This window comes from Trachypithecus francoisi, unplaced genomic scaffold (assembly GCF_009764315.1).
Source record: "Trachypithecus francoisi isolate TF-2019V2 unplaced genomic scaffold, Tfra_2.0 Lachesis_group16, whole genome shotgun sequence".
NCBI classification, from domain to species: Eukaryota; Metazoa; Chordata; class Mammalia; order Primates; family Cercopithecidae; genus Trachypithecus; species Trachypithecus francoisi.
Window position 1 is genome coordinate 27884893 of NW_022681461.1, and position 499368 is coordinate 28384260.

Below are 499368 nucleotides of genomic sequence, written 5' to 3' on the forward strand. Positions count from 1 at the left end.
AATACAGCAGCCTACTTAAACAACCATGGACCTCTGTTTGCTCTGTTACTTAAACATCCATGGACCAATGTGAGGGTAAGTCAAAACAATGGCTAAGATTTCTTCCAAATCCAACACTAGATGACTAGACTTCCCATCAAACCCCTAGAGTTTCACAAAGATTCTATCTGCACCTCTGCTATCCATATATTCTAAAGGTCTTAACTTGAATAAGGAAAAATGTCATGCGAAATAAATAATCCACAATGAAACTAGCTACCACAGATAAATAAAAATTTATAGATACTGATTTCCCCCTCAAAAAATATCACATACATACTCAACATTATTATAGGGCCAGTGTTGCCTAAACTTTGACCATTTAAGTTTTATGTCAACCTATATATTTATTCACTTAAAATTTTGTCTTCAGTGGAATTTAAGTTGGCCTACTTTTTTATAATTAGCCATACCCTAAGCAATCATAAGCTTGATTGTGCTAGTTTTATGTGTTTTTTCTAATAATTATTAAAAGAAATACATAATCCATAAAATAATGTTTCACTAAATACCATCTAGAAATGTGAAGTATACTCTCAGCAAGAAACACACTGAAATTTGGAAAATACCAGAGTAGCTTATGAAAATACAGATATAAACACTGGTCCAGAAAATAAGGCTTTGTGCTTAAAGGAATCTACTATACTAATACTTCCACTGCATTTATTAAGATAGAAAATCATCAACTGCTATATCCATTTTTCATTAGTCAGAGATGCTGATTCTATACATTATTTTAAAATGGGCGTGATAGGCCCACCAGTCAAAGGATAGAGTTTCCATTTTACATCTGAATTAGCATAAATCCCACTCTCATCTTGCCAAGTGTTGATGCCAAATCTTTTAGAACCATTTAGATCCGTGAACTGAGAATGGCATTTTCTGTGGACTATGGAATAATCATCTCCACAGGGATAAGCCTATGGAGGAAAAAAGAGAAATAGTATTTAATAACCGAAATATGTAAAAAGAAGTAATCTTTAAAAGTTTATCTTTTATATATTATTCTTATGATCAAAGGTTAATTTTTAACAATTGATTAATTTGTTCTCTCAAATAGCAAATGTTTCAATGTAAAAAATGGCTATTGCATTCATAATTACTTCAAATCCCAAAAAAAGAACATAGTTCATGGTTGTTTATAAAACCAAAAAGTCACTACACATGTAAAATTTTTCTAAACCACAAATACACAGTATAAAGAACAATTTAAGTTTTATGATCATATATATAAGACCAAAACAATTATAATTTAATACAATTCAACACCTTTTAAAAAATATGTTATAACCATTGCAAAGAATAATATCTTGGGTTATATCTTTAATAATTGTTACCAAGTCTTACTTCCCATGGTAATGATAAATGCCAAAGTCTGATACATTCCTGTAAGAATTTACCTCAACATAACCCAGTGCAGTGTTTAAGATGTTTATACTTAGGCCACTTCAGAAAAGCTTCATTGTAATTAAACAAGATATTATCATTGACTATTTCCCAAAGGAAATATTGATTCTTTCCAATTACACCAAGGGTAACGGCAGGCATGGAACATAAAGCCTTTTAACTGATTATCTAATTTCTGCTTTAAATTGGCTCTAATTTTAAAGCACTAGGACATTATTGAAATTAAATCACCAAAGCTATAAAACAATGAAAGAACACCAAAATAGTTATAATCTTAGATTGGTTTTGTCAAAAATAATTGAAAAATGTAATCATATGTTCAACCTTAATAGTGTCCATGTATTTATTGAGTGCCTTTTATGGGTTAGGCACAAGTATCTGAGTGTTTGTATTTTTTAATCCGTAACTGGGCTCTAAGGTATGAATTATTACACCCACTTTACACACAGAAATGATGATTTGCTTAAAATTTCAGGAGAGAATTTAAAGAAAGTCAGAATAAGCGACTAAGCCAGGACTACAAATTAGATCTATCTGACTATAAAACTCGTTATCCCTCCAGAACCCTAACAAAACCTTTATCAATTAAGAGATGAAAATAAATATAAACTATAAAATTGTAGAGCTATATAATATCTGTGTCACTGTTCTATGTAGTTTGGGCTTTTGCTTTTGTCATTCAGGCTATTTCTTCAGGTGTTATGGTTGGTTGCATGGTGGGTAGGTCAAATAGAGGTCCTTTAAATGAGATTTGAGCATCACTGGCCCAATATGTCCCCTCGAAGGCAGGTGAGATCTTCTCATTCCCATCCCTGCTGCAGTCAAACTGAAGAGAGCTTCAAATACAGCATCTATGTGCTCCTTTAGTATTTCATAGGCAGAGAGAAGGATTTTTATGAGGTGAGTGACAAGATGAAATGTGCTGTTCTAGGAAAGTGATTCTGGTAGCAGAAGCACTAAAGACTAGAGGAGGAAAAAACTGGATTCTGGAACTGCGATTAGAATTGGATCTCAATCATTCAAATGTCATCAATTACATGAATAAACAAATGTCGTCTAGACATACAATGAAATATTTTTTGTCAACAAAAGGAATAAAATACTGATGCATGCTACAGAATTGAAAGACCCTGAAAACATTATGCTAAGAAGCGAAACCACATATTGTACAATCTCTTGTATTAAGTGTGCAGAGCAGGCAAATTCACAGACAGAAAAGTAGACTGGTGATTACCAGGGAGTGGGATGATGGGAAGGAACGGGGAGTGACTGTTAATAGGTATTGAGTTTCCTGCAGTACAAAAATGTGAAATTCATTGTGGTGATGATTGTACAATCCCATAAATATACTAAAAAATCACTGAATTATACACTTTAAAAGGGTGAGCGTTATAGTATGTGAAATTATATCTCAGTGAAGCTGTTATTAAAAAAAGAATGGACCAGGCACAGTGGCTCACTCCTGTAATCCCAATACTTTGGAAGGCCAAGGTGTGAGGATCACTTGAGGCCAGGGGTTTGAGACCAGCCTGGGCAACACAGTGAGACCATGTCTCTCTATAAAATATAAAATTAGCTGGGCATAATGACATGTTCTTGTAGTCCCAGCTACTCGGAATGCTGAGGTGTGAGGATCACTTAAGCCTAGTGATCTGAGGTGCGGTGAGCCATGATCGTGCCACTGCTCTCCAGCCTGGGCAACAGAGCAAGACCCTGTCTCAAAAGAAAAAAAAAAAGAATGCATTGGAAGTAGCAATTCTGACATTAGAAAAACTAGTTAAGAGACTGTTGCCTGTTAATCCATGTTAGTTACATTGGGTTCCTCTTATTCTCAGTGCTGTGTTGGTAAACCAGCTCTAAAAAATTAAAATTGTAATATTTGCCAATTTCTGTGGCATAAATACTCCTACTAAGGTTAACTTCAAGTTACCAGAGTGAGGTCAGTGAACACTGAAGAAGAGGTGAGCATAGTTAGCTCATGCCAACTGTTAAGAGCTGGCTCCAGCTCGCCCCTGAGTCCACTTCTCCCATTTCCCAGGGTGTAGCAGGGATGCGCTTTGAGTAGGATTGATCCCAGTCCCAGGTCTAGCAGCAGAATCTAATTGGCTAAAGACAATCAGAACAGTGGCATCTCATTCTCAATGACAGTGATAGGTTCAGTGTTAGGCATGTGACTTAAATTGGTCCAAACAGATTAAAGCCCAGGACTTCTGTTCAATGGTTTATGTGAAAGAAGTTCTTTTCCACAATTGGACATAAATGAAGAAGCATCTATCCCAGGGTGCTGTTTGCAGCTCTCCTACAACCAATCTAGCATGAAACCAACACCATAAAACTCACATCTGAGAGTCAGTAAGAAACACAATAGCATTACTACATCAATCCTTTCCTGAAGTCTGACTTTTTAGAACATGGAAGCCAGTAAGTTGCTTTTATAGTCTGACCCCAGTTTGAGCTGGATTTTGTACATCTTATTAAAAGCATCCTAACATACACCTGAATAATCTACAATATTGGAACACCGAGGTACTTGGAATCAGAGCAAATAAATGGGTCAAAACCAAGGGAGCAGGGCATATATGAAAAGTAGGAGTGAAGGAAAACAGGAAATTTGTGACAAAACATACAACTAGGAATCAGAAACATGCAAACATGAAATAGGAAAACAAGGCAGGTATTCAAAAATTTGAACAACTTGCTAGAAACCTAGAGGGTATAATTATTCTAAGAAAGCAGAGCAAGTATGCTTTTCAAAGTTTAATACAAAAAGCATGGAATAGAATAGAAAAAAAAAGGTACACCAAGAACAACCTTAAAAATCCTCAATATTGACTGCAGCTCAGAACCAAGGCAAAACTGATATCGTGGGAACCCTGGACAATAAAGTTGTTTGGTATACCACTCAAGCCAATAAAGGGGGTAATAAGTGGAAAATTATTAATGTGTTTTCCTCTTTCCATGTATATAACCACTCATTTGTACTTTGTTTCAGAAAAACACCAACCAAAGAGCAAAATCATACCAGCTTCTAACATACCAAGTAGGATTTTTCAGCAAGACAATAGCCGTGTAATCCAACTCACAGTTTTGAGGACTTTAGAATGTCAATGATCAAACCTGGGAGATTATAGAGTTCTCCAAATGGGTAGAGAAAATATCCTTTGCTATGAAAGCTTACAGAAGAGTTGAAATGAAGAGAAGGAAGATAGGGAAGAACCTATCTAGGGAATTGTGAGAATTAAAAAACAAAGGGGAAAGGAGAGCAGAACGAGCCCACATTATGTCCCAATTTTCCCATCCCTGGGCTTTAATCAGGCAAAGTCCCTTTGACCTGAATAGTGAATGGTACACTATACGAATGAGAATGATGGCAAAAAACACACAGGAGCTTCCTGGTCCCCATTTCTGTTGGAAACTCTTGAAATAGATCAACTCTCAGATGGCCCTTTCCTTTCACTAACATGGTCAGGTAGATTCATCAATCCTGAGCCACTTTTGTTTTCCTGTGGCATGGATGAGATCCTAAGGTAGCTGCAAGTTTGCAGAGGAGGATACTAACAGGGGCTACAGAGCCGACCATTGGAGCTGGGGCTGCATAAGAGTCACAGAAGGTGTCTGTGGGTTGTACAGTGACTATGGGAATGGAAATGAGGCTGAGTCATCCCAACCAAGCCCAGGGATAGAGGAAAAGACTGCCAGTTACAATATCCATAAAGTTTGGCCACTAATGCCAGCAAAGAAAAGAGCAACCAGGTAGACTAGGGATATCACCTCAGAGAACAGAACAGGCAGAAAATACCACATGTGAAACCCTACTCCTCCCTTCTGGCATCAGGATGCTAAGTCACATCCTTCTCTCCATGTATCTGGATGCCATTGTAGGGAAAGCTGCATTCTTGTTGCTGCAAACAACCCACTCTGTTCATACTAGTGTAAAACAATAGCTATTTCACTATGCCTCCAGATTCTTTGGGTCAGGAATTTGGAGAGGATATGGCAAAGGCAGCCCTCTGCTCTGCAATGTTCAGGGTCTCAGCTGATTCATAGAAAGAAGACAGATTCATAGAAGACATGAAAGTTGGAAGTGAGTTGAGGGTAGGGGCTGTACACATCTCATTCCTTTTGGTAACCAATGCTGGCTGGCTGCTGGGACCTTGGCTGGGGCTATTGGTTGGAACAGCTGCATGGGTCCTCTGCCTGGCTTCCTCACAGCACAGTGACTGGCTCCTGAGAGTGAGCATCCCACAAAGTGAAACAAGAGGAAGGTGTATTGCTCTTTATCACCTAGCCTTGAAAGTCGCATAGCATCCATGCCACCATAGTCACAGTTCACCACAATTCTCTCTGAGGGGGTAATTTAGACTCTGCTTCTCAGTTGGAGGAGTGTCAAAATCACATTGTAAGAGCATGTGGGAGAGGAGCACATGTTGTGACTAATTTTGGAAAATACAATTTTTCTCCTCTTTTCAGGGAGAAAAGAGTATGGTGTATTGGGGTCCCCAAGACCACCTCAGGTGTGATGATCTAGGAGGACTCACAGTTGTGTGTGTATATGCACATACACCTATATACAGACACTCCTAAACTTGCAATGCTGTTACATCTTAATAAACCCATCTAAGTAAAAAAAATCATAAGGTGAAATGCATTTAATACCAATAAACGCATCATAAAGTCAAAAAAGTGTAAGTTGAACCATCGTAAGTCAGGGACCACCTGTATAGTTGTACTCATGGTTATGATTTATTACATAAAAATGATACAAAGCAAAATCAGCAAAGGCTATGGGCTGACATCCACAGGAAACCAGGTGCAAACTTCCAAGAGTCCTCTCCCAGTGGAGTCACACAGGATGAGTGTAAATCCCCCAACAGTGAGTTGTGCCATGCTGTCTGCTGGGAAAGCTAATTGCAGACTCAGTGCCCAAAGTTTTTACTGGGAGCTGGGTCATGTAGGCAGCCTCTGCATGTCCCAAAATTTCAGACTCCCAGAAGGAAACAGGTGTTCAGCATAAACCACGTTTTTGCACAAACATTTTAGCCACAATGGGTCATTCTAATCAGGGAATTCTTATCCTGAAAGCCAAGTTTCTAGATGCCAATAAAGGGCCAACATTCTAAGTAGGCTTTGAAAGGATAGTAGTCTCAGTTCTGCTATGTTAGCTCTTCTCTGCACACACAGGATGAGAGAGAGAGGATCTCTGAGAAGGTGAGTGTTTTCTTCAGGAGGGATTAAACACTTTCTATAGAAAGCAGAACTATTTAAATTATGGAATCAGACTAAGCATTAAATGGATTGAAGAGTTTATGTTTTCCCACTGGTGGTGGGCTCCAGAAGAAGGTCAATTATCAGTTAGATAAATTTCCTCTGCATATGTGAGTTACAGACAGTTATGTTTTCCACACCCTAAAATAATTGGTAAATCTGTCTTCAACATTTATTTAGTGGGAATGGGAAGAAAGTGTGTATTGAAATAGATTTGTGAATTACTATACGTTGCTGTTGGCTAGGTCACTATTCCGTGCTACACACACAGAGTTGTGGCAGAGTTTACTTAAGGAAGGACAAGCATTGCAAGCTTTCTCTGAGTTCTTCAGGTAGATGAGGGTAACTAGAAGAATTTGTGTAATATGTAGAATGGGTGGGCATTAGTGCACAAAGGCTGATGCAGAATGAGAATGAAAGAGTCATTTCACAGGAAGAACGTAAAGGATTTACACAACTAACTGGGGATAAAGAACCAAAGATGATTCATAGCTTCAAGCCTGGAAGGCTGGGAGAGTTGTAATAACACTGAAAAGAATTAGAAAGACATGGGGGTGGGGATGATTTGTTTTAGGGGGAAATGATGAGTCACATTTTAGACATTTTTAATTTAAGATGACATCAGTAAAAAATGTTTCTTTGGAATGTAGTGCTGTGGGACAGATGGCCTGGAGAGAAGTCAGTGCCCTATGCACAGCAGTGATCACTGGCAGGGAAAAAAATAGCTATAAAGAACATTATCGGGACCATGGATGATATTTAACATGGACTGTGGGTTATATAATTGCACTGTATCAATTTTCCTGGAATTGAAAACTGTACCACAGCTACTCATCCTTATTTTTAGGAGATGCACATTGAACTGTTTAGGACCAAAAGGGCACGATGTCTCCAGCCTACCTTCATACGGTAAACAGCTATCAACTCTGCAAAGAATACATGGAAGCTCCTTGTGCAATTTTTGAAACTTTCCTGTAAGTTTGAAATTATACAACAATTAAAAGTTACCCCCAACCCCCACCCAATGATGACTGGTACAGAGACATGGCGATGGATGAATTTGCTGAGATTGCGTAAAATGAGAGGTGCAGGGATCTGGGGCCCAAATGTTTGGATGCCCATGATTGGGTCCATAAAGAAGCCACGAAGGACAGAGAAGGAGAGATAAGGAGACAGTGTTGCAATGTCATAGGCTCTGAAGAGGGAGGGAGGCTGAAGAATGTGGTGGTAACCAACAACTGCTAAGCTCCAAAGAAGCCTAACCCAGAGTAGCACCTGACAAAACACAACAATATCAATTAACCTCTAGCCACCCTTAAGGGTGCATTTTCAGTGGAGGGTTGAGGGAGTCCCATAAAACATGCTGGTAGAAGGAGGAAAAGAAAGAGCATCAGAGAAAGGAATGCTGTAGGCAAAACAGGTCCTGCTAAAACAGGAAGCACTGGAGTTGCAGCAGCAAAAGAATCACCATAGGGGAAAACTGGCCTTCAGAAAATTGGTTAAGAAAGCATTCTTCTTTCTTTTCTTCTTGTTCTCTTCCTTCTCTTTTTTCTTTCACAGATCATGGCAAGGCAGGTTAGGATGTTAAAGGAGGATCCTCTTAGTGAGTGGTTCCCCCAACCCACCTTCCCTCATGGTTTTACCACTTACATCAGTAAAATGCATTAATGGATCTTTTTTTTTTTCTTTTTTTTGAGACAGAGTTCTTGTTGCCCAGGCTGGAGTGCAATGGCACGATCTCAGCTCACCGCAACCTTCGCCTCCCAGGTTCAAGCAATTCTCCTGCCTCAGTCTCCCGAGTAGCTGGGATTACAGGCATGCACCACCACGCCCAGCTAATTTTGTATTTTTAGTAGAGATGGGGTTTCTCCCTGTTGAGTCTGGTCTTGAACTCCTGACTTCAGGTGGTCCACCCGCCTCAGCCTCCCAAAGTGTTGGGATTACAGGCGTGAGCCACCGTGCCCGGCCTAATGTATCTTAAACGATGGGCTGTCCCGGTATCCTCTCCACCTCCACCCACATTGCCCCTTGTGTGCTCTATCCTTACTCTAAGCACCATTATCTCCTGCACCTTTTTTAAGAATAAAATGATACTGCTACTTCTTAGTCAACTGTACAGCCAGTACTTAGCCAATTTTTTCCAATCTTCTGGTAGGTTATTCCTTGGTTCTACTCATTCATATAGGATTTCATCCTTTTTCTTTAGGACCTTTCATTTCTGATAGTTTTATTTTTCAAGGTCATTTTCAGTTTTAGGACTGCCTTCTGGAACATAGTAACTCCGCCTAATATAATATTACAAGATAATTTGGAAGCATAGTCTCAATTCCTTCATCCAGATCGTTCATAAAAATGCATAATGGGTTATGTTTCCTGGCCAAATTAGTCAGTGCAAACTAACCTTGCGTCCGCCATTAAAGATAGCTATTAGCCACCTGGCACTGGTACAGCAAAGACCATTCTTCTCTAGTATGCCTATAAGGATGCTCATTTTGAGTATTCCATTTACTCTTAAAATGATATTTGAGTTAGTAAGCTTATTTATGTCAATGTCACATTGGATGGAATGAAAATAGATATAAAAGTAAATTGTTGTGATATTTTGTTTCATTATTTCCAGCATACATCATGTATAAAAGTCTTTATCAATTACAGGCACTTGACTGAAGACCTGCCTTTCTCTAATAAGGTTGTCTTGTAAGCACACGTGCAGAATGGTGGGAGAAAAAAAGAATTACCCTACAGTCAAACCTACCTCATCTACCCTGGGGACCAATGGGGGATGGGTATCTCAGGCGGATTCCCTCATTCATTTCCTTCACTAAATTTCAAATATTTTATTTCTCTTATTTTTTCAAAAAAATTTTTTTCAGAGACAGAGTCTCACTTTGTCACCCAACCTGGAGTGCAGTGGTGCGATGATAGCTCATTGCAGGTTTGAACTCTCGGCCTCAAACCATTTTCCCATCTCAAGCCTCCCAAAGCATTGGGATGACAGATGTGAGCCACCACACCTGACCAAATTTTATTTCTATTGGATATTTTTTCCTCCAATGATTGTATCACGAACATAAGAATAATTGGTAAATGTAGCTAAATAAATATGTAACTAGTGGGATATATTCTTATTTATTTAAGAAATATTTACTACCATTTATTTGATAAAGTTTTAGGAGGGAGAAGCATTTGTAACAAACAGGTATTAATAGAGCATGAGACTCTTAGCTACAGGGAAATAGTCATGGAAAGTACAAAGAAATTTAGGCTGTGGATAGAAATACAAATTTCTTTACCACTAATGAATCCAGTCAACATAGTAAGTTTTCACTACAAAAAAAATGAAGATCCATGTAAATGAACACTTCACAAATAAATTGACTTTTAAAGATTAATATCACATAAATTTTAGTTATGGCCAGCATCAAAAACTAAGCAATACACAATTAAACATTAGCTATTGACACATTTATTTATTTCTAATGCACAAAATTGATTGGTTCTATCACTTCAATCATATAAAACACAAATATGATTTTTCTTATTCTTCTGTCTATATTATGTGAAGACATTTACCTCTGCCACTGTTTTATAATGGAATGAATTAATGGGCTGTATATCAATTTGAGGCCTAGCCTTCTCAATCTTTAAAACTTTATTTCTCCATACGTATATGAACAAAAGTCATATATGTTCACTGTAGAAATTGAAGATAATCAAAAAGAAGAAAATAAAATATCTCATAATTCCAAGTTCTCTGAAGCAGAACTTAGCTTTATGGCCTAACTTAGAAATAAATGTTAGACCAGGCCAGGCGCAGCAGCTCATGCCTGTAATCCCAGCACTTTCAGAGGCTGAGGCAAGAGGATCCCTTGAGCCTGGGAGGCAGAGGTTGCAGTGAGCTGAGATCATGCTACTGCACTCCAACCTGGGTGACAGAGCAAGACTCTGCCTCAAAAAAATTAATAAATAACTTCAGAAGGCAATATAAGGCAAAAGTTAAGTTTCTGGAGAAATAGGGTATCTCTCTACTAAAAGAACTGAGAATTAAGACCCCACAATTTCTCTACTGTTGGTGATACACAAGATGAGCAGGAAGTTAAAATACTTAATTAATTTATAGTTAAGTATAATTAACACTTAATTTTCAACCAAGTTTGAAATAAATGTCTACCAAAAGGATACTTGGTCATAAATAAATGACTATTTCAATGGGATAAGATCATTGAGAGAATCAAATCAAACCAAATAATAGAATTTGAGAGCCAGAGAGTTTGGAAAGATCATTGTGTCTGTATCAGTCAAGGATCTCCAGAAAAACAGAATCAATAGAATACTCGTGCACGCGCGCGCACACACACACACACACACACACACACAGAGATTGATTTTAAGGAATTGGCTCACATGATTGTGAGGCAAGTAACTCAGGCAAGATTTCTATATTACAACCTTGAGATTGAATTCCTTTTTCTCAGAAAACCTTAGTGTTTTACACTTAAGGCTATAAACTGATTCAATGAGGCCCACTTACATTATTTGGAATAATCTTTACTAAAAGTTAACTGATTGTACATGTTAATCACATTTACAAAAGACCTCCAGGACAACATCTAGACAAGTATTTGACTAAACAACAGGGCAAATAACCTAGTTAACACAGAAAATTAACCATCATACTGTCTAACCCTAGTCTTTTTTTTTTTTTTTTTTTTGAGGCAGAGTCTCACACTGTCACCCAGGTTGGAATGCAGTGGTGCAATCTAGGCTGGGTGGGGAATGGGGCAGGCCAGAGTGGCTTTGGAAAAGGCAACATTCAGGCAGGAAAACAGAAATGCGTATTCTCACTTTGGGCCATAGGTCCAGGCTTGAGGATGTGACCCTCACTGGGGACCTCCCTCCTCCACCCAGTATTTCCCTACCTCCTGTCTGTATCATTAGGAAATAGAAAACGGAAGGCAATTCCTCTTTGGGGAGTATCTTTGAGGTAAAAAAAAATCCTAATTAAACAATAAAGGGCTCCTAATGGTAATTCCTCCATGACCAACTCTTGATTTTTAGTGAAGACGCATCTTTATCTGGGACGGTAAGTATTTCTCAGCCAAGCCAACTGAGTAAGTTCTAGAGGCCTCCAGTCAGCCAGGTACTGATCTGGCTTCTAGGAAGTCCAGGCTGAAACAACTTAGCCGTCAGATGCAGAAAGCACAGTGTCCAGGGCTCACAATACTTTTAGGGGCCCATGAACATATTTTAATTTATTTTAAAATCAGAATCTTTAAAAATGAATATAACAATAGGAATTACTAAATGCCATTGAATTATATGCTAAAAAGATTAAAATAGTAAATTTTATGTCATGCATATTTTATGTTGTGCATATTTTACCACAATAAAAAAATGCAGATGCCATTTTGAAAAAAAAAACTCTGTAGAAACTCAAAGCTAAGCCCGGAAATGATGCGGATAATATAATATCCATAAACACCTCAGAGCAAAGAAACTGATGACAGCTATTATACAGAAAATGTGTCTTAAAATAGGGCATAGAAGTCCAAGAGTAATTCCCAGTGGGGGAGAAAAAAAAGAACACTGTGTGATAACAATACTCATTGGTATGTTAGAAATAATTTCAGGAGGGTTAAGAATAACATGGTCACGGCCAGGCGCAGTGGCTCACGCCTCTAATCCCAGCACTTTTGGAGGCCGAGGCGGGCGGATCACAAGGTCAGGAGATCGAGACCACGGTGAAACCCCATCTCTACTAAAAAAAAAAAAAATACAAAAAATTAGCCAGGCGTGGTGGTGGGCGCCTGTAGTCCCAGCTACTCAGGAGGCTGAGACAGGAGAATGGCGTGAACCCGGGAGGCGGAGCTTGCAGTGAGCCGAGATCAGGCCACTGCACTTCAGCCTGGGCGACAGAGCCAGACTCCGTCTCAAAAAAAAAAAAAAAAAAAAAGAATAACGTGGTCACATCACATGGCCATAAAATACAGTAACGCAGTCAAAAATAGGCAAGGATTCAAACTGCGTAAAAGAGGGGAGAAAAGATGGGTATTTTTTATGAAATGAAAATGAAAAACATAGCATAAAAAGCTATTTCTTTTTTAAAAACTTTTATTTTAGGTTCAGAGGCGTATGTGCAGGTTTGTTTATTTAGGTAAATTTCATGTCATGGAGGTTTGATGTACAGATTATTTTGTCACCCAGGTAATAAGCATAGTACCCAATAGGTAGTTTAGATATTTCTTTAATAAACTTTAAATCCAAAAAAAAAAAAAAGGAGAATATAGTCTACTCGGATTTTTTTTTGTCTTTATATCAACTCAGTTGTAAACTATGTTTGTTTGTTTGTTTATTTGTTTTAATGGAGGAAGGAGCCCATGAAGGCAAAAGTGCTTGGGACCCAGGAAAGTCGTAATGCAACCAGGAAGTCCAGAGGCTAAGACATCAGGGTCCTGGGGGACTCGAGGCCACAGCTCATTTCTAAGCAGCACAGAAATCTCCATATTTTAGCAATGCCACATCCATCCCAGTGCATAGAGTCCCAGTGGTAGGACAGGCAATCCTGCCATTTCGGGGAATAACTGCTGTTAAAGGGATATAGTTTCTTCTTTACCATGAAACAATACGTGGATGCCTTGTCCACGTATTGTGAAACAATTCTCTGTTAAAAACTTTCTCAGTTTCTAACAGCCAACTTTGAACCAATTCTCTAATGTGCCTTCTTTCCAACGTTTCCTCTGTTCTGGTTCTTTGGGAGATGATGGAGGAGCTTTCAAGAGAACATATCTTTAACTGAAATTGAGTTGAGCTGTAATACACATCTAGTTTAAGAGGAGAAGTTCAAAAGAAACAGCTTGCAATTTTCTTCCATTTCCCTCCTGGGAAATGACCTCATGGCTTCCTAATCCTCAGTATTTCCTTACCAATGCTTAGAGCTATGGAACGATAACCCGCATTCCCTTAACTTTCTATAGTGCTGTCCCACTTTATACGAATGTGGATGAAGCAAATGTAAGAGACCATAATATAAAAATTAATCAAGTCTCAATTTATGCACAACATTTGAGGTAATATAAATCCAAATATTTTCAGATTTCTTCAAAACTTGCATAAAGCGGAAGTAGTAGACTGAATGAATGGTGAACTGTGTTCATGGCAAGGCCACATGGTGAAGTCTCTAGCAAGAAAATATTCCCTCCTTTTTCAGTATGTGTGAATTATACACTTGTTTATGTGCATGACAACATCTGTTAGAGTTCAATAACTATTCTCTGTTATTTAACCATCCACTATTATTATTATTAAAAATTATTTGTATCCAATAACAATATCATGCAAGCATTCATTAAATGTGGGTGTCAGAAGCAGTGCTAAAAACATGTCTCAAAATCAAGTACTTTGGAAAACACATTAGAAGTAAATGAACAAAATTGCAAATAAAGGCAAACAACTGTCATGGTATGCTGTGCTGTTAATGTGGAAACAACATGAGAAATATTAAAAATAATGCTGAAAAAATTAAAAGCATAAATATATAATGCAATGGTTAGTGATTTATGTGCCCTGAGAATACATCCCACATTATTTATATTTATAATATTTAGTCCTTTGAAATTTGTGAGTTTTTAATTAGATTTCTTTTATTTAAAGATATAGCCAAATCCCTTGTAAGTAAGAAAATGGACCTGAAATGCATTTTAAAATAATATGTTTCTTTCCTTGTGGTTTTTCTGATGATAAATGATCACATTTGTTACATTGGAAAATTCTAAAAAGTATAAAGATGAAGAAAGTCACCTAGAATCTCAAGATTCATTGGCCAACTGTGCTAGCATTTTGGCAGTTTCCCCAGTTTTTAAAATGTTCTCCATATTTGTATATAGTATGGATAAAATATACATGCAACTTTGTAACTTAATTTTTTACCCTTAAATGAAGATTTATCAAGACACTAAGAACTATCTATGGAGATGATAAAGGCTGCACAATATCTCATCATACACTTATAACATACTTGATTAATACTACTCCTAATGTTACAGCCCAATGGATTCTTCTTGCCTGCCAACCCTCAAAAACAATACATTGAGAACAGCAGGTGTGGCAGCAAAGGAGTTTAATTATCAAGGACCAGCCAAGCAGAAGGACAGGAGAAATTTCTCAAATCTACCTTCCCAATAATTCAGAGGCTAGATATTTTAAGAATAATTTGGTGGGCTGGGACCTGGGGAACTGAAAAGATTGGCTGAGAATGAAATCACAGGAGTGTCTAAACTGTCTTTGCATAGCTGAGTCAGTTCCCAGGAGAGGATCTCAGGACCAGGCAACATTTCTCTGTCTGCTGAAATGCTAAATCTGAAAAATATCTCAAAGACCTGTTCTTTAGGTTTCACAATAATGAAGTTATCTGGGAGTAGTTGGGGAAGTTATAAAGCTTGTGACCCCTGTTACATGGCTCTGGAGCAGTAAGCAATGTATAAAAAAGCAAGTTAAGCAATGCCAGGTAATTATTTAACCATGCCTATTCTTTAGCAAAGTTCAAGCCCTCACTGTAAGTCTAACCTTGTGACCTTTTGCTAGTATTTACAAATATGGTTTCCATTTTCGAACGAGGATGTCAGTTCAGAAAAAGAACTATTATGGCCTCCACACAAGGAGCAAAAGCAGCTCAGCCTGGTAGAAGCAAGACGGACTCAGTTGTGTCACATTTCCCTTCTTACTGTAAATTTTGCAAAGGCAGTTTCAGTAATACTAAATATTTAGGTACTTTCCAAGTTTTGTCATCATAAATAATTCAGTGATGAATATATTTGCATATGAATTTCATTGCTAGTTCGAATTACTTTTCTTTGGGGAAGTTTCCTAGAAAAAGCATTATTAGGTCGAACAGTATTTTTTGTTTGTTTGTTTTTTCCTTTTTGAGACCGAGTCTTACTCCATCACCCAGGCTGGAATGCAGCGGCACAATCTCTGCTCACTGCAACCTCCGCCTCCCGGGTTCAAGAGATTCTCTTGCCTCAGCCTCCCAAGTAGCTGGAATTACAGACAACGTACCACCACATGTGGCTAATGTTTGTATTTTTTTAGTAGAGACAAGGTTTCATCACATTGGCCAGGCTAGTTTCAAATGCCTGACCTCAAGTGATCCACCTGCCTTGGCCTCCCAAAGTGCTGGGATTACAGGCCTAAGCCACCACGCCCAGCCTCAAACAGTACTTTTTAAAAATATTGCCAATTTTATTCTCAAAAAGAAAAATCTTTTTGTCTTAATTCATATTGTTTATTGTTTGTAAATGGAGCATGTTCCCTGTATTTGCTAGTTAGTTGATTACATTTCCTACTTTGTAAACAGCCCATGTATTTCCTTTGCTCATTTCTCTAGGGTCACTTACATTTCTCCTGCCAATATGTATGAGTTATATATACAAAGCATATTAAACCATAAACTACCACATTTGTTGTTTCTATGTCTTAAATATTATTTTTTTAAATAAGAAAAAAAATCAGAATGTAGCATATAATGAAGGTGGCGTCCTAAATCCCTTACTTCCCTAAATTGGTTATGCTATCTTTTCAAAACATTTCTGATTATTCTCATCTGTTTTTCCTTTCAAATAATTCCTGGAATCTTAAAATTCACAAAGAAAACAAAATCCATTGGGATTTTATTATATTAAACGTATAAATTTAGTTTATAATTAGTTTAGTTTTCCAGTTCCCTAAAATGGTAGCTATTCCTTTTTATTTGAGATATCTGCCTCAGTCATGTTTTGGCTCATATTTTAAAACAAACAGATAATGGCTTCAGTTTCTTCTTGTGATTCCTCATGGGTTGCGGTCAGATGGAAGCCAGAGCTGGAGTCCAGGCTCTGCTAAACTGATTATCCATGATGGCTTCCTCACTCGTAAGTCAAGCTTGCCAGTGTTCCTCCCACAGCCTCTCCCTCCAACAGAATAGCCTGGATTTCTTCTCTGGTGGCTCAGGGCTTAAAAGGTGGAGGCAATCTTAAAGCTAAGCTCAGAACTGACACACAGTCACTTTTGCCATGTTCTACTGATCACCTCAACTCAAGATAGAGGAATCCTCACCCTAAATGGGGAGTGGCTGTGCCAACAGGAAGGTCTGCCATCTTTGGAGATAAACTGCCACGTTATCTTTTATTGATCTTGGTGAAACTTCCCTCATTAAAGAATTTTGAATTTGTGTCGCTAATAATAATTTGTATGCTTTTTTCTTTTATAATGTATTAACTGGTTAGTGCTGATGTGAAGGAAAGCTATTGTCTTATTTATTCTAATTACTTCTCAGTTTAGTATCTTGGTTCTCCTCAATAGATAATTACACTATTGGAAAATAAGATGTGTTTTTCTCTTCTTCATCAATAGTTAAATATCTTCTTTCTATCTCATGTCTGCTGCCCCGGTTAAGACTTCCAGAACAAGGCTAATTGGAAGCAGCCTTGTTTTGTTTCTGTTGCATAATTTGTAAAGTACAAATACATTCAAGTTATAAACTGGACATTCTTAAATTAATACACATATTTCCCAGAGCTATATTAAGCCACTTACTTTTATGTGTTGATGCAATACAAATGAATACAAATGAATCGAAAGTGGGTTATTATTCCAGATAAATTGAATTCAGGGAGGGGACAAGTAAACAAGATGAGGAAGAAAGTTTCTAATATATTTTAGATACTGCAATATTTTTCCCTGAAATCTATAAACTCCAAAAATAAATCATAACCATAAAACATTCTCATGACTCCAATAAACAGCTAATATCTCAAAATAAATGTAAAATATTCTCCTTCCTTCCCAAGTTTGACTATACTAGGTGCAAAGAATCACTTCAAGTACACAAATAGGAGAAGACCACGGCTCTTGTACTCACATGTGGCTGATACTCATATGGTGGAACATAATCTTCTGAGTACGTGGTCAGTGCACACCTAAGAGGGATAAGTCAATGTTTGAGGGAAAAATCACTTCAAAAAAGAAAAATATTTTAAATTGTTATTGGTATACACTTTACATGAAATAAAAACATTTCAGGAAGGATTGGCCCTAATCAAAATTTAAAACCCCACAACTGTCCCAGCCTCTGTATATAGTATTACCCACCACCAGCAGGGTACCCCCAACTTCAGTTTCAGCAGTCTCCCTTATTCTTAGGGAATATGTTCCAAGACCCCTAAGTGGATGTCTGAAGCCTCCAACAGTACTGAATCCAATTGCTGTCAATTAGAACACGTTTCCGTTCACGTTTTCTACCCACAAATGTAGTGCCTTTTTTTATCTTAGCTAAGGACTTATCAAGCATTATGGCCTTCGCTTTTGCAGTTTGAGGTACAATAGCAAAACTAGCATGAATTTTTCTTTTCTTCTTTATAATTGCAAGGATAGAAGATTTGTTCTTACCATAGGTCTTAGATACCCCAGCATACGATTTTTTTTTTTGCTCTCCTTAAGTTGAGAACTTTCATCTTTAAGCACCTCAAGTGCTTAAAGGAAGTACTTGACAGCTTCTCTTTAGCATATCTGAATGCCTTCACCACCACTCTTGCACTCTAGAGCCATCCTCAAGTAAAATAAGGGTTACTTGAACACAAGCACTGTAATACCATGACAATCTAATAATGAAGAATGCTACTAAGTGACTAACAGCCAGGGACAGTAGACAGTGTGCAGACACTGGACAAAGGGAGGATTCATGTTCTGAACAGGATGAAGCCAGATGGCACAAGATTTTGTGGCACTACTCAGAGCCACATGCAATTTAAAACTTACAAATTGTTCATTTCTGAAATTTTCTGTTTAATATTTTCAGACTGCAGTTGACCTCATGTAACTGAAACTGTGGAAAACAAAACTATGAATAAAGAGAGACTACTGTACTTCCAATTTAGCACCACCTACTACTCTCCTGTACTAATGATATTTGTGGCAACCCAGGCTTAAGTCCCTGAGCTCAGGAGTTCTGCATTCCAAGAATTCTCTTTATCACCAACTTCCTGCCTCTATGAGCTTTTTGACCCACATTCTTTGCCAGGTGACTGCTGAAGAATAATGGAGGACAACCAGATAGACTGAGATTACATAGCATCCCAAACCTCCACCCCATTAAACACACAGAAATACTGGATGAAATACATCCATGCCTATCCCCCAAGGTCTACAAGTATAGCCACGCCCAAAAGGGAAACCCTGAGGTACTAGAACTGAAGAGGATAGTCACTACAATGGGAAACCATAAACTGATGTGGAGTTTGAACTACACATCTAGAGTAAGAGACTTGGCCTTAGATTCACAGGAGGCAGAGAATAAACTCCAACGATCACCAAGAATCTGTAAAGGCTATACCCAAAAATAAACCAGAGAAACCTCAGCTACCAGTCCAGAGAAATTTGCAAGAAAGTTTCTCTCTGCTTGAGTCATGGGGGGAAAAATTATTCTCCTATGAGAAATTAAAACCCCACCTCCATTCCTGGCAATATTATGGGACTGGATGGCCAAAGAAACTCCTCTGAGTATTGCATACTGAAAAACCAGGGTAAAAGGAAATTTTAAGATGTTTTAATGCATGGCTGAGCTGGTGACAAAGTCACAGAACCCAACAAGAATCCCAAAATAACAAGTTCAACTTAGACAGGCTATTGGATACCCGGGTGGTAACCACCAATTCTTGCCGGGTTCTCAGGGTGTGATTTCCTGAGTAGTAGCAGCAGCTCCTGGGAATAGAAATGTGAATACTTGGGTCCCACCACAAAACAACTAAATTAGAAACTCTAAGGGTGGGAGCCAGCAATACATATCTTAGCAAATCCTTTAGGTGATTCTGATGTACGCTAGAGTTTGAGTACTAATGATTAAAACAACACAAATTAGAAATGTAACTTTCAAACCTACAAATGGGTTTTTTTAAAAGACAAATCTAATAGGAGTCAGGAAAGGAGAATAAAAGGAACAGGGGACATTATTTCTGCTCATAAAACAAATTAAAATCATAAAAATAAAATTAAATATCTTAGCAATTATAATAAAAATAAAGGGGTTAAACCTATCAGTGAAAATATTTTCTCAGACTTAAATTGAACATCAAACTGTTTTTTTTTTTTTTTTTTTTTTTTTTAAAAAAACTCCTACTTGTCATGTTCGGTGGCATGTGTCTATGGTCCCAGCTACTCAGGAGACTGAGGCAGGAGGGTCAGTTGAGCCCAGGGGTTCTGAGCTATAGTGCTGTATGCCTATGGGGTGTCCACACTAAGTTCAACATCAGTATGGTGACCTCCCAGGAGCAGGACCACCAGATTGCCTAAGGAGGGGTGAACCAGCCCAGGTCAAAAAGGGAGCAAGTCAAAACTCCTATGCTGACTGGCTTAGTAGCTTGCACCTGTACTCCCAGCTACTCAAAAAGCCGAGGCAGGCGCATCCCTTAAGGCCAGGAGTTCGAGGCTGCCATGAGCTATAGCAGCACCAGCCCAGGTGACAGAGAGAGACCCTGTCTCTAAAACAAAAACAATTTTTAATTACCAACTACCTACTTTTATACATAAAATAAAATTACTTTCAAAGAAGCTTGAAAGTAAAAGTATATAAAAATATATACCAATGCATGGAAATTAAAAAATATACTTCTCAGTGACCAGTGGTTTAATGACAAAATTGAGAAGGAAATTGAAAAATTTCTTAAAACAAATGACAATGAAAATACAACACACCACAACTTAAGGGATACAGTGAAAGCAGTACTAAGAGGGAAATTTATAGCTAAGTGCCTACATAAAAAAAGAAGAAAAACCTCAAATAAATAACCTATTGATGCATCTTAAAGAACTAGAAAAGCAAGAGCAAACTGAATCCAAAATTAATAGAAGAAATGAAATAATAATCAGAGTAGAAATAAATGAATTTGAAACGAAGAAAACAATACAAAAGAATGATTTTTTAAAATTGTTTTTTAAAAGATAAACAAAATTGACAAACCTTTAGCCAGACTAAGAAAAAAAGAGAGATGACCCAAATAAATAAAATCAGAGATGAAAAAGGAGACATTACAACTGATAGGGCAGAAATTCAAAGGATCATTAGTGGCTACTACAGGAAACTACATGCCAATAAATTAGAAACTCTAGAAGAAATGGGTAAATTCCTAGACACATACAACCTGTCAAGACTGAACCATGAAGAAATCCAAAACCTGAACAGACTAGTTGACAGAGCAGGAGCATCGCCATCTGGGACAAACACCGCCATTTTAAAGTTCACTTTGATCAAAAACTGCCTAAATCCAAAAGGCATCAGCCTAATGGCTAAGGTCAGCATGATCATAAACCACAAATGACATCTCCAACCAGAAACATTCCAACCTTAAGATAAACCCCTCCCCAATCAGAGAGATGTCAGCCTCAAGATAACCTCCCCTCTGACCAGAGACATTCCAACCCCGCAATAAACTTCTCCCCAACACAGAAACATTCCAAGCCTATGATAAGTTTTCTAGCCCTGAACCTTTAAATACTCTTAGTCTGTAAGAGAGGAATGCTCCTAACTGAAATCGTCCAGAAGCCCCTCTCAGCTTTATTCTCCAAAATAAACCTGTCTTTGACTGTTGAGCCACTTTTTGTGTTTCTTTCCTCTTTAACTCTTACACCAATAACAAGTAATGAGATCAAAGATAAAAAATTCTCCCAGTAAGGAAAAGCCCAGGACATGAGGGCTTCACTGCTGAATTCTACCAAACATTTAAAGAACTAATACCAATCCTACTCAAACTATTCTGAAAAATAGAGGCAGAGGGAATACTTCCAAACTCATTCTAAGAGGCCAGTATTACCCTGATTCCAAAACCAGAAAAAGACACATCAAAAAAAAGAAAACTACAGGCCAGTATCTCTAATGAATATTGATACAAAAATCCTTGATAAAATACTAGCAAACCAAATTCAACAACATGTTAAAAAAATCATTCATCATGATCAAGTGGGATTTATCCCAGAGATACAAGGAAGGTTCAACATATGCAAATCTATCAGTGTGATACATCATATCAACAGAATGAAGGATAAACATTATACAGTCATTTCAATTGATACGGAAAAAGTATTTGATAAAAGTTCAACATCCCTTTATGATAAACATCCTCAAAAAATTGATTAAAGAAAGAATATACTTCAACATAATGAAAGCTATGTATGACAGACCCACAGCTAGTGTCATACTGAATGGGGAAAAACTGAAAGCCTTTCCCCTAAAACCTGAAACACAACAAGGATGCCCACTTTCACCACTGTTATTCAATGTAGTACTGAAAATCTTAGCTAGAGCAATTAGACAAGAAAAAGAAATAAAGGGCATCCAAATGGGAAAGGGAGAAGTTGAATTATCCTTATTTGTACATGACATGATCTTATATTTAGAAAATCCTAAAGACCACCAAAAAAGTATACTGATGAACAAATTCAGTAAATTTAGAACTGATAAATTCAGTAAAGTTGCAGGATACAAAATTAACATACAAAAATCAGTGGCAGATCGAGCATGGTGGCTCAAGCCCCCAGCATTTTAGGAGGCCAGATGGGTGGATCACTTGAGGCCAGGAGTTCAAGACCAACCTGGGCAACATGGTGAAACCCAGCCTCTACAAAAATACAAAAATTAGCCAGGTGTGGTGGCACACACCTGTAATCCCAGCTATTCAGGTGGCTGAGGCGGGATTGCTTGAACTTGGGAGGCAGAGGTTGCAGTGAGCCATGATCACACTGTTGCACTCCAGCCTGGGTGACAAAGAAAAACTGTCTCAAAAAAAAAAAAAAAAAAGTGACATTTCTATTTGTTAACAGTGAACAATCTCAAAAAAAAATTCAAAAAACTTAATCCTAGTTACAATAGTCACAAATAAAATTAGATACCTAGGAATTAACAAAAGAAGTGAAAGAGCTCTACAATGAAAACTATAAAACATAGATGAGAGAAATTGAAGAGAACACCACAAAATGGAAAAATATTTTATGTTCATGGCTTGGAAAACTCAATATTGTTAAAATGTCCATATTACCCGGAGCAATCTACAGATTAAATGCAACCCCTATCAAAATACCAATGACATCTTTTACAGAAATAGAAGAAACAATTCTAAAATTTACATAGAATAACAAAAGACACAGAATAGCCAAAGCTATCCTGAGCGATAAAAACAAAACTGGAAGAGTCACATTATTTGACTTCAAATTATGCTACAGAGCTATAGTAACCAAAACAGCACAGTACTGGCATAAAAACAGACACATAGACCAATGGAACAGAATACAGGACCCAGAAACAAATCCACACACCTACAGTGAATTCATTTTTGAAAAAGGTGCCAATAACATACACTGGAGAAAAGACAGTCTCTTTAACAAATGGTGCTGGGGAAACTGGATTTCCATATGCAGAAAATGAAACTAGACCCCTATCTCTCATCATATACAGAAATCAAATCAAAATGGATTAAAGACTTAAATTGATGACCTGAAACGATGAAACTACTACAAGAAAACATTGGGAAAGATCTCCAGGACATTGATCTGGGCAAAGATTTCTTGAGCAATACTCCACAAGCACAGGCAACGAAAGCAAAAGTAGACAAATGGCATCACATCAAGTTAAAAAGCTTCTACATGGCAAAGGATACAATCAACAAAGTGAAGGGATCACCCACAGAATTGGAGAAAATATTTACAAACTACCCATCTGACAAGGGATTAGTAACAAGAATATATAAAGAGCTCAAACAACTCTATAGGAAAAAAATCTAATAATCCCATCAAAAAATGGGCCAATGATTCGAATAGACATTTCTCAAAAGAAGACATACATGTGGCAAACAGGCATATGAAAAGGTGCTCAACATCATTGATCATTAGAGAAATGCAAATCAAAACTACAATGAGATATTATTTCGTGCCAGTTAAAATGGCTTATATCCACAATACAGGCAATAACAAATGCTGGCGAGGATGTGGAGAAAAGGGAACCGTTATATATTGTTGTAAGAATGTAAATTAGTACAACCATTATGGAGAACAGTTTGGAGGTTCCTCAAAAAGCTAACAATTGAGCTATCATATGATTCAGCAATCCCACTGCTGGGTATATATGCAAAAGAAAGGAAATCAGTATATCAAGGAAACATCAGCACTCCCAAGTTTGTTGCAGCACAGTTCACAATAACCAAGATTTGGAAGCAACCTAAGAATTCATCAACAGGTGAATGGATAGAGAAAACGTGGTACTTCTAGACAATGAAGTACTATTCAGCCATTAAAAAGAATGAGATTCTGTCTTTTGCAACAACATTGATAGAACAGGAAATCACTATGTTAAGTGAAATAAGCCAGGCACAAAAAGACAAATATCACATGTTCTCACGTATTTGTGGGATCTACAAACCAAAACAACTGAACTCATGGACATAGGGAGTAGAATGATGGTTACCAGAGGATGGGAAGGGTAGTCGGGGCAGGGAGGGGCTGGCATGTTGGGGAGGTGGGGATGGTGAATGGGCACAAAAAATAATAGAATGAGTAAGACAGTATTTAATAGCACAATGTGGGGACTACAGTCAATAATAATTTAATTGTACATTTTAAAATAACTAAAAGAGTATAATTGGATTGTTTGTAACACAAAGGATAAATGCTTGAGAGGATGGATACCCAGTTTTTCATGATGTGATTATTATGCATTGCGTGCCTATACCAAAATATCTCATGTATTCTATAAATACATACACCTACTATGTACCCACAAAAATTAAACATAAAATAATTTAAAAACCCAAAATAAACAAAAATATATAAAAGTATATACAGTGCGATCTGAGAGACCAAAATAGACACCCCTTTATCAACTAAGACAGAACCTAAGGTTAAAAAAAACAAAAAGTTACCTATGGTTTGGGGATTCAGGGACAGTTTGGCATTGCAAATTTCTAAATTCTCACTAAATATCCTAACAATAGGAGATGTCAGGCCAATTGTCCTAATTCTGATTTACAATCCAAACCACTGTGACTCTAATTGGATAGAGGACTGGCCTTACAAACTTTCTTCTCTGATAAGTGATTGCAGACCTTTAACCAGTTCCTGCCAACTGATTGAGGCTGTGCATAAACTGTCTTTGTGTCCTAAAGCTCACCTTTTGATAGGAAGAGCCAAATTCCACCTCATTTTAATGTTAAAACCCAGTCTCAAAGTGAACATAGGATGTATGTCATATACATATTTATCCATTACATATGCGCACAGCAGATTTCCCTCAAATCTCCTGCATATGCATGATTCAGGCCCTGTGAAGCATAAAACCCAACCTGTGCTTCCCCTTGCCCATGCTGGAGACTTTCTCTTCCCAGCTTCCAAACCAATATCTCCAATAAAGCTCTCCTTTCTACTATTTAGCCATCCTGGTGGACTTTTGGTCAACAACAGCAAATATTAACCAAAGGAAATTGAATTCTTAAATTAATACCCTATGTAAGAGACTTTGAGGAAAAATTACTAGTTATAAAGATCATTATCTACTGATTAAAACAGCAAATCATCAAGAAAGTATATAACAATCTTATGTCAATAAACCTAACAACATATAGAATATTGACACTGTTTGGATATTTGTCCCTGCCCAAATCTCATGTTGAATTGTAATTCCCAATACTGGAGGTGAGGCCTGGTGGGAGGTGGTTGGGTCATGGAGGAAGATCCCTTGTGGCCTGGTGCCATCTTCATAATAGTGAGTGAGTTCTCACACTATCTGGTCGTATAAAAGTGTGTAGCTCCTGCCCCCCAACTCTCTTGCTTGCTCCTGCTTCCGCCATGTGATGTGCCTGCTCCCCCTTCACCGTCTGCCATGAGTAAAAGCTCCCTGAGGACTCCCTAGAAGTTGAGCAGATGCCAGCACCATGTTTCCTGTAAAGCCTGTAGAACTGTGAGCCAGTTAAACCTCTTTTCTTTATAAATTACCCAGTCTCAGGGATTTCTTTATTTCAATGCAAAAACAGCCTAATACAAATATGTAAGGCAAAAAAAGACCAGAATCACAGAAATAAAATGGTAAATCCACAGTTATGCAGGAAGGTTGCAACACACATTTCTCAACCCTTTGGTTCCTTAAATCCACATATCTACATACATCCTCCAAAACCATACGAGTCAACAGTAAAGCAAATAAAACTACACAATTGCCCACAGGTAGAGCATAGTGAAGGACAGGGAATACCACAAACTTCAATTTACATGTAGGTAGAACAGTCCAGAAACAGTAGAGTCAAATCAGAGCCCATGCTGAAACAGAATCAGGCAGGGATTACATGGAAGACAGGAGAGGTAGCAAGTCTCTAGCAGAGGTAGAACACAGAGGACAGCACCCACAGAAAGAGAATGCCCTTTTCTGATGAGGAAATCATGAGAACAGGTCTGAGACCAGAATATATGAAGCATGACTTTTCAAGGAAGTATCCAGGACTACAGTTATAGTCTTGGGAAGCCACTGCTTCTAGAGAGGAGGGGGGCAACTAGAAGGTAAAGAAAAATAAGAAATAAAACACAAGAAAATAAGGATCCTAGGGCTATAAGACAGTATCACGATATCAGTAAACATCATTCCCTCCTACATTTTACCACCCTGGAAACGTGTCATTAAACAAGCCTCACTTCACTGTTAGAACTGAAGAGGGCACTCTTGAACTAAGATATTAAGCAAACTGCCCAAAGTTTTCATTCCTCTGGAATAGAATGATCTATGATTTCTGCTAGTCCAGGAAAATCCATCATACTTTAAATGAACAGAACAAGGCAACATTACTAAGAGAAGAACACAATAAATAAGAATAAAAACTAAGTTCATGAAAATTCTCCCCTGAAATATTCCCAGTCACAGAAGTCCTCCTTTAGCACTTCTATTCAATAATGCACTAGAGAGCCTAGAAAACACAGTAAAACAAGAAAAACCAGCAAAATCAACATCAGCAAATAGCATAACTGGAATAAAGAAAACAAAATCGTCATCCTCCATGGATGACAAAGTTGTTTACATTTTACAAAATACTAGAGAATCTACAAATTATAACAATAGGCAAGTTTCAGCAAGGTTGTTGGATAAAAGATCAATATACAAAAATAGCATAGCCATATACCTGCAACAAGAAATTAGAAAGCATAATCAAAGTAGGAAAATCTCATTTATACTTGGCAGCAAAATATCTAAGTTTCCTATAAGAATACATATAACAGAAGATATACAAGACATTTATGGGGAAAATACAAAATGTTGTTGAAAAACGTAAAATAATTTATGTATGTGTGGAATGGTGGATATAATGATAGCAATTATTTCATCCAAAAAATTTAAAGCACTTCCAATCGAAACACCAATAAGGTGTTTTGTAGAACTTGACAAACAAATCCTAATAGTCATATGACTCCATGAAGTGCCAAAGAGAGTCAATATAAAAATAGACCAATTGAGAAAATGTAAAGAAAACCTGGAAGCAGATCTGCTTAAATGTAGAAATTTGGTGTATGACAGAAATGACCTTACAAATCAGTAGGGAAAGGGTGAGTCACATAATAACCTTTAGTCTTATAAAAATATTACATATATGCATATATATTACATGTATGTTACATATACATTTTCTGTATGTGAATATATATGTAATTTCTAAAATTTTAGAGTTTGACATTTCATATATAGGTCTTGACTAAATTGTAATTTAAAACTTCTGTTGATCAAAAGATATATAAACAAAGTTTTCAGAAAAGCCAAAGATTAGAAGAACATATTTATTATGAATCTAATCAAAAGGCCAGGTGCAGTAGCTCATGCCTGTAATCCCAACACTTTGGGAGGCCAAGGCAGGTGGATCACTTGAGGTCAGGAGTTTGAGACCAGCCTGGCCAACATGGTGAAACCCCGTCTCTACTAAAAATACAAAAATTAGCCAGGCGTGGTGGCGGGTGCCTGTAAGTCTCAGCTACTCAGGAGGCTGAGGCGGGGGAATCACTTGAACCCAGGAGGTGGAGGTTGCAGTGAGCCGAGACCGTGCCATTACACTCCAACCTGGGAGACAGTGTAAGACTCCATCTCAAAAAAATAGTAAAATAAAATGAAATAAATCTAACCAAAAGGGGATTAATAACATAAATCTAATCAAAAGAGGATTAATAACACAATTAATTTTTTTAAACCCTTTTTTTTCTTTTTAGACAAAATCTCACTGTGTCATCCCCAGACTGGAGTGCACTGGCACAATCATGGCTCATTGCAACCTCCTCCTCCCAGGTTCAAGCAATTCTCCTGCCTTAACCTCCCCAGTAGCTGGAACTACAGGCACGCACCAAGCCCGGGTAATTTTTGTATGTTTAGTAGAGATGGGGTTTTGTCATGTTGGCCAGGCTGGTCTTGAACTCTGGCCTCAAGAGATCCACCTGCCTTGGTCTCCCAAAGTGCTGGGATTACAGGCATGAGCCACTGTGCCCAGCCTTTAAAACTCTTGCAAATCAAATTTAGTAATTAGTGAAATGCAAAGTAAAACAACAATGAAATGGCATATAATATCTATTAGATTGATAAAAATTAAAAATCCCTGTTTATGAGAATATGAAACAATAAAAATGTTCAAAAAAAACTAGTGGCACTATCTTGCAAAATTGAAGGTGCATATGTCTTATTACCCAGCAATTCTGAATATAAAGAAAACTCTTTTTAAAAAAATGTTATTGTGAATTGATGATTTATAATTGTAATATTTATGGGGTATAAAGAAACTCTTACATATATATTCAAGGAGGTGTGTATAATGATAGTTACTGTGGCCTTATTTGTAATAGTGAAAATTTGGAAGCTAATGTCCTGCAAGAAAATGGATATATTGAATGGCTATATAAATCATGATAAGCCATTTATTTAAAAACATTGAAGCGTGTATAGTAAAAATATTAACTTTTTTTTTTTTTTTTGAGACGGAGTCTCGCTCTGTCACCCAGGCTGGAGTGCAGTGGCCAGATCTCAGCTCACTGCAAGCTCCGTCTCCCGGGTTCACGCCATTCTCCTGCCTCAGCCTCCCAAGTAGCTGGGACTACAGGCGCCGCCACCTCGCCCGGCTAGTTTTTTTTTTTTTTTTTTTTTTTTTTTGTATTTTTAGTAGAGACGGGGTTTCACCGTGTTAGCCAGGATGGTCTTGATCTCCTGACCTCGTGATCCGCCCGTCTCGGCCTCCCAAAGTGCTGGGATTACAGGCTTGAGCCACCGCGCCCGGCTTAAATATTAACTTACATTATAACTGGGTAACGAGTAGATGGGTGTTTGAAGAGTATTTTAGATAATGAAAATATTCCATAATCTTAAAATATGTTTGTGTTAATAGATAATAGTGAACTTGCTTCCCTACCCTCTTCTCACTCAAAGTTATGACTCAAATGATACGCTTATCAGGAACCCCAGTAGAACACTGGAGAGTTGCTTTGGGCTGAACTATCCTGCAGGTCAGTATTTGGGTATCTCTCTACTCATGTAAAGCAGACAGAAACCTATCCCTCCTAATTGAGCCCTTCTCCCTCTCCTTATCACCTCCCAGCACAGAGTCTGATACAAAGTAGGCAATGAGAAACATTCATTGCATAACTAAATCATTAAAAATAAAATTAGAATATAAAGAGATATAGATTAACTACAATGAGTATGCAAAGTAAATACAGGTGAAAGATTAAAACATTCAGTTATCTTTCTATAAAGGGATTGCGGAACAAAATGGAAACTTTTATAATATTGAATGATGACTTTCAGCCAATTACTCACCAACTCTTTGTGATTGCCTCCTCCCTCCTCGCTCCCTTAAAAAAAAATCCGAAGAACAGGACAACAATCAATCTTCAAGTGATAGACAGTACATTACGTGCTCCCCAAATTTGAAATAAGGAGGTCTTTTGAGAATAAAAATATGGGAAATCAACATGGATCTTCCTCTAGATATTAGCTGTAGCAGAAATAACAGGTCCATTAAAAAAGAAATGCCTTTCAGAGAAACTCCAGGAAGCAAGAGGTCAGAAAGACAAGGGAGGCATTATTTCTAGGCATTGTCTTGGGAAAGAAGTATCCTGGTTCACAAACAGATCCCACTGGTTCTGGAAGCAGAGCTGGACTACATCAATATCAATCCACTAAACCGGACTTACTGACAGCCAACAGTGACTTTAAGTCATTATCTGGAACCAGCAGAAACAAGCGTGTGCCAGGTTGCTCTGCTTTGCTGCTCCCGTCCCTAGTTGTGGCTGTTAAGTCAGGGCCCTCTTTGGGATTTCCTTTTCTTTTCTTTCTTTTTTTTTTTTTTTGAGACGGAGTCTCGCTCTGTGACCCAAGCTAGAGTGCACTGGCCAGATCTCAGCTCACTGCAAGCTCCGCCTCCCGGGTTCACGCCATTCTCCTGCCTCAGCCTCCCGAGTGGCTGGGACTACAGGCGCCCGCCACCTCGCCCGGCTAGTTTTTTGTATTTTTTAGTAAAGACGGGGTTTCACCGTGTTAGCCAGGATGGTCTCGATCTCCTGACCTTGTGATCCGCCCGCCTCGGCCTCCCAAAGTGCTGGGATTACAGGCTTGAGCCACCGCGCCCGGCCAGGGATTTCCTTTTCTTAATAGTAACCAATGCAAAAGGGCCACTCACTCTCCCATGGCAGTAACTGAGGGATGTAACCTCCTCCAGCCTGTGGAAGAAGTTGATCCTCAGAGGAAGGGAATGAAGCCAACAGGAAGAGAATCCCAAGTTTCTTCTAGTCCCGATTCCAGTAATCTCTGAAGCCAGGTTCTTCAAAGGACTTTCCCAAAGTTCCATGAGGCACTCCAGTATTCTTTTAATAAACTGTCCTTTTTGCCCAAGAAAATTTTAATTGTGTTTTTGTTCCTTACCACCAAAAGAATCCTATTACAATCAGGCCACTGAAGTCTAAGGCCATTAAACATTGTAATCATGTAACCAACTCCCCTTGCTCTGATTTTAAAGAGAGAACAACATTCTGATTATTGTTTGGCTTCCCATATGGTTTTTCACAGAGAGAGAATGCCTTTTATTAGGCTGACATGACCTTCTGGTGTGCTTGAAATTTTTTTTCTCATAAATTAACTAATTAGAATTCTGATGTTTCTCGTGAATTTAATGAGCACGAGTTGATCTCCATGTGTCACATAAATTCTGAAGTACTGATAAAAACAGGCTTTCCGGAAATGTAAAACTGAAGACCAGAAACCAGTAAATTCACTAGGATATGCCACACTGTAAGGATGCCGGGAAGTTAGGTGGCTGGCTTTCACCCTGCACCACCCACAGTTTGCTATGCTTGCCCTCTTTTGTCTTTAACAGTTGTAGTTATTATATACTTTGTAAGGTAGAGTACAAAGAAAGATGTTTCATAAGATAAGAAAGGAAACAGTGTCTGATATTGGAGTTATCATAAAATTCATGGTATGAGTTAAAACATCGACAGCTGCCCTAACACCAGTGGTAACATGTGCGACTCGATGACAAGATGATGTACCCTAGCCCACAGAATCACAGCTTCTTAAGCTCAAAGGAACCTTAAAGATCAACTGTTTCTGTTTCTTTTCTGTTTTGTCTAGATGGGTGGCAGATATTTTATCACCCAGCTTCCTGGCAGCCAGAACAAGGGCATGTGACATGTATTCACCAAATCAGATAGGTCCCATCTAGGAGTCTGAATGTGAGTATGTGACTTAAAGAAGCAGGGAATTAATTTGGAGTTAATCTCATCACTGATAGCAGTAGAAGCAGTATTCATTACTTAAGACAAACGTAGCCACAGCCGGTCATGGAGTCTACCTGACCCTGTGTTAAGGTGAGGGGTACATTGTGCAGGTGGGACTGCAACTTATAACCACTCTGGAAATCTCTGTCTCATTCTTAACAGCAACCATCATTCAAAAACAAAAAAAACTTATATTGAGCTGATACAGACATCCCTGTCATTTCCTCCTACTTCTACCTGCTGAATTAGCCACAGAACAAATCCACAGCTGCTGAATTCCAGGCCTATTTTTAAAATTTTATTTCTTTATTTTTGAGACAAGGTCTCACTCCATCACCCTAGCTGGAGTGCAGTGGCCACAAGGAGAGAAGAGTGACTTATTTTAAATGCCAATCCACCATGTAACTTCTAACTAACCCCAAGTTCAAGAATGCCTCCCAAATGTCTGACTGATGTATTACTCTTTATGTAGGAAGACCTACTCATTGTAAGTTTCCTCCAAAATGACCCTTGTTGTTCTGGAAATCATAGGCTTTGACATCCATAGCCACCTACACATTCCTTTCAGAGCAGTGATACTTTCCCTAAGATTTAAGCCCTGGGTCTGGGGATTTGCCATGTGGAGATCTACCTGTATTGTGGCCTCCCAAGACCATTCTTCTGTAAGTCTCCCTGCTTTTAAGTTCCCTTAAACTACCCGAAACCTATGACCTGGATTTGTCTGCCTCTTTCTTATTTCTTCAGCATTTGGGGGTCGCTTTGTATATACAGTCCTTTCACAGAACAGGTGATTCAAACTCACTGCAGACTTGAACTTCTAGGCTCAACTGATCCTCCCACCTCAACCTCTCAACATGCTGGGACCAGAGGTATGAGCCATGTGCCCGGCCCCCAGGCCTATTTTTTAGAGATCAACCTCTAAGAAGCTAGGGGGTAAGAGGTGGAGAGGAAAGATGAAATGGAGGACAATTTGAATCTGATTTTAATCCTGATCCAAGCCCAGCATTTGCTAAGATTCCTAGAAGCTTTGCAAGATGTTCTCCCCTCCCATCAAGAGCACAGAACCGTGACCCAAAGCTTCCAGTTTCTGCTATGCCATTAAGCAGTCACGGAGCCTTGAGAAAGTCACTTAACCACTCTGCATTCAAACTCCTCCCATTAGTATCGGCCTCATAAATATCTACAGAATAGATGGATTAATTACTTAATGAGGAATAGAATTCTTTGATTATTTTTGTGCTTTGATTTTCTCCTCTATACAATTAAAATACTCACCCAAATGACCTTGTGTGAATGTTAAGCAGAATGGAATAATAGATAATGTGTGTGAAAATACTCTGAAAGATATGGAGCACTATACACATGTAAGCATCAAAGATGATGCAATGTAGTATTTAGGTTGGTGCAAAAGTAATTGCAGTTTTTCCCATTAAAAGTTAATGACACAGGCTCTGCAGTTAGAGCAGATAGGAGTTTCAAGTCCAGCTCTGGTGCTTACTGGATAAAAAACTTTTGGAAAGTTACTTTACTCCTCTGAGTCCTTTCTAATGGGGATTGTTGCAGTATCTATCTTAAAGAATGAGCATTAAATAAAATAGGGCATGTAAAGCCCTTATCTCAGTGCCAGACACATAGTAAATGCTCATTAAGGTAGAAGAGAAAACTATACTGTAATGACATTAAACAGTGGGAGGGGTTGGTTATCTTTACATTTTAAATGGATTATTCAAGCTGCAGGTTGGAGAACAGATTGAAAGGAAAAGATGAGGCCAAGGAATCAGCTAGGATACCTATATTAGCAGTTGGGACTGGATCAGTAATCTCTCTTGTGCTCCAGTCTCAAATATCCACATGCTATCTGATATTTGCTCTTCCTCCTGACTTCACTGCCTCAGTAAATGGCCCCACCACCCTCCAGTTGCCTAAGCCAGAAGCCTAGGAATCAATCTCAAGTCTGCTTTACCCCCATAATTAATCAATCTTCAAGTAGATGTCAATGCCCCCCCCCCTTTTTTTTTTTAGCTAGATCTAAAATCTGCAATCTGCACCCTTCTCCGCCTCCACACCACCATTGCTTAAGGTCAGGTTTTTTTACGTCTTGCCTTGATACATTCGAGACTGCAATCTCAGTTGCCTACCAATCTGTTCTCTGTTTTCTAAATACAAATCTGATTATTCCCACTCTATGCTCAAAAACCTTTAATACCACCTACACGATAAAGTCCGAGCTCAGCATGGCTTTCAGGTCCTGCTTTCTTAGCCCCAGCATTTCTCTCCAACTTTACCTGTCATCACTGCAAATTCTTGCTCTATGAGCCATGCATGCCTCCCATAGGTCCCACTCCTCCCTGCCTTTTATTATTATTATTTTATTTTTATTTGAGATGGAGTCTCACTCTGTCTCCAAGGCTGGAATGCAGTGTTGGCGATCTCAGCTTACTGCAACCTCTACCTCCCTGGTTCAAGCGATTCTCATGCCTCAGCCTCCCGAGTAGCTGGGATTACAAGTGCATGCCACCTTGCTGGCTAACTTTTGTATTTTTAGTAGAGACGGGGTTTCACCATGTTGGCCAGGCTGGTCTTGAACTCCTGGCCTCAGGTGATCCTCCCGCCTCAGCCTCCCAAAGTGCTGGGATTACAGGTGTGAGCCACCACGCCAGGCCTCCCTGCCTTTTTTGTACATCCTTCATCCTCTGCCTAGGGTCCCCTTCTTTCCTGTTGATCTGGCTGACTCCAGCTCAGACTTTGTGACTCAGCTCAGGTGTTGCTTCTACCTAGAAGCCTTTCCTGACCTCCCAATCTGATGCAGTGCTCCCTTGCATCATGTTTGCCCCTAGTGTGTTGTGGCGGATAGTCTGGCCCAATCAATACTTATTCCAAATTCCCTTCTCCCTTGTCTTTCTCTACTTAGAAGATGAAAACAATCATGTAGCCATGGGTGGCCAAGCCACAGTTCGTGAAATAGATGTAGGATGAAGATCCTGGGGAGGGTTTCCTTTTACCTCTTTACTTTTTCACTTCTTTCTTTCTGGAACAGAATGGGGATTGGAGGCATAGCAACCATCTTGAGATCGCAAGGACAAAAGCTACTTAATAAGACTTACAAAGAAGAAAGACAAAAAGATCCAAATTCTTGATGACATTGTTTAAGTGCCATACCAGTTTTGGACTCCTTGCCTTTATATTTCATGCCAGGTGACCAAATAAGTGTCTTAATTATTCAAGCTGCTATTAGTTAGGTTTCCTGTTACTTTCAGCCAAGCATATTCCTTGGCTGATGCATAAGTTTTAATTGGTTGTTTTTCCATCTCATACATTGGACAAATGAGCTGATGTCTTTTTCTATATTCCCAGTGCCTAACTCTTCTTAGTAAATAGTATGCACTCATTAAATGGTTATATTGAAAGAATTAACTCAGATATGTGGGACAAATGTAATTTCCTCAATTTCCTTTTAAAAAGCCATTTGAAAGAACAATATAAGATTTAAATGGTTGGGTAATAATTTAACTCTGTAACTGTCAAATACAGAATCAAATTAAATACAGATAGTAGCAAAGATTTCTGAAATTCTGGAAAACTCTCATTCCTGTGAAACCACCTCTGTAGCTGAAAGATGCATAGTACGCTACTATTCACTGACATCAACTGAAGTCTTCATTTTAAGTAATTATAACTAATGATTTTCCATGACAACTACATAAACTTTAAATATTATGAAGAGTAATACTAGTTATACTGGTTCTTTATTAATACACATGGGATTAAAGGAGATGTCAGGCTTAAATACAAATTCCACAGCCCTGATGTTTAAAAAATCTTCGCCACTCACTTTGGGCTTTTTAAATTATTTTAAATCAAAACTGTACATGTATAAAGTGCATGATATAATGTTTTGATACATATTTACATATTAAACTGTTTTTTACTACAGTCAAGTTAATTAACATATCCATCTCCTCACATAGTTACCTTTCTTTGCAATGAGAACACTTCAGATCTACTTTCTTAGCAAATTTCAAGTATGTGACACATGATTGTCAACTACAATCCTCATGCTGTACATTAGATCTCTAGCGCTTATTCATCTTGCATGACTGAAACTTTGCACCCTTGGACCAACATCTCTCTATTTCTCCCACCCCTCAGGTCATGGAACCACCATTCGACTCTCAGCTTCTATAAATTCAACGTTTTAGATTCCATGTAAAAGTGAGATTATGCAGTATTTTTCTTTCTGGGTCTATATTTCACTTAGCATCATATCCTCTAGGTTCATCCATGTTGTCACAAATTGCAGGGTTTCCTTCTTTTTTAAGGTGAAATAATATCCATCAACAGATACTTAGTTTGAGTCTGCATCTTGGCGATTATGAATAATGCTGCAATGAAGATGGGGGTACAGATATCTTTACAAGATACTGGTTTCATTTCCTCTGGATGTGTACCTGGAAGCATGACTGATAAATCATATTGTAGTTCTACTTTTTAAGGAACTTCTATACTTTCTTCCATAATGGCTGTACTGTTTTACACACCCACCAACAGTGTTCAAGGTTTCCAATTTCTCCTCATGCTCACCCACACTTATCTTTTGTCTTTTTGATAATAGTCATCCCAACAGGCATAAGGTGATATCTCATTGTGGTTATGATTTATATTTGCCTGGTAATTAGCGATGTTGAACACCTTTTAAAATACCTATTGGCCATTTGTATGTCTTCTTTGGGAAAATGCCTATTTAAGTCCTTTGCTCATTTTATCAGGCTATTTTTTTTTGTTTTACTAATAAGTTGTATGAGTTCCTTGTAAATTTTGGATATGAAACTCTTTTCAGATATATGCTTACAAATATTTTCTCCTCATCCATAGGTTGCCTTTTCATTTTTTGTTTCTTTTTCTTTTTTTCTTTTTTCTGACAGAGTCTCACTCACTCTGTCGCTAAGAATGGAGTGCAATGGCATGATCTCGGCTCACTCCAACCTCCGCCTCCCAGGTTCAAGTTATTCTCCTGCCTTAGCCTCCCGAGTAGCTGGGATTACAGGCATGTGCCACCATGCCCAGCTAATTTTTGTATTTTTAGTGGAGATGGGGTTTCACCGTGTTGGCCAGGCTGATCTCAAATTCTTGGCCTCAAGTGATCCACTGCCCTTGGCCTCCCAAAGTGCTGGGGACGCCACGCCCAGCCTCATTTTTGTTTCTTTTGCAGTGAAGAAGCTTTTTTTTGTTTGTTTGATGTAGTCTCATTTTTGTTTTTGTTTGTTTGCTTTGCTTTTGCTGCCTGTACCTTTGATGTCTGTCCAAAAAATCATTTCATTTCCAAGACCAATGTCAAGAAGGTTTTTCTCTATGTTTTATTCTAGGAGATTTATGGTTTCAGGTCTTACACTGAAATCTTTAGTCCATTTTGAGTTGATTATTGTGCACATTGTTTTATTAGCTCATCAGTCCCCACAATTTGAACTTCTTGCATCTCTGATAGATTAAAAATGGCAAAAACTATACCTATAGGTTTAATATCAGAAGAAATGACCATATAAGATGGTATTAAGAGACATGAAGGTTGTTTCAATTACCTATTGTTATGGCTTAAAAGTAACTTAAAATAACAACTATTGGGCCGGGCGTGGTGGCTTAAGCCTGTAATCCCAGCACTTTGGGAGGCCAGAGATCGAGACCATCCTGGCTAACCCGGTGAAACCCCGTCTCTACTAAAAAATACAAAAAACTAGCCGGGCGAGGTGGCGGGCGCCTGTAGTCCCAGCTACAGGAGGCTGGGGCAGGAGAATGGCGGGAACCCGGGAGGCAGAGCTTGCAGTGAGCTGAGATCCGGCCAGTGCACTCCAGCCTGGGCAACAGAGCGAGACCCCATCTCAAAAAAAAAAAAAAAACTATTTTATTATCTCTGATTATTCTGTGGAATGATTAGCTCAGCCGGGTGGTTTATCTGTTCCATGTGATGTTAGTTAGAGCTACAGTTGTCCAGAGGTTTGGTTGGGCTGGATGATCCAAGACAGTTCATTCACATGGCTCCAGTTTGTTTTGTCTATTGTCTGGGAACTTCACTGGAGCTGTCAAACACAAGCCTTGATTCTCCTCCATGTGGCTTCTCCATGTGTCTTGGGCTTCTCACAGCATTTCAGCTAGGATCTGAGAATCAGAAAGTAGAAACTACTATTTTTCTTAATGTCTGTACTCAGAAATCCAGGATATCATTTCTGCCACATTCTATTAATCAAAACCAGTCACCAGGCCAGCCCAGGTGCAGAAGGCAGGCAAATAACCTCAGCCTCTTCCTGGGAGCAGCAGCATGCATGTTCAGGGAGGGAACAAAGTGCTGTGGCCATCTCTGCAAACTAGTGACCACAAGATAAATCATATAAGCCTATCTTCATAATGCTAGTTTTAGAGTCTCACTGAGCACACTCAAAACTACAAAGAAACCGGACTTTCCACTTGGCAGATATAACTTGAATGGCTACTGTAATAAAGTTAGACTCAATAAAGACTTACAGGAAGCAAAGGATGGTCTGAGTCAGCCATCAGCCCATCGGGATGCCAAAACTTCAGATCTAACAGGCACTATACGTGGTGCTTTCACATATATTTTCTTATCAAATTATTTGAATTACAATGCAAGGATAGCGATAGAATAGTTTATTGTTACCTGCCGTTAAAATATCCTTTGCCAAAGCACACAATCCAAATTCCAAACCAAACTCATCAGGACCTGAGTCACAACCCCAAATATTAACACCAATATCCCACACCTTCTCGGTCATTTGACTTCAACAAACATCAGCTAAGGAGAGATATCCTATATGCAAGGATAACACAAAGAAAAATCGCATTTAGGTTGACTCTGAAATTAATTCAGCAAACTTGCCAACTAGTAAGCCGTCACCACTCAGTACCAGTCGTCATCCATTCCAGGAAATTCAAGTTGGTGATATGCACTCAGGTAGCATTGCTGCCTCACAGGGCAAAAATGTCAAGCCAGGACCTAGGCATGTCTAAGGAGCCAGGAGCCTGGGTAGTTTAAGAAATGGAACATTTGATTTGAGAAATTTCAAAATGGATAAATAACTTTTCACCAGTATTTCCTTTATAAGCTTAGTGCTTGTCATGGCTAATTTTATGTGTCAACATGACTGGGCCAAAGAATGCCCAGATAGCAGGTAAGACATTATTTCTGTCTGTTTCTGTCCATCTATTTAGCTAATCCAAAATAGAGTAGCTTTTGAATCAGTGGACTGAATAAAGATTTGCCCTCACCAATGTAGGTAAACGTCATCCAATTCATGAAGGGCCTAAACAGAACAAAAAGAGGAAGGGTACATTTTCTCTCTTCTTGAGCTAGGATATCCATTTTCTCTTGACCTTGGACATCTGAGCTCCTAGTTATCTGGCCTTTGAGCTCTGGGATTTACATCAGCAGTCCCTCTAGTTCTCAGGCTTTCAGAGTTGAACCAGGAGTTACACCATCATCTCCCCTGGCTCTCCAGCCTTCAGACTCTAAGTGGATTGCGTCACTGGCTTTCTCAGCCCTGCAGCTTACAGAAGACAGATGGTAGGACTTCTTGGCTTCCATAACCACGTAAGCATATAATAAATCTCCTCATATATATCATATTGGTTTTGTTTCTCGGAGAATACTGACTAATCCAGTGCTCAAGGCCTGGCCTGCCTAAATATAGCAATTACTCTCTCCATGTTTACAGAGGTAAGTGATGTTCAGGAAACTTAAGTGTGTGCCAGAGGTCTCTTAGTTGGCCTGTTAATCAGAGAAGCAGCACAGAAGAGTGGCTGTGAGCTTTGGCATTAAACTGTCTCAGCTCAAATACTGGCCGTTATCCCTGGCCAGCTGTGAGAGTTTGGACATGTTATTTACTTCTCTGTGCTTCTGTATTTCCCATCACAGAATGCAGGTAATGATGAAACCAATTCATGGAGTTTTTGTAGAGAGTACTGAGTTAACATATATGAAACACTTAGAATAGTGCCTGGTACATAATAAGCATCATGTAAGTGTTTGCTTATCAGTATTAGTATAAGTTATAGAAACCCAACTCAAACTTAATAGGTAAAAATTAAAGGAAAATATTAGCTCATATAAGAAGAATATCATCAGAACTGTCTTTTCCCATACCTCTGCTTAGTTTCATTTTTACACAGATACTCCCACAGAAGCGGGATGTCCTCTGTAACTTGCAACTGGAGAAGAAGAGGGCATCTTCTTTAGAACTCCAATAACTATCCTCTGAACAGCCTGGTCTGGATCTTGTGCCCAATACTTAGGCTTGTGAGCAGGTAGAAGTGGGGAACAGAGTCAGCCATCCATAATATGGCCTAGTCAAATTACACTGAATAGGTGAGAAGATGTTGTCCAAGAGAAGAAAGCTGGCCAGACAAAAATGAAAGGTCCTACAATCAATAAGTTGGAGAATCAATAACTGAATTCAAGCCTGTCTCACCCTCATGGCCTTTCATCACCCAACTCTCCTCTTTGCTTATTTTTGTTGTTACCCTCCTCCTCATCTGTATTAGTTCATTCTCTCAGTGCTATAAAGAACTGTCCAAGACTGGGTAATTTATAAAGAAAAGAGGTTTAATTGACTCACAGTTCAACATGGCTGGGGAGGCCTCAGGAAACTTACAATGGTGGTGGAAGGCACCTCTTTACAGGGCAGCAGCAGAGAGAAGAGTCAGCGAAAGGGGAAAAGGCCCTTATAAAACCATCGGATCTGATGAGAACTCACTCACTATCAAGAGAACAGCATGGAGGAAACTGCCCCCACGATCCAGTTGTCTCCACCCAGTCTCTGCCTTGACGTGTGGGGATTATGGGGATTATAATTCAAGATGAGATTTGGGTCGGGACACAAATCATACCATATCATCATCACTATAAGGTAACTTTTTAAACTTTTTTCATCTAGCAAAATGTTCAACAACTGGGTAATATTTTACCAGGAGACAAGCCACAGCACAAGTGCATAAGTAGAAAAGAAAATAAATTTCCTGTACTATACTTTGAGAAAAGAAAAAATCCTTCTTACTATTTATATGTAGTCCCTTTCCTCTGAAGAGTGCCAAAGATTTTATAGATGCTAATGTCTCAGAGAGAGGAATAAAACGGAAGAATTTAAACTGTGGCCCAGGCTTGCTACTGCTACTGTGAAGTGACCACTCCACACACATATGGATAAGTGCTCTATCCCAACAATGAACACTTAACTGCCTGAACTACTTTTGGGCCTCATTTAACTTGCCCATTTATGCAACTATAGAAACTATAGATGCCTTTCTCCTAGAGCCATAAAATTTTAGAGTGGGAAAGGACTTTACAGATCATTTGGTTCAATCCCCTCATTTTGCAAATGGAAACAGCTGGAGTCCAGAGAGGGCTATTAAGCAGCACACAGTCACGTAGCAGGTTTATTGCAGGCCCAGAAGTAGAACCCAGGTTTTCTATCCTATTTTTCTATACCATGTTCTTTCTGAAAAAAGCAAACACCCTCCCCGCCCCGCCCTGACCACACACAATTTCCAAAAGCTACTCAGTGATCCCAAACACTATTAATTTCTTTCTTCTCCCATTATGTGGATTACATAAATGTTTGGATGAAATGTGGAAATGAATTATTTATTATGAAATTTCAACAATATGCACTAATTACTACCACCAGGAGGCAATCAAATTTGGTGAAAACGACAAGGTACAGTAGTTAGGGCTGACTTTGTGTGAGTTCTACCTCGGGTGCTTCTCCAGCCTCCAGTAGGAACTCAGTACTCCTGGGGAGCCCTCAAACTCAGGGCCCCACGGACCTACTTCTCACACAGCAAATACACTACCTGAACTGATTTTTCCCTATCAAAAAAAAAAAAAACTGACTTCTTCTGTGGACCATTATCCTGGGACCACACATGTTTATATGTGTATATATTTTTTTCCTTTCTTTTTTTTAAAGAGAAAAAAAAGTGAAGTCAAGTGAAAAAGTGGGAATAGAGAAGGAATTCTATGTGTATATTTAAATGAGGACTTCTGAGAAATAAGATCGTAACATAAAATTATACCTATTACTACACCTCCCTTTCAAAATTGGATCTGCTTGATACAGTTCTGGTTGTTGTTTGTTTTGCTGGTTTGGTGTCTGATTGCTTGTTTAATGGTCGTAGACACAGCCCAGATATTTGTACATGGAAAACCTTACTTCCTAGAATGAATTAGCTACAATCATCTGGTTCTGTGAACAAATCATAAGATGATTTTTTATTAAATAATCAGATATACAGGGGCCTTTTGATAATTAGTGAATTTGTTTTCCATGCCTCGTAAAGTGTACTTTCAAATTAAGTAAACATTACTTGAGAATGCCCAAGAATCAGGTGGGAAGGCAAATAAAAACTCTTAAATTGACTTGCTAACTATATTCACGTTCCCATCACTTTTCCTACATGCCATAAAGGAAACATGCCTCTTGTTATATTTCTATTCCTCTACTGTCTCTATCCATGTCGCATAAGTTATCCATGTTAGAGACTCCCTACACATGCATTTGTATTATTAATAGTTTGAGATCAAGCGGGCATTGTTGATGCCTGAGAGGTCTTCGAACCTCCTTGACTCTCACTCTGCCCATCACAGGCCACTGTCAGTTCCTTGGAGACTCACTGATGGGACTGAGACCAGCTCTCAAGGAAGACAATAGCTTTAGTTCTAGATAAGCTCTATCCAGACTCAAAGTCTATACATTTCATTTTTAAAGTTTAAGTCTCTGATAATCACTTTAGTGTCATCCTAACTGTTCCCTATATTGAAATTTATTTTTCATCCATCTCCTCCATCTGTGATGCATGTGGAAGGAATTATTCACCAAGCCCTTTTCTTTAGTTAAGGTCAGGAGTGACAAGTTCTGGTGGTGTCAAACATTCTAGCTGTTCTGATTTTCAATTAGTTTCATTGAGATGTTTGCTATCCACTTATGGGGGAAAGGTGTTATGTCTTCTTCACACTGGTCCAAAATAAAGTAGGTGGGACATAGGTTGAGTTATGAGAAAGAGAGTCAGTCAAATGCCATTTCAGCATAATGGACATTATCTAAAAATTAAGATAAGTCCATCAACCTAATGTCTCCTTAATAACAAAACTATACCTTATTCTGATTTTTCTCCCTTAAGAGGTAACCTAAACCTTAAATTTACCTTATGATTACAGTCTTTCTTTTATAAGTTGAAGCATATTTTGGTCCATTGAGCAAACTCATTCTTATTCATTGCCTTTTAAAGTTGACATTTAACTTGGAGAGCTGTAGAGTTGGCAAGAAGCAAAAGATTATTTAATATTCAAGAGAGCAGATTCTAAAACACCACAACATTCTACTGTATGAAACATTCTATAATTAGTGTATATTAACTGAAAGAAAGAATTACATATGGAATTAGTAGGGGCTGTTTGAAGATGTTCATGTATTTATCTCCTTGTTAATACTCATGAATCACATAAAACAAATGAGTAATTCTAGCAATTCAAACTAATAAGGGCTGATTTTCTAAAAGAAACTATGTCTTCAAATGCATTTACCAAAAAGAATTGAGAACAACTTTTGGCTCTAAAGGCCTTGAACCCCTAAATCAAACAAAATAGGAATTAGCCGAATCCCCTTCTATTATAATTTGCTGTTCAACGTCAGAAATAATTGATCTATTAACTCAGGAGATAATTGTGGTGTATTTGCTGCAGGTTAGGCTCTCTTTAGGCACTGGGGACAGAGTTGTGATAGTCTTTCCCTTCAGAGCATTGAATTGAGCAAGAACGAGAAGAAAGCAAACAATTGCAACAAATATTAATAGTGTTTGCATAAAAGAAGCATACAGTGCTATGGGGACCCACAGTGAGGGACTTAACCAAGTTATTGGGGGTGGGGTGGCAGTAGGTATGGGAAGGTCCTCTGGAGGAGGTGGTGAATCAGGTGAGACTTGATAACATCAGACTTAAGATGAGCATCGAATCTTGCTTCCTCAAAAACCTCCACTAAAACTACAGTAAAGAAACTTAAGAAAGTGTTTTGTTTTTTTTAAACCCATAATATGGAGAATAGGAGAAAGGACAAGAGAAACAAATTTTGGAAACTCAAGACAAGATGGACAAGTGGTTCCTCACTTAGCAGAAAGCTGAATGAATCCTAAGTCAGCAAAGGCCTGTGGGGAAAGCTCTCTGAAAAGCAGGTGATGCTCCAAAGCTCTTCCCCCACTGCCAGGTAACTGCCCCTCCCCTTCCTTAGCAGAAAGCTAGAAATTTATTCATCTGTAGGGTAAGAAAGTCCTTAATCAAAAACACAATTCAATTCAGTGACCATACATTATGCAGTATTCATATTGATGTCCCTGTCCAATTGCCTTGCTCACTCTAAGAACACAGGCACCAGCCCACTCTTCACCCTTCAGAAGGGAGATTGAAGAGGCTTATCTGGGAATATGACCAGCCCAAAAGGAGAGATTAAAATAGAGTCATGCCAAATAACGCTATTTCAGTCAACAATAGGCTGGACAGCAGGTACTATGAAGACTCCATAAGATTATAATGGAACTGAAAAATTTCTGTTGACGTTGTTGCCTTTGTAATATCCTAGCACAATGCATTACTCTCATATTTGTGGAGATGCTAGTGTAAACAAGCCTACGTGCTGTTAGCTATATAAAAGTGGAGCACACATGATTATGTACAGTATATAATGATACTTGATAACAATAATAAACAACTGTTACTGGTTTATGCACTTACTATACTATGGTTTTTATCACTATTTTGGAGTATATTTCTTCTACTTATTAAAAAAAATGTGAACTGTAAAACAGCCTCAGGCAGGTCCTTCAGGACATATTCCAGAAGAAGGCATTGTTATCACAAAAGATGACAATTCCACGCATGGTATTGCCCCTGAAGGCTTGTCAGTAGCTCAAGATGTGGAGGTGGACACAATGATATTGATGATCTGGACCCTGTGTAGGCCTAGGCTAAGGTGTGTGTTTGTGTCTTCATTTTTAAGAAAAAAAGTTGTAAAAGTTAAAAAAAATTATTTAATTAAAAAGCTTACAGAATAAGGATATAAAGAAAGAAAATATTTTATACAGCTATACAATGTGTTTGCATTTTAAGTTAAGTGTTGCTAAAAGAGTCCAAAAGTTAAAAAAAAAAAAAAAAAAGCTGTAAAGTAAAAAAGGTACAATAAGCTAAAGTAAATGTCTTTTTGAAGAAAGGCAAATATTGTTGATGTATTTTTGGTGTTTGACCTATCCAAATCTCATACTGAAATGTGATCCCCAATGTTGGAGGTGGGGGTCGGATGAGTGGTATTTGGGCCATGAGGGTAGATACCTCATGAGCAGCTTGGTGCCCTCCTTGCAGTAAGGAGAGTTCACATGAGATCTGGTAGTTAACAAGATGCTGGCACCTCCTCCCCTCTCTCTTGCTCCCTCTGTTGCCATGCAACATTCCTGCCTCCCCTTCACCTTCTGCCGTGAGTTAAAGCTTCCTGAGGCCTCACCAGAAGCCAAGCAGATGATGGTGCCATGCTTATACAGCCTGCAGAACTGTAAGGCAAATAAACCTCTTTTCTTTATAAATTACCCAGTCTCAGGTATTCCTTTATAGCAATGCAAAATGGACATACAAATTTTTTTTATAAATTTAGTGTAGCCTAAGTATACAGTGTTTATAAAGTCTACAGTAGTATTTAGTAATGTCCTAGGCCTTCACATCCATAGACTCACTGCTCACTCAGAGACTCACCCAGAGCAACTTCCAGTCTTGCAGAGCACATGTATGGCATGTGCCCTATACAGGTGAACCATTTTTTATCTTATCTTTCATTCTGTATTTTTACTACATCTTTTTTATGTTTAGATATATAAATACTTAACACTGTGTTATAATTGCCTACACTGTTCATCACAGTAACATGCTGTACAGGTTGATAGTCTAGGAGCAATGGATTTTACCATCTAGCCTCAGTGTGTAGTAGGCTAGACCACCTGGTTTGTGCAAGTACACTCTATGATATTCACACAACAATGAAATCACCTAACAACACATTTCTTGGAACATATCCCTGACATTACACAATGCATGACTGTACTGGTACAGGGTTTCTTTGAAATAATGACCCACCTAGATTCCTCCAGGGAATCTCCAAGGCAGTAAGCCTCACTCACAGGGTCAGAGCCCCAGCTCTTAATCATGGGCAGAGGACTGATTAGCAGGTGACTGAGGAAGATGTCTCTAGCGTGGAAGATGGATACCATACCAACAAATAAAAAACCAGAAAAACAGACATCTTGGAGAAAACAGAGCGTATGCATGGGGAAGAAAAAAATTTTTTAAGCTATCATTAAAACTTTCATTAACATCTTCAGATAGAAAAGAGAAGATACTGAAGTCATGAAACCAAAAAAAAAAAGATCCTACAAAAACACAAGGATTCAGAAAACAAAAAGATAATTCAAGGGTAGAGTTGAAGAAACAGAGAGGAAAGTAGATCGTAAAGACCAAAAAGAAAGGGTGAAAAAAGGCAGGAAAGTTTTAGGATCAGGGAAAGAAATCCAACATTCAAATAAAAGATTTCCAGAAGAGACAACAGAGAAAACACAGTAGGTCAAGAATAAAATAAATCAAGAAAATTTCTCTGAACTGATATGAGTTTATAAACTGAAAGGTTCACCATGTCCAGCAAAGAATTTAGTACGTATGCATCAATTACTGCTCTAATTGTTTGATGTATATTAACTTGCTTAATCTTCACAACAACCCCATAATGCACAATGCAATCCTTAGAATTTTGTCATACTTAGAAATGTATTTCCACATCACTTACTGTACATAATGAAAGTTTATGTTTAGAAAGATGAGTGGATAAGATTTTTTTTTCTGGCCGGGCGCGGTGGCTCAAGCCTGTAATCCCAGCACTTTGGGAGGCCGAGACGGGCAGATCACGAGGTCAGGAGATCGAGACCATCCTGGCGAACACTGTGAAACCCCGTCTCTACTAAAAAATACAAAAAACTAGCCGGGCGAGGTGGCGGGCGTCTGTAGTCCCAGCTACTCGGGAGGCTGAGGCAGGAGAATGGCGTGAACCCGGCAGGCGGAGCTTGCAGTGAGCTGAGATCCGGCCACTGCACTCCAGCCCCGGCGACAGAGCAAGACTCCGTCTCAAAAAAAAAAAAAAAAAAAAAAAGATTTTTTTTTCTTTTGTAGTAAGAATTCACGCTTCCCTGCCAAAACAGACTTATCTCTTATATTAGTAAAAATAGTCTCTTGGTGTAAAGTCAGTTCTCTTTGCTCATAGTAATGTTCTACGAAGTTGCTGAAACACTGAATTAGCAAATATTGAACCATTGATCTTAGGGGAAATATAGGGTTAGGTTCCTGCAAGCCTCTGGTCACACTGTCACCACTCGATCAATATAAAACTTTGTTTAATGTCTGTTTCTGCTTAAAGACATCTTATTTTTTGATTTATCACCTTTGAACTTATGACCAACAACACTGCAACTCATGCCTGAATCAAGCTTGTCTAACACATAAGTTTTCTCTGAAAGGCACATCACAGCCTTCTTGCTCTAAGGAACATGGCAGCACTTCAGCCACCATGCTTGAGGGATGTCTTAAACGAGATCACCAACAAAAAGCAGAAGAGTTTGAAAAGCGTGTCACTGAATAGACCGTGAAAAGAACACGTTTATAGAATGAGAGCTGAAACAAGAAGACAGGGCATCACCCTGTTTGACCTCAGCCGGGACTGTACATATCTGGTGCCTTCCCTTTTTTACCACTCTGCGTATGTCCACAAATGACCACGACAGAACTACGAGTATTGACTTGTGGGATGCAAATAGGTAAATTTTACGGAGAACAAAAATTTACAAATACAGAATCTGCAAATAGTGAGGATTTACTGTTGTATTATTATTGTTATTAATGCTATGCATGTGAATGGAGAAAATATTTGGTTAAAGGCAAGTCAAAGATGTCATGTAAAGGGCATTTTGTTGACCTTGGCTCACCCTCTCATACCTTCACCCCTGCAAACAAACCATCTGAATCAGGAAACATTTTGTACAATTGTAGCAGTTTAGGGGCTACTAACATTTTGCTCCAATCTGGTGGATGTCTAGGAAAGACAGCTCCAAAACCTGTGGCAGGCAATCCAGTGACCCTAAAACAAGATAACATTTTTTAGAAAACTTGTTAGAGTGTAATACGCAAACTTTCAAAGCCATGTAAAACTAATTTAGGGGCTGGGTGCAGTGGCTCATGCCTGTAATCCAGCACTTTGGGAGGTCGAGACGGGCGAATTGCCTGAGCTCAGGAGTTCAAGACCAGCCTGGGCAATATGGTGAAACCCCATCTCTACTAAAAATACAAAAAAACGGCCGGGCGCGGTGGCTCAAGCCTGTAATCCCAGCACTTTGGGAGGCCGAGACGGGCGGATCACGAGGTCAGGAAATCGAGACCACCCTGGCTAACACGGTGAAACCCCGTCTCTACTAAAAAATACAAAAAACTAGCCGGGCGAGGTGGTGGGCGCCTGTAGTCCCAGCTACTCGGAGGCTGAGGCAGGAGAATGGCATAAACTCGGGAGGCGGAGCTTGCAGTGAGCTGAGAACCGGCCACTGCACTCCAGGCCGGGAGACAGAGCGAGACTCCGTCTCAAAAAAAAACAAAAACAAAAACAAAAAAAATTAGCTGGACGTGGCGGCATGCGCCTGTAGTCTTAGCTACTCGGGAAGCTGAGGCAGGAGAATTGCTTGAACCTGGGAGGCGGAGGTTGCAGTGAGCCGAAATCATGCCACTGCACTCCAGCCTGGGTGGCAGAGCAAGACTCCATGTCAAAAAACAAAACAAAACAAAAACTAACTTAGGGTTGGATTTTTATGGTGATTACTTTTTAAAGAGTTTTCATGTTTGCAACTTTCATAAACTTTATAAAACTAAATGTCTCAACAAGTCAATGGAAATTTTAGCATTTTTGTCATTATTTTGACTGCCTTTTTCAACAATTACAGTATAAGACAAAGGCTATATGTCATACACTTCCATGGGGAGGCACTGTACCGGGATGCAGGATGACAGCTATGACCAAGATAGAGCTTCTATCCTCAAAGAACTCTCTATTCCGGAGGAAATGCCTTCATATAAATAACTAGAATGCAAGTCCAACTGCCATGTAGGACATAAAATACTCAGAGGACAAAAATAGAAAAGCAATTAATTCTGATTAATGACAGCTTACCTAATTCTTACTGCATGTCAGGCAATACTTCTATGCACACTTCATACTTTATTTCGTCTAAATTTCATAACAACCCTACGAAGTAGATGCTTTTGTAATCCTCATTTTACAGGTGAACAAGCTGGGTTATAAACACCAAAAAACTTTTACAGTAAATTGTAGAGCTGGAGTTCAAACCTGGATAGTCAGAACCCTGGGCCAGAAAAAAAAAAAAAAAAAAACACATATAAAGAGGAAACGGCATTTTAGCTGGGCCCAGAATAAGTAGAGAGTTGACTGGTAAACAACTGAGGTGGCCGGGCGCGGTGGCTCAAGCCTGTAATCCCAGCACTTTGGGAGGCCGAGACAGGTGGATCACGAGGTCAGGAGATCGAGACCATCCTGGCTAACATGGTGAAACCCCGTCTCTACTAAAAATACAAAAAACTAGCCGGGCGAGGTGGTGGGCGCCTGTAGTCCCAGCTACTCGGGAGGCTGAGGCAGGAGAATGGCGTGAACCCAGGAGGCGGAGCTTGCAGTGAGCCGAGATTGTGCCACTGCACTCCAGTCTGGGCGACAGAGCGAGACTCCACCTCAAAAAAAAAAAAAAAGAAAAAAAAACAATTGAGGAAAAGAAACTCCCAGACAGAGAGATCAGCATGAGCGGAAAGCATGGAAGCTTGAGACAAATGTGCTTGATGTGTTCCTTTAGTGTGGAACTGGGGTCACTATACCTTTTTGCTACTTATACGAGTCCTTTCTGCATGTCCATATTCTATAAGCAAAGAAAAGTATTAAGAATACCTTTCGATAATCCCAGAGCTCACTGTTTCCTCATTCAATAAGGCCTTGCTCTTCATTTCAGCCCATTCTGTGTTTAAACACACTTGTGACAACTTTTCATGTGTTTCTGATACCCACATCTGGAAACATAGAAGCCACATATAAGAAAAATGAATTCTCACTAAAAATGGTCAGTTACTAAAACATGTGTTTATTGAAGTACATTCTGATTTTAATTGTTGACTCTAGTTGACATTAAAAATAAGTGATAGCTCATAGTTGTCAACTGTTTCATCATAAATATGTAAAAATAGCAATTACTGTATGCTATTGGGAAATAAAAAGCAAATTGGTATTTCTATGAAACAGAAAGAACTGCATTCAATTAAATATACTGACTCTATCTACTTTCTATTTCCTTCTTTATCCTTCTCAGGGTTGGTATATTTTAAAAACCCTAAGTAGGAAAATGTTTGTAGCAATCCCTTTGTAAATTACAAGGACTTCAGATAGCATCATCATCGTCATCATTATTATTCATTCTCTATCATAGAGCATAATTCAATTAATTACTAAGCAATTATTGCTCTGTGGAAAATCTGCAAACTGTAAGATGTACTCAAACCAATCGCAGAAACATCAAGGGTAGCATCTCAGGGATCTTAGGAACAAAATTGGATGTCAGGGATTCAATATTTTCTCCATACAAAACTCTAGAAGATCATGAAGCTGGAGTTTCAGAGCCAAGAACCAGAACTCATCACCAAGAAAATCCATTACTTTATCTGAAAGACTAGATTCCCCAAGACATTCATGAAGTCTCAGAACACATTAATACCACTAGATTTTCTGGGGTTTTTTGTTTGTTTGTTTGTTTCTTTCTTTCTTTTTTTTTTTTTTAAAGAGAGACTACTCTTTAGAAAACCAGAGCCTTCAACTGCAAGAGTATCATGGCTATAGTCTGACGCTTTGGGTCCATTTTGCTTTAGTAAAAAGGCTTTGCTGTAACTGGGAGTCCAGCCTAGTCAAAATCATTTTAATTAAGTCTCTGGTGCTGGTTCCCTGGTCTACTCCATGGCTCTCTAGATCCTTGGCTTCTCAGAGCACTGCTCTCTAAGACCTCAACCTCCTGAATTACTATCCTCCCAGCCAAATTTCCCAACTTTGATCCATATACCCTTAGCTCACTACTCTTCTTCTTACATGTTCAGGCTCCAAAGTCAATGGTAGACACTACACTGGGTCTTATTTATTTTAATAGCAAAAAAAAAAAAAAAATCTTTTGAGAAAAATTAGTAGCCACCACTTTGTTTGAAGGTATAAGATAAACCAAAAAATTAAGCTTAGATTGCTGCTCAGCCTTTTGGCTAAGATCAAGTGTAAATATTAAGCTTAGATATGCTCAGATTATTTTTAACAGTAAAATATTTCAGCAAATCAACCAACTCTTTGAAAATCATATGAAACAAAGATATTGCCAAACATAAAATAAAGCAGTAAAAGGAAACAGATAATCATAGCATTAGTGGAGGAGAATGAGTGCTTAATCTGTGCCAGACAATGTACTAAGCACTTTAAAAGCATTATTTTAATACCTTCTCAAAGCAACCCTCTGAATGTTATGTATTAATATGAGTCATGGTCTCAGAAGGAAAAAACAATCATATTGGGAACCGAGGAGAACTTAATGATGGATCTCTTTATAAACGTGTGGGAACCATTAAGAAAATCAACACTATTGAAGCACCCTGAGGATAGCAATAGTGGAGAACCTTGGGGGTGGAACAGTTACTGTAACTCAGAACAACCTACAGCTATAAAGTGAGGGTCACCTGATAGTTGTATCTTTCAGAACAGAAACCCAGCCACTGCCAAACCATGGTCCTGCAGGGAGGAAATCACAGGGATAAGTGTCCAAGCTCCCTCTCTTCCCACCTCTGGTCACCTGCCAGTGCCTCCCATGGGCCCATCCCAGTGGAAAGCCAGAAGGCAAGGAGCTCATTGCAGCCAACCCTAGAGGTCAGTCTCCTTGGCACAAAGCAGGGTGAGAAGAGTAGAGAGTGGATCTGGAGGTGCAAATGAAGAACACTTGGTATAATTTATTTCTGTTTTAAAAAAGGGAAAACTAAGGCTGGAGGGGATTAAGTAATGCCCAGGCAAATCAGCCAAAAAGTAGAAGCTCCACAATTTAAGACTCATGCAGTCTGCCTCATTCATTCATCCATCTATCCACATCTATTAAGTGCCAGGCATCATACTAGGTTCTATGACTAGATTTGTAAACAAACACCAGAGGCTATACTAGCTATAGCATAGTAAGTTATAGTAAATCGTGGGGATAATGGTAATAACAGTACATGGCCAGAAACCATTCTAAATGTCTTCACATTAAATGCTTGTGACAAAACTCTACAATTCTCACTTTACACATAAGGAAATAAAGACATGAAAAGTTTGAGACTCTTGACTTAAGTTACAACTCTGTAAGTGGTAGAGCCAAGAATTAAAGAGAAGCCATCCGACTCCAAAGACAACTCTTAACTTCTGTCTCCTGTATCAGTGGCAAATGTTATCTCCCAATATTAGACATTTCTTCTTCATCATCAATAGAATCCCCAAACTTTAACTGGGTGCCTAGTGTGGCAGACCACATTTTTCAGATTATTTTACTCTTAGATATGATCAGTGACTAGTTCTGGACAATTGAGCATAAGTGGAAATAGTTGTTTCCTGGAAAGAACTTCCAGGAAAAGTCCTTCTTTTCTTTTCCTTCTTGCTGCCTGGAATGCGGACATAATGACTGGTTTCCAGCAGCCATCCTGAGTCCTACCCAAGGATGACAGAGCAGAAAACTGGAAGGAATTGGTCTCTGACAATACATAGAACTTTCATACCAGTCCTGCTATCCTCCAGACCCTTTACATGAAATAATACAACCCTATATGAACAGCCTCTGTTGATTTTCAGTGTCTGTTGCATGTAGGCAAACCTAATCCTACACCATCTCAATGTGAAAAAATCACTTTGGTGCAGAAATGTTCATAACCTGACATAAGGATGGTACTTCATAAAAGCACTTCCATATGTTTAAAAGTCTTTTGGGCTTTGTATATATGTATATCACAGACTGGAGATTGGCAATTTGGTATGTGAGATAGCTAAATTAGCACAGCACAAACTCGTAGGATAATCACTAAAATTTCCATTTAATTTACATAATAAAATCTAGCTTGAGACAAATGATAATATAGAAAATATCTAATGTATAGAGGAAGCTCATTTCATAGTGTCATTCATATTCCCTGTTTTCCTGAGTATGAATTATTTTTAAATCCCAATTTCTATTCTTCTAGAATGAACTCTTCCCATATGTGTTGCACTTATGGGAAGAAAATTCAGTAGACACATAACCTGGGTGACTGGTACAGGGAATGAGGAGAACACTTATGACTTCTCCTCAGGTTATATATTTCAGGTTGGCCAGACTGTTCTGCTGGCAAGATTCATTTTAGATAATCCCCAACTGACAATTCTTTCTTGGGTTCTTTACAGGCACCCAGAAAGTATATTCCTCTGACCTACAGTGAAGGAAGCTGTGTTGGTCCGTTTTCACGCTACTGATAAAGACATACCCAAGACTGGGCAATTTACAAAAGAAAAAGGTTTAATGGATTTACAGTTCCACTAGGCTGGGGAGGCCTCATAATCTTGGCAGAAGGCAATGAGGAGCAAGTCACATCTTACATGGATGGCAGCAGGCAAAGAGAGAGAGCATGCACACTTGTGCAGGGGAACTCCAGTTTTTAAAACCATTAGATCTCATGAGACTTATGCACTATCATGAGAACAGCATGGGAAAGACCTGCCACCATGATTCAGTTATCTCCCACTGGGTCCCTCCCACAACACGTGGGAATTACAGGAGCTACAAGATGAGATTTGGGTGGGGACACAGAGCCAAACCATATGAGAAGCTCAGGTACTTCTCACATCAAGCTTTTCCCTTTGATGCCACAGGCTGCTTCTGGAACCCTCCAGTCTGTAGCCTTTTGTCAAGCATGAGTGAGACCCCAGTGCATCAGGTTCCCTGGGTGGTATCATTGAGGCCCCACTCTCAGGGTGGAAATTAAGGGGACACACTTCCCACCCCTACCCCTTAGAAGATTAGAGGGGTTGGATTCACAGCATGTACTCTTTCTCCAGACAACTCCTCCAACTTCTAAACTCTTTTGACCAGATCTCTTCGATTTCAACCTTTTTTCTTTGTTTCTAAATCATCAAGGTGAATGAGACACCAAGAAGCTCAAAACTCAGTTACTGCCCAAATAATTTGCATGTTTGGCATGAGTGGGTTGGCATCTCACTTACTTAGAATAAAGGAGGAGTTGGCATCTATTATCTTAGATCTTCAGTCATAACTAAGGAACAGTCTTATTTTAGCCTGTTAAGCAGCATTCCCCCTACCAACTGTAGCTTTTCTGCACCATTGCCCAAAAAAAAAAAAAAAAAATACAAAAGTTTGATTATCTTTTAAAATAATCACAAAGATGACACTTATTTCTCAGAAGTTTTGTCCTTGGAAATCCTCACTGTTTCACATCTCAGTTAACTCAGTAGTGCCATGTAAAGATTCTAAAGGATCCAAGAGAGGTCTCTGAAAATGTAACTGCTATTATTTTGAACAACTGAGACTCATAGGGTGCAGTCAGAAAAATAATTGTATTGTTTTCCACAACTACCTCTTCAAGAAAGCTTTTGTGAACTTATTCCTTCTTCTTCTTCTTTATTTTTATTTTTATTTTTTAGAAATAGAGTCTCACTGTTATCCATGCTGAAGTGTAGTGGCACATTCATAGCTTACTGCAGCCTCAAACTCATGGGCTCAAGCAATCCTCCTGCCTCGGCCTCCCTAGTAGCTAGGACTACAAGCGTGCCCCACCACACCTGGCTGAGGGGATGCTCCTTTTCCTCTCTCTAGCAGAAATAAATTTATAACAAGTCTCATTTTTTCCTGATCACTCTGAGATAACAAAACCACTTCTTGTCACAAAATAGTCTTACTTAAATATTTAATATTAGTAAAATAAGCACAAAAGACTCTTCTAATTGTCTGGGGAAAGGAAAAGCAGAGCAGATGGAAAAATAATAAATTATCCAACCCGGCCTACCCCTCACACCTACTTCCCTCTGCCTACTTACCAGCCTAGAGCAGGTTATAGCTAGAGGAAGAGAAAAGCTTTAACTCTAAATGAAATCCATCATTTTGATGAGATATTTTAATTATTGAAATGTGACCAATAGGCTTTTTATTATCTGAGATTGACCGTAAAACCTAAGGAAGCTGCATAGGATTTTGTCCAAGCATAAAGGAAGAACTGACTCCACAAAGCAGGGTAAATAGGCAGTGGAGGCAAAAAATATGGATGTGTGTGTCTCTGCATGTTTGTGCATGCAGGTGTGTGTGTATGTATGTGCACGTGATTGCCCAATTTAAGTCTCATTTGTTCAACGTAACAGTTACACCTGCTTAAGCAAACTAATATACATGAAAAATTAAAGTCTAATCTCTGTAAGAGTTAAATTAGGGCATGATTACTGATGTAGAAAAGGAGCAGCAAATGTGAGTGATGGGATCAAAATGCTGGGTGGGATAGTGGGGAGCAAGATGGCCGAATAGGAACAGCTCCAGTCTCCAACTCCCAGCGCGAGTGACACAGAAGACCGGTGATTTCTGCATTTTCAACTGAGACTCCACCTCTGGGGACAGCGAAGCAGCGGGGGCCTGTGCAGACACGAATGACTCTGTCTGACAGCTTTGGGGAGAGCCGTGGATCTCCCAACGCGGAGGTTGAGATCTGAGAACGGACAGACTGCCTGCTCAGGTGGGTCCCTGACCCCTGAGTAGCCTAACTGGGAGACATCCCCCACTAGGGGCAGTCTGACACCCCACACCTCACAGGGTGGAGTACACCCCTGAGAGGAAGCTTCCAAAGGAAGAATCAGACAGGTACACTCGCTGTTCAGCAATATTCTATCTTCTGCAACCTCTGCTGCCGATACCCAGGCAAACAGGGTCGGGAGTGGACCTCAAGCAATCTCCAACAGACCTACAGCTGAGGGTCCTGACTGTCAGACGGAAAACTATCAAACAGGAAGGACACCTATATCAAAACCCCATCAGTACGTCACCATCATCAAAGACCAGAGACAGATAAAACCACAAAGATGGGGAAAAAGCAGGGCAGAAAAGCTGGAAATTCAAAAAATAAGAGCACATCTCCCCCTGCAAAGGAGTGCAGCCCATCGCCAGCAACGGATCAAAGCTGGTCAGAGAATGACTTTGACGAGATGAGAGAAGAAGGCTTCAGTCCATCAAACTTCTCAGAGCTAAAGGAGGAATTACGTACCCAGCGCAAAGAAACTAAAAATCTTGGAAAAAGAGTGGAAGAATTGACAGCTAGACTAATTAATGCAGAGAAGGTCATAAACGAAATGACAGACATGAAAACCATGACACGAGAAATACGTGACAAATGCACAAGCTTCAGTAACCGACTTGATCAACTGGAAGAAAGAATATCAGCGATTGAGGATCAAATGAATGAAATGAAGCGAGAAGAGAAACCAAAAGAAAAAAGAAGAAAAAGAAATGAACAAAGCCTGCAAGAAGTATGGGATTATGTAAAAAGACCAAATCTACGTCTGATTGGGGTGCCTGAAAGTGAGGGGGAAAATGGAACCAAGTTCGAAAACACTCTTCAGGATATCATCCAGGAGAACTTCCCCAACCTAGTAGGGCAGGCCAACATTCAAATTCAGGAAATACAGAGAACGCCACAAAGATACTCCTCCAGAAGAGCAACTCCAAGACACATAATTGCCAGATTCACCAAAGTTGAAATGAAGGAAAAAATCTTAAGGGCAGCCAGAAAGGCCGGGTTACCCACAAAGGGAAGCCCATCAGATTAACAGTAGATCTCTCGTCAGAAACTCTACAAGCCAGAAGAGAGTGGGGGCCAACATTCAACGTTCTCAAAGAAAAGAATTTTAAACCCAGAATTTCATATCCAGCCAAACTCAGTTTCATAAGTGAAGGAGAAATAAAATCCTTTACAGATAAGCAAATGCTTAGAGATTTTGTCACCACCAGGCCTGCCTTACAAGAGACCCTGAAGGAAGCCCTAAACATGGAAAGGAACAACCGGTACCAGCCATTGCAAACACATGCCAAAATGTAAAGTCCATCGAGGCTAGGAAGAAACTGCGTCAACTAACGAGCAAAATAACCAGTTAATATCATAATGACAGGATCAAGTTCACACATAACAATATTAACCTTAAATGTAAATGGACTAAATGCTCCAATTAAAAGACACAGACTGGCAAACTGGATAAAGAGTCAAGACCCATCAGTCTGCTGTATTCAGGAGACCCATCTCACATGCAGAGACATACATAGGCTCAAAATAAAGGGATGGAGGAAGATCTACCAAGCAAATGGAGAACAAAAAAAAGCAGGGGTTGCAATCCTAGTCTCTGATAAAACAGACTTGAAACCATCAAAGATCAAAAGAGACAAAGAAGGCCATTACATAATAGTAAAGGGATCAATTCAACAGGAAGAGCTAACTCTCCTAAATATATATGGACCCAATACAGGAGCACCCAGATTCATAAAACAAGTCCTTAGAGACTTACAAAGAGACTTAGACTCCCATACAATAATAATGGGAGACTTCAACACTCCACTGTCAACATTAGACAGATCAACGAGACAGAAAGTTAACAAGGATATCCAGGAATTGAACTCATCTCTGCACCAAGCGGACCTAATAGACATCTATAGAACTCTCCACCCCAAATCAACAGAATATACATTCTTCTCAGCACCACATCGCACTTATTCCAAAATTGACCACATAATTGGAAGTAAAGCACTCCTCAGCAAATGTAAAAGAACAGAAATTATAACAAACTGTCTCTCAGACCACAGTGCAATCAAACTAGAATTCAGGACTAAGAAACTCAGTCAAAACCGCTCAACTACATGGAAACTGAACAACCTGCTCCTGAATGACTACTGGGTACATAAAGAAATGAAAGCAGAAATAAAGATGTTCTTTGAAACCAATGAGAACAAAGATACAACATACCAGAATCTCTGGGACACATTTAAAGCAGTGTGTAGAGGGAAATTTATAGCACTAAATGCCCACAAGAGAAAGCAGGAAAGATCTAAAATTGACACTCTAACATCACATTTAAAAGAACTAGAGAGGCAAGAGCAAACACATTCAAAAGCTAGCAGAAGGCAAGAAATAACTAAGATCAGAGCAGAACTGAAGGAGACAGAGACACAAAAAACCCTCCAAAAAATCAATGAATCCAGGAGTTGGTTTTTTGAAAAGATCAACAAAATTGACAGACCGCTAGCAAGACTAATAAAGAAGAAAAGAGAGAGGAATCAAATAGACGCAATAAAAAAGGATAAAGGGGATACCACCACCGACCCCACAGAAATACAAACAACCATCAGAGAATACTATAAACGCCTCTACGCAAATCAACTAGAAAATCTAGAAGAAATGGATAATTTCCTGGACACTTACACTCTCCCAAGACTAAACCAAGAAGAAGTTGAATCCCTGAATAGACCAATAGCAGGCTCTGAAATTGAGGCAACAATTAATAGCCTACCCACCAAAAAAAGTCCAGGACCAGATGGATTCACAGCTGAATTCTACCAGAGGTACAAGGAGGAGCTGGTACCATTCCTTCTGAAACTATTCCAATCAATAGAAAAAGAGGGAATCCTCCCTAACTCTTTTTATGAGGCCAACATCATCCTGATACCCAAGCCTGGCAGAGACACAACAAAAAAAGAGAATTTTAGACCAATATCCCTGATAAACATCGATGCAAAAATCCTCAATAAAATACTAGCAAACCGGATTCAGCAGCACATCAAAAAGCTTATCCACCATGATCAAGTGGGCTTCATCCCTGGGATGCAAGGCTGGTTCAACATTCGCAAATCAATAAACGTAATCAGCATATAAACAGAACCAAAGACAAGAACCACATGATTATCTCAATAGATGCAGAAAAGGCTTTTGACAAAATTCAACAGCCCTTCATGCTAAAAACGCTCAATAAATTCGGTATTGATGGAACGTACCTCAAAATAATAAGAGCTATTTATGACAAACCCACAGCTAATATCATACTGAATGGGCAAAAACTGGAAAAATTCCCTTTGAAAACTGGCACAAGACAGGGATGCCCTCTCTCACCACTCCTATTCAACATAGTGTTGGAAGTTCTGGCTAGGGCAATCAGGCAAGAGAAAGAAATCAAGGGTATTCAGTTAGGAAAAGAAGAAGTCAAATTGTCCCTGTTTGCAGATGACATGATTGTATATTTAGAAAACCCCATCGTCTCAACCCAAAATCTCCTTAAGCTGATAAGCAACTTCAGCAAAGTCTCAGGATACAAAATTAATGTGCAAAAATCACAAGCATTCTTATACACCAGTAACAGACAAGCAGAGAGCCAAATCAGGAATGAACTTCCATTCACAATTGCTTCAAAGAGAATAAAATACCTAGGAATCCAACTTACAAGGGATGTCAAGGACCTCTTCAAGGAGAACTACAAACCACTGCTCAGTGAAATCAAAGAGGACACAAACAAATGGAAGAACATATCATGCTCATGGATAGGAAGAATCAATATCGTGAAAATGGCCATACTGCCCAAGGTTATTTATAGATTCAATGCCATCCCCATCAAGCTACCAATGACTTTCTTCACAGAATTGGAAAAACTGCTTTAAAGTTCATATGGAACCAAAAAAGAGCCCGCATTGCCAAGACAATCCTAAGTCAAAAGGACAAAGCTGGAGGCGTCACGCTACCTGACTTCAAACTATACTACAAGGCTACAGTAACCAAAACAGCATGGTACTGGTACCAAAACAGAGATAATAGACCAATGGAACAGAACAGAGTCCTCAGAAATAATACCACACATCTACAGCCATCTGATCTTTGACAAACCTGAGAGAAACAAGAAATGGGGAAAGGATTCCTATTTAATAAATGGTGCTGGGAAAATTGGCTAGCCATAAGTAGAAAGCTGAAACTGGATCCTTTCCTTACCCCTTATACGAAGATTAATTCAAGATGGATTAGAGACTTAAATGTTAGACCTAATACCATAAAAACCCTAGAAGAAAATCTAGGTAGTACCATTCAGGACATAGGCATGGGCAAGGACTTCATGTCTAAAACACCAAAAGCAACGGCAGCAAAAGCCAAAATTGACAAATGGGATCTAATTAAACTAAAGAGCTTCTGCACAGCAAAAGAAACTACCATCAGAGTGAACAGGCAACCTACAGAATGGGAGAACATTTTTGCAACCTACTCATCTGACAAAGGGCTAATATCCAGAATCTACAAAGAACTCAAACAAATATACAAGAAAAAAACAAACAACCCCATCAAAAAGTGGGCAAAGGATATGAACAGACATTTCTCAAAAGAAGACATTCATACAGCCAACAGACACATGAAAAAATGCTCATCATCACTCGCCATCAGAGAAATGCAAATCAAAACCACAATGAGATACCATCTCACACCAGTTAGAATGGCAATCTCTAAGAAGTCAGGAAACAACAGGTGTTGGAGAGGATGTGGAGAAATAGGAACACTTTTACACTGTTGGTGGGACTGTAAACTAGTTCAACCATTATGGAAAACAGTATGGCAATTCCTCAAGGATCTAGAACTAAATGTACCATATGACCCAGCCATCCCACTACTGGGTATATACCCAAAGGATTATAAATTATTCTACTACAAAGACACATGCACACGTATGTTTATTGCGGCACTATTCACAATAGCAAAGACTTGGAATCAACCCAAATGTCCATCTGTGACAGACTGGATTAAGAAAATGTGGCACATATACACCATGGAATACTATGCAGCCATAAAAAAGGATGTTTGCGTCCTTTGTAGGGACATGGATGCAGCTGGAAACCATCATTCTTAGCAAACTATCACAAGAACAGAAAACCAAACACCGCATGTTCTCACTCATAGGTGGGAACTGAACACTGAGATCACTTGGACTCGGGAAGGGGAACATCACACACTGGGGCCTATCATGGGGAGGGGGGAGGAGGGAGGGATTGCATTGGGGAGTTATACATGATATAAAAGATGAATTGATGGGTGCTGACGAGTTGATGGGTGCAGCACACCAACATGGCATAAGTATACATATGTAACAAACCTGCACATTATACACATGTACCCTAGAACTTAAAGTATAATTAAAAAAAAAAAAAAGAAAAAAAAGAAATAGTGAAGAACAATAAAACTGGTATAATTTATGCTTAGGCAGAAATAAAGGTAGCTTTTGAAGAAAAAAGAAAAAATGCTGGGTGGCCCGCTTCCATTCCCATCCCAAATGTCTGGAAATGACAGAGAAGATACTTGCTAGAATAAATAGATTCAGAGATGCAGCAGAAAACTGGGGAAGTACACTCAGTGGGCCACAATTGATACAGAATTCCTAACACAGGAAAGCCAGATGTGATTGTGGTGATATTGGAAAAGCTGATCCAAAGTTGTTCCAGGAGACAATGCTGAAACCTGTGACATCAACCACAAGCTCCAAGATTACCGAGACAGGAAGCAAGAGGAGACCCTAGCTCAACAGCCTACTGTCCCCAAACATCTTCCTTTCCTCTGCAATGGCATTTAAAATTATTCAATTTATAAACATTTGATCTGTATACCCCTTTCAGGTGCTTAGATATGAATGCAAGAAACATCTATAAGATTATAAGATTATACTGGTCAAAATACCATCCTACAATGTCAAAGAAAAAAATACTTGAACCAATTAAGTAAATAATTGAATTTCCCATATCTGGTATAATTATATCCTTTGTATCCCTTTTAGGAACATTAGTTTTCAAATGTGATATTTTTATTCACTAAAACAGCTCATATTTAGGCTTATTTGGCTAGTCTTAATCTATTCATAAAATGAATGCTAATATACTTTTGTACTATTCATTTATTTGCCATTTTTAAATCCACACTGTCTGTGATGCTGTTAATATTAGCCTAATTTGCTCAACAATGTCCTGTTAGTTCCAAAAATGCCTTGGCATTGAGCCACTAGCTGTATAAGAAAAATCTGTTTGATGAATTGTTTATGTATTTCTTTGATCATTTATGTCTGAAAAGTTCTCAGCTTCTATGACACAGCATCATATATGCTCTGTACTTAATCCTTCTAAATTTATGGGATTCAACATGCACCCCTTTCTCAGAAGTGGCCTTTGTCCTCCCAGTGGCTCTCACTTTAGTATCAGCCTCACATGCTAGGAAAGTAACATAAGTGATTGTGATAGGGCCTTTGGTAGTGTTGTGAGGATCCTTGGGTGAGAGGCTTTACAAGTTGAAGCAATGATAACAGACATACTCTTGATGATTTTAGTTTGCGTGGAATTCACCCTGGTAGAGATATGTAGCACCTGAATAAAGTCCAGGTAAAAGACCATAGTTTAGAATGCTATTACCCACTAAGCTTAGAATAAGACAATCAGGGCAAGCCCAGTGGCTTGAATTACTGTTCTCCTGTGAATCTATTTCCCCAATGGCCTTACTTGGCCTCCTGAAACCAGAGGGACCATTGAAGTAGGAAATCAATTATCCCACCATTGAAACCTGAATGGTATGTTTCCAGATTCTGCCAAGAGATGGTTCCTTTAGGATTCAGCTCCAGAGCTTCAAAGGAAACCATACCCAAACGTCCCTCCAACCCATTTCAGTTCAGGTGCACCTCACAGCATCCTGTGGTTCCTTGCATCCATCATACCCTTTGCCACCATGGTTATGTGTTCCCATTTCCCCTAGGAACCTATGAGTTCCTCATATACAAGGACCAATTTTTGAATTATGTTTCCTACCCTAGCACTTAGCATCATGCCTGGCAAAGTAATGGGGCCTCAAAAAATGTTTGTTGAATGTAGAACTTCTTCCTTTTACCCTCTTCCCTTTCTCCCTCCTCCCCTTCCTTCCTACCTTCTTTCTTTGTTTCCTTCCTTCATCCCTTCCTCTCTCCCTTACTTCCTTTCTTCCTTCTTCCCTTTCTTCCACAAATATTTATTGAGCATCCACCATGTTCTAGGCACTGTTCTCGGAACTGGAGATAAAACAGGGAACAAAACAGACCAAAGTCCCACTTTCATAGAGCTCGTATTCTAACAGGAGGTGACAAATGATTAACAACTAAATAAATCTGAAATATGTCCAGCCATGTAAGTATCATGAAGAAAACTAAAGTAAGGAAAGGGGATAGAGAGATATGATAAGAATGGACTGCTCTTTTACATACAAAAGGGTAACTGGCTCATTGAACAAGTGGGACTTACAAGTATGTACAATCAGAAAACAAATCTACTTTTCCTCCATCACTGCCCATCCACAGTCATTTGAAGGGACTAGTTCTTTCTCACGCTCCTTGATGAAATATAAGACAGGTCCCAGGGCGTTTCTGGTTACCCTCAGATAATACAAAACTTCTCTGGCTACTTTTGTCCCAAGAGGATTTTCACTGAGGTAAGTAAAATGCCAGTCCCATATAATAGTCAAAACTTCACACGTCATGGAAAGATTCTCATTCCTCCACCTTGGAGCTGCTTCGGCCTGATCCACTATATTAGGAACAGGGGGCACAGTTGGCTTCTTCTCAATTATCCCACTTCAACTTCTTCCCTATTCCCCACCTCCCTCTATCTCCTTGGGGACTGATGCCAAGGATGTGTGGAGATGAGGAAGAGAGAGAGGTAAATTCAGGAATGGCAGAATGTAATCTTACTTTGGTTTCCCTTGGGCATATTTATCTTTGACCCTCTCTGGCACTGGTGAATGTTCAAAGATGACTTTCTTGGGATGTTCTGGTAGACTTTGGGATCACCTCTGGGAGCACTGAATGGCATGTCTCATGATAGAAGATGCCTCTGGCTAGACTTAAATGTCTTGCCTCGGCTCCTGGAAACCCAGCTAGGTCCCTCCCATCTCTCCCTTTTTTCCTTCTACAAATATTTATTGGGCACCCACTATGAGGTGCTCTTTCACAGGCTCTGAAATGACGCCACGTCATTTTCTTCTTCCCCGTGGTCCACACTGGATCCACAAGAGGCACATCTGAGCCCGAGGATTCACACATCCTTGCTCCACCTCTAGGGGAGCTGGCTCCCTCTTTTCTGCTCTGCTTCCTCTAACCAGTCACCAGAGCCTTATGTCTAACTTCGTGAGGCACACAAGGGTCCTTGAGATGAGACTTAGAGCACACTCTTTCCAAAACCCTCTCTGTACTAACAAACTCCTCTTTAGGCTTCTTGCATTTCAATTATCTTATATCCCTCATGTGAGTGGGAGCCAATTAGCACCATCTTCTTTGAGGATCTTGCTTAAGTGACCTAATTATTTACTTTGGTACATGAGGCTATTGTTCTGTTCTTAGACTTTTAGAGCCTTAGCCAAAATGTAGACAAAAGTAAGTCCCATTTTAAACTCTGCTACAAATAAATGATGCTCACATTAGCTCCTGCAGCAGCATTTAAGGACAAGGACACCTTCAATCAGCTAAATGAAAATGCGGTGGATGGACAAAGCAGCCATTCAGCAGCAATCTTGCAAAAAAAAACAAAAATGTTAAGAAGGCATTCAGAAGGGGAAACAGATGGGAATAGGGCTAGCCAGCATATGTGTGGACATAATTCGGGAAATAGGACAGAAGTTATGGCTAAGATGTAAGAAATCAAAGCCCCAACACATATGCAGTGAGATATACAATATCCAAGCCACAGCAAAAATAATCAGGTCTATTTTCTACAAGGAAGGTGCAGTATAGTGGGGTAAAAAGGCCAGCACACTAGACGTGGAAAAGTTTGGTACTCCAAGAGGCAGTTTGGAAAAGTCTCTAAGATCTTAGCATTTAAAGCCAGAGAAGAACAATGGATTTTAATTTGTAATACACTTTCTAGTTGTTTGACTTTTCACCAGTGATTAAGTTTCACTTGTTCTCAGTTCCCTCATCTGTCCAATGTGGATCACATATGAGACCTGCCTGAAGAGCTGTCCAGAGGATGAAATGAAACGTTTTTAATGGAACCATCTTGTTGAATTGATCCTATTGCATCAATAGGATGCAATCATAAAGGAATTTCATTTTAATCAGACTGCCCCTTCCCTCCCACAGCAAGTTATTTCCTTTTGTTTAATAAAAGTCTTAGGCAAGTCTCTTCTTGGCCACTGCTGTCCCTGCCCCAAGGGCAGTGTACTCCCTCTTTCTGCTGTGCCATATCAGGCATGACTTCTAACATTTAAGTTTTTAAGCATGTGCCTAGACCCCATGTCCTCTAAATTCCAGGACATACATATTAATTTCTCTGAGTGGTTCCCTTGAAACTCCTCTCAACTGGAGAAAGAGGGGCACAGGACCCACAACTACATGAATCCTTTTTTAATTCTTCAGTCCCTTGTCTTCAAGGACATAACTACTAATACTGGTTTAATCTAATTTAGTCTCTTAGCAGATCCTGCCTAGATGGCCTGGATTCTTGCTTTAAGGCATGTGGTTCCTGCCAACTATAAGAGTGTCTTTAGGCCCTTATCAAAACTCTGTGACAACAGGAAGATGGACTTGCCCATCCTCTTGCTACATCCAGCCTCATACCTGGCATGTGAAGGTGTGGGGGCTCGGTGCCAGTATCCCCTCCTTCTCTTTACACTTGGGACCTTGGGTGAGTCATTTAAGATCTGCAAGTCTAGATTTAGAACTAGAATAATAATATATTTCTTGACAGCTTTATAGCTTTGTTGTGAAGAATGAAAAACAAGATTGATGAGCCAATGCTTTATACACAGGAAGTCTGTAGGGAAAAATGTAAATTGCTCTTAAGATAGAGAATAGCAGTTCCATCAGAAATAGTGATTCCTCAGTCTATTTTCTTTTCTATTGAATACACATTTCAAATCTGGCAGGTGAAGGACAGGGTTTCAATGGCCATCAACAAAAAGACATACAGACAGTAAATACAACTATTTATTTATACATTCTCATTAAAGCTGAGGCTCGACCACTGTAATGCATGTAATATTGGGGAAGGAACGTTTGTGGTTCCTATACTTCATACCCCACTTCATCTCACGTCCTTTGTGATATGAGGTATAGGAATACCCAGAGACCAAGAGCATTTTTATATAGGAATCAAATATATGAGGTATAGGAATACCCAGAGACCAAGAGCATTTTTACATAGGAATCAAAAATGAATGTTTTTAAGGACCAAAATTTCTTTAAAAACATTTTTTATATGGGAATCAAAAATAAATGTTTTTTAAGGACCAAAGTCTCTAAGTGCATGCCAAGCAATGCCTGTCTTGCCCAACTTACTCTTGTCCTGACCACAGCCCCATGCTGAAGAAAGCAAGGTGAAGCTGGGTTTGTGGGGGAATGGAGCAAGGTGGATGCTGACTGAGTTGGGCATCACACTGCAGAGCCCCATCCACATGCTGGCTGATGACCCATGAGGCAGCCTGATGCAAAGGGAAGAGGGTTTGGTGGAAACTGAGGAAATAATCAGATTCCCCTGAGATCTGGGCTATGGAGCAAGAGGTAAACCTGAGCAGAGAGAAATGGAGATGCCAAAGAGACTTTGTGTGTGCATGTGACACAGAGAGGTTGGGGTGGCGATGGGGATGCCTCGCTTTAGAGCTGTGTTAGTTCCTGCAAGTTTGCTCATTCCATATCTAAGCAGCTGTCACTTTACAATAAATCCCCATTCTCCAGGTGATCCTTATTACTCTCTGTCCACTGCAACTATAAGAGGAAAGGAGGAAATGGCGCTGCCATGCTAAGCTAATTTGTCCTCATTACCTTGTAGAATGGAGAATCTTCTAGAACAATTTCCAATGTGGAATTATGTATCTTTTTACACTTGCCCCATTTCAAATGCTGGTCTAAAACTAGCCCAGCTTTGGGGGGCAGAATGTGACACAAACCCAATCTTTTCATCACTTGTACAACCACCCTCATCAAATCACCAGCTCTTCATGCCCAAGGCCATCCTCTAAGGCTAAATTGTCTTCAGCTAGCCCCAAAGTTCCTGACATTGTAGGACCCAACTTGTGGGTCTCCTAGGAGTTGAGCTCTTGCCTTATGCTGACTGGACAGACACCTATGTAGCCAAGCAGTAACCTGCTCACCTCAATTCAAACAGGAATGACTTATGCCATAAATATTCTGCTTGTAACTGGATTGTACAAACCTTATGAGACTGTTAATAGCATGTTTTAGTTACTTACAACTGCACCAGCTTAAGGTAGGTACAAAAGACTTGAAACCAAAGACCTAGGTATAAACTCTCCCTCTTCCACCCCCTAGCTGTGTGACTTTGAGTAAGTCACTTAGTCTTTAGGAGTCTCTTTCCTCTCCTCTGTGAATTAGAGATGGTAATATCCACTTCGCAGGGTTATTATGGAGGTGAAAGGAGACATCTAACAGGATATTGTCACTGTAGTGACAACAGCATTATAGCAACAGGAACAATTTCCTAGGCACTTTTATGTGCCAGGCACCGTGCCACGCACTCAACTTGCTTCATCTCATTTAATTCACCCAATCACTTTATGAGATAGGCACATTTTACAGGTAATGTAGCTTCAGCACACAGTGACTAAGTCATCTGAGTAACTAGCACAGTTAACCAGGGTGCTGCACAAAACACTCCTCCTTTACCTTTTTCATGTTTCACTATGACAAAGATTTCCGACTTAAAACGAAGTAATAGCAATTACTTACTGGGGATTCATCGGTTCCAAGTCGCCGATATGTTGAATTACACAGCTTTTTAACTTTCTCAGGACCCTCTATATCATAATCTTTGGGAAAAGCTTCTCTGTCATGGTGCCTTAAGAAAAAATTAGGAGTACATTAAGAGATGAAGTTTATTTATTCTATATTGCATTCAGATTTTTAAAAACTATCCAATGAAAATTTTCTATATTTGCAGCATTATTTTAACTATAAATTTATTAGATTTGTGACATATAAAGTATTTTCCATCTCTTTTTAAGTAATACTGAGGCTAATTCCTAAAAGCAACCTAGCATAAGTGATAAAACTAATAATATCACCCAAACAATACTTCTCGAACACAGTAATAGTAATTATTCAGTGATTCCAAGGAACTGAATCTTATTTAATAATGTAGATTAGTTTACCAACAGTAAATTCTAAAATAAGACATGGTGATATCTTGGAAAGTCAACTTTCCACTTTAGAAATTCTTTCTACCACGAACCTTAATTACAATTTTTTTCAAAACAAGACAGCAAAGTATTTGCCCATATTGATTTATAACCTGTGCTTCCTGCTTCTAAAGAGGCAATAAAGGAAGCTGATAAACATGAGGTAGAAGAAAACACTTCTTAAAAATGTAGATGGAAGAAGGAAAAAATATACCAAACATCTTGATTAAAAGAGTGATTAAGAATAATAAGAAACAGGGCACAGTAACACATGCCTGTAATCTCAGCACTTTGGGAGGCAGGCAGATCTCTTGAGCCTAGAAGTTCAAGACCAGCCTGGGAAACATGGCAAGACCCCATCTCTACAAAAAAATACAACAATCAGCTGGGCTTGGTGGCATGTGCCTGTAGTTCCAGCTACTTGGGAGGCTGGGCTAGGAGGATCACCTCAGGGAGGTCAAGGCTGCACTGAGCCATGATTGTGCCACTGCACTCCAGCCTGGGCAAAGAATAACCTGTCTCAAAAAAGAAGAAGAAGAAAGAAGAAAGAAGAAAGAAGGAGGAAGGAGGAAGAAGGAAGAAGAAGGTGGAGGAGTATGAGAAGAAGGAGAGGGAGGGGAGGAGGGGAGAGGGATGGGGAGGGGAGGAGGGGAGAGGGAGGGGGAGGGGAGGGGAAGTAGTGGGGAAGAAGGAAGAAGGGGATTTGGGAGTAGAGAAGGAAAAAGCAACAGTGGCTGGCAACTGAATAAGCTATTTTTAATAGAACTTTCTTGAGTGAAATACAGGAAGCTAAGACTAAGCACCCCTCAGAAGGTACCTTGCTTTAAGGGATACAGGGCTAGAATTGTTTAGGGGACACTCAAGTACCCAAGAATTCAATCATTCAGCCATTTGTTTATTCCACAAATGTTTTAAAATTCCTACATATGCCAGGCACTTTGGTAGGTGTGGGGGATGCAGTGGGGAGCGAGTGTGATGGAGTCCCTGCCTTCAGTTGCTTGCAGTCTAGATAGAGAGACACAAAAATAAGAAAAATCTACAACATGGTAAGTGTGGGTAAAAACCTAGGGAAACAGAATCACTTCCCTTAACCTAGATTGGGCACCCAATCCAAAGGACATCCAAGTCATGAGGCCCTTTAGGACCTGACCCCCTTCCCCATTCCCACTGGACTGGGACTCAGCCCCTGCACTACATTCCCATTAACACCCCTGCCTCCCCACCTCTGAGCATGATAGCAGAGCTCTGTAGTAGAACCCAGCAGCGAAGGAGCCCAGGAGGGGGTGGCGGGCAAAACACCACACCTGAACCCTCTTCTCTCCTCACATCTGAGCATCAAAGTGCAAAACACTAAATGCTTTTTGGTAACCTACCAGCATTTTATGAGAGCCTAACAGGAAGCTTTCACTTAAGTCGTCAGGGGGGATATTGGACAACACAAGCTCAACCAGGTCCTAGCTGTTTGGCCTTGGGCAAGTCACTTAACCTTTCTGTGCTTCCATTTTCACATGTATAACATGAGGACAGAAATAATAACAATACCTTTTAAGATCTTAATATGAATTAAAATTTTTTTAAAAAACAGAAAACCCTTCATATGCTGTAAAGCATCACAAACATCTATGTATAGTGAATACTAATTGGGCTCCAAAATCCGGTATACATTGGAACTTAGTTTTGCCATAATTGAACTTAATTTTTCTTTCAAGCTCTCATTTTACCAAGTGGAAAAACCCGCATATTGGTCAATCCTGGATTTCTTCCAGTTCTGAGGGGTTTGTGTGGTGCCACAATGCCAAGAATCCATCTTTGTTGCCATCCTTTCTCCTTGCTTACATCTGCAGAAACACTCTCCTTCCCCTGTGGTCTTCCCTTACAGATCCACGCAGGTCTCCATCCTCCTGGCCTTGCCACACAGATTTGTAGGTAGACTAGTGTTCTGCTGCAAGGGTGCCACTCTCTAGCCCACCAGACATCTTCTAGTGTCTCTCTCCACCTGGTTTCCTGGAAACCCAGGCACCATCCCTGGGTTACGTGCCTGACCCACCAAACAGATAGTGTTTCATCTCTCCAGCACTCTGGGCTTGGGGACACATGGGAGCCCCAATCTTCAACAGTTCTGAAAACATTACCCTGGGAATAGGGGGTGATGGGGAGAGGCAATGACAGGTCCTGATATGGTTTGGCTGTGTCCCCACACAAATCTCATCTTGAATTGTAGCACCCATAATTCCCACGTGTCATGGGAGGCACCCTGTGGGAGGTAATTGAATCATGAGGGCGGGTCTTTCTCATGCTGTTCTCGTGATAGTGAACAAGTCTGACAAGATCTGATGGTTTTATAAAGGAGAGTTTCCCTACACAAGCTCTCTCTTGCCTGCTGCCATGTAAGACATGACTTTGCTCATCATTTGCCTTCCACCATGATTGTGAGGCCTCCCCAGCCATGTTGAACTATGAGTCAATTAAACCTCTTTCCTTTCTAAATTACCCAGTCTAGTGTATGTCTTTATTAGCATCATGAGAACAGACTAATACAGGTCCCATCTGGCTCCAGGATTTCCAAAATCTTAACTGAAATTCAGGATCCCAGACAAATTCAAACATTCTTAACTTTTTCTCTGGCCTTCTCCTTTGTGTGTCCATGAATTCTTCATTTGCTGTGGAACAGGGTGGCTTGGCTCTTCATGCTCCCAAATCTATCGGGCTTATGCTGAGACCCAAGTTTTTGAAATCCAAATCCAATAATTTGGCTCTTTCGTTACCTGTTGGTCATTCTTCCCTGGGGCAATAAAACCGGAGTACGTCCCTACAGCAGCACACAAATGAAGGGGAAATATACCAGTAATATTTCAGTGTATTTGCCCCAGGGCCCACCTCTTTGTTAGACACTGAAGAAGGCACAGAACCCATACTAGTAGAGGCCTACAAAATAACTACTTTTAAATCAGAAATATATATATATAATCCAGCTTGGATTATACCTGTCTTCACACCATCAGTCAAACTATCATTTTAAACTTTTTTTTTTAATGGAAGAATGGGCCTAAGAAAGCAAAGATATTTATGGTCTGTGAAAGTCAGTATGTGGCCCTAATGATCCTACCATATACTTTAGGTTTCATGATAACTAAATTCTTACAAAAGATGCAGATATATTCTTTTTTCATATAGCAACCTTAGATAGCAGCCAAAAGCCTAACATTAAAACCATGAATCTATAATGAAGGTGTTTCTTTGGGGGACTGAGCTAATGTAACTGGCATTTCCTCGTGCCTGCTGGCTGCCCACGGATGCTATGCCCACAGCCTGTGGGGCTCTGAGAGATTCACAGCCCCAAATCTGCCCCTACTCCCAAGAGGCTGCCAGCCTAGCAGAGAAAAATATACATGTTTAAAAATTATAAAATGTATAAAATACACTGTATGAAACATCGTAAAATATATAGACCCAAATAAAATATAAGATATGCCTTTACTATAGACCCTCTCTATAATACATATTTACCATATATAAAATGATTAAGGCTTTCTAAAGGAAACAGGAGACTGAATTAATTCTCTGACTTTATTACGTTAGGGGAACAGTGGCCTGTGCCTCAGATTTCCTGAGACGAACTGAGAATCATAAACTGAGGAACTAAATGAATCAACAGATTAAGAGTCTCAAATGAAAGGTGACATATAAGTGCAAAATATTATTAAGTGTAATGATAATATCTACAATAGGCTTTAGTTGGGTATTTTTAAGCACTTCGTCAAAACCAAGCCTTATAACCTTTCTGTGATTAAAATATAATATATACATATATAAAAATAATCAAGGTGCAATAATATATATTTCTTCTAGCTTCATTCTCCTTGCTACCTGCATTTGTTTAGTCATCAAATGACTTGCCATGATTTTTTGTTTGTTGCAATGGAAAATTCTTCATGAGAAAAATAAATAAATGTACTAAAATAGAATTTAGAATGCCTCTAGAGCAGTAACTTTCAAACTCTTCAACTACAGTCCCCAGTAAGAAAAATGATGCATCTTTTTTTTTTTTTTTTTTTTTTTTACATGAAGTTTTGCTTTTATTGCCCAGGCTGGAGTGCAGTGATATGAGATGTCAGCTCACTACAACCTCTGTCTCCCTGGTTCAAGTGATTCTCCTGCCTCAGCCCTCCAACTAGCTGGGATTACAGGCAAGCACCACTGTGCCCAGCTAATTTTCTGTGTTTTTAGTAGAGACAGGGTTTCACCATGTTGGCCAGGCTGGTCTCGAACTCCAGGCCTCACATGATTCACCCACCTTGGCCTCCCAAAGTGCTGGGATTACAGGCATGAGCCACTGCATATGGCCAAAAAATGATGTATCTTAATCCAGAATACATACATGCGTTTCCATGCATAAAATTGAAATCAAAATTTGTCCAGGCACGGTGCCTCATGCCTGTAATCCCAGCACTTCGGGAGGCCAAGGCAGGTGGGTCACTTGAGGTCAGGAGTTCAGACCAGTCTGGCCAACACGGTGAAACCCCATCTCTAGTAAAAATACAGAAAATTAGCTGGGCACGATGGTGCGTGCCTGTAATCCCAGCTACTGGGAGGGCTGAGGCATGAGAATCACTTGAACCCATGAAGCAGAGGTTGCAGTGAGCTGAGATCGCGCCACTACACTGTAGCCTGGGTGACGAAGTGAGACTCTGTCTAAAAAAAAAAAAAGAGAGAAAAAAAAATTGAAGCCAAAATTTGACAAAACAGTCTTTACCATCATAGGAATTTGGATACTTTTTATTCCTTATATGTTATTTTTTAAAATGTCATTATTAATCCACTGAATTGAGTTCACAATGCATTAATGGGTCGGGAAAAATATTGCTCTAGACCAGTGGTTTTCCATCTGGCTGGAGAAGGGGATCAATCTGTGGCCTCCACTCCCACCCCAGAGACAATGCAGACATTTGGCAATGCCTGGAGACATTGATGGGTATTACTTCTAAGGAGGAGAGCGCTACCAGGGTCTAGCGGGTAAAGGACAGCAATGCTGCTAACATGCCACAGTGCACCGGACAGCACCCATCCACAGAGAAGTATCTTGCCCAAAATGTCCATAGTACCAAGGTTGAGAAAGCCCTAAAGAACAGCTGCACCCCAGACTCTCAGTGGTTTCCAAATCTAAGTGCTTCATGGAGCAGCCAAACTTTCCCCCAAAAAGGATGGGGCCAACATAAGGCTGCCAACTTTTTATTTTGACAAGAACATTCAAAATAAAATAATCATCTATCACCTTTCATAAGAAGGCCTGTAACACCAACAATCAGTAAAAACAACCTCACAGTCCTTCAAACCGAATAGATTTAGCTATCTGAAAAACTTGCTACATTGAGTTGCAGGACTGAACAAACCGGAGTCCAGAGCTGCAGGTCAGGAAGGTCCCGCAGCTCCCCGAGGCTGCCTCAGGCCAGAGGGCCCAGCTCCCCATCAGCAGAGGAGAGGATGGGGTTAGGTCATAGGATTATTCTTACAGGAAAGGAAACAGGTTACACTCTAGGTTTCTGTGGTTGTATGTTTATGTGGGGCAAGGGAAGTGGGAGGTTGCAAAGAAACCAGCATCTTTGTCACTGCCGCACCTTTCACATTGTTTTATAATTATCCATTCACGTATCAGCCTTCTCATTTGACAGAAAGCTTCTTAGACACAGGAATTATTTTTTATTCATCTTTGTGATCTTGGTCTGACACATTGTAAATGCTCATTAAATCTTAAATGATTGACTGATTGATTGATTAAATGAATGTTCTTACATTTTGTTACTGTCACCTTAATATAAATGCAGAAAGCAAAGACTTTCAAACGTGTCCATAAAAATGAAGAGTATCCTGGCTCAGTCTGCAAAAGCACATGTAAAGAGGGAGTAATTATGCATATAGAGATGCTAGTCCTTTGCAATGCTAACTTGTCTCCAGAGGAATTATAAATCTACTTGCTGAATGAGAAAACTTTCAACATACATATGCATAACACTGATTGCAAAGGGGTTTGAATCTGAGCAATAACTGACATGAGAACAATGGAAATCTGAGCTGAATTCTAGCTTCTGGTGACTTGACAAGAGACGCACTTTTCTTTGCAGATTTCAAAGATGTTTAAAATGTTTAGTTAAGACTCCAGATGGCAGAATATATTAATTTTAAATTTTAGAATTATTAATGTAGTTCACAACCATGCCGTCAGCTATTGTATTTTCTGATGTAAATCTAGCCCAAATGAGAAGCGAAAGATACCTTTTCTATCAGATTTTTATAATCATCTGCTATCTAGAACTTTAAAAGAAAATTACCCTTGAGAGTCAGCTATATTCCCTAACACATTAGAAACATAAAACTCATAGAATCAAAGACTGCAAAGAGACATCTGACAATCCTCTTTGAAGATTTCATGGGCAAATGATTTACCTGCCAAGGCAGTGTTATTTGGTGGCATAGCCCTGAAACTGACAAATGAAGACTTTCAGGTGTATTTGCAGAATCATAAAGAAAATCTTATGTTCTTGGGAAAAATTGTGACATTTCAGACTTATAAAGACTTTGTTTTTCTATGTGTCTCATGCTGTATGTGATCTGTGCATCTATAACCATGAAACCACAGAATTTGAAACTTAACTGCACAAGGAAACCATCTAATGGAGACAGATAAGTGAAGTCTTATCTGAAATGCTGAATCTTCTTCACTCAGCATATATTGAGTGGCATGTAAATAAGACCTATCATTATTATAAATTTTCTTCATAGAAAATCTTCAAAACAGGAGGCCCTATGGAGAATATTGGAAGGAAACAAAAGGAACACAACAGTTGAAGACTTTGTCTAGCATAACAGTTTAAATGTTAAATAAATGTGGTCAGTCTGATTAACTGCCAAACACATGACTTTGAAAACAGCTGAAGGGACATGTATTTGGCAATACTACAATTGACAATCCCACCTGGGATACTTTTAGAGGGAAATAAAATGCTAAGTACACCAGGAGTGGTGAAAAAAGGGACTGTCATGGTCAAACCAGGGCGAGTACGTTCTGTCACCCTATGTTTAGACAGCTGGATCTCAATTATCTTCAAACCCTAGGATATTTCTGAGTTTCCTTGATCCTCTCCTCCAGAAACAACTTGCAATAACTGGCTGAAGACACTGGGTGGTGGAAAAGTAGGGCTAAAGGGGGAGTTTTTAAGGCGCACTGTACGTTAGTAATTACTGTAGTCTGAAAACACCTTGCAGATTTCCGGCATGGAGTGACATGGAGATCAGCCTGCCTCCCTTCAAAACAAAAAGCAAAGAAACACTCAATTACCTGTGTAAGCTCCTATTCCAGTAGTCTTAATCTACTGGCTTAAATAATTTGAATTAATTATTTCAGAATAACATCAGAAGATTACATTATGTCACCTTAAGATCTATTTTAAATCACACTTAGTGATTCCATGAGCTGTACATATTGAGTAGATGATGCAAAGTCTTTTGGTTTCAGGACAATTTGTTTCATTTACTTTAGAAAATAAATAAGTTTTTCTTTAGGAATAAAATCTAGAATTCAAACAGACTTTCATAATGAACATAACTACACAAATACACATTTTTCCCTTTCCTCCTAGAATCCATTCAAAAACAGCAAAGGAAATGAAACAATTAAAAGCAAATAAATTTTTAGCAAAATCACAAGTTATCATCCCCAGATTATAATAAGTACAAGGGCCATTAAAAGCAGCCAGAGTCTAGCTGAGGCCAAGTAGAAGTGCTGAGAAGAGATCAACAAGATTGCACAGAGGTGGGCCTCTTGGAGTGCAAACCAAGTTACATTTCCCATGGCTGCACAGATAAACTCTTTCTCCGGAAACAATGGAAAATGTTAGATTAAATATTATTATATTTTGGCCAGGTGCAGTAGCTCACACCTGTAATCCCAGCACTTTGGGAGACAGAGGCAGGTAGATTGCTTGAGGCCAGGAGTTTGAGACCAGCCTGGCCAACATGGCAAAAACCCATCTCTACTAAAATACAAAAAGTTAGCCAGGCTAGTGGTGCGTGCCTGTAAATCCCAGCTACTAGGGAGGTTTGAACCTAGAAAGCAGAGGTTGCAGTGAACTGAGATTGCACCACTGCACTCCAGCCTGGGCAATGAAGTGAGACTCAGTCTCACAAATATATGTGTGTGTGTGTGTGTGTGTGTGTGTGTGTGTATAGAGAGAGAGAGAGAGAGAAAGAGGGGCATGTAAATAAGAGTACTACATACTTTTAATGTATTGGACATTAATGGAGAATTTTCAGACCAATTTTTTGGGTGAAAGCTAGAACCAGAGGAGTAATTAGAACTTCAAAACACCAAACCCACTCCCTTAGGGTGTTTACCAATGTTATACAAGGGTAATGGCTTTAGGTCCGGAGGTTCAATAATGTTAGGGCTGTAGGGAGCTCCAGAGCCCATCCTAGGAAGGGAGTTTTACAAGAAAGTCTTCTAGATGTGATAGACATTGTGTTCACCAATATATTTTATCCTTCTTTCCTGGGAATGCAGGAGGTGAAAATTCCCAGCACTTGCAGTTAGTAAGGCCATTTGACTAGTTCTGGCCAATAAAATGAATATACACAGAAATGATATGTGTCATTTCTGGTCTATGACAGTGGAAGCTCTTCTACAATATTCAACTCTTTCTTTCCCTGAAATGACTTTCTGAAATGTCATTTCTTTCTGAAATGACATTTCAGATGATGGAGCTTCAATCAAGCTGATTCTCAGAGTGTCTATGTGGAAGAGTGCCCACCTTCCACCAAAAACCTACAGCAGACATTGTATGAACAGAAAATCAACCTTCATGTAATACTCACCGGAATCTGGGCTGGAGGGTGGGGGGATGCTGTTTGTTATCACAGATTAAGCTTAGCCTAAGCTCACATAGAAATTAGTATCAAAAGTGGACTATGGGTGCTGCTATCAAAAAAATAAAAATATATATTTGGCATTGGCTAAAAGCCAGGCAGAAGAAAATAGGAAACTGGAAAGGTCAAACACTTTATAGCTAGAGAAAGTGAGAAGTCAAATCATGTACCTCCTGAGATTGAAAAAAAAAAAGGAAAACTGTTAGTTTTGTGTGTGAATTGCTATTGGTTGTGTTTTCCAGGTATTTACAAAAGAGAATGAGATGAATTCAGGAAATAATTGGCTGGGCTTCAAGAAGAAATTAAACAGAAATGAGAGATTCCAAAAATCTGGGGCCTTGAAATATTAAAAGAGCCAACAACTTTTAGATCCCAAACAGTAAGAGAGAAAACTGACAAAGACTCTTGAGACAAAGGTCCATTAAAGCTCTGCTTTGCAGCAAAGTTCATCCTATTGTTAGTCCCTCCCAGTAGATTCAGATACATTAGAGCTGTCAAAAGATAAAATTACAACAAGTTTAAAGATTGATTTGGCTTTTATTAATGATTCTAGCATCTGGCAACACCTCATTCTGGAAAACAGAATGAGTTGAGCAGAGGAGGTTGGCTTTATAGATAGAAAAGGGCTGAAGAAAGCAGAAACAGAGAACAAAAAATGGATTGGCTGCTTCAAAAGTTTCTTTCCTGATAAGGTTAAAACAAAGGGGACTTCCTTATTAGGCTGACTAAGGTAGACTGCAGTCTTCTGGTTTTTTCGAAAACTAGTCTGTTTCAAAATTCACTTTGATTATGTGGCACTTAGCACAAGTGACTCCATTCTGGCTTGGTCTGGTCTACTTTGAAGCTGGTTCAAAACAATGGCCTCCTATAAACTTTGTTTAACAGAGCAAATACCTAATTAAGGAAATGGCCAAACAGAAAATCCCAAGGTTTCTGATTTCTGTGACTACATCAGTTTCAAAGTGAAATTCAAGGTTTTCTAAAGAGAAAAGGTAAAGAAATACAGCAAGTCTGAGAACTTTATCTAGTTTACATAGAAAGAGTTGAGGGTGAGATTACTAGCGTTTGGAACAAACTGAATTCAAATAAATAAAAAAGTACTGTTTTTGAGAATTGTACTTCCAAATAAGCCAGGAGTCTACATTTGTAAATCCTTTGACTGTTCAGTATTTAAAATATCCTTTGATTCCCCAACATCTGGAAACAGAAAATGAACCAATTGAGTTGAACACAGGAGATGCATGTAGTCCAATATCCACTGCAGGCATGGAATAATGGAAAAGCAAAGATCACACCAGGATGGAGCCAAGACCACAGAAAACAATGGGAAAGAGAAGCTGCGCCCTGACAGCCGAATCAGTGCCTCATCAAAGCTCTAGGCACCAGTGTAGAGCTTTCTAACAATGTCTGCTTGCCATGGACAAATGACAACTCTGTCACTGCCATCCTTCTTCTTTCTGAGTAGGTGTCCCTATTATACTCATCCTGTCTCTGTCCCAGCACTGCACAGTTGACCCTTGAACAACATAGTTTGAACTATGCAGGTCCACTTACACATGGGTTTTTTCAGTGAAAGTTACACTGGGTGTGACTGCTTCTCCTGCCTCTCCTTCCACTTCCTCCACCTCTTCCTTGCTGCCTCATCTGCCACCTGAGACAAGAGACCAACTCCTCCTCTTTCTCCTCCTCCTCAGTCTACACAACGTAGTCAATGTGATGACTGTATAATGATCCATTTCCACTTAATGCATAAATATATTTTCTCTTCCTTATGACTTTTTAGCAATGTTTTATTTTCTCTAGCTTATTTTATTGTGAGAATACAGTATATAATACCTATAACATACAAAATATGTGTTAATTGACTGTTTATGCTGCCAGTAAGGATTCCGGTCAACAGTAGGCTATTAGTAGTTAAGTTTTGTGGGAGTCAAAAGTTATATGCAGATTTTCAACTGCACATCTGGCCAGCATTCCGACCCCTGTGTTGTTCAACAGCTAACTGTATATTGGGTATATCAAGTGGGGAGGACAAAAATCTGGATTTTTTTCCCCACAGGTTTTTGAACCAAGAAGAACCACAGTTAGTCTTGGTAGAGAAACTATGGCATAACATGAGCAGATCCTGGATTTTGACCTACAACTAGATGGAATTTGGGTCATTTTCCTTGGGTAAACATTTGGGTAAAGGGGTGAACATAGACTGCATGTGGAAAGAAGAGTGAAAGCAATACTTATGACTTGCCTACAGAATACAACTTCCAGTGCACGTGGGACTTTTATAAAAATTAAGATAAAATATTTCAATATATTCAAAAAATATAAATCATAGCTCCTGACCACCATGCAATAAAACTAGAAATTAACAACATTTAAAAAATATCCTTCTTTGATCTGGAAATTTTTAAACACTTAATTAAACAACCCTTGAGTCAAAAGATCAATGCAAATTAAATTGCTTAATTTCTCAAAAGTGCAGACAAATTAAAACACCACTTATAAGAATCCATAGGATATAGCTAAAGCGGTACCCAGGGAAAAATCCAAAGCTTTAAGTATTTAGATCACTAAACGTGAAAGAAGGAAAGCAAATAAATGAAACATCTAATGCAAAAGCATAATAAAAGAACAAGCAAAACAAAAGAAATAAGAAGAGCAGAGTAGTTCAAGATAGAAGCACAATTAAGTAAGTTAGAAAACAGAAAAGAGGCCAAGAAAAAAATCAGTAAGTAAACAAAATAGACAAACTCCTAACAAACCAAGAAAACAAAATAGAGGGATATAATATCCATACAATGACATATTATTAAGAAATGAAAAGAAATGAAGTATTGATAAAAACTACAACACAGATGAACCTTGAAAACATTATGTAGGTCACCAAGGACCATATGTTGTATAATTCCATTTATGTGAAATGCCCAGAATAGGCAAATCCATAGAGGCAGAAAATCAATTATTGGTTGCTTGTGGCTCGAGGGCTGAGGGCTAGAAGAGGTTTGGGGTGAGGGATAAAGGGAGTAGGATTTATTTTGGAAGGGGGTAACAAAATGTTCTAAAATTGATTGTGGTGATGGATGCACAACTTGGTGAATACTAAAAGCCATTGAATTAAATACACTTTAAAAGGGTGATTTGTATGGCATGTGAATTTCATCTTAATAAAATTGTTAAAAATAGGATATAACCATCAAAATCGAAGAAAAACACCTTAATCATTAAAGATTACTTTCCATAACTCTATGCAAATATGCATGGAAAGCTAGATGACTTACATGACTCTCTAAGAAAAACTATTTCCTAACACTGCCCCAGTAGAAACAAGAAGTCGAAATAGACTATTTCCAAAGAAGAAATAGAGACAATTATCACAGAGCTAAGAGTTATTCCCCAAAACAGTACTAGTAGGGAAAAAAATTGGTATTTGTGCCTGAAAGTCCTGCAGGACATTTGGTATGCCTTGACCTGCTCATTTGTCAGAGTTATATGGGCAAGGACTGAGACAACGAGCAAGACTTAACACATTACATTTGCCACACTGACTTTGACATGCATGGAAACCAACCAGTAGTGGTTCCAAATTACTTAAGTTTATTATAAAATTGTTTTACACGAAAAGAAAAATTCAAATTAAAAAACCATGCAGTCTTTCCAGGCTAAATTTTTCTAATAATTGACATAACAACTAATCATTTGTTAGAGGTCTGGGTGGGAGGTCACAGTATCTTAACCTCTGAGAGACTGCCTGCAGTGGCCCATTGTTGCCTATTGACATGCATCCCTACAAGGAGAGCAGGTGCCACTGATCTCTGAAAGCTCGGGGTTCTCAAACAATCCTGAGTTGGGAATTCCCTTTCTGTGACTGGATCTATTATGAGTGTTTCTGTTCACACCCTTGCTATAAATGGCCATATGCAAACTAGCTAGCCTTAATGTGTTGATGCTAGATACATGTTAGCTCTGCTGTTCTCACCCATCTGGCTGTTATTACAGTTTATGGATATGTAAATTAGGCTTCATATAGATAGATGGATAAATGCTGTTAAGATGCTATGGCCACCTCCAGGACTAAGAGTCACAATTCTTACAATCATACATTCTGCATCACAAGATACCAGTCATTACACAACAAAAAATGCCCACATGTATTTCCAAAGACTCTTGGGGAAAGGGTAGTTCTGCCTTTGGTTGGAAACTAATGCACTATACCTTAGTTCTCTCTGGGGATCCTAGGGACTAGGTGAACCCCCTCTGGAAAGCTTCCCTCATCCAACAGGCCTACGTTAAATGCTCCTCTTGGTTGCTCCCTGAGCAACCTGCTTACCACTAATCATAACACATATCACAGTACATTGTAATTGCTGGGGTAGCCCTCCCCACTCCTGTCCCACAGTAACCTCTAACATCCTAAAGGCAGGTAGGATGTCTTAGTCATGGTCAAATTCCTAACCCAGCAAAGTGCCTGCAACAGAGCAATGGATTCATAAATACACTTTTAATAAATGCCATTCAAAAAAGAGTTCTTCATCTAGGAAGAAGATAGTGAATAAAAGCTTCGTGCTTTTTTAAAAAAAGCTTATTTAATGCTTCTGGATCCTTACTAAGCAATTCAGTTTTTCCAAATGTTTAAAAAATTGTGACAAGTTATTTATTCCTATATTTTAATTTCAAAATAGTTTTTCCTATCACTATCTATAAAAGGAGGCTAAATTATTTGCAGTGAAATTTACTTTGCAATAGATAAATGGTATTATGTTAATTCTTCCATTTACTCGAACCTGGAATAATCTGATTGGAGATCTAGTAGCTTGCCAAAGAAACATATTATAATATTTCTGCCAATTAATTCTCTTTGTTAATGCATCACAACTTAGTTAAATATAAAAAAAAAAACATGGTGTGACTAATAACAATTAAAACATAATTGTATTTCAAGTGAAATAAAGGAAACAGTAATAAAGATTAATGTCTATCAAAACCAGTAAGAAGGCTGGGTGCAATGGCACACATCTGTAATCCCAGCACTTTGGGAGGCCAAGGTGGGAGGATTGCTTGAGGCCAGGAGTTCAAGACCAGCCTGGGTATTAAAGGAAGATCATCATCTCTACCAAAGAAAAAATAATGTTTTTTAAAATTAGTCAGGCATGGTGGTGCATGCCTATAGTCCCAGCTGCTTGGAAGGCTGGGACAGGAGAATCACTTGAGCCCAGATGTTTGAAGTTACCACAAGCTATGACTGAGCCACTGCACTCCAACCTGGGTGACAAAGCGAGACCCTGCCTTTCAAAAAATAAAATAAAATAAGAATATTTAAATGTATTCATAACTTTCGCAAAGCACTGCAAAGATATGTTTCATCTAATCTCTACACAGGATTTCTGTTTTCAGCCCATTACATCTAAGATAAATTTTAAAAAATTGCATTGAGTAGGTACAAGTTGGCTGGGGAGGGAGAGTTTAAAGTCAAAATAGCATCAATTGTAGGAAGTCTCCCAATATATTAATGGGTTATGTTCTAGATTTTTGCTGTGAAACTCAGGGTTTGGAATTTGCTATTCCTTCTCCACCACAGTAACTTTCTCTAGGACTGCCAGCCCAGCACTCTTTCCTTCTCCTGGGTGCGTCCTCCTTGCTCGTGGCTCTTGGAGAGCTACCATATTTCCATTTGCCCTTGCCCAGTCAGATGACTTCAAACAGGTACTTGGCCCAGGGAAAGACACATGGCCTGAAATTTGTTGAGCCAGAACTGAAAATACCTTAAAGTCAACCTTTCTTTTTTTTTGAGGCGGAGTCTCGCTCTGTCGCCCAGACTGGAGTGCAGTGGCGCAATCTCGGCTCACTGCAAGCTCCGCCTCCCGGGTTCACGCCATTCCTGCCTCAGCCTCCCAAGTAGCTGGGACTACAGGCGCCCGCCACCTCGCCCGGCTGGTTTTTTTTGTGTGTGTGTGTTTTTAGTAGAGACGGGGTTTCACCATGTTAGCCAGGATGGTCTCGATCTCCTGACCTCGTGATCCGCCCGTCTCGGCCTCCCAAAGTGCTGGGATTACAGGCTTGAGCCACCGCGCCCGGCCAAGCCAACCTTTCTTTGTGGGATGAAGATGTAAGTTATACGTTCCAGAACTGCAGCAGCCATGTTTCCCACACTCTTCCACAACAAGATGAAGCAAACTCACAAAGAGAGAAGGGAAACACAGACCTGGTGGCATTTTCATCCTTCGTTCCAGTTGTTCCTAAGGCCCAGCTTACCCCTGCCCTTCTCACCTGGTAATCAATCATCCAGGAATATCCTGAGTTAATTCATTCTGTTTTCTTAGGCTAGAGCAAGCTGACCATCTGTCACTTGCAACGAAAAGAGTTCTGACCAGTACCCACAGAAAATGGTGCCAATGAGGATGAGTTCCCAGGGAAACTCAGAGAAGTGTATCTAACAATACTAGTTATGGTGCCACAAAACCCCCTGAGCCCTGAGTTTGGGCTTCTCAGTGTGAACCTCTCCTTATCAAAATGTCACTAAGCCGCACATTCTTCTAACTTCCTCCCCCAACCACAACACTCTTACCTAGAAAGAGATAGTCAGTAAGGTAAATGAAAGCAAGTTTGGTGAAAAGGTACTTCAGACTATCTGTGAGAGGAAAGACTACAGTAGCATTACAATAAGGAGAGGACTCTAATGGCTCCCACAGCCCAGTTATGAGTTGGGTATAAGGGTAGGGGTTTGGCTTGAGGCAGAGGTACTTCTGTACAGCAAGGATCTTTCCTAATCCAAGTTTGCCTGTGTGGTGAAATGCCTCTTCTGTATACTTTGTCTTACCAGGGCTCATCTTGCATGTAAAATAATTTTATTTTTGTAAATGCCAGTTAAGTTGAGCAAACTTTCACACAAAGGTCATGGTAGTTATCATTCTATAACTACCAGTTTTCAGAAAAAGAATTTGACTGGAATTTCTTAAAAGAAAATAGCATTGAATAATAAAAAATAAAAAATAAAAAAAATAAAAAAAAAAAAAATAAATAAATAAATAACATTAAAAAAAAAAAAAAAAGAAAAATGTAGTCAGGGCAAAAGGAAGCAGAGTCTCCTGGATTTCATCTTGAAAAATAAAAAAATACAGTGCTTTCCCCAAAACTACTATATCCAAAAGCATTTGTAGGTAATGTGCGTATGTTGAGGAATGAGAATGTAGGACTAGATTAAAAATAACGATGGCGTAGGATCCACCGTTGTAGAACACAGACGAGAATGAAAGGGTGGTTACGCCAAATGAATGTGAATAACATCATGCTTTTTACCCAACATAAACTAGCAATTAAAAAGATATTTTTAAAAGGCTCATAATAAACCATGGAGGGTGACTCAGATGCTGAAAGAAATGAAGTATTGTTTCTAAATTCTGATCCTTTAGAAAATGTTTGCATCCAGGTAAAAGCTGTAGAAAGTGATATCACAAATTTTAAGTAATTTTACTTTATTCTTATTATGAAAATACATGTTTGTTATGGAAAATGTAGAAGTAGCAAACAGAAAAAAGAAAAGGAAACCATAACCCATAAATCCACCATCCAGTAATAAATATCATGTTACATGGGGAATGTTTTCACTCTCTTTTCAGTGAATATAGACTCATTTATTTTATTTTATTTTATTTTATTTTTTGGAAACAGGGTCTGTCACCCAGCTCTGTCACCCAGGTTGGAGTGCAGTAGCTCAATCTCAGCTCACTGCAACCTCTGCCTCCCAGGCTCCAGCGATCCTCCTGCCTCAGCCTCCCAAGTAGCTTAGACCACAGGGGTGTATCACCACACCTGGCTAATTCTTGGTGTTTTTTTGGTAGAGATTGGGTTTTGCCATGTTGCCCAGGCTGATCTCGAGCTCCTGGCTCAAGCAGTCCTCTCACCTTGGCTTCCCAAAGTGTTGGGATTACAAGCGTGAGCTACTGTGCCCGGCCTAGACACATATTTTTAACCAAAGAGAGAATTCCAGTACATACTGCTTTTTTATACTTAAAGAGATTAATTTTAAAAATATTAATCTTTGTACTTTTCTTTACTGAGCCACCCTTTAAAATAACTTTTGCTCTAATAAATCAGAGATACCCACATTTGCTTTGGGAAGAATTAGGACTGTTTCACCAGAAATCTGAAGAAAAATGGAGTATTATTGATTAACTTCTGACTGACAAAATGAAATTTTTGAGTTCTGAGTGAGATATTTTTTTGAAAGTCAGGCATTATTGAGAAACAAAAGGACTTCTAAATTCCTTAAGCTTCTATTAACAACAAGAACCAGAAGCTCCCAAATATACCACAGGGAGGATGACTTTGTAATTAATATTCTGAAGAACACTTTAGAAACTAAAAGAGGAGCTTTGGCAAGTCTCAAGCCAATGGGAGTAAACCATCCTGGGCAAACCATGGCATCCACTCGCCCTCTCTCCAGGGCATTGAGAGGGAAGCTGAGTTGAGTGTCACTGGGCCAGCTGCAGGCCACCATGTTGAGGGTAGACGTGCCCCACCTCTACCTGTGGCTGCAGGGTGACCAGCCTAAGTCAGGGGCTGTGCGAGGACGAGCCTGATAGGTATCTGCAGTCCCCTGCAAGAGACCAAGTGGGACTGAATCTGGAGGCAGAGACACCAAGTTCTCAACAAACCAACAGCATCAGCCACAAATTCGGCTGCAGCATGCACAGCAGTTGGACCACGATGAGGCAAGCAAGGACAAGGACCTACAATAGTTCCGGAGGCCTCACTCCTCCACCCCCACCCAAACGTCACATAACCTCAGCCCCTTGTACACATACAGATGGTGTTGGGGGAAGGAGAAGGTGGAGGAGGAAGGACTCAAGGAGTGGGCACTGTTCTGAACGAGACTATTTTAACCTAAAACAAGCTGTTAAACTAAAAGAGACACAGATAAGCTTTAATTGGCATGTTTGAATTTTTCTCTAGTAACCAACAGTTGAAAAGTTTGAGGATTGGTTTTAGAAAATAAATTTTATATATGCATCTGAGTTGTGTGCATATTTCTAATTCTGCTACCCGCTAGAGTGAATATATTTCCATGTTCTTAGCCTACTGTTACATCATCTTAAATGCCTGCATGATATTATAATTTGGAATTTTTTAAAGTATAAGTTGAGAAATAAAAGTATCTCTTTAAAGTGTAAATATCATTCATCCCCACATTAACTCAAAACCTCATTAGTACCTGTCAGTTCTTGATGGTATGACACACACTGCAACGAGGAACAGCACAAACTTAGCTCCCATTTAAAAATTTTACTACTTTAACAGAAGTATATGTTATACCCTTCTAATGTCATTTCTACAGAGGTGTCCAAACATACTTCCATGTTATGTTATTGCATCAAGAGCATGGCTGTGAAAATCAGCCCTGGTTTGAGTGAGGATTTTGTACTATACTGTGGTCTTTTACCTCAAGGCTTCATTAAAACATAAATATAGGGCCTCAGCCTGCAGTACATTTTGGGTTTCTGTCTTTATTCTTTCTGCCTGCTCATTTGCTCATTTATTTGAGAAACATTAATTGAGTACCTACTGCATTCTTATCCCTTGTCCTGAGGCTTGCCCTTCTTTCCGCCTTCTAACTATAGATCCAAAAAGCCCCTTTAAAGTCTCTTCTCTCCCCCGTCAAATTTTGTGTTGTTTGCATGGAAACCACATAACCAAACTTAAACATGTGTACAAATTAAGAGTTAATAAGCTTCTGATTGAGGGCCTGAGTCTATGTTAAAGGCAGAAAGATGAAGGCTTGATAGAAAAGAAGCCCTTGTGGATTTCAGCAAAAGGACAGGCTGCAGCATGTGGTTACCAAGGGGCCTTATTATTTTTTTTTCTTTGCTTTTTATCATAGTTCTCGAATGTGTGTTGGAAATGTAGAAAGATGGGATTGCTGGCTAGCAAAGATCTGTGTAGCACAAGCTTGGTCTCCAGTGACAGGAGGAACTCTAAATGCTTCCAGGTTAGTACCTGAGAAAATCATTCATTAAATACAAGAAGAATGACACAGCAAATTAGAAAATTCAGACACTCTCTTTTCTGTTTAAGTGCACTCATGATATCCAGGTGTCTTGGAACTGGGTGCTCCTGTGAACATGAAGTACCTTAAATACATAGAAACTTCCTGTTTAAACAGTGCAGTAGGATAGGGGGAAGTCTGAAGAGCTTCATGGAAAGATTCCCCCCTTTAATTCTAATTTATTGCCCCAGCCCAAATGATTTTGTGTAAAAGTATTTAAAACTACAAAATTCCCTACCCAACAATTATCACCATATTTCTCTTCCCTTTTTTCTGTTTATCTTTCTGGTTTCTTCCTATAGAGGACAGGAAGTGAAACTCCCAGGCTCTTTAATTTGGGGCTTAGGCAGGGAAGAAAAGTAATTAAAATCACAAATACATAAAATTAACCTGAGTCCTTAAAACTAAATGTCACCATGGAGACCAGAGCAAGCACTGTCTCCATGGAGATCCCAATGCATTTGTTTTGCTTTAAATTATTATCACTTGTTCCCAGATGTCAATTTGGCCAAGGAAAATATGAATATGAATGAATGAATATAAGAATTAGCCTCACATAAGATAATTTGTTAAGGGTAAGTCTAAATTGTTGTGATTCTTCCAATGAGTGGGAAGATATCCTAACAGAAAATATTTCCCCTTAGTTCAGTTCTAATGGAATCACCTGATGATATGGCTCCATAAATGCTACAGGAATTAGTGGGGTAAAATAATTCCTAGAAAAGGCATCTCTCACTCAGAAGCATCAAGGTGTGATGAGGGTGATATGACTCTATCAACCACTTCAGTTGCAAGGAAGAAGTGGCTCTTTGGTAATGTTTTATCCCAGTAACAGACGAAAGGTATCCCCTAACAAGGATTCTGGATATAGTACTTTATCACGTCTATTAGACACAACTGTTTTTAATATGAGTAATGAGATCAAATAGCTCTGTATCACATGCCAGATAAAGAGAAACACAGGGAAAAAATCAAAATGTTTGAACTGTTTAATCAGAGGAAAGTCAGAATCTCTCCCAGACACAGATTTTATTTTGTACGTATATGTACAGTCACTTAACTGATTGAATACTCTGTTGAGAAGCCATGCAAATGGTGTGTTTCTAGATATTAAGTGTTCATCAATTAAATAAGAAATCACTAATAAAAGCTATTAAAATTTAATAAAAATGTAATCTATCATAAAACAAATCAATAGAAAGCTAACAATTATGACCAAAATGCATAAAAATAAGTCAATGACATCATTCAATTTAGAATTTTACACAACCTGAATTTTATTCAGCTTTGTAGGACAGATCTTGGTGACTGGCTGGATATGGAAGAACAAGTATGCCAGCAATACAGTCAGCACAGGAAATGCTAGTGCTTCTCACATTTCACAGTCAATTCTTGCTATCTTTATATTCTATAAAGTTGCCACGAACACTCAATTAGCAAATACAGAAATACAAGTTTAGGTTCCTGTGAGACTCTGCTCACAACATTTTTGTCAGTCAATCAAGACATAACCTTGTATTATGTGTGTTTCGGTTTAAAAACACCTTACGTAACGTGTATTGTTGATTCATTCACATTGAAATCACTGCCAACTGCACTATAATGTCTTCTTGGAGATAGACTATAAAATGTATTGTCACAACTCAGAGTTAAATAAAACAGGTTTTCATTAAAAATCTAATGTAACAGTTATAAAACTTAAAATCTTAATAGGGATAATTATAAAAGCTATCACAGATACTCAACAGGAAATTTCAGAAATTATAATTATTTTGCCATTTATGTTTTACTACTAAATTATAATTATTTTGCCATTTATGTTTTACTATTAAGTGTAATTATTGTGTTTCTTTTTTTATTATACTTTAAGTTCTAGGGTACATGTGCACATCGTGCAGGTTTGTTACATATGTATACATGAACTGCATTATAATTGAAATCTGAATGAAGCTTTCTAACACATGCATTTCCTCTGTAAGGCATGTGACACTCTTCTTGTGCTTAGCATGATGCTTGGGGCCATCTTACTATACAGCTAGCAAAAAGCACAAAATGCAAAAAAAAAAAAAGTCACATTAAATAGAACATGAAAAGGATACTTGTTTACAGTATGAGAGCTGAAACAAAAAGGCAGAGCATTGCTTTGACCTCAGGTGGGAACATGCACGTTGGGCAACTCAAATTTTTTTTGCCTTTTTTGCTGCTCTGAGAATGTCTACAGATGACCACAAAAGTGCATCAAGTATTAATTTTGACTTACAAATAAATTGTAGCATGAAGGTGAATTTACAAACACAGAATTCAGAAATAATAAGGATCAACTATATTTGTCCACTATTGAAAAAGAATTCTGTTTCCTGAGGGGCTGTTCTTTACTATTCCACTGTACTTGCCTATTCTTTTTTGTCCCTATCCTTAGTTCAAAACCTTGCTCAGGAACCACCCTCCCCACTGCACCATTACCTTTGTTTCTTATAATCATTTCTTTTTTGCAAAAATCAGATGATAACGAATTTATTGATATTATTCTCCTTTACTGCCGTCTGGAGCTCCTTGGGGTCAATGGCCATGTCCTAATACATATAACTAACTTCTACTGTGCTTAATATGTGGCAGGCCATGTGTTAAAAGGTGTTTCACATATCATACCTCATTTAATCTTACAATAACCCTATCATCCCCATTTTACAGTTGCAGAAACAGGCCCAGAGCAGTCAAGTCACTTGCCACAACACACAGCAAGAGAGTTAGTTTTCAAACTTAGAGCCCGAGTTTTAACCATTATGCTATGCCAAATCAATAGTGTTAGCTACTGATACGGTTTGACTCTGTGTCCCCACTCAAATCTCATCTTGATTTGTAATCCCCACATTGGGAGGGACCTGTAGTCCCAATATGTCAAGAGAGGGAGGTGATTGGATCATGAGAGAATTTTCCCCATGCTGTTCTTATGATAGTGTGTGAGTTCTTACAAGATTTCATGGTTTTATCAGTGTTTGGAAGCTCATCCTTCACCCTTCTCTTTCCTGCTGCCTTGTGAAGAAGGTGCTTGCTTTCCCTTTGCCTTCCACCATGGCTGTAAGTTTCCTGAGACCTCCCAAGACCTGATCAACTGTAAGTCAATTAAACTTCTTTCCTTTATAAATCACCCAGTCTCAGGTTTTTCTTTATAGCAGTGTGAAAACGGACTCATACAGCTACCCTATATTATTGACAACTTATGATTTTCCGGGAATGATGCTAAATGCTTTACAACAATTATCTAATCGAATCCGTTTCTCTATCTATATGTTCCCAACATGTAGCAAAGTGCATGACACACAAATGTTATGTTGGGTTGAATTTAAGTCTTCCTGTTCCCCAGCCTTCCTTCCAAAACCAATGCATGATATCCCTCTATATTTTCAGCAGTGGCTAGAATGACTTACAGTGTTCCACTACCCTTTTCTGCTCACCAGGTTCCTCACCTTCTTCTCATGTATGTTCTTCTGTGGTTTTGCTATTGATATCTGTAACTTTCACAATGGAATTTTCAAAGTAATAGTGGTGCAGCAGACAGCAGAAGCGCTGTCCCTTTGCAAAAGGTCTTTCTCTTTAACAGTAACTTCTAGTGGTGATTTATATTATGACTCAAATCTCTGTGGGGTAACAGAATCACAGAAGAGCTAAGTGTTTTGCTTGAGAGCTATGAAGTAAGCCCGATATAAGGCTAAAAGAGGATTTTCTGTTTCCCAGTGTAGCTCTGGATTCCAAATCTGTATAACCTCTCACACTAAGTTCAAAGGAGGAAGAGAGACAGTTTCAAGGTTGAGAAGTAAAAGCAGAAAAGTAAACTTGTTGGAAAGCAGGGAATAGGCTTTAGAAAGTTTGCAAGACAGAAACTGCAGGGGTCACAGATATTACATGAATGAATGGGATGAAGTAGTGCTTAGCCTTAGGGCTAGAGTCAAAATCATTCATTTCTTTCAAAAGCAAAAACATAAAGTAGGCAAGATTTGTGATTTCTTTTTTTTCTTCACACTTCTCCCAAATATTTCAAATACTCCAAATGTAATTACTATCAACAGTAGAGTCAGGAAAGTTAATTTGAGGGGAAGAATTTGAAAAATCCTACAAGTTTCCACTTTTCTTCCAGGTTCTCTTTAAGAGAAAGTGAATTTCCAGGTCAAGGTCTAAAGCACAAGAAGTAAACCAAATGCTTCTTGGGGCCAAGCAAGAACTTACATGAGGGAAGTTCCTAAAGACAGAACAACACCCATCTTAAGGTGTAGCCAGTGCTCAGCTCTGGTACATTCATAGTTTCCCGGAGAAATAAAATCCTCCCTGGCCAGGACTTTCAAATTTTCAAAGATACAACCCTGGATTAAACTCCTAGTTTTAAATGTGGCCAACTAATTAAAATGAAAAAAAAAAGTAAACAGAGCTCATGCGAAGCAATGTCTTTTGGTCTTAACCAGTGTGAGATGCCAGTTTGCAGTCTCTGGCCAGAAAAGTCCTCGTATGTAGCCTAGAAAATATGAGGTACCTCGTTCAAATCACTCAATGTACGCCCTACCCCCAGAAAATGGCAGCCCTGGAGGGTGGTCCCCTAAACAGGCATCTCCCTCCTGCTATGCCCTTGGCCTCCAATTCCTTTTATGAGTAAGTGCCTGTTTCAGAAATGTGATTTCCAGGCCTCTGATAGCACCCGCTTTTCACCGCCTATGTATACACACCCACTCTGTGTGAATGAGCTAAAACCTCAGGTGGCCGGGGATTTGGCTGCTGCATGGCCCAGTGTGTGTGTGGCTAGGAGCTGTGCCTGGAAGGCTCTTCTATTTCCTCCTGCCTGCTCCAACCCTCTCTCCCACTCTCCCCATCTCTCCTTTGAAAATACTTCTTTCACTTTTTTTTTCTCTTTTCCTCCTTCCCACTCCTCTCGAGAGTTTCATCTTTTCCTTACCTTTCTTTTCATTTCCTTCTTTCTCTACCTTTCTCCCCCATTTTTCTCATTCTTTTTTCTGTTTCCTCTCTCTTCTCCACTCCTGTCCTCTCTCTCTGACTCTCCTTTCCTTTCCTGTTCTATCCTTTCCACTCTCTTTCCTCCCCCCAATACCCGGGAACTTGGGAGGGGAACCTCGCTCACCAGGAATACACCAACACCGGCTTCGAATATTTCTTGTGATGGGAGCGAAGGGTCAGGGAGCCCTTGCGCTCCACCAAGTCCGGGGGTCCGATCTCCAACCAGTGTTGCTTGCTGTCGCACCAGTCCTGACAGAATCTGTCAAGGCTTTCCATGGCAGCCCTCGAGGTATAGACCTCTGAGGAGTTCTCTATGCACCTGTCCTGCCCTACAAGACAGGAAGTACCAAGATTTGGCGTCTCTTATCTCCTAAGCAACCTGGGGCGGGGCCAATGGAGGGGCGGATCCCTCCAACCTGACGGCGAAACGTTTCCTAGACGTTGTCGTTACTGATAAGAAACTACGTTTCCCAGAATGCAGCGAGGGTAGCGACCGGGCTACATAGGTGATGAAAGGCGGAACTGCATCCTGGGATCTGCCGTTTCGCTTGTTCACCCGCCAAATCCTAAGAGTGGCTGGGCGCAGTTATGCGGGAGTGGCGGGTCAGTTAAGTACCAAGGGAAGAGCAAATTCCCTGAGCCCCGAGTGGGTCTGTTAGGGCTGTTTTTAGAGAAGAACTTTTTTTTTGTTTTGTGTTTGAGATAGAGTCTCACTCTGTCACCCAGGCAGGCTGGAGTGCAGTGGCGCGATCTCGGCTCACTGCAACCTCCGCCTCCCAGGTTCAAGCGATTCTCCTGCCTCAGCCTCCCAAGTAGCTGGGATTACAGGGGCCCGCCACCAGCCCGGCTAATTTTTTGTATTTTTAGTAGAGAGAGGTTTTCACCATGTTGGCCATGCTGGTCTCGAATTCTGACCTCAAGTGATCCGCCCGCCTCGGTCTTTCAAACTGCTGGGATTACAGGCGTGAGTCACCGCGCCCAGCCTTTACAGAAGTTCTTTCTACCTTCCATCAACCATTGCCACCACACCTTCTGCTTACAAGTTATTTATAATAAGTTTGACTAAAAGAGAACAAGAGAACATCCCCTGAAACCCAAAGTATGTCATTCTATACAGCTTTCTCACCTGCGAAAGAGGAGGAGCAGACTCATGCTGCAAATCACCTAAAAAGTTTGAGGATCAAAAAGTCTAGCTCCAGTTTCAGATCCTCCCTCGACCTTTCTGAACACTAGTTTCTTCCTCTGAAAAACGAAAGAGGGAATAGGACCGTAGAGTGGAGTGGGCACAAGAATCGCAAGTTCCTTCAGGCTATGATGCTGCAAGACTCTAGGTACAGTTTAGGACTCTGGGCATTCAGATCCCCAGGACTTGTCAAGTTCTCCTCATTGAAATTTTTGATATTTTGTGACAACAGAAATTCATCACATTTTTGTGCTGTGTGTTATATGTGGGAAGGAGATTTCAAAAAGATTGCCTTTTGAAGTTATTGGATAGCTGTGTTACAGAAGAAAAGACGTTTATTTCATTTTTGACTTTCCAAGAAAAGAATATGTAACACATCAGAATTCTTCTCTCCTCCCTGGCCTTAGTCGAGTACCTGAGGGGCTTTAAAGGGCTTCGTCCTTGCAATCACTTACCCAGCATAGTCCTTAATACAGGTATCTTCAGTGTTGAATGAATGAATAAATGTTCATTATGTTTGATTACCTTAGATTTACTTTCCAAAAGTGTCTTGCTTGAGGAAGACCACATGTACACACAGAATCAAACTTTAAAACAGAGTAAGAGACCATTCACACTACAAATAGAGTCTTTGGTTTATAAAAGATGTGTTATAGTGCTCCCATAAATAGTGAGGCACTCTTCTGTATCAGATGGCACAAATTTGATTACATATAGCTACCAAGTGTTTTTCCGTGGTCTGTGGTGCATAGTGTGGGTGCCTGTGGTATGCTATGGTCTCTATTTTACTGACAGCTACAGTTAAAACATATTTCTTAAAACCAAATAAACAGTCCGCCATCACCAGCCAAGTACGAGGAGAGGGCTGACTGCTATTTTAGCCCATTTCTTCTAGGCAGAATGAGAAGAAAAATATAAGTTAACTTTAAAAGGGGAAATATGATCCCTGTCAAGCTCAATTCTGTCCAATCAAAGCACAGCATACTGATGTTGCTCCAAAAATATCATCATTGCTGTCATCTGTTCATGTGTTCATTTTACTTGCGTTTAGAGCGGCGGTAACATAATATATGTGCAACCAATATGTCAAATCTCTGCAGACAATTTCGCTCAAAGATGGAAGCTGCCCAAGGCCAGGCTCTTTCCACAGCGCGTGAGTGCTGCAGAGATTTAAAAGCTTTTCAGCACACCAAGAAGCAATAAATTAAGAAAACATGCAAAACAAACATAGCTTGCTATTTCAGAGTTCCTTAAGCCAAGCCAACCACCTATTTGAGCGTGTGACTATGTTTTTTGTTATACTCACTTTCCTGTTTGCATCAAATTTATAAACTTCTTTGTCTTCTGTGTCTACTGAATACTTTTCAACATCCTTGTCCTAGGATTTAGGATATTAATTATGTGATATCCTTGAGTTTATGGGCATTTCATTTTCTTTGTATACACCAATACATACTGTAGAATTTTGGTTTCTTGATTCTTTAGCAATCAAATAGGAATAGAACAGCACTTATCGCAGAGGTTTCTTATTAGAACTATATAATATAATAAATACATTAAAAGCAGGTAGCACAGTGCCTAATAGATGCTCAGTCCTCACTTAAATTTAAACTTCTGCTGCTAGTATTACTACATCCTGACTTTGTCTTTATCATTTGTAAACATATCCTAAAATGTGGTGGGGCTTTTTGTGTGGAGTTTCCTATACTCACTGTTTTTAACCTTTGTTTACTAGCTCTTTTTTTTTTTTTTTTTTTTTTTTTTTGAGACGGAGTCTCGCTCTGTCGCCCAGGCTGGAGTGCACTGGCCGGATCTCAGCTCACTGCAAGCTCCGCCTCCCGGGTTTACGCCATTCTCCTGCCTCAGCCTCCCCAGTAGCTGGGACTACAGGCGCCCGCCACCTCGCCTGGCTAGTTTTTTGTATTTTTTAGTAGAGACGGGGTTTCACCATGTTAGCCAGGATGGTCTCGATCTCCTGACCTTGTGATCCACCCGTCTCGGCCTCCCAAAGTGCTAGGATTACAGGCTTGAGCCACCGCGCCCGGCCTACTAGCTCTTTTTAATGAATATCTTTTTTATTCTAGTTTAATATGAAATTTAATGGCCAGGATCAGAAAAATGTAGGCAAGAAATTTGGATATGGTACCAGTGATAACGATAACTTTGCATTTCCTACACTATTTCTCTTCAAGACTATAAATAAGTTTTATACTTTATAAATGTTAAATCACTGATCCTCAACATACTTGAGTTATCTCTGTTTTCTTCAAACTTTACCAAACCACTGAAGTACAGAGCTTAAAGCAATGCCTTCTATTTGTATTAATCCCTTCATGCTGTAATATCCTTATGGTGAGAAAATTAGAGCTCAGGTGGGGGAGGAACTGGGACTTTTCTGTAAGATAAGTGTAGGCAGGCCAACTCAGGAAGTGAGCTTATGCTAATAAATTTCCTTATTCGCTTTATCAGATTCCTGAAGAGATTGTCAAGGACTGAACAGGACAGCAAACCTAAAACAGATGTAAACCAACCAGATGTAAACGTCTATGGGGGCAAACCTCTTTGCCATCTCCTTTCCCTTCCTGTCTTGATCTGTGCTCAATTCCTGGAAAAGCCCCTACTCAGGATCTCCTAAAGTCACCAGTAGCTCCAGTAGCATGTTTCCCTCCTGCCCCCATTAAATTTACTTCTCTCTATCAAATGTCTTTCAATTATGCTGAGAGACAATAATTTAACATTGCTTAAGAAAACTGATTTGTACTATCTCTACGTCAAATCCAGTTTAAATATATTAAAAACTCCTGTTTAAATTGTATAGCACTCAGAAACTAAAAACTCAGCAGTGATGTCCTAATCAAGGATTGTATAGTATATTTTTTTTTAACTACTCCAGGAATAGGGAATTCCTGTTACTCACCCACATATACATCTATGGTTTCCCTTTTGAGTATTCTTTACGAAAAGTTGGAGTCCACCTGCTATGTCAAAATGAATAAGAGGTTCTTGCTCAGAAAAGGGGGATTGGGAGAAACTGACGATGGTGAGGAACAAGACCTCCCCAGCTCCCCACATCCCTATTTTCTTTCCTTCTTCCTCTCCCTTCTTCTTTTGCTTTTTCCCACTTTCCCCTTTATCCCTTACTTTTCCATGTCTTACTCCTTTTCTTCTTTCTTCCCTTATTTCTCTCTCTCCTCCTCCTCTCTCTCTGTTTCCTTCCTCTCTTCTTACAACTTTGAGAAGTAGTATGCATTTTGGAGTCAGAATCTATCACTGAGAACCCAGGTACAAATCAAATGAAAGAAAAATAATCAGACCTAGAAACCAGAGCCAAAATTTATATGAATAAGTTTATGTCTCACAACTCTCAAAGGAATCAACTTGAGCAAAACTTCAATCTTCTTTCCTTTCCTGTAACTGTAACTACCAAAAGTCTTTGTTAGAATGATTTTAACCTTGAGTATGATTCCTCTGTGCTTCTAATTTGGACTGTGAATCAATTCGGTATCTACTTGTCCTTAAGCCATTATCACTAACTAGCATTGATTAAGTGCTGACATGCAAAAGGCATTATTTCTGGAACTCCTACTGCCAGCATGGGGGATTAATTTATTAAATATTCAGTGTATACTATCATTCAGCATTTCCTTCATCTTAATATCTAATCCAGCCAATAAGTGAAATACCTTGACGGAGTTATTCACAATTATTACGATAAATTTTAATGCCCAAGATTAGTAATGACATACTCTAGCATAAAGGTAGCTGAGGGACTTTGAAAATATCCTATAAGTTGGATATCCTTAATTATTCAAAGACTGAATATCCATTTTCATAAAATATTCTCATCATTTTCTCCCCAGTGCTGCTTTGCTTTTTGAAACCTTCATTGTTGTTATTGTTGTTGTTGTTTTTGCTGTTGTTGTTGAGATGGAGTTTGGCTCTTGTTGCCCAGGCTGGAGTGCAATGGTGCGATCTCGACTCACTGCAAGCTCCACCTCCCAGGTTTCAGCGATTCTTCTGCCTCAGCCTCCCTAGTAGCTGGGATTACAGGTGCACGCCACCATGCCTGGCTAATTTTTTGTGTGTTTTCAGTACAGATGAGGTTTCACCATATTGGCCAAACTTCATTGTTTATTTGCAGCAAGAATGAGACGATTTAGCTACCAGTTAAGAGTTCTTATGAAAGGAGTGGTACTTGAAATTAAACTCAGTATTGTTGTGGCTTTCTTTATTCTTTGTGGTCTTTAGTCTGGTTGAAGGAACCTCATCTCTCAGGGAAAAAGCTCAGAGAAAATCAGGGGGTGGGGCAGGGGGTCTTTTCTACTCTGAGAGTGATGGACATTTGCCCATATCCCTGACAAGCCCTGCCACCAGCCATGCGGTGAGCAAGCTGGTAAGGAACTGACTGAGAGGCTTTTTCCAGAGGGTCAGGTGTGAGCAGACAGTTCTGGTTTGCTGCATACAACAGAGGCTGTTCTAGGATGAGGACACCTAGTCACCAATCTGGTGAAAGGTTCAGGGAAGAAGCTGAAAAATTTATTGACCTTGTCTGAAAAAGAAAAAAGAACAAAAGGAAGTGAAATTTTACCTGCTTTTAGGGATGAATTTTAAGTAGTCATCTAATTGCTTTAATATAAATGAGGTCCAGAGAGTTTCCAAGTAAAATGATAATTTCCAGTTAAAGTTTCTATAATAGTAGAGACTCAGCTTTTTTTTTTTTTTTAAGAGATGGAGTCTTGTTATGTTGCTGAGGCTGCACTTGAACTCCTGGGCTCAAGTGATCCTCCTGCCTCAGCCTTTCCAGTAGCCGGCACTGCAGGCTCAAACCACTATGCCCAGCATTGAGCTAGTATACTCTTGATGACAAATGAGAGGAAGTTAAACTAATTAGGTCAAAAAGAGGAATTTTTGGACTTATGTAACTGGGAATTCCAGGGGTATGTCTGGTTTAAGCCTATCTGAATCCCAGGGCTTAATAATGTCTTTGGAATGCTGTTTTTCTATTTCCTGGTTCTGCTTTACTTTTTGGGTTAGCTTATTCCCAACCAAGCCCTCTCCAAGACGGCCATTGACTTACATTATTCCCTAACTCCCCACAACATAAAGCACTCCTCTTCCTTCAAGCTCCAGCAAAAGTCTTGGTCACTCGTTGACCTGACTTGGCTCATACGATCTACTCTGAAAATGTCACTAGAGTCAGGCCCAGCTGGTACTTTCCCTAGCTGAGTCTGTGTCATGAGGTTCTCTTCGAAGGATGATACCCACCCTTTCTAAACAATCTGGACTGGAAGTATGGAATTGGACTACAGAAAAAAATAGGTTGCTACTTCCAAAGTAAGGGAAAGTGTGCCTGACAGGCAAAAATAATAGATACCCACTGCAGATAGTAACAATAAGACATCCCACCCACATAACACCTGATAGAATACTTTCACATACACAGCAGGTCCTTGAGTAGCATCATTTTCATTTCATTCAATGCCATCTCATCATAACGTTGATGAGAAAAACAGTTGCTTGCCAGCCGGGACCATATCTGTGTGGAGTCTGCATGTTCTTGCCATGTCAGCATGGGTTTTCTCCGGGTACTCTGGTTTCCTCCCACGTCTGAAAGCTGTGCAGATTAGGTTCATCGGCATATCAACACAGCCTCATTGTAGGTGAGTTCAGATGGGTTCCAGCCTTGGCCTTGAGCTGCTGAGATAGGCTCTGGCCTTCTACAGCTATGAACTGGAATAATCGGGTAAAAAATTATCATGCTTGCTTGTTTGTATTAATCTTTTTTAAATGTATATCTAGCTCACTTTTATATTAATGTTTAATATTACAGTGTTTATGGTCTTTATTAAGAAGTTTGGTGATGTTTTTGTGACCTGAAATATGCCATAAGAATGTAACTCATTTGTATCGATTCACCTTTGGTAAAGTTGGTTTCATCACAGCTCCTTTTCACTTAAAGTCACAGTTTTCAAGAACCTGGTGACAATGTTGAGTGACGGCTTACTGTATTCTCTTACTTGACCCTCACAAAAACTATGTATTGTATTAGGTTCTCCAGAACCAATAGGACATATATAGATATATAAAGGGAGATTAAAACGGGAGTTGACTCACATGATTATGGAGGCCGAGAAGTCCCACCATCTGCTGTTGGCAGCTGAAGTTCCCGGAAAGCCACTGGGAAAATTCAATTCAAGTCTGAAGGCCTGAGAACCAGTGGAGCCAATGGTGCAACTCCCAGCATGAGTCCAAAGACCAGAGAATCCGGGGAGTTGCCAGTGTAAGTCTTGGAATTCAAAGGCCTGAAAACCAGGAGCTCAGATATCTGAGGGCACAGGAAGACAGAGACAGAGAGAATTTGCTTTTCCTCTGCCTCTTGGTTCTATTTGGGTGTTCATTGGATTGGGTGATGCTGGTCTGCAATGGCGAGGGCAGATATTTACTCAGTCTACTGAGTAAATGCTAATTTCTTCCAGAAACACCCTCACAAACACACTCAGAAACAATGTTTTACCAACTATCTGAGTACCCCTTAGCCCAGTCATAAGCCCATAAAATTACCCATCACAGATACACAGTTGACCCTTGAACAACATGGGTTTGAATTGCACAGATCCACTTATACGTGGATTTCTTTTCAGTAAGTTACACTGAGTGTGCCAGACTCTCCCCTTCCATCTCCTCCACCTCTTCTACCTCTGCTGACCCTGAGATAGCAAGATCAACCCCTCCTCTTCCTCGTCTTTCTCAGCCTATTCAAGTGAAGACAAGGAAGATGAAGACTTGTGACGATGCATTTCCACTCAATAAACAGTAAATGTATTTTATCTTCCTTATAATTTTCTTGATAACATTTTCTTTTCTCTAGCTTACTTTGTTGTAAGACTAATACATATGACATACAATATATGGGTTAAGTGACTGTTTATGTTATTGGTAAGACTTCCAGTCAACAGTAGGCTATTAGCAGTTAAATTTTGGGGGAATCAAAAGTTATACACGGATTTTTGACTGCACAGAGGGCTGGCACCCCTAACCCCACATTGTTCAAGGGTCCACTGTACATTGTCATTTCTGTTTCTAAGGTGAGTAAACTGAACTGCATCTAGTAAGCCAGTCCTGCATTCTTATCTTTGGACTTCAAGGAATTTCTCATTCTACTACAGAAACCACACTTAAATACACACACACACACACACACACACACACACATAATATATATGATCTGTGCAGACGTCTGCACATAAGATTATTTCCTCATAGCCATTACCTCCATAACTTGTCTCCTGTGGGTATGTGATTACTTACCACCTAAGGCATTGGTCGCTGGTCAACCTTGTTAATTGCCTCTTAAATGATAGAATTCAACTCTCCCAAGGCTTTCAAAAAATATGGTCGAATAGTTTGAGTCTTGTCCTTTGGCCTTGTTACTTGGTATCAGATTTCCTTTTTGTCCTGAAGAACACCTGGCCTACAATCTGCCATTCTTTGCTCTAATCCTGTTTGTGTCTAGATTGATTTTTCTTCTCTGGGTAATTTCACCCCACTGTGGTGTGTCCATTGTCCCTCACAGGACTAGAGGACTCAATTCTTTCTTCCTCAGGATTCTATTGTCTCTCTAGAATTTAAAGATGGTAAAGGGTAGATGAATTTCTACAACATTTCAATCCAACATTTTTATACCACAGTGGAAGATTATATGCTTTGTTTTCTCCAAAGCTATGATTTTAAAACAAGTATGATTTTATTTTCATACAAAATTCTAAGGAAAAAAATTACTGAGATCTCAATGTCCTCTGCAAGAATATTCAAATGCCTGTATCCAATTCTATCAAGAATTTGTTTTAATATTAAAGGAAATGACCCTGAAATATATTTTAAGTTTTATTATGTAGCTCATGCCATGCCATCTCATCTCATTTACCAGTGTCTGTTCTATTTAGTTTAAAATGAACTAAATTCTTACTCCTGACTGAACCTTATTATTATTAAAAAATGCATCGTATTTTCTCCCAGTGTGGATATGCATGAGGACAGTATTTTGCATAAAATTAATTGCCTTTTTTCTTGACATATTACAAGGATGACTATTTTGGAAGTAAAATATATTACTCTGATTCACAAATTTGAAAGGTTTCTTCAATACTGACACAAAGTTTTCTTTTATTATAGTCAGAATGTGGGATAAATACTTTTTCTAGATGGCTTCAATGTCTTATTTTTCCATCTAAATATAGAGAGAGTCATGGAATAAACTAGCCTAGAATCTGAGCACTGGGAGAGTAAAAGTTATTTGATACAGCATCTTAGCCAAAGTATAATGGCTGAGGATACGTATTCTGCATCCACATGAGTGTAGAGAGGACACTTACACTCACAAAGGCAGCCTATGTCAATTTATACAAGTTCCATCTTTTATTGAGCTAAAATGAACCTTCTTGGTAGATCCACCTGTTTATTCTACTTTTGGAAGGCTAAAGATAAGTCTTATTTCTCTCTCGTGAGGTTCTTTCAGATATGTGAAAAAGAGTACACATGCTTTCTCTTTTTTTCCAGATCAAGTAAACAAACCTACCTTCTCTTCGTCTTTATGATGACTGACACCTCTGGATGTGCATCACTTTGGTTCAGATCCCCTTCAAAAGTGTTTATTAGAAACACTTAGTGTTTCTCTGATAAACACAGAATGTTTTACTCTGACTGACACCAAGTACAGTGGGGCTACTGCCTTCCATACACTTGATTCTGTACTTTTACTAGCATTGACTAAGCAAGAAGGAAGGAAGAAAAGATGGAGGAAAGGAATAAAGAGAGGAATGGGGCAATAGAAGGTAAGGGAAGACAGACAAACTGGAATCAGAGCACAGAAAAATAAACAAATTCAAAATAAATAAGACTTATTTAAAATAAATGTATTCTCCAAGGCTAATACTAGGATCAGACCCACCACCCGGAGACTAAGCTCTGGACTTCTGGCAAGCTTGGAAAGCTTATACGAAGTCCTCCAGCTTGAAGCCAGGGACATTTTGATATGGGACAGGGGCAAGGGAGGGCTTGGAGGAGAAGGGCACCGTCCTTGGTGAGGGCTCCACCCCTGGGCCTATGCCTACGGACCTACGTGAGGACAGGCATTTCTGTTTTCATGCCCAAATGCTGCATTTTCCAAGACCGCCCTGGCCCGCCATGCCACATCCTGTGCGTATGAAAACCACAAGACCCTAGCGGGCAGAGACACAAGTGACTGGACATTGAGAGGAACACACCGGCAGAAGAACACAGAAGTGTCTGGACGTCAAGAGGAGCAGAGGAGCAGAGGAGCACACTAACAGGCACCGACAGATGGCAGGTCATCGACTTCTGAGCAACCCAGCTCCCTGGGAAAACCATCTTCCCACTCCACTCGCCTTCTGGCTCCCCATCCATCTGCTGAAAACTTCCGCTCAATAAAACCTTGCACTCATTCTCCAAACCCACGTGTGATCTGATTCTTCCGATACACCAAGGCAAGAGTCCTGGGATGCAGAAAGCCCTCTGTCCTTGCAATAAGGCAGAGGGTCTAATCGAGCTGATAAACAGAAGCCACCTACAGAGGGCTACACTGAAAGAGCACCCTGTAACACACGCCCACTGGGGCTTCTGCTGTAAACATTCACCCCTAGACACTGCCATGGGGTCGAAGCCCCACAACCTGCCCGTCTGCATGCTCCCCTAGAGGTCTGAGCAGCAGGGAACCAAAGAGGTGAGCCATGCCCCCGTCGTGCGCCCTGCATGGGAGACAAGGGAAATTTTCCTGGTTTATATTGAAGGGCTCCATGAAGATACAAATCCTCTCTGAAGCCATATACCCCCAATCTAGGCCCTCAGGAGTCCCCCAGATTAAATTCAACAAATGTGAGCTCATAAGAAAACATTGCTAAACTTAGAAGGAAATAAACTAGGATGAGCAAAACAGTAACAACAGAGGTACATTCCCCTCCTTCCCCCAGTTCAGGTGTATGAATTATTAGATGCAGAACGTGAGATAAATCTGAATGGAAACTCTAAAAAACAAATTTTGGAATAACAAAATAATTTTTTCAAGCAATAAGACACTATCAAAAATGGTCAGAGTTTTCAATATTTTGGTAGTTTCTTTCTCTCATCATGGAAATCCTCTGAAGCCGTAGAAAATTGAGAAAACAAAAATTCAGATTTTGGTAAAATTAAGAGACTCGAAAACATTTGTAAAGGCTACTGAGTAACTGTTTTCCTTTGGGAGTCATGTGGCAGTAAATAGAGAGAAGCCTAAGAATGATGTAAAAGCCACACCCCTCCCCCTATGATTTCCTGCCCTAAACCAAGGGATAGGAATATGCTGCATACTACATCACTGCTGTGATTACGTCACAGTACATGACAAAGAGGGTTTTGCAAATGTAATTAAGAGTACTACCCAGATGATTTTGAGCTAACTAAAAGAGAAATTATCCTACTGATTCTAATCTAATCATATGAGCTCTTTGAAAGCAGAGTTTCCTCAGGCTGGCGGCAGAAGGGAAAGTTAGAGAGATTTGAAACACAGAAGGGTTCAAAGTACCATTTCTAGCTTTGAAGATGGAAGGGTCGTGTGAAGGACAGGAGAGAGGACTCTAGAACCAAAGAGTAAACTTCAGCTGAAGGCTGGCAGGAAAACGGAGACCTCAGGCCCACAGCTGTAAGGAACTAAATTCTGTCAGCAACTGGAATGAGCTTGGAAGTGGATTCTTCCTCAGCGCTTCCAGATAAAAGCCCGGTCCAACTAAAAGCTGGATTTTGGCCTTGTGAGACCCTAAGCAGAGAACCCAATGAAGCCTTTCCAGACTTCTGTCCTATAGAATTGTGAACTAATAAATGCGTGTTGTTTTAAGCCATTTCATTTGTGGTTATTTTTAATGCAGCAATAGAAAATCAAAATGATATTTCAGAAAGTAGGGTTGGTTTAAATATTGTTTTTGAAGATGATGAGTAACATCTTGAGGTACAGAAACTATCCCTAATGAACAGAAAATGGATTAGGAAAAGAGGTAAATGTTATCAAATGGCCCCCTTGTGATTGACATAGCAGAAGAGGAGGGCTGACAAGAATTGACTAGTGCTGGCCGGGCGCGGTGGCTCACGCCTGTAATCCCAGCACTTTGGGAGGCCGAGGCGGGCAGATCACGAGGTCAGGAGATCGAGACCATCCTGGCTAACACAGTGAAACCCCGTCACTACTAAAAACATACAAAAAAATTAGCCGGGCGTGGTGGCGGGCGCCTGTAGTCCGAGCTACTTGGGAGGCTGAGGCAGGAGAATGGTGCGGGAGGTGGAGCTTGCAGTGAGCCGAGATCGCGCCACTGCACTCCAGCCTGGGCGACAGAGCCAGACTCCGTCTCAAAAAAAAAAAAAAAAAAAGAATTGACTAGTGTATATACTCCAGCAGCACGAATGAGCCTATGTCTTGTAATCTTTGCCAAAAGATAATATTTGTATTTTTCCATCAATATAAAATTATATCCTTTGTGCTATTTTAATTATTTTGACCTTGAATTATCCTTGTTTGATATTAATATTGCAACATCAACATATTGATTATTGGTGATTTTTCCTAGTGAATCTTGGCTTATCTTTTTATACTAAGCCATCTAGGATTATTAGGATGGATTTCATTTATAGAGAGAGTATAATTAATCTTTGCTTATAAAAAATGTTCAAACCATTTCTTTTGGTTGTGATCATTTATTTTTTGTGTAATGACGTCTTTTTCTTGTTTTTCAATGTTTTCTTACTTTTATTTCCCTGTAGTTTATAGACAAGCCTTTAATTGCTATTATATTTCCATTACTCTTAAAAACACCCATTCTATTTTTATTTTTCTAGTAGTTCCTATGAAGCTTTTCACTTTCTTTGATCTGTACTTCTCTATTTATATTAAGATCAGGAACGAAATGTTACCTTTTGACATTATGTAAGATGGCAGTGCCAAGAACAAGGTATGACATCAACAAATGCTTATTCTATTGTTGAAATGAGTTTTTCTCAATCTCATTTGAAATTATTTGAAACATGGGATTTGTACAACATCTCAGACAGCTCAGAGAAAAAAATAAGCAATATGATCTCTGATAATGCAAATAGAAATATTTCTAAATTAATAGTAGGAAAACACTGCCAAAGTTTCATTATTTTTACTTACTATTCTTTGTTGAGAGCCATCAAAGTACTACATTTTTTAATGTATGTACAAAAATAAGTTTGGCAGTTGACAATCAATCTCTCTTCCTGTTTAAACAAAACCCAAAGCAGAACTATTAGTTCATTTACCTTCAAGTGCCTTTTGCTTTTTTCTAATCTAAACTCGCGCACATTGAATGTAGCAGTACCTCCACAATTCCCAGAAAGTTTCTAAGCACCTGCATGTGGCATCCTGTCCAAGGTCAATTTGACTGTCAGAATATATTATCAACAAGCCCTTCAGCAAGTTGTGCACCTCATCACTATGGCTCCACAAATAGTTCTATTTGAGTGATACAGTCCTAAATCACCTAAATCTGAGAGTCATAAAAAGCAGTTTCACAGATTCACACAGTAGTTTCATTAAGGTTTCTAGATTAAACATGATGGCCATGAAGGTGGTTTGGGAGAAAAAACAGTCGTCACTTCTGTTTGCCTTTCATTTTCTGCCCATGTTCCTTTTTGAACTGCAGGATAAGCTGTGTAGCTGACCTAAGCCTTTCTTACCATGAGTCTCAGAGGCTACAGGGAAACTGACCCTATTTTGGCTCTGCAGTGTTAAATTTAAGAGTATGTATACTTGGACCAGAGTCCAGTAGTCTGGAGAGACCAAAGGTGATAAATGAGGACTGTTCATGCCTAGGTTTACTGTACTATGTTGTATTGCCTCTCATAATCATTTTTTATGTTGTACTGAGAGACTGAATATACAAATGAAAAATGACCAGACCACACATAAAAACAGACCCACAATCTGTAACAACCTGCCCAGGAACTCAACCAGCCCAGGAAGCCAGCCTGCTGTAAGTCAGACCTGTAGAAAGTCAGACTACTATCTCCACTGACAGTCTTGAAAGCCAAACAATGTTTCCTAGAAGAGTCAACCCCAAGTGGTCAGGGCTTTGATGTAGAAGATCAGCAGGACTTTTCCTCTAAACACAGTCATGACCCTGCTGATAAAACAAGATGTAGCAAAGAAACTGACCCAAACCAGCCAGGACTAGGAACTATAATACATTTACATAAGACACTCCCACCAGTGCCTTGACAGTTTACAAATGATGCCATGGTAATGACCCACAAGTTGCCTTATATAGTTCTTGGAACTTGTCGCCCCTTTTCCAGAAAGTTTGTAAATAACACATAATTAAGAGTGGGTATAAATGTAGTTAGCCAGGAATTCACAAGTGCTAGTCTGGTCCACTGTACCTACAGGGTAGCGCTGCTCTGTCTATGGAGCAGCCATTGAGGTGTACACTGTTTCTCTAATAAACTTGCTTTCTTTCCCTGTCGGCTCACTCTTGAATTCTTTCCTGAGAAAAGCCAAGAACCTTCCCAGGCTAAGCCTCAATCTGGGGGTACATCTGCATCAGCCTAGTGACCATGAAGGGATGAAGGAACAAACACAAACAAGACAAATGAGACAAAGGGACTCAGTGCAGGTGGGAGCTGTAAGTCTATAGGGCTTTAATGCTATAGAGCTGTGCAGCAGTAGCCAAGGGGTCTTTTCAGAGCCATTATCTTTCCTGGTGACCAACAGGCTGAGGGAATCTGAGGGAAATCTTCACCCATAACCCAAATTAAAACTGATAGGCACCAACTGGCTTCCACGGATGGCTGAGTCTCTCTTTTGTTCCCTGTTGATATCGACCTTTCTGGGTGAATGAGAAAGTGGAAATAGGACCTCAGCCTTGATAATTTGTTGTCCCCTGTCATTTAGGTGGCCCAGAAAGGAGCATGACTGGCATGTTTTTTTTTTGCTCTTTCTCTCAGACCTTTTTTTTTTTTTTCATCTCTAACAGCCAGTCATTTTACCTTTACACCAATTTCATTGTGGCATTTGTGGTCTTTGCTTTGGCTCTAGGGGCAATTGTTTGTTTTGAGAGGTTCTCCCATTGTACTGATTGTGGAACACCACAGTCACACTGTTCTGTGACCCCAGTTATGTTAGGTCTTGGGCCTTTGTGGTTCACTGTTGGCCAACCCTTGCATGCCCCAGGGTTTTTGGCATTTGGGGAAAGGACCCTCATTGGCCATTGCTCCAGGTTTTTTGGCAGTAGGCACACTTTTAGCATTGTTCTCCTTTGTCATACTGCCCATTTCAGTCAACACTTTCTTTGCTTTTTGTGGAATTCAGACTATGAGAACTCCATTACCCTCTCCTTCTATATCTTCCTTGTTAAAACACCTCTTTTGTTATATTCCACTTACTGGTAGAAGCAGTCACCACTCCACTGCCCAGTCATATCTTAAATTCACTTTTGTCATGTCTTGCTAACTGTATTTATGCCCCCTTTGCAAGAATTGGTGGCAATTCCCCTACTGACCTTTCTTGAGGAAAAGGGAGGTGGGAATCTGAAAGGGAAAATAAGTGGGCTCTCGCTAGACTTAGAAAAACTTCTGCATCTAGTACAGATCCTTGCTAAACATGGGGACGACGCCAAGCATCCCAAGGGACTCGCTGCTAGGATGCCTTTTAGGCAATTGGAACAAATTCCAATTAGACAGCACAAAGTGAAAGAAACTCTTTCTATTGCAACACCATTTGGGTTCAATACAAATTGGGAGATCAAGAAATTTGACCTAAAATGATACTATTTTATAACTGGACTTATTCTGTAAAAAGGAAGGAAAGTAGGGAGAGGTTCTTTATGTACCAGCTTTTATGGTCCCTTACCAGGATCCCGACTTAAGGGACAACTGTAGGATTTGTGTGGCTCATCTCACTTCCAGCCACAAAGAAGCCACACCGGATATCCCAGATAATCTCCTCCCAGTGACTCCTCTCAGAAGGCCCATGCCTCCTCCCCAGTGCCGAGCCTCCTCAGTTCCCCAATTCTGAGGTGGCTCCCATCCAAGGTTACCAAACACCTCTCTTCCTTATTCAACTAAGCCCAGCCTGTAACCACTGCTGCCCAAGGAAGTAAGTCCAAGCGATACCACCAAGAGTAGGTCCCCATATCAGCCCCTAAAACCAAGCCTGTGTCCGTTTTGAGAGGTAGCTGATGGAGATGTGGGGGCAACAAGTATATGTGCCTTTTTCTATGTCTGATTTGGCTTTATGCAGAGAAATTTGGTGAGTTTTCAGAGAATCCAGGGAAGTTTGTAGAAGAGTTTATTAAGTTGACCATGTCTTTTGACGTAACTTGACATGAGTTGCAAATATTATTGTCCACCTGCAGTACTGTAGAGGAGAAACAAAGGGTTCTGGGTACTATCTGTGAATATGCAGATGGAGTGGCTGCTCATAACTAAGGCCATGCCATTTACTATGTGAGGGGAGATCCAGTTCCAGATCTGGACCCTCAGTGGGATTACCAGATTGGTTCCCAAGACCTCAAATGCTAAATCATATGGTAACTTGTTTAATTGAAGGTATGAAAAAGTATGTGGTTAAACCAATCAATCATGACAAGTTTAGATAAGTAACTCAGGGAAAGGATAAAAATCCCACTCTGTTTTAGGGCTGTTTGATTGAGGCCCTCAGGAAGTATACAAATGCAGACCCAGACTCCCGAGAAGGGTGCAGTCTCCTGGGTGTGCATTTTATTATTCAATTTGCTCCTGACATTAGGAGGAAGCTGCAAAAGGCAAAAATGGGACCTCAAACCCCTATGAGCCAACTCTTAAAGATGGCCTTTGGAGTTTACAATAGAGACAGGGCCAAAGAGGCAGAGAAAACCAAAAGAAATAGCCAAAAAGCACAATTGTCTGTGGCTGCCTCAAGCCTCTTGCCACCTGAAGGTTACCCATCCTGAGTAAGTATAATGAGATCAGCATCTGGAATGCCCAGATGAGAGCCCTCAACTTGCCGGCCCTTGGGCCAGAATCCGTGTGCCTTCTGTAATCAAGAGGAACACTGGAAAAGAGACTACCCCGGGTTCCAAAGGGAGCCTGGGCCACCCAAACCCATAATAGCCGAGATAACAGAGGCTGACAGGGCCCGAGGTTCCCCTCAGCTCCCACAGGATACCTTACCATCTCCACAGAGGAGCCTTGAATAACCCTTGATGTGGCAGGTAAGAGTACTGAGTTCTTATTGGATACAGAAGCAGCCTTCTCAGCTCTAACCCATTTCTCAGTGACACTGTCTTATTGCTCATGTACCATAGTGAAAATTGATGGCCAGCCAAAAGTTAAGAGAGTCACATACCTCTTTGGTTGCACCATGGGGGACCTTGCATTTCCCCACAGGAAAAAGGGCCTTAGTTCAGAAATAAAAAGACATCCTGGCACTCCAGTCCCCTCAGTTCTTACTTATGCCTGAGTGCCCTATTTCTTTACTGTGAAGAGATTCACCTTCCCAATTATAGGCCAAGTTCAGTTTGGAAAGCCTCATAAAAATGTAACAGGCCAGAAACAGGCACTAGTCCTAGCTCTGAGTGCTTGCCTTAATACAGATAAAGAAAAGACTTCCCTTCCTTTGCAAATTACTTCTCAAGTGGACCCCTCTGTTTGGGACATAGAGCTATTAATATGGTATTAGCTCTGGTACAGCTATTAATATGCCCCCAGTCAAGATTACTTTAAAACCAAATGTTGATTATCCACACAAAAAAAATATCCTTTGAGACCTGAAGCACAACACGGTATACAGTCCTTCATAGCAAAGTTTCTGAAGTATGGACAATTACAACCCTATTATTCCCCATGTAACTCCCCATTCTGCCTGTTAATAAACCAAATGGGGAATACAGATTTGTTTAGGAACTGAGAGCAGTTAATGAGGCTACAGTCCCATTCCATCCACTGGTTCCTAATACTTGCACAATATTGGCCCAAATCCCTATTTGAAGGTGCTGATTGATTCACAGTATTAGACTTAAAGGATGCTTTCTTTTGTATGCCTTTACACTCAGACTCCTAGTGTATTTTTGCTTTTGAATGGACTGATCCAGATGTTCATGCTACATCTGTTTACCTGAACTGTCTTTTTCTAAGGTTTTAGAGATAGTCCCCTTCTCTTTGGAAATGCATTGGCGAAAGAATTAAGGGAACTACAGTTAATTAATGGATCCCTCCTACAATATGTGGATGACCTATTAATTTCCAGCCCTACTACAGAAAACTCTGATTAAAATACACTTAAAGTCCTTAATTTTGTGATAAAATAAGAGTATCAGGTAGTCCCCAAACAAGACCCAAATTTCTTTCCAAAGGGTCAGATACTTAGGGTATGGGTTTCCTCCTAGGACAAGGACCCTAGTTCAGGAATAAAAAGACATTCTGGTACTCCATCCCCTGCACCCTAAGAAAGAGTTAAAAACCTTTTTGGGAATGGCTGGATTCTTCCAGGTTTAAATTCCTGGTTTTGAGCTCATAGTTTTTTACCATGCTCTATGAAGCTCTGAAAGAAATGATCATGAGTTTTGAAATTGGGATGGAACCTGCCAACAGGCATTTCTAAACTTAAAAAAACTAAGAATAGCCCCTGCTTTGGGACTCCCAAACTTAGAAAAAAACTTTCACTCTCTATATGGCTGAAAAACAAGGGACAGCTTTTGGTGTTCTAACTCAAAAGCTCAGGAGTGCTGTACAGATCCCAAAACTAATGGAAGTTGTTCATTGCAGAAGACACCAAAGGCAGACACCTCTATTGTTAAGGGAAATGTCCTGGCAGACAGAGCAGCCAAGGCCACCGCTAAAGGAAGATTGGTGCTACTGGCCACTGTACTGATACCTGATACTCCACCCATGTCAGTGGTATCATATTATACACCTGAGGGAATTAAATGGGCAGAACAGTAAGGCTTATAAAAGCATTCCTCTGGGTGGTTGCTATAAGGCAACAAAGTCTCCCTGAGGCTGAGCAACGGAAAATAATTAAGCTTTTCCACAACTCCTCACATTTGGGATGGGATTCTCTATTCAAATTGGTTTCCCAAATATTCCTGGGGAAGGGACTATTCCAGGCTGCAAAAAGGATCACCAGGGCCTGTGAACTCTGTGCTCATAACAGCCCAGAGAGCCACCCCATGCCCCAACCCCTGCTCAAACCAAGAAATATAACCTAGGGAAGACTTGCAAATAGATTTCACCCAGATGCCATTTGCTAGCACTTGTAGACACATTCACCAGATAGATAGAAACTTTCCCTACAAGGGCAGAAAAAGCATTGGAAGTGTGCAATTTCTTACTTCAGTCATTCCAAGATTTGGGTTACCAAAAAGTTTGCAAAGTAATAACAAACCTACATTCACAGCAAGGGTGACCCAGCCTTAGGCTTCCTCAGTCTTAGGCATTACCTATCATCTTCACTCCTCGTGGAGGCCTCAATCCTCAGATAAAGCAGAAAAAGCCAACCCTGTTTCAAAAAGGACGTTAACAAAGCTCCATCAGGAGACCTTGGAGACCTGGGTTTCTCTCCTACCTATAGTTCTCTTGCACATAATAATGGTTCCAAAGGGAACATTAAAACTTAGCTCATTTGAAATGATGCATGGGAGGCCCTTTTTAACTTCGGACCTCCTGTTTGATGAGGAGACACATAGAATACTCACCCATATTATCAACTTAGGTCAGGTTCAAAAGGCCCTTCAAGATTATGGGAATAAACTATTGTTATTTTCCACAAAGGAAAAGAATAGCAATCCTGTTCCACCAGAAGACTTAGTCTTGCTAAAAACTTGGAAAGAAGGATCCCCTGAGGATCAATTACCACTGATATGGAAGGGCCCCACTGTGGTGAAACTTCAGGTAGTCATTAGCTGGGTTCACCTGTCCAGGACTAAACCTGTTTCTTATGAGTCTCTGGAGACACAAGAGGAGGACACCATGACCTATACTTATGAACCCCTAGAAGACTTAAAGCTGTTGTTTCACAAACACATAGATAAATAGCATGGCAAGGAGGAGTATGTGCAGTAATAAACCACACCTGTTCTTATGTTAACAATTCAGGGTTAGTTGAATTGCAAATCCAAAAGATTTACCAACAGGCTACCTAGTTACATAATTTTAATAACTTTAATAACCCCACCACTCAAAACATCTGGGACTCTGTCAAAGGATACTTACCAAGGGTGATGAGGATTTTTTTTTAACCTTTCCTAGGCCTTTTACTAGCTATCTTATTACTAATCTTTGGCCCTGGCTTATTTAATCTCTTTGTAAAGTTTGTGTCTTCTAGATTACAGCAATTCCATGTGAGTGTGATGTGGCACAAGGCTTCCAACCCATCCCATCTGCTAACTGAAAAAATAAGAAATCCTGCCTTTGGGTCCCTTAATTCAGGCATCTAGAGATTCTTTGGATATTTTTTTGAGACGGAGTCTCGCTCTTTCGCCCAGGCGATACCAGGAGTGCAATGGTGCAATGTTGGCTCACTGCAACCTCCGCTTCCCGGGTTCAAGAGATTGTCCTGCTTTAGCCTCCTGAGTAGCTGGGATTACAGGTACATGCCACCATGCCCAGCTAATTTTTGTACTTGTAGTAGAGACAGGGTTTCGCCATGTTGGCCAGGCTGGTCTCGAACTCCTGGCATTAAGTGATCTGCCCACCTTGGCCTCCCAAAGTGCTGGGATTACAGGCATGAGCCACTGCACTCAGCCTCTAAAGATTTTTTTACTTTTCCAATGCTAGGCCGGGCCTACACTCGTAAAATTAGCAGGAAACAGACTTAGAAGATGGACTCCACCCTTCAACAACCCCTAAAGATTAAGGAGGAGTATACCATCTCTGAGGGGGAAATGAGGTGGGAGATCAGCAGATCAACTTGTTTTCTGAGCACTGGTCACCACCCTGCTGATTAAAACAGGATGCAGCAAAGAAACTGGTCAAAACCAGCTAAAGTACACTGTTGCTCTAATAAATTTGCCTTTTTTCACTATCAGCTCACTCTTGAATTCTTTCCTCGGTGAAACCGAGAACGCTCCTGGGCTGAGTCCCAATTTGGGGTTCACCTGCATCACCTTGATTAACTGAGTTTTCCTAATTTTTGTCGCCAGCATGCCTACAGCTTTCCCTTACCCGGAATTATAATGTGTTTGCATAAGACACTCCCACTAACACCATGACAGTTTATAAATGAGGTCGTGGCAATGACCCAGAAGTTACCTTATATGGTTCTGGGAACTCCTCACCTCTTTTCCAGACAGTTTGTGAATAACCCATCCCTTTTTAGCATATAATTAAGAGTGAGTATAACTAGCCACCAATCCATGAGTGCTACTCTGAGCCACTCTGCCTATAGGGTAGCCCTGCTCTGTCTATGGAGTAGTCATTTTCCTGTTCACTGTGGCTCTAATACATTTGCTTTATTTCACTGTCAGCTTACTTTTCAATTCCTTGCTGAGTGAAACCAAGAACCCGCCTGGGCTGAGCCCCAATTTTGGGGTTTGCCATCATCAACTTGATAATTAGCTGACAGTTTCATAATTTTTGGCCCCAGCGTGTCTACAGCTTCCCCATGCCAAAACCCTCCAATCCAAGCATGCTTCAAGTCTTCCATTTTTTGCAGTCCTATGCCTGCCTTTGAGTTCTCTGACAAAATGCAACTGATGGTGGCTGACTCCTTTGCTACAGTAAGCTTGTTCTAAATAACTTTTGCTTGTTCTCATTTGGTTGGTCTTCAGTTACTTCCATGGTATAAAGCTAAGTGTAATGTGTGCTCCTGGCTCCAATGAGGTGGTCCCTAGCACATAGTCAGACTAGCCTACTTAGAGAACTAATCCAGGGTTGGGAGTAAGTATAGAAGTAAAGAGAAAGACCGTTTAGTCCCCAGAACGACTGATTATGGCTTTTACTCAGATTTATCACCTGTAACTATGCACCCTGTAGTGAGGATTTTAGAAGAATAAACTTCCAGCTGTCCTGAATGATGTTGTTGATCTTTATAATGTACATCACAACTGTGTTGATTTCCTTTTATATCCTTTAGATAAATAAAACCTGTTTGATCTACCCAAGGAGTATGTGTCCAATGTTTCCACCATTTTCAGCTTACAACTGACATTGGTAAATACTATGGTCATACACTTTCCACTTTTCAGTTCGGGTAGGTAGGGATTACATATTTTGGGGATGAATATAGAGACTTTTGTCTTCTGTCCATGGGTAGAATTTATAAGTAGATGGCTGCTTATGGTAGTATTTCTTAACCTGGGGCCAGGTATCATTTAGGGGAGAAAGGGCATTCTAGGCAGAGACAGCAGCATTAGAAAAGGCAAAGAGGCAGGCAGGCACAGAGCAAGGTGATGCCTCTCACAGGCCTCTGAAATATGCCATATGGCTCACATCTAATTTCAAACGCAAGCTTTCGTCTTCTACAGGCAGAGGAATTAATGGAAGAAAAGACTCTGAAACAATCAGCTGTGCCCTAAGGGGAGCCTTCTTAAGACCACTTATTTCTAGGTTCTCTTGCACTAAGGAGGGCAAGCGACATCATAGGCTTTAGCTTAGCCCCAAGACATCACCTTCTGGATGTTGTTCTCCTTCATTTGCACTGCACAAGGACCACAGTCACATTTGACTCTTAAGTGGGACTTTGACACAGTCAAGATGTTCATTTTCAAAAATATGAGACCTAAATAAACAAATATTTTCAGAGGGAATATTAGCTAAAACAACTATTTCCTAACTATGAATGTCTACTTCTCTCTCTCTCTGCATTGACAATTTCCTATTTGATATTAATCACAGTTGCTAATATTCATCCCATCATCCATAATAAAGCTCCCAATTCTAATTCCATAAATTTGCATATATCATTCCATAACACAATTTCCTTTTTTTCTCAAGATTTTTTCATCTTATCTTTGTACAATGTAGAAAGTAGAAAATAGAAAATAGGGAAGGAAGGAAAGAAGGTGAGAAAGAAGGAAGGTCACAAAGAACACTAACATCACTGTTAATATTTGTATTAATAATCTTTTCATTGTTATGTAATGACAATATATACACCATTTTGTAACTTTTTTGCTCAACAATATATTTTGCTCAACAATAAGTTAACATTTTCCATGTCATTAAATATTCTAAATATAATACTTCATGATAGGAGAACATTTCATTGTTTGAGTAGTCCAAAAATATCCCCTATTGTTAGATATTTATTATTTCCTATTCTTCATTATTATAACGAATGCTGCCATTAACATCCTTGTAACTAAATATTTTCATGCATGTATAATTATCTCTATATGAAAATAGGTAGAAACTGAATTTATGGATCAAAAACTGAGTACATCTTTATGACTTTTGATCTCTATACCACATAGCCTTCCAGAAAGGCTGAAAGAATTAATACTCCCTCCAGTAGTGCCTGAGTATACTAATTTCCCCAAATTCTCTTTGTTGTGAGCTCTCTTTCTCTCTCTCTCTCTCTCTCTATATATATATATATATTTTTTTTTTTTTTTTTTAAATTAAAGAAAGGGCCTCACTATGTTGCCTAGGCTGGTTTCGAATTCCTGGGCTCAAGTGATCCTCCCACCTCAGCCTCCCAAAGTGCTGGAATTACAAGCATGAGCCACCCGTGTCCGGCTGTTATGAACATTATATTTAAGAAGGTCTTTTTCTCCCTTCTTTGGCCTTTCTTCCCTTTCTACTTCTTGCCAACTATGAACACAATAATATGCCAAAGTTGTACTAAAAGAAAGGTTTGTTTGTCTTATACACATTTCATCAAAAGCGTCCCAGGACTAGTGATACACAGAATCCGGAGGATGTGACTTCTCCAGGATAGATCAGGGGCTTTGTAGGGAAAAGCAGAGTAATAAAAAAGATCTGAATGGGGACAATGAGGAAAAATAAAAATTGTCCCTTGGTTATTCATCTGAGAAAGACTCTCTGCAGAGCAACAGGTGACTCGGTTGGAGAAGTCAGTCGATGTTTGCACCATCTTCTGGATATTATATTCAGTGTAAACTTTATCCCTGAACTCCAGACTTATGTATGTAACTACCTATTTTCAGGTTTTCACTTGTTTAGATATTTATCTCATCACCACATTACCGACATAGAGTGCATTAGAGAAACCTATTCATTCTACCTCTAAAATAATCTGGTCCACTTTCCTCCAAATTACTCTCATCTCCCACCTGGCTATTGACTCTAAATTGTTCTCCTTGCTTCTGTAATCATTCTCCTCACAGCAGCCAAAGGGTGATAAGGGTGATAGTCACCTCATCATCTCCCAACTTAAAATAATCCAACAGCTTCCTATAACTCTTGCAATAAAACCACAACTCCTTATGAGGCTGATAAGCCATTACACATGAAGGGGATCCTGCCCACTTTTCCAACACCATTTAGTAGTACTCTTTCCCTCTATCACTCTACACCAACCATACTGGCATCATTTTTGCTTCTATAGCATGTTGAGTTCTTTTTCACATTAGAACTTTTGTTTCTGCTGTTTCACCTCCTTGACCAGTCTTCTCCGCACTCTTTATATGGGTAGCTCTTCTCATTTATCATGTCCCATCCCAGAAAGTACCTCCCTGACTACCCAATTTAAAGCTGCACCCACCCACCAACCCATTTACTTTCCATCACACAATACTATTTTTTTTTTCCTTTATTAGAAAACCGAAACTACCTTTTTATTTATTTGCATGCTTGGTTACTGTCTTCCTCTCTAAAATGTAATCTCTGTGAGTCCAGCGACTTACTTTTCACTGACCCATTGTATCTCCAACACCTAGTAGAATGCCTGGCACACTGCTGATGCCCAAAGAATGTTTGATAAATAGGTAAACAGAAGGTATATAACACATTTTCATTCTGGTAATAGGTTTTCTTACATGCACATACAATCGTTGTGGGTGTAATCAGGGGGGTACTTAATTTTAAGCAATTTTTTATTTGTTGGTAAAAGGGAGTGTGTCATTCTTTGAATATCCAAAAATCTATTTAATCATTGTCCCTTATTATTGGAAATTTATATTTCACCATTTTCACTATTACAAGCAATATTACATATGTAAATTTGAAGCTAATATATAATTATTAAAATTACTAAAGTGGCTCTGTTAGATTAAAATTTTTTTATATATTTCATTAAATTTCCCTCCAGAAATATTAAAATAATTTCTTTTCCATCAGCAGTGAACAAATTTCTCATATCTGAAACATCAGATTGCATTCAGCTAAAAGGAACAGAAAACTCTAATAGAAATCAGTTAATAAGGGAAGAAAACATTGCATTTGACAAAGGACCAATGGAACAGTTTTTAGAACTGCTTGATTCCATGGCTTGATGGTGTCATTTTTCTTTTTGTACTTTGCCCTGAAGCTGACTCCCCTCAGATTTACAGGATAGCTGAACAGCTCTGGGCTGTACATCCCAGGAAGGCCATAACCAGATGTAAAAATGGATCATCTTTTCTGGTGTTTCCTTCCTAGGATGAAGAAATCTTTTCCAGAAGCTTGACAGCAGACTTCCCTCAGGTCTCAGTGGCTGGAAATGGGTGACATTCCCTCTCCTAAACCAACCACTGACAAGGGGACTGGGACTAACAGGAATTCATTCTATCTAGGCCTAAACCAATCTTGATTTTATCGTAGAGCAGAGTCGCATGGGTATTCCACCAGTAAGGAAGAAGTTAGGGTGAGGTGGATCTGCAGTAGACAAAAAAATTGAGTCTTAACATTAAAAAAAGAAGAAGAAGAAAAAGAAAAAAAAAAAAAGAAAAAGCAAAAAACCTTGACAATTTGGTGAAGAACTACTACTTAAAATTACACTTTTTTTTTTTTTTCCCCACAGAGTTGTCCAGGCTGGAGTGCCATGGTGCGATCTCCGCTCGTTGCAACTTCCACCTCTTGGGTTCAAGCCATCCTCCTGCCTCAGCCTCCCAACTAGCTGAGATTATAGGCATGCGCCACCACACCTGGCTAGTTTTTCTATTTTTAGTAGAGACAGGGTTTCACCATATTGGCCAGGCTGGTCTCGACTTCCTGACCTCAGGTGATCTGCCCACCTTGGAGTCCCAAAGTGCTGGGATTACAGGCGTGAGCCACCATGCGTGGCCTTAAAATTGCACTTTTTTGACTAATAGTTTGCATTAACATTCTCTTATACATTCTGCTAACTTTCTATCCTCTTTTGTTTTGCTTTATTTTGAGACAGAGTCTTGCTCTGTCGCCCAGGCTGGAGAGCAGTGGTGCAATCTCGGCTCACTGCAACCTCCGCCTCCCAAGTTCAAGCGCTTCTCCTGCCTCAGCCTTCCGTGTAGCTGGGATTACAGACATGCACAACCACGCCCAGCTAATTTTTGTACTTTTAGTAGAGATGAGGTTTCACTATGTTGGCCAGGTTGGTCTCAAATTCCTGACCTCAAGCGATCCGCCCACCTCGGCCTCCCAAAGTGCTGGGATTACAGGGGTGTGCCACCACACCTGGCCACTTTCTATCCTTTTTTAATTCCTTTGGGAGAGCTCAACTCTTCCTGGTGGCAGTAAAAAAGCAAAGAAAAATAATAGAAAAATAATCCAAGTAGCAGGCTGATATCATTACTAAAAACTCCAGCTAGTTTATAAGAGTCATTATTTTGAGCAAATTCCCTCTACATTTCCAAGTTCACAACCTTCCTCCTAAGCACACTGACCACTAGCAGAACAGGTGCAGCAATATGAATTCAAAAATCATTTATTATTTGTATTAACCATATCTTTATCAGCAGGAGAATCAAGAGGACTGCAACTCCCAAGAAGTTCCTGAAGTTTCACAACAACCCAAGAGCATTCTCTTCTGATTTCATACTGTAATCTATGTCCCAGGCCTCTTACAACCTCCTCCCCACGCTTCCCTTATGGTAGAAAAAGATATGACACATGGCTCTGGCTCCAATTACACTTGTTTGCTTAGGTATTTTCTATTCTAATATCATTAACTTGATAAATCATTGATGTCACTGAGAATGGATATAAATAGATTAATCTAATTGTACCATCAGCTTCATTAATGTGAACTGCACTAACCACTGCCATGTCTCCTTATCTTTATCTGTTTTCTTCCAATATTTCTATTTCAGTTACTAATTAAACATCCTTTAATTATGATAACTAGATAATAATACATTTCCCTCCTCTAAAGAAGATTTCCTTTTTGAACAATAATACTTGACTATTTATTGCATGCTTTACCATTTGCTTATTGGTATGTGGGCTATTTATATATTAGAATTTTCTATTATGTGTTATATGGGTTACTAGATCTTTTTCACATTATTTTTCTGTCTTTCAGACTTGATTAGAAATATCTATCCATCCATCTATGGACAGATGTAATTATTTTTCAATGTATGCATCTTCTATTAATCTACATAGTTTTATTATTCTAAGATTTTTTATTAATTAGAAAATATATACCTTCTACATATTCTCTCTATATCTCTATTTGTAGAAGATACATAGATTAATGGAAGATATATATCTTTTATTAATAGCTATAGAGATATAGATTATATACCTTCTATTAATCTTTTTTCTTAAGATTTTCTGCCTTAGGGTGACATGTTTAGAAAGGTTTCTCATCCAGAGATTAGGTATGTATATCCACTCATTCTTTTCAAGGATCTTAAGCCTTTTAGTTTTACCATAAATGTCAGCTTTATTTATGTATTTATATATTTAGCTAATGAAAACTTTTCAAATACCAACAAAAAAATTATTGAGGCAATACATTAAAGCTGACATGAGAAATGAGGGCTTTCAGGCAGGACTTTGTCCTATTGATGGCATTCTTTTCTTTCACATTTATTTACTCTATCTGGATGACATCATCATCACTCATAGCTACTACATTCACACTGATGACCACCAAATCCAAATTTCCAGTCCAACATATAAAGGAATTCCCCCAGTCATGAGAAGTAGAAGAGAGTCAAAGAGTCAGGGGAAATGAATTGAGACCCAGGGACAAAATAACTGAAGGGAAAAGATGAATGTTCTGAATGTTAGGCTGGCACTGCCATTCAGCTTCATTTCATTAATCTTCCGTTTGCTCTGACCAAGGTCACAGTGAATCCAGCTTTAAACTTCTGCTGCGAGAAACAAGAATGCTATCTGGAACCACAAAATTAAAACCTGCAGGAAGGACTGAGAAAAGGAAATATTCATGGCTTCTTCTCGAAATATGCACTGGATGGGAAATTGGCAATCAGGATTTTTGTAATTATTAAAGAATATACATCTACTTACCTATCATAATTCATGAACTGAAAAAGAGGGAAAATGTGTTCAAGAGTCATTTCCCTCTGAGTATGTCTTACATATCTACTTTTTTCATAAAGAGATTGCTATGCTTGCCACTATTATATTCTATTCGAAAATTAAAATCAGCAAATTAAAAAAAGAGAGACAGAAATGAGTTGGGCTCAATTTCCAGAGATAAACCAATGAAATTTTAAAAAGCTTCTTGCACAGTACTCTGAGAGTTTTCTTAGAAGTTGATTTAAAAGTGAGAGAATTCAGGATACAGGTGTTTTGGGTTGTTTTGTTTTTAATAAATTACTAATCAGTTTAGGATCTTCTATGTGTTCCATGTGTCAGGGGAAATTGACAATTTAAAGTGAGGAAAACAGACACCTCAGAAAAGTTAAAAAGGGTCAGAACTGACATTGGAAATCATGTTTTCAATTTATAATTTTGGTATTCCTTCTACTCCTTTTACCATAAATTTCTCATTTTCTCAGATTTTGTAATAAGGCCAAATGATAAGCTGGTTACAAACAGTTGCAATGGCTTGGTAATATTAGAGCATTAAGAAGATAAGGTCGAGGCGACAAGAAAATCATAGCAGGAACAAGTTGTCATCATAACCATCCGTCTGTTTAATCAAGGTGGCTTTGAGCCAGGAAGAAGGAGAAGAGAACTGTAAAAAGCTAATGTGTGACACCCAAAATTCTAGAAACAGCTTTTCTGGATTTTAAAAAGAAAAAAAAAAATTACTTCTAACCATTCTCTTAAAGGAAGGCATGCAGTGGGTTGTGGAGCTCAAGGGAAGAACATGGGCTCTGTTACGGTGCAAGTCCCAGGTCTGCCACTTATTGTGGACTTTGGGCTAAGCCACTTCTCTAAGCCTTGCTTTCCTCATCTAGACAACGGAGAAAAAGAAAGTAGCTACCTCACAGAGTTTCTCAGAATTAAATTCAAAAATATATTCAATAGTATATGTAAAACATTTAGCAGAGTGCTGGGCACAAGGTAAGCAGAATAATGATCTCTTGCTGTAGTTTTTGTCACAATAAGGAGCACAGATAGCTCTAAGAAATTTCTTCATGGTGACTTTAGTTACAGAAACTAATAGCCCACTTCTTTCCAATTCTTTGCTCTTAAATCAAAGAGTAAACCCTGATGTTTTCTCTATGATGATAACAGAATTTGAGGCCAGAAGGAAGTCTGATTTAATTTGGTGTGTAATCTTGAGTCAGCAACTTGATCTCTTTGAATTTCATTCCTTATCTATGAATCGAGGATACCAATAAGATCTCATGAAGTTGTTTTGAGGGCTAAATAGATAGGTAAGAGATGGTTATTTTAGTATTAAAGCCTCTGTAGACTCAAAAAGTCCATACAATAGAGGTTATAATTACTCGTCACTCCACATGCGTGTGTAAAAGTGGCATACTATTAGCAAAGCCTCATTGTCTTCCCACTATTTTTCAAGGCTTATTTTCCTCATAGCCATTTCTCTTTCCGATTCTGGACTCCTTTATTTGGACCAAAGCAGATAACAGGTGAATAGCCTTTATCTGTTCATTGGACATAATAGCCCAGGATTCTGACACGCCATGATGATTCCTGTTCTATGTGCTAACCAGACAATTTCAGCTACTAAGAAGCAGAACCGGTTCACAATCTGTGAACTCTCCAAGGGTATAATATCAATTTCTCATTTTTCTTTGCAACCCTAGCACAGAGTCTAACACTAAGAATTAACTCTAAAAAAAGTAGGTTAGGTTGGGCTATGAGAGCCTTCTGTGTCATGAGCAAGAATCCAGATATGTCTTCAGGGGGTGATAACGAGTAAGTCAAAGCTTTTAAGTAGACGATTAACACAATCATGTTTGTGTATTAGAAAAATCACTCTGAAAGTTGTGTAGAAGTTAGGAGGAAGTTTGGCCTGCATAATCAACATAATCAAGGAAAGGGAAAATAGTCTAAGAACTCTGCCTAATTAGGAAGGCAAATATTTAAAATATTTTAAAAAATATTTTCATCAATATCTTTAACATTTGATTTAGTTATGTTTAATAATATAATTAATACCTAATAGTTACTGAAAATTAGAAAATACAGAGAGGGGAAAAATTAATTATCCATATCCTACCTCTCAGAGATAAACTACGTTTTGGAATACAACTATCTGCAGATTTTTTCCTGGATGTGTGTTGTATGTATGTGGAGAGAGAAGAGGAGAGAGAGGGAGGATCAGATATGAAAACAAATAAAAACATTTAAAAAATCAGGAAAAGGAGGATCCACAGATAGAAGTAAACATAAGAGGAAGAATTTTTACAGGAGGTTAACACATACAATCCACAGTTGGTAAGCTGAGAACGCCCAGAAGATCTAAAAGTAGACACTATGGGCAGTGGGCCTAGGAGTGGGAATAAGAGTGACAGACTTTTTAAAAAAAAATAGCCTGAGATATAATTCACATGCCATACAATTTACCCTTTTAAAGTGTATAAATAAATGACTTTTAGTATAGTCACAAAGTTGTGCATCCATCACCATAACAAATTTTAAAGTTTTTCATCACCCCCAAGAGAAACCCCACCCAGTTTAGCCACCACCCTCCAACTACTCTCATCTCCCACTCAACGTTAGGCAACTTCTAATTACTTTCTGTCTAAATAGAGTTATATATTCAGGATATTTCATATAAATAGACAGCATAATATGTGGTCTTTTGCAACTGGCCTGTTCCACTTAGCAAAATGTTTTCAATGTTCATACATGTAGTAGTATAAGACTTTACTTTAAATTTAAACCTTTCTGTACTAGTTTACTTAATTTTGTTTATACTATTGGCATTTCTTGCTTTTATAATCTAAAAAAATGGAAAAAGTATATTTTATGCATATTGTTAAATACCAATATGATCATTGCTTTCTGCAATCTGTAGTTTTCCCTTCAAACCATGTGACAAATGAGAGCGATTAAGATCTAGTAAGCCAGATATTGTGCTAAGTACTTCCATGCATCGTTTTAGTTAATACACACAAAAAAAACTTTGAAATATTATACTTATTTTATAGAAAACGGAGGCATTTTATAGATGAGGTCACAGAGTTAGTGAGTTGTAGATCCTAGATTTTGAAACCAAGGAGTCCACCTCTAGAGCCTGCATTTTTCAGAACAGTAAATACAGATGCCTTGACTTTTTTTTTTTTTTTTTTTTTGAGACAGAGTCTTGCTCTGTTTCCCAGGCTAAAGTGCAGTGGCACGATCTCAGCTCACTGCAACCTCTGCCTCCCTGGGTTTGAGCAATTCTCCTGCCTCAGCCTCCCGAGTAGCTGGGACTACAGGCACCCGCCACCATGCCTGGCTAATTTTTTGTGTTTTTAGTAGAAATGGGGTTTCACTGTGTTAGGCAGGATGGTCTTGATCTCCTGACCTCGTGATCCACCCACCTCGACTTCCCAAAGTGCTGGGATTACAGGCACGAGCCACCATGCCTGGCCATCTTGACATTTTTTAAAAGTATTAGAAGTTAGAAATGTAGACCTCAGTCATATGAAATAACTGTAGTTATACAGAGCACTTTGTCTTTGAATAAAACATGATGTTTTTCACATAGTATCAATAATTTTAAAGATCAAAGCCAACAAGAGAAAAACATTATCAGTGATTTCTATAGACTGTGAGAGGATTTACAGGCTGTTTTTAGCTTTCCCACAGTACATTTAAGATATCTTTTGAATGTAATGGCTGAGTTACATGTAACCAGACTTTTCAGAGATATTGTATTACATAAAGCAAGATACCCCTGAATATGTACAGTTGCTCTTTTGCGAAGTACAACACTAGAAAAGTATGCTATCTTTGCCTAGTTACAGAGAGAGTGTCATCCATAACCATAGTATTTCTCATCCTCTTAGAATGAAGGGATATTCATAGATATTAAAAACACTCCCAAGGCAACAATTTTGAAGCAAAAATATAAATCAAAATCTTTAGCTATTCTGTGTTTGTGTTTGTTATTAATCCATATTGTTCTGTTAAGGCTTCCCTTTTGGTAGGACTATTATAGACTGAAGAATGAGCTGCTGCTCATGTATGACTCCATATGGCAAAAAGAACCATGTTCAACGAATAAAATTAAGCCATCTGTGGTGGTGTTCATTTTCTTCTTTTAAACTGGTACTTTTAATGGTAAGTCATTAAGATATATAAATATATTTCCCCTTTATTAGATGTCCTCTTCATTAAAAAAAAACTGTATTTAACTGGCAAAGCTTGCACAGTCATTTGTATTTTTTATTTTTGATGAATTTTCAAGACCATACAGCTGCTTCTCCTTCAAAAGCAAAATGCCGTAATAGTAAATACTACCAATTCTATACCTATTTCTTTCCGTAGAAAAGGTGAAAATGTCATTACAGGCTTTTACATGGTTTTTCTTCCAGCTTGTTTCTGTTACATTCTAGAAATGAACAACAAAAGATAGAATTATTAATACCTGGTTCATTACCAAAGTGATGAAGCTGTCACTGCCGAGCAATGCTCAAGGGACATAATGCATGCAAGGCTATGTTTTTAAATAAAGGTTCTCAGAACTGACACAAAGTAGGTATGCAATAAAAATACAAGTTGAGTGAATAAATGGAGGAGCAAATGAATTAGAATCGTGGTTCCTAAATCCAACTTTCGGTTTTCCCTTTTTCTTGAGAAAATATATTTCTTGGACATCGCAAGATGTTGGAATTGTATGTTTATCTGTGGGACAATTATAAAAGGCATAACATACATTGAGAAAGAAACAGAAGGAAGGTTTGACATAATAATGGCTGAGAATTTTCAAAACTGATGTTGGCACAAAACCATAGATCCAGGAAGCTCAAAGAACAACAAGCAGGATAAATTCCAAAAAAATCTGTACTTAGATATTTCTTATTCAAACTGTAGAAAATTAAAGACAGAGATAAAATCTTGAAAGAAGCCAGGGGGGTGGGGAAACATGTTACCTGTAGAGGAGCAAGAATAAGAATTACATCAGATTTCTCTTCAGAAACCATGCAAGCAAGAATAGAATGGAATACAATATTTAAAGTGTTCACATACACACAAAAAAACTCACCAACCTAGATTTTGTATCCAGTGAAATTATCCTCCAAAACTGGAGGAGAAATAGAGACTTTTTAGACAAATAGAATTTGAAGGACTTTGTCGTGTTAATAGAAACTCTTCAGAGAGCAGTAAAATAATATAAGTCAGAAACTTAGATCTACACAAGGGAGAAGGCTTAGAGAAGGAATAAAATAAAAGTAAAATAAAATCTTTTATTTTTCTTATTCTTAACCTAAAAGCTAAGTTTGTTCAAAATAGTAATAATAGCAACATTGTATTCAGTGATTATCACTTACATATAAGTAAAATAAAAAACAGCAATGTTATAAGGGATGGGGGACAAATTGGGAATATACTGTTATGAGGTACTTGTACCATACTTTTTTTTCTTTTTCTTTATTTTATTTTATTTTTTTTTGAGATGGCATTTCACTCTTGTCACCCAGGCTGAAGTGCAATGGCACAATCTCAGCTCACCAAAACCGTTGCCTCCCAGGTTGAAGCAATTCTCCTGCCTCAGCCTCGTAAGCAGCTGAGATTACAGGTGCGCACCCTCACGCCCAGCTAATTTTGTGTTTTTAGTAGAAATGGGATTTCACTGTGTTGGTCAGGCTGGTCTTGAGCTCCTGACCTCAAATGATTCACCTGCCTCAGCCTCCCAAAGTGCTGGGATTACGGGTGTGAGCTACCACACCTGGCCACTTGAACCATTCTTTAAGCAGTAGAGTAGACTTTGAATAGCTGTAAATAGATATTTTACACTCTAGGACAACCATTAACAATTTTTAAAAGTATAATTGATATATGGTATATTCTCAATGATATCCCCCCAAAATTTATAAGTTGAGTTTTGCACCTAACCCTCAGTACCCCAGAATTTGGCTGAATTAGTAGATAGAGCATTTAAAAGGCAATTATGTTAAACTGAGAGCATTAGGGTGACTGCCAATCTCATATAACTGGTGTCCTTACAAGAAATTTGGGCACACAAACAGACACTGGGATGTGTGCACACTGAGGAGAAACCAGGTGGGGACGCAGCAAGATGGCAGCCATCTGCAAACAAGGAGAAAGGCCTCAGAAGAAACCAACCCTGCCAATGCCTTGACTTTGGACTTCTAGCCTCCAGGTGTGTGAGAAAATAAATTTCACTTGTTTCTAAACCACCCAGTCTATGGTATTTTTGTTATGATAGCCTTAGCAAACTAATACTAAAGAGGAGAGAGAAAATGGAATCATATAAAATGTTTCATTAAAACCACAGAAAGCAGAAAAAGAGAGAAAGACAAAAAATAATACTAAAAGCAAAGAATGAGAGTAACAAATAGAAAACAGTAACAAATATGGTAGATAAAAATCCATCTACATCAATCACATTAAACATTAGTGCTCTACCTTTAAGCTTCAGTGGTCTAAATACAGAAATTAAAATACAGTAGTCTCCGTCTTTCACTCTGTAATCCACTCTGTCAGAGTGGATTTAAAAAAAAAAACAAGACCCAATTATGTGTTTACATAATTATGTTGGATTCTAACATGAGAAAATGTATGCAAATGAACTGAAACAATAGAAAAAGGTGCATAATTACTAATAGAGTAATGAAAAAACCCTTAGGTGGAAGAAAACTTACAAGATTATATATTCCATAAAAACTGTCCTTAGTGTCTAGTATGGTGGCTGGAACACAGTTAGTGCTCAACAAATATTTGTTGAATAAATACATGAATTTAAAAATTCAAAATAGCAACCTAATATGATTATCCAGCCACCACCACCACCATGAAATCAGTCATCTACTAGAAAAAATCAGTTATTCTTCAAAACAGCTCATTAAGTATTTCTGTGCCCTCGCCTTGTGTGTTCTCCAGAGCTTAGTGTTTGCATAGCCTGCTATGTAAGGAATGTTTAGAAACAAAAAGAAATTTAAAAAATAGGACACAGAAGAAACACTTTCAACTGTAATCTCCCTTCCCATCCTTTCTCCATGCTGAGGTGTGAAAGAGGGAAGGTCAATAGCATCAGACAGACTCTTCTCCTATATGAGTGATCTTAAAATATGTCCATATATACACACACACACGCAAATGATGCCTCAAAGTACTTCATGGAGCTTGTTAGTTCCCTTATTTTTCTTGCAGCACAGTCCATCTAAATGCTGGTAAGAAAGGGAAGAATCTAGGAATTAAAAAAAAACCACTTTTCCCTATCTAGGCAATTCATAGGTTTCCAATGTCATATCTACCAGCAAATATCTATCTAGAATAATGTACATTATTTTTAAAACCTTCTCCTCTATTAGTTCTTTAAAGTTTGAAATATCCTAGGCTAGAAAATTACTTATTCTAAAGGTTTAAGTTCTTGTCTGTTTTAAAGACAGTACAGTAGTCCCCCCTTATCCACGGGGAATACATTCCAAGACCCCCAGTGAATGCCCAAAACTACAGATAGGACGAAACCCTACATGTCCGTGCTTATTCCTAGACACACAGACCTATGGCCAAGCTTAATTTATAAACTAGGCACAGTAAGAGATTAAGAATAATCAGTAATAAAATAGAACAATTATAACAATATACTGTAATAAAAGTTATGTTCTCTCTCTCTCTGTCTCTCTCTCTCTCTCTCAAAATATTGCAATATCTTTGACCACAGTTGACCACAAGTAACTGAAAGCTCAGAAAGTGGAATAGCAGATAAGAGGGGGCTGCTATAGGAATGAATTGAGAGCTTGCTTGTAAAACTCTGTGCTTGCATTTAGAAGGACAAATCTAGATTTTTGAAAAGGCATTTTAGTCCTAAAATCTACATCTGGCTGCTCATATTAATAACTCTTTTTTGTTTTGTTTTGTTTTGTTGGTTTTTCGAGACGGAGTCTCACTCTGTCAACCAGGCTGGAGTGCAGTGGCACGATCTCGGCTCACCGCAACCTCTGACTTCCAGGTTTAAGTGATTCTCCTGCCTCAGCCTCCTGAGTAGCTGGGACTACAGGTGCACGCCACTACGCCTGGCTAATTTTTGTATTTTTAGTGGAAACGAGTTTTCACCATGTTGGCCAGATTGGTCTCAAACTCCTGACCTAAGGTGATCCACCCGCTTCATCCTCCCAAAGTGCTGGGATTACAGGCATCAGTTAACTACTCTTATAATAAAAACAAAGGAATTGAATTGCATGACATTAAGTTCCAATTCAGGTTTACAATTTAAAATGAAAGAGTCTTAGTTTACATAGTCAAAAAAGTGTCAGAGAGCAGTTTGTATTTATCCAAATATGATTTCTGAAATAAGTCTGAAATATATTTTGTTTAAACAAGTTATGTCTCCTTTATTAGAATAGTACTAATTTTGAGCTTTTAATCTTTCAATCAGTGGATAAGCAAAAGTTTCCATTTGCTCTATTTCAAAAGAAATTATTACTATGCAAATTAGATTTACATCTTAATAAAACTGTAGGTGGATAAGGTTAGTCTGCTTTAAAAACAAGTTTTGGGGATCCGGGTCTAGGTTTTGGTCATCTTTGTCACCCCCATGGACTGCCATGCCTACAGCAGATACCCAATAAACATTGTTCAACTGAAATACATCATCAAATAGATTATTTATGTGAAGATAGATGATGTTAACCATAAATGAACCTCATCTTTTCATTGCATCAAGCTAAAAATGCTTATTTAATAGTTCCAGCTACCAAATATAGAGTATATGGAAGACATAATATCATATTGAAATTACTTCTACAATTTAGGTTTATCACTAGTCAGACTAACTCTCCTTAATAAAATAATTTTTCTATAAGTTTTAAAGAAGGGTGTCAAATTAATATTTAAAATAATTTTACTCATTCTTTTTGAAAAAAAGTTTGTGAAATAACACTTTTCTTGCTGTAAAAGAAGAGAGCTGTCAGCTCTGTTAGAGCCAGTAAGAAGGAAAAATCCTTTCTTGGTATTGGTATTGATGTTGGTACTGAGTTGTCACTGCCTTGCAGACTTACCCAAGGACTGTAATAATAAAAAAAGGATTATAAGAAAACTTACGTTACTTGGTTATATTATTGGTATATGGTCTGGTGGCTCAAATATATGTTAGTCATTAATGACAACCAAAACCTAACTCACTCTGACACAGATAAAAATGGATATGGACTTTTGGGGGCTGTGAGTACAATGTGGTTGGAACTACTCTCGGTCAAAATTAAATCTCATTAAAAATGTAAGAAAAATTATTAAACCATTTTAACTGAATTTTAAATATTTTATTTAAACTTTCTTGAAAAGAACATATTCATTAGTAGAAGATTAAATTTGCTCAAGTAACACATAAAGTCATTTTAACTAGAGTTTATGAAATACGGGAATTTTAAAGCAAATAATTATCATGGGACTGTATGATTTTGTAGCATTCATTAAGATTATTTCTTGTGCATGAAAAAGTTCCATAAGCTAGCTTTCCACCTTATGTTAAAAATATAAGATACACCTGTCTCTTATATTTTTGATTAAGATACATCTGTAGCTTATATGTTTAGTTCAATATACATTTCTTTGCTAAGCAACAGTAAAAAAAATTGAAGCAAGATTTTTTTGAAGTCATGCTATATTCAATATTCATGATTCCTATTCATTATAACTAAACTGTAGAAACTGAATGTTTTTTCAGAATCTTTTCCCCAAAAGTATTCTATACTCCCATGAGAGGTTTTCTATCAGCTTTTTTTCTCTTTCATTAGAGAACAATGTTGACACCATTTTCATGATGCCGTTTTCACCAGTTCACCATATGACAAGCTAAGCTTCACTACATACATTCTTTGTAGCATGGAGAAACCACACAGGCTGTTTTCATGGTGAAAATATAGCCTGTTATAAAAGTAAAAAATATAATACTCAGTGTCTTTGTAAGTCTGTCATACAGGAAATTTTGTATGCATCAGCTTCCAATAAAATAAGAAAAGTTGGATAAATTAATGAGACAAAATGTAATTTAAAAATCTGAGGAACATTGCATGTATTGATGGTAATTTTGTCAGTCTAAAATGGAATAAGGGAATAAGAACTTCAGAATTCTATATTACAGTTTTCTTTATAGTAATTCACTATATCATTAATAAAATATTTCACTGTAGTTTAAGCATATAAGTAAATTAACATTCCTCATTATAATACCTCACCAATAGCTGATAGTTACTTAAGCTAAGAACTCTATAGTTCCTAAATCATTGCTTATATTTATTAAATTATTCAGTAAAGAAACACCTCTACTATTTTATTGCCCAAGATTTTTTCAGAATCTCATATGCAGCTAAGAATGAAACATCTTTTCTGCAAATAAAATACACTGTTATAATGCATACACAAAAATCAACTTGTGTTTAGGAATTAGTGAATGACATAAAACAAATAAAAAACACCTCAGAAAGGTTATTGTGTAAATTCTGGATAGAAATCTCTGCTGTCTTAATGTGGTATATGGTAAGGTTTCTTAAATGTCTCACTTTTTTTTTTTTTGAGACGGAGTCTCGCTCTGTCACCCAGGCTGGAGTGCAGTGGCGCAATCTCGGCTCACTGCAAGCTCCGCCCCGCGGGTTCACGCCATTCTCCTGCCTCAGCCTCCTGAGTAGCTGGGACTACAGGTGCCCGCCACCGTGCCCGGCTAATTTTTGTATTTTTAGTAGAGACGGGGTTTCACTGTGTTAGCCAGGATGGTCTCGATCTCCTGACCTTGTGATCCGCCCGCCTCGGGCTCCCAAAGTGCTGGGATTACAGGCGTGAGCCACCGCGCCCGGCAGTGCCTCACTTTTTTAAGCTAAAAATCCATCAACTAGTGATTTGCAGCTTTGTGACAAATTTCCTTTTTGTGTGTACTTCAAATGAACCATTGTACCCAATGACAATATGACTTCACAAACTTGCCAAACATAAGAGAATAAAGACCACAATTTAAATAAACCTAAAACTAAAAATCAATCCTGTCTATAAAATATAGGACCCCTTAAAAACATGTAAGATGTTAATATTTTCTTTACATATAACACAAAATTACATTTCCTATCCCTACTTCTAGCACATTGTAGAGTATGAGAGGCTAAAATGGTAAAAGAAAAATATCCCAGAGAACTTAAGGTCCTAACACAAATTTTTTGTTAGAGGTTTATATCCAGTGTTATGGTTTGAATGTCACCTTCCAAAAGTATGTTTTGGAAATTTAATCCCCAAAGAAACAGTATTGAGAGGTGGGGCCTAAGGGAAGGTGTTTAGGTCATGAGGGTGCTACCCTCATGAATGGATTAATGTCAATTATAAAAGGGCTTGAGGTTGCAAGTTCAATCTCTTGGTCTCTCTCACCCTCTTTTTGCCCTTCTACCATGAGACAACACAGCCATAGGGTCCTTGTCAGGTGCTGGGCCCTTGGTCTTGGACTTCCCAGCCTTCAGAACCATAAGTCAATAAATTTATTTTCATTTAAAATTACCCAGTTTGTGGTATTCTGTTTTACCAGCATAAACGGACCAAGACATCCAGGGAACCCAAACTGTGAACTTGGTTAAAGGTGGTTTCAGACTGGTGGTGCACCAGGTACCTGGAAGAAGCAAAAGCAAATCCTTTCATTAAAAAGGCATTTTCATCCTGGGCTTTCAAGAATCCCCCAAAATATTTATTCAGGGATAATAAGCACAGAAGGCAGAAATATCATGAGCAACAAACAACCAAAACAAGAATTTAGGGAAATACATAAGCAAAGAATTTGGATATTGGAATTATTATATACAGCTTATAAAATAACTATGCTTAGTCTACTTGAACAAATAAAAAGATAACCCTGAAAGTATTTTCAAAAAACAGGGAGTTCTAAAACAAAACCTAGTATATTTGTAGAAAAACAAAAAGGAACTTATATAATTAAAAATAATAATAAAATTTAAAACGCTAAGTACATTAAGCATTGCAAAGGAGTAATTTAGTAAAACGAAAGACAGGACATATAAAATGATTCAAAATGCAGCAAAAAGAAACAAAAATATGAAATATATGGGAGGAATGCTAAGAGACATGGAAAAAAGGTGAAAAATTCCAACATTCTTTTAATGTGAAGGGAAGGAAAAAGGGGAGGGTACAGAGACAGTATTTTAAAATATGCAGGCTGAGAGTTTTATAGAACTGATTAAATGCACAAGTTCTTTAGTTTAAAAAGCCTAGTGATTTCCAAGCAGGACAAATAAAAATAAAACCATAACTAGGAATATCATACTGATATTAAGTATTACCAAAGACAAAAGGAAAATGTTAAAATCAGTCAGAAAAAAAAAAAAAACTAGCAGATAACTTTCAAAGGAGTTATATGCTGATAGCTGACTTCTCAGCAGAGAAAATATGAGTCAAAAAGACAGTGAGATATTCTTCAATATGCAAGGGGAAAAAGACAGCCAAATGAGAATTCTAAACTCAGTGAAAATACCTTTCAAGAATAAGGATGAAGCTAGGTGACATCAGTAAAAATGGCAGAGTAAAGACCTCCAAAAATTCTTTCTCTACATAAAAGCAATGAGCAACAGTGCAAAACTTGACAGAAATTTCTGAATTTTTCAGAATTCTAGAAATTAACCAAATGCAAAAATATAGGAAATATTTACTCAAGAAAAACAACTGAAACTTGATAAGAACAGTGAGCTTTGTGTTGTTGTAACTTACCCTATTCTTATCCTTCCTTCTCAGCTATTCAGCACCTTGAAAATGAATGGCTCACAATCATGGTGAAAACCAGCAGCCAGTTAGGCACTGGAGAGGGAAGAATAGGGTTAAACTTCCTTCAAAGCCCTGTTTCCAGAGGGTTGTTGTTTTATCTGTTGGTGGTTCCCTGGAAGACCACATCCACAAATCTGTCTTTATTTAATCTAACTCAGAGCTCATTCAGTGTAAACAGCCATATCCTTAGGGACTGCATTAGTCTGTCTTGCATTACTATAAATGAATACCAGAGACTGGATAATTTATAAAGAAAAGAGGTTTTGCAGGCTGTACAAGCAAGGCACCAGCATGTCCTCAGCTTCTGGTGAGGCCTCAGGAATCTTACAATCATGGCAGAAGGCAAAGGGGGAGGCAGTGTGTCACATGGCAAGTGAGGGAAGAAGAGAAGGAGGAGGAGGTGCAAGAATCCTTTAAACAATCAGTTCTCACATGAACTACCAGAGTGAGAACTCATCATTACCATGGGGAGGTCACCAAGCCATTCAGCAGCAATCTATTCTCATGACCCAAACACCTCCCACTGGGCCACATCTCCAAGATCAGAAATTATATTTCATTATGAGATTTGAAGAGGACACACATTCAAACCATATATGTTGTTCGTCAAAAACAATTAAGGGCAATTGCCTAAAATTGTATACAATGGTTGGGGCTACAACAGGCTAGCCAAAAAGGTTAAAAGGAAAGTCTGGGGAATTAGATGTCCGTAAGAGATTCTGAAAAGTTTCAACATTTTCTTGCAATCTAGAAGGAAGAGCATATATTTAGGACTGTGTGAATACTCAGGAAAATCCTGAGAAGTTTCAACCCCTCTCATTTCTGGCTAAAATGGAGGCTCTTTGCAAGGAGAACATAAAGTTTAACTTTTTGTTAACTGCCTGGATGACTGTTGAAAGCAAGCCACCACAGATATATAAAATCTCTTAGAAAAGACCTGGAGTCTTACTGGTTGCAGGCATTTAAGAAAATCCCTATCCAGTCATTACTTGATTACTAACTTAGTTAAGCAGAAACTTCACTTCACTGGCAACACATAACAAAGAACACAGATTTTACCATATCAATTTGGAAAAATTGCTAAATAAACAACTATCTACCACAATTAGCAGCAGCCAACAACAGATCCTGAGGAGGAGGAAGACTTTGATTTTCAGAGTTTTCATATTACATTATTTTAAATGTCCAAGTTTTGACAAATAACTATAATATATGCAAAGAAATAAGAAAGTATGGCTCATACACAGGGGAGAAACATAGTAATATACTATCCTTGAAGAAGACCAAATGTTGGACTTACCAGACAAGTAATTTATTTATTTATTTATTTCAGACAGAGTCACACGCTGTCTCCCAGGATGGAGTGCAGTGGTGTACTCTTGGCTCACTACAATCTCTGCATCCCAGGTTCAATTGATTCTCATACCTCAGCCTCCAGAGTAGCTGGGATTACAGATGTGAGCCACCATGCCTGGGTAAGTTTTGTATTTTTAGTACAGATGGGGTTTCATCATGTTGGCCAGGCTGGTCTCAAATTCCTGACCTCAGGTGATCCTGAGGTCTGCCTGCCTCTGCCTCCCAAAGTGCTGGAATTATAGGTGTGAATCACTGCGCCTGGCCTGACAAATAATTTAAATTAGCTAATTGAGGCCAGACACAATGGCTTGTGCCTGTAATTCTAGCACTTTGGGAGGCTGAAGTAGAAGGCTTACTTGAGGCCAGAAGTTTGAGACCAACTTGGCTAATATAGTGATAGCCTATCTCCACAAAACCTAAAAAATTAGCCAGGCATAGTGGCACATGCGTATAGTCCCAGCTACTCAGGAGGCTGAAGCAGGAGGATCATTTTTGCCCAGAGCTTCAAGGCTGCAGTGAGATATGATTGAGCCATCAGACTCCAGCCTGAGCAACAAAGCAAGACCTTGCCAAATAAATAAATAAACAAATAAATAAATAACTTAAGAAAATTATGAAAACAATGTCTCACCAAATAGAATTTAAAAAAAAAAAAAATAGAAATGATAGAAAAGGAACAAAAATCTCTGGACTTGAAAAGTACAATAACAGAAATGAAAATTTCACTTAATGGGGTCAAGTAAAGACTTAAGCAGGTAGAAGAAAGCATCATGAACCACGAAGACAGATAAATTGAGATGATCAAATCCAATGGATGAAAAAATAATGAAGAAAAATAAATGAAACCTGAGACCTGTGGGACATCACCAAACATAACAACATAAGCAAAATGGCAGTCTTTGAAGGAGAGAAGAGAAAGGTGTAGAAAGAATAGTTGAAGAAATAATGACTGGAAATTTCCAAAATTTGAGGCAACTATTAATCAGCACATAGAATAAGCTTAGTAAAATCCAAGAAGGATAAACTCAAAGAGAGCCAAAACTAGAAACATTATAATCTAATTGGTGAAAGTCAATAACAAAGAGTAAATATGAAGGCAGCAAAAAAGAAGCATCTCATCATGCACAAGGAATCCTTAATAAAATTTACAGCCAATTTCTCATCAAAAACATGCAAGTCAGAAGGCAGTGGGCAGACATATTCAAAATACTGAAAGACTTATCAACCAAGAATGTCATTATTCAGCAAAACTATCCTTCAAAAATGAAGAAAAAATTAGGAACTTTCCAGATAAACAAAACTAAGAGAATTTATCAGAAGCCCACCTGCCATACAAAAAACACTAAAGGGAATCCTGTGGGAGAAAATGAAAGAACACTAGATAGCAGCACAATCCACATGAAAAAATAAAGAGCACCAGTCAAGGTAACTAAATAGATATAAAAGGCTACATGCATGTATTTTTTGGTTTGTAACTATTTTTTATAAAATCTATCTAATTTTCAAAACAGCTCTATAAAGAATGATTATAATTAGTGTTGTTGGACAGATAATGTATAAAGACGTAATTTGTATGACAATAACACAAAGGAGGGAGGAGGAGGTGAGGATCTATAGGAGCAAAGTTTTTAAAAATATGATTGTAATTATGTTGTTACTATTTCAAATAGATTGTTATAAAATTAAATTTCAATTGTAATCCCTAGGACAATCACCAAGGATGTAACTCAAAAAATAAATACAGTAAAAGAAATGTCAAGGTAATTTAAATGGTACACTATAAATTATCTTGTAGACAGTTGGATCATTTTTTAAGTCTTTTCTTTCAATCTCTGTCCTTTAATTGGAGAGTTTCTTCTATGTACATTTAATGTAATTACCGATAAGTAATGATTTATGTTTGCCACATTTTGCTATTCGTTTTCTATGCCTTATGTCTTTTTGTTCCTTTAGTCCCCCATTACTGCCTTTGTTTGTGTTAAATAGATATTTTACAGTGTACCATTTAAATTACCTTGTCATTTCTTTTACTGTATTTATTTATTAAGATGGAGTCTCACTCTGTCACCCAGGCTGGAGTGCAGTGGTGTGACCTCAGCTCACTGCAACCTCCACCTCCCAGGTTCATGTGATTCTCCTGCTTCAGCCTCCTGAGTATCTGGGATTACAGGCATGTGCCACCACGCCTGGCTAACTTTTTTTTTTTTTTTTTTGTATTTTTAGTAGAGACAGGGTTTTGCCATGTTGGCCAGGCTGATCTCAAACTCCTAACCTCACGTGATCCACCCATCTTGGCCTCCAAAGTGCTGAGATTACAGGTGTGAGCCACCACACCCAGCCCTACTGTATTTATTGTTTGAGTTATATTCTTGATGGCCGTCCTAGGGATTATACACACTGCAGTTTGGCTCGCAGGAAGCCCCATCCTAAGGAGAAGGGGAGTGTACCATATCAAGGGACCACCCCATGGAACAAAAGAACCTGAACAGCAGCCCTTGGAGTCCAGATTTTTTCACTGAAATAGTCTACCCAAATGAGAAGAAATCAGAAAAGTAATTCTAGTAATATGACAAAACAAGGTTCTATAACACCCTCAAAAGACTACAGTAGCTCCCCATCAATGGATCCAATCTAAAAAGATATCTCTGAATTATCAGATAAAGAATTCAGATGGTTGATTATTAAACTACTCAAGGTGATACCCAAGAAAGGTAAAAACCAACTTAAAGAAATTTTTTAAAAATACAAGATATGAATGAAAAATGCTCCAGATAGAGATATCATAAAGGAAAAACAATCAAAACTTCAGGAAATGAAGAACACACTTAGAGAAATACAGTCAAACAAGTAGAAGAAAGAACTCTGGAGATCAAACACAAGGATTTTGAATTAAGCCAATCAGATGAAGGAAAAAAAATAATTTTAAAAAGTGAACAAATCCTCCAAGAAATCTGGGATTATGTTAAACAACCAAACCTAAGAATAATTGGCGTTTCTGAGAAAGAAGAGAAATCTAAAAGTTTGGAAAACATATTTGAGGGAATAATCAAGGAAAACTTCCCTGGCCTTGCTAGAGATCTAGACATCCAAATACAAGAAGCTCAAAGAACACCTGGGAAATTCATCTCAAAACGATCATCACCCCGGCACACAGTCATTAGGTTATCTAAAGTCAAGACAAAGGAAAGAATCTTAAAAGCAAAAGCATCAGGTAACCTATAAAGGAAAACCTATCAGATTAACAGCAGATTTTTCAGCAGAAACCCTACAAGTCAGAAGGGACTGGGGTCCTATCTTTAGTCTCCTCAAACAAAATAATTGCCAGCTAAGAACTAAGCTTCATAAATGAAGGAGAGATAAATTCTTCTTCAGACAAACAAATGTTTAGAGAGAATTCACCACTACCAAGTCAGCACTATAAGTAATGCTAAAAGGAGTTCTAAATCTTGAAACAAAATCTCAAAAACCAAATAGAACCTCCTTAGAGCGTAAATCTCACAGGGCCTATAAAACAATAACACACACATACACACAAACAAGGTATTCAGGCAACAACTAGCACAGTGAATATAACAGTACCTCACATCTCAATACTAACATTGAATGTAAATGGCCTAAATGCTCCACTTAAAAGATACGGAATGGCAGAATGTACAAAAATCCACCAACCAAGTATCTGCTGTCTGCAAGAGACTTATCTAACACAGAAGGACTCACATAAACTTAAGGTAAAGGGGTGATAAAGGTAGTCCATGCAAATGGAAACCCAAAACAAGCAGGAGTAGCTATTCTTATATCAGACAAAACATGCTTTAAAGCAACAATAGTTAAAAAAACCAAAGAGGGACATTATACAATGATAAAAAGGATCAGTCCAATGGAAAATATCACAATCCTGAATATATATGCATCTAACCCAGGAGCTCCTACATTTATAAGACAATTATTGCTAGACATAAGAAATGAGATAGATGGCAACACAATAATAGTACAGGACTTCAATATTCCATTGACAGCACTGGACAGGTAATCAACACAGAAAGTAAACAAAGAAACAATGTACTTAAACTGTACCCCAGAACAAATGGACTTAACAGATAGTTGCAGAACATTCTACCCAACAACTGCAGAACATACATTCTATTCACCAGTGCATGGAACATTCTCCAAGATAGACCATCTGATAGGCCACAAAATAAGTCTCAATACATTTAAGAAAATTGAAATTATATCAAGTATACGCTCAAACCACAGTGGAATAATATTCTATGCAAATGGAATAACACATCTGGACATAGAAGTGTTTGTTGCGTATATATCAAGGATTATGATATATTCTGTTAGACTGATTGTTTTATCATTATGTAATGTCCCGCATTGTGTTTTTTAACTGTTGTTGCTTTAAAGTCTGTTTTGTCTAATGTAAGAATAGCTACTCCTGCTTGGTTTGGGTTTCCATTTGTATGGAATATCCTTTGGAGTTCCAAACTCCAAGAGGAACCCTCAAAACTATACAAATACACGGAAATTAAATAATCTGCTCCTGAATGATATTTGGATTCCCAATAAAATCAAGACTTCTGAGACATGGGAAAAGCTGTGCTAAGGGAAAAGTTCATAGCATTAAATGCCTACATCAAAAAGTCTGAAAGAGCATAATTAGACAATCTAATGTCACACCTCCAGAAACTAGAGAAACAAGAATGAACCAAACCCAAACTCAGCAGAAGAAAAGAAATTACAAAGATCAAAGCAGAACTAAAGAAAATTGAAACAAAAAAATACAAAAGATAAATGAAACAAAAGCTGGTTCTTTGAAAAGATAAACAAAATTGATAGACCATTCACAAGATTAACCAAGAAAATAGGACCAAATAAACTCGGTTAGAAACAAGACAGGAGATATTACAACCGATACCACAGAAATACAAAAGATCATTCGAGTCTACTATGAACATCTTTATGTGCACAAACTAGAAAATCTAGAGGAGATTAACAAATTCTTGAAAATATAAAACCCTCCTAGATTAAATCAGGAAGAAATAGAAACTCTGAACAAACAAATAATAAGTAGTGACATTAGAACAGTAATTTAAAAACTGCCAACAAAAAAGTCCAGGACCAGATGGATTCACAGCTGAATTCTGTCAGTCAAAGGAGAATTAGTACCAATCTTAAAGAATCTATTCCAAAAGATAGAGAAAGAAGGAATCTTCCCTAAATCATTCTATGAAGTCAGCATCACCCTAATACCAAAACTAGGAAAGGATATAAAAAAAGAAAACTACAGAGACCAGCCTGAACAACATGGAGAAACCCTGTCTCTACTAAAAATACAAAATTAGCCAGGCGTGGTGGCACATGCCTGTAATCCCAGCTACTCCGGAGTCTGAGGCAGAGAGTGGCTTCAACCTGGGAGGTGGAGGTTTCCATGAGCCGAGATCGTGCCATTGCATTCCAGCGTGGGCAACAAGAGTGAAGCTCCATCTCAAAAAAAAGAAAGAAAGAAAGAAAAGAAAAGAAAAAGAAAACTACAGACTAATATCCCTGATGAACATAGATGCAAAAATCCTCAACAAAATACTAGCTAACCAAATCCAACAGCATGTCAAAAAAATAATACACCATTTTCAAGTGGGTTTCATACCAGGGATACAGGGATGGTTTAACACACGAAAGTCAATAAATGTAATACATCACATAAACAGAATTAAACAGAAAAATCATATGATCATCTTAATAGATTCAGAAAAAGCATTTGATATAATCTAGCATCCCTTTTTGATTAAAACCCTCAGCAAAGTTGGCATACAAGGGACATATAAAAGCCATCTGTGAAAAACCCACAGCCAACATTATACTGAACAGGGAAAATTTGAAAGCATTTCCCTTGAGAAATGGAACAAGGATGCCCACTTTCACCACTTCTATTCAACACAGTACTGGAAGTCAGCCAGACCAATCAGACAAGAGAAAGAAACAAAGAGCATCCAAATTGGTAAAGGGGAAGTCACACTGTTGCTGTTCACTGATGATATGATTTTATACCTAGAAAACCCTAAAGACTCGTCCAAAAAGTTTCTAGATCTAATAAATAAATTCAGTAAAGGTTCGGGATACAAAGTTGATATACATAAATCAGTAGCTATATGCCAACAATGACCAAGCTGAGAATCAAATCAAGAACTCAACTCCGTTTACAATAGTTGAAAAAAAAATGCTTAGGAATATACCGAACCAAGGAGGTGCAACATCTCTACAAGAAAAATTGCAAAACACTGCTGAAAGAAATCATAGATGACACAAACAGTTGTAAACACATTCCATGCTCGTGGATGGGATGGATGAATATTGTGAGAATCAATATTGTGAAAATGACCAACTGCCAAAAGCAATCTACAGATTCAATGTAATTCCCATCAGAATACCATCATTCTTCACAGAACTAGAAAAAGCAATCCTAAAATTCATATGAAACCAAAAAAGAATCTGCATAGCCAAAGTAAGACTAAGCCAAAGGAACAAATCTGGAGGCATCACATTACCCAACTTCAAACTATACTACAAGCCTATGGTTACCAAAGCAGCATGGTACTGGTATAAAACAAGGCATGTAGACCAATGGAACAGAACAGATAACTCAGTAATAAAGCCAAATACTTACAGCCAACAGTAAAGAAAAACATACAGTAGGAAAAGGATACCCTATTCAACAAATAGTGCTGGAATAATTGGCAAGCCACATGCAGATAATGAAGCTGGATCCTCATCTCTTATCTTAAACAAAAATCCACTCAAGATATATCAGAAAGTTAAATCTAAGACCTGAAACCATAAAAATTCTGGAAGATAATATCAGAAAAATTATTCTAGACATTGGCTTGGAGAAAGAGTTCATGACCAAGAATCCAAAAGCAAATGCAACAAAAACAAAGATAAATAAATGGGACCTAATTAACCTAAAAAGCTTCTGCACAGCAAAATAATAATATTAATGATAATAATAATAAGCACAGTAAACAGACAACCCACAGAGTGGGAGAAAATCTTTGCAAACTATGCATTCAATAAAAGACTAATTCCAGAATCTACAAGGAGTGCAAACAAAACAGCAAGAAAAAAAATCCCATCAAAAAAGTAGGCAAAGGACATGAATAGACAACTCTCAAAGGAAGTTAGACAAATGGCCAACAAACATGAAAAAATGCTCAACACACTAATTATCAGGGAAATACAAATCAAAAACACAGTGAGATACCACCTTACTGCTGCAAGAATGGCCATCATTAAAAAATTAAAAAAAAAAACACAGATATTGCATGAATGTGGTAAAAAGGGAACACTTCCACACTGCTGGTGGGAATATAAATTGTACAACCACTATGCAAAACAGTACGGAGATTCCTTAAGTAACCAAAAGTAGAACTACCACTTGATCCAGCAATCCTACTACTGGGTATCTACCCAGAGGAAAATAAGTCATTATATGAAAAAGACTCTTGCACATGCATGTTTACAGCAGTACAATTAACAATTGCACAAATATGGAACCAGCCTAAATGCCCATCAACCAATGAGTAAATAAAGAAAATACCATATATATTTTTATATATGTATTTTTTATATATATATATACACACACACACACACACACACCATGGAATACTACTCAACCATAAAAAGGAATGAAATAATGACATTTGCAGCAACCTGGATGGAGTTGGAGGCCATTATTCTAATTCTAAGTGAAGTAATTCAGGAATGGAAAATTAAGCATTGTGTGTTCTCACTTATAAGTGGGAGCTAAGCTATGAGGATGCAAAAGCATAAGAATGATACAATGAACTTTGGGGACTTGGGGGAAAGGGTTGAAGGCGGGTGATGGATAAAAGATAACACATTGGGTATAGTGTACACTGCTCCAGTGATGGGTGCACCAAAATCTCAGAAATCACCACTAAAGAACCTTTCCATGCAACCATCTGTCCCCCCAAAACTATTGAAATAAAAATTTTTGAAATGAAAGATAGCCAAAAAGAAGAAACTAGAAAAAGTAGTGGAAACTAAATCCAAAGTAAATGAAAGGCAGGGAATAGTAAAGATTGAACAGAAATAAATGAAACAGCAGCAAAATAGAGAGCCTGTTATTAATTCTGCATTGCTAGGGCTGCATTCATGCTATTACAGTAGATGTGAGTAATGGAACAGAGCATATGACTCACAAAGTCTAAAATATGTCCTATCTAGCCCTTTAATAAAAGATTTGGAAGAATTCTGGTTTCTGCTCCAACATGTAAAAGCTTCAAAGTCTTCACTCTCATCCTTACAATAAGACAAAAGGTGAAACTGAAAATAAATTACTTTTCTGAGACCTGTTAAAAAATTAAGGTCGCAGAACAAACTGCCACCCAGAAATCTAGAGAGAAGAAAATACAGAGAATCACAGCTGATATCAGCTTGCCTGGAGCAGAAGACATTGAATCCATAAACTGGTATGAACATTTAGTGGTAATCTTGACCAAGCTGCTGGAGTCTGAGTGTGGACTTGCTCTAAACTGAGAAATTCCTTGGGGGCCCAGTCTTAGGGGTCTCCCATACTTTTATTTATTTTACTTCCAGAACCACACCAGGCTTTCATGGAGATGACCCCAGAACAACACCCTCACATTTTAGTCAAGAGGAGGGGCATGTTGAAATATACCCAAAGCAATCTTCATAATAAGAACCAATGCTCCAAGTGAAATGATGCTACCAAGTCTTTTGACAAAAGAAAGGGCAATTACCCAATCCCAGCCGCCTTAGCTTCCTTATCTCACCTAAGAGAAGTAAAAGGCTAAGAAGCACTACTGAAGGTCAAAGTCCAAGGACTCAGGCCCACTAAATGACTTAGAGTTAATCATAAAATTATAGATTCCTCTCCCACAGGACCTTACCACATCACCTGCAAGGCTCCAGTTTATACCAATAGATTTCAACTAAAAAAGTGACAGGACACAGATTCTATCTAAGAAGTTCTTAGGAAAACCTAAAGATAACAAGGAAGAAAAATACAAGGTACAACTGCGGAAACTGAATCCACTGGCACTTACGGTTTCAGCAAACATTAAACACAGCCCAGCTCCTGGCCATATGACCATTATAACTTTTCTATTATCCCACACATTATACCTAGTTTTTAGCAAAAGATTACAAGGCAAGCTAAAGGGCAAGAAAAAGCAGTCTGAAGAGACAAAGCAAGAACCTCCATCAAAACCACGTCCTGTGGGAGGGGGAGTGGAGGAGAAGAATAATGAAAACATTCTGGCTGGGTGCAGAGGCTTAAACCTGTAATTCCAACACTTTGGGAGGCCAAGGCGGGTGGATCATATGAGGTCAGGAGTTTCAGACCAGCCTGGCCAGCACGGCGAAACCCCATCTCTACTAAAAATACAAAAATTAGCCAGGCGTGTTTTCAGGTGCCTGTAGTCCCAGCTACTCGGGAGGTTGAGGCAAGGAGAATTGCTCGAACCCGGGAGGCAGAGGCTGCAGTGAGCCATAATCAAGCTGCTGCACTCTAGCCTGGGTGACAGACGGTGACTCTGTCTCAAAAAAAAAAAAAAAAAAGAGAGAAAATATTCTGGAATTAGTGGTAATGGTTGTATAACCTTGTTAATACACTAAAAACCACTAAATTATATGTTTCAAAGGGTGAATTTTACGTTTTGTGACTTTTTTTTTTTTTTTTTGAGACGGAGTCTCGCTCTGCCGCCCAGGCTGGAGTGCGGTGGCCAGATCTCAGCTCACTGCAAGCTCCGCCTCCTGGGTTTACGCCATTCTCCTGCCTCAGCCTCCCAGGTAGCTGGGACTACAGGCGCCCGCCACGTCGCCCGGCTAGTTTTTTGTATTTTTTAGTAGGAGGCGGGGTTTCACCGTGTTAGCCAGGATGGTCTCGATCTCCTGACCTCGTGATCCGCCCGTCTCGGCCTCCCAAAGTGCTGGGATTACAGGCTTGAGCCACCGCGCCCGGCCGTGACTATCTTAATTTAAAAAATAATTTTAGCCGGGCGCGGTGGCTCAAGCCTGTAATCCCAGCACTTTGGGAGGCCGAGACGGGCGGATCACGAGGTCAGGAGATCGAGACCATCCTGGCTAACACGGTGAAACCCCGTCTCTACTAAAAATTACAAAAAAAAACTAGCCGGGCGAGGTGGCGGACACCTGTAATCCCAGCTACTCGGGAGGCTGAGGCAGGAGAATGGCGTAAACCGGGAGGCGGAGCTTGCAGTGAGCTGAGAGCGGCCACTGCAGTCCAGCCTGGGCGACAGAGCGAGACTCCGTCTCAAAAAAAAAAAAAAAAAAAAAAAAAAAAAAAAAAAAAAATAATAATAATTTTAAAAAGACATAATTATTTATAACTTTTTCCAAAATGAAGGTTTTCCTATATTCTCCATGCTCACACAATGGTGAAAAATAACATCAAATTATAGAATAAAATATATCTATGGTAATTGTGAAAACTGATAAATTTTAAGAATTATGATTCTTTTTTTTTTTTTTTTTTGAGACGGAGTCTTGCTCTGTCTCCCAGACTGGAGTGCAGTGGCACAATCTCGGCTCACTGCAAGCTCTGCCTCCCGAGTTCATGCCATTCTCCTGCCTCAGCCTCCTGAGTAGCTGGGACTACAGGAGCCCGCCACCTCGCCTGGCTAGTTTTTTGTATTTTTTAGTAGAGATGGGGTTTCACCGTGTTAGCCAGGATGGTCTCGATCTCCTGACCTCATGATCCGCCCGTCTAGGCCTCCCAAAGTGCTGGGATTACAGGATTGAGCCACCGCACCCGGCCAAATTATGACTCTTACTACATTCTTTGCTACTCATAACATGAACAATAAAAAAGTAATACATTGTCTCATTTTTTTCATTCAATACATATATACTTAATATCTGCCTCATATAAGGAACTGTACCACGTTGTTGGGTTACAAAAATGAATTTGACAACTGCTTCAACTTAGTAAAAGATATTAGAGATTTACAAAAATAGCTGTAAAACAAGGTCATATATAAAAAGTGCCAAACAAAGGCTATACAAAGTATAGTGGAGTCCAAGATTATAGGAGAGCATTTCTTTTTTCTTTTCTTTAAATTATTATACTTTAAGTTATGGTATACATGTGCAGAATGTGCAGGTTTGTTACATAGGTATATATGTGCCATGGTGGTTTGCTGCACCCATGAACCCATCATCTGCATTAGGTATTTCTGCTCATGCTATCCTTCCCTTTGCCGTCCACCCCGTGACAGGCCCTGGTGTGTGACGTTCCCTGCCTTGTGCCCATATGTTCTCATTGTTCAACTCTCACTTATGAGTGAGAACATGAGGTGTTTGGTTTTCTGTTCCTGTGTTAGTTTGCTTAGAATGGTGGCTTCCAGCTTCATCCATGTCCCTGCAAAGGACATGAACTCTTTCTTTTCATGGTTGCATAGTATTCCATGGTGTGTATGTGCCATATTTTCTTTATCCATAGTGTATATGTGCTACATTTTCTTTATCCAGTCTATCGTTGATGGGCATTTGGGTTAGTTCCAAGTCTTTGCTATTGTGAATAGTGCTGAAATAAACATATGTGTGCATGTGTCTTTATAGTAGAATGATCTATAAACCTTTGGGTACATACCCAATAATGGGATTACTGGGTCTATTTCTGATTGTAGATCCTTGAGGAATCACCACACTGTCTTCCATAGCGGTTGAACTAATTTACACTCCCACCAACTGTGCAAAAGCGTTCCTATTTCTAGGAGAGCATTTCAAACTGAGGTGATTAATGAAGGTTTCATGGGAAAGGTGGCAGGGAATTGGGTCTTTGTTTGTTCAGCTCACTCAGCACTACATTTGCAGTGCTTACTGTATTCAGGAACTGTACCAGGTGCCAGGGAAACAACAATAAAGATGAAACGGATTATCTCATTTTGTTATGTGATAAAACCCAGAAGTATAGAAGCATATATATGTGTGTATGTGTGTGTATTTATGTATTTTTGTATAACTAAAACAATGTGTAAGTTAATAAGAACACTCTTGAAGAATGAGTGGATTTCAACAAAGAAGCATAAATGCTTTCAGTGGCTCCAACTCTTCAGAATTTTTTTTTTTTTTTCGAGACAGTCTTGCTCTGTCACCCAGGCTGGAGTGCAGTGGTGCAATCTTGGCTCACTGCAACCTCTGCCTCCCGAGTTCAAGCAATTCTCCTACCTGAGCCTCCCAAGTAGCTGGGATTATAGACACGTGCTACCACACCCAGCTAACTTTTGTATTTTTAGTAGAGATGTGGTTTCACCATGTTGGCCAGGCTAGTCTTGAACTCCTGGCCTCATGATCAGCCTGCCTCGGCACTGCCAAAATATGGCCTCAAGGTTCCTCATGATTAGGCCTCTAAATTCCAAGTGACTTCCCCTACTATTTCTTTATCACATTTATACATGTAGATTATTCTACCCTTCCCTAATGTTTCCCATCCTTTCCTTTCATCCATCCATCCATTTAAGTACTCAGAGCCCATTATATTGCAATGCAATGTACACAGTGGTACATAAAATAAACAGGACAAATACAGTTCCAGCCCTTGTGAAGTTTACATTCTGTAGATGGATAAACATATGGAACTAATTAGACAACTGTTTAATTGCATTCAACATATGCAGGAGTCTATGAGAGTATAATGAGGGCTTTTACTCATTTATTACTTTGAGGGATTCAACTTTATGTGCAGGAATTAGCCAGCAGTACCCTAGATACCTTGCTAAACACATGCGCCACAGTGAATGGAAGATAAACCCTTAAAACATTCAAGGGCCTGCCACCTTAGTGAAGTTTCTAGGAGTCCATTAGCTGGGGCATGGCACAACATTTCTACCAAGGTGAAGGGCAAGTTGCCTCATCTTGTACACTCTACCACTGAGAAGGAGACACACGGGACACTTTGGATTCAGATTGTGACATATACCCTAGTTGAATGTTCTACTTTGAGTCATTTACTGAGTAACCCATAGATTTGAATGGATTCCAGAGCAACAGAAGCTTCTGTTGCAGCTCTAAGCTTCTATGCAAGCTGATCTTGGGCCATATGACTCAGCAGACTGAATGGTGCTGAAAGAGCACATTGAAATGTTTTAACAGAAGCAAATAAAAAATGTCATGGCAATATCCCTTGGGTTTTGGGGGAAAAGCCAACTCTTTTCTGTTGATAAGCCTTATACTTTTGAGAAACAGTTCTGGGGTTGCTACGGGGCCGCCAGGACTGAATACCTGACTAAGAAACACTAACCAGTCATGTGACATGAACTGTCCATAGAGAGCTACGGCATTACCTGACTCAGGACCACAATGCTGTAATGAGATATACAAGATTATGCTCAAGCAGTTCCCAAAGACACAAGTTGCATGAGTAAGTGACCCAGACACCCTCAGTATCAGTGGGTTCTGCATTCCTGGATTCAACTAAATGATGATCAAAAATATTCAGAAAAAAATAAAAACATAGTACAGATTAAAAGAATCAATATAGTATCACAACCATTTACATAGCATTTACATCTTATTAGGTATTTTAAGTAGTCTAGAGATGATTTAAAGTATAGGCTGGGCGCAGTGGCTCACGCCTATAATGCCAGCACTTTGGGAGGCCGAGGTGGGTGGATCATCTGAGGTCAGGAGTTTGAGACCAGCCTGGCCAACATGGTGAAACCCCGTCTCTACTAAAAATACAAAAAATTAGCCCGATGTGGTGGCACATGCCTGTAATCCCAGCGACCCGGGAGGCTGAGGCAGGAGAATTGCTTGGACCTGGGAGGTAGAGGTTGTAGTGAGCCGATATTGCCCCGTTGCACTCCAGCCTGGGTAACAAGGGCGAAACTACATCTCAATAAATAAATAAATAAAAACAAAGTATATAGGAAGATGTGCATAGGACATATACAAACATTGCGCCATTTTATATAAGGGACATGAGTATGTACAGATTTTGGTATCCACAGGGATCCTGGAAATAATCCTCCACAGATACAGAGGAATAACTGTACTGACCGCTAATGTATTGATATCTTTCCCTCAATTTACATGTATGGCCACATGGAGAATTCTCTATGATAGTGACTGAGGAAAAGAAAATTTGGGCCTCATTTGGTTTCCAAACAGCTCTCCACAATACGTTGGTACTATCCAAAAGTGGATGGCTTTAGCATGACAGTCTCACTCAGAAATAGTCTTTAATAACTGAGAAGGGAGATTCTCCAAGTAGGCAGAACTTCAGACTGTATATCTAGCAGTCCACTTAGACTAAAAGAAGACATGGCAGAGGAGTAGATCAACACTGATCCACGGACAGTGGCTAACAGTTTGCTTAGATAGTCAGGGACTCTGGTATATTTATGTGACCATTAATACTGCGTGTCAATGTGATTGGATTGAAGGATACAAAGTATTGATCCCCTGGGTGTGTCGGTGAGGGTGTTGCAAAGGAGATTAATATTTGAGTCTGTGGGCTAGGGAAGGCAGACCCACCCTTAATCTGGTGGGCAGAACCTAGTCAGCTGCCAGCAAATACAAAGCAGGCAGAAAAAAACTCAAAGGACGAGATGGGCCTAGCCTCCCAGCCTACATCTCTTTCCTGTGCTAGATGCTTCCTGACCTCGAACATTGGACTCCAAGTTCTTCAGTTTTGGGACTCGGACTGGCTTCCTTGCTCCTCAGCTTGCAGATAGCCTATTGTGGTAGGTTGCAATCATGTAAGTTAATACTTAATAAACTCTTGTCTCTCTCTCAGTATATATATATTAATAGGATGCATTATATCCTATAGGATATATATATCCCATTAGTTCTGTCCCTCTAAAAGAACCCTGACTAATACAATGTATGAACTAATTATACAGGAATTAGCAAAATTTGGTAATTGATGATAAAGAAGTTTGGGGAAGAGGTATGAGGAGAGACCTCTCTGAATAGGCATAGATTCTGGTGTTATTTATGTTCCATATGAAAGCTCAAAAAAGGCCATCCATTGCAGAAAATGTTCAATAATCAGTACAAAATGTTCTGTGGCTAATACTCAGCCTCTTTCCCTAGCCACGACAATGTTTGCTTTATGGGCTCATGATAATAGTGGCCATAGAGATTATACTATGCACAATAATGCAGGTTTTATTCCCCCTCCAACCCCCATGCAACGCTGATCTTGTTAGAGTCATTGCTAGGTGCCCCAAGCTTTCAACAGAAGGGACCAAAAGGAACCAACAAGCTACCTGATGGCAGGTTGTTTGTGATGGATTCTTCCATCATCGGCACAGCAATTTGATGTTTTCCTGCCCCAGTTTCTTCTTCATCATTATCCATAGATAAACTGAATGCCTTGTTTACTATCATGATACCTGATATGGTTTAGATATATGTGTCCTTTAAATCTCATGTTGAAATGTCATTTCCTACCCCATTAATATATACATGTAACCACTATGTACTCACAAAAAATAAAAATGAAAACAGTTTTTTCAAAAAAGAAATGTTGTCTCCAGTGTTGGCGGTGGAGCCTGGTGGGAGTTATTTGGATTGTGGGAGGCAGATCCCTCATGAACGGTTTGGTACTTTCCCCTTCATTAGGGAACTCTAGCTCTGAGTTCACATGACATCTGGTTGTTTAAAAGCATGTGGAACCTGCCCCTTTTCTCTCTTACTCCTGCTCTCACCATGTGAGACACCTGCTCCCTTTTCGCTTTCTCCGTGATTGTAAGCTCCCCGGGGCCTCCGCAGACACCAAGCAGATGCCAACATCATGCTTCCTGTAAAGCCTGTGGAATCACGAGTGAATTAAACCTCTTTCCCTTATAAATTACCCAGCCTCAGGTATTCCTTTTCAGCAATGCAAGAACAGCCTAATACAGTACCCCATTTAACACATGATAGGTTTTCTTTTCAAGACAGGCAAAGCACCATCTTCTATTCCATATTCTCTTCTGCAATGTGACCTTCACACTATCCCATGGGACTTCCTCCATCCCCTTGATTCTGGGGAAGTACTGTTACCACTTTGACTATTTTAATATCGCTAAACTGATGCTATGCCCTTAACCAACCTAAGCTCTCATTTCCTGCCTTTTGGAAGCTAGCTGCTGTGTATCATTTCCTGAGCTCACTATGCTCTGAAAAGCCCTGGAGCATGAGATGCCAGTTGAAAAGAGAGAACAAGAAGCACCACAGCACCAGACATGGGAGTAAAGAAACAATCAGACATCTAGGCCAGTCAAGGCTTTTGATGACTTCAGCCCCAGCCATTATCTTTCTATAACCGCATAACACTAACAACTGCCCAGCTGGTCCCAGTCAATCCACAGAACTGCCAGAAATAATAATGTTTTAAGTCACTAAGCTTGAGGTTTGTTTGTTACACAACAGTACATAACTAGCATACCTAATTTTTGACCAAAGAACTCATTTTAAAACAAAAGGAGCATAGGAATAGGGTTCATACCCATGGGATTCACTGACCATAACATACCCCACCATTCTAAAGCAGTTTACTTAATTAGGCAGTAGAATTACCTATTGAAGTCTCAAATACAGTGCTAGATTGGACAGCACAGTGTGGGTTGTGGTGCTGTCTTACAAGATCGATATGCAATCTGAAGCACCATCCAGTGCCTTATGTCATATTTTCCATAACCAGAATACATGTATCCAGGGACCAAGGGCAAGTGGCTTCTCCTACCTTTACCCCTAATGAATCTCACAGTTTTTTTTCATTCACCAAAGCAAAATAAGTGAACTGTACTGAATTGTCTGTTGGCAACTTGGGATTGTCACCCAGGCATTATCATTACCTCTTTATAAATTCTCCTTCATAGTGTAGCATTTCCTATGGGTAATTTTGACCTGGTGTTAATAATTTTGATGTGTCTCTGATGTAGCTTAAAACATAGAAACAGAAAGAAACTGAAATGTAAGGTATATTAGAAAATTCCTGAATGGAAAAATTAACTTTAGAAGGGAGATGAAAGGAGGTATAGCCTTGTCTTACTTTTAGATAGTTACTGAAGAGGCTTCATACTGAACCTCTACTGTGGCCAAAATGAAGTTCCTGCTCCCTTTCTAAATTTCCAGTTATGTTGGAACCTGTCTATGGCTTTCACCTCTGTCACAGTTACATTGAAAAATATACAGAAAAAGACCCTTAAGGATGTACTTATATTTGTATACTTTAAAAATTTAGTCATCCATTAAAAGGCATTATTACTAAGGAAATTCTTATGACAGTCTGACATCTTCAGTACCTTACATGACAAACTAATCGCATCATTGAGAGATGCCCATCTCCTTAGCTGTTTCTATATGCAGATCCTGGAATGGCGCTTTCTCTCTAGACACTTTCTCCTGTTCTTTTCTAAAGATTACACAATGAGTCTACGGGGCCTCTGTGGTAGGAAGGAAGAACAGGGCAAAGGAAAAGGATGATATTTTGGAACTATCAAATAAAATAAAACATCACTTAGCAACAAAAACCATTTATGTAACTAATATCCTCATCCCTGTATCTTCATGGGTTCTAACATCAGCATAAACTGGTCATTTAAAGTCATCTTCATTATTATCATCTTGATAACATTACATACTTTGTCAGCATAGAAAAAGTTCATGCTTTAATTATAATTGCAGTATAAAAATTCTCTTTAAAAGTGTTAAACAAGTTTCATATTGAAATTATCTAGCTTAGCCTTAGTTTACTATTATGTTTTAATATGGATTTACTAGTAATGACACTTTCTTTATTCATAGAAATGAATAATAACTTGAACAGTGCTTCTCAGTTTAAAGATGCTATCACATGTATTTTCTCATTTTTATCCCAACAACTGGAATAATAAAGAGCTAGAAATATCAACTAATTATAACAATAGATGCACTACCACGCATGAGTGGTTTTGTATAGTTTTCAATAGTTCTTGAATATGTAGTAAGTCATACTTGGGGAAATAAACCAACACACCAAAGTAAAGAGTATACAAATGTCCTAAATTTAATGTACATATCTTTTAAAGTATATTTGTTAAATTCTATTACTTTTCTTGAAATAATCTTTAAGAATTTTTTTTTTTTTTTTTTGAGACGGAGTCTCACTCTGTCGCCCAGGCTGGAGTGCAGTGGTGCGATCTCGGCTCACTGCAAGCTCCGCCTCCCAGGTTCACGCCATTCTCCTGCCTCAGTCTCCCAAGTAGCTGGGACTACAGGCTTCTGCCACCACGCTCGGCTAATTTTTTGTATTTTTAGTACAGCAGGGTTTCACTGTGTTGGCCAGGATGGTCTTGATCTTCTGACCTCGTGATCTGCCCACCTTGGCCTCCCAAAGTGTTGGGATTACAGGCGTGAGCCACCATACCTGGCCTAATAAAAATTTTAAAGATGATCATTTCTGTTGATTTTTCTTAAGAATCCATAAAATACATCAATACCGTGGCTTCTTGGTTAATATTTTGTTACCCTTCTCCTATTTCTTTGCTAGTAAGTTCTTAAATTTTAGATTTTAAGATAGTGGATAGGGCTGAGGTCTGGCAAAATTTAAGATATAGGTAACCACAATGACAATATAATAAGCCATTCAAAATTGGGCATTACTTTTTTTGAGATGAGGTGTCGCTTTGTTGCTCTGGCTGATCTTCACACCCCTGGATTCAAGCAATCCTCTCAGCCTCCAGAGTAGCTAGGACTACAGAAGTGTGCCTCTGCACTTGGCTACTTAATTTTTGTAATGGAGGAAATAAGACTGTTCTTTCTGTAATAATAGCTAGCATACGGTAGAACATATTTAGTACTATTTGAATTCTATTTTGTAAGATGTTATCAGAAAATGGGATTCAAATAAAAATAAATGGAGTGATAAACAACATGTCAGTAATGTAAGCAGAATAATACAAAGCAAAGATGGAAACGGATGACAAGGCATCTTAATTTCTTCACAAAAGTCATTAAAACTACTTCACTGTCCTCATTCCCTCCAGGGCCCTCAAGACATACATTAGGTTTTTCATTGTAAAAGTTTGGGACATCCAGAAAAGTATAAAGAATATATATTTATTGGTCTTAATTATCTCAATTCTATCATACGGAGATAATCATTGTTAACATTTTAGTTTGTAGCCCCCCATCTATTTTATATATATGTACAATTATATCTATATTATGTAAAAATTATACTGTATATGTGAAATTAGTATTATATTGTATTTGTATTTGGTACTTGTTTTGGTCATTACATATCCACATTTTCCTCTATTATCAATTAGTCTTCTAAAATAAGAAACGTATGGTTTTTGGGAGTGGGTAGGAAGACTGCCAAAATAGATTCACAACCATGTAAATGATAATAATAGATACGATCACTTAAAAAAATCAATATAACTGTAAGAAAATTGGTACGCACATGAGATAGTTGGCTAATTAACAAATATATCAGCTCCTTATTAATATATACTTTAAAAAACTTTTCTTAGGCCAGGTGCAGTAGCTCAAGCCTGTAATCCCAGCACTTTGGGAGGCCAAGGTGGGTGGTCAGGAGTTGAAGTCAGGAATTCGAGACCAGCCTGGCCAACATGGTGAAACCCAGTCTCTACTAAGAACAATTAGCCAGGTGTGGTGGCGTGTGTCTATAATCCCAGCTACTCAGGAGGCTGGCACAGGGGAATTGCTTGAACCTGCACCACTGCACTGCAGCCTGCATAACAGAGTGAAACTCCATCTCAAAAAAAAAAAAATTCTTAAATTACAAGTGTTACTTTGCTCTTTACATTACATACTCAAATTGTCCTATGAAAATATCTCTAACACTTTGGTATATATTCTTCTATTTATAATGTGATTTTCAATTATCTAAATAGCATCTTACCATATAAATTTATAATTTAATCAATCCCCTCTCATTGGGCATTTATTTACTGTATTTTATTATCAATAAATGAACATAAATCTTGTAGTTCTTCGACAAAATCACGCTAAATTTATTATACCCTATTCTTGTATACATATATATCATTATTGAGGATTCATGAATTTCAAATCTTCTTTGGACTTCAGTTTTCTTATCTGTAAAATTAGAGAGTTGGCTCAGAGTTCTAATTATGCTCCAGTTCTTAAAAAAAAAAAAATACTATAAAGAGTTTGCATGTGGAGAGGGCATACACAGAATCACACAGAGGAATTCTGTTTCTGAAATACCTGTTTTACATCAAAATTTGGGGACAAAGTTTGATTTTTTCCCTGTTAAATAAAGCCTTTGGGGGAAAATCATTATTTCTGAGTGTGCTGCGTTGATCTCTGCCTCCAGAAATTGGGATTTATTTCCCATTGCCATTAGGATGCAAGATCCTGATTAAGAAAACTTACTAAGTTTAAGAATTTTAATTTAAGAACTGGTCTTACATTCTTAAACAGGATATTTAAAGTTGTCTTTTGCCTTGGAATCTAAACACACACATTCCACTCTTTTCACTGCTTCACTCCAGAACTTGTTATTGGTTAAAGTTTGTTTGGTTTTATTAACTCTTCTTTTTCTTTTTCTTTTTTTTGAGACGGAATTTCTCTTTTGTTGCCCAGGCTGGAGTGCAGGGCGCAATCTTGGCTTGTTGCAACCTCCATCTTCCAGGGTTCAAGCGATTCTCCCGCCTCAGCCTCCCAAAGCTACAGGCATGCACCACCACGCCCGGCTAATTTTGTATTTTTAGTAGAGACGGGGTTTCACCGTGCTGGCCAGGCTGGTCTCCAACTCCTGACAGGTGATCCACCCGCCTTGGCCTCCCAAAGTGCTAGGATTACAGGCACGAGACACCGTGCCCGGCCAATTTTACTAATTCTTAAATCTGTCCCACCTCACCGGCTACCATTTTGTGAAACTTCTATCTCCTTTTTTTTTTTTTTTTAAGATGGAGTCTTGCTCTGTCGCCAGGCTGGAGTGCAGTGGTGGGCTCACCACTTACTGCAACCTCCTCCTTCCGGGTTCAAGCGCTTCTCCGGCCTCAGCCTACCAAGTAGCTGGGATTACAAACACGTGCCACCACGCCCAGCTAATTTTGTATTTTTAGCAGAGACGGGATTTCAACATCTTGGCTAGGATGGTCTCGATCTCCTGATCTCGTGATCCTCCCGCCTCTGCCTCCGGATTACAGGTGTGAACCACCACGCCCGATCCTATCTCACTTCTTTTGCAACTAGAAGGCCAAGTCCAGCCTTTATAAACATACCCACAGGAAATACCACCGAGTATAGTAAATATTTTTCGTTTATATTTCTTATTCACTTTACATGCAATGGATAGTTTTTAGTTTTACAATCATAAAAACGACCACAAATGCTCTGCATATGTTCACATTAAACACACCATGAACTTCATGAACTCGTTCTTTTTTTTTTTTTTTTTAAGTTTTTTAAGATACAGATTTCTTTTTTTCTTGGTTTTTTTTTTTTTTTTTTTTTTAAGACGGAGTCTCGCTCTGTCCCCCAGACTAGAGTGCAGTGGCGCGATTTTGGCTCACTGCGAGCTCCGCCTCCCGGGTTCATGCCATTCTCTTGCCTCAGCCTCCCGAGTAGCTGGGACTAACAGGCACCCGCCACCACGCCTGGCTAATTTTTTTTTTTTTTTTTTTTTGTATTTTTAGTAGAGACGGGGTTTCACCGTGTTAACCAGGATGGTCTCGATCTCCTGACCTCGTGATCCGCCCGCCATGGCCTCCCAAAGTGCTGGGATTACAGGCCTGAGCCACCGCACCTAGCCAAAGATGCAGATTTCACGGGTGGAAGAATAAAACTGAACTAAAGGCAGCCAGATTTTTCTACCACAGAGGAGCAAAAGAAAACCTGATACACAAAAATTTTAGTTATGGCATTTCAAAATCCTAAATAAACTAGAAAGCTCGTTTTTCCTACAAAAATTTATTTTTGCTGTTATGAGCAAACCCTGTCAGAGTCTTCATACTTTTTTTAAATTCCAAAATTGACGCAAAGGCTACCAAATGTAGTAGAAAATGAAATCGAAAAATTTAAAAACGATTTCATTTCTACTTCCTACATCCAGATGGCAAATAACTTTTCCTTCACTTTCCTTTGTCTTCCTTTAATAAATTTAAGAATTTTCATTAATGTTTTTAAAAAGGGCTGCTTTCAGGTTCAGAGACCAAAATTGGCAGTTAGAAAGGAGGTCACCAACACGGTGAAATAGGGACTCGCTCCGCCGCAACGCCTCTGGACCTCTTCATCTCTCTGGCAGGGAAAATAAAGCGGACAAGCTCTGAAAAACGCCCGGGACTAGACTAACTGTTAAGAGGCCCTGCACCCTCAGTTGAACATTCCTTCAGGAGTGCCCGGGGACCTGGCCAGGGGTGTTCAGGCAGGTGTCTGACTCTCGGGGAGTGTGTCTTGAGGTTCCCTTTCTCCTCGGTCCCGAGTGGCCTAAAAATTAAAATAAGAAAATCGGCGGCCTGAGAGAACTTTGCAAACACACGTGCAGCATCTTCTCTGACGCTTAGAAAGTCCGTTACTCGCGCGGAGGCGAACCCCTCCACCCACGGGGAAGCCACCAGCCCTACCTAACGCCACGCACAGGCCGCCGACAGGCTGACCCGGAAGTGCTCGGCGGCGGCTGCGGCGACGAGGGCGCGGCCTAGCCGGCGCACTCGCGGGCGCGCGCGCGCGCGCGATCTCCGCGAAACTCCTGCTGGCGGCCCGGCTCACGCGGAGGCGCGCCCGAACAGTCGCGGCCGCCGCCAACATGGCCGAGACCAGCGAGGAAGTGGCGGTGCTGGTGCAGCGGGTGGTGAAGGACATCACTAACGCCTTCAGGAGGAACCCGCACATGTGAGTCGCGCGCCTCCGCCACCTCCGAGGGTCGTCGGGAGCGGGCGGGGGCGGGGCCAAACGTCCACCCGACCTCGGGCGGCGGGCTGACCATGGGTCCTGGCCCACGCGCCCTTCTAGGGAGGAGGCAGAGCCGTGTCGGGCGCCGCTGGCCGGGCTTTCCGCTACCGGGACGCGCTCGCGGACGAGTCCCTAGAAGTGACCTCGAAAAATCGAAACGGAACGACTTTCTCTCTCCCTTCCCATCTTTTCACAGGAGTTCACGAAACTCCAAAGACTTCCCCCGTAGGTCCACATCCTTTCTCTGTTTAAGGTACACGGACGCACACAACAATGTGGGTCTGTGCATGCCTTGTAAACACAACTCTTGAGATTCATCCCGGTCATTGGCAAGAGGGGGTAACCGATCGTCTTAGTCCTAGTGAGCCCTAAACCCCTCAGTTTACTAACTAAAGGTGGTTTGAGGCTGCTTTTGACTTTCGCCTTACTTACCACAAAATTGTAAAGTGACTCCGATAAAACATTGTGTTTTGAAGGTGAACAGAGCATTCTCAAGAGAAGCTTCTGTGGGCGCAGTGTGGAGTCTGGGATAATGCAAATGAAACCTCGATACTTTTAGCATAAGCGGATTCATAGTTACAAGGAGCATGTTAACTCATTTTTATCCCAGCACTGCTGCCCTCTTTAACGGGACACTGCAGAACTGACACATGTATCTCTTCCATTTTACTTGAAGTACTCTTGGAAGATACCACAAGAGTCTACTTTTTGTAACACTTTGCTTTTGTGTAACAAGTGAAAAGAAAACAGAGAGATCTCCATTATACAAAGGTGTAGGGAAGAAGCAACAGTGTACCTCCTTTCCCATACCTCTTCCTCTTCAAAGAAAAGAAACATGGCATTCAGTTCTGCATTATTTTCACTTTAGTTGTTTTTGGAGTTTATTTTTACTTTTATTCTTTAGACTGGAACTCATTTTTTTTTTTTTTTTAAGTATTCTAACCGGTTCAGCTTTTCTGCCTAAAAAAGTTGCCAAACTTGTATCTTACCAAAGTGTTCTTTTCCTCCAAGGAGATGATTGTAAAAGAGTTAAGAAGCCCTCGGATGTTTGCTCCCTTGTGGCACAGAATTGGAGACGTGCAACTGTGCCACATTAAAAACAAAACACTGCTGGCCTCAAAACACACCTGCCACCTCTGACAGCATCCACTTCCCTCCCCCTTATGACTGCTGCCCTTTTCAAAATGAGAGTGGAATGATTTCCTGGCAGTATCCATAGTGGTTGCTGAGCCTTCTAAAGAATGCTTTGATGCCTTGCTGTATATCAGTCTTTCGATTTCTTTTTGAGAATGGGAGCCTTAGTGCAAGTAAGAGACAACCTCAAAAAAAAAAAAAAAAAGTTGGACAAATGAAGAGTGTATTTTCTCATCACTGGTATTTTTCTAGAAGATATTACAGCAGAGATTAGAAGTCTAATACAAAATATCATAATCATCTTATGTTCTCTTCTTTGAGGTAGACTAAAAGAGCATCATTATATTTGAAGAAACCAAGATTGAATGTTCATTGGCTTGGCAGTTTAACACAGTGCAGTTTGGAACACGTCCCAGTTCTTGTGGATCACATTTACGGAAACTCTTAAAGAACTTTAATGCCCCTCCCTAATCCTTTTTCTACTGCGAAACCTCATTAATATATTCTCAATGTATAATTTATTAGTAATAAGGGTTTGACTCATTCGAGATTTAAAACTTTGAGATAAGTTGGATATTCAGAATAATGAAATGATTTGTAATATGGATCTTAAACATTTGAATAGCTTACCTCATTGTTTAATACTAGTCATCAGCTATATTTGAGTACATATGCCCCACAGTAAAACTATTTTCAATAATATTACTATGCATCTTTTTAAGTGCTTTATAATTTGGGCTTTTGAAAATTGCCTGCACTTTCTTCCCTTAATTTAGCCCATTTACTCCCAAAATAAAGAGGCTGTGTTTCTTTTCTTTTCTTTTCTTTTAAAAAAAGCATTGTTTATCTGTGACGTTTGTATCTAACTTTACTGTATCTAATTACACTTTCAGTATTATAAAAGTTTCCTTCTCCAAACTTAAGGTCGGTTGTAATTTTATTAGCCAACATCTACTTCATTGAATACACTGAGTTTGTTTATGTAGAAATATTTAGCCAGAAGGAGTTGAGGATGCAGTGGTGAACTGTGGGTTTTGTTACTGTATGATGTGAATAGGTACCTTCTCTCAGCCTCAGTTTCCTCTTGATCTTGTGAGGCTGATGAGAACACAGGAAAATCACCTCACACAGTGGTACTTAGTTGCCACTCAATAAATATTAGACCTTCCCTGAATCTCTGTGTTCCTCACCAAAAATATATTGGCCAAATAATTGGTGAATATGAAGCACTTTATAAACTGGATAATACTATATAAATGCTGTTTGTATGGTTGACTCTTAGATAATCATATCGGATTCTCTAAAACTGTAAACTTGACGTAGGGATAGTCTTTAACTTAGTGTATGGACCGTGTGCTAATGTAGAAGACAACAGTTTACAATGTAAATAGTCATGTTAAAATTATCTTATTCAGCAAGTTACTGTTTTTTCTATTAAATATTGAACTCTCACTGTTTATGAGGTGTTGTGGGTACCATCTTTACTATGTGAAATAGAAGTTTAAAATACAGTTCTTGAACTCAAGGCACTAACAGAAATTTATGTAATGGTGGAAATTTTCTATGTCTGTGCTGTTCCCTATGGTAGCCACTAGCCATGGTAGCTGTTGAGCAATTGAAATGTCCCTAATATGGACAGGAACCAAATTTTAAATTTTATGTAATTTAAATTGATTTGTACATAGTGGCTCCATGTGCCCAGTGACTACTGTGATGTGTAGTGCAGGTGTAGATGAGACCTAAGACCAACTGCATGAATAGTAAATTAACACTCCAAAGTAGTTTATAGTAAAAGCTGGATAGCAGCATGGTGAGCAAGTGCTATGGGAGTCTAATAGAAGTGGAGAGGAGGCTGGTTATGTCTGGGGTAGGGCTCCTAGTGGAAATGGGTTTTAAGCCGAATATTAAAGTCTGGGTAGGATTTGTAGTCTCAGCGGGAGCCAGAGACCTCCATAGGGAGCAGTGAATTGACTTAAAGACGCAAACTGTGACTGAGAAGGTACAGTAGGGCCAGATTATGGAAATCCTTGACTCTAATTTCTTTCATTCCATTCATACGTTCTGCAAAAGAGTACCGCTGTTTGACAGGCACAATGCTGGTCTCTGGGTATACAGGGTTCAAAGCTGGGTGGCTTAATGAACAAACCAGACATGGTCCCTGTCCTAATGGGATGTTAAGCAGTCAACATACAGATTATGAAAAGAGTCAGAAAAAGTAAGAAGGGTACTTAGATTAACAACATGGAGGCCTAATTTAGAGTATGAGGTCAAGATAGTTCTTTCTGAGGCAATAGCATTTAAACTGAATGAGACATGAGGGGTGAAGAAAAGCTGGCTCATGGATGTACACTTCTAAGGCAATGGGTAGGCACCAGTGAACATTATTTAGTAAAGAATAATGAAAGGCAGTTTTAGATTGTCTGCAAGGTGAACTGAAGAATAGCAAGCCAGAGTCTACTGGGCTTCTTGTATCTGATTTTTATTTATTTAAATAATAGTGTAGTATAGTGTAAAAATTTGAGTTTAGAGTTTGACAGTCTAAGTTGTCAAACTGGATTTGAATCTTTGCTTGTCATTTATTAACTGAGTAGACAGACAAGACTCTTCATCTGTAAAATGGGGTCAGAATTCCTGCTTTATGAGATTATTGTGCAGAATAAAATAGTATATGTAAAACCTAACCGTGCATGGCAAATAACAAACAATAAACAGTAGTAATTTGTGTAGCTTTTTCTAAATAAGGTCAGTAATATAATTTCAGTGAAACATTAAGTTGATAATCTTTGGAATTAATGAGAAAGCCTATAAGGTTTCTGAAGTATCTAAATCACCAGGAGAATTTTAACTATTAATATGCAAGGGTCAGTTCATTTAGATATTTTACTAGCTTTCCTTTTTGGTCATGCTGGAAAGAGTTCCAGTTCTTTTGGGGGGTGGGAGCAGAACAAAACCAAAATAACTACTATTTAGATTTAAAAGGTTTTTACCATTTCCTGAATCCTTGGACTGTTTTCTGTTTGGTTGCTCCACATTACAGGATTCACGTTTAGTATTTGGGTACCATCCATCTCTCCCAGAAGGTAAGCTGGTTGATACAACTTTTGTGGATAAGTGGCTCTATTCTAGTTGATGGTGTTTCTGAGAAGTATAGATAGGAGAAGCTATCTAAACATGAGGAACAAAGTCAGTATCAGTGTTAAGTGAACTGTGAACGTCATCTGGAAGCCAGTGAATGGATCCCCATTGTGAAGTGAAGCACTCAGAGAGATGTATCATAGTGTGATCTTAAGTAAATGTGCTGGTTTATTCCACATTGCTCTGCCTTTGGAGCAGCCTGTGATGAAGATAACCTAAAAAATGAGCACCATTAGAACTTGATTGCCATCCCAAACCATTATATCTTAAAAAATCCTACGATCTTCTTAGTTATGCAGGTAATCGAATACCTTGTTAAATACCAGGAATATAAATGGCCAGAACCCTAACAATGTAAAAAAGTGAAATTTATTGGTAGTGAAAGAGTGCAAACATTCCTCTCATAAGACTATTTTGTAAAGAAATAACTAGAGATACGTTTGATATTTATAGCACATTCATTGCAACTATTAAAAATATCAAAATTGATTATGTGGGAAAATATTTAATGTGGATTGCTCAGTTTTTTCCCTAAAGGATTATAGAATATGTTCAATATGATCCCAGTTTTTGAAAATACCTAGGAAAAAAGGATGTATACCCAGCTGGCACAGTGACTCACACCTGTGTTAGGAGACCACCTCCTAACACTTTGGGAGGCTGAGGTGGGAGGATCACTTGAGGCCAGGAGTTTGAGACCAGCCTGGTTAACATAGTGGGATTACCTCTCTCTCTCTCTCTCTCTACCCCCCCCATATATATGTATATATATATATAAAATATATATATGGACTTCTTGAGCCCAGGAGTTGGAGGCTGCAGTGAGTGAGGATTGCACCATGTTACTCCAGCCTGGACGACAGAGCAAGATCCTGTCCCAAAAAGAAAAAAAAAGATATATACCCAAACATGTTAATAGCTAAAGAGGGATTGCAAGTGACTTTTCGTTTTTTTTTTTTTTTTTCCTGAGTTTTCCAGTGTTTCTTGAGTATAGAATTAGAACTTAAATTTCCAGAAAAATAGAAGGAATTGATCTAAATCCTGTTTTGCTCTTCATTCTAGTTTCACGGGTTTAGGCTAAGAATTAGGAGGCCCTGATTCTTAACTTAGCCACTAGCAATATGACCTTAGGTAATCCTCATAAACCTCACTGGACCTCAGTTTCCTCATCAGATTAAATGACAGAGGAACGCAGTCCCTTCCAACTTTAAAATGATTCTGTAAGGAATCCTATTCGCAATTGGCTAGAAAAAAGTGGACTGTGACTTACAGGATGAGACACAGAAGTCTGAAGTCAAACACACTATTATTTGGAAGCTTACTGACCTATTTGTCTTTACAAAGTACATGTAATGTGTTTTAGGAAGCAGCATAACACTGTATCTTAGGGTCACATAACTTGACAAAGGCTTAAATTCTTTGCCTCGGCTTTCCATTATCTATTAACCAACACACTCTACTGGTGGACTAAAGGCTCTTAAATGGATTAATGGCACTGTATTTCATCTTTGCCTAGCACTTTGTAGTTTGCCACTTTCTTCACGTGACATTATTTGGTTTCCATAACAGGCAGGGAAGATACTATTCCTGTATTTCAGATGAGGATACTGATGGCAAGTGACTTGCCAAATTCTCATTGCTTGTCAGTAGATAGAATGGAAACTAACTAGAACTCTGGACTTCCAATCAAGTACTTTTGTTTTTACACCCTACTACCTCTTTTCATGTGTTTTTCCCCCTAGTGCCCTACATTATCTGTTAAGACTGTTTTTATTCTCCTTACGTGAAAATAGCTGCTAGGTTTCTCAGACATAAAATTTGAAAGCTGGATGAAATCTAGCCCATTTCCCTTACTGGAGATATAATACAGTTCTACCATTTTACAGATGAGGACATTGAAGTCTATAGAAGCCAAAATGACATGATATTGATATGTATGTATATGTGTGTATGTGTATATATATCTATTTCCATCCAGGACTTGGACACATGCTGTTTTCAGTATACTTTATTAGGAGAAAATCAGAGATAATGTTCTTTTAGAGGGTCAAGAAGTGAAAACTATTAATTTGAATATTATCACTAAAATACAAGGATAATCAGCTTTTCAGGAAGCAGTTATTGGGTACCTGCTATATCCAAGCCATTCTTATTTTATAAAGTATTTCTTGTCCGGGCGCGGTGGCTCACGCCTGTACTCCCAGCACTTTGGGAGGCCGAGGCGGGCGAATCACAAGGTCAGGAGATCGAGACCACGGTGAAAGCCCGTCTCTATTAAAAATACAAAAAATTAGCCGGGCGCGGTGGCAGGCGCCTGTAGTCCCAGCTACTCAGGAGGCTGAGGCAGGATAATGGCGTGAACCCGGGAGGCGGAGCTTGCAGTGAGCCGAGATCGCGCCACTGCACTCCAGCCTGAGCGACAGAGCGAGGCTCCGCTTCAAAAAAATAAAAATAAAAATAAAAAAATAAAAATAAAGTATTTCTTGAAAGAACAGCCAGTCAAAGCAGTGTGTTTTTTAATTGTGCCAGATGGCTCTTTTCTGTAGTTTAGATACCAAATTATTAGTTGGGCATTTTAATCCTAGTTTAATTAGTGAGCAAGATAGGTTTTTATATTGTGAATTTAAATTAAAAAAAAAAATCCCCCCCAAAACAAACCATACCTGGAAACAGGATTCTTTTATTCTTGTTACTATAACATTTATATTGTTGAATCTTGCAGTTCTTTGAAGTGTTATAAGTAGATCTCAGAGAACAGAATTTCCTGAAATATCTCAGAGAACAGAATTTCCTGAAATAATCACATTGAGTTTATTTACTTACTTACTTTTACTTTATTTTTTAATATTCTTCATGTAGTAAAACACAAACATCAGAATATACCAGAGATTCAGTCATATATTAGTCAAATATAGCCGGATACGGCTAGGGGTCATAATAATGAATTAGATAGATTTCAGGATACCACCAAATAGAGATGCAAAAATATATTTTGAAATACTGGGCATTGACCTCAGGTGCTCTTTCAGCTTTGTCCATATTCTTCCTATAGGACTTTGTTCATATTATTGGAGTGGTAAAGTGGTAACATTTTATTATGGATATTGACACAGCTCCCCAGCAAGACTTTAGCTCTTTGAAGTCTGAGACCACTTTGCTTTATTCTTTTTGAATTTTAGAACATAACAAAGTACCCAGTATATTGTAGTTAATCAGAAAACTTATGATAGTATTGATATAGTATATCAAAACACTTTTGAGTCAACTGAGCCAATTTTAAGGCTAAAAACCCATAGATCCCACAGCCTTCTTGAGAGTTAAATTGGCTTGAAAGAATTGTTAGTGTCTTGCAACCCCTAAGATATCCTTTTTATTGATAAATCCCTGTGTCACTAATGAAGTGATCAGTAGAAAGTAGATTACCTCTAAGCTATCCAGTCTAGTTTCCAGGAGGGGTTTGATTTTAAATCCACAGCCTCCTACCAATTTGTGATAGTGGCCGAACAAAAAGACAGGGTGTTTCTCCTACTTTGTAATTGAACCTGTTTCCCTCTTTTTGGGTCTATCAAACCACTGTGTTTTTGGTAAGGGGATGCCAGGGACATAATACATAATGTCACACACAAACTCCGAAAACCAGTTCATTATTCTGCTTTTTAAAGACATGTTTAAAATATTTATATAGACACTCTAAAAACATTTATTTCAACTACTCTTATTGTTAAAAAGTTTCTCGTTATTCATTAAACAGAGGACATTCTGATTGAGAAAGGATCCTTTGTGTAGGCAAGAATTATAACTTTCTTTAGAGTTGAAAGGCATGTGAGTGTGTTTTGCACAAATTTTTTATGTTTGCTGGTTCATTTACTAAGTCAGTCAAATGCCCCACATATTGTTTATTAAATCTCTGCCTTTAATGCAGATTTTCAGCTTAAGTTGAGGTGGATTGAGGGATATAGATGCTACCACAGATGAAAATGATTGAATTCTGAAATGTATTTTGTGTTTTAACATTTGGGTGATTTTTTAATTCAGGAAAGTATAAAGAAGAAAAAATGGCCCAAAATCTCACTGATAAAATAACTTTTTTTGATCCTTTGTTTCTGGTCCATATGCATTTATTAGCAAGCAAGCATAAACACATTTGTTAACATTAAAAAAATAGAAATACATACAAGTTATTAGATAATTGAAACTGTATAAAAATAAAATCCTTCCTTAACACCTTTCTCTCTCCAAAAATGTCTTATCTTTCCAAAAAAATTTTTAATGCATTTATGTATCTTCTGAAGAAATTATACAAAAGGATTTGTGCTATACACTGTGTTCAGCATTTTGCTTTTTTGTTTTTCATTTAATATACCTTGGCAACTTTTTTATATCAGCATATGCAGATCTACCTCATTGTTTTTTAATGATTTGATTATGTGGATGGGCCATATTTATTTTACTAGTCTTATATTGATAAACATTTAGATTGTTTCTAGTTTTGTTGCAACATTGCAGTGAACATCTGATTCATATATTTTGGTATGGGATAATTTCTGAGCAGTTGACTTGCTGGATCAAAGGTATGTTCATTCAAAATTTTGAAAGACTTTTTTTTTTAAGTTACCATCCAAAGGCAAGACCAGTTTTCACTCCTGTCTACAGAGAGTACAGCATACTCGTTTTCCCATACCCTTGCCACTATTAACATCTACCAATCCCAGTAAGTTAGCTAAATAATATCTTTAAGGAAGGGGGAAATATGTGGGGTTTTTAAAATACTCTGAAATTATAAAAATGTTGAAAAGGTTAGTATTCTTATTTTTAATTCTTTTTTATGTTTTACATATTAAGAGATGAAATTGGCCTGATCCCATGTCCTGAAGCTAGGTATAACCGGAGTCCCATAGTCCTGGTTGAAAACAAACTGGGTGTGGAGAGCTGGTGTGTCAAGTTCCTTTTGCCATATGTCCACAACAAGCTCCTTTTGTACAGAACAAGAAAGCAATGGCTGAACAGAGATGGTAAGTATGAATCATATTTTCTTCCTTTGGTTTTTAAAAGCGACATGGAATATACTAGGAAGAGCCCTTGTCTGAGGGTTGGCATTCCTGGATTCTAGTTCTGGCTCTTCTGTTCACTGTCTCGGTGGGTGCTAACCTTTCTGTCAAGTGAGTAGTTTGGACTCACCTGTACAAATTTTACAACCACAGTGATTATATGGAAGCCCTCAAGCAGAATTTCAGGGCACCTCCTGTAACAAGAGCAGTTCAGATTTTATCTGTTTATTTATTGGGGTCATTTGTAAGATTTAATTTGAAGGAAAATAATCTGAATGTCACTGAAGAAGACTCTAGTCCCTATAGGCTCAGTCTCTGGTTTCTAGTCCTTTAGTATTTTATAGGCAGCAAAACTCATTTTCATAGCAGTCCAAATGAGATAATACAGGCATGATGGTGGTAGTGATATTGTGAACCAGCCCAGTGATTTATGGATGTGCCATTCCACTGCAAGTTCCAACTGAGCTCTGGCCCTTTGTGTCCTGTTCCTGTGCTGAAATGAGCAAAACAAAACTATCCAGCATTCGCTTCTTCCATTTCTCTCAGACAGTTTTTTTTTTTTTTTTTTTTTTTTTTTTACTGCATCAGACAATCCCTAATCATTCCATCTGGTCTCTTTTCTTGGTGTTCTGCCATATTAAGCCTCCATGTGTACAAATTCTGTTTATCGTTTTATGCCCACCTCAGGTCTCACTTTTTGGGAGAAGACTCATTTAACACCACATCCTTTACTGTTTTTGTAAAGCTTCTTCCCCTTCCCTTGTACGACAGTACCTTCAAAAGCTCTCAGTATGCCTGGAGGCTGATTTTGAATAAGAACTTTGTTTCCTAGAGAATTTTAGTTGCCAGTTTGGTAGCCATTACCAAGGGTCTACTTATACCAGATGGTGTCCTGAGTACTGTGGAGGATAAAAAGATGAATAAATACATGGTCCCTTTATTCAAGAAGCTTACGGTTGAGTGACAAACAATCTCTTTGGGGGTGAGAGATGTAGAGAAGAGTGTTGCCTATTGTATGACATACTGATTTCCTTGAATTTCTCTCAGCACTATCTGTAACATACTATCATTAATTGGTTAATAACACTTTTCCCTTTTTAGACCATAGAAAAGGACTCTGAAGGTTTAATGAGCAGTGGTTTCTATTTTCTGTGTGACTGTTTCACTCAATCCTTTGTTATATATTTTCTTATTAGAAGGCCGTGCCTAAGTTTAGTCATAGCCCAAATTTATGGCATAAACTTTTAAGGCATGGGTTTAGGGATAAACTTAAAGGTAAGCAAGTTTATCTGTTGTTAGACCCTCTTTAATTCTGCATTCCATCACTCTGCTGTAGTTTTCAATGACACTGAGGTAAAAAGTTGACACCATATGGCGCCATCAAGTTATTCTTTGTCAAACAAAGCTGTATTGTTTATGTTCTGGTGCACAGAAATGCATAATCGAACCAATGTATAACTAACTTTAGTTGGGGGATAGAATGATTATCTTATAGAAAAGAAACTGAATTTTAAAAAGTGAGAGGCTATAGTTGCCCATTTATGTATGCTAGCTCAACCTACCCTCTTTGTGTGGTCTTCCAAGTCCTCTTCATTTCTCTTGTTTTTGTCATTCTGGACGCTGTATTGCAGGCTTTGCTGTGTCTTCTTACCACATAGTTTTAGTTTTAATAAGCTCAAGAGGAACCGTGCAGAAGATCAACTGGTTAAGCTCACTCACACAAATAGCTGGCATCTAAACTTTGAATTCAGATGCAGCTGTGCATGTGTATGGAAGCAGCTTTTGATTTGATCCTAACCTATATCCTCATGGAAACAGTTTTTGATTTCACTATTTTGAGGGGGGTGGGTAGTATGGTATCACATACTACTCAGGTTATATATTGTATTTTCAGTAAATATAAGGAAGTGAATTTTGGGTTTGACAGAAAAATATATCCGAAAATGCTGAAAATAAAAGAGTATTCTGCCAAACTTATGAACTGAAGCAGTTAGAGCACAGAGGTAAATCTTGCTAAGAAAAACATGTCAAAAATGTTAGGAAAAACCAATTATTTCATTAAAATGCTACACCTTTAAAACTGTTATAGAGAATATACATATATGAAGACTCAAGTGAAGAAAGCTGACAATTTCAGTAACAGTTTCTGAATGTCTGTCTGTGTGATCAATCATGCCAGAATCCTAGGCATCTACCTAAAAATGTATTCTGTAAATGAAGGTGACCTTTACTCCTGGGATAGATTTTTTTCTTCCTAACCAAACTGAATTCTTGTTTTCATTAACCTGCTGAATTCCTTAGATGTTTAGGAATTATTCCTGTTTAGTTAGTTAGAGATTGACTTTTGTTTGTTTGTTTTTTAAGTCTGCGGTAGTAATACCTACATTCAGTTTGGGAGAGGACTGATTCTGTAATTCTGATGTTTGAGAAATCCATAACAGAAATAAGAAGCAGGAGGGAAGACCACAGCATTGGAGTTCTTTCTGGACAGAGCTCTCTGATGCAGCTCTTCAGATGTGCCCTCCTGCCGTCTTTTCTTGCTCTTCTCTCTTTTCCACAGCCCCCACTTAGTCTGTATCTGAGGTCTCTCTTTAAAGGCTATCTTCTGCGCTCCATTTCTTTGGCTGACCAGGCCTTCGTTATTTCTCATCCAGACAAATTTGATTACCTCATAACTGGTCTACCCAATTTCCAGGCTCTTTTGTGACCCATGTCCATCATGCCAGTAGCCAGTCATTTCAGACACGCTTGAACAGCGTTTCTTAAAAACAGTTTGACCGACGCTTTTCTGGAATACATTATATGCTCATCTTATTTCATGATACACACAGATCAATGTAGAGTTGAAACTCCTTAGCATGGTATTCAAGGCCCTTCACGGTCTGTCCCCAGTCTTTCCTCCAGTTTATATTCAGCATCAGAGGTTGCAGATTCTCAGCACGCAGGCTGAAGCTACTCTAGATACATTTTGGTGTGGCTTGTATAATGTCTTAAAAATTACTTTTTATTAGTTGGATAAATCTGATTTCTGTCTTCACTTGAAAAATCATAAGGCTTGGTTGAGTATACAACTTTCTACCTGGCAACAATTGGCTGGGACATACAGCCTCTACTCTTCTTAACTGGGCACGTCTGTTCCAGTTTATCACAGCCTTTCCAAGCTCTTCAGACACTGTGGCAGTGTTAGTTGACACTTCTTGTCAAATTTCCTTTGGTGCTTTTTTGGCATTCATTTGAACCCTAGAAGCATTTATGTTAGCAGCTATTTGATACATATGTTCATTGCAGCCACAAGCAGCATTCTTCCATTCTTTGACTCTGTGTGTACTACTGCCTTACTTCCATGCCTTTGCTGAGGCCAGGCTCATGTCTTAATGTTGGCATTATCAGTGTGGTTGCCAGCACATGCACACACTTAACACTGTGAAGCCTTTTTGACTGTTTCAGGAAGCAAAAATTATTCCCTGCTCTCTTATGGGAGCCCTTTATTCAGATGGCTTGCATAATAGTATCACTTGTCACACTGTATTTTAGCTGATTATTTAAACAACCTTTTTCCTGGCTGGAATGTGAGTTTATAGGAAAAGGGATTGTGGATCATTTTTGTTTACTCAGAACCTTTACGTGTTCAACAGACATTTGTCAAATGAGTAATAAGAGTTTGTAAGCAAGAGGTTTTAGCATAATCTAGCTATTGATTCCATGACTGTGTACTATAATAAACAAGGCCACTCTGGTGTTTACCATATAGCTTTACCTCAAGCTTCACTTCTTGTGGTAACCTGAATGTATTTTGGAGGAAAAGAATTACTGATTCAAGTTGGCCTTGAATTTATTTCTAGATGCACGGAAACCTTTCTCTGTTAGAGACAGTTGTCAAATCCAGTGACCATTACCAGGTGACTACTGGCCTTGGGCCATTTCTAGAATGCAGTGAGCAAGAAAAGCATATTGATTTTTCTCCAACTTCTGTAGCATCCTTTTATCTTCTCCCTGTTATAGCTGAAATTTAGCTACCTTTCTATGTATAATGTGCCCTGATTCTTTTTCTCCCTGTGACGTGACGATGGGTTAGGCATATATTGTAGTGTGTGTAACAAAGAAACATTTATTTGCTGGTATATGTTCTAGTGTTTGGAGAGTGACATGTTTAATTTCAAGAGACTGTAGAGATTTCAGTAGCTCATATCTTTTTGGTGAAACTGCAGAGGAAATGGTATATTGTTGATGAAATTGAGAGAGTGAAATAGTTAACTGTTGATTATACATGTTCTTTTTCAGGTCTTTGTTTCAGTCCTGACCTGTAGAAGGCAAAGTAATTGCCTGTAGTGTGGTAGAGTGAAAGAGCATCTGCTTTGCAGGACAGCAGACCTGGATTTAAATTGAACTCATCAGCACACTGAAGTCACTTAGCAATGACTTAGCAAATTACTTAACCTCTTTCTTCCTATTTGCACACCAAAAGAAGGAAATACTAATCAAGACCTCGGAGGGTTGTTGCGAGGATCTCATTCTTTAATTATGTCTGATACTTCCAATCTAGTTACTTCTCCTAGTCCTTTCTCATTCCTGTCATTGCACTTTACCCCTATCTTTTATATCAGACTGGAATCTTTACTGAAGGAAGTCTTGTCTGAACCTGAGTCCTGAATGAGGAAGTTTTAGCAGTTTGTGAAAGAGGAGAAGAGAACGGCCTGTGGTTGTATATGTTACTAGGTACCACTGATGGTGGTTAAGGCTGTTGATGTTTTAAATTCCAAGACTCTTAAAAGTCAAAAAGTATCCCTCCCTCTGCTCAGCAGTTACTGCTTAACCAGCTTGGAGGTTCTTTTGCTCCCTCTGGAGGCATCCAGTCCCAATATCATTTGTGGAACTGGACTAGGAAATACAGTCTTTGTAACAGGAATTACCATTCAGTCCTTACTGTATGTCAGAGACTGTACTAACACTTCAAGGGTTTAGTCATCTAATATCCCCATGATAGCTCCATCTTACATATGAGAAGGACAGTAAGGCCTAGAGAGATTAAGTGATTTGCCCAAGAATTCCCAGTAAGTGATGGAGCTGGGCTGTGTCTGAACCCGGTAGCTGCTGTTGTTCTATTAGGGAGGGACCTGCCAGTAGAGGAAATGTTACTTTGATAAGTCTTCCTGTATCTTCACATAACCATAAAATGAAAAGCGGAGACTTAAGTACTTGCTGTGTCAGTTTTTGCCTTGTGCTACTGTACAGAAGTCTCTCATGGAGGATGAACTTCTTGTCTTATGATGGAGGGAGGAGGGGAATTGTGTTAGAAGTACAAACAAACAGCAACTACCATTGGTCAGACATATTTTCTTTAATGTAAAAAGGGAGATTCCAAGGAACTATGCCAATTTACCTAGGTAGAATAATCACTTTTTAGAAAATTGTAGATGTCAGAAGAAATTCCAGAGGCTTTCCCATCATTTACAAACCTTTCCATATAACTACTTGACTATGAAGGGTTTTTTTGTTATTGCTGCCTATTTTACAAGTTTGGAAATTTAGACAGTTTTACTAAGGGAACAACCTCCTCATTATTCCAGACTTCCTTACTTATGTTGAAAATACTCATTTCTTGGTCAGTTAGTGATGGCGTTTAAGTGAACAATATTTATTGAATACCCACTATGTGTCAAAAAGCTGTGGAGAAGTGGAATGAATTTCATTGCTCTCAACACCATGAGGTTGATGTTATCATCCTTGTTTCACGAGGTTCCAAGAGGTTAGGTTATGTAGGTAGTAAGTGGAGAAGCTGGGATTCAAACCCAGGTAGTATGGCTTTAAGGAAGGCTTATCCTCTTACCACTCCTTTGTGCTGTGGTCAGACATGGAGCTGCTTTTGACCAGGGACTGTGCTTACTCATCTTCAGCCAGCTCAGTACCTGGCTTATTGTAGATGCTTACAAAATTTGTTGAGTGAATGAATAATTTGAAGATGTATTAGAGAGGACCTACCTGCAAAAATTTATGGTCCAATTAAGAGGACAATATTTATGTAAGTAACAAAAGTAAGATACACACAAAACAGAGATGAGGCCAGGCGCAGTGGCTCACACCTGTAATGCCAGCACTTTGGGAGACTGACGCAGGCGGATCACCTGAGCTCAGGAGTTCAAGACCACCCTGGGCAACATGGTGAAACCCCGTCTTTACTAAAATACAAAAAATTATCTGAATGTGGTAGCACGCGCCTGTAGTCCCAGCTACTGGGGAGGCTGAGGCATGAGAATCGCTTGAGCGTGGGAGGCAGAGGTTGCAGTGAGCCAAGATTGTACCACTGCACTCCAACTTGTGCTACAAAGTGAGCCTCCATCTCTAAGGAAAAAAAAAAAAAAAGAGATGAAAGATTTTTTCCGACTAGGTAGGTTAGGAAAGGCTTTAAACATTTTTTTTTTTGTTAAATATTAGGAGATGGGAAGATATGAGGCACAAAGAATAGCAAGCAGGTAACTCTGAATTCAGTTCAGAGAAAAGAAGGTAGGCGGGTAGGAGGTGTGTTCATAGGATAGTGGGGTTTGACTCAGGTGAAATGTAACATGTGAGGGAAAGTCAAGGAAGGCCAAGCTGATCAGGAGATTGAGATCAGGTTTCAGAAGGCTTCATTTCCTGGTACATTTTACCACTACCTTGTGTTGTAGTCATGCTCTGTTATCCATAATCTCTTGGAGAGCAAACTATGTGTGAAGTTCCATGCATTTTTATCTTTGCTCATACTTTTTCCAGTATGGTAAGGTGGTGCCATGACCACTTTATTTATTTAGTCTTCCATGTATAATTCCCCTAAGAATTAATTGCAGCTTTTTTGGTGGGCCCCAAAATGTGGTTTATGTTTCTACTTCATAATTATTTTGCCTTATATAATTATTTGTTTATATAGTCTCTCCAACTTGAGGATAACCTAGAGGCAAAATTAGGTCTTATTTATCATTACATTCAAGCACTCAGTCCTAAGGGCCTACTTTAATCTTTGTCCATAGTCAATACTTGGAATATTTGTGGATTTAAACTGAATAGTGACATGGAATATTTTATTTCCTTTTCTTGATAAACATTTAGTGCCAAAAACTACTAAAAGTAAAAAATGAAGAGGTTAATTATTCTTCATAGGCATAATGTGTTGTAATGTATGTAATGACTTAGAGGTCAAAATAAATGTGTGCTGATCCTACTGTTTGTTGCTCATTGGAATTGAATATTTCATATGCTCACTAGGAATGAAATCATGGGCCCCAAATAAATGTTAATCTCCTATTAAGATAGAATAAAATAATTGATTTTATTGTTAACTAGAGTATTTTTAAATGACTATTGGATGTGTTTATGTGTATTTGCTCTTAGATATTAAAAAGTTTGTATTTTACTTAAACACTGAAAATGTCCCAATTATTATGGGCAGACATTTTGTTTGCAGCATAATTGACTTGTTGGAAACAATTTTGATGTTGACTTTGCCACATGCTAATTGGGTGACTATGGGCAAATTGCTTAAATTGCAGAATTTCAGTTTCCCTATCTGTAAAGTGGGATAAGAATATTTTGGATTGTGATTATGAGGATTTAGTGAAATAATATAAAATGAAGTACTTACTACCATGCCTCATACACAGTAATGCTAAGTAAATGGTAATAATTATTTTTATTATTTTATTACATGGCATTTAATAAGAGCTTGATAGGGTTGCCTTAATTTAGTACTGTGCCCCTAGATAGATAACCTTAATCCTAGAATTCTTTTCAGTTTTAGTAAGACAAAGACAATATGTCTAAACTTTGCTAATTTTGTTCTTTCAAATACAGGCTTATCGTGCTTATTTGAATATATAGGAATTCTGTCAAGACCATGGTAAATAAATAGCTAATGAATGTGAATAGCCAGTTCATAAGATGAACTATATGTAATAAACAATGAAAATGTTCCTATTAACAAATGTAAATTAAAATAAATGAATTGTAATTTTTTATGTCACATTCATTTTTAAAAATATATATAGGTCAGTTGTAGGGACATAAGTACACTCATGTTCCTTTTGGCAGTATAAATAGATACAGTCCATTTTAAAGACAATCTGGAAATGCTTAGTAGGAGTCATAGTGAGTTTTATATTGTTTTGACATAGTAGTTCTGCTTCAGGAAATATATCCCAAGAAAATAGCCTACAAGACAAAAAGTTTGTTTAAAAATGTTTATAGTAGTATTATTTATAACATTAAAAACAAACAGGAAACAGCCTAAAGAGTAAGGTAATTGATAGTATATTGGACTAAGGGATTGTTACGCAACTGTTAAAAACACATACTGTAGGCCGGGCGCGGTGGCTCAAGCCTGTAATCCCAGCACTTTGGGAGGCCGAGACGGGTGGATCGCGAGGTCAGGAGATCGAGACCATCCTGGCTAACACGGCGAAACCCCGTCTCTACTAAAAAATAGAAAAAACTAGCCGGGCGAGTTGGCGGGTGCCTGTAGTCCCAGCTACTTGGGAGGCTGAGGCAGGAGAATGGCGTAAACCCGGGAGGCGGAGCTTGCAGTGAGCTGAGATCCGGCCACTGCACTCCAGCCTGGGCGACTGCGAGACTCCGTCTCAAAAAAAAAAAAAAAAAAAAACACATACTGTAGTAATAGAGGAGGATACATATGGAATAATACTTAGTGAAAAATATAGAACAAAGTTGTACATTTATCGTTGCTATACCTATGTAAAAATACGTGCAAGAAAGGATAATTTTTGCAGGAGATTGTAAATGAATTATGTTAAGTGGGTTGGATTCTTAGTGATTTTTTTTTTCCTTTTGAAAATTCACGCACACCATCAATACTTGAGATATTTGTGAAGTTAAATGAGTAGTGGCATAGAAATTTTGTTTCTTTCCTTGGTAAATATTAAATTAGTACCAAAAAGCACCCAAAAAAGGAAGAGGTTAATTAGATTATTCCTTATAGGCATATTGTAAAATTGTTTGTGTCAGCTTTTAAGAGAGTTACACTTACCAAAAGTAGAAGAGGATCTTGAGGGTAATCTTCGTATCCCTGACAGCTTGGAAGAGGGTATTTATCATTAAAGTTAGTATGACATGAGATATATATTAGTATAATGTGATAGAGAGAAAGAGAACCTTAAAAGAATGAGAAGCCAAGCTTTCAAAGGTAGGACTATTTGTTTTTAATATGACTTCTCTTTATTTTAGAATTGATAGATGTCACATGTACCCTGCTGCTTCTAAACCCAGACTTTACCACTGCATGGAACGTGAGGTATGTCATTTTCATTAGTGATATGATAAAGTTTGTCCAAATTTCTGAAGACATATTAGCCCCATAAGTTGTTAGCTTTTGAAAACGAAATATAAACCATCTTACACCTATTTCTTCTACCTGTTCTTTATATCTGTGACAATTCTAAGTATGCATTTTGCCCCTTTTTGCATGGTGATGTCTTCTTAAACTTTCTTGCCTGAAATATAAATTGTCATGTTGAGTTACAGTATACTGTTTGATACATGTTTTTATTTTTCCTTCATTTTTTGGGGTGGGCGAGTAATGGGCAATCGGCATAACTGGTTGGCTTGTGAGGCATATAACATTATATCACTGGTATTTGAGAAGCACTGCAGTATAGTGGAAAGTGTATGGGATGAGAAAGAAGGGAGTCATGCTTAACTCTGGCTTTTTCCCTGAGCAGCTGAAAGGATGGAATTGCCCTTTACTGAAATGGCAATGTCTGGAAGAGAAGCAGATTTAGGTAGGGGGTGCTTGTTATAGGTCAGGAGTTCAGATTGGGACATGTTAGATTTGTGTCCAAGTAGTTGTATATTAATTTAAAGTTCAGGAAAAAGGTCTGGGCCAGATGTAAACTTGGCAGTTACTAACATGTAGATGGTTTTAAAGCCATGAAACTGTTTTAAGATCCCTAAAAGAGTGGGCATAGCTAGAGACAAGAACCAGTTCAAAGACTGAGCCCTGAGACATTCTAGTTTTCTAGGGTTGCACAATCCAGGACAGTAGCCACAAAGCCATATGTGGCTATTGAGCCCTTGAAATGTGATTAGTCTCAACTGAGATGTGCCACAAGTGATAAACTGCGCATCATGTTTTGAAGACTAGCAAAAAATGGAAATATCTCATTAATAATTTTTATATTGATTACTTGTTGAAATTATAATATTTTGGATATATTGAATTAAATATATTTATACTTGTGTTTAATATAGCTGTTAGAACATTTTAAATCATATATGACTCGCATTTGTGACTCACATTATATTTCTATTGGACAGCACCGTTCTAGCATTTGCAAGATGAGGAAGAATCAGCAAAGGAGACTTTTAGGAAGGTACCATGAACTTAAAATTCAGAGCTTTTTTAAGGGTAGGGACCATGTCTTTTTTTTTTTTCCCTTTGTTTCCTTAGCATCTAACTTTAGTGCCTGTACATAATAGATATGCAATTTGCAAATTGGGCACGGAAATCAAATTCAGTGAAAAAGAAATCAGAGTAATAGGGAAGTAGGAATGCCATTTTTATTCATGTTCTTATATTCCTCACCTATAGAGAGGAATTCAAAAATCCTTCAACAAAATTTCTCACTAGCATAGCATATATGCATAGATAGGTACATACACACACACACACCTATATACATATGTGTATACACACATGTTATTCATTGTATATTATATAAGTCAGTTGAGCATTGGAGAAAAAAACCTAGGCTTAAGATTCATGGAACTTAGTCCTGTTTCATCATCATCACCAATAGAGAGGAATTCAAAAATGCTTCAACAAAAAATTCTCACTAGCATAGTATATATACATACATACATACACACACATATATGTATACACACATGTTATTCATTATATATCCTATAAACCAGTTGAGCATAGGAGGAAAAAACCTGGTCTTAAGATTCATGGAACTTAGTCCTGTTTCAGCAGTTAACTAGCAGCTGACTTTGAGTATAACTTTTGATTCTCAAGAGTTTTGTTTTTTTATCTGTGAAATAAAAGATTTGAATTAGGTGAATTTTTTTATGATTCTATTAAACTTAAAAAAAAAATGTGTGTAGTTTGTTCTTATAAAGGGAAGTTGCTCCATAAATCTAACTTGAGGGGTGTTTATGATGGTTCATCTTGAAAATTATTCTAGTTAGATGATTAGTAAGGTTTTGTGCTAGATGAGTAGAAAGGGAATCTTGATTTTTAAAAAAATCCTTTGTGGATATGTGTTCTAGTAAATTTTAATATGTATTAGTAAGATTGATTGACATATAAAGACATCGAATCATAGGTACATTTTGAGCAACAAACTGCTAACTTCATAGTAAACTTCTCTAACCCTGTAAGGTCTCTATTGCATATCAAATACACAGAACTTTATTTTTAATTGTTAGTGGATCTCTTCTATATTAACCCTGGAAGGCATTGAGTGATTTTTAACTACATTTTTCAAACTGCTGAAGGATAATGCAATAGATGTCTAGTTCAATTTGTGGATATTGCAATCTTAGGGGAAGGAAATAGAGGCAAAAATAAGTTTCTGAACTAATCTCCTGTGATTACAGTGAGTGATATACATAATTTAAAATTTCAGCTGGTTTTTTTTTTAAAGAAAGAAGACTGCTACTTTTTTTTTTTTTTGCTTTGAAAATTGGTGATTTACCTGATGAAAGAGGTTGACTTAGTAATAATGTCCTATTTTCTTCTTCAGTCTGTGTACTTAGAGTAAGCAAAACACCTTTGAGCAACTAGAATAGTTGATGCCAAACTCCAGTGATTCATGTTCTGTACTCATAGCCTATTGGTTTAAATTGGTAACTTTATTTTATGCAGATTTGATGTTTGGTTCTGACATTTTGAGCTAAGAAACCTGAGCAAGTTACTGAACTTCTCCAGGATTCAGTTTCCTCGTCTGTAAAATTGAGGTATTTGGCCAGGCATGGTGGCTCACACCTGTAATCCCAGCACTTTAGGAGGCTGAGGCGGGCAGATCACGAGGTCAGGAGATCAAGACCATCCTGGCCAACATGGGGAAACCCCATCTCTATTAAAACACAAAAAATTAGCCATGTGTGGCGGCGCACACGTGTAGTCCCAGCCACTCGGGAGGCTGAGGAAGGGGAATCGCTTGAACCCAGGAGGCAGAAGTTGCAGTGAGCCGAGATCGTGCCACTGCACTCCAGCCTGGCAACAGAGCAAGACTCCATCTCAAAAAAAAAAAAAAAAAAAAAATTGAGGTATTAGGGAAATGTTTTTTTATAGATAAAAAACAAGTATGTGATTGCTATTAACTTTACTACCTATTTGTCTATTGTCTCCTATTTATATATTCATTCATTTCAGTGGGCTGATGGATAGCCATTTGATACTCTGGGGTATAATCCAATACTATGTTATTTTGTTGTTGAAATCATTCCAGCTGTGGCCACTGGAAGCTCTTTCGATTGCACTCCATGTCCCTTTTTCACATCCCACTATATATTTTTGAGCACTTCCTTACTTTCTGGCTCTATAAGATGCTCCAGGCTCATCTTGTGTACTTCCTGTCCTGGTCCTAGAATCAGCCATTTCTAACATCATTAAAGAATGGTATTAGAAACCAAAATGTGGGTGCTAGAATTAAATTGTTTTTGAAAAACTTGTTTCATCAATATCCAACACCTACAAATGTTCAGTACTACCCCTAGCAATGTTTATTACATTGATATACAAATTTTGCTTGATGCCATCAGGTGATCTTTTTCAGTGTCCATATATTAACATTGATTGAGGTTGTTTCAAGCTAAGATGTCTTCCCAAAAATGCTGCTTAATTCAAAATAAAGATATTACCAGAGTGCCCATATTTTTTTTCTTTTTCTTTTTTTTAAATTCTGTACCTCAGTGGTTGCCCAAGGGAGTGCCCATAACTTAAGAAACTTTGTCAAAACTCAGTTATAGTGTAAGTGCCTCTTTTTTGAAGAAAATTTTGATTATCTCCCTTTATATATGGATATATATGGGAATAAAGGTAGACAGTTATAAATAATAAGAGGTCTTAAATTTAGCAAATGGAAATTAAGCCTAATACAATCAATTCATTATAGTAGTTGTTTTTTAAACTTTAATGGGCATCTTTTTTTTTTTTTTTTTTTTTTGAGATAGAGTGGCACTCTTATCGCCAGGCTGGAGTGCAGTGTCACGATCTCAGCTCACTGCAACCTCTTCCTCCTGGGTTTGAGTGATTCTCCTGCCTCAGCCTCCCAAGTAGTTGGGACTACAGGTGCGCACCACCATGCCCAGCTGATTTTTTTATTTTTAGTAGAGACAAGGTTTCACCATGTTGGCCAGAATGGCCTCAATCTCTTGACCTCGTGATCCGCCCGCCTCGGCCTCCCAAAGTGCTGGGATTACAGGCGTGAGCCACCATGCCCAGCCAATGGGCATCATCTAAAGAGCTTGTTTTAAAACACGTATTGCTGTGCCCACCTGAGTTTCTGACTCAGTGGGATCTGGGCTGAGGCCTGAGTTCTGCATTTCACGTAAGTTCCAGATGATGCTGATGTTGCAGTCAGGGTTCACTTTGAGAAACGTTGCTCTCAAAAGTGGTTAAAATTACATAGAGCAATATTTTCCTCCTTTTACTTTATAGATACCCTGACTTACTGTATGAACAAAATGTTACTGATTTCAGAAGGAAAAGAATCCAAGACTGCAAAAGCAATTGGCTGTTGCAAGAAAAAAAAATATATTTTATATATACATATTATATATATATAATGACAAATTGGTTTCCTGAACATTGAAAGGAAAATAGTTGTTTTCTTTATCAAATAAAACTTTATAAATAGCACGTCTCTGTTGGAAAGAAAATGTATTGTGGTATTTAGAAATTAAATCCATCTAAGTAGATATGGTATAAGAGCTGGATTCTGGCCGGGCGCGGTGGCTCAAGCCTGTAATCCCAGCACTTTGGGAGGCCGAGATGGGCGGATCACGAGGTCAGGAGATCAAGACCATCCTGGCTAACATGGCGAAACCCCGTCTCTACTAAAAAAATACAAAAAAAAAAAACAAAAAAACTAGCCGGGCGAGGTGGCAGGCGCCTGTAGTCCCAGCTACTCGGGAGGCTGAGGCAGGAGAATGGCGTGAACCCGGGAGGCAGAGCTTGCAGTGAGCTGAGATCCGGCCACTGCACTCCAGCCTGGGCGACAGAGCGAGACTCCGTCTCATAAATAAATAAATAAATAAATAAATAAATAAAGAGCTGGATTCTGGTTTTCTCTGGCTTAAACTTCTCTAAAGTAAACGAATTATCAGCCCTACCACAGGAAGGACATTTTAAGATTAATAAACAATAACAAATGATCTGATTTTATTATAAAATTGTAGATACATTGAGAATTCAGTGAGAGTGTAATATCAGCACTTATCAAAAACTTACCTGAGAAATTAAACGTAAATTGTATTTACCTGAGAAACAGGTATGGAAAGCTCTTGTATGACATTCTTTATATAGTTGGCCCTCTGTATCCATAGGTTCTGCATCCCTGGATTCAACCAACTGCAGATAGAAAATATTTGAGAAAACTATTGCTTTCTGTAGTGAACATATTCAGACTTTGTTTTTCTGTCATTAGTCCCTGAACAATATAAGAACTATTTATATAGCATTTACATTGTGTTAGGTATTATAAATAACCTAGAGATGATATGAAGTATATGGGAGGATGTACGTAGGTTATGTAGCAACACATTTTATATCAAGGACTTGAGCATTCGCAGATTTTGGTATCCGTGGGAGGTCCTGGAACCAAGCCCCAACAAGATATCAAGGGATAACTGATTGCATTGAAGCTTTGGTTGGGCTTGAACAGTTTTAAAAACAACCAAAACATTACATTGCTTTTACTTCTGCTTATATTAATATTTTTAAAAGGAATGGCCTAGTATATCAAGGGCCATGTAAGTATTTTACCTTGTTATTAGCTCTTTTGGAAACTTATCCAAAGTAAGAATACAAAAGAAAGAAGTCATAAGCACAAAACTTTTTCCCCCCACCCCCCAGATTTGTTTTAAAATAATAAAAAGTTAGGCCGGGCGCGGTGGCTCAAGCCTGTAATCCCAGCACTTTGGGAGGCCGAGATGGGCGGATCACGAGGTCAGGAGATCGAGACCATCCTGGCTAACACAGTGAACCCCGTCTCTACTAAAAAACACAAAAAAACTAGCCGGGCGAGGTGGCGGATGCCTGTAGTCCCAGCTACTTGGGAGGCTGAGGCAGGAGAATGGCGTAAACCCGGGAGGCGGAGCTTGCAGTGAGCTGAGATCCGGCCACTGCACTCCAGCCTGGGCGACAGAGCGAGACTACGTCTCAAAAAAAAAAAATAAATAACAAAAAGTTTGAAGCAACCTGAACGTCTAACAATAAGGAAAAAGCATAGCTACTGAATGAAAACTATTCGATCATTAAAATGTTCAGTACAAAAATTATATAGAATCATGGGAAAATTCTTAAGATATAATGAGAGCAGGATATACAATTATATGTTAAAATGTATGTGTGATAGGGAAAATTCAAAAATAAAAAATGGTAATTTGGTTAGAATAGTGATTCCATGAATGATTTTTTTCCCCAACCATATTGTGTTTGTTGTATGTGTGGTTTTGTAATGAAATAGATGATGTCAAGTCCTATTTAGGAAACTAGACCAATTCTTGATTGGTATTGGATTGGCCCTGTAGATACGACTATCAGGTCTCATAACTTTTGGAAATGAGATAGGCCAGAAAACCCCTTTGCCCTCACACAAATAGCTAACATTTCACCTGTTGATTTAAGACCTTCTCTTTCTGCTTATTAATTTGTTATATTGGGATTATGAGAATACATTCTTGATTACTGCATGTCACATTTATGAGTGTTTTGTATCCCAGAGTGGCTTGGGCTTTTTTTCTTTTTTAATTCTTAGACATTCACTTCACAATGAGGCTATATTAAAAGCCATGTAGAACCTTTGGCTATAAGAATAAAGTAATGTTTAATTTTTTTTTTTTTTTTAACAGGAAAGAACTAATCCTCTCTGGCACTTTAAATCCAATTAAGGATTTACATCTGGGAAAACTCGCCTTAACTAAGTTTCCAAAGAGTCCAGAAACATGGATTCACAGGTGTGGTTAATTTACAACATAGTACTCTTACTTAGGATTTAGAATGGCTGGAGAAAGAAACATGACATGTGAGAGGCAAGGTTACATATCGGTTCCAGAGCATGAATTCTGAAGTCAGGTTACCTAAGTTTAAATCTAGGCGCTATATAACTTGCTACCTAAGTGTTCATGGGAAATTACTTAACTCACCAAGCCTCAGTTTTCTCATGTGTAAAATGAGAATAATAGTTACACCTGTCTCATATAGTTAACAGTCAAGTTTACATGAGTTAATGCATGTAACACTCCCACAGTGCCTGGCACATATTACATAATAAATGTTAGCTATTATTAACTCTTTGAAGCAGTTGTGGAGATTGCATTTATAGATACTCAACTGTAATGAGCAACATGGATTTTAAAAGCATTTGGTTATTTTCCTGGTAAAGATGGTGGTGGTGATGGTTGTGGTTATTAACATTAACTTACAGAGAAAGCTAAGGGTAACTGAGGTGAATGCTGTGTACGCTGAGCTAAAGTTGCTAAAAACCATACATGCAAAGAACATTTTTAGGTTAAAAGCCTGGGACAGATAACCAGAATGCAATTTAGGACTCTCAAAGTCCTGGCCACCTGGAAGCATCTTCCTGATGAATCCTGTGTAACTACTCTTATTTGATCAAAATGGGATGGTGTGGGCTTGCTGATCAGGACCAATAAAGAAGTTACTCTGAAATTCTCAGTTTATTAAGCCACTCTAATTTTTCTTAAATCCTGGGCATTTTTAGGATCTTATGTCAGTGCAAGGTGTCTTGGTAATCATGCCTTTAGTTAACATTATAGGTCAGCTTCTTCCAAACCACATAGTCAGTTGTATTTTCTTCATGACTAGAAATTGAGGTAGTATACCACAGAAAGGTGTATGACTGTGTGTATGGGGGTTTGGAAAGGGATGGTGGCAGGGGAGAGGAACTGTTAAATATGCATCCATCAGTTTATTGGCTTGTCTAATTTTTTTATCAAGCAATATTTTGTTAAATAAGAAATTCCATTATTTTAAAATGACAAAATGAGTTTTCTTACTCAGTTTCCTGTACCTTTGGGTTTGAATACTTTAGTCTAAAAAATGCTTTTATATGAGTAAATTATTGGTGCAAATGAAACCCATTAAGTAGCTTGAAACACTATTTAGTGTTTTTTATGTAAATACATGCTAATGCAAATCTTAAATAGACAAAGGGAGAATTTGTGGTTAAGGATATTTTGACACCTCCTTAATGGTTTAATGAATTGTATTTGTTACCTTCCAGATTTTATGCTATAAATACAGAATTTTGCTGAATGAAAGCTATCAGAATGCAACTTCTTGTTTGCAAACAAATGCACATAGGGTGAGGCAGGCATATATAATTAAAGATGTGAGTCATGACTCCTTGTAATATTTATCAGCCATTAATTTATAACCTCTTACCACCACCACCACACACACACACCAATTGCCTTTACATGTCCTGGTCAAGTGGAGTTTTGGGATTGTCATTTTAGAAGTAATGACATTCTCTGTATTACAGATTTTAAAGTTTTTTTTATTTTCCTGTTTATCCATTTTCCACCCTTCATCCATACTGCTAAATTTAATATCATCGTAAACAAAACAACCCCTCCCCATCTCCAAAAAACTGGACTTATAAATAGGTATTATTTTGCATTGTCTCTGAATGGAAATTAAATTAGGGACAATGAAAACTGGTTATTTTTCTCTCTGGTTTATGTTCTTTCTATGTTCTCTTTCCCACATGCTACCTTAACAGGCGATGGGTGCTACAACAGCTAATTCAGGAAACCTCCTTGCCTTCCTTTATGACCAAAGGAAACTTGGGAACAATTCCCACAGAAAGGGCACAGCGACTCATACAAGAAGAGATGGAGGTCTGTGGTGAAGCAGCAGGGAGATACCCAAGCAACTATAATGCTTGGTCCCATCGCATCTGGGTTTTACAGCACTTGGCCAAGCTAGATGTCAAGGTAGGGATATTATTGTCTCCTGGGCAGACTGCCTATCTGCCCTTAAAATCTTCTGGTAGTAGTTCATCCTCAGAAGAGCTTTGAAGGAGTAGAGAAACTGATGGTCTGGCAACTTGAGAGAATCGTGACAGCTGCTACCTCTGGAGAAACCCTGTAATTAAATGAAAATCTTGCATTCCCCACCAGTGCTGTTTTTGGCAGTCTTAAGGCTAGTGCGGTGGTAAAGCAAAGGCAGGTTTAACCAATTGAGGAAGATTGAGCATAACTCACTTTATCCTGAAACAGGAAGGGATTATTAAGCCTTATAGAACTGGAATTGCTATTTCTTGGTAGTGTTTGGTTATGTGACAATATACTAAGTCAGCTGGCTGTCTTTTCACACTTTCGTCCTCTGAAAAGAGGGAGCGGAGGGCAGGGAATAGACGATCTCACCCGGGTGTTTTTAAAATTGGCTGAGCCTGTAAATTACCTGGGGATTCCTAAGTCCCACTCCAAGCCTACTAAGACAGAATGAGGGTCGATCTAGAGATCAGTATTTTCCACTGACTCAGGGTTATTTGAATGCAGAGCCAGTTTGCAAACTCTCACAGCCTAATCCTTTCAGCTTAGAAATGAGGAGATGGAGATTTCCAGAGAATTTTAATGGCTTAGACTTAGCTACAGTTGTACCACTTATTATTCATCAGAATGAGAGCCAGGTGTCCCTTTTGCTCCTTCTTAATATACTACAGTGTCTCAGGTTTTTCTTTTCTGATGGTGTCACAGTGCCATAAAAATCTAGGGTGCTCATCTAAAAAGCTTCTCAGGCTTGAGACAGTTAAAAGAGGTCAAGTTGAAGATCGAAGTGCCCCAGCTGGTGCTTTCAGATAAGTGGGGAAGTGTTATATAATTTTAACTTACCACCCTCTTCTTCCTACATCCCTCTTCCCATGCTCCCATTTCCCTCTTTGTTTCCTGGCGAGGACAAATAGGAGACTTTTTACTTCCAGAGGATTTTAAGCCAATAATTCTGGAAGAGAAGCCTTCCACTTCCAGTTTATGTGGCTTTGAGTTTCAGGAGGGGTGGCCGCCTAATGGAATAGAAAGAGCAAAGGCTTAAAATCACATCAACCTAGGTTCAGATTTTGGCCCCACTAGCTATATGTGGAAAGCAAGGTTTTATTGTTTTCATTTATAAAATAGGGACTCTACTGTCTGCCTCTGTGTATTATTGTGAGAGTTAATTGAGTTAATGGATGTAAATTACTGGGCATCTAATAGAGGTTCACTCAATTTTAGTTCCTTTCCTGTTCCTCCAGAGATAGAAAATTGGCTGCCAGTTTGCTTGATCAACTCAGTGCAGTTTATTCATGAAAAAGTATAAAACCCTATCATACCCACCAACTGTCCTGTATACTGGGTATGGCAGTAAGACAAAGTGTTTGCTCTCAACAAATTGAAAATCTAGTGGAGAAAGTAGACCAGCAATTACAAAGCATCAGAATACGATGGGAGCACAGAAAAATGGTTCTTCATCTAGGATGGGCTTGTTGGAAATAGCTGCCTGGGGAAGGAAGATACATTGAGTCGGGAGGCGTGATTACAAGTTGTTTTTTTTTTTTTTTTTTTTTTTTTTTTTTTTTTTTTTGAGGCGGAGTCTCGCTCTGTCGCCCGGACTGGAGTGCAGTGGCCAGATTTCAACTCACTGCAAGCTCCGCCTCCCGGGTTTCCGCCATTCTCCTGCCTCAGCCTCCCGAGTAGCTGGGACTACAGGCGCCCGCCACCTCGCCCGGCTAGTTTTTGTATTTTTAGTAGAGACGGGGTTTCACCGTATTAGCCAGGATGGTCTCGATCTCCTGACCTCGTGATCCGCCCGTCTCGGCCTCCCAAAGTGCTGGGATTACAGGCTTGAGCCACCGCGCCCGCCACAAGTTGTTTGGTGGGTAGTCAGGGATATGGAGTGCTTGGTGGTCATCTCAGATCTATGACTTGATGGTGTGTGGGAAGAGGAGAGAGATATGAGGAGGCTTGGAGATAAAAAGGAAGGCACAGTCCAGGTTGACTGAGAGGTCTTTGGAAATTTTTCTGCCATGATGTGAACCTTTTCAAGTGACATTTCCATAAAATCAGGAACAAGGGGCCAAAGTGAAATTCTTGGTTACTTGAGACTATCTGGTGGTAAGGATAACTCATTAATGGTGAGTTATAACTCATTAATGGTGAGCTCAGCTGCCAGGGTCCACTCTTGGGCTCAGATGTCATCACCCTTCCTTGACCTGCCCTTGGAGGAGGACTTACCATTCTTCCATTCCCCACTTGCCACTGCAACATCTCTTGCTCTTGTTATCAGTAAGGAGTCCTAAATTTACCAAATCCCCTTTCTGTTGTTATAAGCCATTGGGCCCACCTAGAACATTTACTGCTATGCTTTGTCTATTACAGGAGGTAATCACAAAAATACCAGTAGTCTAGATCGGCTTAAAAATATATATGAAATCAGCCGACATTTTTTAACTTAAAAAATTGAAAATGACTTTTTAAAGTGCTGGCCTCGAGTATTAGTAAGAGTATGAAAATGAGCATTATTCAAATGTTATAATCTTACTGAAGGGCAACATGGCAGCACTTATCACACTTTGTAAAATAGGGTGTTATTTTTAGAGTTCTGCTTCCAGGAATTCATCATAAAGAAATAATGGAAAATGAAGTATGGTAGAATGATTAGAGGCTTCACTCAGTGGTCATGCAGACCTGCTTTGCGTTCTGGCTTTACCACCAATTTGCTGTGCAGCCTTGAGGAAGTTGCTTAGCCTCTTACACCTTCAGTTTTCTCATCCGGAAAAAAAGGGTGATGATAATTCCCATCTCACTGAGTGATGCAAATTGAATGGGAGAATTCATATAAAGTGGCTATCAAAGTGTCTTAACTAAGTGCTCAATAAACACTGGCTATTAAATATAGAAGTTTGATGTATAAAAGTAGCATTTATAGTAGTGAAAAACTAGAAAATCTGTAGCCCTTCAATAATGAGGAAGTTGTTACATTACAGTCCATCACATTGGAATATTTTGTTATGACTAAAAATTATATTTTAGAAGATGATTTAAAGAAGATATTCACAATAGATTGTATTAGGGTAGGCCTAATATTATTATTTATTTATTTATTTTTGAGATAGGGTCTTGCTCTGTCGCCCAGGCTGGAGTGCAGTGGCACAGTCTCAACTCACTGCAGCTTCCACCTCCCAAGTTCAAGCGCTTCTCCTGCCTCAGCCTCCCAAGTAGTTGGGATTACAGGCACCCACCACCACGCCTGGCTAATTTTTTTGTTTTTAGCAGAGATGGGGTTTTGCCATGTGGGTCAGGCTGGTCTTGAACTCCTAACCTCAAGCAATCCACCTGCCTCTGCCTCCCAAAGTGCTGGGATTACAGGCATGAGCCACCGCACCCAGTAGCCTAATACAATTTTTAATGTATTTATTAGCATTGAATGAGACTGCAAATACTTTAAAGTGTTTGGAACAGTGCTTGGGACATGGTAAATGCTCAACAGATATTTATATAAACATACACACAACAATGTTATAGATTTTTTTCTTGTATTTTTTATAAAAACATTTTCTTGTCAGAAAAAAGAAAGAATAAAGATTGATTAAAAGTAGTATGGGGTGGAATTATGACACTAATTTTCTATTTTATGTTCTCTCTGATGTCTGCATGCTTAAATATACATTTAAGTAAATTTTAAAATATTTATATTTGAGGGTAGTGTGGCAGGAAAGACTCACAGTCAGGCAGTTTATTACTACTGGCAAATTACAAGTTAATATAGGGCTTCACATAAAAAAAGCACATATAACTCATTTCTCCAAAAAAACATACCCACGTCACCAATAAGGACAGGAAAAGATATTCAACATCTTTACTATTAGGGAAATGCAAATCAAAACCACAGGGAGTGAGATACCACTTCACACCAAAATACGGACAATAATAAATGTTGGTTAGGATGTGGAGAAACTGAAACCCTTATTTATGGCTGGTAAGAATGTAAAATGGTATAGCCACTGTGGAAAGCAGTTTGGTATTTCCTCAAATAATTAAACATAGAATTACTATATATTAATAAAACTACAGTTAATATATATCATATTCTTGGAGAAAAACATGCATTACCATATATGACACTGTAATTCTACTCCTAGGTATATACCCAAGAGAGGTGAAAACACATTCCATACCAAATCTTGTATGAGAACGTTAATAGCCACATTATTTATAATAGCCAAAAAGTAACACCTCACCTGAGGAATGGAAAACAAAATGTGGAATATCCATGCAATGGAATGTTGGCCATAAAAAAGGAAGGAAATATTGATACATGCTATAATGTGGATGAACCTTGAAAACATGCTGATTGAAAGCAGTCAGATTCGAGGCCACATATTGTATGATTTCATTTATATAACATGTTCAGAATAGGCAAAACAGATTAGTGGGTACCAGAGGCTGGGGAGGAGGGAATGGGGTGTAACTTCTAATAGGAATGGGGTTTTGTGGGGGTGGTGAAAACGTTTGAAATTAGATAACAGCAATGATTGCACAATTCTGTGAATATATTAAAAAACACTTTTTTTTTTACTTGAAAAATGATTCTAAAGTACATTAGAGAGAATAAAGCTTAAAGAATAGCTGAGAAATTGTTAGGAAAAACGATAAGGAACACTCTACCATTAGATACTTAAATGTTTAGTAAGACAGTAATTAAAATTGTGATGCTATTTCAAAAATAGACTCAGTAATGGAACAGAATATAAAGTCCAGAAACAAATTCCAATACATAATATGTACATATTTCATTAATGATGAATATGGCATTTCACATAATTAGAGAAAGGATTCCTTGTTCAATTTGTGATGCTGGTAAAATTGATTGACTTTTTAGAAAATAGAAAGTTAGGTGTTTTTTTTTTTTATCTTAAATACCAAATTGAACTTTAAATGGAATAAAAACCTATATGAAGAAAAAAGAGACTCACATTATGCTAAGTGAAATAAGCCAAGCGCAGAACGATGAATATTGCATGGTGTCACTCGTAGGTGGACTCTAAACAAGTTGAACTTATGGAAGTAGAGAGTAGAATGGTGATTGCAGGAGTGGGGGTTATGGTAGGGAATAGGGAGTTGCTGGTTAAAGCGTACAAAGTTTCAGTTAGGATGAGTAAGTTCTGGAGGTCTAATGGTAGAACATGGTAATTACTGTTAATAATGTATACCTAAAGATTTCTAAGAGTGTTATCTTAAATGTTCTTAATCACAAAAAATAAAATACCTATGTGAGGTGATGGATATGTTAATTCACTTGATTGTGGTAATCATTTCACAGTGTATACATAAAAACAATATGCCATACATCATATATATGTATGTATGCGTGTGTGTATATATGTATGTGTGTGTGTATATATATGTGTGTGTATGTGACATACACACATATATACATATACATATATACATATATACACACACACATACATACATATATACACACACACACACATACACAATTTTAATTTGTCATTTACACTTCAATAGACCTGAGGGAGAAAAGAAAAAAAGGAATTTTACTTGACTCCAAATCTTTAAAAAAAAGAAAAGAATTTAAAAAATCAGTTGCAGTAATATACTGAAAATAATATTTACAACACATATGACAAATAGAGACTTAGTATCTTTAATATGTAAAGACCTCTTACAAACTCATAAGAAAAATAATGACTATCACAAATAGTAAATTAGACAATTCATAAAAGTAGGGAATTAGGCAAAATAGGCAGTTCATAAATGAAGAAACAAAGGAAAAGTAATCACATAAGAAAAGATATTTAGCCTTTATGATAATTAAGGAAATGTAAATTAAAATGAAACGTGATTCTTATTAAATTAGTGAAGATTAAAGTATTGATGATGAATTTAGGAAATAAGCATTAACATGTACTTCCAATAGGAATATAAATTATACAGCCTTTCTGCAGGGCACTTTGACAGTATGCATTAAGAACCTTATAAAGTTTTTTTCTTTGTTCCAGCAAGTATATTTCTAGAAATTTCTCCTAAATAATTAGATATGTACATAGATTTATATATGAGTGTTACTTATACAAGAGTAGAAACAAACAGGGGAATGGTTAAATTCTGATAATCTTGAGGGTGAAATATTTTACGAGTTAAAAATTATAAAATAATATTTAATACCATAGGAATATATTTATAATTGAAGTGGAATAAAATTAGTACAAAAGAATATCCCAGATTTTTGTTAAAAATAAACTCTCTGCATGTGCGTACATAGAAAAAAACCTGAAAGATTTGTTTTATGCCAGAATGTTACAAGTAGTGATCTCTGGCCAACAAAATAATAGATTTTTGTTTGCTTTTTTATGTTTTTTCATATTATTGGAATTTTCTATATTGATCATTTTGTATCACTTTTATAATCAGAAGAAAGCCCAAATGTTATTTTTAAAAGTTTACAGGACCTACAGCATATGTATTTTTAGTAGTCTTTCATTTTTAACATGTTATCCCTCTTTTTCATAGCCCTGCATCTGCAGTTTTCTTGTGGTTTATTTATTCACTTACTCATGTTTTCATATGGAAATAGGAAAAGGAAGATATTTAAGGTATATCACATAAAGGTCATTTATCCCATCAGTACCGTACATTAAAGCCATATCTTTATATAGTGTCTTTAGATCACTTAAAAGTTAATTGGATCACTTAAAAGTAATTGCTGTCTTTTAAAAAAAAATCATTCCCTATATCTTTGTATCTTTTTATTCTAACAAGAAAATGCCCTGAAATTCCAGTTAAAGTTTCTTCTTTCATTTAATATGCATCTTTATATCTTAGGGAAAAGAATATAGTGGATTTTCTCTTTAAAAGCCTAATAATTTTTTTAAGAAAGTGATTTTGTTGAAAATATATGTATTTTTTTTTCTTTTTGAGATGGAGTCTCGTTTTGTCACCCAGGCTGGAGTACAGTCGAGCAATCTCAGCTCACTGCAACCTCTGCCTCCCAGGTTCGAGTTATTCTCCTGCCTCAGCCTCCCAAGTAACTGGGACTACAGGCATGCACCACTGCGCCCTGCTAATTTTTGTATTTTTAGTAGAGACAGGGTTTCACCATGTTGGCCAGGCTGGTCTCCAACTCCTGACCTCAGGTGATCCGCCAGCCTCCCAAAGTGCTGGGATTACAGGCATGAGCCACCACGTCCAGCCAGAACATCTTTTATATATGTGCCATTTTTGCCTCAAAATTAAATAATAAACTGCAATTTCATACATAGAAATATCCAGTTAGAAATAATCTAAATGTTTTTCATATTATGTAAGTTCACTTTAAATAAGTAGAGGACTCTTTTCAATCCATATTAAGAAGCCGTGCCAAAATAAAAAAGCTGCTATATTACAGCCAGAATGTTCTACAGGTTTATTTTTCAAAAATGTAATAAACGTAAGATTAGTTTTTATTTCAGGTAGGAGTTTATCTGGTGCTATTTTTTGCTCACCTTTGAAAATCAAATAAAGATATTGTTTTCCATTTCTCAGAGACTTGCCAGCTCTAACCTCTGTAATAAATTTAGGTGGCTGTGAATAAACTCATTGGAACTTAAAGGAGATGTTTAAAACATATCACTGATACAACTTGACTATCTTGGCTGGAAGTAATCTTACTCCTTTATACTATTCGCCTTATTTATTAAATTGTTCATTCATTCATTTCATAAAATATTTATTTATCCACCCTGATGTCAGTAGGTATAGGAGGATTGAAGTATCAAATAGGAATGAATAAATATCTTAAAGCCCTCACTGAGTTTAATGGGAATGAAGAGATGCACTGAAATTCTTTAATAAATGTGATGCAATACATAAGTACTATGGGGGTTCAGGAAAAGGAAAGATTCCCGGGGAAGAAAAATGGTGTAAGAAATGGAAAAAAGATCATGGTACAGGAGAAGGCATTTGTCTGGGACCTTTGACAGACAGGTGAAGGTGGCATTTAGCATTATGCTGTCTATATTGTTAACTGTTCACAAATGTATATCTTTTTTCCTTAGCTGGTCTGAAAATCCTCTGATGGAATGTGGTAGGCACTTGATATACCTTTCACTGATTTATGTTTGCTACCTGTTCAAGACACTCTCAAATAAATTATTTTTGCATAAGTGCTGCTTTTTAAAAAAGCATTTCATTTGAAATTCTTCAGTTTGCAAGATATTGGTATCACAAAGATTTAAACAATTTACTGCTGAATTTTATTTCATTTCTTTGAAAACTCATTTATTATTAATGTTAAATAAGTTTGAGACAAATAGTTAAAGTCACGAGCTCTTGAAAAAATCTTATTATTAGTGCATCATGTTTTTCTACTAATCCCTTATAATTAAGTAGTGAAGAAGACAAACATGGTCTCTGCCCTCATGGCACTTATACTGAAGGACAAATAATTTCACTGAGCCTATTGTTGAAGACATAGTAAGTTAGATATTATACACATTTATTAAATGTAAAATAAAGTTTATATGAAAGTAATCTGAGTTTATATTTTTCCTTTTACGTCAGCATTGTAAATGAATACCCTAATGCTCATCATTATTTTAGAATTTGTCTTTCCTTCTCTGTGTGTATCAATCAGAATGTGAGTAGTCAAGGTCTAAGGGAAGGATGACAAATGAGTTCTTAAATTCTTTAATCTTAAAAAAAAATCTATCACTTTTATATGGGGAAGAGAAAATTTGCATGTATTAAGCTTCCACTAAGTGAGAGCACTGTGCTGGACATTGTGTACAAAATATTGGTAAGGTGGTCTTGTCAAAAAAGGAACAAATCAAAGAGAAATCAGAGGCAAGAATGGAGAAAGAAGAACCTTTGGGAACTCTTCTTCTTACTTCCCTTTTTTCTTCTTACAAGATTCTTCTTGATGAACTGTCTTCTACTAAACATTGGGCATCTATGCACGTTTCAGACCACAGTGGATTTCACTACCGCCAGTTTTTGCTAAAGTCTTTGATTAGCCAAACTGTGATAGACAGTTCTGTGATGGAGCAAAATCCTTTGAGAAGTGAGCCAGCACTAGTTCTTCCAAAAGATGAAGAAGCAGCAGTTTCAACAGAGGAACCAAGGATTAATCTTTACCATCTTCTAGAAGAAGAAGTTGAATTCAGCACTGATCTTATTGATTCCTACCCAGGACATGAAACCCTTTGGTGTCATAGGTAAGAAAAGGGAAAATCTATTTTCTACACAAAACTATGCTATCCTCATGAGAGCTGCAGAAGGTGTTAGTTACACCTGATTCCTGCCTGCTTGGGTGGGTAAACATGGTCATCTGATTGTGGAGCTTTGCCTGAGTGAATACAAGAGGTTTTGTGTTACCATCTCATCATCATCATCATCATCATCATTAATAAGAGATTCCTCATGTAGATCTCTCCCTGCAGCTTAGGATGGTGATATTCAGCCTTGACTGTGCAGTAGAATAACTTGTGTTCCAAAATAAAACAGAATCAAAAGTTTTTGGACTCCTTCCTTGGAGATACTAATACTTATCATATCTAGGATGAATTGCTGCCATCTCTCTCTCTCTCTTTTTTTTTGAGACAGAGTTTCGCTCTTCTTGCCCAGGCTGGAGTGCAATAGCACAATCTCGGCTCACTGCAATCTCTGCCTCCCAGGTTCAAGAGATTCTCCTGCCTCAGCCTCCCGAGTAGCTGGGATTATAGGCGCTCACCACCACACCTGGCTAGTTTTGTATTTTTAATAGAGTTGGAGTTTCACCATGTTGGCCAGGCTGGTCTTAAACTTCTGACCTCAGGTGATCCACCTGCCTCAGCCTCGCAAAGTGCTGGGATTACAGGCATGAGCCACCATGCCTGGCATTTTTTTTTTTTTTGAGAAAACGCTCAACACATAATATTGATGCACAGTCAGGATTGAGATTTGATTAGACCCCGAGAATAAAGTATGAGTCATCATTTTTCCAACCCTGATGGTCTGCAAATTAACTTACCTGAAGTATAATCTCTTGACACTTTTTGTTTAAAGTGTAAGAGAATTTATCTTTGAGAGAGGGGAAAGTCTGGTAGCAAAGAGTGAAAAAGGGTTAGCAACCTATCAACTTCAGTTGTGAGTACATTTGACAGTATGTTGGAATGAAGTCACATATGTGACCCCTTCCCAGCTTCATTTCTTTTGGATCTTCCTGTATTTGGAGGCATCTTCATCTTCATAAATACAGATTCTACTTTAGGCCATAGCATTGTATTTGTAAATGAAAGACTTGCCTGCACTAGGCAAGAAGGAGGTAGGCATTCTTTAAAATTGCCTATTTCTAAAGTTATTGAGATTTCTTTCTTTCTCCAGTCCAGTCTGTCTTATAGGTTATTTGAGGAGACCTGGTCAGCTGCTTTTCCTTACTAAATATATTCAGAACAAAAGATTATCTGCCCTCTTTGGCACCTTCATTAGTAGAGAATGCTCTTTTTCTCTTAAAACCAAGTCACTTATTTCACGTTTTCAAGAGAGAAGATAGATCTTTTAAGCTACTGGCATACCTCAGAGATATCACAGGTTCAGTTCCAGACCACTGCAATAAAGTGAATAAAGCAATAAAGTAAGCCACACAATTTTTTTGTTTCCCAGTGCATATAAAAGTTACTTTTACATTACACTGTAGTCTAAGAAGTGTACAACAGCAGTATGTCTAAAAAAAAAAAAAATTATGTATCTTAATTAAAATACTAGATTGCTAAAAAATGCTCACGATCATCCAACCCTTTGGCAAGTTGCAGTATTTTCCTGGTGAAAGGTATTGCCTCAGTGTTGGTGGCTGCTGATTGATCAGAGTGGTGGTTGCTGAAGGTTGGGGTGGCTGTGGCAATTTCCTAAAATAAGATTGCAATGAAGTTTGACTCTTCTTTTATGAAAGATTTCTCTGTAGTATGTGATGCTGTTTGACAACATTTTGCCCACAGTAGAACTTCTTTCAAAATTGGAGTCCTTTTAAACCTTGCTGCTGCTTTATCAAATAAGTTTGTGTCATATTCTAAATCCTTTGTTGTCATTTCAACAATGTTCATTTCACAGCATCTTCACCAGGAGTAGATTCTATCTCAACAAAACACTTTTTATTTTGGTTCATCCATAAAAAGCAGCTCCTCATCCATCCAAGTTTTATCATGAGATTGTAAGCAATTCAGTCACATCTTCAGGCCCCACTTCCAATTCTAGTTCTCTTGTAATTTCTACCACATTTGCAGTGACTTACTATGCTGAAGTCTTGAACTCCTCAAAGTCATCCATGAGGGTTGGAATCACCTTCTCTCAGAGTTTTGTTCATGTTGATATTTTGACTTTCTCCCATGAATCACAAACGTTCTTAATGGTATCTAAAATGGTGAACTGTTTTCAGAAGGTTTTCTATTTACTTTGCCCAGATCCATCAGAGGAATCACTATCTGTGGCAGCTATAGCCTTATGAAATGTATTTCTTAACAAGACTTGAAAGTTGAAGTTTTTCCTTGATCCATGGGCTACAGAATGAATGCTGTGTTAGCAGTCATGAAAGCAACATGAATCTTTTTGTACATCTCAATCAGAGCTCTCACATAACTAGGTGCATAGTCAGTGTGCAGTAATATTTTGGAAGGAATCCTTTTTTTCTGAGCAGTAGGTCTCAACAGTGGGCTCATTCAGTTAACCATTCTTTAAATGGACGTGCTGTCAACATATGTCCTTTCATCCAGGCTTCGTTATTCTGTTGATAGAACACAGGCAGAGTAGACTTAGCATAATTCTTAAGGGCCCTAAGATTATTGGAATGGTAAATGAGCCTTGGCTTCAACTTCAAGTCACCAGCTACATTAGCCCTTACGAAGAGTCAGACTGTCCTTTGAAACTTTGAAGCTAGGCATGGATTTCTCTCTAGCTATGAAAGTCCTAGATGGCATCGTTCAATAGAAGCGTATTTCATCTACATTGAAAATCTCTTGTCAGTATAGCTGCCCTCATCAGGGATCTAACTAGGTCTTCTGGATACCTTGCTGTAGCTTCTACATCAGCATTTGCTACTTCATTTTGTACTTTTATGTTATAGAGATGGCTTCTTTCCTTAAACCTCATGATCCAATCTCTGCTAACTCCAAATTCTTTTTCTCTAACTTCCTCACCTCTCTCAGCCTTAGAATTAAAGAGCATTAGAGCCTTAGTCTGGATTAGGTTTTGGCTTAAGGGAATGTTGTGGCTGATCTGCTCTTCTATCCAGAACACTAAAACGTTCTCCATATCAGCAGTAAGACTGTGTTTTGCTTATCATTTGTGTGTTCACTGGGGTACCACTTTTAATTTCCTTCAAAAACTTTCCTTTGCATTGACAACTTGGCTAACTGGCACAATAGGCCTACCTTTCAGCCTGTCTCAGCTTTGGGCATGCCTTCCTCATTTAGCTTAATCATTTCTAGCTTTTGATTTAAAGTGAGAGATCTGTGACTCTTCCTTTCACTTGAACACTTAGAATTCATTGTAGGGTTATTGATTGGCCTAATTTCAATATTGTTGTATCTCAGGGAACAGGGAGGCCTAGGGTGAGGTAGAGAGATGGGGGAAGAGCTGGTTGGTGGAGCAGTCGGAACACACACATTTACTGGTTCAGTTTACCATCTTATATGGGTGTGTTTGTGACACCCCAAAATAGTTATAGTAGTAACATGAAAGATCGCTGATCACAGATCACATAACAGATACAATAATCTTGAAAAAGTTTGAAATACTAGGAATGTTACCAAAATGTAACACAGACAAAAAGTGACCACATTTAGTTGGAAAAATTGTACTGATAGACTTGCTTGACACAAGATTGCCAAACCTTCAGTTTGTAAAAAATACAGTATCTGGCCTGTAATCTCAGCACTTTGGGAGGCCCAGGAGGGTGGATCACAAGGTCAGGAGATCGAGACCATCCTGGTTAACACAGTGAAACCCCGTCTCTAGTAAAAATACAAAAAATTAGCTGGGCATGGTGGTGTGCGCCTGTAGTCCCAGCTACTTGGGAGGCTGAGGCAGAAGAATGGTGTGAACACGGGAGGCAGAGCTTGCAGTGAGTCAAGATTGTGCCATACTGCCCTCCAGCCTGGGTGACAGAGTGAGATTGTCTCAAAAAAAAAAAAAAAAAAATACAATATCTGCAAAGCACATTAGAGCAAAGCATAATATAAACTAGTTGTGCCTGTATTACATAGGCCAGTTTTCTACTGCTGACTCATTGTCATTAGGCAGCTTATCTAGCCTTTATATTTTACCCCTTGTAAAACTGGTACATTATATATGCTCCCTGTCTGCTTCAGAATATGCAAGGAAAATGAATAGAATTCTCTTTTAAGGGCTTAGAGTTGCTAATGTGAATGATGAGATATAACAACCTAGAGCTTACACAGTTCATTGTACATAGATGTGCCCCCACGGAATTGAAATTTTTGGAGATTAGGCACGGGAATCTTCATTTTTAACAATTCTAGGTGGTTCTAAGGGGAGGAGAATTGGTCTTCTCAAAGGGAGAACAGGAACTGTATCTTTTAACATGTTTGGCTCAGAGCCCAGCACATCCCCAGTGCATGTGGATGTTTAAAACTGTAGTTGGTGATGGATTTAGGGTAAAGTTCGTTGACTTTTAGGGAATAAGACCCACTACAACAGATACGTTATTTTTATTAAAGTATTTGATAGAGGCCACAGATTCAGCCTCTAAAGGAACTGTTCAATCCCCTTATTTCTGAATCACTTGTCTTCCAGGATATCAATGAGGTTCGTTTTTGGTTTTGTTTTATATTTATAATTTGTAGCAGAAATAAGACTATCACATATTTCTAGTTTTATGTTATAGTTACCATAGAGTACCATCTCCAAGTCATTGTCATCTCAGTAAATGCTTATGAAAAACCTTAGGACCGTATTCTTTCTCACAAACAAACCTGTAAGCTGGGGTTATAAGACTTTCTTTGTTCAAATATCCTGGAACATCATTGCTACTGTTTTTCCTCCTTCCCCTGTATAACTTGGTTATGAAGTGGACAGTGAACTGAATACTGTATGTTTTGAAATTGCAAACTTTTTTTTCTGGAATGTGAAAAAAATGTGATTTTCTTTATTCTCTTCCTTCCCCTCTCTATTGCAGGCGGCATATTTTCTACCTTCAGCATCACTTAAATGGTAGGTTTCCTCACAGCATGACCCAGTTGTCACCTGCAGACAGCTCTGGGGGGACTTTGAGTGACTTGCACCTTATCCCAGCAGGCTCCCAACTGTCTCAGGCAATGGAAGTGGATGGACTGAATGACTCTAGCAAGCAAGGCTATTCCCAGGAAACCAAACGCCTGAAGCGGACACCAGCTTCAGACTCTCTAGGCCTAGAAATGGAGCACAGGTTCATTGATCAAGTATTGTCCACCTGTCGGAACGTGGAGCAAGCCAGGTTTGCCAGTGCATACAGGAAATGGCTGGTTACTTTGAGTCAATGAAAGAGGTGAATTAGTCCTACAAGGTTCCCCTTTTAGTGCAATATTGCTTTCTTTTATTATTTACATAGTTGCATGAACTGTTTACTATTATTGGCTAACCATATGTTCTTCATCTTCAGGTTGAAAGTCCATAGTAAATCTTTCATTTTATTTATTTTGTTAATAACTGGCATTCCTGTGGGGATAAAATAGTTGTATAGTTCCTTCGTGCTAAACAACGTGTCTTAAATTTTCTGTTGAACTTCTCACCCTTTGTATTTCTGTAAGTGGGGCTTCTCATTTGGTTTTCCTGATTGGTTCACATACCCTCTACCCACCTCAGTCCAATTGCTGCATAGGCAAATTCTTTTAAAAATTAAAAATTTAAGGCCTAGGCAGGAGGATTGCCTGAGCCCAGGACTTTGAGACCAACCTGGGCAACATAGCAAGACCCCATCTCTACAAAAAGTAAAAAAAAAAAAAAAAAAAAAAAGCTAAGCATGGTGCTATGCACCTGTGTTCCTAACTACGCAGGAAGCCGAGGCAGAAGGATTGCTTGAGCCCCAGGTGTTTGTGCTATAGTGAGCCATGATTGCACCACTGTACTCAGCCTGGGCAACAGAGTTGAGACCCTGTCTCTAAAACAAGTTGAAAATAAACATTTATGTTGCAGTTCAACTTAAGAATGTTGGTATGAATGCTGAATAACTTGATGTAATTGTTTTGAGAATCAAATGGCTAGATGGGTGAATGTGTAAAAATATAAACTAGTTCTCTTTCTCTAGCCTGTTCTACCCAATTACCAAAGTCAGAAGTATTGGAATTTATATGAAAAAATGCTTCCAATGTAATCCATTTTTTAAATGGTTATTTAAAAAAAAAAAAAACTAATTTAAGAGTTTATGTAATTGCAGTAAAGGAAAATTATTTTTATTGCTAGTTTTGATAGATTATTTTTACCTCAAATTTGGTATATGCCAAAACATGTCATTCCTTATAAAGCTGATTTTTTTTTTTCTGAAAACCTGGAATGCTGTTTTTAGCTATTACTACTTTTTAATTTCACATTTACTTATGACAAATGGGAGAAATATATAAAGAAATATATCCTTTTTAAAAATCTAAATTATTGAGGATACACTATGGAAACTACAAAATTATCATGAAGTGACTATTAAAGTTTACTGGCAAATGCCAGGGGAAGGAATAGTATGTGCAAAACAAAACACTTTTATACTGAACTTAATCAGGGATGAGGTACCAAAGTATCCACATTATAGCTGTATCTTATGTTTTCAATAACAAGGGCTGAGTTTTTCAGGTAGGTGGGGTGAGGGTGGGGAATGGGCCACGTAATGTCTGCTTTCTTATATTTGCCCTTTTGTAAATGGTCTGTGTTTCTTCTTTTCATATACTTTCTGTTTTGCCAATCCATTACATATTTTTTGTCACTTTCATGTGTCATTTTTGTATATCTTTCCTTTCTTACTTCAGGGGTGTGTCTTCAAGATTTCTACCCCCTATTTGCAATGAATTTCATACCTCATCTAAAATACATTCATATACCAGAAATATCAACAAGAGTGGCCCTTCTAAAAGTTTCTCTAATGATAGAAGCTGTCAGTTGTCCTATCTCTGTGCAGAATGTGAGTAATAGTGGCAGAAATGAGTGTGACAACCATGCTTTGCCTGTTGTGCTTTTTACTTGCTAGGTAATTTGTAAAGTGGGGATAAAGATGTAGGGAAAGTAAACCTCTCTGTCTCACTGTTATAGAAAGCCTGGACTTGAGGTAGGTACATTGCCTTAAAGAAGCAGAAATATGTCCTTTTCTTGGGCATCATGGTTTTGTTGAGTGGCAGACTGTTTAAGTGAGTGAGACTTAAGAACGCCAGAAACGTTGTCTAGCCTGGCCCCAGTAGACAGAATATGTTCTCTCAAGTCAAAAATTACCTTTTTGTAGCTTTTATATTATTTAGATGAAAAAATACCATTAAGAACATAATTCCATGGCCCTTTGTGTACAAAGCATATTTTGAATCAAATACCTCAAGGTCCACCTAGACCTCTATGGATATAAGCTTATGGTTTTTAGCTCCTGTGAGGGTTTGGGGGCAAACTACACAGAGAAGACATGGGTGGTTAAACCCATTCCACTAAAATATGTCACCAGATTCTGGCCGAACTCAGTATTACCTTTTTTCCTAAAAATCATTTTTCACATTTTGAGTAGTAGGGCTTATTGTGCTTTGATGTGAAAAAATGTCAGGAAATGAGTGACAATACCCTATGAAACACTAGCTAAATTTTTATAGTGCTTCATGCCTTTGTGTACCTTCCACTGATGATCTTGCCCATCTTTGGTGTTAACTATTTTCATATCTTCTAAGGCTCCTAACCCACTCTTTTGAAGCCGTGCAGTCCTTTAATATGTCTTGGTTTCTTCCTAAAAGTTTTAAGTAGAGAGCAAAAATACAAATATCCAAAGGATACTGTTAGTATGTAACTTTTGTGTGCTGCTTTATTTCTAGAGTTTGCCTTTTTTAATTGTTCATTCACAGAAAATCCTAATATTGCCCTATATGGTTGTTTTTTTTCCTAAGTGGTTAATATTTAAAACCGCTAGCTGTAGCATGATAATGTCTTTGACTGAGCTCATGTAGTAGAAAGGATGTGTCTATTTTCTGGGACTTGTTAGTTTTCACTTATTTTTCTATAACTAATTGTTAAAAGGAAAAGATGGCTTATTGACATGTATTTCATTAAACTTTCACTGAAAGAACAGTGGGTCATTGTACCATACTGTGGATTAAGAATACTACTGACAAGCAAAAAGCATTAAGCTCTGTAACTGTCTCCACCACCACCTTCACCCCACTTTTAGTGTACCTTAGTGTACTTTAGTGTACCTGTTTTGGCAATACGGTGTTTTTCAGATTCTACTTGTGCCCTGCACATTGTGAGGACTCATTAAATATTTATTAAATTAATGAATGACTAACAGAAGAAGAGAAAGATTGTTTGGGAGTGATAAGAATGAGTGATGATTGAGAAATTGATGGATTAGTGCAATGGATTGTGAATGAATGATGCTTTCTAGTTTCATAATACTTGGGAAGCGCTATCGCCTATAGAATAAGTTGATTTAGACTTTTTTTTCTTCTTTTCATTACCTTGTTTAAACTTGTTAAATCCCAGCCAAGAAATGCAGCTCTGTAATTGTCAATTAACTGTACTATAACATATACTAAAAATTGTAGAGCTGAAGAACCCACTTGCATTAAGAACACCACTTTCTATTCATTTGTGGTATTAGAGGACAGATCCTGCACACAGAGGCAGAACTGCTTTTGGTCATCTGAAGAAATTCTTTGATTTCAGTGACTTACTGATCTGTACCTGTGCACTTATCATCATTTTATGCTTCTCCTTTTTTCCCCGCAACTTGAACTGTGACTCTTTCAGATATTTCTTAAATCTGTGTGAGTCACTTTGTAAGCTTAGGGATTTGATACATATTAATGTCCCCTTTGTCTTCTCTAGGTTTTAGCATTTTATTACGTCTTAAGAAACTCTGGGCCCAGACTTTCAGTCATATTTCTTATTCCTATGGTACAGTTCTCACTTAAAGGCTTAATTATTAGTTGGGTTAAATACATACAGGTTATCTCTAAAAGTACTTAAGTTTTCAAATAAGGGCTTATGTGATACAAGATATGGAAACAAAAGTTTTTGGATTTTTATGCAGTAGTTTGCAGGAAAGCAAATACATAGTAGATCATATGCCACTTAGGTATGTTCAGGTCATGCCAATTTATTCTTGTTGGGCCACACACACATGTATGTGCGTGTAAAAAGAATTTTTAATATTGAAGCAAACAAATTATCAGTTTAATAATTTTCTCTTATACAGCACAAGATGGCAGATACCACCTACTGTATAACAATCTAATAATCCCTACCCTAGCTCCCCTGAGTTATAGAAGATGCTAAAGATTTAGTTGTAAAGGGAAGTAACATGATTTTTTTTTCTAAAAAGCTGTTTTAAGCTAACTATTATTTTGCTATTGGAAAATTATATTTTAAAACTTAAAGAGATTTAAAGTGTGCTAGAAAATTTGAACCTGATAACAACTGAACCCTTTTGTCTTGAATAAATTTCTCACATAGAACTGTGCAAACCCTAGCACTTTATGTGTTGCTGCCTCCCCACACCTAGGTATGCTCTGTAATAAGCTCCCAGTTAATGGAGAGATGTGTAGAGGCACTGGGAAGTTAATGAAGAAGAAAAATCAACCCCAAGAATTCCTTATTGTCATATAGTGTCTTTTAAAAAATAACTATAGGACTGTGTTAATTTGAGTGCCTTTCTTACTTTTTTGGGAGCAAGATTATATTTAATGTTTAAGCAAATAGGATGGAAGTTTTATCAAACAGTTGATTGTGGCCCATTGTTTTCTTTATTCCCATTGCTAGGCATGGCCCCATAGGGTATTTTATCCTTCAGTGAGAGACTGATATAAGCAGGCAGGATGCTTTGATTATTCCATTAGTTATCATTTTAAGCACCCTACCAAGATTTCATTCTTTCTTTCTGGCAACTAACGTTTTGGGGGTTGGAGGCATTCCATTTAGAGGATGGTGTGTGCACAAATAGATTAGCCTGAAACCTGCGTCCAACGGGAAACAGTGGCACTCTGCCCTAAAATAAAGGCCAGAACGTTGTCCTAAATGAATCCTTTGCCTTACTTTAGGACCTTCCTTCCCTCTCAAATTCAGGCATAATGTAATATAGTTGAAAGGGTGAAAACAGTACTTGCTTTCAGATATTGAAGGAAAAGAAGTAAATGCATAGATGAAATTTTAGATGTATCATTTTATCTGTTTGTATCTGGAGAAGGGAGGGATAGGAATTCCATATTTCAAGATAGCAAGTATAATTTCATAGAAATATATAGCTAAAGATTCCAAAGTGCTTTTACAGAGAACTGTTGAATAATATATTCCTAAAGGGCAGCAATACGCCATGTTCATGGTGAAGACAGAAAACCAGTGTATCAGTTGTGGATCTTAGGTGGGAGAGGAAACCTCAGGCTCCCAACTTTGACTTCTCTACTCTCACCAGGCCATGTTAACACTGTAAAACCAAACTCTGCTAAGAACAATACAGGGCAGTAGTTTAGTCTGCTGATGAAACCTTGTGCTTCCAAGAATATTAGCTATATATAATTTGTGCTTTCTGGACAATAGAATGGTCCAGAAAGCTAACCCTGACATTACTTTTATTAGTCTGTTGTTATTCCTCAGGGTGTAGCAGATTTAGTAAATTTAGGACAAATTTTATATTCAGTGGCAAAAAGCAAAGGCAAAAATATGCTAAATATATTATTAGCTCTTAAATTTTAGTATAGATTGTATTTTTTATAAACTATTACCAGTACAGTAGCTAGTAGATATTCTGTGACTGCCTCATTGTTCATCTTGCTGCTTTGGTCCCTATGGCTCTAGTATGAACATTCTTGTGTCTTCTGTGGAAATGATTTCTGTATTACAGTTCCATCTTTGGTAGAGGTGGGAATAATTGTATTTTGTTTTAGTTGACATCATTCTCAACTTTTAGAAATACTGTTAAGGAAAATGATTACCGTTGGTTTTCAAATTGACAACTATTTTGCTTCCAAAGACTTCAGTTTCCCTCTGTTATATGTGTAGACTTCATATATGTTCAACACATTGCATACTGCCTTGCACATTGTAGGAATTCAACAAGTCAGAGTTGATAAAAGCTAGAAAGATAAAACTAGCTTAACTGTCTTATCATCATTGTCCATATTCTCAGCTTTGGGAAAAATATACCATTTTGCATAAAATACATAATCAGTTTGAAATGCACAAGGCAAAGATATACAGTTGCACAACATTGCAAGTGAAATTTACAAAGGATTTTTATTTTTGTGTATGCTAAAAGTGCTCCTATTTAAAGCAGTTTTCTTTATTAGAGCAACATCTTCCAGCAAAGGTAGAAACCTAACATAAGTGCTCATTTGCCCAAATTAACCAGATAGTTATGTAAACTTTTCATATTAAGTCTTTAGTCGTTTACAAACAATAACATTCTGGCTTTTCTTCCATACCTTTAAGGAATCAGCCTTAATTTTATGTATGGCAGTCACTTTCCTCAAGGTACTATGCAGCACACTTTAGATTGCTTATTTATCTTTATAAGGTGATACGTAATAAATTTAGGTTTGTCACATAATTTCATATGTTCAGATGTTGATTCAAAGAGCATTCTATTAGAAAAGTTTGTAAATTATCCTCCCTTACAAATATCATCTTGCATTTGGAGCAGGTATTTTTTTCTTATTAGTTGAAGACTGGGTACGGTTATAGTAAATGCTCAATAAATGCTTAGTCAGTGATTGATCTAACATCAAACTAATAGCTTTCAGAAAGGAGACTGTTGACATCTTTTCACCAAGGAGTATATTTGTAGAGTAATATATGTGTGGAATTTTAAAATTATATCATTTGACATGATTTATGAGGCTTATTTAGGCTGGAGTTAGTAACATGTAATAAAAATATTATTTATACACAACGTAGTTGAAAGATAGGAGATGTGAAAGTAGTATTTTCTTATGCAAGGCATATTAATAAATGTAATTAAATGTCTTAAGCAGTTGGCTGAACTCTAGAGAGAACTACTGTAGTCTTCTGCAATCAGTCTCTGTATTGGTATATCCAGTACTATCGGGGTTTAGGTTCTTTTTATTTTTCCTTAAATCTTACTTGTTTCTAGCATCTTAAGAGTGGTAATGGTAAAATGTGAAGTTACAATAAACTTCTGCTTGTTTTCTCAGAACATCTTTGGCATGAGGGAGAACTTTTTATGAATGATACAGTAGTTTCAACATCTGTTAATCTGTGGTTTTCAAAGCATTTTTGAGAGAGTTTACCTAATGTAAAAAGATTAAACAGTTTTATAAAACACAAATAAACATTCCTACCTGAACTGTGAGGAACAGAGTGTATAGTACAAATGTAATTAGGCATTGCCTCCTGGCGAGGTTCTTGATGCATGACTATGATGCTGGCTGCTGACTGAGGTGAGCACTGTGAGTATTGTATTTTGGCATATGTTGTTTTTAGGAAAATAATGGAATGCATTCTTAGATTAACTTACTGTTTTTGAGTTAGAAAAAATAAAAGACAAGGTATCATAAGTATGCCAAATATTTTTACACTACAAAAGATTTAAAAAGGAGAGGGAGAAAAAATATCAAAGGCCAGTTATGATTTTTTTAATAGTGTCTAATTTTTTTTTTTTACTCGAATTTTTTGGACACTAGTCAATTGCATAATTTAACATGGAGGAGCTTTCATTTAAAAGAAGTTCTCAGCTACTATATTCTGCCATTAGAATTCACCACGCCTGTTAATTTTACATTGCTTGAAAATTTAAGTTAGCTGCCATCAAAATCATCATTAAGATTTTCTTATAGTTTATATTTAAATGGAAAAGTTATGTATATAATCTGTAGTGCAGGGTCAGGCCTTGGCCATTAAAGGTAAGTTTGGCTAACTTACTTTACTGAAGAGACTAATGGTCTTCCCTCTGTTGCACTGCTATGTTTCTTGATCTATTTTTCCCCAGTATAACAGTCTACATTGAAGTCCTTTAGCTCTCTCCATATACTAATTGACATTTGTTAAGGATTCAATATTTTGTGAATTCTTTTTTCACTTAAAATGCATATCTTGCAGAGAGATAAGAGTGAATTTTGCAGTAATTTATATGCAGAGTGTGCTTATGGGTTTCTGGGAGTTCGAGTTAGTACCCCAGAGTGCTTAAAGTATGATGCTAAATTCTAAGGCTAATATAATGACTATAGATTATCTATATCCACACTGTTCAACAGAATATAATGTGAACCACAACATGATTTTTAATTTTCTAGTAGCCATATTAAAAAAGAAACAAGCAAAATTAATTTTAATAACATTTTATTTAACCCAGTATATTAAAAATATTATTTCAACATGTAATCAATATAAAAGATTATTAATGAAACACCTTATCTTCTTTTTCTTCCATACTAAGTCTTAGATTTGAGTGTATTTTGTACTCACAGCACATCTCAATTCTGACTGGCCACATTTTAAGTGCTCAGTAGTCACATATGGCTAAGGGCTACTATACCGGACAGTACAGATTCATAGAGTACAAAGTATGACTTTATTTTAACTTTGGAGATGGTGAGGTAGGCATGTAATTGTGGTACTTTAAAAATTCAAAATAGTTAGAAAAGCATCTAATAGAATTATCCACTTGTTTTCCTTCATCTTCATTTTAATATGCTCTAGAAGTAGGATCAACCTGTTCCAATTTGCCAAGCATTATTTAAGGAGGAATAATTCCATACCATGTAAAATACTGTGACATGCTGATTATAATACATTATTAACAAATTTTCAAGTTGCGTTCACTAAATTCTGTCCTGTTTCTTCAAAATAATATAGCTTAAATTGCATGTTAATTGTATATCTTACCTATTTTGTTTTTATATTATTCTTACAATATAATCATGTATATTAACAAACAGCCCTGGGATTCTAATCTTCCTCTGCAGCTGTCTTCCAGGACTTACTGGCACTTACTACATTGTGATAAGTGTCAGAAAAGTAGAATAAAATATTCTTTTTCCATTAGATTTATTCTTATGTGACCATGTACCAAGCCAGATATAAATTATTGTATTTCTGTAGAATATGGAAAATAGTGTTTGTCTTACCTTTGCTAAATGTTTGCAATTTCTAAGTAAACCTTTCATCTCCTAAAATGAGTGTTAAGTGTGATTTTGTTTTTACTTTTAGTGCATTAAACTTGAATCTAGTCTACCAAGCTTTCCATTTTATTTGCTTTGATGGTGGTAGGGAGGTGGAGGTGTGAACTGTTGTGTAAATGAAACCAATACCTTTATGACCTACATTTATAGAAAGAATAAAAATGCCACTATGTCTAGAACATAAAAGAAATGTCAAAAACAAATTAGAGAAATTGCCACAGTTGTTTTGAAATTGCATTAACAGTGACTAATTGCCTTATGAAAGTTATTATGACTAGATGTGCTTTTTCCCACCTATTTCAAATGAAACTGTAGCGCACACAGAATACTCGGTTATTTTAGTGTCACATCGTATGTTTTCTCAATCCTGAGTCTCACTTCTGTATGTTATAAGCCAGATATAGCAGCGTTACTTACACAGTATAATACGTAGATAGACTCCAAAAGGTGTTTGATAAAGTGGATGCTTTTTTTTTTAACTCAAAGTTTAAATATTTCAGAAGTGTTTTATGGGAAAGATCTATATTACTTTATCCCTTGACTATTTAGGATTATATTTTATATGATGCATTACTATTATGTATATTTTGGTTAGGAAACAGGATATCAAATTTATTTTGCATGATGGCAAAGTACTACAATTGTTTAAAATTGCAGTACTGGCCAGGCGCAATGGCCCACACCTGTAATCCCAGCACTCTGGGAGGCCCAGGCGGGTGGATCACCTGAGCTTAGGAGTTCAAGACCAGCCTGGCCAACATGGCAAAACCTCGTCTCTACTAAAAATACAAACATTAGCCGGGCATGGTGGTGCACATCTGTAATCCCAGCTACTCAGGAGGCTGAGGCGGGAGAATGGCTTGAACCCAGGAGGCGGAGGTTGCAGTGAACCGAGATCATTCCACTGCACTCCAGCCTGGGTGAAAGAATGAGACTCCGTCTCCAAAAAAAATAAAACATTAAAAAAAAAAAAAAAAGCAGTAGTGTTTTTGCACTGATAAGCTAGGAAAGAAAACTAGCTTAATTTGAAGTAATAAGCAAATTATATAAGAAGTGTGACAAAAATCCGTATTAGTAAAGTGCTTCCCTGGGAAATTGATTTGGTTAGTAACATGCTTTTTGAAATGAAAGATCAACAATAACAGATCCAAGATGATACACTAGCCAGTTTATTAAATATGATAACCCTTTTGTCATTGGTCTACATTTAGCAGATAGCACAATTTTCCTCATGTTGGAAACTCAAAGTTTTGCTTTTGGTACTCTATTACTTAAAAAAAGAAAAGGTATTTTTTATGAGATATTTACATAGCATAGCTTTTGTCTACTAGTAACCTGCTCCAGAATGGCCCTGTTGGGCATCAACTTTAAGTTACAGTGCGCCCTTTCTTTAAGAGAAACACAGTAGTATCATTATATGTGTACAGTGTCACAGAAGTAGAATTTGAAGGGTTACTTGCCTCTCCACCTTAGCTTTAAAAAAAAGGAAGCAATAATTTACATCTTTTTTTGATTTCACAAAGAGATTCTTAGAGTAATCCTGGCTGTCAGGGTTCTGAGTGCTTTACCTCTTCTTAATGATGTGAGCAACAGACAGAATGGTATTTCTGAATGTACACTTTTAGTATTGGAAAAGTCTGATGATATACAAATGTCTCTTGTATTAGATTTCTCATATACCTCTCACAGTAACTACAGCAGCATGATCAGCGAAAGGTCTGTGTAGGGAAGCTAACAAGGTTGAATTGACCCTGTCATATTTTATATTCTCATATTTTTTAAAATTGCTAGTGACCTCACTAGATACATTGTTGAGAAAATACTGAAAGGTAGTGACCACATGGGACGGGTGTAACACCAGTCACCCCTATTTGTTTTATTTTCAAGTAAGTTGTGTAATCATACCATCTACTGACATCCCTTGGAGCAAAAATTATCACGTTGTCTCTTGTTTATAAGTGAGGACACATCTAGTTGGTGGCATTGATATAAGTCTTAATTTCAGTTACTCCACGTGAATAAAAAAATCATCTTGTGTAGCATTTATTATAGTAGAAAATCACCAAGAACTACAATGTGCAACAATCGATTGAGTAAATTAGTGTTTTCCTGTAGAGGTATACTATGCACTCATAAAAACAGAACTTATAATTACAAGGAAAAAACCTCATAGTAAGTTTAGTTTTTAAAAATAGGTTACAGGCCGGGCGCGGTGGCTCAAGCCTGTAATCCCAGCACTTTGGGAGGCCGAGACGGGCGGATCACGAGGTCAGGAGATCGAGACCATCCTGGCTAATACGGTGAAACCCCGTCTCTACTAAAAAAATACAAAAAACTAGCCGGGCGCGTTGGCGGGCGCCTGTAGTCCCAGCTACTTGGGAGGCTGAGGCAGGAGAATGGCAGGAACCCGGGAGGCGGAGCTTGCAGTGAGCTGAGATCCGGCCACTGCACTCCAGCCTGGGCGACAGAGCGAGACTCCGTCTCAAAAAAAAAAAAAAAAAAAAAATAGGTTACAAAGCAGTATGTAAATAAGATTCTAACTTTATTATTTTTTTAATTTAAATCTCATTTCTAATCATAGCAGGACCAACCTTCATACTGAATACAACTAAAAATGTTGGAAAATATATTAAAATCTTATTCAAAGCAGATAAATTAAAAAACATCATACCAAGACTGTGGAATGCCAGCAGAAAAAAAAAAATCAAAAAGAGCTAAAGACAAAAGATTAAACTGATAACTCACTTCTCGACAGCAACATTGAATCAGAACACACTGGTAATGTAGAATTATAAACAGAAAAAATTCTTTGGTGAATGAGAATAAAGTACACATATGCAATATGTTTCCATTCATGTAAAGTTTAAAAATAATAAAATCATTAAAGAAAACAAAATTATTGCAAAGATCAGGATGGTGGTTGCATCTAGTTGGGGAGTGGAACCATGCCAGGGACAGAAACAAGATGAAGAACTTGTGGGACTCTGACAGGGTTCTGTTTCTTGGCTTGGCCTTGGGTACTTGTTCACACATACGTATATACACATATGTGTGTGTGTGTGTGTGTGTATATATATATATATATAAAGCATACTATGTCTTTTTCTAGTTATATTTGCAAAGAAGAAAAACATTGGAAAAATTAGGGTGCCATATTCATGACTAGACAACACATAAAACATTCTTCCAGCCAGGCGCAGTGACTCACTCCTATAATCCCATCACTCGGAGGCCAAGGTGGGAGGATTGCTTGAGGCCAGGAGTTTGATACTACCCTGGGCCACATAGCAAGATATCCTGTCTCTACAAAAAATAAAAAAATTAGCCAGGTGTGGTGGTGTGTGCCGGTAGTCCCAGCTACTCGGGAGGCTGAGGCAGGAGAACGGCGCCTGCAAGCTCCGCTTGCAGTGAGACAAGATTGCACCACTGCACTCCAACCTGAGGGACAGAGCAAGACTCTGTCTCAAAAATAAAATAAATACACAAAAAAAGTACTGAAACAACAGGTTTTCCAAATGAAAAAGAGGCCCAACTTTCACATAATATACAAAAATTAACTCAAAGTGAATCATAGAATGAAACATAAGACTAAGAATCCATAAAACCACTAGAAAACAAAATATCTTTATGACCTTGAGGTAAGCAAGATTTAATTGGACAAGATACCAAAAGCACTAATAAGGACATGATTTTAAAAAATTCAAATCTAGAAGGGTATGCCACACACGTGTAGGGCTGTGTGCATGCTCAGGAAATACCTGAGAAGGCTGTAACTCTTAACTCCTTATTCACTTTAAGGCTATTCACAAACGGGAACTTAAGGCTAAAGCAGAGCTAGAAACTACCTAAATGAATGTGGAAGTCTTGCCCCAGCATGCACAATGAGCCCCTCAATAATAAATGGGAGATTTGTTACTTTAAGGAAATATCTGTCCCAATTACTAACTGACCACCATACTACTGAGAAAAGACTTTGGTGGCCACCTGCGACAAAAAAAAAAAAAAAAAAAAAAAAATGGACTTTTACGAAGTTAGTTCAGAAAAGTCACCAAACAACAGTAGCAATAAACCTGTGAATGGTGGATAATCTGACTTCCAGAATTGGCACATTATATTATTCAAAATGTTCAAATTTCAACAAAAATATTGCAAGACATGGAAAGAAACAAAGTATGGCCTATACCCAGGAATAAAAGCAAACAATAGAAATGGCCTCTATGAATGACCAGACGTTAGATTTAGAAGATAAGGACTTTAAATCAGCTATTTTAAATATGTTCAAAGAAGTAAAGTAACTGTATTCAAAGAACTGAGAGAAAATATAAAAACTATGACTCATATATATGTAATATATAATAGAGAATATTAAGAAAGATTTTGAAAGAAAGATTCTGAAAAGGTATACTAAATGTACTAAAGGGCCTCAATAGCAGATTTGACTAGGGAGAAGAATCAGCAAACTTGATGACAGGTTAATTGGCAATAAACAGACGGAGGAGCAGAAAGAAAAAAGAGCAAAGAAAAGTAAATAGCTTTAGGGATCTGTGGCACACCATCAAGCCAATCAGCATACACATTATGGGAGTCACAGTAGGAGAAAATAGTGAAAGTGTTAGAAAAAAAAACTTGAATATATAATTGCTTTAAACATCCTAAATTTGATGAAAAACGTCAATGTACAAATCCCAGAAACTCTGAGTAGAATATATTCAAGGGGACCCACATAGACACATTATACTCAAATTGTCAAAACCAAAGAAAAAGAAAATTTTGAAAACAGAAGTTACTTGTCATGTGTAGGGGATCCTCAATAATATTAATATCTGATTTCTCAATAGAAACTATGGAAACCAGAGGGCAGCAATAGACATGTTCTCAGTGCTGAAAAGTAAAACTCAACCAGGAATTCTATATCTGGCAAAGTTGTCCTTCAAAAATGAAAGAGAAATTAATAAATTCCAAGATCAACTAAAACAGTTTTTCACTAGCAGACATTCCCTAAAAAGAAATACTAAAGGTAATCCTTCAGACTGAAAGGGCACTAGACAGTTACTCAAATCCACGTGGAGACAGTATGATATATTTTTTATTTGTAACTCCTTTCATTTCCTATCCAAAAGACAACTGCATGTAGCAATAAATATAAATCCATGTTAATAGGCACACACTATCTAAAAATGTAGGTTGTGACAAAAACACCATAACTGGGGTGGGTAACAGAACTATAAAGGAGCAAAGTTTATATCTAGTATGAAAACTAAGCTGGTATTAATCCAGACCAGATAGTTATACATTAAGATGCTAATAGTTTTCGCTAGGGCAACCACTAAGAAAATAACTCAAAAATATATTATAAAAGAAGAAATGACAAAGGAATTAAAATGGTACACTAGAAAATATCTAACAAAAAGAAGACACGAAATAATTGAAGAACAAAAAAGACAGACATATAGAAAGCAATAACATGACAGACATAAAGCCTATCTTATCAGTGATTACAATAATATAAATGGATTAAGTAAAAGGCAGATATTGGAAGAATGGATTTAAAAAACTGGTCCAACTATATGCTGTTTTCAAGTTACATACTTTAGATTCACAGGTGCATATAGGTTGAAAGTAAAACAATGGAAGACAATATATCATGCAAACCCTAACCAAAAGAACTAGCTGTGTGACTACACTAATACCAGACAAAATGGATTTCAAGACAACAATTGTTTTCTAGAGACAAAGGAGGATATTTTCTGATTATAAAGGATCAATGCATTAAGAAGATGGCAGTTATAAACATATGCACCTAACAGCCCCCAAATACATGAAGCAAAACCAATAGAATTGAAGAGAAATACACAAGTCAACAGTACTCAACATTCAATAATAGAACAATGAGACAAGGTCAAGAAGGAAATAGAAGTCTTTAGCAACACAGTAAACCAACTAGACCTAGAAACATCTATAGAACACTTCACTCAATGACAGCAGAATATACATTCTTAAGGAAATATGAAACATTTTCCATTATAGACCATATGTTAAGCCATAAAATAAATCTTAATGAATGTAAAAGCACTCTAATAATATAAATACTGTTTTCTGACCACAGCAAATTAATTAGAAAACATGCCAGGAAGAAATCTGAGGAAATAACAAATATGTGGAAATCAAACAACACACTCATAAATAACCAATAGATTGAAGACAAAATCACAAGGCAAAATAAAAAATACTTTGTGGTGAATGAAAATAAAACATACCAAACCAAACTTTATGGAATGTAGCGAAAGCGGTGCCCAAGGGGAAATTTTTAGTGTAACTACCTACATTTAAAAAGAAGGAAGACCTCAAGTCAATAGTCTAGACTTCCACACTACTAAACTAGAAAAAAAAAGAGTAAATTAAACCCAAAGCAAGGAGGAAGAAGAAAATTATAAACAAGACAGTGGAGATAAAATGGAGAAAAGAAAAACAATAGAGGAAAATTAATGAAACCAAAAGTTGTTTCTTTGAAAATTTCAACACAATTGAAAACTCTTTTAACAAGACCAAGAAAAAAGACTCAAATTACTAATCTCAGGAATGAAAAAGGTGACATTACTACCAACTTTACAGAAATTAGAAGGATTATACAGAATATTGTAAACACATTAGATAACACATGAAATGGACAAATTCCTAAAAATGAACACAAACTGCTAAAACTGACTCAAGAAGAAATAGAAAATCTAAATAGACCTATAATAAATACGATTGAGTTTATCATCAAAACATTTCTCACAAAGAAAAATCAAACACCAGATAAATTTACTGGTGAATTCTACCAAATGTTTAAAGAAGAATTAACAACAATTCTTCACAAAACATTCCAAAAATAGAAGAGGGAACTCATTCTAAGAGGCCAGAATTATTCTGGTATCAAAACCAAACCAATATATCTCAAAAAAAAAAAAAAAAAAAAAAAATCAGACCAATATCCTTTATGAAGACAGAACAAAAATCCTCAACAAGATACAAGCAAACTGAATTCAGGAGTACATTAAAAAAACACTATATGCTATGATATATGGGTTTATCCTAGGAATGCAAAGTTGGTTTAACATAAAAAAGTCTATCAATACCGTAGCCCATATAAATATAATGAAGCGGGGAGGAATCTGATGATCATCTCTATAGCTACAGAAAAAGCACTTGACAAAATCCAAAACCCTTTCTTGATTAAAAGAAAGTTAACAAACTAGGAATAGAAGGCAACTTCCTCAAGCTGAGAAACAATGTCTATAACAGCCTACAGCAGCTGGGCATGGTGGCTCACATCTGTCATCCTAGCATTTTGGGAAGCCAAGGTGGGTGGATCACCTGAGGTTAGAAGTTCAAGACCAGCCTGACCAACATGGTGAAACTCCATCAGTACTAAAAAAATACAAAAATTAGTCATCGTGGTGGAGCGCGCCTGTAATCCCAGCTACTCAGGAGGCTGAGAGAGGAGAATCACTTGAACCCAGGAGGTGGAGGTTGTAGTGAGCCGAGATTGTACCACAGCACTCCAGCCTGGGTAACAGAGTGAGACTTCATCTCAGAAAAAAAAAAATAATAATAAAATAAGACCCCACAGCTAATATAATAGTGAAAGAACTGAAGTCTGTCCCTCTTAGATTAGGAATGAAACATGATATCTGCTCTTGCCACTTCTATTCAACATTGTACTAGAGTTTCTAGCCAGAGCCATAAGGCAAGAAAAAGAAATAAAATGCATTCAAATGGGAAAGAAAAAACTAAAACTATGTCTATTCTCAGATGTCATGATCTTCTATATAGAAAATTCTAATGAATGCACTAAAAAGTTGTTAGAACTAAACAATTTCAGCAAGGTTGCAGGATACAAATCCATTGTATTTTTATATACACTTGCAATGAACAATCAGAAAGTAAAATTAGCCTGGTTGCAGTGGCACATGCCTATAATCCCAGCACTCTGGGAGGCCAAGGTGGAGGAATGCTTGCAGCCAGGAGTTCAAGACCAGTCTGGGCAACATAGTGAGACCTCATCTCTATGAACAAATTATTTTTTCAATTAGCTGGGCATGGTGATGCACACCTGTAGTTCTAGCTACTTAAGAGGCTGAGATGGGAGGATCACTCGGGCCCAGGAGTTTCAAGACAACAGTGAGGTATGACCAGACCACTGCACTCCAGCCTAGGTGACAGAGCAAGACCCCATCTCTAAAAAACAAACAAAAAATAAAATAAAAGTATAATGGCATCAAAAAATAAAAATTTAGCAAGATAAGCATAAAACTACAAAGCAGTGCTGAAAGAAATTTAAGATGGAAAACCATTGTATGTTCATGGATCAGGAGACCTAACATCGTTAAGATGGCAGTTCTCCCCAGACTGATCTACAGATTCAGCACAATTTTTCTCAGAATTTCAGTTGAGTTCTTTTTAGAAGTTGACAAGTTGATTATAAAATTTATATATAATTGAATAGGACCAAGAATAGTCAAAACAATCCTAATAAAAAATAGCAAAGTAGGAGGACTCCCACTTCCTAATTTCAAAACCTACTATAAAGCTTTATTAAGACAGTCTGGTACTGGAATAAGGATGATCAATGGAATAGAATTTAGTGTCCAGAAATAAACCCACACATCTATGATTAACTGATTTTTCACCAGGGTAAAAAATCTTCATCATTCCTCATCATTCAATGAGGAAAAAAAAATAGTCTTTGCAACAAATATTCTGGAACACTGGATATCTAAATGCAAAAGAGTTAATATGAATCCTTACTTCACATTAAATACAAAAAGTAATTCAAAAAGGATTAAAAACCTCAATGTAAGTGTTAAACCATAAAACTCAGAGGAAAACAGTTGTAAATCTTTATGGCCTTTATTTTAGGCAAAAGTTTTCTAGTTATGACACCAAAAGCACAGTGCAAAAGAGAAAAATCAATAATTCAATTTGTTCAATATTAAAATATTTCATACCTAAAGGGACACTATCTAGAAAGTGGAAAGCGACCCCACAGAAGAAAATATTTGCAAATTATATATCCGATAAGGGACTAGTCTCCAAAATTTGTGAAGAAATTTTACAACTCAACAATTAAAAGCAAATGACCCAATGTAAAGACAGGCAAAGGATTTGAACAGACATTTCTCCACAGAAGATAAAAAAATGCCCAGTAAGCATATGAAAAGTTATTCAACACCATTAGTCATTAAGGCAATGCAAATCAAAGCCACATGGAGATAACCACTTCACATCCACTAGGATAGCTATAAATCTTTTTAAAAAGTATCATCTAGGTGTAGAATTATGGGAAGCTTTACTTTTCTATTTTATCATCCCTATGATCTTTGTGTGTTTAAATAAACATATATTCAAGCAATTCTTAAAACAGTCCCATTTTTTAGTGTAGGGTGAAAGCAAAGACAAACAGTTTATTACCACTAACAAAAGCTGGTATGTCACTTGAAAATCACATAGGATTATATCCCCAAGTAAGTTCACAGTGGCCATTATGTATCCACCTTAGATATCGGAGAGAAAAATGAACATTATGGCTAGACAGGGGAACCATATTACAAGTTGAATATATAAAAAGAAAATAAATACATTTTGGGATTTTATTGAGTTGTTTAGGTCTGTACCAAAGTACATAAAGGAGTGTAAATAAACATGTGTCAAAACTGAAGTAAAGGACCAGAAGGAAACGTCTAAATTAAGGTATTGCCGTCACTAACTCTTCTGTATCAGCCTTAGACTTGAGCAATGTCGCAATCTCACATGATGACAGGAGCATGAAGTTAGGGTAAACTTGTAAAGCTGACTAGACATAAAACTACTTGGTAAGTGGTTTGTATTTTAACTCAGTTACATTGTCTTTTAAAATACTGGAATTCCAGGTCCAGACATCAGCAAGAAGGCAGAATAGGACTTTACAGTACTCATCCTGCCAGCAGAAAATCAATTTGAACAATAATCCATGCACAAAAAATACCTCCAGAAGAGCTAAGGGAATCAGGTGAAAGATTACAGCACTTGGATATAGAACTGAAGTAAGATGCATTCATGAGGATAAGGACAGTTTCACATTATCTATGTCACTCCTTCCCCCATCCTCAGGCAGCATAGTGTAAAGAGACATACCCTCTGCTTGAGGGAAGGAAGGGAAAGAGAGCACTAGACTTTGCCTCAGACCCCAACACTAGCCTTCTTCAGTTAAACCCAGTGCCAGAGAGGCCCCCATAGCCCCAGATCCCAGGCTAGTACCTACAGACTGAGCTCCCAGGCCCACCCCAGCACCAGGCTGAATCTTGCAGCCCTGGGTTCCAGGCTTGCATGGTTGACTTAATCTCCAGGCCTGCCCCACCACCAGGCCAGCCTCACAGACACAGGCTCCAGGCTTGCCTCTGGGCCAAGATGGCTCCTGTGGCTCTAGGCTCTAGGCTGCCCTCCACATAGAAAACATTCCAAATCTTGAGAAATATAAAAATATTCAAGTATAGAAAGTTCAAAGTTTATTTAATCTGTTTTGTGTTGCTCATAACAGTCTGAAACTGGGTAATTTATAATAAGACATTCATTTCTTACAATTCTGAGGCTGAGAAGTCCAAGGGTAAGGGAACACATGTGGTGAGAGTCTTCTTGCTAATGGGGACTCTCTAAAGTCTGAAGTTGATACAGGGCATCACATGGCAAGAGGACTGAATATGCTCACATGCTAGCTCAGGTCTCTCTTCTTATAAAGCCACTAGTTTTCCTCCCATGATAACCAATTAACTCATTTATTCATTAATCCATGAATGAATTAATCCATCCATGAAGGGAGAACTCTAATAACCCAAACACCTCTTAAAGATCCCACCTCCCAGTATGGCCACATTTCACATTAAATTTCCACATGAGTTTTAGAGGGGACAAATATTAAAACTATAGCAGTCTTCAATCAGATTCAAACAGAATACATCAAGACATATTATTAATCAAATTGTCAAAAATCAATGACAAAAGAGAGGATCCTGAAAGCAATAATAAGAAATAAGTAAATCACATATCAATAAGGCTGGTAGTAAATTTCTCAGCATAACCCTTACAGGCTAGGATAGAGTGGAATGATGTATTTATAATGCTAAAGGAAAAAAAAAAAAAAACTGCCAAATAAGATTAATTTACCCAGCAAAGCTGTCCTTCAGAAATGAAGAAGAGATAAATACTTTTTCAGACCAACAAAAGCTGTAACACCAGCCTATCTTACAAGAAATGTCTTTCAGTTCTTCAAGCTGAAAGAAAACGACACTAATTAGTAAAATGAAAACATATGAAAGTATGAAACTCACTGGTTCAGAGTAAGTAGACTGTCAAAATCAATATACTCTAGTACTGTAATGGTGGTGTTTAAATTACTTATACCTTTAGTATGAAGGTTTACAGACAAAACTATTAATAGCTACAATAATTTGATAAGAGAAATGCAATATAAGGAGATATAAATTGTGACATATAAACCATAAACTTTGTCGAGGGTAGAGTAAAAGTGTTGAGTTTTTTTGATGTGATCAAATTAAAAGCTCTTATCAGCTTAAAATAACCCAGAAATAAATCCACGCTTGTATGGTAAATTGATTTTTGATAATGGATCCAAGAACATACAATGGGGAAAGACAGTCTCTTCAATAAATGGTGTTGGTGAACCGGATATTCACATGCAGAAAAGCAAAGTTAAGATGCTTATCTCCCATCACACAAAAATCAACTCAAAATGAATGAAAGTCTTAAACTGTACAGCTACTAGAAGAAAACATGGGGTAAAAGCTCCATGACATTGGTCTGAGCAATTAGTTTTTTTGATATGAAAAGACAGGCAACAAAAGTGAAAATAGACAAATTGGATTCTATCAAACTAAAAAGCTTCTGCACAGCAAAGTAAACAATCAACAGAGTGAAGAGACAACTTATGAAATGGGAATACTATAGTCTGAATGTTTGTGTCCCTCCAAAATTCATGTTGAAACCTAACTCCCATGATGATGATATTCAGATGTGTGGCCTCACTGCTGCCACTATTGGCACTCAGCCAAGTTGCCTGGAGGGCCAAGGATCAGCCATCCCAGACTCACTATTACCAGTGCTCACATGTGCCAACCCACGGCCCAAGGACCGGTATGCTTGGTCCACAACCACCAGTACTAGTGCCAGAGGACTAGACTACCTGGCATCCTTGTGCCCAGCAAAACCTCATCACAGCCTCCCTTAATAACCACAATCTAATCCACTAAGGAACTCACAGACACCACTTATGCTTTTTATGGTGAAAGAAATAATACAGAGACTACACCATGCCAAAGCACCCTACACTAACACTATATATATATGTAAGGAAAATGTCTTTTCCTACAAAAGCTAATCTATAGAATTGAAAGAAGTGATAGTTACACCAGATGTGCAGGTATCAATGTTAAGATACAAGAAACATGAAGAAGCAAGAAAACATGATACATCCAAAGCAACACAATAATTCTCCAGCAACATATTCTGACAAAAAAGACATATATGAAATGCCTGAAAATGATTCATAATGATATTAAAGAATCTCAATGAGATACAACAGAGCACAGGTAAACAATAAAAAGAAATTAGAAAAAAATTCATGATCTCAAAAATAAACTTAATGAAGAGATATGTATCATAAAGAAGAACTAAACAGGAATCCTGGAACTGAAATGTTCAATGAATGAAATAAAGGATACAATCAAGATCTCCAACAATAGATTACATCAAGCAGAAAAATAATTTCAGAACTGGAAGACAGATCTTTTGAAATAACTCAAACAGAAAAGAAAAATATTAAGAATAATAATCAATAAAGCCTCTGTGACATATGGGTCACTATAAAGCCACTAAAATTTGAATGTGGGGTGTTCTAGTAGAATGAGAGATGGGCAAAGGCATAGAAAACCTATTAACAAAATATTAATCGAAACTTTCCCAAGTCTTGCAGGTGATATAAACATCCAGACGCAGGAAACACAAAGATCCCTAAAAAGATTCAACTTAAGAACATCCTCTCCAAGGCACTGTATATTCAGAGTCAAAAGTCAAAAACAAAAAAAAAAAAAGAGAGAGAGAATTCTGAAAAGTGCAAGATAAAAGTGTCATGTCACTTATAAAGGAATCCCCATGACACTAACAGTGGATTTCTCCACAGAAAACTTACAGGCCAGGAGAGAATAGGATGATATATTCAAAGTGCTAAAAGAAGAAACAAACTGCCAGCCAAGAAAGCAATATTCACTAAAACCATCCTTCAAAAATGAAGAAATAAAGTTTTTTTTAAGATAAGCAAAAGCTGAGGGAATTCATCAACATTAGACTGGTCCTAGAATAAATGTTTAAGGGAGTCCTACATCTAAAAGTGAAAAGACAAAATCTACCACCATGAAAACACACAAAAGTATAAAACTCACTGGTAGAGCAGATACACAAGAGAAAGGACTCATGTTACAACTACAGAAAACCACCAAACAGCGATGATAATAAGAGAGAAAGAAAGGAACAAAGGATAAACCAACCAGAAAACAATTTTTAAAATGACAGGTATAAGTCCACATCCATCAAATAATAACCTTGAATATAAATGGATTAAATTCCTCATTTAAAAGATATGAACTGCCTGGATGGAAAAAAAAGACCCAACAATATGCTGCCTATGAGAAACTCACATTCATCAGCAAAGAATCACATATAGACTGAAAGTGAAGGGATGGAAAAATATATTCCATGCAAATGGAAACTAAAAGTGAAGAGGAGTAGCTATGCTTATAGTAGATGAAACAGACTTTAAATTAAAAACAGTAAAAAGAGACAACGAAGGTCATTATATAATGATGAAGGGATCAACTAAGCAGGGACATATAACAATTTTAAGTATATGTACACCCAACACTAGAGCACCTACATATGAAAGTCAAATGTTGTATCTAAAGAGGGAGATAGACTTCAATACAGTAATGGCTGGGGACATCAACATCCCAGTTTTAGCAATGGACAGATAATCTAGATAGAAAATCAACCAGGAAAAATTGGACTTAAATTGCACTTTAGAACAAATGAACCTAACAGACATTTACAGAACATATCCAAGAGTGGCAGACATGTACGCCTCATCAGCACATGTAAACTTCATCAGAATAGATCATACGTTAGGCCAAATAACAAGTCTCAAAAAAGTTTTTTTTTAATCAAAATCACATCAAGAACCTTCTCAGGCTACAGTGGAATAAAACTAGAAATCAGTAACAAGAAGAACTCTGGAAACTATATAGATACATAAAAATTAAACAACATGCTTTAAATGACCACTGAGTCAATGAAGAAATTAAGAAAAAAAATTTTTTGAAAGTAATGAAAATTGAAACACTACATGCCAAAACCTATGGGATACAGTAAAAGCAGTGCTAAGATGGAAGTTTATAGCAATAAACACTTGCATCAAAGAAGCAGAAAGATTTCAAATAAACTACCTAACAATGCACCTCAAGAAACCAGTAAGATAAGGACAAACTTAAATCCAAAATTAGAGGAAGGAAAGAAATAAAGATCAGAGCAGAAATAAACAAAATAGAGGTTAAAAAATACAAAAGATCAACAAAACAAATAATTGGGTTTTTAAAAAGATTTAAAAAACCAACAAATCTCTAGCTATACTAAGAAAAAGAGAGCAAAGACTCAAATCAATAAAATCAGAGATGAGAAAGGAGACATTCCAACTGATACTACACAAAGACAAAGGATCATAAGAGACTATTATAAACAACTATACACTACCACACTTGGAAACCCAGAGGAAATGGGTAAATTCCTGGACACACACAACCTACCAAGATTGAACAAGGAAGAAATAGAGAACCTTAACAGAACAATAATGAGTAACAATGACTAATCAGTAATAAAAATTCTCCCAAGAAAGAAATGCCTAAGACTGGATGACTTTACTGCTTAATTCTACAAAACTTATAAAGAAGAACTAACATGAATTTTTCTCACAGCATTATAAAAATTCCTGAATAGCAGGAAATTCTTCCTAACTCATTCTACAAAGCCAGCATTACTCTTATACCAAAACCATACAAGGACATAACAAAAAAGAAAACTATAGGCCATTATTACTGATGAACAGAGACACAAAAATCCTCAACCAAACACTAGCTAACCTAATCCAACAACATAGCAAAAAGATAATGCACCATGATCAAGTGAGATATATACCAGGGATACCAGAATGTTTCAACATATGCAAATCAATATATGTGATATATCACATCAAGAGAATGAAGGACAAAAACCATATGATCCTTTCAATAGATGCTGAAAATGCATTTTATAAAAGCCAACATCCCTTCACGCTAAAAACTCTAAAAATGTTAGGCATAGAAGAAACATACCTCAACATAATAAAGACTAAATACAACAAGCCCACAGAGGACATCAAACTGAATGTGGAAAAGCTGAAAGCCTTTCCTTTAAGAACTAAAACAAGTCAAGGATACACACTTTCACCTCTCTCATTTAACGTATTACTGGAAATCCTAGCCAGAGAAATTCAGCAGGAGAAAGAAATAAAAGGCATCCTAATTTAAAAAGAGGACGTCAAATTATCTTTGCTGACAGTATGACCTTATATATAGAAAAACCTAAAGTCTCCAGCAAACAAAATTTTGAACTGATAAATGAATTCAGTAAAGTTGCAGGATACAAAAATCAGTAATGTTGTACACACCAATAAGGACCTATCTGAAAAAGAAATCAAGAAAGCAATTCCAATTTACAATAGCTAGCTTCAAAGAACTAAAATACCTAAAAATCTGTTTACCCAAAGATGTAACAGATCTACATGAGGAAAATCACAAAACACTGATTAAAGAAATTAAGGAGGACACAAACAAATGAAAAGATATCCAATGCTCATGGATCGGAAGAATTAAAATTATTAAAATGACCAGAGCAATCTACAGATTCAATGCAATCTCTATCAAAATACTAATGACATCCTCACAGAAATAGAAAAAATTATATAATATTTGTATGCAACCAAAAAAGAGCCAGAATAGCCAAAGCGATTCTGAGGTATCACACTACCTGACAGGAGGCATCACACTACCCAACTTCAAAATACACTACAAAGATATATATATAGCAACTAAAACAGCATGGTATTGGTATAAAAACAGACATGTGGGACAATGAAGCAGAATAGAGAACTCAGATATAAATGTACATATTTACAGCCAACTGATTTTTGACAAAGGTTCCCAGAACACACATTGAGGAAAGAGCAACCTCTCTGATAAATTGTGCTGGGGAAACTGGATGGGGAATGAAACTAGACCCCTATCTCTCACCATATACAAAAACAACTCAAAGTAGATTAAAGAATTAAGCATAACACCCAAAACTATAAAACTACTAGAAGAAAACATAGGGTCAACACTTCAAGACATTAATCTAGGCAAAGTTTTATGACTAAGACTTCAAAAGCAAGGGCAATAATGAAAAGGAGACAAACTAGACAATGTTAAAAACTTCTGCACAGCAAAGAAAACATTCAACAGCGTGAAGTGACAAGTTGTAGAACGGGAGAAAATATTGTAAATGATTTGTTTAAGAAGGGACTAATATCCAGAATATAAGGAACTCAAACAGCTCAACAGCAAAAAGTCATATAATCCCATTAAAAAATGGGCAAAGGATCTGAATAAACATTTCTCCAAAGAAGATATACAAATGGCCAGGAGGTGATATGGTTTGAGTCTGTGTCCCTACCAAATTTCATGTCAAATTGTAGTCCCCAGTGTTAGAGGTGGGGTCTAGTGGGAGGTGATTTGATCATGAGGGCAGAGTTCTCATGAGTGGGCTAGCATCATCCCCTCCATGCTGTTCTTGTGACAGTGAGTGAGTGAGTTCTCAGGAGATCTGGTTGTTTAAAAATGTGTGGCACTTCCTCCCTCTCTCTTCCTCCTGCTCTGGCCATGTAAGATGTGCCTGCTTCTCTTTGCCTTCTGCCATTATTGTAAGCTTCCTGAGGCCTCCGCAGAAGCCTACCAGATCCTGCCATGCTTCCTGTACAGCCTGCGAAATCATGAGCCAATTAAACTTCTTTTCTTTATCAATGACCCAGTGTCAGGTGTTCCTTCATAAGCAGTGAGAGAACAGACAAATACAGCAGGTATATGAAGAAATGCTCAACATCACTAATCATCAGGTTAATGCAAATTAAAACCACAATGAGATATCATCTCACACCCGTTAGAAAGGCTATTTTCAAAACGAGGAAAGATAACAAATGTTGGTGGGGATGTGGAGAAAAGGGAATCCTTGCACATTGTTGAGGAGAGTATAAATTAATACAACCATTATGGAAAACAGTATGGAACTTTCTCAGTAAATTAGAACTAGAACTGCCATATGATTCAGCAATCCCACTTCTGGGTAATCATCCAAAGGATATGAAATCAGTATGTTGGAGGGATAGCTACACTCCCACGTTCATTGAGGCATTATTTACAATAACTTACAATAGCTAAAATATGGAAGCAAACTAAATGTCCAGCAGTGGATGAATGGATAAATAAAATGTGTATATCTACAAAATGGAATACTATTCAGCCTTTTAAAAAGAAGGAAATACTTTATTTACCACAACAGGGAGTAACCTGGAGGACTTTATGTTATGTGAAATAAGCCAGACACAAAGACAAAGTTTGTATGATCTCTTTCATATGTGGAAATCTAAAAAGGTTGAACTCAGAGAATAGAATGGTAGTTATCAAGGGCTGCATGGGGAGTGGGAGGTGTTGGTGAGTTGTTAATCAAAGAATATAAAATTTCAGTTAGCTAGAAGTAATGAGTTCAAGAAATCTATTGTACAACATGCTGACTATAGTCAATGTATTGTATTCAGGAACATTGCTGAGAGTAGATTTTAAGTGTTTTCACAAAAAAATGATAAGTACATGAGGTAATACAGATGCTAATCAGCTTGATTTAGCTATACCATAGTGTATAAATATTTCAAAATATGCCATACATGATAAATATATATAATTTTTATTTGTCTAATTAATTCATTAAAAAACATTGTGGGAGGTAACAAAACATCCAGCTGCCTTCCCAGCTCCAGTCTGCAGCTGCTAGTTTGTAACCCCTGATCAAGCATGTGGTAGCTCCCTTGGGAAGCAAACCATACAAAGACTAATTAATAGAGGGTAACATAATTTGGCTTGCTATTTTAATAAGTGTTTCACAGACATAGGTAGGTGTGATTATGTAGTACATTGGAATTATTATATTAAATTTAAGACTATATCATCTTTGCTATTCAATAGAATGAGTGATAATTGGGAACATTAATAAAACTGAAAGTATTTTAAGGCAACTTCTTGATCTGTCTATTTGATCATATGGCCCTAATTTGAATTCTGTTGAACATATAAGTACAGTGAAAGATTATAAAAGTATTGTTCTTTCTGAGTGCTTTTTAAAAATTAAATCAATGATAAGATATGTAAATGTCACATTTATTTAGTTATGGAGGTAGCATAACATTTAAACATTTGAAAAACAGAAAAGAACAAATCACTTGAGTTGCCACAATCTTAACAACAATTACTATCGGTTTTGTGCAATAACATTCTTTTTAACACATTTTACTACATCAAAATATTTAAAAAATTTGATTTTGTTTGTTTTCACTTATTATAATACATAAATTTGTCCACATAATATAGTCTTAAATAGTAGAAAATGTTGAATTTTCAGTATAGACTGTGGAAAACTTGAAAATTGATTTAAGAGAATTATTAAAATATTTTCTAAAACTTTAGTCTTATAAAATTGGCCAGGTGAACATTTAATTCTGAAATCCAATTGGAATGTTTTTAATATTTCTAAAAATTTAATTTGCCAATACATTTGGTAAAGTTTCATTTAATGGACAAAAAAAAAAAAAAAACAAAGAGAAAATATACGTATTCATCAAGGTTGATAGATTTTTCCTGGTGAATGTACTTATTAACAGATTTAAATTGGCACAGATATTAACTCTAGCAAATATTGGAAAATATAAAACTCTTATCTTTTCTTCCACTGGCCACCCTTCAAAACTCTAAATCTAGCTCTCCCGGGCACTGTTTGATGAACCTCCTAGGAAGCAGATGGCTTTTAGGTATGACTAGTTCACCTCAGGTCTCCATTATACTCTTTATTCCCATGAGGAAAAAATCTCAAGGGATGTTAGACTATGTCATTGATTTTTGTGCTCTGGCTTATGATTCCACAGATGGGAACTGGTTCTAGGTCAGCTGCATGCACATAGCCTAGCTTCACTGAGCAACCCACCTATACTGTACTGCCACACTGAACCTACCCAAACTATCCTGCTACAAGAGTTAGAAGAAATGACCCCTCGGCAGACAGCTAAATTTTCCAACAGGAATAAGACAAGTTTGCTTTTTTAGCTTGTTTTTAAACCAATTTATGATTTGGGGATGAACTGAATAGAATAGATAAAATCAAAGAAAAAGCAAGACAAGCATTATTTTATGTGTAGACACTGTGATTTTGTTATCTCAAACTAAGAGTGGCTTTAAAAACAACTAACTTTTGTGTCTGATTATTGCTACAATAGATGTATATTGGATGAGTTATTCTGGAACAAAGTTAATAATTATTGAAGGCTTTCCCAATACTTACAAAATGTAAAGTAATAATCCCACACAAGTTAACCTACTCAGTTGTCCAGAGGTACATTTTACACATGTGTTACCTTGAAGAGGAAGTGCACTCAGAGGTAACATAAAATAAAGCTAGGCATTCTCTCTATTTTTTATGGGTAAATGATTTTTGTTTGTTCTATAACATTTTTGCTGCTCCTTAATATAGTAGCAAAAATTAGTTACAAAACATAATAAAATGCAAGGGGAAGAGATTCCATCCACAATGTAACCTAATATCCTAGGAAATATGAAGGATCTATATAAAGAAAACCACAAAACTGCTAAAAGGAGCAAAAGAAGAGATACTACATTCTTCAATGAGAGAGCAAATTCTCAATGCCAATGAAAGCCACATTTTCTTTATGATATAATTATAAAGTTTGGAAAAATAAATGACTGTATCAGTGGAGAATAGCTATGTCTAAAGCTATAATAATTCAAGAACTATAGTATAGACACGAGACGAGGCAGTTACATCTGCAGAGTAAGTGCTGTATAGGAGAATTTCATATGTGATCCATGGGACATTAAAAACCAGTAACAAGGCCGGGCACGGTGGCTCAAGCCTGTAATCCCAGCACTTTGGGAGGCCGAGGCGGGCGGATCATGAGGTCAGGAGATCGAGACCATCCTGGCTAACACTGTGAAACCCCGTCTCTACTAAAAAAAAAAAAAAAATACAAAAAACTAGCCGGGCGAGGTGGCGGGCGCCTGTAGTCCCAGCTACTCGGAGGCTGAGGCAGGAGAATGGCGTAAACCCGGGAGGCGGAGCTTGCAGTGAGCTGAGATCCGGCCACCGCACTCCAGCCCGGGCGACAGAGCGAGACTCCGTCTCAACAAACAAACAAACAAACAAACAAACAAAAAAACCAGTAACAAAAGATTATTCAATAACATTTTGGGGAGACAATTATTACTAAATATTTTGGAAAAAATCAGTGTAGAGCCTCATCTTTCATTTTTGAATGGACTAAAATGATATATAAAATAAGTCAAATTATTTAAAAAGATTTTGACAAAAATAGAATTTAATATTGAATTTTCCTAGAGAAGAGGACTATGTATCTTAGAAAGGATTAAATAATTGTGATTTTAAAAGCCCAATAAACTCACATTTTAAGGGTAAATTTAAAACAAAATCCTAACAAAAGGAAAACTACAACTGGAGGCAATCTTTGCAGAAAATGCTGCAGACAAAAATGATTTTTGTAGTTCTTTATATTATACTTACAACTTTTTAAGTTTAGGATTACATCAAAATTAAAATATATATATTTATGTATACCTTGGCTATGTGAAGAATTCTTGCAACTTGATAAGCTGTAAAACCTCTTTTACCCGGTAGATGAATGAGTAAAAGACATGAACAGAAAGTATACACACAAACACACACACACACTGACCAAAGGAAAAAAGGTGGGTAACAGATGTGGCAGAAAAATATTCGGTCCTGTAGCAAAGAAATACAAATTTTAAAAAAGACTTCGGCCGGGCGCGGTGGCTCAAGCCTGTAATCCCAGCACTTTGGGAGGCCGAGACGGGCGGATCACGAGGTCAGGAGATCGAGACCATCCTGGCGAACACGGTGAAACCCCATCTCTACTGAAAAAATACAAAAAAAAAAACTAGCCGGGCAAGGTGGCGGGCGCCTGTAATCCCAGCTACTCGGGAGGCTGAGGCAGGAGAATGGCGTAAACCCGGGAGGCGGAGCTTGCAGTGAGCTGAGATCCGGCCACTGCACTCCAGCCTGGGCGACAGAGCGAGACTCCGTCTCAAAAAAAAAAAAAAAAAAAAAAAGACTTCAATTTATACCTACCAAATTTTGGTTTTGTTTTTACCGATAATATCAAATGAATAATGGGTATAATGAAACAGGTACCCAGGTATCCTTTTTCATTACTAGTGGGAGTGTAAGTTAGAATATGCAATTTAGCCATTTGTATCAAGAGTTTTGCATTCTTGAATAGCAGTACCACTTCTAGTAACTTCCCTAAAGGGAAAACCTGGGGGAAAAAAAACTTTATGCACAAGGATGTTCACTAATAATTTCTTATATTAATGAAAATTTGGAAACTACTTAAATGTCAAGCTTCTCAGAAGGTTATTAGATAAGTTATTAAATATTAAATAACCATTAAGATGATGTTTACAGAGAAATTTCTAAAATAATGTGATTAAATGTGCTAAATAATGAAAGCAAGATGAAAAATTGTTTACAGAATATGATCACATATTTGTAAAAATGGAGACATGGCAAAAAAGGAATTTTTAAAATGTTAAAAATGTTACATGTGAACAGTAGTTGCTTTGAGTGAAGGAGCTATGAGTAATTAATTTTGTTCTTTTAATTATTTTATATTTACCAAAATTTCTATAAGGAGAATTGTTAGTTTATCTTTTTTATGATTATATAATGTGACTCATTAACAATTGCTACTAAGTCTACAGCAGCAGAGAAATCTCACGCTAATCATAGAGTTCAGGTTTCTGATTTCAATAAAGGTACTCTAGATGAGTTTTTAAGCCAAGGATGATAATGATCCCAATTCCATCTGACACTAGCAGCCATAGAGAGGACAGGTATATGGAAAAAAAGCTGATGGACCACAAACTCTCTTGCTATATGTTTCAATGCCACAACAAATCCAGTGCTTAATTGGGCCTGAGAGAGAAAAAAAAAACTTTTAGGAAAAATATAATTCTACTAAAATTTCTGAATGGTCATTTTTCTAAATGCTTTAAAAAATTTTAAATGACTTTTTCTGAGTACAAGAATAATAAATGCTTATTATAAAAGTTTCAAGTATTGTAGCTATTTATGATGGAGAGTGTGCTACTATTACAGTTTGCTATATATTACTCCAAATTTTTTGGATGAATATTTAATATTTTTAAGAGAATAATGGGATCAATCTAAACATACTGTTTTGTAACTTGAGTTTTCAGTTAATAGTATATTGCCGTGGCTCACACCTGTAATCCACTTTGGGAGGCCTAGGCAGGTGGATCACCTGAGGTCAGGAGTTTGAGACCAGTCTGGCCAACATGGCGATACCCCATCTACTAAAAACACAAAAATTAGCCGGATATGGTGGCGCATACCTGTAGTCCCAGCTACTCAGAAGGCTGAGGCAGGAGAATCGCTTGAGTTTGGGGGGCAGAGGTTGCAGTGAGCCGAGATCACGCCACTGTGCTCCAGCCTGGGCAACAGAGTGAGATTCCATCTCAAAAACAAACAAACAAAAACACCCAAAAACAAACAAAAAACAACATATTGTAGACAATTTCCCTTGTATGAACATATGGGCTCATCACATTTGTTTTAATGTTTTATAATAGTCCTTTTTTGGTATACTAAAATTTATTTAATCTATTCCTGAGTGATAATCATTTTGATTAGCAATTCCTCATTATTAACAACAATACTACATTGAATATATACATATGTCTTTGTGCACTTGCATAACAAAAAGTCTAAAATGTTTGGCCAGGTGCAGTGGCTCACGCCTGTGATTAAAGCACTTCGGGAGGCTGAGGCAGGTGGATCACGAGGTCAGGAGATTGAGACCATCCTGGCTAACATGGTGAAACTCTGTCTCTACTAAAAATACAAAAAAACAGCCAGGCATGGTGGCACACACCTATAGTCCCAGCTACTTGGGAGGCTGAGGCAGAAGAATCGCTTGAACCTGGGAGGTGGAGGTTGTAGTGAGCTGAGATTGTGCCACTACACTCCAGCCTGGGTGACAGAGCAAGACTCTGTCTCAAAAAAAAGAGAAAAAACAAAAAGTCTAAAATGATTGAATATTTTACAATAAACACATATAACTCAAATATTTCTGTATGATAAATTCCTAGAAATGGAATTTCTGGGAAAAAGCTTATTGTTAAGCAGACATTTACAATGTTATTACACTCACTACTCTGTAATAAGAATGCCTGTCTTCTCACATTGTCAGCAATCTAGTATATTACCACATTTTGTTTTGTCTTGTTTGGGCCAATCTAAGAGGTGAAATATATTGCCCTGGTTTTCTTTTGTAGTTCTATAATTATTAGAACTGTTTAAATCTTTTCCTAGGTCTGTTGGTGATTTGTTTTTCTTCTACGAATTGGCCATTGTCCCTTGTCTGTATTTCTACTCGATTATCTTTTTGTGTTAGTTTGTAAAAGCTGTTTTTAGACAAGGGAATGTAGCCTTTAATTATGTGTTACATGCACAATTTTACAAGGTTTCTTCTTTTGACTCTTTTTATTCAATTTTTGTATACAAATTTTTTCATTTGAATGTAGTTATATTTATCAGTATTTTTTTCTAATTCTGGGTTCACATCACGCTTAGAAAGGCCTTCTCTGCTTCAAGATTATAAATAATATTATTATGTTTTCTTCAAGTATTTTCATGATTTCATTATTTTACATTTTTACTGTTGAAGCATTTGGAACTTATTTGGAGGTAAGGGGTGAAATGGAGATTCAGCTAACTTTTGCACAAATGGCTAGTCCAGTAAGCCTAATAACACTTATTAAATAATCCATCTTTTCTACACTAATTTAAATGCCACATTCATGATGTACTAAATTCTCCTGTATACTTGGTATATCACTAGAATCCATTTACCTCTGCTCCTGAGCCAGAAAATGGCAACTTTTTTTTTTTCAGTGAATGTACTCTCAGTAGAGAAACCAAATAATACTGTTCTGAGTTGAACATCTCTAGACTATATGGAAACTTCATGTATTAGGCTGTTTTTGCATTGCTATGAATACCTGAGACTGGGTAATTTATAAGAAAAGATGTCTAATTGGCTCACAGTTCTACAGGGTGTACAGAAAGCATGGCACCAGCATCTGCTTCTGGGGTAACCTCAGGAAGCTTCTACTCATGGCAGAAGGTAAAGACAGAGAGAGAATGAGAGGGGAGGTGCTACACTTACAACAACCAGATCTCGCGAGAACTCGCTATCACAAGGACAGCACCAAACCATGAGGCATCTGCCCCCATGACCCAACACCTGCCACCGGGCTCCACCTGCAACACTGGGGATTACATTTCAACACGAGATTTGGGCAGGGACAAATATCCAAACTATATCACTTCCCTTTTACTAATATATCTTTCAAAATGAATCATCAGTCTGTGGAAATTTGGTTACCATGGCCAAATTTGGTATCATGCCCACCCCACTGCGAGCATTACCCACAGCTTCTAACCCATACTTTGCTTGTCAAAGAAGGATTAATAATGCTCATTTCTCAATATCCCTAGCCAGTAAGTTCACTGTGACAAAATAATAGAACCATAAATTGAAAGTCTTATCTATAATAAAGATTGGTGACATCAGTTTCAGCTATGGAACTTTTTCTCTCAAAGATGCTCTCAGCATGAATGAGTGTTTAGATTCATACGTAGAAATGAGTAACTAAGAATCTCCTTTTCCAGCCAGTTCATCTAACCCCGTATAGATTTACATTGAAAACACTGAAAATAGACATAGTATTTTAGCTTAAGGTAACATACTGAATGAGTAGAGCTCACATAGAATCAATATTGCCACAGTCTACTTTTAGCCACTGTGTGTGTGTGTGTGTGTGTGTGTGTGTGTGTGTGTTAGACTTCTTTCTTCAGTGACCATCACATGAAGAAAAGAAGAGACGACCCTGTGGCCACAATCTCAGTACCTCAGATGAAATGCCACAGTGTGCTTCTAGATTCCATTTTGTAGGTTTACTGCAGTGACTCATTCCTCCTGTGTAATACCTAGACCCAGGGTCGACTCACCTATTAGACTGAGTAGGTACATTGCCTAGGCACAATACTTGCAGGGGCTCATGAAAATGTTTTAATTTCCTTTAAAATCAGAAGCAAAAAGAAAATGAACTTTTAGGTCAAACAAAATGTTTTATTATAGACTATTAATATATTCATCTTTATACCAACCCACTTATAAAATATAATATTTAATATTTATTTATGGAGCAAGGGGCCCACAGAAGTCATAACACATCCTTGCCCGTCCTTCAAAAAATTTCTTGCAAAAGGAACACTGTAAGTTTGGTAATTCCATCATCTCTCTTTCCCTCCTGGAAATTTACAGTTAAAGTCTCCTAGAAGCCCTGCAATTTAAAAACAAAAACCTGTACAATTTAGCTTACTCCAGAGTTCTCCAGATGTATTTGATCTTGAAACCTTTTTTTTCCCCACATGATAACTACTGTCTTCCCCAAGAACTAGTGATCCATGGAAGACCTTGGGGAAAACTTCACATCTTATTATATTAATATTCAGAATTGATCAAGAGAAACTACAGCTGAAATTTCTCAACCTCCCCACCCCCACCTTTTTTTTTTCTTTTTTTTTTTCAGTAAAGTATACAGAAGCCTAGGGGATGATTCTTTGTTCTAGGCAAATAGAATTAAAATGCATACCTGATGCTCTTTGAGAGGCATGCTACTAATACTGCCCTAACTATCCACTTGGCAAAAGAATTTTATTGTTGCACAAGTTTCAGATGTATGCTACATAGCTCACTGAGACCCATTTAAATTCTGTTTTCTTGATTAAGTTTCCAGCGGTGTGAGGATGAAAATAATTCCCAAAAGGCAAGGAAGATTGAAAAGCTGCTTTCCAGAATCCCACAACATGTTATTCCTTAACCTACCATAGCTTATTAAGAGTGACTTAAAATCTGTCCACACCCAAAAGGTTTCTCCAGTAACAGATTTCTTGGTTCCATCTCAGTTCCTGCAGTTCCCATAACCACAGCCTATTCAATTTAGCAGTGCTCGGCTGCGTGAATACTGAAATTAAAATGTGCTCTCGAAATTCAATCCATAGCAAAACTGACCTAACTTAGAAGCATCTCCACAGTCAGATTTAATAAAAAGATATGAGTTTGAGGTAGAAGGCAGAAGAAGGATGAGTTTCTCTGAGGAATAAAAGTAGAAAATATGGATTTTTTTTTAACAGTTCATACTGACTAATGTCCCCTTTTAATAGTCAGTTTTCTGTTTGATAGAAAATGTCAGACAAAGACCCTAAGTCAATTCTTTTGAACTTTCAGAAGTTTTTTCCATTTAGGAAGATGATCTCTATTCTTTTTCGGGAAGCAGACACATTTGTCTGCCCAAAGTGTTTTCAAATACATCAATTTCTCACCTGGGAGAAACTCACAAGCCTTCTGGTTAAATGGAAACCATCAAATCTAGATGATCATAATATTTTTTACAATTAGGAAACAAAATTCCTTTTGAGGAAGAAAACTTGCTCATTTAGCTACAGACTTGACTTCTAGAAGATTGAGGATTGATGTAATTTCCTGAAACACATGTATTTAGAAAAGCAAACAAATAACACAAAAACACCATTTAACCAGGCTGTCATTTGTGTGTCTCTTATCCCAGTCAGTAAACTTCACTGGAGCTATTTGATTATAGATCTGTCTGATTTTTCTTAAAGTAGACAAGTTTTTGAGGATAGAGCTTGTGAGGATAGAGCTTGAACTTTCAAATGCCTACTATAGCAGCTAGCACATATTAGATTAGTAAAGTTTGGGGAATGAAGATCTAAATATTTGGTGGCTTTTAAAAATAGTATTACCTACTGGAAATGTTAAATACCGTCATGACTGTTCATTATATGGTTATTGCTCATCCTGAATGCTGATATTGTGCAAGCATATGGAAAAAAATTCTCAAGAAATAGTGCTTTAACGAAATAGAATTTCACAGGACATCACTTGTGTGTGTGTGTGTGTGTGTGTGTGTGTGTGTATGTGTGTGTGTGTGTTGAGACAGAGAGAGGAAAGAGAGGGAAAAATTTCCTTGGCTGACAGAGGGGTTAAAGATCTGTTAACATTGCTCACACTGATTTTATATACTCTGAAAGCCTTACCAGGCCCCTTATTTTTGAGTCAGTGGACATATCTATAACTTTTTTCAGACACTACTGAATACTAATAAAAAATAGCAGCAAATGAAAAGGAAATTGTTTTAGTGGCAAATTATTTAGATAATCTTCCTGAACACCCTAACTGGAATAACTGGAAAGATAGCTAATAAGTACAGGCAGTCCCCAACATACCATGGTTCAACTTATGACTTTTTGACTTTACAATGGTGGGAAAGCTATAGGCATTCAGTAGAAACTGTAACCCCACCAAGGGGTGTCTGTATATCAGTCAGCCAACAAATATTTGATGAGTTCTTCCTAGGTACTCTGTAATATGCTAGGTATTTAGCGAAGGAAATACCAAGAGAATGTAGTTGACATTTGGTCACTGATCTTTCAGGATTCATAAACAACTTGGAGAGGTGATACCAACATACATGGAACAAAATACCTAACAGAAAACAGGAATAGAGCAATGATTTTAAATCATGTGTCCATATGTCAGTGCCATTCTAGAAACAGCACCAAGGTGGACTCCTGCCAAAAATGAATAATGGTAACATATATATACACATACACATGCATGTATATATAATTTTTGTCTACAAACTGGTAACAGAAAAACATCTATTGGAATTTTCTCAATTTTATATTCTTATCCTAGACATCTTCCTTCAGTCATTGGTATTTACTACCACTTGATTTACTAAGAAGATGACAAAAAGATATAAATCTGTAGCAAACACATATTAAAAGAAAAAAATTCTGAAATTGCTGAGCACTTAATTTCACAGCTTCTTATTTTCAAGGAAATATACTTCTAATTGTAATGGCATATTTTATATAGAAACACATAGTTATAATTTCTTCTGGTAAAATTGTGCCTGGTTTGTAGCATGAATTAAATGTCAATATTTTATAGTGTTCCTACCGAATGACCATCATATTCAAGTACTTTACTGCCAAAATAAATTTGGAAACAATCAAGTATATATAAGCAAGTGTTAAATGGAATGAGCAACCAATTTAATCATTTTTAAAATCTGTATCTATACTGACATTCCACAAAGGCTGTGAGACTCCTAGTGCTACAAACAAATGCTCAGAAAATAAGGTATTTCAATGAGAGTAACATTAGTCTAAAAACATTTTCTTAAAGCATGTGGTGTTTAAAATAAAAATTGAAGGATAAATCAAATTAGGAAAAAATGCTTTAGAAATGCAAAGTGACCCAATACTTACTTTTATGGCATCTCGTGATAAGGGGTATTAATGTTTACAGCCACATTCTTAGTATTATTGTTTTCAAATTAAGGTACATTGGTTAAAAAAAAATGTAAGCTACCAAAACATAGAAAGAAGAAAATAACCCTATTACTTGAGTGAGCTACCATTCACATTTTGGTGTATTATTTTCCGTGCATTTTTAAAAGTTCTGGCCATCCATCTACACAATTTTGTATCTAGGCTTTTTCAGTTAAGATGTGAAATTAACTTTTTCCATGTTATTAAAAAAAATCTGGCCAGGCGCAGTGACTCACGCCTGTAATCCCAGCACTTTGGGAGGACGAGGCGGGCGGATCACAAGGTCAGGAGTTCGAGAACAGCTGACCAACATGGTGAAACCCTGTCTCTACTAAAAATACAAAAATTGCCGGGCATGGTGGCAGGCGCCTGTAATCTCAGCTACTCAGGAGGCTGAGGTAGGATAATCGCTCGAATCCGGGAGGCAGAGGTTGCAGTGAGCCAAGATGGGGCCACTGCACTCCAGCCTGGGCCACAGAGTAAGACTCTGTCTCAAAAAAAAAAAAAAATCTGTGCCTATGGTATCTTTAAAGTCTGCATAGTATTCCACTGTACAGTCATACTGATCTATACACCAATTTCCTTATTGTGGTACATTTACATTGAAGTTTATAGTTTTTCACTATTATAAGCCTGAGATGAACAGGGAAGGTGATGTTTTTGTTTCCCTCTTCCCATTTCACCCTTTTTGTAGTCACCAGATCTTGCTCTATCCTCAATCAGCCATGTGGTCTGGGGAGGACTGACCCAGCTCCAGGACTGGGAGCTGAGTGGTTTAAGTTGGTCCTTAACTTAAATCCCTGGCCATGGAGTATGGTTCACAGAATGGGATTACAACCATTTTTAAAAGTCAATATGTTCCCATGACTTTATTTACTCAAAAACTTCATTGTCAGAGGTAGAATTACCATATGGGGCACCAGAATGTCTTCCAATGTATCAGATAAACACATCATACAAAATTCTGGTTGGACTCATTAAAGGGCACAGTGGGAGAAAAAGAGAAGGAGCCTGACGTGTTTGGAGAATAAAAAAGAAAAGAAGGGCATTATTTCTCTGGACAGATTTTACGCCCAGAAAAAAAGCTGGTGAAATAAGAATCAGAATATACAAGCAAATTTATTGAAGTTTATGATACATACATCTCATAATTGTATATTTCTTTCGTACACTTTAAATCCTATGACAAAAAGGCTATACAATATTTTAGAAATTATGCTGGATTACTAAATATTAGCAGAACTGAAATCCTCAAGAGAAACCAGATTACCAAAAGTTGTTCTATGCTTGTTTTACATACAACCTCAGCTCATAAGCTCAAGGACTGATACAGAAAGAGGGTAATCACTTAAGAACTTGAAATCAAGGAAAAGTATCAACTTATATCAGAAGGATGTCCAATTTAAGCTGTCCAGAACTGTATCAGAAGCTGGAAGATATGGTCACACTCTTGTGGAGTTTGAATGGATATAGTGAATAATGGAATCTTCAAGTCTTTATTGACAAAAAGAATCCTAAATGAATAAAAGTTTTTGAATCTCTGTCCTTTTACCAAGTGACAAACAGTGCTTGTGACAGTAAGATATATAGACACTCATTGACTTATGGTGGGGTTATATAAGTCAAAAATGCACTTAAGGCCGGGCACAGTGGCTCATGCCTGTAATCCCAGCACTTTGGGAGGCTGGGGCGGGTGGATCACTTGAAGTCAGGAGTTTGAGACCAGCCTGGCCAATATGGTGAAACCCTGTCTCTACTAAAAGTACAAAAATTAGCCGGGCGTGGTGGTGGGCACCCATAGTCCCAGCTACTCAGGAGGCTGAGGCAGGAGAATCACTTGAACCCGGGAGGTGGAGGTTGCAGTGAGCCAAGACTGCACCACTGTACTCCAGCCTGGGCAACAGAGTGAGACACTGACAAAAAAAAAAATTAATACCCTGATAAGCCCAAAAGTAAGGTCAAAAACTTCTAAGTCGAACCATCATAAGACAGGAACCGTCTGTATTTGTAGGTATAGTGTAGGCTGCCAGAGTTTGGGACCTCAGAGATTAAACTAAAGGAATTTATCTATGAGCCATTGGGAGACATATTTAAGTTTACCAATAATATGAAGTTTTAAATTGGCATGCATGGAGACTTTAGGTGCACATGCAGTGGTGGTGAAGTCCTCACTTTAAACCCAAGTCACTTGGCACAGTGTCTATACTATTGTTACCTGCTTCAATGGTCAGCAGGTTGCCAGTGTTTTATTTTATTTTTAGTGACATGGTCTTGCTCTATCACCCAGGCAGAAGTGCTGTGGCACAATTATAGCTTACTGCAGCCTCAACCTCCTGGATTAAAGCAATCCTCCCATCTCAGCCTCCCAAGTAGCTAAGACTACAGGAATTCGCCACCATGCCCACTAATTTTTTTTTTTTTTTTTTTTGAGAGATGGAGGTCTTACTATGTTGCCCAAGCTGGTCTTGAACTCCTAATCTCCAATAATCGTCCCACCTTGGCCTCCCAAAGTGCTGGGATTACAGGCATGAGCCAACATGCCTGGCTGCCAGTATTTTCTATACTGCTTCCTGAAACACTTGAATAGTAGTTTTGACCCTTGTTAACAGAGAAGGTGGATTGGAGTGCCTTATGAAAGATCTACTAAAAAGAAAAACAATAAAGCAGGCACAGGAAATCTATAAATAGAATAGAACAAGACCAAAGGAGGGATTGAGACATGGATCTACATGCCATATGGATCCACTCATTTCCTACGACGATCTGAAAATTTGGCTTTGAGTTTCCTGCCAGCCAAGGCAAAAGTAACAAGAGCACTTAAGACAATCATTCATGCTATCTGGAAGAAATAGGAATATGTATTTTTCATAGGGGTGGGGGAGGGAGGGAAATTTCCACATATGAACATCTGGTACGTAATTAGTTTTGGAGGTCTCTAGGCTACCATTATAACTAACAATGATTACCTTTCTTTATATGGCACTTAATACTTTGCAGAGAAATTTCACATACTTTCTTTACACAAAAATCCTGTGAGGTAAGATTCGAGGATATTATTAAAGCAATAATGTAACCCTCATTCATTTATCTAAGAACCTAGTCTAACTGGAAATGCAACACAAAAAGTAGAAAATAAGCAGAAAGATCTCTGAGATAGCAAACCAAATAGCAGTAAGTGTATGCACAGAAAAGAGCCTCTCACTCAGAACCTATATTCTCTTATTTAACCTGAAATTCTAATAAGGTTAATTTCCTTCCTAAAACCGCAGTGGATTAAAAGTAACAAAACAGAAACTATTACAGAGAAGGACTCTGAAAGCCTCCTAGATGAGTACACAGGAGAGCAGAGGCAAGAACTAACAACAATCAAAAGAGCAGTTAGTGCAAAAACAGAAAACTCTAAACACTCACTAAGTAGGATAAGCTCAGACTCCCTCGGCCCTGGATCCTGACCCTCCACGAATCAACTCCTCACAAGCCACCTCAGCGATCTTTCAGGAACCGAAATGTAATCCTGCTTGCCTGCTCCCAACTCTTGGCAACCCTTCATTGACTTTCCAGGCTAAGACAAAATTATTATTTAGAAACGGTCCACAAGGTCTCCTGAGGTTCTGATTGCCGCCTGCCTCTCCAGCTTCATCTCACTTCGGCCCCACCTGCTTGGGCCTTTCGACATTTCCTTCCCTTTACCTGGAAGTGTCTCACTGCTGCCTCTCCTGGGGGATCTGAAATGTCATTTCCTTAGAAAGCCTTACCTAGTCCTGGAGTCTACATTAGGTTTTCCTGTGCACCTTAGCGCCTTTGCAGTTGAGAATTTATCACAGTTGCACTTCGTCTGATTGTTTTATTTGTTTGTTTTTTGAGACGCCAAGGCTGGAGTGCAGTAGCGCGATCTCGGCTCACTGCAACCTCCGCCTTCCGGTTCAAGCGATTCTCATGCCTCAGCTTCCCCGGCACCTGGGATTACAGGCGTGCACCACCACGCGCGGCTAATTTTTGTATTTTTAGTAGAGACAGGGTTTCGCCATGTTGACCAGGCTGATCTCAAACTTTTGGCCTCAAGTGATCTGCCGGACTCGGCCTCCCAAAGTGCTGGGATTACAGGCGTGAGTCACCGTGCCCGGCCAGTCTGATAGTTGAATACCTATTTCCTTCAGCGTACTGTGAGCTCTGGTGGAAAAGGACCATATCTGGCCCGTACATATGCCAAATAAGTATTCACTGGGAAAAAAAAAAAAAAAAAAGTAATGTCATAGGACAAGCATACATCTTCCTAGTATATAATTTTAAATTTTACTAAAAGATCTTTTTGAGAAGGTAGCTGTTTTATTAAAGAAAAAAATTACGAAGTACAATGCAGAATTCATACGAATATTAAAGCTAAAACAAGACTTTCAGAATGCTTTAGGCTACACCCCCAGACTTCTCTGGAGACATTGTGCTTAAAATAATATGGAAACATGGTGTGGTAAAAGATGCATTTCCCAAGGGCTCTGGATAACCAGCGCTTATCCTCATTTTACTGGAGGAGAATATATGTCTGGAGAGGGCTTTGCAAACTACTAGGCTTTGTGCGTTATAACATTATTACGGAAAAATCTGTGTTTCTAAGAGGGGGAATGATTCAGTTATTGCATTGCCAATTACAGGTGGGGCTAGCGCCAGAGCCCAGGCCTCTCGGGGCCTGTCTAGCCCATAGCTTTTCATTAATGCACAGCACCTGCCACCTGGTCCCTGCTGCAAAGGGTGGCCTCTCGAGCTAGGAGCCATATCTAGGGCGGATAGCCTATGCTAGGCTCAAAGACACTCTTAAGTTCCGATCAACCAGAACTGAGGAGCGGGTAGGAAAACCAAGCCGAGCCCTCCCCGCTTCACAATCCGCAGGCTCTCCGCTGTCCCTGGCGGGACTGGGCAGTTTTCCTGGAGAACTGCAGCCCGGCCCGCTTCGCTCAGGCCCAAGCCCGCGCGGCTCTCCCCCTGGCGGGGAACTCGCAGCACTGCGGCGCATTCCGGAGACGCCGTCAATCTCCGGATTTGAAGCGCAGGCGGTATCTAAGGGGCCTGGGAAGCGGGAAAGCTCGGGAGTCACTCACGAGAGAACACCCTGCAGGAGTCGACCGAGCTGCCTGGCTTCGTGGTCCTGCAGCGTGGCCCGTTGCTTCGCGCAGAGGTTGGCCACAGCTCCTGGCTAGGAAACTGGGGACCCCTTGGTTTGCCACCAAGGAGGGTGGAGGTCCCCGTCAGTCCCCTCGGGGATGCAGCCGCATTTTCCCCTCCGTGCGTCTGGCCGGGAGACAGAGGATAGGGCTGTGGAACACAGGCAGGGCCGGCCCTTCGGAACCCGGACGCGAGGGGAGGCGAGAGGCGCCAGTGTCCCGCACGCCCACCGGCGCCGATGCAGGGGAGCTGCGGCCAGCGGCCCACGGAGGACGCCGGCGGCGCCGCCGCCTCGGGCTCGCGGGCCGCGCGCGCACGCGAGTGGGCGTGGGAGGCAGGGGCGCTACTAGCAGGCGGCGTGCGCGCGCGCGCTCCCCCGCGCCCTCCCTCGCAGGCCCGCCCGGCCCCGGCGCGCGTCACGAGGGGAGAGCTAGAGAGCTGGAGGGCGGGAGGGAGGGTGGGGAAAGGGGGTGGGGCCGCGAGACCGGAGGGTTCCGAGCGGCGGCTGCAGAGCCGGAGCTGGGCGAGGGCGGCTGCGGTCCCGGTGGCGGCGGCGGCGGCGGCTGCGGCGGGAGAAGATGGTGGCGTTGGAGGTAGCAGCGGCTGGAGCGGAGCTTTATTCCCAGGCTTGGCACCAGCGCTGTCACTAGCGCCGCCTGTTCCCGCGGGCCCGCGGACCCAGCTGTCAGGCAAGGTACCACAGCCAGGGAGGGGTGGGTGAGAAGGGGTGCCTGGCGCTGATGCGGACCCCGACGGAGCCCGGGTCCTAGCCAAAGAGCGCCCCCGGACGCGAGAGGGGCTGCCTGGAACAATAGTGCGGAGGAGCGGGGGCAGCAGGCAACATCCAGGGGGCAGTGCCTGGAACCATCAGCCAGCGAGGCGGGGTAAGGCGGCGTTGCGGGCGAGACGCCTGGGGTCCGGTGCCCGCTCAGATGCCAGGCTTCGGGCGCAGCAGGCGGGCCTGATGACAGTCATGGCAGGAGTGAGTGTGTGAGAGTGTGTGTGTAAAAGGTACAGCAGAGGGGATGGGGGTGGCGGACGGAGGTGTTGGGGGGGTGACATTTCCAGGAATCCCCGCTAGGATCCCTCATCTCTCGGCTGACTCTCCTGGAGAAAGAATGTGATGATGGAAACGGTGAGGTGGGCAGGATGCACTTGGTGTGTGAAGTGTGGAGGGAGGCAGTGGGGTAGGGGCGGGTTTGTAAAATTCTGTGTATGTGTGTGTACGCGTTTGGTTGCATCCACGTTCCCCAAACAGCGCCCCAAACCCAGAGGTCTGCCGCTGCCCTGACTTGATGTCACCGGCTAAGACTGTGGGACAGTGTTTGTTATTTTGACCCTGCAACTCTGAGCACAGTCTCTGTTCTGCTCCTGCGTGTGGATGGCCCAGTGTAGGGATTCTCGCTTCCCCTTCCTCTGGCCTCATGACATGGGGATGTGGAAGTGAGCATGTTGCTTTGAGGCACATGGCAGGGAAACAGGATAACGGTTACGCATTCTGGGCTTGCTGGTGTACCCGGTTTTGAAGGGGGATTCCATCCTCTGATACTACTTCTCTGCTTAGCACCTGTTCCATAAGGGTCTTGTACTCCCTGACTCTGCAGTTTCTATTGTTTTTCTCTTGTCTGACCTGAAGGAGAATAGTGTTGAATGATCAGATTCCTCTTCCTGTCCCCACAACTTTCAATGCTAGCTAGACCTTCTCCTTCCACATTTAAGCACTGAAAACCTTATGGCTAGAAGATGGATGGTCTTTGTATTGGTTCTTTTAGAATGAACTCTGGAGGTGTGTACGTATAGAGAGATGCGGTGGGGCGGGGGGCAGTCTTTAAAAAAGAAGAAAAATATCACACGGAGAAGTGTTTGGTGCCCACCTGGTCAGCGTCGCACAGCCAGGGCGTTTTCCTCAGGAAACAAGATACTTTATTTCTACTGCTGGTGACATCTACTCTCCCAGCTGTCACAATAGCTAGGTGGTGCCGTGTATCATTTGGAAACTGAAATCTCCCAAGACCCACAGCGATGGGGTCCCAGGTCAGTAAAGTCCCTGCTTTCCTACCTGATAGAGCCCACTAGTAGGGAATTTGGAAAAGTGTCAGGCTGGCAATAACTCACCCAGTGGGAATAAGGACACAGAAATGCATCGAGTCTATGGCTGTTTAATTGTCTCTGCGTGGTAAAGATAGGTGTGTGTAGGGTTGGGTAGAGATAGGCAGGGAGATGGCATATTCATGTGTATCCAGAGCAGTGTGATTCCTCCTCGCCTGTATTTCTCCTGCGGTATTCACAGGAATGAGTATCTCGACACTTCTTTATTAAAATATTGTATGTCTAGCTTAACCTGTTTAGGACATATTTTAGTCATAACACCTTAAATTCTACTGCATTGCTGTCGGAATCCAAACTGGCTGCCCGGTTCTCTTCAAAAAGCCTGTAGCAGTCATGACTACACAAGTAAATATACACCATGTTGGCACCAGAAGTTTCTTTTTCTTTTTTAAAATTTTTGTTTTGTGTTTTTTTATGGGCAAAGTTTGCACGATATCGTTGTTTCATTGAAAATAATAAAACTAGGGCTATCCACATATGCTTTTTTTCTTCCCATATATCTTATTTAATGATATATAGACTAGGTGTTCTTGAAGCTGTCAATGTAAAGTAAATTTCCCCATGTTCTTCAAGTCAAGCCTTCTAAGATTTTAATATGAGGTTGGTTGTTGGCTCTCATCCAAGATTTAAGGATAGATTTATAAAAATGAATTTTGAATCTTAGTTCTTTACTCTCTTATTCGTTATGCCAAATCCCTTTCTGAGAAAAGTACTTATGGAATTTAAAAGCCATTCTAAGAGGTTTTGGTTTAAAACAAAAAAAAGTCATCATCTTTTATATTTGCAAGTAAGACCAGGGATGTAAATATCTTACAAGAAAGTTTAATAATATGAGGAATTACCAGGTAAATACACTGTTTAGAGAAAGAGGAATTACACAGCAGCACAATCGATGACTCAGGAATCAGTGATTTCTTTTCTAACATAAATGTGATCATTTTTATTTTTATTTATCTTTTTGAGACAGGGTCTTCCTCTCTCACCCAGGCTGGAGGGCAGTAGTGTGATCATAGCTCACTGCAGCCTCAACCTCCTGGCTCAAGCAATCCTCCTGCCTCAGCCTCCTGAATAACTGGGACAATAGGCACATGGCACCACACCCAGATATTTGTTTATTTTTTTCAGAGATAGAGTCTCGCTACGTTGCCCAGGTTGATAGTTTTAAAAATGCAATATCTGGCTTTTCTAAAGATTGGACTGGTATAAGGTTCATGAGACAGCTCTGGTAAATGGTTGTACCTTTTGCTGTGGCCTGCAGCAAGCCATTTTTTTTTTGTGCATGGATGCCTTTCCTTCACTTAAAATAGCATCAGTGCTTTTCTCTTCCATTATTGAGTCTCTTAAGGGTTTTTTGTTGTTGTTGTTTGTTTTGTTTTTTGTTTTTATTTTGGTTGTTGTTATTGTTTGTTTCAGAAGACTTAGGAGTAAGAGATATTTGAAAATGACCTCTGGGGCCAAAAGGAATGAACTGTAGTACCTTGGGGAGATAGGACTTTTAGCCTACAAAGAAGAAGTAATTGTTGCTAAAACTGAGAGAATTTCAAGCAATAAAATCTGAAGTTAACTATCTGGGTTACAATAATTAATTTGCAAACATCTGTTAATTGCCTCCTGCATCTCAGACTCACTGTACCTTTGGATAGGGGACAGGGAATGTTGAGAAGGGTTGGAGATTCAAAGAATGCTAAGTCTTAGATCCTGCCCAGAGGTGGATCTTGGTCTAGAAGGAGAAAAGAGGAATATGTGTTACTAACTGTAAAAATAGTGAAAAAATGATTAAGTGCTGAAAAAGCAGTATTCCTGCAGGGCTGTGGGAATTCACAGGGTACAAAATGACTTCTGATGGAAGAATCAGGGAAGGTTACATGAGATATAGCATTTGCGCTGTGATTAAGGTGGCATTTGGGTTGGCAGAGAAGGAAGGGCATGCTTGGGGGAGGAACAGCGTAGCACAGGCCTGGCAGTGGAAGGTGTATGCCTACACAGGGAACAAAAAAATGGTGTGCTTTGGCTGCAGCGCTAGGAATGCCAAGAGATGTAATGAGGGATAAAGCAAGAAAGAGAAGTTTGTTCAAGGTGGTGGAGCAACTTGTACGCCAAGCTAAGGAGTGTGGATTTTGTTCAGTAAGGACTGGGGAGCTATAGAAGATTTGTGAGGAGAAGGATTGACAGTATCAGAACTGTGCTTTGGGGCAGTAATTTTGTAGTATAATGTTGGATGGAATGACATGGGAAAAGACTGGCAGGAGGGAGACCAGATAGACCCTATTGTCAAAGTAGGGGAAAGATGGAAAGAGGCAGTGGGGGAGAAGAAGGGAACATACCTAAGAGGTGGTGTGCAAGAATTATCTGAGGAGCTTAAACAGTCACTGGAAAGTGGGAGGGAAAAGGGAGGCCAAAGATCATTGTCAGGCTTAGCTGAGAGAGCAGTTGGGTCATTTTCAGAAGCAAGATATAACAGAGGATAAGGAAGAGGAGAGAAGTTTCTTTTTGAGCATGACAGGCTTATCTAAGTTAAGGGACTAGAATACAGAGGGAGGTTGGAGCTACAAGGAGATTTGTAAGTCATGTACTTAGGAGCGATTTTGATATCCCAGGAATCACTGATAAAGAAAATGAAGACAGAAGCAGCAAAGGTAAGGATAGGATCCTTGAGGGATGTCTGTGTGTTGGAGGGAAAGAGAAAGAAGAGGACAGGAACCATGTTAAACAAGGGCAGTTGGAGACAAATGAAGGAAGTAGAGTTGTACAGTGTCATGGAAGCTGGCGGGGGTGAGGAGAGCCCCTGTCACTCACACAGCACACCCCATGGGTGAGGGTGCAACCAAGGCAAAGCCATTGGATATGACTCTTGGCTTTCCTCGATTGTCTTTGTGGTAGGTGGAAGTGGCAGCCAGGGGCAAGGGTTGAAGGGGAGGGTGGGGGAAGGGAAATGGAAAGCAGTGAGAACAGACTTCATTTTCCGTAAGTTGGGAGGTAAAGGAGAAGGAGAGAGAGTATGATATATCAAAACAATGGTGTAGTAGAGGGAAAGTGGTATTTTTAGTTTAGGAAGACTTGAGCCTGCTTTATAAGCTGAGGAGTACAATCCATTGGGGGAAAAAGAGATTGAAAATGTAAGGGAGAGGCTCAGTTGAGGGAATTAAGTCTTCAAGAAGATGGGAGGATACTAGATGAAAGCAAAGGAAGGATTCTTTTGAGACAGAAGCATAGGAATTTCGAGGTGGAAAGAAAGGAATTTGGCCACAGTCTTTTAAGTAAAGTCAAAAGAGAGATGGGCAGGTTGAAGCCAGGAGTAGAATGACAAAGACTTGTGGGCATTGTGGAAACAGAGCAGTGAGTCAATTAGGAGTGAATAAAAGATCATTACCCAACCATGAGGACCTCATGTGTTTGAAAAGCATGAATTTGTAGTGAAACCAGTTAACGCTATATAACTGGAGTTTGACAACAACTTAAGTAATTTTTGTATAGTGAGCATTTGTGGTTCTTCATTCCCTTAAATGCAGTAAAAAAGAGTAGAAGTTTACCTTTAAAATTATCTAAATAAAAGACTCCACTTGTATTTCCTGTAAATATTCTCTCTCAGAGATCTGAGCTAAATTTTAAGAAGTTTATAGTAAAACAATGGGGAAAAATGTAAGTTGTTTTTTAAAGAATGAACTTTTTCTATCTATAATGGTAGAATATGGTTTTACAGTCACATGTAAAGTCAGTTTTCAAAAGAAAAGTCAAATATAGCACCTCACCCAACACCATACCCATCATATGCATTCAGTATACATTTGTCACATGAATATATGAATAAACTTTTTTTAAGTAAGCTAGCTACAGTATCTAAAATTTTAAATTTCAGGATTTCATTCTTATACAATGGACATTGAATGAGTTGCATTTTGTGGCCTGTACAAGTTTATGATAGAATTAAAACTATTTATTCATACCTGATATATACATTGAAGCTTTATTTTAAAAAACTCCACATTTTTCACAAAATAATTGTGAACCCTTTAGATTCTTGAGTTATGGGATTATGTCATGATTCCAGGTGAGTTTATGGAACTTCAACTGTAATGAGTGGTGGGTTTTGAGGTTTTAGTGATGAAATTTATTCATTCCTTCAACATATACTCATTGAACACTTTCTCTGGGCCAGAAACTATTCTAGGTGCAAGCGATATAGAGGAGGGGGGGACATGTCCTTAATATTACAGAGCTTTTAGTGGAAGGAGATTAAAAATAAATAAGTAAGCAATTACATAATATGCCAGGTGGTAAGTGCTATGATGAAGAATAAAACAGAGAGAGCAATAGACTGACAATAGTGGGTGGGTGGGGGGTGATGTTATTTTATATAGGATGGTCAGGGAAAACCTTAAGCAGAAGAGCTTAAAGATGTGAGGTAGTAAGCCCTGCAGATATTTGGGGAAGGGCCTTCTAGGCAGAGAGGATATCAAAAATGAAAAGGCTGGATAGGAACATGTTTGGCATCCTCAAGGGACAGCAGGGAAACCTTATTGGTTTCCTCAGTTTCCCTGGACATGGTATCACTCCTGATAGATGGAGCAGTCACTTAGGGAATTCACAATAAAATGCTTTGCCTTTCATTTTGAATTGGTTGCCCATAAGGCTGTATTACCATCTACTGTGTTTGGGCTGACCTATGAATCAGTGTTGGGTTTATAAAAAGATGAATGTCCTCAATCAAATATATTTAAGTTAGAAATTACCCCTGTAATCCTAGCACTGTGGGAGGCTGAGACAGGCAGATCACTTAAGGTCAGGAGTTCGAGACCAGCCTGGCCAACATGGCGAAACCCTGTCTCTACTAAAAATACAAGAATTAACCAGGCATGGTGGCACATGCCTGTAGTCCCAGCTATTTGGGAGGCTGAGGCAGGAGAATTGCTTGAACCCAGGAGGCGGAGATTGCAGTGAGCCAAAATCACGTCAGAAAACAAAGCATGATTCTGTTTGGGTAGTGATGAAATACTAGTCAGCTGGAAGGAGTTCTCCTTGGAACTTACATCTCTTCTGTGGTCTGAATCTTCTTTAAATATTGCTTTCTTTTCTTCCTCCTTGTTTCGTGTTCCATTCTCAAGTGTAAGGTCCTTGAGGCTAGAACTTTGTTTTCTTCATCTGGGTATACTCTATAACACAAAATGACTCTCTGCATTAGTAAGGGATTATCAAATACAGAGAGGAATTGATGAGAAATTTCCAAAGATTTAAGTAACTCAGGTGTAAAGAATGAGGGTAAAGCTCATTTACCTTGATTTCTGCAGATAGGTAGCTGTTTTTCAGAGGACGCAGAATTGCCACATGATGCTAGAGCAGTTTATGCATGCAGACCCTGAAATGAGGACTTGAGTTCACAATAGTTTATTTGAGAGACAACCTCAAGAAGCACAAGTGAGAGAATGGAGAAAATGAGACAGGAGAGGGAAGAAAGCCGATTAAGAGGTGAATTAATGAGCAGGTTACCACTGTGGGCAGCTGAGGCTTGGCTCTGCTGGCATCATGTAGACTGCACATTAGGATTGTCCACCAAGCAGTGGGGAAACTGGGGTATTTATCCACCATTTCCCTAGAGATATTAAATCTTCAGTACTTTAGGGCTGCTAATATTAGCCTGAGCAAGCTCCAGAGGCACCAAAGAAAGCCCTTGAGCTGAGAAGCAGAGAGGCAGAGCCAGGTGGAAGTGGGAAACTGTCAGTGTATGTGGAGACTGTTGATATAGCTATAGCTGAACTCAGAAGTCGACATGGGACCCCTGTTTGACACAGCACAGAGGTATCATAAAGAATTTTTAACAGATAAGAATTGGTTTGATGGCAGTTATTTTAATTTAAGGATTTTTAATGTATTGCGACAACTGCCTGCAGTTCTGTTCACTCACGAGCCAACTATTGGCCACCCTCAGTTATCTGAGATGCAGAGTACCATATATGTTCATGTGTAAGGTACCCTCTGTTATAGGGTGGCCCTCAATTTTCCAACTAGAGTGTTTTTAAGGAGGCTTCGTGTCAACTTGAATATGCATATTCTAGGAATATAGGCAGAGTGAAGTATTTACTTATGCTTAAGTTATTAGTTTACTTTCATATAATTAAAATCACATTATATAAAATTAATAATTTATAAATATGACATCCTTCCATTCTCACATTTTATGAAATCATTTTTTCAAATACTTCACAAACTTTTTTGACTTTAGAGTCTTTGTCATGACTAGGTCACTTTTGTCATGTTCATTTCTATCTAACTTTTTTGAGATGTAGTACTTCTTGAGTTTCTGTATGATGCTACTACCACAAACTTTACTCCAAACCTTGTGTGTTCATTCACTTAAGAACGTTTGTTTTATCTTTTCTTCCTATAGGAGTATATTTATGATCTCTGCAACCCAGCACTTCTATATGTCTTGTGTAAAGACATTCAAAACGAGCAATTGTAAAGCTCCTCCCCAGGAATATTTACTTAAATTGGTATTAAAATCATGGCCTCCTGGCCGGGCGCGGTGGCTCAAGCCTGTAATCCCAGCACTTTGGGAGGCCGAGACGGGCGGATCACGAGGTCAGGAGATCGAGACCATCCTGGCTAACATGGTGAAACCCCGTCTCTAAAAAATACAAAAAAAAAAAAAAAACTAGCCGGGCGATGTGGCGGGCGCCTGTAGTCCCAGCTACTCGGGAGGCTGAGGCAGGAGAATGGCATAAACCCGGGAGGCGGAGCTTGCAGTGAGCTGAGATCCGGCCACTGCACTCCAGCCTGGGCGGCAGAGCGAGACTCCGTCTCAAAAAAAAAAAAAAAAAAAAAAAAAAAAATCATGGCCTCCTTACTCTTTGTTCATTCAGTCATTTATCTCATTTCAATCGCATAGCCTTCAGAAGTATCCCTATCTTGTGTTGATTGAGTTTATTTCCGGCTATCTTCTCCAAATAGTTCTTAAGTAACCTCTGAAACACACACCTCCTTTTCATGAAATCTGCAGTCTTACCAGGTAATATGTTTTTGACATGGTTTCTCTCTTTAAAATCAGTTGCCATCACATCCAGCTATTACTGAATTACATGACTTTCAATTTCTGTTATCTTGGAGGTAACAGGGTTTTTGGCATTCAGAAGAAGGTAATTAAGAGAATACCCCACAATATGGGAGACTTTGTAAGCATTTATACATAAGGCAACTTTCTGTTTTCTGAAATACACTTTTTGGAGGACAGAATCTCATCTTTTTGCATATGTAAAGTGATCGCGGGAGGTTGTCAAGGTATGGTGGCAAAGCCAGTCGCTACCCACTAAGTTTCCTTTTCAACCTCCTCTTCTGTTCCATGTGGATTACTTAGTATACAATTAGTGTGAAAAATACAGCAAATACGCAATGATTTATTTCCTAAAGGAATTAATTGGTCACCATTCCAAATAATATAATCATTATGTTTCTGACTGTTGATAAATTTTGTATTTCAAGATCAATTCTGTATTTATTAACAGGCACACTTTATTTTAAAGAAGTATAATTGACAAGATATGCATAAATTCCTTTTTCTTGTAAATTGTAGCATATTTTAAAAGCAGAGGAGGAGCTTAAGGAAATTCCACTTAACAAGAATACCCCCTAAATTGGCTATTCAGTGAATTTGGACTTTTATACTGGACTTTACTAAAGTGGGTAACATTCTATTACAGTGGCTTTTACACATTTTTGGCCATGATTCCTGGTTAGAATACAATTTAGATGATAGGCTAGCAACATAGATGAATGTGTATAAACACACACACACATCACTGAAACAAGTTTCACTCAGCAATACTTGTCCTTTATTATGTGTAATCCACTCTGATACTTTCTATTCTATTCTCTTCTGTTCTGTATGTTTGCCAACCCACTGAACTAATCTCTGCGTTAGTGAACCCTAATATGCAGTTTAGAAAACACTGCTCTATTGCATTACATTTATCAGAAGAGTGCTTATTTTCTTATAGTATGAAATAATTTCATGTCAAAAGTTGTTTTTTCCTTGTTTTGAATTGTTAGCATATTTGGATATTTGGTGGTATGGACATATGATGCAGTAATCACAGAGAGAAACTTTATTTTTGAGTAGACATTTTATTTCCAAAAGAAGAAATTATATTAGTGTGGAAAAGGGAAATTGGAGTAGGAAGAATAGATTGGTTCTTAGATCTGTGGGCTGTGGGGACCATGTCAAGTCACTGAGCCACAACATCCTTGCTGAGCTGGTTCCTCACGGTTCTTTCCTGTCCTTCTCTCTTCCTGCCTCTCTTTCTAGCTGCTGTCTCTTAGCTTCTAGAGTTCTGGATGTTTAGTTAATTACTTAATTCTAAATTTTAACCTAATATATTTCTTCCCAGATGTGAAAATAGTTTCTACGCCTACTTCCCTTCCAAATAACTTGAATATATAAGAATCGTTTCTCCCTGAGCTGTGGAAGAGTTCTGTCCTAAAGGAGCTAGAATTTGTTCTACAGATGAAATGCTTCCATAGTGTTAGGTCATATGAAAGCCTAACCTAATCTTATGTTCAGGTGTGATTATATTCTTTATGGCAGTCTAGCTTTCTAAAGTACACATAAATTCCTTTTTTAAAAGCTCAGCAGATTCCCCATCCAGTGACTAAAAACAAGTTACAAAGTGTCAGGCATTGTGCTAAGTACTGTACACAACTAACTCATTTACTTCTCATAATGACCTAATTTACTCTTCATAACCACATCAGGAGAGAACTTATATTGCAGATAGGACTTTGAGGCTCTCAGGTTCCTCAGTGGCTGCAAGACAGGACAAAGGGGATTTGCCTCAGGTCTAGGCATAGGAATGGGCCCCAGACAGTTGCTGGTCCTGGAGTCTTTTCTGTCCTCTGGACCCAGCAGTACCTTCCCATCCCCACTGCCCCATCTTGACTCTCTTGTTTATGATGCCTTCATCCTACTTTGGATGTGTGTGTGTGTGTGTGTGTGTGTGTGTGTGTGTGTGTGTTACTGTTTGTCTTAGTCCATTCGGTGTTGCTATAACAGAGTACCTGAGGCTGGGTAACTTACAAAGAAAAGAAGTTTATTTGGCTCACAATTCTGGTGGCTGGAAAGTTTTAAGACCAGGCAGCTACATCTGGTGAGGGCCTCACGCTGCTTCCACTCATAGTGGAAAATGGAATGAGAGCGAGTGTGTGCAAAGACATAACATGGTAAAAGAGGAAACGAGAGAAAAACCAAGGAAGCCAGATTCTTTTTAACAATCCACTGTCTAGGGAATGATTCCATTCTTGTAAGAGTGAGAACTCACTCATCACTGCAGGAGGACATTAATCTATTCATGAGCAATTCACCCCCCATGACCCATGCACCTCCCAATACTGCTACATTGGGGATTAAATTTCAACATGAATCTTGGTGAGGATGAACCACATTCAAACCGTAGCACTGTGGCACCGACATCTCTCCATTCTTGGCCCTGTGGGGTGGCAAGGACTCAGAACGAATTGGAATAAAGTACTGCCATAATTAGCCATCAACAGTGAACAAGTCTCCAGGTTGGTCTGAGCCTCAGCTTCTCTAGCTACAAAAGGGGGAATGATGAAACCTTCCCTTCCTGTCTCTTCCTGCACAGGGTCACTGGGGTCAAATGAAATATGAAAGGCTATAGAAAAGTAAGGTAGATGTTTCACTTCCTTCGTCATGACATTGAATGGAAGTGACTCCCTACCTAATTCTAATCACTAGTGTCTCTTTCCTCTAAACCAGAAGTTGACAAACTTTCTCTGTTTAGGGCTAGGTAGTTAAATAGGTTTTGTGGGCCATATGGTCTCTGCCACAACTTCACTCTGCCCTTGTAGTGCAAAAACAACTGTAGACAATATGTAAACCAATTAGTGTGACTGTATTTCAATCAAAGTTTGTTTATGGATGCTGAAATTCAATTTCACATCATTTTTGCTTCAGAAAATGTTGATTTCTCATTTTTTTTTTCAATCATCTAAAAACATAAAAACCATTCTCAGTTCCCAGGCAGTACAAAAACAGGCAGTGGGATGGATTTGTCCCACAGACCTCAGTTTGCTGACCCCTGATCTAAACTCTCACAGTGCTTTGTACCACTCTGGATTCCAGCAGCTCATGCTCATCTTTTCCATCTCTCTTGTCCTTTCAAAATATGCACCCACCCACACACTCATTTTTTCATCTCCCTTAACACTGAGAAAGATAATAGCATATGTATAGTATGCCCCCCCACATGTATATTCTATATGCCCAAGAAATATTTATTGAATAAATCAGGATTAAAAATCTGTTGCTTTTGTATCCTGTTTTTTCATCTTTAAAGGAAATTCCACCTATTCTCTAGTAAACCTTTGGGAATGATTGAGTTAAGATTTTGTGACTAAATGTAAGGCTTTGAGATTCTTGCCTTAAAGTATTTCCCCCCTCTGCTATTAACCATAAAAGGAAAAGAATGTCAGGGAGGACAGAGGGGAAAAGCAAACAGACAAACAAAACCAACATTTCAGCATGAAAAGCGCTTGTTAGAGGATCACTAAAGTGGCCAGATGTTTAGCTTTGCTCCCTTGGGTGTCCTGTCACTATAGGGAACTCTGAACCGGCTGAAGTGTTTCATGCCGCAGCTGCCAGCAGTCCTTGGTGATGTGCTTCCCCCAGAATTTAACATGGGGACCAGAACTCCATGCATCTGACTATAAATAAAGAGGACCTCATAGAATGTACTTTATCTTTGTATTTCCCTCCCATGTATTGAGGAATCATGCACATCTATCTAAGAGCAAAGCCTTGAACATACCTCCTGTTTTTCTTCTTAATAAGTATAGACTTGGACGTGGAATTATTAGAAAATATATAAATTAACATTTTTCTTCTCAAAATGGACAGAAACTGGATGCTGGAATTATGGCAGGGGTGTGTTATTCCACATAGTCTATGCCGAATATGTTACTCTATAATAAGGATTGTGCATATGTGTGTGCGCATGGTATGTAGTTAAGGGGTGAGAAGAAATAAATATATTAGAAGCTTGGGACCAAAATCACTCGTGGTATCTACTCCTTATTAAAATTTGTTAAGGAAAGGAGCAATTAAGTCAGCTTTCAGTTAAGTGCTTAAGTATTTTAGCCTGCCAAAATATATAAATTTTCCATAATCTGGAAGAGAGATTCATGACACATGTTAAATAAATGATAAGGTGTCCTTTGACTTGGCATAAATTGTTACTGCTATGGTAGATGATGCCTAGTCCTGAAGAGAGAATGTTAAGCCAGCGTTAAAAGTGCATATTATTATACATTTAAGTCATGTGAGGTATTTGAAACCTGCTTGGGGAAGAGTGGAGGATGAGAGGCTCAGGATTTTGTTTGCTATTATGTCTAAGCTGCTCCCTGTGAAACACAACATGGTACTTACTGGCAGTGCAAAGACTGCTTTCAAAATTACATTTAGTGGATGGATGCAGAGGGGATGGGGAGGGCAGGCTTAGAGAGGACTGCATGGTGATGGGTAGGCAATTATCCACCTGGCTGCAGCTTCTTATGTGGAATGAGGCTCCCCTTGATGAAGTAAAGAGAATGTGCATACGAAGGTGGATGAGTCAGGTGTCATTTATTAAGATATCTGCACAGTGAATCTTTTAATCTTTCTGAGTTTAATTTTTCCCTCTCCTATCACATCTCCTGCTTCTCCCACTTGGGGAATTACAGTGTTTACATCTTGTTGTTTATGTTGATCACTCCCTTCCCTGCTGGAGGTTTTCAGCACAGTCTGCTTATTCTTGATTGTCTTTTCATATGTAGGACTGTGACACTGAAGCTGGCCAGAAAGTCTGTATAAGTTGGTGTGGTCTGCAGATGTCTTAGGTCAGAATCCTCAGATGCAGACACCAAGAAGAGGGTTTGTGTGTATGTGTGCTGCTCTATTAAGGAGATGCTCTCAGGAAAAAACTGGGAAGGGAAGGGGAGGAAGTCAAGTAAAGGTATGCTCTCATTCAAACCAAGTACTGCAGAGAATGGCTTCAGCCTGATCCTGTGTGGGGCGGGGGAGCTCTGGAGTGTAAGTCAGCCTCAGGGTTGTCCCCGCCTGAATCTATGGGATTGGTGTTTCATACTCCATACCTGTCAGTCTTCAGTTAAGAGAGGGGGTCTGTGGTGGGGGCACATAAATTCTCAGGTATTTCTGGCTCTTGACATGAAAGGGTGAAGCAAGTGCAGCCCTCCCAAAAAGAGCCATAGGTGCTGGATGTTGAGTGGGAAAGCACATTGAAAGTGGGGACTTGAGGACAGGTGCAGTGGCTCACGCCTGTAATCCTAGCACTTTAGGAGGCCAAGGCGGGCAGATCACCTGAGATCAGGAGTTTGAAACCAACTTGGCCAACATGGTGAAACCCTGTCTTAACTAAAAAAAAAAAAAAACAACACAAAAATTAGCTGGGCGTGGTGATGCACACCTGTAATCCCAGCTACTCAGGAGGCTGAGGTAGGAGAATTGCTTGAACCCAGGAGGTGGAGGTTACAGTGAGCCAAGATCGTAGCAGCCTGGGTAACAAAGCAAGTCTCTGTCAAAAAAAGAAAAGAAAAAGAAAAAGAAAAGAAAAGAGAAGAGAGAAAGAAGGGACTTGAGTAGGACAACATTGTCCATCAGCAGGCCTCTCTATAGGGTAACCAAGGGAGCTATTAGGTTGTTCCACTGGGAATCTCCACATGCCAGTCTTTTTCCTGAGAAGTAGCTGCTGGCTCCTAGTGATACATGTGTGTGGTGTGGAGCCGAGGGCTGGGGATCCAGCTGTTCTGCATCGGTGAACCTCCCATTTCCAGAGCCTTCTCCACCCCATCTTTTGGTAGGCCTGCATCCCTGGGGTTCTACAGCATGGTCATCTCAAAGAAAATGTGTTAGAATCTTTTGTTTGTGAATATTCCCTCTTCCATTCTCTGTGGATTTATACCTGATGTATATACCTTTATACTCATTTAAGTGGGGTCTTCAGAGGAAAATATTAAAAATATGTAATTGGTGGTATTAAGGTGGTAAATTTGTTACCTTAAACTGGGAGTCACCCAAAATAAAAACTAGAGTAGAATCTAAAGTAAAGCTAAAGTAGTAAAATGTTTAAATATATATGTATACACACATGCATATATATGTAAGTATCTGTATTCCTATAATTTCATAAAAATAGGCTTAATGGTTGGTAATTAGCCCATCTAAGTATTATCTAGCAAAGTGCTATATTAGTCAAAATGAATAGTTTCACTCTGTTGTGATCATTAGTTGGATAATGTCAGCCAGTGGCTAATGTTGATATCATTGGGCTAAGCAGGGGGACTTCTGTCTTTCACAATATTTTTGGATGTTAACACTAGACACAGGTCAATAAACTGCTGATGTCAATGTGAACCATGGTTCCCATGTCATCACATCAGAGTTAATCTTTGGAACTGAATAGTAAACAGAAACCTAAGTAATAACTGGCAGGCTCAGAAAACACTATTTGTTGTTCAAGGAATCTCAAACAAAATCCACTGCCTTCTATTCTATATGTAACAGGTTTATTGAATGGGCTGGACTCAATGGGATGCAAATAGCCATCATCTCTAGTTCTTCTCTTACAGCTTCTTTCTACCCACTTAACAGACTTGTCTTCTCTTCCCCATTGGAATAAAGTTTTAGGCAGGTCTCTTAGATCTCCTGGTTATTATTATTATTATTATTATTATTATTATTTTGAGACGGAGTCTTGCTGTTTCGCTGAGGCTGGAGTGGTGTAGTGGTGCGATCTCGGTTCACTGCAAGCTCCACCTCCTGGGTTCACGCCATTCTCCTGCCTCAGCCTCCCCAGTAGCTGGGACTACAGGTGCCCACCACCGTGCCCAGCTAATTTTTTGTATTTTTAGTAGAGATGGGGTTTCACTGTGTTAGCCAGGATGCTCTCCATCTCCTGACTTTGTGATCCACCCCCCTCGGCCTCCCAAAGTGCTGGGATTACAGGCGTGAGCCACCACGCCCGGCCACAGTTAGTCTTAAGTGGTGAAGAGTTTGACTACTAATCACATAATACATCCAGTATAATAATAAAATCTCAAATTCTCATCTAATATTTGATGTTTTTAAATTGCAATATAACTTGAATAGTGAAGAAACAGAAATATCAATTGTATAGCTTGCTAAATTTTCACATATCTGAAAACCTATGTAACTAGCACTTGAATCAAGACATAGAACATTTTCTGGCCCCTGGGAGGCTCTCTCATGTGCCTTCTCAGTCAATATCAACCACTTTCAGAAAGGTAACCACTACTCTGACCTCTGTCACCATAGAGCAGTTTTGCCTGTTCTTAACTTCGTCTACGTGAAATCATAGTATGTAGCCTTTTGCATCTGACTTCTTGTTTAATATTTTAGAGATTAATTCATGATTCATTCCTTTTTTGCTGTTTAATCCATTGTGTGAATATACTGAGTTTATCAATTATTTTGTTGAAGGACATTAGGGTTGTTTTACTGTGAATATTATTATATGTTTATTTCGGTTTACATCTGCACTGATTTCTGTAGGGTATATACTCAGGAATGGAATTGCAGGGTCATAGAATAGGTGTACATTTAGCTTTAGAGATATTGCCAGTTTTCCAAAGTGGGGACTACTTTGTCCAATTTATACTCCCAATAGCAGTTTATGAGAATCGTGGTTGGTTCCACATTGGTGATAGCACCTGGTTTCCTACCATTTGTTTAGCTTGAGGCATTCTGCTAAGTGTGCAGTAGTGTTAAAGTTGTCTTGTTTTTGTTAATTTTGTTAAAATTGACACAAAAATTGTACATTTATGTGATACGGTGTGAGGCTTTAATACATGTGCACATTGTATAATCATCAAATCAGAGTAGCTAGCATGGCAGTCACTCAAACTTTTATGATTTCTTTGTGGCGATAACTTTCAAGATCCTCTTTTCTACTCATCTTAAAATATATCATACCTTGTTATTAGCTGTAATCACCCTACTATGCTACTATGTAACAGAATTTATTCTTCCTATCTAACTGTAATTTTGTTCTAGCTTAGTTTTTTTTCTCAAGATCGCTTTGGTTACTTGGAGTTCCATATGAATTTTGGATTGTTTTTCTATTTCTGTGAAGAATGCCATGGGTATTTCTATAGGGATTGTATTGGAACTGTAGATACAGTCATTTTAATGATATTAATTCTTCTAATTTATGAGCATGAGATATCTTTTCATTCATTTGTGTCTTCTGTTTCTTTCATCAGTGTTTTATAGTTTTCATCGTAGAGATCTTTTACATCCTTGCTAAAATTTAGACCTAGGTAATTTACTATTTTGTAGCTATTGTAAATGGATTTGCTTTCTTTTCTTTTTTTTTTTTTTTTTGAGACAGAGTCTGGCTCTGTTGCCCAGGCTGGAGCGCAGTGGCCGGATCTCAGCTCACTGCAAACTCTGCCTCCCAGGTTCACGCCATTCTCCTGCCTCAGCCTCCGGAGTAGCTGGGATTACAGGCGCCCGCCACCTCGCCCGGCTAGGTTTTGTATTTTTTAGTAGAGATGGGGTTTCACCGTGTTAGCCAGGATGGTCTCGATCTCCTGACCTCGTGATCCACCCATCTCGGCCTCCCAAAGTGCTGGGATTACAGGCTTGAGCCACCGCGCCCGGCCGGATTTGCTTTCTTGATTTCTTTTTCGAATAGTTTGTTATTGGCATACAGAAATGCTACTAATTTTCCATGTTGATTTTGTCTACTACAACTTTCCTGAATTTATTTACTTATTCTAGTAGTTTTTCGGGGGAATCTTTGAGAGTATATATATATATATATTCAGTATATATATATTCTATGTATATATAGAATATATATGTGTGTGTATATATGTATATGTATTCATATCTGCCAATAGGGGCAATATGACTTCTTTGTTCCTAATGTGGATGACCTTTATTTCTTTCTCTTGACTAATTGCTCTGACTAGGACTTCCAGCATGATGTTGAATAAGACTGGTGAAAATGGACATTCTTATATTTTTCCAGATCTTAGAGGAGAAGCTTTAAACATTTTCCCATTCATCATGATGTTAGCTGTGAGTTTGTCATACATGGCCTTTATCATGTTGTGTTGAAGTATGTTCCTTCTGTACCTAATTTGTTGAGAGTTTTTATCATCAAGGGATGTTACATTTTATCAAATACTTCTTCTGTATCTATTAAATATATTAAATCTATTAAATTGATCATATGGTTTTTGTCCTTGATTCGGTTAATGTGATGTGTCATGTTAATTGATTTGCCTGTATTGAACCGTCCTTTCACCCCTGGGATGAATCCCACTCGATCACGGTGACTGAACTTTTTAATGTGTTTTGGATTTGGTTTACTAGTGTTCGGTTGAAGATTTTTGCATCTATATTCATTAGGGATATTGGCCTGTAGTTTTCTTTTTGGTCATTGTATCCCTGTATGGTTTTAGTATTAAGGTAATACTGGCCTTGTAGAATGATTTTGGAAGTGTTCCCTTCTCTTCAATGTTTTGGAATAGTTTTTGAAGAACTGGTATTGGTTATTCTTTAAATGTTTTGTAGAATTTAGTGGTGGAGCCATCAGTTCCTGGGCTTTTCCTTGATGAGGGACATTTTATTACTGCTTCAGTTTCATTACTTATTATTGGTCCATTCAGGTTTTCTATTCTTTCTTTTCTCTCTTTGCTTTCTTTTGAGATAGGGTCTTGCTCTGTCACCAAGGCTGGAGTGCTCCTAACTGGTGTATTCCTGGAGTGATCCTAGCTACCTGCAACTTTGAACTGATCTCAAGCCATCTTCCCACCTCAGCCTCCCAAAGTGCTGGGATTACAGGAATGAGCCACCACACCTGATCTTCTCTCTTTTTTTCTTAGTAAATCTAGCCAAGGATTTGTTTATCTCATTTATCTTTTTTTTTTTTTTTTTTTTTAAGGAAAAACTACTCTTTGGTTTGTTGATCTTTGTATTTTTTAAACTTGTTTATTTCTGCTCGGATATTTGTTATTTCTTTTCTTCTACTAATTTGGGGTTTAGTTCTTATTTTTCTAGTTCCTTGAGGTGGCTTGTTTATTTGAGATCTTTCTACTTGTTTGATATAGGCATTTATTACTATAAACTTCCCTCTTTTTTTTTTTTTTGAGATGCAGTTTCGCTCTTGTTGCCCAGGCTGTAGTGCAATGGCATGATCTTGGCTCACCGCAACCTCCACCTCCCAGATTCAAGCAATTCTCCTGCCTCAGTTTCCCAAATAGCTGGGATTACAGGTATGCAGGCATGCACCACCGTGCCCAGCTTTTAGTAGAGACGGGGTTTCTCCGTGTTGGTCAGGCTGGTCTCAAAATCCTGACCTCAGGTGATCCACCCGCCTTAGTCTCCCAAAGTGCTGGGATTACAGGTGTGAGCCACCACATCCAGCCTAAACTTCCCTCTAAGAACTGCTTTTGCTGTATACCATAGGTTTTGGTATGTTCTATTTCTATTTTCATTTGTCTCAAGGAAGTTTTAAGTTTCTATTTATGTTTCTTCATTGACCCATTTATTGTTCAGGAGCATGTTGTTTAATTTCCATTATTTTGCATACTTTCCAAGGTTCCTTCTGTTATTGATTTCTAGTTTTATTGCATTAAAAGTTTTCTAGTTTTCTGCATTTATGGTCAGAAAAGATTATTGATACAACTTTGATTTTTTAAATTTAACACTTGTTTTGTGACCTAACATGTGGTCTGTCCTGGAAAATACTCCATGTGGTGTTGAGGAAAATGTGTATTCTGTAGCTGTTAGATGGAATGTTCTGTAAATGTTTGTTAGGTGCATTTGGCCTAGAGTGCAGCTTAACTCTGATGTTTCTCTGTTGATTTTCTGTCTGGATGATCTGTTCATTGCTGAAAGAGGGTATTGAACTCTCCTGCTATTGTTGTATTGCAGTCAACCTCTCCCTTTAGGTCTATGAATATTTGCTTTATGTATTTGGGTGCTCTGGTGTTGAGTGCATATATATTTAGAATTGTTATATCCTGTTGCTGTATTGGCCACTTTATCATTATATAATGGCCTTTTTTGTCTTTAAACCATTCTTAACTTTAAAATAGACTTTTATCTACTTTCTCTAACATAGGTATAACTACTCCTGCTCTTTTTTAGTTTCTATTTGCATGGAATATATTTTTCCATTCCTTCACTTTCAGTCTATGCATGTCTTTATAGGTGAAGTGAGTTTCTTGTAGACAACACATACAGTCTTGTTTGCCTTTGTTTGTTTGCTTGTTTTTGTTTTCCTGAGACAGAGTCTTGCTCGTCGCCCAGGCAGGAGTGCAGTGGCACAATTTTGGCTCACTGCAACCTTCACCTCCCAGGTTCTAGCAATTCTCCTCCTTCAGCCTCCCAAATAGCCAGGACTACAGGTGCACACCACCACACACGGCTAATTTTTTGTATTTTTGTAGAGACAGGGTTTCACTGTGTTAGCCAGAATGGTCTCAATCTCCTGACTTTATGATCCACCCACCTTGGCCTCCCAAAGTGCTGGGATTACAGGCATGAGCCACTGCGCCTGGCCGGGGTCTTGTTTTTGAAATCCATTCAGCCACTTTATGTCTTTTAATTGGAGAATTTAATCAATTTATATTCAAGGTTATTATTGACAGGTAAGGGTTTACTACCGCCCTTTGGTTACTTATTTTCTGGTTGTTTGCAGATCCTTTCTTCTTTTATTCCTTTTTTACTGTATTTGTGGCTAAGTGAAAGTTGTCTCATTTTAAACTTCACTTCCTCCAGCTTAGACAGGCTACTTCTGTGGAGCCACATTGTGACCACAGGAAACACACACACACTTATTCGGTTGGCAGTAGACATGCCTTTTGCTCCCAACATATCCCTCTCCCTGCACCCGTATTTTTGCCCTGCTAACTCTGACTAGCCCTTAGATTTTTCCCAGCGAGAGTCAGAGATCAGCACCTGGGTTCCATAAAAACCAGAGGGCCTGTGTCAAGTTCCTGAAGTTCTCTTCGAGCTTTCTTTACCTGGTATATTAGTCTGTTGAGGCTGCCATAACAAATACCATGGACTGGGTGGCTTAAAAAACAGACATTTATTCTTCCAGTTCTGGTGGCTAGAAGTCCGAGATCAAGGTGTCAGCAGGTCTGGTTTCTCCTGAAGCCTTTCTCTTTGACTGGCAGGTGGCTGCCCTCTTGCTGTGTCCTCACATGGCCTTTCCTCTGTGTGTGCATCCCTGGTGCCTCTTCTTCTAAAAAGAACACGAGTCATGTTGGATTAGGGCCCCACCCGTATGAGTTCATGTAACCTTAATTACTTCTTTGTAGGCCCTGTCTTCAAATACAGTCACATTGGGGGTTTGGGCTTCAACATGTGACTTTTGTGGGAGACTTAATAGTTGCTTTGGTGTGTATGTGGCTGGAGCACTCTGCCAACTCTTCAACAACACACGAAGTAATCAAATGGCAGTCAATTTTGTTAAAGAACAGTCAGAGGCCAGTCGTAGTGGCTCATGCCTGTAATCCCAGCACTTTGGGAGACCAAGGCAGGCCAATCACCTGAGGTCAGGAGTTTGAGACCAGCCTGGCCAACGTGGTGAAACCCCGTCTCTACTAAAAATACAAAAATTAGCTGGGCATGGTGGTGGGTGCCTGGAATCCCAGCTACTTGGGAGGCTGAGGCAGGAGAATAGCTTGAACCCGGGAGGCGAAGGTTGCAGTGAATCGAGATCACACTATTACAGTCTAGCCTGGGCAACAAGAGTGACTCTGTCTCAAGAAAAAAAAAATTACAGTCAGTCGTTATTTAAATTACTAGTCGGGAAGATTGTTTTATAATAGAAGTAAAACACATACAGTAAAGTGCATAAGCTACACAAATCTTTATGTGTACAGCTTGATGAATTTTACTTATGTATAAACCTGTGTAACCACCACCCAAATCAAGATCTAGAACATTGCCAGCACCCACTGAGATCCTCTCACACTCCCTCCCATTCTGTGCCTGTGCTCCCCAGAGGTAACCACTATTGCTGCTTCTGTCATTACTGATCACTTTTGATGATTTTTAAACTTCATATAAAGAGAACCATATATACAACTTTTTTGGTCCAGATTCTTCGACTTTACAAAATATCTGTAAGATACATACATGTTATTACACGTATCAGTAGTTTGTTCATTCTCATTACTATATGGTGTTCAGTTGTATAAATATGCAACAATTTGTTTATCCATTCTCCTATTGATAGAAATCTGGGTTATTTTCAGTTTTTGGCTATTGTAAACAAAACTACTATGAACAATGTTATATATGTTTTTCTGTCTTCATACTTCTTGAGTATATATTTAGGAGTGAAGCTATTTGGTCATAGGGATGGGCATGTGATTAGTTGGAGACATTTTAGTCAACTGTTTTTATAATAAGTACCTTTCTGTTTCGTGTAATCTTAACATATATTCTTCACAATTCAAGGATAGATGTATGTATACATGCTCTGTTTTAATGCAGTAATTTATTTTTGTTAATTTCCTTCTGATTTTATTGTCCAGCTCAGTTAACTGAATGTGACTTTGTTACTTTATCTATCAAAGGGAAATGAGGCATATGCTTATGAATTTACTGGATACTGAACAGGTATACTGAATTCAGGTTATCCATGCATATTTGAGGAAGGTTTTTGTCACACTCTGTTAAGAAGCCAACAACCATTCACTAACAGATACTTTGTTTGTTTTATCTGGGTTCAACAAGGTTAAGCATTCAGACTATTTTCATTAAAAATAGTTTCGTGTATAACAAAACAAGACAGCTCACATTTTAATTTTAACATCCTCGTTTTAAACATTGAGTTCCATTCTAACCAAAACATAACACTTTTACCCAGAATGCTGTTAAACACCTTTAAAACACCAAGTAACAACATGGCAAACATTTGTGTATTGCTTACTATAAGTAACATAAGACACTACTCAAAGCACTTAACTTACATTAACTCATTTAATCCTCACAACACTATAAGGCAGGCTGTTGTTATCCTCATTTTGCAGATGAGGACACTGAAGCAGAGAGGTTAAGTGACTTGCCCAAGATGGCACAGCCAGTAGGTGACAGAGCCAGAATTTGAATGCAGCTAGCCAGAGTTCAGAGTGTGTGCACATATAACTACTATACCACACTGCCTCTAACTCTGTCCCTCATGTTTTTTCATGGGGGAGGAGGCTGTGGGAGAGAGAATTCCTGCTTTCTCATTTCTTAGACATTTTCTCAGTTTGGATTAAAGCTGTAGCAATTAAAGTCTTTATTGTTACTTTAATATATTCCATTAATCACAGAGGTTTAAAGCATGCCAGCCGGCTTTCACTATCTTTAAAAATCACATTAACAGAATACTTTCCCCACCCTACCCCCACTTTTAAGCCCAGAGGTCATCCTGGGGAGATTTGTTAAGGGGAGAGATGAGATATTCCTCCAGACCCTCTGAGGCCCTGAAAAACTGACGCTTGAATGGCCAGTGGATGATCCTGTCCAAGTTGGGCCTTCCTCACTGTGATGTGAGTACTGTGCATTCTACACGTGCTTTCACTGCATCAGCTGTGTGTCAGCCCCATGCAAGGCCCTGGGGGTGGATGGGAGCAGAGTACATGGAGCCCTTCTCCTAGGGGAGCTTTAGAGCTAAGCACAGGAGACAGGCACTTGCACAAAACACACATGTGTCATTACCCACCGATAAATGCCATGGAGAAGTGAGGGTACTAGCATGTGGCAGGAAGACCTGGTCCTGTGGGGCCAATGGAAAAGTGACTCTAGGAGGTAAGTGACTCTGGGCAAAAGGGAGAGGGTGTGTCTGAAGCGGACAGTGGAGGTTAGCTGGCTGGAGACTAAGCCAGGGTCTGATCAGGCAGGAGCTCCAGGCTGCCTTAGGAATTTGTTCTTTATTCTGAGAATAATGGGAAGCCATTTTTGCATTTCAAATAAAGGAAAGACATGATCAGATTTGTGCTTTTCTAGGATCTTAGATTGGAGAAGGGGCAAAAGAAAAGACACACATGCATTTTACAAAATGGAAAGTGCTGGCCACTAAGAAGCCATTACAGAGCTTCAAGAGGGAGGCGATGCTTTGGAATGTTGCTGGCAGAAGGCTGGAGAGAAATGGGCAGACTGGAAAGATATTCATCAGGTAAAGCCGTCAGGACTTGGGGATAGGTTGAGTATGGGAGGTGAGGAAATAACAGGAATCAAGGATGACTCCCAGGTTCTGTTTTGTGTTTCTGGAGGGATGGAGTTCCAGTTACCGAAATAAGGAATGGAAGATGAATGATGACTCATTTGGGAGCGTGAAAGGGAAACAGATAAGACATTGACTTTAAGGTGTCTGTGAGACCTGCAGGGAGGAATGGAAGGTAGGCCCTTAGATATAGGATCTCAAATTCAAAGGGGAGTTCTGGATGAGAGATTATGCTAAGCAAGCATAGATTTGGAAATGACATTCACTAATCCATATGGATGCTTAAAAAAGGCGGCATGGATGAGGGATAGAGCAGGCAACCAGGAGTTAGAGTGCTTGGATTTGCCCTTGTTCAAAGGTTCAGACCATCCCTGAACTGCATCTGACACTCACCTTTGTGTGCTAAACTATAGAGCGCTATAGTAGCTGAGTGGTCTGTGCTCTTACATTGGAAACCTTTAAAAATAATGATTTTTGCCCACTGGTGAAATGAACAACTAGGTTGAAAAGAGAAATGGCTTTAGATATGGCTTACCAAAGTATAAGTATTTTCTCAATTTTTATCTTTAATATATAGCTGAGTAGTGTGTGTAAAATGTTCATAAATGTAAACTTGGCTAATAGTAAAGTTTATGGGATCAACTGATTCAATGGGAAAGTTACTTCTGTGCCCAGTGCTTTCCATATATCAGGGTGGCTTATTCAAGTGCACCTTGTCACTTTATTGTGAAGTTAAAACCATTATGTATTCTGACCTGGTCTCTAGGAGAGAGTTTTATTCCTAACCCCTTTCTCATCCCTCTTTAGATTTCTCCCAAGGACACTACTCTTGGTGAGAAATGTTGTAGCCAAGACTCTAGTAGCTGGTGACTGTGAGAACCTAGCGTAGAGGACTCTTAACCATGCTCTTCACTTCCTGGCAGGTAACCAGCCCTTCATCTGTCCAATACTATAAGCAAAGACATCAAGGTACCTTCCAGTTCTAATCCAGAGAGTGCAGTGGTGGGGGCGGCTGCAGCACGGCTCAACCTAGGCAGCAACAGCCAAAGCTTGCCAGCCATGCAGTCCTGCCTTTAAGGCCTGTCTTTATCAACCCCACGTTCCTATCCCCCACAGACCACCCACCAAAATCCAGGTCAACAGTCTGCCTATTTTATTAGAAAGGACTTATCACAGTTTCACTGTTCATTAAGCACCTTTTGTTTGATTTCCTAGAAAACAGTGCTGTTGGAAATATTTTAGTTGAAGACTTTTAAATACTCAATAGTATTATTCTGTCCTTGTGTGCTCATGTCTTTATATTTCTGTAGCATACATTCTGGTGCACTAAGGAAGCAACTTTTAAGAGTTATGTATTTGATGACGTTTGCTTTCTGTTTAATGGCGTGCATATCCTAAGCTGTTGTTTTGTGACCTTAAATTATAACTTAATAAGTTAGAGGAAAATATAGTCAGGAAACCTGACTTTGGTTGTTGTCTACCCTGAAAGCTGTCAGATAGCAATTATGTGTAATATTTGGAAGTTGGCTGGCTAATTTACTGTGGTTTTTGAAGTACTCGCTGTTTCCAGCTACTTTGCAAAATGCTGATAAACTGTTAGGAAGATGGGTGTGTTTCTATGGCTTGAATTTAAGAGTAATGACTTCTGAAACTTAGGTACTTTATCTGAAGGAGGCAAGGAATAATAAAATAGCAGAGGTAGAACTGCAGATTTGAGATTCCATGATTTGCTTTCTTTTCATATATTTTGTGAAGGAAAAGGTTAAGATCAATGGATAAGCTTTCCAGGCTTGAACAGTGTCTGCTTTCTGAACAAAAAAAAAAAGCTATAATCCCATTAAAATGTCTTGCCGCTAATGAAACCTCAGGGTCCAGTCTGGGATATTTTATTAGATAATCGAGATTTTATATTGCTGTTATTAAGACACTGAATCCTGGTAGGGAGTTCCTGAATATTAAGCAATGATACACTTCCCAACAAGGCAGTGAAAAGGGAAAATGCAGGCAGTATTGGCAGCATACTGGGGGTTGAGCGTTTTCTCCCCAGGGTTATAGGCAATTGAGAACCCATTCAGCAGCCTGTGTTCCCCTGTGTTCCAGGACTTATTCATGGAGGGCACTGAGAGGCCTTAGAAAATAGTGTTAATTGCAGTTCCTTTGGTGCCTGGGTGTGTCTGTATTACCTTCTTCAATTCCCCTCCAATTTTGGGAACCAAAGGAGAAATAAAATGCAAGAGACAAATGGAGCTCTGTTACCAATAAAGCCTATTGGAAACTGTGGCTTAGGTGTGTGGCCACTAAAGACTTCCTGGAATTAGTGTCACTCATGCTGTCAGCCCTGGCCCAGGAGGGACAGGGCTTGCCTGGTAACTTACCTGCAGGAGAGCAGACCAGAATGCCCCCTTCTGTGGGCAGGCAGAGGTGAAAAAGAGCAAGGAAGGCTGGAAGCCAGGCTTGTCTAAGACTTCCTCCTAAGCTCTCCAGAAGGGGTGAATGTTGAGGAGTAGGGTGGAAGTGGGGTGGGGTTAGAGAGGCCTGGAGTGTTACTCCCTGCAAATCCCTTTTGAGAACATCAGACCAAGGCAAGGAAGTTGCTCCTAAAATGCTCCAACAGAGATGAAAAGTAATGATCAGCCCAATTACAGAAGAAAGCAGACCTGTTTTCTGTTTTAAAAATATTTTATCATGCAAGAATGACACATGCATGGCAGAAAGTTTCTGAACTGTATATGAGCAGAATGGAGAAAATCAGTAATTCCTCATTACCCACTGCCCCAAGATAATGGCTGTTAACATTTTGGCATATTCTTTTCTTGTGTGTGCAGCAAATAGAGCATATTTATTGTTTTGTATCCTGTCTCTATAAAAAAACTTGATATTATAAATGAGTTTTAATAAATCTAGAAAATGACTCCTGGGTGCTTATCAAAATAAAACTTTTCGTATTTTCATTTTGCTTGTATTTCACAGGACTTTAGTTTCAACTGGTCATAAGATTGGTGAGTATGTATATCCATGTGGTATTTAAAGTAAAACAAGGCCGGGCGCGGTGGCTCACGCCTGTAATCCTAGCAGTTTGAGAGGCTGAGGGGGGCAGATCACGAGGTCAGGAGATCGAGAGCGTCCTGGCTAACACGGTGAAACCCCGTCTCTACTAAAAAAAAATACAAAAAATTAGCTGGGCATGGTGGCGGGCACCTGTAGTGCCAGCTACTTGGGAGGCTGAGGCAGGAGAATGGTGTGAACCCAGGAGGCAGAGCTTGCAGTGAGCCGAGATCGTGCCACTACACTCCAGCCTGGGCGACAGAGCAAGACTCTGTCTCAAAAAAATAAAAATAAAAATAAATAAATAAAACTTTTCCTATTTTCATTTTGCTTATATGTCACAGGACTTACTTTCAACTGGTCGTAGATTGGTGAGTATGTTTATCCATGTGGTATTTAAAGTAAAACAAACATTTATGATATTAAGGTGTATCAGTCAGAGTTCTTAGACACTAGCAACAGAAAGTGACTCTGGCTAAGCAGAGATGTGATTGGGCCGCTGGAGAATTGGGAGAACTGGAGAGCCTGGATGAAGGCTGAGCTTCCTGGAGCAGCACCCAACACTAAACCCCAGAACTGGTCTGACGAGAAAATGTCACCTCTAGGGAGCTCTCGATGCCATGTGACCTCTCTACCAGGACCTTAACTTAATCGCAGCTGCTGGCCCTGCCATCCTCAAAGCTACTTCTGTGTCGAGTGTGCAGCTACAAAGCCACCCTTCTCCTGCCACTGCTGAAGAGAGCACGAGCTCCCCCCTCCCTTTCATAATGTAAGCTCCCAGTCCGCCTCCGTGCAGGCTGCCTGGTTGGCAGAGCTCAGTTCTCCCTCAGCCTTTTCTCTAGCTGCAAGGAAAACTGGGCAAGCAAGTCTCTAGCTTTTTTCTCTCACTTTGGGGAGATGATCTTGCCTCGCCCAGCCTGGACTCACAAAGTGGTGAACTTGCCAAACACATAACTCGGTTCAGGCAGTGGGTGGCCACATGAAAGAAAAATGTTTTGCTTATGTCATGTTATGAGATCTTGCCTTAACTGATGTTTTCAAATAACTGACCAGCTTCCTGTTCAATCGTGTCAGAGAAATTGACCTCAATTCTGTTGGCCCCTGTGGCTTGGACAAAGTTACAGCTTTTCATACTTACCTATCCCATGAGCAAGTAAGAATCAAAAAAGAGGAAAATGCTTTGGAGGCAATAAAGAACATACAAGTTACAGTTATTCAACCTCTCGACTAATTTCTCAGTATCTCCTTTCCATTCCAACATCCATCTGTAACTGTCATCTTGAGGATTACCGTGGATATCCTAACAAACTATCCAATGACTTCTGGCTTGACATCTTGGCAGCATCTGACACCTCTCCCACCCCCAGCCCCCTACTCCCATCCCCACACATACTTCTAGGCACTTTCCAAATTCTATAGATTCTTCCCACCGTGTTATTTTCTGCAGTGGTCTCTGTTTCCAGAGTCCTATCTAGGCCATCATCATCTTTTACCCTGAATAATCACAGGTCATTGTCCTTCTACCCATTGCTACCAGACATCTTCGTGAAGTATATCTCTCATTACCTACTCCTGCTCAGAAACCATCAATGGCTCCCCGCTACTCACAGAATAAAGTCTGCTTCCAAGGGGTGTCACCATTAGGACCCTGGCTTCCATTCAGCATGAATTCACAGTTTTCCACAGACATCCCCAACTTCCTCTACTCAAACCAGTTATTTGTGGGTGAGTTCAAAGAAGCCTAAGCTCTTGGGGTCCCATCTGAGACATGGCCAAGTTGGAAAGAGAAGAACAGGGTTGCTGGGCCTCTGTAGGGCTTCTTAGAAATGGTACTCTATGATGAGAGCATTTAGGTTTTTTGAATGGGGAAAGCCATTCATAGAGCTGCCAGAATGTGAATGGGCTAAAGAGGAATTTAGTTAAATCACTTATTGAGAACTAACAGAAGAATTTTGGGAGATGAGGAAAATAGTGTCAACATGGAAAGAGTACAAAATACTGGCATGAACATGGTAGGAAATGCCCCTCCATGGGACATTATCAATGGAGATACATGGACTGTGGTGGTGGTCATTCAATTAGTAGGCATGTAAAACAGGCGTGTAAAATTAACATTTCATCCAACAAACATTTATGGAGCATCTATTCTGTACCTGATACTAAGAGTCCTGATGATACAGTAGAGAAGATAGCAGTTCTTGTTCTCATGAATTTTACATTCTAGTGAGAAAGACAGATAGCAAACAGATTAATAAGTAAATATACATGATCATGTCATGTTTTTACAATGCTCTGAGGAAAAATAAAGCAGAATAATGGAGTAATGGCAAAGAGTGTGACATAGGGTTGTGGTGGTCAAGGAAGGCCTGGCCACTTGAACCAAGGCCTGATGAAGTGAGGGAGCAAGCCCTGCATATATTTGTGGGAAAAGCCTTCTAGGCAAAAGGAACAGCAAACACAAAAACAGACCTTAAGGCAAGAGCATGCTTGGAGTCCTTGGATAATAGCAAGAAGCTGAGAGACAGTGAGTACTACAATGGTATTAAGGATGGAAGTCAGGGATGAGCTCAGGTAGGGTCTTGAAGGCCAGGAGACTGATCATTTCTTCTCTGCTCCATATTTCTTTCCCATAGAGTTGTCGCCTAAGCTAGTCCCTGCACTGGGCTTTGGGATATGAGCTCTGAAGCCATAGCCAGTGGACCTCAAGATGAATCCATCGGATTCTTTATCCTGGGAATTTGGATGTGAAGCTTTATAAAGTGATAGAGGTCCAGGCAGGGCTGGGCTACATGGGCCATGTTTGGCTCATGTGCATAGAGAAGTATCCTGAAACAAGAAGGAGGGAGAGGAATCAGGCAGACATAGAGGGAAAGAAACATAAATGAGAGCCTATGGGTCCATGAGGAGAGATGTGCCAACCTTGTTCCCAAAGCTTCCTAAGGCCCAGCTATACTTCGTGCTCTTGAATTCCATATATTATCTATGTCCTTGTTAGTAAATTCACATATACTTAAGCCTAAGTGACTCCTATTTCTTTCAACCAAATTGTCACTGACTCCCACCCCATTGTATGCCAGGAGAGAGGTATGGAAAAGAGGTTATTGACCTTGAGGACAGCAAAGTTACTGAGACTCAGCAGGTGAAGAAAGTCTTCACGGGAAGCTTGTGTAGACATATGTTTGTTTTGTCTACACAAACAGTTTTGGGTTGTAGGGGGTAAATACTTATGGGTAGGATTGCTGGATCAAATGTAAGTGCAGAGTATTCGTTTGATTTAAAAACTGCCTATATTAGTAGAGTTCTCCAGAGAAACAGAACCAACAGGCTGTGTGTATGGTGGGGAGGAGGGGTGTGTGTGTGTACGTGGCAGGGGGTGTGTGTGTATACACATATATGTATATAGAGAGATCAATTGGTTGATTTAGCTGAAGGAATTGGTTCGTGTGATTGTGGAGGTTTGGTAAGTCCAAAATCCACAGAGCAAGCTGGAAGGCTGGAGACCCAGGGAAGAGTTGCAGTTCCGATTCAAAGGCAGTCTACTGGGAGAATTCCTTCTTGTTCAGGTGGTGATCAGTCTGTTCTAGTAAGGCCTTCAACTGATTGTATGAAGCCCACTTACATTATAGCAGGCAATCTGCTTTACTCAAAGTCTAGCATTTAAATGTTAATCTCCTCAAAAAAACACCTTCACAAAAACATACGGAATAATATTTGATCAAATACCTGGGCACTGTGGCTCCACCAATTTAATTCATAAAATTAACCATTAAATTGCCAAACTGTTTTCCAAAGTGGTTGTTCCATTTTGATTTCCCACCAGCAATTTATGAGATTTCCAGTTGTTCTGCATCCTTGTCAACACTTGGAATTTTCAGGCTTTTTAGTTTTAAGTATTCTAGTTAGGTTGTAGAGATAATGCATTGCATTTCCCTGATGACTAATGATGTTGAGTGTCTTTTTATGGGCTTATTGTCCAATCATATATTTTCTGTACTAAAGCATCTGTTTAAATCTTTTGGTTATATTTTCAGTGGATTATTTGTCATCTTATTATTGAGTTGTAAGGGTTGTTTATGTATTCCAGGTGTAAGTCTTTTATCACATAGGTGTTTTGCAAATATTATCTCTAGTCAATGACTCATCTTATTTTCCTAACACTGTCTTTCAAAGGATGGAAGCTTTTTAATTTTGATGATGTGCAAATTATTACTTCTGCTTTTATAGTTTGTACATTTTTTGTGTCCTGTTTAAGAAATCTTCACACCTGGGCAACATGGTGAAACCCCGTCTCTACTAAAATACAAAAAATTAGCTGGGTGTGGTGGCATGTGCCTGTAGTCCCAGCTACTTGGGAGGCTGAGGCAGGAGAATCGACTGAACCCTGGAGACAGAAGTTGCAGTGAGCCGACATCACACCACTGCACTCCAGCCTGGGTGACAGAGCGAGACTCTGTCTCAAAAAAAAAAAAAAAAAGAAATCTTCACCTTGCCCAAAGTTACAAAGATTTTTCTGCTATGTTTTCTTCTGTAAGTTTTATAACTTTAGCTGTTACATTTAAGTCTCTGACCCATTTTAACTTAATTTTTGTGAATAGTGAGAGGGAAGGGTTGATTTTTTTCATATATGAATATTCAGTTCTAATACCCCTTTTTTGAAAAGATTATTCTTTCCATATTGAATTATCTTAACAGTTTTGTTGAAAATCATCTTACCATATATGGTGGGTCTATTTCTAAACTCCATTTTGTTTCTTTGATTTATATGTCTATCCTGTGTCAATATCACACTGTCTTGATTACTATAGTTTTATACTAAGTTTTGTAATCAAGTAGTATGAGTCCTCCAACTTTGCATTTTTGTGTAGATTTTAGAATCAGATTTTAGCATTTCCATATAACTTTTATAAATTTTAGCATTTCCATATAACTTTTATAATCTACTTGTCAATTTCTACAGAGAATTCTGCTTGGATTTTGATTGGCATTATGTTGAATCTATGGATCATTTGGGGGATAACTGATGCCTTAATAATATTGAATTTTCCAACCCATGAACATGGTATATCTCTCTATTTATTTAGATCTTCCTTAATTTCTCTCAGCAATGTTTTATAGTTTTCAATAAATATATTTTGTTAAATTTTTTCCTAAGTATGTCATGTTTTTAGTATTTTCTTTTTACTTTCAACTTCCAGCTGTTCATTGCTAATATATTAAAATGTCATTGCATTTCATATATTGACCTTGTATCTTGTGACCTTGTTAAACCCAGTTATTAGTTTTATCACTTTGGTATATTCCTTGGTATTTTCTACATAGATGATTATGTCATCTGTAAATGAAGAAACCAACTTTCTTTCTCTCTCTCTCTTTCTCTCTTTCTCCTTCCCCTCTCCCTCTCCCACTCCCTCTCTTTCTACTTCCCTCCTCTTCCCCCTCCCCTCCCCCTCTCCCTCCCCCTCCCCCTCCCTCTCCCTCTCCCCCTCCCCTCTCCCTCTCCCTCTCCCTCTCCCTTCTCCTCCCCTTCCCCCTCCTCTCTCGTCTTGCTTTATTACATGGGCTAGGACCACCAGTATTGAATTGAAATAATGGAAATGGTGAGAGAAGTGGTCTTTCACCATTAAGTATGGTGTTAGCTACAGGTTTTTTGCAGATGCTCTTTATCAACTTTCATTCTATTCCTAGTTTGTTGAGAGTTTTTATGATGAATGGTAGTTGAGTTTTGTGAAATGCTTTTTCTGAACGTATTGAGATGGTGAGTGTATATGTTTATTTTTACTAGCTATATAGCCTTGGAAAGGTCACTTTCTGTCTTCTGAGAAATAGGGATACTAATACCTTTTCCTGTGGCTGTTATGTAATGTATATAAAGTGCAGCATAGGCTCTGGTGCTTAGTTGACTCTGTAATATTATTATATACATTAATTTTTTTAAATTTTCCAAATGTAAACTTGTATTATTATCCAAGCTTTTGCAAATTATTATGATTCTCAACAATTCTAAATTTCTCCCAAGGAATACTTGTGCCCCAGATGAGCATTCCTGTCCTAAGCTTTCCAGATTTGCTTTATTTCCCAGGAGTGAAGGCTTACACTATTTTATGGTTTCCTAATCATAAGACACTGTATTCTAAACTGTCATTGTTTCCTACTAAGTTTTAAAGCAACATTCTTTGTTTAAACATGCGCACGTAATATGTGAGCATATATGTGTGTAAGTAATGGCTTTAGGAGTTGTGCAGATGCAAAATAGATGGGCATTACACCTGGATAAAGCTTATTTTATTAATCTTTTCTGTTATCTATCTTTTCCCTTAGTAATTTATTTGTTGAGGAAAAAATGGTCGATTTTCCTGTAGGATGTTCTGTAGTCTGGGTTTTGCTGATTGTCCCCTGTGCTGTCATTTCATATGCTCTCTGTTCTCTGTGTTTTATATAAATTAGTGGACAGATGTAGAGCCTTCATTGGACTCCATTTAGATGATTTTTGGCAATATTATTTCATAAGTGCTTTTTCTAAATATATTAATTTATTGGGGATTTAAAAATGATGCCATTCAGATTTTACTATTCCCTCATTTATTAGTTGGACTTCTATAAGGAGAAACACTTGTCAACTCTGTGGTTACTTGACATATAATTTATGCTATCAAGGCAGAGTAAATGTTTGATTCTTTCTCTTTATTTACCAGTTTTCAAAGTAAGGAGTTGGTTTGCTCGCACCCTCCAGGGGTAACCAGTAAGGAAGGAAAGTTTTATTGTTACTGTTGACTTTAGTACTGTGAATTTAAGCACATTTGATATATTTTAATTCATTTCATTTTGGATAGTAGGAGCCTATTAAAGGTGGCCCCTGAATCCTTTTGACATTCTCCTTGTAGTCTTTGATAGCTCCTTTGCTCCTGGTGTGATGAGATGTTCCAGGTTCATCTTTTATATTTTCTACTTTTGACCTGGAATCAGCTACTTCCCCTGAGAACCTTAGTTTCTTTAAGTGAGAAATGATATTTAGTGACCTCAATCTATTGGGACTACTAGGTTGCTCATTATTTCTAAGCCAATTTAATGGGCAGAGGAAGATAAAATGCATCACAAGTTCATATTGATCCTTCCCATTCAAATTCAATACCACAGGATTACAACTCCCTTTTAAAAGAGAAAAATTCACATAGACTAATACAACTTCAGTGAGCCACAGAACTCAGTTGAGAATAGATGGATGAAAATAATGCCAAAAAATGTTTTTTAACTGTAAACTGTCTCTGTAAAATAGAAGTTTTTCTATTTTTAAATAATAATTTAGCGAACATGATGTGAGCTGAAGATTAGATTATCATAAAAATCAAAACCTATATAAATTATCTTATAGTTTTAGGGACCCTGAGAATGGGGCATGGACCCTCTTGTTTGAGAAGCTCCATCCCTGTCTATATATTTCTGTTATTTTCATGTGACTTCATGGATTTATATTTTTTAATCTTTAATTTTCAAAATTTAACTTTCAAAATTTAATTTTCAAAATTCAAAATTCCAAAAACATACACCTTGTATGTTTTTTCCATTAATCTTCTAAATGGGCACTGAGGCATCAGAAAGAAAAAGATTTTGCATATACTTGCCTAGACAGACACCAAGGTTGTCTTGTCTTAGTAAAAATTTGATGTGATTTTTAATCACTTCTGATTCATTTGCCGACTTGAAACCTGAATGGTTCTTTAAACTATTTAAACATGCACGTACCTGCATACACACACAAACCAACTGTTAAATCTTGTACACATAAATGAAGAGAGGAGCAGAGCAAGGGCTTTATTATTCACTTTACAAAGTATGCACTTGATAGCTTACACCTATAATCCCAGCACTTTGGAAGGTCGAGGTGGACAGATCACCTGAGGTCTGGAGTTCGAGACCAGCCTGGCCAACATGGTGAAACCCTATCTCTACTAAAAATACAAAAATTAGCTGGGCATGGTGGTGCACGCCTATAATCCCAGCTACTTGGAAAGCTGAGGTAGGAGAATCGCTTGAACCCAGGAGGTGGGTGTTGCAGTGAGCTGAGGTTGTGCCACTGCAGTCCAGCCTGGATGACAGAGTAAAATTCCATCTCAAAACACAAACAAAATATGCACTTGAGCATTTTATTCATAAAGCTAGATACCCTAGTGCACTTGAAATATGATTACCTGTACAAAAATCTCTATACAGCTCTTTAGCAACATATCTCGAGTAAATAAAATTACTGTTCATCAGATGTGTTGTCTTTTGAAAGAAAGAAACGACACCATATTCAAAGATTGCCAGTGCTGCTCAGTTAGTTGTGAATTCTGCAAGAAGGCATTCATGGTAATGTCATGACTCATGAATTATGTGCTATATTTGAGCAGTGAGGTCAGCTGTTACAGCACATAATTCATTATCTCACATTCATGATTTTTCTTCCTTTCTCTATTTCATATGTCCTGCCTTTTTTCTATGTAGAATATCTCATATCTGACCCAGTGTTGGGCATTATCCAGCTTTCCTATTAAAATGTAACTTCAACATTTATTTTTCATAATTGTAATTTTTAAAAGTATAACAGTTTTGAAGATATTATTTTATAGCACTTTTACTCTTATGTGTTTCAGGTCCACATTAAATTGGCAGAAAGTGTTATACAAGACAAGTACAACTTCTTTGCATTAGAAGTTGTGCTTGTTATTCACTGCTTCTCAGCCTGTGTCTGCTGTGCCATGGTATGGAAGCATGTTTCATCCATTTTACTTATTTGAGCCAATGGTTTATCCCTAAAGCAACCTACAAGGATTTATATTTTTTAATTTTTAATTTTCAATTTTTATGGGTACATGGTGGTGTAAATATTTGTGGGGTGCATGAGATATTTTGATACAGCCATACAATGAGTCACAATTACATCACAGTAAATGGGCTGTCCATCACCTCAGGCATATATCTTTTCTTTCTGTTACGAACAATCCAATTTTACTCTTTTTGTTATTTTAAAAGGCACAATAATTATTGTTGACTGTAGTCACCCTGTTGCACTATCAAGCACTAGATCTTATTTATTCTATCTAACTATATTTTTGTGCCCATTAATCATCCCTACTTCATCCTCCCCAACCCTTCCCAGCCTCTTGCAGCTATCATTCTACTCTCTATCTCAATGAATTCCATGGTTTTAATTTTTATGTCCCAGAAATAAGTGAGAACATGTGAAGTTTATCTTTCTGTGTCTGGCTTATTTCACTTAATGTAAAGACCTCCAGTGCCATCCCTGCTGTTGCAGATGACAGGATTTCATTTGGGATCTCATTCTTTTATATGGCTGAATAGTACTCCATTGTGTATATGTATCACATTTTATTTCTCTCTCTCTCTCTCTCTCTCTCTCTCTCTCTTCTCTCTCTCTCTCTTTGAGACAGGCTCTCACTCTGTCACCCAGGCTTGGGTGCAGTGGTGCCATCATGGCTTATTGCAGCCTCAACTTCTCCAGGCTCAGGTGATCCTCCCACCTAAGTCTCCCAAGCAGTTGGGACTATAGGCACATGCCATCGTGTCCAGAATTTTTGTACTTTTTATAGAGATGGGGTTTCACTGTGTTGCCCAGGCTGGTCTCAAATTCCTGAGCTCTAGTGATCAGCTCACCTCAGCCTCCCAAAGTGCTGTGATTACAGAATGTATTTTCTTTATCCATTCATCTGTTGATGGACATGTAAGTTGCTTCCAGATCTTGACTGTTGTGAATGGTGCTGCAATAAACATGGGAGTGCAGATAGCTCTTTGATATGCTGATTTCCTTTTTGGGAGTATATACCTTTCAGTGGAATTGCTGGGTCATATGGTAAGTATATTTTTAGTTTTTTGAGGAACTTCCAAACTGTTCTCCATAGTGGCTGTATTAATTTACAGTCCCCTCAACAGGACATAAGGGTTCCCATTTGTCCACCTCATCACCAGCATTTGTTATTGCCTGTCTTTTGGATAAGTCATTTTAACTGGGGTGAGATGATACCTCATTGTAGTTTTCACTTACATTTATCTGATAATCAGTGATGTTGAGCATCTTTTCATAAACCTGCTTGCCATTTGTATGTCTTCTTTTGAGAAATGTCTCGTCAGATCCTTTGCCCATTTTTAAACCAGATTATTAGATATTTTTCCTATAGAGTTGTTTTAGCTCTGGTTATTTATCTGTTGTTATATGGGTAGTTTGCAAATATTTTCCCTCATTCTGTGGCTTGTTTCCTCACTTTGTTAATTGTTGCCTTTCCTGTGCAGAAGCTTTTTAACTTGATGTGATCACATTTGTCCATTTTTGCTTTGGTTTCTTGTGCTTGTGGAATATTACTCAAGAAGTTTTTGCCCAGACCAATGTCCTAGAGAGTTTTCAGTGTTGGGTGCATATATATTTACAGTTGTTATATTGTCTTGCTGAATTGACCCCTTTATCATTATATGGTGACCTTCTTTGTTTCCTCTTACAGTTTTTGTCTTGAAATATATGTTGTCTGATATAAGTATAGCTACTCCTGCTTTTTTTTGGTGCCCATTTACATGGAGTTTCTTTTTCCATTCCTTTATTTTCAGTCTGTGTGTGTTTTTATAGTGTATTTATTGTAGGCAACAGATCATTGGGTCTTATTTTTTAATCCATTCAGCCTTTCTGTGTTTTGTGATTGAATTGTGTCCATTTACATTAACTGTTATTATTGATAAGTAAGAACTCACTCCTGCCATTTTGTTGTTATTTTTCTGACTATATTGTGGTCTTTTCTTCCTTCCTGTCTTCCTTTTAGTGAAGATTATTTTTATCTGGTGGTGTGTTTTAATTTCTTGCTTTTTTTGTGTGTATATGTTTTATGTTTTTTGATTTGGGATTACCATCAGGCTTGTAGATAATACACTCATTATTTTAAACTGATCACAACTTAACACCAATTGCATAAACAAAGAAATAAGTAAAGAGAAAAGTAATAACAACTGTATACTTTAACTTCATCCCCTGATTTTAAACTTTTTGTTTTCTGTTTATATCTTATTGTACTATGTCTTGAAAAGTTGTTATAGTTATTTTTGACTAGTTTATCTTTTAGTCTTTCTACTCAAGATATATACTACAATTATAGTGTTATAATATTCTGTGGTTTTCTGTGCAGTTACTATCACTAGTGAGTTTTGTGCCTTCAGATGATTTCCTATTGCTCATCAGCATTCTTTTCTTTCAGACTGAAGTACTTTCTTTAGCATTTCTTGTAGGATAGTCCTGGTGTTAATGAAATCCCTTAGCTTTTGTTTGTCTGGGAACATCTTTATTTCTCCGTCATGTTTGAAGGATATTTTCACCAGATATACTATTCTAGAATAATTTTTTTCCTTCTGCACTTTAAATATGTCATGCCACTCTTTCCTGGCCTGTGAGATTTCCACTGAAAAGTCTGCTGCCGGATGTATTGGAGTTCCATTGTATGTTGTTTGTTTCTTTTATCGTGCTGCTTTCAGGATCCTTTCTTTATTCTTGACCTTTGGGAGTTGATAATTATATGTCTTGAGGTGGTCTTATTTGGGTTAAATCTCCTTGGTGTTTTTTAATCTTCTTGTACTTGAATATTGATATCTTTCTCTGGGTTTGGAAAGTTCTCTGTTATTATCCCTTTGAATAAACTTTCTACCTCTATCTCTCTGTCTACCTCCTATTTAAGGCCAATTATTCTCAGATTTGCCTTTTTGAGCCTGTTTTCCAGACCTGATAGGCATGTTTCATTCCTTCAAGTTTATTTAGGATCCCAGAGCACTTTAATCCACAGTGGCAAGACTTGCAGGAACTCAAGTTGCAACCACTAGAATGGGCAGTTCCCCTCTGGCTAGGGCTGGTCTAAATGCTCCCTCCATGGGTGCCAGCTGAGTTCTGCCTGGTATTGCTTTCTGCTGCAACAGGGCAGCATTGAGTTTCGATGCAAAGTTCTTCAGTCACTGTGTTCTCCCTATCCTAAATTCCGATTCTCTCTCGACACCACGTGGTCATTGCCAGGGGATGGTGGAGGGGTGGCATTGGCAATTCAAGACTGTCTTTCCTACCCTCTTCAGTGCCTCTTTCACTGATACGAAGTTATAACCAGATACTTTGATCGCTCGTCTGATTTTTGGTTCTTATGAAGGTGCTTTGTTGTGTGGATAGTTGTTCAATTTGGTGTTCCTGCAGGGAGGATGATCAATCAGTAAAGGCTTCTATTCAGCCATCTTGCTCTGCTTCCTCTTCCCATTTATTGAATAACTTTCTCATAGAGTTTGACCTAAAGATGCAATTAATGATTAGTTCAGATTGTGAAGCTGAAAGCTGATGCTGGTGTCACCTTCTAAAATTAAGCTTCTGGTTATAATTAAGAGCTGCAGCCTTGGGGCATTGAGTATTATCTGTGGCTTGGTTGCTAACAGGGAGAACTCCAAGATGTTCCTGTTAACTCCAGTTCTGCTAGGCCAGCTTAGAAAAGGAGCAGTAGTATTAGAGAAACTTGTGTTTGAACCTGTTCTCAAGGGCATGGTAGCAAATATCTCAGTGGATTGAATGTGGCTGGAGAGGAAACTGTGATCATTTGAGAGATGGAGTACCAGCAAGTCCTCTCATCCTTCGAGTTGTCAGAGGAAATAACATTTACCTGAATGAAAGGTCAGTTGGGATGGCAAATGCTGAGAAGATTAGAGTCCTTCACTTTGCCCTCCGTGTGAGCTACCCGGCTCCAATGACAAAAGAGTTTGAAGTGGAGTGCTTTGGGAGAGAGTCTCAGCCTCCTGGCTCAACTGCTGCTTTCTACTTATAGAAAGTATTCCAGGTGCTACCTTTCCTTCATGTTTTGCATGGCTATATGTTGAAAAGCATGACCTATGTGTCAGTCTGGGTTCCAGCAGGAAAGAATCAGGTAATTTAGAAGAGTTTAATGAAGAGACTCTTTAAAAAGATATGTTCAGGACTACATAAAACAACAAGAGATGGTAGGGCATCCTGAGGTTTGCAACAGTGGGGAGCTTTAACCCTATCTACGCCTGAAGGGGCCAACAGAGGGAAGATTCTCAAACACCAGACAGAGTAGCTATAGCTGTTAGGGAGGGCAGCCTGGCAGGAGCTGTGTCCTGTAGGAGAGGCTGATGACCATGATGACCCAGCAGGGAGGGAGCTAGAGGAATCGATACTCTGACCTCACTTTCCTGCCTCTCTCCTATCTCCTGCCAATGTGTCCCATTGGCTTAACCCAACCAGAAGTGAGAGGACAAGGAAGCCCAATGATCACAGAGTGTCATTCGTTTGGATCACAGAATTGAGAGGCAGCAGATCCAGAGAGGCAAATGGAAAGAAAATACCCAGCAATATCTATTTCCTTTAAAATATGGATTGTTCTATACAGGAAAATGATAAGTAAGAACAAGTACCTCATGTATCTGATTCCAAATCACTGAATGGGTGTGAAGTGAGAACTCCAAGGGTAGTTGAACTAATAATAGTAGTGGTCATTATTGTTGTGATCTTCATCTTCATTGAGAGCTTACCATTGTACCAGGAACTGTTGTAAACACTACATCTATATTACCTCATTTAGTTTTTAAAACAGTCCCATAAGTAGTATAATTAGTCTCATATTATATAGTTGAGGAAACTGCAGCACAGGAAGTTTAGGTTCTCCGTACACAGTCTCAAAGCTCAGAAGCAGAGAGGCAGGATTTAAATCCAGGCTGTAGGGATATCCTCCTACCCTGTACTGACTCTCTCTCAATAAAGAAAAAAGTACATAGGACATCTTTGAGGGAGGGAAGTTGGAGCATTCAGTAATGATTAATATTTGCTTCCTGCTGATAATTAGATATTTGAAGAGATTTAATGTGTTTGAAATCTCTTTCCAACTTAAGAATTTTAGGTTTATAAGGCAAAGAAAGTTAATTTGTTTATGGGTCATTAACAGTGACTCCACCCAGAACAGTTTAATGATAGCTTCTCCTTCCCTTCCTTTTAATATTATTTTTCTTTCCTGTGTTATTCAGACAAAAGTTGCTTTATCTTTTTTCTTTTTCTTTTTTTATTTTATTTATTTATTTTTTATTTTTTATTTTTTAAATTATACTTTAAGTTCTAGGGTACGTGTGCACAACTTGCAGTTTTGTTACATGTGTATGTATACATGTGCCATGATGGTGTGCTGCACCCATTAACTCATCTTTTACATTAGGTATTTCTCCTAGTGCTATCCCTCTGCCCTCCCCCCACCCCACGACAGGCCCCGGTGTGTGATGTTCCCCACCCTGTGTCCAAGTGATCTCATTGTTCAGTTCCCACCTATGAGTGAGAACATGCAGTGTTTGGTTTTCTGTCCTTGCAATAGTTTGCTGAGAATGATGGTTTCCAGCTTCATCCATGTCCCTATAAAGGACATGAACTCATCGTTTTTTATGACTGCATAGTATTCCATGGTGTATATGTGCCACATTTTCTTAATCCAGTCTATCATTGATGGACATTTGGATTGGTTCCCAGTCTCTGCTATTGTGAATAGTGCCTCAATAAACATACGTGTGCAGATGTCTTTATAGCAGCATGATTTATAATCCTTTTGGTATATACCCTGAAACGGGATGGCTGGGTCAAATGGTATTTCTAGTTCTAGATCCTTAAGGAATCACCACATTGTCTTCCACAATGGTTGAACTAGTTTACAGTCCCATCAACAGTGTAAAAGTGTTCCTATTTCTCCACATCTTCTCCAGCACCTGTTGTTTCCTGACTTTTTAATGATCGCCATTCTGACTGGTGTGAGATAGTATCTCATTGTGGTTTTGATTTGCATTTCTCTAATGGCCAGTGATGATGAGCATTTTTTCATGTGTCTGTTGTCTGCATAAATGTCTTCTTTTGAGAAGCGTCTGTTCATATCCTTTGCCCACTTTTTGATGGGGTTGATTTTTTCTTGTAAATTTGTTTAAGTTCTTTGTAGATTCTGGATATTAGCCAAAAGGTGTTTTTTTTTTCTGAGCTTCAGGAGGACACTAACAGCAGAGTAGCATCTACCAAGTATCAGGTGTTGGCCAGAGAACTTAGGAAGGATAAATCATTTAGTCTTAATGGTAGCCTTGCAAGGCCACTGTTAAAAATCCCTATTTTACAGGTGAGAAGACTGAGTCCTGGAGAGAAGTGTCTTGCTCAAGGTCATTCAGTTAAAAAGCATTAGCCCTGGCAGGTCTCCCTTGTTCTGAAGCTCTTTCTTCTTTACTGACTGTAGTGTCCCCTGGAGACTAAGTGATTTGCCCTGGGCCAAGGCCATCAGGGCTGATGAATGAGCTTTCAGTTAACCAAAACCTTCACATATTTTTTTCACATGAACATGTATGTTTATTTATGGGTTACTCCTAAGAAGAGAAGCTGAAGAGAGGCCAGAGATACAGGAGAAAATGAGGATGGTGGTATTGTCATGGAGAGAGGGAAGTGTTTCTAGAAAGAGAGCCTGGTCACCTGTGCCAGAGGCAGCAGAGAGCCTGATAAGTTAAGGATAAGTGTCCTTTGCATTTCGACATGTGGAGATTATTGGTGACCTTCAAGAGAAGTGTTGGGGAGTGATCCAATTAGAGTAAACTTCAGGGTAAATAGGAGGGCCAGGAGGTAGAGGCAGGACCTTTCCTTGGAGAAACGTAGCTGAGAAGGATGGTAGACATTCAGTGGCGACCAGGAGAGTGGAGTGGTTTTCTAAAGACAGAAGATATTAGAATGTGTTTGAAACTGATGAGCAGGGTCCATAGACAGGAAGAAGATAGCAGTGTAGCAGAGATGGGGAGCAATTAGGGATCAGAGTTGGCCTGTTGACTCAATTCTGTGTGATCTGGTTCCTGCCCACGTTGCTGGCCCTGTCCCTTGATCATTATGCCTAATCATTCTTCTTTCTGTTCCTCCATGCTGAACTCAGTCTTGCCTTAGCACCTTTGCATTTGTGGTTTCCTTCTTCAAGTCTGCTCTAATGTGACTTGCTTACTGGTGCCTATCTTGACTGCCCCATTTTTGAATTGTGACCCACTGCCCCTTCACATATATACTTCCAATCACCTTTTCCCGGCCTTTTAAAAAAATATATAGCACATATTACGTTTTTTACATGGTATATAAGTTAATACTTATTATGACTTGTGATATTATATCTTTTCCCTAGTAGAATGTGATCTCCATGATGGTGGGAATCTATATCTGCTTTGTTGACTAATGTATTTCAAGCACCTGGATACTGTGTGACTGGGAGAAGGACCTCAGTAATATGTTCGTTTGAATTTGACTTAACTCTCCACTATTTGAAATTGCTTTAATCAGTTGTTTGCTTGCTTATTAATTGTTTGTCCCCCAAACAGAATGCAAGTAGGGAAAACAGGGACCCTGACAGTCTCATTTACTGGGGTAACCCCAGCACTGGAATTGGGTCAATACATAGCAGTGCTCAATGAAAGTATAATATGTTGAGTGACTGATGGTTACATCCCCTAACTCGACTGAACTCCCAGGCTCTAGACCTTTGGCTTGCCTTAAGCACAACTGATCTAAGACTCTCAACCTGGACTCTCAGTTTCCAGACCTTTGCCATGCTTTGTCCCTCTGGAAATTTCTGGAACTTCAATCCAACACAAAATGTGGATTCTGACTTCATCTTATGCAACTTGTCATCATTTCACAGATATTATGCCTGTTTTTACTTCATGTGAATTCTTAATATCTGTACTTGTTTAATAAATGTTGCTCAGAAATGAGGTTAATCATGAACTATTAGTGCTAAAAGGAAGTTTAGATAGTATTTAAACTTGTGGTATGTATAATGGTTAGTATCAGTCATGAGTTAACATTAACATCAGCTGTCTAATCATAATGTGAAGTAAAAGTTTAAGAATTAAATATTCTAAATATTAGATAATCTTGTCATTAAATACTTGATGCTGGCATTGGATAAATAAAGGAGAAGATTGATGGAATCCTGATATGGATATGTTTAAAAGTTATAATTGGTTTAAATTCAGACTTTAGCCCCCTTATTATAGGGGTCACGTATTCTGAAGTTACCTTTTGCATAGTTTTCTATAAGGAATCTTATGTGGTTAATTTTTGAAGTTGTCATCCTATAAAAAAACTATGAAGAAATCATTAAAAGCCTAAAAAATATAATTGTGGGTTAATATAAGAGGATATTAACACATGAAATATCGCAGCCCTGTAACAATGCCTTTAAGAAGGTCACATTAGGCAATCTTTCTTTTTAACTCACTTTTACTCCAGAACTATTACATGAGTTCATAGGTATAGAGATTTAATAGAAACTTATTTGCAAAAACATGAGTTATAGGAAGATGAAGACAAATTGATTGTCTCTCACTGTTCTGCACTTCTAGGAATTTTAAGTAAAGCTACTTAGAAGTTTCCTGTATAGTATAATAAGATTTTAGAACATGTCACTATGCCCATTATTTTTCATTATCTGCTTAAGAAGTTCTTCTGGTTAATAAGCTTTCCATCACAGAACCTAGATCCTCTAGGAAGCTAATAGACATTCTTTGGAATGGTTGCCATGGTACTCAGGTGACTCTGCCTGTCACTGAATATTTCTTCCTGTGATTATTTTCAGAGGAGGGAGTTTAGCACAGAACTCTTCAGCCAGACGTAGACTGACTCCAATTCACTTTAAGGATGGGCAGTTTAAATAAAACTTCTGACCTTTATTTCTTCTCATAGTGCATTAGTCTTCTATTTCTGCATAACACATCACCACAAATTTAGCAGCTTAAAACAATACACATTCCTTATCTCACAGTTTCCATGGGGCAAGAGTCTGGGCACAGATCAGGGTCACAATCAAGGTGTCTGCCCTGGGCTGCATTCTCATCTTGAGGCTTGGCTGTGGAAGAATCTGCTTGCATGCTCATTAAGTTTGTTGGTAGAAATTATATTTTTTTGTGGCTGTGTGACTGAGGACTTAACTTTTTGCTAGTTGTAGACACGAGTCTACCTACAGCTCTTTGCTGTGTGGCTGCTTACCTCATTAGGCCAGCAAGATCTTCTCACTCCAACCCACCAAACCATGTCTTATATAATAGTTACGGGGATGACTTCCTATCATCTTTGTTCTATTCTATTGTTTAGAAACAAGTCACAGATGACACCTGCCCTCCAAGGAAGGGGATTACACAAAAGCACACACAGGAGGAGGGAGGGTCACTGGGTCACCTTAGGGTGTGTCTACCATGTTCAGGTATCTCATTCTCCCACCAGTGCCTTTTAGCTGTTGCATCACACCTTTTGATACAGTTAATGGTGACAACAAATGAAGGAATTTCAGACTTATTTTTTCTAGTTGTGGGACCAATTCGTGTTCCATTTTCAAGCTTCTTTCTGTGTTCTGGGATCTCTCTTGGTTACTTTGGGTATGGGAGAGAGTCCATGAGGATAATGGAGTTAAACAGAGATTTTGGTCTTGAGCAAGAGAAAGTTTGGTTCTAGAGTTTTTGAGTAGCCATCATGTGTTTCGTGGCATTAACACTATTTCCACTTGGTTTCTCATTATGTCACCCAGGAAAGTCATTTAGGTTATAACAACAAATTGACACCCAGATGGCACACACGCCATCAAAGGAGTCCTACAGTCAGGGTGGGAACTGGTCCAGATGAACTCATTGAGCATGTCCTACCCACAAATTCCCCATTTTTGCTATAAAATTAGAAAGTGTGCCTTCCCATGCAAGCCAGTTAGGGGAGGATATATTCTCTAGAGATCTAGTTCATGGAAGAACTATTTTTCACAATCTGAGAGAGAGAGGGAAAAATAAAAACCCTAGGGTGACTCTTACTGCATTGAACTATAATGAACCTCAAGACAATCAAATAAGATGACAACAGCAACAAAAAGGCAACCCTTCACAGTTTAAAAAACAGTGTACATTTTTGGATATTTAAAAATGTCTCTCTCACATTTAGAGTGACTGTATTCTTGGAAATTATTATGTAGCATGTTTCTGTTTGTATTCTTTCTAATGACCTGCTTGTGAAGTGCCTTAAGAAATGCCCAGAGAGTGCATTCGTTTCAGAATAAAGAATAGGTCAGCATTGTATGAGGGTTTTGAATAGTGATTGGAAGGCACTTTTAAGCATTGACAGCCAAAATTACTGAGGTAGAAAACTGCAAAAGTAAAGGCATTATTTAAAATAATAACTCAGAATTGTCCAAGTTTTTTTTTTTTTTTTTTTCTGTAGGTGCTGCTCTTCTCCCACTGGCCTCAGGATTATAAGGTTTGGGGGCTTACTGGCTGACATTAGTAGGTAAATAAATATGGGCCAAGATGCCATTGGCTTTTGTGGATAGCAATGTGCCTTAGGACATGAACACAAAATCATAATAGTTCTTTCTTTTCTTAGGGCTTGAAGCTTATGTTTCTATTTCATTCTCTCCAGGAGATTTGGCCGAGTCTTAAAGAGTAAATTTATATAAATGGACAAAAGTGCCAGGTGCTTCTCAGAAATTCATTGACAGATAAAGGGGGCAGCATGTTTTGTTTTTTTCTATTCCATAATTTTCAGGAGATATTTGTTTATGCAGTTTAGCTTACAGTTCTTTCTTATTCTTGTGTATTGCGATACACAAGATGAGTATGTGACTCTTCCATTTTTAATGGGAAGAGTGATAACATTAAAATGGAGAATATTGACTTGAGTTTTATTTAATAGATTCCCCCATTGGCTTTTATATCATCCTTTAAAAGTACTAACAGTTCCTAAACTACATTTGTGGGAAAAAAAAAAAAGCCAAAAAAACAAAAAACAAACAACAATAACAGCAATAAAGCAGTTTATTTCCATGCAATAGAAAGATCCCTGTGGCCAAAATCCGAGACACTGCTTTTACTTTTTGGTCCATGCTTGTGGCTGAAGCTCAGTTTGTCTTCAGCATAACCACATCTATCACCAATATGCTTGTTACTCTTCACTCACCTTATAAGCTTGTTTATATTTAGAATCTAGCAGCCAATTCTAGAAAAATGGTAACCTCATCTAAAGGCTTGAACAAAAATTTGGCATGACCTGTACTTAACAAATTGCTTTTTCCTAAACCTAGAATGACATCTAAATAGTAGTTAATGTTTGAGTCTCCCCCAGTATCCAAGTCAATCCCCTTATCAAGTAACTCAGATAAAGCCTTTTTGGACCATCAGGATAGCACTGGATATACTGCCCAAAGAATGTGCTTAAGAATTAATCTGCTGAATTTATTAACAGAGAGTAATTTAGGTAGTGATGAACTCAAGCCCAGTGACATATGTTGTACTCTTGTATATTCAAGTTGCTGGTTGTGCATTGAGTCAAAACCTCTTAAAGTCATTGGGATATGTTTCAGATTTTAGTAATACTTTTCTAATAATATGTTTAATATTAAATTTTACAAAGAACAAATGAAAAGCTTGAGTTATATTTTAATTAAATTAGCCCAGCAGAGGATGGTGTTTTAAAGTAATTGAGTCTGCAAGTGGCATATCTCTAAGCCTAATTAATACTTGAACCCTAAGATTTCTTCAAGATTGAACATTAATTTGGCAACCTCCGTGTTCTCCATATCCACCGAGCCAGCAAATCTTTTTGGGCCTACTATGTGCCAGTAACAGTTTCAGGGACAAGGGATGCTGCAATGGTCAGTTCAGACAAGATCCCTCTTCCTGTGAAGCTTGTATTTCATTTGAGGAAGAAAATAATGAGCAAAAATGTAAATATTCAAGAAAACTACCAGCTGCGGTTAAATCCTATGCAAAGAATTAATTAGGGCATCATGACAAAGAGTGATTGGACAGCTACATTAAACTGGGTGGGACGAGATGGTCTCAGTGAACTATATAGACTTTGAACAAAGATCCCAGTGTCAAAAAGGAGCAGTCCCGGGAAAACATTCCAGCAGGAACAGTGGTGCAAGCTGGACATGTTTGAAGACAGGTACAGGCTTTTGTGGCCAATGTACTAAGGAATGGGGAAAGTGGTCCCAAATAAAGACCATGTTGTGCAGAGCCCTATAAGTCAGAGGAAGGAATCTGATAAATTAAGCACAGATAAAACCCGAAGATCTCTGGAATGTAAGCTCCGTGAAGGAACTATGGAGGAAAGAAACCTATTAGCAGGCTTTTGCTGCGGGCTGGTTGTTAGCATTAAATATCTGTAACAAAGGCTGGTCATGTCCTATTTTTACTTTTCAATAGGAGGAAAAACCGGGAAAAACATGTCTCAATTTGACAATGGAGAAAGAGAATTTGATGCACTTTTAATTTATTGTTGATGTCTATCTAAACTCACCTTTGCACCTGAGTTTCTCTGTCATTTATGAGAACTTGAACTGCAAATCATCATGCTTTATTTTAAAACCCTTGCTCAAGAACCAAGTTTTGGTCATGCCATTGTAAATTTGTTGCAAAGACTGCTGTAATTTCTTGGAAACTTGACTTCAATGGATTGCCCTCTAAAATTAGGACATATTTGAATGTCTTCAAATGAGGCAGGTCTAATTCAGGTGAGAGTGAGAAACCAGTCATTTTGACCTGCTGGGCACCTCACCCCAGCTCTGTGGAGTTATAATGGAGGTGACTACACTCAACACCTAGTGAGGATACCAGCAGGGACTGAGCATAGTTCCTCATGCTTTCAAAGAAAAATGCTGTTTTGTGGGCACTTTCTTTAATAATTAATAATAGAAGAAAATTAAAGAAATTATTGGAACTATAAAATTTGTTTCAAAATTGAATGTGTTTTTCATTTGGGATCTTGCTTGGGTCTGAGCAAATTGCCTGGCACAGTAAGAATGAACATTACTTGCTCTATAAGTGTGTAGGATGTTTTAATCTTAGGCATATTCCTGCCCATCCTTATGTTGGTCTTATGCAGTGTGACTGCCTATTTAAAACTCACTGTATTGTAAATTCGTGCTGCTCTTTATTATATTTAGAGACTGTTTGATTTTTCACTGAAAGCTGTCCCAAACTGCACGGTATCATGATTTGAACCTCCGGGAACTTTTTATCTCATATTGGGAATCCTCAGAAGCAATTTGCCAGCGTGTTCTAAAGATAGGTTAAAAATGAATGAAAATGGAAAAAAATGGATTATGATGATTTATGTTTTACATTTTATGTTGCTTTTACATTTCTAAAAATACGCTCACACCTACCTCATGTATATCCATGTCAGAGAGGTATTACAGCAAGATATCTCAGGATATCCATGTGAGAGAGGTATTACAACACACAGAGGGAGAATTAGTTGTTAAGATGACTTACTCAAGGTCATAAAGCTAAAAGCAACAAGCAGTCCACCAGTTTTATTTAGAACCTCCTCAAGAGTGTCAACTGTGTTCTCCAGTTTTGGGGCCAAATATGTGCATCCACACAGCCAGGGAGCCTGTTAGAATGTGGGTTCCTGGACCCCACCCCACGCCTCCTGAACCAGACTCTCTAAGTTTGGAGTTTAGGAATCTGCATGTTTACACCCCCTCCCGAGCTGGTTTTTATATGCGTTAAAATTGAGAACAATTGGTGTAAAGAACAATTAGGTCTAGTCAGGGTCAGCCCTTGCAAAATTGTGAGATTGGGGAGGATTTCCTGTGACCCATTCACTTCCTGCTCTAAATCATCTTCTTCCCTCTGTGACTTCAAGCTTGTCCCCAGCTGTCTTCTATCAAACCCTCTTTGAGAAGAGGATGTGCAAAAGCTAAAGTACCACTCCTCCATAAGTTTTCTGCTTTTTAGCAGACAGCAAGTCTTAAAAAAAAAAAAAAAGAAAAAAAGAAAAAGAAAAAGAAAGAAAATCTAAAGGAAAATGAGGTTCTTCTTGAACCTGCAGAATCACCCTCATCTATTTCATTGCAGCCTCAGGTCAGTAAACCAGAGTAAATGAAAACACAGTAGACTCCCATCACTCTCCTGCAAGATCCATGTTTCAAAACAACTGTAGATTGATAATGTAGGTTTTTGGGTGGGGTACTTATGAGCTACTCTTAAACTTGCTGTCTTCCAGACTTTTCAAGTATAATTTTGCCATTTGAGCCAAAGATCATGTCAGACATTGGCCTTTAGTGATAAATCACAGGCCTTATCTTTCTAGTGGGACCCCTGGATAGTCTTTGGAGAGAACCCCTAGCTCTGCCAAGGGTGTGGACACTTGAGTTGTGAGGTCATTCTTGCAGATTCTGTTGCTGCCTATGCTAATCATGAAGACAATGCATGCTGTTTCTATGTGCTGTGATTGCCAAAACCACAGCTGATAATGAGCTGCTTTCCAAACATCAGAAGGGTTTGTCATGAGAAGTTGAGAAATTATACTAATTATCTCTACCAAAATTTCCAGGGAAAAATCTTTAGCTTGACAGGAATTTAGTTCACAGGCTCTAAATAAGTTGTTCTTGGACATACAGAAGTACAGACACATTGCAAGGCCCAAGGCTGCAATGACATAGATGATGTGAGGATGACTCTGTAGGTTCAAATAGGGCCTTATTTCCCTTTATTCCCAAATGTCCCCTCTACTTCTCCAATAGATTTTATTTTCTTTCTTTCTTTTTTCTTATGACTTGGTCTCTGTTAAAAAGCTACTTGGAATAAAAAGGTATAAAAACAGACTTTGATTTAATTTGCACTGGCCTTAGATGCTCTTATTACTGAATGACATCACAGACCAGGAACATTTTCCAACAGCACTTCTCTCTGCTAATGGAAGAACCCATGAAACCTAGCCAGACCTACCTGCTCCTATAAGGAACTAGACATAGACATGTTCATATTTAATCACCTTTGGAGATTAAGCCCTTAGTGTAGGATTCATTTCTTTGTTTCACTTTCTAGAGATGATTTTGCTGGAGGAGATGTGTGGCACATCTGAGCTTTGCTCTGCCTCTTACACACTATGAGACATAGGGCAAGTGGACTTATTCTGCCACTTCTTATTTTCATCATCTTTGATGGGAGAATGGATTTAATCCATAGATCTCACATATGGGTGACATCCTCAGATTCCTGGGGCTCATCCCAAACCAACTGAAATAATTTCAGAGTCTGGGCTTAGGGAATCTGTGTTTTTTGGAAAGCTCCCCAGTTGATTTTGATGCTCCTCAGGTTTGGTGGCCACTCTATCAGGTGATCTTTAAGATCCCTCTGGCTCTGATGGACTGGGAGGCAACATCTCTGCTATTTATCAGTTTGCCATCTGGGATGGGAGAACATGGTTTGTTGCTAATTGTAGCCAACACTGCGTTCCAATTAACTGCTTTATTTCTGCCAAATGCTATGGTTTATTCACTAGTAGGAAGCAGATTAAAGATCACAAAACATTTGCCTTAGGAGGCTTCTGAGCCTGACTTGCTTGTATTTTTCTGTTATATTCATGAAGAAGAGTTGTAATGATGGCCGATACCTACTTAGTGCCATGTGCCAGGAACTCTTCTTCTATTAGTAAGTACTTGATATATATATGAACTCATTTGATCCCCACAACTGCTGTTGTGAATATTGTGAAGCTGTTATTATACCTGTTTTACAGATGTAGAAACTGAGGCACAAAGAGAATAAATAACTTGCTCATAGGCCCACAGTTAATAAGTGGTAGGGCCAGGACTTGAACCTGAGCAGTCTGACTCAGGAGCCATGCACTCAGCCACTGCACCATATAGTCTCTCCATGGATAAGAAGTTGTCATTGGCTTTTATGCTTTTAAAAGATTTCTAGGATTTCTAGGCTGGTTGACTGGAAAGGTGGTTGGACATCACTCAACATAGGGCTACAGAGGGGCCACAGGTTTGGCAGCAATTTCAGTGGTGTTGAAGTACTAGAAAACAAGGTAATGAAGTCATTAATGTGCTACATTTAATATAATTCTTGTAATCTTACATGAAGTGATACCTGTGGAGCTAGCACTTTAAGAAATCCCACTGGCATCAAGATGACTAGATGGCCAGGCAGCCAGCACCTTTAGGTTTCGGTATCTTTAGTTAAATTTCCCTTACTGGTGATAGTAACAGCTACCATTTGATGAATGCTTACTTTGTGCCAATCTTTGATTTTTACCAAAAGTCCTATCCATCTCCATTTTACAGATCAGGAAACTGAAGCACTGAGAAGTTGTGTAACTTGCCCACCATGCTACAGTTACTATAAGGCAGAGCCCAGGTTCAGTCCCAGCTCCCGGGCCTTTGGATCTAAGCCCGCATGCAGTACTGCCACATGCTGCCACCCACGCCTTGCTGCTGCTGCTTCATTTCTGGAGCTTCACTGTCGTCCAACTGTGCAGATCCTTGCTGTGGCCGCACCAGCCCGAGCCTGCACACTTTAAACACCTCCCTCCATGGCATCTCCATGCAGGGATGGAGTGAATTTAAATGACTGGGACAGGGCCCCGCAGCCACTTTCGGACCCCGTGGAGTTTTCCTTGCCAGCCGTAGAAGGAAGAGGTGGCACTCTGTCTTTTTTTGTTTGTTTTTTGTTTTTGTTTGTTTGTTTTTGTTTTTGAGATGGAATCTCACTCACTCTGTCGCCCAGGCTGGAGTGCAGTGGCATGATCTCAGCTCACTGCAACCTCCACCTCCCGGGTTCAAGCAATTCTCCTGCTTCAGCCTCCCAAGTAGCTAGAACTACAGGCATGCACCACCATGCCCAGCTAATTTTTGTATTTTTAGTAGAGACAGGGTTTCACCATGCTGGCCAGGCTGGTCTTGAACTCCTGACCTCATGATCTGCCTGCCTTGGCCTCACAAAGTGCTGGGATTACAGGTGTGAGCCACCGCGTCTGGCCGGCACTCTGTCTCTCTGACCATCAGTCTCTAGGGATAAGCTCAACCTCATTGGCATGCTGGCCACAACCCATTTTCTTAGCTTAGCGTGTACTTTATATCCTCTCATTTTCTTGCTGAAGACTGGTAATACCAATTTGCAGGGGGGAAATGCGGCTAGAATGTATTTCAGACTTTGCCCTGGCTTTGAGAATTAAAAAAAGAAAACGACTAGACCATCCTCAGGAGAAATTGGAAGCCACTAGTACTAACTGCCAGATCTAATGTGGTGAGGGAGGAAGATGCAATATTGGAGCGAGGACCTAGTTTTCCAAAGACAGACAGGGCTTTGAGACCAAGATGTTAAGGGAAGACTGTTTTCAGTTCAGTATTTAATTGCTTGTTTTGAGTATTGGGAATCTTTTTTTCCCTCATGTTCTAGAGATTTCAGGTAACTTTTCACATAGAAAATACGAATTTTTATTTTTATCAGAAAATGCTGGCTGTGCAAACATGGAATGGAAAAGTTGCAGTTTATGTCATTCAGCAGAACATAATGTGTGTTTATGTGCATCTCTGTTACATATGTAGGGGGCAGTCCGATTGCCTCTGTCAATGTGAATAATTAGTTCAGACCACATCCATGAAACTCCAGAATTTAAGACATGACTCTCTGTTATGCTCAAACGTTCTCATAAGGCAAGTTTTATTGTTTAAACAGGGAAAATTTCAACTTGACTTCTCTGTTTTTCCCAATCCAAGCACAAGTGAGATGGGGAGGTAGCCTATGTTTGAATAACTGATTTTTTGTTTGCTCTTTGAGACAATGGTAATAATGATGCCCTGCCTTTGTATGGCTCTTGGTAGTTGGCAGAGCCCATCTGCGTACTTTGTTTTGAGTTTTACAACACCCACATGAGATAAGCAGGAGAGAGATTCATTTATTCTTTATAGCTGAGGGAATAGAGATTCAGAGAGGTTAAGCAATTTGCACAAGGTCACACAGCTAGTAAATAGTAGGGCTGAAATAGCAAATGTGTTTATAGTATTTATGAGTCTCATATTTCCTTCCCTAATTTATAAAGACCTTTCCAGTTGCTTCTATAGTTCTGTCAGCCTTCATGAATGACTCTTGTATAATCACTCAGAGTGTGTTTTCAAAGTAATGTGTATGTGATGGGCTCATTTTCATGAATGTAATTGCTTTTATTATGGCTTTTTAAGATATCTGTTTCCTTCTCTCCACTCCCAGATGAATTCCTTGAGAGTGGGGACTTAAATTTCCTTTCAGTTGCCTCAATATAACAAATACTCTGTTAGTTTCAATAAATGTTGACGGATGTGGTTTTGTACTCCACAATGCTACTTAGAAACCCCTTAAATAAAAAGAACCAAAATATATTAGGTACCTGCCGTATACCAAATACTTCACTAGCTGCTCTACAGACTGCATCTCGATTAACTTTTCACACAGCCCACAGGGTAGATCTTGTCCTTATTTTGAAGATAGGAAGTTTGGAAAAGTTGAGAGACTTACCTAAGATACCCCAGCTAGTAGGGGGCAAGGTTACGATGTGAATCAATTTCTTCTGCCTCTAACAAGTTTGTACCCTTTTCCTCTATGTAATGTATCTTTAAAAACAAAGACTGAAAATATATTGCTAAGAATTTCTTATGACAAATCTGGAGCCCTTACCTCTCTTTGTTTCAGTGAATTCACTCTCAGCCTGGGTTCTTTTCTGGCCTGAGCCATAGTTCCTTGTCTCTATCTGGTTCTGCCCTACCGGGTAGCTTTGTCTGATTCTACTTGTCATAACCGTCTGATTTTTCATAGCCACATCAGCCTTGGTTAAGTAGGACTGGCCGCCATCTTGATTTACTTCATACCTCCGTTTCATTTGTCTCTTTCCGTGGAAAGTATCACATCCTTCCTCATAGAACAATTATTCAAGTACTTGCCTTCATTAGCATCCTTCCATATTGTGAGCTTTTAGGCAGTTGGAAATTATTCTACTTACACTTTAATCATTGCAACATCTAGAACAGTGTCTCTTGTGCATCGTGCCAACACACTAAATGTTGAGTGAATTAAATTGTGTCAAGAGAAGCTGAGTGGTTCCTAGAAAAGTCACTGGTGCCAATGCATGGCTTCTGTAGGGAGCCAATGAAGAGTCTGAGAAGAGCTGGGGATGTCCCACCAAGCTAGTGCCTATTGTGTGTGTTTATCAGAGTGCCTGAGCTGTGTTCAATTTCTATGGACCTGTACTAAAACAGCTAGCCCAGAAATGATAAATATGTAACTTGCATGATGCCATTATCCCATCCCACACCTGAGGCAAGCAACAGTATTCAGTCATGGCACTGTTCCTACACAGTATTCCAGACATACATTACCAAGCAATTAAAGTTGAGATTTAAGAAAATGTATTTGCTGCTTTTATGTTAGTCTACCTAGGATAATTGTGTGTGTGTGTGTGTGTGTGTGTGTGTGTGTGTTTAAGCTTGATGGTGAAGCACAGGGAGGCCAGAGCTTTAGCACTGCTAGCTTTATGTCCATAAACACCCAAACTTGATCTGATTAGCAAGAAAGCAAGATTTAAAAGGAGGGAAAGTCACACAACAGTGTGAGTGTACTTAATGCCCTTGAATTGTATATCTAAAAATGGTCAAATTGGTAAATTTCATTTTATATATGTTACCACAATTTTTTAAAAATGAGATATAAATCCCAAATATTTGGTGTTGACAGTTGTCTGGCTGAACAGTAGGGATGGGCAGAGATTTGGGGAGAATGAAGGTGTAATTCTCATTTTTTCCCCATGACATTCCCATATTCTCAACAATTTCCTAAGCCTAAAGCAAATCTGTATCATGATCTGGGGTGAATTTATTAACCTGAATTTCTGGCTCTTAAGGTGGGGCTGTACAGGGAATAGTCAGTAAATATTTGTTGGTGTTGGTAATGGTCAAATCTAGAGCTGGATACACACATACTATTAGATCAGCCATTATTGATTATCCAGGATAAATATAGATGCCTAGTTTCTACACTATGCCATGTTGGTAGTATATATTTTCTCCTCCATGTGATATTCAGCTTAAGTAAGTCACCACTACAATATTTTTTTTTTTTTTTTTTTTTTTTTTTTTTGAGGCGGAGTCTCGCTCTGTCGCCTGGACTGGAGTGCAGTGGCCGGATCTCAGCTCACTGCAAGCTCCATCTCCCAGGTTTACGCCATTCTCCTGCCTCAGCCTCCCGAGTAGCTGGGACTACAGGCGCCGCCACCTCGCCCGGCTAGTTTTTGTATTTTTAGTAGAGGCGGGGTTTCACCGTGTTAGCCAGGATGGTCTCGATCTCCTGACCTCGTGATCCGCCCGTCTCGGCCTCCCAAAGTGCTGGGATTACAGGCTTGAGCCACCGCGCCCGGCCAGTCACCACTACAATATTAATCTCATCAACCTAAACAACAAACAGAGAGGTATATTCTGTAGAAGAAAATGATATTTATTTGGGAATAGGCATTGCAGTGGGAACACACGTGCCATAGTAAGCTATGTGCATATTCAGGGAAGTGAAGGAAGACAAAGATTCTTAAAGGAAAACTGAGGAGGGTTATATAATTGTTTTGAGATGATATATCCTTGGCTGCAAGAATCAATAACAAGGATGGCACCAGTCTGAGGTTAGACAGGCAGTTGCTGGGCAGATGTCCTCACAGAAGTCCTTTTATATATGTGTGTGTGTGTGTGTGTGTGTGTGTGTGTAAGGTTACAATGGCCCTTGTGCAAGGTTGTGTTGTTTTCAGATTTTTTTGTGATAGTTCTTGTTATCAGGCATTTGTGCATATCCCTCCCTTCATGGCTTTCTCCAGCTCCACTTGTCAGGGGCTTAAACATGAGTGACTCCATTTTGATTCTGATAACTTTCACATTCTCCTCTTTTGACCAAGAACTTTCTCCAAAAGCATTGCTGATTTGCCGATCAGTCATCCTTAGTTTTTGATTGTCCCTCAGTGCTGCAGTGGACCTGTCCTGGTGTGGTCTAATCTGGTCCCACATCAGAGGGAAGTGATTGGTGACTAGTAGTAAGTGTCAAGATCCTTTTAGCTATATTTGAGCAACAAGGGAAGTTTGGAGGGAGTGTTTTTCAGGATAGGTCTACCTGGAGTTCATTGTTAAGTTCAATTATATCTGTTCTGTAGGCATTAGCTATCATTTCAAAGTGCTGGGTCAGTATCGTCCTGTTAGAAGTTGTACTTCTGAAGAAACTTAACAGGTAACAGGTACAAAGTTTAAAAAGGAAAATACAGAGTAAAATTAATAGTACTATGACAATCCCAGTTCGCATGGTTTTAAGCCATGAACCTAGGCTTCATTTGATTGCATCAATCAAATGACCATGGGCAATTAGATGAGACATGTTGTAACCCTGTGGCCTGTTTTCTTTTCTTTGTGTATATGGATCTCAACTTTCCCAAAAGAATTTATCCAGTTACAGCATATGGTATTAGCATTAGCACAGGTGTTTTCTTATTTAACCAATACTATAGAGCAACAAGAAATATAGAGTGATTTTTTTTCATCTGGTATTCTATGATTGGGTTGAATTAAAGCAGAGAGTAATCAACAATTGCCTTAGGGATGTTGCTATAGTCACTCACTGCATGGACTAAAAGATCTCCTAGGTCATGTGGTTAGGTTACCAGGGGAAGCTACTGGTTGTGAAATTGCAATTATGTCATTATCCTGCTAAGTGAAAAAGGTAGCATTAAGAGGGGTAAGAGTCTCATTATTACATGGGGTTTTGTTCTGACATCTTAGGAAAAGCTGCCTACAGCATAAAGTTATGAATTTCTTGTCCTGGTTTGCAGTCTGAATGCCTCTGTTTATGGTATTGAGCAGTTTGATGAACTCTTTTTGTGGCCCATACATCAGACATGAAATTTGTCCCTTAAAATTTATTTAGTTTCAGCTTATAGGACTTCAGGAACAGAGCAACTTCTGTTTTTAATAATTCTGTGGAAGAGTTGGATTTGAGGATTCTAGAAGAATTCAGGATCTAGTCCAATCTGTAGGTAGAGAATAAGAACTTGAAAGCAATGTACAGGACTGTATTCTAATAACAGGTGTATTATAGCATTCTTTGGAAATATAACCTTTTATCTTTACGTTGATCACATAGAAAGCTCAGATTTAAAATCTGTTGAGGCTAGGAAGCCAGATCAAGGCATACTTCAGATTTTACCTATGGTTTCTATCATGAAATGGCCATTTTTACTCACTCACTCTAAGGCTGGGAACCCTTGAAGCCAGGCATTTTAAACACATTCTCAAATATGATATTCCAGTCGAAGTCTTGGTAGTATAACCAATGTTTTCAATTGTATCCTGTTATAAAGACAGAGGAAATTCTTATTGAACTTATGGAAATAACTGCATTGTCATAAGAACACTCACAGATAGCTTCTGAATTTTGGAAGGAATAAGTAGGGAGAAAAAGCAAATGCTTCCATATTTGTTTACAAAAGTATACTTTACAAAATTGCTGTAAACTATAGAAAGCTTAAGAGAAAAAATTGTCTCTTATTTTATTTTTTGAGACAGGATCTCACTCTGTCGCCCAGGCTGGAACGCAGTGGCGCGATCTTGGCTCACTGCAACCTCTGCTTTCTGGGTTCAAGCAATTCTCCCATCTCAGCCTCCCGAGTAGCTAGGACTACAGGTGCACACCACCACGCCCAGCTAATTTTTGTGTTTTTTGATAGAGAATGGGTTTCACCATGTTGGCCAGGCTGGTTTTGAACTGCTGACCTCAAGTGATCTGCCAGCCTCAGCCCCGCAACGTGCTGGGATTACAAGTGTGAGCCACCAAGCCCAGCCTAGCTTAAAAGAGAAAATTTTCTTAAATCTGGAAAATAAAACATTTAAAGAACGAACAATATTTCAAATAAAAGTCATGTAAACATTACCTTTATCTGTTACTTAATTTCATGCAATTAATTTTGTTCTGCTTGATATTGATTAGTAATTTCATGAATTCATCAGTTTCTTCATTAGAACTCTGAAACATTTTCATTTAGTCCATCGATCTTAAAGTTATTAAAACCTATATTTAAGAATATTTGTGCCGGGCGCGGTGGCTCAAGCCTGTAATCCCAGCACTTTGGGAGGCCGAGGTGGGCGGATCACGAGGTCAGGAGATCAAGACCATCCTGGCTAACACAGTGAAACCCCATCTCTGCTAAAAATACAAAAAAATTAGCCGGGCATAGTGGCGGGCGCCTGTAGTCCCAGCTACTCGGGAGGCTGAGGCAGGAGAATGACGTGAACCCGGGAGGCGGAGCTTGCAGTGAGCCGAGAGGGCGCCACTGCACTCCAGCCTGGGGGCAGAGCGAGACTCCCTCTCAAAAAAAAAAAAAAAAGAATATTTGTTAGTCTTTTCCATGAATCTGATTGCAAATGCTTTTAGAGAAGTATCATAATGGTGGATGAGAGACTTAGAATATCTACAGTTAAAAATCTGATAGAAGTTTATTATAATTTGCAATTGACAAGGAATTTGGTTATTTCTGTAGCATATAAGATTTTAACATAATAACCAAAATTATGACTGATACCATATTAGACTTCTATAGATTTACATACTTTTTAACATTTGTCTCTCTAACATACCCATAAATATAATTTAAGGATGGTCTAACATCACTTATCATTTGACAATGTTTCTCATACAATTTACCAAAGAGCTTAATCATGTATTATCTCCACAAGATGAGAAAAACATCCTTTGATATTCTCCATGGGCCTGACTACAAAGTCTCAAAGTTAATTCTAGGTCAAAAAAGACTTAATTTAGAATTTTGATACTGGGGAAGCCCATCAAAGATGCTGAAAAGTTTAGAATACCTGATAAAAGCAGGATCGCAGGTCACCATGAAATAATAGTTATTGGTTTAACCAGAGTGATCATCCAAAACTTCAAAAGCAATACAGAAAGTTACATGGATGTAAAAAACAAACAAACAAACAGACAAAAACCTTAATCCTTTCAAAGCTCACTTTAAGAATCAAAAACCTAATAAAAACTACAAAGGAAATTATTTTGATAAAACTCAAAATCTTTACATCTTAGGTCAGTTAACAAAAAGATAAAGAGAAATCTTCTGCAATGTGATTGCTTCTCCTTATGGGAAGACAGTTTAAATAACCTGGAAGTCAAACCTGATGAAAAATACTTGAATTTAATCAGACACAGGAAGTGTGTGTCCAAGATTATGAATGTATACCATATTATAGAGAAACATAAACAAGAAAACTATGTCTTGAGCAGGGGAATACGTGGTTATTAGTAAAGACATGGCAAGTTTCCTGGTTACATAAAGCAATTCAGAGCCATGTAGAAATCAAATTATACTGGAGGGTAACTGCCTTTCTAGGCCTTCAAGGAGGAACATCCCAGTGTCAGGCCATGTCAACAGAGTTAGAGCTAGATAAAAAAAAAATTACAGGAGCTGTTTAAAAAGTTGAAAGAGTTATCACCTCAGCCAAGCAAAAGACATATCCTCTCGAGGGGATAAAGAGCTTAAGGCAATGATGTATAACCTATAAATCTCGTGCAACAAGATACAGCAAAAGTGGAACTTCCAAGACATGAACCTGAGAAGCTTCAAGAGGAAAGCTGTACTTGGAGAAATTTAAATGAAGAAGATAACATTTCCAACCTTAAACTAGGGAAATTAAATGGCTTAGGAAAACAAATGTGGCAGGAATAGAAACTATAAAACAGGAGTAAGTTGCAGCTTAGAAGATGGCTGTTAAAAGATTTCAGAATTAAAAATCAAAGCCTCTTACAATTTTACTAAGAGCAGATCAGTACTTCAGGAAAACCTTGTTGTTCTAACATAGGGAGATCAAAGTTTTAGTTATGTAGCAGTGTATTTTTAATATCAAAGCTCAGTATTTAGAAAGACATAAATAATTTCCTTCTAATTATAGCCAACTTGATCACACATACAAATTCTTTTCATAAATTGATCCTTCACAAACCTTTCGTGACTTACACAGATGTTCGACTACAGGCTAGACTTTTAGTTTTGTCCTACACATTCTCTTTCTTAAATAACCAGTCATTTTACTTTAGGACAAAAATCTACCACACAACATTTTCTTATACAAAATTATTCACTTTTCTTTTTAACTTTCTTTACCACAAATACATCTTAATACTTATAACTTTCCTCACATATCTCCTGCTTACTGGTTCATTTCTATCTTCTTTCTTCTTCCTTCCTAAATCCATATTTTGAAGGATTAATGACCTCTGAATTTAGACAAAATTATTCTTTTTTCTCTATAAAGAACATAGTTTTTCTTACAATTTTTCTCACCAAAACACATCTTTTTGGTACATTTTGTATACAGAATTATATGTTAATTAGAATTTTAAATTCTTAGTAACCTAAATTTCCAGTGAAAACCTACAAAGCAAAACATTTTGAACTGTGACACATCAGTATTTTACAGATGAGAACCGTTTCATAATTTTTAGCAACATTTCCTATAACATAATTTTTATATTTAATATACCCAATATATTTAGTCTTTGTATAAAATTTGAGAATCCAAGAACAATCCTATATTTATGTTCAGCAATTTGTGTTTTAGTATTTTATTAGGAAATTACCCAGATATTTAATGAGTATCTATCACATAGTTTAACATAACTTTAAGATTTCAAATCACATGAAAAGTTCATTTATAAATGTTTATCCCACTTACATTTCCCTAATTTGTTTTTTAAAATTGTACCTAGATTACTTATAAAAACTGAGATATTATACAAAAGTAGTCATCATTTTAAGTTATTTCCCTGTTAACCATTCTTATAGTCTGTGACTATCTGGAGTTCACCTATGTAAGAACCTTAAATATATGGGTATTTCGCGGGTAAATCAGATGATAAAGATGTTTTCATTAAACTAACAATAGTAGTCTTACTTATCAAAGAATTACACAAAGATTGTTCTGTTTTTAGGCTGGATTTATGAGAAACAAATAATCCCATCTGATTAGTAAACCCAGACGAAAGTGGATGCCAACAATTCTGAAGACATTTAAATTTTTATTTTATCAACAAATTTAAAACTAGCTTATTTATTAAATATTTACTTAACTAATGTGAACTAAACAGCATTTGAGTTCATTACTATATAGTTAATACAGCACTCATTAAGCCAATCTGAGTAGAATTACTTAAGTGATTTATGGCCAACTATGCCAGGTTGTACCATGTAGACACAACAACACTTGTCAACACACAAATGCATGTACCCACACATAAATAAATACCTTATAGTTTTCCTTTTAGAATTTTAGTCATGAGAAAGTAAAACAAAACAATAGAAACTGATCAGTTAATAAGACAGTTGGATTCAAATTATATTTCCATGGCTAAATTTTATTTGTTTCAGTGGGTAATCTAATGAAGAGTGTGGACCAAAATTTTGAATAAACCAGTTTGGTTTTTAAAAAATCTGTTAACTTCCCACCACCCCTTTTTTCAGTTTCAAATGAGTTTAAGATTAAATATTCAAATATTTGCATTTTAGCTAGGATTGGCTGAATTGCATCAGAAAAACAATCTCCCAGTGGGTTTGAGTTTTTTAGTAACAACTTTATATTTTGTTTGTTGATCTGGTGTGCTTGACTAGTCAATGTGAGCAGGGAAGCATTTTAGCCGGGTTGGGTTTTTTTTTTGTTTTGTTTTGTTTTGTTTTTCCTTTTCTGGCCCCTGCATGGCAGACAAAGCAATTTTTATCTCGAACAGAGATACTTTATATTATTGCTCTGAGCTCAAGATTTTGACCTGTTTGATCTAAAAGTCTCATTTATAAACATTTACCCATTTCCTTTATTTTAGAATGTCAGGCCTTCAATTAACTGTTTTATCATCTTAAGCAATTGTTAGACAAACCTGAATTTACGGTTCCAAAAGGTGTCTACATTGTTGGTTGCTGTAAAGCTGTTGTGATTTGTAAAGCCATTAATTTGAAAGCCCTTCCAGACTTAAAACAACAACAACAACAACAAAAACTTTAACTGGAATCCCATAAGCAGTAAGTTTACCTCAACACCAGCAGAAGAGTCAGCAGATTCAAAGTAGAAAGAAAAAAAAAAAGAACTTAGAAATCTGTACCTTTAACTGTATATAGTTGGTTGCATTTTTTAATTCAGTTCCAAGAAAAAACAAGCTTGGGGAGTTTGAATGATCCACATTATGACCATTGATTTTAAAACGTGCCTGAGGAAAAGCCTCGTAGCTGGCAGGAGTCCTGGAGAACCTGGCATGCCTTAATGTTTGAGAATCTCATTCTGTTTCTTATTAATCTCTTGAGAGCAAAGAAAATCTGATAATTTCTATTAGGGAGTTTGGGCCAGTGTTTTAGATGATGGTGACTGCCTTAGTCGTTTTTCATGGCCATGTGGCACCCTTCATTTGTAATGTTTATTTTTTGCTCTCAAGAGATGTTCAGAAGAAAGCAAAGGGAAAATGAGTCAGATCATTGACAGACGTGTAAAACCAAAACAAAACCAAAATCAGAGTGCCCACAAAAATTTTAACTCAGATGTGAAGATCAAAGTATTAAACTAGGCATACAGAACCTGACAAAATGTAAGTTCTGTAGAACCTAGAGCACTCAAACCAGAAGGACATTGTCCGTATACCAGAAAGGGCTTACTCCCCAAAATCAATAACAAAAAAACTCTTTTATAGTCCCAAGAAGGATACAGCGTACTTAATTTATTTATTTTAGAGACAGAGTGTTACTCTGTCACTCAGGCTGGACTGCAGTAACAGCATCCTAGCTCACTGTAGACTCAAAACTCCTGGGCTCAAGTAATCCTCTAGCCTCAGCCTCAAAAGCAGCTAGGACTATAGGCATGGACCACCACACTTAGCTAATTTAAAAAATTTTTTGTACAGATGGGGTCTCACTATGTTTCTCAGGCTGGTCTTGAACTCCTGGCCTCAAGTGATCCTCTTGCTTTGGCCTCCCAAAGTGCTGGGATTACATGCATGAGCCACTGCACCTGGCCCCAAGGTTCCTTATTTAAGGTGGCCTCATAATTGGATCAGATCCCAAGTTAGGTCAAAAAGGACTCACTCACCAAAGGCCCAATGTGGTGGCTCAGACCTGTAATCTCAGCACTTTGGGAGGCCAGGGCAGGAGAATCACTTTAGCCTGGGAATTTGAGGTTGCAGTGAGCTATGACTGTGACACTGCACTCCAGTCTGGGTGACAGAGGGAGACCCTACCTCAAACAACAACAACAACAACAACAACAACTCACCAAAGGGAAGGAGACCAAGAATCTGAAGGGAGATTCAGCAGAGCAGACTCACAGAAATGGAGATTGCAAAGGGCTTAGTTGATGGTACTGCACTCAATTCTAGGGGCTGCGCATTTGTCTGAAGTAAACTCGTTTTGATCCCATTTCTGACATCATTTTCATCAATCTAAATATCAAACAGGTGGACGCTAAAAGAAAATGTTTATTTGTTATTAGGCAATGCAGTGGGAATACATGTACCATAGTAAACTATGTGCATATTCATGGAGGTAAAGGAAAATAACAGTCTTTAAAGGAAATGTAAGAGAATTACATAATTGTTTTGAGATACCTATTCTTGGCTACAAGGATCAGTAACAAGGGTAGCACCAGTCTAAGGCTGATGGGAAGTTGCTGGGCAGATGTCCTTGCAGAAGGATTTTGTGTATGGCCTTTGTGCAAAGTTGTGGTTTTTTCAGGGTCTTTCATGATAGCTCTTTTTATTAGGCATTTGTGCATGAAAAATCCCCTTTATGTCCTACCCTGGCTCTATTTGTCAGGTTCTTTTTTTTTTTTGAGACGGAGTCTTGCTCTGTCGCCCGGTCTGGAGTGCAGTGGCCGGATCTCAGCTCACTGCAAGCTCCGCCTCCCGGGTTCACGCCATTCTCCTGCCTCAGCCTCCCGAGTAGCTGGGACCACAGCCGCCCGCCACCTCGCCCGGCTAGTTTTTTGTATTTTTAGTAGAGACGGGGTTTCACCGTGTTAGCCAGGATGGTCTCGATCTCCTGACCTCGTGATCCGCCCGTCTCGGCCTCCCAAAGTGCTGGGATTACAGGCTTGAGCCACCGCGCCCGGCCAGGTTCTTAAACATAAGTGACTCCATTTTGATCCTGAAAACTTTCACTTCCACAATCTTATGATTCTTTTATTGAGCATCTTCTCCCCACCCCATTCCCAAGTACAGTGCTCAGAAGGAATCAGTGTGAGCATTTAAAAATCTTGTTAATGAGGCCGGGAAACATCAGAAAATTAGGGCTCCAAGTTGGGAAAGTGTACTTGACAGGAATGTGACCAAAACCAAGTTCTCAGTATGGGTGCCCTTTAATTCAGTTTGCTTTAGATAATTGCATATAATTACCCTCTAAGACTTTATCACCACTTCTAGGGAGAAGGGGACCCAAAGGGGGCCTCTTAAAGACAACAGTATTTACAGATGTTCCTTTGTGCCCTCTTTTATATTGAAGTAGCATGTCATAAATACTGTTTTTTGCGGGGAGCAAGTGCCTTCAATAAGGCTTATCCAAGCAGTGGTCCCTCCTCTCTCCCCAGTCTACCATCATTCTTGTCTTTAAATTTTCCTTTTAGCCCTTTTCATATCTGGGTAACAACAGTGAATATTGGTTATAGGTCTGCTGCTTCACCTACTTCCCCTTTCCTTTTGAGTAATTTGATGATGCTATAGACTCAAAAATTCCTTTCAGTCAAATAAATAGTAAACCAGATGGATTAAGATGTACCTAATCTGGTGTGGGTGCATTAGTTTATCACTGTGGCCGTTTCCACCTTGGTAAACACTTCTATTTGTTACGACTGACTTTGCAGCCAACAGTGTTCATCATTGTAATTAAGAAGATTCTGTGATTTCGTTGCCAAATATAGTACTAAGTGTTCTCAGGGGAATACCATTGCATATAAAAAGAATTAGCTATAGGATATTCTACAGTATCATGCACTTCCAATTAAGTAAATGTGATAATCTATTGTGATCAGAGTAATGTAAAAATAGTAGATGTGGCTTGTTTCCATCCTGTGCCACCTTATTAGCTCTAATATTTTCTAGGCATAATCTAATAATAATAACTGGCATTTATTTTGCTGTTATTATGTGACAGGCACTGAGCTAAGTGCTTTACATGCATGATTTCACAAAGGCCCTCTGAGAGAGGTACTGGTGATATCCCCCGTTTTACAGATAAGGAAACTAAGGCTTAACCAACCTAAGAAACCTAAGAAACCTGTCAAACAGCCAGTAAGGCAACCCTGAGATTCCAACCCAAGTAATCTGACCCTGGAGCCACAGCTGGCTCTAAACACTAGTTAGTCCTATCTCCCATCAGCCATTTATTGGCCCAAACAGACTGGTTTTTGCCCATTCATATTTTACTTTAGTAAGTCAAAAGTTAATACAAAGTAGTTGGGAGAAATGTAAGAAAATCTGTGGTGTTATTTAGGAATGAGTGCTACAGTGTGTTATTCAAAGTGCATAGAGTAAAGCTTAACTTTGAAAGTTAGAGGAAGCTTGAATTTAAAAAACTATTAATGTGTTAATCTGCCAGTCCTAGCAGTAATGGTGTATGCTGCTTGATATGGTTTGGTTGTGTCCCCACCCAAATCTCGTATTGAATTGTAGTTCCCATAATTCCCATGTGTCATGAGAAGGACCCAGTGGGAGGTAATTGAATCATTGGGGCGGGTCCTTCCCATGCTGTTCTCATGATAGTGAATAAGTCTCACCAGATCTGATGGTTTGATAAAGGGGAGTTCCCCTGCACAAGCTCTCTTGCCTGCCGCCATATAAGACATCCCTTTGCTCTTCCATCATCTTCTGCCATGACCGCGAGGCCTTCCCAACCATGGGAGCTGAGAGTGAATTAAACCTTTTTCCTTTATATATTACCCAGTCTTGGGTATGTCTTTATTGGCAGTGTGAGAACAGACTAATACACTGCTGCTTCTCTTCTTTCAACCCAAAGAGATAATAACAGATGAACTAAAGGCTGAACTTCTCATTTGTGAAGCAAATACAATTCTGGCCAGAATTATGGGGTTTTCTTTGAAAGAACTGCTGCTGTGTCTCTCAGAAATAAATGGGACAGTATGATTGTATTTTTTAGTGTATCCATTTACCTGCAGGACGGGAAATCTCTTCATCTGCCTTTTTATCACCTGCTTTCTTGCCCTCTTATTGCCATGTGTCACTTCTTTTAGGAAGCAGCATGGCCTGAGAATAGTGTACAGACTTTAACTGAACAGGGCTAGGTTAAAAAGCCAATTCCTGGCTAGGCGTGGTGGCTCACGCCTGTAATCCCAGCACTTTGGGAGGCCGAGGCGTGCGAATCATGAAGTCAGGAGATTGAGACCATCCTAGCTAACATGGTGAAACCCTGTCTCTACTAAAAACACAAAAAAATTAACTGGGCGTGGTGGCGGGCGCCTGTAGTCCCAGCTACTCGGGAGGCTGAGGCAGGAGAATAGCGTGAACCTGGGAGGTGGAGCTTGCAGTGAGCCGAGATCTGGCCACTGCACTCCAGCCTGGGCGACAGAGCGAGACTACGTTTAAAAAAAAAAAAAAAAAAAATCCAGCTCCCTCCCTCACTCACTATGTCAACCTTGTTTAACTTCTCTGAGCATCAATTTCTTTCTTTGTAAGAAAAAATAAAGCCTACCTCGTAGAGTTCTTGTGAAGTTCAAACTAGGCAGCAGATGCCAAGTTCCTATCACCACGTCTGCTGGCCTGCAGTAGGTGCTAATGTCACACATTCTAGTTCCCTTCTTGCCCCTCCACCTTCTCTGTTGCTCCATTGCACCACCATTTGCCATAGTCGGATTTTGTCATCAAAAGCAATCCTCTGCTAATGGGCAGAGGGCAAGGAGCCCTCTTTGGCTGCACTGATATTCTTGAGGAAGAACAGTGTATTTGCTTGCGTACCAGTGCTCTTTTTGGAGTGATTTGGGTATAAAATCTAGTGAGTATGAGAGTGGATTCTTTTTGTATGTATTTTCACTTGTTAAGCCTGTTGGCAGGACTCTGCCTATATTCTTCCTTCAGGTTCTAGGAGACTGGGGATCAGGGATATATTTCTTATGTTTACATGAATTTTCTTTGAGAATTTTCCATTCATTCATTCAATCATTAATTCATTGGATAAATATATGTTGATTGCTTACTATGTATAGGTACTCTGCTAAGTGCTGGGAATACCACAGTCAATAAAACAAACCCACATCTGTGACCTCATGGAACTTATAACTAGTGAAATTCAGTTTGATGACTTAAAAACAAATTTAATGTAAGCATGTTCTGGACTCTCTGGGTGACCCCTAATGCTGCTGTGAGGTTTCAGTGTCCACAGTGACATGTGGCTATTAGGGCCCTGGCATCAAATGACTTTTCTTTAATAGTCAGCAGCTCAAAGGGCACAGTTGAATCTAATGATAAATGATGCCTTACAGCCAAGACCAAATGACAATATAAGCTAATAGTTTGTGACAATAAAAGCTGCATGTAGAGTTTGAATAGAAGAAAATGGCTGGAGCATTGAGTCATCACAGGATATGCCATAGAATCGGGAGGCCAGTCTTGGAAGAGCCAGGCTATGAAAAGCTGTGAAAAGGTGTGAAAAGCTAATTTCAACAATATGTTGCATGGCAGATTAATTAATGTGATTCATTTGGATTTTATTGGCTTTGTAGGTTTGTTTGTATTATCAATTATAAATTTATATTGATTTATAGCTATATAAGAGCTTGAAACATAAGGTATTTATAATCTTACCATAATATCTTTTTAGTTTGCTCTGGGGAGTGCTGAGATAATTTTTTTTTTACTGTGAAGGAGGTTAGTACCATCATTCAAGTGCAGAAACATTGTTCCAGAGAAAAATTCTCTACAATTCTATGTAAATATGAGCTGTTTGGCAAAAACTAGTTATAGCTTCGCTTTATTGAAAATATTTTTTAAAGGGCAGGAGAAAGGTTATAACTCTTGTTTTTAACCCTCAAAATCATTCTGTTTTATGTTTTGTAGTTGTGAGCTATTGTTTTTGTGTGAGTCATAACCAAATTGGCATGTTTAAGAATTTCTCATTAATTCTTGTAAAAGAATGAAATTACTCCAACCTCTTTCTTCCTTGTCGTGCCTCTCCACTTACACTCATGTGTGTGCATGTGTGCCCACACTTGTGTGTCTCTCCTCTTACCCTCGTATGTGCATGCGTGCCCGCACTTGTGTGTCTCTCCTCTTACCCTAATGTGTGCATGCGTGCTCACACCCATGTGCCTCTCCACTTACCCTCATGTGTGTGCACGTGTGCCTGCACTCATGTGCCTCTCCACTTACCCTCACCTGTGTGCATGCATGCCCACACCTGTGTGCCTCTCCACTTACCCTCCAGTGTGTGCATGCATGCCCGCATTCGTGTGCACACACCCCCACAAACGCTAACAACTTCTTTTGACTTATTATACTCATCACTTACTCATTTTAGACCTGTCCTTGCTATACACTACTTTGTACAGGGTTTCAAGATTTGTTTTAAAAAGCTTTTAGAATTCAAGGTTACTTGAGCTTACCCGGGGAGCATTAAACAACAATCATAAGTGATTCTCTTTTTGTAATCGTTAGCATTTTCTACTATGTAGTAGTGCAATGTCTAATCTCTCCTCTACACTCTAGGATCTGAGGCAGACTGAAGAGGCCATTCTCTGTTAGGGCATGATGTTCATTCATAGGATGACCATTCATCTATCCCCATTTGTCTGGCACTGTCCAGGTTTATGGCTGCTCTCTCAGCATAATTGTTAATGATGCCTGCTTTCACTCTCAAGAGTATTTCATTTGGATGATAAATTATAAGGTTACTCTAGTTACACAAAACACTTTGGCCTTATGGCCTACTAGAGCCAAACAAAGAAGCTGTTTCACAGACTCACTTTAATCACTAATTCTCTTTCTTCATTTACTCTTAGCTGTAGGCCTATGTTTGAATTTATACAATTGGGAAATATTTACATATAAAGATATGGCAATATCCATGTACTTTTTATACTGTCTCTCTTAGGGATTACAGCAAGTTTATAACAGAAAAAGCAGGGATTGGTCACTTTAGAGCAGTGATTGTCTGAGCTTCAGCAAAAATTTTGCAGTATGAGCTGATCAAGACATTTCACATCCAGGAGGTGAAAGCCTGCAAAGCCTGTTACAAAATGAGCTTCTAAGATTTACGCATGTTCTTTCTTCCAAAAATTCAAAGCAAAATTGCTTTATCCTGTTCTGCCTAAAATAAAAGTATCATTGACTGGGGCTCAGAAGTTTTGGTTGTAACCTGCTATTTTGGATGATGGTTTTGCCTTTGTCAGAAATTTATTATTTTGGTGTTAAACCTGAGGTCTTCAGCCAGTGATTGGGCTCAGATGGTAGTTTGTGGCATAAGGCATGTGAACGCAAGATGAGAAGACACCTGATTCTTCTGGAGCTAACTGTCCCATTTGCCCCTGGTTCCAGCCATGCATCACTTGTCTTTTACTCTTTAGCTATTTAGTTTTATCCTTACTATCCTCCCAGAGGACCAGGAGAAGGAAAGAAACGGGAAAATTCCATATGTTGGTTTGCTGCCAATGGTCTTTTGATAAGAAAGATGGTTGACTCTGTTTTGCATATTTTCATGGTCCTGTGTATGTATGTATTTTTTTGTTTGCCAGATTAAGCATATTCTTTTTCTTGCATGTATTTCTGTATTTCTAAATATGTAATGTTTTTCATTTTGTGAAATGTAGGCAGTCACTAGAATAAAAACTCCACTAGGGGAGACTCATAGCCTATTTTGTTTCCCAATCTCTCCCCCAGGGCCTAAAGCAGTGCCTGGTGCCAAGTAGGTGCTCAAAAATAATAAGAATGAAGAATGCCATGGAGACAGAAAGTAGATTAGTTTTTGCTGGGGTGGAAGATAGAATGAGAGTGACTACTAATAGGTCTGTGATTTCTTTTCTTTCTTTCTTTTTTTTTTTTATGAGACGGAGATTCGCTCTGTTACCCAGGCTAGAGTGCAGTGGTGCGATCTCGGCCAACTGCAAGCTCCGCCTCCCGGGTTCATGCCATTCTCCTGCCTCAGCCTTCCAAGTAGCTGGGACTACAGGCGCCTTCCACCACGCCCAGCTAATTTTTTGTGTTTTTAGTAGAGACAGGGTTTCACCGTGTTAGCCACGATGGTCTCGATCTCCTGACCTTGTGTTTCGCACGCCTCGGCCTCCCAAAGTGCTGGGATTACAGGCGTGAGCCACCACGCCCCACCAGGTCTGTGTTTTCTTTTGGAGGTGATGAAAATGTGCTGGATTGAGATAGTGGTGATGGTTGCAAAACCATGTGATCATACTGAAAACCACTGAATTATACATTTTAAAAGGCTTAATCTGATGGAATGTTAATTATATCTCACTTTTTTAAATTGCAAAAAGAGAATACATGAAAAAAGAAAGGATTAATAAATTATATGCCTTATCCATTGTCATAGTTGGTGCTTAAAAAATATATCTTTTGAATGATGAATGGTTGTAAATCTTCTAAGTAAATGTTTCTCTCAAAGCATGGTCTATGTGTCACTCATTGTGTAGCTTGGTAGTTACCTGGTTAAAAATCTTTGAGTTTAGGAAGTTGAGGTTGCCCATAGAGCCTGAGCATTGTTTGGTATTAGAAGGGGTTGGAATACAGGGGAAAATGTAGTAGAGTATCTTTGGGAAAGTAATTTTGTTTGTAAGTCAGAAATACAAGTAAGCGCCTGTCTATTGAGATTGTTTGATTCAAGCACTACCAAAGGAGACTGCAATGTGATGCTTTTTGAACATTTTTTTTAAATATGGAGGAAATACCTCTGTCACAGGGAATCTCGATTCAAATCTTTCCAACTCTTTCATTCTATGCTCTTGTTTTTAAAGTCCCTATGAATCTGTTACGCTGCAGAGAGCAAAATCTGTCAAAACAGATTAATGCCATCTCTTGAAACATTTAGCTGTACTATGACAACTAATCTGCAAGGATTTTTCAGAATTCATGTAATTTACCCACTTAATAGTTGCCAACAAGTAGTTTTATGGTCCTTCAAGTCAGCAAAGGTAGGTTATGGTGGTGGAAATCGTTTTCCATACTCTTTAGCACAGGGTCATGTAGACTTCTAAAAATATCTTCCTATATTTCAGGCAATTTTCCTATATTTTCTCTCAAATGATAGATATGAAATTAGTTTGAAAAGAGTGTTTACTATTACATGAATACTAATTAATTTTATCTTTGTTGTATCTGAACTATGTTGAGAGAAATAAAAAACTGACCTCCTGATCAAAAAGGGAGTTTAAGGCTCTTTCGGGTTTAGAGTAGATCAGCTTCTTGTGTTTGAAACTTTTCCTGGAAGATGATTATTCTATCTTGTTCACAATAAACAAATGATCTCAATAGCCTGAATCTTGTTTGTTATTAAAATATGTGAATCTGCTGCACTCTTCTTTTGTATTATCAACTTTTCTTTTTGTGTTCTAAAATTATAATAGGGATACCTGATAGTTATATAGCTATAAGCTTTATTACTACTACTATTAAACATTTGTGAAGTTTTTATTATGTATTAGCAAGTATGTTATGCCCTTTGTTTATATTATCTCATTTAAGCCTCCCAGATGGAGGTTGAGTTAGCATCCCTATTTTATTTATTTATTTATTTTTGAGACGAGTCTTCTCTGTTGCCCAGGTGGGAGAGCAGTGGCACATCTCAGCTCACTGCAACCTCCGCCTCCTAGGTTCAAATGATCCTCCTGCCTCAGCCCCTCAAGTAACTGGGATTATGTGTGTGCACCTCCACGCCCAGCTAATTTTTCCATTTTTAGTAGAGACAGCGTTTCACCATGTTGGCCAGGCTGATCTCAAACTCCTGACCTCAGGTGATCCAACCACCTCCCTGCCAAAGCTGAGATTACAGGTGTGAGCCACCATGCCCAGCCAACATCCTTATTTTAAAAATGAAGAGACTCGCCTAAAGTTACACACAGCTGATAAGTGGTTGAGTTAGACGTGGGATGTCACCTTTGGGCTGTTTTCTCATAAAGAGCTTCTGCTTACATCTTTTCAAACTCTCACAAGAACCATGACACTCCCATTTTGCAGATGAGGAAGCAAAGGTTCAGGGTCACACAGCTACTAAGAGACAGAAGCTGGACTTGAAGTAAGGTCATCTGGTCCTAAACCACGGTGCTGTTTTTGCAGAATCGCCTTCACCATAGTCAACGGAAATCGTTTTTGGCCACAGCCTGTGCTCTTCCTGCCTTCTTTGCATTTCCTTAAAGGCAGAGAGAGGGGAGTTAACAGGAGTCCCAATTTTTATGGGAGGCACAGTTTTGAAATAGCCTGTCTTCCTGGTCATTACCAGGGAGGCAACAGATTAGAAGGAAAGGAGTATAGCAGCTGCTCCCCTTAGACAAAACAGTAAGTTAGTGTGGGGAGCTTTGGTCGTGTTTCTGGGTGTGACATGAGGGCTGTAATCCGATCAGATATGTGCAGAAATGCTACCAGGTGAAGTGAACCTCTGACTTGTTTTGGATCAGTCTTATAAAAACTCATGAAGTCCCAGAAAAGAAACTTACATTGGCCTTCTGATTGTCCTCTCCCTTCGAGTGAATGTGCTGGTTCTTAACAATTTGGCAGCCATAGACTCCTTAGAGTAGTGCTTCTAATACTTCAGTCTGCATCAGAATTCTCTGGAAGACTTGGGAAAACACAGACCTCTGGGCCCAGCCCCCAGAGGCTCTGATTCAGGAGATCTGCACAGTGTCCGAGAATTCACACTTTTAACACATTCCTGGGTGCTGCTGGTGCTGCTGGTCCAGGGGCCACACTTTGAGAACCACTGTTTCAGAGAATTTTGGTGAAAGGTCTATAATCCTTCCTTCAGTAGATACTAGATCGATTAATTACTAATTTTTGAATTATCAAACTTTGGCAAGCTTGTTTAAATGTGCTGGTGAGTGGTTTGGCATTGGAGGGAATATGTGAGAGTGTTTTACCAAACAATTTGAAATTGGTTTGGTGAGTCAGCTAGGAACAGCGCCTAGAACATTGTGGGAACTCCTCAGTCCTTTGAGGTCCCAGAAGGAACACTGACTATTGTGAGCGAGTAGTAAGAAATCCTTAAAACCACTTCTAGTATTTGCAAAGTTGTTAAAGGCAATGACTAAAACACTTTTTCAAATATTGACAGTTGGAATGAAATGCGGTTCTCTAATATATACAATTAAAATTTAGACTAGTTTTTAAAATTAGGGTAAATATATGTAATATAAAATTTACCATTTTAGCCATTATTAACTGCACAGCTCACATTGTTGTGCAACCATCCACACCATCCGACCTCAGAGTTCTTCATCTTGTAACCTTGAAACTCCAAACTCATTACACAACTTCCCCTTTCCCTCTCCTCCCAGCCCCTGGCAATCACCAATTCTACTTTCTGCTCTATGAATTTGACTTCTCTAGCTTCCTCATATAGGTGAAATCATACAATATTTGTCCTTTTGTGACTGGCTTAGACTAATTTTTGAAGAGACTTTGAAACAGTTATAAAATGCAGTAAAAATAACCCTAACAATGAATGAAATATAAACTTAAAAAAGCACTTGAAAACAGAGTCAAGTTAGAAAGCTTGATCTTTGGACTTTCAAGAATCTTCCTTCATGGCGGATTATAATTGGAAACCCATTTCCTGGTGTATTCCAGGCCCAAGGCTAGTCTGGACACATTTTGCATCTCCCCATAGGTGGATCTTGCTTCCTATGCCTACAAGAACCTTGTCCTCTTGTAGGCCCTTAGGCAGAGCTGGGTCTTGAGCCCCCAACCTCATCTGTTTATTCATAAATTCAGTAGATACAGCTTCTGTTCAAGATGCAGGGACCTAGAGGAGAGCCACCTTCCCTCTGCTTCCTTTCACCACCCCCCACCCCATCTTAAAGCATCTACTGGGGACCCAGAAGGACCACACCCCTGATTTACCTTCCCATCTGGAGTGAGGTGTGCTGTGTCAAGTAGATTTCTCAGTTGATAAAGCATACAACTTTAAATATCTTTTAAAACTTTTACCTATGTCTATGGGAATCTTTCTGTAATGTATCAGTCCTTTCAGCCTTAAGCAGAATATGCCAAACATAATTTAACCTTTCCTCCATAACCAAGGTCAGTGTTGCACTGTAAATATTGATTTGCGCCCCCACTAAATGGCTAGGAGCTGCTGCACGTAATTCAGCAGCCACTACCATTTCAGCGGTCACTTTTCAAGGTGTCTTCACATCCTCTTCTAATCTGCTAGTTTTAGGAAGATCAATGCAGAAAGTCAGAGACTCCAAGCCTTCAACCAGTTAATTGGGCTGAAGATAGATTGCAACAGAAGATAGATCGTGTCCTTTAGTGTCTGCCCTCTGCTTCTAGATGTATAGAATTCACAATATTTAGTTGGACAAGTGGCACCAGAATAGGGAAGGTTGCATTTCCCTTCCCCTGCTTGCAGCTCTGTGTAGTCAACACAACTAAGTGCTAGTCAATGAAATGTAAACAGAATGCAACATCTGTGGAGGACAGGGGTATCTTCTTAAAGGATGGTGTGCACCCTTCTTTCTATTAATAACATGCTCGGAACATGGTTGTAATGGCTGCAGTTCCAGCTTGGATGAAAGGATAAGCTGTCTGCTCTCTTATAGCTGGCACAGTTATACTAGCCATAATCTGAATTTCTATATAAAAGAGAAATAAACAAATATCTTGTTCATTTACTATGAGCTTGTGTCTTGGTTACTTGTAGCTAAATCTCATCATAATGAATACACAGATAAATTGGATGAAGGGACTTAGATGCCTGGAAAGAATAAAAGTTCCACATCAGTGGCTAAAAGAAAAATATCAGCAGAATCCCAACATATAAATAGATAAAAAGTGCCAGGCACAGTGGCTCACGCCTGTAATCCCAGGGATTTGGGAGACCAAGGCAGGAGGATTACTTGAGCCCAGGAGTTCAGTGCCAGCATGGGCAACATACCAAGACTGTCTCTACAAAAAAATTTAAAAAGTAGCAGGGTGTGACTGTGCATGCCTGTGATATTAGCTTCTTGGGAGGCTGAAATGGGAAGATCCCTTGAGCCAAAGAGTTAAAGATTACAATGAGCTATGATCACACCACTGCACACCAGCGTGGATAACAGAACAAGACCTTGTCTCCCAAAAGAGGAGGGGTGCAAAAAACAAAACAATCTATAAAGGAGTTGCTCTGATTGGATGGGGGTGTCCAGAGTCCCATTGATTCAGCCTTCTCTCCCCTCTGAAACATCTCTGATCGTCAATTGCTGTAGAACACAGTTTGAAAACTGGTATTCCTGACCTGAAGGTCTCTTCCAGAGCTTAAAGCTTAGATACTGAAAGAGCCACTCTCAGACTGTAATGACGGTAACTGTTGAGTTCCCCCGGGTGTTTCCTTAGACATCCTGCTACTACCATTTACCACCATCCCAGGAGATCCAGGGTATTTAGCCTCACTGTGGATGTAGCTAGATTGAGCAACTTCGAACATCTGAAAAATCATCTATGAACCCACAAATAAACCAAAAATATTCTATCCTTGAATGCAAAAGTAAACATTTATCACCAAGATCATTCCCTTTTCTGCATGGGAGATGTGGAGCTACTCTCAGACTGACATAATGGATATAAAATGGTGTATGAGTTAGAGATCCACTAGAATATTTCTTGAAGAGTGACATAGTCCCAAGCCATGGAGAGCAGGGTGGACTAGACAAACTCCAGAGGTCTGTGCCATTGTATCAACTATGATTCCATTAATAAGCAGGAAGGCACATATTGGGAACTAGGTGCATTTCCTTCAGTATGCTTTTGATATTGCCCCTGAGCATAGATTCCCATGGAAACTAAACTAGAAGATAAGTCAAAGGAGATTGAAAATATTAAATATTAGGTATTTCTTTGACTTATTGACTGCTTGGTGTTTAGCATTAGACTTCAGACCAGACAGCAATATTACAGACATTACCCAGGCACTCAGGCAGCTTTCATATAAAGTTTATTTGAGCCTGAGTTTTTCATCTCCTTGTTGCCAGTATCATCACCTTGAAAGTGAACTGTAACAATACATGTATGTAGAACCTGTATTTTGTTTTTAATAATATTTATAATAGTTTATATGAATTGACGGTGTACTTTGTGCCAATCTTTGTATTAAGTACTTCATACCACATTTCTCATTTAATTCATACCACTACACAGTAGTTGTTAATACCTCATTTCACAGGTGAGAAAACTTATGTCCAGAGAGGTTTGGTAACTTGCCTAACACTAGTAACAGCAAATCATGATTCTGACTTCTTGTCAGACTCCAAAACATTATTCTTAACCACCACTTCTTCACCAGAAAGTGTTATGTGAATGGTTTGGGTAATGCCTACTCATCAGAAAAGAACTGCAAACGTTGGATGGAAAGCAGTTCGGAACTCTTTGGGCAGTCAATCACATGAGCCTTTTTTGTTAGGGTTTTGTTCATATTCTCACCAAGAATCCTCAATCAGGTTATTACTATATATTATTATAATCCCCAATCATAATCATGTAATCCTATTATACCCAAGAATATTATATTCACCACAACCACCCTTCCTCCATAATGTCATCCAAATTTTATGTCATCCTTCCCTTCCCTCACTCCCTGATTCTCTTCACATTCCTTAGTTTACCTTTCTTCTGATCACCTGTTTCATGGGAAATAGTAACCTGAATAGGTAAGGAGGACTGTTTGTCCAAGAGCTGATTTGACATGTTGGCTCACCAGAGGAGACTGGGGCCCAAGAACCTGATTAAACACACTGGTTCCTTATCACTCAAGTGAGGTGTGCAGAACAGCAGCATCAGCGACACTTGGCAGACTCTTGGGCCCCACCCAAACCTACTGCATCATAATCTGCATTTTAAAGACACCCCCTACCCCTGTGATTTTAGGCACATTGAAGTTTGAGCAGCATGGCTCTTGTCTGTTGCTGCAGCCATGATATGACATAGATGGTCCCAGAGCCTGTTTACAAGGGGAAAATATGGACAGAACCAGCAGGAAGACCCAGAGCCTGTGGCCCAACTGAGGGACGTGAGTCAAGAGGAGGAAAGAGCTAAGACTTGTTCCCAGCGTAAAGAAGACCTGTGGAATCTATCGCCAGAAGATCCAATACCTCTGCTGTTATGCAAATGTAATAAAAGCGCATTCAGTCCAACTTGGAATCTATAGAAAGTTAAATAAAAGTTGAGTGATCAAGGTCACAAAAGTCACTTAAGGGCAGTCATTTAAGAGAGCTTCACTGAACAAATTTCACAAATAACGAATCCTTCAGGGATGAAAAACGCTGATAAAAGGTTTCCTTTTTGAAAAGTGATTTTGTGTATTTGCTTAATTTTATTTTAATCCTGGACCTCTTATCTACTTTGACTTTCATTGGCATCAATGGGAATGTGAAAGAATTGACCTCATTTGAAAGTTCCTTTCAGCAAATGGTCAAAGCTTTGTTTTCTGCTTCATTGTTTTCTAAACTGGTGCATAAAAATAATACTTGTGCTTCAGGCATGTGCTGGCAACTTTAGCCTCCTGTCATTTCCTGAGCCACATATTACGTCTGTTTTCTGCTTACAGATGAACCTCAGCTCTCACTCCCTCAGGGTCTCCTTCATGTTCTTTTGGCTTCTTGTTGATGATAGTTTGGTAATTCTTATGATTATAATTCTTTGAATATCTTTTTAGTTATGATTGGATGGGGTCTAAGCAAGTGAGATATCACACATTGCCTTTTTCCTGTCAAAGCAACCCCATATCACATATGCATGATAGTGTGGTTGCTGATTTAAAAACCAGTTCTAGAAGGAAAAATGTCATGTTTCCTAGAGATTATAAATAACTAGACACAGATAAGCACAGGTGTATTTATATCGGCCTCCAAATATTCTGGTAAGAAGAAAGAAATACAGTCTGTTATTTGACTTTCAAAGGGTAAATTTTCAAAATGTAACAGAAATGCAACTTTTGGCTTTGTATTTTAAATGCATTATCTTTGGAAAATATTATGATAGAATGAAGTATAGACACTGTAAAGCCAAAGGTTAGAGTCTTCTAACAGTGATAATTACTCTGCAGTATTTGAATGACTAGTGAGTTTCTTATATGACATTTTATAATACTATTTTGTTGCAGAAGACTTTATCATTTTACCTCATTTAATTTGGTAAAATGATATAACATTTCTATGTATATAGAAAACCTCAGTTCCTATTAATGTATTCAGTCATGTTTATAGTTCAGTTTTCAGGCTCAGGACAATTTTACTCCTAATGATATGAAGAAAAGCTATATAAGAAACTACTTCTTGGCCGGGCGCGGTGGCTCAAGCCTGTAATCCCAGCACTTTGGGAGGCCGAGGCGGGTGGATCACGAGGTCAGGAGATCGAGACCCTCCTGGCTAACACGGTGAAACCCCGTCTCTACTAAAAATACAAAAAACTAGCCGGGCGACGTGGCGGGCGCCTGTAGTCCCAGCTACTCGGAGGCTGAGGCGGGAGAATGGCGTGAACCCGGGAGGCGGAGCTTGCAGTGAGCCGAGATCGCGCCACTGCACTCCAGCCTGGGCGACACAGCGAGACTCCGTCTCAAAAAAAAAAAAAAAAAAAAAAAAAAAAGAAACTACTTCTTTTTTTGTTGCTTTATTTTTTAATAAAGAAAAGAGGTTTAGTTGACTCAGAGTTCCACATGGCTGGGGAAGCCTCAGGAAACTTACAATCATGGTGGAAAGGGAAGCAAGCATGTCTTACATGGTAGCAGACAAGAAAAGAGTGAGCACGCACATGAGAGCATAGGAAAGACTGTCATTTATAAAACCATCAAAACTCATCAGAAACCACTTTTTACATTTTTATTTATTTATTTATTTATTTATTTTGAAAGAGATAGGGTCTTGCTCTGTTGCCCAGGCTGGAATGTAGGGGCGTGATCATAGCTCACTTTAACTTTGAACTCTTGGCTCAGGGGATCCACCTATCTCAGCCTCCCAAGTTGCTAGGAATACTGGTGCTCAACACGACCCCCTGCTAATTTTTAAATGTTTTATAGAGACTGGGCCTCACTATGTTACCCAGGCTGGTTTCAAACTCCTGGCAAGCCTCCCACCTTGGGCTCCCAAAGCACTGGGATCACAAGCAAAGCCACTGCTTCTGTCTGGTCCAGAAAGCACTTCCTTTGGTACAGAAACCATGAGCTTTGTGATCCCTAAGAATTAAGACATCGTAAAATATTATGACTATAAGATATGGAGGGACTTCAATTTCCTCTTCAGCATTCTAATAAGGGTAATTTAGGTAAATGACTTTCTAATTATTGAAAACGATGAATGTATCTGTAGAAAAAAATCACTTTTATTATACAAGCAAGAAAACCTAAGCCAGTTAAATGGATTTCAGCAATGATAAGTAAGGAGAGGACCAGTCTTTGTGAGTAAAAGCATCCATCCTATTAAAGTCAGCTTAGGAAACGAGCATGTCTGGAAGACCTGGTTTGTTGATGTTGGACATGTATTTAGGAAGAAAACAGATTTTTTCCCCTCTTTTTAAGTTCTTAGCTGAGACACTTTTCTGAAAACAAAGATCAGATTAACAAAAGAAAAGCTTGCAAAAAAGTTTATTAACATGTGCTGTACCTATCACATGGGAAAGGCCTGGGTTCAAAAGCATTTCTCTCAAGGCAGTGCCTTAGGGGCCTTGTTTTAAAAGTATTTTAACAGAGCTGTAAATCCTACATAGTGACAAGACAAAAGAGAGAACAGTTGCTGTGTTTTAAAAGGCAAGAAAATGAGGGAAGATGCTAAAATCAGTTCCCAGATTCCTCTGGTGCCCGCTTTGTGCCTTCTCTGGGCCAAAAAGAAGTTCCTTCCAGGAAGGAAGGATTCATGTCCTGCCATCAGGTGGTTAGAGACTGAGGCAGAGTGTTCCCCTGCATTTTCAATGTCTTTAACTTAACAACTATCGTCGAAGGGAATTTTTGTTCCCTTCATATTGTTGACAGGCTTCTATGTTGAGCATTCAAAAGAAGTGGCAGACATGGTTCTTGGCTTTCAGATGTGTACTTAATCGAAGAGACTGGACATCTTATACATTAAGACATTTAAGAATATTTGTCAGCCATCTGTATTTGAAAGTATAAACTGTTATTCCACTGGAAGAGCTCTGTATTGATTGTGGATTCAGGAATCCACAGGGGAAGGCTAGATTCAGAAAAGACAGAGAACTACAGAGAAGGGGAAAAGAGGCACCTGGAGAGAGGGGGAAATGCAGTTAACTGGACATCATCAGGACCTCACATCAGAAGCTCTGCCTTGAAAGCATTTAGAAAAATGGGGCCTCATAGGCAGTGCCTCTCTCTTCCCTTGACCGCCTTGCCTCTGCTTCGGCAGGGAAGCATCACATGCAGTTTTCCACTTCCTCCCACAGTTTGGGACCATGGGACGGGGGACCTCTTGGAGTCATGGCAACGATGGGAAAGGATTTTCTTTACGGGTCTATTCAGATTTGCACTTGGCAGAAAACTTTCAGTAGAAAGCCATCAGCTTTCTCTAGGACTTTGGTTTTCAAGTTGAGTTTGGAAACAGAACTGAAGATTAAAACATGCAGAATATTCTCTATGCCATTTAGCTGTCTGCAGAAACCCACCGTTGCTGGGTACCTAGCCATGTCCCCTGCCCACCCCCACCCTGGTGAAGCTGGGAGTGAGAAGCCAGGGGAAGCACAGTGTATGCACATGGCCAGAAAAAGACTGACACGATTCATGGGCATTAGAGCACGGTTCTCTTTCTGGAAATTGAGGGTGATTATTTATCCTTCATTGTGTGCAGCATCCTTTTGAGATCGTTTGGGGAGGGATTTTGTCAGATTGGAGAATTGTGATTAATGGTGAAGGCCTTGGAGAGCCAGCCCATGTGAATGCATTATTCTCAGCTGCTTTCCCATCTGCACACACAGATTGCTCAGTGCCGGAGCTGCGAGGCCTCCAGAGCTGAGCTGGTCCAGCCTCATTATTTTGGCTGATGAACAAATAGACCCAGGGAGGGTAAGGGGTTTACCCCGCAGCACATAAGGAGCCGGCCCAAAGCCAGGACTAGAACCAAAGTCTCCCATGTCCACAGGATACTGTTTCCTCCGCCTAACACAATGCCACTCTGTTCACCATTCAATTCAACAGCTATTTATTTGAACCTCGCTGGATCTGCCAGGAACTGGGCTAAGCCCTGGGGTTTCTAAAATGGGTAAAGCATGTTCCCACCCCATGAGGAACTCATAGTCTAGGAGGGAGGGAGATCCACTGATAGTACATCTTGTTATTTTTAAAAAATGAAGAGAGGAATGAGCACAGGGATAGAAACTCAGAGGAAGAGCACGTGGACCATCCTGGAGTGCTGAAACAGGTGCCATTGGAGCCGAGGCTTAAAGGACTGGCAAGCGTGAGTTTCAGGAAGGAGGGCGAAAAGAGCAGCCCAGAGGAGGAGCGGCATGAGCCCCACCTGCTGTGCTTCCACTACCAAACCAAGTCCTCGTGCTCCTCCATGGAGAAGCAGGAGGGGCTTCACCTTTAATTCAGTAACGTCATTTCTTTTAAAATTGCAGGTAGAATATACAGTGAGTATTTTGGATTATTCTTTTTCTATTTCATCGAGTAGAAGATTGACCTGAAATGTTTGGCCAGAGATAAATAGAAAAGCCAATCCCAGTTTAAATTGCTTGAATCTGATTCAATCAGGATCTCAGATCTTCCGGTTCATGATTTCAACTTGTTTTGAAAGCTACCTGAATTGAGGAGGGGGCAGGGTACAGAATGAATATTGGCTTTAATACACTAAAGACTACCCCAATAATCTGAAAGACCCAGTAGAAAACCATGGGCTAAATGAGATACTGAATGAAAGCTGGGTACTGAGACCCCCACCCTTCCTTGTTTCTGGTGATTTCATGCTCCAAATCTTGTCATGACACACTGCACACATCCCTCTGTATAGTGCTTTAAGCGGTTGTGAGAGAGGAAGGGGAGCCCATGGGTCAGAAATCCCTTGTTACATGGAAAGAGCAGAGAGAGGAGACCTAGAGTGGATGCCTTCTTTGTCTGGGCCTAGCATCACATCATTGGTCTTTTCCCATGAGCAACGGAATCAAGCAACAGTGATTGATTATCTTCTAAGTACAAAGCATTCTGCTAAGTGCTTTGAGGATGTAAAGAATGAGATGCGCCAGGAGCAGTGGCTCATGCTTGTAGTCCCAGCACTTTGGGAGGCCAAGGCAGGTGGATCGCTTGAGTTCAGGAGTTTGAGACCAGCCTGGGCAACATAGTAAAACTCCATCTCTATTTTTAAAAAAAATACAAAAATTAGCTGGGCATTGTGGTATGTGCCTGTAGTTCCAGCTACTCAGGAGGCTGAGGTGGAAGGATGGCTTGATTCTGGGAGGCAGAGGTTGCAGTGAGCTGAGATTGTGCCACTGCATTCCAACCTGGGCAACAGAGCCAGACCCTGTCTCAAAAACAAACAAAACAAAAATAAAAGCATGAGAAGATGCTATTCTTCCCCTTAAGCACCTTATAGCGAGCAAGGTCTCATGCCATATAAGGTGGAACTGTACTACTTATTTATTTAGTAGCCATGTTAATGTTGGCAAGGAAGTATGAGCTTCAATTTCATCTGTTAAATTGGAGGCACTAGTTACAGAGATGTGGTGAGATTAAATGAGATAATCTATGTCAAGCTCCTAGCATAATGCCTGCCGTATGATACATGCTCAGTTAGTATTAGTTGCCATAATCATGATCATCATTGTGGTGTAGAGGAACTAAGCTCTGACTTGTAAGCTCTGATGTCTATGTTGACATCTCCACATGGATCTTTAATAAGCAGATCAAACTTATCCAAAAAATGGAAGTGCTGATTATTTTCCTCTCCAAACTTTTTTTCTCATCTTCACAACTGGTTAAATGGCATCACCATGTTATTGCTAAAGCCAAAGACTTGGGGGACATCACTGATTTCCTCCCTTTTTCTTTTCCTTAATTTCCACCCAACAAACAAGTTTTGTCTTTGCTGCTTCTAAAAAAGAAATCATGAATTTTCCTATTTCTCTCTCATCTCTGCTGCTGCGACTCTGGTCCAAGGCACCATTGTCTACTGCCTTTCATTTGTAGCTCTTTCATTCTCCCTCTGTCAATAAGCTTTTTAATGACATTGCCCCTTTTCTCTTTCTCCAATATGCCAACCACTTTCTTACCTGAGGGCCTTTGCACTAGATATTTCATCTAATGGAAACATTCTTTCTTTCTCCCCAGTAGCTTCATTATTTGCTTGCCTTTGCAAATCAAGTATCTGTTCAAATGTCATTCCCACAAAGAGGTCTTCCCTGACACTGCTTCTTTCACCTTACCCACCACTCAGTTCCTTCCTCCCTCCCTCCCTCCCTCCCTTCCTTCCTTCCTTCCTTCCTTCCTGCCTTCCTTCCTTCCTTCCTTCCTTCATTCCTTCCTTCCTTTGAGAGTCTTGCTGTGTCACCCAGGCTGGAGTACACTGGCACAATCTCGGCTCTCTGCAACCTCCGCCTCCCGGGTTCAAGTGATTCTCCTGCCTCAGCCTCCTGAGTAGCTGAGATTACAGGCACCCACCACCACACCCCGCTAACTTTTTGTATTTTTAGTAGAGACGGGGTTTCACCATGTTTGTCAAACTGGTCTCAAATTCCTAACCTCAAATGATCCAGCTGCCTCCGTCTCCCAAAGTGCTGGGATTACAGGCTTGAGCCACCACGCCTGGCTGGTATCACATTCTTTTATTTTTTTCTGGAACATCTCCATGGCTGCTACCAAAAGTGGGTCATGGGGAAGTATGGGAGAATCTCATTGGAGGTTTTTTGGAGGGGGCTTGGAAATGGTTTACATCAGTTCTACTCGTATTTCTTAGGCAGAGTTCAGTCTCATAAACCCAACCTACTTGCAAGGGATGCCAAGAAATGTCATTTTCTCATGTGCTCAAGAAGACGAAACAGTGTGGAAACCCATCTTTGACTTCCACAGCTCATGTAACTGAAAGTCCAAGTGTGTGACTTACAGATACGCCAGTGACACCAAGCTCCAGTTTTTTCTCTCTCCAACTCTGGGTTCTCTTTCAGTTTAGCCACATTCTCAGATGGGCTCTCCTCTTGCTGATGTCAGATGGATCAGAAGCTCCACATCTTGAATCTTACAGTGGCAAATAAACAATGAGGCTTTTTCCTGGAAGCCCCTGTGGAAGTCTTCTAGACTCTGGTTGGGGCACCTGCCCATCACAGAACCAATTACTATGATGAAAGGAATGTGACCCATTCATTACCTTGGGCCACTATTGTGTTCTCCATCCCTGAATTTGGAGGGTGGGGAGGCAATTGAACCATAGTGAGTCGAGACTGGGAAATGGATGAAGCTTTAAAAAACTCTTATGGGAAGTAGGAAGAATGGATGCCAGTGGCAAAAAAAAAAAAAAGACAAAAATATTCACTACAACAGCATAAAAGATTTATCAACCAACAATATACAATTCTAAACACTCTGATCAATGGACCATATTTTCTTCTTGAATTATCTTTAGCAACAGTGGTCTCTACCAGAAGCACATTATACAGCCAAACTATTTTTTAAAGTATATGGAACTCTTGGTTCTTTGCTTCATCATACGTTAGGCTGAATTTTTTTGTTGACTAAGGAGAGAGCTAAGTGGCTTCATTCTAGTAAAAACTACTTATTTGGGGTTGTTATTTGTAATGGGCAGCCAGGTCTTCCCTTATATATCCTACCTCTGCAGAGTTCTTAGAAAATGCAGATATAGCTCATTTTTTTAGGCAACAAGGAGAGGATAATCTGGAAGCAGCATTGAGAAGTAAGGAAGACACCAACTGTTCCTCCTAGTCCAGGAAAATAAGGGTTGTGTAAAGAAACCACCACCATTTGAGACCCTTACAAGGGAGGCAGTTCCCTCATGAGAGCACCAAATTGTGGCTAGAGAAAGAAAATGAAGAATGTTCCACAAAGAGGTTGGCTTTAAAATTCCCTGCCCAAAAGCCAGGTTATTACGATTTCAGCTCAGGTATGGGCTGAATCAAGGAAAACCTTAGTGGTCAGTCAACTGGAGGCCACCTGTTGTTGAGTTATGGTCACTCAACAAATATGTGTTGAGACCATGATGTGCCAACCCTCCCTTAGGTTCAGCATCAAATACATATCAAAAATAGAAACTTTGATAATAAGAGATGTACAAATGATCACAGCATAATATAGGGAGATCTGATTCTGAGCTGCTTCTATACAGGAAGGGGCAAGGAGATGCCAGTTGTCAATCTGGACACAACATTCAGCACGTAGAGTTAGCTGCTGTAAAGGCCAAGCCCTAGAAGCATACTGATCTGTTTTTATAGTGGTTTGTATGTATGGATGGGTGTTGAGTGATGGCTCTAGCTGCATGCCCCAGCAGAAATCCTGTTGAGCAGCTGCAGTAAGGGTTCAGGAGTTCTATGACAGCAAAGTAAAATCCATGGGCCAGACAATTGGTCATTGCAACAGGTTCCATCATGAAGTGACGAGGCAGGCATATATGTAGGTGGGCAGTCTAGAATAAGGCTCAACTTAAAAATGCCAGGACAGGTTGCCAGCAGGTAGCCGAGCCTATCCCAGGGCCATATGAGAGGCTGGATTTGTGTTTGGGGGATGAGATAAGCAGGAGAAAGGCAGATGGTCTTAAGTCCTAGGAGTACAGGAATGCTCAGCAGGTGACCAGATGGGCTTTGGTACAAAGAATAAATAGAAATTCCATCACCAGAAATGAGTCATTGCTTAGGATACAAGTCTTATGAACAGGGAGAGTCTACTTTTCATAGCATGAGTACAGATCAGAAACAGTCAAGGGGATCTAGACACTGGGCCCTTGATGTTAGATGAGAGCTCCAGAAATCCCACCAGCAGCAGGTCAGGACTGAGTTGTGGGGACCTGGGTGGCCTGAGCCTACAGGTGGAGTCAGATGGTACCCCTGAACCAAGGGAGAGATGCAGAAGCTGGGACTCAAAACCGCAGCTTTGTCTGGCCCATGAGGCATCCCCCTTCTCTCCAAGGCACATTGGGCTAGGCCAGCCTTTGGCCCTGGCAAGAATGAAGGAAGTGGGCACACACCCCTTTCCTTGAGCCTCAGTCTCTTCTTATCATCTCTTCTGTTGTCATTTAGAGGATCCTGGAAGAGGTTTCAGGTCAGTAGCTAAGTTGACTCACCTTACACGTTATATTGTGGTTCAGCAACTTTTTTAGTCTTTAAGTCTTTCCCCTCTGCTTTAGTATTTTAAGGAGCAGGTAATTTTTCAAATGCAAATTTCCTAATTAGATATGGCATTCTCACTACCTGACATATTATGTATTTATTTGTTTGCTGTCTATATCACCTAAAAGATCGACAGCTCCCCAAGGGCACGGCCTTGTTCACTACTGGGTTCCCAGTGCCAAGAAGTGTCTGTCACATAGTAGATGCTCAGCATGTTTGTTGCGTGAACAAATGTGAATAAATGAATAAGCAAGTCAACATTCCATTCTTGTGGGCTTGGCTAGCTCTAATTTGTCCACAGACACATTATACCCAAATGAGATAATTCATGGGTTTATGCTAAGTAATCAAAAGTTTTCTCTGGATATGGTAAGCAAATTATCACTAATTCATCCTGGACAAAATGAAATGATCATTCCTTTGTTTTATTAGTTACTCTAAGAATAATTTGGACTTTTATGTCAGTTCAAACTTTGACCCTTCTCATTTTCCTACAAGAATATAAACTTGTTTGTATTTCTAATCAGTGGGATGGATTTCACTTCATCGAAAGGGCATTATTTCCCCTTTTAAAATGGAACCATGTTAAAGTTTGCTATAATTTACTGAATGCTTACTCTGTACTTGGCACTGTTCTGCGTATCAACTCATTTTTATAATAGTTGTATGTGGCGTGATTCTTCCCATTTTGCCTGTGGAGAAGTTGGAGCACAGAGAGGTTAAGTAACTTGCCTAAGGTCATACTGCTAATAAGTAAAGGATCTGGGAGCAACCTTAGCCATCAGACTATCCAGCCTGTAATGTTACATTAGTAAACATCACTTATGTCTTTATTTATTGAATGAATAAAGGATAGATAAGATATGTTGACTGCTTCATAGGCTTCCTGTGAGGATAAAATGAGTTAATACAGCCAAAACACCTGAAACATTCAACAGATGTTAGCCTTTTTCATCCACTACCACCCTCTAGGAACTCAGTCTTGTAGAGGAGACAACATGATAAATATACTTTATACACACACACATACACACACACACACACACGGAGATGTACACATATGGATGGAAACATACATATCTATCTCATTATATTTTTATTTGGGATTGATCAATATTTTCTTTCACTGGCAGAAGTTGGGAGGGAAAAGCCAGAGCCAGGGACATGAAGTTTATTTTGAAGCACACTAGAAGGGAGTGTGGCTCACAGCTGGAGAGATTACAAATCTTAGCCATTCCTCAGCTGCGTGGTAGAAAAGCATTTACACATAGAAAACGGCTGGCATTTATTCTGCTCTCACTATGTGCTGGACACTATGCTAAGCACTTTACATGGATTACACCCTTGAACCCTCATCACATCCCTTCACATTAGGTACCATTATCCACATTCAAGAGATGAAGAGATAGAAGCCTGGGAGGCTAAGTACTTGCCTGGGGTACCCCAGCTGGCTCGTGCATGCTACAAAGCCAGCGCTTTTAATGATTCTGCAAGATCCCTCATTGGGGCAGAGGAGGTCGGCCATGAAAACTGCTGCTATCTAAGACTTCTCATGAAATGCAGGGCATGGTTAGGGTAGAAACTCTGGTAATTTTTTAAATTGTGTAATTAGACATCTCTTTTAAGATGATTTTTAAAATTTTAAATCCCATTCATTTGCTGGATAATTTTGTTGAGTTAGCTCTGATAACATCATTTTAGTATAATCATTTGAGATACAGGAGCTTAAGATAGAATTCTTAAGAACAGTGTCTGATTGCTGACAGGTAATTTTGTGGTTCAGTACTAGATTTAAGATAAGTCCCAGTTGTCACAGCTATGAACACTCAGGATTTCTGTACAGATTTTGGTGTTGAACCCCTATTAACCTCAGTAGGGAAGACACTAGTTTCAAGAGGTTGAAGAAGAGACCCAGAGCCAGCAAAGGAGACTTGGGGTTTTTTTAGGGACTCACATATAGGGGACAGAGTCCAGTGGTGGTGGGCTGGACAAGATAACCAACAGTGGTGGTGGACTGGGCAGGAGAGTCACAACTGCTTGCAAGCAGCATGCAGTCTATAGAACATTTCCACTTAACACCTTCCCCCTAATGACTTCCACCTGGCAACCTTCCTTTAATCCAGGGCTACAGCCTGGGGGCTCAGATGTTCCTTATAGACAAAGAACGGATCTCTGGGTTGGCCATACCAGATTCCCTAGCTCAGAACACACATTCAGATCAGCTTCCATACACGGTCATTCTAAGGGCATGCTCAAGTGATTGCTAACCTGCGCATTTACCCTGCAAAGCTGGTTGTATTTTTCCTCATTCGTTTGTTTCATTCATTCATCCACTCACTCAACAAATACATAGTGATCCTACACAGGATTTGTTCTAACTGAACGTGACAGCTTCCAGTTTGATGGATCTCCCCTCACTTTCATAGCGGAAGGAGCTGGGCAAACAAGTTCAGGCAGGAAATGAGTGAGTAATGGGGAAGAGTAAGTACCCATTAGAAGAAGGAGCCACCAGGAGTGGGTGGGGCTGGTGAAACGGGACCAAAATGAGAACAACTTGAATGGGAAGATAAAGCCAGTAGGGTGGAAGCAGAGAGAATTTCAAAGGAGGGAGCAAAACAAATCAGTAGTATTTCCCCCATTTTGCCAGACTCAGAAGCAGGTACCAGGCTGGAAGAAACTGGGGAGGTGGAATGGGAAGTAATATTGAGCCAGAGGAAAGAGTAGCAGGGAACTTGCCTAAAATCTGTAAGACTACCCAGTTTGCACATTCCTCTGTCTGTGGTTTGGTTTGATAGGCTGTTGCCTCGCTATCTCATTATCTAATTGTCCAGCGTGGAGAAAGCGACTCATCCTGCAGTAGAAACAGGTAGGAAAATGTGAGATTTCACTTGTTTGTTTGGACTCCTGGAGTGCCTAATAGGGGAGCTTACTTGTGATCCAGCCTCCCATTATTTGTTTATCTTACTTTGTATCTGATCATTTAAATCAGAAAACAAATTATGACTCACCTTGATGTGTTGAGTGCTAGGTTAGATGCCCAAAGCCACTTAGAATAGGTGTACCTGTTGACTGAAAATGTAGCTTCTCTTTTACCTCTTGTGTAAACAATTTGGTAATCACTAAAAAAAGGACCTCAGACCTTTTGGAAGAATCAGTGCAGCAACAGCACAGTTCATCTGCCTGTGAAAAGCTATTGCAGTCCCATGAGGACACTTAACACATTGGCCTTGGATCTGGGACTCTTATCAACCCACTAGACCATACTGGGCTGTGGTCACTCTTTTACAGAGTGCCCTCACCCTCCACAGTGTGCCCTCACAAAATGTCTCAGAGGGAAATCAGGCCTTTGTCCTTATCCTCAAATTACCCTCAAGGAGACTAAAACTCAGCTCAGCAAATGAGGTGACTTGACCGGGGTCACACAACTGGGAGGTAACAGAGGTGGGGTTTAAATTCAGATCTGCTCATCGTCAGTGCAATCGTCCTTCCTCCATGCCCTGCTTATACCCTAGGGCATTGTCAGTAGGGAAAATATTCTTCCTGAAGAGGCCTTCCTTCACTCATTAAATAGTTATTTAGTGCCTACTGTGTTCTAGGCTAGTCATGTCTCTGCTTTCTTATCCTGAAGCCAAAGTTCAAAGGATAAAATATGAGAGTCCTTGAAGTGTGAATGATTCATGTAGTCGACTCTCTGCCCCCGCAAACACACCTGAAGGCAGTATATTTCCCTCACAAAATAATTTGTCCCCTTGCACTATGCAACTTTTCCAAAGGAGGCAGAACTTCTTTTTTTTCTACCTTCAGAGAAGTGTAGTGAGCTAGTATTTCTGGATACACTAAGGTAAATGTCAAGGATGTTTTTTCAGTGAATCTCAGGGGCTGCTCTTATTTTTCACTTGCAACAGAAATAATAGCAGTGGCCATGCAAACGTATAATCCCAGGGTGAAGAAATTGCAGGGCAGGGTGAGGGGAAAATGCATTTTGACACTCTTGCTTTGACTGATACCATTTAAGTGGCCTATATTGAGCCCGAATTTGATTTAGGTCAGATGTACCAGTAAATTACAATGCTAGAAAAGGGTGTCTGGAGATGACGCTGTTTGTAAGGTGTATCCATGGTATCTCTGATTGGGGCCATCTTTGATCTGTGTCCCCTGCTGCTCAGGAAATGACTGGCTATTAATGATATAAAATATCAGAGGCTCACAGAGGCATGGCAAAGATGGATCCAGGTCAGAATACCCATCAGGGGCCTTCAAAAGCAATTCAGCTATTCAGTTTAGGGATAGCTCTTTAGCTCCTAATGGGTCTTCATTTTAGCTGCTTGAGAACAACCCTATCAAGCTGCCAAGGTGACACGGAGAGGGATATGCGAAGTTTATGTAGTGGGGAGCTGAAGGTACTTTATATAGCCACAGGGTTCTGTAGGCTCAATCAGTTATGTGTCATGTGGAACACCGTTCAGTGGAGTGAAAAGCATTTCACGCTTTTGGTTTTTCAAAGGAAGCCTGTCAGCAAGTTTCCTACAGCAAAAAATAACTGTGCTGTGGTTGAACTTCACTAAGAGTCCTAGCCAATCAGATAACGTCATACCACCATGAGGAGGAATTTAGGGCTTTGCCAGAATAATAGGGTACTAATCACTGCTAATAGGATTTGTTAACATGGGCCAGGAGAGTTGGTCATGACCATTGGAATACTGATTTTTACCTTTCAGGCAAAGTCCGTCTTCCTTTCTCAGTGTCTGTCCTCTGTCCTGAGTTCAGGCAGGGTGAGGAAAAGCTGGTGCAGTGAAGCTCTGCTCAATATGCAGGTTGCTAGGGCTTGATCTGAAGTAAAGGAATTAATATTTAAATATACACTCAGTGTAAACCCTGAAAGCACCCATCCTCTGTGCCCTTGGCAGACATTGCTCATGGACAACAGCACTCACCCATCAAGCCCAGATTCAGGCTCCGAATCCTCGACAGAGGGCTTGTGGCAGCTGCAATCAATCAACAAGGTTTGGCAAGCAAAACAGCAGCATTGTGCCATCCAGGTATTTAAAATGATTTCCTCAAGGACACAGACCACAGCTTCCCATCTCCTCACCTGTTCTTGGCTGTCTTTGCTGCCCAGTAAATGTCTGTTGTTAAATTAGAACTTGCATTTTGAGAATTGTATCCACAGCCAGATGTGGCTATATTTTTTTAAGGAAATAGGAAAATATCTTTATGGGGCTACAGCTAACTGAATCTCTGGGTCAAAGGCTGACTGATAGTTAGGTGTGTGCACAGCTGTAAAAACCACTCCTGTGGCTAAGTGGCTTTTGACAAATGGGATAAAATGAGCAAGAATCAAATTAGATCTATTTCCAAATTGGCTTTTCTGTTTCCTCTCCTTCCTCTTCCCTGACCCACTTGTTTTCCTCTTTCCATCTTATTTCAATTATAACATATTTACAAGAATCCGGCAACATGCATTACTGTGACCTACCACTTTGTGAGCACCATGACGGTTTTGTTGAGATTCTTAAGGACATTGGTTTAAAAGCCAGCCTGCCTGGGTTTGATTCCCCAACCCCTTCCATTACTAGCTGTGACCTTGGCCAAATTACATAATTTCTCATAACCTCAACGTCCTCAGCAATAAAATAGGGCTAGTAACAGCATCATTTTACTATCACATAGATGGATATAAAATGTAGCTCTTGCCTTCATTCTAATTGAGGAATTGGGCTGGTTAAAATAATGAAACAGAAAAATACAGACATTCGTCCTATAGTTAAAGCCCCCATAAAGCAGATGAATATATGACAGCCAATACCTTGAGGAACATGTCCTTTATGTAGTCTGTGTTGAAAATGACCCCGTCTTGCTCAGGGATTAGCAACATTCTTAAGGGAAAAAAATACTGCTCCCAGTGCAGGCCAGGGCATTCCTCATGTGGCTGTGCACGTTGTCACCACAGTAGGGCTGCAGTATGTACAGTACAGGGTGCTGATGCTGGCTCCAGGCAGGAGCGTTAAAGGCTGGGGAAACCCTTAATATTTGAGTCACATGTTAACAAGCAGAGGTGTCTCAGTGAGGTTTGAGTTTTTTGTTTTAAGCTGTACTCATTTATCTTAAAAAAAAAAAACTCATTGAAATTTCTGTAGGAAATATAACTTGGTTATTGCTGGAACTCCATTCCCTAACCCTCTTTTACTCAGTAAAATAATGGCTTTCTGTAATGCAGTTTTTGACAACCCAAGGTTTCTTATCCATCTGTTCAACAATAGTTCAGTGCGTAATATGTGCTCACATGGTGCTGGGTACAATGGTGTCCATAAAGGCAGAGTTGCTGTCCCTACAATTTGTGAAGTTGTGATAAAATTGCAGTTGTTAAAATGCAGACATACTATTGTTGCAGACAGATTTTGTGTGCTAAGCTGGACTGTTAAGATTAGAAGGAGAACAGCAGAGATGGCACCAGTGGTGGCCAGGGGAGGGGGCTCCCTGCTCATGTAAAATGTGCCACATCTTCCCTGGCCACCCTTCTACATAGTGACGTTCCCAAAGATAGATCATTGATTTCTCAATCTTTGTAAAGTATGAATAAAAGTGTTTTGAGAAACTGTGATTTTTAAATTTAAAGTCTATAAAATAAGTAAAAACAATGTGCTTACCTTCAACCAGAAGCCTCTTTTATCCGGAAATTCAGGATGGAATTTAGAGAGGAGAGATGAGTGAAGATGAGAAGAACCAGAGAACCCCTAGCAGCGGATGTTCTGCAACTTGAGCCTCAAAAGATGATTGAAATCTTGACCCTAGATGCCCTGGCCTTCTCATACCTATTAGCTCATGCTCACAAAGAAAACCACCGTGTGGCCAGCTGTGCTGTGGCTTGGAGAGGCAGGGTCTGTGGGGACATAGGAGCGGCTTTAGCAGTTGGATCCATGCTCCAGTGTAAAGGGCTGGCTGCCCAGTGAGCACAGAAGAGGCCTGGAGTCTGCTTCTCATGCTGTGTTGGGCTTTGCCAAGGGCTCCCTTGCCACTACAGCTGGGATGTCCTAATTTGGCTTGGTTGATTTAACTTCTCACTCCAGAGGAAGAAAGTGAGATCAACATTTTCTAATTTGCCTCTAGGCTCCTTTTACAGTTACTTTCAACACTGCCAATGGGGCCCTTCATTTTAGATGAGCTGAGAGGTACAGAAGAAAGTGTTTACAGGATCCCTTGGGACGATAGGCTTTCTCCAGTTGGACCAGTGCTGGGTGATTGCCTGGGTTGCTGCCACAGTGGGAGCATTGTGGTGGTGAAGTCCAGACAGGTGAATTCCAGCTGTGCTACCTTAGATAAGTCCTTTCACCTCTCTGGGCCTTGTTTTTATCATCTAAAATATGAGGCTCTTAAAAAAAGGTTTTCTCAGACTGGTTAGCCAGATGATTTTAAGTGGCTGAAGGATGAGCATTCTTTATATACTAATATATGTATTTATATTTCACTGTCATACTCCATTTATATGAAGTGATACCAGGTTTTTATAGTGATGATTGCATTTCTTTTGAAATAATTTTATTTGAGTAACATTTCCCTCCTGTGGTTTCTTCACTCACGGGTGACCCACCATGACTCTTTACTTGCCTTGTTCAGATGGTCCTAAGTTGTAAACCCTCCAGTCTCCTTCCCAAAGCCTTCTCTTGGCCGTCTGTTCAATGGTGGTCTTAAGGGAAACTGTTCCCCTTGTATGCTGGTGTACTGGAGTGGGTCTCCACTGGAAAATCAGAAAACCACCTGGGTTTCCCATAATGTGGGGCTGGTCCAGTCCAGAGCTTCCTAGTTTTCCCTCAGTCTCATGTCACCATCACAGCTGTTACCATGTCTGTGCAACCTGTCTACTCATGATGACTCAATATTTTCTTCACATAGACCGAGTTGATTATTTACTCAATAAAATTATTTGCAAATTACAGCTAGATAGGGAGGAGTAAATTCTAGTCTTCTCTACCATTGTAGGATGACCTTAGTTAGCAATAATATATAGTTTCCAATAGCTAGAAGGAGGATATTCTGTTTTTCCAATACAAAGAAATGATGAATGTTTGAGATGATGGATATGCTAGTTACCCTGAGCTGATCACTATACTTTATACATCTCAAAACTTCACCGTGTACCCCATAAATATGTGCAGCTATTATTTGTCAATTTTTAGACAGTGAATTTACAAAATAAAAATTAAAAGATTTTTACTATCCCTCTAAAAATAAAAAACATTTGAAAATTATTTTTAATAATTAAACAATATTTTATATTTTATAGTCAATTTTATCACACAAATAATGCATAAATGTTTTATGCAATAATAATAATAATAATAATTGGGCCAGGTGCAGTGGCTAACACCTGTAATCCCAGCACTTTGGGAGGCTGAGGCCAGTGAATCCCTTGAGCCCAGGATTTGCAACCAGCCTGAGCAACATGTTGAAACCCTATTGCTACAAAAAAAAAATACAAAAATTAGCCAGGAGAGGTGGTGCACACCTGTAGTCTGAGTTACTTGGAAGGCTGAGGTGGGAGGATCACTTGAGCCCAGGAGGTTGAGGCTGCAATGAGCTGAGATCGCACCACTGAACTCCAGCCTGGGTGACAGAGTGAAACCCTGTCACAGTAATAATAATTGTGTAAAGTTCTGTACACTGGACACTCACAGTAATGAATAGAGCATGGGCATTTCATAGTGTCCCTGTGCTGCTCTACCCTGACTTGGCTTCCCTCCTGTCTCCAGAGGTGACCACTATCCATAATATTGTGAATAGTCTTTGGCTTATTATTTATCATGAAGCAGTACTTTTGCTTGTTTTGCTTCTTTTTTGCTTTCTATGAAAGAAAATAAATGGATCCATGTTTCAAAAAATTACTTGGGAAGTTTTTATGAATCCTTTTTATATTACCTAAAATAAGCGCAAAACCAGCACACCAACTACACAAAATTATGAGGACCCTTTATGCTATTTAAACATTTGTTCCCTAGGAGCCCCACAGGATCTCTTTCCCCAGAGTTCCAAAAAGAGATCAGTACATTCACTTGCTTTATGGGGCAAGCTATGTATGTAGAGAGAGGATTTTTTTAAATGTGAATTTATTAATCTGAGTCTATTCTGCTGACCAAAATTTTCAACCTGGAGTGAAGCAAGTAAAGTTGTTCATGAAGAAAGGTCCACAGAAGGAGGGGAAACTGTGGTTGGGGAAGCCATCACTGCATTAGAGATAGGACAAAATGAGGCTCTATCGTAATAGTTTACAGACTTGGGCATGCTCAGAACTATTCTGGGAACTTTTTCAAAATACAGATCCCCGTGCCCGCTCATCAGGGCGGTATGGACCCAGGTGATTCCTATGCAAGCCCAGGGATGCACCTTGTTTTGAAGTTCACCGTCTTCATGTAGAAGTTTCCTGTCTGAAATATATCTAGGGGACTTGTTTTATTAATTAGACATTTATTTGAAGATACATAAATATGTATATAAGTACACACACATATAAGCATAAATTACTATTTTTGTAGGACAAAAATGTTTGCGTATCACCAATTTCGTATTACCTAATAAGACAAAGTTTCAAAGAAGATGTCATAACTGAGGTCAAAGGAAAGGAAATATCACTCAACAGGAATGGAATGATATCAAAGTGCTGTTTCTAAGTCATCATGCTGAGTTTCAGGAACTCCCAATTCACAGTCAGCTGTCTGGCCTCTGGAGGCAGAACGCCAAGGACACAGAGCTGAGTCTTCCTTTTCTGCAGGACCCCGGCAGAGGCAGCCCCTCCAAGCGAAATATGTGTGCATCACCAGGGACCCAGGCCCTGCAGCTTGGAAACTGTCAGAAACTGCGGAAGCTCTTCAGCAAGAATACCATTTTGCAGGGGAAGACATGAATACTAACTATTTAGCGGGTTCATTTAGAGTATGGCAGCAATAAATACATAGGACCAAGACTAGAATCCAAAGATACCACACCCTACACTTTGGCAATGTAAAATCAAAATCTTAAGATATTCAAAGTCCACAATTCTGTAAATTGTATTCTCTAAATACAACAATGCTGTAAATTGCATTTTATTTTACTTATTTTTGAGACAGGGTCATATTCTGTCACCCAGGCTGGAGTGTTGTAGCACAATCATGGCTCGTTGCAGCCTCGAACTCGTGAGCTCAAGTGATCCTCCTGCCTCAGTCTCCTGAGTACCTGGGACCACAGGTGCCTGCCACCACACCCAGCTAATTTTTAAATTAGCTGTTGCCCAGGCTGGTCTCAAACTCTTGGGCTCAAGCATTCCTCTCACCTTGGTCTCCCAAAAGGCTGGGATTACAAGCAGAAGCCACTGCACCCAGCCAAATTGTATTCTTCTTGTTTATTTTTATTTTTATTTTTTTGAGATGGAGTCTTGCTCTGTCATCAGGCTGGAGTGCAGTGGTGCGATCTTGACTCACTGCAACCTCTACCTCCTGGGTTCAAGTGATTCCCCTGCATCAGCGTCCCGAGTAGCTAGGATTACAGGTGCCCACCAATACACCCAGCTAATTTTTAAATTAGCTGTTGCCCAGGCTGGTCTCAAACTCTTGGGCTCAAGCATTCCTCTCACCTTGGTCTCCCAAAAGGCTGGGATTACAAGCAGAAGCCACTGCACCCAGCCAAATTGTATTCTTCTTGTTTATTTTTATTTTTATTTTTTTGAGATGGAGTCTTGCTCTGTCATCAGGCTGGAGTGCAGTGGTGCGATCTTGACTCACTGCAACCTCTACCTCCTGGGTTCAAGTGATTCCCCTGCATCAGCGTCCCGAGTAGCTAGGATTACAGGTGCCCACCAATACACCCAGCTAATTTTTTGTATTCTTAAAAAAGATTTATGTACTGGGTTGGTCTCTGTAAATACCTCTCCCCACTCCAAAACAAGGGACTGCATAGGAAAGAAAATAGTTAAATCATAAAACCTATAACAGTGAAATATTATGCAACCACCAAAAGTCATATTTTTTGAAGATGTGTAACATGGCAAAAAGCCATCCAGGCACCCAACAGCTTAGCATCTACTGTTCATGAAACCCTGTGCTAAATAAGCATTCAGGATGGAGATCTCAGCTCTCATGTGGAGAAACTTTCAGTTTAGTGGAAGAGACAGGGAAATAAACAGGCAAACAAAATGTGGCAAATGCTCAGATGGAGGTGTGTACTGGGGGCTCCAGGACTCCCAAAGAGAGGCACCTAGCCCAGACAAGGGGTCTAGAAAGATCACAAGAGGGGCCGGGCGCGGTGGCTCAAGCTTGTAATCCCAGCACTTTGGGAGGCCGAGGCGGGCGGATCACAAGGTCAGGAGATGGAGACCATCCTGGCTAACACGGTGAAACCCCGCCTCCTACTAAAAAATACAAAAAACTAGCCGGGCGTGGTGGCGGGGGGCCTGTAGTCCCAGCTACTCGGGAGGCTGAGGCAGGAGAATGGCGTAAACCCGGGAGGCGGAGCTTGCAGTGAGCTGAGATCCGGCCACTGCGCTCCAGCCTGGGCGGCAGAGCGAGACTCCGTCTCAAAAAAAAAAAGAAAGAAAGATCACAAGAGGATAGGTACTTGAACTGGGTGGGCATGAGTTGACCCCAGTAGAGAGGAAGTGAGAGGGGGTTTCCAGAAAGGGAACAATACACATGAAGGCACTGACACCTGCAGGGGCTGGTATTTGGTCAGCTTCGAATAATTCCTTCTGACTGGAGCTTCAGGTGACTGGGGAAGGGGTAGGAGTGAGGGAGATGCAGGGACGTGGATGCAGCTGGAAGCCATTATCCTCAGCAAACTAACGCAGGAACAGAAAACCAAACACTGCATGTTCTCATTTAGAAGTGGGAGCTGAACAATGAGAACACATGGACACATGGAGGGGAAAACACACACTGGGGCCTGTCAGGGGAGGGCATGCGTGGGGAGAGCATCAGGAAAAATAGCTACTGCATTCAGGGCTTAATACCTAGGTAATGGGTTGATAGGTGCAGTAAACAACCATAACACATGCTTACCTGTGTAACAAACCTGCACATCCTGTACGTGTACCCTAGAACTTAAAAAAAAGTCAAATTTTAAAAAGAGAGATAATAACACTAGCAGCACTATCTCCAAGTTCCCTCAATGTGCATGAGCTCGATATCCACTGTTGTATTTTGTTTTATTTCGTGATTGTGCATTGAAGCAGTGGTAAAGCAGGATTCTGATCAGAACATCCCATTCCTATGACTGTGCCCTTAGCTCTGCCCTGAGATTGGAGCAGTTGGCAGAGGTCAAATCAATGATAGCCTCGTTTTCCACATAAAGCAGTTAGGATGTGGAGACAGGGAGAAGTTCAAAGCTTGAGTTATAATAGCCCAAAATGGGAAATGGCCTACATTTCCTTGCAAGAGAGAATTAAGTTAAAAAGTGATGTCCATTTAATGGAATATTGTATGAGCATTAAAATAATAGTTATCAATACTAGAAACAGAAAAAAAATTAATATGATATTTAGAACTTTTTCCATTGTCTAATGATAAATATTTGTTATAGAAATGTCAAAAATTCAGAAAAGTAATAATTTAAAAAGTAATCCTACCATCTGAAACCACTGTTAATATTTTGGTATGTATCTTTCCATCTGTGTGTATGTATGTGTGTGTGTGTGTGTGTGTGTGTGTGTGTAAATATATACACACTCAAAAATAGAGTCATACATTATTTAGTTTTGTACTTAGTATTTGTTATTTAACATTATATTGAAAGCATTTCCCTATGCATGATATTAAATATTCTCAGAAAACATACATTTTAGTGGCTATTTTTTAGAGTAAATAATTATTTAAATGGATAAAAAGAACAGCATAAAAAATATTGCATAGACTTTTATGATACAGCTGTGTAGAACTGGCACAGTAAACAGATGACTAATGCTGAGGTTATGGGCAATTTCTCCTTTTCTCTAATGTGGTTATTTTTATAATTTAGTTTTTTAAAGATTTTTCAACCCTTGGCATGCATTCATTCAACAAGTAACATTTTTTCCTTCATTGTGCAGTGTACAAAGTGAGCAGTTAATAATAAAAGTTGTGTTTCTGTTTGACATCCCACCCTAGGCTTGGGTTTGGAAAACATGCACGTTGGAGAGAAGGAAAGGAGAGCTGGGATTAGAATCTAGCATCCACGCCCATCTGAGAGTGGGAGAATTACTTTGTTAATGCAAGAAGTAATAAAAACCAGAATAGACTTGTCTTATTGGGCTGACATTGTTCTTGTTGATTTATTAACTCGAATTTCTTTCTTCAGAACATAGCCACAAACCAAGAGGGAAAATGGAAGTTCTAATCATAGGTTTTGGTGATCAATCACCCTGGGGATGAAATGTTATTTAATTTATAGCCTGTTCATGTTTGTTTATGGCACTTACCATGTTATATGGGGAGAGAGATACACAATCTAGCCAATAACAGTGAAGATATAATGTGTTTGTTGGGTGAGAGGTAACACAAAAAAGGTAAAGGGGGCTATTCTATCAAAGCATCTCCAAAAGTTCCTTGAAAAAGTCGCAAACTGGTTAGAAGATAGATTTTCTTCCTATTACAAAATAATTTACTTAGTCCCCTTTCAGAGGATCATTCTATCATGTTATATCTGTTGATAAATCTCTAAATATCAGAAAAACAGAGATGCTTAAAGAGGATCAAGCTATTTTGGGAGAGTCACTTTGAATTCAAGAGAAAGGATATATTGCAAAATTATCAACTGTCTCAAATATGATCCTATATGATCATAAGGATCCAAATATGATCCTTAACTCCCCCAGATGATGACTTCTTTATATTTTCTTTGGGAATCTTTGAACACCGGGCAGCTGGCCCCTGTAATCACACTGCCATTGTTTCCTTGTGCATCTCTCTATCCTCAGCCACTGGAGGTTGTGTCTCACTCTCATGCATGTCCTCACTGCCTGGCACAGAGTCAGCACTCAGTACACTTTATATTAAAGTGAATTCTTCCATTGCATAAGGCAAGTGACTCTTATTAAAACGTGTTAATAAACCTTTAGGTCCTAAAATCTGGGCAGGTTCTCATTGCTCCAGATGACTCCTGCACCACTTCTCTTTTGCTAGAAGGAGAAGCAATGAGTTAAGTGCCTTCTCAAGTGTCTCAGATCCCTGATTAATATTCTCTGATTCTCTATCTTGGAATGCATTTAAAATCTCTCTCTCGATTCTGACCTACCTGGCATGGGAACAAGAATTTACAATGTTATTCACCCACAATGAAGATTACATGCCTGGCAATTTGATTTAATTATTTGTGGAGCTTGATTCAGGCTGTTCATATCTGCCTAGGCAGGAAAAAAAAAAAAAAAACTAGCAAGTTTTTGGGCCATTTTTGAATCAGTATTATTGCAGAAGAAAGCAAGACTTTTTTTTTTCCATTTTAAGACTGGCATTCACCCCTGTAGCAGAGTTTATTTCACAAGAAGAATGTTAAGTCTTGCAGACAAAGTTTTCTGTTTCTTCATGTTAATAGAAATGTGTAACATTGCCTCAGTCACCCTCAACCATATGCATAAGAGAAGTAGATATTTTTTTCAGGGTTTCTTAGTCTCGGCACCATTGGCATTTGAGGCTGGACAATTCTGTGTGTGTGGGACATTGTAGAATGTTTAGTAGCATTCCTGGCTTCTACTCACTAGATGCCAGTAACACACACACACACACTCACACGTGACAATCAAAAATGTCTCCAGATATCGAGGGAAGGGTGCAGGGGAGAGGCAAAATAGCCCTCCTATCACATTCTCACATGCTCTCTCATACAGCTTTGGCAAATTCTGTTTGGCTTTCACTTACATGAAAATCACTTGTTTTAGAAGACTTTTTCAGTTCAGGGATGTGATGTGGGGTGGGGTGTGTGTGTTGGTGTGTGAAAAACCACACCTGAATAAAAAATGTAGCCTACCTAGGAAGATGACCAAGTTAACTTTCCTTTTCAGGGAAGAAACACCACAGGAGGTCAAACAGAAACCCTCGAGGATGCCTGTTCCATAGCTAAGTGAGCCTTACAACAAGGAATTGTTCAGTATTCATTCTTTCATATTTCACCTCTTTTGGCTTTGAGCATCCTTTTCTGCTGCCAGACTTTGAGGACCTAGCAGCTTGCAAAGACTCAGCTCTTGTGGAAAGTCCAGTTCGTATATCCTGGCTCACGTATACCTCTAAAAGGCTTAGCTCAAGTAATAAAGCTGCTGTTTCTGAGTACTTTCTCATGCCAGTCACTATCCTAAACCTTTTCCCCACATCATTTCTCTTATTCTTTGCAATAATTCTACCATGTAGATACCATTAGTGTCACAGTTTGAGACCTGAGGACCCAGGCGTAGAACACTGGGTACACAAAGTTGTTAAATGGCAGTTCCCTTTCTTGACCACTGGACTGTGTAACCTTCCATTGAACATGTGGATTTGCTTATCAAGACCCTCAAATGACCACATCATAAATGATTTATGTGAATGACTTTTACACTTTTTATATGATCTCTTCCATTGCTGGTTGAAAATGAGAGGAGCTGAGAGAAGCACAGAAATACTTAAAGTTCCAGTAGAGGCAACCAGAACCTGGGGGGGAGGCTGGTTCTCTTTATGGCGGTGTAAATGTGATATAATGCATGCATTCTGGCTGTATTTTTATAGTAATTAAATGGAAGATGTAATTAGTTCTCTTCTATTTCGAATAACAGATTAAGTCATAAAATGTAGACTGCCTGGCTAGGTTATTTCTTTTCAAATTTAAATTTTCAAAGAAGAGAGTGATTCATCCTAAAGTGAAGAGAAAACTCTGGATCTTTCATGAAGTACCCCTAAGCCCTGCTGTGTTTGTTGAAGTGTGATCACAGGCCAACTCTGGTTAGGAGCTTTGAGAAATGAGAAATTCTACATAGGGCATGGGGGACATTCTCAGGAAGCCCCTGTGACTTTCCGTTACTCTTCTCTAAGTGGAAAATGTTCCTGTGTCTCCTACCCAGGCAATTTAGTAGTCCATACTGCAAGAAAGTGTAGACTGACTTTATCCTATGTCGTCTCTCGTACTTACTGTGTTTGTTATGCATTTTTGGCAAAAGGTGTGACTCTACTTTTTGGGAGTGGTGATGGGAGTTTTCTGGGGATGAAGTCTGGAACATTCCTGGGATTCTCAACACAAGCCCAAGAGTTTTCATCACTTCTCCCACCTTGTCATGCCTGTGGGAGGCAGCACTCTCCTACACCCCGGGGAACGAGCTTGGAGGCAGAGATGCTCAAGGTGGAGGGTGGGTGCTGAGGAGAGGGAGTCTCCCCCACAGAATGTCCGGGACCCCAGTGCCGTTTGAAGAAGCCCTGCACCTCCTCCTGACAGGCCTGAGCTCTGCTGGAAACCCTTTATTAGTCAGACTGACATGAGAGGGTGAGGCCCAGACCTGGGGTTCAAAGTTAATGAGGAACGTAGAAAACTTGAAGTTTAAGAATTCCAGTTACATGAATGACTCTGTGTTGCATGGCGGTGGGGATGGCAGGAGTTTCCTTAGCATTTGAAGAACCTCTCGCGTCCTTGGCTATCCCCTTTGTGGTGCAGTTTTCTCTGTGGGAAGCACCCTTCTCTCTCTGGCAGGTGCCTGCCCATCTTTCAGGAGCTCGCTCTAGCATTGTTTCTTCTGTGTGGAAATGATTGATCGCTTCTCTGTGCTCTACAGAATTCAACAAATACTTGTTGAATGAATATATAATGCCATACTAGGATCTACAGGGTTTTGTTATAATAAATGATCATTGTAAAACAAAAATTCAAACAGTATTGAAGTGTATAGACCATTAAGTTTTGAGTATTTCTCCATTCATTCAAGAAATATTTGTTGCACACCTACTTGGTGCCAGTTGGGATACAGGAGGACAACATGAACAGAGTTTCAGCCTTCACAGCCCTGACATGCAAGTAGAGTGAGGCCGACCGTGACCAAACAGCAAGTATATAATGCCAGATAATAACTGAAGAAATATAAAGCCAAGCAGGAGAGTTGTGCGTGATGGTGGATGGGGTGGGGCGAGTAGGGGACATCTGAGGAAAGGCCTTCATGTAGCTGGGGAGCCAGCCATCGAAGACACCTGGGGGACAGTGGGTTCAGGTGGAGGGGGCAGCAGGTGCAAAGACTCTGAGGTGAGAATGAGCTTGGAGTGTTTGAGAAAGGACAGTTTTAGGAGAGGAGATCAGACAGGAAGCCAGGAGCCAAATCATGCAAAGCTTGATTGGCCATGAAAAGGACTTTGAATTTCATTCTGAGATGTGAAATCATTGAGCAGAAAAGTGACATGATCAGATTTATATTTGTAAAAGTCACTATCAGAGCATTTTCATCATCTTTTATTCAAACAGCATTTACCAAACACCAATAAGCACTAGGCCCTGCCCCAGATATCAGGGAGTGGCAGATAAAAGACACAGTACATGCCTTCAAGAAACTTGCAGTCTGGTATAGAAACCCCTGGGCAAATAGACACCTACAGCACCCTGGGTTAATGTCATGATGGTCAGCATGGTGGAGGGCTGCAGACCAGGACAAAGGGACCCCAGACCAGGGTATGGGAGCCAGTCCTCCACATGAGTATGTTGTTGATGATGTCCCTAATCTGTGCTATAAAGGCAGGAGTGTACGTTGCTATAGAGATATGCAGCACGGAGACCTACCTCAGTCTGGGAGAGTCAAGGGAAGGATCTTTGAGGAAAGGATTTCTAGATTTTTTGTCTGAGTTCTGGAGAAGGAGCAGAGGCTGGCCAGGCAAGGGCCCAGCATGTGTGCAGGAGCAGGGCAGGGAGTTCAGGGCAGGGAGTTCCGAAGCTGGGAATAAGGGTGGGAACATGATAAGAGATGAAACTGGGTTGGTCGGCAGGGCCTGAGGAAGCAGGCCTTTAGGCCACGGTCAGGGCTTGCTCCTCACTCTGAGAGCCGTAGACACCATCAAAGCATTCTAAACAGAGGAGGGACATGATTCCATTTGCATTTTAGAAAGATCACTCTGGCTGCAGAGTACAGAGTATTCTGAGAAAAAAGCAAAGACAGGGGAGGAGAACAGTAAGGATTCATGTCAAGGCCTAGCTGAAAGTGGGCATTGTGGGCACGGGTGGAGTGGTGGATTGAATGACATGGAGGATGTAGAGCCACAGGACTGGACAATCGACTGGAGGTGGAGACGAGAGGGGAGGATGAACCATTGACAGCTGCCATCGCACTGCTTTTGAAATGGTGGAAATGGGATTGTTTCTTGGGATAAATAATATAATATGGAAGAAGAAATGTGATGGGAGTGAAAGATAATGAACTCATTTGTGGGCAGTGTTGGATTGCCAGCAGGCAGCTGCCTATTGGGGTATGAAGTTCCATGGAGAGGTGTGATGCAGGGACACAGTCAGGAGCACTGGTGCATCGATGATTAAGGTCATTGGAGCTGATGGGCTTGCTGGAGATTGCTGGCATTTAAGGACTGCCTAAGGCCTCTCACCAGCCGTGTATGTAAATCTCAGGTCCATCACAATTTTGCTGGGGCAGCGCTGGCTGTGGCATGTGGAGGCTGGGGTCCATACATGTACCAAGGCTTCTGGGCCAGGGCAGGCACCTGGCTAACAGGAGGGTCCTTGGAAAGGTGGCATCCCAGATAACAAATGAGCTCAGGACTCTACCTGACAGCACTTGCAATCACCTTCACATTTTAGCTGTTTGGAGGCTTTTGCAGGTGAATAATCTGTCTTGTTTTCTGCTTCTTACTTCAGGATTAGAATGAGTATTTTAGAACATTTTCTTCTCTTGGCTTTATGCCCTTGCTTATATGAGGAACAACAAAGAAAGATGCACCTTTTCTTCTTATATATTGCGCTGACTCTTTTTCACTAAATTCACATTAGAAATATTTCACACACCTCGAAAGGATTACTGTACTATCGTTTAAAATGGGCTTTTTCCATTTGGGTCATTTCTACTTTTTGGCTATTGTGAATAATGCAGCTATGAGCACTGATATACAAGTATCTGCTTGAGTCCCTGCTGTCAACTCTTTTGGGTACACGCTGGAATTACTGGATCATATGGTAATTCTATGTTGAATTTTTCTGAGAAACAGCCACACGGTCTTCCAAGTGGCTGCATCATTTTACATTCCTGCCAGCAATGCAGGAAGGGTGCCAATTTCTCCACAGCCTTGCCAACACTTGCTATTTTCTGATTTTTAGATAATAGCCATCCTAATGGGTAGGAAGTGATGTCTTCTACTTCTTTACTCCCCAAAATTCTGGCCCCTTCTGAGCATATATTGAGTAGTTATTTACTAGATTTATTTAAAAATTGACAGATTGACAGTGTGAGTTTCACCTTTGTCAGTTAAGGCATACGGAGGTCATTTTGTGACCTCCCACCCCAAAAGTAAAAGCAATGTCCAGCCCACCTTATTGAAATACACATTTATAACCTGTGAAAATGAGGCAAAAATGGGCCTTTTATAATTCAGAGGTGTTGCAGTTGAAAATGAAGACATACTGTTTGTTTTTAAATATTGCTCTGTGATCACTACCTTAATATTCATAAAGCTCTTGAAAGGAGATTGTCATTTGGTATTAAAGCCATTACAGTTGTCACTGGGTTTCAAAGTGACAGAGATTAAATTGCCCCTGCTCTTCCAGGGCTCTTCAGATTAACTGCATTCGGGTATGAGTTCCATCAGTCATCTGTAAGCCTGTGATCCTGAAACTGAGATGTGCTTATTAGAAATACAGAAGTCAGGAGAGAATGCTTTGGAAGGTGCTTCTCGAATTTGGAGTTTGAGGAGTTGCATTTTATGTGCACCTTAGGGAAGTAATTATGGTGGTCATTGGGAATAGATCACCACCACCAGAAAAAGTGGTCTCTTGCTGTCAAATGAGGGCCACCAAGCACAATTTACTGAGACTTGACCTTGAGGAGAGATTGTTTGTTTTCAAAGTGGGTAGCTTGTATTTCTTGACACTTTATCCCAGAGATTTTTACGCTGACAAAAGTCAGTGGGTGTTATGGAAATAATCAGTCTTGGCAAAGCTAAAGGCCTCCTGTTCTCTCACACATCTTGGAAACATCTGTCTGTCTGAGTGTCAGGAACCATAAAGTGCAAAACAGTTGAGCCAGAAGGGTTGATTTCTTCAGAGTTATTTGAATCTTGATGGATAGACAAGTCTCTAGCAAATTAAAAAATAATAATTAAATAATTAAAACCAAGTAAGCAGTACATTGAGAATAATATGAGCTAATATACTCTCTACCAATACAAGACAGGTGAAGTAGAAATGTTAATATATGGGTTGTATGGCCACTGTGATGTGGTAGCCATGCAACCCGTGTATTAACCCATATAGGCATCTTTTATACTTTTGAATTCAAAGGAAGGTTTATATTTCAGAGACTGGAAAGTAAACCTTAAATTAGATCTTGATGAAAGTTGTGCTCATACTGGGACAGCTTTTTATTTGTAGTCATTTCAGAAGAGAAGTTTTGAAGATATCTCTGTTGTAAAAGTAGAGGAGAAATTTAGTAGGAAAATCTTTTTAATTTCAAAGTCCATTTTGCATGGATGGGGAAAGCAAGTTATTTTTAAAGTGACAAGTTGGTTCGGGATATACTTTTCCTTTTTTTTTTTTTTTTTTTTTGAGACGGAGTCTTGCTCTGTCGCCCAGGCTGGAGCGCAGTGGCCGGATCTCAGCTCACTGCAAGCTCCACCTCCCGGGTTTACGCCATTCTCCTGCCTCAGCCTCCCGAGTAGCTGGGACTACAGGCGCCCGCCACCTCGCCCGGCTAGTTTTTTGTATTTTTAGTAGAGACGGGGTTTCACCGTGTTAGCCAGGATGGTCTCGATCTCCTGACCTCGTGATCCGCCCGTCTCGGCCTCCCAAAGTGCTGAGATTACAGGCTTGAGCCACCGTGCCCGGCCGGGATATACTTTTTCTTAAGTTTATTAATAATAGTATAGCCAAAAAAGTGAAAATATATAATTCAGATTTTAAGTACTTTGCCAAATTTAGGTCACTTTATATTTATGGGATAAGACAGACTCGAGACTTGTGTGTGGAAGGGATTGAGTTTACCCCAGCCAATGGGCTGCAGAAGCCCAGAGCAAAGCTTAGCTGAAGGCTTTTAAGCATCTTGAGGTGTCTAGATTCTGTTCAAGATTTAGAAAAACAGTCATTTCCAAAGAAGCAAGCTAAATTTTGTAAACCATAGCTTTGGAATTGATAGTGATAGTGAATGTTGAAATAATTATTTTCTGTAGTTTTCAAGCCTACCAATACTGTTTTGTCAAATTGTTTTTAACTTCCTTATTTTAAAATCAATATTTTTAAAAGAGCGTTATATTGTATTTTTAAGCCCAGAATTAAAATTTTCTATTTGGGCAGATCTAGTTTCTTCTCTTTGCAGCAGGCTTAAACCATACATAATATATTGTTGGTTTCTTCTCCTTTTTTCTAATCTTTAAATTAAGCTTTAAAAGTATTGATTAAAGCAGAAATACAGGCCGGGTACAGTGGCTCATGCCTGTAATCCCAGCACTTTGGGAGGCTGAGGGGGGTGGATCACATGAGGTCAGGAGTTCAACACCAGTCTGGCCAACATGGCGAAACCCTGTCTCTACTAAAAATACAAAAATTAGCTAGGCTTGGTGGCATGTGCCTGTTATCCCAGCTACTGGGGAGGCTGAAGCAGGAGAATCAATCAAACCCAGGAGGCGGAGGTTGCAGTGAGCCAAGATCACGCCATTGCACTCCAGCCTGGGTGACAGAGGGAGACTTCATCTCAAAATAAAAAGCAGGAATACAAATAAAGTCAAGAAAATCTAGGATATGTGAAGATACTAGTAAGATTTATACTATAAGGTATAATTCTCTTGTGAATTAAATCTGATGTTTGATTTGGCCTTACTGTAGCAAGCTAATCCCTTTTGTATCTTTTGTTATTGTTGTTGATTATAACTGACATATAATAGTCATACATGTTTGTGGGATACTGTGTGATACTTTACATGTATACGTTATATAATGATAAAATCGGGATAATTAAGCTAATTCACTTTGAATGTACATGGAAAATATTATTAGGTGTACTTTGAGAGTACACCAAGTCTGTCTAACTGCTGCTTCTTTGGAAAAATAATGAAAAAAATGAATTAAAATTTATCAGCTTCTCCTCATCAAAAAAAAAAAAAAATGTTAGAGATCAAATAGCAGAAATGAATATGATGATGGTAATCACAATCACCTTAAAAAAAAATCCCCTAGATGGCAGGGCACAGTGGCTTATGCCTGTAATCCCAGCACTTTGGGAAACCGAGATGGGCAGATCACCTGAGGTCAGGAGTTCAAGACCAGCCTGGCCAACATGGCGAAACCCTGTCTCTACTAAAAAATACAAAAATTAGCCAGGCACAGTGCACCTGTAATCCCAGCTACTTGGGAGGCTGAAGTAGGGAGAATTGCTTGAGCCTGGGAGGTGGAGGTTGCAGTGAGTCAAGATGGCACCACTGCACTCCAGCCTGGGCAACACAGTGAGACTCCATTTCAGGAAAAAGAAAAAAACAAAAATCCCCTACATAAGGAGTCGGATTGGCAGATCCATCTATATCCCCAAATCAACTATGGTCAAGACTCCAATGTACTTCTGAACTCTAACAGTTGTTGATTGGTTTGTAATGAACTTTCTTTGGTTATGTAGCATGATTTATTTTGTTCTCCACTTGAGGTTATTGTTCAACTCAGGCCCCCAGCATCCAAGGTACCTCTGCCTTCCTACATAACAATGGTATCACTTTTAGGATAGTGCTAAAGTGTCCCTAAAGCGGTATCACTCAAAGTGTGTTCCTCCACCCAGTCAGTAAACTGTTTGTTCCTGAGCTACAGTGAATTAAAATGCTTGCACTATCCTAGAAACCAGCTACATTGCTGAACACACTATTTAGTTCATCTGTTTATTACAGCAACTTTCTGGATGAAAGAAGCACATGCATTGATTTACATTCTGGGGCAAGCCTTTATCTCACTATTCAATGGCACTTCTCTTGCTTTTAATGTTTTCTTTCTGACTTTCAAGGATTTTCACCAAACCCTGGAAAATTATGAGAACATGGGATTTTTGTAAAGTGGTATTTGTAAAGAGCAACCTTATATATTCCACATGTATAGAATCTCTGTTGTCATATTTAATTATTATTCAGTTTGCTTCCTCCTCATGAAACATATTTTTCTATGTCTATGTGGCACCAACTTGTGCATAAATCTGATCCCCAGGTAGATGAATTAATAACTTGAATAAAGTTGTTGTGCAGTGTTTAATAATACAGGTTGAACATTCCTAATTTTAAATCTGAAATGCTCCAAAATCCAAAACTTTTTGAGTACTGACATGATGCTCAGAGGTCATGCTCAAAGGAAGTGCTCATTGGAGCATTTCAGATTCTGGATTTTTGGATTAGGGATGCTCAGCTGTTAAATATAATGTAAATATTCAAATTTTGAAAAAATTTAAGATCCCAAACACTATTGGTCTCAAGCATTTCAGATAAGTGCTTCTCAGCTTGTATGAATTGTTATTGATAAGTGCTTATTGAAGTACTGTGCCAAGTACTTTACATGCATTCCTATATTTCATCTTTACAACAATGTTTTAAGAATTTTGATCATCCCCTTTTTGGAGATGAAGAAACTAAGGTTCAGAGAAGTTAAATAACCTATTCAGCTTCAAAAAGCTAGTCAGTAGTGAAGCAGTAATTCAAACCTGGTCTCCATAACTTCAGGGCTCTTGCTTTTAGTTAAGAGCCACTAAGTGTGGTGTGGGCATGGGCATCTGGTAGATAAAGGAGTGAAACAAATTTAGATTCTGGCAACATGATGGACAAAGTCCATGCAGAGTCTCCTTTAACCTCAAATAGAAAAATTGGTTAAAATGGCCGGGCACGGTGGCTCAAGCCTATAATCCCACCACTTTGGGAGGCCGAGACGGGCGGATCACGAAGTCAGGAGATCGAGACCATCCTGGCTAACACAGTGAAACCCCGTCTCTACTAAAAAAAAAAAGTACAAAAAACTAGCCCGGCGAGGTGGCGGGCGCCTGTAGTCCCAGCTACTCGGGAGGCTGAGGCCGGAGAATGGCGTAAACCCGGGAGGCGGAGCTTGCAGTGAGCTGAGATCCGGCCACTGCACCCCAGCCTGGGCGACAGAGCGAAGACTCCGTCTCAAAAAAGAAAAGAAAAGAAAAGAAAAATTGGTTAAAATATACTTTTTAAAAAGTCATAATAGAGATCAAAAGAAAGAAAGATAAATCACCAGATATGAAAAAAGAAGTGGCAGTTCAAAAGAACCAGAGAAGAAAGCTGAAGGCATGGCCTTGGGAGCTGTTTGATTTGGAGAGTCCCTTGTGTTAACGTCCACGCATGCAGGGGCAGTTGATGTGACTAAACCTGTGCAAGCAGGGAGCTAAAACTTAATCCCCATATATTGCTGACCTCCTCAAGGGTTGCCCCTTTTGCAAGAAGGGGACTTGAGAAACTTCACCCATCAAGCTCTTTCCATGTGCTGGAATACTGGTGTGGAGTCCAAATCTACTCTAGTGATGCAGATGCTTGGGGAGATTGTCTAAATGGAAAGATGTACGTTGGATTGATGAAGCACATTGACTTCTGTCAATTCTTTTAGCATTGCTAAAAACAAACCCACACTGTGATACAACCTATGGAAGTATTAGAACACTAAAGATGAATAGAACATTTTTAATAGAACCAAAAATGGGAAAAATAAATAACCAGAGGAAATGGTCAAATTGCTATCAAAGGAAGAACAGTTCAACTGATAGCATTCTCTGAGCAACAATGAAGACTAAAACACGTTGGAATAGCATCTTCAAAATCTGAGGAAAAATAACTATTGATCCGGAATTCTATGCCCTGTGAAAGTGTTATTTTAAGAATGATAATGACATGGAATACACAGTGATAGAAAAGAAAAAAGTGATAACAACGATAGTCTCACAAACATGTTCAGTGAAACAACCCAGACACAGAGTACCCACCACAGGATTCCATTTACAAAGAATTCAAAAATAGGCGAAATTAATAGGGATAAATGTCTGAATAGTGGAGTGAGTAATGACAAAGAAGGGGCATGAGAGTGTGATGGAAATGTTATAATCTTGATCTGGATGGTATTTGCATGGGTGCTTACATATGCAAAATTCATTGAGCCAAACTCTTTAAATGCATGCACATTATGCACCTCACTGTATGTATTTTAAACCTACCCCCCAGAAAAAATATATTTTTTTAAAGACAGAGACTGCAATAAAGATTTTTTAAGTTTGCTTTTTATTAATACTCACTAAAGAATTGATCAAGATGTATTTCTGTAAGACTGAGATAGAACTCAGAGGATTGGAGTGGGTTTTAACAATGAACAGTAAGAAAAGAAAGTGGTAAATTAGTGGTTCCATTTAAACAAACATTGACTAATTACAATAATAATGACTTTGAGGAGTGGGGGTTAAAAAGCAAGATGGCATTAAAGTGCTAGATAACAATCATGGAAGGTGGTAGGTGGTAACTGGAGTTAAAGCATTCTAAGATCCTTTTTTATTCTGAAAGGGTAGAAATATTGACTAACTTTGAGTCAGTTGTAAAAATTTAAAGTAATCTTAGCAAACGAATGCAGGAACAGAAAATCAAATACTGTATGTTGTCACTTATAATTGGGAGCTGAATGATGAGAACTCATAGACACAAAGAAGGGAACAACAGACCCTGGGGCCTGTGAGGGTGGAGGGTGGGAAGAGGGAGAGGAGCAGAAAAAATAACTATTGGGTACTAGGCATAATATCTGCGTGGTGAAATAATCTGTGCAACAGGCCCCTGTGACATGAGTTTACCTGTATAACAAACCTGCACATGTACCCCTTTTAACCTAAAATAAAAGTTATATATATAATGTGTGTGTGTGTATATATATGTATATATATGTGTGTGTGTGTGTATATGTATATATATAAGATAATCACAAGAAGAGTAGAAATAGGATGTCTAACTTTCATATCAGTTAATTGGAAAACAAGAATAAGTTATTGAACCAAACAGTAATCAGGAGAGAAGAAAAACAGAAGCATAGAAAAGACATAGTAATTAGAAAGAAAATAATGGAATAAGTAATGGGTACAATAAAATTAGTAATCATAAGTATAATTTATTAACAGATATCATGTTTAACATCTGTCAGAAGATGGAGATTCCTCCGTGCTATTTATAAGAGACTTTTGAAGCCAAATAACACAAAGTAAAGAGGTAGAAAAAGATAAATCAGGAAGACAGTTTAAAAAATGAGAGCTGGACTTAGAGAGTGGGGACATCCTGCTTCAGAGCAGGAATCTTCATTGTGCCAGCGACTAAAAAGAGAATTAAATATGGGTGATGTTGAGAAAGGCAAGATTTTTATTATGAAGTGTTCCCAGTGCCACACCATTGAAAAGGGAAGCAAGCACAAGACTGGGCCAAATCTCCATGGTCTCTTCAGGCGGAAGACAGGTCAGGCCCCTGGATACTCTTACACAGCTGCCAATAAGAACAAAGGCACCACCTGGGGAGAGGATACACTGATGGAGTATTTGGAGAATCCCAAGAAGTACATCCCTGGAACAAAAATGATCTATGTCGGCCTTAAGAAGAAGAAAGAAAGGGCAGACTTGATAGCTTATCTCAAAAAAGCTACTAATGAGTAATAATTGGCCACTGCCTTATTTATTACAAAACAAATGTCTCATGACTTTTTTATGTGTACCATACTTTAATAGATCTCACACACCAGAATTCAGATCATGAATGACTGACAGAATATTTTGTTGGGCAGTCCTGATTTAAAACTAAAACTGGCTTGTGGTTAAATGAATATGGTCAGTTTTTGAATTTTAATAGTAATTCCAATTCAGTAAATGCTATCACTGTTTACCCCTTCTAAAGATATGATTAGACTTCATTAGTAATGTTCAACTTTTCACAAAGATGGTGAGTGCCATCTTAAAACTTACTGGAGATTGGTTTTATATTTAGATTTATATAGCTGGTGGCCGGGCGCGGTGGCTCAAGCCTGTAATCCCAGCACTTTGGGAGGCGAGACGGGCGGATCACGGGTCAGGAGATCGAGACCATCCTGGCGAACACTGTGAAACCCCGTCTCTACTAAAAAAAAATACAAAAAATAGCCAGGCGAGGTGGCGGGCGTCTGTAGTCCCAGCTACTCGGAGGCTGAGGCAGGAGAATGGCGTGAACCGGAGGCGGAGCTTGCAGTGAGCTGAGATCCGGCCACTGCACTCCAGCCCCGGTGACAGAGCAAGACTCCGTCTCAAAAAAAAAAAAAAAAAAAAAAAAAAAAAAAAAAGATTTATATAGCTGGTTATGTGAATATATTTAATACTGGGGAAATTCCTTCACTGTCTCAGAACCAAGGAATATTCACCTATGTTTTGTGTTCATTTGCCTCTTAAAGGCAAGGGTTGAAGATAAATAAGGTAGCAATGTCTAGAGTTTTGGCCTTAGTGATGCCAATCTAATTATAATTCCCTGTATTTAAAATGGTTCCTTTCACTTATTGAAAGGCATTTTAGTATTGTTCATGTGTAATATTAAAGATTATTCAACACTTCTCAGATCTTATAAATCTATAAGGTCACATGCTTTTAAAATAGTAGCAAGTTAAACTTCACTCTTGAATCTTTACAGTCTAAGTCAAACTAAGTTATAATTTAAGATTGTCTTTAAACAGCCATTCAGAAACGTAAAACTGTAGAACTGTGTATTTGTGATTGGGAATGGTACTTTTGCCAACTTAAAAGGATTAAAGTCGCAGAGATATACACAAATTTTAAAATTATGTGTGATTACAAGACTAAAGATAATCAAAAAGAAAATCACAGGAAAAAAATTGAGAGCTGATAAAACCCACATTACTATCATGCAAAATAGACTTTAATGCACAAATAATTTTAAGGAATAATTCATCAGAAAGACATAAAAGTCTTGAGCTTGAACTCTCAAAGTAGTAAAATTTAATAGAATGCCAAGAAGAAATAGACAATTTTATAATTACAATCAGAGATGCTAACATACAAGCCTCAGCAAATGCAATGATCAAAGTTGTGGAAGATTTGAACATCACTATTAATGAATTTGACCTTTGTGCTATATAAAGATTCCTGCCACGAGTTAGACAATATACATTTCAAGCACAACATACATACATCATTTATAAGAATGGAATCTATACCTTCAGGCAGAAAAGAAGTATCAGTGAAGGGTAAACCAGGCAAAATAGAAGACAACCAGGAGCACTGAGGCTTGTGGCAAACAGGAGAGAATGCACCTTCTTAAGGCAAAGGAAAAATGAAACCGTTCTGTAGCCTATGGCTTCTGGTTTGAACATCCAAAGTGACTGCATTATTGGAAATCATCCAAGCCAACTGCCTGCTGCTACCTTTCCATCTTGTTGTCCACTCTCTCACCTTTTGACCACTCATTGATACCTGTGTTCAAAGAAGGGAAAGGTGTTATCAGTCATCTTGGAGTCATAAACATTTCTGATTGTGGTGACAGGGCAGCAGGAGAGAGGGGGTGAGGAGGAAGAAGAGGCTATTGCCTAAAGTTAGGTTTATGGATTCTGTGATGAATTTTGGGTTATTCATTGTTCCTCACTGTCAGAAGTTCACCTCTAGGTGAGGTTGTGTAAAATCTTTCTTTGAAGATACTGAAAATGGATCAAATAATTTTCTTCCTGGATGAAGATAAGGCCTTATTTATTACTAGAACCCATTTAATAAGCACCTACACTTTGTCACAGCTGAAGGAGCTGTGTGAACCTGAGAAGACTTGGACATAGATTCTCTTTGTGGAGTTGGGTGAGTTCAGACTTTATCAGGAAGATTATAGGCATTTTACTTAGATATCAAATTGTCTCACTTCCTTTGTCCATGGTTTATGAATAATAGTATTCATTATCATGGTTACAATATTCTAGATATGGTGTATAGCCTCCTAATTTGTTCATCTACAGCATTCTTAACCCCTTATAAATGTTTCATGCCAACCTCTCATTTTGTTAGATTTTAATGTCTCCTCTTTATCTTTTGCTGACCTAGAAATTCTGGAGGCAGCTCCATTTTTAGGCTGATGAAACGCAGCAATCCCTGAAGCGATCTGGCAGTCTCCCATAGGTAACCTCCTTCAAGCTTGAAATGATTCCATTATTACCATGAGTCCCTGCCCTTGAGAACATTTTAACTGAATGTTTGCTAATTTCCTTTTCCACACTGCCTCTGCACATTAGGTACCAGTCTGTTTCCTAAAATCTTTCATGATTTTCCTAAGTTAAGGCTTTGATCAACAAATTATGTATCCCATGGGTGTTTTTGGTTGACACAAAAGAAATAAAACAACCGGTCACAGTTAATTTTGCAATATAATTAAAGAGCCAAAGCAACTATTGAGACTGGGCATCATCCCCTGTCTCTAAGGAATAAATAATGTACAGGCTCGTGTTTTTCTGTAAGTGCTAACTATTGGTCCCTTGGCAAAGAATAATAAAGTACAACTGCAGTGGGCCACAGACTGGCCCTGGGCATCAGAATTCTTACTGCAGTGGAAGTTGTCTTTGGCTGCATTTGCGTAAACTCTGACAGGCTGTCCAGCACAAGTGTGACCATGGACTTCCTCCAGTCTAGGTGTGTCAGTGTCTTTCTGGCTTCTTAAACTTGTCCCCAAGACTTCAGTCTTTGGTGTGGACTGAACAAAGATATAAATGCTGTGGCTTGTTCATGCGACCAAAAGAAATTTGATTTTATTTTAGATACAGATATATTTGAACTGATTTGCTATTTTCCATTTGATGTAAGGTGGGGAGACATGTCAACGTGCTAGTAACAGATTTCTCTTCATTATGTTTATATCATTGCTGTGCTTTACGGGTTCCTATGACAGGCTTCATTCACAGAATGTGAGTCCCTTGTTGGAGAATTATCTAAATGCTTTTGTGTTTAAGTAGCTATTTGTTTTGAGCTAGAAATACGAAAGTGGTTTGCTTTTCAGTTTTTTTCTTTGTTGTTGCCACCTAACTGCTTCCTCTTTTGGGGTTGATCAGTTTTAGGTTTAGATGAAAACGGACACCTGAGTCATAAACAAATGCTAACATATAAATGGATAATATTCTCATTATATAACTAGCTTATTATAATTCTTTGAATAACACTAAGGCCACAGTGGACAAGGGAGCAGAGGACATGACAGTTTCCTAAAGAGAAAATCAGATGACTAGTATGCATCTGAAAAACTGTTCCACTCACTAGTAATCACAGATGTAAATTAAAGCAACCATGAAGTATCCTTTCTCATTGCTAAAATTCTACTTTAGTTATTTATTTCTAGACATTTTAATTTTAAAAAGGCATTAAATATTTTGATGAATCTTGTTAAATTGATAAAACCTTTTTTATGTATTGCCAAAATGTTTGCTAAATGATTATACCAATTATACTACCAACTATGCCAGTATAGAAGGATAGATGGCTGGCTCTCTGCACCCTTATCTGTATTGAGATGATTCATTCTTTGAATGTTGCCAATGATTAAACAAATTACTGCACAGCTATATGAGATAATACTTGCAGGCATTAAATGTATATTTATGGATATTTTATCTAACACAGAAAATATGCTTATAAAAAGGACAAATGACATTTTAGGTAGCCCCAGCCCCAAAAACTCACATAGTCAAATAGAATACCAAGGAGGGTGAAGGGTGAATGGGATCTAGCACCACCACCATTCCTTCTATTCCCTCTCCACACAGTTTTAAATCTGGGTGAGAATGTTTTAAATCTGGGTAAAACAGCCCAGTGCTATAGCTTGTTTCCTCCCATGCATTGAAAAATGATTGCGCAAATGTTATTAAAACTTATTTCTGTGGTTTAATCATCTACTACTCTTTGGAAGAAACCTGGACCATCTCCAAGCAAAATGACTTTCTGATGTTGCCATGCTCTTGTCTGCCATGCCTCACTTAGTTTTGAATGCCTGCATTGTGGGAATGTCATCTTCTCAGAACACGTGCAGGACATGGGAATCGTCAGTCGTTCTCCGGCTCTCTTAGCTTAGTCTGTCTCCATGCTATCATCTGTTACGTCTGCGATGAATTCTTAAGAAATGGTCTTGTGAACAGAGCTGATCTTTCTGCAAGTGTTTTTACTACTGAATCAAAATAAATAGAAAAAGCTCTCATAAAAAGACTTATCTTTGGAATCTGAGGACATCACCATGTGTGTGTGTGGGGGGGTTTTTTTACCCTAAAAATATCTGCCATTCTTTGCTATTTTTAAAGTGTGTGCTTATTTGAGAGGCAGTAGCAAAATCTCACATTCAAAATAATCTTATTTTTAAGGTAGAAAAAAATTAGAACTGATGAAATGTTTTGACTGGTGTAGCACAGAGGCACTGATGAAAGCTGTCCTTATGAGCACATCAGATAAGTCTTTGTTGTATAATATTTAAGCTCCTTGTGTGCCGCTGGAAACTTCTGGAGTTTCTCTGGGTGCTGATCATTTTGGAATGGAGACATTAGAGGTTTGCAGTTCTCATCATCAAAAACCACTAATGGATCACAAGTGAGTTAGTTGTACCTATATCTAACTTCTTCAAATATAGAATATATGGTGCCTACTAATTGTATAAAGATGTCTTACTGTAAGGAGAATTGGGTGGGTTTTGGAATGTGACACCCCAGGATCAAGTTCTGGGTCTGTTACTTACTAAGTACATGACCTTAATTTACTTCATGCCCCTGAGTCTACTTCTTCACCTAAGCTGTGGGAAGAACAATACTCACTTGGTAGACTTGTGAGGATTAAAGGTAGTATGTTTCCTGTAGAAGAATCAATGTATGCTATTACCATTAATATTTCCATAGCATTTTATTGATACTGTAAACAGTAGGTATTTGAATATGTTGGTTTTTTTCAATGTCTTTACAATTCACCCGAGTTGAACATGATATACTAGGGGCTCAGTTTCTAGTCTGGATGAGTTTTTCCAGGTGACACACACTTTCTGTTGCCTTTGTGCTTAATTGCATGCCCTGGTGAGATGGCTCAAGGGGGTCCCTGTTGTTTTCTAAGACCTGGAAATGGAGCCCTTTCCACCAGAAAAACCAATAAGACCATGTAAGATTCAATCCACACTTGTGTATCTATTAGCACCATGATGAACCAAATATATTTAATTGGATGCTTAATCGTTTTGATTCAGACACTTCATAGAGCGTGAGAAAGGTATATTCTATTTCTGGCAGGAACTTGTGATGTAAAGTGTCTAGAACAGTCTGTAAAAAAAATCTGTGGCTCCTAACTTAGAGTTCTCAGATAATTTGCTATGTCCATCTATCCCAGTCTTAAACCCCATGGAAATCTGTCAAAACCAGTGTCCATGCTGGAAATGACCTAAATGTGCATCAGTAAAAGAATGGATGAACAAATTGAAGTATATTCCTACCATGCTATACTGCTCAACAGTGAAAAATTCTGAGTTACTGATAGATACAATGACATGAGTGAGTTTTAAATAATTATATTGAGTCAATAAAGCCAGACACAAAAGAGTATATATATTCTAATATTAGATTTTTATGAAGTTCAAGAACAGAACAGGCACATCTAATCTCTGATGATATAAGTGAGAATAGCAGTTACCCATAGGGGTAAGGGGAAGTATTGCCTGAGAAGGGGCAAAAAGGAATTTTCTAGGGTGATGGAAATGGTCTATATCTTACAAGGATATGTATACAAGCGCACACACACACATACACACATTCATCAAATTGTACATTTAAGATTTGTGCATTTATGGTATCTAAGTTATACCTCCATTAAAAGAAAAGTGCCAGCTGGGCATGGTGGCTCATGCCAGCATTTTGGGAGGCCGAGGCAAGCAGATCAATTGAGCCCAGGAGTTCAACACCAACTTGGGCAACATGGAGAAACCCTGTCTCTACAAAAAATAATACAAAAATTAGGCTGTATTCGCAGCTACTCAGGACGCTTAGGTGGGAGGATTGCTTCAACCCTGGTGGTTGAGGCTACAGTGATCTGAGATTGTGCCACTGCTCTTCAGCCTGGGTGACAGAGTAAGACCCTATCAAAAAAAAAAAAAAAAGTCTAAGAAAGGACACCATTTAGTTTGCAGAGATGAGCAAGGTGAGGGTAGAAGGCAATTAACTCTGAAAAATATCAGTCTTTCTAGGGTTTACATTTTATAAACTCCATTTCTGTAAAAATGAAGCGACCACTCAACTCTGATTTTAAAACCCAATAAAACCTGTCAGGGTAGCTCCCAGTACGTGAATGAATTGGATCTCAACTTTTTAAAGTATAGCTTTTGCTCTGAAACAGGATAAACCGTACAAATAGTACTCACTTTAACAACAAGTTCTAACCTTGAAATGCTAGATGGCATATCTGTGTTGAATTTAGAAGTGGCATTGATTTTAAATCTCTCTTTGGATGCATTGATATTTCAGTTTGGAGAAAAGAACAAATTGGGTTGTAAATTCATCTTCCCAGCTTGGGTTTGTTAAACTCCTCCATGGGGGTAGTGGCGGGATAAATTACTTAGAGTTGAATGTGAGTGTGTGTTTGAAATCAATGTGAATTGATTTTCGTGCAGGACATCTTCATTTTATGCATAAATAATGAACCATTAGCTGATTACTCTCCATTTGCTCTGTGGTATGTGTTTTCTAAGACTCGAACAGAAAAACACAATGAATCAAGCAAGGTGGAGGACATATCTAGGCTCAGCCTAAGTGTTATAATCACCCAACTTGTGAAGATCATTTTGGAGGCAAACACTGGTGCTATCATTTCACTTTTTCCCTTTTTAAAATCCTTCACGATGGCTGAAAAATTTGTAAACAGCCTCTTCCGTTGTCATATTCAAAGCCTTTCAGGATACTTTTTTCTCAGTCTTTCCAGCCATATTCCCCACACTTCTGCAGGAACTGCCACCTCCAAGTTTCTATCCATAGTGAACTGTGTGATACATTTTTAAAACTCTGAACAGTTTCGGCCGGGCGCGGTGGCTCGTGCCTGTAATCCCAGCACTTTGGGAGGCCAACGCAGGCGGATCACAAGGTCAGGAGATCGAGACCATCCTGGCTAACATGGTGAAACCCCATCTCTACTAAAAATACAAAAAAAAAAAATCAGCCGGGTGTGGTGGCGGGCACCTGTAGTCCCAGCTACTCGGGAGGCTGACGTAGGAGAATGGCGTAAACCCGGGATGCGGAGCTTGCAGTGAGCTGAGATCCGGCCACTGCACTCCAGCCTGGGTGACAGAGCGAGACCCCATCTCAAAAAAAAAAACAAAAAAACAAACAAAAAAAAACTCTGAACAGTTTCATTTTGGCCTCTCGGCACAAGTCAGTTCTTCCCCTCCTGTGTGTCTTCCTATCTCTAACCATAGATGCCATGCCTTCTGCAGAGTAGGCATTAAAGTTTTATGGACTTAAGGGAAGTAGAGAAAGAGAAAGCCTGCAACTGTCTGTACAGCAAAGAGTAGAAGAAAAAATGAAACGTTGCAGATTTACCATTTCATGGTACACAGGTTTTGCACTAATAGAGATTTCATGGAACCTTTCAACAGCCTTGTTTCTCTTTGCCTTCAAACTTCATAATACAGAGTAATTAGGATTGTTGTTCCAGCAATAAAAAGGGTCACCCAGCCTTCTTTTGTAACAAAATAGTTTAACATTGGCAGAAAAAAATACAGAAAACAAGAGATTGGTCCTAAAATTCCATAAGCTAGTGTCTACAAAGTAAACAGATTATTTTACTTTTTTCTTTTTCTTTTTTTTTTTTTTTTTTTTTGAGGTGGAGTCTCGCTCTGTTGCCCAGGCTGGGGTACAGTGGCGCCATCTCAGCTCACTGGAACCTCCGCCTCCCAGGTTAAAGCAATTCTCCTGCCCCAGCCTCCCGTGTAGCTGGGACTACAGGCGCATGCCACTGCGCTCAGCTAATTTTTTGTATTTTTAGTAGAGACAGGGTTTCACCATGTTGGACAGGCTGGTCTTGAACTCCTGACCTCGGCCTCCCAAACTGCTGGGATTAGAGGTGTGAGCCACTGCGCCCAGCCAGATTATTTTACTTTTTAAAATATTGATGTTAAGTTGTGAAGCCACATATGCTGTTACAAGTGACAATGTGTGACAATGTGTTCATAAAATGAACAAGGTCTTTGCCCTCATGGAACTTACCCTGATGAGTTTACAATAGAAATAATCAAACATATCCTGTGAGCTCTGAGAAGGGCTGTAAAGAGAATAAACAAGGGTGAAGATACAGGAGATGGGAGAGTGAGCATGTAGTTATCTGGGGAAAAGCATTCCATACAAAGTAAACAGCAAATTCAAAAGTCCTGAGGTGGGAGCAAAGAGGAGCATCATACGGTCCTTTACCATGTGTTAACAAAGCAGCTGTGATCTCTTCCCTGGAAATCTGTCACCAAGGCCATCCAAAAAGTATCCATTAAATTACTTTTCCAGATGTTTCTTGTCCCAAAAATATGTTTAATGAACTTTATCTAAAGGCAGGATATGTCAATACTATTTTTTCTCATAGCTAAGGTCTGATAAGGTTTTAAGATATTCATACAATATATGTATTTTATATATATTTACCATATATTATACATATATCTATATTTATACATATCTATGTATACATATTGATAGACTGTACATATATATCCATGAGATGTCCAATAAATTACTTACACATGATAAAGGACCGTATGATGCTCCTCTTGCTCCCACCTCAGGACTTTTGAATTTGCTGTTCACTTTGTATGGAATGCTTTTCTCCAGATAACTACATGCTCACTCTCCCATCTCCTGTATCTTCACCCTTGTTTATTCTCTTTACAGCCCTTCTCAGAGCTCACAGGATATGTTTGAATATTTCTATTGTAAACTCATCAGGGTAAGTTCCATGAGGGCAAAGACCTTGTTCATTTTATTCACTTTATATCCCTCGTGCTTATCACAATGACATATAATAGAAGCTCACTAAATATTTACAGAATGGATGGATGAATGAATGACTTAAAGGTGATTTGCTCCAACCCTCTACCATAAATATGATTTCTCTTTGCATCATTCCAAATAAGAACCTACATTAATGAATTAATTGAAGGGCACTTATAAAACAATATGGGAACAAACTGAATACAGAAGAGGTAAAAAAATAAAATAAAGGAATAACCGAATTGATTTGAGAAAGAGGATGAGAAAAATTCCAGAGAGCATTTAAAAGGAAAGGAGGAAGAAGAACTCAGTCTGACTTATGTTTATACCATGGAAAGAAACTGCATAATTTTCCATCAAGTTTATTATTTTTATCCCTGAATCCCTGATAAGTTAATACCTGCACAGCACTTTACAGTTAGAAGTACAGTTTATAACAAAACAGCTAAATAAATGAAAGCAAGCTGCATGAGGACTGATGAGAATATATCGTGAACCAAAGATTATAAGGTCCAATACAGAAAACACTGTACATATCTCATCTAATTTAGACCTCATAACAATCATAGAAGTTAAGTGGAACTGGTATTATTCCCATTTTTCAGATGTAGAAACTGAGTCTCAGATAAGTTAAATGATGTGCCTAAAGTTTGCACATCTTATGTATACAAGACTCCAGATTCGATGCCATATCTTTAAGATCTAAAGCCTGTAATAAATGATTGGAAAACTCAGTTCCAATTTTTCAGCAATCATGGAAAATAAATTAGAAAAACATGAATTAGAAAATTATATCTCCTCTGTCCTAAGGTAAGCCTTCTTTCCGTGTTTCTATCCACTTCAAAGCATTCCTTTTTTTGAAAAAGTTACGATTTGTTTTAAAAGTCCACTACTTTTGTTTTTTCTTCTTCCTCAGACACTTTATAACTATTTATTGAATTGATATGAATCGAGTTGTTTGGATGTGAAAGGTTCTTCACTGTGCAGTTACCCTCTTTCACCACGAGAGGTCACTTACAGGCCAGTGAGGCCGAGGGGTTTTGGGAAGTTGTAGACAAACTTTGAGAGTTAAAATTCATGGACCATATCATGATTCTGATAGAGTGTGAAGTTGTGACTCATAGGATCAGAGTGGCAAAAAGTTAAATATGTGGGTTTTGAGACAACTTTGGGTGGAAGTGGGGCAGAGGGCAAGAAGACAAAAAGTGCAGAGGCCTCGGCTGGTTGTGGATCCTCTCTATGACATTCTTAAACCATATTCTAAGCACCTATAGTGTCCCAGGCATGGTCTTAGTGTTTGGAGAATGACAGTAAGGCTACAGTCCCTCCTCCCCCAAACCCACATCTAGCAGGGTGACTGACAGCCCACTCTTTACATCCACTAATGTGCCCTGTCCTTTGCTTTAGAGATGAGATTGCAAAGTGAGAGCCTGCAATGGCCTTCCCCTGGATTTCTTTGGCGTTGGCCCTTGCACTGTTCTGTAACTACTATATATTGCTTTTTCTTCTACCTGGATTGCTTCACTCATTTGCATCACCTGTGTGGCCCCACAGACATTTGAATCTGTCCCTGTGGCTTCCCTACATGCCCATCATGAAGACAAGCCCTAGCCAGCCTTTGCTCTTCCTTTGGTTCCCACCACCCCGGGCGTTTCAGGGCTTCAGCTGTCTTGCTGCCTCAGCAGCTGCTTCTGTAACGAAGTAGATGTCAGCCACTTCAACTCCAGATGAGATCCGAAGTCAAATGACCTTGTTTGCCTCAAAGAGAAGAACAAAGGGGCTTTGTGGGGAGGAGGGGAGCATTGCAACCAGTTAATTAGCAGAGTGTTCAATCTAGAGTATCTCCAACATGGCCAGTGTTGAGGGCACGTGTGACCAAACGGTATTGGTGCAGGTTTGTTCTTTCTCCTCCAGGGTTTCAGTCCTTCCTCATCTTTTCCTTTTTCTTTCTTACCTCCTGAGCACCCTATTGCCTTTTACCCTTTAATGGCCTCTAGTCCATTAATTTGTCAGAAACTGTTTCTGCGTAGGTAAGGAGACATTTCATTTATCAGCTGGCTTAAAACTATGAAGAATATTTCAGAAGAGCTTGCAGCCTCTGCCAACCCACTTATATAAGTTTCCTATTGTTGCTGTAACAAATTACCACAAAAGTAGTGACATAAAACAAAAAAAAACCACGTATTTATCTTAAGGTTCTATAGATGGGAAATGGACACAGGTCCCATGGAGCTAAAAGCAAAGTGTCGGCAGGGCTCTGTTCCTTTCTGGAGGCTCTAAGGGATGATCCATTATCTTACTCATTCAGGTTGGCAACATGTAGGTCCCTGAGGTTGTAGGACTGAAGTTTCCATTTCCATGCTGCTATCAGCTAAGGGTCATTCCCAGCTGCTTGCATTGCTTGGTTTATGCCCTTTCTCCCATCTTTCAGGTCAGCAGCAGGAGAAGGGATTGTGCCAAGTCCTCCTCATGCTTTGAATCTTTCCTCTTTCTTTGGTCCCATCTCTCTGACACTGTTGGAAAAGATTCTCCATTTTTAAGGACTCATGATTAGGTTGGGCCACCCAGATGATCCAGGATAATCTCCCCATTTTAAGATTCATCCTCTTAATTAGGTCTACAAAATCCCTTTATAATGTAAGGTAACATCTGTACAAGTTCTGAGATCCAGGGTGTGGACATCTTTGGAGGCCATTTTCCACTGACCATACCACTGAACCCAGCTCTTGGGTTGATAGGAACTCCAGGTGGTGGTTGTGTTGGAAACCAGACCTTGAGTGATCTGCTGAGTAAAGTGCTTTACTGAGATGGGGAAAGCTTGGATCTTCTTCCAGCCTTGAAGTCATGGCACTGGCCAAGGCAATGGGGCTTTGGTTCTTTTCGGGAATCACCAGTATGTCTAGCATTAAACTATCTTAAAAATGGAAAATTAATACAATTGCCTCAAATTCTAGTAATCAGCATTTTCAGTGGCTAGTTTAAGAGAGACCTATTCAATCTCCATTCTTCCTTTCTTCATTACTAAGAGAACCCAGATTTTATTTGGGGTAGCAAGGTGTCCAGCCAAACAACAACCCTGGTTCTAAGTTTTCCTTGTGACTAGGGGTGGTCAGTGTGACACATTTCTGGTTGAGGAGATATAAATGGAAGTCACTAGATGGGGATTCTAGGGAAGCTCTCTAAAAGAAGCTGACTCTGCTGAAAAGGACCCCTCTTTACCTATGCCCTGTCCCTGTTGCCTGCCTGAAATACAGACACATGGCAGGCACTCAGGCTGCCATCTTGAAAATGTGAGAGTCAGGCTCTAAGGATGGCTGACTGGAGAGCTGGAAAGAGCTGAGTTGTTTCCTAACAATATTGAAAAACTCCAATACCATTCTTGGACTGTCCCCTTCTGGATTTCTTTAGTATGAGAGAACAATATGGAGGGCGTGGGAGAAGAGGGGTTGCCCTGTTCTTAAGCAGCTGAATTTAATTCCTCACTGGTCTCTGTGCTCTGACAATTGATTCTCGTTCTAAAGACTTACAAGATTCATAAGTGTCTTCTAGCAATAGGAAATAACCTGTGAAAAAGGAACTTTCTTAATACTAAATTTAGCCCTAATAATTCTAAAGACTTACAAGATTCATAAGTGTCTTCTAGCAATAGGAAATAACCTGTGAAAAAGGAACTTTCGTAATACTAAATTTAGCCCTAATAATTCTAAAGACTTACAAAATTCATAAGTGTCTTCTAGCAATAGGAAATAACCTGTGAAAAAGGAACTTTCTTAATACTAAATTTAGCCCTAATAATTTCAAAACAAAGAAGTAGTTTTAAATGTGTGTGTAACACTTTTAAACTGCCATAGCTTTTTCACATATATGATCTCATTTTATCATCGCAGTAACTCTATAAAGTAGGTGGGTCAGAAGGGTGCATATCAGCATTGCCTTCATTGACACTTCAGGAAACTGAGGCACAAAGAGCTTCAGCGGCCTCTTGAAGATTCTAAGTCATTGTTTATATCTTTTGACTCTAAACCATTTGCTCTCTTCTGCTCCTTACTTTAAGATTTATTCCCTAATGTTATACAAGAAACACTACTTTATGATGTGAACAAAGGGTTTTTTTTCTTTTGCCCACCATGTGTATTTAACATGGGAAAATGATAAAATTAATCTTCTCAAAGTATCTCTCCCCCAAGAAATGGGTAACTTACTTAAGCTAGTTCTAGTTAAGGAGGAGTTGGTCACAGCTTATAGAAAGACCTCTCAGAAATGAGGAGAGCCAGACCCTGGAAATGGATCTGTGACCCTGGCAGCCATTAGGGGGCAGCACCCTCTTGGTTCTCTTACTCCCTTCAGTTTTCTTGGTCTTCTCTAATTAATCTTGGCAGCTCAGGCAGAGTACCCTGGGTGGGAACATTTCCTACAGAAATGGAACTGTGGGCAGGAAAAGCAACCCTCAACATATCTCTGGCAGTTATTTCCCCAGCACTGAAGTAGACTGACTTCCGCATCAGAATAACTCGCGCTACTACTGTTGTGAATGCTCTGATCAGAAGGATTTCAGATTTCCACAGTTTCATGGGTTAGCCTGAAAGGCAAAATGCTGATTTTTCTGCTGATGAAATAAAATGTAGGCCAAAAAATACAAATGATACCCCTCAAATACAAATGACACCCCCATTTTCAGATTGCATTCTCTATCTGAAGGATTAAAGAATTCTCAATCTGAATTCCTAATTTTTAAAGTAAATTTATCTTGTATAATTTCAAAGTTTGTGATACTTTAGAAAATGTATAAACTTACAAAAAATAAAGAAGTGTTTTCCCTCTAGCTAAAGCAGAAGTAGCTCTTCAAATACCCCCTCTTTCTTTGAAGAAGTGACTTCCACCTGTATCTTCCATGATGTTTACAAGCCTATATACTGAAGGTCATTCATTTGTAAGTTAATTGGCTAAAATATCTTGTTTTCAAATACTCTTTCTTTTTGCATTCAAAGTCATTTCACATCTGAGCCGAAATGAGAAGATTCAGGACATTATAAAATCATCATCAGGAATGCATGATGACTTTATAGTAGAGAAGACTTCCTACATATGTGCATTTTAAAAGTCACCCTGACGGTTACAAATTGTAGCAAAATAGGCTCAGGCTCTGATATCAATGTGTTTAGAATCCAGAGGGAGAGACAGACTAAACATATGATATCTGCAAGCATCTTCTGTGAGTTAGCAGATGTCTCCCCGCCCGATGTGATCCTGTGTTCTTGTTTATATTGGATAGAATTTTTGGTTTCAAGTAGTAGAGACTAACTCAAGCTAGCTTAAAGAGGAAAGAAAATGGGGACAAGATATAGTTAAAGAATTTGGAAATGTCTTACGGGTTCCAAGGGCCAGAGGTGCAGTCTGACCATACAAGAGACTGGAAAGCCAGCAAGAATCTAGGCAGGTCTTGTTTTTTGTGTGTTTTGATTTTGGTTTTGGCTTTTTGTCCCAATCTCCCTCATCTGTCCTTTCTTTCTCCATTTTAATTTCTCTGTGCTGGCTAGCACATCATCCATCAAGCCCATTTTGTTTAGTCTGGCTAAGTCACAACTCCTAAGGTAGTTTTGTTCCTGCGTTCATGAAAAGAGCCCAGATGAGAATTGAAATCTCTTAGTCCCATTTCTAAATTTCTGTAGAAAGAACTATGACCTATTCTGGGTGAGGGGTCCACCCCTAGTCAATTGGCCAAGGCCAGGGGGAAGAAACAGGGCCTAGGATCATGTGGATAGTGGAGAAACAATTCTAGAGAAGGTAGAACTGTGATAAGCTGAACAGAACCCCCAAGAGTGTCTTCTAGCCTCGTTGAAGAACCGTACATTGGATTTTAAGCTGTGGGCCAAGGCCCTCCCTGGGTGGAGAATGGTGGGTGCAGGGGGGTGGGTGGAGACTCATATTTCCTGAGGGAGTCCTTCCTTGAAACCGTCTCTACCTAGGTAACAGGCATTCTCTATAGACTGAAAATAAATAGTATATTCTGAGCATATGTGTTGTAGAAGCTCTTAAATCCTTTCAATATGTTACCAAATTATATGTTTTAGTCATCATGTGTCTTCAATATCAATAGTAAGGCTATTCTTTTGTGGGAATCCCTGTCATGCAAAATAAGGACCCTGTGTATAAGGTAAGGTATGGACTAAAAGTCTGTATGAGTAGCAGTGAGTATTGGATGGGATGTTCAACAGAAAGCTCTACACATGAATTTTATTAGTCCCCTTATTTTCTTATGTTGTCATGAACTTGTCTAAAGACACCTTACTGCATGGGAGTATGTTATATGCATATATAATAAATTGGTAAAAAGCCATTCTGAATGATAGATAATATTTAAATTGACTTTGTATTACTTTCAGCTGTATTCAGTAGCAGAAACTCAGCTAACAAAGGGCTGACAGGAGAAGGTCCTTTGCAATGTGCCATAAGAAATATTTAAGTATGACTTGTAATTTGCATGCTGATTGTTGAAATGTGAGCAAATGCTTTTGAAGTGGTTTTAAAATATCCTTAAAGGTACCTTACATACTGCAGGTACTGTTTGCAGACTCTTTTCATAGATAATTGCAAAAGGGAAGTTTTAATTCAACCTAAAAATAATAACAAATAAGAGTAGTAGAAGGTAATATTACTGTGCAGTTTCTTGATACAAGCACTCCACACTTTATAAACATATATTTTTTTTTTTTTTTTGAGACGGAGTTTCGCTCTGTCGCCCAGGCTGGAGTGCAGTGGCCAGATCTCAGCTCACTGCAAGCTCCGCCTCCTGGGTTTACGCCATTCTCCTGCCTCAGCCTCCCGAGTAGCTGGGACTACAGGCGCCCGCCACCTCGCCCAGCTAGTTTTTTGTATTTTTTAGTAGAGACGGGGTTTCACCGGGTTAGCCAGGATGGTCTCAATCTCCTGACCTCGTGATCCGCCCTTCTCGGCCTCCCAAAGTTCTGGGATTACAGGCTTGAGCCACTGCGCCCGGCCTATAAACATATTTTTATTTTATTCTTGCAACAAATGTGGGTACTGAATCTAGGCCTGTTTTATCCAGAAGGAAATTGAGTTTGAGAGGCCTACAATTTATGTCAAATTATTTGGATCCAAATTAATTTGTTTTTATGCTGTGCAAAATACTCCTTTGAATGGAAGCAATGATGGCAGAGTGATCCAATTAACCCATTAGGTTAAGCAGGGAAATTTCAGACATTGCTGGCAAATTGGAGAGATGCATGGCTTCATTATTAAGACCAGATTCTGGAACAGATCATATGATGCAAGTTAAAATCCTAGCCCCACCAATTATCTGCTTTGTGACCCTGGGAAAGTTACTCATCCTATCTGTTCCAGTTTCCTCCTCCTTAAACTGAAGGTGGATAATGTAACAACCAGTTCCTAGAGTTCTTATAAGGGTTAAATAATATTTAAGAGCATAGAAAAGTCCCAGGAACATGAAATGCTATTGCAGTGCTTTTGATTGGTATGACCTTCTCAGCCTAGAGCCTGTGCACTTGGTATGTCAGCACAATTGAGAGACTGCTCCCAGAGCTATTTCTTCTTTAAGTACAGGGGACCAGATCAGTAGCAGACTGGAAATCAGTGGTGGATTGCAACAAATGCGCCACTCTGGTGGGAGATGTTAATGGGGGGGGAGGCAAGTGTATGCAGGGCAGGGGAGAGGAAATGTATATGGGAACTCCATACGTTTTATCAGTTTTACTGAGAACGTAAAACTGCTCTAAACATAGTCATAGTAGCAGGGTGCAAAATCAAGTACTTCCTCAGACCTATAATGCTTTATTTTCTAATGGTTTCCAGATTTCTTTGCTCTGCCCCAGAGTAGGGAACCAAAACAGCAAGCAGAGCCACAGGTGCAGTGCAGGCTGTGGAGGACAGGCCAGGTGGGGAAATCCCAGCACAGCAGGGAGTGGAAGTGGAGGGCCAGCTGCCAGTAGCCCGCAGCCCAGGCTCAAAGAACTGCCAGGGGCTCCCTCCAATTAGGGGCCAAGGCCCCTCCCAGAACTGCCAGTCTGTTTTAAATCCATCGAGTGCTGTTCTTAGAAACTAAGGAACCCTAACTAATTGGACAATAAAAGAAGATTTTGGTCTTGAGAGGACGGCACAGTAAATGGAGTTTGCAGCAATTTTGATTGCACTCCTGCTCTGCAGCTGGCTGGCTGGGGCTGCAGAAGCCTCTTAACCTCATTGTGCTGATTTCTCCTGCAAGGAAAATGAGAACTAGTTCACTTGCCCTCTCTCCTCTCCCCAGTAGTCCTCAGAAGATTAATTGCTATTTGTGATTCCTTTTGATTTGGTTCAACAAAATACAACTAGGGTGAAATGCTGTCTTTCTGTAATTTAGGATAAATTATCCTTTTTAAGTACAGTGACCATTTATCACCCACACTTGTACACTTTTGAGAATAAAAGGAGGCATTAAACATAATTAAAATGCTATAATTTTGCTTGGAAAACATCTTGGCAGTTTCTTAACAAAACTAAAAATACCTTACCATACACACAATCCAGCAATCACACTCCTTACTATTTACACAAATGAGTTGAAAACTTATATCTACACAAAAGCTGCATGTGGATGTTTATAGCAGCTTTATTCATAATTGCCAACACTTGGAAGCAACCAAGATGTCCTTCGATAGGTGAATGGATAAACTGTGGAGCATCCATACAATGAAATATTATTCAATGCTAAAAAGGAATGAGCTATCAAGGCAGAAAAAGACATGGAGGAATTTTAAATGCACATTACTAAGTAAAAGAAACAAGGGCAGTGAAACTATTCTGTGTGGAACAATAATGGTGGATACATGTCATTATATATTTGTTCAAACCCATAAAGTGTACACCATGCATGAACTCCCAAGTAAATGATGGACTTTGTTTTATAATGATGTGCCAATCTTGGTTTATTGACTGCAACAAATGTGCCACTCTGGTGGGAGATGTTAATGGTTGGGGAGGCAAGTGTATGCAGGGTAGGGGAGAGGAGATGTATACAGGAACTCCATACGTTTTGTTCAGTTTTGCTGAGAACGTAAAACTGCTCTGAACATACTCATTAATTTTTAGAAGTTATATAATTTTGGACATGTTTATTAGTTTCATTATAAATAGATATATTTTAAAACTATTTTCAAAAAATTATTTTTATAAAAGTAACATTTTTTTTTTTTTTTTTTTTTGAGACGGAGTCTTGCTCTGCCACCCAGGCTGGAGTGCAGTGGCCGGATCTCAGCTCACTGCAAGCTCCGCCTCCCGGGTTTATGCCATTCTCCTGCCTCAGCCTCCCGAGTAGCTGGGACTACAGGCACCCGCCTCGTCGCCCGGCTAGTTTTTTGTATTTTTAAGTAGAGACGGAGTTTCACCGTATTAGCCAGGATGGTCTCGATCTCCTGACCTCGTGATCCGCCCGTCTCGGCCTCCCAAAGTGCTGGGATTACAGGCTTGAGCCACCGCGCCCAGCCAAAAGTAACGTTTTTAAAAGAAAAAAGATATTAACTGAGATGGTCCAAGGGAATTGATGTATGTTCACCTTAGTCCCAAACACATAAGCTGAATTGAAAATAAAAAGAAAATAAAAAATAGCATGCTTATTATTTCAAGAGGAAATAAATTACTTTTAAATTTTAAGACATTACTTTTAAAGTTTTAATAAATTACTTATTAATTCAAGAGGAAATAAATTGCTTTTCTGTAGTGTATTTACTCTTTTTATTGGGAAGCTTTGCTGTCAAATGTTACTCTCCTTTTATCCTAGGTTTTCAATACTAACTTATCGAGTAATTCACAGCATACAAATGCTCCATTAAGTGCTTTACATACATTAATTTAGTTCTTTTAAAATAGAGATTGTTCATTCATTCACTCAAAAGTATTTACTGACCTACAACTCCACAGCAAGAAACAAACAAACAAAAGCAAAAAAGAGCAAATAACTTGAATAGACATTTCTTTGAAGAGGACATACAGATGGTCAATGAGTATATGAAAAGATGCTTAACATCACTCATCATTAAGGAAATGCAAATCAAAACCACAATGAGATAGCACCTCATACCTGTTAGGGTGGCCACTATCAAAAACAAAAACAAAACAGAATCAGTAAATAACAAGTCCTGGCAAGGATGTGGAGAAATTGGAACCCCTGTATACTATTGGTGGGAATGTAAAATGGTTCAGCTGATATAGAAAACAGAATGGGGGGGTCCCTAAAAAATTAAAAATAGAACTGCCTTGTGATCCAGCAATCTCACTTTTGGATATTTATCCAAAAGAATTCAAATCAAGATCTCAAAGAAATATTTGCAAAACATTTGTTGCAGCATTATTCACAATAGCCAAAGTATAGAAACAACCTAAATGTCCATTAATAGATGACTGTATAAATAAAATGTGATATATACATGCATGGAATATTATTCAGCCTTGAAGAAGGAAATCCTGTGATATGTGACAACATGTGAACCTATAGGACATTATGCTAAATGAAATAAACTAGTCACAGAAAAACAAATGCTATATGATTTCACCTATATGAGGAATCTAAAATAGTCAAAGGCTGAGTGTGGTGGCTCATGCTTGTAATCGTAACACTTTGGGAAGCCAAGTTGGGAGGATTTCTTGAGGCCAAAAGTTCAAGACCAACCTGGACAATGTGGTAAGACCCAGTCTCTACAAAAAAAATTTAAAATTAGCTAGGCATGGTAGTGCATGCCTGTGGTACCAGCTACTTGGAATGCTGAAGTGGGAGAACCGCTTGAGCCCAGGAGATCAATGCTGCAGTGAGCTATGATAGTATGAGTGCAGTCCAGCCTGAGCGACAGAGCGAGACCCTGTCTCTAAAATAACTAAATAAATAATAAAATAGTCAAACTTACCTAAGCAGAGAGTAGGTAGTGGTTGTTAGAGGTTTTGGAGGAGGGGACAATGGGAAGTTGCTATTCAATAGTTATGAAGTTTTAGTTGTGCAAGATGAGTAAGTTCTAGAGATCCATCATACAACATTGTGTCTACACTTAGCAATACTGTACTCTATTGTACAGTTACAAATTTGTTAAGAGGGTATCTCTCATGCCAAGTGTTCTTATCACAATTAAAACAAAAATGTACTGAGAATTTCTTAAGTATCACACACTGTTCCAGACACTAGGGACACAGCCATGGTGGGGGAGAGAGACAAACAATAACTAAATATGTAATGTATCAGGTAAAAAGTGCTATGAAGAAAAAGTAAGCAGAAAGTGATGGAGACTACTATTTTAGATAAGTTGTCAGGGAGCGTGTATTATAAGGTGACGTTGTTGTTGTTGTTGTTGTTGTTGTTGTTGAGACGGAGTTTTTCTCCTGTTGCCCAGGTTGAAATGCAATGGTGCAATCTCAGCTCAATGCAACCTCCACCTCCTGAGTTCAAGCAATTCTCCTGCCTCAGCCTCCCAAGTAGCTGGGATTATAGGCACACACCACCATGCCTGGCTAATTTTTGTATTTTTAGTAGAGACGGGGTTTCACCACATTGGCCAGGCTGGTCTTGAACTCTTGACCTCAAGTGATCTGCCAGCCTCAGCCTCCCAAAGTGCTGGGGTTACAGGCGTGAGTCACCGCCCCTGGCTTATAAGGTGACATATAAGCAGACGCATGCAGAAGTGACAGGAATAAGCCCAGTGAATTATCTGGGAGAAGATCAGTAGAGGCAGAGGGAAAGGAGAGTGCAAGGCAGGTATTGTCACTTCATGGAGTAGCAAGGAGGCTCATGTGGCTGTGAAAACAAGGACAGGAGGAGCATAGACATTGAGGTGAGAGGTGCGAAGGAGAGTGAGATGAGAAATCTTTCAAGGAGATGTGTGATCTAACTTACACTTGGGCGAGATTTTGGAAATCTCAAGATAAATTAGGAAGCTGTTGACATGGTCCAGGTAAGAAGAGATGGTGGTGGTTGAAATGGAGGGAATAAAAAGTGTTTGGTTGGTTCTTGATCCATTTTGAAAGTAGAAATAACAAGAGTTGCTGACAGACTTGATATAGGGCATGAAAAAAAAGGATTAAAAGATAATGCCAAGGTTTTGCCTGAGCAACTGGAAGAAGGATGATGAGGCAGACAATGGAAAGAACGGGTTTAGAATGAGAAATCAGAAGTCTGTTTTAACACATGATAATTTGATATCCATGGTGAAGTATTAAGGAGGCACAGTTATGTCTAAAGGAGTTCAGGGGAACAGTTTGAGCTATCATTGTAAATTTAAGAATTGCCATTGTATAGATGGTAGATAAATCATGAGCCTTCATGTGATCACCTGGGAGGATAGTGTAGATAGTGAACAGTTGAGTCCAAGGACTGAGCCTGGGTCCTCCAGTGTAGAGAGGTCTGACAGATAAAAAGAAACCCACCAATGAGACGGGGAAGGAACAGGAGAAAGTGGTGGCCTGGAAGCGTGGAGAGAAGAGTGCTTTGAAAACAAGTGTGTGATAGGCTGTATCAAATGCTGTCCAGTAGTTAAGTACAATGACTGCAAGATATTGCAATATGGAACTCATTGGTGACCCAGACAAAAGCTGATTCAGTGGAGCAGTAGGGATGGGAGCCCAATTGGAATGGGCTTAAGACAGAACAGAAGGGAAAAAGAAATCATGGGACAGTCCAGAAGGGTTAGTAACCTTGCTGATAAAAACACATCTTGTAAGTGCCAGAGCTAGGACTCTAAGTAGAATCTTTTTTACTCCAAAGTCTGGGCAGTTTATAGAAGTTTAGAGTCTTGAATCAGGAGTCAGGACAGCTTTGACACTAGCTGTGTGTGCGACCTCAAGTAACTGATCATTCAGCAAACTTCTTTGAGGTCCTACTGTGTGCCAGGCACAGATGAGTAACACAAACCACTGATCCAGACTAGGCTATAGGAAAGAAAGTTGGGGATGGCTCCTAGAGAGAGTTGGAATAGCCATTTGAGTTCTCCTCATCTCCTAAATAAGTAGGGTGTTAGGGCCAGGAAAGCACTAAGTGCCTTTCTGTCCTTATTAAGTGCCATGGATTTGGGATGCCAGCAAATCCTTTCACCTACAGATGCAGAAGGGAAAATCAGCACAGGTTTTCCACCCCCTTCCAGGGTGTATCACCAAGGTGTTTAAAGATGTCAACCCCTAATTAGAATTTTAAATTTGGAGAAATGTGTGCAGGCATTTTAGGTGCAATTAGCACAGTAGATTAAAATCATTTTGAAGTGACCTCATTCACTCCCCAAATTGCTTAAATTGATTTTATAATTTCCTGCCCATGCAAATGGCCAGATGAAACATGGATAACTGGGGAACTACTAGTAGATTTCAATGAGGTTACCCTTGTCAACCACGGGAAAGAGATAAAAACTATTATAGCAAGTCTTCTAGTGCATTTTTTTTTCAAGGCTCCAACCTTTTTCAATGGGCTTTTGTAGGATTTTCCACAAACCTGGGTGCCCAAGATTCTATTGTGTTTCATCACGACAAAACAGTTCTCATCTTTGCTAAGTGGCATCACTAAATAAAACTTAAAAAAGGATTTTTTTAAGTTTTATTTAAAGCTTAAATAAAAGTTTAATTCTCTGTGGAAACAGAAACTATAAAGCCAGTCAAAAGACAGATTATAAACTGGGGGAAAACATTTGCAACAATGTGACAGACAAAAAGTTAATACCCCTAATATTAAAAAGCCTCCTGGCAAGTGTTTTAAAAAAAAAAAAAAAACTTAATAGAAAACCAGGCAGTTCACAGAAAGGGAAATGCAATGGCCAATAAGCTTGTGAAAAAAGGGCCACCTTATTGGTTTTCAGAGAAATTCAAGTTAAAACATCACCTACCAGATTGACAACAATTAAATACATTGATAACATCTGTTAGGGAAGCCCCATTTCCCTGCCTTATGACTTATTTTGAAAGAACATTCCTGGCTTCTCTCCCCGACCCTCCTTCCCTCCTTTCCAGAAGAGGATTGTGAGAGAATTTGGGAAAGGAAGTGGGTCTGTTGGCCAGTGCCATCTGGGTTCTCTTCTTCCAGCTCTGCTTGCCTGAATTGAGGGTGGATCCCCATGTGCTCCTAGCCATATAGGCTTCCCTAGACAGGCCCTGCACCTGTGAGGGTTCACAGCTGTCCCAGTGAAAAGGTGGGATCATCTACCTAGTGCAGAGGTGAAGTATTCGCAAGACAGTTTGATTGCAGATCTAAAGACACATCATCCAATTCACCTTTTCAGACGATATTTTAAAATCTACATTTGTGTGACTCCTATATGTTTCTTCGTTGGTTCAGAACTTGGGAAAGAAAGAGAGGAATGTTTGTTTCCTGCCCTCTTCCCACCCAGAAATGAAAGAAAAATATGTTGATGGTCACATGTAGAGAAATAGAAGTTCTATGGAGATCTGAGGAAATTACTAAGATTTGGGGGAAGTCACCGTATATATATATATATATCTTAGTGCATAGTAGTGATGACTGCACAACAGAACAACATGAGTGTTCTTTTTTGTCTTTTTTTTCTTTTAGATTCAGGAGAGACATGTGCAGATTGGATACATGTGTATATCACATAAAGGAGGGGTTTGGGCTACGTAAACGGTTTTATGTTTTGTGTTTTTGGGTTTTTTTTTTTTTTTTTTTTTTTGAGACAGAGTCTTGCTCTGTCATCCAGGCTGGAGTGCAGTGGCACGATCTCAGCTCACTGCAACCTCAGCCTCCTGAATTCAAGCAATTCTTCTGCCTCAGCCTCCTGAGTAGCTGGGATTACAGGTGTGTGCCAACATGCCTGCCTAATTTTTTTTTTTTTTTTTAGTACAGACGGGATTTCTTCATGTTGGCCATGTTGCTCTCGAACTCCTGACCTCCATCAGTCTGCCTGCCTCAGCCTCCCAAAGTGCTGGGATTACAAACATGAGCTACCGCACCCAGCCTATGTGAATGTTCTTAATGCCACAGAATTGTATATTTAAAGGTAGTCCAAATGGTAAAATTTATGTTATATATATTTTGCCACAATAGAAAATGTGTATAAGTTCAGATGAAATTATTAGATTTCTGGCATTTGCTTCAATGTAATACAAGAGGATGGGGCAAATGAACAGGCGTGTGGAGGAATCAAGACTGGCCATCATCATGTCTTTAATCCTCTCAAGCAAATAAGGAGAATCATTACACCATTCTCCCTAGTTTCTCATATATTTGACATTTTCCATAATAGAAACTTGTTTTTTCATGTGTACTGCTTTCAACTAGCATTGCCAGTTTTAGGGGTTCCATATAAAGAACTGTACTCATTCATAAGGATGTAATCTATGAGGAGGTTCATTGAAACACTGCATAGGAAAAATGTGGAAATGACCTAATGATTATGAATAAGAGAATGGGTAAGCAATAGTAAATTGTGACATTATGAAACAGAATAAATGAGAAGAAACAGCCTTACTTGCACAACATCAAAAAAAAACTTCACACCATCTACCTAATCCTTTATTTTTAAGTATGAACAGAATCACCAAATATGTGGGGGGAAATAGCAACATGAAAGAGAAAGACCAAGATACACAGAAAAAAAGTGAGCCAGAGGAAGCAAAGGCAAACCAGTACACTTCAAACAAAGAAGAGCTCCCATTAATGTGTTCGGAGAACTCTAAGAATGCATAATATTTTTTTAAAAGTGATACAAAAACAGATTATAAGAAAATAAGAGCTTTTAGAGATTAGACAGAGGCTTGCCAAAAATTCAATAGAGAGGGCCTGGGGAAAAATAAGATGAGGAAATAGAACAGAGCATGCAACAAAAAGAGAATGAGATGGAAACAGAGAAAAGATAAGAGAAGTAGAGGATCATTCCAGAAGCTCTGACATCTGACCAGTAGGAGTCTCAAAGTAAAACCAGAGAAAAGGGCAGGAGACGGAGGAAACGATGAAACGATCACAGACATAATAGAACATTCCCCAAAGCTGAAGAAAGACACAGCTCTTCAGATTGAATGGCCTACCAAGTGCTCAGGACAATGATTAACACCTTGATTCATCTTCCGAAAATTTCCAAACACTGAGAGTAAGAAAAACATGTTGAAAGGTACCAGAGAGAAAAAACTACCAAGGGATAGGAGTTAGGTTAGTACCAGGCTTATCATTAGCACCTCTGAATGCTGGAAACTACTTCCATGTGGTCCTCAGACCAGCTGCAGGAGCATCAGCCAGAGTCTTAGAAGAATGACAGAATCCCAGGCCCCAGCCATGACCCACCAGCCAGAATCTGCATTTTAACAAAATCCCCAGGTGATTCCTTGGCATACAGGTGAACATTATTTACATAGTCATAATCGAGTAATGGTTCTTTATTGAGTCTCAGGATTTCAAATCAACTTATGAACAAAGCATCGGCAGATGATAAAATACATGTTGTTTTGACAAATATGAAAAGTAAAATTGTAGTTCACAGCAGGTGGGAGGTAGAAAGGGAAAGATAAAGTGGAAAGACAAGATGATGTGTCATTTACAGAAAAAGAAGTCGATATACTAATTATAAAAATAGTATTTAAAATTATGAATGAACCAATAAAAATATAATTATTAAACATTGGGAGAGAGAAGTAAAAGGAGAAATTAAGTGAGCTATATCCTCATCTTTCACCGTAGGAAGTCAATAGATATTGCCTAAATTAACTCAATATGTTGTAATAGATCGTATAGAGTTATGGAAGTAACCCCTAGATGAATTAGAAGAGCCCCTAGAAGAGAAACAGAAACATTGAAAAGGGGACATTTTTCTCATGATACTTGTGATTCTTTTTTAAAGCTGAGCGTTAGGCTCATTTTCAGGTCCCAGTGAAATGTTCCTGTGCATTGATTTAGAATAACATAAACAAACTCCAAAATTGTATTGACTTATTGTATTAAAACTTAACTTCCTAACAGTGGCAATCCAATGCAGGTCGTTTCTGGTTGGAACACTTTTCCTCCAAGTGGTTGATTCAGGGATCCAGGATACTTCCTTCTGGAGATTCTGATATCTTTTGGGTCTCGGAGTCCTCCGCATTTATAGTGAAAGAGAACATGGAAAAAGCAAACTTATTGGTTAGATGACCCAGCTCAGAAATGACGTCCTCACTTCCACTTCTATTCCTTTGAATAGAACTAATCATGGTCCCAGCTAGATGCAAGGAGAGTTTATAAACATAGTTCTAATGCTATATTGTGAAGGGCGAGCTTCAATTTTTGGTGGGCAGGAACTCATTTCTGCCACACTTTGTATCCAAAGAGCCATATGTAAATGGCAGATCCTCCTTGCCCTCTCCTCAGAAAGGTCATGTGTATGCTGAACATTGGAAATCCAAGTGTTCTTTAGGTAGAAAAGATGGTGGGTGAATAAGATTTGCTTTGTATTGTTTGCATATTTTGAATTACTTTCCCTTGCTCTGACACTATTTTTCTAAGCCTCTTTTTGTAATTATTTTCTTTTGTTTAGTAGATCTTTCTTCTTTACTTGGATGTCATGTCCTCTTGGTAAGTGAATCCATTGGGATTATGGTGGGATAGTGGAAGGAGGTGCAGAAAGTGACCTAGCAACAAACTCTCTAGTGCTGCATTAGCACATGCTTGAGTTTGGACAAGCCATGCAATCTCTCCACTCCTTGGTTTTCTTCTCTGTAAAATATGGAACTTGTTGGGCTTTGCCAATGCTTTCAGTTCTACATTTCTGTTACTTTATAATTATATCCATCAGTGAACTGATAGTATTGAATTTCTGGAACACAGATGTGAATGACCACAGCCTGGACTAGAAGTTCCAACAAAAGTATAACAACTCTTAAAGTCCTTTTTACCACTCCCACCCCTGCAATTTGTCAACAGAGACATCACTTAAAGTAAACAGAAGTTGAGTACCAGCATGGCAGCAAGAAACCTGACATGTGGTGAGAAAATTCCTTCAGCAGCAGAACAGAAAGGTTTTGCAGGGATTCAGCTCATCAGCCCTTCCTCAAAGCCTTTCCTCAGCAAGAGAGGAAGGTAAATTTTCTCAGGCACTTTACGATTCATAAAGCAACCACCACTCCCATAAAGTAGGCAGAACGGGTTATTATTTTTATTATGTATTTGGTTGTTTAAATAGGTTCATGGTTCAAACATCATAATGTACAAAAAGGAATATGCTTAAAAGCCTGTATCCCATCCCAGTCCCCAATCTTCTCAGTTCTCATTCCTTCCCTGCCTCCAAAAGAAATAGCCACTGGTATTAATTTCTTACTTATCATTTCAGAGATTTTAATACATATCCTGTCCGCTCCATCATACATATACAGCAATATTTATTACATGATGATCTGAGCTTTACTGGATCAGGGCAGTTATTTCTATATCTGTTACACAGATCACCTTCTTTGTGTATCATAGGATTCTATCCAAGGACACAACATAATTTATTTTACCAATTGACTAATGATGGACATTTTAGTTGTTTTTGGTCTTTTGTGAACACAAACTGTGCATTAGTCATTTAAATAGCCTTGTGCTTAAGTCATTTCATACAATTATGTATGAAGTATGAGTATATACATAAATTCCTCTGAGTGGTAATTTTGATGGATACTTTCAAATTACCCTTCATGGACCAATTTTATAGATGGAAGAAAGGTTGTAAGAATTAATTATTGCAAATCAAGGGCTGCAAACAGCTTACCTACTTAGAGGTGTGATTTTCCTGAGTTGGACATGGATGGTGTGAGTAACACAAGGTCAAAGAGGTTTGGTATTGTACACTGAAGCAGGCTGCTGTGAGGTGGGCGAGCAGAGTCACTCAACAACTCACCGAAGCACACACTGAAATAATGAGGCTTGGTTGCAGCATGCTGGGAAGTCACAGCAGCAGATGTGAGCTGAGTGCTACCAATGCATGAGCAGGCACTTTGTGAGCCAGAAGCCCAGAGTGTAGGGACAAGCTTGGCAGGAGGCTCCAGAAGTAGCAGTTACACACACAGATGTCACAGGGTGGTATTTGCACCAGGTGGTCAGGAAGCGACCTCCCGTGCCAATCAGTTTCCTGCCACCCACACTTGGACCCATTGGGTCTTAGAATTGGACCAGTGATAGGACAGTGGCCGACTTGTGGCCCACCCACATGTCTTTTAAGCTTCAGATAAGGTTAATTTTGTTAAGGTGAAGCAGTCTTGCTTGTATATGTTAATTAATGGAATGTATACACACACACACACACACACACTTTATTTTGTATATCAGCATAGGTTTACAGAAAAAAATTAATGGAAAGTACAGAGTACTTATATACCCCCTTTCCTCCCCCCACACACAGCCTCCCCAGCTATCAACATCTCTTACCAGAATGGTACATTTGTTACAATTGATGAACCTATTGATAAACCATTATCACTTCAAGTCCATAGTTTACATTTGGGTTCACTCTTAGTGTTGTGCAATCTATGGGTTGACAAGAATATTTTAAAATTATTGTTCTTAGCACTACTTTAGCTTATTTAATTCTTGCAATATGAGCCAGATTGAGAAGAGAAAACTGAAGCACAGTAAGGTTAAATGACTTGCCCAAGGTCACATAGCTAGTGAGTGCTGGAATTGAGATTGGGACCAGAGGTCTGACTCAGTGTGCATTCTTAACCACTATGCCTTCCTGCCTTTTACTCCATTCCCCAGTTCCTAGGGTTCTCTTTCCCCTTCCAACTCCTCCTCCAAGTGAGAGAAAAGAGTTCTCTCGGTTTTTACTTTCCCTGGCTTCACCTGAGCCTCATTGCCTGTCTAAGAAATCTCTGGGCAACTTCTCCTACTGATTTACATACAGAGGCTATGAGTGCTGAAGGGCAGGGGCAGTGGGTGAGCTGTGGTCATGCACTTGAGGATTGTCTGTGGGACACAAAAGGCGAAAGGGAGGGCAAGGCTGGAGTGCTGGAGAGGGGAAGGAGCAGGTGTAATGACAGTGAGGGGCCCATTGAGACCTGAAATTAGAGGATAGTGATAAGGATTGAGGGATGGAAGAATAATGAAGCCAGCCCCCTTGGGAGACCGATGACCAGGCAGTATAGGACTTGGTTCATAATCTCCTATTATTTAACAGAGAAAATTCTGATAATTGAAGGATCTTTTCTTTGTTGAACAGAGTGGTGGAGGAGGGTGATGGTACACACTTTTGGAAGAGTTGACAAAGCCAAATTATTGTGCGAAAGAAAAGAGAGAGTTTAGGAGGCTTAGAAGGAAGCACTAGAACTGTACTGTCCACCATGGAAGTCACTAACCACATGGTAGCTGTCAAACCTTGAAGTGGGGCTAGTCCAAATTGATATGTGCTATAGTGTAAGATACACTGAATTTTGATGACTTTGTAGGAAGAAAAGAATGTAGACTTTCTCAATAATAATTTTTATATTGATCATATGTTGAAATAATATTTTGAATATATTAGATAAAATATTAAAATTTTCTTTTTAAAAAAATTTTAATGTGCATACTAGAAAATTTTGGATTATATATGTGACTCACATTACATTTTTTTCTGGACTGTGATGATCCAGAAGGAAGAAACATGAACCATTAAGACTCAGGACTGTGTAGCAGAGAGGGGCAACTCTATGACTGGTGACTGAGAAGAAAGACTTGGGAAAATTTAACCAATACAGAATTTTTTTGGAGGATAAGTGGTGTTGTGTGTGATATAATCTCCCACCTCAGTCTTCTCTATGAAATCTTCAGTAAGATCAACACTACTTTAAAAATTATATTTTAGATTTAGGGAGTACATGTGTGTTTGTTACATGGGTATATTGCATACTGGTGGGGACTGGGCTTCTGGTGTACCCATTACCCAAAAAGTGAATATTGTACCAGATAGGTAAGGTTTTCAACCCTCACCTCTACTACCCTTTCCTCTTTTGGAGTCCCTGGTATCTATAGTTTCCATCTTCATGTCCATGTGCACCCATTGTTTAACTTCCACATATAACTGAGAACATGAGGAGTTTGGTTTTCTGTTTCTTAGTTAGTTCACTTAGAACAATGACTCTAGCTCTATCCATGTTGCTACAAAGAATATTATTTCATTCTTTTTTATGGCTGCATAGTATTCCATGGTGTGTGTGTGTGTGTGTGTGTGTGTGTGTGTGTATCTTGTTTTTAATCCAGTCAACCATTGATAGACACTTGGGTTGATTCCATGACTTTGCTATTGTGAATAGTCCTCCAATGAACATATAAGTGCATGTGTCTTTTTAATATAATAATGATTTATTTTTCTTTGGGTAGATTTCCAGTAATGGGATTGCTGGGTCAATTGGTAGTTCTATTTTTAGTTCTTTGAGAAATCTCCGTACTGTTTTCCATATAGATGGAATTAATTTACATTCCCACCAACAGTGTATAAGTGTTTGCTTTTCTCCACATCCATGCCTACATCTGTTGTTTTTTGACTTAATGATAGTCATTCTGATTGGTATAAGATGATATTTCAGTGTGGTTTTAATTTGCATTTCTCTGATGATTAACGATGTGAGCATTTTTTCATGTGTTTCTTGGCCATTTGTACTTCTTTTGAGAAATGTCTGCTCATTTCCTTTGCACAGTTTTTAATGGAGTTGTTTGTTTTTTTCTTGTTGAGTTGTTCGAGTTCCTTGTAGATTCTGGATATTAGTCCTTTGTCAGAGGCATAATTTGGAAATATTTTCTCCTATTCTATAGGTGGTCTGTTTAATCTGAAGATGAAAGTTATTTTTAATAAAGCAAATTAAGAATTTCCTCTGGAAGATCATGTCTTCCCTTGAGGTGACTGAAAGATTGTGGATCTTCAAAACCACATTTGGATTTTACTGATCTTACCTTATTGGGAGCCAAAATGAAATTAGTGAACTAGAAGAGTATAGATGCAGATACCATATCTCTTTACATTCTGATCGACATGGCCAATGAACTACTATGGGTTTTCAGATTATCCATTTGTCATTTTTAAGAAAAAATAGTTTTGCCTTTCCCTACATTATATTTCTTTTCCTGTTAACTTTTTGCTAACATGACTGAACTTAGAGAATTGATTGTCTTGGGAGGCTTTGAATCATTATGGGATTTCTGGCTCATCAAATTCAAATTGAAGGCATCTCCATTGTTGCTACCTAATAGTTGCTTAGTGGATTTTGTTCTTTGGGAGTTGTGAAGCTGAATTGTCAGAAAGTGAGCCTTCCTGAATATGACTGCTTTTAATCATTTAGTGTAGCCCTAGCATAGCAGATTTGAGGCATAACCAAAAATATGTTTGAGGATTACGACCAGCATAGCCTTTGCTGCTTTCCTGACCTATGAATACAAAGAAGCTCAGGAACAAGAATTCAATTTGAAGCTTCATAATTAGGATTGCAACTGATACTCTGGTATAAAATTGGATAAGGAAGATGCTAGAAGAAGCTACAGAAAACTTGAGGGAATAGAGAGAGGCAAGTTAACTGACTTTTTAATGAACCAAATGATCTGTAAACGTAACAATAGCAGTAAATTTGAAGTGACGTGGTCTCAAAAAAAAAAAAGACTACATTTTAATGAATTACTGTTCAGTTTGTTCTTTGCCTGATATCACTGTTTTCATTTCCTTTGGCAGTGTGAATTAATGAGCCTCTGAAAACTAACATAGCTTAACTGATTTTAGAGACTTACTATCCTTAATACTGTAGTGTGTGTGTGTGTGTGTGTGTGAAAATGGTCCAGATTGATTGTAACTGGTAATTTAATACCTGCCATCTTAGTGTAATGTTGCAATAGAGATAACAGTAGAAAGGAAGTTGTTTAAGAGCATAAAAAGGGATTGTAACAGAATAAAAATATCAAGTTGGTATAACCTTCAATAAATTATGAAATAGGTAGACATTTTTTTTTAATACCAAGGCATTTCACAAAAATTCAGACAGACTTTTAATTGGCTTTGATTTCCAGAGACTGTCTCTTGAGTTTTCTGTAAAATTTGCAAGATCTTCCCTCTGAGTTTCAGTGATTGCCTTAAGCTTATTTCATGTATTTTATTGCAATCAGAATGATAAATGAGTGATTGGATTGTTGAAGTGCTAGACAATAGGAAAGTCTGCATAAATTCAAAATTTTCTCTTTAATCAAAGGCTGGGCTGTGATCAGAGCTTTGTGGTTGGCACTACTGAACTAATCCAAGTGGATGAATTAATTTTCCTGCCTGGTTAGTGTTACCGAAAATTATACAGATTGCAAGGGGGGATGAAAGTAATGAACCTGATTTTGTAGTCATCACACAAGAATATAAATATATTCACCCAATTGGCTTCTGTCCTTTTATTTTCCCTGTGAGGATGAAGGTTTATATTAAAGATGTGACCACTAGCCAAAGCAATTTTTAAAGCCATCTTTTAGAATTAACTTCAGAGCTTATGCCAGAGTCTTTTCAATAATCTTGGCTTCATGCACATCTTCATCTTTTAGGGATATACTTGATATTTGGAGAACATCAAAAAGCATTCACAGCCAAATCTTCTAAATAAGGTGCATGATAAACCTGGATGATACCCTTTGAGGTAAAAAATCAGATATAATAAAAAATGATTATAGAATATTGAAAATGATTTGCTGGTAGTTTCGAAGCCTATAAATTAACTTTGAAATCACTTCCAGTATAGGTGTGACCAAAGTGTTTTGAGCAAACACAGTGCCCTTGGAACTTGTAAGTATAGAGTTGGCCAAGGTGACTATTCTAAAAGGGATTACACCAATTTAGATGTTTGTTTAAAAAAATCAATTGTATCACTTTATGAGCTCAGTGTAATGTAATAGGAAGAGCATGAACAGTGAGAGCCAGGCAGGTCTACCTTCACCCCTTTCAGCTCTAAGTGACCTTGGACAAGTTATTTAAGCTGTCTGAGCTTCTGCTTCATAATCAGAAAGTGCAGGTAATAATTCCCACTGGGATTGTTGTGAGGGCTAGAAATATAGTATGTAAAATGCCACATATATTGGCCTATGCATAGTTCAGTATTTGTGATTTGTTGTTTGATTTGTACCCAGCTTTATTTCAAAATAGATCAAAAGTAGCTTAACTGCTTGTTTTCCACCCCTACATAGCCTCATTTAGAAAATAATAATATTAATAAATGTGCCATGTGCTCAAGTCATTTATATTAGCATTTTTTTCACAATTTTTTAAAATCTCAACTTTTAGATTCAGGGGGTACATGCACAGATTTGTTATCTGGGTATACTGCATGATGCTAAGGTTTGGGATATGATTGATACCATCACTCAAATACTGAGCATAGTACCCAATAGTTTTTCAGCCCATACCCTCCTCTGTCCTTCCCTACTCTAGTAGTCCCCACTGTCTATTGTTACCATCTTTATGTCCGTGAGTACCCAATGTTTAGCTCCCACTTGTAAGTGAGAACATGTAGTATTTGGTTTTCTGTTCCTGCATTACTTTGCTTAGGACAATGGCCTTCAGCTGCATGCATGTTGCTACAAAGGACATTATTTCACGCTTTTTCATGGCTGCATAGTATTCCATGGTGTATAGTGTATATGTGCCACATTTTCTTTATCCAGCCCACCATTGATGAGCACCTAGGTTGGTTCCATGTCTGTGCTATTGTGAATAGTGCTGTGATGAACATACAAGTGCATGTGACTTTTTGGTAGAACAACATTCTACCAAGAACAATTGTCTTTTGGATATATACCCAGCAGTGCAATTGCTGGGTCGAATAGTAGTTCTTTGAGAAATCTCCAAACTGCTTTTCACAGTGGCTAAACTAATTTACATTCCAACCAACAGTGCATAAATGTTCTCTTTTCTCCACAGTCTCACTGGCATCTGTTGTTTTTGAGTTTTTGTAATAGCCATTCTGACTGGGTGAAGTGGTACTTCATTGTGGCTTTGACTTGCAATTATCTGATAATTAGTGATATTGAACATTTTTTCATATGTTTCTTGGCCACTTGTATGTCTTCGAGAAGTGTTTGTTCACGTCTTTTCTGCATTTTTAATGGGGTTATTTGGTTTTTGCTTGTTCAATTGTTTAAGTTCCTTATAGATTCTGGATTTTAGACCTTTGTCAGATGTATAGTTTGTGAATATTTTCACTCATTCTGTAGGTCATCTGTTTACTCTGTTGTTAGTTTCTTTTGCTGTGCAGAAGCTCTTTCATTTAATTAGGTTCCACTTGTCAATATTTGTTTTTGTTGCTATTGCTTTTGAGGACTTAATCATAAATTCTTTCCCAAGGCTGATGTGGTGTTCCCAAGACCAAATGATGTTTTCTAGATTTTCTTCTAGGAGTCTTATAGTTTGGTATTTTACATTTATCTTTAATCCAACTTAATTTTTTACAAGGTGAAAAGTAGGGGTCCAGTTTCATTCTTCTGCATATCACTAGGCAGCTATCCCAGCACCATTTATTGAATAAGGACTCCTTTCCCCGTTGCTTATTTTTCTTGACTTCAACTGAAGATCAGATAGTTGTAGGTGTGTGGCTTTATCTCTGAATTCTCTATTCTGTTACATTCATCTATGTGTCTGTTTTTGTACCAGTACCATGATGTTTTGGTCCCTGTGGCCTTATAGTATAGTCTGAAGTCTGGCAATGTGTTACCTCTGGCTTTGCTCTTTTTGCTTAGGATTGGCTATTCAGGCTCTTTTGTGGTTCCATATAAATTTTAGAATAGTTTTCTCTAGTTCTGTGAAAAAAATGACGTTGGTAGTTTGATAGGAATAACATTGAATCTGTAAATTGCTTTGGGTATATGGCCATTTCAATGATATTGATTCTTTCAATCCATAAGCATGGAATGTTTTACCCTTTGTTTGTGTTATCTATGATTTCTTTTAGCAGTGTCTTATAGTGCTCCTTGTAGAGATTTTTCTTCTCCTTGCTTAGATGTAGTCCTGGATTTTTTTTGTGTGCAGTGGGGAGGAGGGCAGTGCAGGTATTTGAAATGGAATTGAGTTATTGATTTGGCTCTCAGGTTGAATGTTATTGGTGTTTAGACATGCTACTGATTTTTGTACATTGATGTCATGTCCTGAAACTTTGCTGAAGTCATTTATCAATTCTAGGAGCCTTCTGGCATAGTCTTTAGGATTTTCTGATATAGAATCATATTGTCAGGAAAGAGATAGTTTTGACTTCTTCTTTTCCTATTTTGATGCCTTTAATTAGTTTCTCTTGCCTGATTGCTCTGGTTAGGACCTCCAATACTATGCTGAATGGGTGGTGACAGTGGGCATCCTTGCCGTGTTCCAGTTCTCAAAGGTAATGCTTCCAGTTTTTGCCCATTTAGTATGATGTTGACTGTGGTTTTGTCATAGATGGTTCTTATTATTTAGAGGTATGTTCCTTTGATGCCTACTTTCTTACGGGCTTTTATCATGAAGGGATGTTGGATTTCATCGAAAGCGTTTTCCATGTCTGTTGAGATGATCATATAGTTTTGGTTTTCAATTCTATTTATGTGGTGAACCACATTTATTGATTTGCATATGTTGAACCAACCTTGCATCCCAGCAATGAAGCCTACTTGATCATGGTGAATTAACTTTTTGATGTGCTGCTGAATTCAGTTTGCTGGTATTTTGTTGAGGATTTTTGTGTCTATGTTTGTCAAGGATATTGGCCTCTAGTTTTCTTTTTCCACTGTATCTTTTCCAAGTTTTTGGTGTCAGGATAATGGCTGGCTTTGTAGAATGAGTTAGGGAGTCCCTCCTCCATAATTTTTGTAATAGTTTCAGTAGAATTGGTACCAGCTCTTTGCACATCTGGTAGAATTCAGCTGTGAATCCATCTGTTACAGGGTTTTTTCAGTTGGTAGGGTTTTTTTTTTGTTTTTTTTTGTTTTTGTATTACTGATTCGGTTTTGGAACTTGATATTGGTTTGTTCAAGGTTTCAATTTCTTTCTGATTCAATCTTGGGAGAGTGTGTGTTTCCAGGAATTTATTCATCTCCACTAGATTTTCTAGTTTGTGTGTATAGAGGTGTTCATAATAGTCTCTGAGGATCTTTTCTATTTCTGTGTGATTGGTTATAATGTCACCTTTGTCATTTCTGATTGTGTTTATTTGGATCTTCTCTCTTTTTTTCTTTGTTTAGGTAGCAGTCTATCAATCTTGTTTATCCTTTCAAGTAACCAACTTTTGGCTTCACCGATTCTTTGTATAGATTTTCAGGTCTCAATTTTCTTCATTCTTGCTCTGATTTTAGTTATTCTTTTCTGCTAGCTTTGGGTTAGTTTGTTCTTGTTTTTCTAGTTCCTCTAGGTGTGATGTTAGATTGTTAATTTGAGACCTTTCTAAATTTTCGAGGTAGGCATTTAGCACTATAAACTCTTCTTTTGACACTGCTTTTGCCGCATCCCAGAGATTTTGGTATCTTGTGTCTCTCTTTTCATTTATTTCAGAGAATGTTTTGATTTCTGCCTTAATGTCATCATTTACCCAAAAGTCATTTAGGAGCAAGTTGCTTAATTTCCATGTAATTGTGTGGTTTTCAGAGATCTTCTTGGTATTGATTTCTATTTTATTCCATTGTGATCCAAGAATATAGCTGATATGATTTTAATTTTGATTTTTTTGAATTCATGGAGACTTGCTTTATGGCCAAGTATGTGTTTGATCTTGGAGTATGTTCCATGTGCATGTAGATGAGAAGAATGTATAGTCTGTAGTTAATGGGTGAAGTATTCTGTAGATGTCTATTAGGTTCAATTGGTCAAATGTAGAATTTAAGTCCAGAATTCTTTGTTAGTTTTTTGCTTTGATGATCTAACACTGTTAGTGGAGTGTTGAAGTCCCCTACTACTATTGTATGGCTAAGTCATTTCGTAGGTCTAGAAGCTCTTGTTTTATGAATCTGGGTGCTCTAATGTTAGGTGTGTATATATTTATGATAGCTAAGTCTTCTTGTTGAATTGAACCCTTTATCATTATGTAATGCTCTTCTTTGTTCTTTATCACTGACGTACACAAACTCCTCTCTGTGTTAACAACCTGGTATGATGCCTTTTGCTTTTTTACATTCCATTTGCCTAATGTCTGACCCCTCTTCTAACACTACTTCTGAATATGCTAAAAGGGACAGTTTATTGGAAATGCTCATCAATGATTACTTAAGGAAAGAGCAACTAAAGTAATTTACAACCTCCCCTTCTATCAATCCCAAATCAACATGAGCCTCTCCTACACATTATGAGATACCTGGATTCAACTGCTGAATCATGAACTATTCTATTTCTAAATGGTGCACTGAAGTGGAATACCCTCTTTTTGTTCACCTTTTCCACCCAAGCTGTGGAACATTCTAGAACCATAGACCAGAAGGCTATCTGTGCTTCACCACTGGTAAACTGGATACCCTCATCCTGTAGCCAGGATGCCACAGCACCCCTTCTTGATGTTTTGCAGGTGCCCCTGAGGAGAGGACTGTTCTGCCTGTGTTTTCCAGGTCATCCAACTTTTTTTGTAGAGGAGGAGAGATTTTCTTCCATCAGCTGCTCTTCCTCTATTTGCCTCTGCCTTCCTCCAGAGGTACATGGGTCATCATCAAGGACTTTTATTAGATGATGCCACTTCTTTCCTCAGCTTGCTTGGGATGCTCACTAGCTCGTGAAATCCAGAACCCATAAGAACAGCAGCACTTAATATGATTCACAAGGTGTTACAATTGTTGTCATTGTTTTAACTCTAGGCTCCTTTTGTATCTTCAGCATATTTCTATTTTACACTTACACCAGGTATCATAACTATCAAAGCTGTCTGCCCTGAACCATAGTTTGGTTCACCTAACCTTTCTAATCACTTGTTTCCTCATTTTCAGAAGAGCTGATAACGGCAGTACTCTTCATTGACTAGTGTGAAGGTTAAACGCGTCACGTGGAAAATGCCTAGTAGTACCTGGGACATAGTTAGCTAAGCATTTATACTATGCCCTAGAAGGGAATCACTGAAGAGTTTGAGGAGTAGGGTTATGGGATTCAGATTTGTATTTTATAAAGATCAGAGTCCCCTTTGCCTTGCACAGTGACTGATACATGTCCAATAAATGCCCATTGGATCAACACACTCAAATGCAGGAGAATGTTGAATCATTTGCATTCTTTAGGCACTTAAAGCATTAGAAGAAGTTGAAGGAGTTTGCATGGGTGAATAAGAGCAACAAAAATTTAAGATAGAAAGAAGAAATGAGTTCTTCTCCGAAGGCTGATCATGCCAATGTCTAGAAGTCTGTAAGGCCCCAACTATTGGGTGGGAGGGGTGGAGGATAAAGATTTTTCCTTTTCCAGTTACTAAAAATTCCCTGACCACCTTCTGTACACCCTCTGTGCTTGGCACCAGAAAATCAAAGATACGTGACAAGACATCTTTTCTTAAGGACTTGATACTTACAAAGAATTACCACTCAGAATGAGAAAAGCCATGATAAATTTCATATATATACATATATTATATATATAATTATATATACATACATATACTTTTATTTTATATATATATATAAAAGGGCGTGTGTGTGTGAGAGGAAGAGAGAAAGGGAAAGGGAGAGAAAGAAAAAGCACAGCGGGCACAAAGGGAGGCTTAGTCGGGACTTAGGAATCCCCTGCTTAAACTCCCCAGCAGCGTGCCACTACACTTGAAATAAAATCCACACCATTTACCATGATGTACCAGACCCTGCCCCACTCAGCCCCTTCCCATCTCTTTGTCCTCATCACCCATCACACTGTCCCTTACTGACGCCACACCTACCTGCAAACATTATTTCTGTCCTTGAACACAGCTGATCCTTTCTCACCTCAAATCCCTTGCCCTCAGATCTTCACAAGGCCACCTCTTTCTTGATTATTCAGACCTCAACTCAAATATCTCATTCTCTGAATAATATCTACATAATGGCCCTTTCCTCAGTCATCTTCCATGGCATTACTCTGTTGTATTAGCTTCATAAATTGTTTCCCTATGAAGTTATCTTGTTTACTTACTTACGTAATTATTGTCTGCCCCTTTGTCCCTCTGCCCCCCACCCAATGCAATAGAATGGGGACTTCCTGAAAGCAGGGAAGCCTCCTCTGGCTTGCTCACTGTTCTGCCCCAGTGCCTCGAGCGTGCCTGGAGGCTGGCACCTAATTGACATTCATCAAGTAGGAACATGGCCTGGGGAATACAAGAAAGATTCACCAAAGAAAAGTTGTAAGTTAAAATATGTCATGAACAGGGAGGGCAGTTAGGGCCAACACCAGGACTTCGGCTGTTAGAATGCAAGGTGCAGGGTGAAGTGTGGAGATAGACTAAAGGGGTGAAGCATCCCAAGGGCTTTTTTGGCCAGAAATAGGACTCAAGCCCAGACCCCAGAGCTAGAGGGCAGAGATCAAATGTCAGGGGGCCTCCCTTACCAGATGTGTGACCTGGGACAATCACCTAACCATTCTAATCACTTGTTGCCTCATTTGCAGAAGAGCTGATAATGGCAGTACTCTTCATTGGCTAGTGTGAAGGTTAAACACGTCACGTGGAAAATGCCTAGTAGTACCTGGGACATAGTTAGCTAAGCATTTATACTGTGCCCTAGAAGGGAATCACTGAAGAGTTTAAGGAGTAAGGTTATGGGATTCAGATTTGTATTTTATAAAGATCGTCAGTGGGGAGGATGGACTGGAGGGGGCTGATAAAGCAGAGTCAAGGAAGCAACCAGGTAGTGAAGACAGACCAAGACAAAGCAGTGGCAGCAAGGCTGATCCAAGAGTTATTAAGACAGTGGACTCTAGCATCAGTTTGAGGAGGGAGATAAAGGAAGGAGATGATTCAGTGGGTGGCTGGTGGTGCCATTTGCCCATATGGGAAATACAGGAGGGAACCCAGTTTGAGAGCCAGGGTGGGAAGGAAGGGTGAGGAGGTGTGATTTCTTCAGCTGTGGCTGGCTGAGTTAACTGTTATGGAAACTCCAGGTGGAGCTTCCCAGAGAGAAAACCCCCAAATCTTTCTGATCACAATATAACCCTAACATGATTAGCATTGTACTTATCAGTACTTAATAAATATTAGCGCTTAATATTTGGTGTTTAAAATTTTTGCTTTTGGAGAAAATACTGTGAGAAACATTTTTGTCCACATTCAAGTTTTTTTCTTTTAGACTTCTATATGTAGAATTACTGGGGCAAAAGGTATGTTATCTTTTGAAGAATTTAATTCATCTTGCCAAATTGCTTTTCAAAAATGTTGTTGCAACAATATATTCCCACAATAACCTGGGATTTTTAAAAAGCAGCTTACATGTTTTTTATAAATACCACTCCCAAAGTTGCCAGGGTATGGAGAACAGTCCTCTTGTGTGTAGGGATAAACCTAAGCATCAACTTCAGCTCCTTCCTTAAAAATTGACAATTGCCCTTTTGTCTTAGGGAAACTCCCAAAGTCAATGTCTGTTATTCATTAACATGTTGCAATACCACAACCCAAATCATATTCTTGAAAACACGATGGTGTGTAAAATACAAACACTGTATATGTAAATACTCCCATGAGGTCTGTGGATGGTGGTATAAGGAGAAGGCACTTAGGGAACAAAAAGTTCTGTTGTACCAAAACTACATTAACACGGTCTTCCACCACCCCCTGCCCCACCAGAGAACTTCCTTTACCACAGTTTAGTGGATATACACGGAAGGAAATTCCATTTCCTTTGAATCAATACATGGGTTATAAGAGGGTACCATTCACCAATTTTAACCCAGAATAAGCTAAAACTTCTTTTTAACATATATGTCAATAGATTTTCATCAAGCTAAAGAAGAGCCATTTTCCCTGAAGACAGCATTTTGGTCAGTTCCACATACGGTTATCATGAATTGTTGGTCATTCAGGTGCTTTCTGTGGTTTTTGTTACTGTTTTTCTTACACTGACCACATACAACTGAGACACCTCAGGGTAACAGAACCCAAGAAAGTCTGTGATATGTTTGCTATCCTTTTCTGTGAATGCTCGCTTTGTGTTTATTAGAAGTAGATTTGTACATTACAAAACCAATGTAGATTTAATGAAGATTTATCTGTTGTCTTTTTTAGAAAGTCCTTATGAAGGAAACTTGGGTACACTGTTCTTGTCCATGTATTGAGTTGAATATTTGTTTTGTGTTTCTCATAATCCACTGGAGGCCATTTAACTCAGTGGCCTGCAGCAGCAACACTTGCCTCTTCTGTTTAGAGCAAGGGTCCCCAACCACTGGGCCGTGGACCAGTATCAGTCCATGGCCTGTAGGAACCGGGCTGCACAACAGCAGGTGAGTGAGCATTACCACCTGAGCTCTGCCTCCTGTCAGATCAGCAGCAGCATTAGATTCTCCTAGGAGCATGAACTCTATTATGAATTGCACATGCAAGGGATCTAGGTCGTGCACTCCTTATGAAAATCTAACTGATGGCTGATGATCTGAGGTGGAATAGCTTCAATCATTCCCCACCCCACCCTGCCACTGGTTTACAGCCTTAACCATCCATCAAGGTTTGAAGGGAGATTCATACTTGCTTTTGGAAGACTTTCTTATACTTAGTCCACAGTTGCTGTTCTCAGGAGTTAATGGGAGGAGCCCACAATTTTTCAAAAGAGGCTGGGTCTAATTTGTATCAAGTGGGACTCACATCAGGTAGGGAAGCAATAAAGACTGTTCATCTCTTGTAAACCATGATTCTTTTCTTCTAGTGAGCACAAGTCGGGGTGGATCCATCAAAGAATGGGAAGACATGATACTTTTGCTTGAATGTGGACTTGGTAGCTCCAAAATGGTCTCCTTTGCTATTGGGATGGTCATCAATGCTTGAAGGAAATTGCTGTGGTTGTGATGGGGAGTTGAGTAGAATATAATGCATCTCACTACTAGAGAGTCAATCAGATGTCCCTGGTCCTCCTGGGGCTGTCTGCTATTATATTTAAGAGTTCACTTCCCATCCATTGTGTCCATTTGTAAGAGAGGCCCTCCAAAAGAACACAATAGCAAGTTTACACATACTGTTGAGCCTATTTACCACAGGGATCTCAAAATCATAGTGGTCCTGCCTGTTTTGTTGTTGTTCTTTACATTCTTTGTGTCTATTTCTATACACTGCATCGATTATACTATAAAGCTATTTTGTGATAAGAAGAATTGAGAGAGACTGAAACCAAATCTTTCTCTCAAGCTACAAAAGTTCTCTGAAAATAGAAAGAGACCTACCCATATTTTTTAAAAATTACACTTGTTATCCAGTTAGAGCTATAATGGCAACTCATAAAATCATAGAATTTTAGATGTAGGTTATATGGGGAAAGTCAATATAGTCCTCCCTTGGTATCTGTGGGGGTTGGTTTCAAGACCCCAGTGGATATAAAAATCCATTATAAAATTGTATAGTATTTGCATATGATCTATGCACATCCTCCCATATACTGTAAATCATCTCTAGATTTATTATAATACCTAATACAATATAAATGCTATGTAAATTGTTGTTATACTTTATTTTTACTCGCATTATTTTTTATTGTTGTATTGGATTTTTTTCCCTAATATTGTCTCCGTGGTTGGTTGTATCCCGGATGCTGAGTGCGCAATAGGGAGGCCTGACTATTAGAAACCAGCTGCTGTGTAACATTGGCCTCTAGGCAAACGTGTCTCCTGGTCAAACAAGTTAGGGAAAGCCTGTATCCTGTATCTTCCTCCTTCTGGATATTAACAATGAAAAGTCAACTGTACCTCAGCATTTTCCAAACTGATTTGATTACAGAATCTTTTTTACCCTGCGTAATAGCTGTTAACACCCTGCATGCAGGAAATGAGTCCAGTCACACCGTGGAGGTCCAGAAAATTAAGCCACTTGCCTGAGGTCACAGAGTCAGTAATGACAGAGTCATGGCGGGACCCCACTGCTAGCTGATAGCCTCCCTCACAATGGCTGCATACTTGTGTTGCCAGCAATGGCTTCAAAAGGTGTTCAAGATTATGTTTCTTTGAAATTGATTTAAAGAGTGATTTCTAAAGTTGTAGGATCCTAGTTTAATTTGGAGAGATTTATCTGTTAGCATATAGAAAATGTGTCAGTTGGCCCATTCAATTTAGTAGTACTCTTTATTCAGATGCATCAGAAATGGGACCCGAATCGTATGCGTGGTGGAGAACAAAACGTTCCTGAGGCGCCCAGTGTGAGGGGTGGGGAACGGAGAAAGCCAATAAGCAATTAAACAAGTAGACATGTAGTTACAAATTATGATGCGTGCTGTTTGTGCTGTCAGATTGAGCTTAAATTTGCAGTCATTTTTTAATTGACCCAGAACCAAAAGGAATCAATAGCAGTTGTTTTTATGGTTTTCTAAATATTCAGCTCATAACGACAGTTTGCACCACATGACAGCCTCTCCCCTTCTTGTTTTTCCAGCCCAGTGGAGCAAAATGAGAGCGCAGTGAGCCGGGCCCAGCTTCTCTCCTAGCCGTCCCCGACTCCCACCATGAACCACTTGGAGGGGTCTGCGGAGGTGGAGGTGACCGACGAGGCGGCAGGTGGGGAGGTGAACGAGTCGGTGGAGGCCGACCTGGAGCACCCCGACATAGAAGAGGAGCAGCAGCAGCCGCCACAGCAGCAGCACTATGCGGGCCGCCACCAGCGCGGGGGCGCCCTCGAGGACCTCCGCGCCCAGCTGGGCCAGGAGGAGGAGGAGCGTGGGGAATGCCTGGAGCGCTCAGCCAGCACCGAGAGCGGCTTCCACAACCACACGGACACCGCCGAGGGCGACGTGATCGCCGCGGCCCGCGACGGCTACGATGCGGAGCGTGCACAAGACCCCGAGGACGAGAGCGCCTACGCCGTGCAGTACCGGCCGGAGGCCGAGGAGTACACAGAGCAGGCGGAGGCCGAGCACGCTGAGGCCACGCACCACCCTGCACTGCCCAACCACTTGCACTTCCACTCGTTGGAGCACGAGGAGGCCATGAACGCGGCCTACTCAGGCTATGTCTACACGCACCGGCTCTTCCACCGCGGCGAGGACGAGCCCTACGCCGAGCCCTACGCTGACTACGGTGGTCTTCAGGAGCACGTGTACGAGGAGATAGGGGATGCGCCCGAGCTGGACGCGCGCGATGGCCTGCGGCTCTACGAGCAGGAGCGCGACGAGGCGGCCGCATACCGCCAGGAGGCCCTGGGCGCGCGGCTGCACCACTACGATGAGCGCTCAGACGGCGAGTCTGACAGCCCTGAGAAGGAGGCCGAGTTCGCGCCCTATCCGCGCATGGACAGCTACGAGCAGGAGGAGGACATCGACCAGATCGTGGCCGAGGTCAAGCAGAGCATGAGCTCGCAGAGCCTCGACAAGGCGGCCGAGGACATGCCTGAGGCCGAGCAGGACCTGGAGCGACCCCCTACCCCGGCCGGGGGTCGCCCGGACAGCCCCGGGCTGCAGGCTCCGGCGGGGCAGCAGCGGGCGACAGGCCCCGCCGGCGGCGGTGAAGTGGGGCAGCGGTACAGCAAGGAGAAGCGCGATGCCATCTCGCTGGCCATCAAGGACATCAAGGAGGCCATCGAGGAGGTGAAAACCAGGACCATCCGTTCGCCTTACACCCCCGACGAGCCCAAAGAGCCCATCTGGGTCATGCGCCAGGACATTAGCCCCACCAGGGACTGTGATGACCAGAGGCCGATGGACGGAGATGTAAGTAGGTGCGGGTTCGGGCTTCCTCGGCCCCATGCGGCGGGAGGGAAGATGGCGCCCCATGGCCTTGTGTGCCCTTGGGTAGTGACTTTATGGAAAATGGTCTGTGGGGAGGCTAATAACTTTTCCACCCTAAGCCTCAGAAACAGGTCGCACCTAAACTCTTAAATACCAGCGGGAGAGAAAGTGTCGAATGCACTCGTCAGATTATTAGCAGGATGGCTTCAAATCAGTGCTTCCCACACTGTGCCTGGAGGCCTTGTGAGAAATGCTTTCTTGGGTACATCGCCCTCCACCCCCAGTTTCTGATTCAGAAAGAGTGGGGTGGGGCCCGAGAATTTGTATTTCTAATGCCAAATGAAAAACAAGCCCTGATTGAGGAAGGAGAGACTTCCTTGGAAAGGATTATTGCAAAGGGGAGAAAGATACTGTTTCATTATAGGGAGGAAGGACTGTTGCGGTAGGAGAACCTCTGACCTAAGATCTTTAAGGGTCTCTAGGGTTAGGAACAAGGGGGAAGTTGTTTTATAGGGAGGAGTAGCCAAGTAGAAAGAATGGGGTGTGTGAAAGTGGCGTTAAAAGGGTGGGAGTTTAATGTGCTGTGGATCAGAGAATGTTTCTACCTGAGACCAGCGTTTTCTCAGGAGTGGTAGTATGCTGGCCAAAGTTCACGCACCTGGAGGAAGGAGAGACACTTAACCAAAGTTTGGTTAGCAAGCAGTTCAGCTGATGGTTGGTGAAGAAAGAATGGAAATGTGGAGGGTCTGCGTCTGGCCTTGTCATAGGTAAACAAGAGGAGCATCCCTATCCCTGCTCTAAGTCAGAGGAGGTTTCCCAGAACACAAAAGGATGGGAGTGTTTCTTCATTTTGTTTCTCTGATTCTCAGGTAAAGTTCAACGTTGTCACTAGCAAGTTCCCATGTGATGCTGCTGGTCCCAGGACCACAATTTGAGAACTGCCGTAAATCAATCCCTTGAAGATTTGGGATGGGTAGTGTGCCCTCTTTGGAGGAAATCCTTCCGAGCCTTTTTCTGCCAGGGGTTTCTGCAGTTTTGTTTGTTTGTTTGTTTTGTTTTGTTTTGAGATGGAGTCTTGCTCTGTCACCCAGGCTGGAGCTCAGTGATGCGATCTCTGCTCACTGCAACCTCCGCCTCCTGGGTTCAAGCAATTCTACCTCAGTCTCCCAAGTAGCTTGGATTACAGGCAAGTGTCACCGCATCCAGCTAATTTTTGTATTTTTTAGTAGAGACGGAGTTTCATAATGTTGGCCAGGCTGGTCTCGAACTGCTGTCCTCAAGTGATCCACTCACCTCAGCCTCCCCAAGTGCTGGGATTACAGATGTGAGCCACAGCATCTGGCCAGTTTCTGCGATTTTTTTGTTTCGGTTTGGTTTTTTGAGACAGAATTTCACTCTTTTTGCCCAGGCTTGAGTGGAATGGTGCGATCTTGGCTCACAGCAACCTCCGTCTCGCAGGTTCAAGTGATTCTCCTGCCTCAGTCTCCTGAGTAGGTGGCATGACAGGCACATCCACCATGCTCAATTTTGTATTTTTAGTAGGGATGGGGTTTCACCATGTTGGCTAGGCTGGTCTTGAACTCCTGACCTCAGGTGATCTGCCTGCCTTGGCCTCCCAAAGTGCTGGGATCACAGGTGTGAAACACCGCACCCGGCCTCTGCAGTGTTTTCACCCACCCTATGCCTCATTGTGGGCTTCAGTAGGTGCATAATGTTCACATCTGGTTGTATCAGGTCATCCTTCCCACTTCACAAAAGATATGTATTCTGTTTTAAACCACATTGTGTTTCATTGTGAAGAGCTACACAGAGTAATTCATGCCACTGTTGACATTTTCCATTTTTGAAATACCTAGGAAATGTTATAACATGGCAAGCTTAGGTGTCACTATCTGTTCAGAATAGATCAGAAAGACTAACTTTTGCTCTGATTCCTTTGCTATAAAGATTCTCTCTGCTTCTACTCTCCCTTTCCATACTCTTGAATAATTTTTAAGCCTTCCATTTTAAAATGGATCTTAGAGTAAGATAAGGGTCGAGAGCTTATATTCAATTTCATTTAATTCTACATTTTATGATTGCACCAGGCCATTTCTCAATACATATCTCTGGAGTGAGAAACCATTATTGTAAGATATTTGTTCATTTTACTTACACATAAAGAGCTATGCAGGTCAGAGTGGTAGCATTCACCTCCTCTTTAAGGAATAGTCGGCATTTGCTGTTAGCGGATTAGAAAAGATTGGAAACTAGTAGGGAAGGGAACTTCATTTCTCTCCAGCAAGGGGCAGCATTGGGTCAATGAGTTCAGACATGTCCTGTCTCTTTTCTAGGCTTCCGATTCAGTGAAAAACAGGTGCACTCACACATAGAATTCTCCTTGACCTCCAGCTGTCTCCAGATTCCTCCCAGCTAGGAGGGATTGCAGCAAGCATTTTGCAAATGAGGTGGAAATAGAGCAGCTTTTCAAAAGTAGGGAGTTGGCAAAAGGCTGAGTTCTATATCCTTTTAGAAACCTGGAAAGCCACCAGAGGAAAAAGCTGCAGGCACAGTTGGTCCAGATGCTGGCCTCTGCCTTCAGCTTTCTCCAGTGCACCAGCTCCTTGAAATGACCTGCTTAACCAATTGCCCCTGCAGCCTCACAATGAGCCCACAGCACAGCCTATGGTAGGGCTAGAGGCTGGCTTTTATTCATTTGAACTAGGAGAACAACTTAACTCTCTTGCATGCTGTTTCATTCAAAAGGTAAAGTTAATTATAGAACATTGTATGATGCTTTAGGAACCCACTGTGTCAGAAATTCAGCTTAATGCTAAGAAATCAGTATGGATCACTGGGTTATGAATAGTCAATATGAAGCGAAACTGAAAACCTGTGCTTTAGAGTATTCCAGCAGTCATTTTTAAGCTATTTGTGGGTTGTATTTCATCTGTCATGCCATATTTATAGGAAAGACCTTCCTTTGCTGCCTCTTTAATGGTCTTATGAGAATATAATGATATTATATTCTGTTGATTTCCATCTCAGCATCAAAAAATATTTACTGAACACTCATTTTCCATGTACTCTGTCATAGAAAATGGAAAGGTGTTTTAAAGCCATGTGGTCTGAAGTCTATCTGGGTGGTACTTATTAGAAATGCAAGTTACTGCCCTCCCTTTCCAAACCAGAATACCTGATGTGGGGCTCAGTGATCTGGTTTTTTGTTTCATTTTATTTTATCTTGTTTTGTAAACTTTCTCTGAGATTCATGAGCATGTGAAAGATTGAGAACTAATGTTTTAAAGGAAAAAATGTATTATCTGGGCACTTTCTCCATGTAAGTGCTGTGGATATAAGATTTAACTAAATCTTTTATTAGCACAGGTAAAGTTTTAACAAAAAGAGCTATCTCACTGTGATTATGGTCAGCAGACCTGGAGAAATGGTATTCTTACAAAAGCAGGATTTTGAGTATTTGCATTCTCAGAGTGGCAAGATCAGAAACTATAATGAAGCAAATAAAAGAAGACAAAGAAACCTGTATTGCCATTTGTCAGCACCATTGCTAATTGCTAAATCTGCTTTTAACACTACTTTTAATTCCCCCAGAACCTAAGCACTTTTTTCTTGGAGCAAACTGGCATTTGTTTGCTGGTGAGTTGTATAGAGAGAGAAAACGGGATTGCTTATCCATAAGAGTTTACTGAATATATCTATTACATGCTCAGCACTGAGAGAAAATAACTGTGTTCGAAACATTTGAAAAAATACTTGTGTGCTTTTCTTCTAGTAAGGAGTTTCCATTTTCTAAATATATGCTTGAGAAGTATCTCCCAATCCCCTTCTTGAAAAATATTGATGATGAAGACCTGTCCTTTTCCTTTTCTTTGTTTTGTTTTGTTTTGTTTTTGAGATGGAGTTTTGCTCTGTTGCCCAGGCTGGAGTGCAGTGGTGCAATCTTGGCTCACTGCAACCTCTGCCTCCCAGGCTCAAGCAATGCTCCTGTCTCGGCCTCCCAAGTAGCTGGGACTACAGGTGCATGCCACCATCCCCATCTAATTTTTGTATTTTTTAGAAGATACGGGGTTTTGCCATATTGGCCAGGCTGGTCTTGAACTCCTGACCTCAGGTGATCCACCTGCTTCAGCCTCCCAAAATACTGGAATTACAGGCATGAGCCACCAAGCCCAGCCTGAAGATCAGTTCTGAAAACCCATAGCCTACTGATCTGTCTATAGGCAACAGAATCATTCGAGAACAGAGTCACAGTAGACTCAGGGAGATTGATGCTAGCAAGCACACGGTGTAAACTGGATGGTTTTGGCTACTTTAAGTGGTGTGGTATATAGCTTGAAATGATGTTTATCTCTGCTCCCTCCTAGAATTCCAGTAAAATAATAAAAAGCACAAATGCTGACAGAGGAAACAGTAACAGATGAGCACAACAAAATTTGGCAACACCCAAGTGGTAACTGGCTGTGATGGAAGGGTTAGTGTGCCCCAGGATTTCCAGTGCTTTTATTTTTTCAAACACGGAGAAGACTGCACTTCCTCACCCTCTAGAAGTTAAGCCTGGCCAGGGGAACGTGAGCCACGGAGAAGACTGCACGTCCTCACCCTCTAGAAGTTAAGCCTGGCCAGGGGAACGTGAGCCACGGAGAAGACTGCACATCCTCACCCTCTAGAAGTTAAGCCTGGCCAGGGGAACGTGAGCCCTGAAGTGTTTGCTTCCAAGTGGGAACAACTGAGACCGTGCTTTCTTCCCCAGTGGAAACAGACCCCAAAGCCTTATGTTAAGGGGACAGCCTCACAAGATGGCTGTGCCCCTGTCAGCACAGGTCCCATGAAACCACAATGAGTAGGGCTCCCTGGGACATGTATTCTGAGAGAGGAATCAACCTTTATCGTTTTAAGCCACAGAGATTTTGGGGGTGGTTTGTTATCACTGCACACCCTGGTCCATCCTGACTAACACACTGATGAGGTTTCTGTTTTCTCTCTTCTGCCAAGTGTTTGTGAGGTTGTGTACGGTAGACACCCCCCAAAAAAGACTTAAGAATTTGAGACACAGATACCTCAGGTGGCAGAAATATGAGGAGTATGGCTGAAAAAAAAGAAGAGGATTATTTGGAAGCCCATCACAGGAGACATTAAACTTCCTGGTGCCTTCTCCAACCTATGAAGCCAGGCGACTTCTCCAACCCACGAAGCCAGGCGACTCCTCCTCCCCGCAGAAGATGGGAGGCTTCTGTAAGGAAAGGGTGAACCAGAGGAGCACTGAAACTGGGGACATGGCAACAGTTGGAAATGGAAACAAGGTACCTTGGGAAACACAGGGCCCACTGAGCAGTGAGACCCGGAGAATGCCTTACAACTCTTAGTTGTCAGGCTTAGAATCCAACCCACTCAGGACCCCTAGTCCCCAGCAGATGAGTGCATTCCTCTCTGAGGTAATAGGCCCAAGAGAAAATACTACAGATACTAATGTTTGGGGATTTCCCAGTACACCACTTGGCTTTCCACCTGATCACCCCGTAGTGATGGCTCCTGCATCATAAGCACATGATCTTCCAGTAGGCTTTTTGGGGATTTACTCTTAAGTATGAGTGAACAGCCAAGGATCACCAGACATTTAAAGAACATCTCTAACATGAAAGACGAAGACATGAAGCAAATGGAAAGTCAATTGCAGAAATCAAGGCAGCAAAATTGAGGAAATCTTCAAAACAGTAAAACAAGTATGGCAAAAGTAGTAGGAACAAAGATAAAACAGAAGGGGAAATAATGAAAGACCATGTCCTGGAGCCAAAGAACACAGGAACTTCCAGATTAAAAGAGTCTACTGGGTACCCATCTAGAATAATGAAATAGAAAAGACCCACAGAAGTTTCAGAACAAGAGGGAGAAAGAGAATGATTGTACAGGCTTTAGAGAAATAAAAACAACAATGATCAGGAAACACAATGATGTTGGACTTTTCACAAGCAACACTGGTAACTGGGGGACCTACAGCCAGTCTATCTTCAATTCAGTGTGAAGGTGCAATAAAGATGTTTTCAGACATGCATGGTCCCAGAAAATTTACCTCACATGCACCCTTTCTCAGGATTGCATGGAAGCATAAAGCAAGAAAAATGATGCAAGATCCAGGAAACAGGAAACCCAACCTGGGAATGCAGCAGAGAGAATCTCCAGGTGATGGGAAAGGAGATCCCAGGATCACAGTGGTGCAGAAGTCCAGCCACCAATCCCATGTGGCCTGCTGCTCGCAGGGCCCCAGTTAGTCTCTAGAAAGAGTGAAACTGAGAGATTTCCTGATAAATTTGTGCCACCAGGAGTTTTAGAAAGTTTTAGGAGAGTTTGGCATAAATTATTGATCAGTCCATAGAAGACTAAGCAAACGGAAAAACAATTCCATTATTTACCTCAGTAAAAGCAATTGTTATATTGGCAAGAAATGCAATAATAATATGCGTTGTAGTTCAGCAGGGAAGAGTATACTCTTCAGAACACAAGCACTGAATATTGATTAACCAGAAATTGTAATATTGAGAGGATGAGGGTGCATGTAACATGAAAGAGGTAAACCTTAATTGTTTAAGTAGAGCCTGGAAATAATATCTAAAATTGAAAAACCAAGGTAAGGCAGTATAAACATGCTATTTATGAATATGGAAATAAATACCAGGGGAAAATGTTAGAAGAGCAGGACCATAGCATGGGAGGGAGAGGGAAGACTTCAATTTTTGCCATAAACCACATGATATCATTTGACTTTTAAAATTATATTCATGTGTTTCTTTGCTTTAATTGAAAAATATGCAAGAGTAAAAACCCTTTAGAGATGACTCACAAAGGAACCATCTCATTATTACTGCTTTCCTGGAGACACAAAGGCAAACACTTCTGTACATTTTGTGCACAATTTCTAAGAAACAACTGCTTTATTAACTATGTTATGTGGTAAGATGAGTGCACTAAGTTTTTAATTTCCTGCAGTGTTTGTGTTAAGCACACACACTTGCATTTGACTTACATGACACACATAAGAGTAAAGAAATAAAAAGTAGGTCAAGGCGGGAACTGTACTACTTAAGGTGAAGAACGCTAATTGGTAAATGAATTTACACCTTGACAGTGAAAAACCTGAAGAGTTCAGGAGCTGTGGACTTGATAGTGTGCTTAGTTTGGAAAGCACAGAACAGTTATGGGAAGGATAGCAGCAAGAATACTAACTGCAGTGGGAGCGATGCTTGCTGAGGTGAAAGGTGATGCGTTCATTTCTCCTCGGGTTTGTATACTTATGTAGGTTAATGGTCTTGACTTCAAAAACAAAATGTTTTTGAGACGACTTCTTTTACCAGAGTGTATTTAATGGCCCATTCTGCAACTTAGGATCTGCAGTAAAGTGTCATTTCTGTCAGTGGGGAATAATGCTCTAAGAGACCTTAGTTGTCAATAACAACAACAAAATGAGGCGTTTTTCTGTGAACTGTGAGAACCTAATGCAACTGGAGTAATTTTTTTAAAGATTTAATGATCTTACTGGTACACCTTTAAAATGAAAAGGCTTCACCTTGAAATCCCATTTGAAGAGTAAATGATTCATTTCAATCAAGAAAAAAAAAACAAAAGGAGATGGAAGAATGTTTGCTTTTGATCTCACCACCTGGATTGGAAGTATTGCCTCCAATTATTTTAACTTGTCTTTAGAGTTTCACCTGTCAGTTCATCTCTAGGCAAGACGTGTTGCCTGGCAGGTGTCTCCCCCACTGACATCAGACCATCACCACGTAGAAATCACCAGAGCAAAACTTGTCCAGTGATCTGCACACCAGAAGGCAAGTTCTCCAGTTACTTTGTGCTCTGTAGAATAAAAGAAAGTGATGGAGAAGATTGATCTTTTTTAACCCTCTGGGCTCTAATTTTTTTCTCTTTGCCTGACCCCTCTCCCAAGAGGAATCTTTCTCAACTTTTTTGATGGATTGTCTCACCAGACATTATATATGTGAAACTCTGCCCAGAAGTGATGGGACAAACAACATGGAAAGAAGTGGACGATTTAGTGAGAGAGAATTTTGTTGTCAGTTTCTAGTCAGAGTTGCAGCTCATAGGCCACAGTTCGGGCGTCTGACATGCTTGCTCAATAAGTGTATGCTCAATAAACTGCCCAGTAGTCTTCAGAAAAATTGTGTCCTCTGCCCCGACTATGCACTCTTTAGAGACAGTCTCACTTTGTGACCCAGGCTGAAGTGCAAGGATACAATCCTAGCTCACTGCAGCCTTACACTTCTGAGCTCAAGCAATCCTCCTGTCTCAACCTATGTAGTAGCTAGGGCTACAGGTGCATACCATCATGCCCAGCTAATTAGTGTGTGTGTGTGTGTGTGTATGTTTGTGTGTGCATGTGTGTTTTGTAGAGACAGAGTCTTGTTATGTTGCCCAGGCTGGTCTCAAACTCCTGGCCTTAAGCATTGGCCTCTCAAAGTGTCATATTACAGGCATGAGCCACCATGCCCAGCCACTCTCATTTTTTCTATGATAAGTGTACTGGGGCTGTATTGGAGAGGAAGGGAAGGTGCTGGGAGACGAACATATATATCATAGATAATTGAATTTCATATGTAACCCAGTTGTATCCTGGAGCCCATGTTGTCCTGGAAGTTATGAAATGTGATTTGAGTATAAACATAATCATCTTTAAAATGAAAAATACTCCAATTACACGTGTAACTGGCAGCACGTTCTGAGTCCAAAAATGTAGTTTCTCAATCCACTTGTTTTGAAACACAGTCTTCGCTGACTGCTTTCTTGTCAGCAGCCATAAGAGAGGAGGATTTCTGTTTAGACACAGGCCTCTTCACTCCCCTGAGGAGTCCCACTTGCAGTTTTTCTCCTGTTGTTTCTCATATTGAGACAACAGACATTCAACTTGACAGGCCTAGCTGACCCCTTGGTCAGACCCTACCCGTGGGATACCAAAAAGTAAGTAAATAAGTCTGGTAATGGATTGAAGGAGATTTGGAGCCAGTCTGAACATTTTGGCCCCAGTTTACCCAGAAGGAGTAGCTGAAAATAGACGACTTTTTTTGACCCAGGAGAATTATGAAATGCGATTTGACTATAACTGTGATCATCTTTAAAATGAAAAATGCTAAATATCTTTATGCTTATCTGGACTGGCCTCTACTCCGTGCTTGTAACCTTGCAGATCTCGCCTCTATCCAGGTCACATTCCGATTAAATAAAGTCAGGGCCTCGCTCTCTAAACAGATTTCAAGGCCCCAGACTTCTTAATTAGAGCCTTTGGAGGTTGGCTCTTGGCACAGGTATTAATGAGATTCAGTCAAAGTTGGTAAGCACTGGCTTAGGCTGTGGACCAGAGTTTAACACTCAATTCTTTAGGATCTCATTTTCCACTTTTCTTGCACGCGTTAACCTGTTGCCTCTGTAATTCACTGTCCGCGTCTCATCCTTCTGTATCTCCCTCAGAGCAAGTCACACAGATGTGCTGCTTAGAGTGTCCACCATATGTAAATCTTTGGCTCACAGTTGATCTGCTGCAGTCACCCTGAGTTGGTCACCTGCTTTCCTCCCAGGCTTCAGTTTCCTCATCGGTAGAATGAGTTAATCAGATCTCTGTCCCAGGGTAGCTATGAGAGAAAATGGTTTTGCAGATATTGAATCCTATATGGAAATGTGAAATAAGAATCACAAGTTTGATGTGTCACTTACATTTGGAAGTCAAAGCTCACTTAACATTTGGGGTTGGTCACTGGCGAACTGAATTAGGGGGCTGGCCTTTAGCAGCCCTTCCTCACCCTCTCTGGGCTGGTGTTCCTTTCTGCTGTCCTCAGCACTCAGATCCCCCACTGGGCTGCCCATCCTGGTCAGCCACTCAGGTGACCCTAGTTCTCAGCTTCCACCTTAAGCAGCATTATACCGCCAGCCTTTTCTTCCAGGGTTGGTCTGATTAAGTCAAACTAAACTGCTAATTAGTGATAATGGCAATATGCACCACACCTCCAGATAACATTTACCCTTTATTGGCATTCTACTCCTGATTCCAGAGACCACTGGAGAAAGTATATGAAGCAGGAAACCATTTCAGCACTAATGCTTCTTAATCAGAAACCAGCCGCTCTCCTGCTGAGACAGAGGTATTGTCAAAATCCTGGGAAGTGAGGGCTTGGTGTGAACTCTTGCCCTGATCATGTGTACTTTTACATCCACATTTTTTTTAATTTCAAGAAAAATGTTACAGTGAGGGTGTAGGAGCACCATGGCTTCATCTGGGACCTTGATTTCCTTGATGTTACCCCTTCCCTGCCCTGAATTCAGCATGCCACTGACATGGAATTTTTTTTTTTTTTTGACCGTTGCTAGGAGACTTCTGATCAAGGTCAAGTGCACATGCTAATTCATTAAGACTTGTTAGCAGCATCTTATCCTGTCGACCTTGCTGTTGTGTTGTCAAGCTTACAAGGGCGAGTGAAAAGAACTGTCTTGCTGCCAAAAGATTCCATTTTTTGTGAAGGATTCTTGTTAAGGTATTCTGAACTGAGAGATTTCCTCTTGCTGATTACACCTTGCAGAGTTCTGGCCAGACAAAATTTTTCCAGGATCTGGTTAGCAAAGGATGAAGTTGAAACGGGATCTGAAATCAAGTAGACAGAATTTGGAATTAATATGTGTTCAGTTGGAGCCCTGTTTCCCCAGGTGGATCGATTCTTGGCTGGAATGTGATGTATTCTTAGGGAAGGGAAGAAGGATGGTTCTAGGATAGTTAGCCCCAGTCTGTGTGTGGTGTTAAGAGGAAAAAAACTCCAAGCATCCTTATCTCTGATTTTCCCCTTACCCGCTGCAGAATAGTATACATTCCAGTGTCGGCTCTAAAACCAACTTTGTTTTCTTATATGATCCAGACTGTTTAAAAAAATGGGGCTGGCAGACCCTCTAAGTCAACATCCCAGAAGCTTATTCAGAAGCATAACCTTAGAACCAAAGGACCCACTGCCAGGACAGCAGTAATGGAACCCAGTGTATTTTCCAGGGAGACCTCAGAAAAGGATGGGAAACTTCTTACACAAGCAAATAGTATCAGAGATATAAATGTGTTCTCAACCATCTGCTATGCAAAATGATTGAGCTGAGTTGTCATAGCTGTTTCTCTGCTAATACCTTTGTGTTTTGTTGAACACCAGCTATATATAGGAATAAGAAATACAGCCTCAAAGCTATGCTGTTCCTTGTTTTGCCAGTGAACTAGAGAGAGTTTGTGACTACTGTCCTTAGTCAAAAGTTCAAAGTGCATCTTACAATTTATCATCCACACATTCAATAAACATTTTTAGATCCCTCTATAGATCACGCACTGTGCAAGACCCCAGGGATACAGCAATGACAGATAGAGGCTCCGACTGATGCAGACACAGGCTCTGCTGGTGCAGAGTGTACGAATCTAAGCTAGTCCTTTGTCAAGCCCCAAGCCAGACCTTCGAGCCTCCTCTGCTCTTGAGCCTTTCATCTGAATCCTTATTTGGTGTCTTAATTATCTGTTGCTGTGTAACAAATTTCCCCAAAAGTTAGTGGCATAAAACAACCCTCCTTGATTATCTCACAGTTTCTCTCCGTTAGGGTCTCTTGGAGGCTGCCATCAGGGGGTCAGGTGGCCTGCAGTCATCCCAAGCTCACATGCTTGTGGGCAGGATTCAGCTTCTCATGGGCAGTGGGGCTGAGGGCCTCAGTTCGCAATGGACTGTTGGCCGGAGGTGTCCCCAGTTCTCTGCTACATGGACTCTCTGACACTTGGCATCTTGCTTCATAAAGTATGCAGGATAAGAAAGTCATGGAGTCTGATAGCAAGATGGAAGTCATGGTTTTTTGTAACCCAGTCACAGGTGATACCCTTTCATCTTTGCTGTATTTTATTGCTTAGAGTAAGTCACTCAGCTGTGCTCCCTCCCCAGGGAGGAAATTTACCCAAGAGGCTGAATACCAGGAGGTAGAAATGATTGGGAGCCATTTGAGAAGGCTGCCTGCCACATTTGGTATCTGGCATCGTCCCATGTCAGCTCCTGGACTTCAAATTTAGGGCAGAGCAGCTGCTGGCCTTGTCCTCTCTTACTGATCTTGTCAACCATTACCAGCTCCTGGGCCACGTTTGTTTTGTTGTCTGGCTGCGAGGAGGCAGATTTGCAGATCCCGAAGTGATCGATGGATGATGAAACCAAAGTGGCATAAAAGGGAAGGTGTGTGAGAGCCAGCATGGAGATGGGGCAGGGGGCCACACCAGAGAAAGCTGGGACTAGGGCAGGCTGTGGAAATGGAGAAGAGGAGGTGTTGTCCTAAAGAAAGAGTAAGTCCATGGTGGACTGCTCAGAAGGAGAAGGAGTTTAACTTTATTCCCAAGGGACTGCCATTGTCAAAAGAATTTGCTGTAAAGACCCTTTCATAAGTTAAGGCAGAGTTTTTCCACCAGTGCTGATGATTCTCCCGGACTTTAGGGATGGAGAGTGACCTGGGCCACCAAGCACGTTGTCTTCAGCCCTTGTGCAGCCTCATCATGGCCTCCAGGTCCTCTCTGTGTGATCCAGTGTATTGTACAAATATTAACATTTCCCTGTGTGCCATGATGCAAAAAGTTCGGTAAGCACAGAGTTAAGGGGTCTTGCTGGTATGGGGGAGCCGTGCAGGAGAGAACAGGCCTTGAGACAGACTGGTGTCTCAGTGCTTGGTTTCTCCCTTGGGTGTGGCATGTGGATCTTCCTCTTCAGGCTTCCATCTCAACCGCCTTTGTGCTGCTGGGGGAGTTTTCCATCACAGGTGTTATCCATTATTGATGAGGCATGGAGAAGGTGGTGGTGAATAATTAAGTAGGTTTCAGGTGCAGAATGAACATGAAAGGGAAGAAACAATGAAAACAAAAAAGCCAGAGAAAGAATTCTAAGTTCTTTTGTGCCAATAGGACACCGGGTAGATGCTTTCTATAACTTTCCAGAAGGCCTGGCATTTTTCTTTGAGTCTGATTAGTGACTTTAAATCTTAGGTGTGCTGGTCATTTCTGAGTAATAACTGAAGCAGTTGCAAGCTTTTCACAGCAGCAGTGAACATTCTAAACAGCTTCACCCACCCTGTTCTGAGCAGTTCATAAATGGAAACCAGTGCAATTTTAAAGAGTGATAATGGGGGAAAGGCTGCACCATGGGCTAGGGAGAGTTAAATGATGGGAAGTATTCAGTCTGGACTCTTGGGAATCAACACCCCAAGATTTTCTCTCTTTAAATAATTAATAGAAGGAAGAAAGTGTTTTAAGAGATGCCCAGTGCTGTAAAGTAGGAAGAGATACCTCCTGCAGTGCTCACCATTTAGAAAGGACTTTCTAGAACGGTGGCTAACAGCTATGGGACTTGCATCCCACTGATTCAGATTAGAGTAGGTGCAATGCGACTGCCGACAAGAGTGGTCAGAAATGTCAGAACGATGAGGAGAGAGAGGGCAGTGCCTGAGGACACCCTCTCTCTGGCCCTGTTTCCCACTTTGGCCTGCGGAGCTTGTCCACAGCACAGCAAACTGTCAACTAGCATGGGAGGATTTGCCAGCTGTGGATTGTTCACAGGCCCTTTGTGTCTCTTTTTTCTACCGTTTGGTCCTATTGTAGCACATTAGCCAATCAGGTAGGCTCACAGAGAGACCTGTCAGCATGTCTGATAAAGGGTTTGATGAGAGAGAAGGCTAAAGTCATCTACTCAGATGAGCGCTTTTCATGCATCCACATCCTTCCCCATCGCCACAGATCATTGAGAGGCTGTTTAGCTCTGAAGGTGTCTCTGCAGAGGTCTCCCTGTCTGCCTCCTGCCTTCAGAACCACACTGCTGCCTCTGTTTCCAAGAGCTCCTCCATCCAGCTCAGTTCTGCCTGGTTTGACTTGACCTTCCTCTGGTCTGGTCTGAACCAGCATATATAGTCTGGCACTTGAGCCCAAAGTAGGATTATCTGTTGGTTTGGTTCAAACTGTACTGGCCTTGGAGGCAGCCCTTTTCTGTGTTGGTGTCGCTGGCTTGGCATACCCCTTATTCAGACTGCAGCGTGAGGCTGTCTGAGGCCCTCGGTAAAGGTGAAGAGACTTCCTGTGCCTAGAGGCGCGGCCTCTAGCTGGCCTCAGTGTCCTCCAGGCTCGCACCACATGCCCAGGTGCATCCTGATGCAGGTCCTGAGAGAGCCTCTTTTCCCCTGACTCCCACCCGTTCCTTCCACATGAGCTGGATGCTTTTTCACAGGTTCTATAAACGTAGCAGAGTTTGGGGTGTGTGAAAGTTTCTGGTAGCAATTCAGAGCCGAGTGTCTTTTCTCCAGAAATAGTAGGTGCTGCTGCCAGGAGGGATAGGCCAGCCCCTCCTCAGAAACATCAGCTGCTGATGTCCAGCAGTGACGCATGACTGCCTGGACCATTCAGGCAGCGAGGGGTTAATGCGAGGGTCGGACACGCTGGGAGATGGTCACATCTCCTGTTACCAGTTGCATGATTGACTCGGGTATCTAACAACACTGGAAACAATTCACACTGGTACTGAGGTCAGGACTTAGCCTCAGCTCTCAAGTGAAGGCACTAGAGGTGGCCCAGCTGCCCAAACAGCACCCGGAAAGATGGAGAACTTTTGGATGTACCGATTTGAGTGTCACGAAGGAGAGGTAGGTGGATCCTAAGGCTTCAAAATCACATTTGCTGTTTTGCTTTTTATATTCTTCTTCTCATCCTGTCAGGTTGTAAGTTGGTCTCTGCATTTCCCTTGACGGTAGGAGTTAGTACAGCAAGAATAGAGAGGGAAAGTGTGCATTACCCCAGACAGAAGGCAGTGGAATCAGGTTTGCCTGGGGCTTGGAAGTCCAAGATGGCAAGGACAGAGCAAAGGCTGCTCAATCACTCAGAAAGGGTGCTTGGAAAGGGGTTGTGTTCCTTGCTTTCTCCCCATCAGCATTGCGTTCTGATTCTCCACGTTCTAATAAATAAGTCACTTTGGGCAGTGTACCTCCAATTCCATGCTCTGTGTTCTGTTTTGTGCTTCTGTGAAGCTAATGAAAATGAATGGAGATTAGTGCCTTGCACATAGGAACTGCTTTGCTAGTCAGTGAGGTACTACGAGTATAATGTACCCTTGTACAGTGCCTGGCACACATAGTAAGCCGTCTGTAAATGGTCACTATGACTGTTCTTAGCAGGTAATGTGCTGTTACAGAAAATCTGCTTGTGCTCTTAGCTACATCTCTTAATAGGAATTAAAAGTGGCTTTGGTTTTTCTCTCCCACAGAGCTAAGGGCCAGTGGCCTGGGAATGAGTGTGGGAACACCATCAAGGAATGGATGGACTTAAATGTAGAAATGAATAAAAGACTCCCTCATTTTTCCAAATTGTAATGCATTTCATTTAAGTACAGTGAGGCTGTTTCAAAGGGGGAAGAGATAACCTCTGTGTATAAGTCAGTTTTATCAGCTAAGAACTTGTTTCACCTTACACTGGTGTAGTTAATTGGTTATTTATTTATTTATTGCCTTTGAGAGCATGACTTCAGAAGCTTTTTGATGGTGAGAAATGCATTATTTTTGTGGCCTCTGAAGATGACATCACCCTCTGTTGGAGCAGATTGCTGCTGTGCAAGGCTCTGGGCTTCGAGTGACCCAAGTCTTCAACCTATAGATTTAACATGGGTTAAACCGACCTGGGGCTGGGAACAGGAGGGCTTTGCCTATGGGAAAAGAGAGAACAAAAATGGTTAGAATATTTTAGCTGATGGTTATCTCAAAATGTTTCATTGGTATTACTTGAATCCATTATAAATATGTATATAAAACAGTTCATTAAGCCTAGGCTATTATCATTTTAATGACATAATTATGCCCCTACAATGCCATGATAACTTCTACTTCACCACATTAAAGAAATACAAATGTGCATTGATAATATAGTTTAAATTGAGACTGAATAGTTATGGATTTCTTAACCAGTTTCGATTTTTAGAAGCACAAACATACCTTGGGGCAAGAAAAAAAACTAATCATATATTTGGGGTTTTTAAAAACCATTCTAATGTGGAATGAGGTTAGTCTAAAATAACTTGGATCAGTGAGGGAAACAACGTACATTGGTGTGAGAAAAGAGATAAAGCTGGATAAACCAGTAAGCGTAAGTGCAAAGCTATTTGAGGACAGTGAACCTTGAGAAGTAATGCTGCATGTGTTCAGACCCACTCTATATAAACCTGTTTTTTGCTTCCTTTTTCTCTGATACAAAATGGATGTCTATACATGCTTCCATTTATTCAACATGTTTATTGAACTCCTGCTATATATTTATGGAGTCTCTGTATGAGGCACTTGGAGAGGAAACATGTAAATTGATGATAAATCGTGCCTTTGTGGTGCTTATTAAAATATTGTGCTCAAAATATGATTACTGTCCTGTAGCATTATATTTTTATAAAATAGAAGGGAGACAGTGAGGCACCATAAGAATGGTGCAAACAAAATGCATGCAGATGGTTCTTGCAAGAGGGGCTTTCCTTTCCCTTCAGAGAGCTAAGAAGGCTGCATGAAAGAAGGACTATTTGAAATGGAGACGGACTGTTGGAGCTTCCTGCATGTGAGGAGTTCAGACAGGAGCATAAATAAAGACGCTGAGCAGAAATGCAGGTGATGTGCTGGGAACAGAAAGTAGTTCAGTTTGGATTGATGAAAGAGAATAGGAAGTAGAAGAGGGGAAAAAATAGTAAAACAATTAAGGCCAACCCTTGGAGGGCCTTAAGTGCCGAAGTAAAGACTCTAGAATGTGTTCTATAAGCAAAAAAGAATGACTAAAGGTTTTTGAACTGAGGAATGACTTGTTCAGGGCTTGTTAAATCTGCATGTTAAATGAGATTAAATAGCTGCTTAATGACAGGTGTCTGGTGAAGAAGTTCATGAGCTCTTAGTGCTGTAGTCTCATGCAGCATATTGGCCACTTAGTCACTTAAAGGATAAAAACCAAACACCTTATTCTCAGGTTCTCTGTGTTTTTCTACATATGTGAAATTACTAAATAACTCAGTCTCAGATGGATTTGGCAAAACTGTGTGATTTTTAAAGAATTATGTTCTGCCCTTCATTACCATGAATTTCTGTCACTGAGTTTCGTTGGAGGAAGGAGGCCAACAAGTGTTGGAACTCATTAAGGCTGGCTAGGGCTTGCTGGGGTATTTCACCGGGGGTCCTGATCAGCAGTGTGCCAAGGTCGTGTGTGAGCTATGCTATAAATTAACAGTAGAGGCATGCATATGCCCTGATTCTCTTTTGTAAATCAATCACTATAATAGCATCAACCTCAACTCTTACATTTGGATATGCTGTCTTGGTCGGGAGATAGTGGACATGCCAGAAGCTGCACACAGCAGTTGTATATACCCCCCAGCCTTAGCTAGTAATGAGCTGTTCTTACCGATAGACCATTAAGAGTGTTGGAGCTTATGAATTAATGTAGAATCTTGGTATGATTTTATAGAGCCTTTTTGCTTTTTCAATTTTACCCGAGAATAAAATTTTAATAAGGAAGGAAACGAGATGAAGAAAACATCCTCGTGGGTGTTTGTTGTCCTTGTGAGCACTCTCCCAGAGGGCTGAAATAACTTTTCTGACTGTTCAGATCATTAAAAGACTTGAATGCTTTGCCCGTGCCCAGGCACTAAACCCACCACTGGTGTGCATTATCACCAATTAATCCTCATGGCAACCCGGGAGGTGGGTGGTAGCTGTTTCCCCATTTCTCAGAAAGTATCAGAGAGGATGGATGACCTGCCCAGTATCAGAGCCATGAGTGGTAGCCAGAATTCAGACTCTGATCTGCCAGATGCTGAGGCTTAAGCATTTAATCACCTTACTATCCTGAAACATAAGTTACCTTGTTCGGCCACAATATAAAATTAAAAACATTTCAAGGGGCTAGATGCAGCAGTGGCTCATGCCTGTAATCCCAGCACTTGGGGAAGCTGAGGCAGGTGGATCACTTGAGGTCAGGAGTTCGAGACCAGCCTGGCCAACATGGTGAAACCCCATCTCTACTAAAAATACAAAAATTGACTGGGTGTGGTGGCAGATGCCTTTAATCCCAGCTACTCGGGAGGCTGAGGCAGGAGAATTTCTTGAACCCGGGAGGTGGAGGTTGCAGTGAGCTGAGATTGCACCACTGCATTCCAGGCTGGGCAACAAAGCAAGACTCCATCTCAAAAAAAAAAAAAAAAAAAAATACATTTCAGGGGAGAAATTAAATGTAATTATATATGTAACTGTGTTCCCTGGAATCACACTATGCTTTTCAAAGTGGATCCTAATATAGGAAAGCAGAAAATGGTGGCTTTGAGGACTAAACCCATTGTCTTAGGAGTTGATTGATTTTCAACCAACAGGCTTTCTTCCAGAGCCTTTGGAGTCCCAAGCACTGTGATAGGAGATGATTCTGTGTCTCCTCCACTAGAAGGGTTTCTGGCCCAGCCGGTGTAGGTGACCTCTGCAACCCTTACCCGTCTTGGCAGCCGTCATGACACACTTCAGCCACTGGGGCGGAGGCGCTCTAAGGAAGCCCTGCATGTGTGTACCTTCAAAAAGCTGCTTAACATTCATTCGTTTGAAATGAGGACCAGCTTTCTCAACGTATCAGTAAGAAGTGATTCAGTTAGAACTTTACCTTGAGAGCAATACTAAAAAATATAAATATAACCTTAGTTTATCTTTTGACTATCAACCTATAGGTTATAGTTCCAACTGTACACGAATCTTAGAACAGAGAAGTAGTACTGATTTTATATGATGTAGTATTGATCTTAGTTATAACTGTTTTCAAAGAAAAGTCACTGAATCACACAAAATAACCTTCAAATCACATGTGACTTTTGCAGCATGTTCAGAAAGGGTCGTCTCAATCATAAAGAGAAACCAATTTCAGTAAAAATATTTAAGGACTGACTCCGTTTTCTTAAGGGCCTTTCTTAATTATTTGATATTCCAGTCATTCTCTTTAGAAGCACCTCTAATGTTACCATTCTTTCCATTCATCACTCCTTCACTAACCAGTGCAACCCCGCCAGTTTCTCCACTGTCAACAGCTAGTTTGAGAAAGACTCCAAATTTGCCCTCTTCAACTTTATGCAGTTCTGCTATCCCTGTATTTATTTTTGCAATATTTGCACCTCTGCACTTTGTTTGCTATTATTTGTTTTTGTTTTGTTTTTGCCTTGTAACGACAGATGGTCCCAACAGTCAACAGAACAGTGGACAGAGATGTGGACCAGATAAATAGATGCTAGTGTTTGGGACCGTTCAGGTAGGCACTAATGTTGTGTCTTAGTCTTTCTTTTAGTTCTGGAGGCTGGGAAGTCCAAGGTGGAGGGGCCGCATCTGGTAAGGGTTTTCTTGCTGGTGGGGACTCCACAGTGCAGCGCATCACGTGTCAAGGGGGTTCACGAGGGACGACCAAACTGACTTTTATAATAGCTCCACTCTCACAGTAACATCACATGTCAAGGGGGTTCACGAGGGACGACCAAACTGACTTTTATAATAGCTCCACTCTCACAGTAACTAACCCACTCCCTCAATAACCCATTAATCCATCAATCCTTGAATGTATCAATCCATTCATGAGGGTACAGCTCTCATGACCCAGTCACCTCCCAAAAGTTCTACCTCTCAACACTGCCACACTGGGGACCAAGTTTCTAACACAAGAATTCTAGGGAACACACTCAAACTTAGCACATTATAAGTAGCCGGCTCATTTGTGACTTTTTGTGACATTAAAACTTTTGTATTCCTGCAGCTACTCAGACAGTGACCACTGTTTACAGAAGTCACCCTGTATTTGTAACCTATATGGGTTTGTCTCCCCTGAAAGACCAGGCATTTCTTTTTTTTTTTTTGAGACAGAGTCTCGCTCTGTCGCCCAGGTTGTAGTGCAGTGGCGCGATCTCGGCTCACTGCAAACTCCGTCTCCCGGGTTTATGCCATTCTCCTGCCTCAGCCTCCCGAGTAGCTGGGACTACAGGCGCCCGCCACCTTGCCCGGCTAGTTTTTTGTATTTTTTTAATAGAGACAGGGTTTCACCATGTTCGCCAGGATGGTCTCGATCTCCTGACCTCGTGATCCGCCCGTCTCGGCCTCCCAAATTGCTGGGATTACAGGCTTGAGCCACCGCGCCCGGCCAAGACCAGGCATTTCTTAGGGGAGGCAGGGATCTGGGTTTATTTGGACACTGTCAGCATTTCACTGTTGAATGAATGGCCCACATAGAACTCACTTTTTGTGTGTCTCTAGACTAGAATTTCTCCAAAACTCTTTCAAGATCCCTGAATTCCTCTCCACGTCATGGCCCTGCTCTCTGAAATCCTGCCTCAGTCCTCAGGCCTTTCTAGAATAGAATGTTGTTCATCATCTATTTGGAAGGAGGCAGGAACCCTCCAGCTTTGGGGGATTCTTATTATCATCCCATCTACTTTTCCTAATTATAAAAGTTTCTTTCTGCAGATCTCCAAGGGGTGAGAGTGGTAACTCAGTCCCTCATTCCTTTAGATCTTTGGTTCAACTCAGGAAATAGTTCTGAATGCCTATATTAGGCTTCTTCAATGAGGGGAGCAGGCCAGTGACTCAGAAAAAAAAAAAAAAAAAAAAAAAAGAAAAAGAAAAGAAAATCCACTCCTGGGGAAGAGTAGGAGCTGAGCTGTAGCTGTTGGTAACACCCTGTGCTATCCTCCATGGGGCTCCAGCCACTAGTCCCTGCCCGGCTCCACAGCCTCATTTCCTACCTGCAAGAGCTGTGCTGTTCCTCCTCCCTGCCTGTGTTTCTAGTATCTTCCCTGCTTTTCTGTCCCATACTACTCTATGAAGACCATATGGTGTTCAGGACTCAGCTGAAGCACTACCTCCCCAGGAAGCATGACCTGATGCACACCGCTCCCCTCCTGCAGAACTGACCACTCCCTCTGTGTCCCCACTGTGCAGAAGAACATCCTGGCCACCTGCTGGGGGCCTGCCTTTCCATATCTGCCTCCTCCCATTCTCTGAAAACAGGTCTCCTTCCTCTTTGTTTCCTGGCCCAGTGTTAGGAACACAGATAGGCACGGAGATGTCTGTTGAAGGAACAAATAAATAATAATAACTTGTGGTGGTGCTTCTCTTCCCTTCAAACAGCCTGAAAGTTCCAAGATCTATTTGTATGTCTCTCCACTACCACAAGAAGTGCTGTCTTTGCCCTTAAGAGATGTTCAGACAGAATTAAAATGAGGCCGGGGACAGTGGCTCATGCCTGTAATCCCAGTACTTTGGGAGGCCAAGGTGGGTGCATCACTTGAGGTCAGGAGTTTGAGACTAGCCTGGCCAACACAATGAAACCTCATCTCTACCAAGAATACAAAAATTAGCTGGGCGTGGTGGTGTGCATCTGTAGTCCCAGCTACTTGGGAGGATAAGGCAGGAGAATCATTTGAACCCAGGAGGCAGAGGTTGCAGTGAGCTGAGATCACACCACTGCACTCCAGCCTGGGCAAAAAGAGTGAAACTCTGTCTCCCAAAAAAAAAAAAAAAAAAGAATTAAAATGAATGATCAACTTTGCCTTGGGATACTTTTATATCCTTTACCCACCTCTGGCTCCAGTGCCAATGGACAGGATGATACATTTCTTGTCTGGGATTCAGGAACCTGGTCTTGAGGCTGAAAGCTTTGCTCTGTGGAATCCCAGAGCTGTGGTAGTAAAACTTAGATGGTAGCTGTAGAGAATCTACTAGAACATTATCTGCAGAAGATGAGTTGTTAGCTTAAGGAGACCTTGTAATTATGTAGAACAGGGAGTTGTTGGTGAGTCATCTCTGCGCACTGCATCCTAGATAGACTTCTGGGTTCGGCATTTACCTTTGTAAACTCTTTACCCTGCATTTACGTCCCACCCTCACAAGCAAATGGTCTCATTTGCTTAAAATTGGATATCCATCCAGTGGCCCAGAAGGCATGAGACTCCAGAGAGAGATATATGTGACAACAATTTTACTTTTTCTATCATATTTCATTGCCTAAATTTTGCCTACAATGTATTTTTTGAAAGTTAACAGTATTATATAATTTCTGTTTTTTTCCTCCATTTTTAAGAGTATATCAAGGTGGAAGTTGGACGTAATGGACAAAGGTCTTGTAAAGCAGACCTTTGAGATGAGCTAAACACTAACACCATTGTTTAGGCTTCATGGGGCCATGTCTGTTTTGAAGCTGTTTGTCCACCCTTGACATTTAGACAATGATGTGGTGATTTTTAGGCTTCCATTAGATAGAGTCCTCTCTCATTTGGGGACAGCTTTCTGCATCAAAAGAGTGTCCTTGGAGCCCAGGTGACAGTCATCAAAGGCAAAGACCATTTCTCTAATTCAAAATGCAGATTGAGGCCAGCCACAGCAGTTCACACCTGTAACCCCAGTGTTTTTGTAGGCCGAGGCAGGAGGATTGCTTGAGCCCAGGAGTTCAAGACCTGCCTGGGCAACATAACGAGAACCTGTCTGTACCAAAAAAAAAAAAAAAACGTTTTTTAGTTTAAAAAAACTGCATATTGAATGTTCTACACACAACACCAGAGGGATGCTGTATCAGAAAAGGGCCTACCATTGGCCACTGAAAAGTGAAGAAAGCATTGGGTGTATCTGTAACATATCTGCTTCCTATGCAAGCTGGAAAACATTGTAAAGCTAGAATTAATTGAAGCCATTTATTCAGTAAACATTTACTGAGTGCCTACTGTTTACAAGACCCAAGGCGAGGCAGTTGGAGGATGAACATGAACAAGACAAGGTCCCTACCTCCTGAAAGCTCTTGGGGGAGAAGGGGCATAACGTGTAACGTGAACAGATAATTACACAGCATGGCACATGGCTGTGGAGAAAAGGAATGTACTGTGAATAGGGTCTGTGGAAGCTTCAGCAGGATGACTGCTTTTGAGCTGAACATTGAACATAGGAAAGAATGAGGGTGAACTTTCTAGGTGGAGGTGATTAATTGCACATGCAAACGGAAGGAAACTTGAATTAGCTCAAGCACATGCCAAAGGCAAGAGCACCCGGGGTCTGCGGGGAAGCAGTCCCTGATGTGGTGGGTGTGGGTCCAACCAGAGCCTCTGCAAGGGCGGTGTCCACTGCAGGCTCATTTGTGCCCCCTCCCCCTATTCCATTTGGATACTCAGCAGCAGTCACCTCACTTTACTGTGGGGTCTGGGCTCCCTCTTCCATGCCCCTGCTCACTGTCTGTGTAACCTGTCTTCTTACATCATCCTAAGATCATCAGGTGCCCATAATGTTGTAAAGAATTTATTTTTAGAAGATTTAGAGCAATTGAGAAATAGGAAATGTGAGACTCTCTGGAGGATTGTTTTTAATGAAGGTGTGATACAGCCCTCAAACCATGCAGTTAAAGAAAATCCAGCTACACCAGGTTCCCTGGGGGCCAGACCCTTAAAATCTTTGTGACAGAAAATTACTTGGGGGAAAAAATAGAATCGTGTATATCCGAAGAAGCTCTTCAGATCTGAAAAACTGGGGAAATTTAAAGGCATTAACTTCTCATGAAGACTTTACTACATTAATTTGGAGTCAGCCAGAGAGCAAAATCAGCAAATACGCACCAGCTCTCTTTGGTGCCAAATAAAAGTTGTATGTGTTTCTTCTTGAAGGCATGCGGGGCTACTTTATTGCAGCCAAGGGCTATGGGGCCTGGGGTTCTTTATGCCAGCTGTTACCCTGGGCCTGCCCTCTTGGCTTCCTCACAGAGTGTCTGATGTCTGCGTGTGAACATTTAAGGGGTTCTTTCGTTGTCCTCACCGCCCTGCCTAGAATCAGGTGTATGGGATCACAAGAAACAAATTCAAGTCTCACAGCATTAGGCTGGGATCATACAACTGCTTCATCTGAAATAAAATGAATTTCACTGCATTGTCTTTCTGTTCATTTGTGGCCCCCTATATTTGCCATAATTCAGACTTTTTGGAAAAGGTTTATTTTTGTTTGTTTGTTTCACACAATGCTCACCAAGCTCCCCCTTGTCTATCAGCGTGTCCCCACTGCCCCAACACCGGCACCGTTTCTGTGTGAAACATTCTCCTTTTCCATGAAGATACTTTACTGATGTCTCTATGCCTCAGCTTCCCCAAGGGGGCTGGTCCCGAGAGATCAGACATGGGTTCAAGCAAGGACCAAGGTTATTTTGCTTCCTTTGCCCAGACTCACATCCTCACGCTTCCTGAGGGAATACATCTGTGTTGGGTTTTTCTCTGCGTTTCATGCCTTTTGTCAAACATTGCCAACAGACTGTGAAGCAGCATAGCCGTCCTCTAAGAGGACCATCGCTGCAGAATTCTTAAGCATCTCTGTGGCTCACCTGAAGATGCCTTTCATCTCCCAAGATTTCAGGAGCACACAACAATGTTTGGCTATAGGCCGAGGAGTGTTTTCCGGGCTTATATCAGTCCCATCCGTGTGCTTGCTTGTTTTATTTGCCCATCTATTCAGAAGATATTTATGGAGCACCTTCTGTGTACACTGACCTGGGAGCTTCCTATTCACATCTAGCGGGGCCTGCCTGTACAGGGAGCTGGGGTCCCATCAGCCCAGGCAATACCACACCCAACCAGGCCATTCTCCCTGAGCCGATTTTTCTTTCTTTTTTTTTTTTTTCATTGTTATACTTTAAGTTCTAGGGTACATGTGCACAACATGCAGGTTTGTTACATATGTATACATGTGCCATGTTGGTGTGCTGCACCCATTAACTCATCATTTACATTAGGTATATCTCCTAATGCTATCCCTCCCCATTTCCCCCGGCCCCATGACAGACCCTGGTGTGTGATATTCCCCTTCCTGTGTCCAAGTGTTCTCATTGTTCAATTCCCACCTGTGAGTGAGAACATGCAGTGTTTGGTTTTCTGTTCTTGCGATAGTTTCCTGAGAATGATGGTTTCCAGCTGCATCCTTGTCCCTACAAAGGACATGAACTCATCCTTTTTTATGGCTGCATAGTATTCCATGGTGTATATGTGACACATTTTCTTTATCCAGTCTGTCATTGATGAACATTTGGGTTGGTTCCAAGTCTTTGCTATTGTGAATAGTGCCACAATAAACATATGTGTGCTTGTGTCTTTATAGCAGCATGATTTATAATCCGTTAGGTATATACCCAGTAATGGGGTGGCTGGTCAAATGGTATTTCTAGTTCTAGATCCTTGAGGAATCGCCACACTGTGTTCCACAATGGTTGAACTAGTTTACAGTCCCACCAACAGTGTAAAAGTGTTCCTATTTCGCCACATCCTCTCCAGCACCTGTTGTTTCCTGACTTTTTAATGATCGCCATTCTAACTGGCATGAGATGGTATCTTGTTGTGGTTTTGATTTGCATTTCTCTAATGACCAGTGATGATGAGCATTTTTTCATGTGTCTGTTGGCTGCATAAATGTCTTCTTTTGCGAAATGTCTGTTCATATCTTTTGCCCACTTTTTGATGGGGTTTTTTTCTCTTGTAAATTTGTTTGAGTTCTTTGTAGGTTCTGGATACTAGCCCTTTGTCAGATGAGTAGATTGCAAAAATTTTCTCCCATTCTGTAGATTGCCTGTTCACTCTGATGGTAGTTTCTTTTGCTGTGCAGAAGCTCTTTAGTTTAATTAGATCCCATTTGTCAATTTTGGCTTTTGTTGCCATTGCTTTTGGTGTTTTAGACATGAAGTCCTTGCCCATGCCTATGTCCTGAATGGACATAGGTTGCCTAGGTTTTCTTCAAGGGGTTTTATGGTTTTAGGTCTAACGTTTAAGTCTCTAATCCATTTTGAATTAATTTTTGTATAAGGTGTAAGGAAGGGATCCAGTTTCAGCTTTCTACTTATGGCTAGCCAGTTTTCCCAGCACCATTTATTAAATAGGGAATCCTTTTCCCGTTTCTTGTTTTTGTCAGGGTTGTCAAAGATCAGATGGCTATAAATGTGTGGTATTATTTATGAGGGCTCTGTTCTGTTCCACTGGTCTGTATCTCTGTTTTGGTACCAGTACCATGCTGTTTTGGTTACTGTAGCCTTGTAGTATAGTTTGAGGTCAAATAGCATGATGCCTCCAGCTTTGTTCTTTTGGCTTAGGATTGTCTTGGCAATGTAGGCGTCTTTTTTGTTTCCATATGAACTTTAGTTTTTTCCAGTTCTGTGAAGAAAGTCATTGGTAGCTTAGTGGGGATGGCATTGAATCTATAAATTACCTTGGGCAGTATGGCCATTTTCATGATATTGATTCTTCCTATCCATGAGCATGGAACATTCTTCCATTTGTTTGTGTCCTCTTTTATTTCATTGAGCAGTGGTTTGTAGTTCACTTTGAAGAGGTCCTTTACATCCCTTATAAGTTGGATTCCTAGGTATTTTATTCTATTTGAAGCAATTGTGAATAGGAGTTCACTCATGATTTGGCTTTCTGTTTGTCTGTTATTGGTGTATAAGAATGCTTGTGATTTTTGCACATTAATTTTGTATCCTGAGACTTTGCTGAAGTTGCTTATCAGCTTAAGGAGATTTTGGGCTGAGATGATGGGTTTTCTAAATATACAGTCATGTCATCTGCAAACAGGGACAATTTGACTTCCTCTTTTCCTAATTGAATACCCTTTCATTCTTTCTCCTGCCTGATTGCCCTGGCCAGAACTTCCGACACTATGTTGAATAGCAGTGGTGAGAGAGGGCATCCCTGTCTTGTGCCAGTTTTCAAAGGGAATGCTTCCAGTTTTTGCCCATTCAGTATGATATTGGCTGTGGGTTTGTCATAAATAACTCTTATTATTTTGAGATGCGTTCCATCAATACTGAATTTATTGAGAGATTTTAGCATAAAGGGTTGTTGAATTTTGTCAAAGGCCTTTTCTGCATCTATTGAGATAATCATGTGGTTTTTGTTTTTGGTTCTGTTTATATGCTGGATTACATTTATAAGCCTTATTTTCTGATACACTGTTTGACAAAGGATTTTTGAACTGTTCTAAGAGCATCCAAGGTAGTGTTCAAATGCTAAATTGCTGAAATTTCTCTGAATTTTCAATAGCCTGTAGACTAAATCAGAAATATTTGAAATCTGAATTGACTAGGAAAATACAGGTGGTATGGTTTCTAGTCATCAAAATCAGGCCCAGCTGCCTCTTTAAAAATGTGTGTTTTAATTTTTACTTTTCATTTGGATCATTTGGGGCAGGCAATTTTATAAGACATTTGATGCCCTAAATATTTGGCTTCGTCAGTAAGAAAAAAAAATGTTTTAAACATATTTGTGTAATATCCTTAGCTCAATTCATTTAGGACTTTTGATATTCAACCTTTTCTGTATTTTCTTTCGACATTTGGCCTAAGGGAAATAACAGCCCAGAGCTATGAAATCTCCTTTGAAAGCATAGCAGGACTTGAAAAAGAAAGCTTGAAAACCACAAGTGTTTTATATACAGTTGGCAGCTCCTTTCTAAGAGGTTTTCTCCCCACTGCAGTGTCTGTTCAGTTGTGTTCTGCTTTGCTTCTCTCTCCCGGCCCCTTTCCCGCGCCCAAGTGCCTGCCAAGTCTCTCAAGTTCTTACTGTGTTTCCTCTTGCTGTGTTCTAGTCTCCGTCTCCTGGCAGCTCCTCACCCTTGGGTGCAGAGTCATCAGGCACACCTCTTCACCCCAGTGACCCCGCAGAAGCCTCCACAAATAAAGAGGTAGGGTGCTGTTTTGTTACCAAGGCCATCGGGCCACTTTGCTTTACTCTAATACTGCTCTGTGCTTCCTAATACAGCATTCTACAGTGCTCCTGACCCACATTACCCTGGTAAAAACAATCCTGATTTCTCCTCTCCAGTGTACAGTTCACCTGTTAAAGCCATGTCATCCAGTTTGATAGCCACTGGCTGCAGGTGTCTAATTAATGAATAAAATGAAAAGTTTATTTCCTCAAGCACAGTAGCCACATTTCAAGTGCTCAGTAGCCACCTGTGATGGCTGTCAGTGGTGGATACTGTATTGGAGAGGGTGAATTACAGAGCATTTGCATCATTGCAGAAAGTGCTGTTGAACAGCACTTGACCTTGGATACCAAAAACTCCGCATACAGCATCTTTCCTCCTGGCGTTACATGCCAGGACTTGCAGTTGCTGTGTGCTTTGGGAAATATGTTAGTTTCTTAAACGCCCATTTATTTCAGGCCCAAATGCGATATCTTTCATAAGAATAGACTGGCCATATGTTCCCAGTTTACCTAGGGTGTGGTTCCAGTCCACGCCTGTTGTCCAGGCAGCCCGTCTTATGAGCGCGCCCTTCTCTCTTGCTGGTGCGGTGCTGTCTGTGAGAACTTTCTACAATGCTGGAAATGTTCCACTTCTGCTCTGTCCACTGTGGTAGTCATTAGCCTCATGTGCCTGTCAAACCCTGGAAATGTGGCCAGTGTAACTGAGGAACTGAAGTTTTCATTTTATCCCATTTTAATTAACTTAAATAGCCACGTGTGGCTGCAGACTGCCAGCCAGTGCAGCTCTAAAGTATCCCTTTTGGACAACAAATTCTGTGGTCTCCTTGCTTATGTGGAACATTTCAGTGAGAAGATGCTGCTTTCTCCCACGGAGGTGCCTGGAGCTGAGAAAGGGCAGCCCCAGAGGGGAGACACTGCCTTCTCCTGTACCCAGGGTCCTTTTACAACGAGTGAACTGCCACTCACACCTGCTAATGAGCCAACATCAAGTAAATGTTGGTCTGCGCCATAGTCTGTGTGTGGGCTCAGCTCACTCTAAATATAGCTGCTCCCTCATCAACACTGAGGAGATGTGTTAAAGAGGTAAACCACATGATGAACGATGGTTTCCTTTTCCCTCATTTTGCTGATAATTTTATGTTAAATGCAATGAAAAAAAATCTCTGTTTTAAACTGAGTGGCAGATTGCTTTTAAAGGGAGTCTTAGTTAAAATTTACCCTTGAGGTACCCTTGAATACACATATATTTGCCATTAAATATGCAAAGGAAAAGTATTTTTATTAATCTGTTCATATTAAACCAAACAATCAAAGATAGACCGTCTCTGAAATGACCAACATTAGAATTTAGACTAGAAATATACTTAGGCCTCCTCTGGTCTTGAACCTCAGACCCTTGGCCATTTGAAGTAGGAGTGACGGGGCACAGTTTCTGCTGTTCCATTGTTCCACAGTTTGCTTCATTCTTACATCACATGGTTGGGTGAGAACGCATAGTAAGAAGAAAAAAAGGGCAGGTGCCATGATGATAACAGTAATGAGCATTATCATTCTTGAGCATTGACAATGTTCCAGGAACTGGGCTGAGAAAAATCACAGATAGTGTCTCATTTAATTCTTAAAATAATTCTGTGAGGTAGGTATCATTGTCCTCATTTGCTGGTTGAAGAAGCTAAGAGGTTGAGTAACTTACCTGAGATTGTAGAGCTCACAAGTGGTCAGCCAGGATTGAAATCCAGAGCTCATGGGAACCCACGCTCTTAACTGCCAAGATCTGCCACTCCCAGAGTAGAAAGTGTTCACAGGCCACAGACTACATGGACAAGGTAGCTTGTCTGTCATTGTTCCACTTGCCCAATTGTGCCTCCAAGTGTGACCCCCAAACACAAATCCCAAAGATCTTAGCCTTTAACTTTTTAAATGGAGCTTTATTTATTCTTGAAAGTTAAGGATCAGCAGATGTTCATCTCAGTCCACGTGTGAAATAAAGGGCTAACCAGACATCTAAATATTCAGCATTTGATTATGCTTCAGATATAATAAGGCAAATTTGTTAGTTTCTCAGTCCCTCAAGACTTTGCTCACGTTTCTACATATCCTTAGAAATGATGATGAAAATCCTATTTGTGTGCAATAGTTAGAGATTCTTTCATTTCACAAAACTCTTTAAAAAAAAAAAAAATCTTACTACCCCAGAGACTAAGAAAGCTAGTCGTGAGCTCATGAGTAGAGAATAAGTGAATGTACCAAATGCTGTCTGTTGTAGCTCTTAATAAAATGGCAGCTTTTAGAGCTATAGACTAAAGCAATTCTTTTGTAGCTTCTGCTACAATCTGGACACTGTCTTTGAGATTAGCATTCAGAAAAGTATCCAAATAGAGCAAGAAAATGTGAATTGACTTCTTAGATGTACCTGGAGGCTAAGCAATTTTGATTAAACAAACTGTCATTACCCCAGGCTCTAGTTACTTGGGACAAGGATAGGGAAATGGTTGGGAAATAATAACTTAAAAGTTTTTGGCCCCTATGAAGATGCTAGCTTCCATCTGCATAACATGAAGTTATGAGGGTTTTTTTTTTCTTTAAACCAATCTGAATTAGATAGATTTGGCTGCCGGCCCTCAACTGGGCCTATCTTCTCACTTAGGTAAGTAGAAAATACAATTAACGTAAAGCACTGCTGAAACTGGAGTTCTCTTTCCCCCTGTCCACATATCCTGGCTTTTATTTGGTGTGCATTTTCTCATAAATGCATTACTAGCCAGTAACTTTTCATTTCTGGTGGACTAGAAACCCACCTACTTTGGTGTGCAGAGCCATTTCATCTCAGTGAGCACACATGCAGCAGGTTTACTGAAAAGCTGCCCTATACAATATATTATTGTGTGATTAGTGTTGAATTGTCATTATCCTGAATTGACCTGGAGTCTTATAACTAGGTTTCTTCAACTGCCCCAATTTTTCACAAAACAATTAAAACTACTATTTTTAGACTGTTGTCCAAGTATTAACTAAGTTATCATCCCTTTGCCATTCCCATCCTCCAAGGAAAGAGCACTGTGTTAAGTGTTAGATTAGGGAGTTGCTCCCAATGACATCCCAACACTCAACTAGGGCGCTTTCCTCATCCAACCTGCCAGGCACCCCAGAGTCTACCATCTATGCAGGTCAGCCTATCCAACAGCTATTCAGTGCCAGATATCTTTCCTCTTAAAGTCATGCATTTAAATAATCACCTAAGACTGGGTAGGTTCTCAGCAATGAAATTCTTGGCCATGCAAATCTTACCTTCTATGCATTTTAGGGACTTGTCTTTAACAATAGCTCTCCACTCTCCTGTGATGCTTGTATCACCCTGGTCCAGACACACCAGCTACAAATTCTATTGGTAGAAGCAGGGGTGAATTTCTTTCTCTTATCTCAGTCAGTGTTACATCTAGGACATCTGCTTCTGAAAGGAACGTATGGTGAGTTTTGCTCCTCTCAGAGCAGGCAGTTAAGCTACCATCTAGTCAGGCTCTAAAAGGTGTCTAGCTCATCATCTCTGCTTCCAACAGTGCTGTGAGAACACTGACCTTTGCTCTGAGATGCAGAAGAAATTCCAGGGTTTACTGGAATTTACTCCATTATTGTGTTCTTATTCAGAAAACACACAATAATGATTTATATAATGGAGCTTTTCAACTAAAATAAATCAGTAGGAGATGAAAGGAAGAGATTTTAAAAACCTCTAGCACCCATTTTTAGCACAGTGAGAGATCACTGTGGCAAAGAGTAAAATAAATTTCTCTAAGAGAATTCTTAATTTCAACATATAGTCATAACGTTGGTGCTTTCACTAATCAGTTTTTCACATGGAAATGCAGATCCTTAAGACTACAAATTGTGCCCTTTTTATTGTTGTTGTTAGAGATTTTTGTCTGTGGGATTGTTTTTTAGTTGGCAAATACCTCTCTGATTGTGAAGTGTAAGATTTCTAGGTTATCTAAAATATGAATGGACTATTCTGGGTTTTAGGTAACTAATAAATGCATGTTTATCTGCACTTTACTTTCTCTAACTAAAAATGATCAGTAACTGGTAACTGCCACTGATGATGTGTTTATTTTTCATGTTGCATGGATGATTGTGTTAATGCATATTTCATTATACTTTGCTCTTTTTGAAACCTCTTTGTCTTAATTACAGTCAAGAAAAAGCTTGGCTTCATTCCCAACCTACGTTGAAGGTAAGAGCTGAAAAGAAAATATTGAGCACTGAGTCATTCATGAATCTTTTAGTATTGGGGCATATGAAGCACTGAGATATAAGACAATAGAAGGGAAGAAAGGCCATAAAGTCACTTATTCACAGTGTTAACAGTCTTAGAATCTTAGACTCAAAAGGGTGATAGCTGGGAGCCTCTCAAAAATCCTCCTCACGTCTTTGCCTATTATGTGGATGAGGACTCTGAAATTGGAGTCGAAGCTGTGGGTTTTACCCAGTGTCATGCAGCTTAGCAGTGGTCACACTGGATCAAAACCCCAAGTCTCCTTATCCTGTCCCTGTGCACCCCGTACATTCAATAAGAAAAATTCAAGTGGGAATGAACATTAAGGCAGAAATTTTGGTCTTTTTTAATAAGAAAAACCTTCCCAGCAATTTTCATCTATTATGTGGATGAGCTAGTAATAGTAACGGTTACCGCATGCTTACTCTGCCAGGTTCTGTTCTAAGCACCTCCCATGTAATCACTAATTGAATCCTCACATCAATCCTGTGAAATGAGTTTTATTATTATCCCCATGTTATAATGAGACAACTGAGGCATCAAGATTATAACTTGCCCAAGATCCCACAGTTGGCAGTGCAGAGCCAGGCTATGAATTGGCAGGCTGGCACCATACTTCTCTCTGGAAACCGGTGTCTTTGTGGGGCTGCCACACCTGGTTGTGCAGGTTACTCACTGTACAAGGGCACGTACTCAGAGGCCAAGTGGGGCCAAAGTTCAGCCAAGCTCTGCACTCCAGCTGGAGATTATACCATCCAAATGGGACACCAAATCAGGCACCATTTCTCATTCACAAAGAGGCACTCAACTCTCTGGCTAGAGGTGGTGCTGAGGTTCTACCTGGGTGCATCACCATTTCCTTGAAGGAGGCTTTTCTGGAGGCCAGAGAATGCCCAGATATCTCTCTGAGGGTGTGTCTGGACTTTGGATCCTGTGCGTGAACAGTCATTGTGTTCCACTGCCTGGGAAATGGAGAATAAGACAAGTACCAGGGTTCATAAACCTTCATGAACCCTTGGGCTCAAAGCCCAGGACAAGCTCACAGTTTTGGTTTAGTTACTCAGGTTTCTCTCTTCAGTCATCTGTAAATTATTTGCATCATTTTTGTGAGGCTCTGAAATTCTGTGAGAGCACTCTGGGAAGTTTTCTGAAGTTTGAAAGCTCCCTTCTTCATATTTGTCCCCCTGGCCTAGAGATTTTTCAGGCTCAACGTTAGCCTGAGTGTGAGGATGTCATGTGTGCGCTCCCTCATCCACAGAGCAACCCGAAGGCAGCACTAAAGGGAAACCACGTTCTGAAAGGCCAAGAGAAAACTTGCAATTCTCTGACACAGGATCATTAAGGGTTTAATTTTTTTTTAACTTTGTAAGAATATCCTAGCACTGAGCCCAAAGTGAATTTATGAAATTGGGGCTTTTATTTTTCTGGGTGTGATGCGGTGACAGTGACATTCAATTATATTCAATTTCCTGAAAGGATAAATGGCAATAAGATCATATCTCAAAATGTGTTTAGGTCTGATATTTGTGTGTCTTGGCTGCTTGGCATTTCTACAGTCATTTAAATATAATTTGGATTGCTTTTAAACATTTGCCCATACCCACACTTACTGTAGTCAAAAAGGGACCTTCTCAGTGAATAGCACCCGTAGCGCCAAATCAGAGAAGAATGTATGATGTTACAAGTCCCGTAGAGAAGGTAGTTTTTGTTTTTCTTTTAACGTTGATTTTTAAAAAATAGATGGAAGACTTTTAAAGTTCATTTCCCAAATGAGATCTTTCTTCTTCATATCTGGTTGGCAATAATGATTATGTTTCAATAACACTGAAATGCATCACCAGGAACTTATCATGGAAGAACTGACAATCTTTTACTTTATATAAAGTGTAATGTGGATTCAGACCTGTTCATGTATTATTTTATATGCTTCCCTGCCATACAACTGAACCTGTATATCATATGTAGCCCAAATCCATCTCACATCTATAAAAGATTCAGAGCAGGCCCTGTGGCTGTTGAGTAGAGTGTGAATTACTGGTAAGGAGTGGAGGCAGATTTGTCTGTGTACCACTCACGGTGTTAGCCTCGAAGTCTTGCTTGTAAAAATGGAGAATAAGACAAATAACAGGCTTCCTTCTTTAATTACTACGTAGATGTTTTCTGAAAGCCCTTCCTAAAACACTTTTAATTTCTTTGTTTCAAGCACCACCTTAGTTTTAGATAAATGAGTAGATTATTTTACATCTGTACTCTGATAAGTAGTTCAGCACAGGAAGCAGCTGTGTAAACTCAAGATGAGCTTCATGTTTAAGGGTAAAAATAAAAAGCATTTCAGATTAGCCTTCCAAGAGGAAAAAGCAAATTGTTTCCATTACAAGTTATCTAATTTAAGACCCTGAGGTTTTAATAGTGGGTTAAAATGTATATTTTAGTCTCCCCAGATGTACCACTCAAGGCAAATAAAATACACAGGGCCGGGCGTGGTGGTTCATGCCTATAATCTCAGCACTTTGGGAGGCTGAGGCGGGCAAATTGCTTGAGCCCAGCAGTCCAAGACCAGCCTGGGCAACATGGCAAAACTCCATCTCTACAAAAACTACAAAAATTAGTCAAGCATGGTAGTGCCTGTAGTTTCAGCCACTTGGGAGGCTGAGATGGGAGTATCCCTTGAACCTGGGAGGCAGAGGTTGCAGTGAGCCGAGATCACACCACTGTACTCCAGCCTGAGCAAGAGAGTGAGACCCTGTCTCAAAAAAAAGAAAGAAAATAAAATATGTATGTTTCAATTGCAGATTAAAATGCCTTTTTAAGTGGACTGTTATACAGTTATATGTTAATCACAGACATGTTTTAATTTCGAGTTAGGGCTTACAATTAGAATTACAATTCTAATTGTGGTTAGAATCAGGTGCCCCCAATTAAAATATTTAAAACAGGTTTGACTTAAAAGGCTGGTAAATTAGAACAGAAAATTTGATTTTCCTTGGAATCTGTCTGTGTGTAGGCACAGGCCAAGAACATTATACCCTGTAAGTGAACGAGATTGACAGCACGGGACCGTGGCTTTGAGGTCATGTTATGTGTCTTGCACAATTGAGGTCAGAAGCCATTACAGGAATCCAGACATTCTGAAACAGATATCCTAATTTTCTGATCTATAAATTTGTTTCTTCCATTATGGATTAAATGGAGGAAGAGATATGAATAGGGGGCAAGTAATAGGAATTGCTGTAAAAAGCTTTTCTAAAAAGACAGTCATCTAGTTACTTAACCATTTATCCAGCAAACATCTAGTTGATACCTCCTGGGTGACAGTAAGACACAAGAGAGTCAGAGGTGAATATGACATGGTCTTTGTCCCCTAAGAGCTCAGTCTAACAGGAGAAACAGTATGCTTTATTGGTGAATTTTATGTTCCATATTTAAGTAAATATTTGCATCACTTTCCATGGTAAATGGTTTTAGAGAAGCAAATTATTCTAGAAACTGTGCCTTCTATTTGAAAATGAGGTGTGGGTGCAGATAGACACAGAGAGATGCTTTAGACCAGGAGGTTGGCTCTGCCTCACCTGTGCCAGCGGTGAGGCATGGAAGAGGGGTGATGTGCCATTGAGGGGGTTGGCAGGCCCCGCCCCAGGATGGCTTCCCTCACTGTGGCTCTGTGTGTTACAGTTCCGGGACCCTGTGACCCTGAAGACTTGATCGATGGAATCATTTTTGCTGCCAATTACCTTGGCTCCACCCAGCTGCTCTCAGACAAAACTCCTTCCAAAAACGTGCGCATGATGCAGGCCCAGGAAGCCGTAAGCAGGATCAAGGTGAGGACATCTGGGTGCTCCTGCAGGGATGGTGGGCAGGTGGGGGCACTTGAGCAGTCTACAGCACAGGCCACGGCTCCACATCTAGTTTAGAGGAGAGTGGTTTGAGATGACATCACACAGGCAGTGCTTATCCACGTGCCTGTGAACAAAATTTCCAAAGTCTACTGGAGTCTTTATGTACAAACATGATCTATTTAGGTTGTTATAAATCGCCAGTCTTGAGAAGAAGTACTTATGATCACAATCTTTGAAAAGTTGATATAATGAGGAAGGATGCCATTTTGAGTATTATGTCCCAAGTGCACGACATGTACCACTGGATTTCCACTGACAGCTGGAGGTCAGTGGCAAACATTCATGTTACAGAGTTGGTTCAAACTAGGTGGCATTGCTTTTGAACCAGTCCATCCTGTTCAAGCTAGATTGAACTGGCTTGCTTCAAGGACAGTGAACCCTTTGATCAAATCTAACCTGGCTAGTCTAAGGTCAGTGCAAGGCTAATCCAGTTTAAACTAGTTTGAGCCAGTCATAACATGTTTGAATCTGTTTAATCAAGACATTAAAGGAACGAGCCTGTTTGATCCAGGAGGAACCACTCTCATCTGGTTTAAGTCATTCACAACTAGTTTGAACCATCCAGAACTGGTGTATTCCCATGAATAAATGCAGAAATGCAGAGCTCTAGAATCTCCACCACGATACCAAAGCTACCTAGAATAATGGGCAAACCAGGAGTCCAGGAACACTTAAGGTACATTCATGTCATCCACTCGCCATTGTGCCACCAGTACCTGGAACCACTGGGCAGCCTCCCCGAGCCTTGAGGCCATTGTCACCTAGAGCCCTAGGGACAGCATCATGGTAGAAGTTCAGGACCAGGTATTTCCAGCAAGTTGGAATAGGTTAGGCCTTGCAAGAGTCTGTTTTATCCAGTTTCAACTGGTCCAAATGGATTCTTCCCTCAAGGAGCCACTCCGTATTTCATACCTTCTCTCTCATACACTTCCAGGCTGCACCCTGGTGTTTGTGTGGTAATGTGGAAGGAGAAAGAGGGACAGGTAGACCGCAGTAACTGAGACTCCTTAATCTCGCAATCAAAGAAAAAATTATTCCTTGAGCACTTAGGCATGCAGGGCTGTGCAGGGTCTTGGCAGGGAGGAAAAACAGCAGCTGAGAAAGTGAGATCCTTGTCCTCAAGCTCAGCCAGAGTGCCGCCAGAGTGCAGGGGAAGCCTGCAAATGTGAATACCTCTGACCGCTGCCTTCTGCCTGAGAGGTAGAAAGGAACAGTAAGTGACCAACAATTCCAGGAGGTGCTTGCAGAGGAGAGGCAGTTGGCTTGGGCCTCTTGCCCAGGCTGATTCTTATGATTGTCACGTGTCCAGACTCCACCATGTGGTAAATAATAAGCAGCTCATAGCATCACCAACACCGTAATTATGATGCCCCTGAACCCTCAGCTGTCCAGTTATCCTGCAGTTCCCAGGATGCTGTGTGAACGGCCCCATGTCCCTCTCATGGCTTCCTCCTTAGGCTGCTCACTGCCGCTCCTGCTGCTGGGGCCTCTGTGCGTCACCCACTGATCTGACCACCTCTCTGCACTTGGAGGAAATGCTTCTCCCCCAAGCTCAGAGCTGGCCGTTCCCTTAACTCCTCCTAGGACAGTAAGCCTATGCTGCAACTTTTGACATGTCTACTGATGTTTTTATAAACCAGGGAGGAGTGATTTGCAACTGCCTCAAGAGTGGCTGTTGTCACCACCCTGCTAGGCCAGACCTAGTGTCAGGATTACTGACAGGACCTTTTAGTTCCTTCCATGTGTCAGGGATCCACTCAGCCACTTCATCTGGGGCACACAAACCTTGCCTGTGCCTCAGAGGCCCTGCTGCCATAAGGCCCATTTCTGTGGTGTTTGTCTTCTTCTAGAATTAGCCTCTCCCAGACTGATGGACAGTGGGAGGGTCCAGTTCTTTTAAGGTAAGCCCCACCCCCTGCCCAAAGAGATGTGTCTTGCCCCATGGCTCCCAACAGTACAACTCCCTGGAGACAGTCTGACCTTCATACCTTTTGGGACTTTGAGACTAAACAGTGCTACGGATAGAACTTCACTAGGTTCTTGGGGAGCCGCCCATCCAAGCTTGGCCTAGTTCCCTTTCGCTGTCTTCCCGTTTCTACAAAGTGGTGACATTGTGCCAGAAAGTCTCCCCAAGGTCTTCTCCCTCTTAATTTATTTGTCTTCCAGGCACAGCATTCAAAGCAACAACCCACAAGCCTCTCAGAGAGAACAAGCTGCTTTTCAGGCACAGTCACATCCTATTTTGTACAGAGCAGAGAACTTTAAATCAAAGAGACATAGAGACATAGTTCTGACTCCACGTGCCCCATGGTTACCAGATACGCCACCTGGGTTTCCAGGTGAATGGTGCTCTTAGCTTCCCCAGGTTTGGTGGAAGCCCAGAAGCCTGGTGTGCCTCACTTGGAGTCTCTGATAGACAGGGACTGCCTTCAGAAGATGTGTTTGGAAATGAGTGGGGGCACCTCTGCTTGTCACGGTAACTGGGGGCATTTACTGGGCCAGAGCCAGGTGTGCTCAAGACTCTATAACGTCCAGGGCAGAGCCACAAAACAAAGATTTTATCTCTACCAAAATGCCAAAGAGCTAGTATCAAGGAATGCTACCAGAGCCCATTCAGGCAGATCTTCCAGAATAAAGCTGCAGTCTGCCCCCAAAACAGTACTGAAGACTTCTGAGGTTGAAAACTGCATGTTGCTTTGAGGTTAGTTTTTTCTAGGTTCTATCCATCAAGGTTTCAAAGTTTTAAGGTTCAGGTTTCATTTGGGACACCTTGTTTATTAGCCCTCCGATAGCTTTGGACTCCTACAGATAGAACATTTATGCCTTTCCAGTCCCCTTATGACACTTAGGTAGTGCTGAGATGACCTTACAGGGCAAAAGCAGGCACAGGGCACATCACTTGTACATAAAGCAATGCTCAAGGTACACAGCATCCCTGTACCAAAGCTCATCAGTGCCAATTGTATTGCGAATTATCTTTTCTTATTTCCACAGTGGTGTCCTATAGTGTTGTTATTCCTTCTTTAAAGTCCAGCTGCCTCATAAGAAATCAGAGATTTTACTTCAAAGCTTCCAAAGGATTGGTATCCCAAAGTTCCACAGTTCATTTGAACAAAAAATTAGATGGCTCTGTTGATCAGAACAAGCAAGATAGAGGCTTTCTGATTATAAATACATTTTAGACCTGCCTAGAGCAGAATACGCATCTGGAAAACACATATTTATTTTTACAAGCAAATTACTCTGGCGTGAGGAATTCATTATAGAGTGGTAAAATTAAATGGTTACATTTCACTCATAACTTATAAGTATCAGTTTACAATGTGCATCTATGCATTGGAAGGAACTGTTGCCTGTCATTATTTTCTGCTTCATGTTCCTTTTACGTCTATTAAAATGCTCATCAGATTGGTTGACGTTACATCTAGCTAGAGGCCTTTTCCAAGTGTAAATGGAGATGCCTGTTTAAGGGAGCAATCTCCAAAAAGTGACTGTGTCAGGGAGCGTACATGGACTTCATCAATGCACAGGGGAGCTGGGGGCAAAGAGTGTTGATCCTGAGCAGGCTGGGCTGGGCTCAAGTGGAAGGAGCTTGCACCGGGTGCCCACATGTGCCTGGCAGACACTGCTCTGTAAGGAAGATGGTGCCACGCTGTTTCTGAAAGAGAGACTGACCTTTCAGAACGAGTTATTCTAGGCCACCTTGGCAGAAAGGACACAGAGCATAGCAAAGCTGCAGACTTTATAGCATCCATCCAGGAAAGAAGGAGAAAGAAAAGCTCTGTGGATCTATTTTGCAATCCATTTAGCAATGTCCTTAACCCCAAGCTGATTAGTAATTTCTGGCTTGGCACTTTCACCTAAACAAAGGTGGGGGTAGTTTCCTCCTTTATTTTCTGATTCCTCCTTCTTCCCTCACTCCCTGCAGGGACCCCAGTTTTGTCCCTCTCTTCCTCTGCCTACATTGTTTGTTTGACCAGATGGACGTGGCTGGATGTGAATGAGAACTGCTCACTGCGCGCCCTGGTACTCATGGTGCTTTATCTCTGAACAGACACTGACCTTGAAGCTTAGGTTTCCATTTCAAAGCAGTCTTTAATTTCTGTTCCATTTGTCGATTGTGGTGTCTGCCACTCACATAGTACCAACTGTATACTAAAATTGAACATTGCTCATTGGACTTGGACTTGGGGTTTTGAAAATTACTGTTTTCTTAATTTAACAAAAAACTTACAAGATTCATTTGCCACATGGAGAGAGAATTTGGAGCTGCAGTTTGGCCGGGTATTTTCTACTTAATGTGAAAAGAAACAAAGGAATTTGGCCCCAAATGCCAACTGTTGCTGTGCAGACTCCTGTGATAGGCCCTTTCGGAATGAAAATTAACCAATACGCAGTTCTTGAGCTTGAGAAACTTGCAGTAAAAAGAAGCCAAAAAGAATGTTAGGTAACAATAATACAAGGTAAGCTGAGGGCTCTGAAATTTAAAGGCTTTTCTATCTACCACAACTTAAGAGATGACATATCTGAGCACAATCACAGAATTCGAAGACATCTGCCATTAAATTTTGTTTGTTTGTTTTGGTCTTTGGTCCCTCCCTAATGTGTTCATTCTGCCTTTGTTGGTCATCATTTTTGAGAAGTAATATCCTTCCAGAGAGCCCTCATGTACTTTAGGGGATTGCATTAGAGCTCTGGTTCTCAAAGCATGATCCCCGGACCAGTAGCATCAGCATTGCCTATGAACTTATTGGAAGTAAAGGTTTTCAGGCCCAACCCCAAACCTACTGAATCAGAAAGTCAGAAGGTGGCACCCAGGAGTCTGTGTTTTAACAAGCTGTCCAGGAGATTCCGCTCTGCACCAGCATTTGGGAACCACTGCCTTAGAGAAGGTGGACCCGCCAGTGTGTGAGCATCTTTCCTCCCACTGTGCCCTGCAGCATTCTAGTCAGGCTAAGTGCTTGTCACTAATAGAGTTCCACTGGCAAATGAGCTCAAGAAAATAGATGTCCTTTTTGGATATTTGCTACAGATGTCTTCCTCTTAAAGGCTCTGAGAAGTCCTGCACTAAGAAGATTTCATTCACTTTAACTAGCAGCTCCCATATTACTTGAGCACAGAATACATTGTTACCATGCGATAGATACCTGCTAATTGTCACTATTTGATAGATACCTGTCTTATTGGTAGTATTCTCTGGAACATATTTTGGGAGAAACTTCTAGAGAGAGCTTTGTGCTATATGCTGTCAGTCTTTAATGTGCCCTAGATAGAAACACACCTCTCCCCTAACAGTGTGGGACTCATGCCTACCCCCTATCTAGAGAGAGCCCGACTAGAAGCCAGCACAATGAGTTCACTTGTCTTCCTTGCTCTCCACTGCATCTCTACCTTGCCTTCCACTCTCATTCCCACTTCATTTTCTTTTTTTTTTTTTTTTTTTGAGACGGAGTCTCGCTATCACCCACTTCATTTTCTGCTCTTCAGCCAGAAGATAGGGTGGCCTGCTGAGCCCTACCTGAACCACACAGACTGCTTCGTGTCCATCCACCCAGAGTGTGGTGTTGTGTCTCCATTCTTCCTATGAAGCTTATGCAATTAGATTACAAATGGTATTTAGGTATCTTGTGGTCCATGCATTTTGGCAAGCTGCATTCATTATCAAATATTCATATATCCATCTTAACTAGCCTGTCCCAAAGATCAGATTCTTTCATTCTTTTATGATTGTCTCAAAATTATGATTTCATTGTAGAAGTAAAATATCTATCATTATAGCTTTGCCTAAGTTGTATCATTTCCCAGCTTAGTTGAAAAAGTCTATGATCAGTAAAGTATTAGGCCCTTCACATGCATTATCTCAATCTCATTTACTCCTCAAAATGGATGAGGTAGAGAATATTGTGAGGTAGGTATTGTTCACCCCATGGTATAGACAAATGGAGAAGTTTACAGATGACAAGCTTGCCTCAGTTGCACAACTAGGGGTTTACAGTGGAGTGAGATTGCCAGAATTTGAATCGCTGTTCTGCCACTTCACAGCTGTGTGACCTGGGGCAAGTTAATTAGCCTCTCTGTGCCACATTTCCCTCTTCTGAAAAATGAGGATAACATAATGTAGGCAGAAATGACAACATCTCCTTAACCTCATGTTTCATGGGATTGATCATGGCTTACCACCTAGCAGGGTAGTAGCTCACAGGGGTGTTGTCAGCTTTTACACTGATTTATGGGAAATACTTGGAAGGATTCTGGCACATAACAAGTTCTCAGTAAATGTCAGTGGGGAAAGAAAAGATAGAACAGTCAGGAGCATCCCTGGCACGACTAATCTAGAATGTCTTAACAACGGCAGAAACTCAGTACACATTGTGGATGGAGTAAGTGGGCGGGTGGTGCTGCAGTTTGTCCTTTGCACCACACCCCGCCATGTGGTAAGCCATGATCAATCCCATGAAACACAAGGGTTTAAATAGATGTTGTCATTGCTGGCTTAAAACTGCATGCTGGCCTTACGTTTCTCTTGGACCCCTTTCTGCTACCCTAATTTCTCATTCTGGCTCCAACTCTCCCATCTTCTGTGATGTTATATTTAAATTTTAAATTATAATGTATTGTAGGGTACTTGGATATCATGAGTGATTTAAAGATGGTATTACTCTAAATCCACAGAATATTTTTAACTTCATAAAAACTGTTTCAGGCCAGGTGCGGTGGCTCACACCTGTAATCCCAGCACTATGGGAGGCCAAGGTGGGTGGCTCACCTGAGGTCAGGAGTTCGAGATCAGCCTGGTTAACATGGTGAAACCCCGTCTCTACTAAAAATACAAAAATTAGCTGGGCATGGTGGCAGGTGCCTGTAATCCCAGCTACTCAGGAGGCTGAGGCACGAGAATTGGTTGAACCTGGGAGGCAGAAGTTGCAGTGAGCCGAGATGGCACCACTGCACTCTAGCCTGGGTGAAAGAGCGAGACTCTGTCCCCCCGCCAAAAAAAAAAAGTTTCAGAGTACCTTTCATGAAACTCAGTTTGCCTTTTGGATCCTCTTCCTCAACACCAGTTCCAGGAAAAAAAAAAAAAAAAAAAAAAAAAGAATTTGGGTACTCGAGGGATGGTGGAACCTATTTTCTTTTGAAAGAGTTCTTTCAAATCGGTTCCCTAGAGTTGAATTTTGACCAACAGCTGTTAGGTTTGGTATCCAAAGTAATGGAAATTCCTATATTGCTGCCATATCATTTCAGGAGAGGTCAAGGTCAAACAAACATTAAAGATCTCCCAGCTGTCAGTTATGCAGGTTATAACTGACGCCAGTCAGAACATCCCTGGCCAGTCTCGGATTCCACATGGGAATCCTCGTGGTGTGGCGTGGTATAACATCAGCATACGGTCACTTCCCAGGTGCAGAAATATTTCCACTGCAATGTGCAGCAGTCAGGATGACACAGTTGCTACCTTCAGACTTTTTCAGAGCAGACTATTCACAGTGAGCTCATGGCCACCAGTAAGAACAGCAGGGCATCTGTGCGGGAGTGCGGTTGCCCTAGTTTCCCGGGTGTACCGGAGATTCACTATGTGGTGTCTGGATGGCTGACTCATCCAGTTTCTCTACAATGAGGCAGTATAGGCAACATATTTTAGTCACTAATGAAACAGAGATGTGCTGCTGAGAGCAGAGGAGCTTTTCTACCAGGTGAGTACCCAGGAATATGAGAGAGCAGTTCTTCCTACACCCCAGTCCCATTACCACAACAGCGTCTGCAGTTTGGCCATTGACTCACCATTATTTGTAGAAGATCTGTATAAATAGCAAGCCTTAGCAAAAGGCAAGAAATTGCATCATGACCTAGGTCAATTATAATCATATAACAGCAAACACAAATATAGTGCTTAGAATGTACGAGGCACTGAAGAGCTTTGCATGTATTCATTTTGTCCTCAAAACAGCCCTGTGAGGTAGATACTATTTTTATCTTCATTTTGCAGATGAAGAAACTGAGGCACAGAGATGTTCAGTGGCTTGCCTCAAAGTCACACAGCTAGTAAATGGCAGAGCCAAGACTTGGTTTTGGACAATCCAGCCCCACTCTCTGCTTTAATCAACTATGCTGTCTTTTAATTGTGAGCAAAAGGGAGTATGGTACATCCATTTTTAGTTAGATGTAAACTACATTAATATTACACAAATTTAAGGCAAGAAGTATTACTAGAGATAAAAAGGGAGAACAATGAAAGGATCAACTTATCAAGCAGGCATACCATGCTACATATGTGCATGCCTTATAACATAGCTGTAAGATAAAGTAAAGATTGACAGAATCAGGATACACAGACAAATCCACATAACAGCTGGAGGTTTTGACACACTCAATAAATGATGGAACAAGCAGATTAAAGAACCAGCAAGTACAGAGAAGGTTTGAACAATACTCTTAACCAACTTAATTGACCTAATTGTCATTGATGGAACACTGTCCCCAACAAATACAGAATGCATATGTTGAAGTTCACATGACACATCCATCAAAGTCGGTCATGTACTGGAACATACAACTAAGCCGCAGCATATTTCAAAAGATTGACATACAGACTGTGTTCTCTGAGCACAGTTGAATTAATTCCAAAATCAATAGAAAAAGATAACTAGAGGCCGGGCGCGGTGGCTCGCACCTGTAATCCCAGCACTTGGGGAGGCCGAGGCAGGTGGATCACCTGAGGTCGGAAATTCGAGACCAGGCTGGCCAACATGGAGAAACCCCATCTCTACTAAAAAATACAAAAATTAGCCAGGTGTGGTGGCGCATGCCTATAATCCCAGCTACTCGGGAGGCTGAGGCAGTAGAATTTCTTGATCCTGGGAGGCGGAGGTTGCGGTGAGCCAAGATCACGCCATTGCACTCCAGCCTGGGCAACAAGAACAAAACTCCATCTCAAAAAAAAAATAGTAAATAAAAAATAACTAGAAAATCCCCAAATGTATCAAAATTAATAATACAATTCTAAATAATCCAAGGTTCTAAGAAGAAATTGCAGTGGAAATTTGAAAAAAAAAGTTAATGGAATAATGATTAAGTTGAAACACACAAAAATTTGTGGAATACACCCAAACCAATGCTTAGAGGGAGATTCATAGCTTTGAATATCAGAATAAAGTTTGAAAAGCCATAATTTAAGTTTTTATCTCAGGAAGCTGAGAAGTCAGCAAATTAAACCCAAAGAAAGTAGAAGGAAATAAAGGTCTATGCTGAAATCAGTGAAATAGAAAACCAGGCCTACAATAAAGAAAATTAACAGAACCAAAACTTGGTTCTTTGGAAAGATCAATCGCAATTAAGTATAAGAAGCACCCAACACATTTCCTTTGTCTCACTTCACCACTTCCCACATACTAAATTCTGAATTACGACATTGATTATCTTTAGACTGGGATTTTTAAAAGCCAGTCCTCTTCCCACAGAAACGCTTTATGCCACTATTCAGTATTAGTTTGTCAATTCCCTTTTTGACTTTGAGTCTGTGCAAATTCTTTCTAACTATTCTCCTGTCTCTGTTTGTTCCATGCTAAGCAGATGGCCCAGAAATTAGCCAAAAGCAGGAAGAAGGTGCAGTACAAACAACTTCATCAGCTTGGTGTTATGCCTGTTCTTTTCATTCGTTTCTGTTTTACCTTTTTATATTTTCGTGTTTTTGTTTTCTGCATCCAGCAAGTTTTTGTTCAGATTTCTTTTTGAACCGCCCCATAAGCCAGCATTTCTCAAAACTCAGTTGCCAAAGGTGGCCGTTTTCTGTTGCTCATTAGTCATTTCACTTCAGAGGAACGACAGGGAGCAGATTGGAGATGCTAAATGAATCGTATAGTAGTATGGAAGTTCCAACCATTCAGGAGCATCGATGTGGCAGGGACTTGAGTCTGTTCAATTATAGTTATGCTTTATTTGTGGATTTGTCAGATTGCTGGATGCAAAAAAGAAAACTCGCTAATAACCACACATGTACAGAGTTAAGCCCTAAATGAACCAGACTGCGCTTTTTGGTTGTGGAGCTTCTAGGTGCTTATGAACTACTACTCCTGGGACGTTGAGGCATTGGGGCTCTTTCTTAATGGGGTGGCTTCAGGACTGCTGCTGTGTTGCTGGGGTGGTGTGTAAAATGTAAAGACCCTCTTACCAGAACTGCATCCAAATGGCTTCATTTGCAGCTGCTATGAACATTGTCTTCCATCGGCTCAAGCAGAGGCAAATTCTAAGCGACTTCCCCAAGGTCTTTTGGTATGAGTTTTTTGCCATATTTCTTCAATCTGTTGGGCTCCAAAACCCTTACAGAGAGGGCCACTTGCCATCATCGTTCAAAGAGTGAAATCTACTGCAGTGAGTTACTGCTTCTATAGGGGAGGAAGAAAAGGGGATTCTGCATTTTTCCCTGTAACCTAGAGGTGCTAACTCTTGTCCATGTGTCCATCCTCTGTGTGGTACCTTCAGCTTTGGCAGTTTAAGCCTAGAGTCTGTATAGCTGTTCTGGTAACTGTGTCTTGGTGCGTCTGTGCGAGCTAACCTGACTCCTTCTGCATCTGGGTCAGGGCAGTGTGGTCAAACTTTCTCTTGGTGCATTTTTTCTTCTCAGGCTCCTGAAGGCGAATCTCAGCCAATGACTGAGGTGGATCTCTTCATTTCTACCCAGAGAATCAAAGTGCTGAACGCTGACACACAGGTATCAGCTGGCTTCCACCTTTCCCAGGGGGAAGCTTAGTGGCATCGTAACTCAGAGATGCATGTGTCGGTAGAGCGGCTGTCCCCAGATGCTGGGCCCCAGTGAGCTAGAAGGTGGTGTTCACAGTGCCTGCTGCTGGATGGGGTTTGGGATTGCTTTCTTAAAGCCCAAAACCCCCCTAAGACATGGATGACGTTTAGCATTTTTAGAAATTTTAATCAGAGGATTCATTAATGTGGACACATTCGTCTTTTAAGAAATTGGGTTTAAAATCACTCATACACTCCTGCACACAAAAACAGAAACAGCCATGCCATTTTGTTTTTTTCTGTCTTTTTTTTTTTTTTAACTTCCCCACAAGAGATTCTACTGTTTAGAATTTCTTATTTCTTTTCACCTGCCACAGATCATTTCCTGCTCTTGGTTAGCCAAGGGAAATGCCCTCAGGCCTGGATGGGGATCCATTAATCCCTCAGCATGGGCTTTGCAGTGAGCCCTGGAGCCCACCCTGCATGTGAACATACTTGACCGGCTATGGGGTGGCAGGCGCTCTCTTGGGTCATTAGATGCCGAGCTGGACTTACCCGCCCTCTCCTCCTGCCTCCAGGAGACAATGATGGACCACCCTCTGAGGACCATTTCCTACATTGCGGACATTGGGAACATCGTTGTGCTGATGGCCCGCCGGCGGATGCCTCGTTCCAACTCCCAGGAGAACGTGGAAGCATCCCACCCATCCCAGGATGGGAAGAGGCAGTACAAGATGATCTGCCACGTCTTCGAGTCTGAGGATGTAAGGGTTGCTTCCTTTGATCTCCTTCTGAGTTAGGTTCTCTTGACTTTTCAGAACCTGATTCCGTCTAATTCATCACACATGAAACATGTATTTACTGTGCACATACTGTGTGTCAGGCACTGTTCCAGCACTAGAGATACAAGTCTGAATAAAACAGACAGGGTACTCATCACAAGGGCTGAAAGGAGACAGAAAATCAATAGGTAAATATACTTAATGTAAAATTGGGTAGTGGGGAGTGCTCCACAGACAAATAAAACAGGGTCAAGGGATGGAGGGACAGGGGCTATGTCAGGGAGGGTGATCAACAAAGCCCTCGCTTGAGGAGGTGACCTTGGAGCAGAGATCTGAATAAAGTGAGAATGAGGAAGGAGCAGGTGTGAAGGCCCTGAGTCAGGGGCTAGCTGCGTTTCCCTTTGAGGAAGAGAAAGGAGGCCGAGTTATTAGAGACTTTGGGATGAGGTGAAGAGTGGGAAGAATTTGGCCCTCCTGTAGGGGTTTGAGCAGGTCTGCCCAAGCATGAGGGCATTTTGGGAGGAGAGTTCTTTGTGGTCCAGGACCATCCTCTGGGCTACAGGAAAGTTAGCATCCCTGTCCCTCCCCAGCAAACAACAGCACTGCCTACCCCAGTCCTTAGGAAAAACAGCTCCTCTTCCTGGCACAAAGTCAGTGATTCCTAAGCTCCATTTCTCTGGGTGATGGGGTTAACAGAGAAAATTTGTTTACAACAGAAGCCATTTTTTCATTTGGCCTGCTTTCAGGATTGTAACCCAAGCTGCTAGTGAGGCCACCAGGCTGCAAACTGCATTAGCACCTGAGCTGCTCCTAGGTGCTCCCCTACTTCCCCTCGCCATCCTGGGCCTCAGAAGCTGCCTCCCAGGGGTGGCCACAGCCCCATAGTAATCTTTAACAGCAGAAAACTCACCCACCCCCTGAGGGCCATTGCTTTTGACTGTGCCCATGTTTCCTCCTGACGCAGAGGAATAAGCTGTTTCTCACATGGAGCACAGAGTCCTGATCTGTGAAGAGAAGATGGCATCTTGTAGCCTTGGTTCCTTCAAAGAGGCCATTCTTCTCCAGTACAGCATTCATCTAGCTGCAGAAATTGCCTTCCTCTTGGAAGTTAGGTGTCAGCAGCCATCCTGCTTTTTTCTCCAGGGAACCAGAGCTGTCGGGGCTGTGGGCACAGAGAGGAGATGCCGACACTTACTGTCACCATCCTTTACTGGTCTGGTTCTCTAGAAAGCAGCCACAGGACAAGGTCACTGGGAGGACAGAGTACTTGAAATGCCTCTGCCTGCCATTCTCCCTAGTGTTCCTGTAAAACTGAGGCCAACATGCAAACGGGGGGAAAATGAGTTTTAGGAGGTTCCCACAAAGTTCCAAAAGAGTGAAAATTTGGACTTTTAAGCCTCCTATGTCCTGCAGGCCAGTGAAAAGACAGAGTTACAGGGATCGAGGATCCCTGTAGGCTCCACCACCACCTCCATCTGGCTGGAGCTCTTAGGGAGGGGTTTCTTCTCCTTGGGGTGCCCTTGGGTCCGCCAGGGAAGAAAGGAAAGAATGGAGAAGCAAGAGGTAAGCAAGAGTGGACCTGGAATCTTACCCCTTTGCTTTCACTAGAGCAGGGCCAGAGTGTGCTGGCTCCAGAATTGGGCAAGCTGGGCTTGAGTCCTTCCTCATCCAAGCTGTGCAGTCACTAAGCCTCAGGCTCCTCTTCTGCAGGACGATAGTGCCTCCCTCGCCAGGCTGCTGCGGCACTCTCATAGATATTGCAGTTAAAGCCTGATGTGTGGCACATGGCTAGTGTTCCATAAATCTCAGTAGTCAGTGCATTCACCGGGGACATCCGCTAATGGTGATTGGGAAGTCGATTGGTCACATTCCCAGATATATATTTTTCAGTTTGTCTACATGCACCTCTCTGATGCCAAAAGCAATGCCTTACTCCCGGTTTTACAATAGGTGGACGGTGGTAGTTCTTGATGTGACTTGTAAAGTCACCAGATTCTCACAGTGAGAAAAGTTCAGTATTTCTTTTCCCATAGCCAGCCACATGGAAAGTTCCTGTTTTGCTGTTAATAAGGTGCTTTTAGCAACATTTAGGAAAGATGGGGAAAGAGGAGTGGAGATTAGAATTGTGTTTTTAAAACACTGCTCTAGAGATACTCTGGTTTGGCTTTGTGTTTCTGCCCATCAGAATTTCACAGAGAAGCTGTCCAGTGTGGTGGGCAGGAGGATGGGCTCTGGATTCAGCCCCCAGCCCCTTCTCAGGAATTGTGCAGTTTAACCCCTCAACCTCCATATCCTGGTCTACCCAATGGGGACACTAATACATAATACAGATCCATAGTTCCAAAGTCTAGAAAGCTCTGAGAAACAAAAGGGATTTTTGCAGTCAGGTTACTGATAAACCTGCCTTGCCTGCCAGGAGACCATTTATAGGATTTGTCCAGCTTACCATGAATCTTACACATTTTGCCACAGAAATGTTACTGTGCTCTGTGTACTTCCCCAGACCCTAAGGGAGGTTATGGCACAATGTCCAGTATTTGCACCCTGCTACCTTTCTAAAATTGGAAAAGTTTTGAATTCTGAAACAGAGCCTCTCACATTCCAAGTGAAAGACTGTGGACCAGTCATACTAATAGCTGTCATAGAAATGATATGCAGATTCAGTGATAGTCCTTGTATAGCATTTACTTTTCATAGCATATACCTTGTATAGCATTTACTGCAGCATAGCCACATGAGAAGTGCTCAGTTGCTCTTGGCTGTCTGGATTAATAATGTTGCTTAATTAATGCAGGGAAAAGCCATCAAAGCCCAGTGCAGAAGTCAGTGCCACCTCCTGTAAGCTGTGTGACCTTGAGAGGTTCCTTTGTGTCTCTGGGCCTCCACCTCCTCAAGTGGAAAATGCAGGGTTGGACCAGTCAGAGTTCTCAACTCTGTTAGACCCAGCACTCCCTTTCTACAATAAATATTTTATTAATGACCCATTACTATCCTGAAATGAAATTCATAGCTAATATAACCTCCCCTATTGAAAAATATTTCACAGAATAATCAAATTGTGGCCATAAATGTAATATAAAGGAAAGATAAGTGGAAAGCAAGCTAAAATAAAACCATATTACAATATGTATTAATAAACGCTCTGGCGCAACCATTCTGAAAGGCGTAATGAGGTAGTCAAGATGCTTATACCTACTTGATTAAGCTTGAATGTAGCAGAACACAGTGTGCAGTGGGATATTGTAAACACTTTCTAGTTGATATTTCAAATTGAGGGCTAAATAACACGTATGTGTCTACAAGCACATGCAGAATCACCATGCACGACAGCACAGGTGCAGGTTGATAGGTATGTGATTTATCGGCAGCACAGATACCACAACAGCACTGATGTTGATGATTTTCCAAAGTCATGAAGCTTCCTCCTGGTGAAGTGCTGAATGAAGCAAAATAACATCTTCTCTCAATTCACACGGTATTATTCTTGCAATGGTCGATGTGTATTAGAGTCACACAAAGTCTTTGTGTTTATGTATAAATTGGAGTTGAATCCTAGACTCAGATAACTGTACACAAGTATTGCATGCTCATGAATATCCACTGGGATCTGTGAAGATGATGCAGGGTGTAGAATGACTCATCACTGTATCGAGCTGTTTTTTGCATAGCAGGATATTCAGCATCTTTGACTCCTGTCTGCTGAACGCCGGTAGCTCCCTTATGATCATCATCATCGTCAAAAACATCCCCAGTCGTTCTGAAAACGGCCCCTGGTGGGCACTGGTAGCCCCATGTAGAGCCACTGGCCCAGCAGGCGTGATGTCTAGGGCTTCTTCAAACTCCAGGAGGGCCATTGTTCAGGTGGGAAGTGTGCCAGGCTGCTCACCAGATGCACTGCTCTGCTGACCATCTTTCCTCTCTGGCTGCTGTTCCAGGCTCAGCTGATTGCACAGTCCATCGGACAGGCATTTAGCGTGGCGTACCAGGAATTCCTCAGGGCCAATGGGATTAACCCCGAAGATCTCAGCCAGAAGGAGTATAGTGACCTGCTCAATACCCAGGACATGTACAACGATGACCTGATTCACTTCTCCAAGTCGGAAAACTGTAAAGATGTGGGTACTTTCCTGAAGCTGTTCTCCAGGCTGGGTCAGCTGGGCAGGGGCCTGGAAAGGGGGGCACCCTGCCGCAGAAGTGACGGCAGATCAAGGGTGAGGAGTGCAGTCTTGGCAGGACATCATGAAGTCGCTCACACCCATCTCTTGCTCCCTGCTCTGGGGCCCTGTCATGAAATGCTATTGTGTATAAACAGAGAGGCAGCACATCCTCCGCTCCTGGTCATCCTGAGCTAAGTTTGGGGTGGGTCCCAGAGGCGGATAGGACCTGAACTCTGCCTGTACAAACCCTGCAATCTAGGTAAGGGCACTGAAAAAGTTAAGTGATGGTGCCAGGTACAGGCACTAATCAAAACCAACTGCACTTGGACAAACAGAGAAGATCTCAGGTTTCAGACAAGAGATGCTGTGGTCCTCTGGGGATGACCTGTGGTTTCAGACTGAGCTCTTCAGGAGTGCCTGTAGGAAGATGAGGCTATCCAAACTGGTCTGGCGATCTGGGGATTGTAGGGACAAGCCGGGGGTAGGGTCTATGGAATGGTTGGAAGCCTGGAGGTCAGAAAGTTCCACATTTGTCTGGGGAATGGGGAAGTATGGTTTGGCTAGAGCAGGAGGTGGGCACAGGAAAGGAGATAGATGGGCCTGAGGTCTGAGTCAGGACTGGAGGGCCTGCAAGTCCAGCTGAGGGGTTTGGACTTGATCCCATAGGTAAAAAGAACTTTTAATGAGAAAGTGATCATTTGATCCACTGGGGTCTGTCAGGTGTCTTAGATCAGATTCCCCAGAAGCAGAGCCTGAGGCAGGGATTCTTGTCATGGAGGTTTGTTGGGAAAATGCCTCAGAACAGAAGGGATGTGGGAAGCTTGGTGGTGGGACACCAAGGAAGGGTGTCCCACCCTTCTGCAAGGAGCTTCCTTCTGACCCAGAGGGAAGCTCCATGGCTCAGATTGCAGGACAGATTTGTCTCACCTTGGAGCAAGGGAACTGGCAAGCCTTTGTACCCCATGCCGGTCATTGGCCAAGGCTGGTCAGGGGGTATATGAATTCGCTAGGGCTTCTGTCACAAAGTACCATGGACTGGGTGGCTTCAACAGCAGAAACCTATTGTCTCACAGACCTTGCAGTCAGAAGACCAAAAGCAAGATGTTGGTAGTGTTGGTTCCTTCTGAGGGCCATAAGAGAAGAATCTGTTCCAAGCCTCTCTCTTTGGCCTGTAGATGGCTGTCTTCACCCTGTGTCTTCACATCATCCTTTCTCCATGCATGTCTCTATGTCCAAATTTCCTCTTCTTTTTTTGATACCCATGACAGACAACCATTCCTCTTCTTACTTAAGGACACCAGCATATTGGATTAGAGCCCATATTAATCACCTCATTTAAAATTGGTTACCTCTGTTAAGACCTTATCTCCAAATAGTCACAATCTAAGTCTAAGGCACTGGGGGTTGGGAAGTCAACATACAAATTTTGGGGGGATACAATTCAACCTTAACAGAAGTTGTCTCCCATTCAGCTAAGGACAGTTCTCCAGGGAAGGGGCTGACTGAGCTTCAGCAGCTGGGGGAAGCGGACATCAACCTGTGAAGGGGACTTTGTCAAGTCCCCCAAAAATACACATACGTACTCTTTGTTGGATGCTTCCAAGAGGTGCAGTACCTTTTAGTGGCATCTCTGCAGGCCTCCCCAGAGTGCAAGTATCCAACATCAACTCCTGTCTTCTCTGCCCTGCCAGTAAAGGTTGTGAAAACTCTGTGTATCCAGGATATGCACTTCCTGTATGCATACCCAACCTTTGGTTGTGATAACTTCAGCATCACTTTTTTTTCTTTTTTCTCAACTTTTTCTGCTTGCAGAGAAGCGTTTCTATGTGTTTATTTATTTTTAACTCAAGAAACTTAAATGTCGGAGCGAATTGGGGAAGCACTGTGGGAGGGGGAACCTGCGCATGGAATTTGAAAAGCTATTTCTAGAAACCGTAACACACCACCCACCCACAGAGCCTCTTCCCCTGCCACTGAGGACAGGACTGAAGAAATTGAAAAACAACAAGGAAAAAAAAAAAAACTGGTGGTCCTCGTGGTTGTGTGCTGAGGCAAGTTTGTTTATGTGAAACAAGAGTGAATTACAAAAGAATATAGACCTGTGTGAATTCATTTCTTAAAAATTCCAAATGTGTGGAATGCTGAGAAGACAGGAACTCATCTGGGAAGTGTCTTCCCCCCAGGGAAGTGTCTCTTTGGGCGAGACAGGAATGGGGGAGAGGCTTTTTGATTTCTACCTACCCCAGATGGTTGCTGATGCAGGCTTTCTAAATGTTTTTCTCCTTCCAGGTTTTCATAGAGAAGCAGAAAGGAGAAATCCTAGGTGTGGTGATTGTGGAGTCTGGCTGGGGATCCATCCTCCCCACCGTGATCATTGCCAATATGATGCATGGTGGCCCTGCAGAGAAATCTGGGAAGCTGAATATCGGTGACCAGATCATGTCCATTAATGGCACCAGCCTGGTGGGCCTGCCTCTGTCCACCTGCCAGAGCATTATTAAGGTACCTGAATATGGGAAAAATCAGCTGCTGTGGTAAACCTCAAGTGATGTGAAGTGTGACCCCCGTCCAGTCATTAATGTTTATGAAAATATTCGAAGTGTCAGGTACCAAGGAAGACATAAACACAAAAGGCGTGGACTTGCACTCAGGAAGCTTACCATCAAGTTGCTGTTTACAGATTCTTCCCTGAAATCAATTTAGATCAGGGGAAGTGTATTTGGTTCACATAGCACTAATTTCTGATAGCAGCATGTCCCTCACAGGCATCACTAGCCAATCACAGCACTCTCCCACTAAGCCCAGACTCAGCCTCAACAGAAAAGGCTTCAGCTTGGGAATCCAGACAATCACTTATAGTCAGCCAGATACACTTGGCACGATTTACCATGCCTGTCAAAAAATCACAGAAATGCTTCAAATCTGAGCGCTTTTTCCTTCCCAGTGGCCCTGACTATGATGCAGGTGAGTTTGTCCTCCCTCAGACCCCGGGTGAAGCAACTCACATGTGCTCGTTGCCAGAAGAAGAAGGAAACTCTCTTCCAGTCCATGGAAGCTTTTTCATACCTGAGCATCCTTCCTGCTCAACCTGAACTGATGCTTATAAGGCTAAGAAGAGCTACTGGAAGGAAAATTAAATGTGAATACTTGAGAAGAAATGAGACTTTCTTTAGACATGAAGCATTCATGTGGAGTCTTTTGAGCACACTGGGACTTGCCGATTGCATGGCCAGTGTGACTGGGATGTCCCTCCTCCATGACAGCATCTGTAGACCCCAGTAGCTCTGCACCAAGTGCTGTGGTACTGTAGGTAGACTGAGATTCCACAACTTTTTTTTTGATCCCCCAGAGGTTTCCTGAAAGACTTAGCTAGAATGTAGCTGTGTACATATGTGCATGTGTGAGAGAGGGAGAAGGAGAAGGGAAGGGATGAATTCATGCAAATAGTCATAGTGAGCAAAAGAAAAATCACAAAGCCAGCATCCTTGGCTGAGCGGGTGGGGATGGGAGGTTAAGGTGAGTGTATAGGACACACGGATGGTGCCTTTTTGTTTTTAATGAAATGGATTAAATTCTAATTCCTTGTAAGATAATCACATCTGGAAAGAAATAGTCCTCTTTGGCCTCCTCTAATTTCTTTTTCTTATATCTTACACTTAAATGAATTCTACCTCTTGCTTAATACACATTAAAGATAAGATTAGAGAATCAACTTTGAACATGGATACTCATTCAGACAGGTTTAATTGGGCCTCTGTGAGGCAGAGCCGCGCTCTGGGGAAGCTGGCTTGACAGTATGCATGTGGAGGATAATTAGAGATGTGCAAGGGCTCTGCGGCCCTAAAAGCAAAGGTGAGAGGCTATGAGTGATTAGATGGCCCATTTTATGTGATTTTAAAGTTGACCTTGAAGGAGTAAAACCTAGGTCAGTAGCAGAAAGGGAAGTGGCCTTTGGAAGTTTCTGCTTGAATTGATGGACAGGGGCCGGTGTTGAGTCAGGGAAAGATGGGGTCTGAGCCTGGCCTGGAAAGGCTGGTCTGGTGTTGCTGTGATCGCATGGAGAGGCAAGCGGGAGGTGGGGCTGGGGAGGCAGGACCACAAGTCGCTCCTGCCAGTGAGCAAGTTGCTTATTAAACACCTTGGGTGCATGCATGAGAACTGCTGAGGGGCTGTGGGACCCAGGGATCCCATGGAGACAGTCCCTGCCCCCAGGGAGCTTGATCGGTTTGAGGAGAAGTGAAAGGACTTATGGCTTGCAGTGCTCAGTGCTGTGTGTCTGTGCTCTGGGTGCTCTGAGCGCTGTGTGCTCTGAGATATGTGTGGACTGACTTGCTGAACCTTCGGGGCAGCATTCTGTGGGCAGGTACTATTGTTGCACCCATTGTACAAGCTAGGAAGCTGAGGCACAGCAAGATGATATAATCATCCATGGTTAACGATTGGAGGATAAGCTTCCAATACAGACTCATCCCAGGGAGGGTGTCAGGTGAAATGCTAGGCCCAAGCCAGACCCTGAGGTGGTACTTCTCAGCCAAGGGTGATCTTGCATCCCCCAAAATGTATGGAGACTGTTTGGGTTGTCACCACTGGGGAGGAGAAGGTGCTGCCAGCATCCAGTGGGTAGAGGCCAGGGATGCTGTCAAACATCCTACGGTGCACAGCACAGCCCCACAGCACAGTTATCCAGCCCCAGATGAGGTTGAGAAACTCTGCCTGGGCGGTGTAGGAGTTCAGATGCAAGAGAGAGAAATCGATGAGAGAGGGAAGCTAGTCAGGGACGGTTTGTGGGGAGTTGGTCTGGGTCTAGAAGGGTTGGGGAGGAGGAGAGGGGATGGGGGATTAAGTATTGAATAATATTTGTGTTCCCTCCAAATGCATATTGAAACCCTAATCCCAATGTGATGCTATTTGGAGGTGGGGCCTTTAGGAAGTGATTAGCATGAGGGTGGAGCCCTCATGGTTGGGATTAGTACCCTTAAAAAAGGGACCCCAGCAAGCTTTCTTTTGCTATGTGAAGATACTAGAAGTTGGCCATCTGCAACTCAGAAGGGGACCTCACCAGAACCTGACAGTACTGGTACACTGATCTCAGACTTCCAGCCTCCAAAACTGTGAGAGAGAAATGTCTGTTGTTTGTAAGCCACCTAGTCTGTGGTACTTTGTCATGGCAGACTAAGAACAGACTCAGACAAGGGGAGGACTTAAGTAAAGGTGGGGATGGGGCCTGGGCAAGAACAAGCTGAGCTTCCTGAGGCTTGCAAGACTCCAGCTCATGGCCTGGAGTCACCTCCCTTCCTCCTCGGGACAGCCCACAAGGGGGACAGCAGATGCTAGGTGCACAGATGGGCCATCAGAAGACTTGCCCAGGGCCCCCAGCTGGCCAGTGAGTCCCCACCCTCCTGGGCATCCCTCCCTCCTCATCTGCGCGGGGAACAGAGGAGGGAAGCAGTGAGGCTCTGAGGGCGGCCTGACTCCCTCTGCAGCTGCCGTGGGATCACAGCATCAAGGTGGAAGCAAAGCTTTGCTGGAGTACAGACGGAGCTCTGTCTGCACAGTTTCCTAAGGGGAAATGGATTGTTTGAGGAGCTGAACTTTGATGTCTATAAATGTAGTCTCTATAGAACCAGAAAATTAAAAGGCCGAGTGGTGATGAAAGAGATGTAACTGATGAAGATGAAGAGTAAGAAAAGCAGTGCCTTCATGGCCGCCCATAGTGAAGAAGTACTTAACAGGGCAGACCCTGATTAGAGCACAGCTGAACTTCCTCCCTGCCACAGCGCGCCGCTTGTTGAATGGGGAGGTGTGATGGTCCGTCCGTGGACCACCCTGGCTGGTGGGAGGTGTAACCACTGATAACAGCCAGAATTGCCAGTACCAAATACAGACTGACTTCAGTGGGTTATATCACCTTTTAAAAATTCTCTAGAAAACACACCCCTTTTTGCCTGCACCTGGACAGATGTGCGCACTGCCCTACCCCTACTCCTCGGACCACTGCAGAGCAGCGTCTGGGCCGCTTCAAGGCTGTGTTCAGATTTGTTTCAGTGTATGTCCATGCTCTTTGCAGTGACTTTGATAAGCAACTCCCATCCTGATGAATCAGTGCTTCTCAAACTGATTGGAATCACCTGGGGACCTTGTTCGACTGCAGGTCTGATTCAGCGGGTGTAAGGTGGGATTCTGCGTTTTCAGCAGGCTCTGTGGGGGTGATGGCATCACCAGTCCGCAGGCCACACTTTCAGGAACAGGGGTCCAAAGTGTGCATTCTGCATCTGGCCTCTTCAATACTGGTTGACCATTTTCCCCCCAGATTAGAGGAAATAGATTTCTAGAGTAGAATTATAGGTATTGACTTGCCTTCCTCTTCCTACCTCTTATTTTTTGGGTCATAATTAATTCCCAAGGCATAATTATTGGTGGGCGGAACATTTGACAGGCTGTCTTTTTCTGGGCCTTTGCCTCTGTGGTCCTGCCCTCTGGGTTTTTGCTCTGTTTTGGAATAGCGCATAGCTTCCCTTGCTTCCCCAGGAGCATCATGGTTCTGCTCTCCCGTTGCTATAGAGACCATTCTGGCTTCTCTTTTCTCCCTCCGCCCCTCTTCTTTGGCCTTCCCCTCCCACCAGATTTCTTAATTTGCTGTACCGTTCCACTGTTGTCATGGGGACCAAATGACCCTTTATTTAATTGGCACCTCCAATAAAATGGCAGCTCAGAAATCTAAGTTAATGGGACCCAACATGAAACATTGATTAGGAACAGCAGAGCAAATGCATGGTCTGGTTGTTTCCAGTTGCTATTTCTCTAAGCCTCGTCTTGCAACACATTTTCCCCAATCTAGAAAATCTTTCACTGAGGGACAGATCAGGCATCTTAAATCAATTCACAGAGAAGGAAAGAACCCACCAGGGCAATGTGAAGTTTTTTAGGCAACATTGAGAAGATAATGTCATTCTCTTGCTTTTGGGTATGTTGGGTAACATTTTCTGTATCACACAAGCGTACCTAAATAATATCAGTGGTTAACAGGTGTAAACATTTAAAGCAGGTGGCTTTGCCTGAAGGGTTGAGATTCCAACAGCATACTCCTGTCTTCATCAATCATCTCTCTTCTTTCCCACAAATTCCTGGTCTCCTAGTTTGTGATTAGAGAGAAAGGAAAGGGTGAAGGGACTCAAGCCCCCTCTGGGCTCACAGCCCTGTGCTTAGTACCGATAATGTCTCTTGTCCAGCCCCAAAAAGGGTGCACTTCCCTGAATCTCCAGTGCCTAACACATTTCTTGGCACATGACAAGTGATTCGTAAATATTGGTTGATTAAGTGGGTGGGAAGGAGGAAGCACTCAAAGCAGATAAAAATATCTGCATGAATGTCTGAGCTGCTCTCCATCATACCTCCCAGCCCTGCAAAAGAAGCCCACTTTAAATTTCAGGAATAGGTTTAAGCATAATGGTTGAGATTTGGTGTTGCAGACAAAGGCATTTAGGAATAAACACATTAAAGGGGGTGCAGTCATTGAAATTAGAACTGCAAGAGACGTTAGCGAGCTTTACCATTTGTTGTGAAGATGAGGAAATAGAGGTGGGAGAAGGGTGAGCAAAGAGCGTCAGATCCCACTGCTTGGGGTAGCAGAAACAAAACTTGAGTTCAGGTCTTCTGACACCAGGAGAGTCCTCTTCACCAGGCTGTGCTGGTCCTGTTGATAGGAGCGGAAGGCCAGAGCATCTTCTCCCTTTGTTGATGGGGACGATGGGACCTGCTGCATATGGAAGGCCTGGATCCTTCGCAGATGTTCATTTCCCTGGGGAGAATCACACTCATTCCATTGCTGTGCTTTGGAATCATTTCCTTAACCAGAACAGTTCCCTGGAGATGTTCCAAAACCACCGGGAGATGCCGCATGAGTGTGAATGCCAAGTCACATGGTACATCGAGGCCACAAGCAGAGTGACAGCCATGGGGAGGCTTGAGTCCTGCAGAAAGCAGAGGAATTCAAAGCACTAGGGGAGCAGATGCTGACAGCGGGGAAATTGAGTTCCATCAAGATTCACACATTCGGAGCAGAAACTAGAACCACATCAGTGGGGAAGCCAGGGGGTGGGGGATTATGAGGACCAGGCACCCCAAAAAACTCTTGCCACGTAGGAAAGTGAACTAAAAAGATGGCCCCAATTCAAGGCTGGAATTTGGGGACGCAGATTTGTTCTGTGGCTGACCCTGGCATCTTTGTGGAGCAAGCCTTATTCACAAAAGACACATCCTGTCCGGTTGTGTATATGGGGCATTATGGTGTAGAAATACTGCACGTTTTGAATGCGGACAGACCTAGGATTGCATCTTGCTGTGTGTGAATGTGAGTGAGTCATTTAGTATCTCTGAGCCTTAGTTTCCTCTTCTATAATATATTTATAGAATAATTATGGCCACCACATTAAATGAGACAGCTCCTGTCCTTTCCAGGTCAATGCCAGACAACAGTGAGTGTCCAATGACAGGTAGTTACAGTCATTTTGGTTCCATTAGTTTCATCATCAGGGTAGGTTTTGATGCGCAGTGATCTTAGGGGTATTCCTGCATGACACAGACGTGCAGATGACTGACCACGGGTCAGCTGTATAGTGACTAGGCTAACAAAATTTCCCACAAGATGTCACCCTCACCCCACCCTTGCCAGCACCTGCTCTCACTGAGCACACTGGCTGCAGGTGTGACTAGTAAAATGACATCTTTGGATGTAATCATCCGTGGAGAAATTAAGCCACCTGGATGCAGATGAGGCCATTCATTGTTCTGCAGTAGTAGTCCACACCAGTTGTTCGCAAATTGAGCGTGCACCCAAATCATCTCGGAGACTTGTCATCCACAGATTCCTGGGTCCCACCCCTAGGTTTCTGATTCAGTGGGGCTTGGGTAGAGCCCAGAATTTGCACTTCTAAAAAGTGGCCAGGGGCTGCTGCTGCTGCTGCTGCTGTGTGGGGTTTAAGAGCCATTGGTATACACCTGCTGGCCAAGCATGGTAAAGCTGGATAACCAGAGACTAAATAGCCCCTACCTCTCCCTCAATCTAAAGCATATTCTGTGACTCAGATACAGAAGGGGTGTTGGTCATTTCTGCCACTCCAAGAAGCACTCTTGCTACAGATTCTGTTTGCAGTGAAGTTGTCTAACACCAGTTTCACGCCTCTGCTAGGCAGGGTGCCTGAGCAGGGATCCATAGTTCCAGTCCTGACCCCACAGAGCCCTTGGACAAAGCAAGCTCCATGTCTATGTCTTCATCATCTTTAAAATGTGAAATGTAAGTCCTGACCTCGCACTGAAAAAGATTTGGTAGACTGGTCAACGAGTGACAGCAGTAGTGGCTGTGGAATTTGCAGAATTCTATTTATAGAATAAGAGGCAGATGATCACCCTTCATGCATGCTTTTTGTGGATTTGTTACTGTTTTTTCCAGGTTCTCTTTCCACTTCACTCATAGAGGGTACAAACTGGACCCACTTGTGAACTGAGCAGATGCTGTCTCTGGGCGATACTGTGGGCTTAGATAGAACAGAGCTTGCCTTTTCCCTGAGTGCCTCCTCATTCCCTGGTAGCTGTTCTCCCCTGGAGGAAAAGTTACCCGCCTCTCCTCCCACCCACCCTACAGCTCCCTTTGGAGGAGTGGGCCTGGGGCTGACCTTGAGCAGTTTCCCAGACAGCTGGCCGTGTAGATGGGAGTCCAGTCGGGCAGGTGCTTCCCACTGAGGGTTCTCACCCGCACCGCCTCAGCTCTTGTAGCAGGGCCAGGGACTGCAGGGCCTCCAGCTACAACAGTGTGGTCTGTTTACCCCAGCATGCAAACAAGATTCTCCTGCATACCATGACTTGAAAAGGATGGGAAGGCACCTGCTATTGGTCACTCCTTCTATCCCATCTGGCAATCAGGAGTTTGTTGAGGCAGAGCAGGCACCCTGGGGAGACTGGAAAGTGGACATTTGTTTCAGGGCTGAGTTCCTTTTGCCTAGCACCCTCCTCTAGGATGAAGCTGACAAGTCAGTGGTCGGGCCTGCAGGAGCAAACCTTCCCACTGCCCAACTTAGGGCAAATGTAGCTTTGTGATGGTTTTCTAAAGATGCTTCTGAGCGCACCAGGGCTTCTCTCACAGCTGTGAGTCTGATCAAGGGACAGGAGCAAGAGCCTGCGATACACTGAGGTGGAAGCTTTCTACACAGTCACTGAAACTAGTCCCTTGCTTTAGTCAAAGATCAGCTTTCCCTCTATGCTCCACTTTAATTTAGAGGGAGAGGTGTGTCATCAGGGATCATGAAACAACAGTCTGCAAGTCATATTTCTTCCCCTTCCTTCTCCATCAACACCCATCCTGCAACCCTCCCCATTCTCCCAAGGACGCACACACTGATTGGAGTCCCTGGTTGCTGTGGGAATGTTGATAGCTGTAAAATCTCTAACCGGCAGAAAGAAGGGGAAAGAGGAGCATCAGAGACCAGAGAAAAGAGCCATGATGAATCAGGCCAGTTGCTGTGAGTTAGATGTCCTTTGTTAGAAGAGGAGTCATTGCTAGAGTTTGCTTTCCAGAAAGAAAATCCATTTCCCACTCGTGTCTTTCCTGGCTGGGGGAAATAGTGTGCCTCCTTCATCTTTGAAGTCAAAAAGTACATCTGACACTTCCTCATAGTTGCGCAAGTACTTTGATCAGATCCCTTGAGCCTAGTCCACTTCCCAAAAGGAAGGCATTGCCCACAGGAACCCCATCTGTGCATGGACTGAAAGGGCTCCATCTGCACCATGTGGCATCTTCCCTGGGTAGGTGAAGCCGAGCAGTGACTGTACCAGCCCGGGCACTGAAGGCCTGCAGGCAGGCAGTGGGTCCTTCGGAAGACTCAGTGTGGCTTCTTTTGCCTTTGGTGCTGCCTGCTTTTGTTTATTCTGTCTGCCTCAGTGGTCACCATAACCACTGTACTTTATTCATGTTTAAGGGCTTAAAGAATCAATCCCGAGTCAAGCTGAATATTGTGAGATGTCCTCCGGTCACCACCGTGTTAATCAGAAGACCAGACCTTCGCTACCAGCTGGGTTTCAGTGTCCAGAACGGAATTGTAAGTAGAACACCTTCCACATCCTTTTCCACAAGGTTGACAAAAATGTAGCATGGCCTTTGATTTTTTTTTTTTTTTAATTGAGATGGAGTCTTGCTCTGTCATCCAAGATGGAGTACAGTGGCACGATCTCAGCTCACTGCAACCTCTGCCTCCTGGATTCAAGGGATTCTCCTGCCTCAGCCTCCTGAGTAGCTGGGACTACAGGCATGTGCCACTCTGTCCAGCTAATTTTTGTATTTTTAGTAAAGATGGGATTTCACCATACTGGCCAGGCTGGTCTTGAACTCCTGACCTCGTGATCTGCCTGCCTCTGCCTCCCAAAGTGCTGATATTACAGGGCCTTTGATTTTCTTTCTTTTTTTTTTTTTTTTAAGTCAATTTGTTCCCTGAAGGAATCCATCAAGAAAGACATGAGTGGATGAAGCAGGCTCAGCTCCCTCTCTGGACACAGTCCCTTCAGCGGAGATTCCCACCCAGAACCCAGCATTTCTGTGACATACAGGGCTGTCCTCCTGGCTGCTAGCTTGAGAGTTTGGGATGCGCCCTCCAAGAGCCTCCTCGCCTCTGGGCTGGCCACCCAGGCGGCACAGAGTCCCCGCAGATCAGCTGACTCCCAAGCCTGGGGTGGTACGGTGCAGGGGCCGGCCGAGTTCCCACAGTCACAACTGGTACTCACACAGTGTGGTGTTTGAGTGATCATTCAAACCTTGGGCTTCAGGCGAAGCCAGACGGATCACTTAAGGCCAGGAGTTCGAGACCAGCCTGGCCAACATGGCAAAACCCAGTCTCTACTAAAACTACAAAATTAGCCAGGTGTGGTGGCGGACACCTGTAATCCCAGCTACTCAGGAGGGTGAGGCAGGAGGATCACCTGAACCCGGGAGACAAAGGTTGCAGTGAGCAGAGATTGTGCCACTGCACTCCAGCCTAGGCGATAGAGCTAGATTCTGTCTCAAAAAAAAAAAAAAGTGTCCTAGATAATTAAAATATCATTCCAAATACATTTTAAGGTTTAGAAATACCCTTGAACTTCCCATTTGGGGATGAAATATCGGGTCCCACTTTCTGCATTCTTCGTACCTGAGTAGCCTAGTTTGCCTATTAGGAGAGGACCTAGGCTGACTCTTTACAGTTTAACTCTGAGATCATCTTTTCATTGGTTTGTACGTGTACTTGTTTGCTTTGTTCATGGTTAAATAGTATTAAAAGTTCGGATATGAATAAGGAGTTGTTAACACCTATGGGTCCACTGGGAAAACACCTAAGGAGTGTTTTGACCCCAGACTAGCTAACAGAGCAGCTGGGCCACACACTCACAGAATCACACAGCATGTTGCTGCAAGATGTCACTTGCAATCTTGTCTGCATCCACTTTAAATAAAGGTGCATGGTCTGGAATGAAAAGCCAACTTAGTAAATTCAGACCTACTCTTTTAGGAAAAGTTATGTTGCAGTGTGTGTGAGGTGAGGGTGGAGGGCCCATCAGCCCTGCCTGCAGCCTCGGGTCACTGTGGTGGCTGACTGTGCCATCACAAAATCTAGCCTCACTGTCGTTTCTGTGGGAAGGGAGTTTGAACAGGGGCCGCTGAATTGGGAAGCTCTAAAGGAGCCTCTCCCTCCCAGCCAGCCACACTTTGGAACACAGAGTGGAGTTCCAGCCCCACAGTGGCTCAGGCAATTGTGACCCTAAAAACAGTCTGCTGCATTAAACACTTTGGTGCTTGAGTGCTTGAGTCCCAGTCATGACTGCGGGAACTAACACTAACCTGTGTCACACAGGCTAACAGTTTGAAAACACTGGCGACTCTGCAACAGGCCCAAATGGCCCTTTTTACCCAGCCCCAGCTGGGATGAGAAGTAGAATTCAGTGTGCCGTAAAAACAGTGATGTGCTACAGTCTCTGTGCAAGCCACATGAACAAGGTGGCCATGTGGACCAACAGCACCTACTTTTTTGTGAAAAGACACTAAGAGAGTTAAATGCCCAAAGCCTAACCATGTCAGTTGCTCCAAGAGCAGAGTGCGGGGGAGGGGCTTTCGGGAAAGACGGCCTTCCAGCCCGGCCACACTCTCTGCCATGAAGGTAACACAGCCTTTGACTCTGGCAGATCTGCAGCCTCATGAGAGGGGGAATAGCTGAGAGAGGAGGCGTCCGTGTGGGGCACCGGATCATTGAAATCAATGGACAGAGCGTCGTGGCCACCCCCCACGAGAAGATCGTCCACATTCTCTCCAATGCTGTTGGGGAGGTAGGAGAGATCCAGGGCTGGGGGTGGTGCTGAGGGCCGCGTCTGGTGCCCCTGCCTCATATGCCCACTGTGGCCCTGAGCAGTCCTTCTGGGAAAACTCCCTGAGTTTCCAATCCTGAACACTCCCCAACAAGCACACCTATCTGTCTCTGACCAAATGCCAAACACATTTGCAAGCGGTTGTCCGGTAGCGCCTCCATGAAATGGAATCAGGTCACCCTCAGCCTTCTCTTTCATCTGATGTGCTCACCTTCTCTTTTCAGCACTCAGCTTTCTGTTGCTTTTCTGTATGGTTGCCTAAGTTGCCTCCATTTTCCCCAGTTAATCTCCCCAAATGTATTTAAAAGATTTAACTCTTAGACTCAAGTCAAATCAACAAAGTGGCCCTCCAGAGGTGTGACCCCAGTGCAGTGTGGCGTGACATATCATCACTGCTGTCAGTCAGTCATCACTGCTATCAGTCATCACTGCTGCCATTCATCACTGCTGTCAGTCATCACTGCTGTCATTCATTTATCACTGCTGTCAATCATCACTGCTGTCAGTTATCACTGCTGTCATTCATTTATCGCTGCTGTCAGTCATCACTGCTGTCATTCATTTATCACTGCTGTCATTCATTTATCACTGCTGTCAGTCATCACTGCTGTCATTCATTTATCACTGCTGTTAATCATCACTGCTGTCAGTCATCACTGCTGTCATTCATCACTGCTGTCAGTTATCACTGCTATCAGTCATCACTGCTGTCATTCATCACTACTGTCAGTCATCACTGCTGTCATTCATTTGCCACTGCTGTCAGTCATCACTGCTGTCATTCATTTATCACTGCTGTCAGTCAACACTGCTGTCATTCATCACTGCTGCCAGTCATCACTGCTGTCATTCATTGATCACTGCTGTCAGCCATCCACTGTCAGTCATCACTGCTGTCAGTCACTGCTGCTGTCATCCATCACTGCTGTCAGTCATCACTACTGTTCTAGGGCTGATTTGTCATCCTTGCCTTATCTGCCAAGAGAGGTGAGGGAGGCAGGTGCCCTAAGAAGCCTCGAGCCCTTCTCCCTCCATTCTCAGAGTTCTTGCTTTTAAAAGGGTAGGGTCTGGTGAGAGCAAGAGCATTTGACTGAGAAATAAGCCTTGCCTGGTTTTTGTTGTTCATTTCTGTCACCCCTAAGCTTTTGAGAAAGTCAGTGGATTTCACCCTTCCTGGAGGCCACCCTGGGTCAGGTCCGTGGTGGTGGCTGGGCAGTAGGAGAGTATCTTCAAAACCCTCTATGGGAGAGGCACTGCCTCTCTCGCCAGCCCTGGGCAGTGCCCATGCAGCCAGCCCCCAGCCTCAGCCCCCAGCCTCAGCCCCCACTAAAGTGTGTTCTGTACCCTCAGATTCACATGAAGACAATGCCAGCCGCCATGTACAGGCTGCTGACGGCCCAGGAGCAGCCCGTTTACATCTGACTGCGGCTGCACGCGGTGGCATGCATGGAGGACTCTCCTCATCGTGGTTGTGTTTCTCGTGCTGCATCCCTGTGTGTCCACTGAGACATTCCCCTCTTGCGCCCAGCATTCAGTTTTACACAGGAAGAGAAGAATCCGCAAGGACCTCTTTACTCTCTCCGATTCGCTTTTTTTTTTTTTTTTTTTTTTAATACCAGGGAAGGTTCGTATGCACTCCCTTGAGGATGGAGAGCAGCCAGCATCCACTGGTACCGACCCAGGACCATCCTGGAGGGCCTTCTGGGCGTGTCCAGGGGTGGGCTGTCACTGCCTAAGGGGGAATCCTCCCTTCCCAAGAGGTGCAGACCTCTGAGAAGGAGCTCCCAGGGCAGTGAAGCAGCTGATTCAGCAGTGCCTAAAACCCAGTTGCTGATCTCTGCTCTCTGAGTTTGTCTGTGGGAATGTGGTAGTACCCCGGGCCAGCCCACGTCATTAAGGTTATGCACTGCCTGCCTTGTAGTTGGGGCACCATACATTATTTCCTCCCAGAATCTCTGAGCCAACCTTAAACCTCTTCTATTGCTAGTTTTGATTTCAACGTATGTGTGTTTTCTAATACGAGCCTTCTGACCCCAGGATAAAAGGGGAAATAACTGCCTTGGGCAAGGACACCATAGTGTCACAGAGAGCTTGGCAATTCATGGGGCATCTGAAGCTTTGCCAGCTTGTCCTGAAGTTACCAACCATTAGATAAACTCAGGCAGGTACTGTCTGCTTCTCTCTCTGTATCTCTCACACACACAGTCCCATTTGCATATCACCCTTCCCTGCTCTCACCACCAATGAGACAAGCTGAAGATTAGGCACACAGATCCCCTGGAAACCCACCTCTCTGGGAGGCCCCTTCCCTGGCAGGTGGCCAGGAGGGCGGGGGGCTGCTCAGCCTCATTCTGAGAGACCTGCCCTCTCTGCGGCTGAGGCCCAGCCCCTCCAGCACCGCCTTGGTTTAAAGCATCCTCCTCCTGGACTCCCCTTCCTGCCGAACACACATCCCAGGGGTCTGGGAAGGAGGGACTGTTCCCCAGAAGGCGCGCTCCAGGTGCGATTGTGTCTTGTTTCCTGGCCCAAGGCAAGACCAGCTTTCTTTGCTCAGGGCCACTAGGCAGCATGTGATACTGGAAAGGCCAGAACAGTACATAAGCCACAAAATTAAGGGGACAATAGCAACCTCAAGTTATGCCTCAGAATCCCCAGAGGTGGCCCACAAACACCCTCTTGCTGCCTTGTGGGCCTGAGAGCATTTTCAGCTGGTGTGGAGTGTTCTGTGTTTTCATCAGGTGCCTCATATTTATGGCTTCTGTCTCAGTTCAGTGTAGATGTTTTAGTCATATTATAATTCTGAGCCAGTTTTCACTTGGTCCAAAGAGCATTTTGTTTCCATGTGAGGTGTGATTTGGCTTTGCTTCTGTTTTGTTTCATTCATGGCCTCAGTAGAGACAGGGGAAGAGAAACTAATATATTTTGTAATTAATATAGTCCCTGTTCTCTGCATCCAGGATATTTATGTTGTGTCTACGGAAATAGGAACTCAGTGAGCAAATGTTGGATAGCATGTATTTATAGAGAGAATGGAGGGATTCTAAGGAGGGAGAAAAGTGACTATAACAAGATGAGGGACAAGAGACTTCAACCAGAGAGCTCTGTGATCAGCTCCCTGAGATCTCTATACCTTCTGAGTTTTCTGCTTAGAATCAGGGAAGCGCAATGCTTGAAAGGAATGAGCAGCGGAATCTCAGTTTCACAAAGGAGCCTTAAGGAAGGGAGGCCGCTGGCTGCCCAGGTGCCCTGTAGGGAAAGGGGCTTCTGCCATTGCAGAGAGTGGCACGGGGTGGGGCCAGGGGCTCTGGGATGGGCCATAAAGCTCCCCAGGACTTCTTTGAAGGGTGCTTTACAGAATGTTGCTGGGAGACCAGCCCCAAGGTCAACCCATCACAAACGTGAGTACCAGGAAGGAACCATGGCCTGGGTTCTCCATTTGCTGTAGAGTATCTGGTGATACAATGAGACACTAAAGAGTCACCAGCCGGTTCATCTTTCCTCTGCCAATAAGAGTGGATAGAACAGGAATGAAGTGTTACTGGTGGCATTTCAGGCATCAGGAGCCTTGGAAAATCATTGCAGGGGCTCATGCCTGTCTGTCCCCAGGCACCTGGGCAGCACCACAGAGGCCCGCCCACGATTGGCCAGGGGACAGAACTCCAGTAGTGCGTCCCTGTACAACCTGCACATAGCAGTTACCTATCTTCACCTCAAGGAGAGAGTGTACTTTCTATTCCTACTGCACAAAAACCTTGTAAACTTTGAGAGGTGCTGAAGAAGCCAATTCTGCAAGCTCTCCTGGAGGGACTGACATTGTAATGTAAGAGTGAGATGACTTGTCCACCATATTCTTTTGTGTTAATCCAGGTGTGTCTTCACACCCAGTGAGTGGAAGTTGCTGGAGCTCGGTACAGGTCCACCCAACTGAAGTGGGTTCTTTTTCCCGCTACCACTGGGCCAAGGGAGTGAGCCTAGCTATGGTCACCCCAGCAGCCAGAGTCTTAAAAGTGAGTCACTAGATTTTTTGAAAGTCCCAAGAGAAGTGGGTCTTCCCTTCTGTCATCCCAGTATATATAGTTATATATGTAAATATCTAAATACCCCGTGTAATGGGAAGGCTACGTACAGAGCAGCCTTCCCAAACGCTGCGAGGGCACAGAGCCGCTGTGGCTGCTCCACCAGGACGTGCTGGTGGCTCAGCTTTGGGGATGGACTCCCACATTCACCTCCCCCTCCTGGTCCAGGCAGAGGCACCAGAACCCACCCTGCCTCTTCTCCAATGTGAGCATTTCAGGGAGCCACCATCAGCCTTGGGTTCACGAGAGGGAGAAATCCCCAAAGACCAATGCCTGGAGCCCACTTCTCCAGTGACACCTTCCCTCACCAGAGCAGGCTCCTAGGAGCGCATTGCAGGGGCGCCGGGTCCCTGTGCACGGGTTTGCTTTCTGAACATTGCCCATCAACACCGCCTTCAGGGAGTCCCAGAGTAACCTACTACCTCCCCCATCGCTCCTCTGCCCCCCTCACCCTGTGGGCACCAACACCTCCCGCACACGGATGAAAACCATCTACAGAGCCCTTCCCGGGTCCCTCGACCCAGCGGTGTAGCCGTTACCAATGTTTACAACCAGGGGCCGCCCCTCCTTAGATGTGTTGACTCACATTCACAGGCCGCCTGTCGGTTTGAGTTTCATGTCTGTCTCCTTCCCTGGCCTGGGTCGACTTGAGCACACAACTCGATCTTTCTTCCCCTCCGTCAAGGCAGTGTGTGAGGACTGTGTGGGAATGACATTTCTTGTACATACTTAGCACAGCACCTAGAGTATGAACTTGTACTATTGTTCTGTAAAGAGGGTGAAATAGAGCTTATTGTAAAGCGTCGGGAGAAGTATAGTATTGTATTTGTAACAATATCGTTCTTTGTATACACAAAACTCAATGATCTATATATAAATATAAATAAATATATAAATAAAATATATCTACACGTAAGCCTGGAATGTGGACACCGCACACCCACTGAATGTACTTCCTCGACAGTCTGGTCACTGGTCCTTCCCTCCCTCCTCTGTACCGTGGCCACAGTCATCCGGTTTGGGGTTGTGATGTATTTACTGTGCTATCTTCCTTTATTTAACTGAACGCTAATGTCTGTATAAGAGTTGCTGCAACAATAAACAAGAACTTCACCTCTTGGCCTGGCCAAGTGTCTTCTTGTTGCAGGGAAGGCACAGGATTGTGTGATGAGTTTGTCTTTTCCCTAACAGACTAGCTCCTACCCACCCTACAGGTGCCCAGAGCCTAGGAGTTCTCTAAATGAGCTTTTCCAATTCTGTGGAACTGACTTGGTTTTAGACAAGAAAGGCTGTGTTCTCCTGTCCCAGTTGATCCTCCAGTCCTGTGGGTCTCCTTTGAACACACTGAACTGGAGAAAGAGAAATTCTCTGGATTTCATACTTGACATCCTCCGTGAGGGTAGGAAAACAGGAATTAATTCTCCCCCACCTCGGTCATATCCCATAAGGGAGGTGCCTTTTGGTAAGGGACTAAGACCTAAGTGGACAGTGGAAAACAGCGCCCTGAGAGGCCCACGTGTGAGAAGGTTCTGGAAGGTTTCCTCCTGGTGCTCTTTGGAAATTCATGTTTTGAAGGTTGCCAGGCATGCCCTCCCTGCTGCCAGGGGCATGCTGGGGCCCTGGACTCCCCAACACAGAGGGTCCAGCCCTGTTCCAAAGCAGACTGCTCATCAGCTTTTTCTTTGCATATGCCCCTCCCCGTCTTCACTGCAAAGCCTGTTGCAGCCCCATCAGGTCCGTAGCTGCTGAAAGCCCTGAACATGGAGGCAGGGCCTTGTCCCAAGGGTCCTGTGGCCTGGCCCCGAGGAACCCCTTCTCCATCCTTCTCACAGCAAGCAGAGTGTCCCACCACCGGCATGGCTGCTGCTGGATCAAGTGGGAAGAAAGCACCTTGAACTGGTGTCAGGGGAAGTCACAATTTGGAGAATGACAGCTAGTCCTTATAGCACCTTCCACGTGCCAAGCGTCCTACAGAGATGAACTTGGTAACTCCCCACAACACCTCTAAGTGGTAGAAGCTTTTCCTGTATTATCATTGTCTCCATTTTATACAGGAAGAAACGGGCACAGAGGGTTCAAGCACTTATGCTCAGCTTTCCGATGACTCCCACCTGTGCCCACCTGTGCCCACCTGGGAAGGGCTTGTCATCGCACATGGATGAACTCGGCGTTAGATTTTTTTTCTCCTTGGATTCTTAAAATGTTTTTCTTCCAGGTTTTCTTCCATTGACTTGCAAACCACAATCTCTCATTCACATCAGGCTGCCCCATTTCCCCATCCCCAGACTGGAATTGCGCACTGCCCTGGGAGAGCAGAGCTTGCACTCAGCTCCCTCCTTCCCTCCCTCCCTCGCTCCCTGTCTCCTTCTTTGGGTCCCTTTATGGGAAGCGGCATGGGCAGGAGGTGCACAGAGGTTCCCCTACATTAGGAGTTGCCCTTGGGAAGGTCACAGGCCTCGCCTTGCTGTTTCATTCTGCTGATCTAGTTCACTGACCAGGAGATCAATGAAGACAAACGGTAGCAACCGGGCATTTGGGGTCCCTGAGCCCTGGGCCCCATCTTCCAGCTGACCCCTTAGCCACAGTCCTCTAAAGCAGCAGTCTCCACCCTTTTTGGCACCAGGGACCAGTTTCGTGGAAGACAGTTTTTCCAGAGACTGGGTACCAGGGAGGTGGATGGTTTGGGGATGATTCAAGCACATTGTATTTATTGTGCACTTTATTTCTATGATGATTATATTGTAATATATAGTGTTCTGTGGTGAACTGTATAATTTAGTGGGAGCCCTGAACTTGTTTTCCTGCAACTCGATGGTCCCATCTAGGGTTGATGGGAGACAGTGAGAGATCATCAGGCATTAGATTCTCGTAAGAAGCATGCAGCCGAGATCCCTCCCATGCACAGTTCACGATAGGGTTCACACTCCTATGAGAATCTACTGCTGCTGCTGATCTGACAGGAGGCGGAGCTCAGGCGGTAATGTGAGCCAGCGATGGCGAGTGGCTGTAAATACAGATGAAACTTCGCTCACTTGTTGCTCGCCTCCTGCTGTGTGGCACAGTTCCTAACAGGCCACACACTGGTACCAATCTGCGCACGCCTCTAAAGTGCACACCTCTTCCACCCAGGTTGTGTCCCCAGCTGCCTGCAGCCGCCATCTCCCCAGCCAGCAAGCTCCTGCAGCATCCAGCAACCATCCTCCTCACCCTCAGAGGAAGGGAGGCGCACCCCTGGTTGTCTCTCCCCTGCCCATCCTGGAGCCACTGCTTTCTATTATCTCTCTCACCGCCCACAGCGCCGCACCTTCTGCTGGTCCAGTCCCTCAGCCACACGTAGATAAGATGGTCACCAGTGCCCAGTTCAGTGTGTGGGGAGGCAAGTGGAGGGCACGGCCCTCAACCTTCACAGTGATGCTCTTGGGGTTCACCTCCCTTGACTTGAGGTCAATCTTCCCTTGCCTCCCAGAGTGGAGAGGCGAGTAAGTAGCTCCTTTCCTGAATTCTGCACCCATCCCCCGCCAATGACAACACCCCTCTCACTTCACCAGGATGAAGAGGGGAAGGCAGCTGGTGGAAGGGTCTAGTCTTTGAACTGGCACCTCTCAGCAAGCTCCCTGGAAGTGCGTCTGTCCCACAGGAGACCACAATCCCCTGATGGATGGTGTCTGCCTGTGTGGGTGGGGTCTGCCCCCACGGGAAGGTTGCTCCTACCATAGACTATATGTTAGCGTCCCCCTCTCGGCTTTGATCTTAGATGAAATTGCAGAACTAGAGAAAAAAAACCCACTCAACCATCTTGATGCACATAGAACCACTTTATTTAGGTCTTTCTTCTATAATTTTTGCTTAAACTCTGATCCTCAGAGTTCCTTAAACCCTCTGAGCTTGTTTCCTCATCTGCAAACTAGTATCTATCTCAGGGAGACTGTGTGAGGATAAGCTAACACATAGGAAGCTTTCAGAATGTGCATGGCACGTAGTGGTTGCTGAGGAAGTACTGGCCGTTCCTGGGGCCGAGCAGATCCAGGGCCTCATAAGCTTCCTAGAATTTCCAGATCCCCTGGGTACACCAACAGGAGCCACAACTCAAGAGGCTCCCCACGCACTTGCATGGCTTAGTGCAGGTCGCCCCCAAACACCCAAAGTCCTAAACTACTGATGTACTGAATTTCATCTAAATGCAGATTTTAGCCCCTGGGAAAAACTTCTGGATGCTAATGCATACTTTTTTAAAAGTTAAAAAACCCAACTCCCGTAACAAAGACGGAATGAACACATATCAGAGAATTATTAATCATTAATGATGAAACAAGTAAGATGGCAAACCTGGTCCAAAAAGCATTTGGAGGACCTAAGCATGTATAGACATTTTAAAAGAATCTTAGAATAAAATTACTAGGTTAGAAGTAAAACTGGTTGTGACTGGACATGGTGGCTCACACCTGTAATCCCAGAACTTTGGGAGGCCAAGGCGGGTGGATCATCTGAGGTCCCGAGATTGAAACCAGCCTGGCCAACGTGGTGAAACCCCACCTCTACTCAAAATACAAAAATTAGGCATAGTGGTGGACATCTGTAATCCCAACTACTTGGGAGGCTGAGGGATGAGAATCGCTTGAACCCGGGAGGCAGAGGTTGCAGTGAGCCGAGATTGCACCACTGCACTACAGCCTGGGTGACAGAGCGAGACTCCGTCTCAAAAATAAAATAAAAATAAAATAAAATAAAACTGGCTAATGTCCTTAAGGCAATACAATTATAACCTTTAGGGTTATCTTTCTACCAAATAGAAATCATTTGCATCTCTAGTTGCTGGCAGGAGGAGGGCAGTTGGATGGTAATCAGTGCTCTGCAGACAAAATAAAGCATGGACACTGCACTCCAGCCTGGGCAACAGAGCAAGACCCTATCTAAAATAAAATAAAATGGAAAAAGAATTGAAAGCAGGGGCCAGGTGTGATGGCTCATGCCTGTGATCTCAGCACTTTGGGAGGCCAAGACAAGAGGATCATTTGAGCTCAGAAGTTCCAGACCAGTCTAGGCAACATAGCGAAACGCTGTCTCTACGAAAAAATAAAATAAAATTAGCTGGACGTGGTGGTGCAAGTCTGGAGTCCCAGCTACTCAGGAGGCTGAATTGGGAGGATTGCTTAGGCCTTGGGAGGTTGAGTCTATAGTGAGTCAAGATTGTGTCACTGCAATCCAGGCTGGGCAACAGACTGAGACCTTGTCTCAAAAAGAAATAATAATAATAACAATAATTGAAATCAGGAGCTCCAACAGGTATTTGTACACCCCTATTTATGGTAGCATTATTCACAACAGCCAAAGACAGAAGCAGCCCAAGTGTCCCTCGATGAGTGGCCAGCACGACATAGTACAGGCACACAGTGGGGTATTATTCATTCAGCCTTAAAAAGGAAGGAAATTCGGGCACATGCTAGCATAAGGGTTTATCGCTACTGGAAGGACACTATGTTAAGTGAAATAAGCCAGTCACAAGAAGATAAATATTGTATGATTCCACTTACATGAGATACCTAATGTAGTCAAATTCTTACAGACAGAAAGTAGAGGAGTGGTTGCCAGGGGCCAAGGGGAGGAGAAAATGAGGAGTTATTGTTAAGTAGGTGCAGAACTCCAGTTTTGTCAGAAAAAAAAAGAGCCCTGCAGATTGATTACACAGCAATGTGAATGTCCTTTACACTACTGAATTATGCACTTAAAAATAGCTAAGATGGGAAAATTTATGTTATATGCATTTAACTGTATTTTTATTTTAAAAATGGTTAAAATAATACTTTTTATGTTGTGGTATATTTTACCACAGTTTTTTAAAGACGTTTTTAACAAAAGCATAGAATGAGTTTGGGGGTGGCTATTTTATGTAGATTGGTTAGGAAGGCCTCATGAAGAAGAAGTGAGGGAGGGCCCTGTGGATGCCGTAGGGATGCATGTTCCAAGCTAAAGGGACAGCAAGGACAAAGGCCCTGAGGCCAGGCCTTTCGGGCAGGGCATGGAGGTGGCCCTAGGAGCTAAGAAAGGAGAATTCAAGTGGCTGAAGATGCAGCCAGCAGGCAGAGGGTGGTGGTGGGAGATATAGGTGGTTATAGGAGCTTTGGTGCTCTACACACACACACACACACACACACACACACACACTCACTCTCACATACACTTAATTGCTAATTGCTTCCACACACTTTATCACAGTCAACTCATACTCCACCTCCTCTGAGCCCTCCCCACTAGACACCCGCTTCAGGAACCAAGTTGGTAAGAGCTATGATTTGGCGCCCTCTGGTGGAGTTACAGGAGAAGTGCCAAATCCAGATAACTGCCAAGATTCCCAGGCGATTGAGTGAAGGAGGAGCCTTGGCCGCCCATCCCAGGCCCCTTGTTTTCCAGGTAAGGAAACTAAAGACCCCAACAGGGGTAGGACTTGCTGGAGACTACACAGTGAGGGGACAGCTAGAACCTCACTCCCTGGCTCCCAGGCTAATGTTCCTTTGTATGATCCCAGCTGCTGACAGACAACAATGCAGACCTCATCTTCCTACCTGCCAGAGGCAGGAGGCCCTGGAGGCAGGCTGAGCGCACTGCTGTGACCCCAGTTCTCAGGCCAGCCCCAGAGTCTTTGTGACAGTGGCCCAGCAAGCAGCATAGATAACTGCTGCCTTCTAGTCCCTTCCTCCAGCTGGGTAGAAGCCATTCCTAGAAGGCTGAGGCTACCACTGCAGGAAGTGGGAGATGGGAAGCAGGAAACAACCTCATTCCTACCCTGGACGCCCTTCTCCAGGGCCCACTCCACATTCTGCTCCTATTGTCAATCTCAGACATAGCACAACTGACCTGCTGCTTACTACCTTAACTACCTCTTTCCCCTCCGCTAGTTGCAGTTTCTTATGGGCAGGAGCCAAATCTTCCTTGACTTTCTAGTCACTGTGGGTTATAATTAGAAGAGGAGTCACAGACCGGGGTTCAAATTACAGCTTTCCTACCGATTGTCACTGTGTGATCTTGGCAAGCTGCTCAACCACTCTGTGCCTCCAGTTCTTCACCTATGCAATGGGCACAGCTTAGGTCAGTTGTTCTAACCATTAGTGACTCTGTCCTTGAGCATTTAGCATGTGCAGTAGACACAGTCATTGCGTACAAGGTACAGAACTAGTCCTGGAGGGGAAGGGTCCGGGAGTTCTTCTCAGAGCAAGTGAGATCTGTGCAGGGTTTTGAATATGCTACAGGAGCTTTCCAGGTCCCAGGGTTGAAAAACAGCTTTCCATGCAGAGGCAACGAAACCTGGAACAACAGGGTGAGGAGATCCCCACCTAGCACAGAAGCATCAAGCAAGCATGGTGGCATTCCATCAAGTCAACTTAACTAGGCTAGAACTTTGTTTTCCAGACTTCCCTCCCTGTATGATTCCAAATGAGGGCTGTAGGAGAGGTTTAGGTGAGATTTGGTGGGCAGATAGGAAGCATCAGCCAAAATGCACCGTGGGTCCCCGCAGCGCCAGGGGCTGGCGCAGGTCACACAAGTTGTTGCTAGTCTGCTGGCTTGCACCGGGGAGCAGGGGGCAGGGAGAGGGATGATTTGGCCGTGGGGAGCACAGCCAACCCACAGTTTGACAGGAAAGGTAGGCTAGAGTTAGACATGGGGCCCAAGGGAGCAAGTCCATTTTCAGTTCCATTTTATTCTATTTTATTTCACTCTTGACTGAAGAAGAGCTCTGGGTGATGGCAGCTGGAAACTGCTATTCATTGCTCGCTTGCATTCTCACCCTTCAGCCAAGAAACGAGCTTCGGAGCACTGCTTGGTGCCAGCCACGGTGCTGGGAGCTGCGGATGCAAGGCCCGTGTCGATCGTTCCATGGCTGTTAGCCACGATGATTCTAGAAGCCTCGGTGGCCCACGTCCTAGTCTGGCGTCCCCACAGGCTACTGGGACTCGCCCTGCTTGGAGGTGAACGAGGCATTTCTCTGGCCCTGGCTCTCCTGGCCTTCTCTAGCCCAATGTGTGACCCGCTACAGCCACCTGGTGGGCCGCGGGGGAATACAGCAACGATTTCAATAAGCCCCAGAACGCCGGCCCTGCCGGGAAAGGAGTCTGGGGCCTGGCGTGGGCTAGATTCCCTCCCCCGGGACTTCCCAGTCCCCTTCCCCCTCCATCCTCAGTTCCCTTTAGTAATAGAGACAGCTGTGTTCTCTCGGCTGATCTACAGTAGGCGAGGGTGGGCGTGGAATAAGACGCCCGCTTCTGCTGCTTTACTCCTCAGGTTATTTCCATTCGAAAATTAACTAGGCAGAGAGGAGACATCAGGCTGGAGCCCAGAGGCAGAGAGGGAAGCGTCCACCGTCCCCACCCCGCGTTTCAGAACGTTCCCTCCAGCGCAGGGGCTCCCACTAGCTGGGATCCTGGGGGTCCCAGCCAATCTAATGGGGGTCGCGTTTTTCCCAGCCTGGGACGCCGGAGGCTCCATTCTGCACCAGAAGCGGGGAGGGCCCCGGGAGACACGAGCACAGCTCGCCCAAGTGGCGCGTGGAGTCAGCCTGCAGCTGCCTCTCAGGTGGGCGCTGGATCCCCAGAAGCCCCCAGGGGAAAACGGTCTACGCCCCTTGGACCCGCGCCTTTGCGAAGAGAACTGGAACTGCCACGGCGGCTAGGAGAATGTCTTGGACAATAATAGTGTCATGCACAACGTCCAGGCCACACAGGCCATAAACCGCCACGGGAGCAGCGAGCGCCCTGTGAGTAACGCCCCCGCCCCACCCCCACCCCCCGCGACCCAGGAGGTGGGAACCGCGTTGGAACCATGTAGCCAAGCACTGCACCTTCGCGGTGAGATCTGACGGCCCTAGTGACCCCCATCCTCCCGTTGGCCGGAGACCAGACCCCGGTTACCACCACCTCCCCGCAATTTCTAGTCTCTAAATTATGCTGTCCCCGAAAACATAGTGACCAAGAAATAATGTGAAAATGTACCAAGAGAGTTTACTATTGAAAGAAGTCTAGCCATCAGATACATGCCTTTCACTAAGCGATGAGTAAGTCTGATGGTCTTTTTGTGATAAATGGAATGTTTGGGTTCTTAGATTATGGTCATTCAGTCAGTCAGCAAACATCTGAGGTTAATTCTGTGCCGGGAGCTGAGAAGACCTCACTGAACAAAATCCCTGCTTTCCTGCTACTTAAATTCCAGCGAGGGAGACAAAAACTCAAGTTAAATAAGTAAAAGAGATCGTTATATTAAGTTGTGGAGTGTGCAAAGAGGAAAAAAATAAGCAGGGAAAAGATAAGAGTTCTAGAGGGATATATTTGGAGAGGGTGGCCAGAAAAGGCCTCACTGAAAAGGGTACATTGGAGTCAAGACTAGTTGGCCGGGCGCAGTGGCTCAAGCCTGTAATCCCAGCACTTTGAGAGGCCAAGACGGGCGGATCACGGGGTCAGGAGATCGAGACCATCCTGGCTAACACGGTGAAACCCCGTCTCTACTAAAAAATACAAACTAGCCAGGCCTTGTGGCGTGGGCCTGTAGTCCCAGCTACTTGGGAGGCTGAGGCAGGAGAATGGCGTAAACCCGGGAGGCGGAGCTTGCAGTGAGCTGAGATCCGGCCACTGCACTCCAGACCGGGCGACAGAGCGAGACTCCGTCTCAAAAAAAAAAAAAAAAAAAAAAAAAACTTGAAGGAGTTGAGAGGGCAAAACAGGCAGGCGGCTGGCAGGTACAAAGGTCTCGAGGCAAGAACTCCTAGGCCTGTTCCAGGAAGTGAGAGCAGAGGGAGGGAGACAGGGAGATGGGAAGAGGCCCTGAATTGAGAGAGAACCCTAGGAAGGGTGGGAAAGTTGATGCTGTGAAGTGACTCTAAGGATACTGGTGTTTATGCTAAGCAAGATGGGAGCCACTGGGGGGCAGTGAGCAGAGAAGGATGTGATGTGACTTGTTTTAACAGGACCGCTCGGGCAGCTGCACTGAGGAGGGCTGAAGAGGTGAGGCTGAATTGAACTTTGACTCTTGCGTCTCTCTCACACCCAATCAGAGAGCAAGTTCTGCCCCCTGCTTCCGAAGTAGTTAGTCCTCTGCTAGAAATCGGCTTTTTCGGGCCACCGTTCTCCATCATATTGGGCAGATTCTTATTTTAAATCAATTTTCTATCTTTATTTAGAAACAATTTTTCTGACTGTAAAACAAATGCATATTCACATGAAAATTGACAAAAATTTAGAAACGTGGTAAAAAGGGAAAAAGCAATCTTTGAGTAAAGAAGGTGGTGGCTTGTTCTGAGGAGGACACAGTGGAGATCGTGAGACATGGTCAGAACCAAACGTCAATCTTTACATAAAATCTCAATATCCAGAGAGAATCACTGTGGTCTTTCAATCTATTTCCATTTAAACTGTGTGGACCATGTATATTTCCCAGGCATCTGCCACCTTGTCTGGCTAATTTTTGTATTTTTAGTAGAGGCGGGGTTTCACCATGTTGGCCAGGCTGGTCTCAAACTCCTGACCTCAAGTGATCCACCCACCTTGGCCTCCCAAAGTGCGGGGATTACAGGCATGAGCCACCACACCTGGCCTAAAAACATTTTTAATAGCAATATATTATGCTATCTTATATACAATTTTTTTTTTGAGACTGAGTCTCACTCTGTCGTCCAGGCTGGAGTACAGTGGCACAATCTTGGCTCACTGCAACCTCCACCTCCCGGGTTCAAGCGATTCTCGTGCCTCAGCCTCTAGAGTTGCTGGGATTACAGGCTTGTGCCACCACTCCCAGCTAATTTTTGCTTATATACAACTATTTAAAATGTTAATGCAAAATAATTTATTCTTCTTGCTGGATATTAGGCCTACTGCCATTTTTTCTTGCTATTTTAAATCCTAAATCTTTCCTAATGGTATTAACAATAGCATCACAAAAGGAGTTCATATTTCCAGTTTTTTCCACTCCAGCTCATACTCTCTGCTGTCATTGGGTTTACTCAGAGCCTCCTCATGCGCCTCCAAGAGTAAAGTCTAATGGATTTAGCTTGGCATTCCAGGGTCTTTGCAAGCCTGGTTCTAACTTTTATCTTGCCTCATCTGTGGCCCCTCACTGCTCCCGGACATGGACAGCTTTATCCTGCGCCTGCAACACCCGCCACCCCATTCCTGCCCATGCAAATCCTATTCAGTCTTCCTGCCTGCTCGTAGGGTGAATGACTTGCTGCTTTGTGATGCCTCTAGTATTTTTTCCAGTATTTAGCACATTGGAATGTGATGTATCTGCTCTGCCTCTCTTCTCTGCTGTCCTGTGATTGCCATGAGAGTGGGACGGTGTCTGGTTCACTTCTTTACCCATTACGCCAGGATAGCACCTGGAACATAGTACATAACATGGGATTTTGTTAAAAGAATGACCACCAGTTAGCTAGAAACATACAAAAGTAGCAGAAACATCCTTGTTTTAAGTCATCAGCACCACTTCCCGGAAACAGCAATGTGGGAGGTATCACATCCAAATCTGACCATGTCTCATGACCTCCACTGTGTTCTCCTCAGGACAAGCCACCACCTTCTTTACCTGAATGACTGTAGCAGTCCCCTAACTGGCCCCGTTCCCTCTCTTCTCCCCCATCCCATCCCTCATTTAGCAATCACAGTGACCCCAATAACATGATGAAATCAGATTGCATCTTTCCTCTGCTCAAAACCCTCCAAGTGAGTCCCATCACACTGGACTAAATCCTAGGACCTTGCAAAGCCCTGATCTGATGCCTGGCTACCTCTCTGATTTCATTTCCTATTCATCATTCCTTTGCTCACTCCATTCCAACCATGCTACTCCCTGAACACACGCCAAGAGCACTCCTGCCTCAGGACCTTTGTCCCTGCTGTACTTTCTCCCAATATCCCTGTGGCTGACTCTCATTTCATTCAAATTTCTGCTAAAATGTCACCTCATCAAAGGGGATTTCTCTGAGCACCTCCTCCAACACAGTGCAGAGGACCTACCATGGTCCCTCTAAGGTAGCAGTGCCCATCACCTCCTATCCATTATTTTTCTTCATAGCCCTTATTACCATTGCTGTTACTTCAATTATCTTTTTATTCATTGTCTGGTTCCTCCCATTCAAATATCAGCTCTGTGAGGGCAGAGACTTCATGTGCTTTTTCCACTTCTTTATCCCCAGTACCTGGGGCTATGCCCAACATTTCATTGTCATTTGATGAATATTTGCTGAGTGAGTGAAAGAATGCAGACATGAATGAGGGTGATCTCTTCTCTATATGCCACAGGGCATGATGAGGCTTAGATTTACAGGGAGAGCAAGGAATGGGATTTGGAGGATGGCTTTAGCCTAGGCAAAATCCCCTTATTACAAATCCCATGGCAGGAATAAATTCTGAAAGGTCTGCATACGCAGCCAGTATCACTGTGATGGGTTTAAAAACACATTGTAAGAGAGAAAAAATTCCTCTTCTCACCCATGGCTAGCTTCATGGTTGAGGACCCTGTAACAAAAGACAGATTAACAAAAAAAAAAGCATACAAATTTATTTAACATATAAAGTTCACGTGACGTGAAAGTCTTCAAAACTGAAGACCCAAAGGAACAGAGAAATTTGTGTATTTTTATGCTAAGTATGATGAAGTAGTGGATAGGTGTAGACAAGTATGTTTGGACAAAGAAGTTATGGTCTAATGGTAATAAACTGGGGAAAACTTAAGCAAGGCCTGGTTGCTCATGTTGCTCTCTGTGTCCTGGCATCTTTGGAGATAAAGACATTCCTTTCCTCGGGTATAGGAAGGGAACCTCTAGAATGAAGGTTTTGTGACCTGCTTTAGGAGAGAAGAGTGAGGAGAAGGTGAAAGTGAGTGTCCTGCTTCTGCTGTTTTCTCAAATGCCAAGGTGGCATATTTTGGGGTAGTGTGTTGCTGTGGTTTGTGGTTTGAGTGTGTTCCCCAGAATTCATGTGTTGGAAACTTGGTCCCAGTGTGATGGTATTGGGAGGTGGGGTCTCTAAGAGGTGATGAGGTCTTTAGGAGAGAGCATGAACACTGCTCTCTCAGGACTGAGTTAATGCTCATGGAAGTGAGTTCTTGCTCTCAAGGGACTGGATTCGTTCCTGTGAGCAGGGTGTTATAAAGCAAGGCCACCCCTCGTGTTCTGCCCTCTTTTTGCTCATGCGCACTTCCCCGTTCACTTCTCTGTATGTAACAACACAGTACAAGTCTTTGCCAGAAGCTGCCACCATGCTCTTGGACTTGTCTCCAAAACTGTGAGCCAAATAAACTTTTTTCCTATGTAAATTACCCAATCTCAGGCTGGGCATGGTGGCTCACTCCTGTAATCCCAGCACTTTGGCAGGCGGATCACCTGAGGTTAGGAGTTTGAGACCAGCCTGGCCAACATGGTGAAACCCCGTCTCTACTAAAAATACAAAAATTAGCCAGGCATGGTGGAATGTGCCTGTAATCCTAGCTACTCAAGAGGCTGAGGCAGGAGAATCACTAGAACCCAGGTGGTGGAGGATGCAGTGAGCCAAGACGCACCACTGCACTCCAGCCTGGGTGACACAGCAAAACTCTATCCAAAAAAGAATTACCCAGTCTCAGGTATATGGTTATAGCAACAGAAAACAGACTGAGACATGTGTCCTGAACCTCATCAACATCCACACATATTTTAAATACCCCTTCCTTCAAAAGGTACAGCTCAATTTCCCTCCCCTTGAGTGTGGGTAGGACCTAGTGATTTGCTTCTAATAAACATAAATGATGCTATATTACTTCTAAGATATGTTATAAAAGGACTGTGGCTTCCATCTTGGGTGGGCTTTCTGGTTTGTCCTCTCTCTCGCGCTCTCTCTCTCTCTCTCTCTCTCCTCTCACTCTGGGAAGCAAGCTGCCATTTTTTTTTTTTTTTTTTTTTTTTTTTGAGGCAGAGTTTCACTCTTGTTGCCCAGGCTGGAGTGCAATGGCATGATCTCGGCTCACCGCAACCTCTGCCTCCCAGGTTCAAGCAATTCTCCTGCCTCAGCCTCCCTAGTAGCTGGGATTATAGGCATGTGCCACCAGGCCCAGCTAATTTTGTATTTTTAGTAGAGATGGGGTTTCTCCATGTTGGTCAGGCTGGTCTCGAACTCCCGACCTCAGGTGGTCCACCCACCTCGGCCTCCCAAAGTGCTGGGATTACAGGCGTGAGCCACTGCACCCGGCCTCTGCCATGTTATGAGCAGCCCTGTGGAGAAGCCTACATAGTGAGGCCTACATGGTGAGAATTTCTGCATGGTGAAGTCTTGGTAACCAGTGAGAAACTGAGGCCCATCCATAACTGCATAAGTGAGCTTGGAAGCAGATCCTCCAGCCCCACTTGAGTCTTGAGATGAGTGTAGCTCTAGCCAAACATTTGATGTCAACCTCATGAGAAAACCTAAGCCAGAAGCACCCAGGTAAGCTGCTCCTGAATTTCTGACTCTCAGAGCTGTGACATAATAAATGTTTGTCATTTGGGGATAATTCATTACGCAGCAATAGATGACTAATAATTTGGTCACCATGTTTTGTCAAATTCCCTGCGATAAGTAATCCTACACTGCCACTACTTGTCTTTCCATGTGACTTTCTACAAGAAGTTCCTCAGCTCACAGCTTGTGGAAGAAGACGGGAGGAGCACTGAAGCCAGTCCTTTTCTGGCACCAGCAATATGGTGCATGTAGTGAAGAAAACATAGGCTTCCGGGCTGGACTGGTCTGGATGTAGCCGCACTTAACCACATGTGTGATCTGAAACACATTTCTTAACACCCAGAAACTCCTTTTAATCATTTGCAACTGGTGATAGTAAAACTATCATGCATATGGTAAGATTATATTGAGATTAATTCCACCAAGTGCCTGGCACATGATACACATTATAGTTCATTCTCTTTCCAGTTCCTTTTTCTTGTTACTCATGGTCTCAGAGTCTTTTCTTACTGAAGCCGATCTCAAAAATGCCAACCACTTACCCAAAACTCAGGTGTAAACTCCAAAGCCTTATTCTTGAACAACGGTGGATTTATTGTGAAGCCACTGAAATTCAAGTATCATAGATTGTCCCATAATTAGCCCCTTTCCATGCCCTGTACCTAATTTTGTGTTCTTTTTTTCCCAAGGGGGTCCCTAATCACAATGAAAATGTATCAGATTCTATGGGACTCAATTCAAGCAGTGATAAGAAAATCCATTGCGCTAAACACTTTATCAAAGTAAAAAGCTAACATGAAACAAATTCAATTTCTAGCTCAAAGCACCAAAAAAAGAACAACAAAGTAAAGCAAAAGAAAGCACAATAAAGAAAATAATAAAGTTAAAGGCAGCCAGGCGCTGTGGCTCACATCTGTAATCCTAGCATTTTGGGAGGCCGAGGTGGGAGGACTGTTTGAGCCCATGAGTTCCAGACCAGCCTGGGCAACATGATGAAACCCCATCTCTACAAAAAACACAAATATTAGCTGGCCGTGGTGGCATGTGCCTGTAGTCCCAGCTACTCAGGAGGCTGAAGTAGAAGGATCACTGGGCCTGAGGAGGTCAAGGCTGCAGTGAGCCATGGTCTCACGACCACACTCCAGCCTGGGTGACAAAGTGAGACCCTGTCTCAAAAAAAAAAAAAAAAAAAAAAAAACTAAAAGCAAAAATTAATGAGAAAGCGAATAAACAGTGGATATAATTAATAAATAAAAATAGGTTTTTCAAAAAAATAGCTAACAAGAAAAAAGAAGGGAAACCATAAATATATAAAATTTAAAATGGCAAGGGGGATAACCATTGGAACAAAAGAATTTTTTTTCATTATAAGAGATGACAAATTTCTATGCAAATGAATTTGAAAAACTGGGTGAAGTAGATAGATGATTTCCCGGGGAGCTAAAACTTACCAAAACTGACCCTCACTAGAGTTGGAAAGTTTAAATGGACCAATTTTAATAGAAGAAATAGAGAAATTTATTAAGGAACTATTCTGCCCAAAAGCACCAAGGGCTTTGACAGGAAATTCTACCATGCCTCCAAAGACCAGTGTTCTCTAAAATATTTCAGAGCACTGAAAAAGAAGGAGAAGTTCCCAATTCATTTTATGAATCTAATAAAACACTGATACTCAAACCAGATAAATAGTATACAGAAATATACAGACCAGCATCATTAATAAATAGCACTGAAATTTTTTGAAATAAAATGTTAGCAAACAGAATCCAATATCACATTAAGAAAATAATACACCATGAATTAATGGGATTTGTTCAATAATTCAAGGTTGGTTCACTATTCAAAATCCATTAATACCATAGTCCACATTAATAAACCTAAGGGGGAAAAAATAATCTGATTATTTCCAGAGATACTGAGTGAGCCTTTGACAAAATCCAATACCCCTTCATGAAATAAACAAAAGTCAACTAGGACAAAACAAAAACCCTCAAGAACACAGGAACTGAGGTATGCACTCTTTACATTTTATTTACTTATGTATTTATTTATGTCTTAAGCTAATATCTTATTTAATGGAGAAACATCAAAGGCATTTCCTCTAAGATCAGGAACATGACAAGGATGTTCTATTTCCACTACTCTTCAACATTGTACTAGAGATGTCCGCCAAATGTAATTAAACAAGAGAAATCAAGTAGAGTCATAAGAGATTGGTAAAGAATTGTGAAGACTATTACGAAGATTACTTGAACTTAATAAGACAGCTCTGGAAGGGCTCACAATAAATGCTAGTCATTATCTTTTTTCCTTTTTTTTTTTTTTTTTTTGAGACAGGGTCTTGCTCTGTCACGCAGGCTGGGGTGCAGTGGCACTATCACAGATGACTGCAATCTCAACCTCCTGGGCTCAAGCGACCCTCCCACCTGAGCCTCCCAACTAGCTGAGACCACAGGTGTACACCACCACGCCTGGCTTTTTTATTTTTTGTGGAGACAGGGTCTCACTATATTGCTCAGGCTGGTCTCAAGCTCTTGGGCTCAAGCAGTCATCTCACCTTGGCCTCCCAAAGTGCTGGGATTACAGGTGCAAGCCACTGTGCCTGGCCTCATTATCACTATTTGTAAGTGACACTGGTGTTACCATTTCAGCTCCTTATGAGTTCCAGTGGTGTGTTTCTTTCGCCTCCCCAGAGTTCCCTGCCATGGCAGTCTAGAGAAGAGCAAGCAGTCTGCTGTAATGGAAGGCAGGAGACACAGGCTAAAGTTGTGGCATGCTGACACTTGCAGCTCGTATGAGACCAAGCAAATCTGTTTACCACTCTGGATGCTGGTCTCCTCGTCTGCAAAATGAGGAGAGAGGCCTCCGTGCCTGACATCTCTCGTATTTTGGTGTATGATTACTGTTGAATACCTGCTTGCCTCCACCAAGCAGATACAGGGCGGCGGGAGAAACAGCTCACGACCAGAGCAGAATAATCCCAGCAACTCTCCTTGCTTGGAATTCTCTTCTGCCTAATATGTGACCCTGCCCCCACTATGAAACGCTCCTTTTGGATCAGAATTCATGAACAGTATCTAAAAGATTCTGGGAAAGCCTCCATAGACCTGGGACCTACAGCCACTTTGCCAGAGAAGAATGATGAATCATCCTGAATTTTGGCTCTAGCTTCTTTGTTAGGGCAAAACACAGAGATCCTGCCAGCTGTTGGAATGAAAGGAGCATTTTTCTTTAGATAGTGACAAGCCTGAGGCAAGGGACACAGTGTGATGAGAGTTCCTACTCAGAAACAGAGGTGCTCCTTGGAGTCTGACAAACTCGTCCCTTGACCAAACTTGAGTAGGGCTCCTCTGAGTCATCTTTCTTTTTCTTTTTTGATGTTTTTTGTTGTTGTTGTTTTGTATTTTTGAGAAAGTGTCTCACTCTGTCTCCCAGGTTGGAGTGCAGTGGTGCAATCATGGCTCACTGCAGCCTCAACCTCTTGGGTTCAAGTGATCCTCCAACCTCAGCCTCCCAAGCAGCTGGGACTACAAACATGCCTGGCTAATTTTTACACTTTTTTGTAGAGATAGGCTTTCACCGTGTTACCCAGTCTGGTTTTGAACTTCTGGACTCGAGTGATCCTCCCACCTTAGCTTTCAAAGTGTTGGGATTATGGACATGAGCCATTGCACCCTACCTGAGTCCTCTTTCTGACTCTTGGACTCTTAGTTCAGTTTCAGCAAGAATTCTGCTGAGTCAGTTTAGCAAAAATCTCCTATCCTTGGTATCTGATCACATTCCTCATTCCCTACCCTGATAGCTTATCACCCTGGCCTGCCTTCAACAAGAATCCTAGTGAGTTGGTCTATCAAGAATTGCCCCAGCCCTCATGTTTTGTCTTAGTACTTTTCCATCTACTGACCCCAACATTGCTCCTTGGCTATATAAATCTCCACTTGTCCTGCTATGTCTGGGGTTGAGTCTGACCCTTCTCCCCTATTGCAGAACCCCACTGCGGTGGCTCCTACTTGAATAAGTCTTCCTTACCATCTTTTTTTTTTTTTTTTTTTTTTTGAGACGGAGTCTCGCTCTGTCTCAGGCTGGAGTGCAATGGCACAATCTCGGCTCACTGCAACCTCCACCTCCTGGGTTCAAGCAATTCTCCTGCCTCAGGCTCCTGAGTAGCTGGGATTACAGGTGCCCATCATCACACCCGGCTAATTTTTGTATCTTTACTAGAGATGGGGTTTCACCATGTCGACCAGGCTCGTCTCGAACTCCTGACCTCAGGTGATTTGTCTGCCTTGGCCTCCCAAAGTGCTGGAATTACAGGTGTGAGCCATGGCACCCAGCCCATTACCATCTTTAACAATAGTCATGAATAACCTTTCATGAAGAATTCCCAGGATGGTGAACCACCTGCCACATGAGCCTGTTCGATAATCAGGGATGAGAGATCCTTCACACCAGCCTCTAAGAAACCAGGTGTGTGCCTGTTGGTCTCAAAGTCACCTTCCCTTGGCTCCTCCTCCTTGCTGGGGCCTGGGCGCGGTTCAGCAGCCAGGAGGAAGATGGCTTTGCATTTGTAATTTGTGACTTGTGTGTCCCCTCTCCTTGCTCAGCATTCTACCCTCAGCTCCTGGTCCACAGGCTGGTCCCCTGGAGCTCCATAAATATCTGTTGAGTGAATGAGAGGATGGAGGCTCCCGCAGAGAGAGAGGAGTGGAAGGCCTCTTTGGACTTCAGACTTGGCTTTCCTGGCAGAGGCCTCAGGGAGGAAAAACACAGAAACAAAGATGGCCTTGTCCTGGGCCCTTCCCTCCCCACCCCACCGTCCTCCTCTGCATCCCACAGCGGCCTGCGGGGAGGTAGAAATGGACCCCTTTGTTCTACTTCCAGAATTCCGCTCCCGTAGGGTGGAGGCCTGGCTGCAGTCCCCTTCTTCCTCTGCCAGTTCTTCCTAATCCTGAGGGATTCGCCAAAGCCTTGGAGACCCACACTGTGGGTCTCACTGTGAGGACGGGCCTCACCTCACAGGTAGCCTCAGAGATGGACATGGGTGCAGAGAGAAGAGGGCGTCCCCACCTGTTCCCTCCCAGTCCTCTTCTTCAGTGTCCCCAGGGCCTGTCACATAAGACAAATGAAACTGGGAGGCTCCGTCTAGAATGGGAACCCAGGTGAGCACTAATCCAGTGTGGCCTGCAGACCTGTTTTTCCCTGGTCCCTGACATGAGTAAATTCAGACAAGGAGGGTCAGTGTTTGGAGATGTTAACATGATAGAGTACTTTTTTTTTTTTTTTTTTTCTTATCTGACTTTTTTACTCAGTATTTGTACAGTTTGTACAACTGTATAATGTTTGTACAAATTATGCATTTTAGTTCATTCACACTGCTATTTAGTATTCCACTTGTGAATATATACCATAATTTCTTAGCTCATGCTACTGTGTACAGATATTATCCTTTTTTCTATTGTAGTTTTTTTTTATTTATTTTATTTTATTTTTTTTTATTATACTTTAAGTTCTAGGGTACATGTGCATGACGTTTATATCATGTATAACTCCCCAATGCAATCCCTCCCTCCTCCCCCCTCCCCATGATAGGCCCCAGTGTGTGATGTTCCCCTTCCCGAGTCCAAGTGATCTCATTGTTCAGTTCCCACCTATGAGTGAGAACATGCGGTGTTTGGTTTTCTCTTCTTGTGATAGTTTGCTAAGAATGATGGTTTCCAGCTGCATCCATGTCCCTACAAAGGACACAAACTCATCCTTTTTGATGGCTGCATAGTATTCCATGGCATATATATGCCACATTTTCTTAATCCAGTCTGTCACAGATGGACATTTGGGTTGATTCCAAGTCTTTGCTATTGTGAATAGTGCCGCAATAAACATACGTGTGCATGTGTCTTTGTAGTAGAGTAATTTATAATCCTTTGGGTATATACCCAGTAGTGGGATGGCTGGGTCATATGGTACATCTAGTTCTAGATCCTTGAGGAATCGCCATACTGTTTTCCATAATGGTTGAACTAGTTTACAATCCCACCAACAGTGTAAAAGTGTTCCTATTTCTCCACATCCTCTCCAACACCTGTTGTTTCCTGACTTCTTAATGATTGCCATTCTAACTGGTGTGAGATGGTATCTCATTGTGGTTTTGATTTGCATTTCTCTGATGGCGAGTGATGATGAGCATTTTTTCATGTGTCTGTTGGCTGTATGGATGTCTTCTTTTGAGAAATGTCTGTTCATATCCTTTCCCCACTTTTTGATGGGGTTGTTTGTTTTTTTCTTGTATATTTGTTTGAGTTCTTTGTAGATTCTGGATATTAGCCCTTTGTCAGATGAGTAGATTGCAAAAATTTTCTCCATTCTGTAGGTTGCCTGTTCACTCTGATGGTAGTTTCTTTAGCTGTGCAAAAGCTCTTTAGTTTAATTAGATCCCATGTGTCAATTTTTGCTTTTGCTGCCATTGCTTTTGGTGTTTTAGACATGAAGTCCTTGCCCATGCCTATGTCCTGAATGGTACTACCTAGATTTTCTTCTAGGGTTTTTATGGTATTAGGTCTAACATTTAAGTCTCTAATCCATCTTGAATTAATTTTCGTATAAGGGGTAAGGAAAGGATCCAGTTTCAGCTTTCTACTTATGGCTAGCCAATTTTCCCAGCACCATTTATTAATAGGGAATCCTTTCCCCATTTCTTGTTTCTCTCAGGTTTGTCAAAGATCAGATGGCTGTAGATGTGTGGTATTATTTCTGAGGACTCTGTTCTGTTCCATTGGTCTATATCTCTGTTGTGGTACCAGTACCATGCTGTTTTGGTTACTGTAGCCTTGTAGTATAGTTTGAAGTCAGGTAGCGTGACGCCTCCAGCTTTGTCCTTTTGACTTAGGATTGTCTTGGCAATGCGGGCTCTTTTTTGGTTCCATATGAACTTTAAAGCAGTTTTTTCCAATTCTGTGAAGAAAGTCATTGGTAGCTTGATGGGGATGGCATTGAATCTATAAATCACCTTGGGCAGTATGGCCATTTTCACGATATTGATTCTTCCTATCCATGAGCATGGTATGTTCTTCCATTTGTTTGTGTCCTCTTTGATTTCACTGAGCAGTGGTTTGTAGTTCTCCTTGAAGAGGTCCTTTACATACCTTGTAAGCTGGATTCCTAGGTATTTTATTCTCTTTGAAGCAATTGTGAATGGAAGTTCATTCCTGATTTGGCTCTCTGCTTGTCTGTTACTGGTGTATAAGAATGCTTGTGATTTTTGCACATTAATGTTGTATCCTGAGACTTTGCTGAAGTTGCTTATCAGCTTAAGGAGATTTTGGGCTGAGACGATGGGGTTTTCTAAATATACAATCATGTCATCTGCAAACAGGGACAATTTGACTTCTTCTTTTCCTAACTGGATACCCTTGATTTCTTTCTCTTGCCTGATTGCCCTAGCCAGAACTTCCAACACTATGTTGAATAGGAGTGGTGAGAGAGGGCATCCCTGTCTTGTGCCAGTTTTCAAAGGGAATTTTTCCAGTTTTTGCCCATTCAGTATGATATTAGCTGTGGGTTTGTCATAAATAGCTCTTATTATTTTGAGGTACGTTCCATCAATACCGAATTTATTGAGCGTTTTTAGCATAAAGGGCTGTTGAATTTTGTCAAAAGCCTTTTCTGCATCTATTGAGATAATCATGTGGTTCTTGTCTTTGGTTCTGTTTATATGCTGGATTACGTTTATTGATTTGCGAATGTTGAACCAGCCTTGCATCCCAGGGATGAAGCCCACTTGATCATGGTGGATAAGCTTTTTGATGTGCTGCTGAATCCGGTTTGCCAGTATTTTATTGAGGATTTTTGCATCGATGTTCATCAGGGATATTGGTCTAAAATTCTCTTTTTTTGTTGTGTCTCTGCCAGGCTTTGGTATCAGGATGATGTTGGCCTCATAAAAAGAGTTAGGGAGGATTCCCTCTTTTTCTATTGATTGGAATAGTTTCAGAAGGAATGGTACCAGCTCCTCCTTGTACCTCTGGTAGAATTCAGCTGTGAATCCATCTGGTCCTGGACTTTTTTTGGTGGGTAGGCTATTAATTGTTGCCTCAATTTCAGAGCCTGCTATTGGTCTATTCAGGGATTCAACTTCTTCCTGGTTTAGTCTTGGGAGAGTGTAAGTGTCCAGGAAATTATCCATTTCTTCTAGATTTTCTAGTTGATTTGCGTAGAGGCATTTATAGTATTCTCTGATGGTTGTTTGTATTTCTGTGGGGTCGGTGGTGATATCCCCTTTATCATTTTTTATTGCATCTATTTGATTCCTCTCTCTTTTCTTCTTTATTAGTCTAGCTAGCGGTCTGTCAATTTTGTTGATCTTTTCAAAAAACCAACTCCTGGATTTATTGATTTTTTGGAGGGTTTTTTGTGTCTCTATCTCCTTCAGTTCTGCTCTGATCTTAGTTATTTCTTGCCTTCTGCTAGCTTTTGAATGTGTTTGCTCTTGCCTCTCTAGTTCTTTTAATTGTGATGTTAGAGTGTCAATTTTAGATCTCTCCTGCTTTCTCTTGTGGGCATTTAGTGCTATAAATTTCCCTCTACACACTGCTTTAAATGTGTCCCAGAGATTCTGGTATGTTGTATCTTTGTTCTCATTGGTTTCAAAGAACATCTTTATTTCTGCTTTCATTTCGTTATGTACCCAGTAGTCATTCAGGAGCAGGTTGTTCAGTTTCCATGTAGTTGAGCGGTTTTGATTGAGTTTCTTAGTCCTGAGTTCTAGTTTGATTGCACTGTGGTCTGAGAGACAGTTTGTTATAATTTCTGTTCTTGTACATTTGCTGAGGAGTGCTTTACTTCCAATTATGTGGTCAATTTTGGAATAAGTGCGATGTGCTGAGAAGAATGTATATTCTGTTGATTTGGGGTGGAGAGTTCTATAGATGTCTATTAGGTCCGCTTGGTGCAGAGATGAGTTCAATTCCTGGATATCCTTGTTAACTTTCTGTCTCGTTGATCTGTCTAATGTTGACAGTGGAGTGTTGAAGTCTCCCATTATTATTGTATGGGAGTCTAAGTCTCTTTGTAGGTCTCTAAGGACTTGCTTTATGAATCTGGGTGCTCCTGTATTGGGTGCATATATATTTAGGAGAGTTAGCTCTTCCTGTTGAATTGATCCCTTTACCATTATGTAATGGCCTTCTTTGTCTCTTTTGATCTTTGATGGTTTAAAGTCTGTTTTATCAGAGACTAGGATTGCAACCCCTGCTTTTTTTTGTTCTCCATTTGCTTGGTAGATCTTCCTCCATCCCTTTATTTTGAGCCTATGTATGTCTCTGCATGTGAGATGGGTCTCCTGAATACAGCAGACTGATGGGTCTTGACTCTTTATCCAGTTTGCCAGTCTGTGTCTTTTAATTGGAGCATTTAGTCCATTGACATTTAAGGTTAATATTGTTATGTGTGAACTTGATCCTGTCATTATGATATTAACTGGTTATTTTGCTCGTTAGTTGATGCAGTTTCTTCCTAGCCTCGATGGTCTTTACATTTTGGCATGTTTTTGCAATGGCTGGTACCGGTTGTTCCTTTCCATGTTTAGGGCTTCCTTCAGGGTCTCTTGTAAGGCAGGCCTGGTGGTGACAAAATCTCTAAGCATTTGCTTATCTGTAAAGGATTTTATTTCTCCTTCACTGATGAAGCTTAGTTTGGCTGGATATGAAATTCTGGGTTGAAAATTCTTTTCTTTAAGAACGTTGAATATTGGCCCCCACTCTCTTCTGGCTTGTAGAGTTTCTGCCGAGAGGTCTGCTGTTAGTCTGATGGGCTTCCCTTTGTGGGTAACCCGACCTTTCTCTCTGGCTGCCCTAAGATTTTTTCCTTCATTTCAACTTTGGTGAATCTGGCAATTATGTGTCTTGGAGTTGCTCTTCTGGAGGAGTATCTTTGTGGCGTTCTCTGTATTTCCTGAATTTGAATGTTGGCCTGCCCTACTAGGTTGGGGAAGTTCTCCTGGATGATATCCTGAAGAGTGTTTTCCAACTTGGTTCCATTTTCCCCCTCACTTTCAGGCACCCCAATCAGACGTAGATTTGGTCTTTTACATAATCCCATACTTCTTGCAGGCTTTGTTCATTTCTTTTTCTTCTTTTTTCTTTTGGTTTCTCTTCTCGCTTCATTTCATTCATTTGATCCTCAATCGCTGATACTCTTTCTTCCAGTTGATCGAGTCGGTTACTGAAGCTTGTGCATTTGTCACGTATTTCTCGTGTCATGGTTTTCATCTCTGTCATTTCGTTTATGATCTTCTCTGCATTAATTAGTCTAGCTGTCAATTCTTCCACTGTTTTTTCAAGATTTTTAGTTTCTTTGCGCTGGGTACGTAATTCCTCCTTTAGCTCTGAGAGTTTGATGGACTGAAGCCTTCTTCTCTCATCTCGTCAAAGTCATTCTCTGACCAGCTTTGATCCGTTGCTGGCGATGGGCTGCGCTCCTTTGCAGGGGGAGATGCACTCTTATTTTTTGAATTTCCAGCTTTTCTGCCCTGCTTCTTCCCCATCTTTGTGGTTTTATCTGTCTCTGGTCTTTGATGATGGTGACGTACTGATGGGGTTTTGGTATAGGTGTCCTTCCTGTTTGATAGTTTTCCGTCTGACAGTCAGAAGGACTGTCTGTTGGTCTGTTGGAGATTGCTTGAGGTCCACTCCAGACCCTGTTTGCCTGGGTATCAGCAGCAGAGATTGCCGAAGATAGAATATTGCTGAACAGCGAGTGTACCTGTCTGATTCTTTCTTTGGAAGTTTCCTCTCAGGGGTGACTCCACCCTGTGAGGTGTGGGGCGTCAGACTGCCCCTAGTGGGGGATGTCTCCCAGCTAGGCTACTCAGGGGTCAGGGACCCACCTGAGCAGGCAGTCTGTCCGTTCTCAGATCTCAACCTCCGCGTTAGGAGATCCACGGCTCTCCCCAAAGCTGTCAGACAGAGTCGTTCGCGTCTGCACCGGCCCCCGCTCTTTCCCCTATTGGACTGCAGCTGTGCGCTGTCCGCAGAGGTAGAGTCTACAGAGACAGGCAGGCTTCCTTGAGCTGCTGTGAGCTCCACCCAGTTCGAGCTTCCCAGCGGCTTTGTTTACCTACTTAAGCCTCAGCAATGGCGGGCGCCCCTCCCCCAGCCTCGCTGCTGCTTTGCGGATAGATCGCCGCAGACGGCTGTGTTGATAGAGTACTTTTATGACTATTGAATCAAATAATTTTTCAAGGGTTTGAATGGATTATCAGACCATGGAAAGATACAGGAAACTTGAATGCATATTACTAAGAAGTGAAAGAAGTCAATCTGAAAAGGCTGTATAGTGCCTGATTCCAAGTGTATAACATTCTGGGGAAGCAAACTCTGGAGACAGTAAAAGGAGCAGCGGTTGCCAGGAGTTAGGGGAGAGAGGCATGGCTGGGTGGAGTGCAGAGGATTTCAGGGCAGTGGAACTACTGTGTATACTACTACAGCGGTGGATGCATGTCATTATGCATTGTTCAAATTCATGGAATGGACGACACCAAAGGTTAGCTCCAGCCAGAAGTCCTGGTCTCTTACCCCTGCCCCATTCTTAGCATTGGGCCTCAGTTTCCTTTTCTGCAAATTGAGGAGGTAGCATGATCTGACCTACCTAGTTTGACAGTTCAGCTAATGTCTGGTTCTTTTGACAAATACAGGCAGCCTCTGGCAATTAGGGGCCAGAGACTCCCCCTCCAAACCTCACCATCAAGATGCTCCAATGAAAGCAGGTCTTGGGGAATTCTGCCAGCCAGCCACGCTCATTGGCAAGGCTGCACAAAATAGAGTGTACACTTGGGGAAGTCCTAGCTGTCCTCAGACTCTCAGACATGTAGCTTGCTTGAAAGGTTGGGGTTCTGAAGGAGCAGCCTGCATCTCTGTCCATCCTGTGACAATCTCACAAAGTGGGGACCAGATTCTGATGCCTCATTGGTACAGAGGCAACGATGACTGTGCAGGGCTCCTAGCTGGCCACATTCATGAACATTACTTACTTCACCAGTGAAAACTTATTTCAAACATCCCTTATGCTAGTTAATCAACCCTCGGGTGTAATTTTGATAACCACATTTGAAATGCTTTGTCAACACCTCTGGATTATGGATTCCTAAAGAACTCCAAAGGCAAAACAGCTGCCCTCCCTATGTATATCCAGTTAACCTATGAGCATGTGTATTATTAATGCTTAAGTATTTAAAAGTATATTACTACCCAGATGAACTAGCAAGGGGATAAATCACATGACTTCTGAGTTTCCTCCCATGCTAAATATATGTAAACTATTGTATTATATATATATATATGTGCGTGTGGTTTTTTTTTTTTTTTTTTTCACTTTAATACTCCTTAAAGTCAGGGAAGGAAGGCAGAAGTAGGTTTTCAGATTTCGCCATCTCTCAAGTTGCAGGGACAATTCTGTGAAGCTAAGACAGGCCCCCACTTGCTCCTGGTGTCCATCTAACTGATACTCTCAGGTTTTATACCTCCTTTCCTCTTCCAGTTGTTGCTGGCAATTTCTCATTCCTCGGGATGGCTGAGGCCATCTCTGTGACTGTCCCCTCAAGACTAGAAGCCAGACACTGTCCACACTTGTGGTGCACACCTGTCTTCCTTGAGCCTTTCAGGTACATAGGGAGGCCTGCAGTGGCGGGTGGAGGTGAGCAATAGGGTTCAGAAGGGAAGGTGGAGAGGGATGCAGCTAGGAAAAAAACAAAACAAAACAAAACTGATTCCAGAGCTATAAGAAAGGTGCAGCCAGGCCTGAGTGAGGGAAGGGAAGGCCAGTCCCTTCTCTTGCCTGGCTATGGGAATGGGACAAAGTGGTTGGCTAAGAGCTATAGGGCTTCACTTGGAGAAACCAGTTTGAGGGTACACAAGCAGCTGTGAGGGAGAGAAGAAACTAGACTGGGCCACGTAGGCAGTCCACGGAACATTGGAGAGCTACAGTGAGGCCCTCAAACAAGGGAGGGGCTTACCCGGGGCAGTGGGCCAGCCCCCAGTGGACAGCTACGGTGCTGACAGGAGGACTCCTAGAGAAATGGAAAGATCATGAGCCTGAAGGGGAATTCAGTTTCTGGGAATGGGCAGATAAGAACGGAGAAAATGTCATTCTGAGATGTCACTGTAGTTCTTCCCCAAACACAGTTGACCCCAGGCAAGAGGCCAGACCCCAGCCTGTTCACGCCCTCCATCTCTCCCCCATTTCCAGGGCTGTTTCCACAGCCCCGTTCCACCCTAGCTCAGCACCTCCACGAGTGTCTTTCCCCTCCTTTCCTCCATCCCTTGTCCCCACCACAGTTCCCACTCTGGCATCATTCGTTGGCTTAGAGCCAGGGAATCTGTGGTCTGGGGAGGCAAGCTAGAAGTCTTAACAGCCCTTTCTCACAGGAACATGAAATGGCAATGGATTTCATGTTCATGCATGCAAATCCATGAAATGAATTTGCCATTTCATGTTTGGGAGGTCGAGGAATAGAGCAGTTTCTGGAGCTGGACTGCCTGAGTGTGAATGCAGCTCCACCTCTTAGCTGCGGAGACACCATGGGCAAATTACTGAACCTCATTTTCCTCACCTGTAAAATGCGGACAATAACAGCTTCTACCACCTACGCTGTCATGAACACAAAATAGGAGTGTGTGCAAAGCTCTTAGCATAGTAGCTGGTGCACAGGCAGTGCCCAGCAAGAAGCAGTACTCCATTTCCT

General features: G+C 40.2%; 4 protein-coding genes and 1 long non-coding RNA gene across 15 annotated transcripts; 3 read left to right on the forward strand and 2 right to left on the reverse strand.

Moving 5' to 3' along the window:
- Positions 1-677: 677 nt before the first annotated feature.
- On the reverse strand, positions 678-92595 carry CUNH9orf135 (chromosome unknown C9orf135 homolog). 3 transcript variants are annotated; one of them, XM_033237126.1, is made up of 7 exons: positions 91984-92067; positions 68831-68911; positions 67458-67566; positions 49581-49699; positions 47652-47720; positions 17606-17663; positions 678-959 (listed from the first exon to the last, which is right to left on the reverse strand). In XM_033237126.1, coding segments are annotated over exons 2-7 (546 nt in total). In that variant the 5' UTR covers positions 68833-68911; positions 91984-92067; the 3' UTR covers positions 678-770. The 3 variants fall into 3 exon arrangements, with proteins under 3 accessions (XP_033093017.1, XP_033093015.1, XP_033093016.1); XM_033237125.1 differs by lacking the exon at positions 68831-68911 and adding an exon at positions 4530-4663 and having other exon boundaries at positions 686-959; positions 91984-92595; XM_033237124.1 differs by lacking the exon at positions 68831-68911 and having other exon boundaries at positions 91984-92595.
- Positions 92596-157281: 64686 nt separating this feature from the next.
- PTAR1 (protein prenyltransferase alpha subunit repeat containing 1) lies at positions 157282-208450 on the forward strand. 7 transcript variants are annotated; one of them, XM_033237132.1, is made up of 8 exons: positions 157282-157473; positions 166645-166814; positions 176058-176124; positions 177147-177202; positions 182913-183017; positions 184808-185021; positions 193977-194281; positions 199234-208450. In XM_033237132.1, exons 3-8 carry the CDS (start codon positions 176074-176076, stop codon positions 199574-199576), a joined length of 1074 nt encoding a protein of 357 aa, XP_033093023.1. In that variant the 5' UTR covers positions 157282-157473; positions 166645-166814; positions 176058-176073; the 3' UTR covers positions 199577-208450. The 7 variants fall into 7 exon arrangements, with proteins under 7 accessions (XP_033093023.1, XP_033093022.1, XP_033093025.1 ...); XM_033237129.1 differs by lacking the exon at positions 177147-177202 and having other exon boundaries at positions 157313-157473; positions 199234-199268; positions 199350-208450; XM_033237130.1 differs by lacking the exon at positions 177147-177202 and having other exon boundaries at positions 157313-157473; positions 199234-199268; positions 199353-208450.
- A 34558-nt stretch (positions 208451-243008) lies between these two features.
- On the forward strand, positions 243009-472306 carry APBA1 (amyloid beta precursor protein binding family A member 1). Of its 3 annotated transcripts, XM_033237135.1 has the most exons (13): positions 243009-243227; positions 400828-402097; positions 429770-429865; positions 434080-434119; positions 437834-437979; positions 447625-447657; positions 448676-448762; positions 449370-449555; positions 453509-453688; positions 456020-456232; positions 464701-464820; positions 466931-467071; positions 468461-472306. In XM_033237135.1, the coding sequence occupies exons 2-13, from the start codon at positions 400898-400900 to the stop codon at positions 468530-468532; spliced, it is 2514 nt and encodes an 837-aa protein (XP_033093026.1). In that variant the 5' UTR covers positions 243009-243227; positions 400828-400897; the 3' UTR covers positions 468533-472306. The 3 variants fall into 3 exon arrangements, with proteins under 3 accessions (XP_033093026.1, XP_033093027.1, XP_033093029.1); XM_033237136.1 differs by lacking the exon at positions 447625-447657; XM_033237138.1 differs by lacking the exons at positions 447625-447657; positions 448676-448762.
- On the forward strand, positions 356698-357153 carry LOC117098492 (cytochrome c-like). The gene has a single exon (XM_033237139.1). The coding sequence runs from the start codon at positions 356747-356749 to the stop codon at positions 357059-357061; it is 315 nt and encodes a 104-aa protein (XP_033093030.1). The 5' UTR covers positions 356698-356746; the 3' UTR covers positions 357062-357153.
- Positions 380361-390886, reverse strand: LOC117098493. The gene is made up of 3 exons (XR_004443435.1): positions 390742-390886; positions 386153-386157; positions 380361-380371 (listed from the first exon to the last, which is right to left on the reverse strand). It is a non-coding gene; the product is annotated as an uncharacterized LOC117098493 (long non-coding RNA).
- Positions 472307-499368: the final 27062 nt, after the last annotated feature.

Bases quoted from the DNA above. Each gene is read 5' to 3' on its own strand.
- LOC117098492 (XM_033237139.1), top strand. From the start codon at position 356,747: ATGGGTGATGTTGAGAAAGGCAAGATTTTTATTATGAAGTGTTCCCAG.
- CUNH9orf135 (XM_033237124.1), bottom strand. From the start codon at position 92,135: ATGGAAAGCCTTGACAGATTCTGTCAGGACTGGTGCGACAGCAAGCAA. The intron at 49,700-67,457 runs GTAAGTAATTGC...CTATGTTTCCAG, and splicing joins TTGGAACCGATGAATCCCCA to ATGTGGGTATCAGAAACACA. The intron at 17,664-47,651 runs GTTAGTAGCCCC...TATCCCTCTTAG, and splicing joins CCACCAGATTGGAGCAAAAT to GTGTGCACTGACCACGTACT.
- APBA1 (XM_033237135.1), top strand. From the start codon at position 400,898: ATGAACCACTTGGAGGGGTCTGCGGAGGTGGAGGTGACCGACGAGGCG. The intron at 402,098-429,769 runs GTAAGTAGGTGC...GCTGTGTTCTAG, and splicing joins AGAGGCCGATGGACGGAGAT to TCTCCGTCTCCTGGCAGCTC. The intron at 467,072-468,460 runs GTAGGAGAGATC...CTGTACCCTCAG, and splicing joins TCTCCAATGCTGTTGGGGAG to ATTCACATGAAGACAATGCC.
- PTAR1 (XM_033237128.1), top strand. From the start codon at position 157,388: ATGGCCGAGACCAGCGAGGAAGTGGCGGTGCTGGTGCAGCGGGTGGTG. The intron at 185,022-193,976 runs GTAGGGATATTA...TCTTCTTACAAG, and splicing joins TGGCCAAGCTAGATGTCAAG to ATTCTTCTTGATGAACTGTC. The intron at 194,282-199,233 runs GTAAGAAAAGGG...TCTCTATTGCAG, and splicing joins GAAACCCTTTGGTGTCATAG to GCGGCATATTTTCTACCTTC.